At 42.0% G+C, this 576,716-nt stretch overlaps 2 protein-coding genes across 2 annotated transcripts; both read right to left on the bottom strand.

The window, feature by feature from the left end:
• Positions 1 to 129,897: 129,897 nt before the first annotated feature.
• LOC310993259 (uncharacterized protein) lies at positions 129,898 to 131,534 on the bottom strand (the record flags this gene model as incomplete). Its single annotated transcript, XM_083981573.1, has 3 exons — positions 130,959 to 131,534; positions 130,781 to 130,843; positions 129,898 to 130,665 (listed from the first exon to the last, which is right to left on the bottom strand). Exons 1-3 carry the CDS (start codon positions 131,052 to 131,054, stop codon positions 129,898 to 129,900), a joined length of 927 nt encoding a protein of 308 aa, XP_083837699.1. The 5' UTR covers positions 131,055 to 131,534.
• Positions 131,535 to 267,560: 136,026 nt separating this feature from the next.
• ptprua (protein tyrosine phosphatase receptor type Ua) lies at positions 267,561 to 548,658 on the bottom strand (the record flags this gene model as incomplete). The annotated part of the gene is made up of 31 exons (XM_083981670.1): positions 267,561 to 267,623; positions 270,617 to 270,752; positions 272,466 to 272,617; positions 280,304 to 280,429; positions 288,778 to 289,092; positions 291,751 to 291,900; positions 294,249 to 294,384; positions 297,235 to 297,389; positions 299,557 to 299,673; positions 302,167 to 302,264; positions 311,420 to 311,456; positions 316,040 to 316,057; positions 319,933 to 320,009; positions 321,733 to 321,805; positions 329,272 to 329,459; positions 331,657 to 331,817; positions 332,313 to 332,342; positions 335,924 to 336,062; positions 347,776 to 347,812; positions 354,930 to 355,209; positions 359,046 to 359,148; positions 362,836 to 363,037; positions 368,446 to 368,555; positions 373,760 to 374,080; positions 387,193 to 387,486; positions 391,896 to 392,067; positions 396,811 to 396,926; positions 403,135 to 403,216; positions 425,048 to 425,319; positions 477,181 to 477,309; positions 548,589 to 548,658. 31 exons carry the CDS (start codon positions 548,656 to 548,658, stop codon positions 267,561 to 267,563), a joined length of 4,359 nt encoding a protein of 1,452 aa, XP_083837796.1.
• Between the last annotated feature and the right edge of the window lie 28,058 nt (positions 548,659 to 576,716).

Genomic DNA, 576,716 nt, shown 5'->3' with positions numbered 1-576,716 from the left:
TTGCACACATGTTTACACCTTTAGTAAATCAGGCCCTTAGGGACTCAGTTACGTGTATCCACAGTATGGGGTGTTTTCCACCACAGTGGTCAGTGGTATCTTACCGGCTCACTAAAGTCATTAATAACAGTTAAAGACTAATGAAGGGACAGGAGTTTACATAAGTGCCCTGATGTGTCCAGTCTGGGAGAGAAGTTGGTAAATAAGGAAAGACACTTTCTGACCTTGCCACATTAACACCAGTAAATCCACTCACTGCACAGCGACTGTGTGCTTATTCAGGTCCCCTCAACCTTTAGCCTCAGAGTTTACCTAATCTTTACACGATCAATAACGGCTCCTTCCTGACTTTTCACCTTCACATTGGAAAGCAATTTGGAGCGCTCTCTTCTGCCGCACAGGGAAATGATTAATTTCTGTTCATTCAGTGTCAGTTCCTGCAGTCAGAGGCCTTCAACACCTGGTAATGCTTTCAGGTCCTTTGCTTGCAGAGAATGACTTATCATCCTGACAAGAAAACAGGACAAACTGTATCAAAACCAGATAACTTTTGTTGTTGTTGTTTTTTCATTTGCCTCTTTTACTTCTAAATTTTCATTATATCCATGCAAACCTTTGATACTGAAGCAATATATCACGACAGGCCGTGGTATGCTCATTATACCACGGCTAAGGGGCGTTGTTAGCCTCGGGCCGCTTTTTACCAATAAAGGCAATATGAAAGAGGGATACGCAATCAATTTTCAGTTTTATTCAACCAGAAATACATATTATCCAATAAAATAGCCTCACTGTGAAAAAAATAGTCCCACCTCTGCAGACGTTAGCTCCAAGTTAGCTCTGCAGCTCGTCTTTTCCTCCGCTTTTTTCAGGTGAAAGTCACTGCTCAATCCCCTCTACCATTGTTAACCCTCCCTGGAGATGAAAGTTCACCTTAAACATGTGAATTCAACTACTTTTGTCCATTTTTTAACATCGTAAAAACACCAACTGTCTTTTGCTACGGACTGCAACAGTCCGTTGTCATGGATACATGACAACAACTTCCATTCATACCAATCATACGTGCCTGACGCGGAGTGATAGCCTACGCTGTGATAAGGCTTTAGAATAGTAGCCGTGGTATATGCTCATTATACCATGGTTAACAACCAATCAGATTGCCGGATTTCACCTTTCCGTTTTATAATTGTCAAAAGACCTTGGCTTGTTATTGCCAATTCAAACTGGCTCAGTGGTTTCTCCAACTACGGATCATGATGCTCAACCAATCCCTGAGTAGTTTGTCAGAGTCCGAAGAACCAATAACAGAAAATGAAACTGGCAAAAGGTCTTTCTGATGGATGGAACAACTTTTCAGCAAACACATGAGAAACACTAATGTCTCCTCTCACCACATCCATGTTGACTCTGATAATCACGTTGTCATATTAATTAGCCCAACATAAGATGGTTAACATGCAGGTATAGAGTGCTCTGGAAGTGCTCCATTATACTGTTCATAATAGCTCAGACTGTATTCACACACTGTCTGCCTCTCTCACAGGAAACGCATGAATGTGTTTGGGTGTGATGATTCATACGACAAAAAGAAAATCATGTAATTAGACTCTGTAGACCGCATAAATAAATCAAATGAAATACATTAGTGAAAAGGCTTTGATGTTACTCCTGAAGCAATGTGTGTACAGTTGTAGTATTTAGGGCAATCTCCATTCACTCTTCCATTCTTCAACAGCCTTATTCTGTCGCTCTTCATTTCCTCTGCAGCGGTGACCGAAGCTCCATTAAACTAAAGCAGCCTGTCTCTGAAAGTCATCGGTGAAATACTTAGATCACCGGGGAAACTGGCACACTGTAGTACTGTCACTAACATCTACACAAGTAAATGTAACTGCAGTTGAATGAATAAAATATTTACATCAGATTGATGTTTTATGTATTAATACTGCTGAATCACATAGGGATATGATGTTGAATGAATGTTGTGAATACACAGGTTTTAAGTTAGTCTTAAAACCTGCAGCAAATGTTGTTTTTGGCACATTGTTATACTGTATAGTATATACACAATTGAGGTTGAAATTATTAACCCCCTCCCTTTTTTTTTAAAGAAGCACATGGGATTAGGCAGTCTCAGGTTCCAGAAACAGAGACAACGCAAAGATGACAAGATCAAAATAAAGCAGGAAGTGAACGACACTAGACAGAACCTGACACTCAAACCCTGACATTTCCATCAGTTCTCAAACCAAAGAAAAATGTAATATCCTCTATGTGCCAGTGTTGCACTGTTTGAAGTTCACACCAGATACACTTTTACATCTTAGTTAAAGGGATAGTTCACCCAAAATTGAAATTTCACTCATTATCTACTCACCCTCATGTGGACTAAGGGCTGGGAGAAGTTTCAGAGTTATCTTCTCTGAGTTACAGGGGGTCTCGGCGTAGCAGTGCATGTCCATATAACGGTTGCAAATGGATACCAACTGTCTTCGTAACAAAAAGACACACCAAAAAACATCCAAATACCTCTATGCTGCTCGTATGTAATGTCCGTCTTGTAGTGAAGCCCCGAGATGCGAAATTGTCCCGAAAAAAAAAAAAGTCTATATTTCAAGCCAGGGTCCGTCCTCTTCCCTGGTTCGTCCAAACTTCCGCTACAAAACAAGCTTAAAATATAGACTTATTTAATTTTTTTAATACAAGACACGCCGTGACTGCGCTCCCTTTGGATTTCTTGGTTTCCCTCATCAAACTCATCAAATACACAAGTAGAGTAGTTGCTTTCCTGCTCTAGTTGTTTTTAACCGCTCATTGGATCTCTAGTCACTGAATCATGTTTTTAAGCTGCACTCTGTCCTACACTTTGATCCAACTGCGTCTGACAGCGTGGGAAAATCCCTGACAGCTGATAACCAGCTAGCTTACCGGACACCCAACCACCTCACCGGGTCCAGTGCTTGGACCCGTGCCGGTAAGTATCGCCTCCTCTCACCGTCTAACAGTCTGCTATATGTGCCTCTTTAATGCCGTGGACTCTATTTTAACAGGGGACTTTAATATTCATGTTGACAATCCTAATGACATTTTTTTTCCATTGACTTTATCTCCACACACTGGATAGTTTTAACCTCACACAGTATGTCACATTTCCAACACACAATAAGGGCCATATTTTAGATCTGATCTGCTGCTCTGGTATTGTCCCATTTAATCTTTCCGGTACAGAACTCCCATTGTCAGATCACAAATTCATAACTTTTGATGTCAACCTTCCTGTCTCCAAATTCCGTCAAGACCGTATCATGTCCTTCCGTAACATTAAGAACATCAACACCACAGAACTTAACAGTTTAATTGCTATGTCAATTTCTCATCCACACCCTCTCTCTGTTACTGAACTTGTCGACCATTACAACAGCACACTACTCACCGCACTGGACTCCCTGGCTCCAATAAAAACCCGCACAGTGACTTTTCCTAGGACTGCTCCATGGTTCACCTCAGATCTCCGCCAGCTTAAAACTCATGGCCGCCGCCTTGAGCGCCTTGCCAAGAAAACCGGACTCACTGTTCACCTTCAAATGTACTCGGACCACATCACCTCCTACAAGACTGCTCTAAATGCTGCCAAATCTGCCTTCTACTCCAACATCATCCACCGCGATGGAAACAACACCAGGACTCTTTTCTCCATAGTAAACAAACTTCTCAAGCCCAAAGAAACTGCCACACGCTTCACATCAGCCCCTCAGTGTCAGCAATTCTTGGACTTTATCAATCACAAAGTTTACTCCATACATCACCATCTCACCCCCTCCCTGTCTTCTCAGTCAAACACTCCTTGGCTCAATGCTACTGTCCGGCCCACCACTACCCTGTCTGCCTTCCATCTTCCGTCAAATCAACAGGTATCTCAACTAATCATGTCTTCCAGGTCTGCTACTTCTATACTCGATCCACTTCCTACCACATTGGTCAAGGTCTGTCTCCCCACACTCTTCTCACTCATCACGGAAATTGTGCACTCCTCCCTGTCAAATGGTATTGTTCCCTCCCTACTCAAAACCGCTTCAGTCACACCCATATTAAAGAAACCTGGTTTAGACCCCACTGAATTCAATAACTATCGCCCTATCTCAAACCTCCCATTCATCTCAAAAATCACTGAACGTACAGTAGCCGGCCAACTCCAAGACCATCTATCAAACAATAACCTCTTTGAGCCTTTCCAGTCTGGTTTCCGTCCCAATCACAGCACAGAAACAGCTCTCATTCAAATTACAAACGACCTTCTTTTAGCAGCGGATTCTGGCCTACTCACCATCCTCATACTTTTAGACCTCAGTGCCGCCTTCGACACAATATCTCACACCATCCTCTAAGATAGTTTGGCCGGCACTGGGGTCTCTGGTATTCCTCTTCAGTGGTTCCATTCCTACCTGTCTGACCGTTCCCACAGTTTATTCAAGGAGTAAATTCCAGATCATCACCCTCACCACTCCCCCACGGTGTTCCGCAAGGTTCTGTCCTCGGCCCCCTACTTTTCATCATCTATATCCTCCCTCTTGGCAATATCTTCCGTCACTTTGGTATCCACTTTCACTGCTATGCTGACGACACCCAAATTTACATCACCACCAAACCGGACACTATATCACCACCTACTGCCCTTATCGACTGCCTGCAAACCATCACAAACTGGATGTCAAACAATAAGTTAAAACTCAACGGCAATAAAAGTGAAATTCTCCTCATCGGATCCAAATCATCACTCTCCAAATCACATCCCCCCAGTATTCTCATTGACGGCTGTCTGGTCTCCACTTCAACCGCAGTTAAAAGCCTTGGTGTTATTTTGGACAGTACCCTCTCATACACATCCCACATCAACAACATCTCACGCACAGCCTTTTTTCACCTCCGCAATATCTCCAGACTCCGCCCCTCCCTCACCCAGCACTCCACCGAAATCCTTGTAAATGCCCTGGTCACTTCCCGCTTGGATTATTGCAACTCCCTCCTCACCGGTCTACCACAGAAACTCATCCACCGCCTACAAACTATCCAGAACACCGCCGCCAGAATTATCACCCGTACCAAGTCCTCGGATCATATTACACCAGTCCTCATGCAACTTCACTGGCTCCCTGTTCATCAACGTATACATTACAAGCTCCTTCTGCTAACATTCAAAGCTCTCCATAACCAGGCCCCCCCATATCTCTCTAATTTGCTTCATCCTTATATCCCACCCCGTTCACTCCATTCCTCATCCGCCGCCCTGCTTTCCACCCCCTCTTTCTCACTTACCACACTTGGTGCTCGGGCTTTTAGCTGTTCTGCACCTAGACTCTGGAATTCACTCCCACTACACATACGCACTCTGGACTCCATCGACACCTTCAAATCCCACCGCAAGACACACCTTTTTAAATTATCCTACTCCCTATAACACTCTGTCCCCTAACCATTTTATCCACCTTATCTATGTTTCTAGCCACACTGTATTTTCTTTGTATGTATTCATCTATGTGCTATTGTATTTATACCTGTTTTTGTTTCTTGTTTTTGTCTCATTTCTTACATGTAAGGTGACCTTGGGTTCTTGAAAGGCGCCAACAAATAAAATGTATTATTATTATTATTATTATTATTATTATTACAAGACGGACATTACATACGAGCAGCATGGAGGTATTTGAATGTTAATCGGTGTGTCTTTTTGTTACGAAGACAGTTGGTATCCATTTGCAACCGTTATATGGACATGTACTGCTACGCCGAGACCCCCTGTAACTCAGAGAAGCCACGGAGGACTCTGAAACTTCTCCCAGCCCTTAGTCCACATGAGGGTGAGTAGATAATGAGTGAAATTTCAATTTTGGGTGAACTATCCCTTTAATTTCAACAATTTTATGCTTAGCAGAGGTACCAAGGTGTTGTCTGATTTTTAACAGGAACTAACTTTCTTCATGTTACTACCATTGGTTACGGAGAAAAGGACACTTCTGTAGATAAATCACTTGCTAGTAAAAAAAATCTCCTAAATGTCTTTTTCATAAGTTCTCAAAGAAACTATCAGAAGAAGTTTAGCAGCAAACACAGCTCCCTCTTCTCTGACATCCTACAAAGGAACGCTTCAGGAACTCCGACTTTAAACACAAACCTGCTTTATAAAGTGTTGTCACTGGTTATGATCACCAGGGGCCTCATTTATAAACCTGTGCATAGGATACTTACTGAAATTGAGCCCAAAACCCAATATTTAGATTTATAAAACCCTTTGTGTGCACACCTGTAAGCAAACTTTCCTTTAAACATCTATTCTTTATGCCAATTTTGTTGCAAACAGCATGATAAGTATAGGGCTGGTAACAAGAAAGTAGAGTTTAATGTTTGTATCAGACTTTGAGATTGAATAGACATTTGATTATATGTTCACAGCATCTTAGGAAAATATCTAGTATTTACACCATGTTAGACGTAGTACTGGATGCTGTATTCCATGCAGCCGCGCCGTCCTCTCCTCCCGCGCTCCAGAGTGGACAATATGACGGTGAGACGGTGGTGATTAGATATAGAGAAAGAATTTTGATTCCAGATTTCAGTTAGATTTTATAAGAGGGTATTTATGAAACAATTATTCACTCCAACTAACACAACAACACTGTTGAATTTTATCATTGTGGTAATATGGATCTAACGTGAGTTGGAATTAAATGTGTTTTTGTCATTGTCCTTCAAAATCGTTTTTTCTCACACTACATTTCTGAAAGACCTCAGTTCACCACCACCACACCACACTTTATATTAAAGCAGAAGTAAGCGATCCGGTGGGTTTGGCTAACTTCCTGTCAGCCAATGGAGTTAGCAGTCCCCGCCCTTGTCCCTACGTCACCACATTTACGCGCATCCCTTGGCTGCACACACAGAGAGGACCGCCCCTTTATGCCGTTCTCTCTCCTCATTGGATAAAGGTTGTAGGATACAAGGAAAGTTTTCTCCTCGGCTTACAGCAGAGCAGAGTGACTGACAGACCCGTGTTTCAGACCAAACACTCTATATAAGTGATTGCTGTCGGAAGATAGAACTATTTAAGACTTATATTATTGAATTCATCATTTATAACACATGCATACTCATTGCAGTTTATAAACACAGTTAAAATGTTTTATTCCTCATTGATAAGCACTAACTGTATTATAAACTACATACTGATGAGTATCCATGCATTATAAATGAAGTCAGTATGTTAATGCTTAAAGGGACATTGTGTAGGAATTACTCCCATCTAGCGTTGTGGTTGTATATCGCAAGCAACTCAATGGTATTTTTCATGCTGCATTCACGTGAAATTGGGCAGACGGCAGACGGACGACAGCTGCTGCACGTAACGGCATAAACAAGCCTCTATGTAAACAAGTGGTCCGTCAGCACGAGGCAAAACAATACACGTGACAATATGTTGTCATGGCGATGTGGTATTGTTTACCTGACCCACGTTTTACCGGCTTTCTCTGGACTTCTGTGACTAAAATGACATCTGGTTTGTTAGCGACGGCCGTCTGCCCGACTGCAGGTGAATGCAGCATCAGTGTAACGCTCCATTCCTCCTCACTGCGTTACCGTGGTGACTTTTCACAGACGCCACCTCGACCTGAGCCGACAGCTCCGGTGTCTCCGCTGAGTTTCCGTGGTTTCCTACCGTCACGCTGCCACTGAACGTAAAAACATGGAGACACCACATGGCAGCAGCACCGAGCTTACCCGCTCCATGGAGATATGAATGATATGAACGGCTCATTCAGAGCTGAAAGGAACACTTCACTTTGTTGATGGGTAATTATTGATAAATGAAAAACATACTTTTGAACAAAATAATCGATTTTCATGAATAGATAACAGTAAAAGTTACAAATAACAATATTACACATTAACTAATGCTTAAAGGGATAGTTCACCCAAAATTGAAATTTCACTCATTATCTATCTATCTATATTTCAAGCTTGTTTGTAGCGGAAGCTTCTCGAAGCTCCTCTTCCCGGTTCATCAGAATTGGACGAACCAGGAAGAGAAGCTTCCGCTACAAAACAAGCTTGAAATATAGACTTATTTAATTTTTTTCGGAACATTTTCACATTTCGGGGCTTCAATACAAGAGGGACATTACATACGAGCAGCATGGAGGTATTTGGATGTTTTTTGGTGTGTCTTTTTGTTACGAAGACAGTTGGTATCCATTTGCAACCGTTATATGGACATGCACTGCTACGCCGAGACCCCCTGTAACTCAGAGAAGCCACGGAGGACTCTGAAACTTCTCCCAGCCCTTAGTCCACATGAGGGTGAGTAGATAATGAGTGACATTTCAATTTTGGGTGAACTATCCCTTTAATAGTGTGTACTTTTTATAAAGTGTTACCAGAGTTTGCGCCAGGGTGTGCACATTCTCCTGTTCTTTTGTGTGTAAAGTGACATAACGACACATTCACATTCACAGGTCTAAATGAAGCCCCTGGTGAGGAGGAGGAGGCCTCTGCGGATCCTTCAGCTCCCAGTAAAATCCTCCTAAACCACTGACGCTGACAGAATCCAAATCAGGAGAAGTTGACGTCGACTCCCATCCCACGCATCCCATCATGATGACACTCAGACACACACTTTCTGGTGGTGGTGTTCTGACTGAGAGAGAGCCCAGGTGGCTGAAGTTACATCCTGCTTGTTCAACAGCACTTTCTAACTTTAACTGAAGGTTTGTAACTTATACATTGTTCTTCTACATTCCTCCATTATGCAACACAACCAAAACTCATGGGTCTGAGTTAAAGCAAGAATTGTTCATTAAATAACACAGGAAAAAGGAACCAGCTTGTGGGTTTTTCTTTTTTTTTAAACAAAAAACAGCATTATTGAAAATCTACTCGGGAACAATATCTAGGACATTGTTGTAAAAACCTGCTTTCACCTCACACCAAGAGACTACAGCGTCTTTTCCACCAACTCATTTAAAGCACGTTATTCTCAAGTGACCTCTCCTCTCTCTTCATTGGTCCGTTTAACTCCCTTGCTGAAGTGCAGCACATATGAAAAAAAAAAAAGATAAACAAAGCTCTTTTGCTAAACTGCTTTTCATTTGAATAATGTCAGCCTACCTGCATAATTACCCACATCACAGGCTGTGGAGAATAATTTTGCAAACATGGTTCAAAACACAAATTCATCTTGCATCTCTGTCTCTCTCTGTTTTTTTTGTTTTTTTTAAACTCTGTGTACGATGGAATTGCAAATCCCGTTCGGGGACTTTCGACAAACAACAGAGCACAGCCAGAAATTACCCAGGCACTTTGTGACAGTGTCACCGCGGCGACGCACAAGAGATTCCTCCACCGTCCCTGTACCGCTGTTATCAGGTTTCCCCCCACACAAAGATAATAAGGGATGTGGAAACGGCGACGGCAGTCACCTGCTCCCTCGGCCGACGCCGGCTACAGGATTATTTTAATGTCATGACTAATTGGCTCTGAAATAATGTTGTTTCATGTACAATACACACACACACACACACTTTGACACAGTTGTCATACACCGGCTTCTTTCTTTTTTTTCTGCAAAGCAATTTCCCTTGTGGCGTCAAACAAGATAAATATCAGTGAATAATGTCGGGGAGAAAAAATCCCAGCAAACCGTTCACGTCAGTCATGATCCCATCTCTCCGAGGCACCTCAGTCATTTCTTCAAATGTCATCATCAGAGCACTGAGCTGCTATATAGTGCTGCAAGGCTCCCTTGAATTTGTCTTTAAAAAAAAATGAATTCAAAGCTGCATTAAAGGGCCGGTCTATACAGCTGCTCACCTCGCTGATAACTACCCGGCTGAAGGCTCGGATAGAGAAAAAAAATAAAAAAAATAAAAATGAATGTGCTTGATTTGCCTGGTTGCACATCTAACATGAAGGCAGTTCAATTTGTCAGTTCAAGGGTGGGAATTAACAAACGCTGGATTGCAGTATTTGGTGTCTCATCCCGGGCGCGGCGTGTTTAAGAAAGGCGAATGAAGAAGCTCCATCATGCGGCGGCTTGGTTCTGTTTGCTTTTTTTTTTCTTTCCGCCAAGGCCGCCTCGTTCATCCGTCAGGGCGAGGCGCTCTCTCACCTTGATCCTGACGTTTTGTAAACATGAAAATCAGTCACGGCCGTTTGATGATGATGATGATGATGTGGATCTGTGGGACATTGTCAGGCAGAGACACACAGCCGTTTCCCTTCAACGCGCTTCCTTCTTTCATTCTCCGCCTCTTCATCCTTCACCCAACTCCCCTCCTGTAGAAGCACAAAGTCGCCAAAGGATACTGTGAAATTATCTGTTTTTTATTTCATAATACCATCTTAGAGTGAGAGAGATGGACATTCAACGACATGGCCCCCTGGGTTTCAGAGGAATGGTTTTGAAGCTCCTCCTCCACCACCATCTTGGCACCGCCTGACTCCACCCATCACACCCAGGTAATCCATAAATGGCCAACGAGGTGTTGCATGTGTGGATCTGAAACCTTTGCAAGTGTTGTCTCACCCACCTGTCACTCAGGGCAGCCACACCCACATCCACAGCTATATAGCCCTTTAAAGGAGACATATTCTGCCCCTTTTCCACAAATTCAAATAGTTCCCAGGTGTCTTAAAGACATGTCTGTGACATGCTTTGGTCAAAATCCCCCAAGGATCAAACATCACAGCTCTTTTCATCCTCTCTAAACAGCCCTGTTCACAACGGCTGCTTTAAGTGTCTGTCCCTTTAAATGTAAATGAACCACTGCTTGCCCCGCCACACACACACACACACACACACACACACACACACACACACACACACACACACACACACACACACACACACACACACACACACACACACACACACACACACACACACACACACACACACACACACACACACACACATCAAAACACACAGGTAACTTCATGTGATAAAAGTTAGAGATACACACACACAGATACACACAGGTAACCTAATGTGATTACAGCTCTTCCATATCAGTGCTTATAGAAAGATGATCATGTGTCTATTTGAGCAGCTCTGTCTTGACCTTAAAGGGACAGTATGTGAGATTTACCCCCATCTAGCGGTGCGGTTGCATGTCGGCACGTATTCTTGCTGTTGCGTTTACGTAAACTTGGGCAGAAGTCAGAAAAACAACACACGCTGCATGTATCAGGATAAACAAGCCTCTATGTAAACAAGTGGTCCGCCAGCACGAGGCAAAACAATACAGGCGTGACAATATGTTGTCATGGTGATGTCGTATTGTTTACCTGACCCACGTTTTACCGGCTTTCTCTCGTCGAGTAAAATAACATCCAGTTGGTTTGCCGACGGCGTCACTCACGGCGTCATTCAGGTGTCTGACTGCACCTGAAGGCAACACCAGTGCCTCCGTCCTTCCTCACACTAGCTACACGGTGGTGACAGTTTTAACAGGCGCTGTCTGGAAAACTTTCTCCCCGAGCCGAGAAGCTCCGGCGGCCCGAGTTTGAGGTTACTTACAGCCACGGTGACACTGAACGTAAAACATGGCGATTCAACATGGCAGAGAAGGTTCGGTGAACCCCCCCCCCTGTATGTTTGTAACGACTTGTAACATCTCATTCTAAGGTACGAGAAAGCGCTCGTTTGTATGCGGGCGCGATTCCACTTCAGTGAAATACGTATTTATGAAAGCGATATTTGATTTTTGTCAATAAAAAGCCAATAAAGTCCCATACTGTCCCTTTAAGGTCGTGGGTTTGATTCCCATGTCGACAGAGATGGAATGCCCAGCAGTAGCCCCCCGTGGGCCTATCAACATTTTCCAGAGGAAATTTTCTAGTTATTATTATTATTATTATTATTATTATTATTATTTATTTGCAATTATATTTGTTTGTAATTGTAAAGCACCTTGGTTGAAGGTGCTATATAGTAAATAGAGCTTGACTTGACTTGACATCTCATCAGTCAGTGATGGCAGCAGCATGTCTGAACCGAATACAAACAGATTTAACAAACTGCTTCAAAAGGCTGGGACTTTAGAGACACATGCAGCACAAGACACAGGACATCTTAGCCAACACCAACCAACACTGCACACTGTGGCAGGTCAGAGACGGCCATCTCTGTTACCAGCTAACATTATCATTAAGCCATCATTTTTATTACCACTGTGGCGCCGATATACACATCACTCTTGCCTCGGGGATGCATTAAGTATCTAACAAATCCCAGGGAAGTCTGCCCTGCCCTGTACTATAGCAGTCATTCAGATTTCCTTTGAAGAGGTGGAGGTGTCAGTGAAGCTGACACAGCTCTTCCTGAGAGGCATATAGATGTTTATAACAGCGATCTCACTGGATGGCTGCTGAGACAATACACACGATGAAGTGAATGACCTTGATGTGGCATTGATCTTCATTCAAAAACATAATCCATGGATTAATAATCACCGGTTGCACTCCATAATCCTTTTTACTTCCTGTACACAGTCCTCTCCCTCACTTCCTCCCAGGAGGTGAAACTGAGAAGAGGGAAAGACAAACTAAACCCAAATGTACTTTTTTTTTTTTTTTTTTTTTTTTTTAATATTTACTCTCCTACTTAATTTCAAGCTATGAGTCGTCTTTCCACCTCAGAAGCACTGAAGCATCACTCATGATGCTGCAAAAATTCACTTACACAGAAATTGCTAAAGTGCCTACTGAAATGACACCCCCCCCCCCCCACACACATACACACACTGGTATTGAGGTGTTAGATATGTTAAACACATCCCTCTCCTTCTCCAGGGCGTCTCCTCTCAATATCAGTAATGTGACACTGCCGGGTGAAGGTGCTTTAATAAACTGGCACAGGAAACAGAAAGCAGGGCACACTCCACACGAGCAGGATTTTTCTCTTTTATTAAAAAAAATATATATTTAGTTAGCACGGGAGAAGTTGCAGCAAGACTCCTTCAGAAGAAATGTTTAATTTTAACTCAATTTTCCGTGCGTGTCATGTGATGTATAATGCATGTATCGCTTTTCTAGAATAGATAAAGTGTCAAGTCTTTGCTGTAAGTGCGCTCCACTGAATGTGGAGGATGAACAGACAAACTGACAATAATTCATAGTTTTATCTCCTCTTTTTTTTGTTGCCCCGTCATTGTACATTTCCATCAATAAATCCTTTGTAATTTACACACTTTGATCACCATCAGGTGTGTAAATCATTTTGTCAGCTGGTGTATGAGCGTCTGAATTACACGCCCACACATGCCGCTCAGACGACTGACATTACAGAGGAGGGATTTTTAGGGCTTTTGCAATCAGAAGAAAAAAAAAAAAAAAATCCAAGACCTATTAAGATAAGACGTCGATGAAAGATAATACGGAAACGTAAAATGATCCCCGTCGGGAAATTAGGTCAGATACCAGAACGCATTATGTGGAGATATAAGATTGAACAGCATGAAATATGTGAATAGCTGCTTAATGAAAGAGTGTGAAATGATGGCTTTACGGCGCCGAGACTAAGTGAACGCACAAAAGTCTTTTGAAAAGTATACGCTGAGTTACATGCATAAAAAAAAGATACGTAAATTATTGACTGCATTCAATTAATATTTCAAATAACATTACAGTGAATTCACTCTCTCCCTGTGCGTGTGGGTGTAAATGATCTCTTCATGTCACAGGAGAACAGACTGATTCAGAGAGGATTGTTCACCTCAGCCCTCAGGTGAAACAGCCCTTCTCTTATTAACACAATCATTGCACCGGCGTTATTATAAATCATTGCAACAACAGTAGTATAACCTCATGAAAAAAAAATACAGAGATGAGAATTTGGAATGAAGTAAAGTAGCAGACTCTGCAGCTCGCTCTAGAGGCTACATTAGCAGCTCAGTGTCTTAATGAACTATCTTGGGGAAAGTTGATTTATCAGTAATACGCGTGCTCGGCTTCTATCGATATCTGGTTCTGCTTCAACAGTGGTAGCCTACTCCCATTTTTTTTAACTATTCACTGTGAGTTTAACAATGGACAGGTGCAGGACTGCAATACTAAACCAGTGTCCTCTTTTATCCTTTTTTTTGTGTGGAGAGGCTGAATGTTGAAACGATGTTCTTCAGTCTCTGTAGGTTTCAAGTGAATTGGCTCTGAAAACACTGTGGCAGACAGAGTGGGTCTCACCAGTGACATGGAAATAGGAGGAAAGCTGAAATATCTTAAACTGTCTGCAAATAAGGCAATTCTCCTGAGCCTGTTGGTGATCTGCAAAAACAAGTGAAATGCTGTTATACTGCTCTGAAGGTTTAGTTTTGTTTTTGGCAATGGAGGTTATTATTGCAGCTCTTCCCCTGTATAGGACATTAGATGGATTCAAACAAAACAGTTCATTTGTCCAGATGCATGTGGCTAACATATCTCATAGATATTATAGAAAAATCAGTCAGTGAAGCAGAACCAGAAGCAGAATCAGATCAATTAACAGGTAGGTTTTTTTTAAGTATAAGAGGAACTATGCGAGTCTGGTCACTTTTCTGCTGTTTTACTAACCCTCCTCCTGGCCATGTGCATTTGTTTTTAACAAAGCCGTGAAAAAGCAATCCATGTAGCGGAGGATAACGTTATATGATGTTACGATGCGTGTATTTGTGTAGTCTTAGCTGTCATAAACAATAATTACGGGTTACGGAGCGTGTTTGTGTTGCAGCGGGGCAACACAAATACACCGGGGCAGCGACCAAGTACTTCTGATGTTTCAAGGTTGGTTTTCAGCCATGAGACACCAGGTGAAGGCAGAGAGCCTCCGTTCTCACTTGTAACAAGTTACAAGTAATGTAGTTATTACTCTGGAGCTTTAAGGTAAAAACGTAGCACAGCCATGGGAATAATCTTGCTTAGTTCCTCTTTAAAGCATCTAACTTTCCTTTTTTTCTGTCAATTTTGGCGACCCCTGTGGACAAAAGCGGTAATGTTTTGCCGGAGTGAAGAGTGCCTTTCCCATGAGTTCTAGCGCTTATTGTCATAAAGACACTTATCTGGCTTGCGCGTGCCGACTGGGCCAACCACTGCCTCCCAAAGGTATAGAGTTAAACTATTTAGAAATATCTTATTTTCCCACCAATGGCCTCATTTGCTGTTGTAGGTCAAACAGAGACATCAGCAGAAACCAGAGACCTTTGCATATCCAGTTAAAGTTCTTTGTAGTGGCTTTAAACAGCTACAATGAATTTGCTTTGGTGACTGGGACAAAAAAGAAGCAAGGTGGATGACAGAAGTTACAGCAGGCATAAGAATATAATGAAATGATGAAGGTTATGTGAATCTGTTTGGTTATATCCAGGGGAGTAATTCAGCTTGTGTACAGGAGGAAGTGAGGTTTGGATCAATGGACGTAATTCTTACATGTTAAATTGAAAAACAAAAAAAACAATCATGCAGGTTTAGAACTTCTTTGTTTCTCTGATTGGATTGATTGGTGGTTGTTAGCATTAGCACAGCCTAGAGAAGCTCCAGTGGTGGTAGCCATTATGTTTAAACATGTGAGCGCTACGTTGCCAAAGGAAATCTGTGCTGAACAACAACCTAAACTGGGCAAACGCCTGCTCCCCGGTCTGATGCCAGCATCCTGATGAACGACCTGCCAGAATCATGAACCTGCTGCGGTCCAAATCTAATCCAGGTGCCTCTAACCGGAGCTGATATGCAGTCCTCACCACACTCTTTCTGCACACACACACACACACACACACACACACACACACACACACACACACACACACACACACACACACACACACACACACACACACACACACACACACACATGCAACTGGCTCATATATGATTGTTTGGTGTTAGAAAACCAACCACAACTGCAGCTCTCCAGGTTACCCAGGTTATTCATATATAGACACATGTGAGAGAGTGTGTCTGTAATTATCACATGACATCATTAGGATGTTTATTTCCAGCAGCAGCTTATTTCTAATTAATTGCTGGAATTCGAATAAAAATATTACCTTTCCTAATGAATCATCTGAGCTTAATCGCTGCTGCCTTGGATAGGACTTAAAGGGATAGTTCACCCAAGATTAAAATTTCACTCATTATCTACTCACCCTCATGTGGACTAAGGGCTGGGAGAAGTTTCAGAGTCCTCCGTGCCTAATCTGAGTTACGGGGGGGTCCGTGTAGCAGTATTTGTCCATATAATGGTTGTCAATGGATACCAACTTTCTTCGTCCAAAAAGACACACCAAAAAACAACCAAATACATCCATACTGCTGAGCTTCCGCTACAAACAAGCTTAAAATATAGACTTATTTAATTTTTTTTGGAACAATTTCTCATGTCGGGGCTTCAATACAAGAGGGACATTACACACGAGCAGTATGGAGGTATTTGGATGTTTTTTTGTGTGTCTTTTTGGACGAAGAATGTTGGTATCCATTGACGACCATTATGGACAAATACTGCTGCGCAGACCCCCCCGTAACTCAGAGAAGGCACAGAGGACTCTGAAAATTCTTACAGCTCTTAGTCGACATGAGGGTGAATAGAATCAGTGAAATTTGAATTTTGGGTGAACTATCCCTTTTAAAAAAAGAACAACGACAAAAAAAAAAACATGAAACAGTGACAACAGCTTGTCATCCTGTCTTTTGTCTTCAAGGTTACTCCTCTCATTCATCCCGATCAGATGCCATTTCATATTGACCGTGTCGCTCACATCAGAGAAATCAGACGAGAGCAGCTCCTTCTTCAGACTGAGTGGAGCTGTGAATTGAGGGCACCCTCAGATACTTGCTCTTCCCTCTCCATCTCCTCAGCGACTTTTGCCAGTAATTTAGTCAGGAAATTGTTTTGTGTTTGTTTACGAACCATGCAGTCCCAGGTGAGATTAATCCAAAAAGGAGACACACCACGCACCAGAAGGTCGTATGCCTGCAGTGATGACTGCTGGTACAGCGTTGCCATTGTTCTAGAGTGTTTTCCCCTCGCTCCGTTCCCATTTCAGAAAACTCTGACAGCGCATACTAATCATTCTGTATCTGAGCGCAGGAGGAGTGACCAGCTCAGGATAACACTGAAATTACTCTTCACCTTTAAAGAACATCCAGTGTTCAAGGTCCCTCAGACCATCCACGGCTCTTTATCATTATACGGATGATAATCCCTCATCTGCTCTGGGATCTACGGAGTGGCTTATTTTCATGTAATGCAGGGAAATGAAAAGGTGATCACACCACTTAATCTTCTCGGGGATTTCCTTTTCCTCCTCGTGTCTGTCGGTTATGGTCTGATTCATCGGGTTGACCTTTCAGTTTTTGGGCCCGAGTGGTTGCAGGAGGATTCATCCTTGACCCCTACATCCGCCGTGTAAATGCCGTCTTTTTTCCAGCTGCTCATGCTGATGGAAGACAGGGAGAGTCAGACATTGCATTTGCACGGTTTTAGGCGTAGGGGGCAATAAACCAGTGCTAAGAGAAGAGATTTTTCCTTTAGTGACTTGAAAAATAGGCATGGTTGTTGGTGCCAGACAGGCTGATAGAAGTATTTCAGAGAATGCAGATCAACACAGAAACTTATCTAGGGTTTAGGGAGAAGAGTCCAAAAAAAAAGAGTAAAGAAAAGAAAATACCCAGTGAGTGTCAGTTCACTGCACTTATGATGTCAGAGGTCAGAGAATAAAGGCAAAGATGGGTTCAAGCAGCATTAACGCATATAACCACTTGTTACAACCAAGGTATGCATGTAGGCTACATGACCACACAGCATGGAACAACACCAGGTTCTTTCTTTCAGGCCCCTGGCCTGTCATTTACATGAAAACGGAGCTGAAAACGCCTTGCAAAGTGGAGATTTGTAAAAAGTCAGTTTTTTCCATTTGCATATGGACAGAAGGAAAGTTGTAAGCTTCAGAACATCACAGTATGCAACAGAAAATGCATCAGCGTCATGTGTGCGACCTCATGCCATCTCAGAAGGAACAGGAAGTAACTCTTGTGTTGTTGGTGTTGTGTGTTTTCCAGGATTGTGATTGGCTAGCATGGCTTCATGCTTCTGGTTTGGTTTGCTCATAGTAGCACTGAATGGTGTATTTATGCATATAAATGAAGTTGTTTTCCTTTCAGGTTCAGGGTCAGGGAAATTTGCTTTACAGTTACAGAGGAACTATGCAGGATTTGTAACTTAACTATGCTATATTTTCACCTTAAACAGCTTCAGAGTAATTGTGATGGTTAAATAAATGACTTGTAACTTGTTCCAGGGAGAACAGAGGCTCTCTGCCTTCCACCTAGCGTCTCTTGGCTGAAAACCAACCTTGTAAGATCAGAGCCTCCGACCCGGTGTCCCAGCTCTCGTCTCTGCGGCACCGCTACACAAACACGACCCGTAACCCGTAACCCGTAATCTCTTGTTTAAGACAGGTGAGACTATACAAAATTTTGCATATCTTAACATTGCATATGATATGTAACGTTATGTACCACTCCATTAATAGCTTTTTTGTCAGTTTCGTTGAAAACAAATGCACATGGCCGGGAGGAGGGTTAGCAAAACAGAGGAAAAGCAATCAGACCTACATAGTTCTTCTTTAAAACAATCTGGTGTGAACATTTATCTGTTTTTGTAAATACCCAGCTATGTGTACATGTGGCCTCAGTCAGGAAAGTGAGGCTATTTATGTTCCAAAACTAAGAAATACCAAGTTAGAAGTGCAGTTAACCCATGATTGAGATTATACACAATCCTTCCTGATGCAGGGATCCTTGCACTTGCTCTCTCTCACCTCATATATAACTCACCCAGCTAATTACCCTTAAAGAAGCAACTCTTCAGTAGGTGGACCAGCTAATGTTTGTATATAGCTATTCATAGGCACAGTAAGTGGAGCTATAGACAGACAGGAATCCTGGCAGTGTGGCCTTGCAGTGGTCTCAATCTGACTGATAGTGAAGAACTACGTTACGGCCAATTAAAAGCAAACTGCTAATAAAGTCAGGAACACTGTGCTGTGGTCATGGTGCTTGCAGAAAGTGGCAATAAAAATGGAAATATAAATTGCTGCTGGTGCTTCTACCATCAGTGTTTCACCAGGGTATTTAAGAAAACTGATACACTGGCACTCTTCTGCTGTATTTGACAGTGATGTAGCAGAGGTGAGGAGACATAATGTCACAGTATTTTCATATTGTGCTTCATTTGGCTGTGTTTTGGGCACCAGTCCAACATAGGCCTCTAATTGTCTAAATGGCAACACTTAATTAGTGTGAATGCTGAAAGCATTCACGCTATTGTTCTTCTGTTCGGCCATTTTCTTCCGCCTTTTTACGGTCTTCTTCTAGTCCTTCATGCTTTGTGCTATTTCAACAATTCATATATCAAAACGTGCAGCTTTTTCTGGACTTTATCGGATGTACTTTTTATACTTTTTCAAATATTTAACTTTTTCAGATTTTTTTCAGCTTTATAATGGGTGTGTGTTGCGTCTAACGAGCAGAGCTAGAGTGGTGCCAGAGTGGAGAGAGGCAAAAAAACATTCTAGAGTTATTCTGGCTAAACTGTCAGCACGGCCACAAATTAAACTCTAGACAAATTATTTTCTCCAGTTTTGTAGCCACACTTGTCTTCTGGCTAAAATTCTGGTCAAAAATGCAAAGAGACTTAGATAATAATTTAAAATATTTTTTAAATGCAGCCAGGGAGCTCTCTGCTCTCATTCAGCCCAATGCATTTTTTTCACAGCAGGAGAAGGAGCTCAACTTTGTAACTTGCTGTTAAGTGCTTTTTAATTCATTTTAATTCATTTTAATTCACCAAAAAATAGTCACAGGTCACAAAAAAGTCCTCTACTTACTTGTTGTGGCTCATTTATACTATTTTCTCCTTTTTTTTAAAGCATCATTGAAAAATCTCACATTCATCAAAGTCTCAACCTCTCTTCTCCACAACTCTGTAGTCCAGTTGGTAAGGTGGCCGCTTGCCAACCCTAAGGTCACTAGTTCGAATCCAGGCTGAGCAATCTTGTTATGTGATGTTGAATTCTGCTCCCCTCCCCCACCCTCAATTGGATACAGGTGTTCGTTAAGAGATGCATTAATTGCTACTGCCACCGTTTGCAGCACATCATCACATTACAATGGCAACATGATTATGTCTGTGCTCTCTGTGGCGAAGCGGCAGAGTAAAGGTTTAGTGATCATGAGGTTGTGGGTTCGATTCCTGGTTCAAATCTTGCCTCAACAACAATTATAGTGAATTATTTTCCCAGTCGTCCTCTGTTGACTTCTGATAACTTGCTTCATGTTGAAACTGCTGCTCTCAGCCTGAAATTCACAGAAATTTTCATTGTAAGTCATTCAAGCTTGACTCTCAAGCTTTCTTGGTGTTGACACAGTGTGTTTCCAACAGGTGCAGCTTTGGGCTCGTTAACTTCAGAGTGAGACAGCTCATCAACAGACAACAGTCTCTGTAACTGTGTGTATACTGTGGCTTTGAGGCAGAGTGAAAGTCTACTGACCATGAGGTTGTGGGTTCGATTCCTACCTTGGTCTAACATTTGTATGGTGATCACTGCTTGCACTATTTGCTAATTCTGCAACAGCGTTCAGCTGCTTTCAGCATTCACACCATTTCCATTCTTGGAAATGCTTTTTCTAGTTTTATTTCATGTCCCATCATTCCGACAATTTTTGCCTCTTATGACTGTATTTTGTATTTTTTTTTTGTAATTTTTGTATTTTTTTTTTCTTTTTTTAAACATCCTGCCTTTCCGACAATTCCTTTAGTAGCATATTTTTTCCCAAAAAAAGATGGGTTTAGGCAATGGTGGAAGGAGTTGGTTAAGTTCAGTAAAAAGAGCAGGTAGAGGCTAGACAGGCAGACTAGTCCCTCTCTGCGCTCTGCTGCGTAATTACGCACAACCATGTAGGTATTCCTCTATCAGCATGTCTTAAAGGGATAGTTCAATATTTTGGCAAATTGGCCCATTGCCATAATCCCTATAGTCATAGCAGTAGGTTTGTTACCTTAAATTGTCGGTGTAAGCTATTTTTAGATCAGCGGAACAGAGCCGTGAGCTGCTCAGAGCTACACTACAGAATCATGGAATCTCTTGGTTTCCCTCATCAAACTCATCAAATGTGACCCGTTCTATCAAAATGAGTCGGATGTCGCAACGTTCTATTTTTAGATAATCAGCTGATAACGTGGAAAACCCATAGAAAATCAAAAAAAATGTTTTACCCTAATTTCAAAGCAATGACATTCAAAAACAATCTCCCAAAGTTTCACAGTCCAGATAATTGAGAAAAGGCACGTAAATTATGATTAAAGTTGACTTGCAACTTAAACCCTCTGAAAATGAGCGTTGCATCGGTGCAAAACATGAAATATCTCCTGAACCGTTCATGATAGAGACGAGCTGTAAACTGCATCTGAATCGCGGGATTCTCCACTTTCCGACGGTCATTGAATGGTGCCTCTATGACAGGAAGGGACGGATGCAGAAACAGATGCTAAACCGAGTAGCATCGACGCTAACAGAGCGTAGCATCGATGCTAAACCGAACGTACACGCTTGCACATGTTTTACAAAATGTCAACAAAACATGACAACTTCTGAACCGTTTATGATAGAGACGAGCTGTAAAAAGCATCTGAATTGTGAGATTCTCTGCTTTCCGACGGTCATTGAATGGTGCCTCTATGACAACAAGGGACCGTATAGGGTGCGTGTAATCACGTGGTACAGGAACAGAGTCAGTGGCAAAAACTTTAACTGCAATTTTCTCAGATTTTAGAACGGAATAAGAGAGTGAAAGATCGTAATTCAAATGGCCACATCTCAAAAAACATCAAATTTATGACTTTGACTAGTATCATTTTAAAGCTTATTTTCTAATCTTTCCATCTTACCAAAATCTCAACTTTGAAATTTGGGTCACTGTGACTCATTTTGATGGATCGGGTCACAAATACACAATCCAACAACTCCAACAAGTTGTGACCTGCACATTCACCACGCTGAGATAATAATGGAACGTTACGAAACAGAGCCGTTTTCGAGGTAGGCTAAATACAGAGTCTGCTTGATGAAAAACTGCCCCTGAACGCAACGCGCATCAGCGGTTTTGCATTAATTTACCTCTAAAACAACAAGGTCAACCATAGCTTTATGGTGGAGGGAGACATAAAGGTGCAGACACATCACATGACATCACATCACATGACACATGACCTATCCACTGGAACCTGCACACAGCACACACTCTCATGCACACCGTGAATGGCAGCTGCTATTGAGACTGTTGAGTGCTGCAAACCTGCAGAAGGCCATATGCTCAGCTCTGCTTGACTGATACAGCTCCCGTTCACACTCACACAAGCTGAGCTGCAGCCAGGACGCCGAATAATGTTGCTGAGCCGAGCTTAGTAAAGTAATGATACATGATTTTTTCATCAATGTTTCTTTTGTTTTGTTTTCAAGCTTTTTTTTTTTTTTAATCATATCTATAGTGCATTAAAAGGGCAGGGTATATTTGCTTGGAGTATACAAAATTTAACAACTCTACAGTGAAGCTCAAGTTTCCTGATTCGTCAGTGGTCTTTTATACAACCCAATGTCCACAACTATGAGGTTATAGACAGAGAAGAGATGCTAGAGGCTGACCCATCATCTCTGCTGTAGATCAGGGACAAAGACATGTCCTATATGTGAATAGATAGACTGATTTGACATGGACAGAAATCAGCTGCAACAACAGCTGATGTAGGGACGACACACAGGAGACAGTATCTCCATTGTGAGGTCTACTCCTTTTCCTTTTTTTCATGTTTATTTTTTCTTTTTATTAAATCAAACTTGAATGCATCCTACCTGCCTCTGTGTGAAATAATTATATGCAGCTTTTAGAAATTAAGAAGGCATAAAACTTGCATGTTTAGTTTCACAGTACAAATAAATCAGTGTTATGATAGCTAATAGTTTGTTTTTTCAGTACAGCATCTACGAAGAACTTTCATTTTGTGTTGGTTTTAGCGACCCCTGTGGACAAAAGCGGTGGTGTTTTGCCAGAAAAAAGATTTCCCATGAGCTCTAGAGGGTATTGGCATAAAGACGGTTATCTGGCTCATTTATGCCGTCTCCTCCGGTCTGAGTGCCATAAATCGTTTTGTCCCATGGACCGACCACTGCCCCCGGCGGTATAGAGTTACACTATTTAGAAATAGCTCATCTTCCCACCGATGGCCTCATTTGCTGTTGTAGGTCAAACAGAGACATCAGCAGAAACCAGAGACTTTTACATATCCAGTTAAAAGTTATTTTTAGTGGCTTTAAAGCAAGATTTCATTGATTTTGGCGACTTGGGAGCTGCAAAAAACAAAACACACAAACCCAAACACAGACATTTAAAACCATTTAAAGTTGTAGTGTAAACATACACCCAGCATACAGACGTATTTACCTGGTTAGTTGCCAAAGTCACAACTCCAGATGTATCTCGATGTGTATAAGTCTGATCACTCTGCATTTAGCTCAATTTCGGTCTCCAACTCCTGAAAAACTATAGTAATCAGAGTGAATCGAAAGAGTGACTGACTAGTCAGAGAAATAGGAAGGCTTTGTAATGCAAGCACAGTTGCTGATCACTCTCTATGGGTTTGTCACTATGAACATCACCTTCCTTCACACATCAATTCCTAATATAAGAGATTTGGATTAGAGCAGCTTTGAAAATCCAACATACACAGCCACAGGGACTTGAGCATCCTTTTCAATTTGTTTATATGTCAACCTAATGTAAGTTCAATATTCACTGATGTTCTCAGAGAGAGAGAGAAAAGTTGGTAACGCTTCCTTTTACGGTACGGTAATTACCAGGTAATTACCAGGTAATAAGATGTATTTACTAGGTAATAACCAGGTAATTAAATGCAATTACATTGTAATTACCAAGTACTTACTAGGTAATTACAAGGTAATTACCCAGTATTTACAGATATTTTTCCTGACTACTACCAGGTATTTACCCAATAATTTCCTGGTAGATACACAGTAATTGTATATTGTAGATTTTAAACCCGGTAGTTAAAAAATATTTACCTGATATTTATCTGGTAAATACCAACAAGTTACCTGGTATTTACCCAATAATTACCAGGTAGATATCCTGATGTGTCTATACGTGACTTTGTTAGGGTGATAATAACTTAGATATTTACCTGGTAATTACCAGGTATTTACTCAAAATGATCGCTACCTTACCTGGTAACTACCACTTATTTACGTGGTAGTTACCTGATATTTACCTGGTAAATATCAACTAGTTACCTAGTATTTACTAGAAATATACGGAAAACTACCAGGTATTTATCCAGGAATTATATATTATGTATTACCAGTCAACCTGTGTAGTGACAGTGAGGGTATAACTTGCAACTATTTACCAAGTAATTACTTTCTAATTACCCAGTAGTTACAATTTACATTATCAGGTAAAACCTTGTGAATTACCCTGTAAGGAAGGTGGAACTGTACTGTAAAAGGAAGCGTGGTTTGTTTCAATGATATTACCATGTACTTTCCTGGTAACTGTAGGTTATAATCCTCTGCCCCCATCAGGCTGTGTAGTTTTGAACATGGTACCTGGTAAAAAAAACTCCCATATCTACCTGATAATTAACAGGTAAATATCAGAGTTTTACAGAGTAGTTACCATGTAAGAAAGGTGGAATTGTACTGTAAAAGGAAGCGTGGTTTGTTTCAATGATATTACCATGTACTTTCCTGGTAACTGTAGATTATAATCCTGTGTAGTTTTGAACATGGTACCTGGCAAAACCTCCCATACCTCCCTGATAATTATCAGGTAAATATCAGGGTGATATCGGAGTTTTACAGAGTAGTTACCATGTAAGAAAGGTGGAACTGTACTGTAAAAGGAAGCGTGGTTTGTTTCAATGATATTACCATGTACTTTCCTGGTAACTGTAGATTATAATCCTCTACCACCCATCAGGGTGTTTTGAACATGGTACCTGGTAAAAACTCCAAGGTTGGGTTAAATATTTAGACCCAACAGATTGGGCTGAGATTTGGACGACACCTTAATCACTCTCCAGCTTCAGAAAACAGTGTTTGGTAAGTAAACTTATAATTATTAGCCTACAGGTTTGGTAGTTTAATGTGGTAGCCAATTAGCCTACTTTAAAAACTTCACCTCACTCTGCGGCCAGGCATTGTTTCCTCGTGTTGCTGCTAACTTGCTAGCTAGCTAGTTACTTTCACCTGATAAGATAGTTTCCAGCACAGCAGCAGCAGCATCAATTGTCAGGGCCGTGAAGGAAAGGAAATGACGGTAGCCTCCAGTCTTGTGTTTTAATTGACAGGAGGACCGTTGTGGTGAGTTGGGAAGTGGGTGTTAGCAGCAGATGCTAACTGCTAGCGCTAGTCGAAGTTAGCATCGAGCTAGCTCACCTTTCCTTTGCGATGCTGCTGCTGCTAAGAGGAAGAGACTTGTTACCAGCACTGGCTAACATCCAGGACATCTGGTGGTGCTAGTAGCCCTCCTACTCTGCTTCTGCTGCACATAGCTGTCTATCAAAGTCTATGAGTGTAGGGTGAGTGTAGTTTTCTGTTAGCCGTGTGTGTGTATGTGCGCTCGAACTGTTTTGCTTTGTCGTTAGTGGCGGGGGGGGGGGGGGCGTAACGGACGTCACCATAGTGACTAGCAGCAGAGACGTTTTGCTCGCAGTGCTTGTTGGTGCTAGGTTGGAGTATTTGGGTTTGCTATTTTGAGATTATTGTGGTCTTTCTTTTCTCTGCCCACTACAGAACCCAGTATAACTGGTGAGAAGTGCTGGCAAATGACATTGTGGCCTCCTCTCATGGACACTCAAGGCATGGTGAGTAGTTTGTGTGTTGCCCTGTCTAAAATGCATATTTAATTTCGACTTCTGGCTAAAAATCAAGGAATCCCTTATCCCAGAATTCATATAGGGCCCTGATTAAAAATTAATGGAATAAATAGATATTTTCGAAAACATTATAGAAAAAAATATATATAGGCTAGTTCATGATTTGTTTCTACCACATGGGCATCAACAGGATGGGTATTTGAAGGGTTAAATGCAGAGATGCATAGTTTGTTGGCTGTGCACATACAGTATGGGCTACTGTACCCAGTGTACAGATTTTATATCTACCTGAGATGGCTGTTACATGTGCCTAAAGAAATGTGCTATGGGCTAAGACTCCAGATACAGTGTCTGATACAGCATACTGTAGAGATGAACCTAACCTGTTGTACAAACTAATTTTTGAATCTTGTTTTTTTTTTCTTTATTCTTCAGCCTGGAACAAACATGGTGCAGTACCTGGCGACCACAAGCAGTAGCACAGAATACCTGTATGTCCTCATGCTAGGGAGAAGCATCACTGGGATAGCCTTGGAGCACCCATCTCTGTTGGGTGGGGTGGGGTGTGGATAGGTTATAGTTTTTACTGATGTAATTTGCCAAAATGTGTAGACTGGACATGTGAAGAAGGCAAAAAGCTCTGCACTTTGTGTTTTTCTTTTCATTTTCTTTTTTAATATGCACGTTATTGTATGTTTAGCACTTAAAGGGATAGGCCAGCATTTTTTTCCCGTGTCTTGCCTCACTCCCGAGTCCATGACCAGCAGATAGGTCACCATCCTTTTGACTTTGCGTGCAGTAACAAGGCAGAGCCCCTATCGTCCGTAATTAGCTTTGCTTAAACGCTGTAAGTGTATGAGTAGTGTTAGCCTGCCTCCTACCCGAGCCAAGCTGATTTCATTTTAGCTCTAAACTCTGTAAATATATCACTTTATCGACATTTCAAACATTTTTAAGTGAGAAAGGAGACGTTTAGATCAGCAGTGTGTCGTTAATTTGTCAAAATACCAGCTGTGGTTTACAATTTTGTTAGGACAAATTCGGCGCTACTCAAGCTGCGGTGTGACCAACCAATCACCGGTTGCTCTTTACATACAGAAAACCATGACGATATAATTTGTGCTTTTGTTTTGAAATAGGAAGCTAACCTACCCTCGATGTAGCTCGCTTGAACCAAAATAACCGTCTCTGCTTGAACCCTCCGTTTTGACCGATCTCGTCCCGTTAGCGGCATTTGACCGTTCAAGATGCCTTACCAGAGAGTTTTGTCAGCTCTGAGACGAAGATCGGCCCGCCGGTTTCCGTTTAGAGTTGCTGAAGAGTTTCTCTGATGACTTTAGGTGGAGGCAGGCTAACACTACCTATATACTTCCAGCGTTTGAGCTAAGCTAATTAGCGGTGCGCCAGCTCTGCCCGTATCTCCCTTGTTACTGCACGCACAGTTGAAAGGATGGTGTCTATCTGCCTGTCATGGACTCGGGAGTGAGACAAGACACACAAAAAAATGTTTGCGTATACCTTTAAGAGTATTGAAGTTACTCTCTTCAAGTTCACTGTTTTGCAGATTAAGAGGATTAAAGTTAGTCTCTTTGACAGTTCACATGTTTTTGCGTATTTGTCACAGAGTGTAACAAAATGCATTGTATCTTTATGTAAAGGAAAGTACATGGTAATATCATTGAAACAAACCACGCTTCCTTTTACAGTACAATTCCACCTTTCTTACATGGTAACTACTCTGTAAAACTCCGATATCACCCTGATATTTACCTGATAATTATCAGGGAGGTATGGGAGGTTTTGCCAGGTACCATGTTCAAAACTACACAGGATTATAATCTACAGTTACCAGGAAAGTACATGGTAATATCATTGAAACAAACCATGCTTCCTTTTACAGTACAATTCCACCTTTCTTACATGGTAACTACTCTGTAAAACTCCGATATCACCCTGATATTTACCTGATAATTATCAGGGAGGTATGGGAGGTTTTGCCAGGTACCATGTTCAAAACTACACAGGATTATAATCTACAGTTACCAGGAAAGTACATGGTAATATCATTGAAACAAACCATGCTTCCTTTTACAGTACAATTCCACCTTTCTTACATGGTAACTACTCTGTAAAACTCTGATATCACCCTGATATTTATCTGATAATTATCAGGGAGGTATGGGAGTTTTTGCCAGGTACCATGTTCAAAACTACACAGGATTATAATCTACAGTTACCAGGAAAGTACATGGTAATATCATTGAAACAAACCATGCTTCCTTTTACAGTACAATTCCACTTTTCTTACATGGTAACTACTCTGTAAAACTCTGATATTTACCTGTTAATTATCAGGTAGATATGGGAGTTTTTTACCAGGTACCATGTTCAAAATTACACACCCTGATGGGGGGCAGAGGATTATAATCTACAGTTACCAGGAAAGTACATGGTAATATCATTGAAACAAACCACGCTTCCTTTTACAGTACAGTTCCACCTTCCTTACAGGGTAATTCACAAGGTTTTACCTGATAATGTAAATTGTAACTACTGGGTAATTAGAAAGTAATTACTTGGTAAATAGTTGCAAGTTATACCCTCACTGTCACTACACAGGTTGACTGGTAATACATAATATATAATTCCTGGATAAATACCTGGTAGTTTTCCGTATATTTCTAGTAAATACTAGGTAACTAGTTGATATTTACCAGGTAAATATCAGGTAATTACCACGTAAATAAGTGGTAGTTACCAGGTAAGGTAGCGATCATTTTGAGTAAATACCTGGTAATTACCAGGTAAATATCTAAGTTATTATCACCCTAACAAAGTCACGTATAGACACATCAGGATATCTACCTGGTAATTATTGGGTAAATACCAGGTAACTTGTTGGTATTTACCAGATAAATATCAGGTAAATATTTTTTAACTACCGGGTTTAAAATCTACAATATACAATTACTGTGTATCTACCAGGAAATTATTGGGTAAATACCTGGTAGTAGTCAGGAAAAATATCTGTAAATACTGGGTAATTACCTTGTAATTACCTAGTAAGTACTTGGTAATTACAATGTAATTGCATTTAATTACCTGGTTATTACCTAGTAAATACATCTTATTACCTGGTAATTACCGTACCGTAAAAGGAAGCGTTACCGAAAAGTTTAGTTTATTGGTTGTTTACAATTTTATAAAGGAGCCTTGGTGGAAAAACTGAAGTTTCAAATGTAAAAAGGCAGTAAACGGCCACCAACATCAAGACTGCATTAAAAAAGATACAGCAGCCTTCTCTGTTATTTTTTATTTTACATGGAATACTGCCCTTTTCTCCTGATGAAGTGCAAAGCTGAAGCATTCAGCCAAGGCCAAAATATATTACTTTGGACACATCTTCACTTAAAGTTGCACAGTCCATGGCCTTTGCACCCACATCAGAGGTTCTGTAAACAAGATTCATACAATATTGCAGCAAACAGCTCATTTCTGTGTTCAAAGGTCTTTGTTGTGGTCACTGGCCTGGTAATGTATGGACACTAGTGCCTGTCATTGACCCTTACATTGTTAATAAAGACACAAGGTCAGACTACAGGTCAGCTAGAAGTGTGCAGAGTTCATGTTGAGTGTTACCTTTCACAATCTCCTATGTTTTCTTCTAAAAGACACACAGACAGACGAGAGGGGCTGCTGGCACAGATCAAGGATGATAAAACATCCAAGGATGCTTCGCCTGGTAGCAGAGTCTGGTAGCTCTGGGTTTTTATTCAACCTTTGCTTTATTAGGGGTCTTCTTCTCAATAATCTTCTGAAATCCTACATCCCAGACATGAAAAATCACCAAACTTTGCACAAAGTTCCGGACCCATGCCAGATTTGCAAATCCAAATGCAAGGACATGTCAGTATTCCTCATGGGGCGGCAACAATTTTACTTTGAAATGTTTGTATGATTAAATCCAGTACAAATGATGATTCTGTTTTGTTTTGTTTTTTCAAAAACTATAAAATTACTAAACCTTTCTTCTCCCACAATTTTAGTTCAATTGACACCACATTTGCTGCACTGTATCTTCAGACTGTCCTGCACAAAAAATACCACCCAGCTTTTTTGATATTTGAAAAATTGAACCTACAGTGCATGAAAACATTTGAATGTAAACATATACCAGCCAATTAAATACATAAATACAAAAGAAAGACAACATTTTGGAGTCATGGTTGATAAAGTTAGGCAAATATCCAAATTTGATGATGTCATTTTTTAACATTTTGAATTTTGCTCTCATTTGAACAATTATAGACAATGTAAGAATAATGTATGTATTTAAAGGTAGGGTTGGCGATCCTGGAAAAATGATTATTTTCTTTCCTTTTTCTGAATGTGTTGACTACACTCAGGATAGAAGGACCATTTCACCAAGTATAACAAAACATGTTTCTGAACAGGATTACCTGTTATTTATTTGTTTTTATTATTAATGGAGCAAAACACTTGACCAACATTTCCATGCTGTCAAGATGCAATATGTGAATTTTGATTTGATAACAGAATTTCTGACATTTAGACAGCTGTTTGAAATCTGCCTTGACAGCTGCTGTCACCCTGGTGACAGGCTTAGTCCATTTGTAAAGCCACACACCTTGAGCCAATTAGCTCAGTTGTCTTCCTATTGTGTCTCTTGTTGTTCAAAATCGCAGAAATTTGTCTATTGCTGCAAACCAGCTTTATTTTTTGTTGTGTTTCGTATGTTTGTGTTGTATTATGCCAAATACTGATGGATACTACTGTGGGTAGAGGAGAGGAGCTTCTTTCATTGAAAACAGAGCAAGTCTGGAGGATGCAACCCTGTTCCAGCTGAGATGAAGAGGTGTTTCCGTGGTTGCAGTGCCGGTGCAAAGGATGCAGCCCATGAATTAGGACTGGTTATATGCAGGCTGCATTGGTGACGTGGTGCAGCTGGGAAGCAACAAGCAAAGTTAGTTGTACTGATGTCACCAAGACACAGCTATGGAAGAATAAGGGCCACTTCGGGAAAAAAAGATAATTTCTTTCATTATGCACTGCGAGAATAAAGTCGAAATACAATGTTGAGAATACATGCGTGCAATTGTCAGTTGCACTCCACTCCTAATTTGATGGACCAGAGAGGAAATTGACTGACTTCACTCTCAACATTGTATTTCAACTTCATTGTTGACATTTCAACTCTTTTCTCGACATTTCCACTTTATTCTCAAAGTGCATAATGAAGAAAAAAATCTCCACCTCTCTTTTTTTTGTTGCATGAGTGGCGCTAATACTAATACAAACACAGAGTCAGATGAGTAACAGTGAAGTTAAAAACTGATCCAGGAGAATCAGTCTGGGCCACAGCTGAGTCTCATGAAGTTTTTATTTTCTTCTTTTAGAACACACTCCTGATGAAATGGATCAATTTGTTTTGCCAGTAGCGCCTCCTGACATAACATGCTGAGAGAGCTCTGGATATGGCAACAAGCCCTATCAGTGCAAAAAGTACACCCACACACACAGACCACTTAATTCCATTAAATTCTTTGTACTCATCTAAAATTCAATACATGTATTTTCCCCTCGGTTCTGCCTTTTGAGTGATTTTGCAAAACATCCTCCCGTCCAGAAAACTTCCCCTCATTCAGAAAGCAGACAATTGTTGAGGACGTGAAGGAAGAGAAGAGGACTCAGGCTTGTGTAACGTGTCCAGGGTCATCTCACTAACAACCAGTGATGAAAATAATGGCGTTACTAACGACAACACTTGTTTTATGACAATAAAATGCGCCATTATGAAGTTTCTTCACTCAAGACATCCCATCAGAAAATTATACACCAATTAAAGTGTATGACGCTTTTTTTTCAGTTTATCCACTGGTCAGAAAAAGCTTTTTATCTGGAACTCGCACACACTGTATCAGCTGTTTAGATCAGCGGAGTGCGTTGCAGAACCTGTCTGTGTGGAGGAATACTGAGTGAGTTGGTTAGTGCAGTAGTTAGTTACCTTTATTTAAACTCGTTAGTACACTGAGGCAAGCCTCATTTACAGTGCAGACGAGAGTACAAAGCAAAACAAACAAAATACAGAACAGATACAACAGAAGACATCAGAGGAAACAATTACAAATGGAAGACAGGGAATTATTAATTAATAATTCAAATTATTAATTTGATTGAATGGGACAAATGAGTTTAATTTAAGAGTTAGTTGTAGATGATTCCAGATGTGTGGGGCATAAGCTGAGAAGGCAGACCTCAGTCCGAATTTTGGGAATATGCAATTACAACCAGTGGCTAGAGCGGGTGTTGTAAGTGATTGTGGACTGAACAAGTAATTAAGAGATGTAGATGGGAAGTTTGCCAATGAGGGCTTTATAGATGGATAAAAGCATGTGGGAGTCACATCTTTGAGCTAGAGAGGTCCACCCTACCAAGCCATACAGAGTACAGTGATGGGTGGAGTAGGTGGCACCAGTAATAAATCTAAGGGCAGAATGGCAAATGGCATTTATGGGTTTGAGAGTGGAGACAGAGGCATGCATGTAAATTATGTCACCATAGTCTAAGACAGACATGACAACAGCTTCAACTAATTTATTTCTGCATGCCAATGGAAAATTAGATTTATTTCGGTAAAGGAAAGCAATTTTTTGACCAAGTTTTTTTTACAAGATGATCGATATGGGAGTTGAACGTAAGTTTATCATCGATCAAAATGCCAAGATATTTGTACACAGAGACTCTTTCAATATGGGAACCATGTTGAGTGAGGATGTGAAGATTAGAGTATGTATTGTTAGAATTTGAAAACAACATCCATTTAGTTTTTTGTGTTAAATAGGGGTTAGGGAGGGAAGTCCAAGTAATGTGACATATTTATATATTCATATATATTTTTTATATATATATATATGTATATATATATATATATATATATATATATAAACATGCTTTTGGCCCAGATAAGAACCTGCAGACTGTGGCACATGGCCTCCTGACAGCTTTGAAGCACAGCTCACCTGTCACACCTGTCAGTGTAACTGTGTTTGAATACATGGTTTCACTGGTTCAACACTTTAGATAACTTGCTAGTGCATTTAAGCAAAGTGCAGCCTACACTGCTCAACAAGAGTTGGAATGTGGAGAGAAAATCTAATTCAACCTGAACCTCAACAACACATGGAGAACAAAATGTATTTGTCTGAGATGGGCAGAGGCACCTTGGTTCATTATAAAATACACAATCTATCAGTGGTGTATAGCAGCGGTCCCCAACCTTTTTATCTCCGCGGACCGGTCACCGGTGGAAAATTTTACCGCGGCCCGGGGAGGGAGGGAGGGAGGGAGGGGGGGGGGGGGGGGGGGGGGTTGGGGGGGCGGGGGGTAGCGTACGTTCTCCTGTTTACATTACATGTAGGCCTACTGTATAAACAGGACTACACGTTCACATAGCCTAGTTTTCTCTTACGTTTACGTTCTTTGTTACAACTCACCATAATATAGTATCACAATAATAATGTCAGTCATCTGGGGGTGATGCTCCGTCTGTCATCTCGGGTCCTGTCTACTCTGTCATTTCGTTTTGCTGCTGAAACTGCAGAAAACTCCGTTTCACAAACATAATATGTTTGTAATGGAAGCAGGTTTTCCGTGCTTTTGTGGCGATCTCAGGATATTCTGCTTAAATCCAGAACGCAGGGAGAGAAGTTTTCTGTGAAGTGATGAAGCGGCAGAGAGCCGGCCGGGTCCCGCACACACATTGCGTTGGAGCATGTGAATCACCTGTTGCAATGAACCCGTAATTTAAACAGGACTCGTGCTTTTTCTTTTAGAACAGCTTTCTTCTTGTTGGAAGGCGTCGGGTCTTCTGTCGTCTCATTATTGAGTTTTTCCCGGCCCGGCGACGTGTGTTTTTCACTCTTTTACGTTTGTGCCTGCCTGTCAATTGCCTGTCATTTGCCTGTCAATTGCGCAGCACTGGGAAGATGCACAAACGGAAGTGGCAACATTTTCAAAATAAAACGACCGGAAGTGTGAAATAGATGAAACAAACGATTTTTTTTTTTTCATTTTCATTTCATCTTTCTGCGGCCCGGTACCAAATGATCCACGGACCGGTACCGGTCCGCGGCCCGGTGGTTGGGGACCACTGGTGTATAGGACAACGGCCAGCTGGACCGCATCCCCCGCCGGATTGTGATTGTGTTGATCATTGTGCGATGCAATCAAGCACTGGACCTTTCAAAGGCCCATCACTGTAGGTACGCTGCATAGCAACATAAAAAAGGACACAAAACACCTGAAAATGTATTGTTCTACCTTGTAGACAATAATCTAACCTCTTAAAATCTTCTTCTCTGCCTACATTCCTTTAGACAACAATGAAAGCGTCAAGCTAATAATAACAGCACTAAGACTGGGTAGTCATGGATCTCTGATTTAAAAGAATAGTTCACCCAAAATTGAAATTTCACTCATTATCTACTCCCCCTCATGTCGACTATAAGGGCTGGGAGAAGTTTCAGAGTCCTCCATGGCTTCTCTGAGTTACAGGGGGTCTCGGTGTAGCAGTGCATGTCCATATAACAGTTGCAAATGGATACCAACTGTCTTTGTAACAAAAAGACACACCAAAAAACATCCAAATACCTCCATGCTGCTCGTATGTAATGTCCGTCTTGTATTGAAGCCCCGAAATGCAAAATTGTTCCGAAAAAAATTTAATAAGTCTATATTTCAAGCTTGTTTTGTAGCGGAAGCTTCTCTTCCTGGTCCACCAGGAAGAGGAGCTTCCGCAGAGAGCCTCCATTCTCCCTGTAACATGTTACAAGTCATCAACCATCACAATTACTCCAATGCTGTTCAATTAAGGTGAAAATATAGCATATTTGAGCTAAAAATCCTGCATAGTTCCTCTTTAAACTGTAAACCACCTTAACCCGACCTTGAACCTGAGATGTTGGCACATACTGTACTGCTGGCCAGATGGAGCACATATGACATGTTCTGTGTTCTTAATTATGAAAGTCGAAAGTCCTGACATCCTCAGTTCAACTGATTTTCAGCACTAACAAGACTGGAACACTAGTGTACCTGAACTGTCCTAGGGCGCTTTCACACCTAATAGTCCGGACCAAGGTCCGGACTTAATTTTTTTTTTGTTACATTGTTTCCATATAGTCCAGTAAAGTTCGCTTTCACACTGCTATTATGACAGCGGACTAAAGGATCTACCGACGTCATGACGGATGAGCGTGCGTCTGACGTTAGCGCATAGAAAGTGCTCTGAAAAAAAAAAAATAGAAATATGTGTAACAAAAGAAAAAAATATAGCCTACTGCAGCAAAGCACGCTGTGGTTTGTAATCGCGGTGCAGAAGAGTGAGTTTAGAGCTGATGAAAGGAGAGAAAAAAAGAGGGTTGTGCCGCGTGCTCTCATTGATCAGAGTGGCAGCGATCAGCTGTTTTGTGTAGTGGAGGGGAACACACACACACACGCTATGCGCACACACGCGCGATCCTCGTCAGATGCGGCTGCATCTCTCCAGGTCACTTGTGTGTGAGTGTGAGAGAAATAAAAGCTCTGACTTGCATGGGGCAGATGTTGTTTGGTGTCACCCGCTGATAAATATCCGTCTTTTTCAGACTTTTTTCGGCGGAAAAAAAATATATTCGGGTCAATATATATAAAAAAAATTGGCTATATAAAAAAATGCATGTATCGTTTGGGGATTTATATTAAACACTCTACTGTTTAATTCCGTGTAAACGTTTACAAGTGTAGCCTACACTGACACACCCATCCCTCTGACCAAATCTGGATATAATATGATCTCCTCCTCTCCCCAAGTGTTGCCGCCGGTTGCCGCGGCTCCTCTTTCCTTTTTTTCTGTTTATTTACTTTTTTCGGCACGTGCGAATCTGACGTTATTTCCTGTGTTCGGTCTGATAGTTCGAACCTTCCAAAAAAATGCTTTCACACTACGCAGCAGCGGACCTTGGTCCGGGATAGTCCGGACCGAGACTACCTCCTGAGGCTGGACCAAAGACTCGGTCTTTAGTCCGGACCGTGGTCCGGGGGAGCTTTCACACCAGTCAATTTGATCCGAACTATCTGAAAAGTCCGAAAGTCCGGACCAAACGAGGTAGGTGTGAAAGCCCCCCTAATGTCAATGTCAGACCAGAGCAAACATCACACACATACAGTATACACACACACACATGGATGTTATTTCATTGATGCTGTAGAAAGCACCAGAGTCAAGGTTGGTTTTTAATCTATTAGCATAATTTGCTAGCCTAGAAATCTAGACGCACCCTAGCGGCAGCAAATATATTTGCTCTGTAGGTGGGTCTAGAAACGAGCCATAGGAACTTTTTGAGTCTCGAACACCGTTTGTGTTCACCAATCACAGCGCTCTATCTGTTTAGAGAGTCGTTGGGCGGGCTTAACGCGATGACGACATACTTTTTAATTGGCTTGTCATCCTGCTCTTTGCTCTGATTAGTCGTAGCGCTCAAGCGCTACCCTATTGCGTGTAGAGGCAGTTTGAAAGACAGCCTTCATCCCGCCCCCTGGATTGAGCCAAGGTCTACCGGTCGTTGCCAGACTATACATTTTAATGATATAGTCTGGCTTGTCAGGCTAATAATTTGCCTAATCTGATTTGGAGATAGAGATACTAACAGGAACCAGACTTACACTTGATATCATGTTTGTCCTGATATAATATCAAGATTATGACATCAGATGACAGCCTGTTTAGTGTTTACACCTGTAATAATGAGCAATTAATGATTCTCTTCTTTCACCTAATGATCGGATCAGATGCTTATTTATCTGCTGATGATGAATAGGCTGTTGTGTGTTAGTCACACACACTTGCACACAGAGCAGGTGATACAGTACAATCATACAAACCATACGGTTGTGGGACTATAGCGAAGATGGCAATTGCCTCTGGAGCCAAAATTAATATACATAGTGAATTAACATTATAAAAAGGGAGAAGTAATGTATAGATATGGAAATGAAAAAGATAGAAGATGTAACTGAATGGTTGATCTTTTATAATACTAAAATGTGAAAATTACATCATTATCATCTCTCCTGTTATTTAGGAGCACAGAGAAGTAACAATCTGTATTCAGAAACTCAGCCTCAAAACAAGCCGCTGGGACTTCTGTCACTTTGTGATGTCACAACAACGCAGCCACTAGCCAGCCTCAGCCATGCCCCAAGCCCCGCCCACCTAGACCCACCATCCATCCCTACAGGATCTGATTCTGAGTCTTTCCCTTAAAATCTAGTATATTCTTTTTAGTTAGCAGAAAACTGTTTGCAATTGACATTTGCAGTCTCTTCTGTGTTGGTATCATTCACCAAGAGAGTATATTTTTACTTTTTACATTTTGAACATGGTGTATTATATTATATTATATTATATTATATGTGAAATGGAGCACTGTTACAAAACAAAATCTCATGGGCATTAATTAAAGACCCCCTCACATGAAAATCGTGTTTTTCGTGCTTTTCACATGTTCCTGTGGCATTTTTCTTGTGTTAGAGCACATATCAGCAGAGAAGGAAGTGCAAAATTGCATTTCTGCTTTTCTGTTTTTCTGCCTTCAAATTGCTGTGAACCAATGGCAGACGCAAACTGGCAGTTTCAGGGAGACTGGGGTTGATGTGTCACAGCTCCAGGGGAGGGCACTAGTGCTACAAGCTCCCACCCCGCTCTGCATCTGGCTCAGAGGTGAAAGGCTTGACAGCTCGGTGGAGCAGCACAGTCTCCGCCCCCCCTCCAGAGCCGCATTGCTAATGAGCTGCTGGTGCTGTGCAGAAGGAGAGCCCTGGGAAATGGCACAGGTTTTGTGATTTTGGCTAAAAACTTCATAATAACAATTTAAAGACCACAGAGAATGTTTTAAAATAACCAAAAAGGGTCGCGGGAGGGGGACTTTAAGTACTTCTGATTCTGTTTCTTCTGATTGGCTCCCTGACCTGTTACCACAGTTCCGAGAGAAGAGGACATATAAAACTACACCGAGACGTTTTTTCTTAGTACATATCTTTATATGGATCAAAGCATTTAATAAAAAAAAGAAAATAAGAAGTGTAAAATATGGAACCTTTAAAGAGGCCAAGAGCTGCACAACATGCAGAGTCAGTAATATTGGTTGAAACCAGAAGCTGATGTATCTCTATCAATCTCTGTTCATGTATTTGTGCCTTTCTCCTGCTCTGTATAAAGGTTATACCCTGCCTCTGTTCTTCTGGGACGAGGAATGATTATAGTTTGTGTGAGCCATGTCCCCTTATCGATCAATAATAATCTTTTTGTTAATCTTGGGGGTCGATCAGCGCCTGTGCTTTATTTTCTGCGTCACTGTCCGGCGTTTCAATAATATAAAGGTTCAGAACAGTGAGGTATTTTTTAAATTCAAAAATCTAAAATCTGCAGCTGCTTCACATCCAACAAGCAACGCAGAAGCAGAATTAATATTTCATATGTGTGTCAAAGAGGAAATAAAATGCAACGCTGGATGACTGGTCACAACAACACACCATCAATCCCAGCTCATCCATCTAATTGTGTGCTGGAAGTGTAATTATGTTTATCTTTGTTTCGGTGAATGGACAAATACAACACAGCGCAGTCACGAGCAATCTAAAAGTACTGATAAATTCAGCGCAGAGAGAGAGTCGTGGTGATGGTGAGGAAGGCAAACCATTTTCTTCCTACATTATTTAATTAAAGTTAAAAAACAGAACTTTCTTCAGGTAGAATTTTTTTTTACCACGGAGGAAACACGCACAGACTTCTGCCTCTGATCCCTCCAGGATTTCAGCTCTCACGTCCGTCTGATTTGAATCTACTTCAGCTGTTTAACAATGTACTGGTTGTTACTGCTGGATACCACACTGACTTGATCATAACTGTATTCATTCTGATTATTCTCATGAGCACTAATAATCCACCTCTAACGCTACACCGCTACTGTTCAAGCTCTGTACCTCAGCAAGGTTACATTTAGACACAGATTTCCTCGGCACAACATCGTTGTCATGATTAATTGACTCGGAACAAATCAATAGGCCTATCGCCTACAGCAGGAAAAAAATATATATATGAGGGAAGAGAGACATGCAAGAATCTGTCTGAGAATTCTGTGACCTTCAAATCACCCGATAACTCATAGATGTGACAGGAATCAATTTATATAGATGAGACTCGACGAGGATGGAGAGCCAGGGAGAAAAAGAAAAATGCTCAAAAGTTGTTACCTGGAAGCTGTTTGCTCAACTCCTGTCATTGCAGTCTTTGAAAAGGAATTGTATTACACACATACACATAAAAATACATAAAATACAATGAATGAAATGTTGTCATAATTATGACTGTTCTTTTCTGATCTTGTAAAGTATAACATAAGATGAGCCTTTGTTGTCTCCTAGATTCAAGAAATTTGTCTTATAGTGTGTCTCAAATCGCACACTTCTCTCAGTGCACTGCTTTACAGTACACTGTAAAGCAGTGCACTGCCTTGCTCAGTGCACTAATTTCGACAGGTTAGTACCGTCTCAAATCAAACACTGCTGCTGCGCACTGACCGGAAATGACTCGACAGCTGCTTCTTCTATTTTTTAAATTCTGATTGCAACCATAGCAACCGGCCGTTGGAGCTCTATCGCCGACACTTGACAGCGCCTTTTGCCGATCAAAATGAGCTATTAAGTTGTGTATTATTGTGTTAGTGTTGTTGTTGTGCTGTTATTAGTGTTTTTTAAAGACATTTACGCCGGTGTCAGCTCCGTCGCTGCTCAAAGCAACCGCCGCCGTTTGAAAAGTAGTGACGTGCTTCCGCTACGTCACCAAGATGGCGGCCGTTAAGTGTGGAAAGTATGCATCGATCCACACTCAATTTTCTGGCCGTTTGAGTGCGCCAATTGAGTGCGCATAGCGCACTACATTTTCGCACACTGCTCAGTGTGAACGCACTTATGCACTCAAAATATTAAGTGTAAGTGCACAAGTGCGCGATTTGGGACACACCATTAGACAATCTAGAGATAAAGATACAGATACAGACAATAAATAAATATTTGAAGAGTTCATTTGCAAAAGTAGATAAGTGCCATTTTGAAAAAAATGAGCTGAGACTTTGTAATTATTCTTTGCATAGTGTTGTTTTCAAAAAAACTTTTTTTTTTTTTTTAGATATGTCTGTTTTGTTACATCTCAAAGTCACTCAACTTTGGTTTGACTGATATCACCTTAAATAAAAAATAAAAAATGGAGATTCAGCTTTTGCAAATGAACTCTTCATTTGCTACCACACACAATAAAAAAACATATATAGCCAAAGAACATATAAACAAAATAAAATAAAATAAATGATAAATAATGAAAAATAAAAACACACTGCTCACTGCTCTGGCTTCACTTCCATCCAGCTCCTGGGGGATTTATTGCTAATGATGCAGTTAAAGCAGAAGTGAGCGATCCGGTCGTTTTCGCTAATGCTGCGTTCCAGGCTGGCTTTTGAAATCGTAAATTACAGCTTCAAGTCACAACTTACGACTTTGTAGCGTTTCAGGCAACCCACTCGTGTTTCTCCGACCTGTTTTACCTGTGAAAGTCACTATAACGGCCACTCGTAACTTCCGACCGGTGAACTCGTACCAGATCGAACTGATGACTTCACGGTTGGAAAAATACGAGTTTCCTTGAACGCACCATAACAGTCGTCGTCCCTACGTCACCACATTCACGGCGTTCCTTGGCTGCACACACAGCCCTGCACAGGGCCGGTTTTAGCTATGGGCAATATGGGCGACCGCCCAGGGCGCAATCTTTGTGAGGGCGCACGAGCGCTCTCCAAAAAAAAAAAAAAAAAAAAGACAAAACAAAACAAAGCTCGCCGTCAAGTTAGTGGAGTGGTCGCTGGGGCGCCCCTATGTCACGTCAACTTGCCACTGAGAGTCATGTAGGCCTACTACGGGTTCTGTGTGTGTCAGGAGAGGCGAGGGGGGCGGGGGGGATCAACTTGCGACTGCTGAGGTCTCACGTCGGATGCTCCGCCGGCCCAGAGGGCTCTCATGCAGGGAAAGAACGAAGGGTTAAGCGCTAATCTCCTCGCCCTGAAGTTGGCTTCATTTTGGTAATGTTGCTATGATGCCCAGCAATATTCCTCTTCTTCCTCTTCAATGTCCGGTCTCTGGTAAACAACATGAATGAACTGCGACAGGATCACGTGTTAAAAAGGATCCTGGACTGAATGATGTTTCTAATGAGCGGTTTAACAGCCACGTCACGCTGTTTCCAAAACCACACCGACTTCAGCAGAGAAGTGAGTTTAAGCACATTTTTAGTTTAGCCTACAGATGGAACAGTGGTTCCTGTCATTACTTTATATTCAAAATATCATCATGTTGCTGGCCCTACACTCACAGACAAAAACTATTTTAAATTGTGTATTTTTTAGAGGTTCAGAGGCTGTAGTCAAGATGCTCAGTTTTAATGTAGCCTAAGCCTATAATTTTATGTGATTGGCTATTTTTAAAAAAACATTTAAATATGGCTGGATGATCAATAACAAATTAAACTGTGGTTTGACAACACATTTATTGATGATTTAATTTAAAGGAACCACGGTAGCCTATAAGATCATGTGTAAGATCAAATTCAGTGTTAAAGGCGCTCAGGCAGGTGATTTTGAAATACGCTAAAAGTAATCCAGAAATTAGGCTACTATTAGTATTACTTTACTTGAATAATCGAAATGCATTACAGATTACAGATTTTGGGACATGTAATCAGTAATCTGTAGGGGAATACATTTTAAAAGAACCCCCCCCCCCCAACACTGATTATAATATATTCTTGTGTTTGTTCGTTGGTAGGTTTTTTTTTTTTTTTTTTTGGGGGGGGGGGGTCACCAAGGGATGGTTTCGCCCAGGGCGTAAAACTAGCCAGGACCGCCTCTGGCCCTGCATGCCGTTCTCTCTCCTCATTGGATAAAAACTGTAGGATACGATAAATGTTTTCTCTTCGGCTCAGAGCAGAGCAGAGGGACTGAGAGACCCGTGTTTCAGACCAAACACTCTATGTAAGTGATTGCTGTCGGAAGATATAACTATTTAAGACGTATATTAACACAAATATATCACTCACTTCTGCTTTAACTATGTGCAGCTCAAGGGATTTGATTCAATTTGAAACAACTTTATCCAACAAAAGTGACATGATGTGAAACACAACTTGCAAATGGATAGAAGCCATACAATGAAATATAACATTCTAACAGGATTTTTTTTTTTTTTCATACGGTATAATATACCATCTGTGTTATTGGTGCAAAAAGCTGATAGGTGCACTGCCAAATAATGCTAACATCTATGCCACCAAGCCTGAGTAGAACAGCACCAAGCGTTCACAGTAAGTGGATGGTTTGCTACTAAATTCCATGTTTAGACTAATTCTCAATTCAGCCTGTGGTTGGAGTGAAAGGATATAGAGCTCTTTCTAGTTTGTTATAGCCGGTTGGTTTTTATGGACTCATTTTTGCAAAGATTAAAGGTAGTTTAAGGATCATTTGCCATATTTCACAGAAAACAGCAGTTCCCAAGCTGTGCTGGTGGTTACTGCAGGTGCAAAGGTAGTGTGAGTGGACCTCAACAGCTGTGTCATTCACACATTCCTGCATGTGGCAAGGTTCAGAGTTGTATTCAAGTACCTGTGTCATTTAGAGGGTGAACAGTCTCCCGTGGAGCCACAGAGCTTCTCAACACTGTGGTACCGTGGTTGTCTGCTCCGTGTCGCCTCAGCTGTAGCTGGCAGCAGAGTGTGCACAGTGTGTCTACAAAGCACACACTATTTTTATTTTTTACAGTGCAGTTAATTTGGAACTTACCAAATCACTCACTCTATTCTTCCGCTCAGATAGCCTGCACGACACTAATGAGTGGGTGGCGGGTTAGGAAATGTTCACGGTATTGGTGGGGCGGGTCATTAAAGATTAAGTAATTCACAAAAAAAAACATGAAAATTCTAAACAGAGGCCACAAGAAATGGAAAAGAATCAATGAAAAGCGAAGATAGAAACAGAGGTGAGGGAGAAATTACGGTCGCAAGACTACAGACAGTTTCCTGTGCCACTCTCAGCGCCTTTTTCAGACCAAATAAAAACCATATCCAATGATATATTTAACGTGTATTTAAAAGCGGCAGATTTGGGGTGGGGGGAAGGTTATAAAAAAAAAATAGATGCAGTAGTGTGGGGCAGGATGGGGTGGGTCAAATTACTTCATATATGTGCAACCTGCAGATTGGAAAAAAATCCCAACGGCACATGACTACACAACACGCTGTATCACTCTGCCTATCAGCTGTTTGGATACAATTCTTGGTGGGGTGTAGAAGAGGCCTTTTTTGTTTTTACAGTGCATCAAATGGTCAGGAAAAAAAAGCAAAGTGTATAGTATACACTTAAAGTTGTGTATTATTCTGAGATGGGACTTCTTGTTTCCAGCAGAAATGTGCTGTAAGTTTGGGTCTGTTCACTGCTGTTTATCTACTGTGCCAGCACTATGCTCTGGTTTGGCTAACTGTGGGACAGCAGAGAGCTGTCAACTGCAGATAATAAACTTTTTTTTTTAAGTATATTTTTTGGCCTTTTTGCCTTTATTCGATAATAGTGAGATAGACAGGAAGGGGGCAGGCAGAGAGAGAAGCCTCTACATGGGGCGGCCGCTCTAACCACTGGGCCACGCACCGCCCCAGATAATAAACTTTTAACTTTATTATCAGAGTTTGTACCATTTGTACCTCATTCACCCACTTCAAAAAAACTGAACGATCCCTTTAACATGGGAAGCAAAGAGTAAATGACCATGGTCAACTGTTGACACTGTACAGAATTACTGTGAAACACAATCGATTGTCATTGGTTAGAAATGAGAAGCTACCTTTGTTCACTTGTGTCTGATAACAAGGGCCGTGCTGTGTCAGCCCGATGGAAGATTATTCAACAAAGTAGATGCATTATTCTGTGTTATTGTAACATTCTAAACACATGCGCTTTGAGGACACTGATGAAAAAAAAATTATACAAAACCATGTGTTTCACAGTCTAGACAACTCTTCAGTGCTCCTGACAAACTAATTCTCCTTCATACAATGTTTATTTCCAAGAAATGGGACACTGAAGGTTCTGGCCAAGCTGATGCAAGACATAATAATTCATGTATTTGATATTAGATGTTGTGCACATGGTGCAACCTTCTAAGCAAGTGGTGTTCACTGTGGTTGTCATGGAGATGTTTGAGTTCCTATCATGAAAGCGGGTGTGGAACTTTGACAGGACATTATTGTACTTGCAGGGACAAACATTGGTTGGAGAGGGGTCAAAGGTCAGTGTCAAGGGGCAGTTTCCCACACATGAAATAATATTGATAAAAGAATGAGAATAACAAGTAGAGTACCTCATGCATGCATATTTATATTCTAGATGCAGCCTCAGGGTTTATGATGAGATTAAGAAAAAAAGAGAGACAGAGTCTACATAACAAACACTGATTATCAGTCATTTCACCACAGCCATTTGAAGAAAATCAATCACAGGCATGTATCAATATAATTCAGATTAATTACTCGTGAAGAACACAACAGTCTGTTTGCAATGCAAAGTCAGCAAGCTGTAAGTTTTTACAATGATTAAAGACACATTCAATTTAATGGAAAACAGCTAATGCTTGTGAAATTCTGCTCAGTCTGCAGCTTGTTGTCCTTAAGAACCCTGACAGTGGCAGTGAGGTGTGATGGTTCACAATAACTGGGTTTCCATCCAAATGTATCGAATTTAAGAGCGGATTTTGTGAAAATGCGCAAAAAGCAAATGCGAATTTATGCCCGTTTCCATTCGTTATTGTTTTGCGATTATTGGGAGAGGAGGAGTGCGCCGTGAGATTACGTCATAAGAGAGCGTGAATGTATCCGTGACAACAGTTGACACTCAGCTGACACTCAACATCTTGGACAATTTACGTACTTTCCGGACTAGACGCACCTGTATAAGCCGCACCAGCTAAATTTTTAAAGAAAATACATATATAGGCCGCACTTGAATATAAGCCGCAGGTTTTCATGTTGTAACATGAGATATTTACACAGAAAGACAGTAGGGAACTGTGCAAGTCTGCTCGCTTTTCCGCTGTTTTGGTTACGCTCCTCTCCTCCATGTGCATCTGTTGACAATGAAGCCGGCGAAAAATCAATAAATGGAGCGGTGGATTATGTTACTTAACATATACGATGTTACGAGGTGTGTGTTTGTGTAGTCTTAACCGTCATGAGCAAAAGATTATGGGTCACGGAGCGCGTTTGTGTTGCGGTGCTGGGACACCGCGTCGTTCTCCATTTGTTTGAACGTCGGCAGGTGAAGGACTTTTGGGAAGTAGTCCTCCAGCAGCATTTCACCCACAAACTCTGGCTCAATTCGCATAACCTGTTTCCATAACAAAAAGTCGCATTTTCCTTTTATCGATACGCTGACAAATCCACCCACGCAAAGCGTAAAACCTTTATGCGCATTTACTGCCTTTTTTCGAATTTCCGACGTTTCCATCCAAGTATTTATTCACAATTTTTGAAAATGCGAATGAAAAAACGGTGGATGGAAACGCAACTACTGTCTCACAACAAGAGGATGGAGGTGTTTGCTCTGGCTTCCTCTTCCTGCCACAGACCCAAGATGTGCGTTTGAGGGTTAATTGGCGACTCTGAATTGCCCACAGGTATGTGTGTGAGCACTAATAGTTGTCTGTCTCTGTCGGGGGCCGCCGGCCAACATTGATATTAGCACCACTGTGGTTCCCTTGACACGAAGCTTTCTACTGGCTTTTGGATGAGGCTACTGGAAAGATAAGATCTGTGATGAACAAAAGGTTTCACTTCATACAGGTTTCTTTTTTTCACAATAAAAACCATCACTGATCAACACTACAAGTAACAAAGCTTGTTAGATGATGAACCACTCACACCGTGGGCATGATGTTGGTGTCAACAACACCAAACTTTTACTTGTAGTTTGACATCATGTGTTTACCTCTTCTACAAAAGCCTTGCCTCTCAGAGAGTAATAGTCTGCTGTATAAACACCATGAGGCCATAAAGATGGACTGAAGAGTGGATTGATTTTACGTCCACTGTAATAACAGTTCATGTCAAAACAGAGCAGACACCTCTGCACTAAATTCTGCCACTTCTTTTTTATAAACACACATAAGAGCTAAAGTAGATGCAATAAAAAACAAACAACTCTTAACAGCTGTTTGAGTCAAACCAAATCCTCAGGTCTTCCATGGCAAATTGTTTTCTCTCTCATCGTCATGGAGATGGCTGAGTTGTTGTCAGAGGAACTAGCGATTCAATTTACTGGTGTCGGGTTTTCACGAAGAAGAGGACCCAAATGCAGACACAAGGAGCACTGAGCAAGGTAGGACAAATCATTTATTTAGAAAGGGCAAAAACCAAAAAAAGAAAAACAGGGCAACGAGGTGAAGTGGATGACATGGAAGATGAGACCAACCGTCATCACATTAGTGTAACAGGGGGGTATATGCATAGATATATAAAAGAAGATTCTGTTGCCCTTGGGTCGGTCCACTCTCTCCCTCAGATAGTAAAGGGATAGTTCACCCAAAATTGAAATTTCAGAGTTTAGTTTCAGAGTCCTCCATGGCTTCTCTGAGTTACAGGGGGCCTTGGCGTAGCAGTGCATGTCCATATAACGGTTGCAAATGGATACCAACTGTCTTCGTAACAAAAAGACACACCAAAAAACATCCAAATACCTCCATGCTGCTCGTATGTAATGTCCGTCTTGTATTGAAGCCCCGAAATGCAAAATTGTCCCGAAAAAAATTAAATAAGTCTATTTTTCAAGCTTGTTTTGTAGCGGAAGCTTCTCAAAGCTCCTCTTCCCGGTTCGTCAAATTTGGACGAACTGGGAAGAGGACAGACCCTGGTTCGTCCAAATTTGACTAACAGCTTCGGCTACAAACAAGCTTGAAATATAGACTTATTAAATTTTTTTCGGGACAATTTCGCATTTCGGGGCTTCAATACAAGACATACATTACATACGAGCAGCATGGAGGTATTTGGATGTTTTTTGGTGTGTCTTTTTGTTAGGAAGACAGTTGGTATCCATTTGCAACCGTTATATGGACATGCACTGCTACGCCGAGACCCCCTGTAACTCAGAGAAGCCACGGAGGACTCTGAAACTTCTCCCAGCCCTTAGTCCACATGAGGGTGAGTAGATAGAGTGAAATTTCAATTTTGGGTGAACTATCCCTTTAAGTCTATGGCGCATGTTCTACTAAGATAACCAGAACTTGCTCAGTTTTTGACAGATTTCAAACGGTTTGGGTTTGTTATGAACGTCGGAAATGATGTATTTTGTATAATTTTCATCATGTACTTTTCTATGAAAGTAACATTATGGTAACATAATGCAAATAGTTAAAGTAATAGCTATATGCGTTCAAAATCTCACCGGGTTATGAGTAGTCTTTAGTGCAGGTGGGCCAGAGTCAGACCCAAGAAGGCTGCCTGTGAGTTACATCTGCAGGTAGTCCGATCCTAGCCTCGTAAACCAGCCGCTCCCCGAAATGCAATTCATTTCATTTCTGGGGGAGAGTCTGGCCTCATTCCCGCTGTAAGCGTTTGACCTGTGAAAGGGATCATCCCTATGTTCCCCTCTGTGTCCAGACCGGGGAACATAGAACCCTTTTTTCTTAGAAAAATGGTCCTATGTTCCCCACTTTTCTCCCCTTTTTTGTGACTTTGAGTGAGAAGTGTAATTGTACCATTGGTTGGGTTTAGACAATGAAGAAAGGAGTTGGTTAAGTTTAGTAAACAGGCCAGATAGAGAGAGAGAGTCCAGATAAGTAGAGAGAGCCCATCAACCAGCAACAGTGGGGAACATAGGACCCTTATTTTGAAAAAAGGGTCTGTGTTCCCCGGCAACAGCGGGGTATCAGGTATCAATCAGTATGTATTGCGACCGGGGAACATAGGACCTTTTTTGGGAAAACCGGGGAACATAGGTACGCTCCCAAGCCCCGTCACTACAACAACTTGCTGATTGACTGAATGGGGTTGTCTGTCAACGCTACTACTCCCGCCCAGCTCCTGCCCACCCCAAACGCTTACAGGGGGAATGAGGCCAGACTGCATTTCCGTGAGAGGCTGGTTTACGAGGCTAGTCGGATCCACCCGCTTGGTATACAGGCAGAGGGAAGCCAATGAGACAGAGGTGCTGATAAAAGGAGGGAAACACAACACAAGAGGGCAGGAAGAGGATGAGATATTTTCAAAATAAAACAGAAAAAAACTCAAACTACACAGGGGACTGGACCATTTACTCAAGTGTTTTATTTATAGAATAAAACATAGCAAATGTCATGAGCTTGTGTTAAACTCAGACATTCTTTCACTCAAACCTATTGACACTTGACGCTGTGTACTGTATCTCAAAGGCAGCAGCAGCAGCATATGATGCCTTCCACGCCGCCTCACAGCCGATCAGCGATAACAACAAATCATTACCTCCTGTGTTAGAGGCAGAGTGAGTGACAGATGAATTGATTGAGTGAGCGAACCGACATCCACTCTGGTTTTGCACAGACGCCTCACTTTTGTTCGACCGTCTCTCCAACGCTTTGAATTCCTGGAGAGTGGAGGAACATAAAGCAAAAAACCCCCTCTCTCCATTGAACAACAAACAATGACTTTTTTTTTTTTTTTTTTGGTTTTCTTTGTTACTCCAGATGAGAACACGTAACTCGTAATCACAAAAAAGTGTCTTTGTGTTGCAGAAGTTTTCTTTATTTTGATAAAATGGTTGATCAGAGAGATGGCAGGGAATATAATTAGCTTGAAGTGGCTGAATTAGAGACACGGTGAGAAACGCACAGACCGCCGTGACGAACCAGTCGGCAGCTACTCAGTCAAGGTGTGTGTGGGTGTGTGTCACAAGAATATTTCAGTTGATCAAAGGAGGTTTTGTCTTTTTTTTGGTTTTCCAATAACAACAGCTTGCTTGACTCCACAATTGATTGTGAAAAACGGTTTTGTCTCGTCTGTGAATCACTTTGTGGCTCATTTTGCCCCCTCCAAACAGAAGTGTAGAAAGTCAATTTATTTCCCCAAGATTGCAATTTCTCTTGTTTATAGTACGAAAATGAGTTTGTATCGAGATGAAAAGGAATCACATTATAATTTGTTTGGAGCTTGCTTGAATGTGATAATGAGATTCTGTTGTACACCAGCAATTTTAATATATCTCCGGTGATGATGATGGAAAAAGCCAGTACAATAAATACCAGAGCTGAAATCATCTCATTGCATCATACACACAGTCCCAGACGTCTCTGTTTCTTGTGGTAATAACCTGCCCTGCTTTAATCCTTAAATTATGCATGAGAGTTGAGTGATAATACTGTTTTTGTGTTATTTTATTTGTGCACAGTTAAACTTTCAGATCAATAGTAACCACGGCGCTATGCAACTGCTGAATACTTAAACAAGCTTTGTGAATTATTAAAGTGTATAACAGATGGGTTATAATTTGGAGGGACATTTATATAGGGATTTTTTTTTCTTTTGAAATGCAGGTGGGGTCAGTTAAAGAGAGCAGTGCACACTCTATTATATATTACTGCATTAATTTGGGACAGGCAGTGGTGTAGTGGGTATTTTTATTTTAGTGGCGGGATGCTGTTTATGATGTCATCAAAAAATATGCATAAAAAGTCACGTTTGCCAGATATGGAAACAGTAGTCAGTTACAGAAATCAAATCACCAACAGGAATTATAATGTGCTGGTCTGCTTCTTGCTCATTACCACTAGATTTTTTAAACTTTTTTAGACTTTACTTATTTGCACATATAAAATAGAACAAAACATTTACTTCTCTCTCTTACTAGTAAGAAAGATACGAAAAAAGAAATGTGCAGGTGAGGTCTGAAACATGAAAGGCTTATAACATGACCTCACCGTGATCTAAAAAATAATTGAAGCACAGTAAAGAAATAATAATCACATACCTTGTGCAAGGTAGAAAAATAACAACATTTTAAAAAAAGAAAAGAAAAAGATAAGGGAAGATATTAAAAATAATAGTAGTAGTAATGATAACACTAAATAAATGAAAAGAGGTGAGAAAAGAAAAAGAGACAAAAGAAGAAAACTGATACAGATGAATTAAGTTCAAGTAAACACTATGAGAAAAGCAAAAAAAAACATGAGGCGCTTGTATAACTCAACAATACAGGCTGAGACACAGAATCACATCAGCAATATATTAAGTTATTTTGTTGAATAAGTAATGTTGTATCCCGCTACACATCAACCTTGATAAACAAAATCACATCACAGGCTTCACTGTGATTGGACAATTATTTCCTCCTGAGGCTGACAGGCCGCTGTCCACCACAAGAAACCCTCACTGTCTGATAGTCATTGCCACTGACACACACAACAATTTAGAAGTATGTAAAACGGGATGCACTGAATCTGTATTGTCAGCCAGGTTGTAACATATTTTGTCAGATTCCATTGAAAAAAATGGTTGGATGGCGAACCCCTGCATCCCCTGACCACTACCCAGGGGACAGGGCTGCAAATGGGAATTTTTCACACATAAATGCCAAAGGACAGTATTTGAAGAATGATTCATGGCATTCTCCTGTTGGCTCTGAAAAATAAAACAAACTGTCCAGAGACTAAATATACTGATGAAGAACAAGAATGAGAGCTCTCAGCTGTTTCTTTGTAACTGTCTAGGTTTTATATCAATAGTGTGTAAGTATCAAAGTCTGCAGAGAAGTGCATGAAGTATGTTCCTGTGCCTGTATTCAGAACCTGAGCCCACCTGGATCCACCACCCAACCTCTGAGGATTTGGTTTCCCTCTCAAAGTCAGTCAGTCAGAGGAGAGGCTGGGAGTCTGTCCTCTGATTGGCTGACAACCTGTTGTTCCCAGAGAGAAACCTGACAGAGGAGATGTAAAACACTGGTGTAAAACAACATATGTCTAAAAACAAACATTACATTTAAGCTTTTTAAATTGAAAATGGGGGTGACACTCATTGATTTGACTTTACTCACACTTTACTCCATTCAGGTCCAATTAGGTTACACCACTAAAAATATCAGCCTGTACATGTACATGCACACTTTACTGTGCAGCTGCAGAGATAATGAAAGTTTTAATTAACAGGAGCAAATAACCTATTATCAGTATCGGCAATGATTTGTAGTAATTAAAAACTATTTTCCCTTAAATTAGTTGAAGGTTTTTAAGTGTAATATTACAAATTTGATAGATTATACATTTATATTTATGAATCAATCCAACAAGGAGTCGTTTGACTGTTTCATTGTATTTATGTCTGAGAAGTCAGATGTTTATGTTGCTGCTTTCGTCTATTAAAAGTCTGCAACAGCCTCAGTGACCATGGGGAAATGCAGAGAAGAGGATGTTTCTCAGAGCTTGAACCAATCAGCCCTGCCTTCTGGTCCACAAGGGACTATTATCTGATGTTTTCTATTGCTAAGGTGCTGAGGACCGTTATCTGAAATGAAGAGGTGGTATCACAAGCAAATGTGAGCTAGTGGTCGAAACACGTTTCCAGAGCATCAACTGACACCACTGCCAGGTGGATTGACCGCCACCCCACAGTGTGAGTGCTGTGTTTACTTTAGTTTATGTGTTTCCTTAACAGCCACAATGCAATTTAACATAGTTCCAAAACAATGCATTAAACTTATAGGATTTAGAGCCAGTGACGGCCGCGCAATGATGTGGTAGTGTGATGTGGCCGCATAAAAAAAAAAAAAAAGTTGGTCGGGGTCAGTTGGTTTACGGCTGGCCAACTCTGAAAGACAGAAGATACAATAATGTAGAGATCAGGAGCATCATATAGCTCACTTAGTAGGGCAGCTCTCCCTATAATCTAAAACCTCATTATAGTCTGGGTTCAATTCCTCCTATTTGTGTGCAATTTTGGCGATCAACTCAACTCAACTCAACTCAACTTTATTTATAGAGCCCTTTAAAACAACCACAGCTGAAACAAAGTGCTGTACTGTACATAATGCAACATATGGAAATAAAATAATTAGCAGAAGAATAAATATAAAATAATAATTGTTTATTGCCTTTAAAACAATTTAAAAGCAATAAAACAATTTAGAATTTAAATAAAACAATTAAAATAAAAAACAATAAAAACAATGAATAGAACATGCATTTTCTCATCATCATTATGATCACTGCTGTATATATCAATGCATTCCTCCTATAAATAGGGGGAATGCCAGTCCGTCCCTGACCACATTTTAAATTTAGGATTATTTCTGACGTTGTAACCCCCGTCTTGATTACTGAACAGCTTCTGTATATAAAACTATATTTCTTGCTTTGAACATATTTGTGCTGTTGCATACTCTACAATGTCACTACATTTCAGTAATTCTGACTGTGAAAACAATAAGTTGTGTTACAGCTGACCCACATTGAGAAAGATCCTTCTTTCTTTAAAGATGATATTGAAATATCACTTTTTGAAGGAATATATTTGAAGTATATTTCAGTGTTTGACTCACCTTCCGGCCCCCAGAATGTGAGAATTGGCAAAAATCTTTAATTTGCTGGCTACCGAGGTTCAAATCCTCATCTAATGATGTCATTAGTTTTCGAATTTGCATAATACCACCCTAACTAGGGCTATTCTGAGCAGAAAAGTGAGCTGTGTTTGATCCTTGGGGTATTTTGACTGAAGCATGTCACAGAACTATTTTAATTTGTGGAACAGGGGCATACTAGGTCTCCTTTAATATAATCTAATGTTAGAGAAACTGTTGATGATGGGGAACTGAGGTGAAGTGTATTTACTGTAATTCTGACACTTCACTGTGTCTTTATTAAACAACACATGGCAGACACAGAGATATGTGAGCTTTGCTGTTGACAGATTTGATCTTAATTAAAGATGCTGCTTCAGATTCCCACTTTTCCTCTGAAATGTGCAACATTGCTGCTACAGTTCTTTCTACATTGTTGCATTATATGCTCCAAGGCGACTCAGCAGGCACGCAGCCAAGATAATAACGTTGTTACACCGCTTAACTTTTCAAGGTGCCTCCGCGAAGGTCTTTCTGACACCGGCGTAAAAAAAAAAAAAAAACGTATTCATTAGGAGCCGCAGTCAGGCAAGGTTAGAGAAACATGAAAGTGCTCTGTGAACACAGTGTGGAATCAGTTTGTCTGTAGGGCCAGGACAGTGTTTGGCTACCTCCCCCACTCCCCCAGGAAACTGATGGAAATGATGTTCAGAGCTTGGAAAAAGTAGTAGACTACTGCCCATTTAAAATATCCTGATGGTGTCTTAAGGCGAGACACTACAGGCAAAAACACTGTTCTTTCATGCACTGATCAATTTTGAGATTTTAGGCTATTTTTCTTCTTTAACATGTTTTATTTCAGAAAAGTAGTAAGAAATGGTAGAAAATCCACATTAAGGTTTTTTTTTTTTTTACTTCATTTCTAAATTCACCAAAAGTTAAAAGGGATAGTTCACCCAAAATTGAAATATCACTCATTATCTACTCACCCTCATGTGGACTAAGGGCTGGGAGAAGTTTCAGAGTCCTCCGTGGCTTCTCTGAGTTACAGGGGGTCTCAGCGTAGCAGTGCATGTCCATATAACGGTTGCAAATGGATACCAACTGTCTTCGTAACAAAAAGACACACCAAAAAACATCCAAATACCTCCATGCTGCTCGTATGTAATGTCTGTCTTGTATTGAAGCCCCGCTTGTTTGTAGCGGGAGCTCCTCTTCCCGGTTCGTTGAGGAGCTTCCGCTACAAACAAGCTTGAAATATAGACTTATTTAATTTTTTCTCTCCCAGCCCTTAGTCGACATGAGGGTGAGTAGATAATGAGTGAAATTTCAATTTTGGGTGAAATATCTACTATCTACTACTGTAAAGCTCTCTCTCTCCTGAACAATTCAGAACAAGGAAATGGGTTTAAAACCAGGATACTCAGGTCCATGTAAACACATCCAATACTCTAAATGAGAGGGGACCTCTCACCCATGATAGTGATCAAATATAAATTGCGCATGTGTGAACGTTTATCACTATGTATGTTTTAGAAATGACTTGATACTGTACATGAATGAAGAAAAAAACAATACATTTTCTTATTTTTACATAATTTCATGCTGTCAGGTGTTATGGTTCAGAATTCATCAGCATGATCTGATACTTGCTATTTCCCATTGTGCAGGTCAGACAGCCGTCGCTGAGGGATCCACTGAGTAGTGTGACTCCACAGTGGTCCAGTCTATCAGTTTTGCCAGAGAGAGGTGTTGTGAGAGTGTGATTATGAGAGCCACCCTTTCTTGTTCTGAAGGAAATAGGGAGTACAATCCACAGTGCACCAAGATGGACTAACAATGTCCAGAAAGCTGTCTAAGCCTTCAAAGTTGACAGACAGAGAGTCACAGTTGACCAGTTCATGTTGTAACAACCATGAATGACACTCAGTGGAAAAAAGGCAGGGAAGGGAGCACAGAGGTTAAATACACAAGGAAATGGAACTAATCAGGATGGAGCAGCTGATCACAACAGGAGGAAACACATTAGCAGAGGATGCAAATGATCTGTAGTAAGACAGACCAGATAAATTAGGAAACAGTGGAATCTATAAAACAAAGTAAAAACAACCTGAAGACACAGTGGACATACAGCTCTGTAAGATCAGGACAACCATGGTTCATTTTTTCACTGAAAAACACAAACAAACAGTAAATGAGTGGTGTATTTGCTATAGTCGGGATACTGTGTTTGCATGCACACATTTACATGATAAAAAAAAAAAAGACGTATCCTGGTTTCTGATCACTGCATGTAACAGTATCTGCACAGGTGCCTGTGATGTTTTAGTTTTCATAACACAAAGTCACAAACCACAGCAATATTGAAATCTGTCATATTGAGACCGCTGTGGCTTCTTGCCTTCTTGGCGCTGTTAAACGTTAAGATGGCGTTACAAATATGGCTCAATCTTATATCTAACAATGAAAGAAAAGAGCAACAGCAAATATACCAGTCCTCACCTCTAACTACTGTCTGTCTGTTAGGACGAGGGAGAGAGGTGGCTGAAATACACAGCCATGAATGGTGAGACAGGATTGTCTTATTATAGTTAATGGATTCCGAGCGGAGAGAAAACTTTCAGGGAATCTTTAGTCAACTGTGTGATATGTGACACATCTCTCTCAGAAGCCATGATAAGGCGTTTACATGCCACAGGATCCCATTTTCTCTTGAAGTTCTCCATGTAGCAACACTGGGTTTCTCAAAACTGGGATATGGGCTTATCCTGGTTTCTAAAACCAGGATTTGATGTTTACATGAACAAACACAAAGAGAGATACTCCAGAATCCGATGATAACTGGGATACCTACACTCTTGAAACACTTGATTCCAACGGAAGCATTGCTTTCCACTAGAGCAGATGAAGTTGTTGAATTTTGGAAGACGTGCAAACTTGTGTCAAATTACAGCCAATAGCAGATCTTTATGTGAGAGAACACTAAATTAACAAGGCTGTCCAGGTTTATCAGATGTACCACACCATTAAGTTTTATTTAACCACAGCCAAGTGGATATGCTTCCAAATTTCAACTTACTTTAAGAGTGTCATTAGTCTGTCATTGTTTGAGCTAGAGATGTGCAATTTTCCCACTGGATCAGCACTTTCTAGAAAGCCCCTGTTCACCTGCATGCTATTGTCTTCCTTAACATTGCAACCTAGAAAAGATTTAATGTTTTTCTGCCTCACTGCTGTTTTCTCTCTGTGTGTTTACAAACTGATTCTCATCTACATTTATTCTAGTGGGTGGGCTCCAGACTTGGCTTCCCTTCTCTATATCCAAACTAAAAGCAGAGTAGAACTGTTTTTTCTTAGCTTTATGTTGGTCTGAGTTTGGTGCAGTGAAAGAACACAGATCAGTCACACATGTAGTCACATATACTGTATGTAGTGTGTTGCCGTGGATTTGGCCCATAAACAGACTGCAGAGAATTGATTAAAAGTCATGAGCAGATAAAGATAGAATATTCAGATCACCTCTACATGAACCCAAACACATCACTGCCTTTTTTGTGTTGACATTTTCTTTCTGTATTATGGTTTGCAGCTTCTATCTAAAAAAAAAAAAAAAAAAAAGGAAAATCCCCATAGTATACTTTACAGAAGACGTAGCTGAGGCTGTGCCGCAGGAATAGCTAAATTACCAGGGAAAAGACAGTTATGAGAAAATGAAAAAGTATTATTGTTTGCCCTCCATCTTTATTAAAAAAAATACCTGTTCAGCAAATCAACAATGTCAGAACAAAAGCTTCAAATATGTCTTCTGAATAAATGGATTGTCCTGTTAGCTAGGTGAACGTTAGCAGATTTGTTGGCCCACAGAGATTTTCTATTAACTCTTCTTTCCAAGGAAATGATATACACGGTGAGGAAAATGCCACAGGGATGTAGAGCAGAGATAAAAGAGAGAGCGGCTCCGGCAGCTACTGTGACTGATTAGATTGGCTAGTGGGCGAGCCATTGTAGTTCACTGACATGGCCCTACAGGCAGTCACTACATCAGCTGGCATCCGGCCTGCAGATATCTCATGTGGACAAGCACATTTTACTTTGAGGTGTGAACTGCAACAAAAGGTTCCCCGCTGTCCTTGTGAGAACTTCTTAAGAAGCTGAGACGTGATATGTATGTGATGTCACTAAAAACTCAAATAACTTTCTTTGCTTTTTCCTAATGATAATACTGTTTCATGTTTTTCTCTCTCTCTCTCTCTCTCTGAATTATTTGAGTTGGACTGTTTATCAATTGGGTTGTTGGTTCTGTTAACTTTCTTGTGTTTTCTGTTGCAGAGAGTCCCTCTTGGTTTCTTTATTTGATTTGCAGTGTGGCCTGGGTGTCAGCTGGGAGGCTAGGCACTGTGGTGAAGACCTCACTCCCGTTGCATGCAAGTAGGCACTGGGGCACCTTTTAGTGCATGTCTTTGTGTTGTTGCACCCCAGTGTAACGGGGTAAACCTGTATCGGCTAGTAATCTTTGTATTTTGTGTGACACTGTGGTGGATTTTGCTGTGGGTGTGGTTTGAACAGAGTGAGTGTGGCTTTAACAGAGTGAGTGTCTGCAGTGATTGCATGGTGACGGGCTAACTGGAAACAGGTGTGCTGGACAGGTCGGCAACCAGCTTAATTACCCACACACACTCTCTCCTTCAGTCTCCCTCTGATCTTCTCTGTGACAGGTACCTGTGTGAATGTGGTCTGAGGTCTTAAGATATTGTTAGTTGAATGTATCTGGTGTTGAGTCTCCCTCTGATCTTCTCTGTGACAGGTGGCGTGTGGCGTAGGTTGGAGTCACTTTGGACGCTGGGTCAGGTTGGAACCTCGAGGGCTGAACAGAAGCGCTTTACAGCCACGAAGTGGAGTGCAGCAGCCTGCAGCAGTCGTAAGCAGCACAGCACACAGCGCCAGCAGTGATGATACAGCCTTGACACCGAACCAGTACACCAACTGACCAGCAGATCCAGCCAGCCTGCCAGCCTGTGTGAGTGAAGCCCGGCCACTCACCAGGCCACACAGAGCCACACTCTCAGCCACCTCCTTCCAGACTCTTTTAATTACTTCCCCCATAGACTTGATTAGTTTTTTTTATATATTTCTATAAATAAAAGGACTCCTTTAAACCGTACCTTTTGTCTTGTGTTGCCTTGTCCACTTTCACTGGTTGGTCAAACAAAGAACACTTTACAACTGGCGCTGTGAGCAGGGTTGACCAAAAAAGAAACCAGTGGTGGGCAAGGCCAACATGACAGATCAAAGTGAGCCTCAACCTGGTCCTAGTCGAGAAAACCAAGCTCCTAGTGCAATGTCCAGACCGGTTGGTATGGTTCCTATGTTTAATCTGATGACATCTAAATTTAAAGGAAGAGATTCAGACATTGGTTTAGGAGAGTGGAAGAGTAATCTGAAAACTACCTTCGCTTTACAAGGAGTCCCAAACGATTTTAGAGCTGAATTAACGCTATGTTGTCTGGAGGGAAAAGCTAAGAGAGAGATTTTAATTTTACCTCCAGAGAAGCGCAACACAGCTGAGCTGATTTTTGGGGAATTAGATAAGTTGTATGGGGATAGAGCCACTGCCTCAGTCCTGCGCTCTCAGTTTTTTTAATGCCCGCCAAGAGCCACATGAGGACATTAGTTCTTTTGCATTGAGACTGCAGGAAGACTTTCTTAGGCTCAAGAAAAGACTCAAGGGGCATCAGAGATGACGATGTGTTACTCCGAGATCATTTGATTGAGGGGCTGAGAGACTCTGCAACGAGGGGGGAATTCAGAGCTAAGATTCTATTGGATGATAGTCTGACGTTTCAGACCATCAAGGCAGAACTCTCCTTAAGGGAACAAGCATATGGGGAAACATTTGAACAAGCACACTGCCTTGCCATGAGGGGGCACAACCAAGTTAATTCTCCTCATGTAAAGGATTTGGAACAAATCAAGACACAATTAAGGGATGAAATGAACACACAAATGTCAAATAAATTTAATGAACTGTCCCAGTCTTTAATTCAAGAGATCCGGTCAGAGCTGCATCAGAGGACACCACGGGGTGCAGAGTGGAGCCAGCCTGCCCCACTAGGTGGACCACTGAGGAGGAACCGACCCCGGTTAGGTTCCGCAAACCGGTATGATGGCCAGGGTAATCCCATTTGCAACCTTTGTTCTCAACCTGGACATATAGCACGCTCATGCACAAACAGACAAAGGTCAGCATCGTTAAACTAGAATACACCACTGTGGTGGCCCAGACAGTGGGGTGTTCAGAAGTGAATGGGCCTCTGCATGAAGACACACACAAATTAATTGGAGATGTCCCTAAAGTTAACCTGTTGCTTGGTGATGTCCCTATTAATTGCATCCTTGATACAGGGTCAAATGTGTCATTGATGAAGAACAGTTTTTTCTTGGAACATTTTGCAGAAAAAGGTGAACGGCTTAAGGAGGCTGACAGCTGGCTGACCTTAGAAGCTGCTAATGGACTGGACATTCCTTATTTAGGTTATGTGTTGTTACCTGTTAAAGTTGGAGAAGTCGAAGTTCCTGAGGGTGGGTTTCTGGTTGTTAAAGATCACTGCCTAACTGATACAGAAGGGGTGGTGGGCATGAACATTATTAGAAGTTGTTGGAGAAACGTGGACAACAAGCCCTTGCACTGTCTTTCTGGCAGTCGGCGCCAACAACAGGCGTGGGCTATGGCCTTTAAAATCTGTTCCACACAGGCACAGTTTGTGGCTCCAGATGGCTCCATTGGGCACGTGCGCACCATCAATCGCCGTCCTGTGAGAGTTCCGGCTCAGAGTGAGGTGCTGCTGTAGGGCCGGTCCAAGGCGGGACCAGGTGGAAAAGACTACCAGTGCCTCGTGGAACCTGAGGAGGTGGGTGGACTTTTTGTAGCTCGATCCCTGTCAACAGTTCAAAGGGGGAGAGTTCTAATTAAAATCAAAAATCCAAATGACTCCCCAATGTATCTTTATAGACATCAGAAACTAGCTAAGACGTGTGAGGTTGATCCAGCCGATATCACACCAGAGCATAGTGTGAGTATGGTCCGGGTCAGCACCAATGCTGTTAAAGTAAGCCTGGAGAAAAGTAAACATACTGAAAAGAGTTCATTGCCTGATGTAACTGACCTTGGTTTATCTGCAGAGGAGAGAGAAAAAATGCAGACCCTGCTGCACAAACATCGAGCAGTTTTTGCCACACATGATGAAGATTATGGCAGGACAAGCACCGTCCAGCATGTGATTCCCACTGGTGATGCTCCGCCTGTGAGGGAACGCTACAGGCAGATTCCACCAAAAATGTATCAGGAAGTGAAAACCCTGCTTCAAGGTATGTTGGATTCTAAAATCATTACACCCAGCGCTAGTCCTTGGGCTGCCCCCATCGTATTAGTGCGCAAAAAAGATGGAACACCACGATTCTGTGTGGATTATCGTAAGCTCAATGCAGCAACCCACAAAGATGCTTACCCACTCCCTCGAATTGAGGAGTCATTGGCCAGCTTGAACAAAGCAAAGTATTTTTCCACATTAGACCTGGCGAGTGGATATTGGCAGGTTGAGGTTGCCCCCGCCGACAGGGAAAAGACTGCCTTTGTTACTCCCATGGGGCTATATGAATTTACCCGAATGCCTTTTGGTTTGTCAAATGCGCCTGCCACATTCCAAAGGTTAATGCACACCTGTTTAGGAGACCACAACCTACAGTCTTTGTTGATTTACCTTGATGATGTCATAATATATTCTCCTGACTTTGATTCACACCTAAAACATTTGGATGTCATTTTGGACAAACTGAAAAAACATGGCTTAAAATTAAAGTCTGAAAAGTGCCACCTGTTGAAAAAAGAAGTGCAGTACTTGGGACATCGTGTGTCAGCAGAGGGGATCTCCCCAGACCCCGAGAAGGTGAAGTGTGTTCAAGAATGGCCGACCCCCAAGACAGTGAAACAACTACAGTCTTTTTTGGGACTGGCCGGCTATTATCGCAGGTTTGTGAAAGACTTTGCTAAAATAGCCAAACCATTAAACGAACTCTTAAGAGGAATCAGTCCAAAACACTCAAGAGCCTCAGGTCATCAACTAATTGCTAACTGGGACTCAACTTGTCAGGATGCTTTTGACACACTAAAGAAGACCCTAACCTCTGCACCAATACTGGCTTATGCTGATTTTGACCTTCCTTTTGTCTTGTATACAGACGCCAGCAGCCGAGGCCTGGGAGCTGTACTGAGTCAGGTGCAGGATGGAAAAGAGAGGGTAATTGCATTTGCCAGCCGGGCCTTAAGCCCCACAGAGAAAAATGACAAAAATTACAGCTCCTTTAAGCTTGAATTTTTGGCTTTGACCTGGGCAGTAACCCAGAAATTTACAGAATACTTGCACTGTGCTCCATTTGTTATATATACGGACAATAATCCTCTGGTGCACTTAAACTCGGCTAAACTTGGGAGCTTGGAGCAGAGATGGGCAGCGCGCCTGGCGAGCTTTCAGTTTGAAATAAAATATAAACCAGGACGTACTAATCAAAGTGCAGATGCTCTGTCTCGTTTTCCCCCAGAAGCCCCCATATCAGACTCTGAGGAGAGAAAAGAGGGGCTGGAGATACCAGCTTTCACCCATATTGGAGCCAGGACTGTGAAAGCACTGTGCATCGGTACAGGAAAGAACATTACAAAGCCGAGCCTGCAAAGTGCTACACCGGGGATACCCTTGTTTCCGGAAAGGACACCTGACCAGTGGAGGAGTCTTCAAAATGCGGACCCCACTTTGGTCAGAGTAATCAAGTATGTACAAAGGGGCTCTCTGCCCAATAAAAGAGAGCGACAACGAGAGACCAAGCCAGTCCAGCAGATCCTGCGTCACTGGCCCCGGCTTTCCCTGGTGGATGGAGTGCTGTGTCGGACACGACAAGACCCAAAGGAAGTTGACCCCATAACCCAACATGTGGTTCCTGAAGGTGAGCGACATTATATCTGGCAGTTGTATCATGAGCAGGCTGGACACTGGGGCCCTGAAAAGACTGTCTCTCTGATTCAGAGAAGGTTTTTCTGGCCACAATTGGCCAAGGAGGTAACAGAGTGGTGTGCACGATGCCAGCAGTGTGTTTTGCGTAAGGCTCCTAACTCTAGGCCTGCGCCTCTGACCCCTATTTTGACCTCTGCTCCCTTGGAATTATTGTCTGTAGATTTTTTGTCCATAGGTCACCCAGAAGACGCATACCACAATGTGCTGGTTATGGTAGATCACTTCACCAAGTACGCCTGGGCAGTAGCGACCAGAGACCAAACAGCAACAACAACAGCTAAGGTACTGTGGAACAAAGTAATCCAGCCTTTTGGTGCACCTAAACGTCTGTTGTCTGACCAAGGCCCTAATTTTGAATCGCATCTCATGAAAGAACTCTGTAACTTGTATAAAGTGGCCAAAAGCCACACTACGCCTTACCACCCAGCAGGAAATGGCGCTTGTGAACGCTTTAATAGGACCCTCCTAGGACTGCTGGGGACCCTGGGGGAGGACAAGAGGAACTGGCATGAACATCTCCCGGAAGTGTTACAGGTATACAACAACACAGTGCACAGCTCTACTGGCTATCCCCCACACTACTTAATGTTTGGGAGGCAGGGATTTCTCCCACAGGACCGCCTCCTCGGACTCTCAGAGAATGTGGGCTGCTCATCAACAGAGGACTGGGTCAAATGTCACCAACGGAGGCTGCAGCTCGCATTCGAAAGGGCCGTACAACACAGAGACACTGAGATGGCCAGACAAAAGACCTACTACGACCAGAAGGCGGACGGCTCACCACTGACCACGGGCCAACAGGTACTTTTACAGGACATGAGAGCCAAGGGCCGGGGTAAACTGGCCAATAAGTGGGAGCAACAACCGTACATGGTGATTAAGCAGCCAGACCCTGAACTTCCAGTGTATGTCATCAGACAAGTGGAGGGAAATGTTGAAAAAGTTGTGCATCGTAACCTCTTGAGACCCCTGTCAGCACCACTACAGCATGGGATGCAAGGCCCCCGTCAGGTGTCCGATGGCCCGAATCATCGAGTGATCCAGCCCATAAGCCCCCAGCCACAGACCTCAAACAGGGATCCCGTCGGGCCCCCATGGGTTGGGTTCTGGGTCCCTACAGGTGCTGAGGCAAGACCAGCGTCCAGGACTCCAGAGCCCAGACGATCCACCAGAGCGACCAGAGGCATGCCCCCACAGCGCTACCAGGACCGTTAGAGCCAGTGTGCCGTTGCACAGTGGTCATTGGGACAATGACCGTTTCAGCAGGGAGGGGTGTAACGGGGTAAACCTGTATCGGCTAGTAATCTTTGTATTTTGTGTGACACTGTGGTGGATTTTGCTGTGGGTGTGGTTTGAACAGAGTGAGTGTGGCTTTAACAGAGTGAGTGTCTGCAGTGATTGCATGGTGACGGGCTAACTGGAAACAGGTGTGCTGGACAGGTCGGCAACCAGCTTAATTACCCACACACACTCTCTCCTTCAGTCTCCCTCTGATCTTCTCTGTGACAGGTACCTGTGTGAATGTGGTCTGAGGTCTTAAGATATTGTTAGTTGAATGTATCTGGTGTTGAGTCTCCCTCTGATCTTCTCTGTGACAGGTACCTGTGTGAATGTGGTCTGAGGTCTTAAGATATTGTTAGTTGAATGTATCTGGTGTTGAGTCTCCCTCTGATCTTCTCTGTGACAGGTGGCGTAGGTTGGAGTCGTGGGCGGGGATAGAACTCACACCTCCCGGGTAAGAGTCAGGCGCGCTTGCCAGTCACCCAAAGGGACATACCCTTAGCTGAGTAGCCAGGGTACATGATCAATTGGAGGCATAGTGACAGGACCACCTCTGTCACAAATAGTTCTATCTTCCAGCAATCACTTCTATAGAGTGTTTGGTCTGAAACACGGGTCTGTCAGTCACTCTGCTCTGCTGTAAGCTGAGGAGAAAACTTTCCTTGTATCCTACAACCTTTATCCAATGAGGAGAGAGAACGGCATAAAGGGGCAGTCCTCTCTGTGTGTGCAGCCAAGGGATGCGCGTGAATGTGGTGACGTAGGGACGAGGGCGGGGACTGCTGACAAGAAGTTAGCCAAAACCACCGAATCGCTTACTTCTGCTTTGATAAAATTACTTTTAGATCCTTTCTGTTAATAAAATTATCTTTGTCACACTCATCTTGTGTTTCTCCTTTTCCCCTCAACAGCTCCAGTTTTTTTTTTATATTATTGCAATAAAAGAAACATTTAATTTACTTATTGTCTCTGCCTCCTTACAGCTGAAATACAAACGGCCGCAACGTGAAACGTGTGTCGCACGGCAGCAGCTCGCACCCATTTAGCCAATGGGAGCTCCTCCACCGGCCATGTGCGTAACGCGCACTCCAGCGGCTGTCGCGCGGCGTCTCTCTTCTTTTTCGCGCCGGGTCTATTTTATTTCCTCGTCGCGTGGCTACGCGGCCCTCCAACAGGTAGAAAACTACAGAGAGCTGTGTATAAAACGAATATGTTACGTTTAAAAGTGATTAAAATAAATGTCTCATGTACCAGAGGCAAAGTAGCAGTGCAACATTATGGGGTTTGTTTTGTTACATTGTGGATCCACGATCGTGTAGTTAAACAGTTAATTGATACCATTTAATATAGTCTGCACTTGCAAACCCTACATAGTCAGCAAATTACACGTGAAAAGGGTACTTTGTGGCTTGTCTGTGAAACGTGCGCTGCTCAGGGACTGGGCAGATCTGTCCCACTTGCTTTCTCCCCGACTCCGTTGTTGGAGATCTCCCAAACAGTAAAAGAAATACACTTTTTTTCTCCCCCCCTGCTCCGCTCGAGCGCGGCTGAACCCGGCTTGAGCTCACAGGGCGCGAGGCTGCTGCAGCCGCCGCTGCTGACAGCTGACTGAGGGAGATGCTTTGGTTGGGCTTAGGCAATGAAGAAAGGAGTTGGTTAAGGTTAGTAAAAAGACCAGGTAGAGGCTAGAAGCATAATGAACATTATATGTCATTAATATGAAGTATTTGCTTGTTTTGCAGTTAATTATGCACATGATCCGTTTGACCCCAAAAAGGAAAAAAGGATCAATGCGCACTGCACACTGGGGGTTTCCCCCAATAGCCTTTTCGGAATAGTGGGGTCTTTAGAAAAAATAGAAAACCCCGCTATTACGATGAATGGAAGTCTATTGATAGCTTTCAGTGACGTCACTTCCCAGGGACCTGGCGGTCAAAAACAACATTCCAAAATGGCAGCGCAACGGACTTTCTATGGACAAACAACCGAGTAATGACTTAAATCATCTGCCAGCGGCCGAGAAAGAAAGATATAAAAACAACTTTGAAGTTTTGGGCACTTGTGACCCATATTCAACACCAGCTGCTGTATACGAGCTGTTTAAAATGACCAGTTCCCTGCCGAAGCTCGAGTTGGGCGATGTTTACATTTACCTGGTGGAGAATCCATCCTCCTCCACCGCTTGCAACCAATAGGCTACCTCCGGTGTTATGGCTCAACTGGTTTCTGATTAAAAGCCCCATTTTGTAGTTTTTTTTAATCCTAAAATAATGTTTCTGAACTCATTGAAGTGGTAGAAATGTACCTGTAACTTTCCTGTACGGGAACACCGTCCTGGTACCGCAGCTCCGCTGAGCTCCACAGTCTGAGCTCCAGCCCACTGAGCCCAGGCTCCCTGCTCCTCTCACCCACAAACCAGAGCCCTTAGCTGGGCTGCACGGTGACCAGCTGCCCCCCCTTTACCCCCCGGAGCTTTGCTACGCACCGCTACCGACGGCAACGATGACGGCGGTCCGATAGCAGCGGGACCGGCAGCGGCGATGGTAACCCGGCGGGACCGCCGCCACCGGACACGGCAACAGCACCGCCCGCGGCGGCAGCGACACGGTAACGGGGGTCGGGACCGACCGCGGCGCGGAGAAGACGATGACCGGTATTGTTTAGCGTATTGTTTTAGCGAGTTTTTTCCATTAGTTTGTAACTTTAACATGACAGGCTTTGTCATAGTGTGTAGTATTGTGCAGAGTCAGAGTAGTGTGGCGCTGACTGTCCGTATGGAGGAATAAGCCAGGCTCACTCACAGACGCATATTGGCTGCAGTAACATGTGAACTGCGGCTTTATTTGTGAATTTGTGACAAATCTGCGGACGGAAGTGCAGCACAGCTGTTGTTCGGTACTGTAACCAGTTAAATCAGACACCAGTTGGGCCATAACACCGGTATTTTTGAAGCAGCAGGGAGCAGTGTGTGTTTTTCTGCCTTGTCCTAAGCCGCGGACAGCGGGGAAGTGGATTGTTTTGACCGCCAGGGGGCGTTCCATACGGGCCGTGACGTCACATGAAAGCTATCAATTGTCGGAAAGGCGGGGTGTAACCACCACCTCTCAGGGGCCTTCAAAGGCCTTTTGGTTGAGTGGGGGACCTGGCTTTCACACCTTACAGGAACTGATATCCCCTAATTCTATTGTTTTCCCATTTGGAGTATGAGTCTTCCAGTCATTGACTGTGACGGTGGGTTGAATTCTTTTAGGCCCATTGACAATTCTGGCTTGATGTGCCAAGTGTAGGACCGTATAGGTTAGTGTCAGTGCTGTGTTGATGCTGCGCTTGTTTTGGGGTTGTGGTGCTGTGGGATGTTACCTCCCGCCCTACTGTGAAGTGATTGGCTAGTACTCACAGGTCCTTCAGCAGATAGGATAGTGGAGAGAGACAGAAAATGGGGAGGCATTTCCAGAGTCAGTTTAGTTGCTTTATTAGTTATAGATTCACGTAGAAGCAAATAACTTAAAGGGTGTGATTTCTCAATGAGTGAGTGTGTGCTTTAAAAGTGCAAGATGGGGGAATGTGTGAGTCAGTGGAATATTTTGGGGATCAATGTGGCAGAGCTGATTAGGTGAAAGACTTAATTACCCAAGTACGGAAAGCACATTGAATTACTGCAATAGACCCCGAGCCTTTCACAAATGTAATTGGACGCTTAAAGAGTCATGCTTTGAAAACATTGAATTCAGTTCAGCGAAGTCAAATTACATAGTGTCTGTCAGAAGAATTGCACCTCTACACCAAATTATTTCACTTTCCAGATGTCATATAACCTGTCTAACCCCAGTATTTGTAATCACTACTTTAGAAAGCTCCTGTAAATGATAAATTGCTTCACTGGAAGTTTATGACATCAGTGAATTAAAGTAATAGCTTCACCTTTGACCAATAGAGATGAAATATGCAAACTCGTATTAGCACATCTGATGACTTCTGGAATAAAAAAAAGTGTTTCAAAGTCACTCCAGGAGGTATTTTAACTGACATGTAATTATGTTAAAATAATAATAAATGGAAACAAAGAAAACAGCTGCATCTTTGACCCAACCAAATTTATTTTCAGATTCATGACCTTGGAGAATAAAAGAATTCTTCAGAGGAACGAGCTGTAATTGAAGAAATGCAGTCATAAAGTATGCCCACGAGGACATTCAAAGATGTCACCGAGATAGTTTCCCCGCTCTCCGCATCTTTCATTTGCATCATATCATATCAAAGAAAAGAAAATACATAATTGATTGATTTATGACATTGCACCAAACCCTGAAGCTGCTGGCACTGTAAGGAGGTGTTCAGCTGCAGTTTTGTAAGTTGTAAAGTCATTAGAATTTCCTTTAAATATGACAACGTGCTGGATAAACAAACCTTCAAAACTGACACACCGTTTACACTTTCTCCCTTGACATTTTCTGTCGGCCATTGTGTAAATGTCAGCCATTGTGTATGAATTACAAAGATAAGAAGCTCTTCACAATTAGATGAAGTCTTTATCCTTCCATCCACTATTTGTTTGGATCCAGGTCGTGGTGGCAGTGGGCAAAGTAAAGTAGTCCAGACACCCCTCTCCACCCCTTTCCAGCTCATCCTGAGGCATCGCCAAGCCAGATGAGATATATCCTCTCCAGAGTATTCTGCATTTAGCCCGAGGCCTTCTACAGCACTTGGCCGCAACTGGAAGACCTTCAATAAAAGCCACCCCGGAGGCATGGAGGGGCAGGGGTTCCACTCTGCTCGCTCCAGATGTCAGAGTTCCTGATCCTACACATAAAACTGAGAGCACCTGCTGCGACCTAGACATACATCTTCTTTTTATTTATTTATTTTTGCCTTTAATTGATATGATAGTTGAGAGAGACAGGAAATGTAGAGGCAGAGAGAGGGGGAATGATATGCAGCAGGGACACCAGATTAAGGATTTGAACCGGGGCCGGCTGCGGTGAGGGCCACCTTCTTAACCCACTGAGCTACGTATACGGTTCCCCAGATATACACGTTCTACATTTGCATATTGATCATTTAGATGGCAATGCACCAAAACAGACTTAAAGCAACACTATGTATCCATAATTGTCTACCAGCAAGCATTTGTTTTAATCTGTTACTTTGCCCAGCAAGTAGAGAGCACCGTAGCACTTTCTCCCTTTGTCTTCTTTTTCTTAAAGTATTCTTTTATGAATTGTGTATTTTATTATTTGTCTTGTTTTTATTTCCTTTGTTAAATGCTGCTGTCATGAACGAATTTCCCTTCGGGGATGAAATAAAGTATAATCTAATCTAATCTAATGTAGTTTTTCAACCTTAAAGCAGAAGTAAGCGATCCGGTGGTTTTGGCTAACTTCTTGTCAGCAGATGGAGTTAGCAGTCCCCGCCCTCGTCCCTACGTCACCACATTCACGCGCATCCCTTGGCTGCACACACAGAGTGGACCGCCCCTTTATGCCGTTCTCTCTCCTCATTGGATAAAGCTTGTAGGATACAAGGAAAGTTTTCTCCTCGGCTTACAGCAGAGCAGAGTGACTGACAGACCCGTGTTTCAGACCAAACACTCTATAGAAGTGATTGCTGTCGGAAGATAGAACTATTTAAGACTTATATTAACACAAACATTCTGCTTACTTCTGCTTTAAAATAATGTTTCTAAACTCATTTAAAGGCGCACTCACAATAGGCAATCGTACCGTGCCCAAGCACGTTTGCCCCCTAAAGTCCGGATTCTATGGCTAGTGTGACTGCAAGTGTTCTGTGCTTGAGTAAGGTACACTTCCTTGGCCCGGTACGGTTGGGAGAGATGTGCTTGAGCACGGTACACTTGGTCACGAATGCGCTCAAGCACGTTATGCGCTTTGGGTTCGTTTTCCATTATGTTTCTGCAACCGCGTGTAAGGATTACGTCACGCCATGCATATGCCAACATCGCTAGCTAGCATCGCTTCGAATGTACAGTATGTGTCAGAGGCAACCATGCTTGAGCATGCTTGTGTCACACCTGTGAGGGTGGCTTGAAGTTAAAAACTTCCTTAAAAACTATTAAAAACTCTCTTGGGTAGATTTGCCAACTCAAACAGCACACAGACACCGGTTTGCAAGAGATGAGTTATTTTAAAAGAGAACAAATTAATAATAAAACTGAGTAAAAAATTAAAACCAGTCCAAAGAGGTCAACAATGTCCCAGGGTCCAATATGCAAGGTGCCTAAAAGTCCAATCTGGCATGGCTGTTACTCTTGGAGGTCTGACGTCCGCGGTCACGTGCAGCACCTGGCTCTAGCGGGTACAAGGCAGACAGGAGAGAGAGAACCAAATCAGCAGACTCTTCCGTCCTCTCGTTCTTTTTCTTGGGTTCAGTCAATCCGGCCATAGGCTGGTTGCTACTCGTCGTTCTCTCGTCATCTTTCCCCCGTACTCGTCTGCTCTCTGTCGCTGCCTTTTGGCGTCTGTCTTCTCCTTTTGTTTGTGCCCGCACACCTGGCTTGCATTACCTCAATCACCTGGCTGGAGGTGGGTTGGGCTCCAGCACCAATCAACATCTGTGGGACACACATGTACTGTACACACACACACACACACACACACACACACTACACCCTGTGACACTTGGGTTGGAGGTAGTGTGAGTGTGGGCCAGCGGGGGACAGGGGAGGGGGGGCATTCGAGAGCTGAGAGCAGCTGCTATATTATGTCAGAATGTTCTGTCACTATGACTGACTCCTTTCACACTGCACACAGTTTTTTGATCAATTGTCGTTGTAACAATATTGATGAGAGCTGCTGTGACCTGCTAAGGGAACATAATGTACTACTTACTTTAGGGCTGGAGGGGACGTGTGTGTGCAATATGCAGTATCTTTCTATTATTATAAGACATCATGAAATGTAAAATCTATTATGTGGAATGTACTATATGCTTTTTTGGCAGTTTTAGCCCAAATAAAATTCACATTACAGTACATCATTATGATATGATTTAACCGGTTACCTTGGAGCTATAACCACAAAAATAATTGGTCAAAAAGGGTACAACAGAAAGCATTAAATGCAGCACTCACAATATAAAGCTTTATTCATCCAAGCCACTCCAAATGTCCATGAACTTCCATTAACTCTTTGACTGCCAGCCATTCTCACAGCAGCTTCCTCCAGCTTGCCAGGCATTTTCCAGCTTTTTGACTGATTTCCGTAGACCCACCATATATTATGTACTGTTACTACATACACATTCAACCCATCAAAGGAAAGATGAGGGTCTCTACTTTCCAGCTAAAAAACCTGTTTGTTTCTATCTTGTTCCAGTCTTGTGAAATTGGCGGTTGAATATAGGTTACTTTAGCCCAAAATGCCATTTTGGCACCAAAATCTTGAGAAAAAGAGGTTTTTGTGTCGGGTGTCATTTTCAGGTGTAACAGTACAATTGCATCCTTTATATTTTGCCTTAGTGATGCCTCAACATCTGTACAGTTGTTCTCTTGTAAACAACAACTAAATCAACACTGACAAATGACTTTTGATGACAAAAGACAAAACATTTAGCTACTGACACACACTACTCCAGCCTCTTTTCTTTCTTTTCTTTGAGTTACAACTTTTTCTTTCCTTTTTTTTAGTGTGTGTGCGTACGTGACGTGTGCGTGTGCATGTACGTGTGCGTGTGTGGGTGTGTGCGTGCGCGTGTGTCTGTGGGTGTGTGCGTGCGCGGATCAGTTCGACAGGTTTTTGTAGCCGAAACACGGCACTTTAGATCAGATCCAGCTTCCTCTGGTCAGCAGGCAGAGGCCTCACTCACTCTCTCTGTCTCACACACACATCTACACACACACACAGCCTACAGCTCTGGCTGACGTGCCCCCTGAACTCAGCCACAGACAGTCACAAGACACTCCCACCATCTTTAGCTCTCCTCTCGTCACGTTCGCCGGCGCCGTCCGCTCCTCATCCACACCAGATCGCTGGATTTTCAAGCTGCTATCTGAGTGATTTCTCGCAAAATCTGGCGACTTTCCAAACGCTCTTGACGACTAACGACGAGCGATCAACGGGGTTGTTGTTACTAATGTTTGTGCTTTGTATCACGGAGCTGCCGAGCCGCCATGAGCCCCGCCGCCGCCCCCTAAGCTCTCACCGGCGGCCAGAGTGTCACAGAGCGGCGCCGCTGCAGTCAGACACCCGCTCCGCTCCGTGAGGGGGGAAAAACACGCTATATTTTTTATATCTCTCAATCCAAATGTGTTTTTCTGCACTTTATTTTGATGATACAAGTCTGATCTTCACAGAGGAGTAGGGCAAGACATTCAACATGGCGTTGCCATTAAAAAAACGCTAAGACGAGTTATCTCGTCTTTGGCAGACTACGCTTGGATTCGCTAAGACGAGATAACTCGTCTTTGGCAGTGAAAGAGTTAAGTGTCTAAAACTGGATTGAACAGAATAATTGATGGTATGAAAGAGAGGTAGTGAGATGAGTTTTTGTCATTTTGTCATTTTGAGCTGTTTCTTGGTAAAATATCATATCCCAGACGTCATCCTGTAGTTGTCCCAGTGTCGCCTCACTCACTTTCATTTGTAATAAGATGAGGCCAGGGGGGGGATGTAATGTATGGAAAATGACAGCACAAAGGTATGAATCAGAGAAGGTGACAATGTAATCAAATGTAAACGGAACAAGAGTAAACCACATGATAATAATAGGCTGATAGGCTGCTATCACTGCAGCTGGGCAGAGAGAACATGTCAGATGGCAAACAGATATCACACTGAGGCCACTCTTCTCTCCACTACATGAGAGACATGTCTGTGTGTGGATGTCAAATGCAAGGATGCATGCAGGGATGTACTGAAGTATTTCAGTAGTAGGTTTTCATTCATAAGACCTTTCATAAGGTGGCCAGGGGGAATGGCCTATGCATGTGTGTGTGTGTCTCTCTTCTTGTTTAGTTTGGCCAGGAACTCCTGCCTGTTTATTTTGTTTGGTTATTTTCTCTTCAGGACTTGTTGCATTTGGCTACAGCCATTTTCCTTAAGTTCAACAAACACAATTTTGAAGTGTCTGTGCTGAGCCGGCGTCCTTTCTATATGTTACCGGCCTCTTTGTGTTTAAGCCTTTTTTTATTTACTTCAGGGCGGTAACAGTAATGCATTCACTTCATGACTCAGCATTCATTCATCGGGTTACATTGCTATGGAATATGGAATGTTTTCAAAATGAAAAGTCCTCTAATTGCACCTGGAAATACAAGAACAATATACCCCTATTCAACATGCTACTGCAATGGTTCATGAAGGTTTCATAAAACAGTCACAAATGCATGTGTGTTACCCAAGTCCCTTTATGGCACCTGGAGGTAGGCCTACTGGGACAAAACACCAACATGTACAAAGGCTTTATTCAAGTCATGTATGCAGAACGCAGTCCAGTTTAGTTTGTTTTTTCTCTCTCTCTCTCTCTCTCTCTCTCTCTCTCTCTCTCTCTCTCAATACAGTCTTTGCTGTGCCTTCTTCAACATGGCTGTGGTGTGGTTGACCATGATAGGTCATCAGAGATATGTATACCTACAGTAAAGCTTGTCTCCGATGATCAGCATTGGAGCGTAGTCCTTATCCTGTAATGATCTTCTGAGGTGGATAATGAGTTCCTTTGTTTGTTTGTTTTCCCGGTGTCGAGAGTCTGATTGTTAGCTTGGCACCATCTCACCAGGTTCCCTGCAAGGTTTCCCTGCTTTCTGAGAACCTCTTATGACTTAATTGGACGTCACCTCAGGGCGTTTTCAGACCAGCTGAGTGCAGCCATGATTGTGATTCAAACAGTCAGATCAAAGTATATGATGAGTGGTTTTGTAAAAACCTTTCTTTCACATAGTCATACTGATACATGTTGTTGACCTTTGTGTTAAATCATCATGTTAGTTGCAGCACATCAGCTGATGGCTGGATACATCGCAACAGGCCCATAGGAGCATGGTTGGCCATGTTCAGGTAAAGGCTGAACTGAGATTTGACTAATTATAGTGACAGCTTGAGCAAGGTGCTAATGACAACCAAGACAGTGACACACACACGTTAAAACATCTACAACAGGGTTTTTTTTTTAAATTAAACATAGCCTATTTATGACCAAAACAATATTTGATTCATTAAACATAAATTGGTCTTTCCTGTAGGATTTGTTTGATTTACAAGCTTGTTTCTCAGCATAATATTAATTATCATGACAACACAAAGCACTGACAAATAAGCCTAAACATTGATATAGCTATAGATACAGCTGAGCTCCGGTCTCCCTGACACATCAGTCGAGCAGCCTGTGTGTTACAAGATCATGTTTTATCATAATTGCAAATTATAGGCTACTGCAAAAACATTAATTATTTAGCCCTATGTAGTCTAGTAGGAAGGAGGGGTCCCAATGTCCCCGAGACAAACATTTTTGAAACATGGTTTTTTAGGACCCTTAAGGTGTCTACTTAAGATTTTTGCTTGTTGCCCGGGACAACTAATGTCCCATGGGTGTTTTTTGGCGGCCATTTTGAATTTATGTCCGCACGAATGGCGAAAACGCCAATTTTCATAACTCCTAAACCAGACATCATACAAAGACAAATGAACACACTTTTTCTGATAATTTTAACACCAGAAATCAAATAAAAAGGTCACCGAGATGATAAAACCACTCTTTATCAGAGAAAAATGAACTCCAAGTAGTATTTTTGTATAAATTACTCAAAAAAAGTTCGGAAATGTTTTTTCAGTCCATAATTTCTCCCTTTTAATAACTCCGGTTGGTGTTGTCTTTTAGACCGATAGAAAGCCGGATTAGTCATGTTTCCAACGAGGTACAACTTGTAAGGATTGTGCATTCATGGAATGCGCAACAAAGCTAAACGTGTGGGAGCGACCAATTTAGAATTCTGAGAATTTCACACCAATAAAACGCCATTTTTCATAACTCCTAAACCAGACATCACACAAAGACGAATGAACACACTATTTCTGATTATTTTGACACCAGAAATCAAATGAAAAGGTCACTGAGACAGTAGAACCACTCTTTATCAGAGAAAAATGAACTCTTGTGTATTATTTTAGTATATATTACTCAAAAAAAGTTCGGAAATGGGTTGGGAAATGTTTTTTCAGTCCATAATTTCTCCCTTTTGATAACTCCGGTTGGTGCTGTCTTTTAGACCGATGGAAAGCCTGATTACTCACCTTTCCAACGAGGTACAACTTGTAAGGGTTGTGCATTCATGGAATGGGCGACAAAACTATACGTGTTGGAGCGACCAATAGAATTCTTAGAATTTCTCCTAAACCAGACATGATACAAAGACGAATGAACACACTTATTCTGATAATATTGACACCAGGAATCAAATGGAAAGGTCACCGAGATGGTAAAACCACTCTTTATCAGAGAAAAATAAACTCTAATATTATAGCAAATAATAGCTACTACCTAATTGACAGCTAAAACAGGTTCAGGGTTCCTATACGCAAATATGGAAAGTATGTATATATAATATATATATAAAATATATGGAATTTGATTCCCAGGCCTGGAAAAGTATGGAAAATTGAAACTATTATATTTATCTTAAAGCAGGAGTAAGTGATATATTTGTGTTAATATAAGTCTTAAATAGTTATATCTTCCGACAGCAATCACTTACATGGAGTGTTTGGACCGAAACACGGGTCTGTCAGTCACTCTGCTCTGCTCTGAGCCGAGGAGAAAACATTTCTCGTATCCTACAGTTTTTATCCAATGAGGAGAGAGAACGGCATGCAGGGCTGTGTGTGCAGCCAAGGGACGCCGTGAATGTGGTGACGTAGCGACGAGGACTATTATGGTGCGTTCAAGGCAACTCGTAACTCGTGTTTTTCCGACCTGTGAAGTCGTACCAGTTCGATCTGGTACGAGTTCACGGGTCGGAAGTTACGAGTGGCCGTTATAGTGACTTTCACAGGTAAAACAGGTCGGACAAACACGAGTGGGTTGCCTGGTACGCTACAAAATCGTAAGTTGTGACTTGAAGCTGTAATTTACGGTTTCAAAAGCCTGCCTGGAACGCAGCATTAGCCAAAACGACCGGATCGCTTACTTCTGCTTTAAACCAACACTAAGGAACTTTTCAACCTTCATAAAATATTTTCATAACTTTTGTGATGATACATCGACTTACAACAAGTTGAATGACACCTCTGTCATGGCCTGAGGGGGTCTGTATCTCTTTCTCTGGCACTAAGCAGCTTTGAGGAGCATGGTAGGAACCCTGCTCTCACTTAAGTTTCACTTTCACTTTTGCGAGTCACAACAAGGAGGGAACAGGCAAAACGGCACTTTAGCAATGGATTATGTTTGTGTTTTCACTTTGAAATGATCCACTGGAAACAGAAACTTAGTTTTGATATCTTCTGTTAATTTTAGTGCAGGATATTTACAGGGCTTCACGCTAGTGTTCATGGGAAATGGAGTCTTCCTTCAGGCAAAACACTACCGCTTTGGTCCACAAGCGCCGCCAAACTCAACCAAAACTGAAAGTTCTTTAGTACTGCTTTAATACATATCTTGGTCTTATCTAAAGTTGGGTTAATCTGTCAAAAAATACGTCATGAAGTGGAAAAAAAAACATATATAAGTCGCACTGGTCTATAAGTCGCATTTATTTTTCAAACATTTAATTAACAGTCGGGTCTCATATAACTGCCAGGGCTTTGTGTACACAAACAAATAAAGGCCAGCACCAAATAGCCTACTACAGGCCAGGTCAAAAAAAGAAAGAAAAACAACTCTGTCAACTGGAACAAACTGGTGAGGATATGATCAGAAACTCTTTATGGACTGTCTGTGAAGATTGACGGGAGTGAAGCCAACCTCTCCTCTGCTTCAGAGAGGGACAGCCTTGCACTGTCGGACCTGGGTCTCTGCTCCGTGTAGGAGCCCGGTCGGGACTGGAGCAGAGACCAAAGACGGACCGCAGAACACGCTGTGAAAATACTCTGAATTGACTTGAATGGGAGTGAAGCGCTACAGTGCAATGGAGACAGAGACCCAGGTCCGACAGCGCAGCGAGGAGAACAGCACATGAGGAAGATGAAGATGAGCTACTGAATGAGGAAGAATTTAGAAATAAAAGCCTCCCTGCCCTCTTGTGGTCATAGATGACATAGTGTATATTTTTGATGTATAGGCCTAAGTCATTTTAGGTCGCATGGCCAGCCAAACTACTAAAAAAAGCGCAACTTACAGTCTGGAAAATATGATAGCTATAGCTACTATCTCCTGGAAATTACTTGGTGACATCCATTTTGGCAGGGAGGGAGGCAGGTGAGCAAAGTCCACTCTTGACAGCAGTAATTGTTCTCCTCATTGACCAGAAAGAGTTTGAAGTTGGCTTCATCTGGTCTAGTATCTGCAGGCAGATTTCTCCAAATGTGTGAGGTAGAGTTGTGAGAGCATGAAAGAGGGCATTCCCATCTTGGATGAAGATGACATCCTTGGGGTTAGGGTACTACTTCATCAGTGTTTTCATCTAAGAGGAAGGCAACATGCTGGCTTTGTTGGTCTTGGCAAAGAACCCTTTTCCAATGACTCCTACCAACAAGACTCCATCAAGGGACAGGAAAGGCTGGTGTATGGCTTCTCTGAAAAGTTTATAGTGCAGGGTACAGCTACAAAGAAGCCCCAGGAGTTCAAACTCTTTCTGGGCAATGAGGAGAACAAGAAGCAGCTCTGCCAGTTGATGCTCAAGGTCTGGGGGAGTAAGGGGGCAGCATCTTGGCTGATGAAGTGCGAAACAGCTACTCTCATCATGGAGGGAAGAGCTCATCAGCTAATATCATCAGGAGGAAGTAAGTTCATTGGTCCATACCTAGGAAAGGTCACCTTTTTCTGCCAAGCTATCGTATCATGTATTTTGTGCTATTTCAGGTTGTGGTCACTGAGATCCATGCTCCCCGCTCTAACCAGGAGGAGCCTGCCAGCCGGGTGGTCCTCTACCCACGTCATGCTATCAAGCTGGGTGTATTGGCCGCTTGATTTCATTTTATTTTCTGAGGTGCTTATGGGAGGGGATAAAGGGGACGGTGGGCACAGCCAGAGAGTGAAGCGCAGGTGATATAGATTGAGTACTGATTTTTGTCTTTGTTCAGAATCAGCAGGAGCGTCACGCCACATCTTTTGATCGTGAGTTAACATTTTTGAGATTTAAGTCTGCAATAGTGAGGACCCCAGACACTGACATCTTTGTCATCCTCCTTCACCACGCTCACACCATCAGCTTCACTGTCTTCGTTGACATTGGTACGGACAAGCACCATCAGCTGATCAACGTGACAGAACAATTTACAAGTCACATAGTAAACTATCACAACTATCACAATTAGTCTGGAGCTTTTCAATTAAAGCAGAAGTAAGTGGAATGTTTGTGTTAATATAAGTCTTAAATAGTTATATCTTCCGACAGCAATCACTTCTATAGAGTGTTTGGTTTGAAACACGGGTCTGTCAGTCACTCTGCTCTGCTGTAAGCCGAGGAGAAAACTTCTTGTATACTTCCTTGTATCCTATAACCTTTATCCAATGAGGAGAGAGAACGGCATGAAGGGGCAGTCCTCTCTGTGTGTGCAGCCAAGGGATGCTAACTCCATCGGCTGACAAGAAGTTAGCCAAAACGACCAGATCGCTTACTTCTGCTTTAAGGTAAAAATGTAGCATAGCCATGGGAGAAATCCTGTTTAGCTCCTCTTTAAGGGCAGAGGCAAGGTGGCCCCACTCAAAACGCTCCAAAAGAACCCCAAATTCCAAAGGGCCTTCAGGTTGGTGGATTTTATTTTATATTTTTGAATTTGGTATGGTATTTGGTACACTTAAAAGGGAAAACCTATTATCCCAACAATCTTTTTACAGTCAGCTGGGCGATAAGTCGAAGGTCAAACCAGAGGTGCAGGAGCAGCTGGAGGGCTTCACATGTCTGATGTATGGGCAATCACATCTAACATCTGTGAACCTGGCCAGGACGAAGATCCGAAAGAAAATAATGGGCAAATTGGACAGATTGATGATGAGATGGACAAAGATAATGGCCATACTTTCCATACTTTTTACAGAACCTAATTTCCAGACGTCTCTCTGTAAAAAAATCAAATAATTTGTGACATTTGAGTAATTAGATGTGTATGATGTAAATAAGTTATGCAATTAATCGATTGTTTTCATTATTCTGAATTTGTATACAATTATGTCACCAAATAATTTCCAGGAGATTGTAGAAAGGTACAGTAGCGCCGCATACTAAATAATTAACCCAAATAACTAAGACCAAACCGAGATAAGCATTAAGAGATAAATATATTTCCATATAATAGTTTTCATTTTCCATACTTTTCCAGACCTGGGAATGTATATAATCAAATTCCATATATTTTCATACTTTCCATACTTGCGTATAGGAACCCTGAACCTGTTTTAGCTGTCAATTAGGTAGTAGCTATTATTTGCTATAATATTACTTAGAGTTTATTTTTCTCTGATAAAGAGTGGTTTTACCATCTCGGTGACCTTTCCATTTGATTCCTGGTGTCAATATTATCAGAATAAGTGTGTTCATTCGTCTTTGTATCATGTCTGGTTTAGGAGAAATTCTAAGAATTCTATTGGTCGCTCCAACACGTATAGTTTTGTCGCCCATTCCATGAATGCACAACCCTTACAAGTTGTACCTCGTTGGAAAGGTGAGTAATCAGGCTTTCCATCGGTCTAAAAGACAGCACCAACCGGAGTTATCAAAAGGGAGAAATTATGGACTGAAAAAACATTTCCCAACCCATTTCCGAACTTTTTTTGAGTAATATATACTAAAATAATACACGAGAGTTCATTTTTCTCTGATAAAGAGTGGTTCTACTGTCTCAGTGACCTTTTCATTTGATTTCTGGTGTCAAAATAATCAGAAATAGTGTGTTCATTCATCTTTGTGTGATGTCTGTTTTAGGAGTTATGAAAAATGGCGTTTTATTGGTGTGAAATTCTCAGAATTCTAAATTGGTCGCTCCCACACGTTTAGCTTTGTTGCGCATTCCATGAATGCACAATCCTTACAAGTTGTACCTCGTTGGAAACATGACTAATCCGGCTTTCTATCGGTCTAAAAGACAACACCAACCGGAGTTATTAAAAGGGAGAAATTATGGACTGAAAAAACATTTCCGAACTTTTTTTGAGTAATTTATACAAAAATACTACTTGGAGTTCATTTTTCTCCGATAAAGAGTGGTTTTATCATCTCGGTGACCTTTTCATTTGATTTCTGGTGTTAAAATTATCAGAAAAAGTGTGTTCATTTGTCTTTGTATGATGTCTGGTTTAGGAGTTATGAAAATTGGCGTTTTCGCCATTCGTGCGGACATAAATTCAAAATGGCCGCCAAAAAACACCCATGGGACATTAGTTGTCCCGGGCAACAAGCAAAAATCTTAAGTAGACACCTTAAGGGTCCTAAAAAACCATGTTTCAAAAATGTTTGTCTCGGGGACATTGGGACCCCTCCTTCCTACTAGACTAATGTGCAAGTGACATGTAACTCATCTTTTGATGAATATTTACAGTTTTTCTTTTTTTCCTTTTCTCATGTTGCGCCTCCCCTCAAACTCTCTGGCGCCCCCCAGGGGAGGCGCCCCCCACAGTTTGAAAACCCCTGATCTAAAACATGCAAATTGGTCAAATAAAAACCAGCCTATCACAGTTAGCAACTAAAATTAGAGCTAGCAGCTGATGGCTGAGCTGTAATGACAGTAAATGGTGACAATAGGGAAAGCCAAATGGACAAATGGAATGGGGCATCAGGTATAATGGACAAGACATTACCTATATCAATTCAAATGATGTAAATTGAATCTGTCCAAAAAAAAAAAAGTTTAATTTAAGATAATCTCTGAATATCCTTCCTCCTGTCCTACTTCTTCTCAACATGCCACAAAAATAAGATCTGTGAAATTTGTTTTTACAGCGAAGAAATGTACAAATCTTGGCTGTGAACATGGTTCTGGCTGTTGTTATTACAGTTTTATCAAGCAGCAATGCCAGTGGCCTTTGGTGTTACAGGGAAGAAAATTGCTGCCGTCTAACCAAATGCTCTCTATCCTTGAGTTGTCTGAGTGAAAATATTATTCCTTCTCTTCATTGTCCTGCTCTCAGACCCTGAGCTCCACCGGCTTTCTGTCTCTCACATTAACAACAAAAGCACTTGAAAATGTTTGTTTCTTGCATCTACTCACCAAATAACCAAGCATGTCATTAATGAGACTGTTATGCTCATGGTGACATTTTGTGGACACTTTATTGGACATTTGATCATGCTGCAAATGAAAGTCCAATCCACACTGAGTATTCTTAAAAAATATTTTGTGTGAAATACTGTGGTTCGTCTCACAGAACAGAAGCAGACACAATTTTATTAAACGTATAAATCCACACCAACGACCCTGCTTTTTTAACACTGGCATGTCCACTGAAGCATGATCTTCAGAAATCAGTTTAGATCAGAGAAATCTCCCACTGTTCATGTGTTGGACCTATTTTAATGGTGTCTGTAATGACTCATCCAGCCTCCCAGTGTCACCATGAGCTGTCTGGTTCCGCTGTAGGCAAATCCTCTCACCCACTGCTGCAGCAAAATCAATCAATCCATAAATAAATAAAAAAACGAAACAAACAATGTGGTGTATAATCCTCATGCAGTCTACCTGAAAAATTGGTTTAAAAAAAAAAAGCTGTTGTGCAGCTGCTGCTGACAGACACACTCCTGGTTCTGAGGGGGTCATTCCTATGTTCCCACAGCCCTATGTTCCCACAGCCCTATGTTCCCACATTTCTAACTTTTGTTGTCACTGAAAATTAGGCCCTATGTTCCCACAGCCCTTTGGTCCCACCATTGGTTGGGTTTAGGCAATGAAGAAAAGAGTTGGTTAAGTTTAGTAAAAAGACCCGGTAGAGGCTAGACAGGCCAGATAGATAGAGTCCAGATAGGTAGAGAGAGTCCAGTGGGAACATAGGGCCTAATTTTGAGGAAAACCTTAGAACTGTGGGAACATAGGGCCGTGGGAACATAGGGCTGTGGGAACATAGACCAGAGGAAAAATTTACTGCTCAAAGCTTGCTCTTCTGTAGCTCCGGAGACAAATTTGAGATTCTCATCTCAGCCTCATTTTAGTTTCTATTTTGACTCAAATGTTTCTCATATGTTTCTCCTAAAATTCACTAGGAGCAATAGGTGAGACAGAGTAATTAGAGGGAGTCATACTTGAGACTTAAGGGAGATACCTTGCTAATCTCAATTCAGTGTTTTTAATGGCTCCTTTATTTCTCCTTGGAGAAGAAAATTAGCAATACTGGAGCTACAATGGAGCAATACTGGAGCTACAATGGAGCAATACTGGAGCTACAATGGAGCAATACTGGAGCTACAATGGAGCAATACTGGAGCTACAATGGAGCAATACTGGAGCTACAATGGAGCTATACTGGAGCTACAATGGAGCAATACTGGAGCTACAATGGAGCAATACTGGAGCTACAATGGAGCTATACTGGAGCTACAATGGAGCAATACTGGAGCTACAATGGAGCTATACTGGAGCTACAATGGAGCAATATGACACACACACACGCACACACACGCGCTTTATAATTCTATAGCAAATGAGCTGACAGACAAATTGATTTCCCTTTTGCAATGAGCAATCTGAATATTTATTCAAAGTATAGTAGTAAGAGTATTTTGAGTATTTCAAGTAGCTGTAATAACATTAACAATACAGGCAGCATTTGTAAACATAGGTTTTTTGAACATGGTCGTTTCAACAAATGTCTATCAGTATGCCACATCCAATACTTCAGTGTTGTGGCCCTGATGCCGTGTTTCAAGTAGCTGTAATAATTACATAACTTTACAGTGCACATTGCACAACATTGCACAGCATTTAAAACAACATTTAAAAAGGGCCTTTTTTTGAACATGGATATTTCAACAATGTCTATCAGTAAGCCGCATCCCATACTTTACAGTGTTGTGGCCCTGATGCTGTGTTTCAAGTAGCTGTAATAATGACATAACTTTACAGTGCACATTGCACAACATTTAACTTTAAAGGGATAGTTCACCCAAAATTGAAATTGTGTACTGTAAAGTTATGTTATTATTACAGCTACTTGAAATACGGCATCAGGGCCACAACACTGTAAAGTATTGGATGTGGCATACTGATAGACATTTGTTGAAACAACCATGTTCAAAAAAGGCCCCTGTATACAAATGCTGCACGAGGGCCTTAAAGTGATAATTCACCCAAGATTGAAATTTCACTCATTATCTACCCACCCTCATGTGGACTAAGGGCTGGGAGAAGTTTCGGCGTAGCAGTGCATGTCCATATGACGGTTGCAAATGGATACCAACTGTCTTCGTAACAAAAAGACACACCAAAAAACATCCAGATACCTCCATGCTGCTCGTATGTAATGTCCGTCTTGTATTGAAGCCCCGAAATGCGAAACTGTCCCGAAAAATATTAAATAAGTCTATATTTCAAGCTTGTTTTGTAGCGGAAGCTTCTTGAAGCTCCTCTTCCCAGTTTGTCAAATTTGGACAAACCAGGGTCTGTCCTCTTTCCAGGGAAGAGGAGCTTCGAGAAGCTTCCGCTACAAAACGAGCTTGAAATATAGACTTATTTAATTTTTTCGGGACAATTTCGCATTTCAGGGCTTCAATACAAGACGGACATTACATACGAGCATCATGGAGGTATCTGGATGTTTTTTGGTGTGTCTTTTTGTTACGAAGACAGTTGGTATCCATTTGCAACCGTCATATGGACATGCACTGCTACGCCGAGACCCCCTGTAACTCAGAGAAGCCACGGAGGACTCTGAAACTTCTCCCAGCCCTTAGTCCACATTAGGGGGAGTAGATAATGAGTGAAATTTCAATCTTGGGTAAACTATCACTTTAAGCCCCTCATGCAGCATTTGTATACAGGGGCCTTTTTTGAACATGGTCGTTTCAACAAATGTCTATCAGTATGCCACATCCAATACTTTACAGTGTTGTGGCCCTGATGCCGTATTTCAAGTAGCTGTAATAATTACATAACTTTACAGTGCACATTGCACAACATTGCACAGCATTTAAAACAACATTTAAAAAGGGCCTTTTTTTGAACATGGATATTTCAACAATGTCTATCAGTATGCCACATCCCATACGTTACAGTGTTAAGAACTTTACCGTGCACATTGCAAAACATTGCACAGCATTTAAAACAACAAAAAACTTTTTTTGAACATGGACATTTCAATGAAGGTTGCAATACTTTACAGTGCTGTGGCCCTGATGCGGCATTTGTTTATGAAGGCTTTTTTGACCTTACTTTTCTCCACCGGTGTCCATCCATCCAGGATACTACAGCGCATGATGTAAGCTGCAAGAATAAAAAAAAACAGAGAAAAGAAAGCACAAATTACAAATGGCATAATGTAACAGCAGTTACAATGACAGTATTTAGAGTTTTTTTTATCCAGATGTCACATAATTCACATTGAAATATCTCTATGGTTCACACGAGGAAATTCAGTAAAACTGTGAGGTCACTGAAACAATCAAAACATTAAATGTAGCTATGTGATACATGGGGTTCCAACACTTCAGAAACTATGCCAAATGTGGCCAGATATTGTGATGAATGTGAGAAGGGTCAGAAAAAAGAGGGGAAACCAAACTAGAAATAAAAAGTAGAATTACAAATTCATTTTTGAAAATAATTTGTGCTTCTTTATGTTATATATTTTTACTGATGGATTTCCACAACCTTTCCATATTTCCATAAATTGTTAACAATGAGCAATGTACTTACTTAGAATGCCATTGACTTTGAACTTATCCAGGACTGTCTTCCCATCTGGCACCTTCCCGTGCTTCCCAAAGGCCACAGCATTTCGGCACTCCTCTGCTGTAAAAAACTCATCAAAAAGAAGATGGAACAATCTGAGGCAGTCCTTCTTTGCTTCTGCATGTATTGCAGCCAGGCGGGTGGAAGACACGAATAGGCCACTTTCTGGATACAGCTCTTGCTTCCCAGATCTGTGTTTTGGAGCCCCAACACCAGCCTGAGGTTGGATCTGTTCCACTTTGTCCAGAAAGCTTTTTAATGCCTCGAGGTGCTCACCACCTGTAACATAAAATATGAATTACCTTACAGGGACACAGAAGCAAAAATAAACTAAAGAAAAGGAAGAGACTAGTTTTTAAAAAATCAAGAGATTTCATGATGGGCTAAGATTTTTTACCAGATTGTTAAAAGCTTTTAAGTTTTAGTTTAATTTGGTACATTAGGAAAATTGTGAGAGAAAAAAGTAATAGTGTTAAAGGAACAATTAACTGCAACAGAGAGACAAAATGTACTTACTCATACTGCACAGCACATCCTGCAGTTTGGCGTTCTCCTCCACTAATTTTTCCACCTCTGCCTCGCATGCCCTGCATGGCTTCCATGATCTGTCTTCTCTTGATTCAGGGAAACTGAAAATTGGCTCTCCAGATTCTGGAAGTGGATCACGCTCAATGATGAAAGTATCTGCAGATGACGAGCATGAAGAAGTCTCATGTTCAGACGTACTAGGCTGGCTCTGGTCCCCAAGAACAGCAGGTTTTTGGTTTTTACCAGGACTGTACAACATTTTGAGAAAGCTTTCTTTGGGTGTTACAGTCGGAGCTGGTGGCTGTCTTTGGTGATCCAAATCCACCAAAACAGGTTGTTCTGACAGGTCTGAAGATGTGGGCAGTGCCGTGTGAGATCGGTGATGCTTTGGATACTGCGAAAGGTTGGAACAATGTGTGACTGGAGACAGAGTGAGTGCATACTGGTGGAGCGGCTGGACAGGTGGATGCGTATGTGGCGATGACTGGGAAACTGGAACCTGGTACTGTGGCCAGGCAGTTACAGGCTGGTGCTGTGGCTGGATAGGTAAAGATGACTCAGTAGGTGGAGGTTGGTACACTGGCCAGGTAGTTGGAGGCTGGATGACGTTGTGGTCCACAGTATTTGGATGATCCTGTACTGAGGTGGACTGACCTGCTTGAGGTAGTGATGGAAGGTTGTAAAATCGTTGAGCAGCTGCATCTCTTTTTTTCATGTCTTTCTTTGTGGCCTTCTTGGCATCCACTGTCTTTTTAACTGTTCCAACGAAGTCCACTGTGGCGGTGTAGAACTTGTTGTCGGACCATCTTGCAAGTACTTCTTCCCCTGGCTTCAGATCTCTAAGGCAGGTGGTGGGTTTATCATCTTTGCTTAGTATATCACAGGCATTAAAAATCTTTGCCGTGTATCCGTCTTCAAAGGTCAACAATACAAAAAGTCCTGAAAATGAACAGAGTAAATAAAGGAGATTTTGAGTAAACCAGTACAGGCTAAAAATCAATCTATCTATCTAAGGTGATGCCCCGAGGTTTTGTTTAACCCTATATGATTAATCAATAACTTGATAATACGATAATTTATGAAAAGTGACCATAACTGGTCATGAATCATTATCCTCCAAAAACCCTACATTGTCAATACATTTTAAAGAATTAAATTCTATAATCTACAATAAAGCGGCAACAGAGTTTCTGTAGGTATCAACAGTTAGAGACCTATTTGCACTTTCATGCCTATCCTGGAAAAAAGTTGCTACTTTTTCTGATGAGAATTTTATTTTATTTAAATAAAAAAAATTAAAATAAATTTCCCAGCCCCAAATGTAGTGATAATTTGACCAATAGAGTTGTAAAATTCTGTCACTAAAATGCATACAGTTTCAAGTGGGGGTTACTCTCACCTTTCTTGACATTTCTTTTTAAAAAATCCTGTTAATCAATGTTTGCAGCTGAAGTTTGCCAATATATAGATAATAATAATCCAAGTGATAAGAGACCAGAGACTGTCAAAGATTTTGGTTTTTATAGTGTCCAAAGTAAGTTAGAAATGACAATCATGCCAAAAATTAGCTAAGCCATGTAGTGAAATGATAACTCAATTACCATCTGAGTCATCTTTGGGTGAGCCGGGGTCTGGTTCATAAAAACACATCTTCTTCGGTGGGTTTCGCGCTCTTTTGGGCATCTCTTTCTTGGTATTTCCTGCTGGGCCATCCATTCTGTTAAATACATAAAAGTACAATATTTTAATTATTTAAAAAGGTAGTTCAATGTCTTATTTTAGTTACAAGTTTTATCATGTTATAATTTGGTACAGCAACTTGTTGAAACATTTGGATACAGAGATGTGTTACTGTAACCATATCAGACAACTCAGGAACTGAAAAACATGGGTCTTTCAGAGGATATATCCTCTTAAATTTCAACACATAACAATTTTGTCCACAGCAAGCACTTTAAATATGCATGAGGCTCCAATGCAAATATCTTAATTGCCAAAAATGCCATACATCATGTTAAGATTTGATCATCAAATCAAACTTGCTGTCTTGTTTGCTAATTATATAATAAAATATGATTAACCACCCACAGAAATATGAAGAATTAATTATGAACACATGAATACGTATATAAAATCATGTTTAAGTCATGAAACAATAAGCAGTATGATCTGCTCTGAGACGCTGGAGGTGTGTGCTGGAGATGCTGAACTCTGTCCAGCTGCCTGCAGAACTCCCTTTTAAACATCCACCATTACAACAAGCCTTGTTTAGAGCTGTCTTGATAAACAACATGGATAATACTGAAAAAATAACATTCATTAGCCACTTCAATCTAATTCGGCACATATTTTGTAGGTAAATGTGGACTCCTTTCTAAATGACCAGCTAGCAGGCAGTCCATCACAATCATCGTCATGTTAATTTGAAGATTTTTTCAATGGAGTTCAGTATTATTTTACTCACTTCATTGTTTGTGAAAAAAAATCCCAAAGAGCATATTCTTTACATAAAGATATTACCACAATAAATTAACCAATTAACGATAGCTAACAGTTAATCATAATAAGTTCATGGCCACGTGTGGCCCGGGCCTCACTAGCTAAGTTAGCTTCACTATTAGCCGCATGTGCCGACCAGTTTCTTCGAAAAAAGTATCTCAACCAACATAAACACTCGCCACCTAAATGTTTGCAAAGTTTTACCCAAGTTACGCTTTACAAAGATATCGCTTACCTTCTTTTACGTCCCGTAACGGTTCCTTCTGCCTCCATCTGTTTTTTTTCCTTCTGCCTCCCGCACTGGCGCACTCCAACCGTTAACGTAAGACTTTACGTCAGTCAGACCTAGAGTGCCAATCAATGACCAATCATGATGCAGCAATTGTGACTGATGGCGCTCTCTCCCAATGAAATGTTGACGTTAGGGCTGCATCATCTACTGGGTTCAAAGTTCACAACTTGTTTGCGCCAAATCTTTACAGTCTATGCCCCAAATGCAACTCGTTGAAGAAAACAAAGATGCAGCTCCTGTAAGTGGTAAGTGTATAAAGCTACACCTTTTCCTTATGAGTTTATCTTGTTTTAGTTAGTTTTGCATGTACATATGCAGTTATTTCTTGAGTTTTGTAAAGCCTCGTTTTAGTTTTTAATTTCAGTTAACTGAAATTATTATTTTTTACTAGGGCCGGGATTTTATTGACTACACAACAATTAACATTACACTACATTTTTTTTTTTTTTTAATCGAGCCGGCCCTATTTTTTTACATTCATTATTTCGACATCGCCATTTCGCCAGTAAGATCTTGTGCATTTTAAAAATGTGAAATCAGTGTAACTTAAACTACTAGCTTATTAATGTTACCGTGATCGTTTTCATTTTGACTATGGTTTATTTATCTTTATTTAAATCAATGTCTCTTTAATAGGAAAGGTTGCACATGTGTATAATTATTCCATTTCTGTAACCCTTTTTAGTCACAACAAATTGCATATCATATTTTGTGCACCACTATATGTAAACTTATAAATGTATGAACCTGTGCATTTTTTTCTGTCATTTTTTGTCATCCCTAGGTTCATTGTCCCTGCAGCTCCATTTTTGACACCAGTCAAGCATTACTAATATTGCTCTTCAATAGAAGATACATGATAGTGAGGTGAGTCTTTATTACACCACCTAGTAAAACACAAGCTTCACACGCTAACACCAACACTCACTCCACCCAAATTGACCACCTATGAGAAATTTGGGACCAATGTATATACATACACAGTATGTATGTTATGGCATGCCGTTCAGGAAATTAACATTTGAATATATGGAATGAAACTCTGAATATATTGATTGAACCTTGAATATATGGAATGAAGTCTGAATATATTGAATGAAACTCTGAATATATTGATTGAACCTTGAATATATTGAATGAAGTCTGAATATATTGAATGAAACTCTGAATATATTGATTGAACCTTGAATATATTGAATGAAATATGGAATGAAACTTGACTGACGTCATCAAGGCACTTCCGTGATCTTGTTTGTTAAAGTGTAAGATGTGTAGGCTACGGTATGCTGCTGCAATAAGTGAGTGACAGCAGCCAGCTCGGAATCTCGTAGCAGCAGCGCCTTGAGGCTCCCGTTGCGGGCGATGGTCGGGTCTTGGCGTTTTTACTCGGACTGTAATTCCTTTTCTTTGCGGTCCTGACAACCAAACCACGTTGTCACCAAACCACGTTGTCACATTATACGAGTAGCAGATACGAGTCCAGCTCTGATTCTGAATATTTTGAATACACACTTAGCAACGAAGAAAAGTAAATAGTTGGGGTGAGGCGCTGGACCGTCGGGACTGCCACCGGCTGCAGGTGTTGTGCATAAGAGGCTGCCTGCCGAAAAACGACTGCCCCCACAAGCAGTCTCTTTTTGGCACAACACAGGCTGTGGCCGAGCAGAGCTGGAGCCGAGTGGGGTGAAGCTGCAGTACCAGAGACTGCAGTTTTCCCCGGTGCATCAACCAGACTGTGTGTCCTTTCTCTCACTGCTACCTAGACACACAAATAGCCTATGGTGAAATCTTTGCTTTAGCAATTTCACAAATAAAATGAAACTTTCAATTCAATAGGGGGTGTCAGTTTATATTGCCTAATAGGCTAATGCCTTGATGACGTCAGTCAAGTTTCATTCAATATATTCAGAGTTTCATTCAATATATTCAGAGTTCATTCCATATATTCAGAGTTTCATTCAATATATTCAGAGTTCATTCCATATATTCAAGGTTCATTCAATATATTCGGAGTTTCACTCAATATATTCAGAGTTTCATTCAATATATTCAGAGTTTCATTCAATATATTCAGAGTTCATTCCATATATTCAAGGTTCATTCAATATATTCGGAGTTTCACTCAATATATTCAGAGTTTCATTCAATATATTCAGAGTTTCATTCAATATATTGAAATGTTAATTTCCTGAACGCCATGCCATAGTATGTATGTGAATACATACATAGGTATATATATATATATATATATATATATACACACACCACACACATACATAGGTATATATATATATATATATATATATATATATATATATATATATATATATATATATATATATATATATATATATATATATATATATATATATATATATATATATATATATATATATATAGTACTATGAATATATGTATGTTTCAAGTGTGTATCTCTACTGTTGAATTTTTTCCAGGCAAACAGTTGGGCACATTTGAAAATGGCACAGAGGAACAACTCACGCTGGAGGAGAAAAGTGAAGAGCCAACAAAATACTTGCAAAAGATACAGAAGAAAGGTAAGGAAATTTACATTTTATTATTTGTTTATTGTCAATTGCAGTGGTTGAATATAAGTACATTTACTCAAGTGTTGGTACTTAACTTGCCACTTAATATTTCCACTCCACTACATTTTGGAGACAAATATTTTATTGTTTACTCCACTACATTTATTTGATTACTATAGTTTTTATTTACTTTACAGATTGTATGAAGCATCAGCGCCAAAGCACCACATTTATCTAAATGATTTAACTGATGCAGATAGTCAGATAAATGGTTTAATATCAGATCTGGTAATCGGCCAAGTCAATAATCAGCCCACCTCCGGTACACAGTACATGTAAATATATATGTAATTTACTTTACTAGTTTTGACACTTAAGTATCACCTCTGAAACAGATTCAATAAAATATTAACATTTTAATCAACATGAAAGGGCGATTTATAGCAGGATTTGTCATATACATTGGTTTTACCCAGGTATGGCTAATAAAATTGCATGCAAGTATTAAATATGTTAAATGTATTATTCTCTGTTCTGCAGGACCCACAAGGACTGGAGAACAGAGGTAATGAATGTACAAAAACGTAAACAACTCTGTTAGACATGTAAGAAATTGCATGTTGTAAAGCTTTAAATTTTGATTGATTGCAGTCTAATTTCAAAGAAAAGTTAATGTATCCAATAAATCACTGTTACTTATGTGAGAGTTGTGAACCTCGGTTTGTCAAGGTTACTGGCAGTTCAGGTGACTAAATAATGTAGTAATGTGTTTAGCAGAAGTATAGTGAAAAATAAACATGTCTAGTATACTGCTTTGCAACAATTTGTGTAAATGAGTTATTGCTATAAGAAAACAAACTTGCTAAATACATTGGGACTTTTTTTTCTAGAATCAACACACTCGAGGTCAGATGACTGCCGCACCGAGCAAGAGACCAGTTCCGCTAATCTGGAAGCTGATGACGTTGCGGATCTGGAGGACTCTTCGATCACAAATTTGTGTGACCTCCATAACACAAACCATACATCCCAGTGCAATGGACACACAAGTGAGATGCATCACTCTGGACTTAATGTTGAATCAGATCCTGAAGAGCCTTTTCACATAGATACATTTGCTGATCACCTACCAGAATTTGTTGAAGAAGGGACTTTAGATGAAAATGTGTTATTTGACGATGACCTGTCATTTGATGATGACCTATCATTTGAGGACGGTTTAGGGCTAAACCAAGAGGAGGGAACAGAACCCAGAAGCCCTACAAACACTGGAGATCATCCAATTTACAGAGATGCGCCACTTTCTGTTGCAGAGAGTCTTCTCCTCATAATGACTTTTGCAAATAGACACAAAATAACAGGAAAAGCTCTCAGTGACTTGCTTTCCCTAATCTCTCTGCACTGCCCCTCTGATATCCAGACTGAATGTCTTCAGAATTTACACAAATTTAAACAATTTTTTGACGATTCCTCCTCTCCGCTTTTGCACAAATACTGTAGTGCATGCTTCATGGCTGTTGAGAGTACAGACAACCAGTGTAAAACCTGTGAAGCCAATGTGTTGATGGAGGGGTCAACTTCCTATTTCATTGAGGTTCCCATTGAAGCACAACTGAAGAGATTGTTTGCTAAGGAGGGTTTTGAAGAAAAACTTATGTTCAGGTTTAATAGACATAAAAAGTGTCATGACAGTGTTGAGGACATATATGACGGAGAAGCCTATCAGAAATTGACTACTTGTAATGGCCCTCTCAGTGATCCCAGAAACATTTCTTTAATGTGGAACACTGATGGCATTCCCATTTTTAAGTCTTCAAAGTTTTCTGTGTGGCCTTTTTATTGCGTCATAAACGAGTTAAACTTTGTTGAACGCACTAAACGAGAAAACATGATATTTGCAGGTCTTTGGTTTGGGGACTCAAAGCCGTCAATGTTGACATTCCTTGAACCACTATGTGACACTCTGAACAAAATCGAAAGAGATGGAATTTCTGTTCAGTTTGCAGGAGCTCAAGAGCCTTTCATATGCAAAGCCTTTACCATTGCAGGGACCTGCGATCTGCCTGCAAAAGCATTGGTACTTAATACTATTCAATTCAATGGACAGTTTGGGTGTCAAAAGTGTGAACAGCCAGGTCAAACAGTAAAGACAGGAGAAAGAGGTCATGTCCATGCCTTTCCTTTCCAGAAGACAGATCCAAAAGGCCCGCCTCGTACCCACAAGGGGTTTGTAGATAATGCTAAGATGGCCTATGATTCCAACAGCATTGTACGTGGGGTGAAGGGACCTACCTTTCTCAGTAGACTAAAAAGCTATGATTTGGTCTTGGGTACAGGTATAGACTATATGCACTCTGTACTACTGGGAGCAATGCGTCTATTGATGTTTTTGTGGTTTTCCACAGAGTTTTCCCGATGTGCATTCAGTATGGTTAGGTCAATCAGAGAAGTTGACAAACGCATGAAAGAAATAAGACCACCATTTTTGATTAGATTCCCTCGTTCTGTGTCCTCTCACAGAATGTTCTTTAAAGCATCTGAGTATCGGTCCATTTTGCTGTTTTTTGGGCCAGTTGTATTCCGGGGCATTCTTGCAGGCCTGTACTACAGCCATTTCCTGCTCCTTAGTGAAGCGATCTTCATTCTTATGATGGAGTCAATAACCCCTGCGCAAATAGATCATGCTGAAAAACTACTTTGGAATTTCTGTTCTCAAATGAGTGGACTTTATGGTGAACGATACATGACAGCCAATATCCACTTACTTGTCCATTTAGCAGATAGTGTAAGAGCTCTTGGACCTCTGTGGACACACTCTTGCTTTCACTTTGAAGACAAAAATGGGTACATACTTCGTCTTATACATGGGACCCAGAATATACCTGTCCAAATGGTTAATGCTGTAAAGACTATACAATCTCTCCCTAGCATCACACAAAACATAAAGCTGAACACAGCAGCTACTGAGTTTTTGGCCAGAATGACAAATGGCATTAGTTATCAAGCTAGTAATGTTGTCAATAGTGTGGCCATGATAGGAGCATCATTCAACAGATGTCTTGAACCTGATGATATGTCTCTTCTGGAACAGTTTCTTGGTCAGGGTTTATATACTAATGTTGTCAAGGCATATAACAGAGCTCAAATAGGGAAAACGGTTTACACTTCCAAGCAGTATGTCAAAGCCAAAAGACGGAACAATTCCACAGTGTTATTTTGTGATGGTATGCAGATCAAATACGGCCAGATTGAATTATTGTGTTCCTACAAAGAAACCAGTGAAGGTCAAAATGAGATGAATCTTGTATTTGTGAATGAATTTGCAGTTGCAGGCATAAATCTTCTAAGGGACACTTTAACAGGTGGGACATGTTTCCATATTGTGAGCCTCTTGGAAGTTCCTGTAAAAAGGACAGTAGTTGGACTTGAAAGTATTTTGGGAAAGTTGATGTTCATTGATCTGTCCTCAATGCCTGGTATTGTGTTTGCTGCACATTTCCCTAACAAACTTGAAAGGGACTAAACATATTATGAACTCAAAGACATGATATTATTGTGAACAGAAGAGCCCATGATTTCACCAACTAGTAGAAATTCCTTACTGAAAATGTAAAGTCTCAAGTTGATGGGCAGATAGTGTTGTGATGCCATACCAAGACAAATGTCAGTGATCTCAACAGTTTTATTAATCTATTACCACACAAATAGGTCACTTTGGGGCTTAACATGAGAAGATACAGACATCTGAATATACTACATTGACACCACTAATGGTCTGAGTTTTTGAAGTTTTTGTTGGCATTTTGTAAAATACTTTTCTGCAATGCAAATGTCAAAAGTGACTTTCTGTTTACTGTTTTGATAGTTATTTTCCTAACTATTTTCACAAATGTGTTCACTATTGGAGGCAATGGTAGTGGTAGTAGTATGTTTAAGTGATAAAAAGTGCTATATTCTGATATTGGACTTTTTATCACTTAAACATACTACTACCACTACCATTGCCTCCTTGAAATAGTAACTTTATTGCTCTCAAATTACCAATAAATGACTGTTGTTTTTATTTTACGTTTTATGTGGTTCATGAAAAAAACCTGAATTATGTGCATTGGAATACTTACAATTATTCATAGAAAATGTAATTAATATAAAAGCAGAAGGTCTTTGCAACCTACAATCATAAATTTTCAATCAATTAATTCTGAGTACAGTTATACATAATTTAAAAAAAAAAATCATGTGGATTACAATAAAGTCAACATGATTAAAAACAACCAAAACATTGATCTAAGTCTGAGAAATCAATGAGTGCTTTTGGAGAGCTCTTCATTTGTTCTGTCTGAGCTTAGTATGAGATGGATAAACTGAAGCTAGAATGAGAATAGATTGAGTTTATAGAGAGAGCTCTCTGATTTCTCTGCATGATATCACAAAGAGACATACAATTTGAGAAACTCTGAGAATTATATTAGAGCTTGTTGAGATCTCTTCTGAAACTTAAAAGGAGACTAAATTGAGATTTAGTGCATCTTATTGCTCTGGAGAAAAAGATGAGACACAGGAGAAATAACCCTTAGTCTCAGTTTGCTGTCACACAGATCTCATAGTTGTCTAGGAGAAGTAAATGAAACATTTTTGAGATCTCTTTTTGAATTTTCTTTTCCTCTGGGTGGGAACATAGGCACGCTCCCGTTCTGAGGACACATCACCACAGAGGTCAGAGTATGGAGTTATTTTTGTGTCATAAATATCTGTAAACGCACAGAAGGTGACCTACAAATGTTCCTTGGTTTGCACACGTGTTTTGCTATCCACAAATACAAATTTCTAATTTGTAACTTGTATTTTGGTTTTTACAAATAAATGTGTATTTGTAAATATATTGTGTATTTGTAAATGTATAATTTTCCATTTGTAAAAACAAAAAAGCCATTTGTAAAACCGAAAATTCTGTTTGTGAAGTGTGACTCTGCATTTGTGGATCACCAATCACACACACGCATCTCTTTCCTCAATGACGTATTTCTGAGACAATCCTGCCGCGATCCACACAGATCCACAAACTCACAGCTGCTGATTCACAAAGGGCCGCTCTCCTCACCAGGAGGGGCAGTGTTGGCGAGTAGCTGAATTAAAACTAACGAAGAAGACTGCTACTGGCTTATCTCGAGAAATTATTTTAATTCCCACTGTTAATGCGTCACTTTATTAAGTTTTAATGTTTTTTCATGCGATAAAGTAACTGTTTAGATCCCCAATATGCGGTTAGTTTATCCAAATGACGCCTGTTTGGAAGCTCCATCTGTGGAGCAGTTAAGCTAACTAGGCTACCACCGGACGAGCGGTCTATCACAGAGGCTACAGCCGGGCTGCTGTGGTGGTCGGCGGGCTAACCTCCGCTGTCATCCAGGTCTCCCCCGGCTCGTTTTTTCCCCCGGAATGACGAAGCTGGTTAGCCAGCCCACCGCAGCAGCCCGGCCAAAGATAACCGTCTTTGGCCCGGCTGCTGTTTAGATCTGATTAGATGTAGAGTAGAGTAGAGTAGAGAATACTTTATTCATCCCTAGGAGGGAAATTCAAATTAGTCCAGTAGCTCACACGACAATGACACAAAAAATAAAGAAAGGAGCAGGACCACCAGATGGAGCAAGGCCGCCAGGTGGAGCAGGACCTCTGGATGGAGCAGGGCCGCCGGATGGAGCAGGGCCGCCGGGTGGAGCAGGGCCGCCGGAGGGAGCAGGACCAGGATCATTGGTGGAGGGGCCAAATCATTTTGCTTATCTGCCCCACTACTATATTCCTCCATCTTGCAGCAAGGAGAGAGAAGTTGTCCACCACCGCTGCTTTCCTGGTCAGTCAAGGTGCCATGAAGTGGATGATCCAGGCCGTCCAGAATTGCCTCCTCCTTCTTCAGTGCTCTAGTGCATCAGGATGTTTAGTCTGTAGCAACAACTTCATGGAGAACTTCAGATGGAACTTAAGCAGTTGCCATTGGGTGGGATGTACACAAGTGTTGTTATGATTCGAAAAAATAAAATAAATGTCTACTTTCTGAGTCTTCACCAATATCTCCAGCTCTTCATCACTCTTGTTGGGCAGAGAGTTAATATTTTCAATGATGACTGACCGCAGAAAGGACCAATAGGACATCTCCACCTCCAAGCCTTTAACTTTGCACCAGCAGCAGCACGACAACCACCACAAAAGCACCTCTTCATCTCATCTGGGACAGGATGGTGTCCTCCAGATCTGTCCATTTTCAATGAAAGAATCTCATCTCTGAAGAATCTCTTCTCCCCACAGAAGCACCCATCAGTAGATAACAAAAAACACAACAAAAATAAAGCAAATGTTGACAGAGCTACCAGACTTTGCTGCTCCCAGTTGAAGCGCATGTTCCGGAATACATGTTTAGATGTTAGACTGTTTAGATCCACAATATGTGGTTATTTTTTATCCAAATGACGCCGGAGCAGTGAAGCTCCACCTGCTAAGCTAAGCTAACTAGGCTACCACCGGACGAGCGGTCTATCACAGCGGCTACAGCCGAGCTGCTGTGGTCGGCTGGCGAAGCCACGGCGTCTTCTCGGGGGGGGGAAACGAGCACTTCAGTACACCGGTTGCTGCCTCTGGATGAGCAGATCATCACAGAGGCTACAGCCGGGCTGCTGTGGTGGTCGGCCGGCTAAGCCGCGGCGTCATTCCAGGGGAGAAACCAAGCCCCAACCCGGTTGCTGCCTCTGGATGAGCGGATCATCACAGAAGCAACAGCCGGGCTGCTGAGGTGGTCGGTCGGCTAATCTGCGTTGTCCTCCCAGGGGAGAAAAGGAGCCCATCAATCTACCGGCAGTTTTTTAGAGGTTTACCGCCGGCTGGATGAATTATTTTTAGGAGATAAATGTTGTCTCATTCAGTGGTGTAGTAGACTATATCAACAAACAAAACTATTTAGTCTATAATGGGCTATGTACAATCACCACCGCTACATCAATAAATAAATGTTTTACAATGAAACGGTCAGTCAGTTGACATTAACAATGCAGGTCGTTTTCTCCCCTGGGAGGAGACCGCGGCTTAGCCGGCCGACCACCACAGCAGCCCGGCTGTAGCCTCTGTGATAGACCGCTCGTCCGGTGGTAGCCTAGTTAGCTTAGCTGCTCCACAGATGGAGCTTCCAAACAGGCGTCATTTGGATAAACTAACCGCATATTGGGGATCTAAACAGTTACTTTATCGCATGAAAAAACATTAAAACTTAATAAAGTGACGCATTAACAGTGGGAATTAAAATAATTTCTCGAGATAAGCCAGTAGCAGTCTTCTTCGTCGGGGCCGGCTCTACGCAGGGGCAAGAGGGGGCAGTGCCCCCTCAAATAAATGTCTTGCCCCCTCAAATCCAAATTTTAGAAGTTGAGAAAGCACATTTTAATATAGGATGTGTAGCTATATTACCAAAGAGAAAGAAGTTAAGTTGGGGGTCCGCCCGCTATTCCGACATCCCTCTATCTCGACATGCCGGTAGTCCGACACTTTTTGATACCGCTATTCCGACACGTCGTCTTTTTTTTCTTTTCTTTTCTTCTTTTTTTTTTTTTTTTTTTTTTTTTTTTACAGCTGCGATACCCAGGCGCGTCTCTCTCTCTCTTGATGAGGGAGTGATGTTCTTAATCTCAACAACTAAACTATCAAGTCACAAACAAAACTGACACACATGATAAACAAACAGCAGTTTGTTTGTCAAGTTAACCTGTCACCTTCAGCACCACGGACAGCGCCGCGGATGAGCCGCGAGCAGAGCGTCTGGGCTCTGGTCTTAGGGCCTGGGGGCCTCATTTATCAAAACTGTAAGTAAGCAGTGTAAAACTGCTGCTACTAAATGTTTTGCTTAGGCCTGCAGCGAAAAGACACCCAAAAATATTTACACCTTTTTCAGATCTATCAAACTGTGCGTGCACAACTCTCCACAATTTCACTTTGATAAATCAAACTGGATCCAAGAATGGTGCGCAGTTGCGCACGTGAACACACCTCCGTCCCCGGAACCCCTAGACACAACCATATATGGTCAGCACGTGCATATTAATTAGCCATGTGCTCTCTGTGGAGCGACAACAAAGTGACAACGAAGACAACGGGCAGAGGGTGGGGGAAAGAAAGCGAGATAGCTACACGGCATCTCTACCGTCTCTCTACCTCATCTCTACTGGACTCGGTTTAGGTCATTTTCCATTACAGCTGAGTCCTTCACAGTTCCTCCTCAGGGCCGCGTTGTCTCGCTCTTTATTCTCTCGTCAGCTCCAAACACACGTGCACCTCGTTAACTCAGGTGACAGAATAATAACAGTCTCAGTAGCTGCAGATCAGGGGCGCTGCTGCCGGTGTGTTTTTAAACTTGGAGGGTTTGTTTTTTTCTTCTCTCATAGGCCTATGTAGTTGTGTATGAGAAACAGTGTCTCAGATGAAAAAAAAAATCAGAAGGACACGTCTGACTATAACGTAATCAATCAATGTAGGAAAAGCGGAATGTTTGAAAAATAGTAAAGTTCAAGTACAAGTTGACAAAATTATCTGCAGTAGCACAAAAATCCGCCGAAAAAGGAACAGTATTCTTTTCTAAAATGTTCTGTTCCTTTTTTTTTTAGTATTCATAAGACTACCTTTCAGTTTTGTAAATCTTGACCATAGTAGACCCCCCCCTCCTCTTCTCAGAGTACACCAGAATGCTTCACTCACATTCTTAAATCACAAAAATTTTCTGGGGGGGGATGCCCCCAGACCCCCCTACAGGGGTTTAGCTACTCACCTTTTTCACCCCCTCTGGGTTTGCAGTGCATCTTCAGGTATATGCACCCCTAACCCCCCATATAATGTGGCTCTTTGCATTAAGACAGTAAAAAATTTGGGCTCTAAGACCCTGGTTGGCCCCCTGGCCCCTAGTTGGACAGGTCTGAAGGCAGAGGCCTGACAAAATGCAATCCACTTCTCCAGGTTGGCGTTGGACACATAGCCAACAACTCAATTCACTGAAGTTACTGTAAGCACAGAGAAAAAAAAGTGCTGGAGCATGATGTGTTCACATGATGCCCCCTTCACATTTCTGACTGCCCCCTCATATATGCCTACCTAGAACCGGCCCTGTTCTTCGTTAGTTTTAATTCAGCTACTCGCCAACACTGCCCCTCCTGGTGAGGAGAGCGGCCCTTTGTGAATCAGCAGCTGTGAGTTTGTGGATCTGTGTGGATCGCGGCAGGATTGTCTCAGAAATACGTCATTGAGGAAAGAGATGCGTGTGTGTGATTGGTGATCCACAAATGCAGAGTCACACTTCACAAACAGAATTTTCGGTTTTACAAATGGCTTTTTTGTTTTTACAAATGGAAAATTATACATTTACAAATACACAATATATTTACAAATACACATTTATTTGTAAAAACCAAAATACAAGTTACAAATTAGAAATTTGTATTTGTGGATAGCAAAACACGTGTGCAAACCAAGGAACATTTGTAGGTCACCTTCTGTGCGTTTACAGATATTTATGACACAAAAATAACTCCATATCAGAGTGGGCGTCAGACTGAAAGGAGCAAATGTTTCAGTAGCACCTGGGCCGTAAAGTACACCCCCGCAGCCCCCGCGAGGCGGGGGGGCCCCGCGAGTCAGGGGGGCCCCGCCCTCGCCTGTAAAAAAAACTATCTTTTTTTTTAAATTATTTTTACATAGGGTAAGGTAGGGAACATAGGGTTCAGGTCATGATATTGTCTGTATTTTGAGTCTAAAAATAAAACAAATATATGAAATAAATTAAAAACTTTGCAGGTCCATTGTTTTCTTTGTTTGATACAGTCTATGGTTTGCTAGGCTACGTCAGAGCGATTGCTCTGGGCCAGAGCGATACGTCAGAGACTTTTGGGCCAATTGATACATTAGGCGGGAAATTCAAATCAGTGCAGCGGTGCAGCTCAGTGACAGCACCGCTGTCAGAGACACTTAGAAGATGAAACGAAAATATCAAAGCGGTGCCCAAAAACGGCACAACAAAGAAAAATCTGCTGAATTTTCTGCCAAACTTACGAAAATCAGTACTCTATTTGGAACAGTAAATCCTGTCAGAAGTGGAGAAGGATGCAGCCTGTTAACAGGTGGGTTCTGGCATAGCTGATAGTGTTTACTAGGCTATAGTAGCCTACAGTTATCGGGCAAGATAAACATTTATTAAACAGCCTTATTGTGTGAAGTTATCCAGCCTATAGCCTATGTTATGCTTTTCTTTTCTTTTCTTTTTTTCAGAATCATAATAATATAACGTTACAAGGCTTTCATAGCCTCCTATGGGGAATTTGTCTTTATACTATTAGGCACAAAAACGGCAATAGCCAGACAGAGAAAAATATACTATCCACTGCCACAAATGAGTCATAAATACACGATGCTATTTCATGAATAAAAACACAAGCTATAAATGTTAATCGCATGTTAAAAATTCAGCTTCAGCACCAGGACAGGGAGAGAGCAGGCCCGCAGCTTCACCATCCAGTCAGGGGGAGAGCTCCGTGCGCCCCGAAGCTTCAGCACCAGGACAGGTAGAGAGCAGGCCCGCAGCTTCACCATCCAATCAGAGCTCCGTGCGCCCCGAGGCTTTAGCTCCAGGACAGGTAGAAAGCAGACCCACAGCTTCACCATCCAATCAGAGCTCCGTGCGCCAGGTAGAGAACACACCCACAGCTTCACCATCCAATCAGAGCTCCGTGCGCCCCGAAGCTTCAGCACCAGGACAGGTAGAGAGCAGACCCGCAGCTTCACCATCCAGTCAGGGGGAGAGTCCCGTGTGCCCCGAAGCTTCAGCACCAGGACATGGAGAGCATCCCGTTGCTTCAGTATCGGTTGAGGGAGAGCCCAGAGTGCCCCTATCTGCAACCAACCAGCAAGCAACACCGGACAGCAGCAGTGACATAGCCTCAGATAGCTCTGCATCTCAAATTAGCCCAGAATCAGCTCTTACATCTTACCCCAGTGACAGGGCTAATTTCCCTGTAGATATTACAGATGCAAATGTAAAAAAAAATATTTTGAGGCAGGGACCATGCAGATTTGAAGGTCCGTATCCTAGAGATACAAAAGGCAGGTGCTTTTCCAGTGAGTACTACAACAGAGTATCAAAGAAGGGTACAAAGATACCACGCAAATGGTTGTGTTACTCCCCAAAAATGGATCGTGTCTACTGTGAGCCCTGTTGGCTTTTTGGTGAGAGGAAATCAGTGTGTCATAATTTGGCCTGGACAACTGGAATTAATGACTGGCAAGGACTATCCCGAAAGATTAAAGAACACGAACATGCTCGTTCTCACATGGCAGCTTGTATAACATATGATATGTGGCAGCAAAATCTTACCATTGATGAGCAAATGTCCTCCGAATATAAAAATGAAGTCACCTTTTGGTCAGAGGTGTTGACAAGAATTGTTGACGTTACTTTGACACTTGCATCCAGTAACTCCGCTTTCCGTGCAGGTTGTGAAAAATTGGGAGAAATAAACAACGGAAACTTTTTGTCCGTCATAGAACTTCTTAGCCGGTATGACCCTATATTACAGAGGTTAATTACCAGTAAAAGTAAAACGAAATATTTGAGCCCAAAAATTCAAAACGAAATTATCTCTATTATGGCACAAAAAGTTCAAGACGAAATTATGAAAGAAATCCATGAAGCAGAATTTTATTCTGTAATAATTGACACAACTCAAGACATTTCTAAAGTAGACCAACTAAGTCAGGTAATTCGATATGTTACCATTCCAAAAGATGAAAAGGATAATCCATTAGAGGTGAAAATAAATGAAAGCTTCATGGGTTTCCACGCAGTCCACGATCAAAGCGCATCTGGTTTGGAGAAAGAGGTTGTTGGACTTTTAGAGAATAAGGGAATATCTCTAAATAAATGCCGAGGACAGGGTTACGATGGCGCAGCCACGATGAGTGGCACATACTCGGGGTTGCAAAAACGAGTTTTGGACAGGGAACCTAATGCCATCTATATTCACTGTGCGTCTCACAATCTAAACCTGGTTCTGAACGACGCATGCCAAAATGTGACAAAAGTAAAAGAATACTACGATACTGTACAGAAATTATATGTTTTTTTCGGTGGTAGTATTAAAAGATGGCAACTTCTTGAGTCACAGTTCAAAATGACAGGGCAACCAACACTTAAACGGCTGTGCCCGACGCGCTGGTCATCCAGAAATGATGCTGTGCGCTCACTCCGCTTTCGTTACCCAGATGTGATGAAAGCACTGACGAAAATATGTCTGTTGTCTAAAAAGCCAGATGAGCGTGCTGAGGCCGAGGGACTGAAACATAACATGGAAAACTTTGAATTTGTCCTTCAAACAGTGATACAGGGTAAAATTCTGGAAACTATCAACACTGTTTCACAAAGTCTCCAAAAACAAAACACAGATATTTTGCAAGCAAGCAAATATCTAGCCAGTGCATCCGAGACCCTTGTGTCACTCCGAGGGGAGTTTCACAGCCTTAAAGAAACTGCCCAAAATCTTGCTCAGTCATGGGGTATTCCGCCTTCATTCCCACAAAAACGCGCAAGGCGCACCAAAAGACATTTTGATGAGTTATGCGAGGATGAAAGGCTATCGAATGCAGAGGAGCACTTCAAAGTGTCAGTGTTTTACGCAGCTCTAGATATTGCCATTGCACAGGTAACACACAGGTTTCAGGGGATGCAAGAGGTGGCACGGAGGTTTGGGTTTTTACGCCCACAAGAACTTTTGTTAAAATCCGATGATGAACTGTATAAGTCAGCAAGTGCTTTAGCAGCCCAATACAAAGATGACTTGTCTGCGGATTTTCCGGAACAACTGCTTTCATTCAGAAGCGCATTCGTGTCTACCATAAAAGAAATCGAGCATGGCTCAGTTCAAGATTTGGCACACACTCTATTCATAAAGCACCACTCCATATTACCAAGTGTGCCTGATGTAGCCACGGCTATTAAGCTGTTTCTCACTCTACCTGTAACTGTGGCAAGCGCCGAGAGATCCTTCTCAAAACTTAAATTAATTAAGACGTATCTGAGAAGCACCATGTCACAGGAGAGACTGTCGGGGCTGGCCATACTAAGTATTGAAAATAAACGCGCGCGCAGTCTGGACTTGAAGAGGGTGGTACGGGAATTTGCTCATCGGTACGCTAAAAGATCAAAGCATGTATACTCACCTGCAAGTCTGTAAGAAAGCATGAAGTCCTGTTGCTTAGATTAACATGGAGGCTGAAAAGTTGACGCAGTTGTTATTGCTCTGTTTTGAAATGTTTCGTCTGAAAAAAATGAATTGAAGAGGGTGGTACGGGAATTTGCTCATACGCAAAAAGATCAAGGCATGTATTCACCTGCAAGCCTGTATGACAACATGAATCCTGTTGCTTAGATTAACATGGAGGCTGGAAAGTTGACGCAGTTGTTATTGCTCTGTTTTGAATTGTTTTGTCTGAAAAAAAAAATGAATTGCCTGTAATGCTTGTAGTTGTTATCTCCTCATAGTTCAGTTCTGTAACAATCCGAGTGAGTGGACATATCCAGTAATGTAGCAGCCTATTGAGTATTTGATTATTAAACCTGCACTCTGCAACAATGTATCATGCACTATCATTATCGACGCACGGTCAGCACCTTGACGACCCCCCCTCCCGCCACAAAATATATTTCTATTAGGGCCCACGAGGATAGCCGCGGGGGGGCCCCGCACGTTTACGTTACGGCGCTGAGTAGCACGCCTGCAAGGCCCAGAATGCTGACCTGGCTAGCATGTCGATGATGAGCAGTAGGCCTGTAACGGTTTAAAGAGGAACTATGCAGGATTTTAACCCTAACTATCCTACATTTTTAACCTTAAACAGCTGAGTGATTGTGATGGTTAAAGGTACAATATGTAAGAATGTGGCCAAAATTGTTGCTGTAGTCAAATTCAAAACACAGCAGCGCGGTGTCCCCCCTCCCCTACCCACCAGACTCCAGGTTGCCAGACAGTGACGCGCTAACCTCCGCTCTGCTCACTCAGTCAGTCTCAATGTCTCAAAGCTAAATGTTCATCAACAACCTCACTGTTTTATTGCTCTGACTCACAGTAACTACGAGCGGAGTTCACGTCACCCAGGTGATCTGCAAGTTATCGTTACCGCTCCGACGCTGTGTGTGCAGCGCTGACACACACACACACACACACGCACAGACACACACACACTGTAACCCTGCATCTACATGAGCCTTAGTGTGTTCTTCACGCCGTGGATGAGCCATATGAGACGTCTTACAGCAGAATAAACGACACGAGCCGCTCTGTTTCTCCCTTTACAGTCTATGGTTTCTCCTCCACTTTCTGACGTCGGATCATAAAACATGACGACCGGAGACAGGCGACACGTTCACAATCACTTCATTTACCATCGGCTCCATTTCGCCACATTTCCTCCCTCTTTTCTAACTTTCACATTGTTCTTCTTCCCTTTATCTTTAGCATTAGCAGCAGCTCAAACTAACTAGGCTATGCTCACAAGAGCAAGCTGTGTATCAAACGGCAGAGCGACAAGCCGCTTATTTCTACCGTGTGATATCAAGGAAATATGACCATAATAACCGATAATAGAACACAATCTTTTTTTTTCACAATCTCGTTTCATCTCCCAGCCGTAGCTGCAGCTCAGTGGAAGCTAACTGGCAACCTGGAGGCTGAAATGCCAAAGACGCTGTGACAGGGAGAAAGCGCTGGGTGGCGACACCATTGCCAACCATAGAAATTCAAAACATAAACATGATTTGCGGTCTGCAAAAAAATATTTTTAATGCGAATATCTTGGCTGTAGGATTGTTGTTGGTGAGTTCAGAATGTTATATGAACATTATTCCTGAGTCCCTGTGACATATTAGGACGATTTTACAGCCAGTTGCTTTAGATTTCTTACATATTGTACCTTTAAATAAATGACTTGTAGCGTCTCTTGGCTAAAGACAAACCTTGCCAATCAGTGCCTCCAACTCAGATTCCTAGATCTCGTCTCTGTGGCACCGCAAAACGCGCCCCATAACTTGTATTCTCTTGTTTATGACAGACGTAATGTATCATACATTAACCACCACTTAATGGATTGCTTTCTCGCCGGCTTTGTAAAAAATAAATGCACAAACAGCAAAACAGGAAAATCGACCGGACTTAGTTCCCCTTTAAAGGTCTAGTGTAAAATGGGGGTAAAACTGTGATATCTAGCGTTCAGATCCTAATTTGCAGTACTCACTCACTCGCTCGCACTCACCCCTCCCGTCGGGAAAGGACAAAAAACCTGTTTACCACGAGTGGGAGTATTTCTGGAGCATAGAGTGATGAGGTGAAGATCTAAACCATTTTACAATACTCCTTCTTTCCCTCCGACATCTTCATTGGTTTATTGATGAATGCAAAAAGTGCTCTCTGGCTGGCTGGATTTTCCGTTTGGGCTGCCGTTTGGCAACACTCTCTAAAGAAGGACTCTTAAAAGAATAATTATGAGGCTATGAAAAACAAAATGATTTTATTTTATAGTGATTATACACTTGTACAAATATATTCATTCATCCACACAGTGGACCTTTACATATAAATTTATCTTCAATCCATCAAAGCATTTCATTCCACTGCAGAGAGGAAAATTCAGGATTCCTCCTCTGGGGAACATTGCAGGGGGAGGAGCTACATGTCAGACAACTTTTATTTACAGTGATTTGTGACATTGCAAGTTGTCAGTTTAGATTTACATTATTAATTCAAATAATGTCTACTCAATTCAGAACTTCACATTATTAAAACTATAAGATAGGTAGGCTGGTGGCTTACAAGGTAGCCGACAACTAATCTGGTGCTTTACAACAAAGACTTTACAGTAAGTTCATCTTTTGCATGTGTGCAGGGCCGTTGCTAGGAATACTGGGCCCCCTTAAATAATACTAAAGTGGGCCCCTCCCCCTAACTTTTCCAGTTTTTTTTTCTTAGACTACGTATGTATTATCATTTTTTATTTAGCCTACTTTGTTTTGATGCTAATGCACTGCAAAAAATCAATTATCTTACCAAGAATATTTGTCTTATTTCTAGTCAAAATGTAATTTCTAGTCAAAACAAATCTCATTATACTTAAAATAAGACACATCATAAAAGTAGCTTGTTTTTAGACACTTTTTACTCCTTTCAAGCGTATTTTCACTTAGAATAAGTAGAAAAAAATCTGATAGTGGAAGTTTTTCTTCCTTATTACAAGCACAAAAAACATGTTTTCACTGGCAGATTTTTCTACTTATTTCAAGTGAAAATTAGTTTGAAACAAGTGAAAACGATCTAAAAACAAGTTAATTTTATTTTTATTTTAAGTGGAAAGAGATAAGCTTTGACTAGAAATGAGACATTTGGACAAGAAATAAGACAAATATTCTTGGAAAGATGTTAAAGGGACAACGAGGAGTTTTGGAAAAGCGAAGCGTTTTCACACTACATTTATGAGCCTCCGCGCGCACCGTACATTTCTTTGACCCGGCGCAAGACGGACTCATGTTTTCATTCATCAAAAAATAAAGTCAGAGGTTCAAAGAGGTTCACATACCATCGTAGTTCCGACCATAAACGGCGATTCTGCGGCGTTATTCTCATAACTCGCCATGAAGGAAACGCTGGTCGGCTCGACCAGCATTTCCGCCACCACTAATAATAACAAAATAACGATAGAGACAGATCGATATATTTAGCGAAAATGGAGCCATTAACAAGTGTGAGTAGCGGAGATTCATCCACATTAACGTGAGACTTTTTTATAACCGAATAGAAACTCCTCGTTGTCCCTTTAAGTTTTTACAGTGTACTATGAGTATTAGTCAGGGTCTTACGCAGAATAAATCAGTCATACAAAGATTAGACTACTGGGGTTTTTTATGGGCCCCACTGTGCGCTGGGCCCCTAGAATTATCATCACCTTTCTGCCCTATACAACGGCCCTGTGTATGTGTGGTTTGTGTACAGTCGTGAGCACAAAGCCAAACAGCTTGCAATACAAACATAAACTGGAGACTGACCTTGCGAGGCGAACAGCAGCATCAGTAACGTCTGATGGAGGTATTGGGTGGGAGGGCCTGCAAATGGAATATATTCATCATTAAATGCAGCAGCAACAGTAACAGCGCATCAGATGCAGCAGTCACAGCAAGGACACTGTACCTTGTTATAAAGTGTTTCACAACAACACCTAGGTATCCACACAAAGGGCTTGATGGCACAACATCCACCTCTTTGCTCTCTCATTAGCCCATGGCATTTTTAACAAAACAAAAACAAGGAAAAGAGTAGAGCACATCATAAAACAAAATTAACCACCTCTTCGGAAAAGTTTGCGCATTATACAACACAGTCCAGCAATTATGAAGAAACACCTCATGTCCCCTGTAAAACAATTGGGTGACCACAGCAGAAATAATGGTCATTTCTGTGAGACATCAGTTGGCAGAAAAGAGATCTGTAGGTTTAGGCTTTGAGGAGAAGTCCACATCGACAAACTCTCTAGGATGCAAATAGGTTAATGATCATGTCATTAAAGTCCAGTGATTTCTGGATAAAGTTCTGTTCAATAGTCAGCACAGCTGGTGCATTCAGCCCATCCTGTCCAGTGGTACTTCAGATAAATGATTCAATCCTCTCAAGTGTAATGACCTACCTGTCTGATTCTGCCCATGTCGTAGAGATAGTGATGGCGTCATGGATATGCATGAAATAAAAGACGCGCCGAAACGTCTCTTGGAATGCCGTTCAGTTCCACATGATTATGTGTTGACGATGAAAAAACACTGTTAGGGAGGGACTTGTCGCAAATATTGATTGACATCTGCTGTAGCCAATATCATGGAATGTACCACCTGTATGATTAGACTGTTGTTAAACAGGCTGCTCTCTGTTATGGAGCACATCTATCCTCCACCTGCCAACTTCATAGGTGAGTCGTATGAAACAGATGATGATAGGCTACTAATGAAAGTGAGACGAGGGACGTTGGAGCTATTTTCTGAGGGGGGTGTTGTAAATTTCAGACATTTAGGCCCAATTTCCTTCAAAGATTTGTGATTTTTCACTGACTAGTAAGTAGCTTGTGTCGTATTGCAGTTTGTAAGAATAAAATAGTCTAATGACATTTTAACACTAGGACCACCAATTGCTTACATGAAACAACAAGAAGTGCATTTCATCACTTACACAATCTTAAACTCCTATATGTATTAAAATCAATGTTAACAGCTGCATTAATTTTCCTTCCAACACAACTCTGCAGGCTTTTGTAGTGGCTGTATTGTCAGAGCTAAACTGTGTAGAGAGACCAGGAACAAGGCTTTAGGAGGAACATGTGAGATGTGAAGCATACAGTATTATTCGACTCCCATTTAACAGTTCATAGACTTTGAAGAAAATATGTGAAAACAAACCATTAGTATAAAGGCAGATACAGTCATATGCACAATGAAATGTTTAGTCCACTGATACACTTCAACAAATTAAAATATGAACAGGGAGAGAAATTGTTAATAAATAAAACTATAATTATTATTGGTAAGTTATATCTCAATTATTGCAGTTTTTAATATAGACTAGCCTATCTTAGTCTCATTGGAAGATGCATATGGCTACAATTGAAGCTTCATCACAGGCATTTTGTGAATGGAGAACTTTGTCTTCCTGAAGCTGCTGCACATCTGACACACTTCATTTCATTGGGTTTTTACAGTAAATGCTTTTGAGAAAAGAAAAAAAAAGCACTGATTAATGTTGTTCTCAATCCAACAAACTCCACTGTGCATCCTGACATATTTACTTGCATCCAGCTGTTTCTGGGGGAAGCTGGCCAGAAACAGCAGAAGCAGTTCATGGTCGATAAAGTTGAAAACAGCGCTATAAGTGCTTTCTGGGACCAAGCCTTTGACTGCTCTATCATTATTTCACAGCCATCAGTGCAGCGCACACTTGCACGGCCCGGCGTTGCCGCAGCAACAGAGCTGCGTCTGCATCTGGATGTTATATGTGGTCAGCTTGTCCTTCAAGTTCAGGTGTGGAGCAGGGAAAACTCTCCAGGGCTCGTCTAGTTTTGAGATCCGTGGTTAGTTTTTGATGAGTGTTGTATAGAACATCAACATGCATGAAGGCAGAGTGAAGAAAGAAGAAAAAACGAACAGAAAGTTCACATCCCCCTGCAGTGTTGGACAGGCCGTGGGCATGTTGGACTGACACCTTATCCCTGGAATGATCATTACAAGTTTTTCGAAACACAAAAAGTGTCTTGATGTTCGTATTCTGATGGGCAGAGAGCAGTGCAGAAATTGTGTGTGAGGGGAAAGTTTCTTTTAACCTGCAAGCCTGAGCTGCTTCCTCTGCACTGCAGTTCTGAGCACAACACAGAGGCACAAATACATCTCTCCTCAACAACTGTCAGAGTTGTATCTGAGTACAATTACAAACTGACTTAAACATGCCATACAGTATATCTGCTGTTTCAACTGACAGAGCCACTAATAATGCTTGTGACACAGTTAACATACAATCAAGCGACTGATTTAGTCAGTGTTGTATGTGCACGTGGTAACCTAGCAGTAGGCCTGACAGCTGATTGGCTAACTGGGTAACAAAGGAGAGAACTAACTTGTGCACCATGGTAGTTGTTGTTTTCTCTATTCTACCAAGTCATTGTATCTCTGTTAGGGATGGGCACCGAGTTCAGTACATTTATTGGTACCGACCAATAAGGATGGGTACCTTTCACATTTGAATTGATATGGTACCAATACACGGTACCACAACGTACCTGTTTTTGTGTAAGTGTGGTAATTAAAGTTATTTTGTCTATAAGAAAATAGTAAAAATTCTGAATTTTGAATATTTATTTCTCAACAAGATCAAAACTCCTTAGGCTTTAAGAGTATTTTATGTTTCAGGGATGGGAAATTATTTTCAAATAATGAATAGTCATTCAATGAAAAAAAAACCCAAAACAAATAGTTTGAAGTATCATCTTGAACTCATCTTCTTGTCTGAAAAAATGTAAACGTCCCTTTTTACTGTGGCAGAGGGAGAAACATGAAGAGACTCCTACAGCCATCAGTTCTGTATGAAACTGTCAAACAAAAACCAAATTAAGCTGAGGTGCAGTGCAAACTCTGCAAGGTGCACACTGTGATGAGAAGTGGTACCAGAGAATATTCACGTATTGACGAGAGGAGAGGATTGTCACAGGTTATTTTTTAAATTAGTTTTTGTCTTTGTGAAAAAGGCTTCAATACATATTCATATACTGTAAACACACTGTATGTTCAGTCTAAATCCAGGTAAGCTGCAGAATGAGTACAGTGATTATACAGGACTATAGATACATGACTCTCTGAGATCATCAAAGCCCGTACAGCACAGGTTGGACTCTCTTATTGGATCCTTTTCTTGGAGCAGATCTGGAACATCTCAATCTTGATCTGTCTGCCCACAGCAAATGTGTGTGAAAACACTTCAGGGCAGTCTGAAGCACTTATTGATGAGGACATTGTATGTAAATTGTCTTTTGCCGGAAATGTCCAACTTCGTTTTCTCACCTGTTTACTGGGTTCTCAAAAAATCTTTCTATTTGGTATGTAATAATTTGAATATCTATAGTTCAAAACAATAATTTTCAAGGTAGCAGTGATTGAACAGCATGATCTGGAGAAGATAAGCTCGGGTTTGGCATTTGGTAGTGTACAGAATGAAGGGAATGAAAGTGCCTCATGTGACTTCTTTACAGAGCTGTAGATAAGGGCGGCTTAAGTGCAGGATTATTTGTGGTTTAAAATGCTCGAAGGCTCAACTCAGCCAACAACAACTTCCAGTTGTTTTATTTCAAAGAACATTTTAAACATGAAAAGCGCTCAACGCCCAGAATATTGTATACAGCAGGTAATCTTCTTAAAAACTGTAAGACTAATGGGTTCTGCATAGGCAACACATTTTAGAAGATAAAGCTGTTTGTACTACTGTCAACACAAAACAACAATATGTCCCTACGTCTTTCTGTGCCACTGAATGAAGTTGTAAATCAAAACATTGTGTGTTTGTGAGTGAGTGTGTGTGTTTTTATGTGTTTTCCTCAAGCAACTGCAAATCTTACTCAAGTAGTAAACAGTACCTCAATTATGTGAATTTTCAGTATAGAGTAATAAAAAGCAAATTAATAGCAGCAATTCTACATAGAATTTGTTGACAACAAGAAATAAAGAATATCACTACACTCACTGTGGAGGTGTATGGCGTGGAGTTTAAAATAACAACACTGTAAGAACAATTGGTATTTTGGGGGTATTTTTTAGCATAGGATATAATTTTTACTTTGGTATTATTTAGTTTTCATAATTGTGTTAAAGCAGAAGTAAGCGATCCGGTCGTTTTGGCTAATGCTGCGTTTCAGGCAGGCTTTTGAAACCGTAAATTACAGCTTCAAGTCACGACTTACGACTTTGTAGCGTTCCAGGCAACCCACTCGTGTTTTTCCGACCTGTTTTACCTGTGAAAGTCACTATAACGGCCACTCGTAACTTCCGACACGTGAACTCGTACCAGATCGAACTGGTACGACTTCACAGGTCGGAAATACATGAGTTACGGGCTGCCTTGAAAGCACCATAACCGCCCTCGTCCCTACGTCAGCACATTCAGGCGCATCCCTTGGCTGCACCAGACTGGCTCTGGCTGCACACACAGCCCTTCATGCCGTTCTCTCTCCTCATTGGATAAAAACTGTAGGATCCTCGGCTTACAGCAGGGCAGAGGGACTGAGAGACCCGTGTTCCGGTCCAAACACTCTATGTAAGTGATTGCTGTCGGAAGATATAACTATTTAAGACTTATATTAACACAAAAATATCACTTAGGGTGAATTCGCCTAATGTGGGACATTTTTTGCAATTTAGACTTCTGGTGTATTTTGCGATATGAAGCAAACACTTTCAATCTACATCCTGTACCATTCTGAAATCCTTAGGTTGTGATCTAATGGAATCCAAAGAGAAAATTCTGATACCACACTCCTAAAAGAAATACCATACATATTTCAACTCTGATTGCAAAGTTTTTTGCGGCAATTTCTGTTCCCTAATGTGGGACAGTCATGCTCCTAATGTGGGACACTAAAAAGTCTGTTTAAAAGTCATCTTAATTTACATGATAAATGCTAGATTGCAAACCAGTGTTCAATAATATCACTTATTGTCCTAGTTCTTCTTTAAGTGTCCTGATTTTTTCATCTGTTGGTAATTGCTTAATTTCTTTTTATTTTATTGTCTTACGCTTTTCTGACTTCAACTGCTGGAAAGGTTTACCCATGGATACAATAAAGTAACCTGAACCTGAATCGTATTACTGCTAATGTTTGTAATATACATAACATGTGCTCATTTATGTTTTTATTGCATTGTGATGTTTCCTGAGGAGACATATGTTAACTCGTGTTGACAATAAGGTGATGGCTGAATATAAATGAAAGCTTATTGAAACATCAGAACGCTTCCCCATTGTCTGGCTGGGTTCCCTACAGTGTTCATTCCCTGTCTATAGTCATGTGTCAAACTGAATACTAAAAAGGCTTGTGTAAATAAAAACAAAATCAAAAACATTTCCAATCATTTGAGGAAATAACATTGTGACAAATGTGTTAAACATCAGAGATGATTCATGTCCCGGCTCCTACCTGTGATTATCACTCTTCTTTTAACATCAAAGTAAATATGTTAGAGCGGGCCGGTGCAACTTTTCAAAGAAAAAAATAACCTAATTGTTCCATTTAGGAAACAATGAAAACTTTCCTTCATGAGCAATTAAATGAAAGCTTGATCAGTTCACTATCGGCAGGAGATTTTACTTCACAAAGTTTTTTGAAGGGATGGCACAGAGGAGCAGTGGTTAGTGCCGCCACCTCTAAGCAACAGTTTACTGTGTTCAACTCTAGGTGTATGAGGTTGTTTGTCTCTATATGTCGGCCCTTTACAGAGTGTATCCTGCCCTTTATGGTGCTTTTACACTGGCACGGCACGGCACGGCACGCTTTTTTGCTTTTCCACTAGCCCTAGTACCTGGTACCAGGTACTATTTTTAGTACCACCTCGGTCCTGGTTCCAAGCGAGTCGAAGCAATACTAAAACGTGACGTCAGCTGAATGCCTTTCACTGATTTGCCAACGAGTGTCGTCACTGTAGCGCCATAAGCGCGACGTCCGACCAGACTGTAAACTCAACCCCGCCATTTTTAAAACCGGTTGCTCTATGACTCTTCTGTTCATTATTTTTATGGACAGAATTTCTAGGTGCAGCCAAGGATTGGAGGGGGTCCGGTTCGGGAGCCACCTGATTCATCTCTGCTTTTTGCGGATTATGTTGTCTTGTTAGCCCCCTCGAGCCAGGACCAGCATGCACTTGGGCGGTTTGCAGCCAAGTGTGAAGCAGCTGGGATGAGAATCAGCACCTTTAAGTCCGAGGCCATGGTTCTCGACCAGAAAAAGGCGGCTTGCACCCTCCAGGTCGGGGGAGAGTTCCTGCCTCAGGTGGAGGAGTTTAAGTATCTTGAGGTCTTGTTCACGAGCAAGGGGAGAATGGAGCGTGAGATCGACAGGCGGATCGGTGCGGCGGCCGCAGTAATGCGGTCGTTGTATCGGTCCGTTGTGGTGAAGAAGGAGCTGAGCCGAAAGGCGAAGCTCTCGATTTACCGGTCGATCTACGTTTCCACCCTCACCTATGGTCATGAACTCTGGGTCATGACCGAAAGAACGGGATCCCGGATACAAGCGGCCGAAATGAGCTTCCTCCGCAGGGTGGCGGGGCGCTCCCTTAGAGATAGGGTGAGGAGCTCTGTCACCCGGGAGGAGCTCGGAGTAGAGCCGCTGCTCCTCCACATCAAGAGGAGCCAGCTGAGGTGGCTCGGGCATCTGTATCGGATGCCCCCTGGACGCCTCCCCCGGATCCCCCCGGAAGAGCTGGAGGAAGTGTCCGGGGAGAGGGAAGTCTGGGGATCCCTGCTCCGACTGCTGCCCTCGCGGCCCGGACCCGGATGAGCGGAAGAGAATGGATGGATGGATGCTCTGTGACTACATCTGTTTCTTCGTACGTGAGAAAAATGGCATTTAGCGATGAACACCACTGAGGATTTTGTTGCTCTGGTTGCGACATTGGTGCAGTTCATATTGGCGCACCATAGGCCTCACTGTTACCAGACATAGCTGGAGATCCACTCCCTTCTTTCTTAGCCGAAGCAGAAGCATACTTGATCTGAGTCATCAAACCTGTCTGCCCATCAGAAGAAACTCATTTGTGGGTCCACCACCATGCCAAAACTTGGACATCAGCGACTCTTGTTATGCTAAAAGATTACTATCTCAGAGTATGCAAGGATGCAATCAAGACAATTACATCCTTGTTAGTGCCAGATTGGAACTGAGCCCTGTTAGTGACAACCCGTAAAACACAGATGCTTCTTTAGATGAAGCTTGCATCAACCTGTCGGAGATCATGACCCCGTCCTTTCCTTATGGATAATAAAACGTCTTTGACTCCGCCTCTTCCTCCTCCTCCTCATCCTCCTCCTCCTCCAAGAGGAACGTTTGGTGACAGGGGAACCTGCACCACCATCACAAGGTTCTCTTTCAACCCTTCTGGGGTTCCTGCTAAAACCTCCATCATCACCACAGAGATCTAGCTCACCTTTTCCTTTAAACCCTTCTGGGGTTCCGGCAGCAACTGCCCATCGGCTATGCCCCCAGCCCCGCCCACCTCTGCTCATCTACCATCTCTGTTGTTCCAGATCCAGAAGGAATATTACCTTCATATGGGTCAACACTTTTAATAAGTCAAAAGGATCAAATATGGGGAAAATGTATTGCGTTAACATGTTTAAAATGCACCGTAAACAATATTGATTAGATTTAATCTAATACATCTCTACTACAATTCTCAGATTCATTTCATGCATTGCTTTTGTGATAAGGTTCCTCTTTGCAGATCTGATCAGGTTTTGATTGAATCATTCCATAAATTCAACAGAGCAGCTGCTTCAAACGTCTTAATGGCAGAACACACTCACACACAGAGTGAGAACAAAAGCTTATAATTGCAGTTCTGGCTTCAGCCAAGTGTAAAAAGCCTGGTTTGTCTAAGTGATGCATATTTCTTTCTTTTCCCTGAACATGAGTTGTTGAACTTTCCTTTTCTGGAATGGTAGCTCCATCCTGCCCTCTCTGATTAGAGGTCTTCAAATAAGAGTGGAGGTGATTTAGACTGGAGGTGGTCCTATACCCCAAGACACAATCTACACCCTGCCAGGGTATGAACAGGTGCGAGAGCTGGAGTTCTGCTGCATCTACTCATTACACATAGGCCTATTGTCCAGAGCTTCAAATGCAAAACAGGGAACAAATGAACATGTTCAAGGAGCTTGGTTCAGGAACTGACCTCTGCTTTTAACTCACTGATTTTTGACATTTCAGCGCAAATTGCGATCCTTGACTTTGAGGGTCACATTTATCAACGCAAAGACACAATCAGTCAAAAAAAACAAGGACATCTCCTCCTTTTTTGTACTGATTCAGTCTTTAGATAAACTGTACAAAGCAGGAGTAGCTACTGTCGCCCAGGCAGATGCACACCACGCTATTCTCTTTGTTCACAGCCTGGTCCCTGAAATGTTCCTGAAATGAGAGCATTATCTTAAAATGGAAATTCTGGGCTTAGTGCATAAAGAAGGGAGAGAAATGCCCCCCAACCATGACAGGATTATGAACTGTACAGGAGATCTGACTAGAGAACAAGCAGCTGCTCCCATTTGAATAAAACAGTACTAAGTACCGTCTCTCCACTTCCAACTACCTAAGAAATTGCTGCACTGTGACTTGAGTTGCCTTCTTTAATACAGAGTGAACCTTTCACACGACAAATACATGCATTATTAAAACACAGTAGCTAATGTGTATTCTATCCATCTGTGTCAACCCCTGTTGTGCTTAACATCAGTATTTGCTTTCTAATTACATTTTACATGTGAAAACCTAATGAAACTATAAATGCTATATGCCTAATGCTATAAACTCGGTTCAGCATCAGTGTCATGCTTTGTATTGGAACTGCATCATCCCTGTGGAATAAACATACTACAAACTAATATCACACACATAACACACATCAACCTCTCACTCCATTTCATCATCAAAATGCAATTGAAAACCTTATAAATAACAATGTGGAACAGGATACTTCAACATGATGTGAATTTATTTATTTACCTGTGAAATTAATTATATAATATAATAAAAAAAGGGACTGAATTAAATTGTAATTAAATTTCATAAAAAAACAAACAGACAATAATTTTTAATATGTAATAAAGCGCTTAATGTTTCACACTGGAATTGTTATGTGTTACTGTGAAATTATGTAATTATGTTCAGTAATGACATGCAAACATATTTGCTTTTCACTGAGAAAAACAAACAAACATACATGAGATACAATAATATAAAAGAACATTTTGAATTTTGGCAGTTCTATTCTGTAGATTCAAAAGTATTTTGAGGCGGAGGAAGTCAGGGGGATCTGCTTTAGAGAGTCACCTGGCAAAAACTAGGTCCAGTCAGTGTTTCCTGTTCTCGTATCAAACTTGAGATGTTGGTCAAGCTTTGGCAAAAGAAAATAGGAATTTGCCTGATTGAAGTTTGAAGCGGTGATGAAAAACCTGTCAGAGTGAGCCAGACCACTGCAATAATAACAGTGCAGATGGCACAACACAACATATTACCTCAGCAAACCATTTTCCTTTTACACATCCAGCAGACACAGACGGAAATTAGCATTCAGAGTGTTCATGTTTTTGTTGGCGCGCGCCGTCGTCGTCTCCCGCGACATTAAGAAACCGTCCTCGATGTTATCTGCAGCACCTGTGTCCTTCTTACTGTGACAGGTTGAAACGTCTGCGCTGGAATGAAAAGGCAGAGCTTCTGTTAACAGTCCCACAATGCACCTTATCTGTCACATTTTAAAGATGCACAGGTGTTTTTTCTTGCAGATTTACCCAAGTGCAACATTATATCTGTCTGTGATTATGCAAATTGAACATAAGAATCTAAAATCACAATTTACTCTTCACTTGAACGGCAGATTGCTGTTCTAAAGGGAGCGAATGGGCGAACAAAGAGTGAATGCAGACGCAGCTCATATCCATAAGCCTCCATGCATGAGAAGCCGCATCACAATGTGTTCTTTGACTGATGTTTTGCAGCCAGTTCCTTTCTGTAAATGAAGCTCACATGGATTAAAACAGCTGGTGCATGGAATAATGCTTTCTAACATGACATAAAGTCAACTTGAATCACTGCAAACGCCGAGTCCAGCAGGAGTTGTGATGCAAAAGCGTGTTTGGCTGCAAGTGAGTCCTCACTCATAAATATACAGTAGATCTCTGATAGAAAAGCGAGGGCTTGTCTGTGGGTTCAAGCGGCTGCCTGCAGCTCAGGAGTCTGGTCAGGAGCTGCTTCCTGTCACATCTACACACCAGGAACAAAGCAGCTTCTCCCTCCTCAGCCGGGGGAGGGTGTGTGTGTGTGTGTGTGTGTCACACAGCTGTCATGTTTCAGATGCAGTGTGAAAGGAGCTGGGCGTTATGTAACTCGTGCTAAATATTAAGAAGGTCTTTCTCTCTCAGATCAAGGCAATTTTTGACCTGCAATTTTAATCTGAACCAGTGTTAAATTCTTGATTTAAATGTCAGAGGAAAAGCTCAGAGAAATTTGTCCAGATTTAAAATGAAGCAAAGAAGTCTGCAAGTTTTGGCTCTGGTCCACGCAAGTTCCAAAGATGTAGAGAGGGTCGATCAAATAACAGCTGATATTCACCGCGGCTCTGTATCTGTATGTACCGCTTTCAAGGAGGTCTCTCAAAACTATAAGGCACGTATTCACAAAGCATCCTAACACTAAAAGTAGCTCTTAGTGACGTAATTCTAAGAAAAGGGTTAGAATTTCTCGAATTCTAAGAAATGTCTTAGAATTTCCCTTTAGAGTTAAGAGTAGGACCTTGTAAAGATAAAAGTTATTCACAAAGCATCTTAGACCTTAAGAGAGCTTCCTTAGATGACAAATTGCTAAGAAAAGGGAGGAGGACTTTTCTAAGAGTTTCTTAAGCAGAAGGAAATGACAGAAAGACAGAGATATCTGAGAAATATTCTCCAAACACTGAATAACAGTGATTTAATTCAGTGCTACATATTAGCCTGTGCATTGATAATGTTTGTGGTCGACCTCCCATGAAGGTAAGCACAGCATTATAATGTTTAACTGGAAGAAATCAGAAATCAGCATGTGAACACTGCACAGATCTGAATGTTCAAACAATTGAAACAACAAACAATGTTCAAAGAAATTTGTTTCTTTTTTGACTCACAATTTATCGAACTTTAAAAAGGTACAATATGTAAGAATGTGGCCAAAATTGTTGCTGCAGTCAAATTCAAAACGAAGCAGCGTGTTGTCCCCCCTCCCCTAGCCTCCAAACTTGAGGTTGCCAGACAGCGACGAGCTAACCTCCGCTCTGCTCACTCAGTCAGTCTCAAAGTCTCAGAGCAAAATATTCATCAACAACCTGTTTTATTGCTCTGACTCACAGTAACTACGAGCGGAGTTCACGTCAGTTACATTACCGCTCCGACGCTGTGTCTGTGTGTGCAGCGCTGACACACACACACAAACACACACACACACACACACACACACACACACACACAGAGTAACCCTGCATCTACCGGATCCTTAGTGTGTTCTTCACGCCGTAGATGAGCCATATGAGACGTCTTGACTCTTACCGCAGAATAAACGACACAAGCCGCTCCGTTTCATTCCGTTTCTCCCTTTACAGTCTATGGTTTCTCCTCCACTTTCTGACGTCGGATCATAAAACATGACGACCGAAGACAGGCGACACGTTCACAATCACTTCATTTACCATCGGCTCCATTTCGCCACATTTCCTCCCTCTTTTCTAACTTTGTATCACTTTGTAATTCTTCCCTTTAGCTTTAGCAGCAGCTCAAACTAACTAGGCTACATGCTCACTACAGCAAACGGCAGAGCGCCAAGCGGCTTATTTCTACCCTGTGATATCAAGCAAATATGACCATAATAACCGATAATAGAAAACAATCTTTTTTTTCCCACAATCTCGTTTTATCTCCCAGCCGTATTTGCAGCTCAGTGGAAGCTAACTGGCAACCCGGAGGCTGAAATGCCACAGACACTGTGACTGGGAGAGAGCGCTGGGTGGCGACACATGTCAACCATAGAAATTCAAAACACATGATTTGCGGTCTGCAAAAAAAAAATGTTTAATGCGAATATCTTGGCTGTAGGATTGTTGTTGGTGAGTTCAGTTATTCCTGAGTCTCTGTTACATATTAGGACAATTTTACAGCCAGTTGCTTTAGATTTCTTACATATTGTACCTTTAAGTTGTTCATAAACGTATTTTCAGTGTCCAAAATCATAGTGACCACATCATTTTGTAGTGGTGTCCGAATGCTTAGTGATTATTAATGTTCACTATAGTGCACTCAATGTATCCCACAATTCACCGCAAACATCCGATGGTCACTAACTGAAGCAAGGCGGTAGTGTCCAAAAGTGTGTTTCATTTGACCAGTGAGTTCACTTTATAGTCCTCTATATTGAATTCACTATATTGGGAGTAGAAAGTAGAGAATGGGTGAGTGATTTTGGACACAGCCCAGGTCTTAATAACTAAGTTCTGTGATTGGTGAATTTCACTGTCCATTCTATCCCATCACTAGGAATGCATTTGGGTTTTTTCCTCCTCTTTTTTCTAACAACCAATCAGAGCTTTAAAAAAAAGAATGAGTCATCATCCCTAGCAACGGGGTCAACCACGCTTCCTCACTAAGATAAAGGTTTCTGTCCTCCTCCTTCCTGTCCCCTTGCTCAGAGTTGCTCTCAGACACTTCCTCAACTAAGATTCCTTGATATGAATGTTTAGGCTGAGTTAGGAGCTCTCTGTGTAAATGAGGGCCCATATTCACAAAGATTCTCAAACACAAGTAGCCAAACGCCTGGAAACATGACTTCACAAACAGGCAGTGAGCTTTCAGTAGTGTTTGCTTATGAAAGACCACACATTTCCATTTGTTACACAGGAGCACTGAGGGTTCACCACACACACACACACACACCTTCACCCCAGCTACAGATGGTCTGGCTTCAGCCTCAGACCTTGTCAACTTCTTAGAAATGCCTCTGTTGTTTGGCCTCCGCTGACTCAGTGGAGCGTTTAACAGTTGAAGAGTCCGATTCTGTGACACGGGCAAGTGGCAGACTCTGTGGATGTAACCTTCTGGTGCTGGTGATGTTGCATAGTGGGTTTATCAGGGATGACACGCTTCACAGCCGCCTGACTGGAATCAAACCATGGTCATTACACCGACGTGTCAGGTGCTGCAGTCTCTCTACTGCAGCACAACAGGGCTTAGAGGAGATGGAATTAGAGATTAGTGAATAGTCACAAAAGGAAACATTGGTGCAGAATTAAAGGGATAGTTCACCCAAAATTGAAATTTCACTCATTATCTACTCACCCTCATGTGGGAGAAGTTTCAGAGTCCTCCGTGGCTTCTCTGAGTTACAGGGGGTCTCGGCGTAGCAGTGCATGTCCATATAACGGTTGCAAATGGATACCAACTGTCTTCGTAACAACACACCAACAAACATCCAAATACCTCCATGCTGCTCGTATGTAATGTCCGTCTTGTATTGAAGCCCCGAAACGCGAAATTGTCCCGAAAAAAATTAAATAAGTCTATATTTCAAGCTTGTTTTGTAGCGGAAGCTTCTCGAAGCTCGTCAAATTTGGAGAACTGGGGTCCGTCCTCTTCCCAGTTCGTCCAAATTTGGCGAATTGATGAGTGAAATTTCAATTTGGGGTGAACTATCCCTTTAATACATGTGCTTTATATGCATCATATGTGATGTCCAGCTATCAACTCTTCGGTGTTGGAACTCAAAGGTTCTCAAAGCATACAGGCAGCAACATATGTTATTTAATTATATTTGGCAGAAATTGTGTTATGCAGCTACACTAAGCCTCCAACCTGAACATTATTGGTTCACTAATATTATAATACAAGTTTATAATAAGTTTGGTTTGGAAAGATTAAAAGTTGTTTAAAAGACTCAGGGAACTTTCTTTTCAAATAAGGTTAAAAAAAAAAGGTTAAAAAAAAAAAAGAAGAAGAAGAACGGTCAGGTGCACTTGTGTAGCCCTCTGGTGTATTCTGGAAACTGGCAGGCTGATGATGGACTGAGTGGACTGAGGTCCTGATAATGGACAATGTGTCCTGACTGATAAACACCTCTGGGAATGAATGTCTTTTTAAAGCTTATAATGTTCCACTTTTTTTCCCCTCTCTCTCTTTCTCCTTTTAACACCACAGGTGCATTGGGACGACAGTAAATCTCATTTGTCTAATTTCATCAAATTTCATGTCGGATGAAAAAAAAAAAACAGAAGTTGGAAAATAATAACGGTTGAAATAATAAATCAGTTCAACAACGGCACGATTTCAGGCCTACGGGCTTGAACCTCTGCGAGAAATTATGCTGAAGAAAATTACATTCCCTGCCCTCCCATAGTGAAATAACAGTGGTCCCATCCACATCGGGCTGAGGTGTTAATACCTCCTACTGCCTGGAAAGACTGTTCTCGCCTCCAAAATGTAATGAGATCCATTATGTGAAAACTGTATAATCACTATGAATACTGATGAGATACTGTGTTAAAGATACATTTCAGACATTACTATAAATGAGGCTAATATTGACACGGATGACACACGATCAGCATCAGCTGCAGGCGGTGAGACGGTCCAACTCGGTCTCTGAGGGGGAAAAGAAAAGTAATCCCCAGCAGACCAGACTTGTCCACAGCCACCACACACTCTCTTGAAATGCAGCATCTCCTTTGAAGCAGCTGAATCATTTACTGTTTTCCTCGGTCAGAGGAAAACATCAGTGTAACGTCTGTGTTAATAACATCTTTCATTTGCAGCGGCTTATCTCCTTTGAAACAGTCCAAAGCACAGACGATGGTCATGATTCCTCTTCCGTATTTCTGCAGACATCTTCCCAAATGCCTTTTCTTTCGCTGCCTGTTGTATGTGACAGACTGTTGTTTTATGGCAGACTGCTGCTGCTCTCTGGGGACATGTATACATAATCTGATGTATTAATTATTCTCTATGGGCAGCTCACACAGCAGAGTGCAACATAATGTAAGATTTATCCGTTATATAAGCTATAAAGAGACATAGGAATAAATTAAATGTAAAAAACAAATAGGAAGTGTTGTACCGAGTTAAGCAGAATGATTTCTGCTAGGCAAAAAAACTATGCCAAGTACGTTGGAGTTCAAGAATTGACACATGACAAAACAACAATATACAGTTACACGTATTCCACAATTGAGTTATAAGCAATTGAATGAATGAATTAAGTGGAAATATGTTTTTCTTTTTTCCAAGATTGAGGTTGCTGTTCTGTAGTAAAATTTTAAAAAGTTTTAAGTTTTCCTTTAAAAAAATAGAAAAAACTTGGACTGGAAGCATTTCTGCTTCAGGAAGACATATTCTGCCCCTGTTCCACAAATTAAAATAGTTCCCAGGTGTCTTAAAGACATGTCTGTGACATGCTTTGGTCAAAATCCCCCAAGGATCAAACATCACAGCTCTTTTCATCCTCTCTAAACAGCCCTGTTCACAACGGCTGGTTTCAGTGTCTGTCCCTTTAAATGCAAATTAACCACTGCTTGCCCCGCCCCCTCTACTGCTACCAGGTAGAGGTGAGGTTATGCACATTTGAAAACAAATTACATTATTGAAGACAACTGAGGGAACAGCTTGTAAAACCACATGGATTTCAACCTAGGGAGCCTGAAAACTATAGATTGTTTTTTGTCAATTCTCACATTTTGGGGGCTGGAAGGCAAGACAAACACCTAAATATATGTTAAAGAGTAGGGATGAGCGAGTACAGCATTATCTGTATCTGTATCTGTTAACCATATGAATTATCTGTATCTGTATCTGTACTCGGAGTGGGCGGGGCCTGAACCGGAAGTGGGCGGGGTTTGACCCAGAAGTGGGTCGGGTTGTCTTGAAATGGGCAGGGCTTTAACCGGTATGTTATTTTAAGCATGCAATTGATATGGGTTGATCAGAAATTGTTATAGTTATTGCTAATTAGAAAACTGTTTACAGGACAGCATCAGCATTGAGCTTCAGATCAATGGCTTTGATCACAATAGCAAACAAACTATTTACAGAACAAGTTTTGCAACAATGAATATAACACATGCTGTTGCAATTATGAAGGAAAATGTAATGAACAAGAGTTTTCATACTCACTTTTTTTTTAACTTTTAATTTTTTTTAATGATAAGTGTGATTTTTCTTTTCTTTTTTTTTAATTTAGAGAGAGACAGAAACAGCTGAGTGTCAGCTACTCTCTTGTGTATCACTCATTCTGTATCACTGATCATGAGAGAGAGAGGGGAGAGATAGTAGCTTAATTTGTAATTTATACCACTACTATTTTTTATGAAATACAGCAAGAAAGTGTCAGACACTCAGTGCGTTAAAAAAACTTTTTAAAAAAATGGTTAGAGCCAGCTGACGATTAAAAAAAAAAAGAAACTCCGACGACCGGCAGAGAGAGAGCGAGGGAGAGAGAGAGAGAGAACGTGTGTGTGAAAAAAAAAAAAATCTCCGACAGGCAGAGATGCAACGCGAGTCGGCACCACGTCTGAACGAACCCACGTTTACCAGAACTCTACTGGTTAATAAGTAAGTAACTGAAGTAAAAACAAACCTGAAGCTGAAGAAACCCTAAACATTAAAGGGATAGTTCAACATTTTGGCAAATTGGCCCATTGCCATAATTGCTATAGTCATAGCAGTAGGTTCGTTACCTTTAATTGTAGGTGTAAGCTATTTTTAGTACAGCGGAGCGCAGCAGCAGGCTGCTCAGAGCTACGCTATGGAGGCTAAGGGAATTTCTTGGTTTCCCTCATCAAACTCATCAAATACAAAATCCCAAAACTCCACAGCGCTTTTGTAGACAAGTTGTGACCTGCACAACCACCACGCTATGAGATAATGACGGAACGATACGAAACGGAGCCGTTTGAGGTAAATTCATACAAAACCGCTGATGCGCGTTGCGTTCAGGGACAGTTTTTCAGCAAGCAGTCTCCGTATTTACCGTGTATTTACCTCGAAAACGGCTCCGTTTCGTATCGTTCCGTCATTATCTCATAGCGTGGTGGTTGTGCAGGTCACAACTTGTCTACAAAAGCGCTGTGGAGTTTTGGGATGTTGAATTTGATGAGTTTAATGAGGGAAACCAAGAAATTCCATTAGCCTCCATAGCGTAGCTCTGAGCAGCCAGCTGCTGCGCTCCGCCGTACTGAAAATAGCTTACACCTAAAGGTAATGAACCTACTGCTATGACTATAGCGATTATGGCAATGGGCCAATTTGCCAAAATGTTGAACTATCCCTTTAAGGGAAAAGACCGGTGAACCTGACTGAGGGAGAGACAGAGCTGTCAGCTGTTCTGTGTGAGTGATCAGAGCGGGACACAGCAACACACCTGCATGTGTGTAGGGGAGGGGCTGTAGCCTATCACAGAACGCTGACACAGTCAGCTACCCAATGAGGATTTTTATTCAATCTTTTTTTTTTTTTTTTTTCCGAGCACAGATATTGACTCGTAATACTCGTTTAATACTCGTACCCGGCAAAAGTGCATTATCCGTACCGGATACTCGTTTCAGCCGAGTATCCGGCTCAACTCTATTAAAGAGCCTTGATATTTCCATAATATGCCCCCCTTAAGACATCAGGCCCCAACCACCACCTGTCTGATCCAGAAGTATGCGGACAACACTACAGTGGTGGGACTCCTGGAAGGAGGACGAGGCTGCATACAGGGTGGAGGTGGAGCAGCTGACGTCTTGGTGCAGGTCTCACAACAGTGCACTTTCAATCACTTGTCACTTTACCCCTTAGCTGCTGCTGCTTTCTTATTACTAGTACTATTTATTTATTTCAATCAGGATAGACCATTTACGACAAGAGAGCCAGGTTTGAAGATGAAGATTAAATTACATTTATTGTGCACAAAAAAAACTTTGGCGCTTAGACCACGGGTGTAGACCAGCTGAGTAAACTGATCTGGGGATGAGAAGCTGCATCTGAAGAAGTTATACCCCCCCGGGCCTAGACACTGGTGGTGGTAGGGAAGCTTGAAGTCGCCTGATGAGGGAACTTCTTGGTTGAATATTCAGGTTTAGACAGTCTGTATCTTGATGGAGGTGGTGCCGGGGTGGAGGTGGGCTGAGAGTTTTGCAGGAATGACGGCTGGATGACAGGAGAGAGAGAACTTACTGACGCTAATGACTGATTGGTGGAAGAGAAAGAGGATGGCAGACTGTGATTGGCTGAATTATGAGAATAAGGGTGGAGCGAGAGGATATCGGGAAAACGGGGAAAGGGCTTTGAGGCGTGCTTAAAGAGATAGTCTTCCTGTCTGAACTTTCGCTAAGCTTCATTTATTTATTTATTTATCTTTTTCATAATCTAGGGTCTTTATTTCACACGTTTCTATTCTATTTGAATGTTCTGATTTCTGCACTGCTTTTAATCTAGGAGCACACAATTTCATCTCTTTGTACACCGTATAAGAAATGACAAATAAAAACCTTTGAGAATGACTCCTGTTTTCAAAGAAATTCACATCTACATCTATAGGTGGTGTTTAGCTCACTTGGTAGAGCTGTAGCCCCATGTTGAGGCTACAGTCCTGCAGACAGGCGGCCCCCCGGTTTCGAATGCCGCATCGGGCAGCCCTTTACTGCATGTCATTCCCCCTCTCTGCCGCCCCATTTCCTGTCTCTCTCTCCCCCTCTCAACTGTGTTATCGATTAAAGGCAATACAAAAGCCCCCAAAAAACCACCCTGCTCTCAGAATTTCACAGCTCACCTCCCTGGTCCTGGTCCTGGTCCTGGTCCAGCCCCTGTGCCAAAACCTCTGTCTTCCTTCTCCACATGTAAACTCAAAAACAGCATTTTGAAAATATCTAAGTATCTGGTTCTGTGTGGACATGGTCTGAGAGTCAGTCAGACTCAGACGAGGAATATGTGACCAGAATCAGAGACTGGCAGATAAGAACAGTTAGTGTAGTCAGCCACTTGAGAGCTTATTTTGCTCATGATGATATGTCTTATATTAGATAAAAAACAGTAAACAGTGAGTAAAGTGACTTTGTCTGGTAGTCACAGATATGGCTCCGTTGATAACAGCCACAAAAAATGGAAAACAAAAAAATGGAAAACAGTCAATCATTCAAGTGATAAATTGCCTTTTTCTTAAATAAACCAAACACATACACATCAAAGCTCACTCACATGTGTATGCATTTATTTATTTGGTAAATGACAGGATCCCATCAAACTGAAATAAGCATTTTAATTGAATTAACACTTTTTAAACAGTTTCTCTTTGTTTTGTTCTTATATTAAAGCTCTACTCTGACATCAAAGTGAGTTTTGTTATTTCATGCGAAAGAAACTGCAGGTACAACAAAGCTCTTAGTACTCTGTGAGTGATGTATTCTAAAGGATAACCACTTTTCATTAACAATCTCATGGAAACACCAAAGCAAACAACAAATGTATCCCACTAAAAAGCACTGTGTTCACAGAGCCTGATACATCTCATTCTCCTGCGTCATTGAGCTCCATTGTTACCACAAACTATTAAAAACACATTACTGAGTCATACTGTAGCACTGGCTGATGTTCCTTCATGCTCACCGTCTATATTGACTCATACACAGTCTGCTGCTGTAAATACTCAAATATAACAGATGTGGGCTTATCCTCGACTGAGAACAGTCACCAGCAAAAAATACATCTGTTCAGATCCCAAACTAATCAAGTCAAACCATAACCAAACCTTTGAGCCTTCTTTAAAGCTTTCACACTTTCTTTTCTTTAATTACCACAAGGTGAGTGTCTGCTTGATATTAATACTGTCACAGGCAGGTTTCCACAGTTTCAGGCACATTTCAATGCAATAAATAACCACAATAACCACTATTTAATACAACTAATGGAATCAGCACGTACATTTATATCTATTTGGATTGTCCCGTTGCTTCTGATGACAGATCAAAGGCGGTTGGCACACGTACATATGTCATGGCCCTGAGAATTGCCGCCACGCAGTGGCTCGGTCTTTTGTTGTTATTGACTTTGGACTCTTAGTTTCTGTGTTTCCCTGTGTAGTTAAGTTTAGTTCCTGTTTTATTTTGAAGTTCTGTGTTGTCCTGTGTCATGGTCTGTGTCTTTTGTTTCCTGTTAGGTTCCTGTTTTAGTTTGAAGTCCTTGTCCTGTCTTCCTGTGTGCTCCCTGCCCTTGATTACCTAATGTGCAGACCTGCCGGGGTCATTCCTATGTTCCCACATTTCTAACTTTTGTTGTCACTGAAAATTAGGCCCTATGTTCCAACAGCCCTTTGGTCGAGGCTAGACAGGCCAGATAGATAGATAGATAGATAGAGTCCAGATAGGTAGAGAGAGTCCAGTGGGAACATAGGGCTGTGGGAACATATAGGCACGCTCCCGACCTGCCAACCTTGACATTTTTGAAATACGAGATAAAACAATATGCGTACTTTAGAACATGGAATCTTACAAGCGTACTAGGAGGTCAAAATGCGTGACAAGTATGCAAAAAGAGTACATGTTGGCAGGTCTGAATGTGTCTCACCTGTGTTGATTGCACCACCTGTCTCGTTCCCTCATGTATTTAACCTCAGTGTCTCCCTTTGTCCTTGGTTCATTGTCCTTTGTCCCCGTGCATGTTCCCCGTGTTCCTGTACCACTTGTGAGTTCCTAATAAATCCTTTTTTGCACCGAACCTCCGTCTGCATTTGGGTCCCGTTTCCCCACACACCTGACAGCGTAATGGAAACTCGACCTGACTAATTAACGTAATCTACAAAGATGGAGTATAGTATTGCGAGGAGGAGGAGGAGGTGGTATCCGGACAGGGTTTACCGGCAACGGTCATCTTATTTAGGCATGACCGAGCAGGAATGCAGGTAGCTAACTCAAATAAATAATGACTGGATTACCGCAATGACCAATTCAATTCTCATTTCATTTGGTACTCATTTTTCATTACCTACAGATGTTACTGGTTCAAATTTGCGGACTTCACGCGTGGTTCACGCGAGACGCCACAAGACTCATGCATTTTTTTTCTTTGGCGAGACAAGAGGTTTTAATGAAAAGCCTCAATGTGCCAAAACAACCGCCAGGTGGCATCTGTGAGAACGGAGGATGACAGGCGGATGACTCAGTGATCTGTGCAGTAATCCACAGCTTAAACTCTAGGCTATTAAACTAGAACTAACTACTGTATACCCTGCCTAAATCACAGAAAATATTGTAATATGATAAAGCCTGTCTTGCTTTATGACTTGATGATTATGTATCACAAATTATGAAGGATCATCTGCGCAAGGCAAAGATGATAGCATCAACAAAACACGGCGTAACACACGCGGCTGTATGGGACAGGCTTTTATTTAATTCAGAACAAACCGCTTAGCAAAAATGGAAAATATAGTCTATAATAATTAATTGATCTGTTGTTTGGCCACTGTTTGAAAATAACCCGAATTATGAGCAAATAATCTGATCCAGAGCAGCAGTCATAATCAGACTTCTTCTAAATAAACCTTAACATTCAATAACTGGGTCAGGTCGGACCATGGGGTTATTTTTTCTCTTCTTCTTCACAGGAGAAAATGAGGTGCCGCTCACGGACGCGTTGATGTTTTGTGATTTATCTGCTGCCTTGACTCTGCCCTTTATACATGTGCGTTCAGATTAACAATAAGACAAGCCATGGTTGAGTTTATTGAGTTTTAGCTGCTCAATCTCATTGTTTCAAAGAAAAGGGATTGATTTTTATAACGAAATGAAACGAAAACAATATTATATTGATACATTGTTGTAAAAAAAATCCAAAAGAAACGAAAATGAACTAAAGAAAATAACTTTCACACACACACATTAAAACAGTGCGATTGGTTGAAAGCTGATAATTAGCCATGTGCTTATAAGCTGATTGGCCGAAACCAAGAACAAAGCCGCGTGAATGGCCAATCGCCATGTGTTAACGGCCGACATGTAAATCAGCTGTTTCGATGGGCGTTATATGAATAGAGATGTTAATGTGGTACTTTGCACATAGGCTGTATACTTTCTGTAACTGGAAGAAAAACAGCCAGCTGGAAGAATGTGTTGCCTAAATCTTTTACTGTGTGGGAGATCTCCACCAACGTACTGTAGCCGGGGAGAAAGCAACCGTTCTGCTGCGGGGGGAGGGAGGGGGGCTGTCGGGGTGGAGGTGCTGAAATGGAGAGCTGTCCCCCACAAGGTGCTAAAGTGAGGGAGAGGAGTGGAGACGCCGGTTGATTTGAGCGATTTAAGCAAAGCAAAGCCTGGGCTTTTATTTGGTTTTATTATATGCTTGTGGTTTTTCTCTATTTTTGCCTGTTTTCACTCTGCACCTGCCCTAATGTGTGTCTCCCTTGTCTCTAGTAAATGAATATTTCCCACAATAAAATGAGTCTTTAGAACAAAGAACTGATTTTTTTCTCTAGCTTTATAGAGCTTTATAGGCTATAATAACCTTGCTTACTGCTTTTTGAATCACTTGACAAAATAAGATGCCTCGAGCAAACTTGGATATGAAAACATTTTATTGAAGAAGAAAAAACACACACACATTGTAGCATCAAGTACTGTAGGCTACTGTAGGCTACAGTAGGGTGAGGATAGGACCCTCAGATGATCTTCTCGGAGTTCGCAAGAACTCGTTGATCTTATCTATGCAGTATTTCAAGTCCTTTCTGTCCATGCCTGGAAACTCCGTTCTCAGTGACTGCACTACAAAGTTCTTCACATTTTGTGGCAGTTCATGTTTCCCCCGGGATCCGTCCCAGTTTGTCGTTTTGGCCCAGGCTCGGTAATTGTCCTCTGAAATGACTCTCCGGAACAGTAGGCACCCAAAACGTCCCACCTGGCCGTGGCTCTGGTGACGGACTTGAGCATGGTCTTCAGGTCCGACATGCCTCAAGCTTACATCGGGGTGTTGGTGAGAGATGTTAATGCTGTCCGAGGTTGAAGATAGAACCAGCGGAGACATTAAGGCTTGCGACGAGGAAAGATCAGGAGTCGATGTGTGTCGTGGGATCGGCCTGACGGGGGTAAGGGGCGTAACCGGGATGCGAGTTCGCTGCTCGCGGAAAGCATCTCGCAGTTCTCCGATCCCAGCTCGGATCTCCTCCATGAAAGCCTGCCCTCTTCCTTCGGAGTTCCCGCTCTCTCTGAGGTTTTGATTTTCCTGCCTCAGGGTTGCCAGTTCATCCTCCATCCGGGTAATTTTTGCGAGCAGGGTCTCTTTTTCTGCCAGAAGCTTGCCTTTTTCCTCTTTCTCGCGCTGCAGCTGCTGCGTTCTGTGGTCCAGGAGCATATTCAGAGCAACATCACCAGGAACACGAGGAGCCACCAAACGAGAAACCTCTGCCTGTGGTTTGAAAAACAAACAAGTAATGAGTCATGGTTTACGGTATAATAAACAAGGGAGATAGAGTAGTATACAGTACACGGTATAAAGTGTAGTCTAGGCCTATGACACTTACCGCTTTTTTTTGGATGAGACGCTTTGCTGGCGGGGCAGACGATTGTGCGGTTTTTGCTGCAACCTGTAACAAGGAAAAATAGCAAAGAAATTAGAGACTGAAAATTAAAAACGTTGATCTCTTCCATTAGGTTGACAAATGTTTGATTCTCGCTTGTAAATGTAATGGGAAAAAATACCTTTTTGCGCCCCCGTGCAGCAGGTGGTGAGTTCTCATCTCGGGGAAAGAGAGCCTTGCTGACCTTGGATGCTCCGTAGAAACGTGCGCTCTTCATCTTGAAGCAGTTGAATTCGGTCAGCTAAAGTAATCAGTAGGTCGAGTCGAGTAATCAGCAGGGGGCCATATAGCCCATATGGTACAGAACTGAGGACGTGATTGAACAAGGCAGCAGAGTTACAGTAGGGTAGCCACGCCCATTAGGCGAATGTGAGACCCACAGTAAAAGAAAAAAAATCATTTTAGACCAGACACGCCCCTTGGGAGAGGCATCCTAATCAACGCCCACTCAGCAAGAATAAATTGTTGTAGCCTACTGTACATGGACTACATTTGGTTAGTCTTCATTGAGTTGGACTTCGATTTACTCAGAGATGGCTATGATCGACGCGAAAACGAGTGAACTCATCAAGACTCTGCGGAGGAAAGGCTGGACTGCACGAGCCATCGCTGCACATCTCAAGTCGGCCGGAGTCTCAGCCTCCCTGCGCACAATTCAGCATCATTTCCTGCATGCAACTGTGGAGAAAAGAGTCTGTAAACCACGTAAACTGACAAGGTATTGCCAATATATATATATTTTCATTATTATTATTATTATTATTATTATTATTATTTATTATTTATTTATTTATTTAGAAGAAGTCTGATTATGACTGCTGCTCTGGATCAGATTATTTGCTCATAATTCGGGTTATTTTCAAACAGTGGCCAAACAACAGATCAATTAATTATTATAGACTATATTTTCCATTTTTGCTAAGCGGTTTGTTCTGAATTAAATAAAAGCCTGTCCCATACAGCCGCGTGTGTTACGCCGTGTTTTGTTGATGCTATCATCTTTGCCTTGCGCAGATGATCCTTCATAATTAAAAATAAAAAGTCCAGGCCGGCTGCATGGCTGACGGTGTCACTTTGTATCGGCCGCGTCTTCTATCGAGGGAAAGTTATTTATCCTATGTTTTATCGCCCAGCCCCAAAGTGACACAGACCCGTTCATTCACAAGAAATCATCCAGCTGCACTCTCAAACAAGGTGCGGAGTGAGAAATCTGCGGCACTACTGCACAGTACTGTAGTTGGCTCATTTTAAAAACACATTTTGGAGATGACGAGACAGATGACCGAAAAAAGAGAGTGAGACGTGGGCTATAGTCTACTGTAGCTGCCGTCGTTACATTTTGTCATTGAAAAACTAGGCTACTATATTATTTACTGTCTGCAGCTAGTTCTCCTTTCATCCTCTTGTATTCTGTATCATGAACAGCGCCACTCCTAATCGCGGCTATCAGGCTGTCAGCATTGTCCCCAAAACGTCTGAGCAGTATTTAGTACGGTGCTGCCACCTAGAGGAAAACAGTTGTGGTGAAAAGTCACGCGATCACGCGATCCTGCAGTGCAGGAAAAACCCCGCAAATTTGAACCAGTAACATCTGTAGGAACAAATTACATCTTACCCGTGATGTGGTCAACGTGGTGGCACGCATCGTGGCCTCCGATGCGCACCCGGGTGGCCCATGCTCTCCCAGTTGCCGTGAGGGTGACAGCGGCTCTGACTTTCTTTGCCACCGGGCCTTTCCAACACACCGTGTCCTCGGTGGTGGGGATCACGCAGAGCTGTCAGTTCGGCTATACATGCAGTTACTTCCAGTCTAGTCCAACATGTAAGTGAACACATAGTTTTTCCTTCAACACCCGAGAGCCAGCTGGAAACGAAGCAAGTTTCTTGTTGAAATGTGGATTTCCCGGGGTGCTGGGTGCCATCGACTGCACTCATGTGCAGTTGCGCGCACCACGTATCCAAGCCATCACTTGTATGAACCGTAAGGGAGTACACTCCATTAATATCCAGGTGATTTGTGACTCAAATTGCATGGTGACACGCGTGTATACTAATTTTCCCGGGTCTGCTCACGACTCGTTCATCCTGGCGAATTCTTCCATCCCTACAGTCTTTCAGGGTGACCCCACCCCCACCCCCACCCCCCGGATGGGTGGCTGCTAGGTGGCAAAGGATATCCACTGAAAACGTGGTTGATAACGCCATACATTACACCCACAACAAGAAGGCAGCGTGTTTTTAACCGTGTTTTCAGTAGTGCCAGGTCAGTCATTGCACGTACTTTTGGAATACTCAAAATTTGTTTCAGATGTCTGGACCGTACGGGTGGTTCATTATCATACAGCCCCCAGAGTGTCAGTGCATTCTTCTACACAACATTGCTATACGCAGTGGATGTCACTTTAACCTAACGGAGGACTTAAGATGGAGAGAGGCCCAACTGCATGTGCCGTTTCAGGAGGGAGAGCAGCAGAGGAGAGACCGCCTGGCTGCACAGATCTGCCCCTAAATGCAAGTATTTCTCTGTACATCCATTCAAACATTTTTAGTGTAAATTTACTCAAACTAGACAATAAAACACCCAAAACAAACCATGTTAACAATAAACAATTTTATTAACTGTCCTCCAGACCGTGCAGCTGATGGTCCAGCGTCCGGAGCTGGGCCTCTACTCCCTGAACCCGGGAGGAGAGAGCACCCAGCTCCCTCTCCAACATCCCAAAACCCCCCTCCTGGATCCGGAGAAAGGCCTCGTCATTCTCCTCCGCCACCTGGTCCCGGGCCCGTCTCCTCGGCTGAACAGCCTTCTCGTCCGCTCGCCCCCTCCTCCAGCGGCGGCGGAGGTGCAGTGTCCTGTGTTGCTGATAAATCATACATTTAATTAATACGCTTGTACTTGCAGCCGTAGTTAACTGAAGTTGGTTAACGTTGCGTTTGTCCAAATGAAGTTTATTAAAAGTTTTCACATCTTTGATTTTGTGAGTGTGGCGGCGCGAGGAGGTGATTTTTGGTTAATGTAATGTTTTAGAAAGGTATTAATTAAAAGTTGCCAGACAACGCCACCCTGGGAGTTTCACCCAGGGAAATTTAAGTGAACCAACTCAGAAGGAGAAGGCACTCAGGTTCGCAACAAAGTGAGGCAGAGACAGCAGTTCGAAGGTACAAAAATATTGTTGTTTTTATTATTCACAATTGTTTCTTTAAAAAAAAAATGGATTAAGGGAAATCATTCACTGCGGGAAATTAAAGGGGGACCAATCAGGGCTGAGGCCTAGTGGTGTGGATGGGTCAACAAAAAGGGGATACCGGGAACACCACACGTCCAGCAAAATAAGAATAAAGTGAAAACTCAAACCAGTGTAGACACAACACAAAAAGGGAAGGGCACCACCACCGGACACCAATCCACCACCGTAGGCTCAGGATCTGAAAGGGGGGAGACCAGAGAAAACAGTTTAGGGAAAAACAAAATAATTAACAAAAAGAAAATAAATGAATAATAATAATAATAATAATAATAATAATAATAATAATAATAATAATACAACCAACAACATACAAAATAACAAAGAAACAACAACAACAATAAAGCAAATCCCCACACTGTTCTCTCGCACACACACACACACACTTAAGACGTGGCTGAAAAAGCGACAGCGTTGCCGAGCTGCAGGTACGCCCAGGCAGGAGCGGGCAGCACTGGAGACACCCAGCCAGCCAAACAGACAAAGCCAGGCAGGGCAAACACGATGCCGAATCTGCCGTGGCGGCGATGGGAGCTCAAGCAAAGCAGTAGGAAGCAAGCAGTCAATCAGCAGCAAGCGGTGTCTGAACGCCACAGTATCTATGAGCTACAACATTGAGGGGGGTCCGCCCTCTATTTAGACATCCCGCTATTACGACATCCCTCTATCTAGACATGCCGGTAGTCCGACACTTTTTGATACCGCTATTCCGACACATCTTTTTTTTTTTTTTTTACAGCTGCGATACCCAGGCGTGTCTCTCTCTCTTTTCTTTTCAGCATGTCTATCACTGGTTTGATGAGGGAGTGATGTTCTCAGAGGTGGCAAAAGTACTCATATTCTGTACTTAAGTAGAAGTACAGATACATGTGTAAAAAAATACTCTGGTAAAAGTAGAAGTACTGATTCAACTCCTTTACTCAAGTAAAAGTAAGAAAGTACAGGCTCTGAAATGTACTTTCAAAGTAAAAGTAAAAAGTAAAAATGAATTTTTTGCCTTTAATGAAACCTACATCGTTTGATAATTTTGTTAAATAAATAAAGTTCAGACAGAAGAATCAAGATTGAACTGACCAGAGACAGTTCCTCCATGCAAGCTGCCTCCATGTCACTGCTACAGTACAAGTTCTCTACCGCCCCCACTCCCCCCTCCCTCCCTCCTTCCTCTCCTCCCCCTTTCCCTCTCTAGTTCGTCACGTCTTTTACCGGTGCTTTTACGTCGTGTCAAAAAAAAAAGTAACGAGCCTGTTTTTACAATGTAAGGAGTAGAAAGTACATATTTTTGCATATAAATGTAGGGAGTAAAAGTAAAAAGTCGTCAGAAAAATAAATACTCAAGTAAAGTACAGATACCTGAAAAATCTACTTAAGTACAGTAACGAAGTATTTGTACTTCGTTACTTGCCACCTCTGGATGTTCTTAATCTCAACAACTCAACTATCAAGTCGCAAACAAAACTGACACACATGATTAACAAACAGAACTATGCTGCAGTTTGTTTGTCAAGTTAACCTGTCACCTTCAGCACCACGGACAGCGCGGCGGATGAGCCACGGAGAAGCTGTGAGCGTCTGGGCTCTGGGCTTATGGCCTGGGGCCTCATTTATCAAAACTGTAGGTAAGCAGTGTAAAACTGCTGCTACTAAATGTTTTGCTTAGGCCTACGGTGAAAAGACAGCCCAAAATATTTACACCTTTTTCAGATCTATCAAACTGTGCGTGCACAACTCTGCACCTCAACTTTGATAACTGGATCCAAGAATGGTGCGCAGTTGCGCACGTGAACACACCTCCGTCCCCGGAATGCCTAGACACAACCATATAGTCAGCACGTGCATATTAATTAGCCATGTGCGCTCTGTGGAGCGACAACAAAGTGACAACGAAGACAACAGGCGGAGGGGGGGGAGAAAGCTAGATACATGGCATCGGGCAATAAATCAGGCAAAAACCTCCCAAATCTCAACAAAAGGGAGCAGAAAAAAGAATAATCTTATGTAATCTGCCCCTTTATTCCAGACAATCTTTTTTTTTCTTCTTTTACCTATGTTAAAACAATGTAAAGCAGCAGGAGAAACTCAGGTGACAGAATAATAACAGTCTCAGTAGCTGCAGATCAGTGTGCGCTGCTGCCGGTGTGTTTTTAAACTTGGAGGGTATGTTTTTTCTTCTCTAATAGGCCTATGTATTTGTGTATGAGAAACAGTGTCTCGGATGAAAAAATAAAAATAAATCAGAAGGACACGTCTGACTATAACGTAATCAATGTCGGAAAAGCGGAATGTTTGAAAAATAGTAAAGTGCCGCTACTCCGACAATGAAAAAAAAAATGTCGGAATAGTGGGACGCTTAAAAAATAATGTTAATGCCGCTATTCCGACAATTAGAAGTCAATGTCGAAATAGCGGCATGTCGGAATAGCAGCATGTAACCAACATGAGGTAGTAAACTTAGCATGAAACTGCCCCATTTTAGCTGTGAGAGCAATAAACCCAAGCTAAGGTAGCTGTGGGGTAAGTTGATCCATTTGGCCAGGGGTAAGTTGAGCCACCTATCCTATACACTTAATGAATGTATTTTGGCTGTATGTCCAAATGATTAAATCAAGATTCTAGTATGTTGTATGTTCCTATAAACAGGAAAAGTTGTTTATAGTGTGCCAAACTTTACTTTCAAAGAAAACTCTCTGGGATTCTTCCCAAGATGCCATGTAATTGCAAAACTTCCCAAATCTCAGTGAGTTGGTGGCTCAACAGGAAGTCCCTGCAGTTTGTGTTCACCTGTAACCTGGACAGATGAAATATTAAGTAAAGGGGGAGGTAGGAGATGGATGGAAGGAAAGAAGGGGGAGTTGATCAATTTACCCCACTCATATGGTCAACTTGAGTCACAAGACCACTTTTTTTGAACATGCTATATTTTAAAAAGTTATATTTACACTCATTCTGTTAATTTGTAGGGATGCAAAACATCCTGAAATGCAGATGTGTTAGTTATCAACAAAACTATAATTGTCTTGATGAAGTGATGTAGTGACAAAAAGTGGCTCAACTTACCCCACTCTCCCCTACTCAGTCATTATGATACACACAACATAAGACTGTAATAATGTGAGATGTGATTGTACTGCTGTTTATATAGATGCAATATCTTGTTTTCACCACAGCGAGTCGTAAGTGTAAAGGCCAGAAGCTCATGTGTCATCACGTTTTGTTTAGGCCACGCCCAGTGTTGTTTTTCTGTAATGTTGACGTTGGGAGTTCATTCAAATATGTGAGTGTGTGCTAGATGCAAAACGACATTTATGGTTCTTAAAATCCACAAAAATATTTTCTCATGGATCAACACTTCTAATAATAAAAGCAGCAGAAAGGTGCAAAATAGTTATTCAGTCATTTTGTTTTTTTCATATCTGAACTGATAATTGGCCCAGTGTTTTTGTAGGTGTTGTAACCAACCCATTCATTGCCAGATAGTTTACACATTATTTAATTTCAATGAACTCAAAGATAAAGATCAAGATATCATGTGTAAAAATTAATCACCACCCCCAATCCAAGTTGTGATGCATGACAATGCAGCGATGTGCTGTGCTCGGCCTCGAGCGCTCAACAACGTGGCTGTGGAACTTTCTCCACCGAGCCGTGCACACACACACACACACACACAGGCTGCCGGAGTCCCAGCTATGCAGCGAATAGCAAATAACATGGATGGATGCATTTTAGCCTGCTAATTTAATGACAAATTAACTCATTAAAATCTCACTGCTTAAAACCAAATCCTGACATCAACCATCATAACAGAGAGGAGGGAGCAGACAGTCATATTCCAGCCTGGACTTAAACTAATTGGAAGAGATGGATGCAAGCGCAGCTTAGAGGAGGCACTTCTGAGGGCATAAAAGTAAATACCAAGACAAAATGATTCCCATGACTGCACTAAGTCTTCTTATTTAATACTTATTGCCTGGGCCTTATTCATTACCACAAGTGCGTGTCTCTCTTGCCACACATATCAAATTAGTTTACTTTAATGCCAGTCCAACTTTGTTGCAACATCAGCTTATAACGTTCCTTTGAATTGGCATCAGGCCTCTTTCTTCCAACTGATCTTTGGAATTAGTCACATTTCCCCAATATCTCATCTGGTGATCCTCTGGATTAAGTGACACCAGGCTTTTAGGATGGTTGTTTGTAATCATTGCGCACAATGTGAATAATAATTTTTTTTTAAAGCCACACAAACAAGTGCTTGCATTTCAGGATTCTTCAAATGAAATCAGTGGGCTTTTAAAAAGCTCTTTGTATCCAGCTTCAGGCACAACAGTCAATACACACTGTTTTCCATCTATTGGTCTGTCTCTTAGAGAAATACAAAAGCTGCAAGCAGAGGCCTTATCCTTTATTTGCCGTTTTCTAACTATCAATTTAAGCTTTTTTCCCTTCTTCAGCAGCAGATGAGGCAGTTTTACAAAGGGGGGATATTTTTAAATTAAACTCAGAGTTACTTAATACCAAAAGGGAGGGGCTTGACTATTATCCCTGCATGGCCTTTATCTTTACTAAATGGAATGTACAACACTTTACGACTACTGCACTTAATTTCCTCCATTTAATTACAGTCCATTACACAAATAAGGATACGACAATAAAGGGAGGCCAAAGCTTCAGTGTTCTTTGTAATTTTCTTTTTTTTCCCCTTTTAATTGGAGCTGCTGATTGAAGGTGGCGGAGGTCAGCGGCTCATTTGTGCGTAGCCAACTGTGCTCCTGTTTCTCCTCACCTGTAGTGCCGATGCTAAGGGCAACACCTGTTCCACGCAGGAGATGTTTTTACCTTGGGCATAGTGCTGCAGAGAGCCTGCACGATCACGCAAATCTAATGTGTACCTGTGGATGAGCACATGTCCTGACTCTGGAAGTCACTCTCCTGTTTTCTTTTGCATGAATCACTGCTACTTCACATGCCAAACATTTTGTCCACATATATGTATATACATCCTGTATGAAAATCAAAATAGTTAATTAATTAGGAACCAAAGTGCAATGCATATTCAGAACTCCGCAGCTAGACTTTTAACTCACACTAGAAAGAGTGCACACATCACACCGATTGTAGCAGAACTCCATTGGCTCCCAGTCCATTTTAGAATTCATTTTAAAATTTTAGTTCTTACTTTCAGGGCTTTACATGGCCAAGCCCCCTCTTACATTTCAGAGTTACTCAAATTTTATACCCGCACACGCTCCCTCAGATCCTCTAGGCAAAGCCTGCTTGTCATCCCCCACACCCATTTTAAATCCAGAGGGGACAGAGCCTTCCAAGCTGTTGCCCCCAGACTTTGGACTGTCCTTACACACTTTAAACTCCATTGAGTCTTTTAAAAAAGGCTTTTATGTAGGGGTGGGTTTTCTGGATTTTTGTCTTAATTTTGTTTTATACTGTGATGTTTTTATGTATCTATGCTCCTCTGTATTTTAATTGTGTATTCTTGTTTTACTTCCTGTACAAATGCGATTTCCTGACTCTGTTGTGAAGCACTTTGTGAATCCCTTCTACGAAAAGTGCTATAAAAATAAAATGTACTTACTGCATATCTGCAGTACATTCAGAGAGGTAAATCAGTCAGATCAGGAATAATTGCTGGATTCACCTCACAACAGTTTACTTGAGGAAAGGAGTCACATGTTGTGTATGCACTGAACACCTTTGCAACGCGCCTTCAAACGATAGGGAGTCACGGAATGATGCAAAGCAGACACACACACACAGTGAAGTGTTGTCCCTGAGAAGCAGCAATGAGGCCTGTAACAGTGAGCCGAGTCAACCAGGACACTGTGGAACAGTAAACACCAGAATCAAATGCCAGCCAACGGCTCATAACAGATTGATGGATTCCATCTGACCACAGACACAAATCCTGCAAGATCTGTGTTTTATCAGCATCCGGGAGCGATGGAATTCATTTGGATGTGTGCTGTCCCCCCCAAAAAAAAACAAGAAAAAATGTTGCTTTTGGAGGTGAGCTAGCTGATTGCATTTTACATAAAGATTGCATGCAGGCCAGCTATATCAATCTCATACAGACGTCTTAGGGTGGCGATGAGTAGAAGAGAGGGGACAAGATGCTTCTGCAGATGCTTCAAACTGAGATGCAGAGAAAATGAAATACACATCACATAAATTAGCCCGACAGTAATAAAAAAGGCATGATGCAAACAAAGTAGATAGTCTGGCCTGCGTTTTAATTAGAGGAAAATAATATGGAAGATGTAAGAACATAATCACACCTGTCAAAAGTACATTCAATGCTTTTCAAAGTAGAGGCTAAACAGGTCCAAGCAGCTGAGCACAAACAGCAGCACAGAGACCTTAACAACTGAGACATGGACTATTCTACATGAACATGTACCAAACCTTACAGCTGAGTGCTGCTATTTATACATGTACATACATGTAGAAGCAATTTTGTGATAGATCACACGACTACAACCCCTGGCAAAATCTATGGAAGTTTAGTTGTTTAATTTTGTAGGGGAAAAAAAAAAAGAGACAAATTACAAACGTGCCACAAAACAATTATTAAAAAATGCCAACCTTCTGACTTTAAGAAAGAAAATTGTTGTAGTCAGTCACAATTTTTTTAGATCAAGTAGAGGAAAAAAAAATGGAATTACGCAATTCTGAGGAAAATATTATGGAATCACACTGGTATCGTCAAGATAGAAAACGTAAAGCAATATGTTTTGAAACATGAGGAACAGATGGGTGGAAACTGGAGGCGACGTCTGTGACTGAACTGTAAGAAACCGCCTAAAGGAAATGGGATTTACAAAGGCCATCATTAACACCTAAACAGAAAAAAAAACAAAAAAAAACACGGTTACAGTGGGCTAATGAAAAGCAATCATGGACTGTGGATGACTGGATTAATCTGCATTGGGCAAGGTTATGATGCTGGTACTTTTGTTTCGGATTTACAATCATTACTCAACATGTCTATGGTCAACCTACAGTCTGTTGACCAAAAAATGTCTGCTTTTTTTTACTTAAAGCAGAAGCAAGCGATCCGGTCGTTTTGGCTATAACTTCCTGTTAGCAGTCCCCGCCCTCGTCCCTACGTCACCACATGCATGTGCATCCCTTGGCTGCACACACAGAGAGGACCTCCCCTTTATGCCGTTCTCTCTCCTCATTGGATAAAAGGTTGTAGGATACAAGGAAAGTTTTCTCCTCGGCTTACAGCAGAGTAGAGTGACTGACAGACCCGTGTTTCAGACCAAACACTCTATAGAAGTGATTGCTGTCGGAAGATAGAACTATTTAAGACTTATATTAACTCATTGAGTGCCGCGCTCCTTTCCAAAGTTTTAGTCAAGTGTACTGGCAATTTTTGACTATTTTTGTAGAGCCACAGCGTATTCTATATTACACATAACACATACTGTGGATCATTTGAAAGGTGAAACTTTCTGCTTCAAATGACCACAAACCGTTTACGTGCCTCTGTTCCTGAGAAAACTCAAGCTAAACATGGCTGGGTTTCATCAAAATCCCTGCTTTTTTTCTAGAAAAGGAGATGGAGCGTCTTTTATGAAAGGTGCTCTGTTTGTGCCTGTTGCTCTTCTGACACTCGCATTTCTTGATCAAAGGGCTCGTATAAGATACATATATACAACAATTGTTGTTCTATTCACAAAACCATCAACCATCGTGAGCTGTCATGAGTTTTTGATCGTCATCTATTTCAGTTCTGCTCGTCGTAGAGTCCCTTAATTTACACATTGTTAAAGTGTCTATTTTCATAATTCAAAAAAAAAGCAAAACACGTAAAATTACGTTATTGGCACTCAACGCAAGGGAACGAAAAACAAGAAATTACGTGGTTGGCACTCAATGAGTTAACACAAACATTCCGCTTACTTCTGCTTTAAATTAGTATAATGAGTATATTGTAGTTGCTTAAGCTACTTTTTAGTTGTAGTTTGATAAAACTACTGCCAGGCTGAACTACATGTAGTAGGTGCAAAGTAACTTCCCCAACACTGGAAACAATAATGTGGATAACTAAATAAAACTGGGTCGAAACTAAAATTTGGAGACACTAGATAAAGGATAAGCCAAAACAACCAACGCAACACAACCCAACCCAACCCAACCCAGCAGACAGAGAGTCATGGCCACAAAGCCACAATCAGCTCCACTCTGTGTGCGTGCTGGCTTCACTATGGCCGGAGCCTCCTCCTGCAGCAGTTATACCCAGCCTCTTGATTAGGAATTGGGCACAGGTGTGCTGGTTTACCTGCTGGAGGAGAGAGGAGAGCCCACGCACAGACACAGGCTGATTAATCCCCACATGGTTTCATATGGGGCCTAAAATGTTTCATGATTTATTATTGGATATGTTACCTACAGTACCATGCACAATATAGATATAATTTCTGTGTGAATGCGTGGTGAATGTGATTAGTCATGTAAAACACTTTGTGCATTTAGAGCTGTGCTCATGTGGTCAACTCCTCTTTTTCCCCCCACTCACTTTCTCACAAGCACATGTCTGACGTTCGACTGGCTATAAACAAAAAGACTCAAAACTGGTCACGCTAATAATATTCATCAGGGTTTGCCATTGCGGTGCCATATGTCGTCTGGGTTCTTTCTCCATTATGGGTGGGGAGCCTTTTATTCAGTAAATCTAAATCTGTACTACAGTCTCACAGCCCCATTAAGAAACGTCTAACCCACCCCTGCACTGTTGTTAATGTGAAAAAAATCAGAATGACTTTTTTTTTTTTTTTTACCAAATCTAGTTTTACTGATCTTCCAGATTTGTATGTTTAATTAGGGACTGGCAATGAAAGCAGTGTTTTACAAGGCTGGTTGTTAAATTGAGAGAAAATCACTACATTTTATACAGTTTATACTTTTCTTTATATATATTTTTTATATTATTTTTCTTATTTATTGTAGATGCTTAAGTACAAACATATCTGAACTTCAAAAAGTGACTCATGCTGTTGTAACAGCCTGTTCTTTCTCCTGGGACTTTGTTACTCAATGAACAATAGAGCAATAAATAAATAAATGAATAACAACAATGTCTTTCTTGTCCTTTGTTTCAAGCCAAGCAACTAAAGTATCTGTTGATTTGCTTCACACAATCTCATGAGTAGAGTAAATCTACAGTGAATGGACATGTTGCCATGTGTTTGCAGTGTGGTTCATAAAAGAAAAGCACAACACGGTCGGGTCCTGACACCACCTAACGACCCACAGCACTAACACCTGTGTAGCTCGTTAGGGGGAACGACCAGCAGGTGTTCCAGCGGTGACAGCAGCTACCACACCAGCAGAACTCTAGTTATTTGGATTAACTCAACTGGGAAACTTACTGATAAAGTGGCTCAGTTACTCCTGGGTTTTCCTCTTTGGTTTCAAGTGTGTTCATGTGAAAAAGGTGGTGCTTTAAATTAATAAATATAACCATGATGTTTCCAAATTCCTAATATTATAAGAATAAATACCAGGATGTAATTTAAATCATTGAGTGCCAACCACGTAATTTCTCGTTTTTCGTTCCCATGCGTTGAGTGCCAAAAACAAGATTTCTTGTTTTTTGCTTCTTTTTTTTTAAATTATGAAACTAGACACTTTAACACACCTTATGTGTAAATGTGGGGACTCTACGACGAGCAGAACTGAAATAGATGACGATCAAAAACTCATGACAGCTCATGATCTGGAAGTTTTCATCATAACTCGGCTTTTGCAAACGGAGTTCTGCATGTGGATGCAGACAGGCGACATGCACAAACAGAGCACCTTTCATAAAAGACACTCTATCTCCTTTTCTAGAAAAAAAGCAGGGATTTTGGTGAAACCCAGCCATGTTTAGCTTGAGTTTTCACAGGAACGGAGGCACGTAGAAACAAACAGTTTGTGGCCATTTGAAGCATAAAGTTTCACCTTTCAAATGAGCCACAGCATGTGTTGGTGGCAATAATATAGAATACACTGTGGCTCTACAAAAATCGTCAAAAATGGTCTAAAGTGCCGGTATACTTGACTAAAACTTTGGAAAGGAGCGCGGCACTCAATGAGTTAAGTTACAAACATGGCCGAATGTGATATTCACCAAGGTGAAATGTAACATTGAGGGTTAGGGTTAGACATGATTAGACAATAACTAAAAGTTAGATCCGTGGGGGATATAAATTGACAGTGATATAATAAACTGTTATGTGTTTGAGAACATAAAGGCTGACATTAATGTCAGACTATTTCTGCTGCAGGGAGAAAGAACAGAAGTTGGTGTCTGATGAGTTGATCTGACAGGAATGTCTCAAATGTATAAATGTAGGCTTGATTAGTAATCATTGGACACACAGTGCTGCACACTGTGTGGATCATTTTTTCTAATCGGAGACATCATGGGTGTAGTTTTTATTTCCACAGAAGAAGAATGAAGAGTAAAATCACCACCACTGTCAGATTAATAAAACTTAGCAATAAACTATTATAGTTACGATTGTTACGTTAGACTCAATGCGGACCCAAAGCGGACGTCCGCGCGGACTCAAGTGTACGCGTACTCGCTGTCACACAACAGACTGCTCGGCGGGAAATCTTCTCATCGACCTGTTTTAAATGTGACACCGTACGCTCGACTGTCCGTGGACAGTGCGTGCGGCTCACAGTACGCGCACAGTACGCCTTTAGTTAGCTGCTTAGGTTATGTAAATAAAAGCTGCTAGATGTAGCTCCTCTGTCATCATCACGTTAACCCCACCAATGTAACAAACCTGTTTGTGATTGGTTCTCTGGTCTTCAGGGAATTGGACCTTTTGTCGAAGACACACTAAACACTGCCTACTGATATGAATGTTTTGAAAAAGTGGACTTGAAGCTGCTATTAGAATGAGGAAGACTATCATTAAACGTCACCTATTCATATTCCTCTAACTCTCCAATCAGCTGACTTAAGGTGTTCTCAGTAAGATTTTGCCCTTATCAGCCAATCATCTTCCCACAATCAAGCTTGAAAAGTTGTTTTTCATACTGTTCTTGAGCCATCATCCCAGTGTTTTACTGTGATTCTGCTCCACACACTGAATCCACATTACATGCAGATCTCCAGCATAGGCCTCTCTCCACCCCCTAATGGTTTTTCTATAAATCACACAGTTTCAATCCCCCCTCCCCTACTCTAAACATGACGAAAAACATCACATCCCTCATGGTACAGTCTGACAGGCCTCACCCAAATGCAGGTGGACACGCAGGCAGATCACCTCTTACAACATTTGTCCAGCTGACATATTGAACGCCTGGGAACGAGGCCGTATTGACGTCAGCTCCTGGGTTCCTTCACGGGCGGTGAAGGAACCGTCAATGTAATTGATTCTGGTGGAAGCAGAGGTGGAGAAATGCTGATGCTCTGTTTTTCTCAGTCTGGATCTCCATCAATAAGTGGCACAGTTTGTGTGTATCTTCATTTCTTCGAGTGTTGTATTAACAGCAAATCAGGTCACAGGTTCAAGCCGTTAGAGAAGATGTATGATATGAAATCCACATGCCATGGCACTGTACAATTGTTTTTAGTGCTTGAAATCTGGTATTGAACAGAAAACCACGAGGGACCCAATGTGAACAGTTGTAAATGGGGATCCCGTTGCTCATTCACTTGAATAGGAAAATGATCTCAGAGGTTTGGACCCATAGTGTTTTTTTTTTCTTTCTTAGAAATCATTCAAAGGTTAGAATAAAATGCTTCTTATGTATTGCAAAACGTTGTGCCAGTAATTGTGAGGCTGTGAAGTCGACAATGACACACACAATGATTTTTGAACTCTGACCCTTGATGAACTTACACTGTGTAAGTACTGATGGACTTGCACTATAGCGCCTTTGTAGTCCATAGGACCACTCAAAGCTCTGCAGTTTTTCACATTCACCCTTTCTCTCACACACACATTCATTTGTCTTTTTGTAGCACTTTGAAAGCTAATAATTCACACAATGATTAGCAAGTGTTGGTTGCCCAAGGACACTTACAGTAAGGCAGGATCAGAATACAGAAATTCAGGCCGATTTTCACATGATTTTGTCGTGGCAGACACATTTCCAGCTTGGGGTCGGATTTTGAATGTCGGGAACGACGAACGGACGTGTAGTGTGACATAACTGATGAACAGCGATTTTGCGTCTAGGACGCTCTACGACGCCCTGACGGAAAATCTAGCATGTTAGAATGTTTTGCATTTCTTCACCTAGTCTGACATTTCCCATGACGTGAACCTTGACGGTGGGTCCATGCCTATGTTCCCACAGCCTTATGTTCCCACAGCCCTATGTTCCCACATTTGAGATTCATCACATGGCGCATGCTCTGCTACGTGTGGAAAGATGTCTATGGGTTTGATGTTATGGGAACATAGGGCTATGAGAACATAGGGCCTAATTGTCAGTGGAAAATTGGGAATATATGTGGCAATATAGGGCTGTGGCAACGGTTACATGCTGTCATTCCGACATCCCACCATTTAGACATCCCACCATTCCGACATACCGCTACTCCGACATGCCATCGTCCCACCATTCTGACAATGCTTTATACAAGGAAATATGTGTTACTCAACAGGTGACTCCCTTCTACTTATCTGGACTCTTTCTATCTATCTAGCCTGTCTAGCCTCTAAGCCCAACTAGTGCAAAATCGTTTTGGGGAAAAATACGCTATTAAAGGAATTGTCAGAAAGGCAGGATGTTTGATAGAAAATTAAGTGTCGCCATTTAGACAATTAGAGGCCTATGTCGGACTGGTGGGATGTCGGAATGGCGGTTGCCAAGGGGTTGGCAATGGCAGAAATGTGGGAACATAGTGCTGTGAGAACACAGGGCCTAATTTTAAGTGAAAAAAAATGTTGGTAACACACAGTGAAGCTATATCTTAGCTCGCTTCATGTGCGCAATGTAAATGAATGGTTTTGAAGTGAACACCTCATTTTCTCTCTGAAGGACAGTCCACACTGTCCTTTTCACACAGGAAAGGCTCCATCATTGTTTTTTCTTCCATTTCCTTTTCCCATCTGAGCAAAAGACAACATCACACACAGCGCTACAGACAGTAACCATGATTGGCAGTTGGTTTTGACGCCTCCCCGATGACCTATTAACTCTCACAGAGTTGTGATCGGTCGTGAACGAAGACACGGCAAGAATCTATCCCACTGTGATCGTTTAATCTGACATGGTGACCATCGTGAAAGACAAAAAAAAAAAGTGTAGTCTGAACCCGGCCTTAGACATGAGGACTGGAGGAGCTGGGAATAGCACCAGCAACCTTCAGGAGCCACACAGTTTTTCTTTTTCAGCAGAAAATATGAAGAGTTCATTTGCAAAAGCAGAAAACTCAGTTTAAAAAAAAAACTTCAAAACAATTTTTAATTATTATTTACACCAGGTGAAATAAGTCAAACCAAAGTTGAGTGGTTTTGACCAAGGAGATGAGATGTGTCAAAACAAACGTAGCTCAAAAAAATAAAGCTTTATTGAAAACACTATGCAAAGAATAATTCAAAAACATCAACTCATTTCTTTCAAAATGGCACTTATCTGCTTTTGCAAATGAACTCTTCATATGTTTTGCTGTGAAATTAATAAGATTCCATGAAATAAACCCGAGAATTCACCTCCACATGATCCTAGATAGAAACAGGAGGAACATGTGGATTAATTAATTAATCTGTAATTGTATAAATTGGACTCAGTCAATGGTAAATGCTGGAATTAATGAATCCTTCAATCCTTTACAGATAGACAGTGTATAGGACAACATGCTGATTTATCAAAGCAGATTCAGCACTGGGGAAGGACGAGTGTCAAAACCAAGTCTTGCCACCCAGCACCACGGGGACCGTCAGCCTGCACATCTCAATTTCCACCTTTATCACTACACCACTTATCTGAATGAGAGAGTGCACGGTGCACAGAGTGGGACTGCCACAGGAGTGGTGTCATTTCCTCCACAATAGGTGGCATTGGAAATGTGACAATGGACCAAATTCTGCTCGTATATTACATCTCATTTTCCATTTTCCAACTAAATTTACATGTCAGTTAGTTGATGGTTCCCAGCTGCAGATGAGATTCAAACCGTTGTCACCGAGTCCCAGAGCAGTGTTACACTTCACTATCAGAGTTCAACACAACCTTTACAGCTCATGTCCATCAAAGCCAAACTGTTCATGATGATTGATTTGATTAGTGTCTATCAGAAAGCTGCAATGAGACAAAGCTGTGAGGAGCTGTGGTTTTTATGACACTGAAAGTTCTAATTACTTTGATCACATACAGTAGTGTTCCTCAATTCACTTATTTTTAAAATGTAAAATCATACCCATTAGAGGAAGTGATTCAAAGTGAACTGAAACAGAAAGTTGAATCTGAGCTTTAGAGGGGTCTACAGCTGTCACTGCAAAATGTCCCAAGCATTTGGGTGGTTTGTTTTTCCTCTGTTTAAAGTCTAACTGCTATTTTAATGCTAGTTGTACAAGGGGCCATCTTTGGTTAACATTGTTAAGTCAATTGGAGCCCTGTCCTCACTCAGGAGGCTGAGGGTGTTTTACTTTTCACACAGGTCGTCCCAGTTAAACATTGGGCCTGAGCGTGGTGCGTTTGGGTCAGTGTGAAAGTATGTCCAGCCCCACTGCCTGCTTGCTATGTCTGATTGTTTGTATCGTCTACTGTTTGTGAGTGAAATGAACACAACAGGTGTCGTTTCAAAAGTGTTGGAGCTTCTTAAAAATTCACAACCGCTTCTCATTCAAGCCGATCATATTGACTGATTTAAACACGGATACACTGTTACAAGGAAGAGAAAACAACAACGGCGACATAAAAGTATGACGAGGAAAAAGCAGATCCGTTACTGAGCAACAATAATTCGTTTGTAGCAACTAAACGCTACACCGGCGGAAAACACAACACATTTCTATTTCAAAATGAAAGCGTTTGTTATTGTGACCTATTACCCTGAGTGTCAGAGAATGATATTTACAACAGGGATGGCCTGCGAGCATTTCACAGAAGATTTCACAACAACAGAAAAGACTAACAGCATCAAAGTTTGCTTTGTTGTCTGCGTCTGATGAAGGCTCAGCGTCAGAGGAGGCTGGTCCATTGAGGCAGAGGAGGTTGGTCCTCCTCTATTTTTGAGAGGCAAAAGGAAAATTTATTTTTTATTTAAGAAAGAGTAACTGGTTGAAATAAATCATTACCAAATCTCAGTATAATTTATAAAATATTATATATGTATTTTATCATAAAAAAAGTTTGTTTTTTGGAAGAAAATCCACTTAAAACGGCTCAACTGCGCCGCCAGCAGGCTCAGGAGACAGAGCAGGCTGTGTGAGGAGCAGGGAGCAGGAAGGTGGGGGCTCTACGGAGGTGGCAAGATTTTTACTTCCCTAACTGGCCTCGGGGCGGGATCTTCTTCCATTGACTCAATGCATTTAGGATGTCTTCATCCTGACCTGTGATTGGCTAAGACACGTAAAATGACGTCATGACGGAGGAGGCTCTTCTGTACCAATCAGCAATCAGAACACAAGATTGACATCACGTTGGTCCAATGACAGTTCCCCAACCCCCCTTAGTTACTGTTGCTATGTGCGCCAAACTTTCACTCCCAGCCGTGCTGCTCCGGTGCTGCTCCTAGCACAAGAAATACGGAGTTTTCAGCGATATTGGCATTGATTTGAAAGGAAATATCAGCAGATTTCTGGATAAACTGTTGGGAGATATCGGAGAGAAGCATTCAGGAGGTAACAGTAAGGAGAAGTGACAGCGTGTGGCGGTTAGTGATACTGACAGTAAACTCACTCACCCATAAAAGACGTGCTAACCACAATAGTAAGAGCATTTTCTGCTCTTGGTGAAACGGTTAGCATCGTCGCCTACGGTGCAGAGGATTTGGGTTCAAAGCCAGGACAGGGCAAGTCACTGAACTTTTTTTTTAATTTTAATTTTTACATCCCACATGATAAATGCTCTGTCTTTTCATTAGGGCTGTGTTAATCTGAAAACAGTAGGATTGAATAAAATTATGTTGTTTTTAAGAAATCTTGCAAGACATTGTTTTACTGTTTAATTTTCATTGAATATAAGAAAGTAGCTAAGTAGTCAACTAGTATAAAATAACATGACGCCGTGGACTGGTCTTCCTCCTGTCCTCCCCAATTTTTTCAGTCACCAGCCGCCACTGCTCAGCGTTACTTCTGAGTTTCATTTTAACAGGGGTCGGGTAAACATGATGTACTATGCATCTTTCTCTGGTCAGTCGTCATAGGAACGTGGGGGGGCAACCGCCATTCTGACATCCCATCAGTCCGACATAGGCCTCTAATACCCCTTTCCCACTGGCCAAAAAACCCGTTTAAACCCGCTAACAATCGGCTTTTGGTGGCAGTGGGAAAGGCGCACCGAGCCGCGTTGACCCGCGTCGACGCGGGTCAAACGACTCGGCAAGCGACGCGGGTTAAAATCGCCTTTAATCGGCTCGGCTCCGAACGGCTTGCAGTGGGAACGCCAGACCCGCGTCAACCCGCTAATTTACGTGATGACACTGAACGTTACGTGACGCCACGTCATCGCGCCGGTAGCGTCTCATATCACGTACCAAAACAAAGCTCTGCTCCGCTCTGCTCTCATCCGAGACTGGGATCAAAACATCAGAGAACACTGACCAAAAACGATAGAAAAAAAGAAAAGAAAAGAAGCGACGGTCTGTTTAACTGACGTGTTGTGCCGCGGACGTCCGTCATCCGGCCGCAGCAGACTCTCTGTCCTCCGCGGTCCTGGTGCTCCAGGTCAGCCAGCCAGAGAGTCTGCCTCGGCGGACGGACACTCCGCGGGCGGCTGTGGCATGACTGTGTGTGTCTCTTGCACCGCGGATGAGAGCGGGGCGACTGGTTTATGCTCTGTCTGATCCCTCAGCGGGGGGTCAGACTCGGCTCATTTTGGTCAATGGGAAAGGGGCCAAATGCCGATTGTTAGCGGGTCGACCCGCGTTTAAAAAACCCGCGTCGACCCGCTAATTTTAGTGGGAAAACGGCTTAATTGTCTAAATGGCAACACTTAATTTTCTATCAAACGTCATCATTCCGACAATTTTTGCCTCCTATAGTCGGAATGACGGTATTTTTTTCTTTTTTTAAACATATTGCCTTTCCGACAATTCTTTTATTAGTGTTTTTTTTTCCTCAAAAGATTTTGGACTGGTTGGGCTTAGGCAATGAAGAAAGGAGTTGGTTAAGTTTAGTAAAAAGAGCAGGTAGAGGCTAGACAGGCAGACTAGTCCCTGTCTGCGCTCTGCTGCGTAATTACACACAACCATGTGGGTATTCCTCTATCAGCATGTCTTAGAGAAGGGAGTCACCTGTTGAGTAGTCTCGCTCGCCAGACCCTCCTCCAGAAAAGAAGGAGAGTCTGGCTGCTCCGCCTATGATTCTGCGATCAGAGAAAAAAACACTCCGGCCGTTTGGAATTCTTTCAACCAGTCACAATCGTTGTGATCGGCGCCGTAGCAACGCCGTAGCAACGGTGCGCTTGCAAAATATAGCCGGTTGGAAACTGGATTTCGGTCCGCGGTGTAACGACGGTCGGCAACCGTTGACGGATATTTATCCTTTTGTTCGGTTAAACGGCGGTTGGCAACCGCTGACGGATATTTCTTCCTCTGTTCAGTTCAAGACACGGATGTATAATAGATCCATGGTTCGGTTCCTGTTGTTGTTTGTTGATGTTTCCCTTTGCCGGGCGGACTGTGAAAGCTGCAGCACGGAGGCGGGACTTCCGCCGGGTGGCTCGTTCCGACCAATCAGAGGCTAATCGCAGCAACGCACTTCCGTCAGGCCAGACTACCTGTTGAGTAACGCACATTTCCTTATATTAAAGCCTTGTCGGAATAGCGGTATGACGGAATGGTGGCATGTCTAAATGGTGAGATGTCTAAATGGTGGGATATCGGAATGGTGGGATGTCGGAATGACAGCATGTAACCGGAACGTGCCCTGCCAGTTGTGCGTCGTTTGGAAACACGTGCGTGTGAACACGAACCATAGCTGAAAAAATATTAAAATCATACATAGCATAATACAGTTAGCCTGGTTATGAGTTGAAATAGTTTTCTGTGAACAAAACATTTTAAAAGTTGTGTAAAAAATGTTCTAAAAAGACATGAAAAACACCTCTGTCATTTAATCTTATTCTGTTAAGAGCTGACATTTGGGTGATGCTTTCCACTGGATGCTACAGATGCATTATCCCCCCTCCCCTCCCTTCACTCTCCTGAACAAAAATAACTGAATAAATAGAGAAATAAGTGTGAAAGAGGCGGCCGTCACCTTACTCCACTGACTCAATTTCAGTGGCATTTCAGTGATGTATCATGTGAGCAGCAGAATAGCAGGGAGCTTATCTCTTCCCGCATTTCAAGTTGAGGTTACAGTAAAATAGTTGAAGTGTCTCAGTACTTAACATAAATAAATCCACGCCAAAGAATAGCTATATTTGCCAGACTTTTTTTTGTGCTGTTGTTGTGGCCTGGGGTTCTCTGTGGACAGTCGACCAGCAGCTGAGCCTCTCAGATAAGCTCCCAGCCAGAGAGAGACACAGAGAGAGGGAGAGAACAAAAAAAAAGATGAGTGAAATAAAGAGCAGGCCAAAAGCACTGTGTGATTGAGAAGGGCTCCATTTCACCGTAAAAAAACAAAAAGCAGACGGAAGAGGGAGGGGGTCGCAGTCAACAGAATGGGAATGGGATAGTGTTGGAGGAGGGATGGGAGTAAAAAGGACAACACAGTATACGGCCTGTGGGAGCTTTTTTTGGGGGGGGGTGGGACCAGCAGGAGCATGTCGGTGACTGCACCCTTCAGTGCCGCACTGCAGGGAAGGCAAGTTTGGTCGGTCTCACTCTAATGGTGGTGACGGGAGCACTGGGTGCTGAGATATGGTCTGTCTGTCTGTCCGTGAGCCATTGAGCCTCCTCTCCTCTGTGCTGATGTGGTCACGGTGTTCAAAGCACAGGATTTAAAAGATCCCAATTCCCTTTGAGAGGGGTAGAGCGTCCGTATGAGAGCATACATCTCTCTTTCAGACAGCAAAGTGATTTGAAATGTGTTGTAAAATGGGCTGTTTGTTACGTTTACTCTGGAGCTGGACGTGGTTTCCTGCTGGGACTGGGTGGGAGTAGAGGCAAATCTTAGTGATACTAGAATAATAACATTAAGTTCAACTGTTAAAGGGATAGTTCAACATTTTGGCAAATTGGCCCATTGCCATAATCCCTATAGTTTTAGGAGTAGGTTTGTTACCTTTAATTGTTGGTGCAAGCTGTTGTTAGATCAGCGGAGCAGAGCCGCGAGCTGCTCAGAGCTACGCTACGGAGGCTCATGGGATTTCTTTCATCAAACTCATCAAATACACAATCCAACAACTCCAAAACGCTCTGGTGGCAAGTTGTGACCTGCACATTCACCACGCTATGAGATAATAATGGAACATTATGAGACACCAAGTTGTTTTCGAGGCAAATGCAGAGACCGCTTGCTGAAAAACTGCACCCGACGGCAACGCACATCAGCGGTTTCACATGAATTCAAACAGCTTGCACCGACAATTAAAGATAAAGGTAAAGATACATCAGCTTCTCTGTGGTTAGCACTGGTCTCGGGTTAGAAGATTCTGGGTTTGATTCCCGGATTTAGGGCCTATCTGGGTGGAGCTTGCATGGTTTTCCAGTTTCCTCCCACAGTCCAAACACATATACACTATAGGTTGACTGGTGACTCTTAATTGTCTGTATTTTGCGAGTTTGAGTGGTTGTGTGTGCGTATATATAAATATACACACACACACACACACACACACAACCAAGACTAGAAGACTCACCCACCGCTGCTGCCCAATGACACGGCGTAGCCACACGGCAGCCATCTTGGGACAGGCAACTCTCTCCCTCCGAGCATTAAGCCTATGGTGCATATTCTGCTACAATGACCAGAACTCAGTTTTTGTCCGATTTCCAAACGGTTTGAAGTTTTATGAACGTGTGATGCAGCATACTTAAAATCACGGATAATTTTAATCAAGTACTTTTTTTTATAAAAGTAACATTATGCAAATAGTTATAGTAAAGTAATAGCTATATTTTTCACAGTGTTATGAATAGTTTAAGTGAAGATGACTGGATCACCTTTCTACTGCACTGTAACTGCAGCCAGAGTCAGAGCAAGTTGCCTGTCCTCAATATGGCCGACTGTGAGCTACGCCTGCGCGTAGTCCGATCCCCCCCCTTGGTGCACCCTGCCCTCACCCTATGTCAGCTGGGACTGGCTGCAGCCCCCACCACCACCCTGTTAGATAAACTGAATAAACAATGGATGGGAGGATGGACGGATGAATATAAAGGTATACAAAGAATGATTCCTGATGCCCATGGTAAAATTCTACAGAGCCCTGTGTTGGACATGCAGGAAATATTTAACTTTGTGAATTTTGTTCTCTTCAACAGGTGATTTACTTTTTTTATACAAAACTGCTATAACTTTGCCATCTGGGAAACAGCAACTGCTCTATATCCAGCAAGAAAATCTTATCTCAAATGTAACAATATACTTCTTACACATGATAATTTTATCTTTTAACAGACTTTGTACCACTGCTTATATCAGCCTTTGAACATTTATCTCAGCAACAGAGTGATTTCTTTTATAGTGCACCCAATCGCTTTTGACGTGTGTTTTTCTTTGAAAAGGCAAAGTAAACACTAAGTCGTTGTAACTGCCTTAAATAATATTGTGAGTGATGTAAAGGTGTACTCCAGCACACTGTGAACTCACCTCGGGGATATGTTATATGTTCAGGGAAACACTTCTGATCTCCAGCCAGCTGAGACTGCACTTACATCTGCACAGTATATTTAATTCTCCTGATGTTATATAATCATCTTTCATTGTTACATGTTCTTTTATTTTACTCTTTTGTCCTCCCCATGCCTCATATAAAGCACTTTAAATGAACCTGACTTTTATTCCAACATGGAACAAAGAACAGACTTCTCACCTTTAAAACAACCTGGAGCATTATCAAATAATACAATGACTTATGACAATATGTGCTTCAAACTCATTGGTACATTTATAATGCATGTTATCCACATATTAATCACTATTTAATTATGTTTCAATTTACTGGGTATTGAACACAGACACATCACTATGCTGTTGTGGCAAACCCAGAGCTTCACACCCTATTGTCTTTTTGAAAACCGCAGATGCTTTCTCAGAGAGCGTGTTAGAGTTCAACAGCGCTGGTATGCATGATATTGTGCTAAATTTAAACTGCCATGCATCATGAGATTGAACAAAGCGATCACTGTCAGCACAGAGGTCCTTTAAGAGCGCTTTACATTCTCATTTAACTTGAATCCTGTCTTTTTTGTTGCATTATTCTTGCTGTAAGACAAAACAACTTGCAGCATTAAAGCAATCATAGAGAGCATCTAGAGACAGTCTGCCTGCAGGCATGTCCACTGAATCATAATGGAAAAGTTTGCTGCTTCATTACACAATCACAGCAAAACTAATAAAGGGCCAATATGTGGATAGTTTAACAGGGACGGGACCTGTATAAATGATAGAGGATGATGATGACTGTGTGTGAATGAGCAGATGGGATCTAGATGGTGGTGCTGAGGCTTTTAGAGAGACACAGGCTCTGCTGGGACCTACTGCTAACAAGTGTCTTCAGTGATGCCATTTTAGTTCATCACTTAACACCTCCTTCAAGTACATCTCCACATATGTCTTCACATGCATCACTTCCTGTGTTAATAAAAAGGTATGTGCTCTGGTTTTGAACCAATCAACAGTGTGTGATGTGTGTTTGTGTGTGTGTGTGTGAGAGAGAGAGAGCAGGGCAGGGAGGGGTTGAGTGGATCATATCACTGCTCTGTGAAATGGTATGAACATGTTTTTGGTTCATTATGAAACTGCGTTACGACTTATTAGACCGTGGCAGAGGACGTCAGTGGAGGAGTTGGTGTTTTGACTGATTCTTTTCACACTATATAATTATATGCTTCCTATGAGCAGGGCCGTTGTATAGGGGAGAAAGGTGATAATAATTCTAGGGGCCCAGCGGCCAGTAGGGCCCATAAAAAAACCCAGTAGTCTAATCTTTGTATGACTGAATTATTCTGCTTAGACCCTGACTAATACTGATAGTAATGCTGCATTAGCATCAAAACAAAGTAGGCTAAATAAAAAATGATAATACATACGTAATCTAAGAAAAAAAGTGGAAAAGTCAGGGGGCAGGGGCCCACTTTAGTATTCTTTAAGGGGGCCCAGAATTACTAGCAACGGCCCTGCACGCATGCACTCTTCTAATCGGTTTCAGCAGCTGTTTGAAGGCCTCATAATGAGACTGACATTCATTTTCTGTTAGAGATGTCAATGTTTTTTCCTGTCGATTGAAAGAAATGTGAGGAAACAATATTGCAACTGCTTTTAATGTAACTAATAATAATAGAAAGCAGACGAAAGTGTAAGCAAATAGCATTGGTGTGATGTATGCAAAACCTGGAGTTGCCATCTTTAAGATTCACATGACTAGCCTAATACTCAGAGTAATGCAGTAGCATCAAAACAAAGTAGGCTAAATAAAAAATGATAATACATACGTAGTCTAAGAAAAAAAGTGGAAAAGTCAGGGGCCCACATTAGTATTCTATTAGGGGGCCCAGAATTCCTAGCTACGGCCCTGCCTATGAGAAATGTTATTAGTGTTTTTGAAGGCATCTCATACCACATACAGTATAACCGATTCCTGTTTTTTCCACCTCAAAAACATCTCCAAACTCAGACACATAGTATCTCATTCCGAGCTAGAAATGATCAGCCATGCTTTTGTCTCCTCACGTCTCGACTACTGTAATTCTCTCTTCACCTGTCTTCCTGCCAAACTTCTATACACCGACTCCAATTAGTCCAGAACGCTGCTGCTCGGCTTTCGTCCAAATCTCATAGATTCAGTCACATCAGTCCCGTTTTGGCATCCTTACACTGGCTCCCCGTTAATTTCAGAATCCAGCAAAAAATATGAACTGTCACATACAGGGCCCTCTGTGGTCAGGCACCGGCATACAGCTCATCTTCTTTCTTGGCATCGTGCTGCTAGGCCACTAGGTCAGCTGAGCACTATCTTCTCTCCATCTCCTGCACAAAATTAAAAACCAAAGGTGACAGAGCTCACTTACTTACTTATTCGTTATTTGAATGGGACTGTGCATATTAAAGGGATAGTTCACCCAAAATTCTAATTTCACTCATTTCCTACTCACCCTCATTTCGACTAAGGGCTGGGAGAAGTTTCAGAGTCCTCCGTACCTTCTATGAGTTACAGTGGGGCTCCGTGCAGCACTGCATGTCCATATGACGGTAGCAAACGGGGCTCACTTTTCTTCGTCCAAAAAGACACACCAAAAAACATCCAAATACCTCCATAGTGCTCGTCTGTAATGTCCCTCTTGTATTGAAGCCCCAACATGAAAAATTGTTCCAATAATTAAATAAGTCTATATTATAAGCTTGTTTGTAGCGGAAGCTCCCAGTGTCTCAGTTAATGGCTACGTTAGTTCGAATTGCGCGAGATTTACACTTGAATTTTGAACTATCCCTTTAATAAACTCACAATACAGGATTGTCGTAGTTACACTGGATTTAGCACAACTATAGTTTCCATCCATAACCCCAATAGTCCCCAGACAAAAAAGCAAACCTAAAACCAATATTCCAGACATAAGAAACAGTAATATGAACAACAATTGCAATAGAATAACAGTGCTAACAAGGAAAAGCTAACCAAAAGTACTACATGAATGCAGATTAGCAAAAAGGGGAGAACCTCCGCGCTTCAGCTTGACAAACTGTATGGACCGGTGCGTCTCAGGGCTGGAGACAGGTGAGTTGTGGAAACAGAGGGAGGACACTGGAGCACATGGTCAGTTTTATAGATCTATTAAGGCGCGGCTGCTAACGTTTCGACATGATGTCTTCTTCAGAGCAAACGGAGCCTACTGTGACTGAGGGGATTTAAATCCCGTGCCTGCCTCCGTGATTGGAAGCGTAGGGAACTGCGTCATAGACAGAAGGCTCACATGATTGGTTTCTACATCGCACACTAATACAAATATTATACGAATGAAATACAATGTATGTATAATTCGAAGGCATGAAAGATGTACAAAATCACAACAATACAAAAAACCATGTCTGGGCACCATTCATAGAAAACAAGACAAACTCATTTCTTCGTTCAGACCATTAGGCTCCATGCTGTTCAGAGTGAAAATCCAGAACACTTCCCTCTGCAGAAGCTTTTTAATGATGTTACCACCCCTCGGTGGTGGAGAATTTTTTTTTTTTTCAATCCCCCAGAACTTCAGGGTGGCAACTGAGCCATGTTTGGCTTGGTCGTAATGTCTGGCTATTGCATAATTGAGGTTTTTTGTGCGGATTGCATTTTTGTGCTCCGCGATCCTGACTTTGAGTGGTCGTTTAGTTTGTCCAACATACACCAACCCGCACAGACATTTCAACATGAAGAGTTCATTTGCAAAAGCAGATAACTCTCTTTTTAAAAAATTCTAGAATCTTCATTTTTTATTTCCATAAGGTGATATCAGTCAAACCAAAGTTGAGTGACTTTGAGATGTAGACATATCAACAGACATATCTCAAAAAAAATAAAGTTTTATTGAAAACAACACTATGCAAATAATAATTACAAAGCCTCAGCTCATTTTTTTCAAAATGGCACTTATCTGCTTTTGCAAATGAACTCTTCACATATAGATGACATGAGTGCTGTTGCAGTTGATAAAGTTGTTGATCTTAAAGGATTTTCCTGTGCGTGGGTGTGTTAATGTTTTGACATTAGAAGTGTTGGAGCAGTGTGCACAATGGCCGCAGCGGTGGAAGCCTGCAGGTGGAGGTGGGAGCCAGCAGGAGGGAGGCGGGGCACGGCTGTCAGAGTGGACGAGGCGGTCCTTGAGGTTGCGTGCATGTCTGAAGGTGATGAGGGGAGGCTGTGCAGAGAAGTTCTTTAAAGATGCAGATTAGTTGTGAGTCTTAGTCACCTGTAATACCTGATCCAATGTCTCCAAATGAAGTATTCATCGTGGACCAAAGTGTGAACAAATAGTGTGTTAAATATAAAGAACTATTAATTTAAAGTTGTTTGTTTGTCTGTAGGGAAAACAAAAACTTGCTCATTGTTTACTGGACCTTGGCACAAGTAATAATCTGTTTATCTGCAATTAGACATTCATGGAAACAAAGGCCCACACTTTCTTTTTTTTATCTCCCAATGTGAATTACTTTTGCATCTCACAAAAACATTATAAGCATCAACTGCTGGTTGCAGATAAACACACAGACATGGATATTTCTTCACAGCCGAGGCAAATCTGCCGCAAAATTTCACACAAACAATGGCAACTTTAATTATCTGTTATCAGCTGTTAATTGCACTGAGAAGTTGTGTTTGAGTCACTGCAGCCGTGAGATACTGCAAACAGGAACTAGACTCTTTAACAAATAAAGCAAAGCAGCAACACACAAAGTCACACAGTTTGACAACCTCCCAAAGATAATAAACTGTGAACTGGAAGCATAAATTTACTAAAATAAACATTACGTGTTACTGGAGTTGCTAAATAGGCAAGGGTAGGCGTGGGTTGGAGATATGGGCATATATATATATATATATATATATATATATATATAGCTATATGATATATATTTTTTTAAACCTAAGCATTCAAGAAGCTCCCACTCCAGTGTGGAGACATTAATTGAGTAAACATTCAGGTTGTCTGCTCTGAGCCTCAAAGACCAAGTGCCGAGACTGCCTGTAAGAGATCAGGTTATTGCCATTTGACTGAATCCTGCTCACTGATTGGCTTCGGAGGCACAAATTTGTCAAATGAGGACTTCCATGCACTTCTCCTTTACCGTCTTTGTGCTTTCGCTTTGTTTTCTTTTCAAGATAGTACAAATAGACGGGGGCGGTGCGTGGCGCAGTGGTTAAGGCGGCCGCCCCATGTAGAGGCTACAGTCCTCAACGCAGGCGTCCCCGGTTCGAATCCCGCGTCGGGCAGACCTTTCCTGCATGTCATTCCCCCTCTCTCTGCCTCCCCCTTTCCTGTCTGTCTATACTGTGTGCTATCAAATAAAGGCAAAAACGCCAAAAAAATATACTTAAAAAAAAAAAAAAAAAAAAGAATCATCCAAACAACATTTACGATACAGTCGTAGGCCCTGTAGAACAGGGACGGAAGTTAAACTAATACTTATATACAAACTTACATCCAAAATATAATACACATATTACTGAAGTTACATTACAATATTACTGTCTCATAACTGTAATCTGTTATACTACTTTTGCATTACTTTTGATTTACTTTCGCCAAAATAACCAGAGAAATATAACTATAAAGTCTGCTTTATTGCAGCTGATAATACATTCAGTGGAGGGTTATGTAGCACAATGTCTGTGTAGGCCTCTGAAGCTACTAAAGCTACGTTTTGTATGTAATCTACCAAGAGTAGACTGCCTAATTAACAGCACGTGCAAACCGCAGGATTGAAATGACAGTTTTACGCGTTGTAAACGTGTCCACCAATGAGAATGTGGAAGAACAGCTGGATGGCCGATGAATTAATAGAAAGGAGCAAATAAACATATTGTTAATCTACGGTAAAGAAGAAACGTGGGAGAATCTAAGCAATCAAATGATGTGTAGTGAGTCCATATTGACAAGGGTTACAACAGATGGCTAGAACAGGGGAAAAGGGTGATTAGGCAGTGCTGTCTAACTGTTGCATGCACAAATTAAGCAGCTTAGAAACTGCCCAAACAGGCGATCTCATGGGCTTTGAGAGGTTTTGTACATTCACAACAACTTGCATAGAAAATAAACCTCAGCTAGACTCAGCTTTTATTTGCTCAAACCTGTAGCCAGAGCCGGCCAGTACTATTTGAACCTCAGCTTTTATTATAGAATTTACAGCATGTGACATTATTCTCTGCACATACAGTGGTATTTACAACCTACATGCAGTGTTTGATCATGTCTATATCTCCATAGCCACTTAAGTCACAGTGAAGTGGACATAGAAAGTTGATAATTTAATTACTGTTAAATGAGCTTCATTAATTAGCATCTCTATAAGTTTTTATACAGCAATAAGAACTTAATGAGTCATAAATGAAAATAATTGTAAGTGTGTGTTTGATGTTTCCTAGAGCACCGTCTCTTATTCTTAATCACTGTGAGGCATTCTGTAAACTGTTTGAATTCTGTCTTAATATTAATACAGTAATAGTAGATGGAGGTTTTTGTCCTTTCATTTCAAGGACCTCAATACCTCAGTGACAAATTGAACAAATTCTATTATCATTGTACTGCAGTTCATACAAGATTAAAAGGTATTCACAGTGTGGGACAAACATCACAACAGAAGATAAAGACACACAACACGCGGGCACATGATATGAATAAAAATAAAGCTGTTCTGAAACAAATAAGGAAATAAGAAACTGCACTGGGAAATTAGACTAATTGATTAAATTATGTTACTGAATAAACCTTCGTCGTCAGTGTGCCTTCTCAATCACAGTGAAGATGTGTGTTTCCCCTAAGAGTTTGAATGGAGAGACTGAGTGGAGGTTTCTTTTTCCTGCAGTTCATCACTGACTACTTATTTCTTCTGGTGTGCAGGGTCAGATGGAGCACCAGGTTGTCAGCCGGTGGATCTCGTCCATTGCCAATGACCGTTGTGTCCATCAGCACACACCCCTGTGGCAGACCAGTGTTCAGATAGAGGGTGGACCAGTCTGCTGTTCTGGGGCCAGTTGGATGGGAAGTTCAGGGTCCAGCTACAGGTGGTTGTACAGGTATAGGTCACCAGAGCTGTTCTTTCTCATCTTTCCTCCATGTCTTGAGACAGGGAAGGTGTTTTTTTGTTTGTTTTTAATGAATAAGGGATTAAAGGGATAGTTCAACATTTTGGCAAATTGCCCCATTGCCATAATCCATATAGTTTAGGACTAGGTTTGTTACCTTTAATTGTCGATGCACGGCATTTTTAGAACGACGGAGCAGAGCTGCTACTGTAGCTGCTCAGAGCTACGCTATGGAGGCTAATGGGATTTCTTGGTTTCCCTCATCAAACTCATCAAATACACAATCCAACAACTCCAAAACGCTCTTGTGCGTTGCATATACAGTAGCTCGAGCTCTATAAACCTTCCCTGCCTGAGAATCACAGGTGGCCAGGTGGAGCCTTCAGGTGTAACGCCATAACGGGCTTGTTCGACCGTGTATCCGATGTTTAAAAGCGTGTTTCGGTCGTAAGATATCTTAACATGCACATGACCATTGGTGGCTCAGTATAAAACAAGATAAAACACTATCAAAAGGTACAGTCTGCAAGCGGTCACGACGGCATCTGGTCTCAGCCGCGCCATCTCGGAAAGTATTGTCTTACTCAAATGTAAAACTGCACTGCAAAATCACTTAAAGCAGAAAGAAGCATAATGTTTGTGTTAATATAAGTCTTAAATAGTTCTATCTTCCGACAGCAATCACTTACATAGAGTGTTTGGTCTGAAACACGGGTCTGTCAGTCACTCTGCTCTGCTGTAAGCCGAGGACAAAACTTTCCTTGTATCCTACAACCTTTATCCAATGAGGAGAGAGAACGGCATAAAGGGGCGGTCCTCTCTGTGTGTGCAGCCAAGGGATGCACGTGAATGTGGTGACGTAGGGACGAGGGCGGGGACTGCTAACTCCATCGGCTGACAAGAAGTTAGACAAAACCACCGGATTGCTTACTTCTGCTTTAACTACATAAAAATACTAATATGCAATGGAAATAAAACATAATGTGGCATGATGCTGAGTGCTCAAATGCAAACTGTTCATAATGACAGAAACAGTTACATATTCAAGTTTGGATACAATCCAACATTACTATGGCAGAGCAAAAACATTTAGACACTTGCTGCTCTGGTTGAAATGTGCAGGAAAAAGGAGGCGGTCCCATTTGTAGATTCTGTGTGCCTCTTTTTCTAATAATTCCAAGTATTTTCTTTGTATTTCAACAGATTATTTACACCTTTCTGTCAAATGCATCCACCTGTTGAAGGGTTGGGTTGGTGCTCCATGCAGACCAAAACAATGTAATAGTCCGCCTATGTCTGTGTTTTCTGATTTCCCCTCTGTACAAACTACATCAATCTTTAAAGCAGCTCATGAATACATACTTTTAAACAAGAAAAAAGAAGACTGACTACATACTTTCCCAAAACTATAGGGCACTGTAATTTTTGCAAACATTACTCAGACAGGACAAAATAGTGCACTTGCTGGGGACTATTTTCTCTGGTGGATTGCTCTACACCTGGTGCTGTCGGGAATATTTCTGGCAGCAAGATGGTGCATGTGGGATTGAGTCCAAAATAAAACTTGTATGTGTGTGTGTCTGTGTGTGTGTGTTAGTGGAAATGAAGGAACACATCACCCAGTGTGGTTCACTGATGTGCTTTCAATCATTTTTGGAAACAATGGAGCTCTACAGCAAAGTGGGATACATGAGGCTTTTGTTACACATGGGATTTGTTGACAAAAAGAAAAAAAAGTAGAAGATTAACACACTTATCTTTGTAACTCTGGTATATTATTGCAATTTCTGTCCAAATTTGTCACGAGGGATGCTTTTATGTACTCTGTTATATCTAATAACAGATTTCAATGATGTTTTCTTACATAAAAAGTGAAAAAGAAAAATAGAAAACTGGTCCTGGAGGTTCATCTACTCTCGGTCCTCATTGAGAAATTCTGGACCAGGCCTTGTGCCACGCCTTCTTCAGGTGAACAGATGAAACAGCAGAGTGTGAAGATGATCAGAGACTCATCCACATGACTGAGTCCGAGCCCAACTCAGAATCAGGAGTTTGTTGAGGAGTTTAAAGCAGAAGTAAGCGATCCAGTCGTTTTGGCTACTTCTTGTCAGCCGATGGAGTTAGCAGCCCCCGCCCTCGTCATGGATCTATTGGTCCTCGTCCCTACGTCACCACATTCAGGTGCATCCCTTGGCTGCACACACAGCCCTTCATGCCGTTCTCTCTCATTGGATAAAACTTGTAGGATACGAGAAATGTTTTCTCCTCGGCTCAGAGCAGAGCAGAGTGACTGACAGACCCGTGTTTCAGACCAAACACTGTAAGTGATTGCTGTCAGAAGATATAACTATTTAAGACTTATATTAACACAAAAATATCGCTTACTTCTGCTTTAACTGTCAGTGGATGAGCCAGTGTTACTGTAGCAGCGAGTGAAAATGCTATTGGCAAAGTTTCAGGTTTATTCAGCCCCGCCCCAATCAGGTGACATGATTGGCTCCTTAAAGGGATAGTTCAACATTTTGGCAAATTGGCCCATTGCCATAATCGCTATAGTCATAGCACCTTTATTTGTCGGTGTAAGCTATTTTGTAAGCGGTGCACAGTGGCAGGCTGCTCAGAGCTACGCTACGGAGGCTAGTGGAATTTCTTGGTTTCCCTCATCAAACTCATCAAATACACAATCCAACAACTCCAAAACGCTGTCGTGGACAAGTTGTGACCTGCACAATCACCACGCTATGAGATAATAACAGAATGTTACGATTTACGTTTTAGAGGTAAATCCATGCAAAACCGCTGATGCGCGTTGCGTTCAGGGTCAGTTTCTCAGCAAGCAGACTCTGTATTTACCTCGTAAATGGCTCCGTCTTGTAACGTTCCGTTATTATCTCATAGCGTGGTGAATGTGCAGGTCACAACTTGTCCACAAAAGCGTTTTGGAGTTTTTGGATTTTGTATTTGATGAGTTTGATGAGGGAAACCAAGAAATTCCTGCTGCTCCGCTCCGCCGTTCTAAAAATAGCTTGCACCGACAATTAAAAGTAACGAACCTACTGCTCTGACTATAGCGATTATGGCAATGGGCCAATTTGCCAAAATGTTGAACTATCCCTTTGAGTGACATATAAAACCCAGACTGTCACTGTCTGACTGCAGTTCAATGTGAAAACACTCATACACGGTCACTCATCATGTTTTGTACTGCATGTCATGTAAAAACACATAATGAAAACGTGATCATCACTGAAGCAGGACATTAAAGACAACTGTCTGATGAGAAAATTAAATAGATAAAGGGTTTGTGATGCTGCTGTGTGTTCTGTGATCACTTCATCAGTATGTATGAAAGTTATAGTAAAGCTGATTTTCTTTTCTCTTTTCCCTTTTGTCTGCCCTGCAGGAGGAGGATGAATATGAAATGAAGGTCATATGGCTGAGATGTGGTCATGGAGCGTGTACACATGAAATACAGATCTGTCTACCACATACAGGATCTGAAACAACGCCAGGGATGAATATTAACTACGCGCTCAGTTATTGAGGTGACTGTAACATGAACACTTATTAGCAGGTTAGTAGCAGCATCCACTTTAATTAACATGCCGGGGATACAAAAAAAAAGAAGATAATTTGCAAGGGCTATTAGGTTTCCTGCCTGAAAATGAAGTTCAACTTTTGACCCACAGAGCCTCGGGGGCAGATCTCTCCCTCCACTAAATCCCAACGTGTCAATTAACTAAGGAGATTTCCATCAAATGCCGGCGTCCTAAGCTGCAGCTACAGCGCTGGCAAATGTTAATGAAAACCCGCAATTACGGACACATAGACAGAAACAGTAAAAGGCTATAAGCACAACATGATGATTAGAGATTATGATCAAACAAGCACTATAAATAATGTACACAGTGTGTTTTGCACCGTTAATGCCTAAAGTTATGAAATTAATTCCGGAAAAAGCCCCTTAAAAAAAGGCAAAGTGGAAAATTGATATATTTGTAACGGCTGTCAGGAAATGTGAGGTTATACTGTTATCATCTCTGCTTCATATTCAAGGAAGTAAGGTATGTGTGTGCACGCTAGGCATGCATGTGGAAAATTATTTCAGAGCTCCTACCAACATTGTGCAGCAGCCATAAAAAAGCTCATGGAAAATAGATTTTTCTTTTGTTTTGTTCATGTTATCTATCAGTGTTTTTGGCAGAGTGATCTTTACCTAATATAAAGTATTTCAGGGTCCATATATTACAGTGTTCCAGTGTTTTGAAGTGCTAAAAACATAAGAAGATATACAGTATTTGTGGGTTTAAAAGCCAAAAAGAAACCTCAGTGTAGTTTTATTTCTCCTCTCTCATACTTCTGTCTGGAGCAACAATGAAATAAAATAATAATACATGTATTAAAATATATATTTTTTTAAATTAGCTGTTGTTCCCAGAATTACGAAGGAGTATAAGAGCCAGCCAAAAAAAAAAACAGGCAAACAATAAATAAACTAACAAAATATCAAATAAACACATAAACACGGTCTGGTCATAAGTATAAAGACGTTAAAGAGACTGTGTTGGAAACTTTGTTTGTTCAGGAGGATAAACCAGATAAACTTGGAGGAGGCTGCATTCGTATATGAAATAGCTGGAACTGGACAGAAGCAGCGATATCGATGGTTGCACCTGCGTGCAATCCAGAGAGAGGCTATGTTTTATCACAAGATACAATAAGGCAATTGATCAAGTTGCTTTATGAACACAGTTGCACCACTTCAGAAAATCACCTTCACACTCCAAAGATGAACACACTCCAGCTGCTGTCATGGAGTTGCTGTACTGTTGCTCTGGAGTTTTTTTTTCTCTCTGCCTGGCTCTTTTTTTTCTTGTGTCTGACTTTTTTTTTGATTGGCCCTAATACACCAAAACCTACCACATACATACATACACCTATTTACCATAAACACAAATAGTTTTAACATATATTTTTGGTTAATTTCAGTACAGGGCAACATAATTGTTCTATGTTGAAACTTGTGTTTGAGTTGTAGTGATGGACCTTATACACCAGCATCAAGGAAAGCAGAGGTGATAATTATGGTGATGTAGGCTACAGTTTGCTGTAGACAGGCATTTATCTAGACTCTGTATCAATATAGAAGATGGACCTGCTTCATAATAAAAAAAAAACATGCACATCCACCTTTATTATTATAGGACTTGTGCAGGCCAGACCTGAGGAAACCATTGCAGTCCAGAGTGGTTAAAAAGAGGAATACATGTTAGAAGTTTGTGTAAAATAGCAAGTGAGGGCACTTGATGATATTCCATTGAAATCAGATAAAAGCAAATGGATATGGTGTTTGAATAAATGTCAGTGAAACAACTTTGTTCTGACGTTTTGAAAGCTCTCTGTATCACTCAGCCATTGTTTTGTTGTACGATCCTCTGTTTTACAATGACATGCAATTTTAGTCCCTTCCTCTCTCAGGATAGTCTTTTATGTCCTTCTGCAAAATTTGTGACAGATCTCAGACAAGCATAAATGCACAACACCAAAAATTTCCCCAAAAAATACAAATCCCACTTTTTTATAATAGTTTTTTTTCTTCTTTTTTTTAACTAACGGTGCGTTGGAGATGACAGGTTTCGCTGTAGCTGCTGTCCCATCTTTAAAATAACAGTCTGCAAACACTGCCCATCTCCTCGCTGTCTCCCGAGCTGTCATCCAGGACACCTTCAATAAAGTTAATAAACAGTAATTGTTTATTGTCGCTCTGTTTACCCAGCCATCACATCGGGCTATAGCCAGGAGGGTTGCTCTGAATTTCAATATGCTTCAAGGAGCTGTGGAGCTCCGGTGGGCACACACACCAGATTTACTGGAAGCCTGACGATCTGTGGAGCAGCCGAACACTGTCTGATGTGTCACTGCTGCTCATGGTTCAGAACATGACTGCCATTAAAAAAACAGGACAGGTCAGACAAGCTCAAGGCCATTGGGTTTAATTCAGAGTTGGTGCTCCTGCATGTCTGTTGGATCATGTCTGAAAAATGAGATATTCTGAGCCAAGTGATAAGATAGTGCTATATTTTTGTATTTAATGAAATCACGCAGGGTTCATAATATGTCTAGACAAGTCTTTATTCTCAAACTGCTTCAAACATTTTCATGTATACAGACAGAAACCTTTCGATTTAGCTGGAAACCAGAAGTTTCAAAATTATAACTGACACATTGTTAAATTTGTTTAATGAAGATAACAACAAATATAGACTGAACTAAAGATCACTCCCCTACATAGGAAAATACAGTCCTCAAAAAAGAAAAGTTTGGAAATGTTTTTTCAGTCAATCATTTATCCCATTTCTTAATACCAACTGGTGTTGTGTTTTATATTATTGGTAAGCCTGATTAGTCACTTTTACAACAAGGTAGGGGAGAGTGGGGTAATGTGACGATTGTCGGGGCCTACAGTCTGACCCCCAGACTATCTAACTGGTTCTATCTGTCATTTGAATGTTAATTAAAACATTTTGTGTTGTATTTGATTTTGTTCTTGAGTCACTTTGTGTTAGAAAAAATAAGTGCTCCAATCCCCATGATTTTGCTACTAGTCCGACATTAGTTCTGGAAAGTGTGGTTGTCAAGATAGCTGTCAGGATTCTAACTGTTACAACATGTGTTGTTATGGTAGTTTCAGAGTGGATCAGTTTACCCCCTTGATTTCTCTGGTTTGTCTCAGTTTACCCCTGAGCTAGGGTAAAGTGAGACACAAGACCACTTTTTTTTTTTTTTAAACAATCATATTTTCACTGCCCTTCGTTCTAAATACATTCTGATAATTTCTATTGCTAGAAAACATCCTGAATTAATGGGAAATGTGTAAATTTTACTGATAAATCATTTTAGCTCACTTAGAGGGGAGCAAATGTAAAAAATGTCTCACTTTACCCCACTCTCCCCTTATAAGGATCATGCATCCATGGAATGAGCAACACAGCTAAATGTGTGGGTAGCGCCCCCCAAACATTTACTTTGCTTAGAAATGGTTGTTGTGTTGTTGTAGAAGTTTCTTCTGTCCTGTCCCTTGTTTTATAGACAGGTATGTGTCTTTCAAATTGCATCCAATCAGCTGAGCTCTACTCCAATCTAAGTGCAGAACAGAACAAGGATAAGCAAAAGAAATGGAAGAAACTTTTTTTTTTTTTTTAACATAAGGCTCCATAACAAAATGTAAGTAAAGTGAAAGTGAATACTTTGCAGCAGCAGGAACAATAACAGAGCCGGGGAAGGGGGGGGGGGGGGGGGGGGGGGGGGGGCATCTATAATGCAATCTCAAACAACACAGAGCTTCATTTTCTGGATGACCCCCAAGGGGCATGATGGCACCAGATCCATATCGTCTCATTGAGCTTTCTCATAAACATAATCTGAACATCACCTGCCTTATCTGAGCAGCTTCTCCCCTTTGGGCCAGGATTGAATGTGTTTCAGCAGACACAACACAGAATCGTGGATCATCAATCAAGCTGTTAGCAGCAATGTGGTACACGATCTTTATGAGAGACTAAGTGCAATGTAATAAAATATAATGGAATAGAATTACATTTATCAAAAAAAGAAAAGAAAAATTGCTCCAGTTCCCATTTAATCAAGTTCCCAAACATTTCAAATTATCATTCTGTCATACATTCACCGTCATGTTGTCCCATACACATATTTATTCACATTCACATAACACAGTTTGCCTCCTGTTTCTTATGTGTCCCTGTGTTTCCCAGCCTGTTTTTGTCCTTTTGTAAGTCAACAAATCATCTCTTTGTTAACTTTGTACCCTGGTTCTCACCATGACATCACATGTACGATTAATTTCTCTTACTGAAGCTGTGTATACAGTAGCAAGTGCTGAGGTGAAAAGAAATACTTAGGCTAGTCTGAAGTAAAGGCACAGGAGGAGTAAATTACTCAGAAGCACAGAACTTTAAGAAAGTCAAAGACAATGGGGGGTGCGTACGATGGTGTATTATAGGGATAAACACACAGATTATTATATGCAGTTGGCCAAATACATATCAATTCTTTAGTTTGGGACGAAACTATGTCTAGGATGGTGCATCTTTCTATTAAAAGGAGACACATTCTGCCCCCTTTCCACAAATTAAAATAGTCCCACTCCCCAGGGGTCTCATTTATAAAACTGTGCGTGGGATCGTTACTAAAAGGGTACGTACGCCCAAAAGCCACGTTTTGCGTGCGCCAGTAAATATTCAGACTTATAAAACCCTGCGTACGCACACTTGCAAGCAAACTTCCCTTTATAAATCACAGAGTTCCTACAATTGTGCGCAGCTGAATCCGCTTCACGTCCCGCCCTGTACACGCCCTGTTTTAACCCTAGATGGTCAATGCAAACCACCACATGAATGTGATCTGCATGTCAATGAGCCTGACGTGCTCTTGTTCTGTCGCTGTTGTGAATCAGCTGCAGGTGTGAAAGTGGCGACGTGACGTGTTGCTGCAGCTGTTAACGGCGTCAGCGGCTCAGAGCGCACGCGGTGTTGTTGCTGCCCTCTCGCATGCTGGACCCGGTTCGGCACATAGTTACAACAATGACAACAGTTTTAATCTGAAACGAGTTATTAACCATTCATCATGGTCTCCCTCTCCCTCCTTTCTCCTCCAGCGGTGCCATGGTGCAGAATTACGCACGGGGCTCACCGCTGTATTATTTACAGTAATTAGACTGATCGATAAAACTTTGAATAATTAGCAGAATCAGTTACATTCTGAGGAATGATCAAACATGACACTTCTCTTGATAACAAGAAAACAGAATGTAACAATTGTGGGGACGATTACTGGATTTTTTCCCCCAGGCTTTGAGATTTAATTGACTCTCGATCATATGTTCACAGTATCATAGGAACAAGTTATTTACACCATGTATTTATCCCATGCAGCCGCGGCGTCCTCTCCTCCTCCTGCGCTCTGGGAGTGGACAATATGACGGAGAGACGGTGGGGATTAAATATAGAGAAGGAATTTTGATTTGGAATTTTAAGTTAGATTCTAAGAAGATGTTTCTGAAACACCAGTCCGATGCAACATAAGGGCGCTGTTGAATTAAATCACCGTGGCAACATGGATCTAACGCATACGGGTTGAAATTAAATGTGTGACGGCCGATAATAAAAACATAATCGTTCTTCTCAATCATCATTTCCTGAGTCTGACTTCAGTTCACCACCACACCGTCTGTGTCGCCAATTCCCCTTTTCCTCCAAACCATGCGTACGCATGGGTCAGAGTTTGCTTAGGGCTGCGCACACTCTCCCGTCAAGTTTGTTTTTTATAGATCACAACCTTGGCGTGAAAAGTCACGTACGCCACTTTCAGCCCCGTTTTGTGCGTACGCAACGGTTATAAATGAGACCCCAGGTGTCTTAAAGACATGTCTGTGACATGCTTTGGTCAAAATCCCCCAAGGATCAAACATCACAGCTCTTTTCATCCTCTCTAAACAGCCCTGTTCAGAACGGCTGCTTTCAGTGCCTGTCCCTTTAAATGCAAATGAACCACTGCTTGCCCCGCCCCTTCTACTGGTACCAGGTAGGGGTGGGGTTATGCAAATTTGAATCCTAGTTACATCAGTGGAAGACAACTGAGGGAACAGCTCATAAAACCACATGGATATCAACCTAGGTGTCATGGCCCTTGGTCTGCCGCCATTTAGTGGCTTGGTTTTCTGTTGTTTTGGATTCTTGTTTTCTTAAATTCCTGTTTTATTTTGTAGTTCTGTTCTTGTGCATTTGGTTCTAGTGTTACTTCCTGTGTTTTCCCTCCTCACTCTCCTTGCACCTGTCCTGTGTTTCACGTCGTCAGCCCTGCCCTGCTCCTTGTGTGTCTCCACCAACCAGGTTTCTGTGCCCTCCTGTCTCCTCACCTGTTGCTTGTTACTTTGATTAGTTCTGTTGTATTTAGTCTTGTGTGTCTTTCAGTTCCTTGTCGGATTATTGTTTGATGTCATGGTGTTCTGTTCCTGCTTGTTGTTGTTAAGTGTTAAACGTCTGTTTGCAAGTGCCTCCCTGTGTTTGCTCCTGCATTTGGGTATTATTATCATTTGGCCTCAACGACAAGGCAAATACCAAAACCGATCTTCTGAAAAAGAACATTGGCATTGTGGTAAGCACAGCCAAAAAACTATTCCCAAACGCCAACATCTACCTCCCCCTCATCAACGCAAGTCTCAAACTGCCAACCTCCAATCTCGACAATATCGACACCATCAACGAATACATCAAATCGCATAAAAACTTCATTCCCCGCATGGAAGCCCAAAACTTTGTTGTCGACATAGACAAAATCCACTGGACAAAAAGAACGGCCGAATACATGTGGCAACACTGGCAGCGTTTTTTAGATTAAACACCCGTCCTCTCCCACCGGACGAGGACAACTCGGTGGTTAACTTATCCCAGCACTATAGCCTCACCACACACCAGCGCACGCTCCTCAGCAGAGGGCTCTCATTTGTCCCCATCATGACAGCGTCGAACACCACACGCCAGGACCTCGGCACATCACTCCAAAAATATCACAGGAGACTGAAACTCAGCTCCTTCTTTGGCCCAAATACACAGGGAACACGCAGACCATTTAATCCCCCATCGGAATGGGAACCCCCAAACCAACGCCTCCCCACTACACTATTGGAACTCTTGGAAAAAGACGGCAAGGACATGGCATCACTTCGATATCAGGAGGATAAACCAAACTTATCATGCGAGGAACAAAAAGCACTTGGTGACCTTATCAGAGCCAGAGGCTTGGTTATAAAGCCCGCTGATAAAGGAAGCGCCGTTGTACTGATGGACCAAGCTGATTATGTTTTGGAAGCACTCCGTCAACTCAATGACACACAATATTACATCCCTCTAACAGAACCAATCTACCCGCAAACGGCAGAAATGATTAAGGAGGAGCTCAACTCACTCCTCCTTAACAGAAACATTACACGGAAACAATTCACCTATCTCCTTGGTCAACCCCCACCCCGCGCTCGGTATTTCTACCTCCTGCCAAAGATCCACAAACCAACAGAAAAATGGACGGTTCCAAGCCGCATCCCACCTGGACGTCCTATAATTTCTGACTGCGGCAGCGAAAGCTACGGGGTGGCGGAATACATTGACCACTTTCTCACGCCAATTTCTAACCGACACGCCAGTTAACTCAAAAACACCCAGGACTTCCTTTCGAGGGTGGCAAAACTTCACCTCAAGGAACCCTGTTTCCTCTTCACCATGGATGTAAACAGCCTCTACACAAACATCGACATCCCCATGGGAATCCAGGCAGTAAGAAACATCTTTGCCCGCTACCCCGACCAATCTAGACCCGACGACGCCATCATCAGACTGCTGGAGATCAGCCTGAAACGAAACGACTTTGTCTTCCAGGACAAATATTACCTGCAGATCAAAGGGACAGCAATGGGCAAACGTTTCGCTCCCGCATACGCCAACATCTACATGGCAGAATGGGAGGAAAGCGCCTTCAAAAAAATGCAAACTCCTGCCAGCGGCGTACATGCGGTTCCTGGATGACATATGGGGCATATGGACCTACTCCCAACAGGAGTTTGAGTCTTTAGTTGAAACACTCAACAGCCACCACCCCTCAATCCGATTAGAACCGGAATTGAGCGAAACCCAGGTCAACTTTCTGGACACAACCACATTCAAAGGCCCGGAATTTGACATAACGGGAAAACTGGACGCGAAACTATACTCGAAACCTACAGACACGCACGCTCTCCTTCACATGAAAAGCTACCACCCAAGACATGTCTTCCACGGCATCCTAAAATCACAACTCCTTCGTTTCTCCCGCATCTGCACAAGACCCCAGGACTGCGAAGAGGCGAAACGAATACTTTTCCAATCACTGAGAAAAAGAGGATACTCCAGATCCTTCCTCAGATCCGTCAACAACCAACAAACACAAACCAGACCTGACTCACCTGACAAAAGACAGGGTATCCCACTAGTCGTCCAGTATTCCACTTTTGCGAAACGTGCTGTTCGTACCCTCCGCTCAAACTTTGAGAACCTCTTGGGGGACACAGCTTTAGGACGTACTTTCAAGATCATACCCGCTTACAGCAAAAACCCAAACTTGCAGGAACTCCTGGTTAGGGCAAAACTTCGCCCTCCCACAAATTCCTACCGCAAAACCAAATACTTTAAAACAGCACGCAACCCAACCACGGGATATACATACCAACTACCACAGAACCTTTCCAGGACACAGAAAAACTGCATTTACCTCATTAAATGCAAAAAATGCCCAAAAAACTATGTCGGAGAAACCAGGAATGCGATCAATGACAGGATGAACCAACATAGATACGTCATTCGCAAGGGAAATACCAACGCATCCCACCTGGTTAAACACTTCCAACGACACGGCATTAAAAACATCACCATTAAACCTCTGGAACACAACCCCATCTGGACCACTAGTGAAAGAAGGAAAAGGGAAACCCAGTGGATCAAAAAACTGAACGCCCTTCACCCCACTGGACTCAACGAAAAAACATCATGTCATCCCAAACCAAAATAAAAAAATAAATAAAAAACCCAACCAAAAGCACTCAATATAATAAAACAACAAGAAAATACAATACACTTGATCACATCCACTAGGTAAGGGTGGATGTTTTATTAATCTTATAACTATTTTTTAAATATTATTATTAAATATTATTATTATTTTTTTTATTATTACCATTTTTCCCTATTATCTCGTTTTTTTTATTCCTTTTTTACATTTTTTTCTTCATATCCCCTCCCCTCATTTATTTACACTTTTCTTCCAATATTTTCCCTTATCTTTTTTATCCAAAATATTTATATCTTTATTTTTACATTTTCCTAATTTTTCAAGAAAGGAAAAAAAAATAAAAAATTTAGACCACCACTTAATGGTTAATACCAATACTCTTATACAATTTCTAGTACTTCTTTATATCACTCTAATTTTATTTATCATTTTTTGACATTTTGACCTCTTTACAAGGTTTTTTCTACAACCAAAAAACATGCTCTTAACCATTTATAACTACACTTCTAACTTGCACTTTTTAAACACATCTATTTACACCGACCAACCTACTTATTATATACACAGCCCTTACCACCAATTATAATAAACTTCCGCCCCATTTTATCTTAACCCCAATCTTACAGAAAACAATTTACGTCCCCTTTCATTTTTATTTTTTATTTTTATTTTTTTCTCTATATATAAAAAGATACCAGGACTATGGTACTGAAATGAAGACCATCAGATCTATACCATTTTCCTCAATTCCCATTTCTTTAAATTTAATAAACATTCCCTTCACACACTCCCCAAATATATATACTTTTTTCACTCCCTTCCAACCAAAAAACAATATTAACGATCTAGAGAGTTGGTTTCTTTACCCTCATTTTGAGGTCCTATGGAGGGACAAGGAGGCAGAGTTCATCTCGGCTGGCCTTGTCCTTTCCAGTCCTCTGGGAGGACCGGGGAAAGCTCCGCTCCGGCGTTGCTGACCCTGGTTCCCTCCTAGAGGGGGACCAACACCCTCGGGCCTTGACCGGTTTGACAACAGAAACCTAACGGTGCCAACAAGTTGTAGACAACTGGTCAAGGCGGTAAGTATGCGGCCCCCCGTGTCCCGACTCTAGGGCAGCACTACGGGAGTGGTGGTTCAGGCATCAGAACCTTAAACGTAGCCAAGTCTTCTATGAGGAATAGCCTCGCTCACACTACAGCCCATCTTGCACCACACACGCTTAAAAAATCCTCTATGCCACCTATTTTTAAACCCAATTGGGCGTCCTTCAAATTGTCACCTTCCTCCAAATTTTAACATCCCTCAGTATGCCTACAAACTGAGCCGCGGATGCACCGGGACCATAGGACAACTCTTTCAACTTTTTTTACTTTAACCAAACAAACTAGACCTTCAAAATTTACCTCCAAAATTAAAACTTTATAGAAATCTTCCTCAAAATCAACTTTCCAAAAAAAACCAGAACCTAAAAACCAAGAGAAATGGCTAGTGTAGTGTAGAGTAGTCTTGACAAGGACACGCCCCGGAGGCTAGCGCTCCTCCGGGTGGACCTCCCTTGATTGAGGGCGTATTGTGATAAGTGGTCGAAACGCTCGATGATATCAAGGCACACAACTGAGGACGTGTCCCAGTGAGCACAGACTTTGCAGAGAATCAATCGGAATTCTAGCCTCTGGTTTTCCGCAGTTGGAGCTTCGAGGACCGCGAGGTCCCCGTTCTCTCAAATACAGACACCGGTCCTGTGGCTGGTTGATCATGTGCAGTGTTGGGGTGTTTTTCATTCTCTGTCACAGAGATGAATACACTTACAAGCTGGGCTGGTCTTCCTACTGCAGGCCCGGAACAGTTAGAGATGTCCGTGTTAGTGCTTAGGAAGCTTCTTCAGATCTCTCACTGTTCCCTGGTTACTTCCTTGCACCCTCCACATTCCCCTGCGGGGACCAATACATGCGACCTCGTGTCCATGTTTTTGGCTCCTTCGCTTGGGATTCAGGTTTAAAAGGAGTGCTTGGTGGCTTCCTAGGACGGTATTGATCAATACATGGAGAAGTCACTATTCACTACGCAGAGTACTCTAACCTGCAACAAAGCCCTTCTCCCGAAGGACATACAAACTCTGCTCTGTCTAGAACTCACTAGTATAAAACTTATAGACACAGTCGGCAAGCAAGGAAACGTCACTTCCGGTTAGGGCCGTGGGGGAAAACAAACCGTTTTCCCCATACACACTCATGCAAAAAGGCGGCATTTTAAACCTTTGTCAAACGCTTGTTCGCCGTCCTGTCTTAGTTTTAATCACATGTATATGCTGACAAAGAGCTATATATTAGAAAACTCATCACGATCTGGGTCGATTGCTGTCCGTACATCTTAAAATATAAAGTTTTCACAGCCATAGCCTACACCGAGTCAGCAGGGTCGGCAACCTTCACTTCCGGTCAGAGCGTTACACGTTTGGAGAAGATGAGCGAAGTTCCGATATAAAAGTTCAGGTTGTGGTTTTTGAATTTATTTGCGGTGCAAAATAATACACAATAACTCAGGCAGTGTCTACGAGTGTCTAGAGAGAGCGTCAGAGCCGTGGGGGAAGACAAATATGACTGACTGTGAAATACCTAATATTTTTAAATGTACGGACAACAATCGACCCAGATCGTGATGAGTTTCTAAAAATATAGCTCTCTGTCAGCATATACATGTGATTAAAACTAAGACAGGACGGCGAAAAAGCCTTTGACAAAGGTTTAAAATGCCGCGTTTTTGCATGAGTGTGTATGGGGGACACGGTTTGTTTTCCCCCACGGCCCTAACCGGAAGTGACGTTTCCTTGCTTGCCGACTGTGTCTATTACTTTCTATGAAAAAAAAAAAAAATTAAAACTTCTTCTTAAAGACATCTGTACATGTCATTTTTACTAAACTTAACCACTCCCTACCAAATATTGAACACTAATTCCTTACTTAAAATTAACCTAACCTAACTTAATTCAAAAATGAATTACCGTCATTTCAAAACTTAATTAAAACTTAGACTTATCGAACAAATACCCATACACTTTCCCTCTTTAAACTCCCCACTCATGGAACCCCAAGGAACATGGACTTTTCTTGGACTCCAAAAAATCAACCTCCTGGAAACTAAAGGAAAACCAAATGGAAACAACCTCCCGGGAACTAAGGAGAACCAATTGGAAACAAATCCAAACTACATGGACTCTCTTTTAGATTCCCCCTCCCCTCCTCTACCCCTCTTTTTTTCTCTCTCTTTTCTACTCTAATATGGCTCATACGTAAATGGGAGGCGGAATGGGGACTGACCTGCGTCGGCCCGTGCCTTGCCGTTGTTATGTAAAGGGGGAAACCCTGTGTATTTCCTTACTACACCTAACCCTACCTCCAGGGAGAGATCTAGGCCTAGTCCCTCTCTCCCAGCACCCCCTGACCCCGACATGTCAGTTCTTTAAAGCAGAAGTAAGTGATATATTTGTGTTAATATAAGTCTTAAATAGTTATATCTTCCGACAGCAATCACTTACATAGAGTGTTTGGACCGAAACACGGGTCTGTCAGTCACTCTGCTCTGCTCTGAGTCGAGGAGAAAACATTTATCGTATCCTACAGTTTTTATCCAATGAGGAGAGAGAACGGCATGCAGGGCTGTGTGTGCAGCCAAGGGACGCCGTGAATGTGGCGACGTAGGGACGAGGACTGTTATGGTGCGTTCAGGGAAACTCGTTTTTTTCCGACCTGTGAAGTTGTACCAGTTCGATCTGGTACATAGACTGTACAAAAAGACGTACTGGTACGATTTCACGGGTCGGAAGTTACGAGTGGCCGTTATAGTGACTTTCACCGGTAAAACAGGTCGGAAAAACACGAGTGGGTTGCCTGGAACGCTACAAAGTCATAAGTTGTGACTTGAAGCTGTAATTTATGATTTCAAAAGCCTACCTGGAACGCAGCATTAGCGAAAACGACCGGATCACTCACTTCTGCTTTAAAGGCCTTCTCCCTGACCTGAAGGCCGATGTGACATTCATATGTATGACCAATTCACAAACTAATGTTTGATGCCACCTGCCAAGAATTGGATGAACAAGAACAATTATTTTTGTTGCAAGTTGTTTTTCATATATTAAACACCCTTTTTTATTTGTGTTGTAATTGTTCACACCAAATTATTGTTCAAATTATTACTAAAAAGTTTAATAAATACTTCATCCATTATTATTATTATTATTTTTTTTTTGTAAAAGACTTCAGTCTGTTTTGCCATAGTTTTGCCATATTTGTCAGTGTGAACGCACTTCTGTTTTGGGTCCTGTATTATCTTCGTTGTATTTGATCCCCTTGGGAAAAATCATCCAGAGATTTTCTGATGTTTCGTACCACATATTTGCTGATGATATCCAGCTTTACTGCTCTTTCAAGCCAACTGAGCTCCAGAGGCAAAATTCCTTAGCCATTGTTTTATCTCCACCAAGCAATGAACTAAGTGATAACACCTTACAGCTAAATATAGACAAAACAGAAACACTGGTTATTGCCCCTGATGACTCTATTCCAGGGATTAAACAGTACTTGGGTGACTTGGGCTGTTAAACCGAGCCTAAGAAACCTGGGTGTTATGGACAAAGACATGTCATTAGTGCAACACTGCCAACAGCTCACCAGGAATTGCTTTTTTCAGCTGAGGAAAATCTCCAAACTCAGGAAAATGGTGTCACAGAACGATTTGGAGCTGATTATTCATGCATTTGTGTTTTCGCGTTTAGACTACTGTAATAGTATGTTTTCATGTCTGAACAAGAAGGAGCTGTCTCGCCTGCAGTTAATGCAAAACTCTGCAGCGAGAATTCTGACTCGCACTAATAGGAGGACACACATAACCCCTATTCTTGAAGCTCTTCATTGGCTGCCAGTTTCCTCTAGGATCAATTTTAAAAATTCTGGTTCTAAGTTTTAGAGCTTTGCATGGTCAGGCTCCATCGTACATCACTGATCTGATCCAGCCTTACACCCCAGCTCGGGCTCTGAGGTCTGCTGATGGTGCCGCGCACGCGTTTCCGGACCAGAGGAAGCCGATCCTTCCAGGCTGTTGCTCCCAACTTAAGACCTATTTATTCGTTCAAGCTTTTGCTTAATTGTCTTGGGGCTGCTATGATTGTCACCGAGTTGTCTTGGCCTTTTAAATGTGTATGTACAGTTTAACTGTGTATTGTTTTGTTGTAATTGTAAAGCGCTTTGTGACCCTGGTCTGTGAGAGGCGCTGTATAAATAAAGCTTACTTACTGTACTTACACTTACATAATCATAGTTAATATAAGTATGGAAGTACTCAAATTGAGACACAGCATATTTACATGTGTCAGCACTATGAATCATTTCTCAAATGGCCTCTCACACATGTTACCACAACACAACCTATTCTACCATAACACAACTTGATTTAATGCAAGAACTGCCTCATTTTGTTGTATCTGTCACACACTCCTCATCGTAGCAGGGTATAGCGCAGGACTTTTGATGGACAGCTTAACTGCTGTAAAACTCTTAGCTTGCAGTTGTTATTGCTAAAATTGTAGACGCAGTCAACTTAACATCTCTCAGCGGTGGGACATGTTCACTTTTCTGTGGCAGTTGTGTTGCCCGACAACTACGCATCCACTTCAGATCAAACCAGACTACAATGACAGTTTCAGGCGCAATGTTACATTAAGATAGATTTTTGAGAGCACCGATGCTTTAATGTTGGCCAATGTGAGACAGAACAATCAATATTTTCTCCTTCTTTCAGACAAGCCTTAAAATCAATTTGCCGATATAACCATAACACTACTGTACATGGCAATTGTCACTAATGATACGACTATTGAATGACTGAAATCATTTTAATGTCTCAGTAATGCAGCATCATAATTATCATTAACCAAATGTGACCCTCAGTAAATCAATGTAGTTTATTTATTATAATGAAGAACAAGATTGATACTTTGTAATATGTCAGTTATTATTTGTTTAATATTATTTAAAGGGATAGTTCACCCAAAATTGAAATTTCACTCATTATCTACTCACCCTCATGTCGACTAAGGGCTGGGAGAAGTTTCAGAGTCCTCCGTGGCTTCTCTGAGTTACGGGGGGGGGGGGGTCAGGGGATCAGTATTTGTCCATAATGGTTGTCAATGGATACCAACTTTCTTTGTCCAAAAAGACACACCAAAAAACATCCAAATACCTCCATACTGCTCGTCTGTAATGTCCCTCTTGTATTGAAGCCCCGACACGAGAAATTGTTCCGCACAGGAAGAGCAGTGAACTGAGACACTGGGAGCTTCCGCTACAAACAAGCTTGAAATATAGACTTATTTAATTTTTTTCGGAACAATTTCTCATGTCGGGGCTTGCAGTTATTATGGTACCTAAAAATATAAAGGATCCATACATCTTTGCTAGACATCAGCATAGTGTCTCTTAGTGTAGTTAAAGCTTTTATAGCTGTTTAGTGGCGGTGGTCGGTGTTGTCAGCCAATGTTTCTTTGTGTCTGTCTCTGTTGTGAAGCTCCTCTGAGGCTCCTCAGCATCTCCTCTGAAAACCACTCTGCTAGATTAAAGGAGAGTCTGTCACTTTCAACTGATTACAGTGTCTCCACACTCAAATTAGTGCCTTAAAGTCGCCCTTCACGCACCTCCACCTATACTCCTGTGTCTGCCCAAAGGCTCATCTTAACTCACATCGCAACTTAGATACGAGTCAAAGAAAGTTACAGGACAACAATTTGAGTTTTGTTGTGAAATGATTACGGTGGTAAAAGGCAACGCTTCTCAAACTTTATGTCTTAAATGAAGCAATGCTTTCTTGCTGAATCTCACAGAGGCATGCATAATGGTGAAGTTCAATCAAAGGAGGAGTTTTTCTTATAGTTCATTTTGATTTATTATCAGCAGAGGCCGGGGGGGGGGGGTCATGCATTGGGTGTAGTTTCTGTAAGTGTTGGCTGTGACCAAAACAGAACTAAAAGGAGAGTATATTAGGCTAAAATTCACCAGGTGCCAGAAACACCCCTTGTACCGATCTGACCAAGAGAAAACTTGATCAACGACCACGAGCTGCACTGAAGACGCCGACTTGACTGACAGACTACTGATTGACTTTTATCAAACCGATGTGGGGATCTTTTTGTGTTGTGTGACAGTTGAGGGTCCTGACACTATGCCTCTAATTGATCATGCGCCCTGGCTACTTGGCCAAGGGGATGTCCCTTTGGCCAAGTGGTTATAGCGTGCATGACTGTTACACGGGAGCCTGGGGTTTGAAGCCCGTGTCACGACCCTATGTATGTTAGTATTAGGATGCTGTGCGTGATTGTGTTGTGTGAGTGTGGTGCCTGTGTCTGTGTCTCTCCTCTCTGCCTCTCTCTATGCAATCAGTGTGTGTGTGGAAGTGTGTGTGTGTGCGCAAGTGTGTGCTGCAGGACCACATGGCCAAAGAGGATTGCTGCTGATTGGTGGATGGAGGCTATTTATCCTGCCTGGTTCCGGCCTTCACTCTCTCTCCCTCCCTCATCCCCAACCAAGGCCTGACGTGTGAACCAGTGTCTGTGCAAACTTTTGTTAAACTTTGTGTTAATTGTTACAGTAGCCCCTAGGAATGAGAAGCTCTTTACTTTAACCCTTTTTCTCCTGGTTTTCGTCTGAGTTAGGTTAGATATACCTGTATTTTGGTTTTCTTTGTTTTGAGTAGGACAGATCAGGCAGAACAGAGATTTTGTTTGTTGTTTTGGGCAGGATTCTCATCTCCGAGCAAAAATAAATGCTACTGTTTGAATTGAAAACCCTGCTCTTGGCCACTTTTCTTGGGTATGGGAGGAGCAAGGGGGCTCAAGTCATGTTGCGCATCCAGTTCCCCTAGGCTGGGACGTAACAGCCCACTCAGGCCCTCTTCACCTTGCCACAGTCGGATTATTATTATCACTGCTTTGGATTACCACTCCTATACCTGCGACCAATAGAAGGGGCAGGGCAGGGCAGGGCGGGGCGGGGCGGGGCGGGGCAAGCTTAAAGGGACAGGCACTGAAAGCAGCCGTTCTGAACAGGGCTGTTTTGAGAGGATGAAAAGAGTGATGTTTGATCCTTGGGGGATTTTGACCAAAGCATGTCACAGACATGTCTTTAAGACACCTGGGAACTATTTGAATTTGTGAAAAAGGGGCATAATATGTCTCCTTTAAAGTTTGATTCATTGTTGCTTGGTGAATATATACTTTGAATTACCAAACAGACTATGTTTGAATTTTCTTGTGCTGGGTAGAATTTTATTTAAGGTAGTGTGCTAATCTTGAAAGTTGATGTAGTATAAAGCCCCTTTGGGTGGGAATTTTAATGAGTATGACTCGGACAGACTGACTTTGTCAGGACAAAGAAGCCTGACTGGCGCACATTATTATAACATCATTTTCTAACTTTCTATCTGAAGGTCACATTCTTAAAATCAATCACAACCTATTCAGTGTAAAAATAGAGGATGGTGTGTACAATGTTTATAAAAACGTTATTATGTAACATGGCAGTAGCATCCAGTCGATCCTTAATTAGAAGCACACAATAGTAAACAGCTGGAAATAATAATTGGAATAATGTAGTAAAATTAGTAGCTATAGTCAGTGTTCCAGCATAGACGTGTTATTGTGATTCCTTGGTTAGTTTAGCGTTACCTTGTGCACAAGTTGCACATGCTACAGTTCAAGCCCAGAGCATTACAAGCCAGTCGACTTTTTTATTTATTTAGATCTTGTCTGCAAGGTATATCACAGAAAATGATGATTGCAAGCAATAAGCCCCACTTGGTATGTTGTGCCCCAGAGGAAAAGACTATCTTGTGCATTGTTCAAATTTGCTGCCGTAACAGCATTTTCATTTGCACAAAAAAAGATTGATTAGAAAAACATGTGCTGGATAAATGGGTAAAAAAGTTGTGCGCTAATAGCATACAGAAAATGAGATTTTAAATTGCCTGCATACGAGCCCCATGGATTCACATGGGACAAATACCTCAAGTACCACTAAGTGATTTAAAGTTGATTGGAACTGTCTGTGCTGTGATAAATGATGCCGGGTAATGAATTGATCTCCATTCTGGGATCAAACTGCACGCAGGCAACTGTAGGGCGTCAGCAGGTCTACTGTAATCCCACACCGCCTGTGCATCCATCTGATAAAATGTAAAGTGATTGGCCGCCGTGTGCAGCGCTGTCCCATCAATCATGACTGGGTCAAGTGTTTGAGGCTGCAGAGTGTGAACCTTACAGAGTCTCCAGGGTGTTAATGTGGAACAGGAGCAGCTCTGATGGAATTTAGGCACAACCAGAGGCCTTTAACCCCCCACTCCCAGCTACTGTCACTGCTGCTGCCCCATGGACCATGGACTGCCTCTACTTGACCTCACAGCCAGAGCTAACAACTGTTTGTTCTCAAGTTCTCCTCCTTTCTTTCTTTTTCGAGTAGTGCAATGTGTTGTGATTGTTACCATAGCAGCACAAAGCAGAGGGCCACATATAGTACACAGTGCAACATACACATAATACACAATGTGATTCCCTGCAAAGGATAAAATTTGTATCTTTAACTTTCTCTCTTTCTTGCCTCTTCGAGTTGTGCAAAATGTTGTGTTTGTGTATAATGTTGCGTGTATGTGGTCTTCTGCTTGGTGCTGCTACGGTAACAATGTAAAGGATTAATAGGGTTAATGAAGTATCTTTAACTTTCCTTCCTGTGCAATATGTTGTGATTGTGTGTATTCTATACTGTATGTTGCGTGGACTGTATGTGGTCTTCTGCTTAGTGCTGCTACGGTAACAATGTCATTTCCTGCAAAGGATTAATAAAGTATCTTTAACGTAACTAAACTCAACTTACTTTTGTTTGTTTGTTTTCACATATCAAAAGTTAAAAAAGATATAACATAAAATCCAAGACAATGTGAACGGGAAATGCCAAAAAAAAAAACCTTGTAGGTGGCATTCTCCGACTACAGTTCTAAGCTAATGAGCATACATTTGTGAGGTACAAAAATCGTTCATACATAATAAATACAAACATGATTTAACATTGTACAATGCAATACAAAAGCATGATAGACATATGATAAGAAATATAAAATAATCCCAGTTTAGATAGGCAGACCATGTGGAAAGTATTGACTGGTTAACAGGAGTAATTTTAGTGCTCTCCTAAACTTTCTTTCTTTCAGCTTCTGAAAACACAAAAGACAAAGAAGAGACAAATAAGAGAGCAGAACATTTTGGAAGTGTACCACATTGCTGCAAAGTGCAATGAAACTAAATGTAATGTAATGCAATTACCCATTTCCTCATCAATGAAGATGATGAGTGTCGGTTTGCCCTACCCCTTCTGTCTCAGGAAAGACACATTTAGTTCACAATTTCCTGTTTAGTCAAGTTCCCCTTCTTTACAAACTCTCTCACACACATGCCATATCATTCTCCTACATACACCACATTTATTTGCATTCATGCATCACAGTTTGTCTCCCGTTTCCTGTTTATGTCCCGTTTTATTTTGAAATTCCCTGTGCTCTCCATCCTGTGCTTACCTCATTTGTCTCACCTGTGTGTGATTGTCCCTGTAATCCCTCTACCGCCTGTGCATCCATCTGATAAAATGTAAAGTGATTGGCCGCCGTGTGCAGCGCTGGCCCATCTATCATGACTGGGTCAAGTGTTTGAGGCTGCAGAGTGTGAACCTTACAGAGTCCCAATATGCACACTCGATCACACTTACACATTTGGGCACTTGGGTTTAGTGTAAGTGCACAAGTTTGTCCCATTTCTCCAACAAACAAAAGTGCAGCGCGCTTGATGTACTTTACCCACACTTACAGTACGGTAAGATCATAGACTGTAAAAAGAATGGACGTAGCATTCATGACATCACCCATTGGTTTTGGGGAGTCGTTTTTGTGACTCAAATATGGCGGGCCTGAACAGCGCCATGTTGGATTTTGGTGGGCGTGTACTTTACATAATTTGGAGGAGAGGCGGTCTCGAAGCAACCAACCGATGCTTTAGCAAAGGAGCTAACTGCCAGTGGCTGTCTACGGACCTGTCACTCAATGTTTCCGTGCCCTAATTTTTGTGAGAATTTTAAACCTAACAATACGGTAGAGTTAAGAAAGCATTCACCCCCCTCAGAGTGTGTGCGGGGGTAGACACTATCGGTTGAGACCAAAAAACGTGCTGACACCAGGCTTTTAACATGTTTATTGAGGATGTAAAGTCGGCGATTTTAACATGGGGGTCTATGGAGAAATGCTGCTTTCTGACACCAGCCCCCAGAGGAAGCTGAGAGAATTGCAGTTTTTTGAACACGGAAGTGAGCTTCACTTCTCAGACCGACAACTGCCCCCTTGGGTAAGATTGAATCGGAGCGGTATTTGGCCTATAAGTATAAAATCTCACAATGCACCAGCTGGTGAAGTCTGCCGTCACCAGGAGCCACAAGCCACGTTTGGGAAAATTAATTTGACTTTCTATCTCATAATTATTAATCATTTTAAATTAGTTGTCTTTAGGCTATACTTTTTCATCTGATCATTTTTTACCTGCATATAATTCTATTGATTATAATTGATGTGATTTTCTTTTTTATACTTACGGCATTGAGCTTACACATTTATGATTTGAATCTTGCACATAGCGATACTTTTTGAGTAGATGAGACTGTGATCCAGCAGCACTGTTTATTAAAACTGTTGCTGTGCGCATGTTTCTTTTGTCATGATGGAGTTCTTTATATCTGAACAGATGAACATTTCTAAACAGAGGCTCCTGATGGACTTTGCTCAAAGCTTGGACATGTCATGTGCTGAATTACAAACCTGGCTGGTTTAGGTTCGTACGTCATGCGAGCGGTTCAGCTCTGTTGACAAAAAGATGCCGACCTTCAACATGTCATAGGCTATAGGCCTAATTGAGCTAATCTTCACTCTAACGTTGTAAAATTCAATAGATTTTGCAAAGTATGAACATTACTGCTTTGGAAAAAGGGTGTTGGAGATGTGCTAGTGTGCACAGTGGCACTCAGATGACAGGCTGCACTTGTCAAGTATGTCCCGATTCCTTTTAAATATCCCTGCACGCTTGGCCACTTAATACAAGCTGCACACTATATGCAAATGTATGTTCCACCAGCTAAAAATCACCAAAGTGTGTGTGTAACCAAGCGCACTCAGCCATGTGTGGAGAAATGGGACAGGGCCGGAGTCTCCAGGGTGTTAATGTGTAACAGGAGCAGATCTGATGGAATTTAGGCATAGAGGCCTCCGTTAGCCCTCGTAGCTACTGTCACTGCTGCTGCCCCATGGACCATGGACTGTCTTTACTTGACATTACAGCCAGAGCTAACAACTTTGTTTGTTATGATGTTTTTTTTTTCTTTTTTCTTTCTTTCTTTCTTTCAGCTTCTGAAAACATAAAAGACAAAGAAGAAAGAAAAAAAAGCGAGCAGAAAATGAAATCTGCTGCAGGTTATTGTGTGAAGCCTGGGCCAGAATGGGAATAAACGGAAGGTCACTTGAGTCGCTAGTCTTGCGCTGAAAAATAGAAGTTCTTAGTTTAGTTCAGCCGTGAAAAATGTCGAGACGCGAGCTCGGTGACCTGAGTTTGTCACAATTGTCGCACCCTCTTTATGTTGTGTAGTCCGCGGTGACCCACTGCAATCCGCTGACAGCAACGTCTTCAGTCAATTCATATTCACAATGTAACCTTGTGTCACTTATCCACAGTACGCTGAAAGAATACAGGTGTGAAGAGCTGGAGCCATCCTGTTGAGATGAATCTCCAGATAAGTGACAGGTTTGATGACTGTCATAATATTTTTATTTTTTTTACTTTTATGTGTTCACTCATCTATATGCCAAACTGTCAGGCTGGATTGAACACTAAATGAAACAAATTGTTAATAAACACACTTGATGGTGTGATGTGAGACTTCATTTAATGAAGTTGTTTACAGTTTGAATGTGTGAAAAAGTAGATTCACATACATCTGCTCCAAATGAGGGGTGTGACTCTCTTCTCTCAGCTATAGCTAACAACCACAGAGCAGATGGTGTGAATGCTGGGATGTCAATAACATAACACAGTTTACATTTTATATTAGAGATGGATATTAGAGGATCGCCACAAAGCCAGTCATTGAATCTGTAGAGGGATGCTGTTGTTGCAGGGGCTGTATATTAACGATTTTGTTATTTGTATTGCTATATAGTTGTGTCAGTTTAGCATGAGAGGATGAAGAAGTAGCACTGGCCCGAGGGCAAGGTCTAACCTCTTTTCTTGTAAATGCAATTATGGCCGAAGCTCTTAGCAAGCAACCGTTATGCAAACAACACCTGCTCCTCGGTGACATCACATTGTAGAGAAAACTTTTAAAGTCTCTATAAGTCTTATAGTAGCATCAAAGAAGACATATGCCAAACCAAAAGCATACCAACTTTGATTATAAAGCACTTCAAAATAACCACAGTGGACCAGTGAACAAAGGAATAAATAAAAACTACATAAATACAAATACACAATCACATACAGCATAAAATAAAAAGAAAGGTACAATACACAATGTCAACATCTCAAATGGTCTCACGAGGAGAACATGTGGGTTTTAAGCAAGTTTTGTAAAACAGACAGGGAAGGGGCCTGTGTAAGGGGCAGAGGTAAGAGGTACCAGAGCTGCAAAGGTTTAGGAGCAGCTGATCTGAGACAGCAAGTGGGTGTGTGGGCCTGAAGTAGTTCAGAGATGCAGGGTGGGGCAAGAGCATTTTAGGGATTTAAAAGCAAATTTTTAAAGGAGTCCTAAAATGTATGGGCAGCCAGTTGAATGATGCTTAGCAAGTTCAAAAGACAAAGGTGAATAAATATCTCATTGGAACATTACCTGAATCTCCCATGGGAAAGGTAGATATAGATGTATATAAACTAAGAATTGAAGCAAAACCAAAAAAAAAAAAAAAAAGGCCATTGAATTGCAAGTTGAAAGGCAGAGTCTGTAGGTTTGTTCATTGCAATTTGTAAACACAATATTCAATTTGGGCCCCTGCTCTTGGGCTCAACTGCACATGCTCTCTCGATTCCCTCATTTGAATTTTTGCTACAACCACAAAGATCTGCACCCGTGGTGGCTCCATCCAGGGGCCTCATTTATCATTGTGGATACACGTTTTTTTACACGCTCTTTCCCCCGTTGTGTGTACGCACTTTTCTCCGCCTAATTTGGGATCTATCAAACCAAAACCTGTCGGGAGAAAGTGCAGAAATTTACGACCAGTCTGACCATGGCGTACCGTGATTTACACGCTTTTTGAAGAACAGGAGGAATTGGCGACGCCGCTGCTGAGTCGGAGAATTGCAGTCGAAGAAAAGAGAGGAGCGCAGTCAATCAACAATCAAAGCCTTGTAGATATGTCAGTCATGTGTGACGTTCATATTCATACAACCTTCATCGTCACATTAACAAAACCCGACTCCCCCCGCAGTAGCCTACACACGCACACAAGCGTGCAGTGCTCACACGCACGTGCACACACACGCAGCTATGATAAAGCAATCAAGCACACCTGTGTGGCGCTATAAATACTGCTCCGGTGCGCCTGTGCATAATAGAACAACATGGATCCAGCAGCACTTACGCTGATAGACGTTCTCGCCCGTGAAGCTGGGAGGATCAGGAGGGAGCGGGTGTTCCGGGACCAACAAGATCTGCTGGCCCATGATGACGACTGGCTAATTAGCCGATTTAGACTCCCTAGAGCCGTGCTCTTGGAGCTATGTGCTGAACTGGGTCCAGCATTGGAAAGGAGCACCCGCCGCACACACGCAATACCGGTACCAATACAGGTAGGTCCATGGACCACATACAGTAACGTTAAATAATGAGCATAAGGCAACTCTCCTAAAATGAGCTGTAATGAGGAACGTGCGTTTTTACATTTTGACATGCTGAACTGACTCACATGATTTGGCACAGGTATTATCCACACTGGGTTTCCTGGCAACCGGGACCTACCAGCGGGAACTAGCTGATAGGTGTGTATGAATAAACATTTTTCACCCTTGTGACTGAAGCCTCGACTGAGAATGATTTGTGCAATCCTGCAACATCCTTCCTATAGATCCGGGATATCACAGCCGTCACTGAGAGCCATAATGCCTGCAGTATGGGACGGCCTCATTAGGTTGAAGGACCGATACATTCGATTCCCTTACACTGTGGAGGAGCAGGCCGACACCAAAAGGCCATTTGCAGCAATGTCCGGTTTTCCCAATGTAATCGGAGCCATTGACTGCACTCACATCATGATAAAGGCACCATCTGTAAACAAATTCGTGTTCGTAAACCGAAAAAATGTTCACACAATTAACACCCAAATCATATGTGACGCCGACATGCTTATAACCAACGTGGTGGCACGGTGGCCGGGCTCCACACACGATTCATTCATCCTGACGCACAGCAGTGTGGGGGCAAGACTGGCGGCAGGCGCTGGCTGCTTGGTGAGGGCATATTTTTCTGCTACATTCATTGAAAGCTGCTGCTTAAGATAATAAACTCAAGGCTGATGCTCACCCCATCGTTGTGACTTACAGGTGATAGTGGCTACTTCTTGAGGGAGTGGCTACTTGTTCCCATTCCGGACCCACAGGGTGGCCAGGAAACCCAGTATAACGAGGTCCATTGCTGCGTTGTAGAGCGCGCCATCGGGCTGCTGAAAGGCCGCTGGCGCTGCCTAGACGCCTCGGGTGTGTAGAATCATCTGGGCCTGTGCCATCCTCCACAATGTTGCAGTGAGGCGAGGGGTGCCGCTGCCGCCAGGCCTCCCGCCACTTCTCAATGTGGACCCGGACCCACAGCTCCCTCCCCGCCATGAGGGCTTTCAACGCGGACTTCAAGCACGAGCTGCAGCCATGCAGAATTTATAACCCCCCACCTATTATCCCACTGAGTGTGTGTAAATAATAAAAGCAAAGAAAACAGGACATTGAAATTGTTGTCCCTCTGTGCAACTTCAACAAATATTACACACCTCCTGCATTGTGACAAAAGAGTCAGACAAAAGGTTTATTTGTTTCTTTCATTTAAAAACTCGGTGAGGCCTGTCACAGCAGCAGTTAGAGCCACAATGGCAGCGTGGATTTGCTGCAGTGCTGCAGCAATGGTGTCCTGGCGCTGGTTGGTGTTCTGTAGCTGTTGGACTACAGCACCGACTGCTGCTGCAGTGTTCCTTTGGGCCTCCATCGTCTCCCTTTGCGCGTCCAGAACCGCATCCGTGAGGACCCCCAGGCGGTTGCCCCCTGCTCTGCTGGGGGCCGAGGTGGAGGCTGAGCTGGGGCCAGGGGGCGACCGCCTGGGGGCTGAGGTGGAGGCTGGAGCGCTTGCACCGGCAACCGCGGGGGGGATTTCGCTCAGAGAGACGACAAGTCCCCCCCTCGTCATGCACCTCCGTGTCTGAGGAAATAAGTGTGTTATGTTTTCATGACTCTGCACATTATTTTCATATAAATTCATTTTGTTTTACTGGAAAGTCAATCTGGCGATTACCGGCTTGATTTATAGTGCCCCTCACGTCCGAGTCCCCCTCCTCGACTGGCACCACACCCTCCACGGACTCGGTGCCAATTATGTCCCCGACGGCAATGTCCACCGGGGTAAGGTCGGGGGTGGCTGCGCCCCCACCAATGGCCGCCACACTTTGGCAGTGGGTAGTGAGGCGTTTTTTCGCTTCTCTCTGTGAAAATAGTCACAGTGTTGACATTATTTCAATACAGATCATGTTATATGACAGAGTAGGTTATGGCATAGGGCCTATTAAAGATTGAAACTCACTTTTAAATCGGTCCACTTCTTCCTCACCTCACTCTCTGTTCGGGCAGTGGGTGTTCACAGCCATAGTTACCTCCTGCCACTCAGAGGATTTCCGCTTGTTGGTGAGGCCGGGGCGGTTGATTATTTTTTCCGGCGAAAAAACAGTTTGGTCCAACGTGTTCATCTGTAAGTCTCCACATGTTTGACTCACACGACTATGAAGAATTAATGCAAATACCTGCCGAAAAGGACTTCCTTCCTTGCCTGAACCTCACCAACAAGCACATGAATCTCAGTTTCCGAAAAGTTTCGCTTCCTCCCACGCTTTTCTACCATCGTGTCCTCTTCACTGACGTCACTCCACAAAATCCCAGACAGCACATGGCTAATTTATATGCACGTGCTTGATTTGCATTGACCATATATGGTTGTGTCAGGGCGGGGTATGAGGCGTGTTCTCATCCACACTTTTTTCCAGGTCTGGTGTGATTTATCAAGGGAAATACCGTGCAGCCGTGTGTACGCGGAGTTTGATAGATCTGAAAAGAGCGTATATTTTTTGGTCTTACGCGCATTTTGCCTTTCCGTCGTACATGAAAATTTAAGAGGACTTTTACACCCCGTTTGATAAATGAGGCCCCAAGCCTGCACCCTAGGCTCACCACAGGGGCCCTCCTACTCGTCACAGCATAGCCCTCCAGGCTCCTGTTGTCAGTGACGCCCAGGTATGGGTCGGATGCTCCAGCGCCTCACTCAGTCTGCATTTCCTTCTCTTCGCTGGTAAGTGTGTATCGTCATTTTGGCGTCCAGTCGGTAAGTTTTATACAAGCCCACGGCCCTGCACACCCAACTTCAACTGCACTCTGTCATTGGGGGGCTCTGCAGACACCGTCACCACCATTGAGTAGAAATCAAGGGGGCAGTTGTCGGTCTGAGAAGTGAAGCTCACTCAAAGCCTGGTGTCATCACGTTTTTTGGTCTCAATCGATAGTTTCTACCCCTGCACACACTCTGAGGGGGTGATTTTTTTTTTTTTTTAACTCTACCGTTTGACTGTTATTAGGTTAAAATTCTGGCCAATTAGGGCGCGGAAACGTTGAGTGACAGGTCCAAGCAGCTCCGTGGACAGCTGCTTCGGGGCCAGTGGGCGGGTTCTCGGCCGGCCAATCCAACATGGCGCTGTTCAGGCCGCCATATTTGAGTCACAAAAACGACTCCCCAAAACCTATGGGTGATGTCACGGATGCTACGTCCATTCTTTTTACATTCTATGGTAGAAACCCATAGGTGATGATTAAGCAGGATTTCCCTTGAATAGGTCTACATTTTGTTTGTTTGTTTTTAGGAAAACCCCACAGAGTCTACCTTTAAACCATCAAAATATACAAAATGTAAACTTCTGACATTTGTACACAAAAAGATGACTTGGAATCATTTACTTTGGCTGTAAATCTGAAGTTTAAGTGGATGGCAGTGATGTTGAAGCAGATACAGAGTTCAGCCGCCCTTTCATTCGTTGACTGGCTGCATCCAAAAATGTACTCCATCGCTGCCTGAAATAATTACCCCGTGTCACATCTCTTTTCTTCTGTGAATGATTTCATCACTCAGCTATTGGTTTTTATACCCAGCTCAATTAAAGGGGCAATGATGCACATTTTCCGACTACATAAAAAGCAGCATACAGCATTTCATATTCACATAAAAACTGGGCATAAAGTCTCTCTATAGGTTTGTCCTCAAAACTGGCACATAAGCACCACTTTTTGGACACTTTTTCCAAGTATGAAAAAGTGTCATATCACTTGATAGCTGAATAACTACCATCAACTTTTAATTAAAGAGATGAGGGGAAACTATGATGTATATTTTAGACCTAATTAGGACGTCGACTCAGGGGAGTAGAGTGATTAGATGAGTAAAGACTCCCCATGGATGCTGCAGATGAGCAACCATACAAATTCACACACGCACACACAGAGTTTCTGAGGGTATATCCACTTAAGAGTCCCAGTGTAGTAGCACTTAAAGCTATATTTAATACATTTTGCAACATGCAGTGTCACTGTGTAGAGGCTTTACCCCAGATTTGCACTGGAGGAAAGCAAAATTATGAATTTAAAGAGAGAGAAATCATGCACACCATGCCATCAATAATCCCACAGAGCTGTTGTGTGTCATATTAGTGGCACTCAGAGCTGCTATCAGCAAAGTGGTCACAGTGAATGAAACAACAAGTGAGGGATGGCAGCCATTTTCAAGGCCTTAGTGATCTAAGCTGAATGACAGTAAATGAAACAGTCCTTGATTCGCTTCCCAGCATCATCACAAAGTACCATGGTCCACAGGAGCACCCACTTAGACCAATTATAAAGAGAGCATTTGTGTCCTGCATTGGAGTCAGTGGTACTGAAATAGACATATCTATCAGTGAAAATACTGTAATCGTGGCCATAATAACACAGCTGAAGTCTTGCTCATGAAGACGGAGAACATTTTCTTCTCTTCGTGACTGATGATCATATCAATCCCTTTTCTTGTCTTTATATGTGAATCCTTTGGGGTGAAGGGGTTGGTCATAAAATGTAAAATCAACTTAATCTAAGTCAGAAAGAGACACACAGCTATTATTTCACTAATGATTATAATACTCTTGACAGTTGAAGGCAGCCTTTACGTATTCACAATGTTTGTGGAAAACCCTTGGATTCTATAAAGGGTTGAACCTATTTTGGCACCTGTAACCTCAAATATGAGCTGGTTTGCAAGTTTCTCTTTATCCAGAACTCTGGAGTGGATTTCCTTTGTCTGAATATAGGTTTAGTGACAATGTTCTGCTGCTCAGCTTCTCCTGAGCTATAGGTGGACAGATAATTTGACATTATCCTCTAAACCTGACCTTTTTTTTTTAATCCAAGAAGTTTTCAATGAACCATCTGTAGCAAACCATCTGGTGTCAGGTTAACTCCTGTCAGCCAAGAACAGAACTGTGAGGCTGTAGTGGACACAGGCTGCTGACCAACACTGACTGGACACTTGAGCACTGGGAAAACGTAGCCCATGTCTGATGAATCTGGATTTCTGCTGAGGCAGACGGTTTGGTCAAATTTTTGTGTCAACATGAATCCATCGAGCCTTGTGTCAACTGTTAGTGGTGGCGGTGGGGTGGAGAAATCTAGGATCCTTTAATCACTCAGGTTAGTGTCCCACATGGATGTACACTGTTATTTGTCTACTACTAACTGCTAGCGCAACTGCGAGTTGTTTCCCCTTGAACTTCAACATTATTGGAGGTTCTTTTCTCAATGAACATGTTGTTTCCCTACTTGTAACGGGCAGTGATTTAGTACTTATTTGCAGCTGAACTGCATATGAAAGGCTATATGGCAATCTGACTTAGGCCAGATACACTAAGTCGTGGCACTGTCAGTTTTTGTTGTTGTTTTACACGGCACGACAGGGCCCCATTTCTTTCTTTTTTTTTTTGGTCAAAAGCGACTTTTCCCAATGTTGTTACCGACATTTCTGGTTTGGAGACCGACATGAAAGCACATATCACTGATTAGTCGACTAATCGCCATTAACTCATTGGCTGCCATTGACGTCTATAGACGTCAATCTAATTACAACCGTTCACTGCCATTGACGTCGATAGACGTCAATTGCGTTTTTCAACGGGAGGGGCTGGAGGATGGTCTGGTGGAGCTTGTCCATCAATATCAGGCTTGTAAACTAGTGTAAAGACGTGTAGCTGTCCTGTAGGTGGCAGTAGTGCCCTCTTTGGATGAGAGATCAGCATTGATTATGAGAAGAAGCGAGATGACAAGAGATATAAGAAACTTATCGGAGCCTATGTGTTCCGCACGTTGGCACATTATGTACCGTGTGTGTCGCGGTAGTTCGGAGAGGAAGAGGGTCGCGATCGTGAGAAAACGACGGAGATCATTGAAAAAGACACCGACGACCGACACCGACGCTGGACACCGGCGATCAAGCCGGGCCGAGCGGCCGGTGAGAGAGTCAGCAGCTGACGGCTCGGTGACCCGGATTCGTCAGATGAGCGGTTCCGTCCGGATCAACCAGGAGCAGCAGAGACTCATCCCCACGCTCCAGAAAGACATGAAGGTAATAATATAATACATCAATGGTAAAAAAAATAAAATAAACTAACTTGCTAGCGAGCTAACTTGCTAGCGAGCTAACTTTTACTGCTAGAAGGGCGGATCGCTTTGATCGCCGGCGGAAAGCTTAAAAAAAAAAAACTCCACATCACACTTGACTACATCTAAGAGATGTATTTTTATGGTAATTATATATATATATTTCTATAATTTACAGGTCGTGGATCAAGCAGTGGTCAACCATGGGGCAGAGGTCATGTGACAGCTACAAACGTACAAAAAAGTTTTTATATATTTTTTATAATATTTTTACTGATATTTGTAAATAAATTATTATTTTGCCATCAAAAGTCCTTTCTCTGTGTTGTTTTTGTTGTTTTATAGAAGGAGAACACTGTTCAGATGTGTGAGGTGTCACTAAAGCAAAAAATATCAACGTCAAAGTCACTGTTCTGCTTGACACGTTTCTTTCCACAAAAAGCTTATTTTCTCAGTGTTTTGGTCAAAAACTGGTGTTTTTGGCGAAACCAGCCTATGTTCTACTGCTGTTTACAAAAGAACGGAAAAAGGTAGAAACAAACTTTTTTTTCCTATTGAACGAAGAGAGTCTACTCTTTCTCTTGGTAGTTTCGGTGTTTACATACATACATATAACACAATATTCTGTGGGTCTTATAAGATCGTTCAAAATGCTCTAAAACGGCTGGCAGTATGGGGCTCTCTGCTCTGAAAATGGCTGGCAGCCAGTGAGTTAATGACTACTAACCTACCAAGAAAATCTTTGGTGGGGGGCAGCCCTGGTACTAGACAGGGGTGTGACAGGTTTTTGTAGGAAAGTAGGACACAGGTAAGTACGGGCAGGCTGCAGGTATGTGATGGCAGTTCTCAGGCTCTGTTGCAGCTTGAGAGTTTGTGGGTGGGGGTTGTGGGTGTGGGTGTTAGCTGAGCGTAAGAGCACCAAGACCAAGACCAAGAACAAGAACCAGGCCAGGAGCAGACAGACAGACAGAAGGGCTGTTTTAATCGCCAGGGCAGAGGCATGGAGCGGGGGTCAGAGGCAAGACAAGTCAAAAGAAGGCAATCAGTCTGAGAGTGAGTGCTGGAAGCTCTGACATAGGTGCTGAGACAATCTGGCAAACAGAGTGTGTGGACTGGGACTGCTTATATGTTGTCTTAACTAGAGATGAGGTGCAGCTGGGAACAACAGGTGGAAATGATCCGGCTAATGAGGAGGCGTGGCCGGGTGGAGGACGGAGGCGGAGCAGACTGTGACACTGCTATGCCCACAGATTTCTATAGATTTCTGTAGTCAGGCAGTCACTGCAAAAAAAAAAAAAAGACAAATCAATTACAAATGTCTGCTCCCAGTCCATTAGATGTATCATATTGCACGGATAATCTCTTTCCTTTAAGCTTTCCATCTGTTGATTTCAATGACTGCCTGCTCTTTTATTTTCTACTCAATAACAAATGTTTCCTTCAATGACATTGCTGCTCAGTCTTTGAATGGTGGAGACAAATAATTAGGTTGACACCATTTTTGAGCGTACATCCCCCAATCACAGTCTTGCTTTCCTGACAAGCGATGATTTAACTGATCACTTAACTGCAGTGATGATGGAGTGTACTGTTCACTGTGACACTACCACTGGATGGGTGAAGGAGCCACAAAGGACACGTCAGATCACACACACACACACACACACACACACACACACACACACACACACAGAGAGAGAGAGACATCGGCTGTGTTCGAAACCGCATACTTCTCCTACTACTCGTACTACTCATACTAACGATTTGAGTATGCAGTATGTTCACACTGCGCAGTATGCGATTTGCAGTAGGCGAGAAGTTCCCGGATGCATACTAGATTCGGCCGAAATGTTGAGTATACATCATGAGGTCACTACTCATACTCAAACTACCCAAGATGCAACGCAACGTGACGTCAAGGACCTCCTCTTCCTTGCTTTTTTTTTTTTTCTTTATTTAAGTGTTCAAAGTGTACAAAAAGTGTCAAACACTGACACATAACACAACACGAGAGCTGTTTCATATTCAGAAAGACAATGGATAAAATAAATAAATACAGCAAGGATCTCATTAAAATAAGTAGAAAATGAAGAAAATTAGACAAACAGAAACAAAACAAAAATAAATAAATATTGTCATGTCAATACATAGGTGTGTAATAATCACTGTTAACAAATTCCATTAAATGTCAGGAAGTACAATAAATACCTTTTCATAGTTTTCTAAAAAAGTTGTGTTCTTCTTATTTTTTAACTAAGGCTAGGGATTTATAGAGAGAATTGAATTCAATTAAAAAATGAGAAAAGGTTGGTTTGGAGGTTGCAAACTTTTGCTTATGAATAAAGTATTTACCAAATAAAATGAAAAAATTAACTAAATACTGAAGACTCCTGTTCTTCTTATTTTCATAATAACATATAACATCTTTAAGGGAGAAGCAGTATGACATGTTTACATGGGAGAAAATATAAGAACACAAGTCTGACCAAAATTTCATTGTTACATTACATTCAAAAAACAGATGATTTAAAGTTTCTTCAGTATGGCCACAGAAAACACAGGAGCTGTCCAAATCTATACATTTTGAAATAATCCCCAGTCCAGAGCAAGTATGATGTAGCGAAGACGGCGGGCGGATCTTCGTCTCAGAGCAGGCAAAACTCTCCGGTAAGGCATTTTGAACGGGCAAATTCCGTTAACGGCACGAGGTCGGTCCAAACGGCGTTTCCAAGCTAGCCACAGTGGGGACAGGTTCACTTCCTGTTTATAAAGTAAGAGCACTGACGTCTGTAACAGTTGTAAATGTTCCTTTAAGAACGTAAGCGTGAAGGCGCCGGGACGTCATCGAGCGTCGCGCCGCGTTGTTTTGTTTTCAGTTGAGAAGAAGGCTACCCGATGAGTGGACGCCATTAGCTTACTGAGCTGGTTTCTCCCTATGGTTTCTCCTTTTTCCTCTTCTTAACTCAGCTAACAGTGAGTAAAGTGAGACCGCTTCTTTGTCATGTATGATAGTATGAAGTGTTCGGCTCAATAAAAGGGCAAGAGTGAAGTCCCAAGTGAACTATTTTTGTGGACATTACTGTTTTTCCTGCTCACACGACCGACTCTCACTCACGAGCTGTTACAAGTGGCGCCCGAACATTTTTTCTTTTTCCTTGGACCTTTCCTCAACAAGCGGTTTACTCTCCGAGACCGAGCTGGAGGTTGTTGTTTTTTCTTCATCGTTTTCTCATCGTTTTGGACTGAGTTGTGCTTCACCGCGTGCGGCGGCGGCATCACAGGCAACTGGCGGGTGTAGCGGCGGTGCTAACTCCGGCGGAGAGGCTTCTTCTTCATGCTCCACCATCTCCGGACCTGTTGGTGCGGGCAGCGGCGCGCTGCGGAGGTTCCTGTCGGCGGCTGGCGAGCGGCTCCCGTTGGACGGCGCGGTACGGCTTCGCGGAGCTCCGGGAGATTCTCTTCTCGTCCTTTCCCTGCTGCCTGTTAGACAGCCGGTCACCCGACCCCACGGACTCTTCGGTTGAAGCCACAGGTTTGAACCGGTAAAGTACACGAACTGTGAAACATTCTGAGCGAGCTGAAATTAAAGAACGGAGGAACGAGGATTAATGTGAGCTGTGACTACCACCATAACTGCAACTTCATATAAAGACTGCAAACAGAGTGATTTGTGAAGAAAACTCACCTTGCTTTAATAATAATCTACACTTAATAGTGTTCTCATTCATACAGTGAAGGGTTGATGTTTAATACTGTCTTTCATTCTCTTTTTGCATTTCCTAGTGAGCGTTTTCAGTTTTTCCCTCATTAGGGTGATTTAAAGGAGCGCTGTGGTGTTTAAAAAAAAAAAAAAAGTTTTTGCCTTTTCACTTATCAATTCTATGCTGTGTGGTATGGGGTATTGTGAATTTTAAGTGCAGTAATTGATAGTTGCATCATACTAAAGACTAACTATTTAACCCTTGACAAAAAAAAAAAAAAAATGGCAACTAATCCTGATGTTACAGACTCTGACATTGAAACTGACTTCATACCCCTCCCACCCCGAGCTGTCCTATGTCAACCTAATGCTGAGCTTGAGTCGAAGGTGAAGAGTTTGCAAGCTGAAGTGGAGATGCTTCAGCTATGTCTGCATGACTCCCTCGACCTGCAGAGAAGTATACTACAGCACTGGGACCTTAACAATAAGGTAGGCTCTAAAACCCCCCCTGCCAGACCCAATCATCCTGCCCCGGTGGCCACGTCAACACCCTATGCACCTCACCCTTCCAGTTGGAGACCTCATGAACCCAACACAGTGACGCTAGGTTACACGCCACCCCCACCTGCTTCCCACCTTCAGCCAGATCCTCGTGAACTGAGCAATACGAGCAGAGTTCTCGCAGCTGCACTGCACCAAGCTAAACTTGAGCCCCCCGTGTTCACTGGTGACAGTGGGATTCATCCAGAAGAGTGGTTACAGTCTGTAAATACCTATAGGTCCTCCCTTAACCTTTCAGATGCTCAGGTCCTTAGAGAGCTCCCTCGCTTCCTAGCTAAAGAACCCAAAAAATGGTTCAGCGTGCTCGACACTCATGTTGTTTCTTGGGCTGACTTTTGTGAATTATTTAAAATGGTCTTCCTCCCTGCTGACAATCAGGAGCGTGTGATGAGAGGCATCCTTGACCGCATCCAGAGGCCAGAGGAGCCCCTGCCCACTTTTGTTGCCCACATGCTCAGTGAATTCAAAAAGCTGAGAAGCCCACCATCAGACCAGGAGCAAATAGAGCTCATCTGTAAGCACGCTCTTGAAAAATACAGAGTTGCTCTTTATGGCACACCAGTCAGATCAGTCATTGACCTAGTACTTAGAGCACATGAGCTTCACTCTGTCCTTGGCCCCAACACCCCACAGCCACCTCATGTACAGTTAAAAAGTAAACATGAGAGAGAGACTTACTGTTTCAGGTGCTCCATGCCTGGGTTCACATCCCGTACGTGCCCCAACTGTTCTGCAGCCCCCCGGTTACTCCCACATCCACCCGAGCCCACTGCTGAGTCACAACGAGCCCCACCCCCGGACAGCGGTCCAGACCCCCAAAGAACTGGGGACGACAATGCAGCGGCAGACCCACGGCTGTTCAGTAGGAGGCCGGGAAACTTCCAGGGGGGGAGAAAATTTCGGAGAGGCGACCCTCCCCCCAGACACTGACTCCGCCTCCCTCACTCTCTTCCACCCTAGCCGAGCAGCCCGTGCTCGGCCATGTTGAAGATAAGTCGTCAGATTCTTTTTGGAATACACCACTTACAGCAAAAGTGAACTTTGAAGGGACTGCACTGGACGCCACACTTGACACAGGTGCCTCAATCTCAGCTGTGAGAGCAGATATCCAGAGTAGATCGTCAGCTAAATCGTGGTCAGGTCCCCCAATCCGGCTGGCAAATAATGCACCCTGCAACCCATTAGGGGTCACGTGGTTAACCATTGGGTTTATGGGCGAACGTTTCTATCATAGGTTTGTTGTAATCCCTGACCTCTCCACTCCTATAGTTCTGGGGATGGACTTTATGAAACGTGCTTCACTCACAATACATGTACCCACCAGAACTGTGCTCTTGGGTGACGACCCGACCTACCTTGATGAGCCCACCACCTTCTCTTTATGATAAGGCAGAGCAAGCTAACCTGGCAGGGGAGGAAAAAACAAGGCTGTTAGAGCTGCTTGAAAGTTACGGTGATTTGTTTGATGGCCACCTTGGCCGCACCTCCCTTGCTGAACATGCTATTGTTGTTGGAGATGCGAAACCTGTCAACCTCCCCCCATATCGCACCTCTCCTGTCAAGAAAAAGATCATTGAGGACCAAGTAAAAAAAATGCTTCAGGATGGCATCATCGAGCCAGCATCAGGTCCCTGGGCCGCCCCTGTCGTCATCGTAAACAAGCCCCCTCGTGAGCCACGGTTCTGTGTTGACTATCGGGGTCTCAATCAGCTGACCGTAAAAGACTCCTATCCTTTGCCGCGAGTGGATGAGTCCCTTGATTTCCTAGCAAGGGGGAAGTTTCTCACCACCCTTGACCTCGCTCGGGGTTATTGGCAAGTGGCTGTCGCCGAGGAGTCCAGACAAAAAACTGCTTTCGTCTCGCACTGTGGCCTGTTCCAGTTCAGAGTCCTCCCGTTTGGCCTTTGTAATGCGCCAGCGACATTTCAGAGGCTCATGAACTCAGTCCTCGCTGGTCTCATATACAAGTCGTGTGCAGTGTACCTTGACGACATAGTTGTAGCCTCACCAACCTTTGAACAACATCTGGCGGATCTGGAGGAGGTCCTAGCCAGGTTGAGGTCAGCCGGCCTGTCCTTGAAACTAAGTAAATGTCAGTTCTGCCTCAGTGACTTGGCCTTTCTTGGCTACCGTGTCTCACCATCTGGCGTACACCCCGACCCTGACAAAGTGAGGGCAGTGACTGATTTCAAAGTGCCATCCACGGTGAAACACGTGCGCCAGTTTCTTGGCCTGACGGGTTATTACCGTCGCTTTGTGCAAGATTATGCCAAACACGCTGAGCCTCTCTTTGCACTGACCAAAAAAGATGTCCCGTTCAATTGGGACAGTAAATGCCAAACTGCCATGGATCTTTTGAAGAGCAGCGTAACGACAGCGCCTGTCCTGAGATTTCCTGATTTTTCACGTCCTTTTTTTGTCCATGCAGATGCTTGTGATGCGGGCCTTGGAGCAGCGCTAATGCAGAGAGATGATGAGGGCAGAGATGTTGCAGTGGCATACGCTAGCCGTGCTCTGCATAAGGCTGAGAAACCATTTTCAACTCCGGAGAAGGAGTGTTTGGCCGTCATATGGGCGTTGGAGCATTTCAGGCCGTACATAGAAGGCCTCCATGTGACTGTATTTTCTGATCACAGTAGCCTCAAGTGGTTAATGTCCCGTCCCAACCCCTCTGGCAGGCTAGCCCGTTGGTCCCTCCGTCTGCAGGACTTCGACTTCAGAATAGTCCATAAGCCTGGTGAACGAAACAAAGTGCCAGACGCCCTGTCCCGAAACCCGCTCCCTGCACAAGACTCCCCCATGGACCTCTTGCCCCCATACGCTGTGATAGGGGGCCTTGATCTCCGTGCACTGCCCCCAGTGATGCTGGCAGACCGCTCACATCTGCGGCAGTTGCAGCTGGAGGACCAAGTCACTGGCGAATTGCTCCGTCAGTTAGAGGATGGCCAACATAATGACAGTCAAAATGGTCATGACCCCCCACACTATGCAGTGCTAGATGGTCTCCTCTATTTTCAGGACCCAAAAACAAAATGTGGTTTACACCCACTAAAACAAATGAAACTCTATGCCCCCACTGCCATTCGTGGGTGTTTGCTCAGGTACTATCACGATCACCCCACAGCTGGTCACCTGGGCACTGCAAAGACACTGGCACGCCTGCGCCTCAGGTTCTTTTGGCCGAACATGGCATCTGATGTAAAGAACTATGTGGTTTCTTGTGCGGTGTGTCAAACCACTAAGCCAAGCCAAAGAAAGCCAGCTGGACTTATGGTCCCCATTCACCCACAGAAGCCCTGGGAATATACCGGTATTGACTATGTTGGCCCTCTGCCTCGCACACAAAACGGAAATGCTTACATCCTGGTCTTTGTGGACTACTTTTCAAAATGGATAGAAGTGAGTGCAGTGAGAGAGGCGACGGCTCAAGTTGCAGCTAACAAGTTCATTAGTGATATTTTTGCCCGTCATGGTGCTCCTACTTACCTCATATCAGACAGGGGGACACCATTTGTGAGTGACCTCTTCGAACATGTTGTGTCAACACTCGGGACTGAACACAGACTCACTACAGCTTACCACCCACAGACAAACGCCACAGAGCGTGTCAATCGCACCCTCAAGACAGCCATTCGTGCATATGTGGGAGACAAACACACGTCTTGGGACAAGTTCATCCCACAAATCTGTTTTGCTTTGCGAACTGCAACTCACGAGAGCACGGGTCTTAGCCCGTCTATGATGTTGTATGGGCGGGAAATGGATACCCCGCTTGACCTTGTCACCCAGCCCACATGTGATGGAGTAGATGAGCCTGGAATCCCCTACCCCGAGGGCTTGAGAGCCTCACTTCGAGAAGCGCATGATCATGCCCGTGCAGTGCTTTCTGAGAGTCATGATCGCCAGAAACGTTATTATGACCTGCGACGGCGCCAAGTCTCCTATGGGATTGGAGATCTAGTCAGGGTCAAGACTCACCCACGGTCAGACGCTCTGACCAACTTCACAGCCAAGCTGGCTCCACTGTACACTGGCCCTTATCACATTTCCCGGAGACTGTCTGATGTGAACTACAGCCTAACTAGAGTCGACACTGGGGAAGAGGCTGGAGTTTTTCATGTGGCAAACCTGCAGCCGTTCCATACATGGGCCACAGCATCATCCAACAAGAGGAAGAGACAAGCCCCTCAGACTCAGACCCCTGACTTACCTGAGAACGATGTTGTGCCTGCTGACGACCTTCACTCTGACTCTGTCCCCTTCCTCCCTTCCCAGACCGCAGTTCAGGAGACTGATGAAGGGACTCATGACGTTGACATGTCTGACTCACCTCTGTCCACTGACCCTGTTAGGCCCTACAGCCTGAGACCCAGACTGAACCCCAGAGTGACCTCTGGATGGACTGACAGTAGGTGGACTAATCCATATCACACTGACAGACTTGACTTGAGGTGAATGTTTTGGTTCATGTAAATGTGTATTAATGGGTAATGTGTGTTCTATACCTGTGGTTTAAGTTTTCTATCCAGCCTACCTGAGTGGTAGGGAGAGTGTTTTTCCATTGAAAACTGTTTAAGTATTGATAACTATTTCAAGATGTTCTCATAACAGAAGAGTGAGAATATTGTTCATAACGTGGGACTTCATATTTGCTACGGTAGAATGTGTTGTGTTTTTCATTTCTATTTGTCATTGAGGACGTTGCATTTGCTTGGTACTGACATGTATGCCAGCTGCCTGCATGATACACTGTATATTTTTGCCCTGTTTAGTTATGACAGCTTGATTGCTTTTCATGTATGAGAGTATATTAAGTATAGCCTGTTTCTCGGATGCATGCGGCTGGGGACAGCCTTTGTCTTACTGGGGGGAATATGTAACAGTTGTAAATGTTCCTTTAAGAACGTAAGCGTGAAGGCGCCGGGACGTCATCGAGCGTCGCGCCGCGTTGTTTTGTTTTCAGTTGAGAAGAAGGCTACCCGATGAGTGGACGCCATTAGCTTACTGAGCTGGTTTCTCCCTATGGTTTCTCCTTTTTCCTCTTCTTAACTCAGCTAACAGTGAGTAAAGTGAGACCGCTTCTTTGTCATGTATGATAGTATGAAGTGTTCGGCTCAATAAAAGGGCAAGAGTGAAGTCCCAAGTGAACTATTTTTGTGGACATTACTGTTTTTCCTGCTCACACGACCGACTCTCACTCACGAGCTGTTACACGTCATTGTAACGGCTTTCTTTATGGTCAATTGCAACGGGTGCTTTATTTTGACACAGAAACCGGAAGTACAGTGCTCACTACGGCTGGTTTTACTAACGCCAGAGAAGTCCGACTTCGTCCGAATAAAATTGTAAATAGGTGTTATTTTGTCATTTTTTCAACACCATGGGGATACGAAGTAGTACTTTCTCGCCTGAAAATGTTTCAAATGTTGCTGAAGTTATATATTTACACAGTTTAGAGCTTAAGTGAAATCAGCTTCAGGGCGGCTGATTTCGGCTCGGGCAGGAGCGAAATGCATTGTGGGTTATCATAGTACGCAGCAGTGTGAACGCTCTGCATACTGTATGATCGATTAGTATGTAGTATGGAGTATGGAAGTATGCAGTATGGAAGTATGTAGTATGGAGTATGTGGTTTCGAACACAGCCATCTTCACATCTTCATCATGCTGTGGTCAACAGACTTGAAATTTCAGAGAGTGGCAAAACATTTCAGACACTGGCAGTGATGGCAGCATGCTTATAGCTTGTTGTTGTGACACAATAGCCATTTTTTCATGTATACACTTTTTCATTTTTTCTCTCATTTTGATTCCAAATGAAGATTTCATGTAAACGGTTTACATGTGGTGTGATCTATTCCAATTTAGGCCAAATTTTTAACAAATGACTCAGTTCTTTTTTCTTCCATTGAGAACTCTAGCGCAGATTGATCGATACGCCACGTGACTGATCAAAGATGGAGATCCCTTGGCTGCACACACAGAGAGGACCGCCCCTTTATGCCGTTCACTCTCCTCATTGGATAAAGGTTGTAGGATACAAGGAAAGTTTTCTCCTCGGCTTACAGCAGAGCAGAGTGACTGACAGACCCGTGTTTCAGACCAAACACTCTATAGAAGTGATTGCTGTCGGAAGATAGAACTATTTAAGACTTAGGGTGTATTCACACCTGTTTAGTGTGCACCCTGGTGCGCACCAAATGTTAAAATTATACATTGTTTCATTTTTCAGTTAGTGCGGTTGCGTTCACACCTGCTTTTTATCACTCGGGACCAAACTTGGAGAACGTCACGTCTCCATGACTACCGGTTGGAATCTGGACGCGCTGATTGATAAAACTTTCATGATGGAGACTCAAGTAGGGCCGGTTGTTAGTAGCTCTGGTCATTTATTTCTATATTGTTTGCATGTATAACTCTGTTTGGTTCTTCCGGCTGGTTTCCGGTTGCGTTCACCCAGCTCGGTCCCGTTAGTTCCCGGTTAAACGTTAAACACGGCGGACCTCTGCTCAGGGCTTGAAATTAGCGGTCGCCACTCGCCATTTGCGACCCAGATTCCTCTGTGGCGAGACAGATTTTTAACTGTCTCGCCACTTGGCGAGCTAGAAAAAATGAGACTCCCAATCTGTTTCCAGGGTTTCCCCCAGTGTATTATAAACTTATAGTCACCTGACAACGTCACAACTTCGTCGCGCATAACGGGACATGTGACGGACATCATGCTCATCAGACCGCTGCTGCTTCACAGCTGACCGAGAGGAACGCACCGAGCCCAGTTAACGTGAGCCGAGCCGCGGCTCCAAGAGGCTCAGTCAGCTGCTGTAGCACAGCTGGTAGCTGTTAGCTGTTAGCACGCCGGAGTCGGTGGTCGGACTATCCGACGGACGGACGGGGGGGTGGAGGGTGGTATTTGAACACTGTACAATCAGCGCGATATAGCGCATTTACGAGCGGCAAAGTGCCAACTGTCCATGCGCCCGTGTCTGTGTGTGTATGTGCGTGCGTGCGCGCGCGCTCGCGCGCGTGTGTGTGTGTGTGCGTGCGTGCAAGAGAGACGGCAGGTGGACTGACTGGCAGAGATGAGAGTTGGTGAAGCGCTGTTTAAAAATTATTATTATACTGTTCTTCTTTGAGTGGGGTGGGATTGTGGGAGGGATAAAAAAAACTGGGGAAAAAACCTTCTTTTTACAGTCTATGGAAAAAACGGAAGAATGGAAGTCTTCTCTGACTCTGTCACGTTGTACTGTCATGTTGCTACCTGTGAAATTGCTTCCATTAAAGAAAGTCATCAAAACAAAAAAAAAAATATATATATATATATATATATATATATATATATATATATATATATATATAAAAAATATATATATATATATATATATATATATATATATATATATATATATATATATATATATATATATTTTTTTTTTTTTTTTTTTTTTTTTTGATGACTTTCTTTAATGGAAGCAATTTCACAGGTAGCAACATGACAGTACAACGTGACAGAAAAAAAAAAAAAAAAAAAAAATATATATATATATATATATATATATATATATTTTTTTTTATTTTTATTTTTTTATTTTTTATTTTTTTCTGTGAGAGCCTGTGGCAGGCCGCCACACAAACTACTGTTATTCCAGAAAAGTTGAAAGGTCATCATCTACAGAGCACAATTGATTGAGAAGAACAGCATGACTGTTATATGGTACTACTATGACTGCTATATAACTTTACGTCGAAATACAATAGTGAAGCAACTTGTTGGTTTTGGCTAGTAAAAAATCTGTCTGGCGAGTAACTTTTTTGACCTACTAGCCACTTGGCTAGTAGGTCAAAAAGTTAATTTCAAACCCTGCCTCTGCTGCTGCAGCTCGGTAATCAGCTGCTCCGCGGACCCGAGGGACGGACCCGCCGACCTGTCCGGTGTCTGAGCGACTCAGCGGACACGCACCGACCGGCTGCCCCGCTGCTGCTTCGTTTGTGGGGACAGAGCTCCGCAGCACCGGAGCACCGGGTGGTCTCCCCGCTGCGTTAACCCGTTGTCAACGACTACGGGAGCCCTTTTAGCTCAAACTTGTTGAGTTCGCCTGGCAGTTGGCTCGCACCAGAGTGCGATTTGCTTTCACACCAACCCAAACTGGACCAAATTTGGTGCGCACCAGATTTAGTGCGCACTAACACTGCAGGTGTGAATACACCCTTATATTAACGCAAACATTCCGCTTACTTCTGCTTTAAACAAAGCATTATTATTCAGTTTGGACATCTAAACTGATTCTAAGTGGGATATTTGCCTCCATGTCAACACAGCTAATGTTATCTGGAGTTAGCTAGTATATTGTTGGCTAATGTAGGGGAGGAAAGAGGCTGTTTGGTTGGTGTATGTAGTTGGGCTAAATGTTAGTTTTATGTGAAATGATTGTCATCTTACCCTGTTTGTTGTTTATTGTTCATCACAATACAACAACAGTAGATGGAATGGGCATTTCATTGAAAGCTAATCATGGCTCATTATGTAGCTACTGGTCATTTTTCAATCTCTCCATTTAAACTCCCTGAGATCTCTCTAGCTCTTTATCTGGACACAAATTTGTCAGATTAACTCTGAGCTTCTTTGTAAAATAATGACTGAAAAGAAGTGGTGGGGTTTACAACAACACTTGACCATGGAACAATTTGTGATCTTCTTCACTACTTGTGCTTGACAGTTTCCAGGAATTGTGATAATAGATGCACTCCTTTCATCTTAACCACAAGGATTTTTATTCACTTTAGCAGTATCTGCTTTAATGTCCATAATTCTTGTGTTTTCCACTGGTTTATTATTGCTGTAGTTGTGTTTGTTTTGTTAATTTCATTTTATGTTTTAGTATCAATTGCATAGCACAGTGATTAGCTTAATTTACCCTCTATGGTACGCATTATGATGCCAGTGGGGGAAAAAATGTTTGGAGTGTTTTTATGTCTCAAAATAGACTAAATAAACATAAAAATAATTTATTTTGGGAAGTTTGGGGGATTTTTTGACTGTAGGCAACATTGTACCATTACGGTTCATCATATACTGTATTAGAAACACCAGTCTCTGTAGACTTTCACCTTCACTGGCCTCATCCGAATTCTCATTCTCATCTTCCTCATCATCATCATAATAGCCTGATGTTTACTTTACTGCATCCAAAATCAAATTTATTAAGGATAAAAACAAAATTATGATGAATTATATGTTTTTGAACATTATATTTACACCTAAACACACACTACCATAGTCTCAAAATGCAATATTGATTCCATAATGGTCCACTGTTGCCTCAAGGCAACATTGCAATTTTCTATAATGGTATGTTGTTGCTTTCAGGCAACAGGTGCATTTTAACAAGTTTCCATTATTTAATAAGTAAATGAATTGCATGGAATTATTACAAATTTAACTCTAAATTAAATCTATTAGTGTAAAAAAAAAAAATTCCAGATGAAAAAGGGCCAGGAAGTTATATGTTTTCAGACCATTTTAGTGAAGCAAAATGGCAAACCTGTTTCCTTTGAAAAAGTCTGCAAAAAAGGGTTTCAGTATGGCTTCTTGAAAGTCATGTGATAAATTAAAGCATTGTTATTGGTTCGCTATGGTCTGGGTCTTTTTTAAAGTATTACAGCATTAAATGGGATGAATTGTGGAGATGTGACAGGCCAAAAAGTGGTATGTTGCCTAAGGGCAACATGGTACCAGAGGGTTAGGGCCATGTATTCTTTAAAAACAAAATAAACACTTTTATAAACCAACTTCACTGACTTAATTCCCTCACTACTTAACATGTCTTAACAGCTTTGATTTTAGATGTCTTCAATTTATATTATGCAAGTTTGAGGTGTGATGGTTTTTTGAACACTGTTTCTACTGTCAAACAGTGCCCTGTACCCATCTGACCGCTATAATCCACCAATAGTGAGACTTTACAGCAACATCATAACACTATAGTTCAGGCTTCCCTAATAACACATGTTTAAAATTTGGCAAGTCACCATCATATCTTAATTATCAAGCTGGCTTTAATTTCCTAGCCGTACTTAATTTAACTGGTTTTTAATGTACAACTCACTTCCATAATTGTCTACCTTTTTTACTGCCTGTAGGCTCAACTGTTTGTTCTGACTCACCAATACAATTTTGTGGAAATCTGATGGTGCTCATTCTAGGATGTATTAGTCTTAGAGCCCTGAGGACCAATTGTAGTAAAATAGTGTCATAAAACCAAACATATGTCCTCTTTATATCTGCTGTATGTTTTTTTTTTTTTTTTTTTAGAGCTGTGTTTTCAGGAAATTGCTCATAAAGCCAAATGCTATTTATCCTCTGAGACATATTAACAAATCCGTGATGGTTTTGGAGAGAAAGAGAGAGAGAGAGAGAGAGCCATACTGAAACTTGCATCTGTTCGCCTCCTGCCGAGCGGTGACAGTGCCACGGTGGAAAAGTTTGAATTCCCTCCCAGAGGATGGCTCTGTTTGCTGGAGACTGAGGCTCAATGTTGTTTGTAAAGTGACTTAAACTCCTCAAACCAGCTGGACCCACCACTGGGCCCCATCAATACAAACGCACACTGCAAAAACTTCATTTCATATTCTAGTGGAGATATCAAAGTTTCCACAGAAGCTCAGACTGAATCAGACAATGAGGATGTGGAACAGATATAAAGTAAATACACAACATATGTGATATTAATGCAAGCTTGAAGGGGGGGAATCAATGAGCTCAGTATCTTTAAAAGAACTGAAAGAATAACTGAAGCCATTCAGCTTTACTACACAAAGATTAATGGAGTTTTGCTGGGAGGACTCGCTCTCATATTTCCAACACATAGAAAAAAAAGGACCCAAACTCAACTCAGTCATTTGTAGAGAGACTCTTTGCACACACTTCATTAGTACTGAATATTTTCATTACACTTTTGTTACCGCTGTCTTGTGTCTTTTTCTATAGGAGGCTATTCAATGATGTCTGACGTTTGAGATTAAGAGTTTCATTGCACTGCGATCGTTCACGTACGGCAATAAACTTTTGAATTGAACTGAATTGTATTATGTGAAGCTCCTCATTCTTCAAAGGTTGGAGGCATAAACAGTGGCGACAGATGGGAGGGTGCGATGGGAAAACGAGCCCAGAAAGACTTTGAGCTGCAGTACGGTTCTGATGGGTCAGACTGGAACAGAACAGAAATGACTGGTACTTAAGAATCTAAAGCAGAATCTCAGAGTGTTTATCTAATGCCTTGCCTTTTCTTTTTCTTATACTGTGGAACACCAGTTGAGTATGTGATATCTTCTCTCCAGACAGCAGAAGCTAAGCAGTGAGGGTTATTCAAAAAGCTCTATTGTGGTTTGGCATGCAAAGACATAGCTGTACAGTACTGTAGATAACCTTGACACTCTTCAACTAAGTGCTCTCTTTAAGTTTTACTACATATCAAGCTTTAGTATTACAAGCTGTACTCACCAGTCTAGAAGAAACGCTGAATTCTGCATCAAACTGAACATCTTTTACTCTCTAAGAGCTGGCTGCTCAATGCACTGCAGCTCAACTAAATAAACAATCATGCTGCCACTGTGCTGCAGTGGAAGAGTCAAGACACTAAAAACTGATGAATCTGACTCTGATGTGTTTAGTTGTTCAATACCCAATTGAGACACTACAGGTGAATAGAGTAAAACTTTTACATAACAGATATCACCATGAAACTTGCCACGTTTATCACTTACATTAAGACAAATATTTTTTGTATTACAAATATAAGTTTTGTCAAATTGTATGTTTAAATATGTAAATGAGGCAATATCTGATATGTGCTAATTTGCATACAGTACATTTCCAGAACAGAAATCTGAGAAATGGATAAAGCCACTTTCAAAATTCTTGTTTTGTTTTGTTGAGATATTAGAGTTGGAAGTTTTTACAGAGGGGATTTTGGATATCTCTTTTTTTGTATCACTCTTTTTATCACAAAAAAATCTAATTTTGCCATGTTTTTAGTAATAACATGTTGTATAAATCAGGCTTTGAATGATATATCAACAATCCCCTCTGTAAAAACCTTCAGAATATAGACAGGAATAAAACTGGAAGGTTTGGTGTCTGTAAGTGCTGCTGAAGTGATGATTTCTGGCTCAGAGTCTGAGGAAAAACTAATTTTGAGAAAACTGAACTGTAAAATTCCATAGATTGTTAATGTAAATCATACTTTTACGATTGGTTGTGGATACGGAGGAAATTCTTGGAGCCTACATCATTGTTCAGGAGAGAAAGAGCTTTACAATGATACCTGACATGACATGGGTCAGACAACAGGCACAGCACAATATGTCACAGTAGCATGTTAACTTTAGCCAAATTTAGGCAAAATCTACTGATGAAAGTGACAAAATGAAGTTAAATAACCTCCTTAATGTGGATTTTCTACAATTTTGTTTGACTTTTATGAAAGAATACATGTTAAGGAAGAAAAACAGGCCAAAATCTCAAAATTGATCAGTACATGAAAAAGTGTTTTTGCCTGTAGTGTCTCGCCTTAAAGTTAAAAGCACTGAATAACAAATGGCTCCCAGCAGTTTCATCCATTTTTGCCTTATTTTCCTATAGAGAAAGAGAGGGAGAGTCTGGTCACCTCCCAGCCTGCTTTTTTAGTGCTTAATCCAGAGGGGAAAGACTCTTCTCCACCCCAGCATCCAGATTGCTTTGGGTCATGCTCATACTAAGGAAGCTGGTGTGACATCAGTCTCTTCAACCTTTTATTCACAAACTCAAACTAGACGATGGAAGGACGTCTGCCTCCTTCTAACCATAAAACCACTGTGCAGTGTCTGCCCCTGACTGTGGAGCTATTCACTATTTCTCCATCATTTAAAAACCCTGTATCACAGTGCACTCTGCTTTATATTAATGACACATATCATACTTGCCATTCTGCACAACACACGGTGGGTTAATGTCACTACAATAAAGAAGAAATAGCCGACTCCAGGTTATGCACTCATAAAGTCACAGTAGGAAAATATAAATGCAGATGGAAACATGCTGCTGTTCTACAATTCTTTACCATTTATTTCTCCTTCCTTTAACTTCATGGAAATGGTTTTCACCTTTTTCTTTCATGCATTTATTGACAAGTATTTTTTAAACTGAAAGGAAATATTATCTGGAGCAATAACCTCTTGCAGTAATGATTTATTTTATATAAAATGTATTGTTTTATACAAATTATGATTCCATTACCAGAATCAAAGTCAAATGCTGTTTTGTCATGTGCTGTGAAGCATGGCATGAAGCTGATGTCACAGTGCATGGTAAACATTTGCCCAGAATAAATGGGGAGAATAAGCAATAAAGGGATGCCATCTCTCAACAGCGCAGAACAGAACACAACACAACACAGCCTTCCTGTTTGGCATTGTACAAATGTTTATCTTTCTGTGTGGCTTTGAGACAAAAAAAAAAAGGGGGAACATACTGTCACGACAACCTCCAGCTACACGACTGGAGACAGGCCCATGCAAATGAATGCTATCGGAGACAAAGTGTGATAAATGTGCTGTCAATAGAGATAGTGCAGTCCCACATCACACTGCCCATCACAGCCCAAATGAGCCAAAAAAAAAAGAAAAGAAAAATCTCTGCGGCCGTCACAGGCAGCATCACACATCATCTAAAGTGTCCGTGACATGGTGCCGTTCCAGCTCCACGATAAACTGCAGGATTTCCATGAAGTTTTATCTCCTACTTTTTTTCTTTCTTTTTTTTTGGACTATATTTTTCTGTAAAGACTTGGCCTTGTGCATTATGTCTCACCCTGATGACACATCAAAGAGAGAACCATTTCAGTTTAAACACGGCTTTCAAAACTACTCCTCACCTTCTTAAATACAATGTACAGCCAGGGCAGCAGTCTGAAAATTGCTCTTCTAAATAATAATATGAAAGAAAAGTACACTACATCAGTGAATAATCTGTCATCCATCCTGAATAGCAGACAATAACATACGTGCAGCTCGACTGAGCTACTGCGCTGTGCTATTAATTTCTTGCCAAATCAATCCCACTTAAAGCGGCATAATGTCCCATTTGCAAGCGTCTGTGGAGACTAAAGAAAAATGAAAAGGTACTCCACATGCCTGTTTGGAGTTATTTGTTGATCCTCTTTGTCATTGTCCTCTGTTTCCTTATCATGCCAAGTATAGAATCCATCAAATGGTCTATACCTGCAGAGACATTGTCCCTGACGGCTCGGCTTATTTCACTTCTCCGATGTGATTACTATTTTTGACCGGCACAACAGGATGGGCTGCTGATTGCCTTGGTTTCCCCATGGCTGCCACGACAATGAGGACCTGCTGTTGCAAGAATTAGAAGAGATTTTTAAGTGGTTTCCAGGCCACACCAGGATACGCTGCAGCCCCATGTGGCCACTGCTTCAGACAATGGTGCAAAGTCTGAAAGACTTCGCTACTGTACTTCAGTCACACAGAGTTGAGATGGTTTGAGTTTAACCTTTTCTAAATAAAGGGGCATTCAGTTTAAGTGTCTTCTTCTTAAAGTAATGCAATATTACTTACTTACTTTCTCCTCTTCGTCCCCGATGGGACATACGGCTTCAGTGAGCTCTCTCCACTGCTTACAGTCTTTGGCAGCATGTTGGGCCTCTGTCTCTTAACGTTCTGTAATTATCTCATAGTGTGGTGAATGTGCAGGTCACAACTTGTCCACCAGAGCGTTTTGGAGTTGTTGGATTGTGTATTGGATGAGTTTTATGAGGGAAACCAAGAAATCCCATTAGCCTCCGTAGCATAGCTCTGAGCAGCTCACGGCTCTGCTCCGCCGTTCTAAAAATAGCTTGCACCGACAATTAAAGGTAACGAACCTACTGCTATGACTATAGGGATTATGGCAATGGGTTTATTTGCCAAAATGTTGAACTATCCCTTTATTGTTGATAGTAGTCCTGACTCAACTGCTGTGGTACTCCAAGTAGGAAGCTAAAGCTGCGTGTTAGTCTGATGGATGAGTCCTCAGACTGTTCTGTTATCTGTCTCGTTTTCCTAATGACACTTTCATGTCAACCTTTACAGAAACGCTTCTTTTCTTTTTTTTAAATGATTTCATCACATGACTCCAGGGTTGCCAGGTCTGCAGTTTTCAGCTTCTTTGTTGTTTCTGCGTATAGAACATGATATCTGTGGGTTGGGCTTGGGCAGACCCATTGCATATGAATAAAGCTTATGAATAAAGATTATTATTATTGATATTTTGAATGACAAATTTTTATACTCAAATCCTGTCCAACTGACTCTGGGCCAGATCAGCATACACCAGCATGTCACCTGCCCCACAAATACAACACGCTGTATGACGTCACCGCAGCACGTAACCAACCACAGCATCTTCACCACCCACACCCAGCGCCCACCACCTGCCTGAAATAAGGTAGAACGGTAAATACATAACCTACTTACATACCTATTTACTGTGAGTATATGAATACAAATATTGTGAATGTCTGATATAAGGTATTCCATTATATTTCAAATTATGCCTTTTTAGGACCTATAGGTAAAATAACTGTTATGTTATTTTATAGATATTTTAGAACATTTTGCAATCATAGCAATGCTGTTGGACTTTACCAGGACAATTACCTGGATTTGTATATGGACATATTTTGAGTTCTGGTTTTGGGCTGGTTTTGAGTTGCTGTTTGGCAGCTTTGCCTCACAGACCTGGCAACCCTGAATGGCTCTAATATGTCTTTGGGGTCACTGATGTTTTGCTCCACTGAAGAACAATTGTCTACCTAAGCCACAGCCACGTTTACCAGGTGGGAGCCAGGAGCAGGCTGTGGACTAAACCACTGTGATGCAGAGGGCAGGGGTGAAATGATTAGGATTTTAAGCAGTGCTATATTATGCATATTTTTATTTACTTATTATAATTACTGAAATTTAAAATGTTATACTGTGTGGACAGAATAGCCGCCTATGGACTGGTGTTGAAAATGATGTGCTAAAAACACCCAAGCAAAGCATCTGGTCTGTCCACTGGAACTGTGTCAATGTATATTTGTGATGTCCATATCAAATAAAATAAACATACATACAACCGGCCCCATGGTTTCTGCACGTGGTCACTTTATCTACTTCTTATTGTCACATCTCTGTTGCTGGGGAAAGTTCTCTGTGATGTCTGAAGCCACTGTATTTTCCACAGTGTGCACAGCAGCTTCTCATCACTCACACAGCACATTTGAAAATAGAGATGTTCAGGCATGTGTTGCTGGAATAGAAGCAAACTGACCAATTTGGTTTCGCCCTCAGCAGCTCTGTCGGTGTTGCTTGCAGGCAAACACCGTCTCCCTGGATACCATCGCTAAAACTGTTGACCCAGATGTAGTTCTTTCCATTTTGGTCTTGCTCTCTAGCAGTGGAACAGGTAGGTACATGTCCCACTGGCAGCAAGTAGAAAGGGAAAGCTTTTAACTTAAGTACCCAGCAATCTGTTCTCAGTTGGAGAGTCCAACTTTCTCCACATCACAGTTGTTCAATAGGTTTTTTTTGTTTTTTTTTCTACTTTATAAAACTGGACAGGAATTAAAACATGTTTTAGTCCAGACATCAGAGCAACTTACATTGTAAAAACAGTGGTGCAGTATCTGTGAGGACAATGAACACAATCAGCCTAAATAACCATGTTTTGTGACTGAATCCACTGAGTCGCACAACTACTTATTGTTAAAGGGACAACGAGGAGTTTTGGAAAAGCGAAGCGTTTTCACACTACATTTATGAGCCTCCGCGCGCACCGTACATTTCTTTGACCGGCGCAAGACGGACTCATGTTTTCATTCATCAATGATTAAAGTCAGAGGTTCAAAGAGGTTCACATACCACCGTAGTTCCGACCATAAACGGCGATGCAGCTGCGTTATTCTCATGATTCGCAACGAAGGAAACGCTGGTCGGCTCGACCAGCACTTCCGCCACCACTAATAATAACAAAATAACGATAGAGACAGAACGATATATTTATCAAAAATGGGCCCATTAACAAGTGTGGGTAGCGGAGATTCATCCACATTAACGTGAGACTTTTTTTATAACCGAATAGAAACTCCTCGTTGTCCCTTTAAAGTTGGATGTATACAACTGAATCAAGTTTTTATAATAAAGATGACCTTAGCTACATAGCTACACCTTAGTGCATGTTAGTCCTCTTTTCAATAACACATATCCACCAAAGCTGTATCTTAAGTGTCAATGCTGATTCAGCATTCACATTTTCATTCCAACCACCAGTCACTATAGAAACCATTACCACAATGTTCAGGTGTTTCAGGGCAATGTTGGTACTTCTTGGAAGGTCCAACGTGTGGGAATCGAACGCAAAGCCATCCATGGCAATGAGTGTCATATTTGAGGTGATATTTTCACTTTTTAGCCTAAGGGTGGTCACGTAACACATTTTTATTAAACTTAATCAATAAAGAAAAAACGTCCTCTTTTTTTTAAGAAAATGGCTTACTGGGCTCCTGTATACCAACGCACGATCCAAGACTGTTGTGGACTCTTTGGTGGGGGACACAAAAATTCAAATAGAAAAAAAATCCAAGGCACTCCTCTGACAAAAAATATAGAAAGCCTTTATTGAGATTGCTATTTCATCATGAAATGTTTAAAACAGTCTAGTACATATTAAAATTAGAGCTGGGATACAACCCACACATAGTGGCACACATAGCTCAGCACACAGCATGAGTTTAATCGCACACAACTACACAGACCATGAACTGACAGTTAAAGTACCAGGCCTCACCAGTAGATGGCACTTCAAATTAAAATAGGGGGGGAAATTATACATAATAAGTAAAAAAAAAAAATTTTTAAAAACTTGAGCAAATTAAAGAGATAAAACAATAATGGTAAATAGATGTTCTACCAGAGCCAGCTCTGAGCATTGTAACCATGTTTTGGTCATGAATATTTTATAATATGATCCATTTTGAATGTCTTATCTCCTGAGCCAAACTTATCAACGCTAACAGTATACAGTTCACACCATCTTTAGCTGTTTACTGGTAGTTGATAAGAAATACATGATGTGATGAGGAAGCAATTACAGAATCACAGCATATTTTACCGCATTCATTGCAGAGAAATGTCAGAGGCAGAGCTGAAGAAACGTTTGAATGTATAGGTGGTGGGGAAAAAAAAGAAAAGAAGAGAGAAACAGAGAGACAGACCAATCAGAGTTTTACAGATGGGACTGATTGCTCTCAGAAACCCAGCATGTTCATCATGGAACAAAAACAAATAAATTAAAGAAGAAGAAAAAATATGAACTGTTCCTTTTTTAACTCTGTAAATGGCCTTGGTTCACTTGTCTACATGATCATGAGTTAATGATGAAACTCATTTTTCTTATTCATATATTTCTTAAGGACCATAATTTCATATAAAGACAGTGATGAACCTGTTGCTGTAAATACACATTGTTACTAAGCAAACTGAAGGACTCTCTGACCCAGGAGTCACCATGGCAATGCTAAAAACAACAGGAGGGCATGCACAACTGATTTGATCATTAATCTGCTTTTCTGCTACCTGTAGCATTCTGATAATTAGAACTGTACCTTAAAGGGATAGTTCAGCCAAAATTGAAATTTCACTCATTATCTACTCACCCTCATGTCGACTATAAGGCCTGGGAGAAGTTTCAGAGTTATCCGTGGCTTCTCTGAGTTACAGGGGGTCTCGGCGTAGCAGTGCATGTCCATACGGTTGCAAATGGATACCAACTGTCTTCGTAACAAAAAGACACACCAAAAAACATCCAAATACCTCCATGCTGCTCGTATGTAATGTCCGTCTTGTATTGAAGCCCCGAAATGCGAAATTGTTCCGAAAAAAAATTAAATAAGTCTATATTTCAAGCTTGTTTGTAGCGGAAGCTCCTCTTCCTGGTCTGTCCAAATCTCAACGGACATTACATACGAGCAGCATGGAGGTATTTGGATGTTTTTTGGTGTGTCTTTTTGTTACGAAGACAGTTGGTATCCATTTGCAACGGTTATATGGACATGCACTGCTACGCCGAGACCCCCTGTAACTCAGAGAAGCCACGGAGGACTCTGAAACTTCTCCCAGCCCTTAGTCCACATGAGGGTGAGTAGATAATGAGTGTAATTTGAATTTTGGGTGAACTATCCCTTTAAAATAAAAGTTGATCAAACAAACCATATTGTATTTATGTTAGTTTCTTAAGTAAAGATGACTTACAATCAGAATATAATATTAAGCAATATTAAAATATAAATGAAAAGAATATACACACATGATGAAAGCTGCTACCACGCCTGCTAAATTCCACCTGAAAGAAGACTTTGGATCATCCTATAGAATAATGTGATGGATGGACACTAGTACATATGGCTGTGTGCAGTGAATGAAAATGATGTGTCCTGCGGCCCAGGGAGGGGTCCATCATGCAGGTGATTGGGCAGCGTGAAGCTCAGTGGACCATCAGAGCTGCTGGATGTTGAGGAAGATGAAGTCTTCAGCTGTGTAGCTGCTGCAGGCTGCGTGCTTTGGCAAACAGTGCAGTTTGTCGAGGTGGCGCGGTGATCATGCACCACTCAGATAGTGATGTTTAGGTCAGCTGCCAAGCCGACTGTAGCCAGGCGCGCACACAGGAGAATTCAGTGTAGGCTGGTCTGTCATATAGTGTTGAAGTCTCCTCTGTCTAAAGGTGGATAGTGGATTTTTAAAGGCTGATAGGAAGCGTAATCAACTGATAACCCATGAAAACAGCTCATTATGAGTGGATGGTCCAGACAGCTCGGTCAGAATAGGCACAGTCAGTCAGCATGTGAGTGTAAGTGTGAGTGGAACACATTTAAAGCACAATAACCCCTCTTGTCCCCAGCTGTCTCCGGTTTAGAAGACCATGACAACGCAGGCTGCTCAGCTGGAGGAATGTGAATTCATAAAAAGGTCTCTACCTTTAACTCTGTGTCACCTGGAGAGAGAGTTGTAGGCTACAGTAACAGAGTAACAGGGGAGTTCACCCAAATCTTACTATAATCTTAGTTTATATTCTGTTGCATAAAGACATAATAAATGGGGGAACTGTTTTCCTTTTTTTTCTAAACCATGGTAATTGATGCAGGTCTATCCGTCCATTTAAGTATATAAAAAATAGGCTAAGTATTGAATACACTGTCAATTGACTTGTATGGTGAACATGCATAGAGGCCATGGCGGTTGAGTGCATTACTCATTGTTTTTTTTTGTTTTTTTTACAACTGTGCTGATTCCAGGTCTGTCTAAAGCTCTCTGTCAGGGCTTCTTGGCTCTTGGACAACTCTTCTTAGTTTTCTTTTGACTCTGCCAGAAATCTAGTGAGGAGCGATCGTGGCCAGTTTATGGTAAAATGTTGTTCTTTTTAGTTCCAGATAACAGCACTAACGGATAAAAGGGTACATTCAGACACGTCTGTAACCGCTGCCATCAGTTTGATCTGCAAAATAAGTTTCTGAAGGTCTTGAGAAGCTGCTTTCACCCATCAGCTTTCACCCATCATTCAAAGATAAACCAACTGATATTACTTAGCTGATAGGTGACAGGATTACTTTCTAAACACTGACAGACTCCAGCTGCTCTCTTGGTTTTACAAACCTTTTTGCACCTCAGTTTCCTCGTGTCTTCAATACTTATTCCTGCGCCATTCTTTTTTTTTTTTTAAGTATATTTTTTTGCCTTTTTGCCTTTATTGGATAGCACATGGTGAGATAGACAGGAAAGGGGGAGGCAGAGAGAGGGGGAATGACATGCAGGAAAGGTCTGCCCGACGCGGGATTCGAACCGGGGACGCCTGCGTTGAGGACTGTAGCCTCTACATGGGGCGGCTGCTTTTTAACCACTGCGCCACGCACCGCCCCGCAGCATTCATTTATGGACATAAATGTTTGGATTTCTTTGTATACTGTATGTGCATTACTTGGGTTGTTGCCAACATCTGGTGAAACTTTCATGTCAATAGCTCTGTTATATATATATACTGTAAATATATTTTCTGAGAAAAACGTTGACGCACTCAATACTTATTTCTCCGCTGTATATACATATCTCATCATTCCAACTCCTTCGACTGCCCCTCCATCCAAAGTTAAGTCAATATAACACATAGCTCTCAGCCTATACAGTGTTCTACAGCTCACACCTTTCCATTCACTTGTAGTGATTACGCAGATGAATGTGAGTTGCCCTTATATCATTATGAGTGAAGAAATAGTTGTGGGGTTGGTTATTATATCCACATTTTTCCCTTTTCTTATATCTCTTGCAGATCACCTATGCTTATGATATGAATAGAAAGCAATGAAAGCGACTGCCTCAATGTTTACTGACTTATAAACTGTGCTGGTCTTGGTCTGAATGGTCGAGGTGGAAACATCACACTCCACTCACGTAACACACCGGCTGCTGTGAGAGAGCAGGGACTCTGATAATTATGCACTGTAAAAGTCCCAAAGAGCCAGAGGAGCAGCAGCAGGAGACAAAATAATTTAGTGAGCCGTGGCGGTGCACACAGCGAGCACACACACACACATGCTGGAAGAGCAGGCAGGGATGGTCGTTATTGGTCGTTACACACTGTCTCCAAGAACCTTGTACAAATAGGTTAAAATAGTGTGGGCATGTGACAGCTCGCAGCAAGGATAGACTGGTCCTAGGTCACTGTAACTTGTCTACAGGAACATAACTGCAGTTGAAACAAAAGTGCAGAATTCAAATGTCTGATGAACTTTAACCCTCATGTAGCCCATGTTCATTTTATGTTAGACAAGTACTTGAACATTGTGAACATTACAAGTTTGGAACTCCTATTTGCTATTTATGGCCTGTATATGGCTCATAGATCTGAGCTTATACATCTTGAATTTAAGTTCCACTGCTTTGGGTCAAAGTTACTATCCGTTACATTAAAGGATATTTGTCCATTTTGTCCATTGGACAAATGAGGGCTTCCTGAGCTCTTTTTTTGACAGCTCCACCGAGCTGTCAAGCCTTTCACCTCTGAGCCAGATGTAGAGCAGGGCGGGAGCTTGTAGCACTAGTGCCCTCCCCTGGGGTTGTGACACGTCAACCCCAGTCTCCCTGAAACTGCCAGTTTGTGTCTGCCATTGGATCACAGCAATTTGCAGGCAGAAAAACTCAGAAATGCAATTTTGCACTTCCTTTTCTGCTGATATGTCCTCTAACATAAGAAAAATGCCACAGGAACATGTGAAAAGCACGAAAAACAGGATTTTCATGGGAGGGGGTCTTTAAAGAGGAACTATGCAAGTCTGTTTACTTTTCGGCTGTTTTGCTAACCCTCCTTTCGGCCAGTTGTTTACAGTGAAGCCGACGAGAAATCAAATAGAGCTGCACGTAACATTTTTCATCATATACAACATTACACCGTGCATATTTGTGTAGTCTAATCTGTCATAAACAGATTACTGGTTACAGGGCGCGTTTGTGTCGCAGTGCTGCTGAGACGGTTGATCTTACAAGGTTGGTTTGCCCAATATTGCCCAAGGACACTTCAATATGTTGACTGGAGGAGCCTGAAATTGAACCCCCGACCTTTGAGTTAGGGAGCAACCTGTGAGCCACAGCAGCCTAGCATAGCATAGTTAAGATGAAAATCCTGCATAGTTCCTCTTTAAGATGCTACGTGCTAGGCTACATAGCCACACCATAGTGCAGCTATACTACTGGACTCAGTAATCTTCTTTTTAGTAACATATCCACCACCACAGCTGTATCTTCAGCGTCAATGCTGATTTAGCATTCACAAAATTGGCTACAGCAGCAGCCAATGTCTCATCTCTATTTAATCACACAATTGCCGTGACAGACATGATCATGATTATCAGTATTAGAGTGGTCTTGTTAAATGTGCTGAACATGTTCAAAAAACAGAGAACAACAAATGAATATGAATAATATTGCTCCCTACAGCTGTGTGTTAAGCGGGTTAGTTAGAAATAAAGAGGATATCAGATGGGCGACAAATCTCTGGAGATGTCACTGTTTTGATGGACACACAACAAACCCATGCTGCTCGGTTGATGCTATACAGAGCCTAATGCCGGGGAAATTAACCACAGTAATTAACCACTGTAATCAACCGCTGTCACAGTGATAATTAAAATTTAAATGCTAATACTAACTGTCTGGCGTTTCTGTCTTGATTTAACACCAGAGCGGTGACCACTTCATCTGGAGCTCCAACAACACCTGTACTGAACCTGCACCTATCAGCTGATGGATAATGGAGCATAGAGCTAAATGCTAATGTTGCTAATCAGGTCACCATATCATTTTAAAAGTATATGGGGCCCCATGGAAATACCAGGTAAGAGTACTACCAGTAGGCCTATACTTCTGATACCAAACAAGTCTGTTTTAGTATTTTCCACTCTGCACCAGTTCTTTGCTTTTCCACTGCCTAAGAACCGGTTCTTGGTTCTTAAAACTGGTTCCAGACCAGCACCAACTCCTTGCTGGGCCAGAGTTAAGAACCGGTTCTTCCAGGGGCTGGCAGCAGGGTTACCTTAGCAACAAGACCAGCACTAAGATATACAGACATGTTATCGCTACGTATTAAGTTTGTTTATCGATGTAAACACAGTTGAAGCTAACTAGCTGAGCTACAGGCAGTGGCTAACAGCAGCTAACGCTCGCTCATATCAAAACATATCGACGTCAAACGTAGTTGCCCGGGTGCAGCGATTACGGCAAAGACGGCTGCTTTTTCCTTCTTTTTTTTCAGCCGGGTTTAGAGTTATCGTTAATTAAAAGCCTAGTCTGTGCTTCCACGTCGGGTCCGGTGTTCAACACCCGCAGGTCGGACCAGGTTTTAATTTTCTGGTCCGTTTATAACTGTAGCAGGCAGCAAAGACAGCCTGGATGGGGAGTGTGGGTCTGACTTGGCTCCTAACCAGTGGAAAAACAAAGTGGTTCTTTGGAGGCACCAGAGTTGAACCAGTTAAGCACCGAACTAGCACCAGCACCGAATCAGCACTGGAACCAGTTTGGTGGAAAAGAGGTGAACTATGGCTGTTCAACTTTTGTTTCAGTGAAGGACTTTGCTGTTTGTTCACAGTAAAGTATTTGTTGAGATCATTCTAGGTCAAAAAGAAAAGTTTTCCTATGTGCCAATTCTCCAAAGCTGAAGCACAGTAATATTGAGTTATTTTTCCATTCTGAAAACACCAACAAGGCTGTTTGTGGTGTATGTTGTTGGGCTGTGAGGTCTGTGGTTCAGTCTTAAGCATTTGAGATCCGATCACAGTGTAGAACATGATGAAGTTATGCAGTGGCAAACTTATAGTAGCCCACTTTTTTTTATTCCCCTTCTCAACACATTAAGCTTTTGCACAAAGTATTGCTGATGTATTGGTGTCAGCAGTTCCACCCCAGGTTTTTACTTGGTATCGGATTGTAAAGAAAATCGGTGGTATTGCACATCATTACGCCAGACAGGAGCCCTATTTAAAACTAAAATGGGATTATTGGTCATTAGATGTGCCCGTTCACACCTCATTTACGTCCGTCTTCAGGTGGAGCAGCTTCAGGTGTTAAGAAACCACTTCATTAGCAGCACTTCTCAAGGATACCGCTTCCTCATGTGTGTAATATAAATGCAGAGAATGATAAAACATGAACATTTACGATTAAATCATTTTTGTTAGATAATTTGTTACTCAATAGCACTGAATGCCAGGGCCGTTGCTAGGAATTCTGGGCCCCCTGAAAGAATACTAAAGTGGGCCCCTACCCCCTGACTTTTCCACTTTTTTTTTTTCTTTGACTACGTATGCATTATCATTTTTATTTAGCCTACTTTGTTTTGATGCTAATTACTATGAGTATTAGTCAGGGTCTTAATCATTATAAATCAGTCATACAAAGATTAGACTACTGGGGTTTTTTGTGGGCCCTACTGGGCGCTGGGCCCCTAGAATTATCATCACCTTTCTCCCCGATACAACGGCCCTGCTGAATGCTGATTGGATGGCACCCATTGGCATTTTCTTTTTTTGTCTTAGACCATGCTGTCCACACAAATTGTGAAACTGGATACTGTTCTATGTGTTTGGGCCTATCATCCACACCTAAATGATGTCTTTTGTTTCACTCCTTCTGGGCAGCAGACTTCAAAATGCAGATATCACATTTAGGACAACAGATAGCCTATTTTGGTTTAGCTGGACCGGGGAAGTGAGCTGCTGCTTACCGAGACCCGGCTGCTGGAGAAGCAGGTCGGCAGAGCTCATGTGACATGTGGTGTTTGCCGCGTGCGTTTCCCACCGAATGCACGCCATGTCAACATTGTAAGAAATGGATTTCTGCATGCAAAAGATGCTACATCTGAACTGTCCCTTACTACACAGAGTATGGTAGTCATTATATAGTAAACAAAGATCAGACCTGAAGCATGTTACATGTTATGATTGGTCATTGCATTTTAAAAAGTTTAAGTTATACCGCCACCTGCTGGTACGGCTGCAATGCTGTGTGTGTTTTTATTGCGTTTCGCATTTACCTGTGGACAGATTTTTTTTTTTTTAAAGTGCTTGTGTGGATGTGAATTTATTTTTGGAGGGAAATACTAGGCTTTAGTTTAAATACTTCCACAGCCAGCCCTTCCTGTCTGACAAGATGTGACTTTGACTAACCGGAAAAAATGTTCTAGATAAACTGGTCAGATTGACCTCGTGGTCCTGAGGAGTTTTAGACCGGTGGTGCTTTTTCATAAAAAATCTCACCTAATACAGCTTCAAACTGACATTCTTGTTAATCCTTATAGATCTGTGGGCATTTTCAACTTCAAAAGTCACTTACTGAAAAATCAGAACTCTTATTTAGCCACTAAAATATTTCCCCTGTGGCTTCTTTCATGACTTTCCTATCTTACTGTAGATGCTTAACATTTTCTAAAAGCCTCATTTCTGATAGCAACGCGGGGACACTAAATGCACTTCTTGACCCACGAGGAGAAGCGTATATGTAAATGATTTGGCGTATTACCTCCTTTCTCACCTCCACAATGCAGAGCACATCTCTGCATCCCACAGTGCAGTGGGCAGAAGATTTATCACACAGCAGACGGTGGCTGCATTCCTGAGTGAAGTGCTTACTGGTGTGAACAGTATAGGGCTGGGTGATTTGACTGATAATTCATATCTCCGGAGGCGAAGGATGGAGGAGAGGAAAGAGGGGGGGTGCAATTGAAAAAAAGAAGAAAAAAAAAGACTTCAGTGCATCAGGCAATCCACTCACTCAAACTGTTAATGTTAATCTTTCCCCTGCCAACCAAGAGATGGAAGTCATTAGATCAGACCCTGCAGAGAGAGGGAGGCGGTGGTTAACGATGTGAGGAGAGGGAAGGATAACAGTCATGACAGGACAGAGGGGAAGTGACCGTGACTTGACAGTCCACTGTAGAAATGTTTCATTAAAGACTTTAAAGATTTTGCCATCAGACAAATTCCCTGTTGTTTCCCCCGACCAGGAGCTTTTCGCAAGATTAGCATCCGATAGTTTTCTGTCCCATTTGTGCCGTCATGAAGTATTAAACCGAAGCAAATCCCAGCACCTCTATTAGAACAGGTCAATCCTGCTAAATGATTCTTTTCCAATTGACTCATTCTCTGTAAAAAAAAACAAAAAAAAAACACATCTTTCCAGGCAAAAAACATAACCGAGCATTTCCAATTTAAGAAATCTCACTTTCAGCGTGTCGGGCCAGTGGTGCAACATGTGTGACTGGTGGCTCATCTTCTGTGTCACTGAGCACTGTCTGAAGCCAATTGTCACACTTCAGAAAGCATTGAATTTCAATCCAGCGTCTCCTCCTATAGCAACCTCGGTAACCACGGCCACCACTGTGTCTATCTGGCTCCTATTTATGGATCACAAGACACAAGAGGGAAGCGATGGGGAAGTGTAGTGTTTCACATGTGCTCACACAGACGGAGACTCTGAAACAAATGTCTGCACGCCAGTGTGACACAAGTACAAAGGCTTGGCTTTGTGTGGACTGGATGGCAGGGATGCTGCAGGACTAAGCGGTGACAGCCTGCTTTTTGATCGACTGATCTTGTCCATCAGTTCCCTTCAGGTCCAGAGCAAGACAGCTGACAGCTAGAAACCACAGGCTGGGTATTCATGACTCCCAGAGGATGGTTCCTAATATTTTGTGATCTCCTGGCCTTTAGTCTGGTGGCATCTTCACTCTCAATCTGCACCATGCTCACAGCAGAATTCAGTTCAAATCAGCTTTTATTCAAACATGTGACCATATATTTTTTTTTTTTTAAAGGTGATCATTAAAGCTTCAGTTAACCATTATTCAGTCATTTGCTGATACTGTCGCTATGCTGATAGTCGGTGTTAAAAGAATAGTTCACCCAAAATTGAAATTGCACTCATTATCTACTCACCCTCATGTGGACTAAGGGCTGGGAGAAGTTTCAGAGTCCTCCGTGGCTTCTCTGAGTTACAGGGGGTCTCGGCGTAGCAGTGCATGTCCATATAACGGTTGCAAATGGATACCAACTGTCTTCGTAACAAAAAGGCACACCAAAACACATCCAAATACCTCCATGCTGTAATACGAGCAGCATGGAGACCACCAATACACAAATTTAACAAACGTAAGAAAATGTTTCCTTTTTTTTTGTTGTGTAGCAGTTCTATATTAGCCTAAATGTTGATTTGTGCCTGTTCTGATACATATGATGCTATATTGTATTTAATGTCTATTTGTTTAACTCATCTCATGAATTTCCTGTTTCCATGATCACTTTATGTGTTAGTCATTTGTGTTTTTTCTAATCACTCCCATGGGTGGACCCCACTGGACCCCCCAAAAAAACTATACAGTATGAGAAGCACCTGAATGTAACTGTTCAAATCATTGACCTGACGAAGAGCCAATCGCTCCAAACGTTGTCTCTTTCAATATGTAGCCCTTGAATAACAATATTTTGTATTTTGGGAGAAGACAGTGTGAGTTCTCTTTTTTTACCTTGTTTAACATCCTCCAACTCAGCACCTATAGGTAGGTACTGCAATTTTGGATGTGCGTGAGCTTTTTTCTTTTTTACAACCATAAGAGGACCGTGAAAAAACAAACAAACACACACACATACATACTAGTACATATCCACACAATTCAAATACAGCATTTCAAATGGCAGGATCAGTTCATTTCAAAGAAACACAGTGGGATAAACTAAATCACACAAATCTTTTGTGTGAAATTGGAGATGCAGATTTGTGGTGTTTACAAATGCCAAAGCATTTAGACAGTGCTGACATTTGAGGAAACTGAGTGGAAGTTATTATACTGTATGTAACAACATCAGCTTGAATAATTGAGGAAGGTTATTGTCCCACTCTCCTGTGTTTTATGTGAAGTGTTGGAGATGTGTGTGGTTTTACATCTCCTCTCTCAGCATTCACTGTGGAGATCTAGTACCAACCTGAATTTTTTTGTACCACAACCGTTTAAGTATTGTTTAGGCTTAAAATTGGGACGTGGTTACGTTGAGTAACAGGTTCACAGACAGTTACCGGCTGTTAGCTGGTTGCTTCGAGTTCAGTGGGCGGGTTCTCGGCCGGCTGACCCCCGCATCTTCTCCAAATATGGAAAGTACACTAAAATTCAATATGGCGCAGTTCAAACTCCCCCAAACCAATGGGTGACGTGACGTCACGGGTGCTACGTCAATTCTTTTTACAGTCTATGGTAACAACTAGAGCACTGGAATAAGAGAGTAATGACACTCCCATTGACTCCCGTGGTAAGCATTATGCGCCCCGAGTGGCAGGATATGGGTATTGCAAAAGCGCCCAGAAAACCCATTCACTCCAATGTATGTGTGTTGCCCACCCGCTTGTAAATTAATGAAAACTGCCGTGTTTTTGTTTTTAGGTGTCTTGGTCATATTAAATTACACTTATAACTTGTTTATTATAAAATGTAGATTGAAACATTCATGTAGAAAACTGTTTTTTTTTTTCTTACTGTGTTAAAGCCCCAGTACGGAGCTTTTAACTGGATACGCAAAAGTCTCTGGTTTCTGCTGATGTGTCTGTTACCTACAACAGCAAATGAGCCCATCAGGGTGAAGATACGCTATTTCTAAGTAGTCTAATTCTATACCTCTGGAAGGCATGGTCCGGTCGAACCACTGACGAAACGATACAAATAAATACATTACACTGCTAAAAAAAAAAAAAAAAAAGCAAGTCCCGTCTTCTTTCCGGCGTTTCCAAAGCAAATCTACATGCACCGGCCAGACAAACGTCTTCATGACAGTGGGAAATGCAGTCTTTATTCCGCCGCTTTTGTCCACAGGGGCCGCCAAAATCAACACTAAATGAAAAGTCTGTACAGGGGCTTTAATGTCTATCTGTAAGGGGTCCACGATGATGCTATTAACGTGGGTGATCTAGAAATGTCCTTAAATTATTGAAAATACCGCACTTGCTCATTCACCAACAATTTGAAATGTCCGTTCTTGGGCACTTTTGCAATACCCATATATCAGGAGGTACTTCCATTTGACCAATGCGTGTTGTTACTCTCTTATTCCAGTGCTCTAGTAACAACGGATCAGTGAGCCAATCAGAAGAGAGGAACAGAGTCTCTCTGATGTCTACCTATCAGTCTGGTGGAAGCTGTGGTGCTGCTGCTCCAGAACTTCCTGATCCAAACCTTGTTATTTTTTAACACAGTGTAAAACATGAACACAGCATTCTGGGAGCCAATACCGCAATAACACTGACTGTTGGTGTTCTGACTTGCAGATTGTGTGTTATGTCTGCAAATGCATTGACACCTTTTTTTTTTTTTTTATTGGACACAGTATAACATTATCAAATCCATTCACATTGAGCCTACGAGTTATATAGAGAGTTGATGGAAGCACATGAAATACATGTTGATGGGCCCCAGGGAGTGTTTTTTCAACTCTTCCGAACAACACAAGACACCCTCAGCAGAATTAAACGATAAGGGACAGATGAGTGGGCAGGAGCTGGGGGTGGCATAAAATGATTCACCATGGCCTAATTCACTCTTTGGTCACTCTCAGTCCTAATGTTTCAGAGCAATTTTACACCCTCCCCTTGATATGCTTGGCAGTTGGCCTCGGCTTCACTCTCAGGAGTCAAAAGGCTCAGGCGCCACTGGCTTGTTTCTCAGCACGTTTTTTTTTTTTTTTTACGCTGCGGCCCAGCATTTCCACAGAGATGTGTCGTCACCGCGGGCCGAGACAAACATGTGCCCGGCAGAATCAGTACAACAGATGAGTCTGAAATCGCGCCCGGAGGCGAGCTTTTCATCTACTAACTCAAACCCCCGGTTCTTGCCAGATGACTACCGGCTGCTCCAAAAAACCTGAGAGTCAGTGCTTTGATAAAGCGATGAAGAGCCGAGGGATGTCTGCAGATATGGGGTTTCTGCAATCTGATAAATATTGAAGGCGAGAGTTCAGCTCGGTTCACTGCCCAGCGGTGATGGCTGGCTCCGAAGCACGTTTGTTTGGGTCGGATATCCGCCGGCCCATTCCACCTGGCCAGAGATGAAAAATCCAACAGAGGTAGCTATACAGCAGTAGGGCTTCTTAATATTGCACACCTACTACCTCGATGTTGGTTTCCACAGAAACAGGTGGAGCGTTTACCGTCTGTATCTCTCACTTTATCCGTCCATGTCTCGAGATTTGCCTCGTCTCATTTAAACACAACACAATGAGACGAACCACTGGTGTTTCAGCGAGAGGGAAAATACAAAAAAAAACCTGCTTAACTCCTCCATCATTTCACTGTGACCAAATTGCCAAACGCTGTTTGACAGAATGAGGCTGGAGAGTTGCCTATAGCTCCACTGAGAGATGTCAAAAGGCTGTGCAGAGAGAGATTTTCATTTGACAGTCACCGGAGCCAGGCTTCTATTTTCCCTGACTTCTTTTCACTGTGGCTCAAACGGCACATTAAAGAGAGGCTGGCGTATTCTGTCTGGGTAGATCACAGGACAGGAGGGCCGCTCAATATCCCCAATTAGGGTAAAAAAGGAAAACTAGTTAGTTGAGAGAGCTCCTGCTCTGCATGAACCCCTCAGCTTTACAATCAAGAGGCGTTATCCTGTTGGGCTTTGTGTGCTGAAGGCCACGAGTCCAAGAGAAAGCGACGGAAATGAGGCCCCTCAGGGTAAATGGGTTCTGTGCTCCAGAGTAAAGGGGAAGCAGTGATGATGAAACCTCTCCACCTGCATTAAAGCGTATCCTGGGAACATTTGGATGGAGGCAAAGGCAAATAAAACTGAAGTCACGAATGCACCAAAGCGCCTTAATGCGTTGGTGAAACAGAGTGAAATATCTGAAATCTGCTTTACCAACAACATGCCTCCACAAAGTTCTGATTGTGGAGTTTGTGTGTAAAGTCAAAACCAACAGCGGAGGTGTGTGATGATGAACTGATTGGATTTTGGTGCGAAATGGTCAAAAGTCAGCGTGATTCCTGCGTTTTGTGTTTCCTGCGACTTAAAGGTGGTAATTGTAACATTTTAAAGGGGAACTATGCAAGTCTGGTAGCTTTTTCCACCATAACCACCATCTAAATTACTTTAATAATAATGATCAATCTTTCTTTAACAAGATATTACAGATTAGCGCGTGTGTTTGAGTCGTGGTGCCGTAAAGCTGTCCGTGTTTCTCACCAGACAAAATCTGGGACACTAGGTCGGAGGCACTAATCTGCAAGGTTGGTTTTCAGCCAGGAGACACTATAGTTACAAGGCAGAGAGCCTCCATTCTCCCTGTAATAAGTCATTTAACCATCACAATTACTGAGAACCTGTTTAATTAAGGTAAAAAATCTTGCATAGTCCCCCTTTAATTAATGTGATTTACAACAGATGGATGATGAATTCTCTTTCCACAAAAACAAAGCACAGTATTAAAGGACACATTTTACACTGTTTCCACAAATTAAAATAGTTCCCAGGTGTTTTAAAGACATGTCTGTGACATGCTTTGGTCAAAATCCCCCAAGGATCAAACATCACAGCTCTTTTCATCCTCTCAGAACAGCCCTGTTCAGAACAGCTGCTTTCAGTGTCTGTCCCTTTAAATGCAAATGAAAACTGCTTGCCCCGCCCCTTTTACTGGTCCCAGGTAGGGGTGGCATCATGCAAATGCATAACCTAGTTACATCACTGGAAGACAACTGAGAGAACAGCCTGCACATTACAGATTATTTTGTCAATTCTCACATTTTGGGGGCTGGAAGGCAAGACAAACACCAAATAGTCAAAGTTCAAAAAGTGATATTTCCATAATATGTCTCCTTTAAAATAAGATGGCATGAGAGCAATGCACAAGAGGAGAATGTTGTGCAATGAAAATAAGGATCTGACTCTGACATAATTTCCTAGCAAAGGCACTCATTTTAGTGCAGTACACAATGAGATGGCTTTAAATATAGTTTTAAGCATTTAGTTATGATGGATTAAGATCCATCATACTTTGTGATGACTCCTGATTTAAGGCTTCAGTCAGTCACGTAAAGATTTCCATTTGTTTTTTGTTGTCCTGGCTTTAGGAATAAAATAGATTGGTTCAGTTGTTTCTTGTTACATTGCTGTGCCAAAGAATAGTGGGGCAGCATTTCTCTCATCCTAAGGTCCAGTGTTTTCTTCTTGAGAGGAGATGAGATAAAGCACTGAAGTCCCTTCATTTTTACAGAGTTTGACCAGCTCTGCTGCTTTGGTATATCGAGGCCATTTCACTTTTTTCAATCAACCTCCCTTTGCAAAAAAAATGAGAAACATCGTTCCAAGTCTATGACTAATGACATTTTTTGAATTATTACTGTATCATCATCATCATCATCATCATCATCATCATCATCAATAAAACAGCAGAAGTAGCTGTGTGTACGTATTTGACTCTAGTGGTATGTATAAAGGATGAGGCCAAGACCAGGAGTTGATCTCTACCAGTTCTGACAGTCAAGTCCTCCAGTCAAACTGGGATCATGTAAAGTTGCCTCTACACTATGGCATGACACCATAGCTTAAACCTGCTGTGCACTACGATAATATATAAACTGAAAACATTTCACAGAGAGGCTAAGACATGGATGATGCTGACGTTGCTTCCCATCACAGTGGAGTGGAACAGTTAAAGGAGACATATTATGGAAATATCACTTTTTGAAGGCTCTTTATATTTGGGTGTTTGTCTTGCCTTCTGGCCTCCCTAATGTGAGAATTGACAAAAAAAATATCTGTAATGTGCAGGCTCCCTGGTTGAAATCCACATAGTTTTATGAGCTGTTCCCTCAGTTGTCCTACCTGATACCAGTAGAAGGGGCGGGGCAAGCAGTGGTTCATTTGCATTTAAAGGGACAGACACTGAAAGCAGCCGTTCTGAACAGGGCTGTTTAGAGAGGATGAAAAGAGCTGTGATGTTTGATCCTTGGGGGATTTTGACCAAAGCATGTCACAGACATGTCTTTAAGACACCTGGGAACTATTTTATGTGTCTCCTTAAAGGGAGAGGTAACTAGTCTCATTTGTACATGTTGAGTCTGATTGGCTAAAATGCCAGGCTACTAATGTAATACTTCATATTGCTGTTGTGTAATTGACACTGTTACATCAGCCAACAGCGTGGAAACCTAATTCATTTCCTCTAATGTAAGAGAAGGGAGAACAGTTTATTCTAACATTTGAGAAACTGAAGTGATTTTTTTTGTTTGTTTGTTTCTTTTGCTAGAAAACTAATTTCGGAGATTAATCCTTTATGAACTATAATTACCGCCTTGTGTTTTGTCTGCCTCTGAGGTTCAGACCAGCTTCACATATCCTCAATGTTTTTTTTTTTAAATAATCATACATAATATAAACCGTTTGTGAAGTTTTGTGACAATTGCTTTGACTTTCTCCTATAATCAAATCAGTTTATCCTTGACATCCCAGTACTTATTAATGTAGCACTGTCATTACTCCACAGCCACATTATTTTGATCAGCTGGCATATTTATTTCTATCTATTTGAACGAAGCATCTGTTTTATTAGTAATGTGCTTGAGTAACGGCAGACAAACTGACAGCTGGACAGATGTGAATCACTTTCTGCTGCGACACTGATGAACGTGGTCTTGGCTGCGGCTGCTATAAAGGACTTGGTGAGTGAAGTGTGAGTGTCGCCGTGGCAGCACCTCTCCTCTTCCTCACACCTGCCTTCATCCTGTTCTGTGCTGTGATTAAATCTTGGATGCTAAACAAGATTTGTGGTGTTTCCACAGCAGCTCACGGTTCACACACACACACACACACACACACACACACACACACACACACACACACACACACACACACACACACACACACACACACACACACACACACACACACACACACACACACACACACACACACACACACACACACACACACACACACTGTAGCTGCTGCTGTGATGGCTTAAAAAAAAAACTTTATTTATCAACCGTCATCCAGTGGATGCTGCATTTATACAGCTGTAGTTATAACAGATGGGATGTTGGTATTAAATACAAATTCACACAAAATTTATATTGCATGCGTATTATCATTAGGATACATGTTACCATAGCACCTGTGCACATTGACAAGATACAGAAGATAGATAGAAGAATTCCCCCAGTACTAGTGTATCCCACAATTCACCACTGCTTTATACCAGCCAGCTGTTAGCAGTGGTGCACCTATAGGATGATTTCATGTATGTGATAAAATCAACAGACATGAAGATAATGATGAAAGCTGTTAGCTACAAGTTGTAGGTGCAGTCTGGATTTGACGCCATTCAGGCGCACTTGTCTCAACTCAGGCTAGTTCTAAATGCAGGTAAAAACTAAGTTTATGTTATCTTCGAATAAAAAGAAGGTGCCTGCTGTTCTACCCTGTATTACGTCTGCTCAGGGTACCCCCATTGAGTCTGTGGCCACTTACAAATATCTAGGCATCACAGTGGATGACAGCCTCTCCTTTAAATGTCATGTTGACCAGTTACTGAAGAAATTGAAGTTAAAGTTGGGGTTTTTCTTCAGAAATAGAGCCTGTTTCTCTTTTAAAGCCAGAAAATGTGTTGTTGCAGCCACTTTCTTGCCACTCCTGGATTATGGTGATGTTGTATATATGAATGCCTCTGCTCACTGCCTGCAGCTGCTGGATGCCGTGCATCAAGGGGCCTTGAGATTCATAACTGGTTGTAAATCCCTCACACATCACTGTACAATGTACATTGTACTCTCTCACAAACTGGTCTTCACTTTCAATGCGCAGAACCACTCACTGGTATCTATTTATCTATAAATCCATCATCGGACTACTCCCGTCCTATCTGTCCACATATCTGACACAGAAACAGTCGGATCGCAGCCTCCGGTCCCTGGACTTCCCGTCAGTCCGTACTGAACTTGGCAAGAAGGTGTTTTCCTACGCTGCGCCTGCAACCTGGAACATGCTCCAGCAGAGGCTGAAGCTGTCCAGCTTTATTCCTTTAGGGGACTTCAAACTACTTGTGGGAAGGCTGATGAAAGAGTCTGTGGGGGTTTTGCACATATTCCTAAGTCTTAAGTCTTATTCTTCTTTGCACTTTGTAGTTTGCACTACATTGTGTTCCGTGTTGTGTCTCCTGTATGTTCAGTTAGTCTGTAACTTTGTGTTTACCCGGAACAGGTCTCTCTTGTAAATGAGACCCTGGGTCTCAATGAGATTTTACCTGTATAAATAAAGGTTAATACAAAATAATGTGTCACATTCACACTCGCCCGCTCTCGCTCCATCCTTCAATTGTACTGGTTGCCAGGTACACCTAGGTAGGCTATTGGCTAGTAGCTAAAGCTAATAGCTAATAAGCTTAGTTCCGTATTTAACGAGCAGCTGCTGCGGTGCTGACAGCGGACTGAAACACATCTGATTCGTTTCACACCAACTCACCTGCAGACGAATCTGACAAACCTGCAGCATCACGCCTGCACTGTAGCTACCGGCTGACCATTAGCATTAGCACGACGCCATTTCTCCACAGAGCTAATCTGGCCCCTGAGCTAGCTGCCTCACGTGACATCAATGTAGGCTACTGATGCTGTTGGCGAGAGATCATTTAATGCCAACATAACCAGATGTGAATTATACATTTTGGTCAAAATTCATAAAATAATTATTCCTATAGGCCTACTATAAAAATATTTTCAGTAAAATTAATAGGCTACTTTTATTCTGCACCCTTCTAGATGTTCTGTGGATGTACAATTTATGAAAAATGTATCGTTTTGATGAAAAAGTTGTAGCTATAACCTTATGGTGTCAGTGAATGAGTCATGTCCAAACACACAGCTGTGGCAGAAACTCCACTGTAAAAAAAAAGTTCTGATTTAGCCTACTATTTAATTAATATTTAGAGTCAAAACTAGTTCCATGATCAATCCACACAGCACTGCTTTACAGAACAGGATACGTAACAAAACCAAGAAAAAAGCAGGGGGAAAAAAAGAAGAGCTGAGAGTCAATGTAAAATTCACACACCTGAGGGGAACTTCAGAACATGATTGAAGATGATTGTTGAGCTGCTGTGCAGCACAAATTTCCGCAAGGACAATAAAGGTCTTTTAAGTTTTTAAGTTTAAGTGAAGACAGAAAAAGTTAAAATAAAACTGGAAATCTGTTGGTCTATTAGGGAACATAAACTAGTGGAAGCTTATTGTTACAGTGTTCTTTTTTCAGGTGCCTTCACATATAAATGCAGTTTAAAGGGACATTGTGTAACTTCTTCTGTTATCTATTCACGAAAATCGATTATTTCGTTCAAAAGTAAGTTTTTCATTCACCAATAATCCCCCCCATCAACAAACTGAAGTGTTCCGGTAAACTCTGAATTTGCCGTTCATATCATTCATATACATCGAGCGGGCAAGCCATGTCGTTTCGCCATGTTTTTACGTTCAGTGGCAGCGTGACGGTAGGAAACCACGGAAACTCAGCGGAGACACCGCAGCTGTCGGCTCAGGTCGAGGTGGCGTCTGTGAAAGGTCACCGCGGTAACGCAGTGAGGAGGAATGGAGCTACACTGATGCTGCATTCACCTGCAGTCGGAAAACCGCCGTCGGTAACAAACCAGATGTCATCTTAGTCACAGAAGTCCAGAGAAAGCCGGTAAAAACGTGGGTCAGGTAAACAATACGACATCGCCATGACAACATATTGTCACGTGTATTGTTTTGCTTCGTCCTGACGGGCCACTAGACGCTTGTTTAAGCCATTACCTGCAGCGGCTGTTGTCCGTCTGCCTTAAGCCCGATTTCACGTGAATGCAGCATGAAAAATACGACTGAGTTGCTTGTGATCTACAACCGCACCACTAGATGGGAGTAATTCTTACACAATGTACCTTTAATTAATTTGCTTATAGTTCTGTAGTCGTCAGCTTACAGTGTTTACATTCTGTAGCCTACCTTTTCATCCATGACAACATATGGGAATCTACTGAAACTGTTGTGGCCTCCTGCTGCACTCTGCCATCTGCACCGGCTTTCTTCTTACGTATTTGTCTCAGCTTTTGTTTTTGTGTGTGACTGTGTGTGTGTGTGTGATGCTCAAACTCATGCACCATGTGATATCTTCACCACCACGACCGAGAGCCCATTATTTAAGAAGTCCTGCATCCTACATTTGTCAACAGCAGTGAAACCAGGCTTCTCCCAATCAAAGACTTCTTCTCTAGTTGGAGTTTAAACATCTGGCTGCTGCAGCTGGAGACCACCAGAGTGGGGGAGATCAAACCACCGCACTCGAGCTGAAGACTGTGAAACCAAAGCATCGAGCTGAAAGTTGCTCCACAGCAAGTTCTTCTTCTCTCTAAACCGCCACTGGATAATTTATACATGTTTAACAGAGCCACTTCAAAGTTCATCTGGAATTGGAATTCTGCTCACGTTCGCCCAAAGGACCATAAACTACAGTGGAGACAGCCTGATCAAAAACCTGGGACAGATTCCTTCTTGAAAAAAAAAAACACTTCTAGCCCTTTAATGTGAGCCGTCACATGCTCACTCTCTCTTTGTACCTATTTGTACAAGGTTCCTGGAGACACAGTGTGTAACGACCAATAACGACCATCCCTGCCTGCTCTTCCAGCACATGAATGTCTGTGTGTGTGTGTGTGTGTGCGCACCGTGTGATATCTCCACCGCTGTGGTTCACTGGGTTATTTTGTCTCCTGCTGCTGCTCCTCTGGCTCTTTGGGACTTTTACAGTGCATAATTATCAGAGTCCCTGCTCTCTCACAGCAGCCGGTGTGTTACGTGAGTGGAGTGTGATGTTTCCACCTCGACCATTCAGACAGGAGCAGCACGGATCATCTTAGCTTCACAATTTACATTAGTTAATTACAGGTTATAATCAGGCTTCTATTTTGATCACCAGAACAATGTGGCTGGTAGGTTTGTGAAGTTACCAGACATGTATGCTGTCATTCCGACATCCCACCATTCCGACATGCCATCGTCCCATCATTCCGACAAGGCTTTCAATATAAGGAAATGTGCGTTCTGGACTCTCTACTTCTGGACTCTATCTATCTGGCCTGTCTAGCCTCTACCTGGTCTTTTTACTAAACTTAACCAACTCCTTTCATCATTGCCTAAGCCCAACCAGTGCAAAATCTTTTAGGGAAGAAATACGCTATTAAAGGAATTGTTGGAAAGGCAAGATGTTGAGAAAAAAAACCCCACTGTCATTCCGACCATAGGAGGCAAGAATTGTTGGAAATGATGGGACATTTGATAGAAAATAAGTGTTGCCATTTAGACAGTTAGAGGCCTATGCCGGATTGGTGGGATGTCGGAATGGCGGTTGCCCCCACATTCAGAATGTCCACTAGACATTTTTTCCTTTGTTGAAAATAAGAATTGTCATTTTTTCGCTTGGTTGATTTTCCCTCTGTCCTCAATAACCTCCTGTCCTGATCCCCTGTCTTTTCTGTTCTGGCCTCTCGTCTGGTTTATCCCAACCATTTGAACATGTTTAACGTTCTTCTTTTTTTCTTTTATTTTAAACTTGTTCCGTTTGGCTCGTCTCTTTATCACAATACTCATCGGCTACCCAGGCAAATGCCTCGCACCACAGCATGAGGTAAGTTCACAGCCAATGAGCGTATGGTACATCATAGCGCAGTGTTCATGGGAAATGTAGTGTACATGGAGACTGACCAGAAACAGAGCTACAGGGAGAACGGCTCTGAGCGGTAGGCTACATACCTCAACTTTGACACTCATTTGGCGAGTGTTAATTTAGAGCCCTGGTTGGTAACTCTTTAATTTACAGGCCATTAATTACGTCATAATGTCAAGAAATAACAAGCAATTGTGTAGTAATGTCAAGAAAAAGCCTAGAAATAATGGTCAATTCCATAGTAATGACGAGAAGTATAGCCCAGAAATAATGATCAATTGCAATTTACACATTTCATCCAAATGGGTTACTGGGCAAGACTATTACAGTGGAAGTTCTTATTTCTGTGTTAGTTATGTTGAAACTATCCATAAGTTTCTAAGGAACAAAGCCCACTACACTTTACAGGCAGCGCAATTAATTGCTATTTCTTGGTTATTTCTTGACATTAAAGGGTTACCCCCACAATGTTAACCTTTACCAGTATTCGGCATTTACTTTTGTGTTTATTTTGTGTTTTATTTCGGTGTGAACTTCCTTCAAAGCAGGACGTGACACAATGCACACTGGGTGTGAGGGTTGTGAGGCAATCAGGGTGTTACTGGTCTGAAAGCAAACAGTTTTTGACCGTGTCGTGTTCACAATAAATATTGGTTTATTTGGACAATCTTTGTTCAACATGCACGCGTCATCAACCACCAAAGATCAGCCACTGTGACATTCTTTTATCTGGGATTGGAAAGAGAATGGCACTACAAGTATATCTTGCTTGGGAATGTAAAGTCAGTGTAATACAGGCCTCAATATGGCTCAGGAAAATGGAAGATAAAGATCTCAACATGTGAGAAGAGACTGATGAATTCATATCACTTCTTACTCTTAATATGGCATTCAACTATTTATCACAGTTTCTCCTGCTGTAAAAAAAAAAAAAAAAAAAAAAAAGGGAGAAAAGAAGTTTGTGTAATCTGAAGAAAGCAGTGTAATGAACTGTCTCAGTGTTAATTATTAATCAAAATTGACAATCATCTTCATTTTAAATCATCCTTCTCAGCTAATTAGCAATGAAACAAAATTATTTCTCACTTGATGTACGTGTGAAATTAAAAATATGTTATTCACAAATTTGTGAACATTTTGTTAACTTGACACTGGGAAAATGAACACACCTCACAGCAGGATTTGAAAATATGTTTCCCGAGCATTCGGCTTTTTACACTGAATATTAAGATTAATCCATGGAATGTACTGCATGACTGCACTCATACACGGAGGGAATAATAATTTGAAATGTGTTTTGTTACATCATTTTGCTGCAATTTACCCACAGTATCTCATACGAGCTGAGCCTGAAGTCTGGATGGTGGTTAAAAATATTTTTCTTTTCTTTTTTTTTTTATTTCGGAAGACACAACTTTACTTTGCATAAATAAACAGAAATGAGAAAACATACAGCAGCATGCCGATGGGATACCCTCCATGTTGACATAAGCTATATGAGGGCATATTTTGTGGGAGCTGTTTGCATGCAATTATGCTGCGCACATTAGCCGCTGCAGCTCAGTGTTGCGCTGTGTTGCATGAACGTGCAGCGGTTTCTACTGCCGCTAGAAACCAGCTTCAAAGAGGAAAAAACAAATCCAACACTGGTTCTACTCAAAGAGACAGATCAACCTACAAGATGTCGGAAGCTTAAATATTAATGAGCGAGGAAATGTAATGTTTCAATCGCTTCAAACACAAGCTTACATAAAAAGTTAAATAATGATAAGACATGAAGTGTTTTGTACACATTAACCCTCCTTACCACCAATATTCTGTTTATAGTTCACACTGAACCAGTAACAGACATGTTGTTAGTGATTGTTCTGATGTTGGCAGCTCTAAGCTTTAAGCTTATGAAACCAGATGCATTAAACTAATTAGTGGGATTTAGAAAATAATCAGAAATGATCATATCCTTTTGTGTTTTATTAATAGTTTGCACCAAGGATCTGGACTACAAAGCAGGATTTGGGCTTAGCAAGGAAACTTCAGGGTTAACTCTGGATTTTCCGTACTTACGACAGTGGTTCCCACAGCCCTATGTTCCCTCAGCCCTATGTTCCCACTGGACTCTCTCTACCTATCTGGACTCTATCTATCTGGCCTGTCTAGCCTCTACCTGGTCTTTTTACCAAACTTAACCAACTCCTTTCTTCATTGCCTAAACCCAACCAATGGTGGGACCAAAGGGCTGTGGTAACATAGGGCTGAGGGAACATAGGGCTGTGGGAACATAGGAATGACCCTGTTCAGGGTCTTACCCGGATACACGGATAACGTAGCCTGAGCAGGCTATGTTCGGGAATGAGATGGCCAGGTATAAAAGCTCTGCCTCCTCACCCATCAATTCACTTGGAAATTGGCAGAAAAAGAAAAGAAAAAAGACCCATCCCATAATGATGGAGCAGTGATCTTCACTCCTTTCTGCTCTTTGCTTCAGTGACAGTGTTGCTTTTTGCCTCGATTTTGATCTTTTAATACCACTGGAGAATTATTGTCTGCTCCTCTTTAGAGAAATATATCAATCCAATCCAATCCACTTTATTTATACAGCATGTTTTAAAAACAACAAGGTTACCAAAGTGCTGCACAACAGATACAAAACAGTCAAATAAATAAAGATAAAGTAAATTAAAAGCATATAAAAGCACTAAGAAGATCAGATAAAATATAAAATACTATAAAAGACAAACAGAACACACAACTCTCATGCTGTATTAAAAGTGTCCAGGGTGGGGGCCATTTTGACGTGGGTGGGTAGCTCATTCCACAGTTTAGGAGTTACCTGAGAACGCACCATCTGCTTTGGCACGACGAGACGTAGCTGATCAGCAGATATTAGCATTTACCTAATACATTCAGAGCTATTGGTGGCGACGTGCATTTGTAGCATTTGCATAGACGGGTTTCTGTGCAACGCGTGCAGCCAGGGGGCAGAAAGTGGGATATTTCTCATTATTTACAAGCAGAGTCAAGCAGAAAACGAAAAGGACAAGGAGTTGTTGTGCCGTTAACTGCACAAACCGGCAAAAGGATGGATGGAAATTGTATAATAAACCGAGGGGATCTCATCCATTTGCCAAAAAAAGAGGAAGATTATGGCCAGGCCATTCAAAGGGCGGATGGGGGTCCCGAAGGTCCTGAAGGCGGCGAGAGTCTGTGCAGCACTGGTGTCATAAAACTAAAAATAATATAAATTTAAAAAAAATTAAAACATTTTGCACATACAGACTTATATGCACGCAAATTGTTGTTTACACACTGGGCTTCTCTATGATATAACTGCTAATGTCGGGCTATATGATAGCTGGCCATTTGGACATATCTGAAATACATTCTGGGAATATTATAGCTATGGGTCTGATAAAAACGAAACTTATCAACCAGCGCATCCAGCGTTTCCCTTAATAAACGAGCATCAGCATCTACATGTACAGCATCTACATTGATATCAGTTCACTCCGAGCAGTCTTTTGCCCCCTGGTTGCACGCGCACCTAGTATTGTTTTTACACAAGAAACCCGTCTATACAGTGTTGGGACACTTTGTGAATGCAGGAGCATGTTAACAAGTCAATGTTTCTGGCATATGGGAGTCACTGTGAATAATATTATCATACATGTGCAAACACACTCATGGTGTATGTGATGCTGTTGATATAATACCACTTTATAGAATATCTTGATTCCAGAACATGTATTTCAAAGAGGTGGTGTAATACAAATACCACCTACTGTGTTTCCACAGTACTCAAACTGATTGTGACATGGAGTAAATTGCATCCCCTTGCCCTCAGCGTCTGAATGTAAAGTTGGAGTACTTTATTACAGATGCTTCTGATCCTAATCATGTGCTCTTACAAGTCGTCTGGGTTGTGCCATGTGCAGACTGTTATTAACCCAAGAGTTTCCCATTGAGCTCTCCTCCACCTCCTGCTGCCAATCTAAACGCTAACTTGGCCACTGAGGCAATTAGCACTACAATTACAGTGCAATTATGCCTATAAAGTTGCATTATGGAAAGAGTCTCTAATAATGGAGACTGATCAAGGACTACAAGTCAGGTGTTTACTTTTTGCGGCTTTAAAAACTAAAAAGTGAACTTTTCTCAATCTCTTTACGTTTGTACATTTTGGAAGGTTTATAATTTATAATAATTATGACTTCATTTGGTTTACTGGTGATTTCTGAGCTGTTCTTTATCAATAATAAAAAAAAAGGAGGGAATGAGATTTATTTTCTCATCAGTTTGACTATGAAGAGAGAGTGAAGGCTGGTGTTCTACTACAGGCTCAAGATGAATCAGAATCAGATTTATCTGCCAAGTATGTGCATAGATAACAGACCAGGGTTATGACTCCAGTTTCACAATGCTCTCTGATTGTGCTGGCATACAAGCACATAGAGGTCTGCTCTATGGCGTGTGATATATACCCTACAATTTCCTGTCCTTCATGTCCACTAGACAATCCATATGGGCTTCAACTGCACTAGAAAGTAGTATAATAATACTTGTCTGTGATGTGTGCAGCTGTGCATGTGCATATCCGGTTGTTACGGTGAGGAGAGAAACTGGACACAATTGCAGACACACAAACCTGGTAACTGGGTAACAAAAATATATTTATTTATTAAAAAAGGTGAACACAAAAGAGATCTTCAAAGTCCAACGAGACACAGGGCAAGAACAGAGACGAAGAGGGAAGAGTGCACACACTCAAAAGAAAAAAGTCTGTTGGTGCTGGAGGAGTCAGTCTTCGTCAAATGTGTGAAGTGTCAAAATGCTGTGTGGGAAATAAGTACCCAGCATTCCCAGCAAGAACAGAGATGAACCAACAAAGGACAATGCATGGGAAACCACTGAGGTTAAAGTCCTCCTCCAATGACCCTTTTTAGTTATTTTAAAGCATACTCTGTGGTCTTTAAATTGTGATTATGAAGTTTTTAGGCAAAATCCCAAAACCTGAGCCATTTCCCAGGGCTCTTCTTCTGCACAGCACCAGCAGCTCATTAGCAATGCGCCTCTGGAGGGTGGGCGGAGACTGCTCTGCTCTGCACCCGCCCAGCCACCCCCCTCGCACCGACCCGATGGGGTCATCAAAGGGGAAAGCACAGGGAAGACAAACAGGAAACCAGAGACATTGTGACACCGGTGTGTGTAATTATGACTATAAAATCTCTGACATCTGTCACATGTTTAGACCCGTATGTAATTTATATTTCCTCAATATCAGTTGTGGTGGAAATTTTAGGTTGAGGTTGAGGTTAGCATATTCACTCTAATAATTAGTGAATTATTATTTGAAGTAGCCTAGTCTCTGTAGCTTTAGCCTTGTAGTAACCTGTTAAAGTCTATTAGGGGTAACCTACTAAACCCTGACTGCAATAATCCTTATAGGACAACAGGATGAACTCTGTATAACCTTTGTAAGTATAACCTGTATTATAGATAAAGCAACTAATTGGAGTCATTGGGACATAGTATCTGTTCATTATTGCACCCTGATGTGATTTTTGCCTATAGCAGAGCTCATCTTATGACTGGGAATGAGATACCCAGAGGCATAAGATGGTTCAAACAGTTGGTCAGTGGGCACAGCCCTGAGCTATTTATTTCAATTTCAATAGTTTGTCATTGTTACAATACAACGGAATAACTTTGGAGCATTCAAACTTAGAGATATTAATATAAATCATGCGGAGAAATAAAGTGCATTGACAGCATATTATTAAAATATTATAATATCTCTATAGAGAATTAAATCAGTGTTCCTAAACATTTTTGCAACATCAGGAAATCATGTTAAACTAAGTATTTCAAGTATGAGTATTTATTTAAAACATATCTGGAACTTTAACATTGAAGACCAAATATAAAAGTTACATCAAATCACAGTTATGGAGTGTGACGTGCGTCCCTCTTCCTGACTCCTGCTCATTGCTCTATTATGTAACTGAGGCAGATCTCTGCTAACAGCCTCGGGCCCTACAGGGAGACTCTAACTAACCAAAACAAAAACTAATTGGTGTTGCTGAGGGCAAGTCTGTAGTGTATGACTCATTAAGTTTAGTTTTAATTAACTTAATAGTGTAGTGCATGATTAGGGGTGCAGGACAGAGACCCCATGCCCAGACACATTAGTGTACCGTATAGTCTGTCAGGTTTGGTTCCCGGAGAAACAGGAAAGTTTGAAGTGCTCTCAGAAGCCATGCGTTTATTTTTGGACGACAAGGCGTGAGTTTTTAAAAAGGTGAAGATGAAGGGGGGGGGTTATACTTCAGATTTGGATAACGACATCTGAACCAAGGCGACAAACCCAAAAAGCCCACTCGTCTGCTTCGGCAGCTGAGAGTAACCAGATAATGATGCAGTTTATGAAGGATTTAGAGCAGAAACCGGTGGAAAAACTTCAGAGACGAGCTAAAAAAATACTGTAGCATTATTAATCAACCAATATGCTGCAGCTCTAACAGCTATCTTTTATCATGCTGCGATGGTTTATGTCCCGGAGCTGTATGCTCAGTGTGCGCCGCTATCATTAGACCGACAGACATGCACGGTTTCACTCGGCTCGACTTGTGAACATCAACGCTTTGCTCGCCGGTTTGCCGCGGTGCGATTGCGGAGGCACACCAACGGGACTTTGATCCCAATAAGAAAACCGAGCTCTGCTGGCAATTAGTTTGAAATGAACATGTTGGCATTGATTTTCCTCCCAAATCTACTTTAATTACTGAATGCAATGTTAACCTTACAGATCTCTTTAAAAGATATAGCGGGACTGATCCTTCAGAGCTCAGCCGGTGCATCCTGGTGGTGCTGCTTTCATTAGTGTTTCCACAGCCGGGTAAATTAAAGCACTCAGAAGTGCAGAGCTAGAGAAGATTACCAGGAATGCCGGCTAAACTAGATCGCCGATGGCGTCTCAGGATCAGCTCAAGTTCACCATTCAAGGTGAAGCTTCACAAGTCCCCTGATGAGAAAGGCTCTTTATCCATCCCTGTCTCCCTTACTGCCTTGTCTGTATTATTTATCTGCCTGTTCCTCTGAAGGGAGGAGAAACATTTGGAGCTTGTTACATCATATAATTCAACTTGTGGTTTCTGAATGCAGCCCTGCTTTATTACAAAGATAAGGGGAGCGCTACGAATTCCATGAAAAGGCTAAAACCTGTGATGAATTTATCCGACTGAAACAGTTGTGCTGTTGTTGTTGCACTGGATGGCACAATTCATTACAGTGCACTGGGCCTGTGTCAGTTATGGCAACAAATTCAGTCAGCAAAAAAAAAAAAAGCTGCTGTCTCTCAAAAACAGAGGCAGAGGAGGCACGTTGCATCTCAGAGGGTGACGGTGTTAGATCGTTGGGCCAACAGTTTCAAATGTCGAGTGTCCATTAATTTCCCAGGTGATGTCTTCAAATGTCTGGTTCTGTCAGACTGACAGGGTAAAACACAAAGATATTACATTTAGCAAGCATAGCCTGTATATTCATTAATTTATTTATTTTTACCCCATCTTAAAACTACTTACTATATTAATTTCATGTTGGAGTTTGATTTTTTTCCCTCAATTTTAGTTGTTTGAAGTTGTTTGTGCCAAATGCTTTTTTTTTTTTTTGGACCAACATTGAATGTACAGGTGCATCTCATTAAATAGGAAGATAATGGAGCAGTCTTCCCCATGCTTTATGCACAGCTCCACTACTTCCTGATCTTGAGCCAGCTCCTTTATTTCCTGTCTTACATGATTGGACAAACTGATGTGTCTGACCGTTGTTGTGAGGTCAGACACACCTGGATTAATCAGTTTGTCTAATAATGTAAGACAGGAAATAAAGGAGCTGGCTAAAGTTCAGGAAGTAGTGGAGCTGTGCATAAAGGCTGTTACTGAACCAGAACCAGGCCCAGGCAACCTCTGCAGGTGTTTGGAGTTATTCAGCTGATTAGACTGTGACATATGGTGATGATGTCTGAACTTTAACCATATTCTAAATGTTCTGATTTACTAAATTTGGGGTTTTGATGAAATGTCAGCCATGATCATTACAATTAAAACAAATAAAGACATGGAATATTTCAGTCTGTGTGTAATGAATCTATAGGCCTACAATGAGTTTCACTATTTGAATTGAACTACTAAAATAAATTAACTTTTACATGATATTATTCTTTATTGACATGCATCTGTAGTAAAGGATTCCAAATAAATTCAAATTTGAGCTACAACTTTTCTTAACAAATGATAAATGGATCAATCATTTCAAACAACACACACTTAACATAAGGTCCACTTCATTCTACCACAGGTCTTGGTCCTCATGGCTGTGGGGCAGAAGACACATCAGGGTGTCATCAGTGCTTCTATTCATGGTCCCTCAGTGTATCAGCGTGTGAAGGTAGTTTCCATTAAAAAGCGTTTGGGCGGTCGATAAGACTAGAAAAGGCCATTCAATTTTCTTCAGCTGATAGAGACTGCTGTTGTCATGGAGATAGTTGAGTTAATGAACTTTGAGACCACGAGTTGTGAACAAAATTCCAGAAAAAAAAAATCTGTGCGACACTGACCACATGTTCAGCGTCTTTGGATCCATGAAGGCAGCATTGATAGTAGTTAATGTGGCTTGGACATGTCAGGCTCAGGGGAAATGTGGTCCCAATTGCAGACGCCAAGGTGAGGAGCAACAAAAAGTATTTATTTCAAAAAGCAAGGTTAAAAACACAACAAGGGGGTCCAAAGTCCAAAGGAAGGAAAAACACAGGCCTAAGTCCTGGACAAGCTCAATCTCAAAGGACAAACGAAAATAAGTAAAGAGACAGAAAACCAAGGACTCACTGGAGAAGCGGAGGAACAGGGAACACTTGGACAATGACAATGACCAAACTAGAGACAATGGAAAACACAGAGGTTAAATACACGGTTACACCCCGCCTTTCCGAAAATAAGCTTCCTTTCTTCGTAATAGCGGAGGCTGTGCAGTGCACAATGATCCTTTTTTTCCCCTTTTGGGGTCAAACGGATATGTTTGTGCATAATTAACTGCAAAACAAGCACTTCATATTAATGACATGTAGGCTAACGTTCATTAAACTTCTAGCCTGTCTAGCCTCTACCTGGTCTTTTTACTAAACTCAACCAAAGCATCAGAGCAAAGAAATGTTTTTCTCTCTCAGTCTGCTGTCAGCAGCTGCAGCAAGCTTGCGCCCGTGAAATGGGCTCAAACCGGGTTCAGCCGCGCTCGAGCAGAGCGGGGAAGAAAGTGTATTTCTTTTACTCTGTGGGAGATCTCCCCCAAAGCAAGTGGGACAGATCTGCCCAATTCCTGAGCAGCGCGCGTTTCACAGACAAGCCACCACAACACAGAGTGTAAACAACCGAACAACGTCACCCGGTTCAGCACCATGGACAGATGCAGGGGGGGTTAGAAAAGCGGTGCGTCAGATTGGAGGTGTTTCGGAATGGAGAGCTGTCCCCTAAGGAAACGAGACACAGGTGGTGCAATCAGACACAGGTGACACACATGAGTTAATCAAATAGGCGGGAAACTTAACAGGAAGACAGTGGTAGGACACAGATTTCAAAGTAAAACAGGAAACAGGAACACAACAGGGAATGAAAGACAGACTAAGGTTGTGTCCGAAATCACTCACTCATTCCCTACTCCCTACTCACTATATAGTGAATTCAATATAGTGGACTATATAGTGGACTCACTGGTCAAATAAAAAAACACTTTCTGACACTACTCCACCGCACAGTTAATGACGTATTACGTCGCGTAATTAAAACGTTCTGACTGCGATCGTAGCGGCCGGCGTAGGTACCATGAATACAACCATGGTAACGGCCCGTGTAGCATAGACCTACGGATGTGCCAACATAAAAAGAGGAGTAAAGCAATATATTAAGCGGTAATGTATATATTTAAGCACCAAATATGTACAATCAAACCCACATAGTTTGAAACAACGTTCACAACAGCGTGTCACAACTAAGCATAAAGTCTGCTAGCTTAATGCTAACGTATAATGTAAAACACAATAGACGGGCTAACAGAAATTAGCCTCGCTATCCAGAGTCTGTGGTCAGTTTATAACACTTGTTAGGAAATTTGCTCCGACGTTTGTTGTGGGAGTCTGTGGAAGCCACGACCGGACAACTCTGGCAGCTGGACACATTTATTGAGGCTGCTGCACTACTGGTAGCTACACCGGTCGCTCTGGGCCGGTGTAACGGCGTTCCGTGACCGCAATGCGTGATGGGATATCTTGCTCCGGTTAGTAGCCTAACCATCGGATGTTCACTACATTTCGCGGTGAATTGTGGGATAGATTCAGTGCACTATATAGGCTAGTGAACATTAATAATCACTAAACATTCGGACACCACTACAAAATGGCGAGTAGGGGGTGATTTCGGACACAGCCTAAGACACACAGGAAAACAGGACACAGAACTACAAAATAACACAGGAAGTGACAATTAGACAAGGCATAGGGAATTAAATCAAACAAAACATGGAACACAGGAAGGACACAGACCATGACGGAACAACACAATTTCATTTGAATCAAAGACAAAATGTAAAATAGCAAACAACATGCTACACTGTCTGCTAGCTAGCTGTATCTGTTAGCCTCTATAGTTGCTAAGCTAACAGGCTGTGAAGCTATCGATTATAAAACCATGTTAACAGACGCTGTGGCACCTGATACAGGCAGACAGTCGGAGCGTGTGAGGATAACAACGCTTCCTGTACATCCAAGCTTTTGTTTAGTTTTTTTCCCCCCTTCCCTCCTTTTATCTCCATACTAACCCAAGTCCACAGTTTCAAAGAGAGGCCTGCAGCAGTAAGGGGCCATGTGTTTTCATACAGAACGCATAAAAGTGAAAGAAACCATTGATCATGGTCCCGTGTGTTCACAGAGCCCTGCTATTATTCACTGCTGTTCCCTCAGGTCCATTTCATGGGCACTGGAATTTCTTTGAAACTGAGCATGACAACACACACACACACAGAGACAGACACACACACACTTCCCAATGGTAAACCTTTAAATGCAGATAATAATAATAATAATAATAATAATAATAATAATAATAATAATAATAATAATAATAATAATAATAATAATAATAGAAACACCTCTGTGATAAATGCTTGGTATTTTTACTGTCCTAATCTGAATGGAAACATTTTTCCAGTGGGTTAACTATGTTACTACACCTTTGCTAGGTGATTGGCTATTGATTTTCCATCTGTGCAGTAGACTGGTCGGTGTTGGAATTTGCCCAGCAGACGCAGACGAGAGAGCTATGGTGCTCTGCTATTTAATTTCCAGGACCATTAGCGCCGAGGAAATTATCAACTGCGGCGCGCGGGCTGTCTGTCATGTTCAGACATGACACCGCTTCACTGTGTAAAGTCCATGAAATCGCTGCAGTGCAATAATCAATCGGGTTGTGTAATGGTATGTAGCACATTACTTTGGAGGTATTGACTGGAGTCACTCCGCTGGTTCTTACAACACGTGCCGACAAGTGAGTCTTGCTTGTCTGGCTGCCACCTCGGCTTCTATCAGCAGCACCAAACATTTAACCCTCCTGTTGTCCTCCTGGGTCAAATTGACCCAATGAACCTTCCTCTATCCTCCCTTCCATCCTTCCTTCCTTCCCTCCCTTCGTCCTTACTTCTTCTTCCTTCCTCTTTTGATCCAATTGACCTGATCTGTTCCCTCTCCCTCCATCTTTCTTCCCTTCCATTTTCCCCTTCCTGGCCTTCCTCGAACAAATCTGTTCCCTCCCTCCATCTTTCTTTCCACAATCCTTTTCCCCTCCCTTCCTTTCTTCTTTATTCCTTCTTCTTCCTTCCTTGAACAAATCTGTTCCCTACCTCCATCTTTCTTTCCACAATCCTTTTCCCCTTCCTTCCTTCCTTCCTTCCTTCCTTCCTTCCTTCCTTCCTTGAACAAATCTGTTCCCTCCCTCCATCTTTCTTTCCACAATCCTTTTCCCCTCCCTTCCTTTCTTCTTTCTTCCTTCTTCTTCCTTCCTTGAACAAATCTGTTCCCTCCCTCCATCTTTCTTTCCACAATCCTTTTCCCCTCCCTTCCTTCCTTCCTTCCTTTCTTCCTTCCTTGAACAAATCTGTTCCCTCCCTCCATCTTTCTTTCCACAATCCTTTTCTCCTTCCTTCCTTCCTTCCTTCCTTCCTTCCTTCCTTCCTTCTTCTTCCTTGAACAAATCTGTTCCCTCCCTCCATCTTTCTTTCCACAATCCTTTTCCCCTCCCTTCCTTCCTTCCTTTCTTCTTCCTTCCTTGAACAAATCTGTTCCCTCCCTCCATCTTTCTTTCCACAATCCTTTCCCCCTCCCTTCCTTCCTTTCTTCTTTCTTCCTTGAACAAATTTGTTCCCTCCCTCCATCTTTCTTTCCACAATCATTTTCCCCTCCCTTCCTTTCTTCCTTCTTCTTCCTTCCTTGAACAAATTTGTTCCCTCCCTCCATCTTTCCACAATCATTTCCCCCTCCCTTCCTTCCTTTCTTCCTTCTTCTTCCTTCCTTGAACAAATTTGTTCCCTCCCTCCATCTTTCCACAATCCTTTTCCCCTCCCTTCCTTCCTTCTTCCTCCTTCCTTGAACGAATCTGTTCCCTCCCTCCATCTTTCCACAATCCTTTTCTCTTTCTTTCTTTCTTTCTTTCTTTCTTTCTTTCTTTCTTTCTTTCTTTCTTTCTTTCTTTCTTTCTTTCTTTCTTTCTTTCTTTCTTTCTTTCTTTCTTTCTTTCTTACCCAATTGACCCAATCTGTTCCCTCCCTCCTTCTATCTTTCCTTCCTTGTTTCCCTTCCTTCCTTCCTTGTTTCCCTTCGTCCTTACTTCCTTCCTTCCTTCCTTGACCCAATAGGACAACAGGAGGGTTAATGCAAAAGGTGCGACTGGACTCCAGCGATGTGATATATTAGTATTCACTGTGTGACAAACTGAGTTCTGTACAGACTCCCTTCACTCTTCTCCCCATTTGAATGACACGGAGAAATCAAAAGAGTGGCGGAGAGGCGCTGAGGCCTTTCATCTGCCACCAAGCAGAAGTAAGTGAAAGAACAGGGCAGAGTTAAAAAGAAGTGATTCACTGCTTCTTCTGTACATTAATGTCTTTTTTTTTTTTTTGCTCTGCATGCCATCTAGAAATTCTCTCTGACTCCTGATTTTTGTTTTTCCGGCTGTGGCCGTCCTCTCCCCTCGTTACTGTTCTCACACAGAACGGACTGGATCCAGAGGGAGAAGACGTCAGACTGAAGTTTTGTTTTCAATATTTCACCAGAAGTCATTCAAAATTCAGAGGGAAAGTCACTTACACCACATAATAAACTTAGCTCATTAATTAAAGGTTTTTATAATTAAAGAATTTTCAAGTCATTTAATGTTGGCCTTTGAGGACCTTTTTGTGTAACACCTGAAAATTACAATTAGGGAGTTTGTGAAATGAATTGTAAATTAGTTTCTTCATTAAGAGACTGAGAAAACCAGGTGTTTTTCAGGGGTTAAGCTTTTACTTTTTTTAAATTAATGGATTGATTATGGAATCAATTGTTATGACAAATAAAACATCCACCTAAATTAGATGCAGGTTGGACCAATGAAGAATAGATAAATGTATTCTCACCTAAACTTGTTATTCTTAAGATTTCGTACTTTTCATGACTCCCATGGTTACCATGGGAACAGGAAGTGTGGTATAAACCAGAGCAAACACTCGTTGAACAGTTTCTGTTTAAAAAAAAATACATAAAAAAAGCAGGTGGATGCATTTATAGCACAGACTCACAAACAGACGTGTGTTGTGCAGCTTTAAGTCAGTTGATAATAATTGTGACAGCCTGATTTTATGTTTATGATGTGAGCATCGTTTCTCATGAGTCTCTTGTGCTGCTTAGTGAGTCTGAATGCAGAGTGGCTGCTGCAGATACCACTCTGCAGGACTCAAACACAGAGACAGAAGGCTGGGGTGAATCAGGACGGTGTATTGGTGGTCACGCAGGGATCAAACAGGAGTCAGAGTTGGCAGGGACAGACAAGAGTGAACCAGGACATAGTGGTGAGACCAGGTTCCAGGACGGGTAGAAAGGCAACAGAGACATGAACATAATCTACGCAAACAAACATCAAGTATGTAAAGTTCACTTGAACACTCTGCAGTGATCAGGTGAGCTGATGAAGCAGATTTAATGCAGGTGTGAGCAAATTAGTGACAGGACACAAGCAGGAGGCCACGCCCTTGTTGTCCATGGCAACCCTAAATTGTTGTTATTAATATTAAGGGATAAATTAATGAACCAGGGCACAGACAAGAGTGAACCAGGACATAGTGGTGCACAGTTCTGCCATGAGAAAAATATATGAACTGTCATGCCGATAAATCAGCAGTTTGTTGTAAAACTATTATAAGATAAAATAAAATATAAAAATAAATTATTCTGTTCCTGTTTTACGGCAAACTGCTCATTTTATGGCAGGAAACGCAGCGTTTTAAATAGAGGGCATATTTTCTCATGGATCACATCACATCGGATAACAAAATAAAATGTTGACTCCCATTCACTTAGATTGCTTTTGTGATGACCAATTAAAAAAAATACACCTGGGGGGGAGGTGCATTTCAGGGAGGTGATATCACCTTGTAGCCCCTGTCTGCTCCTGGCTTCAGCTCTGCTTTACTAATTGCATTAATTAATAGTGATTGTATCAGGGTGTCAGATGTTGACTCTATCCATCCTACACCGTGTCACCCTGGATGTTGCCTCTTACTGCTCACATGTCATTAACTTTATCTGCACTTTTATAGCCATGACAGGTTAAAAGTCAGACAGGTAGATAGACAACAGAGACATGAACATAATCTACGCAGACAAAACGGAGAGGGTGAAATGTCCATTTATGAAAATAGCCGGGCACGTGTAAACGCAGTCCAAGTATGTAAAGTTCACTCTAACACTCTGCAGTGATCAGGTGAGCTGATGAAGCAGATTGAATGCAGGTGTGAGCAATTAGTGACAGGACACAGGCAGGAGGCCACGCCCTCGTTGTCCAGGGCAACCCTAACACGAAGCCTAGGGCTTGTTAAAGAGCTGTATACATCATAATTAAACCACTAATGCTACAGTTATGTGGTATGTGCTTTAACTTTAATGTTTAGAAAAAGGAAGAAATGAAATTGTTGTTAGATATTAATATTAAGGGATAAATTAATAGATCTTTGTTGACCATAACAACAACCAAACCTTCATTTAGATTAGTGGTGATAGATGTAGGCTATGGACTATGGAGAATACATTTAGATTATAATAGAGACAAAAGGCCTGTGGATTAAACAGTGAATTATTACTGATAAAATACATGAACTTTTCAAATGTGCAACATGGCTCTGATGAAGGTGTGTCTCCCTGTCTGTCAAAGTTATAACAGACCACAGTCTTGTTATGTGAACAACATAATTTATTGATCGAAGACACAACATGCGAGAGAGAGCCACAGGTGGTGCCTGAAGTAGTTTTCTGTTGGTGTTCTGGCATCAGTCATTGAACGTCCTTTAAGAAAATAACCCAAATTGGTCGACCCCCAGTACTAACCACATGTATTATGGCATCATTCATCAGAAGGAAGAGTGTATTGGGACCACAACACACCTTTCTCACATGCAGCAGACATTGTAGGGCAACAGTAACTGTGGGGTAAAGCTGACCTACCAGCTGCATCGAGCAGATAACTGCCTCAGGGCTCCAGACCTCCAGGGGCCCTGAAAGGCCCGGGGTGACTGGTTAGAAAATTGATAGAAAAAATCTTATTAGGGAGAACATTAACTAGGGTTAGCTGGACCCTAAACTTCATTAAAGCATCACCATCAACTGGCATAACAGCCATTATGTTTTTTGCCATATTGTGCCAGAATTATTTACACACATGCAGCTCATGTTTGGATCTATACCCTCTTACACTTTCATCTGGCCTGCTATGGGGGACTTGATAATAATAATAATAATAATAATAATAATAATAATAATAATAATAATAATAATAATAATAATAATAATAATAATAATAATAATAATAATAATAATAATAATAATAATAATAATAATAATAATAATAAAAAAAATCAAAAGATGAATACTACTACTACTAATGATTAAAAAAAATGACTCTGTTGCCGTAACATGGAGGGTAAATGGTGTTTTTCCACTGAAGACTTCCCGTATAAAAAGAACAACAAAATGAGTAAAATTCAAACCTGAAGCCCAGTACAAGCACTGAATGTTCTATGCATTTTAAAGAGGACACAAAGTCTAAAACAGGGGTAACATGCTGGCTTCTTTTAGTTTTTGTGAGGAGTCTATAGCTGCTGCGTTCTGGACTAATTGCAATTGATGTGGGCTCTGTTGAGATAAACATGTATCAAGTGAGATGCAATAGTCCAGATGGGAGTAATTAAGACTGTCCACAGATCACCATAGAGCTCTGTGGTTGGTTGTATGGAACAGCGGCCCGTTCCTCTTTGTACCACTCTGCAGACCCTTGTCTCCAATCAGCTGCCAGGAGCCATCAATTAACCACACTAACAAAGGCCCAGTGGCCCAATCCTTCTGCCACTGTAAATACCTAATCCACTGTCAGTATGCGATTATTTAGGTCCTGAGATAGTATAGTATAGAATTAAATTAATCAATTCATTTTTTGCACTAATCACATGACAGAGACTGTTTAATGTGATTCTCTCTCTCCAGTTTTATTCATCCAGTCTGTCAGAGTCCACGGATCACAGATCAAAAGGCTTTCTTCATAAAAGTATTCCAGGTTATGAATAATATCGTCATGAGAGTCCATATAGCAGACTACCCAGCACTGCTTTTTCCTCACTCCTCTATCTCTCTTCATCTGGCTACAGCAGGCATCAACCATCGAGGTTCAAATATGAAGCATGGAAGCACCAGAAACTTCCTCCCATGGCTGCTTGTGTATGGAATCAATCCCCATAGATATCCCACATTACAGCATTTCATGAGGCATAATGCTGTGCATAATGCAGGAGTTAGCTACTTTAAGCGACAGGTGGATGGACCTAGTATTTCCCCCTGCCGCCAACCAGCATGAACAAAAGTCCATTGTGCTTTTCCCTCTTTACCCATTCTTGGATGAACCAGTTCCCCGAGTCACATACTGCTGGCAAGATGGGGACAACAGAACAACACTCAACAGCTTCAAAATTCCTCATCATGACGGATGACTTTTTTTTTTTTGTGGTAGCCTAGGCTTTAGCAGTAGTAGTAGTTTTGGCAGTAGGCTTGTTTTTGCTTAATGTACAGTTAATAAATTGCAATTCAAATAGAGAGCCTAAGCGGAAGCAGGAAGTAACGCTCGCCATGGGACCTCAATTCGGGAAAAAAAAATCCCCATGTAAGTGAATGGGAGTCAAAATGTTATGCCTCTGCAGGACTCAAACACAGAGACAAGAGGCTGAGGTGAATCAGTGGTGGTCACGCAGGGATCAAACAGGAGTCAGAGTTGGCAGGGACAGACAAGAGTGAACCAGGACACAGTGTTGAGACAGACAGGTAGCTAGGCAACAGAGACATGAACATAATCTACACAGACAAACATCAAGTGTAAAGTTGACTTGAACACTCTGCAGTGATCAGGTGAGCTGATGAAGCAGATTGAATGCAGGTGTGAGCAATTAGTGACAGGACACAGGCAGCAGGCCACGCCCTCGTTGTCCAGGGCAACCCTAACACGAAGCCTAGGGCTAGTCATGAGCACAAGAGCTGTCATAAGCACATCATAATTATCATAATTAAACCACTAATGCTACAGTTATGTGGTATGTGCTTTAACTTTAATGTCTAGAAAAAGGAAGAAATTCAATTGTTGTTAGATATTAATATTAAGGGATAAATGAATGAACCAGGGCACAGACAAGAGTGAACCAGGACATAGTGGTGCATAGTTCTGCCATGAGAAAAATATATGAACTGTCATGCCGATAAATCAGTAGTTTGTTGTAAAACTATTATAAGATAAAATAAAGGATAAAAATAAATTATTCTGTTCCTGTTTTACGACATTTTTTGGCAGCGTTTTAAATAGAGGTCATATTTTCTCATGGATCACATCACATCGGATCACAAAATAAAATGTTGACTCCCATTCACTTACATGGAGATTTTTTTCTGATTTGAGGCAAGCTTCCCTTCTGCTTCCACTTAGGCTCTCTATAACTGTATAGATAAACCTTATAGATTGCTTTTGTGATGACCAATTAAAAAAATACACCTGGGGGGAGGTGCATTTCAGGGAGGTGATCTCACCTTGTAGCCCCTGTCTGCTCCTGGCTTCAGCTCTGCTTTACTAATTGCATTAATTAATAGTGATTGTATCCAGGTGTCAGATGTTGACTCTATCCATCCTACACCGTGCCACCCTGGATGTTGCCTCTACTGCCAACATGCCATTAACTTTATCTGCACTTTTATAGCCATGACAGGTTAAAAGTCGGCCCTGCCAAAAGGTCTATTCTATAAGGGAATAAGAAAGGACTCAAGAGGTAATTGCACATTGTTACAACTTAGACATATTGTATGTTAATATAAAAGTTCAACACTGGAAGATGGATTTGCCCTGATTATATGAGGAGAATTTAATTAGCTGTTGCATTAAATGTAGACAGCTGTCCTGCTAAAACAAAGGCTGCACGCTAACCCTAGCTGGAGCTTTTATTATTTGTTGAATAACTTTAGAGAGTGGCTTGAAGTCAGATGATAAATGCACAGTAACATTCAACTTTACATTGTGTTAAATATGGAGATTGTATCTTATTTCAAAATTACACACTGGCTTTTCAGAAAGGGGAAGTGTCAGTCTGCGTTTAGCAAAACATCAAGAGCGCTGCAGCAGACAGGTCCAGTGTCCATTCAGAATAAATATAGCATCACCAGTTACATTAAGCACCTGAATTAGATTTTATTTTCACAAAATAATATATAGAAAGTGCAGCCTGTCTCAAATCCTTAAAAAGCAATTTATCAACATCAGCTCTCTCTGTGGTTGGGCTTTTATCACCAGGGCTTACAGCAGAGATTGTGATGTATTGGAGCAGCACATCTCCATACTGTAGCTTCCTTTGAGGACACTGAGGTCAAGTCCCCAATGTTTTCTCTGGGAATTTGTGTTAAATAGCACCAACTCTGGGGATCTCTAAGGTCAGTTCTAGTCACTTTATGCTCTGTATTTAAAACATGGATGCAAACAGCGCGCCGAAAAGCAAAACTCGCTTTTTTCATGACCAATTAGGTGACTTGTGTGAATCGTTCAGATCCGAAGAGTTTTTGTTTTTGGGAGGGGGGGGGGGGGGGTCTCAGCGTCTCAGCGTCTCAGCTGGGGTCAGTAAAATGTTTTTCTAACAGGCTGACAGTGACAATCACGTGAAACTGAGGCGAACTCATTCATGGTCTCTGATTATACTGATAGCAGCCTACCTCCGCTCCAATGTAGACGCTCGACATGCGCGCTCATTAAAGCGGCGCGTATCCGCGTGCAGCCGGTGCGACGGCGACGCCGTTTTTTTCCCCGTGCATGTGGAACTGTGCACCGCGGACATGCACGGTTCTCTACATACGTTGTCAGGCAGGTGTTTCCCACGGAGCTCCGCCCCGTTTCAGAGGTGAAGGAAGCCCTAAGTGGAGAGACGTCACCTCCGCGATGTAGAATGTGTTCAATTCAAAAAGTGAAACTAACACATTATATAGGCCTTCATTACACACTGAATGAAACATCCCATGTCTTTATTTATTCAGTTTATTTTAATAGTAATAATTATGACTAACATTCAGTGAAGACCTAAAAATCAGTATCTCCAAAATGGAAATATTGCAAAGGTTTTTTGTTTTTTTTAAGCATTTTTAATATAGAAATGTTGGCCTTCCGAAAACTATGTCTATCTATATGCACTCAATACTTGGTTGGGGTTGAACTACTGGAAATTGCCTTTCCATGATATTGTGTACTATTTGTTAATGGTGAGCACCCCCCCCCCCCTGGGAAATTCCTCTCTTTTTTGGTCCTGACCCGTTTGCATCCCTGTTAAAAGCAGAGTCGCTAGATTTGCAAACAGAACACTGAAATTGGGCACCACCTCTCAGGCTCAACTGGGCACTCTGCAGACACAGTCCCCACCACACATGAGTAGAAGCCAATAGGTGATTATGGAGCAGGATTTCTTTTGTATAAGTCTATATTTTGTAGTGTTGTCATACTTTACAAGTCCACATTTTCATGGTCTTGGTCTTGTTGCGGTCTCAGCCGAGCTGGACTTGGGATTTTCCTCAGGCCCAGTCAAGACGACAGCTGCAGTGACATCTTTTTTTTTTAACTGCAAAACTCCCCTCTATCACTTGCTCAATTTGGTTTATCTACTAATTTAATAACTTTAACATAATTGAAATTGTTCTACAAAAGTATGCGCTTGTGTGTAAAACCATCTAAAACAGTTGGTTGCACCAATGTCAAAAGTGGAGGATAGATTTTATACCAAATTATCTTTTCTTTTTGGCTGAGGAATGATGTAAATATCAAGCCACATGATTATTATGAGTAGTGAATACTGTACAGTGATGGTCTTGAAAATGGTTTGGTCTTGACCCCCTCAAAATCTTGGTATGCTCTAGTCTTGGTCTTGACTTAGTCTGGTGGTCTCGACTACAACAACACTAATATATATATATAATATATATATATATATACATACATACAGCTCTGGAAAAAAATAAGAGAGCACTTTCACAAATGTTTCTTCAAAGCATCTCTACATGTACGACAGTCATTCTTTTATTTTCTTTTTTAAACACAAACACAACTCATTCTACTGAATGAGACACTGATGAGGTCATCACCTGAACCACATCTGGTTTTATAGGAAGATTATAAAAACCACTGCTGGGATTAAACATTGACATTTCCCACAAAAACTGGTTTATAAACTCTTCCCGAGTTAAAATGTTCTTGCTGTGTTCTTTAGGAATAAATATGAACATGTTTTCTTTGCATTATTATTATTATTATTATTCAAGGTCTGAAAAGACTTGATATTTTTGTTATTTAGACTAGTTTAGTCATTAGCCAATAAAAGCTCTAAATGACAATATTTTTATTTCAATTTTGGGAGAGATGTTGTCGGTAGTTGATAGAATGAAACAAAAAACAATTAATTTAATTTTACTCAAACACATACCTATAAATAGTTAAACCAGAGAAACTGATCATTTTGGGAGTGGTCTCTTAATTTTTTCCAGAGCTGTATATATATATATATTTTTTAGGAAAATCCTACAGACTCTACCTTTTAAATTGGAAAACATTTGTGAGGAACAACATGAATAGATACTAAGCTTTGTACGGTGTGGAGGGGTGGAAGATGGACATGCAGGCCTGGTGAACTCAGAGCCACTGGGATGAAGGAGGGTCATTACAGACTTGCCCTCGGCCATCGCCCCGCATCTTCCCTCCCACCTCAATAGATTATGCCGTGGGTGGGAGAGCGGTCTCATCAGTTTTATCCCTGCCCCACATATCCAACGCTGCCACGGGGCTACCCCGACTGATGTGCTGTCTCCGTACTCGAACGCTACATTTGCTATTAACTGCTGCCTCCATAGACGTTCTATCATCCGGGCCTGACATAATCAATGATGATTGCCTTACTGAATGAGACGTCTTCTTAAAAAAAAAAGGAGAAAAAAAAAACAGCAGCTTTCTTCATCAGCTGCCCCACCGTCTTGAAATAGGTTTTTTTTTTGCCAGACCTTGTGGAACATTATTTGATTTGACCGTGTAAAGAGACGGCAGAAGCTTCCGGTCCACATACCCGCTAAGAGCAATCTAATTTAATGCAATGTAAAGTCGTGTCAGAGATAAGATGAATCCACATGGAGATAAAGTGAGCTCAAATTGAATCTGCCATCAGTCTGGGGAGACGCCCTGATACATCTACATTCGGCTGCCAGGGCCACGGTCCCCACCCCCCTCCACCCCCCTGTGGCGAATTTGTGTCAGAATGAAGGAGATATTAATTGATTCATGCGGCGCCCACTGCAGGGCTGAGCCGTCACACAGAAACCAGCAGCGGGAAGGAGGACGCGTCTTTGTGTTTGGACAGCTTTTCTTCCCTCAATCCCATCAACCCAGAGAAAAGCTGGTTACTGATTGATTAGAGGGGTTAAAGGGGTATTTCAACATGTTGGGAAATTTGCATATTGCCACAATCGCTATAGTTTTAGGAGTATAGGTTCATTACCTTTAATTGTCGGTGCAAGCTGTTTTGAGATCGCCGGAGCAGAGACGCGAGCTGCTCAGTTAAGGAGGTGCACGGTATTTCCACGCTTCCCTCATCAAACTAAATACACAATCCAACAACTCTAAAACGCTCGTTATGTGTTACAAGACAAGTTGTGATTCACCACTAAACAGTAGCTAATTGTATGTATATACAGACTGTTCACGGCTGTTGTACTGTAACCTACCCGTTGCATTTGCACTTTAGGCCCCATGCTGTTTATTATGAATTTTTTTTGTACATTATTGGCACTTTTTAATCATATTTTATCTTGCAGCAGGTCCTTTTAATCTGCCCATGATATGTTACATGTTATCTGGTGTTGTCTATTTGTGTATGTGTTTGAATGTGTGGATCTTCCTGGCTGCAAATCAATTTTCCCTGTTTGGGACAAATAAAGACACTTTGACTTTGACCACGCTATGAAATAATAACGTATTATGTAACATTGCAACGCATGAAGCCTCGAAAACAACTCTGTCGTGTAACATTCCATTATTATCTCATAGTGTGGTGAATGTGCAGGCCACAACTTGTAACACATACAGTAGTGAGCGTTTTGGAGTTGTTGGACTGTGTATTTGATGAGTTTGATGAGGGAAAGGCGGAAATACCACTCACGTCTCTGCCCCGCTGATCTCAAAACAGCTTGCACTGACAATTAAGCGTAATGAACCTAATAAGAGTATATGGCAATAGGCAAATTTCCCAAAATATTGAACTATCCCTTTAAAAAGCTGCATACTTCACACAACAGGCTTCGAGGCTCCTGCAGAGCCCGCTGGACGCATCGGAGGACAGACTCTGCGACCCGCCGCCGGCAGATCAGCGGTGGAAACCAGCCCGGCGCTGTTTACCAGTGGCCTGTTCAAACAGCACAGCGTGTCTGTTCTTTTGTGTGGATATTAATAACTTATCAGCCAGAATTCGAACAATCAAGAGGCAAGCGTAAGTCTGCTGTGATTGCTCTGTTAGTAGCATGGTGTGACGATTGAAAATGAAACAAAAGAGCAAATCACTGAAGTATTCATGTGTGGAGCTGCAGGTAGTCGGAGACTAAAACAAAGCCAGACGCTTTTAAGATTACACAGTGTTACTGCCACCTTTATGCAGTGATTAGATAAAGTGTATGTTTCTGTCGATCGCCTGGAATGAGGATAATTTCTCTGAGTGTGTGTGTTTTTGTGCAGAAAATGTCCTGTGATTAATGAAATCATCAAGATAAGCATCCCCAGATACACACAGACACACACACACACACACACACACTGTTTATGTTTTTCATTGCTTTCAGTCATCTAGAAAAGTCTCAGTTCCAGCGCGTGAATGCGGTCTTTCAGACTGAAACAATGGCTCCTACAGTAATTACACACACTGCTGCTGTGACAATGAGACTCACGCTGTTCTCTAAAGCTTTCAGATCAACCTCAAAAAGAAAAGGAGGCAGCAGCGACAGAGGCATATCTGAAGACCTGTGCTTTCCTTCCAGCAACACACTGAGAAAAAAAATAAAAAAAAACCCACACATTTCCAGGTTTGTGTTTGTGTAATCTGCTTTGAGGAGAGCACCATCGCTGTCCTTTTGTGCGCTGCACACAATGGCGATTGTGTTTTCTCATCTGACGTGCATTATGCAGCTTTTCTTCATCTTTTAAATGCAGCAAAGGGAGATCAATTGCCTCGGAGATCCAAACAGAGTGTAATTGAACCTGGGAGACGACGGTGACAGCTCAGCAATACAGCCCAGCGTGCCCTTTGACCTTTATCACATTGTTTGACTATTTTGTATAGTCTTTACACTGGCTCCCAGTCAGCTACAGAATAGATTTTAAAGTTCTGCTACTGGTTTACAAATCACTGAATGGTTTAGGTCCAGAATACATGAATGACATGTTAGTAGATAGGGGATAAACCCAGCAGAGCTCTGAGATCTGCTGATAGTGGAGAACAGAGTTCAAACTGTGAAGCAGCTTTTAGCTGTTCTGCTGCACACAACTGGAACAAACTAGCAGCAGAACTGAGATCAGCCCCAACTGTGAGCACTTTTAAATCCAGGTTAAAAACATTTCTCTTTTCATGTGCTTATGGCTGAACTCTTTTAAAGGGATAGTTCAACATTTTGGAAAATTAGCCCATTGCCATAATCCCTAGCAGTAGGTTAGTTACTTTTAATTGTCGGTGCAAGCTATTTTTAGAACGGTGGAGCAGAGCCACAAGCTGCTCAGAGCTACGCTACGGAGGCTAATGGGATTTCTTGGTTTCCCTCATCAAACTCATCAAATACACAATCCAACAACTCCAAAACGCTCTAGTGGACAAGTTGTGACCTTCACAATCGCCACGCTATGAGATAATAACAGAACGTTATGAGATGGAGTTGTTTTAGAGGTGAATTCAAAACTACTGAAGAAAGAACTACTCAGAAAACAACTCCATCTCGTGGCGTGGTGAATGTGCAGGTCACAACTTGTCCACCGGAGCGTTTTGGAGTCGTTGGATTGTGTATTTGATGAGTTTGATGAGGGAGACCAAGAAATCCCATTAGCCTCCTTAGCGTAGCTCTGAGCAGCTCACGGCTCTGCTCCACTGTTCTAAAAATAGCTTGCACCGACAAATAAAGCTTACTGCTATGACTTTAGGGATTATGACAATGGGCCAATTTGCCAAAATGTTGAACTATCCCTTTAAAGAACTTTAAATTGTAATCTTGGATTTGTAGGTCCTCTTAATTACAAATCGATATTTATGCTGCAAACTCATTTTTCATTTCTTTATTTAGTCTAGTTTTTATTATATTACTTTTTTTGTTGTAGGCCTACCTTCTTTATTATTTTCTCTTGCTTTTAATTGAATGTTTAATGTTTACGACTTTTACTATTCTGGGTTTTCTTTTAATTTTTTTAAATTGTATGTTTTTATGCATTTTTTCCCCCTGTTTCCAGCTCTTACTTTAAAGGTTTTATCTTTATGTAAACCACATTGAGTTGCCCCCTGGTAAGAAATGCAGTATATAAATAAAGATGCCTTGCCTTGCCTATTTCTAGGGGGTTCATTCGTCCTGCTCTCTTAACTCTCTTCTTTCCGCACGCTGGAAAATCATCTGTCCGTGTCCCGTCTCTCTCATTTAAAAAGTGCACAGGCAGCAAATGGAGTACACTATATTGATAAGAAGGAGAATAAGAAGAGTGCAGGGCAGATGGGGGTCAAACAGTGAATCAGTGGAGCTTATCAGCCACTCATAAAACACAGCAGCTAGACGGGACGTCGCTTGTAACGCGCCACATGCAGATTAAGTGCGCCAAGCCCTCAATCAATGGATCATCAAGACTCTCCAATTAAAGAGGTGGCTTAATACCAGAGGCTGTGTTTGGTGGTAACGATGATAAAAAAAAAAGAAAGTCCATTAAAGTTGCTAATTAAATGATAAGCGCAAATTAAAACACAGGTCAAAAGAATGAACTGTGGGCTTTCTAAGCAGCGATATCTGCTGGTTGGACGAGGCGGGGGCAAGGACAGGGGCAGCGGTGGCGATGGCGGAGTTGTTATGGAGCCATCGACAACTCCTCCATCGCAAACTCATGAATGCTTCAAAATAGCCGTGCAGAGTGCAGCATGGGCCAAGTAGTATCCAGCTGGAGCTCAGCGAGGAGGTTATGCAACCTCAGATTGGGGTACAGATTTAAAGGGATATTCCGGCATTAGTTTAACCCATGGTCCAACGCACCGTAACACCGAGTTAGACCCCCCCTCAAGAGATGAAGTCTGCTAACCGCTAGCTTCTCTAGTTGTAACAACTTTAGCAATGACTGCACCATAACAAACAGCGCAGTATACGGATCCACTAGCAACCGATCAAAAACCAACTTATAGCCACAAATAATGCTCAGAACAGCACCAAACGTCGTCAGGGTTCAGGGTTTCATTTCGATGGGCGCCACTATCAGTTTGAGACCGAGTTTACTGAAGACAAGCTGAAGGAAATGGAGGAGAAAAGTGAAAGGGAGCGCTGCGGTGGAGTCTACGTCCTGGAAATGGAGGCTAAAAGTGACAGAGGGAGAGAGCTGGTGGAGTCTATGTGCTGGACCTGGGGGAATCAAGTGGTCAGTCTGGTGGTCACTGCCTGTCGGTGGCCACTGAAACCAGATGTTTGTGCTGCCAGTCGGTTACCGACGTGTGTTGTCAGTGCCTGGACGCAATGCTGGACACGGAAAGTTGCTGCGTAGCGTATAACTGGAGCAGAGTGGGTGAGTTGTTTTCGTCTCTTTTCAATAGAAACCAGGCTAAGCTAACAGATGTTTGATGCCTCCTATAATAGGAGGCATCATGTGCTGGGACCCTGTTTGTACTGTTGATGATGTTTGGTGGTGTTCTGAGCAGTATTTGTGGCTATGAGTGGCTTTTTGATCAGTTGCTAGTGGATCCGTATACTGCGCTGTTTGTTATGGTGCAGTCATTGCTAAAGTTGCTACAGCTAGAGAAGCTAGCGGTTAGCAGACTTCATCTCTCGAGGGGGGGGTCTAACTCGGTGTAACGGTGCGTTAGACCATGGGTTAAACTTACGCTGGAATATCCCTTTAATGAAGGAGAAGTGAAAGCAGTTCAATATTAATATTATTATATTAATATTAATTATTATAAACAACTTTGAATATTCTCAAGTGACAGCGTATCCCTCGTCCCCGTCTGTAACAAGAGGGGGAAAAAAAACTCACCAAAAAGTGTAGTTGTTAAGCAACAACATATTTTATTTCTCTTCCTTTTTTATACACTATTTAGAAAATAAAACACATTGAATAAATACAAATTTAGAAAGCGACAGATTTTTCTCTGTATTCTCACAGCAACACGTGGTTATTCTTACCGAGCTCTCTGGGGACTAGCGGAAGGATTCACATGTCGCAGAATCCACCCTAAAGCAGACTTGGGCCACACACTGCAATGAAACACTTAAGACTGGGCATGCAAATGTGGTCCCCATTTACAGACACAGAGAGAATGGATTGGCACATTGATAAGACGTTGAGAACATCTAGAAACATCCGGAGAGGGAGGGAGGAGGAGGAGAAAAAAAAAGGAAAGAAAAGAAACATCTATATACACGAAGAATAAATAAAGAGAAAATAGGTCCAAGACAACTCTACTGTACAAATATGTCCATCGCATGTGACGACTCGTTTTCCTTTCCTCCGTCAGTCGACCTTCCATCACCGCCAGTCTCGCCCCACGATTAAGTTCAAATATAGTACAGTACGACATGGGATGTTCACCGACAGCAGATTGCACCATTTTACAGTGTTACAAACAAACACAAAATATCACCCAGTGGTTGGCATCAACTGTAGTTCCCTTTCAGTGTTTGTTCACAGTAAGGCAGGATACAGCGGAGATCTTCAAATCCCGTCACGGAGGTTGTACAACAGGTAGTCTTGGCTGCCTCTGACAGTGGTCATATAGAAAATGAACTCCGCTGCGGGTTAGTGTCCTCTGGTTTTGGCAGATGTGAAGTGGCACGAGAGAGGGTTACACGTCGGATCAGAGCGCCGAGGAAAAAAGCAAAAAAGGGTGTCGGTGGTATTTTTTTTTTTACAACTTGTCCCAGTGAGTGTCCTCAGTAGGTTGAGTTTATGGCAAACAACGTTTCAATCCAGGCATGGCGAAGAAGACGACCAGAGCTGTATACATGGACAGGGAGCCAGGAGCAGAAATCCAGGAACGCGTGATCCAGGTTCAAGACCTTCTCCTTGAGAAGGAAAACCAGAGGGGAGGGATAGGTGCTATCTCACTTCCAAGCAGTCCAGGTACTCCTGGGCTAGGTCGTAGCAGAACCGATACTGTTCCTAGAAAGAGAACAAAGGGTTAGTCTTCAGAGACACACATTCCATTAATGCTCCAACATTTTACACTCTTCTTGTGTTTTATTTGAATTGCAGATGAGAGGAGAGCATTGATTTTGTGAAATTCTGAGTAAAAGGCTTGGGGCACGCCTGAGAGTGGTAAGTGCTTAGTTATGACATCACAAAATAACACAATTACAGACGGCTGGTTTTAAAGGGATAGTTCACCCAAAATTGAAATTTCCGTAGCAGTGCATGTCCATATAACGGTTCCAAATGGATACCAACTGTCTTCGTAACAAAAAGACACACCAAGAAACATCCAAATACCTCCATGCTGCTCGTATGTAATGTCCGTCTTGTATTGAAGCCCCGAAATGCGAAACTGTCCCGAAAAAAAATGAAATAAGTCTAAATTTCAATCTTGTCTGTAGCGGAAGCTCCTCTTCCCGGTTCGTCAAATTTGGACGAACCAGGGTCTGTCCTCTTCCCAGTTCATCCAAATTTGACAAACAGGGAAGAGGAGCTTCGAGAAGCTTCCGCTACAAAACAAGCTTGAAATTTAGACTTATTTCATTTTTTTTCGGGACAGTTTTGCATTTCCGGGCTTCAATACAAGACAGACATTACATACGAGCAGCATGGAGGTATTTGGATGTTTTTTGATGTGTCTTTTTGTTATGAAGACAGTTGGTATCCATTTGCAACCGTTATATGGACATGCACTGCTACGCCGAGACCCCCTGTAACTCAGAGAAGCCACGGAGGACTCTGAAACTTCTCCCAGCCCTTAGTCGACATGAGGGTGAGTAGATGATGAGTGAAATTTCAATTTTGGGTGAACTATCCCTTTAAGGCTCAGTTTCTGAATACAGGCTGTGTGCATTTCTCTGTGGACTGAGGCTTTGATACTTTCACAGTGTTAATATAGAACCTAGAGCTGATTCATGATCAGACCAGACATGGACATCCAGATGTGTACGTGTACGTATGGGTCCTTTAATGAATTCCAGGTGTTACTCTCTAAGACAACTGTAAATATACAGCAAACAGCTGGTTAGCCTAGTTCAGGAGATGTTTCTTTCCAACTCAGTCCAAAGGTAAAAAAGTCTGGTAATTAAAATGAATAATTATTATATTATTCTAATATATAATAAGAACAAGAGTGTAAAATGTAATTTTGTAATTTCATGGCAGGTTATGGAGCCCATGGATGAGAAGTGATGTGAAGTTTCTGCTGGTTGCCTAGCAACCTCACACTAATTACAGAACTCCAAGGTGCTGTTGCACCTGGCCAGAAAACACTCAACCACACGAACCCTCATAAAATCACAATGTGCAATTTTTTACACCTTGTATGTGTTAATTAATGAACTTTAAAGGTTCCTTTGGAACAACCCGGCTCTAGTTGTTCTCCTTTATGCACAACTCATCTAACCATATTGTATCCAATAAGTGCATTTCCCAAAATGTCTTAACTCCCACTTTAAAAATTCACATTTCCAGTAAGAGCTTCAGGCTGAGTGCCACAGGCAGGGTAGGAAAGACTAAACTTTGAGAATGAGGTTTTGGTTTTATCATGGGATTTTTCTTTTTTTTTCTTCTTTTTTTGGCAACAAAAACAGAGAGTTTTGCAAGCCTTGTCCTTTAACTCAAGCCTTAGATGTACTTTTAACCATGCATCCAAATGCTCATGATGAATACCAACCAGCTGGTACTTTGATGTGCTGGTCATATGCATTCTCAAAAAGTAACACTACATGTCTGCAAGAGGAAATGAAGCCCATGAACAGTGGGGACACATGGCTGTGATGAGTCATCTGCTGTGTGAGCTCCTCACTCAAAAACCACCGCGTGTCTTCTTAAGCTGCACTGGATCCAGGTCTGTTCAGGTGACTGTGGGTGGAGGGATTGGTGATGCTGTCTGCTCTACAACGGATGTTTTCCCTGTTTGACTGCTGAATGTCAGCGGTAAATAATGGATGTAGGCAGAAGGTCTCTCTGACCCCAGGAACTGACACAAAAATCTGAGGTTTCCTGTTAAACTTTGCTTCAAGTAAAAACTATTCTGTGTTTGAGACAATCCGAGCACGCAAACATCATCTTAAAAGGGATATTTCTACATTTTGGCAAATTCGCCTATTGCCATAATCCCTATAGTCTTTTAGCAGTAGGTTCATTACCTTTAATTGTCGGTGCAAGCTGTTTTTAGATCGGCGGGGCAGAGATGTGAGCTCTGCATGGCGCGTGGTAGGCTATCTTCGCCTTTCAAACTCATTTAATACACAATCCAATAACTTCAAAATGCTCTCGTGGACAAGTTGTGACCTGCACATTCACCACGCTATCAAATAATAATTGAACGTTACAAAACAAGAGTTGTTTTCGAGGCAAATGCAGCCAGAACCACATTCCAGACACGGCTGCTTGGCAGAGTCACAGTGAAAAGCACAAATAGTTCTATTAGTATTTGCTTCATGTGTCATAATGTTACATAATTAGGCCTATATGTTGAGCTAACTCACTCACTGCTCTCAAAACGGATCTTCCTGCAATTTAGCTTTAGTCTTTCTCTGTATGTTCATTAATAGAACATACAGTGCTGGAGTAAATGCAAATGTTTCTTTCAGGTTGCAATATCCACTGGTGTGGACACAGCATTGTCTCAGTTTCTCACATTTGTATTGACTCTCACCCGCTCTGTTTTTTCTTGGACTTTGAATGCAACACACTTCGTCTAAAATGTAATTTCCTGTCGATTTTTACCGTGTAATTTCCTTTTTATGCTCTTTTTCTAAATGGATGTAAAACAAGCGAGGCTATAGCAGTAAAAAAAAACATTTATGTGTTTAATGAGAGTGGATGATGTAAATTCCCAGAGTTCCCACAGAGAAGCTTTTATACTTCCTCGGTGCTCCATGTCTGAAGCAGTAGTAATATGATTCAGTAAAGAGACTTAAAGACCCCCCCCCCTCCTCCTCCTCCTTCTTGCTCACCATTGTCTCCACCATGTTTGGCTTAGAGTTGCGCAGTGTTTTGGCAGCGAAGAACACGTCCGCCACGCTGTGGTGACGAATCATTTCCAGGATCATGGTGCAGGCACAGAAAGTACCGCTCCGACCACCACCGTTCCTGCTCCAGACGACAAAAAAAAAAAAAAAAATACAATAAACACAAATGCACGAGCATGAAGACACGGGTGATCTAATAAAGATGTGGCGCAGCAGCTCTCGCGGCCTCTCGGAGAGGGGGAGCTACAGAGTGAAATGTCACAGTTGGACTGAGCACAGATCAAGCATGCTGTCAGAAAAAGGCCAACTGGCAGACTTTCAAGATGAATATCCGAGTTAAAGTTCTCATTAAAATACAGGAGCGGAGGGGTTCTTAATCAGATACGAGATGTCTAACGCACAGTCTGACCTCCAGAGATCAAAGGGCCCCCCGGCATGGAGATGGGGGGGGGGGACCAATCTAGAGGCAGCCAGGCCCCCCGTAAATCAAGCAGGTGATGCAAAGACTTAATGCTTAATTTTTCCTCCGTAATGCAGAGTTAATGAGGTTTAATAACTCTGAAAAGTACAAGAACTTTCCCCACAAAGTGTGACCATGGGAAGTTTTCAATTACGAGCACCAAGGTGACTAAGTTTGAATGCAGTTACTGGAAACACAGTCTTACTTCAGGCCTGATCATTTAAGCTTTTACGAGAGGAAAATTCATCACAGTTTAAAGGACAATTCCGGGCAAATTCAACTTGGGGGTGTATTTTCCTAACATTTTAGGTCTAAAAGAAGGAATCTGAAGATTTTCAGTTTAATTGCTCCTGTTTTGCGGTGGTTGTGTCAGCAATGAATGGGAGCGGATGTAAGTTCCGCTGCTTAGGCTGTTTACATCCCTCAAAGCCGTAATTTTTTTCCACAGACAGCGTCAGATGGCGACTCAAACATGCACAGAGAAGTTTATTTACTTCAAGCAAGCCGACATGTTTGTAAAACTAGATCTAAGTCAAAGTCTCCCAGAGTCTCGCGCGAGACCCAAGTCGACGCTCGGTGTGTTCAGGTGCAGTGGGAAAGCTCCCGTTTGTGTCATAAACACAGGAATATCAACTCTTGACTTGCTTCAAGTAAAAAAACTTCTCGGCGCATGTTTGAGTAGCCACCTGACGCTGTCTGTGGAAAAAAATGTACACTTCAAGCAAGTCAAGAGTTGATATTCCTGTGTTTATGACACAAACGGTAGCTCCGACTGCACCTGAACACACCGCGCACGGCAACTTGGGTCTTGCTCAAGACTCTGGGAGACTTTGAATTAGATCTAGTTTTACAAACATGTCGGCTTGCTTGAAGTAAATAAACTTCTGGGTGCATGTTTGAGTCGCCATCTGACGCTGTCTGCGCAAAAAATGCGGCTTTGAGGGATGTAAACAGCCTAAGCAGCAGAACTTGCATCCGCTCCCATTCATCGCTGCCGTGGCGATGCGGGGACAGACACAACTACCGCAAAACAGGAGCAATTAAACTGAACATCTTCAGATTCCTTCTTTTAGACCTAAAATGATAGGAACATACACCCCCGAGTTGAATTTGCCCGGAATTGTCCTTTAACGCTTAATTTTTCCTCCATAATGCAGAGTTAATGAGGTTTAATAACTCTGAAAAGTACAAGAAAGTGTGACCATGGGAAGTTTTCAATTACAAGCACCAAGGTGACTAAGTTTGAATGCAGTTACTGGAAACACAGTCTTACTTCAGGCCTGATCGTTTAAAGCTTTTACGAGAGGTATATTCATCACAGTTGAAGTCTAAAGAGGCTCATTATTGGTGTAGGTGCGTGTGGAGTGGACTCACAGACAGTGGACGATGGTACGTCCCTCTCCACACTCCATCTGCCAGTTGTGGACCTGAGCCAAAAGGCTGAGGAAGGCTTTCTTGGAGTCGGGCACGTCGCGGTAGGGGGACCAGCGCAGGAACTGGAAGTGACGCACCACCAGCTGGCCTTCCTGAAGCTGCAGAGGAGACCAGAGGAGAGTTATTCCATTTGTATATGCATTACAGTACTGTACACCCATCACATATGCTTCACAGTCTACAAACTCATTAAAATATCTATCAGGTTATTAGCCAGAGGGGGTTTCTGTCAACACTTCAAACCCCGCTCCAGTTCAATGGCAGAGATTCTGCTCTTAACTTATAATGGACTATTAAAGCCGCCCCGTGTAGCTGTGTACTGTCACTTGCCACATTAAAATGAGATGTTATCAAAATGAATGTAAACATAAACCGGCATGCCATTAAAACTGATGGCTTCTGCACTGCATTATAATACAGCAGAGACAGACACAGGAAGCTGGTGCAGACATGACTAAATACAAATCTTCCATCATCTTTTGAAGCACAAAGTGCATTTTAAAAATGAAGGATTTTGTGCTTTATTCTTTGTTTTGTTTGTATATATGTATTTGTTTTAAATGTTTTCATCATTGAGATTTCCAGAACCATTTTCCATGTTGTCAAAGAAAAATAGATCTCTTTGCTTTAATCACATCTCTGAGCAACTTCTATAACAGTTTCCTATTTATATATTATATTCAGCCAATATGAAGTATTCATGGCCACCTGATTAAATGAAACAGTTTTTGTTCACAGTTGTGTCCCCACTCATTCTTCTTCCTCTGTTAAAGGGATAGTTCACCCAAAATTGAAATTTCTCATTATCTACTCGCCCTCATGTGGACTAAGGGCTGGGAGAGGTTTCAGAGTCCTCCGTGGCTTCTCTGAGTTACAGGGGGTCTCGGCGTAGCAGTGCATGTCCATATAACGGTTGCAAATGGATACCAACTGTCTTTGTAACAAAAAGACACACCAAAAAACATCCAAATACCTCCATGCTGCTCGTATGTAATGTCTGTCTTGTATTGGAGCCCCGAAATGCAAAATTGTCCCAAAAAAAAATTCAAGTAGCGGAAGCTCCTCTTCCTGGTTCGTCAAATTTGGACGAACTGGGAAGAGGACAGACCCTGGTTCGTCCAAATTTGACGAACCGGGAAGAGGAGCTTCGAGAAGCTTCCGCTACAAACAAGCTTGAAAAATAGACTTATTTAATTTTTTTGGGGACAATTTCGCATTTCGGGGCTTCAATACAAGACGGACATTACATACGAGCAGCATGGAGGTATTTGGATGTTTTTTGGTGTGTCTTTTTGTTACGAAGACAGTTGGTATCCATTTGCAACCGTTATATGGCCATGCACTGCTACGCCGAGACCCCATGTAACTCAGAGAAGCCACGGAGGACTCTGAAACTTCTCCCAGCCCTTAGTCCACATGAGGGTGAGTAGATAATGAATGAAATTTAAATTTTGGGTGAACTATCCCTTTAAATTCTTCATTGTGTTCATCAACTAGTTGCTATTGCTGTCTGAGCTTTTTCACTTTTTTGAGGATGTTGTTCACATTACACATCCACGCATTGCCTGATCAATTGTTAATATAAGAAAATATATATTTTAAGACATTTAAAAACATGGGTCACCAAATCCATACTCCTAAATGTCACTGAAAACGATTGGTGCTATCAGAGAACAACTTGTTTACACATTTCAACAAGGCCGACGAAGCTGAGGCTGCTGGGTGGATTATGCGGAATGTCACCTTAATGTTACCCTCTGGATTTATTCATCTTTAATAATTACAAGACATTGAGGTTCTGAGTGCATTTCCTTCTCCATAACAAAATGTGAAGGTTAAGGGTGCAGCGAGGGTGAGGTGAGTGGGTGGAAGGAGGTTTGTCAGGCTTAATGACAAGGACACATCTGTTCAGCTCGAGCTGCGGGAAACATCCACAAGAGACTGCTGAGAATCTATTGAGGTCAAAGGACGGGAAGTGGAAGCATCTTGACAGTTTAAAGTGGGAGAAGGAGCTTGATTAAAAAATATTTCAGAGCGCTGAGACATCGGAGTACACACAAACACACGCAACCCATACACACACACACCGGCAACGCAGAAGTCACACTGAAGTATCGGAAAAAGTCAAAACCAAGAAACTTCTTTCAAGTCATTATAAAACATGGAATTTAAAGGGATAGTAGCATTTTTTTTTAAAGTGGGGTTGTATGATCTACAAATAGCCCCTAAGTACTTTAATTGCAGTAGAAGTCTCTCTGCACTCCTCCCGTTAGCAACGCCAGCCCATAGCCCTGCCCAGAGATTTAATACAACATAGTGTTGTGAGCAGACCCAAAGAAACGGCCTATTTTCACGGCCTAAAAGAGTCTAAAAATACACAGTTCCATTGTTCGCTATAATATAATTTTTTCCAGCCCCTCAAAGTGCAGGAAAAACGCAATTTTTATTTGGACCTAACCAACTGCTGATCGGCGGGCGCTAACCCTGGGCGGAGGGATACATGAGTTGGTTAGGTCCAAATAAAAACTGCGTTTTTCCTGCACTTTGAGGGGCTGGAAAAAATGATATTATAGCGAACAATGGAACTGTGTATTTTTTTTCAGGTAAAACCTCTTTTAGGCCGTGAAAATAGGCCGTTTCTTTGGGTCTGTTCACAACACTGTATGTTGTAAATCTCTGGGCAGGGCTATGGGCTGGCGTTGCTAACGGGAGGAGTGCAGAGAGTCTTCTACTGCAATTAAAGTACTTAGGGGCTATTTGTAGATCATACAACCCCACTTTAAAAAAAAAATGCTACTATCCCTTTAAGAACAGACTTGCAGTTTGTACAGTAACTGCTCTCACTGTGTATAAAACAGGCCTAGGCATGATATTATCATGCTGTTGACACAGTTGCTTTGTGGAAAGTAGGATTATTATGCTGCAAATCATTCTGACCGCTGGGAACAGCACATTCCAGCTGGGACCTGGGTCACCATTCAGAATCATTAACACTGGTATCAGGCTTCATTACCCCTCTTAAAAATAAATTAATTGATTCAGTGCCAGGAAATGCCTCCCACAGCAATACGGAGCGGGAATAGTCTTTAGCTGAGGCGAGACTTGAGCGATTGTTTTTGTCCACGTCCTATATCAAAGTAGAAAACATGTCACTGGATGAGAAAATTATACATTTAAACAGCAATTATACCATTAAGGCATGTCAGACCAGAAGCTGGTGAGACAGAGTGAGTAAGAGCTCAACATACTGGCCCTTATTTCTGTCCAAACTACATGGAGGGGACAGTTACGCATCTGAAATGTGTTTCCTCGCATCACACCAACATCCTGTACTCAATCACCGTCAGAGCCAGAGCTTAATCATTCATATTTAAACAGTGGGGTCCATGGTGTGAAGATGGAAGTACACCAGTGAGTCTGGCCTTGGATGGAACAGTGAATACAGCCCCCCCCCCCTCCATCCTGTCAACAAAGCATCTATTGTCATGTTTATTCTCATTACAGACAAAACAAGAACCCAAACACTAGAGATTCCACATCCTCAGCAAATGAGGATGATCAGAAATGACTGAGATTATCCATCGTGTCAGGCGCTGATGAGTTTTCCTGCATATCCTCCACACTCTTGGTGTGATTGACACTGAGGAATAAGATGGAGAGGCATGATAACAATGTATGAATGTGTATTTCTGCTTCCTCCATGTTGGGACAGTGTTGGAGACAGTGAGTAACCCTGAGTAACTGAGGATCAGAGCTACCTCAATGTAATGGATGAATACCCTCTGATATTTGTATCCTGCACCATATCTATCCACCTTTTTCCGAACGTCAAAAAGGTAAGCCGGTTTTGCTCTTCCGGTGGAATTGTATGTTTGTTTATACGTTTCCATGGTTTCGGTAGTCGCGGTAAATGCATGGATTTTTCTTTTTTCAATGAAAATCTGTTAAACGCATGGATCATCACACCAGCTTTTAACAATGGATATCACACAAATTGACATCCGTGTTAAAAGCCAGCGTTAATAGATCCATGCGTTTACCACAACTATGACAACGACTGAAAACCATGGAAACGTAAACGTACAATTCCACCGGAAATGCAAAACCGGCTTCCGGTTTTGAACCATACATGACATTCGGAATCTCGTGGATAGATACGGTGAACTGAGCGCACCAGGACGTTGTGAACAGGCATCTAGTGTTGCTTTCGTCAACAAAACTTATGACAAAATATCGTCGTCAACGAACCTTTATCACATGACGAAAACGAGAAATATATTTCAATATATATATATTGCAATATTGTTGACGATTTTAAAAACGAGACTAAATGTGGTTTACAAAATAAAAACTCTAAAATGTCTCTTCATTTTTGTTGACCAAAACGAGACGAGATGAAATAACACTATAATGTTTACTTGCGTTATCATCATCATTATTTTGCAGTATTTCTGTTTCCTAGGCAGCGACGTAATTTCCTCAATCCTAACTCGCGGCATTATTTTTAGAAGATGCAGCTGCGGTGGGTTAATATTAAATTATAATCAAATCGTCATGGATTATTCAGCCCTAACCCTAAAATAAGACTTAAATGCTCAGACTTTTAGTCGACTGAAACTTGAGTAGACTAAAACTAAAACTAAGAAAAACTAAAATGACAGCCTGACACAAAGACTGGACTAAAATTGAAATTACAACAGGCCGCCTGACACAACACAACACTACGAGCATCCAGAATTTAGATTTTCAGATGTCGGAGTTGAAGAAGTCTAACAGGATGCGGTACCCACAAGGAGTAGAGGAGCAGATCCATTTCTTCCTCTGGCTCTACTGGCCCTTGGCTTAAGAGAAAAGACATTTCACTCTGTAAAGCCCCAGTGGCTTACCCTGCAGCCTCTGTAAACACCACGCCATTGAAACTCTTTGGTTTCACCGCAACCTGAAGCTGTAACCCTTGGCAGCGGCTGTCAAGGGGGCAAATTGCACAAACACACACACACACACCACCCTTTGCCAAGAGACCTGGGGGGCTTCAAGCTCAGAACTGGAACAGCCTCGCCTTCTAGTGGCAACACTTTGCTGTGCACTTTTTCTTCCGATTTACACAGTTCTTCTGGGAAGCAACGAGAGCCGCCCATCTTTCCCAGAGAGGCTGAGCTCAGAGCAGGGATATGTTTCTGTACCGACTGCCAAATCTATGTTGCCACTAACCACGGCTCCTAAGTGGCTCTTCATCCCATCCAGGGGATCGGAGGAGTGAATCGATGTTGCCGTGGGTTTTGTGGGGTGGCATCCTCGGCGGTCAAAGAATGTTTTGCTCCAGTGCTTGTGGCCCTGGGAGCCCTGTTGATCGGTGGCTGAGCAGAGACATGAAACCCATGCAGGGCCTTGAAGGCTCCTGCTGTGGACCTCTGCACCGCCACAGCTGCAGCCAGCAGATGACAATGACTCACTGCCTTTTTCTCAAGTCACTAAACTAACTGCTTAGAGATACAGCCTCATCAAACAGCTCTTCACTAAATCAGTGGTTCTCACATGGGGTCCGGGGACAGAGGGTTCAAGGGGTCCCCCTTTGTTCTAGAATTATTTTTGTAACTTTTCTCTAGAATTTTTTTTTCCAAAAATATGAAAAACAGAATTTTTTACAGTATAAAATCTTTCCAAAAACTCACACCATTGGCCCTAATTTAAATTACATTGACTAAGAAAGTAATGTTATTCAGTCTCATAACAAATATTAGTGTATTTCTGGTGTTTGTTTAAACATTTTGACAAATGAGGGTCTGTGGTAGCATGGGTGTACCCATGCTGCCTAAATTTATTTGCTCTGCAAGTCAGCCTGGAAACCATGGACCAATTTTTCCCTGAACGAGGGAGCCTATCACAGAACGGGGGAGGGGGCAGCAAGACGATGATGACACACCGAAGTGACTTTGTTGATAGTTTGTTGATGCAACATGGCGGCAGACGCTTTACCTTTTGATGCAGCATTAGAAAGTGTTTTAGTAGTTTAGACCTCAAGTTTATTTTGAAAAAAATAGGAACGTTTATTTCTGTCTCTCTATCATCGGGTATGATTGATATGATTGGCTATAAGCGACGTACAAACACATTTGATAGACATTTGTAGCGCCCAATAAACAGCTCTGGGCTTTCATAAACCACACCTCCGTATGAAAAAATGAACGGATGGTTCCCAGACCGAATCTCAATCTACATTGAGATGAGGTCTGGATGTTAGCCCAGGCTAGGTCCATGGTCCAATTTGTATCAGTTTAGGGGTCCTTGATGTAAAAAAGTTTGAGAACCGAAGGGTCGAACTGGGGATGCTCCTCTAACTTGGCTAAATCCATATTGTGGCCACAGCCTGAGGTTTATTTTAGGGGGTGGAGGGTGAGGTCCAAGACCAAGACATAATATAGGCTATTAAATAATAATCTATTGGTATAATAACCAGGTTCCTGATGAACTGCACTGTTGATGATTTGATACAGGAAGAGACTGATGCACTCCATCTCACCTGAACACAGCTCCCACTGAGGTAAGGCTGGATTAGTGCTTTAACTATTTCTACAAAACGGAGGTCAACAAGCTTCACTGCCTTAATGTAACTGGTTGTAATTCTTGATGGGATTCTTTTGTGTGAAAGGTTTGTCTCACTCTCAATAATCTCACCTCACCCTCCCAGGACAGTGAACATGAGATGTTTAGCAGGCTGAACAACCTTCCCCAAAGCCTCTTATCATCCCATCAAATTAAAAGCCCTCTGAGTTGTGTTGTTGCAACTGCATGATATTTTGTCATGGATGTATATGGTGGAATTAGTCATTTAATGGCTGTTTGCCAAACTTCAAGTGAGATGGCATTGGGCTTTTACTAAAAGTGGCACCCACTGAGCAACTCTTTCATTTGGTCCTGATTGGTTCTGCATCTTAGCAGAGGGACTGTCGGGTTCTTGGTTCTGCTTGCCCTGCAACTCAGACCAACTGGTTGTACAAAGCTGCTTCCTTTTCACATTTGTAAATGCTTCTTGTAACACTCAGAGCTTTAGAAATGGTTTGTCCCTTTGCCCTCATCCCTGGCTGCCTCGCTACAATTTTTATCAAAGTTTAAAGATTTTCTTGGATTTCATGGTTCGGTTTTTATCCTGACATGCAGTGCGAGGAAAAGGGACTGAATACTTTTATAAATGAGAGGTCTCTGTGTTTGATTTTCAATAAACTTTCAAAAGTGTCATAAAAAAAAACATGTTTTTACAAATGGATGGGTTTCTTTTCTGTAAGATAAATATGCAACACAATGTAGTGAGATTCAGTTCAATAAATAAAAAGAAAATTTGTTTTCTTGCACGCTGTTCCACCTCAGGTTTTTCTCTCCCTGGGCAAACTTTATGTTTTGTTAGTTCCCTTTATCCCCTGGTTCCTCCTCTGGGAACATAATAAATTGGGGGCTTGTCCTGGATGTTTGAAAGAAAGAATCAGGAAGCAGATTCATTGTGTGAATACACTTGTTCTGTGTTCAGACTGTCTCTGGTGGCTACTGCTGCCTGAATTAATCAGAGTCTAGCCTAGTCAAGTGTGCATACAGCCTCCCTGGTTAAGGTAAGTGAGTGTCCAGCTGGGTTGTATACTGCCTTTCCATCTGGCACTTAGAATTATTTTTCCTTTCTTGTTTTCAGAGTAATCCTGAGGGGACGTAGCGCATTCATATATATTCAAATATCACTGTTTGAGTCGATACAAGATCTTAAAGAATAGGACCACAATGGGTTCACCTACCCGGGTGATGTTCTGAACCCGGAAGAGACGGATGATGACGTCATCATCAGCTGTCCTCGTCAGAAGCTCCACTGTCATGGGCCCAAACTGCTGCAGCCCCGGCTCCGGCCAATACTGCAAACATGGCTGAGAGGAGAGGAGAGGAGAGGAGAGGAGGAGAAGAGAGGAGAAGAGGAGATAAAAGGAGAGGAGGAGGTGGAGGAAGAGGAGAGGAGAGGAGAGAAGAGGGGAGGAGAAAAGAGGAGAGGAGGAGAGGAGAGAAGGGAAGAAGAGGAGGTGGAGGAAGAGGAGAGAAGAGAAGAGGAGAGGAGGAGGTGGAGGAAGAGGAGAAGAGAATAGAGGAGGAGAAGAGGAAGATGAGGAGGTGGAGGAAGAGGAGAGAAGGAGATAAGAGGAGAGGAGGTGGAGGAAGAGGAGAGGAGAGAAGAGGGGAGGAGAGGAGAAAGGGAAGAGGAGGAGGTGGAGGAAGAGGAGAGAAGAGAGGAGAAGAGGAGATAAGAGGAGAGGAGGAGGTGGAGGAAGAGGAGAGGAGAGAGGAGAGGAGGAGGTGGAGGAAGAGGAGAGGAGAGAAGAGGGGAGGGGAGGAGAGGAGAGGAGAGGAGAGGAAGAGGGGAGGAGAGGAGAGGAGGAGGTGGAGGAAGAGGAGAGGAGAGGAAGAGGAGGAGGTGGAGGAAGAGGAGAGAAGAGAAGAGGAGATAAGAGGAGAGGAGGAGGTGGAGGAAGAGGAGAGGAGAGAAGAGGGGAGGAGAGGAGAGGAGGAGAAGGAGGGGGAGATAGAGAGAGACAGAGAGACAGAGAGAGAGAGAGAAGAGGAGGTAACAGGTCATTAGTCCACACTTGCTTGAGGCAGGACAAACCACTGTGTCAGCAGCCAGTGACGGTGAAGGCCAGTAACAAGACACCAGAGTATTGACAGCGCAGACAATTAACTTAAATGACAATGATTATCAGCAAATAGCAACCGTAAATTAAACAAGTGGAAAAAAAAAAAAAAAAACACCTGCTTGTTGCTTAAAACAATCCCTCACATAAGCTGTGGTCACCTAGGCTGAATTATTTATGACTGGAAATCATTACCATTAGCACATTGTAAATTAATGAGCTAGGAGAGGAAGTCAGCTGAGAGGTGGGCATCTACAAAAGCCAAGGTCGTCCATCACTACTGCTTCAGAGATGGGCTGTTGGGGGGGAGGGGGCAAAAAAAACCAAGAGAAATAATAAAAAACAAAATCACAGTGGAGGAGTGTTGATGTGCCAGTGTGTTCTGTGGAGGAACCCCTGGAGTAGGAAGCGATAATGGCATTTCACATTGACAGGAGGGTATTTACAGGTGACATTGGGCAGGAGGGGAGATAAATATTTATGTATGTAGAAAGCAGATTGGCAGCCCCCCCCCCCCCAAAAAAAAAAAAAGAAAAGAAAAAAATGTGTGTATGTGTGTGCTCAAGGGATGAACTGCTAATCCACTGACAGTGGCAGACAAGGAGAGAGAAGCAGAGAGTGACAGAGGGAGAGGGACAGGTTGGCGCTGACAGGCACGGTGGAAACGCCGAGCAGGAATCTGACATGACGCGCTGACAGGGCGGCGATAGGAAGATGCCAGAACAAACCCACGCATGAGCAAACATGGAGGGAAATGATAAGAACGTGTTAACGCCATGACAGCACCCCCGTGCAAATGAAATGGCACCTAGGGACCGAGGGCTTCGCGCCGCGGCAGACAGAGCACCGGCTGGAGAGACCAAGACCATGTGTTGACCCGCTCTCACTGTGCTGAGAGCCAGGGATGGAAATGGCTGACATGCTGTTACTACGGGAAATCATCATCTCTATACTGTACAGTGCCTATAGAAAGTCATCATGCCCTGCAACCATGAACATGTGTTCCCGGTTTACTGTTCCGTCCACAAGCAACCGTGATTTTGCAACACTGAAACCGTGGTCTTTTGAAACCGGGGTCCAGAGTGAAGTTTTCGGCCCAGTTGGGTTTCAGCGGTTGCGTGTGCATATGACAACTGCGACTATTTCCATTGTTTACTTCAGGGCTGATCGCATGCTGATGTAAATAGTGCCCGTCCGTAGAGGTTGTTATGGTTGTTACGGAGAAATAAACCCATGACAGGATGTATGGAACCTTGACGGAAAGCGGAGGGGTTTATTTACCTCCACTCAAGTCATTTATCTAACATCACAAACTGAAACATAAGGTAAATATCCTGCATAGTTTCTCTTTATCTTTGCTCCTCTGATCAGAGCGGCGTCCCTAGCAACAGTCTGTTATAATTGACGCCGGTCAATATACAGAAATAACAGGTTGTAGAACGCAGAGCAGCATTCAAGAGCCGTGTAATAACCAGAGTTAATGTTAGCATGCTAAAATGGACAGGACAAAGTTGGTGTTGTTTATTAGCATGCTGTCAGCTGTATTTGGTTGTTATACAGTTGTTCATCTACAGAGGCGTCTGGATGAACAGTAAAGGAGACTTTACAGTTGCATGTGGAGTATTTTTATTACACCACTCGTGTGGACGCGGAACTTTATTTAACAAAACTTCAGTTTCAAAAATACCCGTGTTTGTGTATTTATGTACATATATAAGGCCTGAGTCTTGTTTTAGCTATTCAAAAAGAACAAACAAAGAAACAAACAAAAAAACACCTGGATTGATGTCGAAAAACAAATTATGGAAACAGTCCAAATTTAGGGGCTGCCATGTCAACCGTTGGTCAATGGGAAGGTCTAGCTTTTGGGAGAATTTCCTGACATCATAACGTTAAACATTTGAAAGTGCTGGCTTTTTTTTGTATAGTATATATTTTTTGGCTTTTCACACCTTTACTAGATAGAACAGTATTGTATTGAGAGAGATAGGAATCGGGGAGGCAGAGAGAGGGGGAATGGCATGCAGGAAAGGGCCGCCCGCTGCAGGATTCGAACCGGGGCCTCCTGCAGCGAGGACCGCGGCCTCTATACAAAAAGGTAAAAGTGATGGCTTCTTTAACACTTCTAACGGCTCCTCAGCTCCTCCCCTCGGGCTGCCATGGCTACAGCGCAGTGCTGCCTCCACATTCCGATACGGCGGAAATACTGCGCGCAAAGAATCTTGGCATATGGGAGCCCATGGAAGATAGGTGCGGTGTGTCCTCCTACTGTAGAACAGGCAAGAGACGGCCGGATTTGTCGGCTTCATTTGGAGGAGCCATCTAATTGGGACAGGCCTCGTCACCACGCTGTGATGTAATTAGCCTTGAATTGCGTCCTCCAAAGGACGAACTGAGACACGGCATAAGATTGAACAATTTGGACCGAATTCCAAGCGCCATGTTTGGTGAAACCCAAACACAGCATGCCATCCATAATACACCATCCCTTCTGTGAAGCATGGTGGTGACAGCATTATGTTGTGGGGGTGTTTCTCTTCAGTTGGTCAGGATTGAAGGGAAAACTGATGCTGCAAAGTCGCCCAAATGCTAGAGGAAAACCTGCATCCCTCTGCTAGACAGCTGAAGATAGGCAGGTCATTCACCTTCCAACATGACGATCCTGAACATACCGCCAAAATAACAATGCAGTGGTTTAAATCCAATAGATAGTCTGTGGATGTACTTGAAGAGAGAAGTATGTCACCACTCAGAAATTGAGTGAACTCAAACACTCAAACAATTCTGCAAAGTAGAATGGGTAAATATTCCTCAATCTAGGTGCAATGTGAATCACGACGGGTCAAAAGAGACTGATTGCTGTGATTGAAGCAAAGGGTGGCAAAGTATAACGTCAGAGGACTGATGACTTTTCTAACTCTGTTATTCTAGTTTTCACTCAACATTTTTTTTTCATTAGTTTGATGTCGTAAAGGTCGTATGTAAAATAAACCTGGAAAAAGTTTAATTTAATGGGTTTTGATTCCAGCCTTTATGATAAATATTCTTGCTATTTTAAAGGGGGTATGATGGTTTCCTAAAGGCACGGTATGAATCATATAGGGGTTATACATCTGCATTGATTTTTTCATCAAAAGTGAACTGACTGGTAGACTGACAGTGGACAGTATCAGCAGATAATAAGTGAACATAGGGCTACATCCGGCTTATCTAATGTGACGATTCTCTGCTTTCTATCACTGTAGTTTGTGTAAGTAAGCAGAAGACGTGTGGATGAGGACTTTCATCTTCATAAATTGTTATTTTACACTTCATAAAACTCAAACTGATGAATCAAAAATGAAAATAACCATTAGCTGCAGACTTGGTGTTTCTCCATACAAACAATCCAAAGTGTGCACATTGCAGAAGGACCGAGAACATGGTGAACACGTCTCTACAGTCTATTTGTATGCAGCACTCGTTCTTGCATTGTTCATACTGTTTAACCAGCTATCACACTTGCCATGCAAAAAAAGTTTCGAATGTACGAGTGAGTCTCTGTCTTTTTAGGCAGTGGAGAGGACTCAAGAAGTCAAGGAGAGCTACTCACAGTCAGCGATGTGCGATGTGCAGGAGGAGCTGTGAAAACACTCTGAGATTTTGATGGCAGTCGTTTAACTGCCACCCGCCCCGGACACTAGAAAAATGTGGTTTTTCAGTAAATCACTATCTTGGAATATCTCAGCAGCTGGAAACCGGTTGTTCGTCAAAGCAAAGACGCCGCTCCGATCCCAGTTCGTTTGCCAGTTCATTAAATGCTAATTATATAATCAACTGCAATAAATGGTGATTCCATGGTCATAAGTGGATCATCCAGGGAAATCGCTGTCCCTGTATGCATCTTTACAGTATGTATATGTGCTGTTTTCATCAGGAAGCATGAAAAGAGATTCTGTGCATGCTCCACCTAGTGCTTTGTTCCAGTGGTGACTTTTACCTTTTTTTGACATTTGTTGCAATAAGAAAACCTTAAGGCCCACATCAGGCTGGGTTTGTAGTATTTCATTCTTGTTCAAGCTAGGATCAAAGTGTATTTTACCTTCAACACGGCTCTGGGAGAGCTCCTTGTCTTTGAGAATATCAACATCTACAAGGCGATTTCTAGGGGAGCGGGAGCTGCTCTTTGCAGGAGAGTTTTCTGGCTAAGTGGACAAGACTAAAGAGAGAGGAGAAAGCTCTCTGGTAACAAAGCATTTTTCACTATACTTTTTCTTTGGTCTTAAACTTTACCTCTTTGCCATTTACAGTGGAAACTGTCCTGACACTTCACATTTTCTATATTGTCTTTATGTAGGTTCTATGTCCTGGACAGTTTTCAGGAGGTAGAAGCAGCCAGTGTCTGAAATCACCTTAGCTCAACATCTAACTAAACTAAAACCCCTTGTGATTCCACATTATTTGAAGAATCAGTCTTGAATAAACAGGTTTTAGATACATGATTCCACACTGCTCTTGGACAATTTATTGTCTGAAGTAAGAGGGCAGAAAGAGCCCAACCTCTGCTGTTACAGTATATCTCTGTTATCCAAGTGTATGTAAATGCACAGCGTGGCACTACTCAAAATCCAGCTGTGATGTGTTTTAATGTCGCTCATGGTGAAACTGAAGTGACACGATGATGGTAAGTTAGAACACTATGAGATTTAAAATGAAATGCCTTCCACTTCAAAGCAATTTCATCTCCAGCTGGTTTATTACCAAGGCTGGAGCAACAACACCGGCTCCTGTGCCCAACGTAGACTTCACTGGCACTTAAATATCTGAACCTGGTGTTCAGGAATGTACCTTACAGACAATAGAAGCATCATGCGCTCTTGCTAGCTACACTCTGATGAAATGAAATGAAGCGAACACAGAGGTGCTGAAAACTGCAAGTCTTCAAACGGCCACTTGAGTCTGACTGCAGCAGTGAGTCAGTCTCCATAGACTCCCATGGTAAAACACATGTTTACAGCCTGCTAGAGTTATGTAGTAGTATAGTTAACTGAGTGTGTATAGCCTCAGTGTCAAGTGGAGGAGTAGGTGCTTATCACAAAGTCTCAGCTCTTGTGTTTGCCTAACCTCGGATTAGCCAGGAATTAGATGGAGTCAGGCAATGAAGAAGCTCACTCAAGACCACTCATCAGGAAAATATGGCATGGCATAAAAGTTGGCAAGAATACGCCCAGATTTATTCACTAACCCTCTCCCGTCAGCAAAGTGACGGTGGCCTCCGAGGATAAAAAAACGTGTTTACCACGACTGGGACGACTGGGAGTATTTCAGGAGCATGGAGCAATGAGGTGAATATCTAAACCAGTTTACAATATGTCTGCTGTTTCCTCCTCCTTCTTCTTTATTGGTTTATTTATGAATGCAAAACTCACTAAACCTGCTCTCTGACTGGCTGGATTTTCTGTTCAGGACCCTTGCTATATAAAAGAAGAATTATAAGGCTACGAAAACCAAACTAATTTTATTTTATAGTGATTATACACTGCGATTTGCCGGGGGGGGTGGTGGGGATTTTGGGTCTGGTCTGTCTCCAGGTTTCAGCAAATAAAAGCCGGTCTCAATTAGAAACAGGGTCTGTTTTCTACAAGTTCTAGTGAATGAACAAAACCTCTCAAAGTGCTTAATTCCTGCTACAGTTCTCAAAGACCCGTCCCGGTCCGATCCGCTGTTGCGACCAGACTCACGTGCATTAATTTTCGTCCAGCAAAAAAAGAGAAAGAAAAGACCCGACCCGAGTTATTAAATGTTTTCTTGACCCGATGCATCCGGTCGAGTTGTTCGGCCCCTTGAGAATTATTATGATTATATGATTTCCCATCTTTACTGAGCTGATTTGTTTGAAATTTAATAAAAGCCTGTCTATTAACATATCGTGGGATGATGTCGATGTGACTGTATTGGCTATAGTTCAAAACCGGTCTGTGTGTTGTAGCGTCGACACAGTTTACAATAAAAAAACTATGAGAAGGACACAAGTGCTGCTGGCCTTTCTTCTTTTTACTGTATTGGCTATGAACTACAGGTCCACAACCTGGAGATGCCCCCCCCCCCCCCCCGCCGCAAACTATCCCCCCCTCTGTTTTTTTCACAAATCGCACACCGCTTATACAAATATATTCATGGGTAGTAGATTCAGATTTTGTCAATAAACCTTGATAATTATTACGCACTGGACCTTTAAATGCTTTTTCACAAAAATAAAAAAGTCAGTCACCTGTGGAACAGACAATCCTGTAAAAACACCATCCAATCATTTTGAATGCCAGGTTCAAGTTAATTGGAACACGATGTATCAATGTGTCAATTGGAATGTGATGTGTCAATAAAGCTGCCATCTTCACCATGTTGACCAGTGTTTTGCTGTTTGTGAGTGTGAAAATAAATGTCCCCATGGGACAATAAAGACATTCCATTCTATTCTATCTTTGTCTCTCCCTCCGTCGTCTGTGTGTACTGCTCTTCGTGCTCTAATCGCGTGCACAAGTCATCAACAAGTGACGCCACAGAAATGACAACGGTGATGTAGCTCTAAGCTGGATGTTGGATGGTTTATGTCGGGTGTTTTCTTTCATGTGAATGAGCCATGAGAAAAGGCTGGAGGAAAGTTAGCGACGCTGCACAGCATCGCTAACTTTCAAAATGTGACCTGTTAGACCTGTTTCTCCAGGATCTCCAACCCTACCTTTAAGTGTGGATGTATTCCACTGATTCTAAATGCAGGATGTGTTAGAAATATTTTAAAACAATTGCGTGTAAAGGAGGGAAACGTCAAAGTTTAATGAAGCATCTAGCAACGCGCAGGATACACTGGTGTGACCCCATGCTAAGCTCATCAGCTGGCAGAGTGGGGGGGTGTGGGTGTCGTGACACTTTGAGATTCAAGCACTGGAAACGTGGAAATAAACGATACTGACTGACAACAGCTCTGCTCTACAAAGACAGAGTGCAGTATCTGTAAAAATGCCAAACTGAGAAAAACAGCTTTTTGTGTTTTTCATTGTCAGGTTTAAACATCAAATTATGAATAAGTCTATAATTGATTAGATAAAGGTGGACTGAATTAAATGTGTTTTGTAGTTTGTCTTTCTGACCATTTTTGACCGTTTTATGGCATATTTTGTGACTAATATTGACAGTTTTATGGCAGATACTGCACTCTGGCTTGGTTTTACTCCAATGGAATTAAAGAGTAAAGTATAGAATGTAGGGAGTACAGTTTGCCTTGGTTTACAGTGCTTTCTTGGATGGACAGCAAAATAAAAAGCCCAATATCTCTGGACATTTTAGCAGTACCAATATCAAATTCTACCAGACCGAAGAGAATTATGCCACACTTTTGATTGGTCAAAAAAAAGAAAAAAGAAAAAATGCAGATACGGCCTTTGTAGTGCAGAGCAGCCCTTTCTACCATTAGTGAGAAAATGTTGCTTTAATAAACTGTGTTGTTCACCATAGTTTTGTACTTTTTTTTGTAGTTTTTTCAATTAGTAGATCAGGCACTGTTACCATATAAAAAAGCTTTGTTTTTGCACCAGTATCCCCTTCTCTCATCTTACCCAGGCAGAGTTGGACTGGTTGAGCTGGTTGAGCATCACCACCGAGGTGCAGCCGTAGTCGTAGACCAGCCTCCAGAAGTCGGTGGTGGTGCCGGGCAGAGGGTGCGGCGTCACCACGAAGGCGGCGGGCCGGAGGAAGCTGTCGGCCAGCGCGGCGTTGATGTAGTTGTTGCTCTCTCCCTCCGTGGTGATGAGGAAGGCCAGGGAGCGGTCCGGCGGCAGGACGTCCATGCTCCGGTTTTTCTCGCGGTTCCTGGGCATCAGGGAGACGCTGCACTCCTCCACATCCAGGTGGGGGGTCACTGAGTTCAGCGTCTGAGGGAGGAGGAGGAGGAGGAGGAGGAGGAGGAGGAGGAGGAGCGGGGAAGAGAAGAAGACAAGAGCGTGCAGAGAAGATAATTAGAAAGGTTGGCGCCAGTGTGTGAGAATGTGTTGAGATGCAGAGATAAAATGAAAGAGTGAGAATTCAGATTATGATAAGAGGAGACAGAGGCAGCGGAACAGAAATGGGATCAAAGACGGATGGACAGAGGCAATGGAAATACTCTCTGCTCAAACAGCCCTGACTGTCAATACTTGACAAGCTCAACTATCTCCAATCATCTCTGGGAAACTTAAAACATATTTATTATCAGTCAAAATCCCCACCAGGCCTTAATGGATAAAAACACATTTAGTGCAATCTCATACATTATGAATAAGCACATTATGAAGCAAAGGAAATTGAAATGAACTTATTATCTAACTCTGCTCATATTGTGAATGAGTCCCCACAGGTTCAGTTCCGAATGAGGAGAGCGTTCCGGCTCGGAGCGGGAATATTGCCTCCGGGCAACAAGTTGCACTTTGAGAGGCATTTCTGATTGGTCGGCTCATGTGGAACGAGGTTACCGTGCAGCGGGTAGAGAGAAGAGATTCTAATGATTCTGCCAATCAATAAACACATTATTATAACTGCTATTAACTGGACGTGGCATTAACATTACATAAAATACGTGGTGTTGTTTGCAATCTAAAACATTTATACTGAGCCTGGTCGCCGTGTCAAATGTGTAATAATTAGATAAGCAGCTTCAGCGTTGGTGGCTGTCGCTGTAATGTCAGCATTCATAGTTTTCTCATTAAACACCTACAGCACAGTGTGTTTTGCAGGGTAAATGTGAAATTGGAAGGCAGTCATGAGACTGTTGTGTGAGGCTGATACTCATGTCATTGATAAAGTCACGTAGCGGCAAGGTGTGGACAAATTACAGTGAGAAAGCTGCAGCGCAGTCATAGACAGTCTTGTGTTTGACTTGATCCCCCATAATGATTTTCATGATCTGCAGCCTTTAAAAAAAGATTTACTGTAAAGCGAAAATAACAAGCAGTAATTAGACTGAAACTGGAATATGTTACTGTTAAAGTTCAGATGTGGGAATGTAATATCAACTGTGAAATTATGTTTAGTATTTCAAGTGTGATTATAGATGAGTGTGGGCATCGCAGAGAAACTCACTGCAAATACTCGCAGTCCGATGTAAAGGAAGATAATTAGATGTGAACACTTTTGTTTACTTGAAAGTAAGTAAAATCGTTGCCATTAAAGGAAATGGTTTTCACTTAAAGGTAGAGTCAGTAGGTTTGTTTGGTGCAGTTTTTAAACACAACATTCAAACTGGGCGTCTCCTCGCCACTTACCACGCCCCCCTGCCCCTGACAGCAGTTGCCAGGACTGACCCATGTTCAACTGATGTTCACACAGAACCCTTCTCCACCGTGGCCTCCAAGTGGAGAAAGGTTCCTGTATAAAGGAGACATATTACGCCCCTTTTCCACAGCCTGTTCAGAACGGCTGGCTTCAGTGTCTGTCCCTTTAAATTCAAATGAACCACTGCTTGTCCCGCCCCTTCTACTGGTACCAGGTAGGTAGGGGTGGTATTATGCAAATGTGAAAAATAGTTGCATCATTGGCAGACAACTGAGGGAACAGCTTATTGTAGAAATATGACTTTTTTAAGGCTCTTTAGGTGTTTGTCTTGCCTTCTGGCCTCCAAAATGTGAGAATTGACAAAAAAATCTGTAGTTTTCAGGCTCTATAGGTTGAAATCAATGTGGTTTTATGAGCTGTTGCCTCAGTTGTCTTCTAGTGATGTAACTAGGATTTGAATTTGCATAACCCCACCCCTAACTGGTACCAGTAGAAGGGGTGGGGCAAACAGTGGTTCATTTGCATTTAAAGGGACAGGCACTGAAACCAGCCATTCTGAACAGGGCTGTTTAGAGAGGATGAAAAGAGCTGTGATGTTTGATCCTTGGGGGATTTTGACCAAAGCATGTCACAGACATGTCTTTAAGACACCACTATTTTAATTTGTAGAAAATGTGAATGATATGTCTCCTTTAATAACGTCCTGAAGTGAAATCACTTGAAAACACTAACCCACTGTATCAGTAAAGCTGGTGTTAGCTCTGCTGATTTATTGTACAAAAACAAATAATGGCATGATATTCCTCTTTAAATAGGCCTTTGGTCTGTTGATTTTCTGTTAAATTTTTCTAAATAGCTGCAGCTAAACGACTCGATTTCAACACGTACATCACATTCACACTCAACATTTATTCCCAAAGCTAATCAGAACCCGGTGTTTCCTTTCTTTAGTGAATTTTCCAAAAACTTCAAAGCTTGAGAACTTTTATTCTGAAATTCTTCAACCAGATGTGTCAAGGGGTCTATTCTTTGCTTGACAGGCCACTTACAAAGTAATCATGATGTGTGCATAATGTACGTATAACATCTAACTGTGGCCTCAGTGCCAAATGTGAACAGTGATAAATTATACTCTAATTATGTTCTTGCCCCCCATTGAATGGACTAGAAAAAAACAGCCCAAGGCTATAAAACTTCCTTGCGAACCCCTGAAATAGATGCTCTTACAAACTAAGATAGAAAATGCATGTACACGCGCGCGTGTGTGTGTGTGTGTGTGTTACCTGAAACTCCTCTCTGAGTTGTGAGGTGTTGCTCTGAGAGTCAACCTTCAGCATCTCTTTATAGATGAGACCGAACTCATTAACAGGGATGGCGGTCTCTCCGCACAGACAGGCCTCCAGGATAGCATCATGGATGAACACATACTGCTCCTAAAACACCAGAGCAAAAAAAAAAATACATAAAAAAAAAGTCACAAAGAAATCCCCTCGCTGCACGTTTACGAGCCTCCTGACTGTTAATTGCCCACTTGTGAAGAACAATGCAAAAAATTTAATTACTGCCGTTGAATGTTGACTAATAGTCATAACTGTCAAACAGTCTTCACACTGCCAGGCCCACTCTCTGGCATTATTCCCCCAGCAGGAAAATGTCTGTAAACGGGGTAAGGAAAGTGCAGAAAGCAGACATCAGAGGAGCCAAACACTGCCCACACACTATGTATATGAATAACATCATGAGCTGTGCAATTAAAAAGGGAACCGAGAAATTTGTTTTGACAATCAACCAAACAAAAGATTAAAGAGTGGAGGATGCATTCAAAATCATACAGGCGCAAAAAAAAAAAATGTCCCTCTTCCAACTTGTTTATCATTTCTAATGCATCCTGTAATCACAGCAATATGTATTCAACTGGTAGGCCGGCTCCAGCTGAAAGGTGGAAAGGGAGATAAATACCATTGTTTTGGGTATTTGCATTACTGTCTCCACTTGTAGACGTGTTAATAAGAGAATCTTTTTCAACTTTTAATAGCTGTGTTTACTCCAGTAATTAAGGTCTTTCTCTGGTTTGTTTGTTTGGGATGTTTGGGAGCGCACAGTCAGCACTCGGATGTCTTAGCGTCTTTATTTACACAATTAAAACCAGTATCTTTCTGCATGAAAAGTTAATGACGCTTTGCCTTTTACATACAACACTTGACTGTACAATCCTGTAGTTTTATGACTTGTTTGAAGGTGAATGATTTAATATAAATTGCCTTTATCAATGAGTAATGCATGCTAATTAAATTAAATGACTTTAAACCATAAAGAATGTACCATTAAATCATTTGGCTTTCATTGGACAGACGCATTATAGTGGCTAAAGTAACATTCAACTATCCTTAACTTGTGTAAGATGTATAACATGCTAGTATGCTAGCATGCAGGTACATTAGCGGTTTACAGATAATTTGCTGTTTCATGTTTTACACATTTAATACTCAACCCGACCCTGATTATTACTCATAGTAATGCTGCATTAGCATCAAAACAAACTAAATAAAAAATGATAATGCATAGCCTAAGAAAAAAAGTGGAAAGGTCAGGGGAAAGGTGCCCACTTTAGTATTCTTTCAGGGGGGCCAGGGGCCCCAGAATTCCTAGCAACGGCCCTGGTTGCAGCTCATACAGAGACAGAAAAAATAGACTTTTATCCAGTTAAAAGTTCTTTGTAGGGGCTTTAACTACTCAAATTCTTAAAACTCAAACCTGCATCATCCATTTTCTTAATAGTGACAACGAAGCTAATCATTATATCATCTAATGTGCAGTGAGAAACCCATATAGTACTGTCAGCTGACACTAAGGGCAGCTCTTTAACCCATCTTTAGGTCTTTCACGCCCCATAACCTCCGCTCTTAACAACATGTTTCCAGCTGCAGAAGGCTTTGGAGAAGCTCCGTTGAACACACAGTATGCTACACACACATCCAGCACCATGGCATGTGGCAAGCAGACAGATGTTGAAGGCCGCTAAAGTTAAAGCTCGTTATTTTAGTGTTCTGGCCCACAAACTCTGCTCTAATCAAATACTCAGTTCAAGCTGGGTGAGCAGATGTTTTTTTTTTGGAAAAAGAAAAAAACGGATAAGTTTGATTGATATTGATGATCACTGTATGCTACAGAGCCAATTTTACTTTCATGAGGAGCTGGTGGAGACCAAAACAATGCTAAAAGAACAGTTTTAGCATATATTACATTTCCAAGGTGACCAGACACAACTCCACCTGCATACTAATGTTACTGCCTGTCTGCCTGTCTTGTAAATAGATGTTTTTTTTTTTTTGTGGAGCTGGGTGATATAACAAATATATCTGATATATCACAACTTGTTCCATGTGGGATGCAGTGTGTGATTTATTTAACACTGAGCTTAAATTGTTATATAAATGTTTATATAATATTGGGATTCTTGCTGAGTGCACTATTACTGTCGCTTGACTCTCTGTTTTCATTAAGTGTCAAATTTATCTTGAATGTAATTTACCCTCTCTTTGAAATACAAAAAAAAAAAAACTTCTATTAGAAAGTAACAGCACAGCTCTTCAAGCAGTGGTGGCCGTGGGAGTGTTCTTTTTTTTTTTACTAACCTGAAAAGAATAAACTGTCTGACAGTCACCTTTAGTAATGGTCAAATATAAAAGTGTCCTTCATCCTGTGGGGATCAAACCAGACTCTCTCTCTGTTCAAAGTTGAACTTGGCCTCTCTCTGGTGCACCGCCGCACTCCCACTCACTTCAGTCTGGATCATGTTGATGCGTCGTGAACACAGGGTCTTGACGCAGTTGTAGATGTCCACCACTCCTTCACACTCGGCCATATCCAGCATGACATCCAGCACAATGTAGCAGCCGGTCCTGCCCGCCCCCATACTGGTGCAAAAAAGAGGATAAAGGAGAAAGGATTGACAAGCCTGAATACATCACTGAAATGAAAAAATAAAAAGTAAAAAAGCCTCAGCAGGGAGCTTTTAGTAATGATGAAGTTACTCTTCCCAAAGTCAAGTATAATAATGGGCTTTGTTCTGGTAAGAAAATAAAAGGAATAAAGTGACCATTGTGCTCTGGCAGCATACAAAAAAGGGAAATCTAAGCTGAAGTTTGAAAGTTAAAAACCTTTTAGTTGCAGTGCGCCGAGACATTTATAAAGACCGTATATCAAGTCCTACGTCTTTCATGTCAGGGTCTAACGCTGCTGTAAAGGTAGGTGTGTGGGTTCCTGTGAATGCCTCGGCACACATCAGATAAGGGTTTGTTCCTTTAAAGCCCATTTGAGTTCTTTACACTGGGATGTTTTATGCCTCTAGAACACATCTGTCTTCATAGATTTTTAACTGTTTTCTTCAACAAAAAGACAAAAACACCTCCCTGTGTATCAGCGTTGCTAAACAAGCACATCATTTATGATAAGATGCAGCAGGATACAGTAGCTAGGAGCTTTTTAATCAGAATTAAAATAAGGCCCACAGCCAGAATGAAAACTAAAGATAAGGAACAGATCTCAGCATCTGGGCCAAGTTCCACTTGGATGTTTACCCATGCTCATGCTCCATTGAGTCACAATGCAGATTATTTCTGACAGTGTCTCTACATGCTGTACAATAATAATTCATTAGCTGACTTGGTTGCATGTTGTGCACATTTCAATGAGGATTGAAACACAGTAAGGCTCCAGAGAAAGCTGCCAATCACACCCCGGTGCAGACTTGAGATTTTCACACTGCGTGCCCAATTTAGATTCGTAGCAGATCCAGTTTGTATGCATGTATGTTGTAGTTTGATCTTTTTGATAGTCTGAACAGACAAAAAACATATGAGATTTGATCTTTACAAATCTTCAATATGAACAAGGCCTATAAGAGATCCAAACTATCCACATTTGACGTCTTTGGTTTGGTTACAACAAACTCCGCCTGTTTGTCCAGAAGTCCGTTGTGGACAAGACCAGTTTTAAAGGAGAAATATTCTGTCCCTTTTCCACAAATTAAAATAGTTCCCAGGTGTCTTAAAGACATGTCTGTTAGATGCTTTGGTCAAAATCCCCCAAGGATCAAACATCACAGCTCTTTTCATCCTTTAAAACAGCCCTGTTCAGAACGTGCCTGTCCCTTTAAATGCAAATTAATAAACCACTGCTTGCCCTGCCAGGTAGGGGTGGGGTTATGTAAATTTGAAAACTAGTTACATCATTGGAAGACAACTGAGGGAACAGCTCATAAAACCACATGCATTTCAACCTAGGGAGCCTGAAAATTACAGATGTTTTTGTCAATTCTCACATTTTGGAGGCCAGAAGGCAAAACAAACACCTAAATATGTAAAGAGCCTTCAAAAAGTGTTATTTTCATAATATGTCCCCTTTAAAACAGAGTCTTAGTCTACTTCAAGCATGGTGTGAAAGCAAACAAACCGACCACTGGGTTTGTCTTTTTCCTGCTTTATTTCTGTAATTTTTATTTTGGAAAACAGCACAAATGCACAGGAGAGCTGTAGACAGATCACCAGGGGTTTAACAATGCAGCTCGTATGTTTTCAACTGGAAAAAAGAAACCCCAAAAAACCTTTGATTTAGGAAGGTCCTCCCCAGTGCCAACTGATATATCTCTGTAATGAGAGTATAATTCAGTGCACTTGTGGGGTAATATTTTTAAAATCTCCAGACTTAAAGGTCCCTCAAGACTTTGCTCTCTCTCTCTCAGCGTATGCCTCAATTCTGCTGCATTTTTATTTCTCTCTCAGGAGATGCTACTGTATTTAGCCACTCGCTGGGTGCTAAAGCAGTTGGAGTCTTTGTTTGTGTGCTGCAGCTCCGTTCCTTGTCCGCCACCTCTCTACTCTACACAGCGTATCTTTCAAGTCTGTGGTAGTTTCATTTCACTTGTGATTAACGTCTTTTCTGCTGTTTGCCAAATCCTTTTCTCTTTTTTTTTCATGTCTGTGGAGGGTTAGCCATCACCTCTGACTGGGTAGCGTTTATCTCTGCATGTACTGTATGGCACAGATGGCAGCTCACAGGCCTTTCACACTGGCACCATGCTGGAAGGTTGTTGCAACCGTAGATGTGGTGGTTTTTAAATCTTAAAATAGATCTGTATCCACTTATAAACTGGCCAAGACTCCATTTTTTTTCTTTTTTTCTCTTTAGACTAGGAATTAGAATAAGACCTGTGATAATTATTGTTATTATGATCATATGGCAGATTCCATCTCAGACGAGCCAATTTCCAAATATATATATTACTCAAATCTTACATAATGAAAGGAAACAAACCTGGCTTACTGTATGCACACACTTACAGTTGAGTGAATATTAAATCTGTGAGCAAAGGCTTTGTTTGTCATTTTAACTTTATTGTCAAGCAGCCAGAACAGATAATAAAAGTCCTTTCCAGGAATCAAAATCGCAACTTTCTCTGTTTTTGTGAATCTGTTGCTTATTTATGTGTGAACTCTCCTGCTGGAGAGTCTTGGTCTATTTTTTGTTTTTCACACTCTTCTGCTCTCCACTTTCACATATACAAGAGGCTCAAAGTTATTTCAGGAAATGCATAGAAGCACAAACTCAAGCAGAAATAAACAGGCTGAATTAACTGTGCTGAAAAAGTGTTAAAGATTCAAGACTTTAAAGTAAGATAAAGAACGTCTGAGACTGTGTATTTTTAAAACCCTTATGTCTGTTAGCTGTGGAGCTCATTACGAGGCTGGGGGTGGGGGACGGTTTACCTGCAGTGGACCACCACGGGCCCGGCATCGGGAGGCGTGGAAGCTTTGACCCGGCGCAGGAACGCCAGCAGGCCGGTGGCGTGGTACGGCACGCCGTGCTCGGGCCAGGAGGTGAAGTGGAACTGACACACCTCGTGTTTAGCGGGGTAACCTCTCTGCAAGAAACAGTCAGGTGGGTTGGATGAGGTGCTGTTATTATAAGAACGGAGCATGCAAATAGAAACCAATTAAACCTGCAGCTGAATGAGAAACATGGACTGACTGTCGTTAAGTTTACTGAACATTATACACCGACCAGGCATAACAACATGAGCACTGACAGGTGAAGTGAATAACACTTCATCGTGGCTCCTGTTAGTGGGTGGGATGTATTAGGCAGCAGGTGAACATGTTGTCCTCAAAGTTGATGTGTTAGAAGCAGGAAACATGTGCAGGATTTGATCCAGTTTGACAAGGACGACTGGGTCTCTCATGTGAAGAGTCAAAGTCACACTCAAAGTCATTGTATTGGTCTCCCGTGGGAGAGATTTGTCTTGGACAAAGGGCAATGCTTCTACAAAACAGCTTCATGAAGTGCTAAAAACATACAGGAAGTCGGTGAAAAGCTGCAGCTCTTGTGAGCTGTTCCCGCTCTACAGTGGTCAGGATCAGTGAGGGGAAAAACAGCGTTAAAAATAACGGCTCTAACTTTTTCAGTAACAAGTAGTTACTGTTTCCCCCGTTATAACCTTGTTACTGACAATAAAATGTGCCGTGACTTGACTCAAGAAGTCCCGCCACAAAATAATACACCTGTTTAAGTGTACGTTATGTAGTCTCCACGTTTTTTTTAGTTCATCAACTGGTTGAAAAAAAGGCGCTTATCTGGAACTAACCAACTCACTCAGTATTCTGTGCGGAGGAATACTGAGTGAGTTGGTTAGTTCCAGATAGAATACTGACTGATAATTTACAAAGATCTAGTCAACAAGAAAAACTTTTAAAGAACTTCAAGCAAGTATAACTGTATATAATATACATCTCCTCTGTGGTTGTTAAATTTGTGTTTGTATGTATGTATGTGTATATGTCAAATAAAAAATCTGTTAAAAAAACTGTGGTTAGGAGGTGAGTCCAAGTTATTTGACATATTTGAGCATTTAAAACAGAATACTTACATTTCCTGGTTATTATATAATGTAGTTACTTATTCAGTTACCTTTTGGGGAACGCAACTAGCAACTGTAACTAATTACATTTTAAAGGTAACATGCCCAACATTGGTCAGGATCTATCAAAAGTGTCCAATGAAGGGACAGTGGTGAAGCGGCTGCAGGCTCATTGATGAGTTTTAAATGAAACTTAAGACTTAAAAAAATAAACTCCCAGTCTTGTCATCACTGACTTCCTAATAGGGTTGCAAAATTCCGTGAATTTTCAAAGTTGTAAACGTTCCATTGGAATTAACGGGAATATATGGGAATTAACAGGAATATATGGGAATAAATGGGAATAAACCCGAAATTTACAAAATTGAAGGTTGGCCCTTTTACTCAACATTCATGTTTTTGTTGTTCAGTAAAATAATTGATTGTTCATACAAGAATTTAAACTTGATAAAGTTCTACTCACAAATAAATCTGTTGAAATGTCATGTTTTTTTTAAATTGTATCATTTTGCATGGATGTCTGCTTATGGCAAAACAAAATTTACATTTATGTTTGGATATGATACAGTTTGTTTAAATTACCCCCAATTTCCAATTAATTCCCATAAATTCCCAATAATTCCTATATATTCCCATAATTCCCATGGGAAGTTTCCAATTTGGAATATTTCCAAAATTCCCCAGCTTAACTTCCCATGGAAAGTTTCTGGAAATTTAACAGAAATTTACTGGAAATTTTCCGCCCCTTTGCAACCCTACTTCCTAATAATGAACTGTATTTTACTGCTTATGTTTGAAGTCAGGACTCTTTATGCTTTATGTTCTATGATTTGTCTATCTCTGGTACAATGCATCAAATGGCAACATTTAAATGCTCAATATTATATGGTCCATGTTGCTCAGACTGCTGATAGAAAGCTGTCAGAACACACAGTGCAGAGCAGTTTGTTGTGTATTCAGCAGGGACCTAAAGGGACCAACACTACACTATATTAGACAGGTGGTCATGATGTGATGACTGATGGTTGAAACCTTCTGCCGTGTTAGAGAGCGTCGGCTTCAGCTGGGTGTCCTGTACCTAATAAAGTGGCGGCTGTTTTGGCAGGACGTATATAGAGCCAGAGAAGCTATAGTGAGAGGGTTGAGATAAATATAATATCAGAGTGTGACTCACCCGCTCCATGGCGAAGGTGCGCACGGTGTACTCAGCCAGTGTTTCTGTCTTCAGTAGTGTTATCTTAATGTCACCATAGAGCTCAGTGTCATCAGGCCAATACTTACAGCACTTCATCTGGACAAACAACAGACAGCTTCAGGTTAGAAAGGCTCACACACACACAAACACAAACACAAACACACATATATATATAGCTGACTCATTCTAACACTAGAACACAATCCTTTTCACCTCTTGGCACTGAGATTTCCACAAGCAAACACATTGCGATGCTGTAATCCTCTTGTGACCTTTGCCAAATAATTGGACTTTACTCCAGTTTTCCAATCATCTCCATCTCCAACATTTGAGACAGAGACATGGTGACACTGAGTTAAGATAAGACATGTTTAGATATGATTTTAAAAGGCCATTTTGGAAGTAGAACTCTGCAGTTAGATGATGGTGTTATTTTCTCTCCTCCGACCCTTCGCGGTTTAAGTTTCTAAGAGAATGGCTGTTTTTATTTTTCTGTTGATGCAGTGTGTTTTCTGTTGCGTCTACATTTTCCTCCGCCGCCGGCTGCACGGTGTCGACACTTTCCACTACTCCAGGCTGCACGCGCGTTTTACTGATCCAGAAGAGCGACGTTTCTCACACTTTCAAAGAGAGATGATGGTTGCACTGTAAAACGCTAAAAGGTCAGTCGTAATTACACTGGGTGGTTGCATATTTCTACTTTTTTCGCCTGGAAAATGACTTAATTTGTGACAGAGGCTGAAGTTTATTTGGCTGCGCTGCTCATCTGCTATTTGACTTCATCCACAAAATGAAATGGCATTTGCATTTTTTTGTTTATCAGTTGTTTTTAGAATGCAAACAGCCCTGAAACTGATGCTGTCGGATGGAGAAGTCTGGTTAAGGGTTACCATAGCAATTGCAACCCATAAAGTTGTTTTCCTCGTGTTAAAGATTAAAAAAAAAAGATATAGCAGAGGCAGAAATGTTCTTATTTTCATGGACTTTGGAAAACATGTTCCAGTAGTTGGTGTTATCCACTGTTTGTAAGTTCTAGTCTATATCAGGGGTGTTAAAGGATAATTGCCGTTTTTTTACAATCTGGACTTAACTTTGGTGTCATTACAAGTCGTTCCGACGAAATTAGATCCAGCCAAGAGCCGCGTATATCCATATAATGCGAGTCTACAGGGCAGCAGAATGCAGCCTCTAAATAACACATTATCTGCCACCAAACTTGTTCATTTCACCAATATTTTGTTATGATATGCTATGTGCTATTCCCCTATGAGTCCGGGGATAGCTGTTATCAACATCCGGGGTCTGTAGGTTGACCTACTGACCTCTGACCAAAGTCAGTCAAAGTGCTTCCTGAACTGACTCCAGATTTTTAAAGTATTAGCCACGATCGGGTTCATGGAGATCTTGTAATTGGGAGCACATCACTGACCATAACAAAAAGTTGGATGATATTATCTCCATTTCGGCCCATTGAGGTAAGTACAGACTTGGAGTTCCAAGAAAGAAGTTTAGCAATATTACATGCCCAATAATAGGCTACTGACGGAATTTATTTTCGCCTCACTCCCGAGTCCATGACAAGCAGATAGACACCATCCTTTCGCCTGTGCGTGCAGTAACAAGGGAGATAGAGCCCGTATAGCCTGTAATTACCTTAGCTCAAACGCTGGAAGTGCATAGGTAGTGTTAGCCGAATTTGTCCGAACAAAATTGTAAACAGCTGGTATTTAGACAAATTAAGGACACACTGCTGATCTAAACGGCTACTTTCTCACCTATAAATGTTTGAAATGTTGATAAAGTGATATATTTACAGAGTTCAGAGCTAAAATGAAATCAGCTTCTTACTGCTGATTTCGGCTGGTAGGAGGCAGGCTAACACTTCCTATACACTTCCAGCATTTGAGCTAAGCTAATTAGGGGCGATGCGGCTCTATCTCCCTTGTTACTGCACGCACAGTCGAAAGGATGGTGTCTATCTGCTGGTCATGGACTCAGGAGTGAGGCAAGACACGAAAAAAAAAAATGTTGGCGTATCCCTTTAACCCTAACAGTTATTTATGAATTAGGATTGTTTTTTCCATAGCTATGAATTGTTTTACAAGATGAGTCCATCTTAGATCATATCAAATATCATGTAACATTTTTGTTTTGGAAGATTGAATACCGTTTACCATACCAATTTACACATAGAAAGAATCTACAGTGTCTAGATTCTTACAAAGGTTACATGTGTTGCATGATGCTTATCACACACATGGCGAACACTGCATCACTTGTCGGCCGAATTCAGCAGAGGCAGGAATAGCAAATAGAAAAGAGGCCAGAAGATTCCTCCATGGGCCTTCACACACATCAAAGCTCTGACCTTGGTGTGCAGCCACCAAAGCCATGAGGTGATCACTCATGATCAGACAGCGGGAAGCCATTTCCTCCCACGACACGGAGCACGGCAGCTCTTCTGATGTATAGGAAATGATAAAGGAAGCTCCAGAAATACATCCCCCCCCCCCCCCCCCTCCATCCATCTTCACAGGAGGAGGAGGGGGCTGGAGAGGTCACAGGACAAAGGGAAGAGGAAAAACCTACCCTGCCCACTTCCACCAGCTTGGTGATCATGACAATACTGAAGCAGTTCTCCTGCCAAACCATCCTCCAGAAGTCGTAGATCATCTCCTGCTTGGGGCCTGCGGAGGAGGAGAGGAGGGGAGGAGGAGGAGAAGGAGGGGGGTGGATACAGTAGAAGTACAGGTGGAGAAGAGAAAGGAAGTAAAAAAGTGAGAAGAGAAGGTGGGAGAGGAGAAAAAGAGGAGGGGAAGGAGAGATGAGCCATAAGTCAGAGAGAATAGCGGCAATAACCATCAATGTAGAGGCACTATGTAATCCATGCCAGGGAATAGAGTAACAATGTGCCATTCATGAACTATTGCCCGCTCTGTGTTCTCCTAATACTACTGAGAAATGTCATTTCAATACACCCACAAATCCTGCAGCTATTGTGCAAACAAGCTCATGGATTGGCTTTCTCAGCCCCCCGGTGGCTGACACAAATCACAGCCCCCTGAAGAAGATGACACTTTCATTGATTTCATTACACACTGTGGTGTTGATAATATCACCAGGTCCTCCTTCATCCTGCATCCTCCTCCTCCTCCTCCTACGCTGCACCTCTGTTTGTGACCACCATGTCTATTCATTCCTACCCACACACACACTGTGTTTAATAGGAATATGATGGTGTCTCATGTAAATGACCTGGTGACTTTTCTGAAGAGCTGGTCGTGCCTCGTCGTTCCTCTGTGGGCCGGCACAGCGGTGTGTGATTTAACCCTTTACTACACCGGCCTTCTGTTGGATAATAACAGTGTTTATCTCAGGTGGAGGAGACTCCCATATGAAATCAATGCTAAAATCAATCAAGTCAGTCATATATACACTTTCTATGTTCTTTTATATGAACAAATGTTACAAATCAATAACAATAGTGAACATGTTCAACTGACAAGTGGTAACTGTGCATCTGAAGCCTGACGTAGCTTCACTTTACACTCATTTATTCATTATCCTGTTTTTGAACAAGAATAAAAAAAGAAATTAATTAAAAAAAATTAAAGCAGAAGTAAGCGATCCGGTGGTTTTGGCTAACTTCTTGTCAGCAGATGGAGTTAGCAGTCCCCGCCCTCGTACCTACGTCACCACATTCACGCGCATCCCTTGGCTGCACACACAGAGAGGACTGCCCCTTTATGCCGTTCTCTCTCCTCATTGGATAAAGGTTGTAGGATACAAGGAAAGTTTTCTCCTCGGCTTACAGCAGAGCAGAGTGACTGACAGACCCGTGTTTCAGACCAAACACTCTATGTAAGTGATTGCTGTCGGAAGATAGAACTATTTAAGACTTATATTAACACAAACATTCCACTTACTTCTGCTTTAATTCGTGAAAAGGAATAGGATGAAGCAGAAGCTTATCTTGTCCTATACCTACATAAATAATAATGTGTCAAGATGATTTCCAGAAAGCAAATATAAATATTTTTAATTAGAAGAAATGCAGCATTTTTGCCATAATTGTAAAAAAAAAAACAATATCCACATGTTTACTCAGCGCTACATGCTGATGGATGTCACTTTGACTGAGATACTCTTCTGATAACAATGAAATGGAAGTGTCAAAATGAAGTTTGCACATCAGAGCAGCAATGTTCACTTCATGGACATTACTTTGACTTTGACTGAGATATTCTGCTTGTGTCTTATACTAAATTACTAAAGATAATATCAGAGCCTTATTATGACCCCTGAAGGAGAGCACCTGGAACATTACTGTAAGTGTTCCACTCCTCTGCTCATATCATATGTACGAGCGGGAAAATCAGTCCTCAGCATGCGGATCCATTTGCTTGAACAACCACGGCTACTTCTACACTGCTCCCGCTAAAGAACTGACCTGGACTGACAGTTGGACAGACTGCCTCCATCTTCCAATCAACTGTCAGAAGAAGGAGTGACACCAACCTTGTCCTTTCAAGTTCACAGTGCGGTCTGAGACGTGTGATTGAGTTTTCTTTTTAGTTATATAACCTTTACAGGAAGGCCAACAAAAGAAGCCTTGCTGTATTCCACCCACATAGAGACCGAGGTATGTTTGAAGGTCTGACTGGGAAAAGAATAGATTGTATGTTTGAAATAATCTTTTTTAAGGCTGAAAAAAATAACATATTTTCCCCTCAGAAATACACAATTAAATCTGGGTCGCAGCAACTCTTGTTTTCCACTGCCTTTACTTCCACAATTGCCTTATTAATGAGAGGAATCAAGAGGTATGTATCTGACTAAACGCTCCGGGGCAAAGAGCCACAGAGGTCGACCAATGCAGAAGGAGGTGGAGGAGAAATAACCTCACTTGCATGTTACAAAAAAACAAAACAAACAAGATATATGCAAAGCCTGGCAGCCGCATGTCTGTTCATGACTGGTCTGTACAGTAGTGGGGCTGAGGCAGGGCCGTTGCATAGGGGAGAAGGGCCCATAGTCCAGCAGGGCCCCCCAACAACCCCCAGTATCCTAATCTTCTTTGACTAAATTATTCTGCGTATAACCCTGACTAAAATTAAAACAAATGCTGCATCAGCATCAAAACAAAGCCACAAAAATGAAATACTATTTATTTTCCAAGCAATAACCTCCTACTTTCCTATAAAAATGATTTAGTCCATGCTAGAGCAAGAGTTAGCTCCCCGCAAACTAATAATAATAATTGGTTATATTGCATCAGGCACTGTCAAGAACAAAGAGTGACAGAAAAGTGCATTATAATAAATGATAAAATAGTCTAAGAAAAAAGTGGCGAGGAAAAGTCAGGGGGCAGGGGCCCACTTCAATGTTCGTTCAGGGGGCCCAGAATTCCCAGCAACGGCCCTGGGCTGAGGTGAGCCCCTCCCCGCCTGAGAGAATCTTAATATACGCTCAAGTGGGCAGCTGCTTTAAAACCAGTGTTTTCACCGTGCCGGTCGCTCTCTGTGTGTTTTAGAGATAGGGAGATGTTAATTTTTCAGCAGCAGCGAGAGAAGCCCGCTAATGCATCGCCGGAGGGACGTGGCAGTGAGTTTAAGAGACGGTTGATGTGTGATCCTGGCGGCTGGGAGGAGGGGGGGTGAATCTGTATGCACAGTGCAACTTTCTGCCGAGCTTTCAGAGCGCGTTTGGCATTTTCTCCTCCCCCGTCCGCCTCTCCCCCCTCCTCCCTCACCCGCCTCCTCCTCCTCCTCCTCCTCATCTCTGGACATAATGGAGAGTTAGCCCAGAGCACCTGCTGCCTGCTGCTGCACAAACCCAGCTACCTTAAGACTCATCGCTGAGACACGGAATAAAAACTCAACCTCAACCCGCGGCTGCACTCCACCACACAGGGCTCGCTGGGAGGTTATAGTACAGTGTTATTCACTATTATGCAAACTGTGTGGAAGTAATGAATAGCAGTTATTTTTGCAGCCACAACAGAGTGGACTGTACTTTACATATTTCATAGCTTCTTTCTATTCTGCATTTTCAGGTTAGGTTAGCAGTTTAAACTCCATCTTATCGATGGTAATATATGCTAATATAATCAATGAATATTCATTCAAAAAAGTAATCTTAACTGTTAATTATGTTAAATATCTTTTGCAGTATTGGGTAACACTTTATAATAAGTACACACAATTAAGCATTAGTTAAGCATTAATAAATACTGAATTCTTCATTTATTCATTCATTTAACACATGAATACTCATTAGTATGTAGTTTATAAATACAGTTAGTGCTAATCAACGATAAGTAAAACATTTTTAACTGTGTTTATAAACTACATACTAATGAGTATCCATGTGTTATAAATGATGAATTCAGTATTTAGTGCTTAGCTAATGTTTAATAGTGTGAACTTATTATAAAGTGTTACCCAGTATTGTTTAAATTGTAGTCTGAGCTTGAGGAACTTCAAAAGTTTTATCTATCGAGCTAAGCCCATCATCTTCAGTGAGCTAGCGAGGCTAACGTCTACCTATCCAGCAATATTTTGCAAGCGCACTGTTGCTGTGGCACCACCCACAACAACTGTGATTGGTTGAAAGAAATCCAAACAAACGGGGTGTTTTTTTTCTCTGATCTCAGAATCAGAGTCCGACGGTCTGGTGAGTGAGACTATTTAAATTGTGTCAGTGATTTTTTTTTAAATTTTTATTTAGATTAGAAACAGTAAGAGAGGGGGTGGTGTTTAGCTCAGTTGGTAGAGCAGCCGCCCCATGTGTTGAGGCTATGGTCCTCAATGCAGGCGACCCTGGTTTGAATCCCACGTCGAGTGGCCCTATCATGTGTGTCACCCCCACCTCTCTGCCTCCCCATTTCCTGTCTCTCTCTCTCAACTGTGCTGTCAATTAAGGCAAAAAAGCCCCAAAAATATACTTTAAAAAAATAAATAAATAAACAGTAAGAAAGATAAGATTTAGTGACTGTGGGTCTGAATATAAAGCACTGAATGGATGCTTTGTTAGGAACAACAGAGGATATAATAATGCTGTTTTTGTGTTTGAAGTATTGTGAAGTCTGTTGTTGCTGTGTTGTCGCATCTGTTGTGATTTTTCTGTCAAAACAAGAGCAGTGCTGTGGAAAAGAATTTCACCTTTGGGACAATGAAAGTCAAAACTCAAACTCCACTCAAACACCGGCACCACGGCGGTGCCTCCCAGCAAGAAGGTTCTGGGTTCAATTCCCGGGCCGGGGGCCATTCTGGGTGGGGGTTTGCATAACATCCTCCTGCCTGCACGTCCAAAGACATGGACAATGCCCATGGACAGATACAGAAAACCACAATTCCTCTGATGACCACTAGAGGCAGGCTATAGAAAGTCAGTCAATCCTTGTCGTCTCCCAAACAACACATCTCATCACAGTTTTGGCGTCTCCAGCTAGTAATTTCCTCTTCCATGACAACTACAGGCAGCCAATCTTTATTTAACTTATCTGTTTACATTGTATTAGAGTGTTGCATAATTGAGGGTTTGGCAGCTTCCAGTGACAGGTGGTTAAGCAAACGCATTGGCATTTACTGGCATTCACCACATCACCCAGAGAGTGACATGACTGAGGCTAAAACCATCGTTATGCACAAACCAGGATCCTCAGTTAAGGTCTTTGCACACTGAGTCCGTTTTTTTCGCATGCGTTTTTCGTATCCGTCATCCGACAAAAAACATTACGCGCAGGCTCCTTGCACACTGAGTCCGTTGCGTTTTATTCGCATGCCTTTTTATTTTGTGTTCCAAATTTCGGAGAGGGAGACAAAAAACGTCACGCAGTGATGCACTTTGTGGTTCTCACTTGTTGAGAAATGAAAGAGAAACATTAAAAGCCAGTAGAGGGGATCTACTGCTTGTTAATGAGCAGCGGAACTATCATGATCACTTCAACTGTTTATTTTAGGATGTCGGTCCAGTTTGATAGATAGTATTGATTATTAGCTCACATATTAAACAGAAGACGGACAATTTCCATGATCCTGAACAGCGGCTGGCACACGCACACACACACAGACACACTCACTCAGCAGTGAACAGCGGCTGGCGCATGCACACACACACCCACTCAGCGGTGACCCCCCCCCCTCCCTCTCTCCCTCTCCAGCCTCGAAACGCTGATGTGATTGGTCAAAAGACTTTTCACCGATGCGAAAAACGCATTAAATCGAACCTGATCCGAATTTTTTTATGACGGACAAAAGTTTCGGACTCGGTGTGTAAACATGATCGACACAACATGAGGTTGATTTTTTTTTTTGACGTGCGGCAATTTCGGACGACAAAAACGGACTCAGTGTGCAAAGGCCTTTACTGTTCACATCCAATAACACAATGAGAAAGATGAGATCGATTGTATGATCAGATAGCTGATTTGTGTGTTTCTGAAACTGTTCTCGGGATTTTTCATAAGTGACACTCTCTAGAGGTTTTTTTTTTTTTTACTTTTTTTTTCTTTTTTTTAAAATTTGCATGGAAAACTAAAAACCATCCAGTAAGAGGCAGCTGTGTGTACACAACCACCTTGTTGATGAGAGAGGAGCTGACAACTAATCCGGCCCAGTAACATATTCAAAAACTCTTCAGAATACATAACTTGTTAAAGGGATACTTCGCCCAAAATCGATAATTCACCAATCATCTACTCACCGTCATGCCAAGGAAGGGTTTGGGGAACTTTCAGAGTCACCAGAACCCTTTAGGAGTTCCAGTGGGGTCCGGCTGGCAACGGGTTTTCATAATGGTGGTGGATAGAGCTCACTTTTGAATCGTCCAAAACACACACTATGAAACATCCAAATAGCCCCCAGTGGCTTTGTTGATGTTTGTGCGCATGCGTGAGATTTGCTGCAAGATGTTCTTCCGTGTTTATCATACATCCAATGGTTTACAACGATGAACCAACATCTCACAAGGATAAAAACAGAGATCACATAAATTTTTTTCCAAACAACTTTTTCATGTGGCGGCTTCAGGACACTTGGGTCAATACAGACCAGCAGTATGGAGGTATCTGGATGTTTCATAGTGTGTGTTTTGGACGATTCAAAAGTGAGCTCTATCTGCCACCATTATATGAAAACCCGTCGCCACCCTGGAACTCCTAAAGATTTTTGATAACACCGAAAGTTCTCCAAACCCTTCCTTGGCATGACGGTGAGTAGATGTCATCGATTTTGGGTGAAGTATCCCTTTAAACACTGAAGCAGATGGGCTACAACAGCAGAGGACTATGTCAGACTGGTGTGTTTTCCTAACTGACTCTGGACTTTAACATAGGGATGCACTGATCCCAGATATGGACCAAATAGCTTGATCAGGTATGGGGGCTGATCCGTGTTTCATCAACATAACAATCAACTTTAATGCCTCCTGAATTTAGCAGAACACCTAAAGAATGTGATAGCTTGGCAGTGTGAAATGTGCGACTGACGAATCTGAAGAAACGGCATGACGCAGAGTCTCGGAGGAAAGTTTCAACACCTCCTGAAAAAAAAAAACTATGTCGCAAAACAAGAGTGGCTGAGAGTGTAAGCAGCGATGAGCAGGAGGGAGAGCCTCCATAGGAGCACTTTGAAGTACTGGAAGGCTAAATATCAGAATGTGCACATCATGCTGCGACTCAGCCTCATGATACTGACCCACAGGTTGTGTGTCTGCACAGCCTGCATTACAAAAGCAGCAACTTCAGTGCACTACAAAGGATCCACCTGGGCACAGTGCTGAGTGCAGGTCGCCTGTCTCTTAGCAGCTCTCACAGCCCGGCGCACCAATTTTATTTTTTTTATGTTTCAAGTCTATTTTCTTCTATTTTCATCATAGTGGGTGTTGAGCTCTCAAGAAGCCCAGTGACCTATAGTCAATACTGTACCTGAACACATCTGCTGATCATACTACAGTACAGTACACTTCAGTGAGTGGACACAGGTACAGGGATGATGGTGATGGATCAGAGACCGTGTGATTTTCACTACCTTTCACAGAACCTTTAATCTGTACTGATGACTTTCCCTTTAAAGGGACAACGAGGAGTTTTGGAAAAGCAAAGCGTTTTCACACTACATTTATGAGCCTCTGCGCACCGTGAAATTCTTTGACCGGCGCAAGACAGACTCATGTTTTCATTCATCAACAATTAAAGTCAGAGGTTCGAAGACGATCACATACCGTCGTAGTTCCGACCATAAACGGCGATTCGTCGGCGTTATTCTCATGACTCGCCGGACAGCGTCCGCGAAACCGAAAGTAAGGAAACGCTGGTCGGCTCAACCAGCATTTCCACCACTAATTAGAATAACAAAATAACGATAGAGACAAAACGATATATTTATCGAAAATGGAGCCATTGACAAGTGTGGGTAACGTAGATTCATCCACATTAATATGAGACTTTTTTATTGTCATGGAATTTTTCGTTCTGCCGATGGAGAAACTCCTCGTTGTCCCTTTAAGTCACTTTTGAGAGGAACAATGTATTTGATATTTGAGGTGCATCTATCACAAAACACACAAAAAAGTACCTTATGTTAAAAAAAAATGTAACTTTTCTTCCTTACAACATCTAAATATTGTTACACAGAGGAACAGTCCATAATAATATATAATGTAATCTATATTTTGGTTTGCTAAGAGTCTAAGAATGATCTATGGTCAATATGGGTTTAAACTTACAAGAAAATTCTAGACTGATACTCAATATGAAAAACTGTTCATCTCTTTAATGTTTAAACTGTAGGCTACTACAATGTGTTGTACCTGCGGTGACCACTGTTCATTTAACTGTACAAGGGCACAAGCAAAAACACTTATCATTGTTGTCAGTCACTTTGGTCACAATACTTGTGCTATTTTCCAGTTTTGTGTGGCTATATCCATTATACTGTCCATGGTGTGTTTGTGCTCAGCTTCCATGTTATGTATGGGAATTTATGTATATATTCTGTTTTACAGCAGCATAAAAATCTAACTTACTAAAAAAGAGCATTCACTTATAGGCAGTAGCTATTTAGCTATAGGGAATATACTATAGCCCTCTATATATGTGACTTAAGCACTCTATTTCATGAATTAAACAAACTTTAATGTTTGATCATGAATTGGCACCTTTAGTGGTACATTTTTTATTCTGCCACGTGTTCCTATTGAATAGTACATTAACTCCTCTCACCTCTGCCTGCACCCTTATATGCATTGAGACTTTGAGAGCAAAATGTGAAGGAGAGAGAGAGAGAGAGAGAGAGAGATTTCAGAGGTTACTTTTGTGAAGTGGTAGAACTGAGACCAAAGTGAGAGATGGGAAGAAATCAGAGGAGGATTACGGAAGTGAAAAACATATTCCCTGAATAAATAGGATCACAGCCAGGAGAGAATAAAGAAAATGTCTTGCTCTCAGTCTCTCTCTATGTGACTGTGTGTGTGCTGCCTGGGGAACGCAGCCTATATAGTGTATCAAAGTGACATCAGAGAGATGGTGCACCACACATGCAGATGGTGGGGAGGAGAGACGCGAAAGCCGAGCTTCACCGACAGCGACAGTCAGCGGTGTTACAGTGCAGAGTGACTGACAGTTACAGTCCGCTGTCATCGAAATGGAAAAAAAAAAAAAAGTGAGGCGTTACCGTGGAAATCCAGATGTGACCATGATGCAACAACGGGGCCCCATCTGGTCTACACATGAATACTTCAGGAAGCTTATTCTAATGCTGTCAGGTAAAAAAAACGAACACTGCAAACAAACTCAGCACATTAGCAGTCAAACACTGCTGCCGGAGGGCTTCACACTCACCTTGAGTGGCGATGAAGTGGTTTGATCGCTGGTAACCCTGCGTGACAGAGACAGTGGAGGAAAGAAAGAAAAAAAAAGGAAAAAGAGAGTTAATAATTACAATGATGAAATGAGACGCAGGGACCTCTAACTCTCATTTCAGCCCTTCCATCCATTCTCTTCCTCAGCATCAAGTCATCTCTTATTCATCTCGCCTCTGCTAAAATCTCTGCTCCTGCTTTTTGACTGAAGACGTTTCAGCAGCCGTGGAAACTGTGCCGTGCTGCCCTGGCTGATGGTGCTCTGCTTAAAATACATTAGCATGTCTAACCGGCCATGTTCTTTTTTTTTTTTTTTTGGATTGTTTAGATGAGCTGGTGAAGGATCACACTTGAATTATAGGACGAATCGCCTTGTTGTTTACAACTACTTCCGGGTAGAAAACTAGCATAAGAACAATAGCCTAGTGATGGACGAGAGTTTCGCTAGGCTATGTCTAATTTTTCACGTTACTATTCGCCGTTTAGACTAATCTGATGTTTGTAAAGTCTATAAAACCAATGATTGGACAAACATTACTATTTATGTGTGCACATTTTTGTAATTAGTCATGGTTATCATAGATTAGCCGGGCTAACGGTTAGCTACCTGTTTAACTTTAATAACTCAGTGACTAAATGGTCCATGAAAAAATATTTTCTCCAGCTGATATAGTTACAACATGACTGAGCTAACTGGAGTAGTTTCATGTCGTGTCCCACAACGGGAGGGTTTAAACAGCTGACGTCCTGGTGTTAGCTTAGCTACCGCCGTTAGCTTAGCTACCGCGGCACCGTTAGCTGTCCCTGTCAGCTGCAGCCACTGATGCTTTCTAGACACTGTGATTCCCCCAAACAAAACACACACACAGAAATAGTAATGTTTCTTCAATCATTTCAGATTTGTCTAAACGGTGATAGGGCGTGAAAAATATGATATAGCTAAACTCTTGTTCTTTACTATTGATCTCATTCAAATTACGTGCTGGTTTTCTACCCGGAAGTAGAATGTAAACAACAAGGCGATTCGGTCTATAATGCATAGAGAAATATAATTTTTTTTAAATCCTTTTTTTCTCTCTTTCTGCCTCTGAGCCAGGTCATTACATGCAGAGTGAGGGAGCTGCATTTCAAAGATGGCCTGGCTGGCGTGTGGGAGTTTGCACGCTGCCATGGCTTCTGATCAAAGGTAGATTGACAAGTGAGCGATTGCGAGACAAGTGACTAATTCCACCTGAGTGACAACTGACTGATCTGGGCTGTCTCCTCTCTGCCCGGCTTGGCATTAGCGCTGTTATGATACAGTGTGTGTGCACGGTCTAGGGAGGCTATTAGTGGCATCCTGGCCCTTCCACCACCACACAGAGCCGGTGTGTGCTGAATGCAAAGCAGCCAAGCATGATAGATCCTCCTGCATTAAGATTAGCGTGCCCTCTCATCCCTCACGGCTAAAGTGATTCCAACTGCTGTGTACGGTAAACATTTGTACAAATATTGTACTCTGTGTGTAGCCGATACTGTACACCTCCCACACCTACAAACACACACACACACACACACACCCATCCACGTACACTACACATATGCACTATCAGCCAGAAAGCCACACAAATTACATTCCATAACTGTCATGCCACAGAGAGAAGTTGAGATGGATGGCCATCGCTATGAAAGAGTGCAGCGACCCTCATTCCCATGAGCCTCTGTTGCTGAGTTTCCCTGGGCCAACCGGTTTCCTGTCTGTCACCTTGGCAACTGCACTTTCCAAACAGCAGGCAAGCAGAAAAAAAAACATCAAGCAATGTCAATTCACAATGGACTGGAAAATAAAAAATAAAAAAATAAATAAAATAAATAAAACATGCAGAGTCATTTGAGATGTGGAACTCTTATCAATTCTATCAAAAAAGAAAGAAAAAAAAGTGGAAAAACAACTTTCAGTTTGTTTTGCCTTGACAAATTTGATTCACTCTTGCTGCCACCTGTGACAAGTTAATGAACAGCTGACCTTCGTGTCTGCAAATAAATGAGCTCATATTTATCATGCATCTCAGAGTCACTTGTGAGAATTCTGCTGAAACTTTTAAGTGATAAAAACAAAAACAAAAAAAATGCGTCCCTGGAGCACTGGGGCATTAGAGGGAGAGCTGAATAAATGACATCATAGTTTTGCAACACCTACAGTTTTTTCTGTTTTCAGTTCAGGTTAAAACTGAGATCAACAACTTTCATTTGAAGAGACACAAAATATAATTGTTTGTGGTTATATAACAAGAAAGTTAAAGTCTAGAGAGATATTTTGACAAATGATGAAGTAGCCTACACTAATTAAAGAAAAAGAAAAAGAAAAACAATGTAATTTAGACTCGAGGAACTCATCTTATCACTGCTGAAGCTACATTCCCACAAGGACATAGAAGCAGCAAGAGGTCATTCCCGAAGTAATCTGGGTGGAGCAACTCCCCCAACCCCACAGAGCAGCTGTCACAATGTGGTAGAAGCATATCCATGCTACTCCTCTCTTTCCTCCATCTCCTGCTGTTACTCTCTGCTGGTGCTCCCACTTCAAGAGCTGCAGAGTCTGGATCTGCAACTGGGCAAAGCACCTATGATCACTTATTACTGCTTATTAATGTCAGAAGCTTATTACTTAGCGATATCTGTGCTTACTTCACTGCTGTCACTATTAACAGCAGAGTGTGATTCTGTTTGAAGTTTAGGAAGCTTTTACTGTTGCCATGATTCTCTTGGTGGGAATTGTTGGGTGCCCGGTGAATAATATCGGCCAACAAAAGTCAAAACCTCCTTTAAAAAGTGCCTTGAGATTAGCCTACTACTGATGCTATATGAATAAAACTGACTTGACCTCGGCTAGCCTTTTCCTGCTATAGTGGCTAACAAATGCTAGGATGTTACTAGCTTGCTAACATGTGAGTGGTTGGATAGGAATCTACAATACTTGACGAAGAAATTACTGCAGTCACCAAACATCAAGCAATAGCTACACCTGACAATGATGCAATGATGTCATGGTGCTATGGTTTCATTTCAGTGAACTTTGATAAGCATGTCCTAATTTAAAACTTCAATCTTGCTGACCAACCGAGCATACACTATATATAAACTTATCTGTGTTTATGTGTATGTTTTATACCGTTCTATATTCCTATATTTTAAGCATTATTTTATTACCTTGTATGCTACACTGTAACAACCAAATTTCCCATGTATGGGATACATAAACAGTCTTATGTCAAAGGGAAATAGTAGGCTACAGCAGTTGGCAAATTATCATGCTTTCTAACTTGCTAAATGGCATTTGAGTCAGGTAGCCTTACTGCTTTGCTTATGTGGCTGGCTAATGCTATCATGTTAACATCTCCCTAGCGTCTGCATGGCCAGCCACACCGTTTCACAAAGCAGCCCTTCAGTTAGGCCTTGTCCACATGGAAACAGAGTTTCACCCAAATTGATCCTTTTCTCATTAGTTTCGAAAAAGTTTTCCGTAAACACATCATTGTTTCAACAAATATCTGCGTACACACGTATCCACTGAAAACGACTCAAACCGTTGTAGTAGCCTACATAAGCTAGGCCTGTGTGGCGCTGTAACGCTGCCATACCCAAACACCAAAAACAGAGAAGAAGACAGAAAGTCCCCCCGCTGTAACTTCAAACATTATGAGTATGTTGACTGGGAGTCGTGTCAGTGTAGATATGACAATTGATGATGAGTTCAGCGCAATTCAGCCGCAGTGTCCAAGGGACCATTCAGTAATGTTACGTCCATAGACTGTATCGGTGTGGCTCAGGTGACAGGTGAGAGCGGTGGGGGGTATGACAGATCTGTTTTGGGTGTCTACTGTAGCCTACATGAAAACGCTGGGGCGGCATTTTGAGATTTTCCCACTCTGGGACCCATTTCCCCCCTGAAAATGCCGTTTCCATCTGGACGAAACTCCAAAACCATAAAATTCTTATGTGGATGAAACCCGTATCCGTATGGAAGGGCTCTTAGTCTCCAGTATTACATCTACTCCAAGGAAAGTGATGAATTTTGCAGTGCTACTTTTCCACTTCTTACTCTTCTCTGAGATGCTTGATAAGTATGGATGTGGTGTAACTGTGGTGAAACTGAGAGCAATATGTAAGCTACCTCTAAATATTTTGTTCTGCATGCAGCATATTTTGTAAAGTTTTTCATAGTTGAGTCTATCTACAATGCGTGCCGAGTCGCGGCGTGTCTACCTGGCCTCATCCTCTCTACACTGTTGCACGCTCACAGTTTCAGAGGACAATCTGATGTTAAGCAAGAACTCCAGGTGAGCATCTGACTATGGATGACGGAGGACAGAGAAGCTGCTGCTGCGGTGTGTTTCCATGGGGAAACACCCAGGGGGGAAGCAGTGATGGCTAAAGGCAGAAAAGGCTCAGCAGCACAGAGCAGAAGAGGGAAGAGGGAAGATCTGCTGTTGGAGGGAAGCCATGACAGGCTGGCAGGGACAGCCAGAGAGAGAGAGAGGGGAGGGAGGGAGGGAGGGGGTTGGGGGGCAGCGTGAAAAAGGGAGAGGGGATGAAAAGAGATGAGAAGCAAGGTACTTACTTCCCTGTTTATCCGTATCTAAGAGGTGCCAAAAGGTTGAACAGGGAGGGGGGGCAGAAAAAAGAGAGAAAGAGAGAAAGAAGGGAAGTAGAGGGGAGGAAACAAGAGCTAGTTATTGTGATTAAAAGAGCAGGAAAAGAGGGTAATGAAATGATTAGAGAGCAGCTCGCTTTGAGGACCTGTGGAGAGAATTATGTTCACAAACCTCAAATCCTCAGACTCCTACAGTAAACTGCAACTCAGGTTTTACAGATACCAGTTATTCTAAGTAAAGTGATGGACAGAGTGGTGAAGTAGCAGGTGACCAGATTCAATTTACAGACATGCTTTGTTTTATATATTTAAAAGGGATAGTTCAACATTTTGGCAAATTGGTCCATTGCCATAATCCCTATAGTCAGAGCAGTAGGTTTGTTACCTTTAATTGTCGGTGCAAGCTGTTTTTAGAACGGCAGAGCAGAGCCGTGAGCTGCTCAGAGCTACACTACGGAGGCTAATGGGATTTCTTGGTTTCCCTCATCGAACTCATCAAATACACAATCCAACAACTCCAAAACGCTCTGGTGGACAAGTTGTGACCTGCACATTTGCCACGCTATGAGATAATAATGGAAGACAGAGTTGTTTTAGAGGTAAATTCATGCAAAACCGCTGTTGTGCAATTCCGTCAGGGGCAGTTTTCTGGCAAGCTGTCTCTGCATTTGCCTCGAAAACAACTCTGTCTCATAACGTCCCGTTATAATCTCATAGCGTGGTGAATGTGCAGGTCACAACTTGTCCACCAGAGCGTTGTGGAGTTGTTGGATTGTGTATTTGATGAGTTTGATGAGGGAAACCAAAAAATCCCATGAGCCTCCGTAGCGTAGCTCTGAGCAGCTCGCGGCTCTGCTCCGCCGTTCTAAAAATAGCTTGCACCAACAATTAAAGGCAACAAACCTACTACTATGACTATAGGGATTATGGCAATGGGCCAATTTGCCAAAATGTTGAACTATCCCTTTAAGTAAAGTGATATACATAGTGGTGAAGTAGCAGGTGACCAGATTCCACTTACAGCTTTGTTTTATATATTCAAACCACAATCTACAACGAAAGCCTGTCTGACCTGACTTCTAGTGAAGCTGCTGTGGTATTATTACTAATGGGAAAAATGCCCAGATCTACCTCAGTAGTTGAAAGTCATCCGAAACCAAATTGTATGAAATCATAATTCTCCTTTCAGATGACACGGAGGAATAAACTGGGCCATCCTGCATTCTTTTGGATGAAACACAAAGAACGGGGCAAAAGGCAAAGATAGATACAACATACTGAGTCTGTCTTTCAAAGAAATGAAGCCCTCAGATTTTGTCTGCTTAGCGGTGGCAGCCGTTACTTCGCCGTCCTCATTCCCATTTTATCTTACGCCAAACAAATTACTGCTGCTTACCAGCTCGAGTGTAACAGGCATCACTTTCTCTAAGCACCAGAGCAAGAAAAGAATCCCTTTGGTTAGTGGGCGTTCAGAACAGCGAATGCAAAATCCTTTAAGAAACGAGTGGGTACGGTGTCACTTTTGTGTTACATCTGTCAGCATTAGACGGCAACAGAAAGAACATCTAAATATTTGACATAAAATGTGATGTCTTGCTACCCATGCAAAAGAGAAAGGATTATGTAATCCTACATGGCATTGAGAGGGTGGTGGAAGTTTGTTTTTGTTGTTTTTTTTGCTTAATCTTTTTTTCTTTTCTTTTTTTAAAGCACCATTTATTTCAACCTTGGACTCATCCATGAATCATCTGGAATCATTTCACTGCGGCGTTGTGATGCCAGGGTTCTTGGCTTGACTTGCAAGTGGTGCTGTCGATGGCACGGTTAATGACACAAAGGTCCTTGGAGCGTTTATACCCAACGGCATGCCTCGCCGAAGAGTAAAGAGGGGGATAAGGTAGGCCGCACAAAAGCACCAGGGGAGCGCATGGACATCGATGCCACCCACATAACACTCGTTGGAGCTCTAGCCTCGTCTGCCCACTCTACATTCCCCTTTTGTTCTGCAAGCAACGGCAGAAACAAAGAGTTCCCATGCTGAATTCAGAGACCGTAACAAGCCTGGGATGAGTGCTCGGGTATAGGCTGTGCCAAAAAAACACACTCAAGACCGACGAGAGCTTTTCAGATGTCACCTTCGAGTGACCCTTTTCCGTTTACGAGTGGGCAGGAGAGATCCCGGCCTGACCTGTGCGAGGGAGAAAGTGACAGTCCTTCAGATAGCGTTGGTTCGGCTTAATGCGAAGCTGCCAAGACAGGTTCTGGCAGGAGCAAATGACTGCTGCTGCTGCTGGGAGCGGAGAGGCTGCCTAAGATACTCACTCGGGCTGAACTGTAAGCGAGATCAAAATATCTGAAAGTAGATGAAAGGATCAGCTGTCCGATTCCCACGCAATGTCGCCTTACTAAAGCGTTTGGTGGAGTCATGAGGCTCTGTAACTTCAAGCTTATGGGCTCTTGAAGGATCACTGGGGTTGCTGTGATAAAATCTCACCTTAAAGCCTGCATGTAGAATGCATATTTATATATATATATGTACAGTTGCAAGAAAATGTATGTGAACCCTTTGGAATTTCCCAGTTTTCTGCATTAACTGCTTTGCTTTCCATTGCAGGCCTGAAGTTTGCCACTCCACAACACTAATGGGGAATGTTTTGTGGACTGATGAAACTAAGATTTAATTTTGTATTTTTTTATTTTATTTTACTTTACTTGATTTGTTTATTTGAATGGGACAGTGCACATTAATGGACATAATTTATTTTTATTTTTATTCTTATTTGAAGAGGACAGTGCACATTGATTAACATTTCTGTAAAATTGCCAGTGTGTCCATAGTCCCAATAACATGAAAACAATTCAACAGCAGTACACATTAAACATAATATAAAAGAGAGAGAGAAAAAATAATAATATATATTTTTTTGTATTTTATTTTATGTGCGTATGGTGTAAAAATGGCACTGCATACCAGCATGTAAACATCATCTCAGAGGTGAAGTATGATGGTATGGGGTTGCTTTGCTGCCTCAGGGCCTGGACAGTTTGCCATCATCGAGGGCAAAATGACTTCCAGAGTGTATCCAGCTTCCTACAGGATAATGTCAGGGTGGCTCCACCAGCTGAAACTCAGTAGAAGTTGTGTCATGCAGCAGGACAATGACCCTAAACACTGAAGTAAATCTACTATCTAGATCATCTAGAGTAGCTTCAACAAAAGAAAATCCACCTTTGGGAGTGGCCCAGTCAGAGCCCAGACCTGAATCCAATAGGGATTCTTTGGAATGAGCCATTCACACCAGACATCCTATAATAACATGGCTGAGCTGAAGCAGTTCTGTCAGGACCAATGGTCCAGAATTCATCCTGAGTGTTGTACAGCTGTGATCTGCAGCTACAGGAAACGTTTGGTTGAGGTTGTTGCCGCCAAAGGAGCTTCAACCACTTATTAAATCCAAGGGTTCATTTACTTTTTCCACCTGCACTGTGCATGTTTTATTAGATTATTATTTATATGGTATTAGGTTAAGCACATTGTGTTTGTTCATACTTGTGACTTAGATGTCGATCAGATCACATTAAATGACCAATTAATGCAGAAATTCCAAAGGGTTCACATACTTTTTCTTGCCACTGTATATAGATATTAACTGCTACATTGTGGGCGTAGTTGCTAAACGACAGTTCACTCAGAGTGATGGAGAGTTTGCACACAGCATGTGGAGTGGAGATGCTCTCTGGTCCACCACAACAACAAAACAGCAGTGGTCTGAGCTCCGGAGGCGCTGCAGGATCAACACACAGAGATGTAGGAGTAGGATGCGAGAGAGGAGAGATAAAGACAAATGCAGGTGACTTACATCTATGTAGTTGGCATTGACATAGTCAGAACTGGGGTCTGCGAGCAGAGAGTGGAGTTTGACCCGATGGCGATCATCTGAAACACAGAATAAACAGGATTTCTCAGTAGATGCATTAGTTCTTATGAATAAGAAAGACAGCAGAGTTCATAGAACATGACTGTATTAGAGATATGGCTGTGGATTCTGGCTCATTAACACTCACCCTGACATTAACACCCCATAAGTGACTCAATGTTTCCTTAACTGTATTTGCTATATGAAAATGTAATTTCCTGTGAGGGATCTAAAACAGGGGTGGGCAAACATTTTGGCTCAGGGACCACAATGAGCTTTAAATTTGATGAACGGGCTGGGCCACTATCAGATAGATGGAGAGTGTTTGTGTGAACTATTATAAATGACATGTAAAAGCTATTACCTAGAAGTAAAATAAAACTTACATCCCCATTACATTCTGGTTCAGTGGAACAGTGTTGTTGGTCCCCCCTTTCTTGCCAGTGCATCAATGTTTGCGGTCTCTGCTATAATTTGGACAATTTTGTACCAATATTTGACAGGCTGGATTAAAAAGCCCAATGTGCTGCATAATGCCCATCTGCCTCATAGTTTGCCCATGTCTGATCAATAATGTACTCATCTCATCTCATAAACACTAATGGGTAACACTTTATTTGACGCCTATCTCTACAACACATTATAACCATACTTATAATGAGTTATAATGCAGTTATAACACTGTATAACTATAGTTATAAACACTCATAAATTCTCATAATGCTTTATAACAATAATCATAACACACTATGAAGCATTTCATCATGACTTATGAGGTCAGGTATTATAATACGTTATAATTGTTAGTCACTCGCTGACAATGCCCACATTGATAATGCATTATAAATATAGTTATAATGTGTTATAATTGGCTTATAAACATGTATAACTATCATTATAAACACTCATTAATTATCATAAGGCTTTATAACAATAGGCATAACACATTATAGAGCATTATAACTCCATTATAATACTTGAGCTTATAAGCCATTATAAAATACTCTATGATGTGTTATGCTTATTGTTATAACTGCATTATAACTCATAAGTGTGGTTATAACGCGTCATAGAGACATGTGTCAAATAAAGTGTTACCCACTAATGCAATGAGTAAAAAAAAAAATGTTCATATACTTTTATCATAAAAAAGCTCAATTTATTACAATAACCATAATATTAATGATATTAAATACAACAACAAATACAGCATTGTTCCATCGTTTCTGCTTTAACCTTGATCATTAAGTCCTAAAATATTATCATTAAACTAAACTGTCACCTTTTCTTCTTCAAAAACAACTTCTACAAAAAACCACAAAGATGAATTGTGTGTATCTGCAGGCTTATTTTGGTGCACAAATTAAAAAATTATCTCTGGAGGTTCTGAGTATATCCGCTATCAACTCTGACAAATCGAAATCCCTTTTAAAGCCACTGCTGATCAGTATTAATCAAACTTTAACTATGTTACTTTTTTTTTTCTTTTGCCTACAATTAACAACCATTCAAGCAGAGGTAAAAAATAATTATTGGGTAGCTTTGGCTCACTCACAGGGTACAGGCAGTGGTGCCGTTTAAATGGTAATCTACTTTAGTGTGCAAGTATAAAAGGCTATTAATGTTTTTTTCCCGTAGCCAACAATGAAAGAGCTGGAACAAGGCCAAGTAATAACAGCATCAACATCTCTTCCTTGTAATTTGCTGGTTAACCCTGTAGGGCCGCGCGCAGTAAATACTTACGGCTAAGCAAGCTATCGTGCCGTCCTTTGGTCTTGTCTTTCTTTTTCGTCACGTCCCAGCCGTCAAAGAAGCTCTACGAAGCGAAAGACACAGATCACAAGTTAAGTTTTAAAGAGAGACATTACCAGAAACAAGAAACAAGAAAAAAGCGAGAGGGAGGGGAAGGGGGGGGGGGGAGAAACGTCTTTGATGCATCTTGAAAACTCACAAAAGAACCGACTCTGTTACCCTGAGGTTTGTCTGCAGCGTCTTGCCAAGTCATCAGCAGACATCTGCCGCGACGCGGAGGGGAGAGACCGAGGCTGAGAGATGACACGCGGCGCTGAGCGACGGCCGTGGCCTTGAGAGGGGGACGACTCGGCCCCGCTGCACTCATTCTCATTCCAGACAGACTGCCAGACTTGCTGCTTGAAGAAGCCACTGCTCTCTAATACCCACTACGCTCAACTGCTACATCTCTGACAGCTGTTTATAACACCCATCTACTAAATCTGCTGCCGCTGCGGGACCAGTCATTGAATCAGAATCAATATTATAAGCATAGGAAAAGGGGGCTCAAGGAGATTGCGTGGACCTGGTTTGAGGTGTGTCATATTCTGTTGCACTTTAAAGGGATAGTAGCATTTTTTAAGCCCCTAAGTACTTTAAAGCAGAAGAAAGCGGAATTTTTGTGTTAATATAAGTCTTAAATAGTTCTATCTTCCGACAGCAATCACTTACATAGAGTGTTTGGACTGAAACACGGGTCTGTCAGTCACTCTGCTCTGCTGTAAGCCGAGGAGAAAACTTTCCTTGTATCCTACTACGACCTTTATCCAATGAGGAGAGAGAACGGCATAAAGGGGCGGTCCTCTCTGTTTGCAGTCAAGGGATGCGCGTGAATGTGGTGACGTAGGGACGAGGACCAATAGATCCATGACGAGGGCAGGGACTGCTAACTCCATCGGCTGACAAGAAGTTAGCCAAAACAACGGGATTGCTTGCTTCTGCTTTAATTGCAAAGAAACGGCCTATTTTCGAGGCCTAAAAGCGGTTTTACCTGAAAAAAAAATACACAGTTCCTCTTTTAGGCTGAAAAAATAGGCCGTTTCTTTGGGTCCGTTCACAACACTGTATGTTGTAAATCTCTGGGCAGGGCTATGGGCTGGCGTTGCTAACGGGAGGAGTGCAGAGAGTCTTCTACTGCAATTAAAGTACTTAATGGCTATTTGTAGATCATACAACCCCACTTTAAAAAAAATGCTACTATCCCTTTAAAGTCCCAGTTTGATCCCCCCCCCCACCCCATCCCCTCTCCATCTGTACTGTAGTTCCATCCAGGCTGGTTGTAGTGGAGGAGGCGCGCGGCGGCCTCTCATCTGCGGCCAAAGCAATCCCCTCCTGTGCAAATGGGAGAGCAGCTGAGACCCCCCGAAACCGAGCCGAAGAGAAGCAAGATGAGCGGCGGGGATTACATCTGCCACTGGATCCTGAAAAGGTAATGCCTGATCTAATCCTGCTTAACACACCTGCCTTTGTCCAGCAGCGCCCTGTTATTTTCTGAAGCCACGAGACCATCCCGCTCACCTTCACGGAGCTTTAGTCCATTTATTTCTCTATTATCTTATCGGCTAATTTCCCGAGGATCAGAGCTTTAAAGCCCCTTAACAAAAAAAAAAAAAAAAAAAAAAAACTTGGACTCCAATCTGAAGTATTTCTCGATAAATATTCATGAGTAATTATGAACCAATCAGAGTTGGAAATCAGGAATAAATCATTTTTTTATGTTATTAGTTTAACGGGAAAAAACATGGCTGTTCTGCTTTATGAGAAGCGACCGACCGCGACCTGGTAACATGAGCACACAAGCCCAACTATCATGGGATTTATATGCAAATACAGCTAAATCCTTGAGGTTTTGCTCATGCTTTTGATATGCCCACAGACAGGTGCAGATATGAGCACGGTCACTGGATCATCTGCCCCTTCCTTTCATGCTACAATTAGCGGACACATTCCGCACAAGCACACACTAGAAAAACAATACAATAGAAGCTCCTTTTGTTTTGGCTGAATAACAAAGACAAAGAAAATAGTCGGCGGGCGCAACCACTTCACAGGAACAGGGCAAAGGATAGCCAGCGCAGTACGTGACAGACGGTCCCAAACTTTTGGATTGGACTGTTGCCAACGTGGGAAAATGGCAAAATCCATATCACACGAACCCACAAAGACCTTTGCGGCTAATGTGGATGAGGCAAGTGTGAACTGTGCTTTATTTATTATTATTATCATAGCATCAAGTATTTTTTTTTCCATCTGTGCCTCTCTAGCTCTACTGGAGCAGGAAAAAAAACATAGGAAAGTTTGATACCGCTTTAGTTTTCCAGGGCGTTTTAGAATGAAAGTGTTTCACAGAGTCATTAGCTTTCCAACTATAGACACTAGCTACTTGATAACTAGTGTTCAGTGCTGTGCAGGTGGTGCACTGTGAGCTGTTAAAGGGATAGTTCACCCAAAATTGAAATTTCACTCACCGAAATGCGAAATTGTCCCAAAAAAAAAAAAAAAAGTCTATATTTCAAGCTTGTTTGTAGCGGAAGCTTCTCGAAGCTCCTCTTCCCGGTTCGTCAAATTTGGACGAACTATAGACTTATTAAACTTTTTTGGGGACAATTTCGCATTTCGGGGCTTCAATACAAGACGGACATTACATACGAGCAGCATGGAGGTATGTGGATGTTTTTTGGTGTGTCTCTTTGTTACGAAGACCGTTGGTATCCATTTGCAACCGTTATATATACGCCGAGACCCCCTGTAACTCAGAGAAGCCACGGAGGACTCTGAAACTTCTCCCAGCCCTTAGTCCACATGAGGGTGAATAGATAATGAGGAATTTCAATTTTGGGTGAACTATCCCTTTAACCATTGTTTTCTCTCTCTCCTTTCACAAGAAACACTGATTAGTGCTACTGTATTGACTAACTGGGACAATTCAGACCCTATCAAGTATTTTACACAGACCTATTAACGTAGATCCATTGGTGGCAGCTCTAGGAATTATCGCCTAATGAAAAGCAACATGGGACATACAAAAGAATGGTTTTGTTTGTCGGCGTAGAGCACAAAGATTGATTTTACTCAATTGGAAACAAAAAGCAGCCCGGACTTAAATGTTATGTAAGGGATAATGTATAGTTCGGAGGTTGTTATGGAGAAATAAACCCCGACAGGTTGTATGGAACCCCGACGCGAAGCGGAGGGGTTTCATTCAACATGAAGGGGTTTATTTCTCCATAACAACCGACCAACTGTACATTATCCCGCTTATTACACGGTTTACGAGTGAAATAATTAATTTGAAACATAATGTTGATCAAAATACGACTTTCATCGATTTAAAATTGCATTTAGCGAATCTGCAAGACGTACCGGTCACTTCCGCTGTTTTGCCGAGCCTCCTCCCGTTCGTGCATTTGAAGCCTTTGATAATCAATCAGTGGATCGATAGATTACCATACACGTGTTAAGATGTGTGTATTGTGTGTAGTCGTATCTGTCATAAACAAGCGATTAATTTCTACTGTTTACGGGGTGCATTTGTGTCGCGGAGCCGCGGTGCCACCGAGATGAGAGGAGAGCTGACACCGGGTCAGAGGCTCTGATCAGCAGGTTTGGTTTCCAGCAGCGATGTAAAGGAGCCTCCACTCTACTTGTAACAAGTTACCAGTCATTTATCTAACATCGCTATTAGTCCGAAGCTGTTTAATGACGGTAAAAATGAAACACAAGGTAAATATCCTGCATAGTTTCTCTTTTTTGTGCTGCGCTGATCAGAGCGGCTTCCCTAGCAACGGTCTGTTATACATGACGACGGTCATTATACAGAAATAACAGACCGCAGAACGCAGCGCTGGACCAATCAGAGAGCAGGATTCAATAGAGCCGTGTAATAAGACAGATGTAATGAGACATTTAGAGTTGGAGAAAATAAGATTTTTTACTGAAAAATCAGGAATAGAATCTGGGAGCAATTTATTGATTATTTTAACCGCAACATAACTGCTCTTAACCATCAATATGAAAGGAAATACATTTGTTTTTTGCTTTGTTAAAGGGATATTTCAACATTTTGGCAAATTTGCCTATTCATACTGTAGATTTCATGTGACGTCACACAGCGGGCGCAGCGCCATCTTCAGGACCGACTTGCAACAGGCCGTCTATCTGTTGCACCGTGGGCTGTGACAACAAGTCTCACAAAAAGAGTGGATTCACTTTTTTTTTTATTACACGGCTCTATTGAATGCTGCATTCTGATTACATTCTGGTTAATTACACTCTGATTCTGTATTTTACGGTCTGTTATTTCTGTATAACAGACTGTTGTAATGTAAAACACATTATTGCTAGTGACGCTGCTCTGATCAGAGGAGCACAGAGGAGAAGAACTATGCAGGATATTTACCTTATGTTTCATTTTACCATCATTCTTGTTTATGACACATAAGACTACACAAATACACACATCGTAACGTGTATATGATAATCCATCGATCCACTGATTGACTATCAAAGGAAAACAAATGCACACGACCGGGAGCACGGTTAGCAAAACAACGAAGTGACTAGACTTGCAGATGCACTAAATGATTCATTTAATAAATCTATAAAAGTCATATTTTGATCAACATTAAGTTTCAAATTAATTATTTCACTCCTAAGCCATGTAATAAGTGGGATAATGTAGAGCTAGTCTGTTGTTATGGAGACATAAACCCCTTCAGGATCTATGAAACCCCGACCTTTGCGGTTTATATTAATATATACACACATTATACATTTTCTTTTGAACTAATCACCTTCATCACATTCCTGTGTGACCTGTTTGTTCATTTTTTATTCTGAAATACTTAATTTAATTACCATGTGTAAATATGTATAATGTTTGTATTTCTGTCTATCATGTATTATGTTCAAAATGAGAAAAATCAATAAAGAGAGTTGTAAAAAAAGAAGCACTGATTAGTGAAGCTTTACTTTACTTTATAGACATGCACATACGCTGCATCATGTGCATACTACTATTTTCTATCACATCCCAGTGATACATCAAGGGAATTAGAATGAACCCTCGGCACAATATAAATAAGCCGCTACGTGTGGGGCCTTCCATCATAACATTAGGGTGCACACAGTGAACCCAGACAAAGACAGAGCTTCACCCACTGGGGGGGCTGCCTCACTGCCTCAGTCACACAGGGGTGACACATTCTCTGTCACTGTGCTTACTCACTGGCTGTGGTTCCAGATGTGGGCTTCAATGAATGCAACATGCATGCGGTGGTGGTGCCCTCCCCACACCAAGGCCCTGAGTCATTCACAACCCCCCCGCCCCGCCCCCCACAATGTGTTTGCGATGTCTGATCAATGGCAGCAGCAGCACGACCCTGTGGGAAATAAGGGTTATGAAGTCTGACAGCAGTGTGCGAGCCGATCCCCTTCATCTTGTTTATTTCTCCAGGCGATGGGGAGGCAGAGCGAGGAGTGAAAAAGTGACCCATATATTGATTTTGGAGGGGTGTAGGGGGGGCGGGGGGGGAATTTTGTTGGCCCCTCAGGGGATAGCTTAATGAATCGAAAAAGTGCATCTGGCTTCGCGCAGGTGGAGGCGCCGCAGAAAGACTCATCACCACCGGTTGATACGGAGATATGAAGAGAGGGGAACTTTGGAACGCGTAATTAGTCCACGCAGGCAGCGCCGCATCTGCATCATCTCTGTAATGTAGATGAGTGAAAACAGCACTTTACAGCTCGCACATTAATATTTAACTCTCCATTTAAGCTTTTTCAAAGTCAAAGGTAGCTGTCTGCAGTGAGCTCCGTCCACTTACTGCACCTAAAATATACCATGGGACCATCTGTATTATTGCTTTTCTGCTGTTTCTCCCAGCTGGACAGAAGGGTGATGGAGGTGTGTGAGAGCCACGTGTGAATAAAAACACACAGGTCCAACAAGCCACGTGTCCGACAGCAGTCCCTGTTTACCTGACTCACAATCACACACATATTAAGCCTGTGAAGCAACAGTAACGTAACATGACATGCTGTGTCTTGACCAGTGTAACAGGGCCCATTTCATTCTCCACTCTTCTGTTGACAAACACCTCATAGAGCTGCATGTTCAGCTCTGCTCAGATGATCCTACTGATGTATCACCACTTGACTTTTAAAGGTCCTATTTTGTTCATAAAAGTGGATGTACAGTGAATTAAGCCTTGTAAATCATTGGCTGTGTCTCACCTTAAGTGCTGCATCCTTCAAAAGATGCATTTAAAGGACCAGTGTGTAATAATTGGCAAGGTTTATTGGCAAAATCTGAATATCCATGTATATATGTATAATCAAAAATCAATCGCTATTTCAATATACTGCAGCAAATGACCCCTGTCAGACATAATCCACAACAGATCCTCAGCCTTAGCACCCCACTCTCCCCCACCACAGCCCTGCTTGGTGACCTCTCACCCCAAAACATCTCCAATCATTCATCCTCATCTCCCCAACCACTGGCAAAAAAATAATCTTATTCTATTGGAAAGACAGAACAAAACGATCAATAAAACATTGGTACAATCTGCTAACTGAACGATCTAACACTAACACTCAATTCTGGAAAGATTTACATTCACCATAAAAGACAATATCACCTGCTACAACAACACCTGGTCCCAGTTTATGCAATTTATCCAAAGCTGATCCCTCCAAGGACTAGTCAACATGGTTCATCCCTTTATTTTCTTCCTTTTATTATATATATGTTTTTTTTCTACTCTCTTCTCCTTTTTACTCCCAACAAATTCGACACAACTCAAGATTGCCAGCTCGATACCCCCTATCCCCCCCCTCTTTATTTTGTTCTGTTTGTTGTTCTGTTGCCCCTTGTCCCATGCTGTTCTGTACTTGTCTAACTGTCCTGTAATGTGTGCATAAAAAAAACATAATCCACAATGCTTGTAGCTGCAGCTCAGTGGTAACTGGCAACCTGGAGGCTGAAATGCTACTGACTTTGTGATTGGGAGATCGGAGAGCGGTGGGTGGAGCGACAAAACTGCAAATTAGATTTTTAAATGCAGATTTTCTGGCCATACTATCAGATCATTGTTTCAAATCAACATGATTCCTTAGTCTCTGGTGATATATTGGGTGATTTTATGATTACTTGTCATAGATTTCTTATAGCTCTAAAGTTCAAGGAGAATACCCATCATAGCAATTTTCCACCACATTCACAAGAAGATATTGCTTAGTGAAAGTATACACATCAAGGAGAGGTGAGGCAGTCTCCCTCTGCCATCTGTCTGTTGTTTTACAGGTATAGAAACTCTGAGGTATCCATGTTGAGGATACCCAACACAGCCTGCGGGGTCCTGTAGAGGTTGGTAAAGTTTGTCCGCACCAAACTGGAATAAATCATTTCTTTATGGACCTGGCTCAAAGCTGGAAGCACCAATATCGCTTCACGCCACTGTGAGATCGCTCCCAATCCATCCTTCTCACCTCGTATTCCTGTTTGAAGCCGTATCCCTCCGCCGTCTTCATCTGGTTGATGTGCTGCAGGAGGTCTGCGACCCTCACGGCGGGGTGCAGCTGACCCGTGTGATACGGCGAGCTCTTCCTCCGACAGTGGCGGTGCGGCGAGCCTCCCAGCAGGCTGCTGGACTCGTTGACGGAGCTGCGCTGCTCAGCTGGGAACAGGGACGACATGCAGTTAGAGACACGTACTGTACCACTAGGTGCGTTTCCATGACCAATAGAAATGTCCAAAACGGTAATGGAAACAATTAAATAAACTAAGACATTTTTACACTCTCATGAGGTGGGTTTTCAGATGTATCGTTATAAAAGTGTACTGTAAAAGTGTTGTGGAAACACTATTTTTGGTTCAAGAACATCACACAGCAGACTGAATGTTTCCCGGGTCGTCCTGAAATTTTGTATCCATAGTTTGTCTCCCAGAAATCCCTTATTTGTGGCCGCTGCCACACATAATATACGTATATACATCATTGTTTTCTTCTTTTTTATATTGATTGATTACCATTGCACTATTATATCATATTTTTAAATCTACTACCAACCTCTTTCGGTTTTAAATATCCTTCTCTTTTTCTCCTCTTCTTTTTCTTGTATCTCTATTTCTGTTATGCAAATGACCAAAGGTACATAAGAATTTCACTGTAATTACTTATAATTATAAGTGACAATGAAGTAAACTTAACTTAACTTAAAGGGACAACAAGTTTGTATTTGGTTATAAAAAAGTCTCATATTATTGTGGATGAATTTACGTTACCCACACTTGTTAAAGGGATAGTTCACCCTAGAATGATATTTCGCTCATTATCTACTCACCCTCATGTTGACTAAGGGCTGGAAGAATTGTCAGAGTCCACCGTCCCTTCTCTGAGTTACAGGGGGTCTTGGCGTAGCAGTGCATTTCAATGCAACGGTTGCAAAGGGACACCGGAGCTCTTCGTAAAAAAACACACACAAAAAAACATCCAAATACCTCCATGATGCTCGTATGTAATGTCCGTCTTGTGCTGAAGCCCCAAATTGCGTAATTGTCCCGAAAAAAATTAAATAAGTCTATATTTTAAGCTTGTTTGTAGCGGAAGCTTCTCGAAGCTCCTCTTCCTGGTCCGTCCAAATATCGCGTGATTTGCGCCGGCGTCAGTGCGGTTACTGCGAATCACGCGTTACATACGAGCATCATGGAGGTATTTGGATGTTTTTTTGTGTGTGTTTTTTTACGAAGAGCTCCGGTGTCCCTTTGCAACCGTTGCATTGAAATGCACTGCTACGCCGAGACCCCCTGTAACTCAGAGAAGGGACGGTGGACTCTGACAATTCTTCCAGCCCTTAGTCAACATGAGGGTGAGTAGATAATGAGCGAAATATCATTCTAGGGTGAACTATCCCTTTAATGGCTCCATTTTCAATAAATATATAGTTATGTCTTTATCGTTATTTTGTTATTATTAATGGTGGAAATCCTGGCGTTTCCTAATTTTGGTTTTGCGGACACTGCCCGGCGGGTCATGGGAATAACGCTGCCGAATCACCTTGGTATCTGATCGTCTTCGAACCTCTGACTTTCATTCTTGATGAATGAAAACATTCTTGGCAAGATGTCCGTCTTGCGCTGGTCCAAGAATTTCACTGTGTGCGCAGAGGCTCATGGGAAATGTAGTGTGAAAACACTATAGGCTTTCCAAAACTCCTCGTAGTCCCTTTAACTTATATATAATATAATAATATATATCATATACATAAGGGCTTGAGCAATCAAGCGCTGTCTTTGTCTTCTGTTAAAAACAATAACAGCAACAGCTGTAGTGGCAGCTGAGATCACTGTCCCATCACCATGGAAACACAGGACGGTTAAGTCCATCTTCCTCAAAGTGAAGAATTTAAATGAATTACGGGATATCGCAAGACTAGACTTTACAAGACAAAACACCATTCAATGGAAACACCTGCCAGTAGCAATTGTACTTTTTTGAAATTTTAAAAATATCAATTTTATTTTCCAAAAACCTGTGATGGAAACGCAGCTACTGACGCCCTCTGAGACACACTGACTGTTTGTTTGTTATTATTGTAAACTCGGGAAGAAAATTCCAGGAGGCAGCTGAAGCAAGAAAAAAAAAAAGTCAGTGTTTCCACAGAGATGTGAGACATGTGAGTGAGTGACACTGCAGAATATCCAAACAGACAAGAGACTTGCAGGAGATTTCTCTGTTGAGAGCACCTTATGGTCTGGCAGAACAGATTGGATACATGCTTTTGAGTAAACATGGCTGAAGGTCAGAGGAGGGAGGGAGTTTCATCTCAATAGACACTTTCTCAAGAGCACCCATATGCTCCTCGCCGTCTTACTTCGCGCGTTGCAGCCGTGGGCATCCATGAAGGAGTGGGCCATCCTCTCATCCTGCTGGAGAGTGCTCTGCTCCGTCATGCTGCAGTCTAAAGAGCTCAGTTTCCGACTCTTCTCCTGCCTGTAGGACATGGCTGCCTTGTTTATGGCCACCTTCTTCCTACTGTAGAGATGCAGACACAGAGAGGCAGGAGGAAGAGAGAGGAGGAGGAGGAGGGAGGAGTAGGAGGAGGAGGAGGAGGAGGGAGGGGGGGTAGTAATAGACAGAGGAGAGCAGAAGAGAGGCAGAGTGAGAGAAAGACAGGCCGAGAGATAAGGAATAAAGGAAAGCAGGACGGGTGAGGAGATGAGAAATTGGACTGAGGGGAAATATAAGGGCTACAAGATTGAAACTGGACAAGGAGGAAAAAACCGAGATTTGGTGATAGTACGAAGGTGTCGGGGGGTGGTGGTGGTGCAAAAGGAGGAGGATGAGGACAAGGAAGAGGAGGAAGTGTGGTGGTGGATGGATGGTGGGGTTGGGGTGCGTGGAGGATGGGCTGAAGATAGCGATGCCTATTTATTTCCACGTTGGTAAATCCTGGGACTACGAAGGGCAAGCAAGGGGAGAGATGGCGTCAGGGTGGGGGGAGGGTGGAGAGAGAGAGGAGTAACTTACGGGTAGTAAGGGTAAGAATAGAAGTCCCTTCTGATTAGCATGACGGAGGAGGAGAGGAGATAGAGAGAGAGAGAGAAAGAGAGAGAGATAGAGAGAGTGAGGAGAAAAAAAAGGAGAGGTGACTATGGTTGGTCAAGATGGGCATCAAGAGAGATCAATGAAGATGCTCGGTGCGTTGGGATGTTCGGTAACACTTTACTTGAATAGGTATTCATAAGATTGACATAACACTTTCATAACCATGACATAACAGCTGTCATAAACATCAATGAATACTTACACACTAAAAACAGTTGGGTTAAAAAATAACCCAATTTTAACCCAACTGCTGGTTCAAATAAGGACAGTCCCCTTTTTTGGGTTATTTTAACCCAACAGCTTGGGTTATTTTTTAGACCCAAATTTTGGGTTGAATATTCAGAGTTGGGTTATGCTAACTACAACGTTGGGTTATTTTAATTTTATTTTAATAATTAATTAATTTTTATTTAATTAATCCACTTTGCTCTGATGTCCTCTCTGGCTGGGGGCGATATGACGGAGCGTGAGGGTCTGTCTCCAACAACAGAGCAGCTTTCCGGTTGTGATAGCGCTCCGGCTGTCACATAAAAAAAAGAGTAAATAACGGATATTCACAGGTAGCTGTGGTGGCGGGCGGAGACAGCATTTTTCAAATTAACTGGCTGGTTAAGTCACAGAATTACCCAACCCTTAACCCAATGAATGGGTTACTCACTGAAAAATAACCCAATTACTTGAACAACCCAGGAATTGGGTTAGATTCATAGCCTATAACCCTGAAAATGGGTTACACTCTGGAAAAATAACCCAAAAATTTAACTCAACACCAATAACTCAGAAATTGGGTTACAGAGATAACCCAACATTTTTTAGTGTGTATGACAGCTGTCGTTAAGTGTCATTCGGTAAGTTATGTCACTTTTGATGCAAAGTTGACATTATTTGAGATGTCCTTGTTATGAGAACTTGACATAATTTTTAAAGTTTGGCAATTAGGTCTGCTATGACAGTTTAAATTGTCTTTATGTCAAGTTGTCAGAACAAAAACATCTCAAACAATGTCAACTTTGCATCAAAAGTGACATAACTTACCGAATGACACTTAACGACAGCTGTCATAAGTATTCATTGATGTTTATGGCAGCTGTTATGTCATGGTTATGACAGTGTTATGTCAATCTTATGAATACCTATTCAAGTAAAGTGTTACCGGATGTTCTCAGCAAGCCGCCGTGAAGCAGGACACAGCATAGCAAATGAAGACAGAGCTGGATGCACGGCACGCCAAAACTCATCTCAACGTCTGGGATCGTATCTGATACATTACAGTAACATCCAAAATACATAAACACAAAGCTCAGTTCAAGATGTAGACGTAGACAACCTCTGAGTCCAGCTCCGCCGGCTCATCCTCGTCTTCATACAGTATAATCAAAAAGCTGACACGCCGGCCTTTTAGCCAATCACTTGTAAGCTGTCAAGCTTGAAATGTGTTCTCTCCCTCTGCTGTCATTCAGCTGTCATTTCAGCACCGTGAACATTTCCTGATCCACCTGATCCACCAGCTTCAGCCCTGGATGACTGACTCCAGTCTCCAATCAGAACCAGTCCAATCAGAAGTTCCCGTCTCATCAGGACATTCCAATCCTCAAACTCCGGTCTCGTCTAATTGGTGGATGTTCATTTAAGAGAGTTGCTTAAGTCTTTTTCCTGATCTTGGTCTTAATTTCTTGACTTTCAACAGACGGTAGCCTCGCTATTTGGATGTTTTGAAAGTACTGTTGTATATCTATATGAGTTATTAAACCATCTGATTCATTTATTTCATTTTTTCTACACTTTTAGTTTCATTGACTTTCATCTCTCATCAGTTGTTGACACATTTTGCTAGCATTTTATCAAGATGGAGACAATCATTCATTTCCACTACGTGGTACCAGCTCGACTCCACTCCACTTGCCCTTTTTGGGTTCCATTAAGCTGCGTTCACACCGGACCTTTTGTTTTTCTCGCTGGCGACGAGTTAACATGACATTTTGTTAAGTCAATGCAAACGAGTGATTTAAAGTTAAATCGCTCAGGCGAAAAATCGCTGGGGCTCCAAGCGACAGCGACGGAGTGATTTTTTGCTCTGTCGCTCGAGATGAGAAATCCCAACTCTCCAGCCGTCAGTCACTCGTCGCTCAGCGCTGATTGGCTGCCGTAATCTATGTGTAACTATGACAACTACTTGAAATCATGGAAGCGTAATACAATTCTGCCGGTCCGAACGGCGGCAGCAGGTAAAATGTCAGCCAAGCTGGACCAACACAAACGGGAAGAAAAGAGTGACTGGAATCGCTTCATCAGAGCGATCTGTTGTATTGTTCCAAAGTGACAAGTGACTGCAGCTGAGTGACACAGCGATTTTTTTGGAGCGACACGAGCGACAGCGACAAAAACAAAAGGTCCAGTGTGAATGCACCTTTATAGGTGAAAGTACCTGGAATCTGGTACCTGGTTCTACTTTTCTGGTCTGGAGGCACTAAAAGGTGATCGAGGTGAACACACTGCAGACCACTGACTGGTCGAGAATCGTCACTGCGTCAGTAATGTGCCACGTGCATGAATCTCCTGCACGACTAAAAGCAGTTTTAATTCCCACTGTTGTTGTTTGAGTTGAGTTTTGCTTTGCAGAAAGCCTTTTTTCATTCATGATTCTTTCCCATTTCCTGCATAGCGAGCCCCCCGCTGAATATTCTGCTGCGTATGGGATCTCTGATTTTCTGCCTGATTAGAGAACCAAAGCACATTAGCACACAGAGTCTAACTTTGCACATGCAGACTGACAGTATTCTGTGACTGAACATAAACATGTCTGCTCCTGTTTGCCCCCATGTGGCTGTCTGGCTCCTATTGTGCCCGCTAGATTGGCCCACTGAATCTTATCAGTCACTGCCTTCTCCCAGACATCACCATTCATTCCCTCTCTATTCTCTGTGAGAAAATTCCTCGGGGCAGAGGATCTCCTCCCTCCCTAAAAAAAAAAAAAAAAGCAAAAACAACCTTCCTAACCAATTACTAGTCCATCCACTGGCACCTCACAGCTGCTCGCCTCATGTAATTGGGTGGGCAATGGAATAACATGCCCCTTGATGAAATATTTCACACTCAGATGAGTGTTCCGCCATCGCCCAGCGAGTGGAGGAAGAATACACTGCAGGTGCGATCGACGACAGAGGTAATTTGCAGGTGGAGAGCAGCCAGCGATGCCGGCGCGAGAGCGGAGCTGCATTTGAATGTGCTCAGCCGACACGCAGACCTTGAAATTAAAAGATGAGATGAAACACAAAGGCTTTGGCTGAGGCAGCGGTGGAAGAGTTTAGGATTAATGCTCTACCATTCCACTAACTCTGCTTGTAATTCACTCTCATTGCCAAATGCTTTCCTCAATAGACCCTAGCTGCCAAGTGGGATAGAGATAAATTTACTCCTTCGGATGGTGCTGTGCAGGAACAATAAGACTTAAGTCTGTAAATGTTTGACTGTGGGAAAAAAAAAAAGGTCCGAGCCGTCTCTCCCGCACGTCCCACCGCCCGGCAGACACTCACCCCTTCTTCACGATGATGACGATGGCTCCCAGGAGCAGGATGAGGACCACCAGGCCGCCGGCGCAGGCCCCCAGGATCAGGCCCATGTCCTCGGCATGCTGGGACACCTCCAGGGCCCGCTTCGAGTCCTTACAGGCAGCTGGACGAGACAGAGAGGTCGGGAGGAAGAGGAGACAGAGACTAATTAATCACATCTGATTGCAAAAAGTTATGTCAGTAAATCATTGTCACATGCATTTTAGCGTAATTACAATGAAAAAACACATCGATTGCCAGTTAGACTGACAGAATGAAGGTCAGTTCATTGTTTTGGTTTCATTTGTCCAGGTTGTGAGGTAGATATTTCTGTTTCATCCACAATGATAGTGAAATAAATTAGACCCGTGATGGTCAAACCTGGGGTAATTTACAATGGCTACAACCGGAGGGCTTTTAAAACTGAAGCTAAAAACGTATCTATTTTCTAAACAGTGAAATAAACTAAGAATAATGTGTTCCCCCTGGTAAGGCAGCATCTGCAGGCCCAGATGCTGCTAAATGGACGTGAGAAAAATCAGGCATGTTTTTGTGCAGTTTCAGCGTCGCTTTTATGGTTTTCACAGTTTACTTGCTTGCAGGTGGAAAAGATGATTAGAAAAGCTGTTATGATTATGACTGAAGTTCACTTAGATACTGATACAGTAAAATGAAAGCTGAGAATTCACTGGTGTTACATGACTGTAATTTTCTAATCCTCATCCTCTCTCTCCTCATAGAAACTCAAAACCACATGTCAAGACTGTCATCCAAGCTGAGAGTGAAGACAGACACAAACAGTGATCACTTCCTCTTCAGTGATTTTACATGCAAAATAGTGCAATAAAGTTCCAGTGAGGCTTTTCTTCTGTAAAGAAGATGGTACAAATGCCCACGGTCAAAATTACTTGCCATTTAACCTCTGGGCTAAATGTTTTATCTTTGAACCATTGTGTATGCAAAATAGATCCCACTCTATTCTGATAGTTAAAGAGGAACTATGCTGATTTTTTTTACCTTAATTAAACAGCCTCAGAGTAATTATGATGGTTAAATAAATGACTAGTTCCAGGGAGAATGGAGGCTCTCTGTCTTCCACCTAGCGTCTCTTGGCTGAAAACCAATCGTATAAGATCAGAGCCTCCGACCTGGTGACCCAGCTCTCGTCACAAACGTGCCCCTTAACCCATAATCTCTTGTTTATGATAGATAAGACTACACAAATATACACATTGTATACAATATATAACGTTATCCACCGCTGCATGGATTGTTTTCTCGCCGGCTTCGTTGAAAATGCACATGACCGAGAGGAGGGTTAGCAAAACAGAGGAGAAGAGACCGGATGTGCATAGTTCCTCTTTAAGGGGCGCGTATCTACTGCAGGAACCTTTGGGTAATTTTATGGATTCAGTGCCATTGGTGTGTGTCTCCATAGCAGGAACTGCCCCCCGAAGGACCATCACCCCAGAACTTTTACGGGGGCTAGTCCCTGCCTCGGGGTAGGTACTCCAAGGTACTACATAGGTAGGTAGGTACTACATACTCAAAGTGGGATGTGACGCCAAGAAAAAGCTGCATCTTAAAGGGATACACCAACATTTTTTTTGTCTCTTGCCTCACTCCCGAGTCCATGACCAGCAGATAGACACCATCCTTTCGACTGTGTGTGCAGTAACAAGGGAGCTGTATCGCCGTGATTAGCTTAGCTCTAACGCTGGAAGTGTATAGGTAGTGTTAGCCTGCCTCCTACCCGAGCCGAAATCAGCAGTCAGAAGCTGATTTCATTTTAGCTCTAAACTCTGTAAATATATCTCTTTATCGACATTTCAAACATGTTTAGGTGAGAAAGTAGCCGTTTAGATCAGCAGTGTGTCGTTAATTTGTCTAAATACCAGCTGTTTACAATTTTGTTCGGACAAATTCGGCGCTACTCAAGCTAGCCGTTGTGACCAAAGCACTTCCGGTTTCTTTCAGGAAATAAAACACCCGTTGCCCTTTACATACAGAAAACCATGACGATAGAATTTGTGCTTTTACTTTGAAATAGGAAGCTAACCTACCCTCGATGTAGCTAGCTTGAACCAAAATAAAGCGTCTTTGCTTGAACCCTCTGTTTTGAAGATTTGAAGATTTTTGGCAGGTCCTAGCTACCCCATATTTTTACCCAGAACCTCCTCAGTGGAAATGCAGCTTTAGATGAAACCAGGAAATAGTCCCAGTCACATAGGGGTGGGCTCCTTCTGCCCTCGTGTTGAGCTCTATCCCTATCATGTAGCTCACTTTCAAGACTTATTTCTATAAAAGGCAATCAGTTATGAATACAAACAGGTCAGTGTTGTAAATACAAATGGAGCCTCCGACAGGACATTAATCCCACGGCACACTAACAGGATGAGGATCCCCACTCTACTCTACTCTCTACCAGACTGATTCAAACAAGCCGGGGGAGGGAACGAGGCGCATTGGAGGTCATTCCAGATCCAGTCGGAGCACACACAGGAGAGTGTTTCCAGCTAAAGCAGTCAGCGGGCTTTTATATTACCATGCAAATGCTGTATCGCACTTTAATCACAAGAGGCGGCACAATAAAGAGCTCACTAAGGCAGCACTGGAAAGGGCTTGAACGCCGTTTCAGTGAGACATCATCAGCTACTTGAGCCTCTACAAAGGAGATTTAAACGTGTTTGGCTTTGGAGAGACAACGGTCTGGTTATCTTATCAAACTGATGCATCCAGACAACTATTCCCCCTCCTGCCCATGTGTCACAGTCTCAGCGCATTGGCCACACCAGTGAATCCTCCCACACTATGAATCATCTGGGCTCCATGCCCGTCTTTTATCCAGAGGTGAAAAATCGCTATTAGGTGTGCGAACGGATTAAAGGAGCATTCTCAATTAATGAGCCATCTCACTGAGAAAGCACATGCAGGAGGGAGTAAAACAGAGCACAGAGCCCCACGGACAGGGAATGGGAAAGTCTCGAGAGTGATGCTACCGTACAATATAAGGAGACATATTATTGTCACGTTGTACATTCTCTGGATGGTATTAGACGTTGCAGTGTTTTAAAACGAAATGGAAGCATCTAAATGATGTTCATGGCCAGAGAGGGAACATACAATTTAAGAGGGAATAGTCATTTCAAATTCAACTCTGAAAAAGTATGAGCATCTCTGTTTGTGGTGTAAAATTGTATAAAAAAAAGATGTAGATGAGGACATACAAATGTAAAAACTAACTACAAACAAACACTCTTTTGGTCAGCTATACAGAACTGGACAGCTGTTTCATAATAAAGTTATATGTTTTAATCTTCTAAAATGTACGCATTTATGGATTATGTGTGTTCTTATGGATCTTGAAATCATGACTGTAAAGGGGGGGCTGAACCTGACAAGCTTGCTTCCTTCAGCCCCTTCTCCCCTTCAGTGTGCCATTTTCTTTTTTTTCTATGTTACATATACTGTTTATTTTTATGCTTGTGCTTGTTTGAGACAAATAAAAATCAAATCAAATCAAATCAAGCATGCTAAGTTCTGTACGCCTCCATCTGTTTGAAATTTCTGATTCATTATGTGGTAAAGTGGAAAATCCTAATAGTATATGCCTATAATATAAAAGCATATAAACATAAATATCCATATGGGACGGATATGTACATATCATTCTGATTTCTAATTGGAGTATACAATTTTAATGTATATGCATACACATGTACTGCATTTGCATATGAGGATTGATTGAATCCTTTACGGTTCTCAGGCTTTTCTTGATGCAGCACAATTGAATTGGACAACATCTCTGTATCTTAACAAAGCAGAAAAAGCTTCATGGGGGAGTCGCTGCCTTTCATCATCTGTGACTGAAAGGAGGAAAAACAGCCTTTAGAGTGAGGCACAATGCAGAGTTTGGCGTGATAAGCTGTGGACTGGTGGTGACTATAGCTGCTGGCAGACAATGCCAGCCTGACAGACGTGCTGTAATCACACAAATCATACTAGGTGAGTCATTCTGCTTTTAAGGCCGGATTTAGAAATTGGCTATTGCACCAAAAAAAAAAAACACCCAGCAGCGTACATGCAGGGATATCTACAGGAATAAGAGAGGAGGGGAGGGAGGGGGGGCACAGACCGTTGCTTATTTCATCATAATTCATCATTTCCTTGCATCGGTCTGCAGTTTATCAGGCAAGCTTTATTCTTGGTCTCACAGAAAACAGGATAAATGTAAACAGACTGTAAATCAAAAGGAAATCTGTCTGGTGCAAAGTGCAGGCTGGTGCTACACTGGTCCATTTCAGTACAGAGAATGATTTCAGCAATTATTCAACCGCTATAACAAGAATCATGAGACTCTCCGCTCTCCTGCTGTGACTCACTGTCAGCACTTGATCAATGTTAAGGTACTGTCAGTAAAACTCCACCTCACATTGTTCACAGTTTCCTTGAATCAGCTTTAATCTTGAAATGAAAAGTCCTGATCGCAGACTGTATATTAGAATGGACGTACAGTACTGTAGGCTCAAAGAGTTTCTGGAGAGGAGCTGTAGACCTCAAATCAAGCAAAACTTTCCTGACTCTCAGTTCATCCAAACACAGGCAGTGAGCTGAGGTAGGCTATGTGTGGCCACTTAGTGGGAAACACACCATCACCCAACTGTCACTCAACGTGAACCTGGCCTGAATTAAGCATAACTCAAGGCTCAGTGAAACTTAAAGGTATAATACGTAGGAATTTCCCCCCATCTAGCGGTGCGGTTGCATATCGGAATGTATTCTTGATGTTGCATTCACCTGAAATCGGGCAGACGTCAGACAGACAACAGACGCTGCATGTAACAGGATAACAAGCGTCTATGCAAACAAGTGGCAAAACAATTATACAGGCATGACAATATGTTGTCATGGTGATGTCGTATTGTTTACCAACCGGATGTCATTTTACTCCACGAGAGAAGGACAGTAAAACGTGGGTCAGGTAAACAATACCACATCACCATGACAACATATTGTCACGCCTGTATTGTTTTGCCTCGTGCTGGTGGACCACTTGTTTACATAGACGCTTGTTTATCCTGTTACATGCAGCGTCTGTTGTCTGTCTGACGTCTGCCCAATTTCACGTGAATGCAACATCAATAATACGTTCAGATATGCAACCGCACCGCTAGATGGGGGGAATTCCTACATATTATACCTTTAAGTGATTTCGCATATGTTTTTTTTATTTTTTTATTTTATGGTTTTGGCGTTTGGTCCAGACAGAAACAGTGTTTTGATTTTGTTTGGTTTATTTTTTTTTTTGGGGGGGCAGTATTTTTGGGGAAATCTCAAAACCCCATCACAGCCTTTTCATGTAGACACCCAAAACAGATCTTTTGTGAAACGATGATGTACCACCGACAGCTCTAACCTATATCCTGAGCCACACCGCTACATACAGTCTACAGACGTAACCTAACAACAATGGCCAACTACTGACGGCCCCTCGGATACTGTGGCTGCATTGCGTCCGTTCGATCTTCACGATTATCACATTTACACGAACACAACTCCCAGTCAACATTTAATCAACTTGTTTGTTTGGAGTTTGAATACAGTTGGCAAGCTTTCCATCTTCTTCTCTGTTTTTGGTGCTTATGTGTGGCAGTGTACAGCACCACACACGCTCCACACAGGTCTGGCATATCTAGCAGATATTTCTTGAAACGATGCCGTGTTTAGGAATAACTTTTTCAAAACGGACAACAAAAGGATAGTTTGGGGAGAAGCTCTGTTTCCGTGTGGACAAGACCTAGGAGGATCAACTCACATTTTCCAATTACTGAAAATGACACATAAAGATTGCTCTAATTATCATTGATGAGATAGCACATGTCATTTGCTTTATGCAGACATTCATGACACAGATACTTCGTACACATCATTTAATCATGTTGCTTTTGTAGATAGAAAATGAATTGGTCAGAATCTTTATTTCTCATGGTCATCAACAGAACAGCCAGGGAAATTCTATTACCTCCTCTAGCTGTTCCTTTGAACTATAATGACTTCATTTATCTGGGTATACACATCAAACTCTCTGTCTCCTCCATAATTAGAGATAGCTATAATTCAGTTACAGAGGGAAAAAAAGGTTTAGCTTGTTACTCTCCCTCACAACTTTCTCCCCATGGATGTGTCTCAATCATAAAAATGAACCTCACATCAATTTCCTGGAGGAAATATAAATCCCTGGACTTTTCTTTTTGCTCTGCCAAAGGTATCAGATGATAGTTTCAATGATAAAGGACTTTGCTGCTTCCAGGATTTATACGAGATACATCAGATACTTCCAGTCTGTCCTGTTTTTTTTAATTGGTTTATTTTTATTCTTTTTATTCTTACTTTATATAAAGCTGCATACCCTAAGATATATAACCAGCCTATCACCCACTTTCTCTTTACAAGTTTGGCTCTGTGCTTTACAAGAAACTCAACATATGATATCCCAGTATTTCCAGTTACAGTGAAATGGGACTGTCATAACCTTCCCAGCTTTTTTGAAAAAGAAAAAAAAACTATGTATGGAACCCATATCACCTCTATTCACAGATGTATGACATACCAGTGTCCCAATCCCCAATGTTTAGAACATTTAGGAAGGTATGCTTAGGTTTTGGCCTTACACAGATCACATATACTGAGTCAAGACCTTCTCAGCTCTTCCCAGTTATCCAAGTCTCTATTCTTGTGGGGGTTCAGATGGGATGTTCAAAAGTCACGAGTTCAACAAACAACCACTAAGAGCTGCTCCCTCAATATCTTTGTTTCAAGCTCTTTGGCTGCTGCTCCTGTGTAGCTAATCACTTATTAGTTATTTAAACTTTCTTGTTATATGAATGCTGCATTTTATAATATGGCGTGTTGGTGTCAAATTATATTTCATTATGTGCATATATTATGTCCATGTCTACATAAACTGCTGATGCCAGAGGTTGTATTATTGGGCATATAGCTCTTATGTCTAATCTCACCGAACCTCTTATTTATATACTTTTTATCTCCATCCTCTTCCTCATACACATACATAAGAGGGCTGTAACAGTGTAAATCACTTGTGTCATAGCGCATGAATAAAAAAATGGCAACAAAAAACAAACAAAAATCCACTTCCTGCTAAAAAGATTCACATTAAAAGCCCGTTGGTAAAGGAAGGAGTTGTGCCCTTTGAGCTTCTAGGAGTCTTTTCATGTTTTGTTGACAGTACCATGAAAATAAGGCGATGTAGAACCAACTCCTCTCAATTAGTGTATATAAAAAAGAAGGGGAGAAAGAAAACAACATTTCTATTGAAGAGACAAACTCAGAGAGGAAATAAATAGCAACCCGGGAGCACTTTCATCAGAGCCTTTGCAGATATTTAATTTCATCAACAGCTGCTCAACAGAAATAGAAATAGAAAAAAAATGTCAATTTGAGTAAAATAACTGTTTGTTTTTTTTCTGGTAAAAAAAAAGATGAAAAGGTGAGTATGACATACTGTAACTATGTCGTTCATCTGAGTAAATTATGTGCTAAATTCAGCGAAGCAACAGGAAAACAAGGGCGACATGTTGAATTTTGCATTTACAAACAGCATCAACAACCAATTAAAATAAAGGAAACGAGAAGATGGAGAACTTATTTTGTCACTCCACACTAATGTAATAGAAGCCTTTTTTTTCTGCGTACAGTCGAGGCGAACAAAGTGACTAAAAACTATTTGAGCTTTATTCATGCTGTGTGATTCCATTCATCTGTCAAACAGATTTCAAGCCAAAATTTCCCACTGCTGCGAAACCTAAATATGAATTTGATGCTATTCTACAGGCCTGAGCTGACGTGAATAAAAAAAAAAAAAGAACCTTCTGCTGTGGCCGAACGGGGGGACTCTTTCAAGATAATTTGATTTGTAATGAACATGTTCTCATTGTCCTTTAGTGTCAGCTAAATGTTGGCCCTATTCCATCTGAGGACAAAAAGGCAAAGGAAAGTGCCCAGGTGGTGTTGAGAAAAAAAAGGAGAAAGAAAAGAAAAACAGGACAAAAAAAGCCCAGTCGCCCACCGACTGCGGTGGTTTGGCCGGGCCCCTCTGGTGAACACAGCTGGCAGCATCTGTGTGTGGGAAGCCAGTGACAGGAAATGAAAAGCAGCCAAGGACGGTCTTAACAGGACCTCTGTGCCACCTCTAGGGGAGGGGGGAGGGAGAGGGGGGGTGCAGGAACATCAGCATGTCCTCTGGGCCTGCCTGCCTGCCTGCCTGACACAGTCATATACGCTCAACTAGTACAGTAAAAAAAAAAAAAAAGTGCCTTCTATAAATACGCCTGTAGCCCAGCTCCCCTACACACTGGCAGACAATAGGCAGCTGCTTTGATGTCATCACACTTCAGATAAAGAAAGAGTTCAGGGAGTGGAATCCAATTTAGCTGCCACCTTTCTCAAGAGCACTACAAACTTCAGGCATAATTCAGTCGGGAGGATGTGTGGTGGTGGTGGGGCAACTCCATTTCACCTTCTGTCTGCCCCCCCATCCCCTCCTCATCCTCCCATATTGTTTGAACTGAGAGGCTTCTATCTGTGTCTGTCTCTAAAGCAAATACTCCTGGTCGCTTCCTCTCTCAGGATATATATAAAAAATAAAAAAAACAGAGAGAGAGAAAGAAAGAAAGAAGAAAAAAGGAAACATTGCCGCATTCTGGATTTCAAAGCCATCAAAGCCCCCAGAAGGGGGGTTTTGCCAAATGTCAGTGTCGGTGATTCAAGAGAAACAGAGTGAGAGAACACGGATGCATGTTTGCTTTCACCTTTCCTCCGGTGTCTCTGCTGAGGAGAGATTGGCACGGAGGGGGAGGGAGGTGGAGGGGGGTTGGTGGGGGGGCTTCCTCCCCTGCAGCACCCAAAACAACACTAAGTCCATGTCAAATCCCTTAAGCAGCAGCCTGATCCAGGATAACTGCTGAAGTCTCTGACATGCACCCTGTACCACATCGCTGAAACCACTTGAACCATAACATAAAAAAATCCTACAGTGGTTATGATTACTTAGAGAATCCAAATCACTTACTCAACATTCAGCATTATGCTAAAAAAAAAGCAAAAAAAAAGCACAGACAGTCGGTGGCCTCGGCGCTTCTCGCTATTGTGGCAGCGTTTTCAGAGCTCCTGCTTTTTAAAACCTGCTTCTTATTTTCATACGCATGTTAAAGGGATAGTTCACCCAAAATTGAAATTCCGTGGCTTCTCTGAGTTACAGGGGGTCTCGGCGTAGCAGTGCATGTCCATATAACGGTTGCAAATGGATACCAACTGTCTTTGTGACAAAAAGACACACCAAAAAACATCCAAATACCACTGCTACGCTGAGACCCCCTGTAACTGAGAGAAGCCACGGAGGACTCTGAAACTTCTCCCAGCCCTTAGTCCACATGAGGGTGAGTAGATAATGAGTGAAATTTCAATTTTGGGTGAACTATCCCTTTAACAATGGATGAGGATGACATTTTATTCGGCGGCCTAATTGCTGAGACATGGGGGACGCAACACTGGGAGACAGAGCTTAACGAAGGGGTCCGTGGGGCAACCAAACCAGCCCCCCATAATATATACAGTACTGTAGTATCATTATCTTATCTACTCATTAGTATGATCCGTTAAAAAATCTCCAAGTCCAATGTCACTGCAAACCTGTATGTGTGCTCCCCTAAGGTAAGAACTGTATCATGACTCTGCAAAATGTAACAAATCTTACAGTTACAAGTGAGTTAAAGAGATAAATGTGAAATTCAAATTCATTTCTTATCTTAGAACAAGTGGTTTCGATAAAAAGGATTTTTACCCGGGACTTTTTAAGCAGCTGTCTGGTTGCTAATGCATTTGCCCCAGAACTCCTGTTATAAAGCTGTCACTGGGAACTCCACAATGATGCTGATGAGTGAAATATTCATATTTATCAGCTTTTTAAATTGTGCTCCTTGGGTGATTTTGGTGGCAGCTGTTAAATACACAGAGTTCTGTTAGAAACAGCATAGAGTAACTACGCGCCGGCCACTGGGGTTAACAAACGCCTTGAGCAGCCACCGGCAGATAACAGATGAAATGCATCAGTTTGTTGGGTTTGTTAATAGAGCTGGGTATAATGGTGCTGCCAGTTTGTCCCAGCAGCCACCTGGGCCCCTACGACAAGGAAACCCTGTGGTTCGCAAGGCGTTTTCCCTACAGACCCCAATTACAAGACAGATGTCTATACAACAGGAATCCTCCATCTGCAAACAAGGTCAGTTTGTGACTCATCTATATTTGGAAACTTTCCAAAATGATAAGAAAATGCAGGCAGAGTCTGTGCTGATCAACACTTCTATGACTATTATTCATGAAAGAGGGGGATTATTATGAGTCTCACATACAGCATTATGACATCAAGGACCCACTTCAATATCTTCAAGATTTTTATCCTTGATAACATGTCCATATTGCTCAGACATGTCTGAACTATAGTTTATTAAAGGGGAATTATGCAAGTCTGGCTGCTAGATAACACTGAACTCCTCCCTCACCCCCAACCATGTGCGTTTGTTTTCAACAAAGCCAGTGAGAAGGGAATCTGTGGAGCGATGTCTGCAGACGTGGGTAACATTAAAGGGATAGTTCAGCATACTATGAAATATTGATGTATAATTATGTAACATTACGACATATGAAGCAAATACTTGGAACTATTTTCTTGAGTGAACAGGAGTAGCTGCACTAATCACTCCGCCCAGTAGCCATATATGGAATGTAGTTCCGGCTATGCATTCGCCTCGTAATTTAACATTCCATTATTATTTCATAGCGTGGTGAATGTGCAGGTCACAACTTCTCCACAAGAGCGTTTTTGGAGTTGTTGGATTGTGTACAGTATTTGATTAGTTTTGAGGGACAGAGGACCTGTACCATTCACCTCCACTGTGTTTGCTGAGCAGCTCACGGATCTCAAAACAACATGCACCGATAATTAAAGGTAATGAACGTACATTTATGACTATAGGGATTATGGCAATGCAAATTTTCCAAAATGTTGAACTGTCCCTTTAACCAGAGATTATGAGATGTGTTTGTGTCATAGTGACGTAAAGTAGTCCAACACCGGGTCGGAGGCGCTGATCTTGCAAGGACATTTAACTATCACAATTACTGAGAAGCTCTTTAATTACGGTACAAAATATTACATAGTTCCCAATTAAAAGCAGCTAAAACATAATGTTATTTATTCTTTTCTTTTCTTTTTCTTTAGACTTAATATTGCTGTCTTTACTAATTGAGTTAAATGCATGACACAGAGTGGGGTTAGATGAGGATTTGTTCCAGGCACAGATTTCTACTAACTAGCATTATCCAAAATGTCAGTGGAACTTTAGAAGAGGTTTTCTTCCTCATGGAACAGAGTCACTAAGAACTGGTTTCACTTTGACTCAAACCTTTTTTTTTACACTTCATCTAATATCTGCAGGTGCCGTAAAGCCTGAGCCCCATCTGCACCGAGAAAAAGAACACCACCTCTGTGAGCTGTAAAACTATACAGCAATCCAATAAAGTAGCTGACAATGTGAAAGTACAAAGTCAGACCATAAGACAGACTTTTGCGGTCGCCATGTTTAATGTATACTGATCTATATTTAATTTGATAATACTTTATTGATGTGAAAATGAGATATGTACTGTAGGACCTTCATGATGAGGGAAAGAAAGAAAGAAAGAAAGAAAGAAAGAAAGAAAGAAAGAAAGAAAGAAAGAAAGAAAGAAAGAAAGAAAGAAAGAAAAGAGAGCGTTACCTTTGCGGGCGATCCGAATGCAGTTTATTCTGGTCTCCTGTGAGCAAAAGAGAAAGCAGGGCGTTAGGAATGAATGAAGTCATTTGGCTTGAAACAATGAAGACACACCACATTATAACTTAATTATGAGTCAGTCTGTTGAAAATCACAATCTTGTCTAAAACTCGCAACACAGGTGGCCGATGTCAAAGTCACCCAGACCTTTACTATGTGGAGGAAGTAATTGAAATTTCCACGCGGAATGATGTCTCCCCGGGATACGAGAGACCTCTGATCCTCCGCATCATATGAGGACGCTCACTTGGGACCCACCCAAAAAAAACACAGCCACTTCTGCCCCAATGATAGAAGGGCATGTTACCAATTTAAGACTTAAGGAAGTTAAATCAGTCTTTATGGGCAATTATGCTAATCTGTGCTCTGAGACAGGAGTCAGAAACCCTTCACCTAAAACAGTTGCCAAATTACCTTTTTTTAATTGGAAATCCATTTCAAGTGGATTCTCATCTCCTCTCATCTTTTACGCTGACAGAGAAGTCATATTTACCCCCGCCCAGGGGTTATTAAAGCAGCAGTAGGTAACAGGTCATGTGTCATCCTGTCCTCTGTCCAAGGTGGACGTCTGGTGCAGGGAACAGCAGTGCTGATGGAGGTTTTTGTTACTGACGACCGTGATCATGCAGAGAGATGGGACAAGTTCATCGAAGCTGAGAAGCGGTGAGAGAAAATAAGCCGTTCTAAACCACGACCTTCCTCCCTCCGTATAGAGTCAACTGCTGCACTGCAATAACTAAAAATCTTTCCAAGAATTTTGTCTTATTTCTTGTCAAAATGTCTCAATTTTAGTCAAAACTAATCTCTTTCCACTTAAAATAAGACTCTTCACCTAAAATTAACTTGTTTTTAGATAATTTTCACTTGTTTCAAACTCATTTTCAATTGGAATAAGTAGAAAAATCTGCCAGTGAAAGCAAGTTTTATGTGCTTGTAATAAGAAAGAAAAACTTGCTCCACTGTCAGATTTTTCTACTCATTCAAATTGGAAAATCTGCTTGAAAAAAGTAAAAAGTGTCTAAAAACAAGCTGCTTTTTAAATGTGATGAGTCTTATTTTAAGTATAATTAGATTTATTTTGACTAGAAATGACATTTTGACTAGAAATAAGACAAATATTCTTGGTAAGATTTTGAATTTGTGCAGTGTGTGTCTCAATTCGCACACTTCCATAATTACACCAACTAGTTTTGAGTGTGTGAGTGAGCTCACACTGACAAGTATGGCAAAATGCAGTGTACTGTGTTAGTGCTCGGATGGTGGACAAAAAGTTGAGTGCGAAACGCTGGACACTTCTCACCATCAACAATCTCCAACTAGTTGGAGAATGCCACCCTAGTACAAGCCCCTGGAGGGTTTCTTTTTGGCATTTCCCCTTCACATTGTCTTGGATTCTATATGTTATATATTTTTTAACTCTTTGATATGTGAAAATAAACAAACAAACTTGGCTAAGTATAGGGGACGGACTACCATGGTTACAGACTGAGACTACAGTAGTACAAATGTGTTGGATAGAAGCCATAATTGGATTAATTTAGCCATCTGAACTGAATAACATGGTGTGCGTCTACATGGTACACTACATGGAAGTGTGCTAATGGAAGTATCCAAATTTAGACACAGCGAAGAGTTAGCTCTGTGGTCGTGCTGTGTGCTAATGTACAACATTGTTATTGTAAATTCATACCGTTTCTGTATTTGTTGAGTTTTATTTTTATTCTAGTGTGACATTTTTTTTTGTATTTTTGGTTTGTTAGTTTTTTCTTATGTTAAAGCAGAAGTAAGCGATATTTTTCTGTTAATATAAGTCTTAAATAGTTGTATCTTCCGACAGCAATCACTTATATAGAGTGTTTGGTCTGAAACACGGGTCTGTCAGTCACTCTGCTCTGCTGTAAGCCGAGGAGAAAACTTTCCTTGTATCCTACAACCTTTATCCAATGAGGAGAGAGAACGGCATAAAGGGGCGGTCCTCTCTGTGTGTGCAGCCAAGGGATGCGCGTGAATGTGGTGACGTAGGGACGAGGGCGGGGACTGATAACTCCATCGGCTGACAGGAAGTTAGCCAAAACCACCGGATCGCTTACTTCTGCTTTAAGTCTTTTGTCGTACGTTGCCCCCACCTGATTATCATCAGTTTTACTTGAAAATAAATAAATACATAAGAAAAAAGGAAATAAGAAAAATAAAGGGGGAAAAAAACGTCTGCAATAGGGTGAAAAAAAAAGCAAAAGAAAACACCGGTGCTGATCAAAGCTAAAGTCTTATGCCAATCTAGTTAGGTGAAAGGATTAAGAGTATAGAGAAGAATCCTCAGTTGAGTTTTATCATATCACTCTGGTATTAGATGTGCTTATCAAATACGAATCCTTACTAATCCCTTACACAATCCATTACCGTTTGGCTTTCAGCCTGTGTTAGAAAATACAGCCGTAAAAAAAATGAGAATTCATAAGATTTGGAGATATGTAATGATGTTTTGTTGTCTGATGGACGGAGACACTACAGTTTGGAGTGGTGGTAGAAATAATTAATGTTTACAACCTAAGATGTGAAAACAAGATGGGCAAAATTGAGATATGAAATGTTGAATAAACATATCCATCACGGTGAAATGTGCCCTGTAACCGTGCACGTCGACACATCCGTCATGTCATTGAGGATGATGGCAAACAGTCGGTGATTTACACATCCAGCAGCATTAGCATTCATTTGGAGTTGTGCGTCTGTCTCCCTGACAAATACAAGTCCACATGTCTCTCTGTCTTTGCTGTCTATGGAACTCTTATCATGTCTGACTCTGTAGTTGCATAAAACATAACTAAACTAAGACCAACTGATCATCAATGTTAAATGTCTATGGAGTGCAGAATGTAAAATTTCAGAAACAGTTTAGATTTAACATTTAGATCTAGGCTAATATTTGATTTAGATCTAACATTTAGATTTAACATATGGATTTAGATTTAACATTTAGAAATAACATTTTCATTTAGATTTCAACATTTACAGATGGAAAGTAGCTTCTTGCTATATCTGGTGCGCACATCTTTTCAATTTCTAAATAACAAAAATAAATCCATTGTGTGCAACATGTTGCTTTACATCACATGGATTTCTGTCTCAGACAGAAAAACACTAACTCAATGTGAGAAAAGTGAGCAAAATAATCACAATATCATAAAGTTTACTGAGCTGTATAGAGCTGTTGAATCGATTCATTACTCTCTGTTGTTTCTCCACTTGAAGCAGCATCTCTAACATTCCACCATTCGATCAATTGCTAACATATAAATATTGATTAGTGCAGCTTTAATTGGGAGGTTTCACACGTGTACTGTACATACTCGGACTGTTTATTATTTATAGCAAAAAGACAAAGTCCGCTGGCCCTGTGGTGTGGTGCTGCTTTCTCCAGTTGGTCTCAGTCGGTTATTTGTAAGATTTCTCTCACACTGAATGTAGCTTCTTCCCAGGAGCATGTGATAAGTGAGTAAGTTGCTCTTGTTAAGTGAGGAGATAGGATGGGGCTAACTTAAACAGAAGAAAAATAATTTATATGAGTTAATGAGTTAATATAAATGCTGCTTTCCACCTTAGAGGTGGTGAGTAAAAGGAAGAAAGTTTGAGCTCACAGCACTGCTGCTAATAAAAAAAGAACAAGGGTAGATAAAAGATCTAATAAGAGATTCACTAGTTAAATGAATGTGGGTGTTTTGCCACTTGGAGTTGGATTAAAAACAGATCAGAATCAAACCCCTCCCAATCCACTTGGCCGTAAATGCACTCAATGAAAAAGCAGGAAGACTAACCCCAGATGATGAGTAATGATAAGTGCAAGGCAAGAGTAAATGAAATGGAAAATATCAGCATAGTGTTATTTTCACTCTTGGTGTAATAGATAGCAGTAATCTAGATATTTCTAAAGAGCCAAATGACTCCTGCATAAAAATACAAATAAAATTGGAAATGTTTGTTTCCTGTTTATATGTTTCACCAGAAACTGGCAGCAGCCATTATACATCTCTCAAACTCCACTGAAGGCAAATCTGCCAAGGCAATTACTGTTTCAATTCCAACAGCAGCTTGTGGTCCATACAAAGACTTGTACATCTAATTATTTCTGGGGTAATTGTCAAAATAATTTGTTGGGGTTTTTTTTGTATGCCTTCCTCCATGAGCAGAGCAGCCCATCTCTATGAAACACTATAGTTTAGATAATAGATAGAAGATGAAAATGTCTATTCGATGGGCCCCTATCAGTTTGAGACAGAGTTCACCGAAGACGAGCTGAAGGAAATGGAGGAGAGAAGTGAAAGAGGTAGAGCACCGGTGGAGTCTATGTGCTGGACCTGGGGGTGGTGGTCACTGCCGGCCAGTGGCCACTGAAACCTAGTGTTTGTGCTGCCAGTCGGACTCGGACGTGTGTTGTCAGTGCCTGGACTCTGTGCTGGACACGGAAAGTTGCTGCATAGCGTATAACTGGAGGAGAGTGGGTGAGTTGTTTTCGTCTCGTTTCAATAGAAACCAGGCTAAGCTAACAGATGATTGATGCCTCGTATTATGGGCTGGGACCCTGTTTGTACTGTTGATGACGTTTGGTGCTGTTCTGAGCATTATTTGTGGCTGTAAGTGGCTTTTCGATCGGTTGCGTGACTGCGCTGTTTGTTACAGCCTGGTCGCACTGGACGCGGAACCGAAGCGCAGCGCTCTGGAGCGGAGGCAGTTTCTGGTCGCACATCTCGCGCTCTGGAGCGCGCCTGCAGCGCTTCAGATCAATTCAGTTCTTTTTTTCACGAGAGCCGCGAGCGCCGAGAGCGCCGTCTGTCAAGCGAGAGAATCCGGTCAATTTTCAAAATGAAATACATAAAATGATGATTAATTAAGTTGTTGCTTGTCCGTCTATAGCCTAAATATTTGTCAGTTGTGTCTGCACACGAGATGCACACACACACACACATGTTTAAAATGACATGTGTGTGTGGAAAACCGAGTGAGGCGACTGCAGTCGATGTCTGACCGGCGCGGAGAGAAGAGGAGACGTACGCTCCCAGTGCGACCACCCAAGCGCCCGAGAAGCTGCGCGCAGCTTCCGCGTGCAGTGCGACCAAGGGGTTATGGTGCGGTCATTGCTAAAGTTGCTACAACTAGAGAAGCTAGCGGTTAGCAGACTTCATCTCTCGAGGAGGGGGTCTAACTCGGTGTCAGGGTGCGTTGGACCATGGGTTGAAATTGTGCCGGAATATCCCTTTAAGGAAGCCTGGCTGAATCCTCTGAGGGGCCAGGTGCTGATATGCAGATGAGAGCCCGGCAGCAGGCGGCCACTCATTAGCTCCACATGTGCGTGATGATTGGAAGAACATTTCCCTTACTCTACCTCTGTGCACGCCGGCCAGCACATTACACATTCACGCTTCACTCACTTTCCCAATTGCTCAAGATTTCCTTTCCAGATATTTTTAAGCCTGCGAGGCAGAGTTTGTGATTTTCCCTGAAGAAAAAAAAATACTATTAATGTTTTAAATAGCTTGAATGTGAGAGAATGTGACAACTAGACAATTACAAAAAAAAAAAAAAAAAAAAATGCAGACACTGTGTTCTGCAACCAATTCAAATTCTCCTCTAAAAGCTGTTACAGTTTATTTGGCCATGGTGCCTGTGTGATGTTTTTGATGTGATTTTAGAGAGGAAGAGGGGGAAAAAAAGAAAAAGTAATTGTCTTTTTATTTCTTTGTAAAACGGTGCAACATTAACGGGATTCAACAAAGATCCCCCGGTGGGAAAACAAATGACACAAAGCCATCCTAAAGATGCAAAACATACATCACTCCATTTGGAAATAAATCGGGCCTTGTTTATGCAGAGGACCGTCTCGTCTCTCAGAGCGCCTCCAGCGAACTGTCTCCTGACTTACTCCAACAAATCCAAACTGACTGACAAGGATGCTACAACATAAGCAGCAGCATGTCTGAGCAGCAGAGGCATTAGTACAGTATGCAGCTTTTTAGCCTGAGTCCCTCCTGGGACCTCCAACCCAACTGATATTTAGAAGGTACAATTTGTATATATGTATTTTCTTGTTAGAACTGGGCACTGATGTTGTTAATGACGAGTAATGGTTTGTATGGAGAGGGACCGATCACTGATGTCTGATGAGGGATGATGTACGCATATGTTGGCTGTTACTCTTTAGTCATGTGTTTAGGGCTGCAACTAATGATTATTTTCATTATCGATTAATCTGTCGATTATTTAAATGATTAATCAATTAGTTGTTTGGTCAATAAAATGTTGAAAAAATGTTGAAAAATGTCAATCAGTGTTTCCCAAACCACAGGATAATGTCTTCACATGTCTTGTTTTGTCCACAAACCAAAGAGATACTCAGTTTATTGTCATAAAGGAACAAAGAAACCAGAAATATTCACATTTAAAGGGACAACGAGGAGTTTTGGAAAAGCGAAGCGTTTTCACACTACATTTATGAGCCTCCGCGCACCGTGAAATTCTGTGACCGGCGCAAGACAGACTCATGTTTTCATTCATCAAGAATTAAAGTCAGAGGTCCGAAGACGATCACATACCGTCGTAGTTCCGGCCGATTCGGCGGCGTTATTCTCATGACTCGCCACGAAACCGAAAGTAAGGAAACGCTGGTCGGCCACCACTAATAATAACAAAATAACGATAGAGACAAAACGATATATTTATCGAAAATGGAGCCATTAACAAGTGTGGGTAGCGTAGATTCATCCACATTAACCTGATACTTTTTTATAACCAAATAGAAACTCCTCGTTGTCCCTTTAAGAAGCTGAAATCAGAGAATTTGGATTTTTTTTCTCTAAAAAAATTACTCAAACTGATTATTCGATTATCAAAATAGTTGATTATTAATTTAATAATCGAATGATTAATTGACCAACGCATCTTGTCCCTTTTCTACAGCTTCCATTTACTATCTTTTACTTATAGCTTTTTTTCAGATCTAGCACCCAGCTAATGTATTTTTTTTTTGGGATGTGTGCGTTTTCCACTTTTTACAAGCCAGAAATAAATTTTAAAAAAGCCTGGTCGGGCATCTGGACAGTCCTTACCCCTCTGAAGTTGCTGGTGGCCTGGAAATAGATGAGGTAGTTCTTGGTGGGGTCTAGGGGGCTGTTCCAGTAGCCGTTGTAGGTGTGGTTGTCGCCCACGGTGAAGGGCGTGGCCTCGGGCAGGCTGCTGGGGGCCAGCTCGGCCGTGTAGTAGTGCGGAGCGCCCTTGGCCTGGGCCTCGCTGTGGGAGTTGGCCGTGGGGAAACAGTCCACGGTGCCCAGCTCCCTCCGCCTCACCTGGCGGGACCCGTCCTCCTCCACCACCACCACCTGGTAGGCACTGTGGGAGGACAGAGTGGGCTTTACTATTCACAGCAGCACAACAAAAAAAACTCATTTAAGAACTGTCATCGTTTCATATAGTGTCAGCACTAATGGAAGTTCCCTTACTTTACCTTTTTCTGGGCTTTTATCTAGTGTTCTCTGTTATCTCCTCCTAACACATAACCCTTTTCTGGATGTAACAGCGAGTGTGGGTGGGTATTGAACATGTCAACATTTTTCTCAGTAAATATATTTCTAATGGGGCTATTGACATGTAGATTTCACCAGATGTCAGTAACAAGCCAAATAACCCAAACATACAAGGAAATCAAAACATTTACTGGTGCATCTCAGTAAATTAGAACATCATGGACAAGTTAACCTATTTCAGTAGTGAAACTCATAGATTATACTGTATAGATTCATACCACACAGATTATGTCTTACATTTCATGAAAAACCAAAATTCAGTAAATCCAAAAATAATATATTGTGAAAGAATGTGAGAAAGTTCACTATTGTATCAGCTGACTAACTCCAAACACCTGCAGATGTTTCCTGTTCTGTAGCTGCACTATCATGAAGACTGTGACCTGACTGTGTTGCCTCGAAGGCATTTCTGTTATTCATCTGTAATGAGTGCTTTGAAAGGATTCATTTATTTCGTAGTTAAAAATAACAGTAAAAATGGTTTTAAAAGTTTATTAAGAGGATTTTATTTCGACAGTGGAGTTACTGATTACCTCACTTCCTGATAAGTCACCTGTGTTCCTAATTTCCTGTTTATTCCATGTTCTAGTTTTCTGAGAGTGAGGCAGACAAGCCGGGGAACATGTTCTGAAGCTATCCATAGCCATATTGTACAGGCAACGCTGTATTGTGATAAAAATAATAAATAGTGATAGTTGCTAACAAAAGATTGTGATTACAAAAGACACTTTTGACTATGCTATTCACATGTTTAAACACATTCTGCTGGTGTTATTTGCTCTCACTCAATGTGTCTGGTTTAACTGGGTGTTGAATCAGAGTTGCTACACTCTGAGTGAGAACACTACATCCATCCATCATATTCATTGAGATGCACCTAAAGTTATGTGTAATGAAGTGAATAATTATTGAATATATGAACAACAGAAGGTGCACAAAGGAATAGAAAGACAAGAAAGCAGCTGGAATCTGTCACTATTTAGAAAGTCATCCTGTCAGCTGCTTTAACTGATTCCTATTAAAAGGTTTCTCTGTCCAATCAAAGATACAGTACCTGCTCTACATGTTCACCATTGATGTAATCATGTTATGTAATGATAATATTTTTTTTCCTATTTACACCTGTGTGTATGAATGATGAGGTGGAATATGTTGTCTGTATGGACATAGATCTGAGACGCTTGTCCAGACAGAAACGCTTAGCTTCGAGTAGTCTCCATGACAACGATGCAAATTCCAATCTACTAATGAAGTCTGTGGGGCTGCAGGGAAATAACTTCCACATTTATAGCGAGCCTGTTTTTGTTGTTCTCTATCACCTATGGGCACAATTAAAGGTAAATTTGCTCAAAAACTAACTGATCTAGTCTGTACAATTACTCTGCTGAGATTTGGGAATCACAGGGGGGAAGAAAATATGTGTAAAAAAAGAAAAAGTTTAGCCAAATTATAATAACCACTTTATTTGGGGGTGAAACTGTACTAATAGGTATACGTTGATGATTTCTCCTGTTGCTCTGCAGGTCTGGCAACGAACATCATCACGTTATTCTCTAAGCTCTCGTCTCTTGGACGTCGTTCCTCAAACTGCAAATCCCACTCTACAGGTTAAAGTTGCCCCAAGAAGCCACTCTGTAAACTCTGATGGATGTTTACAACAGACAGCTGGGTAATAGGCTCGTAGCGTGTCATTGGCTTCACTCCCAAACTGTTTGTTTACATCCCATCTGACTGTTTATGTTTCATCCCCCCTGCGACGTCTTTCCTATTTAGCAGTTTTCCACATCTTAGCAATTAACTTTGTGAATACAATATTGAAATTAACAGCAGGAAATGACAGCCAAAAACTATCTGAGTAAAATCCAAGTTACATGAAACCACAAGTTCTCATTTAAAGACTGCGTCAACACTTGTGATGTTCATTTTAGGAGAAAGAGCTTAATTATGTTTTGTTTGACAAATGGAAGACACACAATTCTGTCTCTGTAAATACCACAAAATGGAAATATGTGGAAACTAAAATACACTGTACATGCTTTGTACAATGGTTTTCTTTTTTTTTTATGTAAATTGGATGTTCATACCCAAAAAATACCAATACTGTGTCATCTTATTATGCGTCTATCTTACCTTGTGTAGTAATTCACCTTCCACATTATATATTGTTTTGCCTCTCAACACAAATTTTCTGATGCACATTATCAGAATGCAATATTTTTGGTAACACTTTACTTGATGGGTGTGTATACAGTAGCACATTCATAAAACCTGTCATATTGGTGTTCGTAATGCATTCATGACGGCTTCACAAGGCATGACTCAGCATTCATACATCGGGTTACATTACTATGGGATTACTGAGAATTTATTTCAAAATAAAAGTCCCCTAATCGCACCTTCAGCATTCGGTTGCAATGGTTTATGACAGCTTTTAATATTGAGTGTCAGCCCACTGTATATCGACTGGACTATGTTGCATTTCAGAATTGGCACCCTGGAAGGAAAGTTGAATTTTTATGATTATTTCATAAATATCTTACACATGTTATTTTGTATGTGACTTTACAATACAGTCAATGAAGGCTTCATAAGGGCTAGGAGTTATCTGTAAATCTTTTATGGATGGTTTATGAATGTTACCTCGCATGTCACTGTACTATACAGGTGGTGAAGGATTCATAACTACCACTAGTTTGGTGTGTGTGGGCAACTTTGGCTATATACATTATTATTATTATTATTATACTAATAAAGCCTTTGTATGAGTTGGTATTTAGGCCTAATTCCAGGTGTGATAAAGTGACATTGAATTTGGGTACTACTACACTTGTGACTGTTCTATGAGGCCTTCATGAACCTTTGCAACAGAATGCTGAAATTGGGTATTTTGTTCTTGTATTTCCAGGTGCAAATAGGGGACTTATAATAAAATAATTCCCAGTTTGTCATTCCATAGCAATGTAACCCGAGTTATGCCTTATGAAGCTGTCGTGAATGCATTAAGAACACATTATGAAAGGTCTTTGAATGTGCTACATGCACACACCCGTCAAGTTAAGTGTTACTATATCTGGTAATGTTATAGTTTTTAAAATGGCTCCATATCAAGTCCATTCAAGTTAGCAGATGGAATGTTTCTTCTTTTTTTTATGTCAAAATTGTCAAATGAATAAATTAATTTCCATATTACAAGGGAAATAGTGCAGTTTTCAACATTAAAGAATATTGGCCCAATCCTAATTTACATTGCTGCATTGTTGACTAAGAGAAATATTCTGCCACAGACGAGTTGATGTTCTGACGTCTGCTGTGGGAAATAGTGACAATAGTCAACTATTTATTTCTATTAGTGTCTTTTCGATCTTTGTTTCAATACTTGCTCAGACTGTCAGCTGCTGAATGACTCCTGATGGGACTCATGCCATGCTGCCATCCATCACCTTGTAATTGATTCAGAGCATCTGAATCTAAAATCGTTCTGCTTCTTCATACCTTTTACTTAAAAATGGCATCTGCTCTGCTACAAGCCTGAAAAAAAACAAAAAAAAACTATCACCTGCTTCTCTACTTCCCTTTTGACGACAGCTATAAATATCACAGCGTGGAGGAGCAACTGAGTGAGTGCTGGTGTATTAGTGGTACCTGACAGGAGCCCCTCTCCCCAGTGCAGGGCGCAGCAGCACGGTGATGGTGCTCTCCGACTCGCTCAGCGGAGAGGGGATGTCTTCATAGTCAAACACCGGGGCTGTGCAAAAAGAATTGGAGCAGGAGAACAACAAAGAAGAGATAAGGCCGAGGCAAACAAGTTGAAATGCTGTCGAAGAAAAACAGAATTTATTTTTACGCCTTTCCAGTGAAGGATCGAATACGTTTTGGTTAGATACAAGAGTTTAAAACGACACAGAGCTGCACTTCTGCTCGGATATTTTAGCAATTTATCCTCCCCTATATGAAAAGATACAGTGCGCTATCTTTATTCATTACCCACACATATCCCCTTGTGTGTACTGTAAAGTGTGGAGGCCTCCCACACAACGCCATTGACTGATGATGACTAGAAACAGCAGCCAACTACAGAGAAAACAAGAGGCCCCCTTATAATATAATTAGGACAGATCTCAAAGCTGCACAACCTCAGCAAAGCTCTGGGGACAATGAGGTTGAGTGTTCCTATCTCTGTTTACTACAGGGAGTGAATTAACTGCAGCATGTAGTGAAGCAAGCGGCGATCCTGCTACAACTGATAAACTGAAACAAAACAAAAAAAAAAAAGAAAAAGGCTCCAGAATGGAAGTGGAAATGTTTCTGCTTCCGAGGCTTGATGTAAAAAAAAAAAAAAAAATCTGCTTTTGTAAGCTGTCATCCAAAAGAAAAAAAAAACTCAACTCATGCTTATCCACGCAAGCAGCTGAGGTCGGCATTATACATAGTGGTGTCGGGGAGTGTTTCAGCTGGTGCATCGTGTTAGGTGGTTTAAATCCAGCATGAATTATGGAAGAACTAATAGTGCAAGATTACACTGCTCCCGACCAAATGGTTGATTCCCATTTGCGTCCTTTACACGGCACCGTCAGGGAGGGAGTGCATGTGTGACACTGTAGCTACTGTAGGTTGGATTTTTATACCTTGGCAGCTGTCAGCCCACAGAGCCCACCTTCTACTGTACAGCAGATGGAACAGGTGCAGATAACAAGAAGAGGCAGCGCCCACGGTGAGGGGTCATAACAATATACACTACATTGTATTTACATTATTTTGTACATACACAAAGGTATCTTTGATGATTTCATTGATTATTCTTTAAATATTAAAGGGGTAGTTCAACATTTTGGCAAATTGTCCCATTGTCACAATCGCTATAGTCACAGTAGTAGGTTTGTTACCTTTAATTGTCGGTGCAAGCTATTTTTAGAACGGCGGAGCAGAGCCGCAAGCTGCTCAGAGCTGCGCTACGGAGGCTCATGGGATTTCTTGGTTTCCTTCATCAAACTCATCAAATACACAATCCAACAACTCCAAAACGCTCTGGTGGACAAGTTGTGACCTGCACATTCACCACGCTATGAGAAGATAATGGAACGTTATGAACTGAGCCGTTTTCAAGGTAAATAAACAGTCTGCTTGCTGAAAAACTGTCCCTGAAGGCAATGCGCAATTTACCTCTAAAACAACTCTGTCTGGTAACGTTCTGTTATTATCTCATAGTGTGGTGAATGTGCAGGTCACAACTTGTCCACCAGAGTGTTTTGGAGTTGGATTGTGTATTTGATGAGTTTGATGAGGAAAACCAAGAAATCCCATTAGCCTCCGTAGTGTAGCTCTGAGCAGCCTGCCGCTCCGCTCCACCGTTCTAAAAATAGCTTGCACCGACAATTAAAGGTAACAAACCTACTACTGTGACTATAGCAATTATGGCAATGGGCCAATTTGCCAAAATGTTGAACTATCCCTTTAACTTTTACATAGAGAATAAAACCAGCCAGGGTTTGCATTAACTATAACATGCCGGTCTCGTTCTGAGGGCTAAAAGAGTGACGATGTGGGACGATCATGTTGTTATTGTTTTTGGTAGACACTGCGACTGCAATACAAGTCACAATTATGGTGGGAATGGTAATTGTCACTGTAGCAAACAAGCATGTTCCTTGACATTTGAATAATTTGTGAGCTGGCACGTCTCCTTATATTAAAATGCTTCATTTATAATGGTGTTTTGACACGTGCAGCTCCCACAATTAGAATATCGCCCATGGCCATGTTAAATTGGATGATATTTCAACTTATTTTATAAACGTGAGCACCGACAGGTCAAACATGTTGAAATTCACCGAAGCAACAGGTGGGAGGTTCATAAGAATGAAAAGTGGAGCATTTATTTATGCATGTATGTTTCTGCACAAACATACGATTTGAGACCAAAAGGTGACTCAAAATAATACAATGCGCAATTTATCATCCTTCCAATATAAATTATCTGAGCTTTCTGATCTGTTATCTGTGTCTAAAAATCTATTCATATGATTATTTGTTCATCTAAAAGAGGCACAGGCATCAACAACAACAAAAAACATTAATAAATCATTCCATTTAAATCAAAACATCAATAATCTACTAAATTTGTTCCCATATGAATAAACACTGCATGCACACTCACAAACAGGTTAACAGGCTAAACCTGCACTGCTTTACGCAAATGTACCACAACATCACTGTGACTTACAAAAAATAATCCTAACACTGGTGATAAAAATCATATGAAATTGCATGTTTAAATGTTATTAAACGATATTTGGTTCTATGTTGTTAACTTGTGCATTTAAGCACTAAAAATAACCTAAAAGAAAACTTCATCAATTAAGATATATGAGTCCTTGATGAGTCATATGGGTTATGTTCTATATATTTGATATTTTAATATTCATATTCATTCATAAGATCACAATAGACTCAATCAGAGTTGTCCAGTCTTGTCAATTTTATTTGTAGCTCTTGTTTTATCAGCGTTATTGTCAGTTATTGTATTATTTAAAACATGCATGCATTGTTTTATATCAGTGTGTGTTGTCTAGTGTAAATATATATTCTTATATTGTCACCATGTAATCTGTTTGGACCTCAGGAAGGATAGCTGATGCTATAGAAAAGCTAATGGGGATCTTAACAAACAAATAAATATAAAATGATTTGTAAGGTCAGTGAACCTTTGAGTTGACATGTGTTATGCTACTTCAACCTCATTCAACCTTAACTTACAGTATGAGACACTAAAGTCAAAAATTAGACTTGAGATCCTTGACAGATGAATTTGGACAAAAGAGGCTTGGAGCTGCAGGTACTCAAGGTGAAAGGATGGAGTGATTTTAATTTTTCAATAATTATTCTGTGGATTCTTGGAAAAAGCCACCCAGTCACTGGGAAAACATCACTAACATGTGAGGTCTCATTAGTATAAGTAGCTAGACAGCCTGTAGATGCCCCTTTTGTAGAAAAGAGTGCTTCACCTTCCCCAAAGTTGCATTTTCCGGTCCGATCTCAACAACCTTTTCACTCACGGACATCGCTTCCCTAATTTCTGAGCTGCTGTATGGCCATTGAGTGGTAAACACAGCCTCGGTTTGCAGTGATGTTGGGTGAATAAAGCTTTCAGACAAACCATTCAAGCTGAACATTTGTGTTCTCTGCCAGGTCTGAACCAAACAAAGACACTGCAGGTCTGAAAGCTGTTTGGCTCAAGGAAAATTAAGATCATTTGTCTACAAGTACATATATACCCAATTTAATTAAAAGCTATTCAAAAGGAAGCAAATTACTATCCATTACTCAGGCGGTACATGCTTTGAGTAGGAAGACATTTTTTGTTTGTAAAAAAAAACAAAGTTTAGCTTGAAGTGGTGACTGAACAATAAGTTGAGCTGTCAGTGCAAGGCCTCACCGGAGATGTTGGTGGTGATCTCTGTGAGCGCCGTCTGGCCAAAGCCCTTGGCGGTCCGGGCTCGGACCGACACCAGGTAGGTGGTTCCGGGATGCAGGCCAGAGAACATGTGGTAGGTCTCGTTCCTCAGTTTGGACACTGTGCGGCGAGGACCCGGCACGTTGATGCCCGGGTCTGATGACTCGATACTCTGGTAGCTGATCTGGGAACGAGGAAGAGATGGAACTTGATTAAATAAAGAAGTTTACAGCCATGGCGGTAGCTGTATAAGGATGTACTCAGGTCCAATTATACAAAGAGGTAGATTGTTTGTTATTGTATCGGCATGCTAATCACTTAAGAATAGCATGTCCAGCTAAGGCTGATGGGAATGTCATTATTATTAGGAAATAGTATCTGTATTAAATCTCATCCATTGTCAATACAGTTAGACAAAAAGAAAGAAAGAAACAAAGAAAACCAACATTGGTAGAATTTATCACCGATGAACCATAAACGTCTGTACACATCAATCTAGCAGATGTTGGAATATTTCCCAGCTGTTGGTGCAGAGGAAACTGTCAGGATTAAAACGCTAAGAACGCAAATGCAGACTGACGGACAGGGTCGGTTCGGTTCAAGAACTTATTCAACTACATATGAAAAAACACAGAGTCTTACAGGGAGCATAATATGGAAAATATCACTTTTTGAAGGCTCTTTAGGCTCTTCCGGACCCCAAAATGTGAGTTTTCAAGCAGTGGTTAATTTGCATTTAAAGGGACAGACACTGAAAGCAGCCGTTCTGAACAGGGCTGTTTAGAGAGGATGAAAAGAGCTGTGATGTTTGATCCTTGGGGGATTTTGTCCAAAGCATGTCACACACATGTCTTTAAGACACCTGGGAACTATTTTAATTTGTGGAAAGGGGGCAGAATATATCCCCTTTAAAGAGGTGAGGCAAGTTCAGTTACCGGAAACAAAAAAAAAAAACATCCAAAATCTAAAAACCAAGACACAAACTACTCTGTAATATAAAAAGATACCAGAAACATGAGGAACTCAAATGTAAACAAACAAAATACAATCTAGTAAAAGTCCAAAGGAAGAGTCTCTTCAGACCACACCATGACAGAACCACTTGAGTGTCACCAGAGCTGATAGGAGTCATCATCTGGCGACCATGAACAGAATCAGGGCTGAAAATAAAATGTTTGTTCAGATATCAGTCTCGAGACCAAGCATGGGCAATAAGGCCCATGGGCATTACACAGCCCTTAGCCTTCTTAATCCAGTCTGTCAAATATTGGTGCAAAATTGGCCAAATTATAACAAAGACCGCAAAATTTGATGCACTGGCAAAAACGTTTGACCAACAACACTGTTCCCGCTGAAACTGGATGGACGTGTTCTTTTACTGGCTTTTACGTGTCATTTATATAAGTTCACACAAACACTTTCCATCCATCTGATACTGGCACCATCCTGCCCGTCACATTTTAAAACTCACTGTGGGCCCTAAGCCATAACGTCTTCCCAGTGCCCACCCCAGACCTAGACTAAAGTGGTGGACCAACTAACTACCCCATAGACCATCATAACCATCCCTACGGCCACAACCACCCCCCATCAGCTTTCAAGTTTATAGAAACCATCAAACTTTCAAGTTAGATCTATGACTTTCACTCAGCAAATGTTCAAACCCAAACACTACTGTATTCTCCAGTATATTATATACTCTTCTGAGTCCTGAACTAATCTCGCTGCATGTCTGCAGAGTGGATACAGTATCTGCGATTTGATTCACACAGCATGCAGCTAACTATCGACACAGCTTGGAAGATTGAATTTCGCTGGCATTTTATTTGAAACTCTCTCATGAGAAGCACCCCTCTATTAATCTTCGGACTCCTGCAAAAAGATGTCACCTCTCTGCTCAGATCTAATAAATCTCATGCAGCAGTTAGCCGCTGATAATCAGACTCCGTGTCAGACTCTTCCCCTACAGCACCGGTGGCCTGATTTTACACAGTTTCCTGGATTAGATGATGAAGCAGAAAAAGACAACAGGTACTGAAGATGACAGGTACGAATGAGAACCGGATCACAGTGCGCTCGCTAATTGAAAAATGTGTCCAGGTCTGTAAATCGACATTCGTAAAACTGTGGAAATCAACCGAGCTGGTTATAAAATTGCCCATTCTTCATTCGTGTGCCATGTCCTCAGATGATTTCATTTCACCATTTTACTTTTCGGGGTTAGCATGGTGTCAGACTTCCCTCCAGTGATATAACTCCTTCTTTTTCTGCCTCTCCTAACAGCTTTGTATTTTTTACAGGTGAGCCCCACACATTTCTGCATTAGTAAAATGTCCACTTGTGAGTCTATGAGATACAAGTTATAAATTGCCACATGCATCAACTTTGTAACAGATTGTAGGATCATTTTTGTCTTTTTTTATAAAATGCCAAGAGATCAATAATTGCTAGGCAGTCTGGTTTGCACATCCTTTATGAGTGAGTGCAACCCTCCGTTACACATGCACATTCAGCCTTTCCAGGAAATAGAAACGCCACATAGCCAAATGTGTTAGTACAAGTTGTGCAGATGATCCAATTACAGTTGTATTTTATCGTGTAGGTATTATAGTCAATATACTGTATTAGGGATTTTCTTTCATAAAAAGTTTGGATTTATAATCCAAGAATTTTTTTTTTTTTGCAATGCTATTTAAAGTGTAATTCTTTCTTTGTAAAAAAAAAAAAAAGAAAAAAAGGAAAAGAAAAAGGGAATTTTCTTTTCTATCAAATACAATTAGAGAACTAAAACTTGTTGTGGAGCTGAAAAGCTACAAGACAGAAAAATGTTGATTACATGCTTGACAATCACTGGATGCCAGTTTGTTTTTTTGATTCTAAATTGTATGGCACAAGGCATACACTGAGCTCTGAATGTTTCAACTCATCCCCAGGCTTTGCGAACCGGCTTCACAAAACGTACATCTGTTTAGTGCTGAGTTCAGTCAGAGGCTGATCCTGTCACACACACACACACACACTTGTGGGTGCACGTTCCATACGTCAAGGTTGTAGTAATGGTATAGCTATTATGGTATAAGCTACAGTAGCTTAACATTGCAGTTCATGTCTGTTCTGTTTGCGCATTGGTTCAGCGGGGAAATGTGTGTGAACAGCATAAGGTTATTGACAAAGGACAAAGTGTGTGATGCTGCAGCTCCAATCAGAGCTCAGCTTTACTGACTGACTGACTGGACATTAGCAGGTGCTGCTATGAAGGACTGGTTTTTAACCCTACAGCTGAATGAGTTGGAGGATGGACAGTCCTCTCAAGACAGCAATGCTCATGCAGGTTTCCTCAGCGGTCAGGATTCTTTTGATTTGATTCTTTTGACTTTGCGTTCACAAACACAGCATACAAACAGATGCAAACTAACAGGGTATCTCTGCTGCCTTCAAGAAGTTCCATCTCAAAATAATAGGCTACACCAGTTGTATCCCTCAGCTGTTTGGATCAGACCTTTAGCAGTGTGTGAAGAGGTGGAGTGATACAGCGCGTCGCATAGTCTGCCTACACCGAGGAATTTGGTTTGTTAGTTCCAGGTAAACTGCTTTACTTTTTCTGACCAGTTGATGCACCGTAAAGTCACATAGTTCTTTGGTGTGGACCACTTTTTTGTGCAGTTTGTCTTTACATCGGACCAACTTTGTAAACAAAAGCAGGTGTGTCTCACAAGTCGCTCAATCATTGGTTACAAATTATTGTCAGGATCTCGCATAAAAAACACACAATGGAGGTCATGCATGCGTTCCTCACTGTCCTTTTCATTTGGCAACAGTGCCAACTACTGACATATATAATTAACTACCTTACATACAATAATAATATAGTATATTATAGTTTCTGACAACAACAGAAGCCTGCTGAATCCAAAATAAGGCGCTTGGATTCTGGACTCTGGTGCGGACCAAACAAGTGAAGCGAGTCCCAGCTGAAGAGATGGTCTCAGTCATTGACCTCTTGGCAAAACGCAGAGGGCCAGATAACATCGGAAAGCCAGTTTCAGGTGAACTAAACAACCCTGGTGTGAATACGCCCTGAGTTTGGGTCTGTTCACAGCCGTCCATCGCCTGTGTCTCTGTCCAGCACTGTGCGCTGGGATGGTGCTAACTGGGGGAGAGCAGAGCGCTGTCCACTGCAGATTTTACACTATACTCAAACCTGTGTGATTATTTATCTCATGATTTGCCATTCAGTTTCCAGAATTTTTTTTAAGTTTTCCTCAGACATCCATTCATATCAGACAAGACATTCAAAGGACTTCCACTTTCCCCTTTGTCGAACTTCATACAATCAACGCACTTTAAAATACAGAGGACCATCCTAATGGAACAATCTACATGTACCTACATCACTAAAATCAATATCCACACTGGCTTTGTTCAAAAAACAACTGAAAAAAACATTCTTTAGTTAAGATTTGTAACATTTCTGGATCTGTCAATTTGTACCTTTAATTTTTTTTTAATGTAAATCGTTTATTTGTTTTTTTTTATTAATTCAGTATCTTTCATTTTTCTGTTAATTTATCTTTCTTTCTTTTCTATTTTTTATGTTATGAATTTCTGTATTATCTTCTTACTTTGAAGACCACCGCTGTTGTTGGTTTTTACATAGGGGAGGTATTTTCAGAAGCCTTTTTTGGCTTCCACCTCTCCTGCACAATGTTTAATTTTACTATTTTCATTGTTCATGCAGAACATAATGTGCAAATAAAAAAATAATAATAACACTTAGGGGCCATTTGTACCTCATACAACCCCACTTCAAAAAAAACAAAAGACTGTTTAAAAAAAACAAGAAGATCCCTTTGAGGTTGGGTTCACAAGTGCAGTCGTATCAGAACAACCAAATGTTATCAGATAGTCTGGGATTAGATCTCAATAATCCTGTCCTAATTGCCCACTGTTGGACATTCAGGGCAGTAGTGGTGTTGGTACTGTAGCTGTAGTGAGGTTACAGCAACATTCAACTCTCTAGTTTCTCACTTTCTTGTGAATGGGGACTACTTTCTCCCACAATCAGACGACCTGAGTGGGTCTTCATGTGTAGTTAAAGAAAAGAAGCCATGCGGTCTACGGTTAGGGCCCTTCAATAATTAATTTGAAACATTTAAAGTTTCCCCCCTCGTGAAAGTATCTCCTAGGCAAATAAGTAATTAGAATGGTTGTCCCCCATGTAATTACAGCCTGAAGTCTGTGCCTCGGCTTCATTACCATATGAACATGTACAGTAAATCCCATGAAGTGTGAAAAGTGGGTCCTCCCCACTCTTGTGGCTTTGGCTCATGTGTTTTTTACCAGCATTTGGGCAAAGAAACAGGAAATAAACAAGCCTGGGGAGGAATCAAAGAGGAGCAGTGTGGCGTTTAAAGCCTGCAGAGGAGACTTCTCCCTGATTTGAGTCATTATACTGAAGGAGGATGAATAAAATAGATATTGGCAAGGGGAAAATAACATCCTACACCTGGAGAGGATTAGTGTGTGTGATGCAAAGGCAGCGGTGTGGTTTGGATTGTAGGTTTCTTTTGCGTGACTAACAGGGTATCCTACCTCGTACTGCGTGATGAGACCGTTGGGTTCGATGGGCTCCTCCCACTTGAGGAAGATCATGTCATCCAACGGGGTGAAGGTCAGGGACTCCGGAGCGATGCCTCCAGGAACTACAGCAGGAGGGAGGGGGAAAAGAAAAACAACCTTCTCTGAAACAAACACTCTGGAGTTAATGGACTCTTGTGCAGGCATGCCAGGGGGTAAAAACACCTTTGACAGAACGAAAAAAGCACAGGAGGCCAGGGAGGAGGACGGAGGAGGAGGAGGAAAACGAAAGCAGCAGAAAGACAGGGCTGAAGGCAGGTGATGAAAGGAAAAAGCGTGGACCGGCTTGCTCTCAGCCCCTCAGGATGAATTGAGATTCTGCCTTCTACTGTCTGATAATAGAGCACCGTGTCTCGCAGGATGACAGTCGATTTTTCTTCCTTAGCACTTTACTGACAAAGAAAACGGCGGAGTAATCCAACCTGTGACCTGCCAGAGTAATTCTCTGCATTTTCAACTTAATAAGATGCATCTGCTTAAAGGAATGCAGAGCGCAGTTTTTGAGTGTTTGAAATTGTTCTGAAAAAAATGAATAACAGTCCCTCCCTATTGAATTGCTGCATTAACAGCTGCTGGTATTAGCACAGTCACACGATGAGAATAAAAAAGCTCTAATATAAGAGAGCCATAATGAAATGGAACTATATCTGTGATGGTTTTGTGCAGGGAAGTAGAAAACATCTCTTTGTGTGTTTCAATAGAACAGGGCTTGAAGTATAACTGCTTTTATTTGTCTTTGTTGCTTTCACCAGAAATAATTCCATAATAAACAGTTAAATCTATTATGAGCAAATCATATTTCTATTGTAAAACATAGGTACATTGAGGAGAGGCGTGTCTAGGGGTGGGCTGGGGTGGTTATTGCCCGCCCAGAGGAATCATCTAACCATCCAATTAAAACTTTCCAATTAAAAAAATCACTGCTTTCCTATTGGCCATTTTAAAAGTGTGGGTTGAACCTCCTTTTTCTTCTTTACACATGCGGTACACATAGCACACAGTTTAGTGAATTCCAAGACCTGTTTGTAGCTAGCTGCTCTCACCAATCCAATTAAAACTGTTCATACCTTTGATTCTTGTTCAGTGTTAATCTTGTATAGTTTCACAGTTGAGTTTGCACATTTTCTTCAAAGACCTCCCCCAACATTTTTGTTGTTGCCTATACCCAAAGGTGACATCCTAGTAGGGAAAGGTTGATGTTTTACATAATGCACAATGTTCCTTCTCTGTTCAAGAAGCACAGTGTGTTATTATTAAATGCTCACTTAACTGAAGGAGCTACATGATTTGAGTGTTACAAATGAAAATGTTCTGTTCTCAAAACGAGTACCTACTTCATCTATTTAGCTTTGTGCTGGACAGTTAAAGGTACATTGTGTAAGAATTACTCCCATCTACAGTGGCGGTGCGGTTGTATCGCAAGCAACTCAGTTGTATTTTTCATGCTGCATTCACGTGAAATCGGTTAGATGGCAGACGGACGACAGCCACTGCAGGTAACGGCTTAAACAAGCCTCTATGTAAACAAGTGGTCCGTCAGCACGAGGCAAAACAATACACGTGACAATATGTTGTCATGGCGATGTGGTATTGTTTACCTGTCTGACCCACGTTTTACCGGCTTTCTCTGGACTTCTGTGACTAAAATGACATCAGGTTTGTTACCGACGGCCGTTTTTCTGTCCTCACAGTCCTCACACACACCTCGACCTGAGCCGACAGCTCCGGTGTCTCCGCTGAGTTTCCGTGGTTTCCTACCGCCACGCTGCCACTGAACGTAAAAACATGGAGACACCACATGGCAGCCAGCACCGAGCTTACCCGCTCCATGGAGATATGAATGATATGAACGGCTCATTCAGAGCTGAAAGGAACACTTCAGTTTGTTGATGGGGGGGATTACTGATGAATGAAAAACGTACTTTTGAACGAAATAATCGATTTTTGTGAATAGATAACAGGAGAAGTTACACAATGTACCTTTAAAATAAGACCACTGACAATTTACTATTGTTTATTCCCCTTTGCCTACACACCTACATGCAACTTGACTGCAGACAGTCCCTCAGGTGTGTCATGCCAGTAACAGCTAACATACAGGACGTGGTCCGTGATGCGTTTATCGGCCGCATTTCAAAGAGCCTTTCTAAATGGAGCAGCTTTGTCACTGTGTTGTGATGTAATCAGCTCAGGTTGCCAACGCCACATTACAAAAATGATGGTTTGTAAAATCCCCATATAATCTAATTGGTTCCAGTGTAAATAACAATTAGAGTATGACACAATTACATGAATATACTCTATCTTATAATTATCATTATTATATAACACTCCACAGTGATATGTATTCCATACACTGTTGTAGTAAATGATTAATCTCACACATCAAAGTTCTCTTCCAGATATTTTTTTTTTTCCTTTTCACACGCTGCCTGCTCGTGTTTCTCGCCTTGTCAGACCTTCTTTTCGATGACGTTCCTCTCTTTCTGGATTTTGCGTTACTGGATTGCTGAATGCTTTATACTTCAGAGAGGACAACACCTAACTACTTTGACCTGTCTCTTTGTATCAGAGGCTGGAGTTATGGTGCTCTAGACAAAAAAAAAAAAAAAAAAAAAAACCTGCTGCATCCGTGAATCCCTGACAGCCTCGGTGCAGCAGCAGAGACACTGCGTAAGCAAAGTGCTCCGCCGGCGTTTGATTGTGGAGCCCAACAGGAAGCAGGCAGGAGGAACTGTCACCGGCTGCGGCTCGATTACCGTGGTTGTGGACGTCATGGCGACTCTCTGAGTGACGAGGGGACTGTCAGGTTGTCAGAGCAGCACTCAGAGGTTCAAAAGTAAAAACTTTCCTTTGGTGTTGACATTCAAACTATTATGTAAAGTCATAGGGAAACACGCAGGCTTGTTTTTTTTCTTTGTGACATAAACATTTTAACTTGTCACTTCCTGACCAGTCAAATCTAATAAATTAAATTTAAACCCCACGCCACAATCTGTATGTTATTTCCATTTATGTAAATGCATTTCCTCCTGCCCACAAGACAGCAATGTGTAGGTGTAGATAATTAAGCGCACTGTCTGTTTCTCTCTGTATCTTGTTATTTTCGAGTGTTGCTGTAAAATTGAAAGCAAAGCAATGTGGCATTTTTTTTTTTTTTTTTTAAGCAGAAACCGAAATGCATTTTGAAGATGCAATAAGAAATCCTGCCAGTTTCATATCATAGCTGACGTTCCCTCTCACTCCCCCCTGCCCGGTCAAGACTATCCCTCAGTGGCTTTCAATTACATTGAAAAGTCTTGCTTATTCTACATAACAATAAAGTGTTTGACCTTCTGTACTTCCACTCTCGGGGAATTTGCATTAGAATGTGCCTAATCTGCTGATGTACACAGGAAAATATTAATACAACGATAAGCAAAATCATTCTGCCATTTTTGCTAGCGGCCACGGCCCGAGCTGATTATTGTTCCACTGGTCTCCATTTAAAAGGCTGATCTTCCATTTAGTTATGCTGATCCAGCTTATTTTGTAAGTCAATATTTGTGTGTTTTTTTTTTTTTTTTCCCCGCTGCTAGTGGATGACTAAAGGCATGGATTTGTGTAAGCAGTACACAATAATTATCTGAGCATAAAAGTGTGTGCATAGACAACTAGGAATTTAAGAAGTTCTGAAGCCTGAGCTGAGTAACTATGACAATATAGAGCTTCAGTGAGTGCATACATAAAAACAACCTGTTCTGCATAATGATGTTGCTAGAGGTAAAAAAAAAAAATGCATGTTTTGTGTCAGCAAACCCTTGCATCTTTTCATCGCACAAAGTCGGTTGTTCGAAAGCAGGTTAGATTTATCCTGGTCAAGGTACTATGGTGATTTATTCTCTGCAGCTAGCCTGCTCCAGACCAGGCTAACAGCCAGGCTTAGTTGATTCTGTTGTCTTTATCTGTGAAGTCAGCAGTCACTCTGATCAGAAATCAATGTGTTTCATACAGTTATTTCATGTTCTTTTACATATTGGCCTGATTTCTGAACAAACTAAATACATCTACAAATCTGTGTCCATCTATGATATTTTATGACCACTAGTAGCTATATATCACTGGCTTCTCATAAAAAGCAATGGAGCAAAAATAGCATGTAGATTTATTTTTATAAAATATGTTACACAATATATTGGCCTAAATATTGGTTGAGGTAAGAAAATAAGAATAAAATTGAGTGAGTGTGAGCAACCACCATCCAGACAATTTATACACCTCATGTGAACTGTTATCAGCAATTTATTGAAGCACCAGACTGCATAATGTTTTTATATTTAAAGCAGAAGTGAGTGATATATTTGTGTTAATATAAGTCTTAAATAGTTATATCTTCCGACAGCAATCACTTACATAGAGTGTTTGGACTGAAACACGGGTCTGTCAGTCACTCTGCTCTGCTCTGAGCCGAGGAGAAAACATTTATCGTATCCTACAGTTTTTATCCAATGAGGAGAGAGAACGGCATGCAGGGCTGTGTGTGCAGCCAAGGGACGCCGTGAATGTGGTGACGTAGCGACGAGGACTGTTATGGTGCGTTCAAGGAAACTTGTATTTTTCCGACCGTGAAGTGGTACCAGTTCGATCTGGTACGAGTTCACCGGTCGGAAGTTACGAGTGGCCGTTATAGTGACTTTCACCGGTAAAACAGGTCGGAAAAACACGAGTGGGTTGCCTGGAACGCTACAAAGTCGTAAGTTGTGACTTGAAGCTGTAATTTACGGTTTCAAAAGCCTGCCTGGAACGCAGCATTAGCGAAAACGACCGGATCACTCACTTCTGCTTTAATTCATTTTAACCTGTTGCACTTTTGCTGTATGAACTTGTATTACTTGTTATGTACTTCAGATTATAAGGAAATTAATCTTTTTCATTTAATTAAACTGTTCATTTGTGAAAGGAACTTGAGTTGTGATTTTAGTTTTCAGTCTGCAGTTTCTGAGCTTTACGACAGCAGCGGTGCTTTTTTTTTTTTTAAGAGGTGTGTCACCTGACGTCAGCATTAAGATCCTGTTGATTGGAGGAAAGTAGCCACACCTGTCCTCTAGTTCCACCTGGCTTGACCAAGCCGCTGCTCCTCAGCCTGGCTCGGCGTTCGTGCAACCAATTAAACCAAGATGCGCCGATCAGACTAGGTCAAGCCGCGCTTGCTCAGTTATCCTGGATTTTTTTATCCTACTTTTGTGCAATACCCCGGTCTCCACTTGGATAAAATGAAACGCCCACTCACTGTCTTCCTCCGTCTGGAAGGTGACCTCCCTGCTCTCCTTCTTCCCTTCGGGGTTGGCCAGCGCCAGCCGGACGTGGACCGAGCGGAAGGGCGGCAGGTCCCTCAGCGTGAAGTGAGACGTGTTGCGCTCCACGGACAGGCACTCTCTGACGGTGGCGTTGTTCCCTCCGCTGCCCCCCGTGGGCATGGAGTAGCGGTAGCACAGGGACAGGGAGTAGGTGTGGCAGCGGGTGAGGTTGTAGCCCAGCGGCTCCCACTGGAGGGCCAGCAGCCGTGGCTGGATCTCTGTAGCTGTCAGACCCCGCAAGGCACGCATGGGCTCTAGGAGAGCAGAGAGAGCAGAGAGAGCAGAGGTGATGTCAGTGCAATGCAAACAGAGAACTCTGTTGTTTACCAGCTTCTAGAACGGAGACCAAAGGGATCAGAGAGGAGGAGGAAGCTCACTGAGAGCATTTTGTTCCTCAGCTCATGTACAATAGAGCAAGAGCCATACTATAAACCAAAGCTACAGGCACAGAAGGTAAAACTCTGTATAACTCTATAGAAAAGGGAATATTTCTCAGAATAAATACATTTAAGATATGACCCATCTGCCAATGTGAATTCCAACTTTTCTAACTTTTAAATATTCATGTAGAGGAAGAGGTAAGTAGAGGAGAGTTGTAAAATGATGTTATGTGTTTTAATATAACCCCGCCGGTTAAAGGGATAGTTCAACATTTTGGCAAATTCGCCTATTGCCATAATCCCTAGTCTTAGGAGTAGGTTCATTATATTTAATTGTCGTTGCATGTTGTTTTGAGATCAGAGACGTGAGCTGCTCAGCGAATACAATGGAGGAAAACAGTACTTTGGCCTTTCCCTTAAAACTCATCAAATACACAATCCAACAACTCCAAAAACGCTCTTGTGGACCTTGTTCACCACACTATGGGATATTAACGTTTCATTATGCAACATTACGACACATGGAGCAAATACTTGGAACTGCTTGCGCTTTGAAATCACTCTGCCCAGCAGTCGTGTCTGGAATGTAGTTCCGGCTACACACTTGACTAGAAAACAACTCTGTCTCATAACGTTCCATTATTATTTCATAGTGTGGTGAATGTGCAGGTCACAACTTGTCCACAAAAGTGTTTTGTAGTTGTTGGATTGTGAGTTGATGAGTTTGATGAGGGAAATGTGGAAATACCATCCACCTCTGTTGCGTTAGCTGAGCAGCTTGCGTCTCTGCCCCGCTGATCTCAAAACAGCTTGCACCGACGATTAAAGGTAATGAACCTACTGCTAAGACTATAGGGAGTATGGTATTAGGCAAATTTGCCAAAATGTTGAACTATTTTAATCAAACTTAGTTATAACACATTGTACACACTTTCAGATGGAAACCATGTGGTCAAAACTGAGTAAAATCAGAAGCTGTGAAGCAGCGTTAAGATTATAGTCAAACAGACCTGTCATCAGATAAAGGTGTTCTTGAACTATACCTAGAGTCAGTTGGTTTTAACCTTTTATCTGTTTGCTTCTGTCCTCCACTCTGTGCTCACTCATTCAGTTTTTCGATACGGCTGAATTCCCAATAAAGCTGTTCTCAGTGACATGTTGTTCTGTTTCTGTTGTCAGACAAATGGAACGTGTGTGAAATACTGACTGAAACACAAGGGCTACGCATTAACCAACAGCTGCTCCACCCAATCAAAATGCTGCTTTTATAACTGTGATGTCATCGGATAAACTCATCACAGACAAAGGTTAAAGAAAAAAGACACTGCTTTGACTTTGGCTGTCTGTACTTAAAGTTAGTAGGTGGTTCAGGTCCCTGTCAGCTGCTGTGTAGTCGGCTTAGAAAGGAATGCCTGACATTGTGCTGCTGCAGCAATACTGGTGACTGTCTGTCAACACTGCAAAAGAAAATTAAGCTCTAGGAGTTCATTATAATATATAAATTACAATAGCTAGTTTTTCTTATGTATAAGACGAGGCGTTTTCCTGACATGTTTCGAAAACCCAGCTACGGCTGAAATTTGCCAGAAAAGACACAAGATGTTTTGCTAGGTGCTTTTCTGCAGCAGATCTGAAAAACCGAGCAACAACGCAATAAATGTGCAACAATGCTTGTTTGTGCTGCATCGGTTTTAAGACCAATTACCTTTGGAGAAACTCCAACAATCGGTCAACCAATGTGTAAAACCTCATCACTCAGTCAGCCAGTCAGTGGCATCTGCATTAAAAGGTTTGCGGTCCAGCCCAAATGCTCATCTTTCACCATCCTTATTCTCATCCATAGCCAGTAGTTGATTAGGGAGTTGTTTACCAAGATCAAGGTGGGGTGATCTTCACAAGTTAAATAGAGCATCAGATTGATGGGTGGATTACTGCATAGGCTGCAAGAACCACACTGCTCAACAGAGATTTACCCATTGATTCACAATCTAAACATGTAGTATGTATAGTCAAGACTAAGCTCACAGATGGACGTGGTCAAAACAAGCATCCTTTTGAATGCATCGCATCCTCATCCTCCTGACAGGGAGCCTGACATCGAAAGGTATCCTTGAGCAGAGCCACTGTTCCTTTACAATGAACAGACTGTTAAGATGCTCAGGACTTGTAGTTGGGATTCTTCCCTGTGGAAGTGATCTGGGCACATCCGGACAAGAAGCACGGTGGAGGAATTTCATCACGTATCCTATCCAGTACGAGATTGCCTGGAGATCTCCCATTGGGAGCGGCGAGCCAGATGTCAGGCTATACTTCGCTGTCACGTCCACACGGACATTGATAAGCAACAGAAAATGGGTAGATGGAAAAAACCACAAGCAGTGTGTGTATCTGGTAAGAGAGGGATGGGTTGATGTTTTCTCTTGCTGCACAATTTTTTATCTAAAGAATCCTACTCAGTGCAGCCTAAGATAGGGATACTGATGAGGAAAAAGGAAACAGCAACAGTTGCAACTTTGAGGTTAGGAAGGGGTGAGACAATGAAAATAATCAAGCCGCTAAAAGAAGACACATACATTGTAGCAGTGACGGCTGTTATCAATAGGCTAGCAGGGTTAAGCCCTCCCTGCATTACACAACAACGGATGAGAAAAAAAAAACTCTAAATAACATACAAAAGATTGTTATAAGTCTGAGTGAAATCGGACACGACAGTATTAAATAGTTTCAAGAAAAACACAGGATATCTCTAAATGGGCTGATGATTGACAGGTGCCATGTCCCGCCCTCGCCATTTGCCGACCGTTTAGGCTTAGTCTGGGACCGCTGACTTGCTGTTTTGGTAAGGAACTGGATCCAGGGCGAGAGAGACAGGCCTTTCCGTCAAAATAAAAGCACCAAGCTAATAAAATGCGGTGAAACTTTTTAATTTAAAGGGACAACGAGGAGTTTTGGAAAAGCGAAGCATTTTCACACTACATTTATGAGCCTCCGCGCGCACGGTGAAATTCTTTGACCGGCGCAAGACAGACTCATGTTTTCATTCATCAAGAATTAAAGTCAGAGGTTGGAAGACGATCACATACCATCGTAGTTCCGACCATAAACAGCGATTCGGCTGCGTTATTCTCATGACTCGCCACGAAACCGAAAGTAAAGAAACGTTGGTCGGCTCGACCAGCATTTCCACCACCACTAATAATAACAAAATAACCATAGAGACAAAACCATATATTTATCGAAAATGGGCCCATTAACAAGTGTGGGTAACGTTTTCGTTCTGCCGATGGAGAAACTCCTCGTTGTCCCTTTAAGGAATATAATTTACAAGAAAGCCCCCAAGCCATTAAGTTAACCTTCTGCTTTTATTGTATTACAAGTTAATGTCTATTTTATAAGTTTTATGTTGGTCAACACTTTTACTTTGATGAATTTGGTGATTTCCGGATTTTTTTTTTTGGGACTAGGCCCAGTTAGTTGCTATACAATGTAACTTTGTGTTAACCATTTAATGGGTATAATCTATTTATTAGCCCACCCAACTAGTTTCACCAGCAGCCACCACTGCACTGTAGTACTGCCTTCTCTCTTGAGGGTCAGTAGCAGACCGCTGCACAGCTATGGCAATGAATCATACATGAACAGACGGCGCCTAATTACTGCTGTCACGTGTGGATGTTGTGATTGCAGATGCCCATGTCCCTGTCATGCAAAATGTCCAGTTTCACACCAGGGGGGGATTATTTCTGTCCCTGGCCTGGATTTGCTGCTGAGACATCAGATAAACCCAGGAGGAGGGCGATGCAGACGCCGGACTGGCAGCGCAGACCTGCAGACTGCTGGAATGGCTGCATGGCCCTGCTGCATCACTAAACATAGATCAGCGCTGCTACCAGAATTAATGAAGCAATGTCATGGAGGAGACATCAGTTCTGAGGGGACAGAGGTGCGACACAGAGGGAAATGTCTTTTAGCGTCCTTGCTGATTTGAAAGATGTTTGCTCTCCCAGGCAGGGTTCGGCTGATTTGTGATTTCGCAGCTGGTGCTAATACAAGATAAAACTTTCCCAGGGAACAGGATCCATCAATCAAGCAGTAAAAATGGAACTTAAAAAAAAAAAAAAAAAACTGCATCATTACTTCCCTGTCAAACGTGCACTAGGATAGGTGTCTCAGTGTCTGGTTTCCTTATGAGCAGCAGGTAAGAGTTCAGGTGGCGTCCAACTTCAACTGGGTCCACTGACACAGCCAGCATGGTAAAGGAGATCCACAAACACCTCAACTTCCTGAGGAAACCCCAGGCTGCTGGACTGGGCCTTCCGGTCCAGGGTCCAGGATCACCAAACCAGCTGGTGAGATCACTGGGTCTAGTTTTAAACCCATCTGTGTAATTTAAAGTGCCTTGCAAATGTATTCATACTCCTTGAACTTTTTTGTCACATTACAACCACAAACTTAAATGTCTTCATTGGGATTGAATGCAATAGAACAACACAAAGTGGTGCATAATTGTTAAGAGGAAGGAAAATGGTTCATGGTGTTCAAGATCTTTTGCAAATCAAAGACAAAAATTTAACTTTTTGGCCTATAAGCAAAAATGTGATGTGTGGCAGCACTTGACTTGACTAACACTGCACTTGAGCATGAACACAGCAGCAAAAGACTTGAGACTGGGACGGAGGTTCACCTTCCAGCAGGTCAACCACCCTAAACACACAGCCAGAGCTAGAATGGTTTAGATAAAAGCATATCCATGTGTTAGAACGGCCCAGTCAAAGTCCTACAAGAATCCTACTGAGAATCTGTGGCAAGACTTGAAAACTGCTGTTCACAGATGCTCACCATCCAATCTGACTGAACTGGAGCTATTCTGCAAAGAATAATGGGCAAAGACTGCAGTCTGTAGATGTGAAAAGCTGCTAGAGGCATACTCCAAAAGACATGCTTACAGCTGTAACTTCCACACTTTTCTGACTTTTATTTGTAAAAGATTCTTGCACATTTCATTACCCTTCCACTTCACAATTATGCACTACTTTGTGTTGGTTTGTCACATAAAATTCCAATAAAATACATTTAAGTTTGTGGTTGTAATGTTAGCCATTAGCTTTTGGATTTTTTATTACATGTCTATTCTATTTTTCTATTTCTATTTATTTAGTTTCTCTGGGCCTCGAGTTCAAATTCTGTTCTTTCATGTCTCCATGTCGGAATGACAATAAAGTACCTTGAAACCTTAACAGTCTAATCCAGATGAAACCAGGTCCGTCACTGGAGGATAACTAACCGAATGTTCAGTTTCTGCTCCAGATGCCATTACTCATCATTACAGCGGCGCTGCAGCCGGCTCTGTCCTGCCCTCTCCACCCTGCAGTCCTCTACCAGTCCTGCCCCAAACTGACATTCAGCTTGATTAGCCTAATCAAAGGGGATAAGCCAGAGGCACGGGGAGTGAAGGAGAAGGATGTGGAAGCTGGACAAGAGATGAGTATAGGGGAAGAGGGGGAGAAGGAAAAAAAATGAATGAGGGAGACTCCCCGTGGCTCTCCACATTTCATCTCATCCTCCACATCTTTAACAGCTGCCTCAGTGAGCTGCCACTGAGGCCTGTCTCTCCTGCCAGGAGCAATGCTGGAATCATGGCGGACTATCAGTGCACACACCCTCACGCTTCCCACTGCAGCCACACCAGCTTTGCACTGCTGGAACTTCTGTTGTAGAGTTAGTTCCTGCAGGTTTTAAACACACCACCGGTCAAAAGTTTTATAACAGCCTGATTAAATGATGCAGTTTAAAGCAACTCCAAAGAACTTTTAACTGGATATGCAAAAGTTTCTCATTTCTGCTGACGTCTCTGTTTGACCTACACCAGCAAATGAGGCCATCAGTGGGAAGATAAGCTATTTCTTAATAGTGTAACTCTATACCTTTGGGAGGCAGTGGACGGACCAAACGATTTACTGCACTCAGACCGGAGGATACAGCACGGGCGAGCCAGATAAGCGTCTTTAGGACAATACGCACCAGAGCTCATGGGAAATGCAGTCTTCATTCTGGCAAAACACTACCGCTTTTGTCCACAGGGGTCGCCAAAACCACAAGTTCTTTGTAGTTGTTTTAAAGCCCCTGTACAGACTTTTCATTTAGTGATGATTTTGGCGGCCCCTGTGGATGAAAGCGGTGGAATGAAGACTGCATTTCCCGCTGTCATGAAGACGTTTGTCTGGCCGGCGCGTGTAGATTTGCTTTGGAAACGTCTGAAAGAAGACGGGACTTGCTTCTTTTTTTTATAGCAGTGTAATGTATCTATTCGTATGGTTTCGTCAGTGGTCCGACCCGACCATGCCTTCCAGAGGTATCCACCTTTTTCCGAACGTCAAAAACGTAAGCCTGTTTTGCCGGTTTTGCTCTTCCGGTGGAATTTTATGTATATGTTTCCATGGTTTCGGTAGTCGCATGCATGGATTTTTTTTTTTTTCAATGAAAATCTGTAAAACGCATGGATCATCACACCAGCTTTTAACAGTGGATATCACACAAATTGACATCCTAACCCTAGCCAGCGTTAATAGATCCATGCGTTTACCGCAACTATGACAACGACTGAAAACCATGGAAACGTACAATTCCACCAAACCGGCAAAACCAGCTTCCGGTTTTGAGATGACGTTCGGAAATTTGTGGATAGAATTAGACTACTTAGAAATAGCGTATCTTCACACTGATGGGCTCATTTGCTGTTGTAGGTAACAGAGACACATCAGCAGAAACCAGAGACTTTTGCGTATCCAGTTAAAAGCTCCGTACAGGGGCTTTAACAAAGAAATCATGGAATCAATTTATAAACCCAAATGTAAACTTTTGACTCATCAACGTAGACACCTCGTGGCATTCCTTCTACAACGGAAATCAAAAGTTCTTCCCAACTCTGTCTCAGAAGTTCCCATCAATGTGCAGCACTTGTTGGCTGCTTTGCTTCCACTCTTTCTGTCCAGTTCATCCCAAATCAGCTGGATGGGAGCTGTGCTGGCCACTCAATGTTCTCAAGCTTCACCATCTTGTTCCTAAAGTTATTCTGGCATAGTTTGGACTTGTGTTCTGGGTCATTATCTTCTCTCTCTGGCCCACTAGGCTCATACCAGAGGGTCCTGCATGGTGCTGCTGCATGCTGTGGTAGCCATTTTGGTTCAGGATACAGTACCTTTCACTCCGTACAAGTCACTGACCCTGGATCCAGCAGAACAGCCCCTGAACCGTCCTCCATGTTTGACAGATTATGTCAACTGTCCTTTCACCTACTTGACGGCGTATTGTACAAATACCCTACGTGATAAACCAAAGATTTCAATTTTTGATTCATCCGTCCATAACACATCTTCTACAATAGTCTTCTGTAGTCAATGTGTGATGCCTCTTTTTCTTTTTCAGTTTTGGGTGACCTAACTGTTTTAAAAACAGGCAGTTCACCACTTACCTTTGTAGAATTCCAAGCTATTCGTTGGACTTTAACTGCTTGAATTTCAATAAAAAACTGGAAAAATGGTGGTGTTCTCAAACTTTTGACCGGAAATCCAACTTTTGAGATTAAAATTGTGTTGAGTCTTGGTAATGCTAGGATAATTATATGTAATTACCTATATCACTTTACCCATGGAGGCATCTCTTGTGCTTCAGCACTTCCTCTAACAGCGATCAGAACTCTCAGAGTAAATCAGTGGGTCACGTCTGAACAAATGGGCTTTGATGGAACACCGCAGCACAGAGCTCAGCCTGGCGGTTTAATGATCAGTTTGAAACTTTATTTTTTTAGCACCATACGGTAAGTACTGTACCTCCACACTTGTGCAATCATTCAGAAATTTCAGTTGCAGACCAAGCATGGGCCAGAAATGACCATTTATCCACTTCTCTGCAGAATTTCAATCTTTGACAAAAATTATGCCATCAAAAATAGTTTGCACAGAATGGCTTTCAGGAGGAGGAGGTACAGGGAGCATAACGACCATTATACTTTAACCCTTGTGTGGTGTTCATATTTTGGTTACTCAGCCAGTGTTCGTGGGTCTGGTGGACCCGCTACATTTTTGGGTCTCCAAATCAACACAATCAAACAATTTTATGTTAAAATACTCAACAGATGTTTACTTCATCCTAATTACAAGCCATATGAACAGCATATATGGTTAATATTTGCCTTTTACCTTTGTTAGATCACATTTATGAATTAATATGCTACTCGTTTTTTGTTAGTTTTTTTTAATAAAATGTAATAAAAATAGAAAATCAGGTATAATCAAGATATTTAAATCAACAAATTTACAAATGAAGCAAGATTTTTCATAACTATTGATTTTGAACTTCATTAGAAATGTTACCTATTCAGGCCAGTTGACATAACTCAAGCTGAACACATACAGTAACTATCAGCCCCATTGAACACATTGCCATTTCACACCAGCCTATACAACACATGAGGGCTGCCCCTCATGTGTTGTATAGAGAGTTTTGTGTGGTTTTTGTCACTATCAGACTCTGAATCTTCAGAATTGTGGTCCTCACATTCTGAAACCTTTTCTTCATCATCAGAAGCTTGTCTCTTCCAAAATCAATTGCAAGGCCCTCTCAGCATATAATCTTTTGGCCGTCTTGATCAGTAGTGATCAATTGGGGCGGGAATGGCTCAGGCCGTAGAGCGGGTCATCCAGAGGGTTGCTCTGTCCTAGTCGCTGTCGTAGTGTCCTTGGGCAAGACACCTTACCCACCTTGCCCCGCGTGAATGTGTTTGAACGTGTATGAATGATCATGGTGGTGGTCGAAGGGGCCGTTTGGCACGAAATGGCAGCCACACTTCCGTCAGTCTGCCCCAGGGCAGCTGTGGCTACAGACGTAGCTCACCACCATGTGAATGTGTATAAAATAAATAATGGTTTCTGTAAAGTGCTTTGGATGCCATGAAAGCGATATAGAAATCCAAGCAATTATTAGTATTATTTGATAAGGAACCACCCTGGTAAAGGTGTGTCCCGCCCCCAATTTGTAGGTGGGACAGAGTATGAATGCTTGAATTTTGCAACGGAGACACACACGCACACACGCACATACACACACACACACTCACACATACACACTCACACACACTATCAGCAGCCCCAGAAAGGAGGAAGACATAGTGAAGGTACACAGGACCTACACTTTCCATGCTAATATTAGCCCCGGGTCCAGTGGACCCGAACACCCTGTATGTAATATAAACGTGTAGGGGGGGTCTACAGTATGCGGTCATTGAAAATGTGTTCTGATATATGTTCTTCACAGAAAATGAGCCAAGGCCAGTGAATCTGAGTTTGAAAAAATAATGTATCATTTCATTTTTCTTTTGATAAAAAATGAAAACGGGTCCCACAGACCCGAACACCACACAAGGGTTAAAGGGATAGTTCATCCCAAAATTGAAATTTCACTCATTATCTACTCACCCTCATGTGGACTAAGGGCTGGGAGAAGTTTCAGAGTCCTCCGTGGCTTCTCTGAGTTACAGGGGGTCTCGGCGTAGCAGTGCATGTCCATATAACGTTTGCAAATGGATACCAACTGTCTTCGTAAACAAAAAGACACACCAAAAAACATCCAAAAACCTCCATGCTGCTCGTATGTAATGTCCGTCTTGTATTGAAGCCCCCCAAAAAATTAAATAAGTCTATTTTTCAAGCTTGTTTGTAGCGGAAGCTCCTCTTCCCGGTTCGTCAAATTTGGACGAACCAGGGTCTGTCCTCTTCCCATGAAGTTCATCCAAATATGACAAACCGGGAAGAGGAGCTTTGAGAAGCTTCCGCTACAAAACAAGCTTGAAATATAGTATATATAATTTTTTTCGGGACAATTTCGCATTTCGGGGCTTCAATACAAGACGGACATTACATACGAGCAGCATGGAGGTATTTGGATGTTTTTTGGTGTGTCTTTTTGTTACGAAGACAGTTGGTATCCATTTGCAACCGTTATATGGACATGCACTGCTACGCCGAGACCCCCTGTAACTCAGAGAAGCCACGGAGGACTCTGAAACTTCTCCCAGCCCTTAGTCCACATGAGGGTGAGTAGATAACGAGTGAAATTTCAATTTTGGGTGAACTATCCCTTTAATGACACATTCACCAAGATCTTACCCACAGCCTGAACACCGGAGAAAAAAAAAAAAAAAAAAGGCAAAGGCATATCATTGGTTTAGCATCTGAACCACCCTGGACAATAGCGCCGTGGGAGTTCTATCCTCTGCACTACTGAGTATGAAATGTCACACCCATCCACTGTCCAAAAAGAGGAGTCTTTTCTGCTAAAAGAAATGTCTCCGTGTGACACATTAGGAAGACAAATTCATCCCGAGCTGTGTGTCGCCGGGCCTCTGCTGTCTGCTGCTTTCTCCCCAGGGAGAAGGCTTCAGATCAGAGCAATGGGAGTAGACAGGAGGTGGGCGAGTGGAAAGACACTGACGAGAGCGGATCAAAGAGCAGTGGCAGGTGACAGGGGCGTCGCGCTGTCTACTTGACGGAGCAGCGGGGTGCCTTTTTTCTCACCCAGATGTGCAGCACCGTGGCTAAAGCCCAGATGACAGGTTTCGGGGGGAGAAGAGCCCTGCCCTGGGCTTGCACGTCGTTCTTCATGAGAGAACCTGAACGTCACACAGCAGCTCTTCAAGTCAACTTGAACAGCCGGGATCAGAGCAGAGTCTTTAACCCACAGGTGTGCTGCTTCAACTGTTGTTTTTCTCTCCCACTCTCACACACTCCACGCCTCTGCCTCGCGTCATGTAACCGTGACTGTGGATGGAAGCACGTCTCGGTTCTTCATATGAACTTGTGTTTTTATCACAGCTACACCCCTTCTGTGCCACGGTGACAACAGACACACCTTTTGTTCTCAGCGGCTATAGGCAAACTACAAGTTGTTAAGTGATGCGTCACAACATGTTTGATGCAGCTGCAGCTCACAGCTCTGCTGAATGTTGGAGTGTCAGAGCAGGAACAGCCTGTGATTTCTGTGTGTGTGTGTGTGTGTGAAGTGCAGGAGGAGCAAGATGGTCTTCTGTTTGTTGTGTTGTGCTGATGCTTTAAGTCGTCTGCTTGTTGTATGAACTAGCTGTGTCACAGTGACTCATCAGAAGTCACATGCATTCTATTTCTATTCTGAAACACTTCCTCTGTTCTTTTTATTCCAAGACATTCTCTCACTGGATCATTTGTGAATGAACCATAGAAACGATTCAGTAGCGAAAAGATCAATCAATGATCAATTAGTCATCCAAACTGCTTAATTACCACTCCTACTAATGACAGGTGTTTGGCTTTGTCTCTGTGTCCTAACCTGTGATGACAGATACTGTTTCTTAATGTGCACAGAGGACTTTTATATTTTGGCTTTTTTATGCCTTTTATTAGATAGTGCAGTTGAGAGAGAGACAGGAAATGAGGAGGCAGAGAGAGGGGGAATGAAATGCAGGAAAGGGTCACCCGATGCAGGATTCGAACCGGAGCTGCCTGCAGCGAGGACTGCAGCCTCTACACATGGGGTGACCGCCCAACCTACTGTGCCACTCAACGCCCCGCACACAGGACTTTTTAATCAAAAAACACAAAATATATTGTTATTTGAGTTCCCTGTTTTCATGTTATGGGCTTTAAACACTGATATATTTGTGTGTTGTTGTTGGACGACGTGGAGAAGCTAAAGCGTCTTTTTCAGTTTGATATATTTGCATTTTCTTCGTATCTTGAAAAGGCCAGGGCGATTAGAAGAAGAGCTTTATACAAATGAATGTTGTTAGCAGTCTTAAGTTGTTTATGTATGTGCCAACAGGAAAGACAGTCTAGTTTTTTGATGTTCTTAGTAAATGTAAAAAAAAGTAAAAAGTACTAATTGTAATGCCATATGGGATGGGCCACAGTGGTGGCATGTACATTAAGTTTACCCTAGTCATGCTCAAGCACTTCCATCTAAATTCACCTTGTTAGGGCGGCAAAAATAGCTAATTAGCTCTACACAGACAGTACAGCTGAGACTGATGGGACTGTCATTAGTTTTGGCCACATGATCACATGAAGCTGATCCAGTAGATATTTAGATATTTCAGTCCAGACCAAAAAGTGGTGGAACCATCTGTTGACAAGGCAACACTACAAAATGCAGGACGCGTCATACTGTAAAACCCATAATGCAATGGGTGATACAAATATCATCATGGAGTCTAGTGAAGGGGCCATGTGCTGGACTGTATTTCAGTTTTTTGAGAAAAACAGCATGAAAGGTTGTGTTGTTTCAAAGAAATTGTATTGACTGGTGGATTTACTGATACTCTGTTTTGCTATGTAAAGCCCTTTGAGACAAACAGGTATTAAATGGGGTATACAAATCAAATCAAAACTTTTTTTTTCCTATTTTCTTGCATTTACAGTGATGATGAAAGAGGCAGTGTGTGGTTTGCTGTATGTTCCCTCTCTCTCTGCCTCCCCTCCTGTCTCTCTTTACCACTGTATACTGTCAAACAAGGGCAGAAAAAGCCCAAGGAATAAACTTAATAAATATAAAAAAAAAAAAAATAATAATAATAATAATGATGAAAAAAATGTTCATCCACAATACGGTCATCACATCATTTCAGTAAATTCAATATTCAGCCATATTTCTAAGAGGAAGAATATCTGGAGGCAACAACACTGTCAGTGAGTGAGGTAAACCTGAATGTGGGGGTGGAGCTTAGTGGATAAAATGAGAATGGTAAACTCCTCAGTATTAGCCTCCTCCTCTTCTGCCTTTCTCACAACGCTACAACCTGAAATAAAAGCTATTAAGTCTCGCCCACTGAGGTTTATCTCAACCAATGAGATTATTCCTGGTGCCAGAGCTGCTCTGCTCTGGTGTTTGTTAGTAAAGCTCTAATTTGCTTCATTGCCATGGATCTTATCAGAGCTTTTGGAGCTGATGATCTGACTCACCTGCACACTTGGTCCTACTGATCAGGGGGGGTCCGGGCGCTCCGGTGCCCCCCTCGGCGGGCCGGGTGAGCAGGACGCTGATGCGGTATTCCGTGTCCGGCTCCAAATGCCAAACTTTATAGGTGAGCGAGCCCACGCCGTGAGTCTCGGTCCACGTGGACTGGCTGGCTCGGTACTGGATTTCCCGCCGGATGACTGGCCCGTCCCCCACGATGGAGTTAGTGTTGAGCTGGATGATCAGATAGGTGGGGCCGGCCCGCAGCAGCTGAGGGGGCGCGATCGGAGTCGGGGGAACTGCAATAAAGAACAGTGACATGACATGACCTGTCATTATGGATCTACTGTATGTATATAATCCTATTAGAGTCAGGTTTGTGGTGCTGTTTAGAAGTGATAGCACATAAAACAATAGAAGGATGCAGATGCAAATCTGTCCTTGAAAACACTGATGAGAAACAGTCAAACACTGCAATTTTCAGCAGAAAAGAACCACATCATGCGAGGAAAGGAGACGTCAAGGATTTCTGTCATGGATTGTCTCTTTTTTGTTTTATAGTTTCAATAACATTATTTCTGCTCTGCTAGAGCACTGAGTCATAAAAATCTTTTAATCACATCAGGATTATAGGAGAGAGAGAGAGAGAGAGGAAAAGACAGGCATAAACAGAGAGGCAGAAAGAGAGAGAGAGAGAAAGAGAGACTTGAATGTTGCAAATTCTTGTTGTGCACTCCAAATAAGAGCTTATTTGCATGAATAATTGCATAATTAATTCTTTCCTCTCTGCTCATAAGAACCTCAGGCTTGATGGACAACATGACCCTCATCAACCCTGCAAACATTACATCAATTCACCAGCTAATGTACAATGTTTTTATTTTTTATTTCTTGTAATTATTTTTTCTTTGATTTCCTTTAATTTGAAAGGTATAATTAAGCATTTTTGAAATTTACTCATCTGCTCTGTCTGTACCTGAGTAAACTGGAGCTAAGTTTAAAGAGTGGTGGAAGAATGACGCCTACTTCCTAAAACTCAATAATTAACAAGCTGTGTCTTTTTTGTTTGACCAACACAAAAACAGAAATATATGAATATGAATGAAATTAAATTTCATGTTGAAGCTATTTTTTTTTTTATGAACAACATAATATTCATCAGGAGAATATGTTGGTGCTGCCCTCCCAGCTGCAGTACTGCATAATGAACTGGGTGTGTGTATTTTGGGGCTTCCATTAGCTTAAACAAACAGTAGCCACATACAGGGCCGTAGCCAGGATTTTTGAAATACCGAGGTCATAGTCGTGGTGCGCGGGGGGGGGTGGCGTCAGAAATTTGGGGCAATTTTATATTAAAAGGCTTCAATCTGGTGCACTTTGACAGATAAAAACTACACACATCATATTAGATTAATGCCATTTTTTATGATATTATCATCACTAGTGATCATCCAGAGAAGACCCAACTTCACTGAATTCTGATGAGAACACACTACAAACAGTAGACTAGCTCCTAACATTCGTAGCAGCCACAGAGTAGCAAAAATATTATATTATAAAGTTTAATTCCAGCTCGAAAAAAAAAAGTCTGAAATGCAATGTGATGGTCCTGGTTGTTAACATAAAGATGAACAGGTTTCTAGAGTGAAGTGTGCACCATAGCTATAGCCTACTATTTTTGGGTGACTTCCTTCTGGAGCGTCAGCTGTGTTCCTCACTTTGAAACAGGCCCAGGAAGTTTGTTTGCTTTTCCTTATAGTTACCACAAACATACATCTGACTGCTCCTTGTTGCAGCAAATTTTGGTTTGTGTTATAATTGGTTATTCACGTTGTTTAGCTATGTAGTATTTCACATTTCTATGCATATTTTTTATTAGTAAAATATTGGTGTCAAACTTCATTTCGGTTGTATGGTCTTCTTTGAATGGGAAAATATGAAGAGGTCTAGGTGGAATCAAAATGAGCCAAAAACAGTTGTATTTGGATGGAGTGAATATTATGACACAGGCTATTAGTGAAATATAGCCTAATTAGTTTTCCAAAGGTCAAATTCCACCTGGACATACGTATCTCTGATAATAAAACAGCTGCAAAATTGCTCAGGTTCATTTTTTTAGCATCTACTTTTACACAGTTAGCCTACACATTACTTATTCATTTGCCTGATATCCCATGATTCAAAGGTAGATTTTACTCTAATGTGATTTTTGTTAGTATTCTTACTAGGCAGAGATGAAACATTTACATTTTCTACTGTAGCCTACTCCAGACATGTCTGTTAATCTCACCGGTCTTAGCTTTCTTTAAATAAATAAATAAATAAAAAAGACTGAAATAAAACTAATGGTTGCCTAAACTTTACACCGTATGCTCTTTGTTAAATCTGTCCAAAATTTTTTAGAAACAATTTCACAGTCTTTGTTTGTGAAATATTTGTGCTTGTGCACCACATATGCTCACATCTTGTGCATCTCCTGGGGGCTAAGCCCCCCCTGTCCTTAAAACTTAGTGACGCCCCTGTCTGTAAACATAAAATGTATCACGTCACTGTGCTTTTCACATAAAGTTGATGGAAGAATGGACAGTGCAGTAGATGCCCCCTCAGTATAGTATCTGCAGGAAAGAGGTCTCTGCTCTCCCCCACTTAGCTCAACTAGTGCATAGTGCAGGACACAGACAGTAAACGGCGCTGAATTGACCCTATTAAACAGCTGTTTTCTCCGCATACATGAGGTTCCGTCCTGAAATAATACAGCGCTTCAAGTGCACGTATGTACGAAACTTTTACAGTGTAACAACTGGTTGGAAAGAGCAGTTTATCTAGAGCCAACTCACTCAGTAGCCTTCTCCTCCATGCACGCAGGCTCCGCGACGCGCTGTATCACTCGCTTTTTCCGAATGAATCGCCTTTTTTCCCGCGACCAGTAAACAAACACCAGCGTACGTGAGGGCGTCAATAAACAAGAGCATTATAGGCCTACCGTAATTGTTTGGACAAGAGAGGAGTCACTCAGTCACCTTCCATCTGTCCTCCCTAATACTTTGCACTTTTTTTTTTTTTTTTTTCATTCATTAGGCCCGAAAAAAATACCGAGGTCATGACCTCGGTGTCCTCAATGGTAGCTACGGCCTTGGCCACATATTAAAGGTGTAAGACATTTTTCTTTGACATGTGCAGAGTCAGGCCGACTGTTCCCTACTGTTCCCAGTTTGTATGCTCAGCAAGGCTCAGTGTTGCCATCCCAGTGATTTTCTGGCAATATTTGGTGACATTCAAAGACCATGACGGCAAATCTACACCATTTTTTTGGGGGCAGGGAAATATTTTTTTCAATCATTGTGTGCACTCAACTTGTTTACTGTGGTTGCACCTTTTTCGTACTGACTGTGCTCAGCGAATGTGGGGAATCAGCAGCACGTTCAGTCAACACAGCCGCCAACAGCAAACTGTGAACCGGTATAAATAAACACTCATTATTCCCCATTGTTTTCCCAGGGAACTGATAAAACAGTAGGTTTATATACTTATTGTTTATTCTTACTTATGTATGGAAGTTTACACAGGTTGTGACATTTGGTAGATGGAGGCATGTTCATGTTGATGAAATAAGCAATTAAAGCTAATGTAATAAGCTAGTTAAGAGTTTTATTTTTATTTTGACTGTTTAAATTCAACAAATGGCATAGATACTGAAAAATGTATAATTATAGTTTACCTATGCTTATTATTATGTGATTTTATAATCAAGGTATTCCTACTTTGGAACTGACCATTGGTGGCACACTGGCAAGTTAAACATGTCCATTCTAGTTCTGTATTGTACTTAGAGTTATAGTTGGAGTTATAAGTGGCTAAAATATTGTAGTTTGTTGGTTTTGCTGACCCTGACCCTGACTACGTATAGTATGTAGGAATTCCCCCCATCTAGTGGTGCGGTTGCATATCTGAACGTATTCTTGATGTTGCATTCACCTGAAATGGGGCAGACGTCAGACAGACAACAGACGCTGCATGTAACAGGATAAATAAGCATCTATGTAAACAAGTGGTCCACCAGCACGAGGCAAAACAATACAGGCGTGACAATATGTTGTCATGGTGATGTCGTATTGTTTACCTGACCCACGTGTAAACAAGTAAAATGACATCCGGTTGGTTTGCCGACGGCCGTCTGCCTGACTGCACCTGAATGCAACACCAGTGCCTCCGTCCTTCCTCACACTACACAGTGGTGACAGTTTTAACAGGCGCTAGCTGGAAAACTTTCTCCCCGAGCCGACAGCTCCGCTGAGTTTCTATGGTTACCTACGGTCACACTGCCACTCAATGTAAAAAATGGCGATGCAACATGGCCGCCTCGGTTCGGTGCATCGCCCACTTATGTATTTGTAACGACTTGTAACAACTCATTCTAAGGTACGAGAAAGCTTTCATTTGTATGCGGGTGTGATTCCACTTCAGTGAAATACGTATTTATGAAAGCAATATTTGATGTTTGCTAAAAAGCCAAATATACTGGGGCTTTAACTGTGAACGTGCTGTTCTGAATTACCTGCAAGTCATACACCACCCCACGTCAAATAATCTAAAATATCTTCACACACAAACATGAGATTGGTACCAGTCGTTCCTCAAGTGTTGGGGATGTTTTTGGCCTGAATGTGCGCTACAATGTCCACATGTCCCTAAACGCATCATCTCTCACCTCTGACAATGAGTTCCCCGAAGTTGGAGACGGCGGCTCCTCTGGGGGACAGGGTGATGCAGCGGTAGAGGTCCTGCTCCCCACGTTGCGCCTCCACCTGGAACGTGGCCATGAGCCGCTTGTGGCTAAGGCGTGACAGTGAAGGTGAGTCCAGCACCACGCCGTTCCTCCGCTGGGAGCCAGGCAGCAAACACACAGAGAGGGAGAGAGACAGAGAGAGAAGTCAACCGTGAGCACCACACCAACCCAACCACATTGATTGATTGATTGAAGTGTTTATTTTAATAAAATAATAAAAAAAGAGAATTAGACAAAACATTTAAAAATGAGATATAGAATACATATTCGAAAAGGAGTAAGTAAAACGTATAAACTCCCACCCCCTCTCCTTATATATGACTAAGATCCTTGTCTAAACATATCTTATGTTACGAAATCATGAATATAATTTACTGATACACATTAATTATACTAACATACATACATACACATGCCCACCTACAGATACATACACAAACACACGCGCACATACATACAAAAGGAAAAGAAACAACAACACAAGATAATGACCAGTATAAAAAGATACAAATAAATAAGCGCAGTAACTTCATTACACTTGGTGCTACCCAACATCTTCCTCATCCCTGTACCTCTGAAAAATAGACTCTTTGTGCCTCATTTCATGTTTGGACACTGCTTCAACTCCATAGTGAACTTACGTAATAGATTATTTTTTGCTTTGAACATGATTTGAGCTGTTTGATAGCCCACGATGTCTGTAAGTTTTAGTCTTTTGTAAGAATAATGAGTTTGTGTGTTCCTGATAGCCAGCGTTGTGAATGATCCTTATTGCCCTTTTTGTGTATGATGGTTAGTGGTCGTAGAGATGTTTTGTAGTTGTTGCCCCAAACTTCTGCACAGTACTAAAAGTATACTGTATATGGTGAGACCAGAGAACAGTAAAGAGTGTGGAGCAATTTCTGATCCAAAACCTTTTTTTGCTTTGTTTATTATTGCAATGGTTCTCTTTACTTTGTACCAGGGCCGTTGTATAGGGGAGAAAGGTGATAGGGGCCCAGGGCCCAGTAGAGCCCACAAAAAACCCAGTAGTCTAATCTTTGTATGACTTAATTATTCTGCTTAGACCCTGACTGATACTCATATGTAATGCTGCATTAGCATCAAAACAAAGTAAATAAAAAATGATAATACATATGTACAGTAGTCTAAGAAAGAAGGGGAAAAGTCAGGGGGCAGGGGCCCACTTAAGTATTCCTTCAGGGGGCCCAGCATTCCTAGCAACGGCCCTGCTTTGTACATGTTTGATGTGTGATTTCCAGTTGATTCTGTCATCTACATGTTTACCTGGAAGACTATTCAAGCGATTAAAAGTGGGGTGACAGGTTGAGGAGCAGACAGGAAGACAAAGGAAGGTTGGAATTAGCTACATGGGAGGGCCAGATAATAAGTATCTGATGAATGTCACAGGTAACAATAGTGTTTTTGCTTGCGCGCGCCGCTGACACGGGGCCTCCCGGGTGGCTGTTTCCAGCACAGGAGGCTGCTGGGGCTGACATCTCCTCATCTCTCTCCATGCTAATGTGTCAGCGCTGCGGGCGCTATACCGGCAATTGGCTCAACCAGTGGAACAGGAAAATCAGAAGACAACACTTAACAATAATCTGTTCCAGGTGCGAGCTACAATATATGCAGCTCCCTCACAGAATAAGCAGATTATTATGTAAAATGTCTCCTGCTCATGCTTTTCACAAGTAAGTGGCTTTGACAGCCGCACGTCGGAAATGGTTTCGGAGGATAAGGTGGAAAAAAAGATGCAGTTGTGTTGGTTTTTGGAAAATTTGAAATTAGATGTACGGAGGATAGGCGCCACTGTCGCAAAATACAGATTAGATCTGACTTTACCTTTAGGTTTGGTGTGAATAGAATCTGTCTCCCTTTGTTTTTTTAAACTGGTTACCTCCATTGTTGTTTGTTGTTTGCAACATTTATGTATTTTGGCTTGAAGTGCCTCTACAGAGTGGAGCCTGCACACATTTTTTTTTCACAACAACTTTAAAGACCACCTGCAGGCTTTTAACACACAAAAAAAAAATCTCTTTGCCAAGCCTGATGCCATTCTTGTCTGGCAGCGAGCCCTGCATCGTATTATAATTAAGAGTTCGTGCAATGACTAATTCAGGTTTGGACTCGGAGCCTGTTGATGTTAAAGATCTAAATAGCATCTGAGACAGCTGTCTGCAATTTGGGCCAGAGGACAGCGAAAGGAAATATGATGGTAATTGATTAAGAGACATTATGCTAACAATTTATGTGGACTACCTAAGAAGAAGGAAGGAGAGAAGCTTCAGACTGGTCCAGAGAGAGGACCTCCACCGCACCGGGGAGATCAAAGAGAAAGCAGCAATTAGCAGACTCAGTGTTGGTGATCAAACAGGCCTTGAAAAACAAATGGAGGAACAGAAGGCAGTAATAGTTTGTGATATATCTCTATTTTCTGCTGTTACCAAGTTTTTCTTTTCTTTTTTTTTTCGTAATGAGAAAAGCAGGGAGGGGCTGAAGCCTGAGTTGACTTAGGCAGAGAAGTTCTCTGCAGTAACTCCTGTCAAATTATAAAAGACATGCTTCGCATTGTTTGTTTGCATCTTCCGACGTGGGTGTGTGTGTGTGTGTGTGTGTGTGTGTGTGTGTGTGTGTGTGTGTGTGTGTGTGTGTAGCTCCGTCAACAAATTTGGCAAACTGTGAAACTGATAAAAAAAAAAAATAAAAAAAAAGCTCTTTCACATGCCGATGATCTTCAAAGGCTTCAATTCAGAAGAAGAGAGAAGGGGGTGTGAAATAAAATCAGGCGGAAACACAAGGGAAGGATCACCACGTATACCGAGATCTCATTTGCAAAGCGCCTTCTCTCTGCTGCCGTCATTTCAAAAGCACTTAGATGTGCGGGCTTCAAGGCCAGAGGAAGAGTGGAGGCATTCAGGGATGGATTTTTGAAGACTAATATTAGCTCATATTCAAACTAGGAAAATTGAAACTATTTTCAGTTGCTGCATGAGAAAGAATGACTTTAGGGGCTTTAGTACACTAAATGCCGTCACAATCAAAAAGCTACAAAAGGAGAGGTGCAAACTTAATAATCCTCCAAACTCTCAAATGACTCATTTCCCCACAACACCACCACTAATAAAAGAGAAACTCCGATAGTCGCAGATTTAGCGCATTATTAAACAATATCGAATTACACTACTTAGTGGTTCTATGCCAAGATAATGGCTCTCATATCTTTAAAGGTCTCATATAGAAGGCTATAAAGTTAGATGTATATGTCTTCTTTGATCATAAAACACGTCTAGCTTCTGTATTAACACTGTGAAAGTATTAAAGCCTCAGGCCACGGAGAAATGCACACACTGAAACTGCAGCCTTTAAATGAGCTGTCAAGATTTCTTTTCTTTTGTGATGTCACAACAAAGCAGCCAGCGCTCTCAGCCATGCCCCGAGCCCTGCTCACATGGATCCACCATCCAAAACTTGCAGAATTTGATTTCTGTGAGTGTTTAGCTGAATTCTGCTGCATTTGTTTTTCCTCAATCACTTAGAAAACAGTCAGCCAATCAAAATAGAGGCTCGGAGCCTCCTCCCTTCTGATTGGCTCACCAAACCTGAGCATGAAGCCTGAGAAACTGAGGTGTTTTATATCTTGTAATGGATCAACACTTCCAATGAAACACAGGAAAATAATACAATATGTGACTATTAACTCTCCTTATACAGATAATCACAAGGCCAGATGAGGTGATTCCTCTTTTATCTCAGATAATTAAATTTTGGATATTACTAGAGATTCAATGTCTCACTTTGTTGCTGGGGGATGTGTGAAAAAAGACACACCAAAAACATCCAAATACCTCCATGCTGCTCGTATGTAATGTCCGTCTTGTATTGAAGCCCCGAAATGCGAAAAAATATTTAATAAGTCTATTTTTCAAGCTTGTTTTGTAGCGGAAGCTTCGCGATGCTCCTCTTCCTGGTTCGTCAAATTTGGACGAACTGGGAAGAGGAGCTTCCGCTACAAACAAGCTTGAAAAATAGACCTATTTAATTTTTTTCGGGACAGTTTCGCATTTCGGGGCTTCAATACAAGACGGACATTACATAAGAGCAGCATGGAGGTATTTGGATGTTTTTTGGTGTGTCTTTTTGTTACGAAGACAGTTGGTATCCATTTGCAACCGTTATATGGACATGCACTGCTACGCCGAGACCCCCTGTAACTCAGAGAAGCCACGGAGGACTCTGAAACTTCTCCCAGCCCTTAGTCCACATGAGGGTGAGTAGATAATGAGAATTTTTTTTTTTCAATTTTGGGTGAACTATCCCTTTAATACCTGGTAATTTGTACACCTTTAAAATGATGTGTGCAATCCTGGTTAGGATAACTCTCCCTTAACTTAAATGGAAAGCTATATGTTTCTAACATTACAGATGTGTCCTGTGTGGTGGAGGAAAGCGCTTCCTAATGGAACTACTATGGGTCTTTTAACTTTGGACTGCATTCAAACACATCACTGCATAGTCAAAGAGAAGGGTATCTGGTAAATGTAGAGAGGAATATTCCCTTAACTGGTTTAGACAGTTAGAAAAGCTCATGTTAACAACAGCCTGAATAAGGTGTCAATGGAAACATGCAAGTAAATGTAACAACTGTGTGTTGTTCAGCGCCAGACATTATCATACAATCATCATCTTTTTTTCTTTTTTCCTTTGTGTTGCTTCTTCCAATCATCCTCTGATGTGTAGGTGCTGAGATGCTGGCTTGAAAAGATAATAAATACAAAAACAAAAGGGAAAACAGCCTCTCACACACACACAAACATACACACACTCTCTTTCTCACCTCCAGGAGGAAAGGCTCCGTCTCAGAAACTTTGCCCGTGGCGACACACTGGAACGAGGCATTCTGCCCGGCATTCACCTCCACGTCACCCAGCCGAGAGAAATGAGGCACCTTGTCTGTGGAAAAGGGGACGCACAACACACACGCACGCAATGATGAAAAGTGGCACATCTGGAGCTGAGCATCACTGTCTAAATATATTAACCACACAGATGTGAATTGTAATTTATTCAGAGCCTGTAAATGACGACACGCCGGGGCCCAGACTCAGCCTCACATGCCAGCATGAGGGAACTTCTGAATCTTTAGGGGTCTGAATCACTGTTACAGCCCTATTGTTTCTGTGACAGTCATATAATACAGACTATTATCATGTTGTTCAATAAAATATGAAATTACTCAAGCTGTGATGCAAAACAATTCTAGAGACAGGCTTCTGCAATGTCTGCTGGAATGTATGCATTCTGTTTATCCAATGACAGACCCCCACACTTAGTCATGCCACTCTCTGCCAGTACACAAATAGCATTACTTTGTGTTTACTGTGATGCCTGCAACACCATATGCTAGCCCCTTCATAATACACCCACAGTGTTACTGTTGAATATAGTCAACTGTGTTTCCGGGTCATTCTGTAAAAGGTATCTGGTAAACAAACACATTCAGATACATATCTCACCAACACTTACTATATTTTCTCCTACAGCAAATGGTGTGTATGTGTGTGTGTATATGAATACATCGGTCTTATTTCTCTTTTTATCATGAGCACATAAAGCACACTGATATTGTAATGCAGAAAGGGCGATTTTGCAACTTGTTTTTCAAGTCAGCTCCTCATGAAGCATGTATAAAAATCTGAGTGCTAAACTTCAAAATAATATAGTATTATGGATGAAAAAAACATTTTAACGGCAACTGTCTCAAGCTGATTACAAAAGCTCTTTTTCAAAGCCTGTGCTCTGCTATTAAGCATCAGGTGGGCCTCTTGGAAAAAAAGATCCATACCGTTTTTGGCACCTGTTGGTACCTAGCAATTTCCATAAAACCTTGCTTGGCAATACATCAAGATCCAAATTAGTCACCTTGACTAAAATGTGTTGTGCTCTTCTGTTTGGAAAATTAAAGCTTTTGCAACCCTCCAACATTTGCACAAAGTCTGTCATCAACAGATATAATGTCAGCATCCAAAATGGTTCTTTTCATGTGTTAATCACAAAAACTGAGAGAAGTTTTGATATTAAACGCAGTTTTAGGCAACAATATTTCCCTGCCAAACACTGTGTCCTGCCACAGTTAGCAAGGCTATTTGTATTTTGGCAAGATGAACCATTAGCCACTAAAACCCACTTTTACATATTTATTTTTACAAAATAAGCTGGAAAACTGTTTCTGAAGTAAAACAAAGTTGTACAATTGAGAGAACTGTTCTTTAGGTAGACTAGTGTCTGAAGGTTGCTAACTACTAGCTAATGTCTAGCTAACATTGTGATGCTAATGCAAAAAACAGCAACTGATATGTAGCTATATGCCTCAAAGATGCATTAACCTCACATATTCAACAACTCAAATGTTTTAGCAACGAGCAACTTAACTAGCTGAGTTCCTTTACCAAATGCAGCTCAAAGCCAAAATGAAATTTGCTTAATAATGAATATCAAACACTGGGGGTAACCTACCCATCTTCCCACTTTAGCTATGTGTAAAAACATCTTAGAGACACAGTAAATTATGTTTTTGCTAAAGTTTAAAAACAAAAATACACGCTTTACTTTGTCATTGTCTTAAAAGACAAGCGTTCAATGCAATCGCCTACTGTATGCATTGTTGCATGCCTGCTGTCTGATACTGCAACTGGAGGGGAAGAACCCTCCTACCTATGTTCATTGGAGTATAGAGGTGATGTTGTAGGTAGGCTATATTGTAGCTGGGATGGAGGATAAATATGACAAAACCTGGTCACAGCTCATAACTCATATCAGGAGCCTGCCTTTTGCCTGAGCCCTTGTCTTTATTGTCTTTCTTACTTTCTCATTGTCCGCCATCCCGGTCTTTTCAATGTCCAGATTGTGATTGTTGTGACTTTTCTTATGTCAGAGGTCCAGAGTGTTGGTGCTCTGGCCATAGGCCTAATGGTAAACACAGTTTGGTTTGATTCTGTTTTGTTGGTCTGTGTCTGTCAGTATTTGTGTTGAGTGTTTGTGGGAATGCCACCTGGATGGGGGAGTGGGGTTCACAACTCTCTGTCAGTGCTTTTGATATAGAAAAACGATGAATAAAGTTGCTAAAAAAATAAAATATGAGTCAAGCCCCAAGAAGCTATTTGAGGATGATGCAACAGCAATAGTGAAAGAGAAAATTGAATTTAAAATCTAAAAGCCCAGCCATGTGACCTGTCTAGTCTTAATTACTACCACTAAAACATAATAGAGCCAAGGTAATTTAAGACTCCAGTGTATTCAGACTATCTGAGATGTTGGTTCTTCAAATTAGAAATGTTGCCTCTTATTCCTGTTGCAGGAGAAATTGGTCTTGACACGTGTTTAGAATTTAGACGCCGACTCAAGAGGAAAAACAACACAAATGTCAAATGAGTGGGAACGCCAACTGAATTGCAGTTACCTTTGAGTTGAATTTTCCCTACGGGGGCATGTCATTATTCCTGTTGCCTGTAGGGAAATTTCTGCCAGCTTACTAATGTTTACATGTTTGTGTGTGTGTGCGTTTTTTAAGCGTGGGTTAGGGCGACTGCTCTTGCAGTTACGCCGGCTGATACAAAACAAGATTTGATTGAGCATGTAAGCATCTCTCAGTCCTTGACATTTGTTTGTTTATGAGTAGAGGAGTGTGTGCTTTATCTCTTGTATGATTCATATGTTTATGTTACACAAAGTGGCTTCAGAAAGTATTCAGACCCCTTCACTGTTTGCACTACTTTCTGCTGTAAAATTATCAAAATAACATAAAATGAAATCAAGCCTGGAATATTTTCCTGTGGAGCTCCATATGCTTTTCCTGATTTAATTTTCCTTGAAATGCATCAAGAATTTGACCGGGGTCCATCTGTGGCAGACTTTGTTATTTGTGCAGTTTAGGAAGGTACACATCTGAGAGTCGATAAGGTTCCACAATTTGCACTGCATGGCAAAAAAAACGACGCCTTGAAGTTCAAGGAACTCTGCAAAGGTGCAGACAGATAAAGATCAGAGCAACGGTATGAAACCATTTCTAAGGCTTTAGTCATGCTAAGGAGCACAGTGGGCTCATGGTTTGGAGTCAATGAGACTTGCCCAACAACATGTGAGGGTGTAATTGGTGCTAAAGGTGCTTCTCAAAAGTATTAACTAATTGATCTGAATATTGTTGAGATTTCAGTTTTTGACTGTGTATTTTTTTTCAGGTTAAACCTCTTTTAGGCCGCGAAAATAGGCCGTTTCTTTGGGTCTGTTCACAACACTGTATGTTGTAAATCTCTGGGCAGGGCTATGGGCTGGTGTTGCTAACGGGAGGAGTGCAGAGAGTCTTCTACTGCAATTAAAGTACTTAGGGGCTATTTGTAGATCATACAACCCCACTTTTAAAAAATGCTACTATCCCTTTAAATATCCAACACAAATAAGTTCAGGAAAAAAGTAAAGGAGGCTGAAAACTATTGAAGCCACTGTATATATGGCCGGGTCTGGCAGGGACACTGTCCCCTAATGTGAGCTAATAGGCATGGTGGAGGTCCAAGCAGGACCATCTGTAGGCTAAACATGGCCTGAGTCACATACCAAAGGGCCCTGGCAACAGTACATGCCCTAAACCCTCATCCCAAGTCACTACGGAAACGCCTTCTGCTCCATCGAGGGCAAGTGTTTGGGATGAGCTTGGGTTATAGAAAAAATGGAAGTAGCCTATAAGGAGAGTTCTCTCTTTCCTAGTAAGTGTTTGATGATTTATAATGTGTGGACTGCATGTTTTTTTCAGCAGAGCCGGGAAAGTGCATCTGAATTTCATGAGCTCATAAATGTCCTACAATATCAGTCATTAACATTTTCCCATTTTCAGCAACTTGCCGACAGTATCACCTTTCTCACAGAAGGTCAGTGTCGATCTAAGCGGCGGTACTTTGCAGAAACACAACATTTCGACAAAAACACAACAGTGCTGCAGAAAGCTGACGGTGCATCGACGCTGTTTAAGTTGCATGAGCACATTATCTGGTCGCACAGGGCAGCAGGACAAGCTACAAGGACAGTATATACAGATTCTGACCTGGTAAGAAGTCATATGGAAAAATGTATTGGCAAACAATTGCTTATTTTCTAATCCCACAAAGAACAGATTTGCATTCATTTGAAATGTGATGAATAGACATTGCATTGGTTGTCCTCCTGTCACCTCTGCTTTGGTCCCAACAAACTCTAAGAACAAATATTTCTGTTTTCTTTGACATTTAAACAATGCAATCCAAGAAATATATTAAAACCTACAACAATGCAACTTTTTTCTTGAATGAATCTGAAACTAATAGTACTAAGATAACACAAAAACCCCTCTGTATTAAAAAAAATACAAGAACTCAGCAACACATAGCTATAGTGACAATAATGGTGGCAACAACAGAACCATCATACACGTAGTGAATCTGATGAAACCCTTGTATTAAACTCCATTTAGTTTAATGGCTTTCCATTAACAATTAGTCTAGAACTGACTAATTATGGAGCAATTATGTAATCCAACGCTGCATCACATCACAGTTGGTGAAACAATGATTTGTCAAAATGAGAACTGTAAAACGGATCAACCTATTATTTAATAACAAGGCAGAGATTGACACCATTCTCAGGTGGGTTGTATATTATCTCCTTTTCTGGCTTCATGTGATCTTGTTTTGGAAGTTAGCACAGGCCAACAGAGACGACCTCCACCTCAAGGGTGACTTAGCTTTTGTCCATTGGGCCAAATGGAGCTAATCATACAGAACAGTGGAAGAACAGGGGGTCTGCTGAGATGGCAACAACATCTGCACAGAGCCTTTATATATATCCCTCTATGGTACGCATTATGATGCCAGTGGGGGAAAAAATGTTTGGAGTGTTTTTATGTCTCAAAATAGACTAAATAAACATAATCTAAAGACATTTTTAAAAAAGTATTCAATTTCTGGAAGTTTTGGGGATTTTATGACTGTCGGCAACATTGTACGGTTCATCATATACTGTATTGTAGACTTTCACCTTCACTGGCCTCATCCGAATTCTCATTCTCATCTTCCTCATCATCATCATAATAGCCTGATGTTTACTTTACTGCATCCAAAATCTAATTTATTAAGGATAAAAACAAAATGATGATGAATTATATGTTTTTGAACATTATATTTACACCTAAACACACACTACCATAGTCTCATAATGCAATATTGATTCCATAATGGTCCACTGTTGCCTCAAGGCAACATTGCAATTTTCTATAGTGGTACGTTGTTGCTTTCGGGCAACATGTTCATTTTAACAAGTTTCCATTACTGTATTTAATAAGTAAATAAATTGCATGGAACTATTACAAATTAAACTTTACTAATCTATTAGTGTAAATATATTTTTTTCCAGATGAAAAAGGGCCAGGAAGTTATGTTTTCAGACCATTTTAGTGGAGCAAAATGGCAAACCTGTTTCCTTTGAAAAAGTCTGCAAAAAAGGGTCCTGAAAGTCATTTGATAAATTAAAGCATTGTTATTGGTTCTCTAAGGTCTCCTCTCCTTTTTAAAGTATTACAGGATTAAATGGGATGAATTGTGGAGATGTGACAGGCCAAAAAGTGGTATGTTGCCTGAGGGCAACATGGTACCATAGAGGGTGTATATATATAAACAAGACAGTGGGGGGTATAATTGTCAATGTGACATGAGAGGCCAGAGAGACCATCTAACATTACCAGCAAACATAAAGCACCAAAGCCCTGATATCCCATGATGACAAGGGGGGGGGGGGGGGGGGGGGTAACTACCTGTGCGGAACAAAGTATAACAACTAGCTATCCTTTCCCTGTCTGCGGCATCGTGGTAGCTTTAAAGGCACTCAGCTGGGAGCACAGCCATCAAAAGAAAAGGTCAGCCATTCTCGCCGGCACAAAAGTGAGGAGCCCCTGCTGTGTTATTGTGGCTCTGACACTCGGACAGGTATGTGCCTCCGGCCCTTCCACCCTTTAGCAGCCGAGTCTTCGATCACCTTGAGCTCTCCGGCCTGGGCCTCCACTGTTCTGATGGACACTTTCTCGGTAAAGGTCAGCAGGTATACTGTATGGCTACGGGCATTGCAGAGTGGGGTTACTTACAACAGGGGTAATTGAGCAGCACGATGTCGTCCAAGGCGATGTAGCCCTGTCGCTCTTCGGAAACAGTCGCTTCAAAGATGACCTGTGGAGACAATGGATAATTTAATGACTTACAGGCCATTATGTCTTGAGTAGCAGGGAAATTGGCAGTGTAGGAAATTAAGGGGACGAGGGTCGAGGAGAATCCATTGTGCATTTAATCTTTTGAGGTAAAATGTGATCTTGCTGTAAAAACCAATATGCTTCCTTTATTTTCCATTGCTAGGTTTGCTAAAAAAAAAAAAATTGCACAACCAAAAGTGACAATATTTAAAAACCTGGAATAATCCCCTCAACATCAAAAAACAAACACTCTCTAGAGCTACTGCTTTATATTGGAAGGTCATATGGATTTTAGAAGAGAAAACTATCAACAATGAGGTAAAGATACATGCAGGGCCGTTGTATAGGGGAGAAAGGTGATGATAATTCTAGGGGCCCAGCAACCAGTAGGGCCCACAAACAACCCCAGTAGTCTAATCTTTGTATGACTGAATTATTATGCATAAGACCCTGACTAATACTCATAGTAATGCTGCATTAGCATCAAAACAAAGTAAGCTAAATAAAAAATGATAATAAAAAAAGTGGAAAAGTCAGGGGGCAGGGGCCCACTTAAGTATTCTTTCAGGGGGCCTAGAATTCCTAGCAACGGCCCTGGATACATGTTTTTGGAAGTGTTTTTGAATACAAAACAACAATACAGTGGTTTCACCCATCATCCATATTCACAGTGTAGTTTGTAGATGTGGAAATGCAATTTTCCTTGTCTTGCAATGCAACAAGTCACCTGCCAACATGTAATTGAACAAACCTGAATTAAGTCATGTTATAAGTGACAATACAGTATAGTAGCAGTGGAGTTTCAGTCAGAAGTTCAGTGCTAAATATAAACTGACAGGGAGGAGGAGCACAGGTGAACGGTCACTTCAGAACTTAACTTTTGACTCCAATGCATTTATACTCTTACTTTGACGAGAGCAGAACTGATTTTCTTTTGAAAATGTGATTGTTTTTTGTTTTTTCTCCTGCATATGGTCGATCAATCACAATTAACTAACTGTCAGTTTTGTTTACAGTAAATCTGTCAGTGTCCTGATGTTGCTATATATAAAGATGAAGAATACTCTTCACCAGAGAGACCATGTTGAAAAACCATAAAAGTGTTGAGTTGTGTTTCTATCAAAAAACTCTTTAATTTTATCTGAGCGCTGCAGAAATCTGCTGTAGAAGATGTGGAGGTGGTTTAACAACCTAAGAGTGTTCGTGTGTAATTTCCTGAACCAGCTGGAAACATCTGTGGCTGTGTTTTGGAGGTTTAGAAATATGATTCATCTAGTTCTAAATGTCCGCTGTGTTTATCACAACCACACTCAGAGCAGGGGCGGAGTGGCCATCGGGAGGACCGGGAGATTTCCCGGTCGGCCGGCGGCCAATAAACACAGGTGAGCGGCCTGCAAGCTGCCCTGCGAGGCCGTGTGGTGCTCACGAGTTAAAAGTAACAATTACTGCACCCATAATCTCCGAAAGCTACCACTACATCCGTTTCGGAAGTCCAACCATTATTTGTACCCCTTCATGTCTCTCTACATTTCACTCATGGTTGCGATAATGAATCAGACTCTCATCAATCCAGCCTACTAAATTATTTTTGTTTAGCCTCCTATCTTTAACTAATTATTTTTGTTCAATGTTACAGAACTTTCATGACCACAAAATATAAAAATAACCAGCAATTTAATTTGTTTGTTTGTTCTTAAACTAATGTAGAATGGTGCAAAGCCTCATGGGAAATGGGAAATGCGTCAGCCTATCACTGTGAAAGTTATCATTAAACTAGCGGCTACGGCTAAAAACAGAACGACTCATGGAAGCCAACCAGCAAACCTTATCAGTCCTGCCCGTGTGTTACGTTATCTATAAGTTATATTAATTTAACAAGACAACACAGTCCGTGCTTTACTGTAAGTGGGCCAGTGCGCGTCGGTACGCGGACCGCGGTACCGTTACGAGCCGGCGGAGCCTCTCACATCACAGCAGCAGCCTACTCTGTCTTCTCCACGGGCACCGAAGCATGTTGGTGAGTAGGACAAGACCCGAAACCGTGGCGTTTGCAGCGCGCTGTCAGCAAAATCAATTTGCAGAGTAGAGTAGTTGAGAGGGGGAAATAAAGGAGTAAACATGACTGGATGTAATGTTATGGTCAGCAGTGGGCTAAATCTGCTTGGGAGGCACTAATTGCAGCTCTTTCACATTCTGTATTTCTGTAGGCTAATTTCTTTCTTTCTTTTTTTTTAGCTAGATAAAAGTAACAATGTGTTCAAATGCACCAGAATATGGGAAAGGGTGTAGCCTTTATAAAAAAAATTCTGGCCCCAGACCCCCAATTAAGTTGTTTCACCCACATTTTTTTTTTTTTTTTTTTGCTTCTGGCACTCATATATTTTGCCATATGGAATGACACATACTCTGTTTGAGCCGTGAGCGGTACAGAAATATGTAATAGTGTGTGTGTGTGTGTGTGTGTGTGTGTGTGTGTGTGTGTGTGTGTGTGTGTGTGTGTGTGTGTGTGTGTGTGTGTGTGTGTGTGTGTGTGTGTGTGTGTGTGTGGCTGGGCCGATGGTGGGCCGGTGCGGTCAGAATTTTCCCGGTAGATTTTGGTGCCCCACTCCGCCCCTGACTCAGAGGTTCATTTATTTCCCGCTAAGCTTTTAGCCGTAGTTGTTGAATGACTTACGGGCATGTGTACAGCTTTTGTGTAATATCCTACAATCTTTTTATTTCACAAGTAGGAGGGCCCTACAGTATGATTTCTGTGATCGTGGACGCGCGGAATCGGCCAATTAAAATGGAATCTATTCTTAACTAATATAACCGATCCTTAAGGTATGGAGGAAAAGTGTTGTTTGTTAATTATTCAATAATTTAAAGTAACTTCTATTTAAAGGGACAACGAGTTTTGGAAAAGCGAAGCGTTTTCACACTACATTTATGAGCCTCCGCGCGCATCATGAAATTATTTGACCAGCGCAAGACAGACTCATGTTTTCATTCATCAAGAATTAAAGTCAGAGGTTCGAGGACGATCAGATACCGTCGTAGTTCCAACCATAAACGGCGATTCGGCGGCGTTATTCTCATGACTCGCCACGAAACCGAAAGTAAAGAAAGCTGGTCGGCTCGACCAGCATTTCCACCACCACTAATAATAACAAAATAACGATAGAGACAAAACGATATATTTATCGAAAATGGGCCCATTAACAAGTGTGGGTAGCGTAGATTCATCCACATTAATATGAGACTTTTTTATAACCAAATATAAACTCCTCGTTGTCCCTTTAATTTGTGTACATTTTAGTCATTTTATAAAAAACACTATTTTTGGTAGTAAAATAAGAATGAAAGGAAAAAAAATGGAATTCCCAAAAATTTAAATGGAAAAAACAAAATTTCCAAAAATTGAAACGGAAAAAACGGAATTTGGGGAAAAAATAAAACAGATTTTATAGGGCCCCACACAGGTCTTACATATTCAGTGTATTCAATGGGTTGTTAAAAATCTGCCTTTAGGTTGTATTGGAATTATATACATAGAAAAATTCTAGAAATATCAAAATGATGAAACCTTGGAGTTTTGGGGGGTTATTTGTTCAGATTTAATGTAAATGTAAGTCCACAGTGCAGTGAATAATCCCCCTCTCCTACTCTACTGTCCCTTTTATCAATCCATATGGCAACTGCAGGAGTCCTTAAACACAGCTTAAGTATTCACTCACTCATCTAAATGAGCTGGGCACATGCAGAGCCTCAAAGTGAATCAGGACGCCTCCCAGAGTGCAACAAAGTCATTCTGGGCTTCCAAGCAGTAATTACAGTCAGTGGAGCAGCTCCTTACTTTCTGCTGCAGCGCAACAAACTCTGAACTTGAGGGTTGAGTGCATTAACAGCAGCTAAGATGAAAGCTGTAACTGTACACCGCATCAGACATATATATGTAGCTATATGCGTGTGTGTGGCAGTGAGACTGTTTCACCCACTCACACTGCTGCTCTAGTTATCTATGCCAAAGCCAAGTGGAAGTCAGACTGTGACCGCGCACTCAGACGGCCAATAGATTGCAATGTTGACAATACATCAGGCTTTAAGTGCCTAGGGCCAATCAATACCACAAAAGGCCTTGGCAGATGGATACAGACTAAGGCTTTCTTTCCACTAATTTATTTTTATTTTTCATTCCTATGTCGGCCCATTAGGGACGTCTGACCGATTAACTCTTCAATTCATCACGCGTCAACACACACACCGCCATCGATTCACTCCGCTCCGCACTTTGAGCCGTCATTAAGCTCCTCTGCATTGCCCTCACTTATAGAAAAGTGTGTTTGACTATGACTGCACTAGACGCTGAGGAATAACCTTGGCAGCCAATGAAAACACAAGCTATTATACAAATGGCTACAGTGTTTTTTTTTTTGGGGGGGGGGGTTTGCGTCCGGACCGGGGCATCGCAAATGTAACAATTTGCTCAATATGAAAAGTGCAGAGTAGTTCCAGAAAGAGAGGCCACAGCAGCTCAGAGAGCTTAACACCACTGCAGATAAGATGAAAAAAAACAGCAACATGTTTCCTTGTTGGACATGTTTGTACAGGCAAACACAGCCAAATACAAAAAAAAAAAAAAATCCTATAAAAACACACCAGTGACAGATTCAATTGTACAAAAATAACAAACGAAAATGAAATAAGTTACAAAAGAAAGTTTCCAGGACGTGTGCATGCTACACTACAGTATGTACAACACACTGCTTTCATATCTTAATCCTGCAAGAATTAGCCTATCTTATATTCCATTAATAGATATTGTTACCATGGAAACCCATGTGGCTCTTGAGCAAGTTAACGTTTATAATCAGATCAAAATCTGCCAACGGCTCGATGACTGACCAAACCCTGAATCCTACATTCTTCTGTTCAAGAGTGAAGAACAACACACTGGTTGCATGTGAAATCATTCAGTCATCCACTGCTCTCTAGAGGACTGTGGCGTGAGCTCAATGATAAACAACTCCCCAAGACATATTCCCTGCACTTATTTTATTTTTTATTTTTGCACAAAGTTAAAAGAATACAACATAAAACATGATACGTAACAATAGGAGAGTGCAGGGAGAGGCAAAAAGCCACAATGGGCTTATCATTGTTCATTGTTTACTTTGTTCACTGCTTTTCATGACGCACTACAGGATTCTACCATACTGTATATAGTATGATCATTTTGTAATCTAGTTTACTGTGAATAAAAGCAACAAAACACAGTTGTTGGTGAAAGTCATTCTCAATTATTCTAGGATGAGGTTTTAAGCAGCACTTCTAATAGACACTTTACAGAACAGACAGGAAGTTACAGCTGTAATTTATTATTTTAATAAAAGCAGAAATGGCTGGAAGTTGCTTTTTACTGTTTTTATTCATAATAGTTTCTTCATCATAGGACGAAAAAAAAAAGACATGAAAATGTAGTGGAGACTGAAGATGGAAGGGACCTATTAAACTATTTGTTTTAAATATTAAACTTCCATTTATGTCTGTAGTTGTGACATATTAAAGACGCATTAATATTCACTCAGCAATTTCTGCTTTTTGTCTCACTTCTATTCTCAAACCATGCAGTCTTTCACTATAATATTGATGTAATATGTAAAAAGGTATTATAGTAGGGTTTTATATGAAAGAAGGACTTTGTTTATCATCCTGCCCTGAATTGAAATAGGGACAATATCTATATTGCCTATGCCGTAACAGAACAGGCAAACATATTATAAGGCAATGAGAGGATAACTAAGTAATGGCTAAAACAACCTGTTTACATTCACCTTTTGTGATAGAATGACAAATTGTTGTTGCATTTGTTGTACAATGGGACAAAGTGAACTGCATTTATTGTCCAATTCCTGGCTGCTTAGCTTGGTGAGTGTTACAATAGAGTATTGCAACTGGTTTTGCTGTTTATTTCCTGCTCACAGGGCTTTTTACTGTAGGTGTGTTGGTGGGGTTTCAAACTGCTGAGTGGCTTTCTATTGAGATGTATTTGCAGTGGTTGTTATTTGTCTGCCTGCACTGGTTATTCAGTTGGTGAAGATGTTTTCTTCAATGTCGTGTTTTGCCTGTGCAGATGTGCTTTATTCTGCCACAGCACGGAGCAGCAGCTGTGTCATGGGAAAAGATAGCGGAGGAACAACTTGCATACAGTAGGTGAAGGAGATGAAGAGTGAAGGGCGGCAGCTTAAGCCACACCGACACTGCTTGTCATGACGCGGCCTGATAGCATCTTTAATATTTGATAGCAAAGTTTCACCCTGAACCCAACGCTCACAAGAGTACAGTATATACGCACGGAGGAAAATCTATTCCCTACAAACAATATCACAGATAGATTGGTCCGATCGACAATATCCAGTTCAAGGTGTTTCTCCAACCTTTCTCTCATTCTCTCTCAGGCTTTTGGTGTGAAACAAGAAGTAGGCTTGTAACACTGCAAAGGTATAATCTGTGAAGACGTCCCCTTGGAATTATAAGGTTTTATCTATCTGCATTCTGACCAGATTTGAGATATAGAGGTTTAGAACCTTATAAAACAAAGGTAGAGTTTGAGTTTATAGATTAAATGACCAAAAATGCATAAAACTTGAAAAAAACATTTCCTATTATGTTAAAGGGATAGTTCACCCAAAATTGAAATTTCACTCTATCTACTCACCCTCATGTCGACTAAGGGCTGGGAGAAGTTTCAGAGTCCTCCGTGGCTTCTCTGAGTTACAGGGGGTCTCGGCGTAGCAGTGCATGTCCATATAACGGTTGCAAATGGATACCAACTGTCTACTTAACAAAAAGACACACCAAAAAACATCCAAATACCTCCATGCTCCTCGTATGTAATGTCCGTCTTGTATTGAAGCCCCGAAATGCGAAATTGTCCCCAAAATAATTAAATAAGTCTATATTTCAAGCTTGTTTGTAGCGGAAGCTTCTTGAAGCTTCTCTTCCCAACAAACAACACTGGTTCGTCCAAATTTGACAAACCAGGAAGAGGAGCTTCCGCTACAAACAAGCTTGAAATAGAGACTTATTTAATTTTTTTCGGGACAATTTCGCATTTCGGGGCTTCAATACAAGACGGACATTACATACGAGCAGCATGGAGGTATTTTGATGTTTTTTGGTGTGTCTTTTTGTTACGAAGACAGTTGGTATCCATTTGCAACCGTTATATGGACATGCACTGCTACGCCGAGACCCCCTGTAACTCAGAGAAGCCACGGAGGACTCTGAAACTTCTCCCAGCCCTTAGTCCACATGAGGGTGAGTAGATAATGAGTGCAATTTCAATTTTGGGTGAACTATCCCTTTAATAAGTAGTACCAGAACTGGAATATGAATAACTCAATTTTGACAAAAATGTCAGATAGAACCTTATAATTCCAAGGGGAAGAAAAGAGGTTTGGCGCAGGCAGCAGGCAGCAGGATGTCACCTCATATGGGATGGAGCGCTGCCACGATGTCAGAGACCGAAAGGAAACGACACGAGACACAAAGGTCAAAGGTCATGTTTTTAGTATGCAGATGCTATTGATATTAATATTATATTATTGATATTAATCCCTTTATACATATATCTGTGTCCTATTCTTCTTCTATTCTATTGTAGCTGTTGGTTCTTTGCTGCTTTCCAGGAAGCAGCTGGACAGTGCCATTTGATGTAAAAAAGTATGCAAGCATTTTAATTTAATATGCGCCTCCCGCAGCATCGTGTTGGGGCTCGCCGTCGCAGGATTGATGGCGCGAGGTAACAAAATCCATAGTGCATCCCAGGAGGCCTCACGGTGAATACATAAAATCAAGAGCTCTAGCAACGGAGGGCATCGCATTAAAAAGCGAGACTCCAGAGTAATTCATATTTCTTAGTTTTTACTTTTCATCAGAGAAATGCAAAAAATAATTTATGTGCGTGCGCTACTGATAAACCTCTCAGCTGATCAGCGGACGCCATCAATCTTCATGAGGACTTTAATTAATTTTAACGACTTACACTCGATCGTTTGAGTTGAACAAAAATTGCTACGATGTTCTGTTAATTGATTTCTCCGGGGCCAGAACGAGGCCCGGCGCTATTGATCCGTATTGGCACCGTGGCAGCAGAACATTAAAATATATGACACGTAATTGAGCCTTCTGCCTTCTCCCTGCAGGCTGAGGAGACGCAGCGAGGTGAGCGCTGCAGGGCGACAGCAGGGCTTCTGGTTGGGACTGCGTGTGTGATGGCCACAACTGCTGATATTCTTACAACACACATTTTAATTGGCAGTTTTCTCCCTATACCTGGAGATAAGGCTCAGGACTCCTCATGTAAACCAGTGATTCCCAAACTGAGGGTACGTGATTACGTTTTGAAACTGGCATATAAACAGACATACAGTCTGAGGTGCCCACTCACATTGCATGAAGACCATAACGTTCAACTGTCTGAGCATTTGCATGATCAAGAGTTTCTCACCTGAACAAACTACAAGAGGACCTATATGCTCATTTCAGGCGCTTGGACCTCCATGCCTATGTTCCCACAGTGCTATGTTCCCACAGCCTTAGTGTATGTTCCCACAGCACTATGTTCCCACAGCCTTACTGTATGTTCCCACAGCCCTATGTTCCCACAGCCTTACTGTATGTTCCCACAGCCCTATGTTCCCACAGCCTTACTGTATGTTCCCACAGCCCTATGTTCCCACAGCCTTAAATTCCCACAGCCCTATGTTCCCACAGCCTTACTGTATGTTCCCACAGCCCTATGTTCCCACATTTGAGATTTATCACATGGCACATGCTCTGCTGCGACGACACCTCCGTGTGAATACGTGTGGAAAGATGTCTATGAGTTATGTTATGTGTACAAAATGGTGAATGTGCGGAGGTGGAAACAATTATCATTGTAAAGGACGATGAAATCTAAAATATCTAATATATCCACGGTGTAATTTTGTAATTTAGACCTCCTAAGTATCCAGTACGATCTACATATTGGTATTGTCACTGAGTAATATGTGTGGTGTGCAAAATAAATGAAATATAAAGTCAGAATTATTCAGCACCTTGTAACTTGTTTTTGAAAGGTGCTATATAAATAAAGTTTATTATTATTTTATTGTTATAACATGTAAACATATTTAGGAATTTGAGTTTTGAAAATAAATCTTAGAATGTGGGAACATAGGGCCTAATTTTCAATAGAAAATCTTTTTTTTTTAGAAATATGGGAACATAGGGCTGTGGGAACATAGGGCAGTGGGAGCATAGGAATGACCCCGGACCCTGTGGGGCACTATTGAAAGTTGTCTCAACCACCGTTGTCTGATGTCTGAAGGGATACGGAAAGTTTGGGAACCACTGATGAAAAGCATGTTTTTTTTGTGTGTATTGAGGGCAACGGGGCATTGGTAGACTCTCTCTACCAATAAAAACTATTATGTTTGAATAGAAATACACTGAATGTCTCTTTCTCATAAGTAATATCAAAAATGTTGTTAAATTCATTAAAGTCCTAAAGATTCTCACCTTGTCAGCAAATTCCCACCAACACAAGGTTGGAAGAAGCAGCAATAAAACAGTTAAGTAAGAGAGAGGCACACGGGAAAGATAACAGCTGCACTGGGAATTAAGATAGTGAGATAAGGAGGACAGAGAAAGAAGGACAAACTGGACCGCTAAAAAAAAAAGACAACAAAAAAAACTAAAGGACAGAAGCCGGCGTTTCCATAGGAGGAGCATTTTAACACCTGCTGTCGTTCCCTAAACCAAACGGACAGGGGAAAAAGTGAAACAGTCTGATCAATTCCCCCCTCCGTCCTTCACAGCCCTGACAGTGTGGAGGAGGGGGGGGGGGGGGGGGGGGCGGGGAGGGGTTGTTCACCAAAGCAAAGCAGAAGGTGTGGGGTCTTGAACTCAGGTCAGACGACGTAGTCTAATCCAATCAGACTGACACAGTGCAAGTTTACACAGTGAGTGGGTTATCGGTGTTAACAGCTCTTTTCAATAGGGATAAACCGGCATGCTGCTGAAGTTGCCACTAGCACAGTCAGAGGGGGGGCAAAAACTTATTTCCTAATTTTCAAATATCAGCAGGTTTGTCTGGCTCTGGTTTTAATGTGTTTGTTCTGTTCTTTTTCACTTTGGCATACAAACTGTCGCTGTGTTTCCAATAACCTGCTTGAAGTACAATTTGACATTGTGAACAACAAATACAAAATAATAATATGGAGAAGAACACTGCAATGTGGCAACTATCCATCTATCACAGGGTGACATACAGAGAGAAACAACACACTCACATTCACACCGACAGGCAATTTAAAATCACCAGGCAACCTCATGTGTTTAGACTGTGTGAGGCAGCTGGAGGACCTGAAGGGAACCCACAGTGAGAACATGTAAACTCCACCCAGGACGGGCCCCGGCCCAGGAATCGAACCCAGAACCTTCTAGCTGAGAGATGACCGTGGAAACCTTGGCTTTAAAATTTGAATATTATTCTTGCACAATCTTATGGCAGCTACGTGTACTTCCACCATGCAACTTTTGCCACATAAAATCAAAATCCATCAATTCCTATTTCACCCTAAATTGTATTACACTGTAATAAATAATGGATATGGCAAGAGATTCAAGAAAAATCAGACACTAAACAAATATTCATAGATACCGTCTGAGGTGGACAAGATTAAAATACATGAACAGTGTGAAATCAACATTTTTTTTTACTTTTTGACTCTTAACCTTCCTCTTGTGTTTTTTTAGGTTTTTAATGCATAAAAGTACCACGTAAATTTGTTTATTGCATCAAGGCTTTTAGAAATAAAACATTATTTTCCCACAAAGTTCTAAAATGCTCTGGTTAAAATTATGACATTTGTGTTGTTAGGGTCAGTTATAACCATAAGAACAATAATGAGAGTTAAAACTGAAATAAGTGCTAAACCAAGTTGTTCATGGATAAGGAGCCTAACAATGTAACCAAGAGATGGGAAACAAATGGGATGATAAATAATTGTTTTAGTGTGTTTTACAGCTGATTTAAGACTCGGGTAAAACCGACCCTAACACCATAGATGGAGCAGAAAGCTGACAAGAGGAAGGTTACAGTGAAGTCAAGGGGTATACTGACAAAAGGCCCAGGGGCAGATATCAAAAAATATTAAAACCAATATTCTCATGGATATGGAAGACTAACAACGTAACCAAGAGAAGAAAAACGAATTGGATGAATTGGATTTTACAGCTGATTTTAACTCATTGAGTGCCGCGCTCCTTTCCAAAGTTTTAGTCAAGTGTACCGGCAATTTAGACCATTTTTGACTTTTTATGTAGAGCCATAGTGTATTCTATATTATTGCCACCAACACATACTGTGGCTCAATTGAAAGGTTTAACTTAATGCTTCAAGTGGCCACAAACTGTTTGTTTCTACGTGCCTCCGTTCCTGAGAAAAGTCAAGCTAAACATGCCTGGGTTTCACCAAAATCCCTCCTTTTTTTCTAGAAAAGGAGATAGAGCGTCTTTTATGAAAGGTGCGCTGTTTGTGTCTGTCGCTCTTCTCACACTCGCATTTATGGATCAAAGGGCTCGTATAAGATAAATATATACAACAATGGTTGTTCTATTCACAAAACCACCATCGGGGGCGGGGGGGCGCCACTAAACAACAATAACACAGACGCACCGTGCCGTGTCACAGCTTCTCGCCGCGGAGCGTGAGGGTCAGTCGGCCACCGCGGCTCGGGAAGACCGGTCCCGCCGGTGGTCGCGGTCCTTCTGTGGTACGGGTCGGTGATGCCGGTCTGCTTTGGCCCAGAGACCATCAGATTTTACCGCGGGAGGACTTTGGGGAGGACACGGTGTTGCTCCAGATGAAGACCGGGCGGACTGTCGGCTGAGAGCTTCCTGGTTCTGCTCCGAGCAGCTCGAGCAGCTGGAGCTGCAGCGCGGGTGAGAGCAGAGCAGCTGCTGCATCTGCATGCAGAACTCGTTTGCAGAAGCCGAGTTATGATAAAAACTTCCAGATCATGAGCTGTCATGTGACTTTGATCGTCATCTATTTCAGTTCTCCTCGTCGTAGAGTCCCCAAATTTACATATAATGTGTATTAAAGTGTCTATTTTCATAATTAAAAAAAAAAGCAAAAAACGTAAAATTACGTTTTTGGCACTCAACGCATGGGAACGAAAAACGAGAAATTACGTGGTTGGCACTCAATGAGTTAAAAACTGATCCTATAAGAGATGGTAGCAGAAAGCTAACACAAGACAAAGGTTAATGTGGGCACCTGGGATATATGAACAAAAACAGGGAGACGAGGAATACACACACACACAAACACACACAAGCACACACACACACACACAGACAGTCAAATTACTGGGAGAGTAAAAACAACTGCAGTGTATATAAGGAAACTGTATCAGATCCCTGGGGATGAATCTATAGGGCTGCAATAACAACCGAGAACAGAAAATTCTTTACACTAAACAAGTTAATGTATTTAACACATACAGTAAGCATCATCCAGACTGTAACCATGCCCACTGATATGGGATGTGTTGTTTTGTGTGTGTTTCATCCAGCTTTTGGAGCCAAAGGCTAATTTCCACATGGCAACTGAAATTACATGTTCATTTCTAGCCAGTAATTGTATAGACAAGGAGGTGATGCAGTTGAATCATGTTAAATAGAGTTAAAATAACAAAGATCAGTGATCGGTAGCTTCATTCTTCATGTTTTATGGTCGACTACAGACAGCTGTTCACTTTTCCTGAGTGAATGTGGCCGTCAATCCAACACACCCAGTGAGCTGGGGGGAATGCTGATTCCTGGAGAACAGGATATAGTTTTGTTTTTTGTCTTTTTCCATCTTTAATAAAGCCTTAATGAAGACATCTACATGAAGACATCAAACGTCTTAGAAACTAATTTGTCATTCATGACCCAAATAACAGGCAAGTAACTTAATATCCGCTGGGAATGTGTGCACTCACTCACGCTGTTGTCCATGCTAATAGTTGAGAAGACACAACACATAACTGTTGGAATTCCAAACAGACTGAGCATGACTGACGGCTGTGTGTTGCAGTTTCACACATCGATTGAAACAAAGTATGACACTGTCTGACAAAAGTGCTAAAGTGTTAATCATCAGTTGATTTGCCTTATTTCCGCAGCACTTAAAGGAGAATCCCTCTGATTTTTAGCATAAAGGTCGGTTCACTCATCACACACTCAGCTGTGTACACAGTTGGTTTCCTCTGGAAGTGCAGGATAATAACAGCTGATCAGGTAAAGGTGACCACCTGTCGTGTTGGTCTCTTTAGCTGCCAAATACACAACAAACTGCGCTGCACTGTGTGTCCTGACAGCTTTCTATCAGAAGCCTGTTGGATGGGAGCACACGGGCCAGCCTTCTCTCTCCACATGTATCAATGAGCCTGTGGCCGCTTCACCACTGTTCCTTCCTTGGACCAACTTCTAATAGATCCTGATGCTGCCCATTTGTTCCTGCTTATAACACATGAACTTTGAGGACAACATGTTCACCTGCTGCCTAATACATCCCACCCACTAACAGGAGCCATGATGAAGTGTTATTCACTTCACCTGTCAGTGGTCACAATGTTAGGCCTGATCATCTTAAAGGGATTCATCTCAAAAACTCAGCCTGGATAAAGGTTGAAGGGCGTGGTCATGACAGAGGCTGGATATGATGCTGCATCAAGTTTAGCTCTATCTCTTTTCAATCGGCCTCTAGTCAATCAATCAATCAATCAGACTTTATTTATAGAGCACTTTTCATACAAAAGACATGTAGCACAAAGTGCTTTCCACCATAAAAGCAGACAAAACAAAGCAAAAATAAAACCCAAAGTCACGCAGCTACATACACGCGTGCACACACACACACACACACACACACACACACACACACACACACACACACACACACACACACACACACACACACACACACACACACACAGAGCTTAAAAGAAGGCAACTGAAGCGCTATCTTACTCTACAATTTGCCACGAGGAAACACCAGGGACTGGATAAAACCAAATAATTAAATGAAATGATAAAAAATAACTAAAATTATACCATAAATATGCTAAGACTAAAAAGATTAAAAGTAAAAATAAATACAAAATAAAATAACCTGATGGAAGAGAAACACTGGAGTACTTCTATAGAGCTAAGTTTACCAACTCTGGTCTATTTCTTTACACAGTTGCCAGCACCCGGCTCCAAAAGTTATGGTTTATATAAGTTTCTCTCTTTCTAATCTGGCCTGCAGCTTCTCAGAGAAGCCTGCCATCACTGAAACGCTGGATGAACCAGAAAATATTCTAATTTATAGCACAAAGTACACTATCAACAATGGACATCTGGAATCCAGGAATATTGGCATTGAATTTTAAAATCTCATATCAGTGAAAACCCGAAGGCAAAAGACCAGCACACCTCTGATCGCAGGCCAACACATCTCTGTAGCAGTCGCTCTTTCCTCGGGGGATGTTGATGCTCGCTGATTACTAGATATATTTAAATTTTCCAGCAGGCCCTGGGCCCTCTGAAGTACCAGTCCCCCCCCCCCCCCCCGTGTGCATCCGCTCCTCAGGGGCCTGCAGGGGCCGATCTGTTGGCTGGCAGTGCCGGACAATGATCTTTATCGATGGGACTGTGGTGGTGGGGGGGCCCGTGGGGCCTGCACTGAGCTCTGAGTAGTACTGGTGGGAGATGGTGAGGAGAGGGGAGAGCTCTCAAGTGGAAAAAAAAGTGAGGGAGTGACTTAAAGGGATAGTTCAGCTTTTTTTGAAGTGGGGTTGTGTGAGATACAAATGGACATTAGGTATAATATCTGCAGTAGAGAGGTCTCTGTTCTCCTCCACTGAGAAACACTGACGCATCGCGCTGCACCGAGAACAGGCTGTACACTGTTATCAATGAGGGACGATTAATCAGCGTATTTTTGTCCCATCTCAAACTCATACACCAGTTCAAGAGTAGGATATAAAGTAAGAATTTGCAATGCATCATCTGACCGGGAAAACGTTTTTGCGAGTACTGAGTGAGTTAGTTAGTTCCAGATTAACTAACTTTTTTCCGACCAGCTGTAAGGAAATGTTTTACTTTCTATCGTACTCTTGAACTGGTGTATTATTGAGACCGGACTTCTCGTAGGCGGCGAAAATACACTGATTAATCATCCCTCATTCACCACAGTACTTGCTGCCTGTGTCTCTGTGCAGCGCAAAGCGCCGGTGTTTCTCAGTGGGGAGCACAGACCTTTCTACTGCAGATATTATACTTAAAGGAGACATATTATGCCACTTTTCCACAAATTAAAATAGTTCCCAGGTGTCTTAAAGACATGTCTGTGACATGGATCAAACATCAAAGCTCTTTTCATCCTCTCAAAACAGCCCTGTTCAGAACGGCTGCTTTCAGTGTCTGTCCCTTTAAATGCAAATGAACCACTGCTCTTCCCGCCCCTTCTACTGGTACCAGGTAGGGGTGGTATTATACAAATTTGAATCCTAGTTACATCACTGGAAGACAACTGAGGGAACAGCTCATAAAACTGAAAAAAAAAATGGATTTCAACATGGGGAGCCTGAAAATTACATATTTTTTTGTCAATTCTCACATTTTGGGGGCCGGAAGACAAGACAAACACCTAAATAAATGTTAAAGAGCCTTCAAAAAGTGATATTTCCATAAGATGCCCCCTTTGATGGCCATTTGTACCACTTAAAACCCCACTTAAAAAAAAGCTTAACTATCCCTTTAAAAGAGGCACAGAGCTTCACTCCTGTTCCTCCTCACACCGCAGACAGACACACTCCCCCAGGCCCGTGTTTAAGCCTCGTCATCCATCTGCACGGCTCTACCTGCTTCATTACCTGCTGCCCATCATCCAGGTTTATAGGACAAATAATGCAATCTGTCCTGTGTCTACTCGCCTGGCAGGAGGACTTTAGAGAACAACACCGTCTCATCAATCAGCCCCAGCTTGGACATACATCACCTGAGTAGTAGATTACATTTGCTTATGCACACTTTTGAGCTGAGCAAACTCCCCCAGCTTGGTCCGACTTGTACACCTCAGCGCTCCCCATCCTCCCGCCTCCACCTCCGCCATCCTCCTCCTCCTCCTCCGCCGTGGGCATGGAGCGCGCGGCAGGCAAACTTCTGCCGTTCCACGCAGTGGGGGGAAGAAAATCATTACTTTAAATCAGTTTGTGCTGTTTGCGAGAGTCGCTCAGGACAGCAGAGCCGAGGATGGTAAAGTGCAGGCTGTCCTCATTGATCTGCGCAGCCCTCTAATCTCATTAACTGGCTCTTGATTTATTGAGATGGGGCCCAGAGTGCGCCAAGGTTATGGAAGCAAACACCCGCCACCCCCCCTACCACCACCCCCCCTCCTCTCCCCCCACACTGAGGGTCACACAGAATTGAGGTCAATTGACTATTCAGCGGACCCAACGCTCCCACAATCCCTTACACCAGCCATTGCCTTCTCATTAACGCCCTGTTTTGGGGTGGAGCTGCTGCTGCTGGTGGTGGTGGTGGTGGTGGTGATGATGGTGGTGGGAGAAAGAGGGCATTAGGGGATAAATTATGGTCTGTAATGAGGTGAGGCAGAGCTGCATCCAGTCATCAGAATCTTACAAGCTACACAACGGCGCTATAATAACGCGGCCCCGACAATACAGGCATCACACTGAGCTATTGATTACACTGCAGCAAAGCAGGTAAATTGACTAATAAATAAAGTTACAATGCAAACACATGCCCACTGTAATTATACACCTATTGAGCCAGTTTGATGTATGACACGCCGGCAATTTGCTAATTTTTAGCCTGTGGTTTGAATGAGAGGGAGGAGGGTGATAATGCTGCTGGAGCTGGCATCAGCCGCGGCGCAGCGCTAAGTGCTGCCAAGTTGCTATTCATTAGGACCGGACAATGTCTGAAAACAAAATGATGGTAATATTTGATGCATATTATAATATACAGAGGAAGGGATACAGTAATGAGAGCATGGACGAACATGAAGGAGAATACAACGTCAGGACTGTTTAAAGGGATAGTAGCATTTTTTTAAAGTGGGGTTGTATGATCTACAAATAGCCCTTAAATAGCCTTTAATTGCACTTTGAAGGGCTGGAAAAAATTATATTATAGCAAATAATGGAACTCTGTACATTTTTTCAGGTAAAACCTCTTTTAGGCCGTGAAAATAGGCCGTTTCTTTGGGTCTGTTCACAACACTGTATGTTGTAAATCTCTGGGCAGGGCTATGGGCTGGCGTTGCTAACGGGAGGAGTGCAGAGAGTCTTCTACTGCAATTAAAGTACTTAGGGGCTATTTGTAGATCATACAACCCCACTTTAAAAAAAAAATGCTACTACCCCTTTAAACGTCCTGGGTTACTGGTCAGTAATGAGCAGAGTTCTAGAGAATAGACAACAGAGCCAGTCCCAGGAGAACCTCAGCTGTCACCTGGTCCTGTATCGGAACATGGCCACCAACCAGAGCTGTTTATATGCAGTGACATTTGCATTGAAAAGGCCAAAACAGGAAAAAAAGAAAAAGAAAAGCCCAGAGTCAGGGAGAGATCCTGGATGGAGAGACGTGGGCAACATGATGGAGTGTGGTGTCAGAGTCGATTCAGGGAAGTATAGAGCTGAACTCCCTCCACTAGAACAGAACCTCTATATACTGCAATATTGTGGCTATACTAAACCAAACAATCTTCATCCAAACTTCTAATCTAACTGAACTAAAGTCAAGAAGTATCCAACAAAAGCAGATCAGCTGGGTCCGTCACTTTTAAGCGCCCCCAGAAACATTTCCATTATGTTGTGCATTCATGCAGCACATGTGTTGTCAAACTATTAGATCACGTTTCTGAATTTATATCAGTGTTCACTGAGCTCTAGGTGCAACCTTGAAGGTTTCCTTAGTAAATATCAATATACCTTTTCAGATAGTCTTGTGCAAAACAGTTGAATGAGAATAATAATAACAGTAATAAAAAAAAGAGTAGAGTCTTGATTGACATGGGAAATTGATTTCTGGATCAGCTTTTAATGACAAAAAGTCTGATCAATACATTTGTTCATGTGAACATTAGTGCAAAATGTAAGAAATTCCCTGAAGGTGTTACTGAGATTGCATTCACACAGCCAGAACTGTATTCATGACAACACCATGACCTTGACCTCTGAACTTTGACCAGTAGCCACCACACTAGAATCAGTTTGTCCACAAGTCCCGGTGAGATCACATGTCCATGAGAACAGGACGGAAGATGGACAAGTTGAAAACAATCTGCCTCCAGCTCCGTCTGTCATTGCTGCAGAGGCATTAGAAAAACAATAATAAAAAACTGCAGCAGAACATCATGATTCTGCAGATTTGGAGGAGGAAAAAAAACACAGCTACACATGAACTGTCAGCAGCAGATGTTTCATGCGTCCACTTTTAATTATCACTTTGAGCGGAGACAAGACGCAGACTGAAAGACTGAAAGCTCACTAACTCATCTGCAGCACATGGGCCTGATAGCTGCAGACAACTGGCCAACCCGCTCAGTGGAAGGAGCGCGGCCTCACATCTCATAGATGATATCTCCTCCGCGGACCTTTCCTATCTATCCCCCGAGATGTGAGATTGATAGACTGGAGTCGCTGTGAGACATCCAGAGTCCGTAACCATGACGGTCCTCTTAACAGCAGCGGGTCGACACGGCCTGTGATTAATTCCCATCGCAGTTTCCTATACGACTGTCCCGACCAGAGCTGCCTGCTGCAGCCAGCCAGCCTCTCTGCTGCCTTAAAGGGATAGTTCACCCAAAATTCAAATTTCACTCATTATCTACTCACCCTCATGTCGACTAAGAGCTGTGAGAATTTTCAGAGTCCTCCATGCCTTCTCTGAGTTACGGGGGGGGGGGTCCGCGCAGCAGTATTTGTCCTTATAATGGTTGTGAATGGATACCACTTTTCTCCGTCCAAAAAGACACACCAAAAAACATCCAAATACCTCCATAGTGCTCGTCTGTAATGTCCCTCTTGTATTGAAGCCCCGGCATGAGAAATTGTTCCGCCGGTCAGTGCAAATCTCGCGTGATTTGCACTGACACAGGAAGAGCAGTGAACCGAGACACTGGGAGCTTCCGCTACAAACAAGCTTGAAATACAGACTTATTTAATTTTTTACGGAACAATTTCTCATGTTGGGGCTTCAATACCAGAGGGACATTACAGACGAGCAGTATGGAGGTATTTGGATGTTTTTTGGTGTGTCTTTTTGGACAAAGAAAGTTGGTATCCATTCACAACCATTATATGGACAAATACTGCTGCGTGGACCCCCCCGTAACTCAGAGAAGGAACGGAGGACTCTGAAAATTCTCACAGCTCTTAGTCGACATGAGGGGAGAGTAGATAATGAGTGAAATTTGAATTTTGGGTGAACTATCCCTTTAAGCAGCCTCATTGTGCCTGCTGAAGTCCAATTATTACATATTGGACATTTTATACATTACACAGCCTCTAAATGAACCACTTACAACAAGTAACCACTGTGTGCTCGTAGCATTAAGCGCAGGCAGGCATGTTCACACAGGAAAGGCACAAACACAAAGATCCATCTCGGAGTTTTTGAGGATCAATATTCCGATTGTTCACATTAAAGTCACAATTAATCAGAATATCCAATTCCACTGTGCACTTTATGCAGCACGTAATCAATCACACTGCATTGTTACCCCATCATAGGTACACACTCATTCACACATAGGTACATTCATCAATTATTCATGGATTTTTTTATTTCACTACTGGCTATTGTTTATTCTGTAAGAGGATCCCATTTATGTCCATCACAGTTACCCAGCCAGGCCCACACTGACGTCTCACTCAGTCTGACTGACATCAAATATTCATTTTATATTGATAAAAGAGAAACAGAGACCAGAGGGGAAAATGCATCCATTTATGAAGCTGTGACCAGAACATGTTGATATCTTCACTCCACTAAAACAAAAAATCAATTATTCAAAGTATTATCAATATTTTTTTTCCAACAGTTCTACACTCTGTAAAATAAACAAATGGTTAGAAGAAGACATTGTGATACTACATTTCCCATAAGGCATCCTCCTCCTTTGTATATGTTTCTGTCTTTACTACTAGAAGATGCTGCTTGTTCCTAATAAAAGCTTTATTCTCATCCCTAACAGCCCCAATGACTTGAGTGTAGGGAGCTGCAGATGGCTGATGTGTTCACAGACTGAGCCCTGGTGTGGGATAAATCTGTGTTGTTTAACTGGGCTCAAACTGCACATGTTTCTCCATGTAATAAAAGTGAACTGTAGCACACAGGTAGGTCCTCTGGTGCAGAACATGCTATTAAAGATGATCTGTTATGTTTTTCTTTATTTTTTGTCCTACAAAGCCTATATGACGTCATCATTTTCTATATTTTTTCCTATTAATGAGGCAAAAGGATGTTAAAGGATAGACAAAGGCTCAGGCGTCAGTCTGCTCTGAGACGATTTCTGAACATGGTCATCTGCTCCCAACACTCCATGCAAGATCTTCTCCAAAAACTATATTTGACAAGTATTACAGGTATTTAATGTCCTCCATCTTACAAATAACCCAGCAAGCATGTTTACTGTACAGTCAGTTTGCTGACAGCAGAATTAAATATTCAGTACACAGGTTGTGATTGAAGACTTAATCCAGTCTTCTATCACACAGTAAGCAGGTACTGTGAGGAATATTTACTGAACAGAGCCGCCCTGCTGTAATCTTTGATCCTGTGGATGTTCACTCTCTGATTCCAGATCAGATTTGTGCTTGTTTTTGAATTTGCGAAGCTGATATTTCTAAGCAGTTGTGTTCATTTGGTGAGTTTTAGTTACTGGTTGCATGATTTTTCTGAACAGTTAAGGATGAGACAGTGATCATAGTCACTGTGATGCCTCTCAGAAGGTTTCCTGGTGTTCAGCTTTAAACAAGTACCCAACTAATATTGCCTGTGTCCATTAAAGGCTTAAGTGAGGGGCAGTTTAGTATTTTGTGTGTGTGCATGTGTGTGTTTTGTGTAAATCTTGCAAAGATTCCCCTGTTGAGTCCTTGGATAACAAAAAAAAGAGGTGAAAATGAGGAGATAAAACCCCCACAGCTTCCCAGGTTTGAATCCAGCCTGGTCCCTTTGCTGCATGATATTCCTTTAAGGGGGCTATTATGTAAATACTGTATCACTTTTTTTGAAAGCTCTATAACATATATTTGGGTGTTTGTCTTGCCTTCCGGTCCCAAAATGTGAGAATTGACAATAACAAAAAAAAAGTCATTTGCAGGAAGTTGAAATCCATGTGGTTTTATGAGCTGTTCCCTCGGTTGTATTCCAATTAGTTTTCAAATTGGCAAACCGCTACCTGTGAGTACTGGTACCGGTAGAGGGGATGGGGCGGGGCAAGCAGTGGTTCATTTGCATTTAAAGGGACAGACACTGAAAGCAGCCGTTCTGAACAGGGCTGTTTAGAGAGGATGAAAAGAGCTGTGATGTTTGATCCTTGGGGGATTTAGACCAAAGCATGTCACAGACATGTCTTTAAGACACCTGGGAACTATTTTAAATTGTGGAAAGGGGGCAGAATATGTCTCCTTTAAAGTCAGCTGACCTAAAAAAATAATCACTTCATATTCACAGTGTGATTTCCAGTGTTCTCATGTAACGGTCTAAAGACTCTCACCTGGTATTCACTGGGCCAGAAGGTGCTGACAGCCAGCTCCACCTGGTACCACTGGTGTCCCTGGGAGCCCGAGACGTTCCAGACGGCGCTGCCCTTGGGGCCGCCGTTGACCCGGATGTAGACCTGCAGGTCCCCGGGGCTGTGGCCGTCACGGCTGTACAGGAAGTAGCTGAACTGGATGCAGTGGGTGTCGTTCTCGCTGAGCGGCAGCAGCAGCAGCTGAGCCCTCTGGCCTCCGAAATGCTGCGAGGAGTTGACCATCATGAAGGAGCCTGGAGGAAGAGGAGAGGAGACCATGCAGTCAGAGCTCAACAAGCAGCCGCTTCACTGTGTTTTACAGTTAGGGTGATACTGTCGACCTCACAGACAGCTTAGTGAGATGGCTTTAAGAGATACACAACTGTTTAACCTTGTCTGGAAAAGCAAGTCTCCACCTCGTCTCTTAAACAGCAGCTGCCTTAGCTACGTATGGTTCACTTCACTTCACAGCTGCAGCCATTTCAGCATTTTCAACTGCCAGACAGAATTGAGTGAAATATAAAATAACAAGCACCAACTCTTAAGGCTTCACCTGTAACACCTCAGCCCAGGATAGATATGTCATGTTAGTTTTCAACCGCTGAGGAACGGCTGCTTTCTTCTTTATTTTTAAATCCTTCCCGAAAAAAGAGCCCGAGAGCCAGAGTTGACAGGCTCAAGGTTGTTACTCAGAATATCTCCTGCGATCCTCTCTGGCTATTTGTCTGTATTTGTCTCCCGCCTCTCCCTCTGCTTCCTGCCTTTCACAGGGGGCTTCCATCAGCTCCCAGGCACCGCACCGCCTCAGATGTGGTGCGTTCAAAGGCTGCAGCGTCGACTCGGGTGTCAGCTTGGACATTCATTTTTTGGACTAAAGTTCACAGGCACTGGCAGAGATCTTGTGCTGCCACGGGAGAGAGCGGGGAGTTTTGCGATTATCTAACCTTCGTCTTGTGTCAGCTTTCTGCTACCATCTCTTGTGTTTAAAATCAGCTGTACAACACACTAAAAACATTTTTTTTTTCATCCAATTTGTTTTTCTTTTCTTGGTTATATGTTAGAATTCCTTATCCATGAAAATATTGGTTTTAATACTTTTTATCAGTTTACCCCTTGGCTTCAATTTGTATAACCTTCCTCTTGTCAGCTTTCTGCTACCATCTATGGTGTTAGGGTCGGTTTTGACCCGAGTCTTAAAGGGATAGTTCACCCAAAATTGAAATTTATTCTCTGAGTAACAAGTGTAAGAGTCTTCGTAACAAAAAGACACACCAAAAAACATCCAAATACCTCCATGCTGCTCGTATGTAATGTCCGTCTTGTATTGAAGCCCCGAAATGCGAAATGGGGCTTGGGGCCCCAATACAAGACGGACATTACATACGAGCAGCATGGAGGTATTTGGATGTTTTTTGGTGTGTCTTTTTGTTACGAAGACAGTTGGTATCCATTTGCAACCGTTATATGGACATGCACTGCTACGCCGAGACCCCCTGTAACTCAGAGAAGCCACGGAGGACTCTGAAACTTCTCCCAGCCCTTAGTCCACATGAGGGTGAGTAGACAATTTCAATTTTGGTTGAACTATCCCTTTAAATCAGCTGTAAATTGATTTCAGTTTTAACTCAAATTATTGTTCTTATCGTTATAACCGACGGACTGTCATAATTTTAACCAGAGCATTTTAGAATTTTGTGAAAAAAAAAAGTTGTATTTTTTTTTTTTAAATAGAGGTTCCTGACAAAGTCAAAAAGGCTTGATGCTATAAACACATGTATGTGGTACTTTTATGCATTAAAAACCTAAAAACAGGTCAGTGGCGACTCGAACACAAGAGGAAGGTTAAAAACAAAATACCAACACAAAAATTACAAAACGCCAATTTTAATATTTGAATTATGGACTATGGAGAATTTGTGTTTTTGACATCAAAAACCTAAATCCACCCGCCCATGTTTGTTTTGTCTTGTGCACGTGCACAAATAGGGAATGCTGCCAGTGGCTTCTACTCCACTGACCTACAGGTGGTGGTGATGTGCCAAGATATGCAGCAACGTGCCAATACACACTGCAAACAAGTAAACATGGATATGAACAAAGCCGGGTTTAAAGTACCGGCCTTGTTAGAGGGAAATGCCAAAGAAACGTAAAAAAAACCTAAATATGCTTAAATGTGAAAATCAGTGGTTTTGTTTTATGTTTGCAAGAAAAGTCCACAGGGCACCTTTTTTTCACCGAAGACAACATTTGGAAAGTTAAGAAAGGTTCAGCAATCAGTTTCTTTTCAATACCGCATTATCCAGCAAAGCCATGATCTCCACGGCAAAACCTTCTCCTCGCCGTAATATCCACTCTGGTTTGCAGCAATTGGAAGAAAATAAACACAACCAGCGCGCAGCAGTGGTCATTTATTCAGGAATGAGACGAGGGAAAAGAGAAGTTGCCGGGATGCGACTCCGGAGAAATTATGGAATCAGTCGGCCGTCTGTCTGTGTCACACGGTAAATGAAAAATGGAAACACAGTTGGTGTGGTGAGTTTAACTAAAGCCACCAACAGCTGGGTCCAATAGCACATATCCATATCCAACTATCTAGTCTTGTGATCATGAGTATGACTAAATCTATGGAGAGAGTCATGGTTCAGATCACAAATAACATGTTGGTGATATGACACCAATTTTAACACAAGATCTGATGATATTTAAAGTCATATTTTAGAAAAAAAAAATGAATTTTTAGGTTTTTAAGCTCAGCTAATGTGGAGAAATCATCTAAAAGGAGCAGATGCAATAAAGGATAATGAGTTTAAATGAGATTTTTCAGTTGCATCCCACTCACGTTGCACGATGAGACCCCCGTCTGTGAAGATATGAATCTACAGACAAACAGTTGCATAAAATATATAAACATGTTTGGTGGGGAAGACTGACAGGCCGTGATGCAGCAGAAAGCTATAGCTGATGATGGAGACACTGATTTTATTGCATTTTCAGTAAATATTTGATGAATGATCATAACTCAGATGATGGACAGATGCCCAGAGCCATGTGTTGACTTTGCCTCCAAGGCAGTTTGTAATCAGCTGCTCTAGCTGGCTTTGCTTTTCACATGAGCTCAAATATTGCAGTATTTTTACACTGCAGTAATGATGATGAGATGAGTTGTATTTTCCTCTCCCATTACAACTAACAATACAATACTGAGATATAAAGTACAGAACAGCAAACACATAATAATGCATATCTGGTTTAGCTTGAACCAGTGTTTGAGCTCTGATTTCAAGTGGGAAACATTTCTATATTTACCTTCATATATATGGAATATGAAATCATTGTGTATTTTCTTTTGGGAAAAGTTGCATATTACCTTTGTTGAAATGAAATAAAATATATATAGAGATACTGTAAGCTGTAATATTAAAACAGATGACTGATTTATTTATAGTATATTTGCATTTTATGTCAGATACCTGCCATATACTTTACAGCAGGTCACATGCTGAGCTACAATGGGAAGCAAAGATGTGGAATAAGGGTCAGACTAAACAGCAGGTCAGATTGTGCAAAACTGCAAAAAGTATAAATGGAAGACTTTATACAAAAATATGGATTATGGTGCTATATATCGCAATACTCTATCCACAAGTTTCCGAACGTCATCTATGGTCAAAACCGGAAGCCGGTTTTGCATTTCCGGTGAAATTGTACATTTAAGTTTCCATGGTTTTCAGTCGTTGTCATAGTAGCGGTAAACACATGAATCTATTAACGCTGGCTTAACTCAACCCACACTTCAAACTCCTCCCCTCTGGCCAACGGTACAGAACGCTGACCTGGAAGAAAATAAAATTCAACAAAAGCTTCATCCCATAGCTGAACTAAATAAGACAATGAAAAGAACATAACCAGGGGGAATGCACATGCAAATGTGGGGTGCGGGGTCTTATGTCTTATGTTTTTTATGTTCCTATGTCTCTATGTAATTGAGGTGTATGAAATGTGGGAATGTATGTTAATGTATGTAAGTTGCACTTCTCGAGGCCGCTCTGTACGAAATGGTGAAAACAATTTTCCTTGGTGGGACAAATAAACTCATCTATCTATCTATCTATCTATCTATCTATCTATCTATCTATCTATCTATCTATCTATCTATCTATCTATCTATCTATCTATCTATCTACACGGATTTCAGTTTGTGTGGGGCGGGACTAGATAAGCTTTTGCTTCTCCCGCTTTTCCCTTTCGGCCATGTGTATTGTATTATTTGAACTAAGATGAAGTGTGATGATGATGATTTAAATTGACATGCCCGAAATAAACAAATTGATTGATAGGAGCTGGTGTGATGATCCATGCATTTTCCAGATTTTCATTGAAAAAAAAAAATCCATGCATTTACTGCGACTATACCGAAACCATGGAAACATAAACATAAAATTCCACCGGAACAGCAAAACCAGCTTACGTTTTTGACGTTCGGAAAAAGGTGGATATTATGGAATATCAGCCCAAACCCATGCGGAACATCATGAACCTGAGCCTCATGATGCTGTTGAGACATTTCACTATTACTCTGAGGAAACAGCAGCGGAGCTGGGATGAGGATGAACACAATGAGGCTGAATTACAGTCTGTGTGTGTTTATTACCTTGGACTGTTTAAAGCAGCCTTGGAGATCACACAGCTTCCTCACTAACTTGTAATCCCCCAATCATCATCATCATCATCATCATCATCCTCCTCCTACTGGCTCTTTGATGCCTCCGAGGGGGCGGGGAGGCGAGTGTAAACTAAGTGCATGTGTAACCTTCACATCCTGTATCGTCATGGCGCCCAGGTTGCTATACAGACAGTGGGATGGTGGGTTGCGTGGGTTGCCTAGGTGCTGCTGTAGTTGAGTTGGAATGCAATCAGCGCCCTGCCTCCTGCATTAATCATACTGACACGGTTATTAGGCCATAATGGCAACCAAGGGAATGCTTAAACCAGAGAGATGGCTGTAATACTCACACACTGACACGCAGGACAAATATCAGCACACACACACACACACACACACACTGTTTACAAGCCCAAAAGCTGACTCCAAGCCGAATCCCACCGACCTTCCCACGAGTGAGAAGTGGCTTCCTCCCATCATTCCTCTTCCTTTATCAATTTTTACTTTCATTTTCTCCTCAGTTCTTTGTCCTTTACCTCGTTTTTTTTTTCACCTCCAATTCTTCCACCTCCTAATCCTCTACCTCCAGCTCCTTTTCATCCACGCTGTCGAAAATGCACAGACTTGAATAAGCCTAAACAACATTCATTTAACACACAGCGATTCGCCATCTGTTGTCTGTTCCTTTTTTTTTTAAGGAAGCTGCATAACAAAACAAGCCTGCATCAAAGAAAAATATCTGTGAAGGTGTTTCATTAACAGGTGATGTGTAGCCTCTGTTTCATCAAGCGGAAGAAACGCGTGCCGTTATTTTAGATTTTAGTGTGTAGTGGACCAACAACAAACTAGAGACAGTCTCTTTACTCCTTAATGTGCTCTGAAAAGAGAAAAAATCGTCCTCTGAGTGCAGCTATTTAGTATTTAGGCAAAAGCAAATGTGAAATGAACTCAATTATACAACGTGTAGTTTGTGTTATCAAGTCATTTTCCTTGTATCACTCTGTGATACAGTTGCATCATTTGGAATGCTACGGCAAAGTCACCAGGAAGTCTGGTTTTAATGTGTATAGCCTGGAGTGAGCCCCGCCTGTTCGCTCAGAATTACAAAGAGACGTTTGATTTCTTTCATCAGTCCTTAGGTGTAAAGGAAATCCAAGAAAAGTAAAAAAGAAGAAAAGGAAAGAAAGAAACGGGCCAAACGATGGGTCAGCTCCACGGACAGCCGGGGTATGGAGGGATTTTTTAAAATGCACAACACACGAGGCTTTCCCTGAGCTCTGTCCGTTCCCTCCCCTGGCTCCGTCTTCTCTGCCCCAAAAGCACAGATGAGACGTCAAACTGCCAGAAATATCCTGTGATAACAAGCAGCCGCTGTCCTCCGAGGTTCCACCTGTATTCTCCGACCCCGCTCGTATTCTCTCCCTCCCTCCCTCCATCACCTGTTCGCATGCACCACCACCTTCTCCCCCCTCTGATGTGTGTGTGCATCCTCGCAGGGGAAAAGGAGGGGTATACAGTTGGGTCTGCGAAGCCAAATTGCTTTTTTTATGCAGCTACTGTATGAGAGCTGGACCTTCACTGTTGGAACGCGAGTGTCCAGCTGTCTTTATGACAGGGTTGCAATCTGGAAGACTAGAAGTGGAGACAGTGAGGGAACAGCCCGACGCTGTGTCCCCAAAATATCAGGGATGTGGACGCTCATCCTGTTTGGTCAATCAAATAAAAGGCAGATGGAGTTTCTCCAGGATGAAGCCACCTTTAGATGAAAGAGCGAAGAACAAGAGAGTAAACTATGATTTCTATAAAAGGAAAGAGACAATATCTCTACGTTCAGCAGAAGTTTTCATCAGTGTGTCTAACTTCATCCTAACTTGTTTGTGGTGCTGTGATATCAAGGCTTCCTACTGGACCGGCTCTCCGTGGTCCCCTCCAACGATCCTTTTTAGTTATTTTAAAGCATTCTCTGTGGTGTTTAAAGGGATAGTTCAACATTTTGGCAAATTGGCTAATTGGCATAATCGCTAGTAGGTTTGTTACCTCCGTCTCGTAAGGTTCCGTTATTCTCTCATAACATGGTGAATGTGCAGGTCACAACTTGTCCACCAGAGCGTTGTGGAGTTGTTGGATTGTGTATTTGATGAGTTTGATGTGGGAAACCAAGAAATCCCACTAGTCTCCGTAGCATAGCCCTGAGCAGCTCACGGCTCTGCTCCGCCGTTCTAAAAATAGCTTGCACCAACAATTAAAGGTAACAAACCTACTGCTATGACTATAGGGATTATGGCAAAGGGGCTGAATGCCAAAATGTTAAACTATCCCTTTAAATTGTGACTATGAAGTTTTTAGCCAAAATCACAAACCCTGTGCCATTCCCCAGGGCTCTCCTTCTGCAGAGCACCAGCAGCTCATTAGCAATGCGCCTCTGAGTGGTGGGCGGAGACTGTGCTGCTCGGCAACCACCCAGCCATACTGTATGTCCTCTAACATCAGAAACATGTGGAAAGCACAAAAAAGGGTAAGGGTAAGCAGGGTAAAATGTAAGAGTTTTCATGACATCGAGGCAGCTGCAGTGTTTTCTAAAACCAACTATATTACTGCTTTGCATGCTGGGAAAAATCTTGTTTCCACCCGACCCAAGGACACGAGAAACATCGATCTCTGATGTGTGAACAACACATCTTTATTGTCTGTTTATTTACAAAGATTTTAGATGTATTATTTTCTTTTATACTTCAAACATTTACAGAGTCAGCTCCTTCTAAGTTTTCAGCTAACAGCTGGTCGATGGACTAAACTGTTCCAGGGCTGGTCCCAGATCTGTGCAAACTCATCTTGAGCCACCACAAACTAAGTGTTTGTTTTGTATTCATGATATTTGATTGTTCTCATAATTGTGAGGACAGTGTGTATGACTGTTTGCTGTCTTTTCTCATGTTTCTGCTTCAGTTTGACGACAAGCTTATATGAAACGTCTTTGAAATAAAGAATTCACACGGTCCCAGTTAAATTACATTGAAATACACTGCAGCGCAATTTATCAAGCTGCTTTACAAGATCACAGAGAACCTCTGGAACAGATTCAACAAATCTGAATATTGCAACCTTCATGACAGTATGATAACATCTGCTTTATTGGATGGCATTAGTTAGCCAATGTAGGTGTCCCTGATAAAGTGGTTGAGTTAGACACAATTCTAATTTCTAACAGTAATTATTGATAACTGAGTGACAGTTGCACCAATTATCTTACTAAATAACATTTTAATCAGGTGTTGCATTCAGGTTTTTGTCCTCTACACTCTCACAGTTTTTAAATGCCAGGGAGAACTCTTTTTTTCATATTTGCAAAGCAACACCAATCAGTCTTTTGGTATTTCTGGGCAGGAATCCACAACAAGCTCAACATCGCACATGTTTAAAAGTTACCATGGCAAACAGAGATCTGGCTTATTTACACATCCTCCTAACACAAAGCAATGTCATCATTCATTTGTGTTGTGTTTGTCTCCACCAAGCTAGCTGCTAAAGCTGCTAAATGCAGCACTGCTACAGTAGCAGGAGCAGAGCACAGCAGCAGGATCAGCCCTATTGGAATGAGCAGCATTGAATGACTGTCTGAGTGAGTGATGGAGTTCCACCACCGCCAGCAGGCTGAGTGTTGGACTTCCCCCACTGGTCCATGACCAAGTAGCGCTGCCAGCTCAACACATTTAGCTGGATCAACCCGGCCTTCGCCACCTCCTGTGGAAGAGTCACCTACAATAAAGTGTGAAGTCAGACTTTCCCTCTGCACACACACTTCTTTACACACTCTTCCTGCACAGCAAAATCCATAATACAGTGTTTGTGTTTATAAAATCTGGGTTTTAGCAAAAGCTGAGCGGCAGCTTGATACAATAGTGCAGTATTAAGACGTGTAGTCATAATGGGCCATATTTCTGCCACTGTTTCAACCTTGTTCTGTTGTCTGACAGCCGAAAGAGGGAAAAAGAAAATGTCAATGTGAACAGTGTCATTATGAACTTGGCTGGATTAAATTCTGTGAGCAGGGAGTGGAGGAGAGAAGCAAATAGACCAGCTGAGACCAGGTTGGTCCTGACCTATAGTCTTGTTTGCTACTTTGCAATACACCGATCAGCCATAACATCATGACCACCTGTCTAATATTGTGTCGGTCCCTTTTGCTGCCAAATACACAACAAACTGCACTGTACTGTGTATCCTGATAGCTTTCAATCAGCAGTATGAGTCTGTAGGATGGGAGCATACAGGTCAGCCTGTGGCTACGGTGGCCCTGAAGTGCAAATCACAACAACAAATCAACAGTTGTGTTTAGTAATTTGTTGTCGTGTTTTCTGATTTGCCGTTGTGATTTGCACTTCAGGGCCACCGTACAGTATGTGGCCGATTCACCACTGTTCCTTCTTTGGATGCTTTTGATAGTCTAGTTAATAGTCTAGGAGGAGTGAAATTGAGGACTGAGGAAGCTAAAAATATCACCGTGGTTATTGGTTTTTCTTGTGTCGTTTCGTTTTTTCGTTGTGTTGTGTTGTTTTTGTTAATGTACTGATGTTTTAGTTATTTTGCTTTTTGCTTTTATTGTATTCTGAATGTAATTCTGTCGGACCACAGGAAGAATAGCTGTAGTTTTGCTGCAGCTAATGGGGATCCTAATAAACTAAACTAAACTAGTTTGATGGACTGAAAAAAAATATTCAACATAACATACACTTTAACAGGTGTATTATTTTGTGATGGGACTTCTTGTGTTAACTAACGGCGCATTTTATTGTCAATAACGGTAACAGTGTTATAACTGGGGAAACAGTAACTTTTTGGATTACTCGTTACTGAAAAAAGTAGTGCCGTTATTCCCGTCACTGATCCACTGCAGCCCACAAGAGCTGCAGCTTTTCAGATGAGAGACCCAGTCGTCCTTGGAAAACTGGATCAAATCCTTATGTTGCACATGTTTCCTGCTTCTAACACATCAATTTTGAGGACAACATGTTCACCTGCTGCCTAATACATCCCACCCACTAACAGGAGCCATGATGAAGTGTTATTCACTGTTATTCACTTCACCTGTCAGTTCCCAGTATATTAGGCCTGATCGGTATGTACAGTGTTTTGCTGACAACTGCCAGGAAGAGAGCTCAATGAAAGTGGAGAGACTGAAACAAAAACAATAAAATCATGAACCAAAGTTTGGAGACACTGAAAATAAGTGACTTTCACATTGTCACCTAATCAATTGATAATATTGGCATATTGATTGCCACAGCTTTGAATCACAGAGTAGACCAGAGATCTGAAGGTTAGTGCGCCGGGACAAATTTGTCAAAACAAGCCCAGCAACTCATTTGGTTCCAGTATGATGGAGTAATAGTCAACATGATTGATGCAGTAATTAGAAACTTGATAATATTCATGAAGATATGACTGGCTCTGATAACCTTATTCAACATCCTTGAGGACACACACAAGCACAGAGAAACATACATTGTGTACGCACACACACACACACACACACACACACACACACAGGTTAGTGTAAGAAGAAGAAAAAAAAGAAAAAAAAAACACATCCAGCAGCTGAGAAATTCTCCATAAATCCATAAAAGCTGATAAGGCTCCATCTATTTCTCCCATGACCCTGCCAAGGGCGAGGGAACATGCATTAAGAGATTAGGGGACGGCCTCAGCTCCCTGAATTCATATCAGAATGTGGGGTGGGAACCTGAGTCATAGGTCTGCCCGCTTTTATCACACTTACACCGAGAGAAAAAAAAGAAGAAAAAAAGCAAGCAGAGGAGGGGAAAGTGGAAAAGGAGGGGCGGGGAAGTGCAGCAAGAAAAGAGGAAGAGATACCGAGGGCCTTTATCTTTATGTTTGTCTCTGTCATTTTTCGTTAGCTTCCCGCCACCGCCATCAATAACGCTTTGTATAACTCAGGCGGGGCCCCATTCTGCACAATGACAACACCATCTTTCCTCGGGAAAAAGGCCGAGCAAAACCTGATGCATTTTAATCAAAATTTTATCTTATGCTGTCTACCTCCTCTACCTCCCACCCTCCTCCTCCTCCTCCACTCGCCGTGAATACAGCTTAACAGTCTGGTTTGCCGTGATGTGAAGTGCGATTGTATGATTGGTGAGAGCAAAAACTTGACAATCTTTCTCCACCGTGGCTCCTCCAGGACATCTGGAGAAGGTCATCCGTGATTTTCAATTTGCTCTCTGATTCTGGTCTTTCAGATCTTCATTTTTTATTTATTTTTTTATTCTCTTCTCTTCTCTTTTTCCCTGATATTGAAAAAGCCACAGCCACGGTGACCTCAGATGATATTGCGCACATGCAGGAGAAAGTGAAGTGAAGTGCGGCGAGCGTAGATGATTGGGGAGGGCACAGATTGGTCTCGCTGTTTGCTCCTCTTTGTATCTCCGGCTGTAAGTTGTGTGATCTGCTCGGCTGGCGGGGAAACACTGCGGCTGGGGGCTTGTTTACTGGAGCCAAAAGGAAAAAAAAAAAAGGCAATGCAGATTTTGCCATTTACAAAGTGACACAGTGCTTACACCGTGCAAATGGGAAATCTGCAAACCAACAGCAGCTGGTCATGAATGCGATACTGACAAGAGCCTAAACGCCCCGCAAAACAATAGCAGTCTGACTGCAGCTGACAACTCCAGCTAATGAATTCCCCAGGTGAGAGCGGAGAGCCCGGCAGACAACCTGGAGACCCGGTGACAACAACAGAGTCATTACGGTTGTTTCTACACTGGCGCTTCCAAGATGCAGCGATTAGCATGGCATACTGAGTGAAATGTGCCAACGGTGTCGCTGTCATCGGGTATGCAAATGCTGCTGCACATGTACTACTGCAGCAGTCATACCTGAGCTGCTGCTGCAGGGTTACACACACACACACACACACACACACACACACACACTGCATGACCTCATCTCAAAGGAATGCTTTGTTCAATATTAGCACATTGGAATATTGTTTGTTTGTTGGACGTGTTCAGCAACAGTCATGTTTGGGTTATTTTAACCGCTACTATGATCGCTCCCTGGCCTTTTAAATTTAGAGCAGCGGTTCTAAAAGCTTTTTGAAAAAACATTTTCACAGCCCACCTAAGACCCAATAAACACTACCTCGGATAATGTGTTCTATGAGCACTTTTTTTTTTATTGTTTTTATTTTTGTCCTCCTGGGTCAAGGAAGGAAGGACGAAGGGAGGGAAGGAAAGAAGGAAGGAAGGACAAAGAGAGAGATGGGAGGAAAGATAGAAAGGAACAAGGAAGGTAAGATAGATGAACAGATTGGGTCAATTGGGTCAAAAAGGAAGGAAGAAGTAAGGAAGGAAGGAAGGAAGGGAAAAGGGATTGTTGAAAGAAGGAAGGAAAAAGGAAGGAAAGAAATATAGAGGGAGGGACCAGATTTGGTCAAGGAAGGAAGGAAGGAAGGAAGGAAGGAAGGAAGGAAAGAAATATGGAGGGAGGGACCAGATTTGGTCAAGGAAGGAAGGAAGGAAGGAAGGAAGGGGAAAAGGATTGTTGAAAGAAGGAAGGAAAAAGGAAGGAAAGAAATATGGAGGGAGGGAACAGATTTGGTCAACTAGATCAAAAGAGGAAGGAAGAAGAAGTAAGGATGAAGGGAACAAAGGAAGGAAGGACGGAAGGAAGGGAAAAGGGAAGGAAAGGAAAATGGAGGGAAGGAACAGACTAGGTCAAGGAAGGAAGAAGAAGGAAGGGAAAAAGGAAGGAAAGAAGGAAGGATGGAGGAAGGGAAAGAGGGTTAATGATAAAGATAGAACACTGAGGGCTTAATTGCAAGCAAGGAAACATGTAGGAAGCTCAGTCACTTTTCAGGCGATTTCAGGCGTTGCCAAATGTAGTACTGTACTGTTGGTGGAAAGCCTGACCATGAACACTCTGCAAGTTACAGGAGCTGAGATAAGAAGTGTTATAAGTCATCACTATTTTTATTTTTATATAATCACATTTGAGAATGCTTGTAATTTTTGTGTAAGGACATTTGTTGTAAAGGGCAGGTAAAAATGTATTAGTCATTTCATTCGGGGCTTGTTTTGTCTTTTTTCTTCTAATATATCAGAAACATGCATTCCAGCTGGGATGATGCCAACTAGAGTAAAGGATGTGAGCCAAGAGATAATTATGTATCTATCTCTGTCACTGTCTCTGTCTATCTCTGACTTTTACAAAAAAAAAGATGACTAATAGATGCCCCTGTTGGATGCAGGAGTCATTTTAAGACGAATTTGATTTGGTAAAATGCAGATCCCATTGGTCAAAGAAACTGAAACTGAGTTGTATAGACCTTGAGGACACTGTAATTAATATGATCAAAGTTGTACAGTACTTTCCCTTTAAGAAGCTTGATTTGAAATGTGATCAATTTATTATAAATAACTCCATCTCATCATTATTCCTTTAGTACATTTTTAAGGAGAAATATCCCTGCAGCCTGAAATGAAAGTGAACTTTTCTCCTACAGTACTTGCCGAGCTCAACTTTTATTCCTAGAACTCGACAAACACATTGTTTTAGCAGGAGAGCAATGTTGCAGAGGAATCTGATTGGCTGCCTGTGGTCGTTTTAACCATGAAAGAAGTTTAGTTGGGCCCAACTTTTTCTCATTCACAAGTTTGTCGCACCACCCACACTTCAGCACAAGACGCTCCCTGGAGTCAAAGCTGGATAATAAAAAGCTGGATAACTCAAGATACAGAGTCCCTACAAAAAATAAATCTCCTCCTGATCCTAACGTCAGGTTTAAACACTACTGGTCTGAGGGCCGAGTCCAGACCAGCTGACAGAGACAGGAGTGGAAGCGGGATGTAGAGGAATCTTCTCAATGGCAGAAATCAATAGTGCATTAGCAGTTGCTAGTGACAACATGTGGGCTGACTGGTTCTCTGCCCCCACCCTGGGCCTGGCCATCTAGCTGCTATGATCTACTGTTTGTTTCATCTCAGCGTCCCGGGGGCCGTTTGGGGAGCTGGTATACTCTGGTACTCTGTGTGCTCTTCATGCCAGCGCTCCTCGCTCCTCTCTCTGCCCTATTTCTTCTTGGTTTCTCTGGTCAGTTAGTAAACAGAGCATATCACTTCCCAGGCTCCTGTTTCCGTTCCCTTTGCCCGGCCTTGTTGTCAAGGATCAGGGCTCCAGCAGGAACATGCTGGACTTCCAGGTACAGAAGCAGGAAGCCCTCCCCTGTGTCATGTCCTCCACTGAAAGGAACGTTGTAGTCTTTAGAAAGCCAGGTTGTTATTTTTTTTGCTGTTCTCAAACTTGAGGCTCTCACATTTTTCAACTGCATTTAGGTCGAATCCAAACTCTATGTTAGGAGCATGTATGATGGGGAAAAGGTCTGAGGCATTCACAAGTTAAGATAACAGAGAATTTAACAGTTGGATTGGACTATTAAGGGATTTAATCACAAGGCATTACATTTCTAAATGCACCAATAGAAGGTTCTGTCACATTGTACAAGAACATTTACCTGAGAGAGTAAAACCATATTGTGTTGGACTAAAATATACAAACTCATATTTTATGTTCTATTTTAATATAGTTCTTATTTCATTATTCTTTTCTTTTTTTCCTTGTACATTCTTTACTTTTTTGCTTTTAATTGTATGTTTAATGTTTAAAATCTTTACTATTCTGTTTTTTTTTTTTTTTTTTTTTAATTGTATGCAGTTTTTTCCCTTTCCATTTCTTGCTGTAAAATGTTTTGTCTTTATGTAAAGCACATTGAGTTGCCCCGTATGAAATGTGCTGTATAAATAAAGAAAGATGCCTTGCCTAAAGAGAAACAGTTTGGCTGGGTGGACTCCCAACCGAACTGGACTCACAAGACTGAAGGGACAGATCAAGACATTTCTGGTCACAGTGACCTTGACCTTTGACCTTTCACCACCATATTCTAATCAGTTTATATTTTAGTCCCAGTCAAAAGTGAAGTTTGAAGTAATAGTTGAGATATTAAAACATCTCTGCTATATCAGATCCGGTCGATATCACTGCAGGAGCCTGTGGTTGTTTGTTCAGCACTTGAGTTGATTGCAATGTAGAAAATATTCCACCACAGCTCAAAACTCACTGATCAATATTCCTTCATTGTTTTATCACATTTATTTTGATAAATATAAGTACGGTATGCAAAAGATGGCTGATCATGTTGCTTCATGTTAATGATGCGTATTATCCAACTTCCCTGTCTTACCTGCATGAGGTTAATCAAACTATCACAGTTCTAGACAACTACATTCAGGCCTCGGTGATCATGTCACTTCCCTTGAAGACACTTGATAGGATATGATAGTTAAAAAGTTGAACAAAAACAATGAACCATTAGAAACAAGGTTAAGTGCATGTTCAGTCAGGAAGAAAATCTGCACACTTCATTAACCAGTCATTCACAATCCTCCATCTCTAACTCTCAACCCACATCTAATAATCTTTTCTTTTTCCCTCATAATCTCAGTCAATGAATCAGCCAATCACTACACCACATCCAGCATTCTCTCCTTTTCCATCAGCACCACCCTGAGCAGGATCCAGGCACAGGAAACACAACACACATTATCCCAGTGTGTATTTATTTTCCTGCTACACATTTGCCATGACACGCTGCAGAGTTGCCTGTCTTGATAAAAACTTATGGATGTGACTGAGGCCGCGCTCCCTCAGGATGAGAAAAACACACATTCTTCAGAGGGAATGCATCATCCTCAGACAGACATATTATCACCTCCTTGATGACTATGACTATGACCTATTGGCTGGGTGAGCGGGGGGAGGGGGGGGGGTCTCTGTGCTGAAAATGGAAACAGCTGCATTGTTGCAGTCGTGACCCTCAAGTCGTACAAAAAGGTGAAAGATAGTGGAGACTTATACACTATTCTGTAGGGGTGGGATCGATTCACATAAGTATTGCAATATTTTTTTTGACAATTTTTAAATCGTTTTTTTTTATATATATATTGTGCAATGTGCATTTCTTCGCTTTTTTACATACAGAGGGTTTAAGTTCGCTTCATAATGGAGTATGTTAATTTATAGGCTCCTACAGTATTTGTGTGCAGATAAATGTTAAAATGTAGCAGTTTGCAGCAAGGTTTCAGAAGCCTGTTTTTTCTGTACTCTTTTATATATTTTTGCCTCTTTTATGCAGTCCAGCCTTTTGAAAAGAGAGTGAACATATATATTGCTGCTGAATAAATCTTAAAAACTGACTTCCATGTGATGTGTATTTTTTTAGGGAAATATGGTTCCTGGAATAGTCTGTAGACAATCATAATCATTCAACTGTTTCACTGGTGTTAAAAATGCAGACTAAAAATCAAGAAAATTGGCAATATCGTAGAATCGCAATTTAAATCGAATCGGCATCCGAAGAATCAAATCGGGAGAAAAGCATATGGTCCCAGCCCTACTGTTCTGTAAGTGCGAAGGAGGTTTCACGATGCAACATGAGGAGTCAGGTGCAGCAACCTGAGGTTAGAAAGGAGGGAGATGCCAGGCAAGAGGAGAAAAAAAGAAGCGGGTCCTCGGAGGAGCCGGTCTGAGTCCCGGGCTTCCGTTCTGCTTGGCAAAGACAAACAAAGCCTTCAATTCCCCAAACCCATCTCCTCTTGAGATAAGCCAGCTTCTTGGCTGTGTTTGCCCTTCACTGATAGGAACCGTGAGAAGTGGGTGGGAAGTTTGAGGCCAATAGCCTGAAATCTGATTTTCATCAGTTGGTGCACTGCAGAGTTTGCAGCATCTGTGTGTGTGTGTGTGGGGGGGGGGAGTGGGGGGGGGTGCTATTGGATCTGGCAGGCTGGATCAAGGCCCACTGCAGGTCCCATTCCCAACTACCCCCCCTCCTCTGCCCACCTCCACACACAGAGCAGCCCCGCGATAAGGCCCCTATCTTTTACTGTCCTACTGTGTGCCAGTGGCGGATATGGAAAAGGTAAAGTGCATCTGGAGGAGAGAGGCGACCATCTGGTCCAGATCACCTTCAAGCTGCAAAGACCAGCACTTCTTCTTCTTTTTTTTTCTTTTTTCTTTTTACCTCCACCTGTCCTGTCCCTTCCTTAGCCCAGCTACGGAGCCCTGACCCTGGTAACCCTGGTAACCTGTCAGCCAAGGGCAGGGAAAGTGCTGAAGTCTGAAACAGCAGCAGCACATGTGAGTTTGTCAGTAGCAGTTTTGCCTGATTAGAATGAAGCTGGTGACAAATGCAAAAAATATATTCAGCTCACAAACTTTACAAGACCTGTATTCACTAGAGACTTATCTCTATTTATAGTCTCATTAATGGGATGTGTTCCTTACGGGGACACGGAGCAGGTCTCTACAATGGGAATTGTTAAATTTAAAAATGTAGACATAGGCAGCTGTCATTTTCCTCTTTTGATTATAAAGCAGGAGAGTTAATACTGTGAGTTTCAAAACAAGCCAATGAGCCGTGTGGACCTTTGAGGTTACAGGAGTCTACGTAGTCTAGGGCTGTTTACTCACTGTTTTGTTAAAGCAGAAGTGAGCGGAATGTTTGTGTTAATATAAGTCTTAAATAGTTATATCTTCCGACAGCAATCACTTATATAGAGTGTTTGGCCTGAAACACGGGTCTGTCAGTCACTCTGCTCTGCTGTAAGCCGAGGAGAAAACTTTCCTTGTATCCTACAACCTTTATCCAATGAGGAGAGAGAACGGCATGAAGGGCTGTGTGTGCAGCCAAGGGATGCGTATGAATGTGGTGACGTGGGGACGAGGGCAATAGATCCATGACGAGGGCGGGGACTGCTAACTCCATCGACTGACAAGAAGTTAGCCAAAACGACCATATCATTTACTTCTGCTTTAAGCAACCGGAACCAGGACGAGAGTCAGACAGGCCTTTCCTTCAAAATAAAAGCACCAAAGAAACTTTTTAATTTAAGGAATAAAAAGAAAATCCCTGAGCCATTAAGTTAACCCTTTTCTATTATTGTATTTAATTGTATTACAAGTTATTTTCTATTTTATACGTTTTATGTTGGTGAACACTTTTACTTTGGTGAATTTGGTGATTTCCGGATCCGCTCTCAAGACCGGAACCAGAACGCAGACACTATCCAGGCTCTTCTCCTCTCTGTATGAAGTGTAAGTGTTACCTTAAGGAAAGTAGGAGTTCTCTTTAAGGTCAGAGCACATTTCAAGGAAATCAATAAAAACACAAGTGTAATGTCGCCTTAAGTCATTGAGACGACTGTGAGGGTGAGTGATTTTGTCTCAGTTAATAACAATTATTTCAAAATGTCAGAGTTATATATTGTATTGCACTCAGTCAGATAATTATTCATCTAGAGTATAAGTATAAAGTGTGGACATTCAGAATTTAAATCTGAATTATAAGAGCAGAAAAATAAATAATGCCTTTTACAGTACAAAATAAAAAAGTAATAATGTATCCATCACATGAATATGGATGATCCAGGCTACAAATAAGAAGCCCAGTAAACATGACTCCATACAGTCTTAATTCCACAGGATCAACTGAGTTAATCTTAATATGATTACAGATCTGAAATGTATAAAAGGGTCCTGAGTCTGTTTCTTAACGTTGCCGGGGGCTTCAGTCTGGCAGTAGGGGGCACGCTAAGGCTGGCCTGCATCAGTCTGACTGCTTGTTCCTCTAACAACAAAAGGACCTGGATGTGTCCCTGATCCGGAGGAGCCCCAACACATGGCAGCGCGGCCCGTTGGATAAAGAAAAGCAGGGTGTTTTAAATTTTAAATGTGTCACTGAAAGAAAAGGAAGACCGTTAGCTGACTGACAGGGGCCTTTCACAAAAAAAAAAAAATCCCTTTCGGGGACTATAAAGCCACGGAGTAACGGCTTAACGTACCACACACACCAGCGCCGCGCTTCCACGCTGTGGCGGCTGGGACTTATTCAAAATCACCCACGCTTGAATCCAATTGGCTGCGAGGAGACACAAAAGCCAGCCAATGGCACAGAGTGCGGGATTCAAACGGGCCAAACAAAAAGCAGGCATTACTTGGAGTTCATTTGCCTTCACACACACACACTGACACACACACACAAACAGTGTTGCTCATTCAGAAGTCATTGCTCTGCCAGACACAATTGAAAGGCGGTTGTAATCCCCAGGATCTTAATTCATATCCTTGCGTGGCTGCAGTTTTTAATGGTACAGCTTCCAGCAAATAAAGCCTTGGAAAATTGAAATCAATAGTGATAAATCAGCATAATAAGCATCTCGGCTGAAGTTGGAGGGGAAACGCACGCTGTTCTCGAATCTATCATTTGACATTTATGAGCAGAACTCTTAATCCTCGCATCTGCTAACGTTGGGAGCGCAGCCATCGGATGCGCTGCAAATCATGGCGGGAGAGCAGACAAACGTCTATAAAGGGACCGCAAGAGCTGACCCTGCACCCCGCGGCAGCCTCAGGTCTGTAATTACAAGCAGACTGAGATGAAAAAAAAAAAAAAACGTCCTAATGAAAGCTCACAGGGAAATATCCACACAGGGTTACAGCTGTTATATTAGTTGTTTTTCATGCCGCAAAAAGAAGACACACAAAAGTTGTTTTCGGCCCAAGGTCGTGCTCCTCTTAACTGTAATTCTCTTTCCACAGTGAATGCCTGACTCCAGACAAAAACGGACCTTTGACAATAATGCACGATCAGCCACACACACAAAACCAAAAAAAAAAAAAAAAAGAATAATAATAATAAAGCAGCGACAGCTTCCTAAGGCGGCGTTCCCATCAGTTTTATTACAGAGAGCCGGGGCCTTGATTTAGTGCGACAGAGGTAGAACAACAAATAAAAGAGAGGGGCACGAGTTCTCAGCCGTGCAGAGGCGGGGCAGGAGGGGGGGGGGGATTCCTTGTACCCCCCCGCCCCACCTCCCCTTTACTGGCTCTCTGTGCAGTGCACTACAGATGAACCTAACGCCAACGGCCCCCGCTGGCGTGCAGCTCCCAGACCGCCGGGAGAACAATAGCAAGTGGTAGTGGCAGCGGCCGTTAGAGTTGTGACAAGGCAGCAAGTGGCTGGAATTGAGAAGGGACGGAGGAGGAGGAGGAGGGGGGGGTTAGGGGTGTGTGTGTGTATAGAGTCGGTGGGGGGGGGGGGGGGATTCAAACGGTCGAGTCTGGCTTTGTTCGCCGGCTGTTGCCCTCCTACTTGTGGGGAGTGACAGGAAGGGAAGGGTGGCAGGGAGACAAAGAGCCCCAACGGACTGAAAACGAGGTACAGCCAACGACACATTTCTACTACTAAATCCTCTACACACATTTGATGACACACATAGACACACACACTTAGGCATTTTTCACACAATCTCATAACAGCGCCTAAACACAGCACAGGGAAGGAGAGCAAAACTGGAACTGGGTCAAAAATCCAATTAATCCCTGACAGGAGCGAGGGGCGAGGAAGACCCTCAGAGAGACAATGCAGGGAAAACCACAAGAGATGGGAAAACAATACACCACTGCCCTTTGACCTGTGTGTATATGTGTGTGTGTGTGTGTGGAGAGTGTGGTTATGTTAGCGTGGTGAGTGCATTCATTTTGGATCAAGGTCAGGCTGTGTTTGTTATGCAGAACTGGCTGCTACAGTCGTACTGTAACTAATGTACTTGGACTGCTGGCAGTTTTCCACACAGCCCTTCTGAAGTTCTCTAAAAGGATTATCAACTCGCCCAAATTGTACATAAAAAGCATCGCTGGCTTTCTTTGTTTTGTTTCAGAGAGTGATGGAGGAGTGAGGGCTGAATCAAACAGTTGGCTGTCAAGTTCTTGTTGTTTTTTTATTTTCTACTTCTGCCATACTTCATAATGTTCTTCCGTAATTTGTGGAAGTTTAAGAAATTGGCCATCAAGTTCTTGTTGTGTTTTTTTTTTCCTACTTTGGCCATACTTCATAATGTTCTTCCATAATTTGTGCAAGTTTGATAAATTGAGTGAAACTGAGTAAAACTAGGCAAAGGTGCGAGTGTGGCTTTGCCCCAGAGGATCCTGGGGATGTTAATGTGGGGCAAATGGGCTGCGGCAGCGGGGTGACAGCAGGGATGTCAGCGGGGCTGCGGTGCAGTCACTACGGGTGATAGGTGTCGGTGCCGGGGAAGATAAATAATGTAATGCCTGTGGGGGGAAGTAATAGCGGGCCGTATGATTGGAGCTGGTCGGTGACAGTCCTGTGGGGGGAACGCTCTGGAAGTCCATTCTAATGGGAAGACAAATTCACAGCCGTCAGCCGCTGCTTCCAGTGTCAGCGAACCCAGAAGACATGGGAACGAATGAGGAGAAAGGAAAGAAAGAAAAAAAAACGACCCTATCAAGATTTAATAGACTGTTCTGTTAAATCGGTTTAGCCTTTACCGGCTGATTCTGCACCGATTCAGAGGGAAAGACGAGTGAGTCCTTCCTGTGCGACTGCACTGTTCCATCACAGCAAGCGTTGCCCATCAGCTGTTAAAAGTCAGACATAATTGCAGCTTTGCGGGGATTCAGTATGGATTTAGCCTTCAAACCTGTGACCGGTGCAATCTGAAACATGATGGCTTTAGCGAGCCTTCAAGTGGTATTATTGTGTCAGCCGTCATGAGGAAACTTGCCACCTGCCACTCCCTAATCGCAATCAGTCTATCAATCAACCCGCACGATGGACCCTCCTCCTGAGTGATGCACCAACACTCAGTGTAGAACAAGAGGGGGGGGGGGGGGGGGGGAGTGGATGTAGATAAACCAACAGGAATGTTTCAGCTGCTGTTATTTTGAGGAGCGTTTTTCTGCAAAGAGGCTAAAAAAAGAGCAAACAAATCAATCTTTCCTAACCACATTGATGAATCTTCTGATTGGTTTCAAGACCACAGGAACCTCAAGCATTAAATCTGGTTGTAGCTGTAAATAGGCTCAGATCAATGCAAACACGGCATTTCAGTAAAGACCAGCTCAAAGGTCCTACAGCTGGACCGTCTACTGACCAGCAGTTCATGGAGAAAGAGTGACAGCCTGTATTACTTGTCATTTTTGTCATATTTCTGTATATTTTAAAACTGTGCTACATAAACTAAACTTTGCACATGACAGTTAGCGGCTTTAACAACCAGAAATTCCACTAGCTCATGTTAAAATGTTGGCATGAGCCACTGAATGAAGAGAAGTAACATCATTCCGCCAAGTGCATGCAAACAGATAACCAACTAGGGATTCTGACGTATTAAACCTGACTGGGTGCTGAAAAACTGAATCCCAATTTTCAAATCTAAAATGCTCAGTTGCTGCTGAAATGTCTTGTAGCAGAACCCAAACACTATATTGACATGTTAGACATAGACCAACAGTCTACATATGAGTGATGTTGGTGACAATATTGACACATCTCACAAAAAAAATTGAGTGGCTGTTTTCTTAAAGCCCTGAAGAGATGGACAGAGTGACAGAGACAGACAGAAAGGACGAGAATGTGAAAACTCCAAAGAAGAGAGTAGTGAATACACATCCAATCGGCAGAACTGGAGGTGCATAACTAATTAGAGAATCCAGTTGTATTGTAGAGCAGAGCTACATGGTCAACGGTTCAATTACAAAAGATCTTCTTCAGGACTAACAGGCAGGAATTAGGCACAAACCATGAATCTGATTGGCTGGTGCCGCCTGGGAAATCAGGGCAATGCATGCTGGGTGTTAGTCTGATCCAACCTACGGTGGCCCCCGAGAGTCAGACCAGTTCCCCAACAGAAATCAAATCAAACAATGAAGCCCACTGCTCAAACACATCCCCTCACAATAAATACAGATCAAGGAATAGAATAAATTACTGTTAAAGGACAATTCCGGGCAAATTCAACTCGGGGGTGTATGTTCCATCATTTTAGGTCTAAAAGAAGGAATCTGAAGATTTTCAGTTTAATTGCTCCTGTTTTGCGGTAGTTGTGTCTGTCCCCGCATCGCCACGGCAGCAATGAATGGGAGCAGATGCAAGTTCCGCTGCTTAGGCTTCAAGCAAGCCGACATAAACTAGATCTAATTCAAAGTCTCCCAGAGTCTCGCGCGAGACCCAAGTTGCTGTGCTCGGTGTGTTCAGGTGCAGTTGGAGCTACCGTTTGTGTCATAAACACAGGAATATCAACTCTTGACTTGCTTCAAGTAAAAAAAACTTCTCGGCGCATGTTTGAGTAGCCAACTGACGCTGTCTGTGGAAAAAAAGTGCGGCTTTGAGGGATGTAAACAGCCTAAGCAGCGGAACTTGCATCCGCTCCCATTCATTGCTGCCATGGCGATGGGGACAGACACAACTACCGCAAAACAGGAGCAATTAAACTGAAAATCTTCAGATTCCTTCTTTTAGACCTAAAATGTTAGGAAAATACAGCCCCGAGTTGAATTTGCCCGGAATTGTCCTTTAATTCAAACAGCATAGAAACCCCAAATAAACATAGAAAAGTGTGTGGTACATTGAGGGATGTGAAGCTCCATCCACACTAATATGTTTGAGCTTCATCACATCTCCATTACACCTGACTCATCTCACTTGAGGAGAGAAGGTGTGTTGGTGTGGAGGGAGATTATTGATGATCCATAGCCAAAAGGGTCTGGAGATCATTTAAAATACAGATTTAAAAGAAGAATATGACATGTGTGGAAAGAGCCAGAAGAAAACCCAGGAAAAGGTGGCAAAAAGTGGCTGGACAAGAGCAAAAAGAGAGGGGGAAAGAGAAAGAAATGAGCAGATGGGTGAACGAGGGGGGCGGGCAGATTAATCTGAAGAAGAACGGCAGGACACTCAGGGGTGAGAGCGAATGAAAGTAGAAAGAACAAATGTCTGCGAGGGCGAACCCCTCCAACGGCACTCGTTTCTGGGGGTCGTCTGAGCCTTAATCAAGGCTGTGAGGCGCCCACGGGGCCGAGCCGCCGCCACCGCCGCCCCAGGAATGTGCTGCTGTAGTCAGCAGAAGGGTGATCAATCAGAGCTGCTGGCTGCCACGCAGACGCTCCGCTGTACCGTAAGTAACACACACACACTCACACGCACAGAGAGCGACAGTGATGAATTGGGAAACGCTCAGACAGTTCAGAAGTCGCTGACTCTCCTCATCTGCATAATAAACTGTCGCATGATCTCATCTCATTCTGTTTCCTCCCCTCCGTTCTCTCTTCTCTGACTTCAGTTTGCTCTTTGTCTTGCTTCGCCCCAGTTGTACTTCAGCTTCAGTTTGAAAACTGCGCGGATGAGCTCGAATTTTTCCATCCGTCTCTTAGCTTTCGCTGCTTTCTCTGTAAATCCAACTTCATTTGGGCAAATACGGCAAAACGTAAAAGGAGAGCGGCTGCTGATGGAACGCTGGTTCCTCACTCAGCAGCGCATACCGGCTAAACAGAGTTGTATGTCGTTACCTAAAAGCAGTCCCTAAAGTGCGGCATTAACTCGAGCATGAAAGAAAAAAAATAGGATGTGCCTTGAGTGATTTCCGGGAACACTTGCTGTAGTATCATCCCCCCCTCCTCCTCTTCCTCCATCCCCCCATCCCCCATCCCACGTCCCAGTGCAGAGCAGAAAAGAGCTGCTGTTCCTGTTACTGAAGAACCAGGGCACCTTGAAAATAATGAGATCCTGTTGGTGAGCACTAGACACTTTCTCATAACATCCCACTCAAGTTTCGTTGACACCCGACAAGGTCTAAAAACAATACAACTAACGGCAGAGGGAGCGGGAGGAGGGGGAATAAGACCCCATAATATACACTTACATGACCACGGTGAAACACGTGCACAGTTATCGTACTATATGTGTCCATTTACAGTGGACGACATGCTGTTTTACGTAAGTTTGACCATCATTCCCATATTTTTCTTTGGCTTTTCACACCACGTAGGTTGTTGATTGCTGATATTTTATCTGGGATGGACAGTCTATTATGTTACATTGTGTCTTTTATCTTGTCTCTGCTCTGTGAAGCGCTTTGGACGACTGTCACAGGTCCTTTAACTGTGCTATGTAAATAAAAGTGAACTTGAACTTTAGTATTTTGTCTTTTTGATTGTGTTTTCTGGTTTTTAGTTTGTTTCAGTTTGGAAACCTTTGTGTTTATTTAAAATGCTTTATAAATAAAATGGTTTGGATTGGAAATGGAAAAGAACACCACGACAGGTGCTTGGTAGCAGAAACAGAGGACCGCCCCTTTATGCCGTTCTCTCTCCTCATTGGATAAAGGTTGTAGGATACAAGGAAAGTTTTCTCCTCGGCTTACAGCAGAGCAGAGTGACTGACAGACCCGTGTTTCAGACCAAACACTCTATAGAAGTGATTGCTGTCGGAAGATATAACTATTTAAGACTTATATTAACACAAATATTCCGCTTACTTCTGCTTTAAAGACTCTGAATGCAATGGAACTCACTATTTTAGCTGCAGGACTGATCCTCTATAAAGGAAACCATGCCAGAGGCCATCTCTTATGGTTTAAGTGCTTCTTCAGTGACTAACAGGCTAATGTTCCAGAACGTTCCACCATACATTTATAAAAATGAACCACTCACAAGCCCACTTGCTTTTAGAAAAACTTGATGGCACACCGTCTCCTTTTTGCTTCCCCCTCACCTCTCTTTCTCAATTTCCCTCCTGATTTTTGAGGCATATTTCTAATTGGACCATTTGCCTTCTCCATCTTCTTATACCTATATGCTCCGTACTCGTTGCCTGTGTCTGATAATAAATTACCGCTCTGTTGCTAATCCAATAGGAAGACTGAACCATTTTATGTAAATGGGGGGTGGAGTTTAATAAGGTAAATATGTAAATAAAGTGTCATATTAGTTTTGTCAGTATTGAAACTACCAAAAGCGTGGACAACGTGTAACTTAGCCTGAGAGTCTGTACCTGTTTAATAATTCAGTTGATAATAGGCTGCCATGCTGCATGTTCTGGAATATATTTGCATTTAATCAAAATGTGATTAAACTAACTTGTTGTGGTGGAGGGCGAATAGGGGCACATGGCTCTCTTTTTTCTTTTTGCCCCAAGGTACCCCGGGGGCATCCAGGCCCTGACCCTGGCCTCCATTAAACTGCTACTCAGTTTCCTGTCAGGGCTGAGATTCATCCTGGACTATAGTTTTAATTTCCCATTCACGGGTGAACGTTGGAGTGGCACTTCTTCATAATTGTTAGATAATGTAGACAATGAAGCCACAAAAGAAAGACATTTGCATAACAGCTTTTGTCTTGGCCGTCGTATCTCAAGTGTCCATTTCTTCTATCAAATCACTCATTTGGTGGAGTTTGACATTCAACGCAGACAAGCAGCATCTGCTTCTACAGTATTTTCCTCCTCACAGAAGCAAATCCCTCCTCCGCTTGTTACCTACATGCATTAGTTTTCATTTTCTTTTTTTCCCCCTTATTTATGAGGAGGGCAGCGTAGCAGCTCGGTGCGTTACAGCCTCTATTAATCACATCTGTGTTCAGCAGCGAAAACAGCGACTAAGTTCAAAATGCTGAGATGCAAAAAAAAAAAAAGCTGCTGCTGCCACGCCTGAGCTGGGAGGACAAACACAAGCACAGATCACTTCAATCTTCCCAGAGACAGGAGATTATCGAAGCAAGGTGGATCAATTAAGAAATTGACTTTTGGGATTAACACAGGAAAAAAAGAAGAAGCGACTTGGGATTTCAGTGAGAGTCAACTCTTTCATAAAGTTGGAGGAACTAACTGAGTCCTGTCCTTCATATCAGTGATGCTATGTTGTGATATAATAGTTGACATCATCAATACAGTGTTAGAGCTGACAGCCATTCAGTTCTTTTCATAGCAGTCCTAACACGATACCTGCATGGCACTGATATTTTTTTTTGGAGAGCTACTTCAGATTTAGTTTTTTCCATCCAATAAAAAAGGTGTTGAAGAGATTTTTTTTAAAGTGGCAACAAAATAACAATCCAACCAGAAATCCAATGCCACATCTTTGGCAATACCATCATCATTATCATCATCGCCATCGCAAATCTGGACACATTTTAGTCGATATAAAAAAAACTACTGAGGTTCAATATCAGGTCAACCACCTGCACTGCAGTTTGCCCTGCACACGGTCTTCAAGGAGTCGGAGGAATGTCTGAAACCTCCATTCCACTGCTATGTGCAATGATTTTGGCAGTTTTTCCGAGCCAACGATCCAATAATTGCAGCCACTTTTCAAATTGATTTCTTCTTTGTTATTATTATCATCTTCTTTTTTTTTGCCTTTAGACTTATTCGGGCGACTCTTAATACAAACAACTTATTCTTTTAGTCCAAAGAGAGATACGAATATTATCAACTGAAGGCGCATGTGCTCATATGTGTTGTTGAGATATGAACATTTTCATTTTGAAGATGGTTTCAGTGTAATATCCACAGCTACAGTTAGATGGATCACGGATGGATCAGTCGAACCCTCCAAGATTTATGAGTGAGATAAAATAAGCAGCCAGTAATCCTGCACGCCACATGCATACACATCTTGTGATTACCTATCCAAACAGAGCCTGCATCAGACTGCTCTGCTTTATATATATATTTATATACACACACATGTTCCATCTTGTCACAGCAGAGGCATGAAGCTCCCTCCTCACATTCTATGCTGACAGGTGGAAGAAACAAAAGTGTCGGTGGGGATCTGCATTATTTATCACCTAGTTTATTATTATGTTGTTTACATCAACTTTTTTTATCATCACTTTGCACAGTATGTTCACCTTGGCACTATGCCTTTCCATTCAATTGTTGAATGTTTGTTGTTGCCAGGGATAGTTCAACATTTTGGCAAATTGGCCCATTGCCATAATCCCTATAGTCATAGCATTAGGTTCGTTACCTTTATTTGTCGGTGGAAGCTGTTTTTAGAACGGCGGAGCAGAGCCGTGAGCTGCTCAGAGCTACGCTACGGAGGCTCATGGGATTTCTTGGTTTCCCTCATCAAACTCATCAAATACACAAGCCAACAACTCCAAAACGCTCTGGTGGACAAGTTGTGACCTGCACATTCACCACGCTATGAGACAATAACAGAACGTTACCAGATAGAGTTGTTTTAGAGGTAAATGCAGAGACGGCTTGCTGAAAAACTGTCCCTGACGAGAACGTGCATTAGCTGTTTTGCATGAATTTCCCTCTAAAACAACATTATCTCATAGCGTGGTGAACGTGCAGGTCACAACTTGTCCACCAGAGCGTTTTGGAGTTGTTGGATTGTGTATTTGATGAGTTGGATGAGGGAAACCAAGAAATCCCATGAGCCTCCGTAGCGTAGCTCTGAGCAGCTCGCGGCTCTGCTCTGCCCTTCTAAAAACAGCTTGCACCGACAAATAAAGGTAACGAACCTACTGCTATGACTATAGCGATTATGGCAATGGGCCAATTTGCCAAAATGTTAAACTATCCCTTTAAGTGGGTGTTACTTAGTTTAGAATATATCAGTGTGTCTTTGCATTTCTTAGTTAGTTTTTTAAGTTTTAGTTTTCTTTTCAGGCAGAAAATAAATGTTTTCCAACTGCACAGTCACTGGAGTATATGCACACATCATTTCACTGCAATATTGTACAGTATGTGACAAGAAAACTCTCTTGAATCTTGAATCTCTTGATATATTATGCACGGAGGAACCCGACCCCCGACTGCTCAACCTAAAAATGAAACATTTAAAAAAGAAAAAGTCTTACTTTAATACTCAAACTGTCCTTAGCTCAGGTGGAACTTCTTAGCCTCCCCTACTGAGTTGTATGATCTTTGAGGCCTGATTAGAAAGCCCGGTGGAACAAAAGAAAATAAGGACCTGCAAAAAATGTAATACTTAATTCATTACCACTCCTTTAGAGATAGGACTAATGCAGCATTCAAAGACCACTTGAAGGCAAAAAAAAAAATGACTCAAAAAACTAATTTGGTGTGCAGCACCGAGAGAAACTTTCCTGACTTTTAATTACTTTATCGTTCTCATTTTCTCTATCATTATAATATTTAAGTGTGAAGCGGAGAAAGGGAAGAGAGATAGAGCAGGACCTAGACAGCAAAAGAGAGAAAGGTAAAAAAAAAAAAAAAAAAAAACGATAAGAGAGGAGCTGATGCAGTTTTGAGATGTGGACTTGTCTCAGCCTCTCTCAGCTCTTCTCTGGCCGGAGCTCGGACCAAAAACATTACACAACCCTCGCTCATCCAATTAATTCCCTGCCTGTTTTAGGGAAATAAACTCCCCATGCCATTCGCTGTGGAAGCCATCCCTCCTTTCCTGATGGATGGAGAGCTTCACATCCAAACGGCTCCATCAACACCCAGCATCGGCTATAATCAGAGGGGATTGTTTTACATCCAATCAAAACTGCACAGACTAAATTGCCCGTGCAGCTCAGATTTTAATCCAAGCGCTATTGTTCATGAGGGAAAACACAGGCTGAGCTGCTTTTTCTTGACCAATCTCTGTGGTGATATGAAGTTTTGTGCAGGTTCACTGTGTTTCTCTGAGATTTTGGGGTTTTATTTTTGTCTATAATGCAGCATGTCTTTCACTCACCATGAAGCAATGTGTGCAGAAAAGAAAAAGAAGAAGCCTCTGCTTATCTAAGCCAAGGGCAATTCTCAAGGTCACAACCTTCTATTCCTTGTTTCACTCATGGCCTGCGGTAAAAAACGTGCACAGCAGCAAGTATGATACAACTACAGTATATAAGCCTCCAGCTCTGGCCAAAACATTGCACCAGTGTGGGCGGCCCCCCCCTCCCCAATCAAAGTCTTGCATTCTTCTCTGTGGGAGTTGCAGCCCCCGGTTAAAGATAGCATGCAGGGCTGGAACAGCACATCCTGAAGTCTGGATTAGGCCTGCCAAGTGTAGATTCCCCTTCGCCTTCTCGCTCTCTCTTCTTCCAACGGCTGCTCCAGGAGAGCATGTCAGTTCATCTCAGCATAAAGCCGCACCGAGGGAAAGCCAAGACAACCCCCTCCACACACACACACACACACACACACACACACACACACACACCCGTCCACTTTTTGAAGCGCAGCGCAGGAACCGCGAGTTACCCCATCGGGCGCAACTCCCGGCATCGCTCCGAGTGGTCAGCTCCACTCTTAACAGGCACTGTGGGAACTGTGTGTGTGTGTGTGTGTGTGTGTGTGTGTGTGTGTGTGTGTGTGTGTGTGTGTGTGTGTGTGTGTGTGTGTGTGTGTGTGTGTGTGTGTGTGTGTGTGTGTGTGTGTGTGTGTGTGTGTGTGTGTGTGTGTGTGTGTGTGGGGTTATTCAAAGACAAGCAGGCAAACACGTCCAACAGACAGAAACCAGAGGTAACTGCCAAGTTGTTACAGAACCGCACTCAAGGTCTGTATTCATCAGAGAACGGCTTGTCAAGCTTCATTTATACAGTAGAAAAAAGGAGAAAAAAAAAAGAAAATGGTATAAGAGAAACTTCTTAAAGTATTTTCAATTACTAGAAATTCTTAGAATAAAGGTTTTATAGATTTAAATAACATCCACTGAGTTTTTAAGCTCCCAAATCTTCTCTTTTTTGACAGAATTTTATTTTAAACTTATTAATTCCAGTCACTTGTGTGCGGATTTCCGTGTGTTGTTAAGTGACCATCAATGCAACTTAACATCTCCCGCAGATGTTAATCCTGTGAGCTGCTGAACGGCCTGCTAATGGGATGCGTCAATGCAGGAAGTGCCGAGATTTACCCAGGGTAATTTAGCAATCCCTAAGAATTCAGAAAGGAAGTGACAGGTTTTTATTCATTCTTTAATCACCTCCTCAAAAACTCCCCAATTCACACACACACACACACACACACACACACAAGCACGTCAACTATTTCACTTTCTCCCATAATAATACTTCCACTCTGGTGTCAAGTGACTTTTTCTTTTACGACAAGTTGAAGCTGCTCTCCGAAATACAAAATACACATTTTTCACAGGGAGCCATGAAAATGAGGCTTCAACAGGCCTTTCTTTGTTCCTTTGAGTTGCTAAAAGGCTTTTAATGTGCAACATATGTGCTTTAAGTGTTGAGGTGCATTGATGGCAGCTTATCGGTACAGATCCAAAGGCTGCAAAATGGAGGTAAATGGTAAATGGACTGCACTTATAAAACGCTTTTTTTCCCAGTCTGATCGACCGCTCGGTGCGCTTTAGAAAACAGGACACATTCACCTATTCATACCGTGATGGAACAGCCATCAGGGGCAATTTGGCGTTCAGTATCTTTCCCAAGGACACAGTGGCACGCAGAACTAGAGGACCATGGGATCTAACCACAGACCTTCTGACTAATGGATGACCCGGTTGGAGAAAGGCAAACCAAGCTGAGAGTGGATGGAAAAGACAAAATATCAACAGGCTTAAAATAAAACAGAGCTCTTTCACTTTCTGCTCAGAGGCCCTGTACAAATATGGATTACTTGTACAATTTATTTCCACATGCAGACCCAATGTTCTCACCTCACACACCAACTCCAGTGTGGAGGGTTAGGGCGTTGAGTATCAGCAGCCGACTCATCGTCAGAAATAAACTCATCTGGAGTTGTTCATGAAGACAAATGGATGGAGAGAAACCAGCACTGAGTGAAGATGCAGTGGTGCAGCACCTCTAAAGATCAATGTACCAAGTTGGAGGCTCCACATATTCCACCACCAGCAGACTGTGGCTGGATGGACCGAGGAGAATGGAGGTCACTCTTCCACAACCAAGCTAGACTTTGTATCCTTAAGTTGTGGCTGCAAGAAAAGCTGCTGTGGTTACTGCCAAAGAAAAAGACTATGACTAAAGGATTTAACTCTATTCTACTGAGCACATTGTTGTGTTTGACATTTTTTTAAGCAGGGTTAAGTTTTTTGGCTCTTGCTGAATGTTGTTCTGCTCTTTACAGTCTCTGCATTATCATGAGTTACTGAACAATATGATTGCGGTAGATATTTACTTAATAACCCTTCACAGGGAATTACATAGTTACAGCACCAACATCATCCTCACAAACTCTATATTACACTTCAGAAACTATGAAAACAGATGCATGTAGACAGGACATTATAGTTTGGCGTTGCTATAGATACTGAAGTTCCCTTCTCGTGTCACTAAATTCAAAATGACCTATTCATGAAGTTTAATCTGGTCTCTGTCCATCAAAGCATGAGAACACTTTTTCCCTGTGTGTTATCACTTCCTCTTGTTTGTTGTTTGTAGTGGCTCAGTTTCTCAAAATGTTCAGGGCCTGAAACTATCATTACTCTGATCTGATTGGCTCCCTGCTGACCTGTTGTTGCTGTTGCAGCTCCAGAGCCAAGCCTGTGAGAGGAGATACAAAACTACCCTGAGATGAGATGTTTGGTTCTTTAAACCACACACACATCTTCTTAAAAGGATAGTTCAACATTTTTGGCAAATTGGCCCATTGCCATAATCCCTATAGTCATAGCAGTAGGTTCGTTACCTTTAATTGTCGGTGCAAGCTATTTTTAGAATGGCCGAGCCAAGCTACGAGCTGCTCAGAGCTACGCTACGGAGGCTCATGGGATTTCTTGGTTTCCTTCATCAAACTCATCAAATACACAATCCAACAACTCCACAACGCTCTGGTGGACAAGTTGTGACCTGCACATTCACCACACTATGAGATAATAACGGAACGTTACGAGATGGAGTTGTTTTCGAGACAAATGCAGAGACTGCTTGCTGAAAACGAGGAATGTGCATTAGCTGTTTTGCATAAAACAACTCTGTCTCGTAACGTTCCATTATTATCTCATAGCGTGGTGAATGTGCAGATCACAACTTGTCCACCAGAACGTTGTGGAGTTGTTGGATTGTGTATTTGATGAGTTTGATGAGGGAAACCAAGAAATCCCATGAACCTCCGTAGCGTAGCTCTGAGCAGCTCACGGCTCTGCTCCGCTGTTCTCAAAATAGCATGCTCTGGCAATTAAAGGTAACAAACCCACTGCAAAGACTATAGGGATTGTGGCAATAGGCTAGTGTGCCAAAATGTTGAACTATCCCTTTAAGGATCAACACTTCAAATAAAAGACAGGGAAAGAGTTATGGGACCTTTATATTTGCATCGAGAACTGACAGTATCAACGGCATCTTGAAATAAAAGCAGATCTAAAACAAAAAGTAGGAGGTTGAGGTGGATAGAACTCCTGGCAACTCCAGAATTTGAATATTTACAGCACATTCGACACAGAAAAGGTCACGAGCGAGGCAGAGCAAAGCTAACACTTTACCAGCGCTTCAACAGGTTTAAAGCAAAGATAAGGATGTCTCTCCATCCCCAGACGCAGCTTTCACATTTGGAATGCGAGCAGCTGAGAGAAGAAAATATTTCCTTTTGACATCATCATCTCCAACCAGCCCCTCATTTCCCAAGTCGCTTCGGCATCTTCAAACGAGCGAGCCGAGTGGGGAGGATATTTAGCAGCACCATTTCAAATTTTAATCCTACAAACTTTCAATTTCACTGCAAGCTGACATGGGCAAAAAAAGAAAAAGTAAAAAAAAAAAAAAAAAAGTGTCGTGTGAGAATGAAAGGAAAAGAGAGATAGCGACAAGCACTCATCATCAGCGAGCGTGGAGACGAAGGGGAAGAAGTCGGGGGCAGGAGAAGAACCCAATTACCCATGTGGGGAAGCCGACCATGGGGGGGGAAGCGGAGCGCCGGGGCCCTGCTGCCTGTTCTGCGTTCGATAACCCTCCCATGTCATCCCTCTGTGTCAACCAGAGTTTTATCTGCCACTTGGAGGAGAAAAGACCGCAACAACAACAACAACCTGCAGCCAAAAAAAAGAGCCGCCAGCCAGCGCACAGGCGGCAGGAGGGGCGGGGGGGGGCGACGAGAATTAGGAGAGTCAGGCAGCCACGGGGACGAATGATATGTAACACACAGGCTGAAAGGAAATGGAGAAGTGTGAAATACTAACAAACATGGAGGGATTCATCACACACACAACACAGGGAGGAGGAGTGTAGAGGAAGAATGTTACAGGCTTTAAGAAGTGAGGCTGGAGCAGCACAAGCACAGCGGCCGGGGCTGTGATAGGCCTGCGCTGCTTGTAATCTGCTCTCTGGATAAAAATGTTTAAAGAAATTCAATATTAGCACAAAATATGTTCACAGAGTCAAAGAGCTGTAGCTGTGTGTGAATAAAATAAAGAATCAAAGAACATATCATGTCTGCTCTTGATGTATTTTGGGAGAGAAGTACAAAGTAATAATAAGAGCAAGGCGAGACACCGGAGCAAAGAGATGTTTCCTGGTTCAATAATATTAACGGCTCCACGGTAATTAAACCACTGATGTGTTGATAAATCTATAAATCATTTCCACATTTTGGTAGCAATGTGCAACATCTGTCGAGGCCTGCAGGCATTACAACACATATAAGACTACTCTGCAATTAGCTTTGGCTGCAGCACGGTGTTAACAGCAGCCTGCATCAGCCAATCAATATGTTGGAATGTAGCAAGAAAACAATGATTAAGTAATCTAGGTTTATTTAACATTTTGCAAAGAGATTTCAGATTTCAAACCTGCTCTGACCCTGCAGGAACAAAGCAGAAAAACACATTTTTCAGAGTTTGGGCGGCAGATCCTTGTATTGTTCTGCTGGACAGCTATTGTCAACCTCAACAAAGGCTATATAATGTTTAAAGCATTCACGCTCATGTGGTGTGTTTGTCTGAAAGCTGGGAAGAAGGCAGAGACACCATGAACCTGGGCCGTTCTCCTGAGGGGAGTGCACTGTGGGCCCCGAGGACCGGAGAGCCACACAAAGCAGAAGATCAATGTACGACTGGAATGGAACGCAGACGCCGGAGCAGCAGAGTTTGAGTAAAGGCTCACAACAAGGAGAGTGAGGGCTTTCAACAGGGATACAGAAGTGTCCATATGAAACACTGATGAGCTCACAGTCTGATACTGATCTGATGGATCACCTGCTTGGCTGAAGTGAAGCCGTGAGGTCAGGAGCAGCTCAGGTTCAAACAGTAGCTTTCACTTTTGGCTCACTGTTAGCATCACAACATCACCACCCTCTGCTTGGGGAAATACACTTGATATGTTGTATCTGAGCAAATTTCAGTTACAAACACACAGAGCAACATGACCGGGACACTGGAGATGAGATAACAGTCATCTTCTCTCTTTTTTTTGTTATTTTGGGGTTTGGGGGGGCTTTTATTGTGAAAGTATGGCTGTATTGGGGCAAGCAGCAATTTCTTTAATTCCTTTTGCCAGGTTAAAGGTTAAAACTAAGTAAATGATCAAATTAATTTGGAAAATCTTCAAATTTAGATGAATATTAAAGCAGAAGTAAGCGATCCGGTGGTTTTGGCTAACTTCCTGTCAGCAGATGGAGTTAGCAGTCGCCGCCCTCGTCCCTACGTTACCACATTCACGCGCATCCCTTGGCTGCACACACAGAGAGGACCGCCCCTTTATGCCGTTCTCTCTCCTCATTGGATAAAGGTTGTAGGATACAAGGAAAGTTTTCTCCTCGGCTTACAGCAGAGCAGAGTGACTGACAGACCCGTGTTTCAGACCAAACACTCTATAGAAGTGATTGCTGTCGGAAGATAGAACTATTTAAGACTTATATTAACACAAACATTCCGCTTACTTCTGCTTTAAGGGTTAAAACTAAGTAAATTATCAAATTAATTTGGAAAATCTTCAAATTTAGATGAATTTTAATCATTTGATTAACAAATGGACTAAATCAACAGGTATTGTTAACTGTGGTAATTTAACGATGGAATTCAGCATCAGCACACACCACTTGAATCGGGGGGTGTGAGCTAAAGTACAACATCAGAGGAGCCAAACACCCGGGGGCCCCTCACATTGACACATTTTGCCATGACAACTCAAAACCCTCTTAATCCCTACATAATGACACTATACTGCACAGTGTGCTGCTGAGGCCCCAACGCCCCCCCCCTTCAGCAGGGCCCCTGGTGATGTTGTAGCTAAGGCCACCCATTCCGGCATGCGAGGCATTCAAACATCTGTAAATTATAAAATCTAGCAATAATACACAGGCTTAGATGGGCTTCTTTGTCTGGATAACCAAACGTTAGCGATTGGGTAAGGGCAAATCCAATGGTTTTAAACTTCAACAGAGTCTTCACCTACCAGGAAGTAAACGTTTCTCAATGGAGAGTGATCAGTCTCTTTAGACTTTAAACCTTTATTGTCCCTCTAGGGAAATTCTTTTTCACATGACCATTTCTTGATGAAATGAAGTGCAAGAGACAGGTTAGGATCAAGCTAACAAAATGTATGGATCCACTTAAGAATACTATTTTTTAATAAAGTCTGAGGGCCAGCCAGGTGAACTCTGGGTGTTTCCGTGGAGAAAGAACATAACGGATCAGATGCTGGGAGATTACTGTTAAATATATTACTGTTGGCAGGAGCAAACACAACCAAAGCCAAAAATACAACCACTGATGGACTCACTTAGAACAGTTCCAATCATGTCTGGGTTCGTAGGGTTCACACAAGTGTTGCTATAGTTTCCATTAGCGACTGAATTCTTCCTCAGACCTCTGGTCATAAAAAGTATAACTCTCACTTTTGGTACAGTAGAGTTTTTAAATGTTTGTGTCTGGGCTTTCAGGACGGGGGGTCAGGGACCCTGTGGTCTCAGCAGGAGCTAGTTAAAGGAGTTAAGGAGTCGACAAAGTTCTTTGAAGGATTTGACTTTGTTGTGGAGTTCAGTAGATTTCTGTAAGATTTCCTGTCTCTTCTCCATTTTCGCTGGCTGCAGAGCTCCAGAGGTTCTGACCTGGATGGAAAATATCACTTATTGTGCATTATTTAAATGGTCATTAGTCTCGCAAGCCTCATCCTTCCTGCGTACGGCTCTAGGCTTTCATTATTACATCAGTTATCAGCCCATTATATGCAAATGACTCACCCTAACTCTGGAACCTATAATGTATAATATATCAATTACACTGACAGTGTGATGTTTGCAGTGAGGAGGATATGGAAATATTTCCTAAAGATAGCTTGCCGGCACCTGAGGGATGATGGAGGAGGAGGAGAAGGAGGAGAAGGGGATAGATGAAGACACCGAATATTGAAAGGAGGACAAGAGAAAGAGATATCAGAGACAGAGGATGGGGAAAAAAAGCAGGAGGAGGAAGAAGAGGAGAAAAGTGATGGTGAGGATAATTAGGAGAAACAGAGGTCAGCCTTAGTGGACAGAGGTACAGTGCAGCCACAAGAACTGAAACTATAATAGGTGCTAATGTGACCCAACCTTAACCATACTGCAGCACTATTTAAAGGGATAGTTCAACATTTTGGCTAATTGGCCCATTGCCATAATCCCTATAGTCATAGCAGTAGGTTAATTGCCTTAAATGGTTGATGCAAGCTATTTTTTATAACAGCGGAGCAGAGTCGTGAGCTGCTCAGAGCTACGCTACGGAGGCTCATGGGATTTCTTGGTTTCCCTCATCAAACTCATCAAATACACAATCCAACGACTCCAAAACGCTCTGGTGGACAAGTTGTGAACTGCACATTCACCACACTATGAGATAATAACGGAAAAAAACTCTGTCTCTTAAGTCTCGTAAGTTGTTGGAGTTGTTGGATTGTGTATTTGATGAGTTTGATGAGGGAAACCAAGAAATTCCATTAGCCTCCGTAGCATAACTCTGAGCAGCTTGCGGCTCTGCTCCGCCGTTCTAAAAACAGCTTGCACCGACAATGAAAGGTAACAAACCTACTGCTATGACTATAGGGATTATGGCAATGCAGCGTGATCGCCACCTCACATTAAACAGCTGGTCCTGTTTAATGTGAGGTGGCGATCACGCTGCAGTCTCCTCTTACTGGTGGAAAAGTCTAACGGTATGTCTATTTACACATGTTATATTCTGCTATGTAGCCAAGGCGGCGATCATTAAGGGCGGGAAGTGTCCGCCGTTCCCGTGCACCATCAGGGTACATAACAGTACACTGAATTTTGTCAAACTTGTCAGTGTGAACGCACTTACACACTAAAAATAGTTATAGTATTCAATGAACAATGAGTTCATATTTCAAATTCTGTACATTCTTTTTGCAGTGTTGCTGTTATTTCAAACCGTAATATAAGAGCTCGGCCTCTAAGATACTCATGCCTAATGTATCTAAAGTGATGTTTGGATTATTCCATTAATTTTGTTGAAAAGAGATAATTGTGGTCCGGATGTGAAAGTGTTTGCACGGCTTCACCTGAGTGAGGATACGAGCCGTTAGCCTTGAACTACAACACTGAGTGGAGGCAGTATAGCAGCAGCCACTCACTGTAACAGTCCTCACACAAACTCTTGACTCGTGCCACATCCAGTTCCATTAACATCCATATTGCATTCTTTACTGTTTCCATAAATACACCGAGGAGTGATTCATGATGCGAGAACTTCTCTGGAGTACAATCAACCTCCGCTCCACCATTCCAGCTCAAGTCACGTATATATTTAGATCCGCGGCGAACAAAGGATTTTCAGTGTGTATATTTGGCTTCGCAAATTCATCCATTCCAACACGTTCTACTATTTTTTACTGTCGGTGTGGATTTTCTTGGCTGTTTACAGTTTATTAAAATAGTGACAAGATGTCATGTTTCTGTGGGTGTGAATTGATGAGTGAGAGCAGGAGCAGCCTTATCATAATCAGAGCGAGGGGCCGCGGCACCGTAACGGGACCTGTTTGTGGGAAGAGTCACTCCCGGTCCAACGTGTTGTTAATACCTGGTATTAAAAGCTCAAGCAAACACTGAGGGGCATCGCCAGAGCTAATAAATAATGCAAATCTTCTCTAAATGCCTTTCATAAACTGGAGAGAGCTTAGAGGGGGCGTCGTGATTGACCCCCCCCCCCCCCCCCTTGTTAGCATAAAGCTCCAGTGCCACATTCTCAGGCACTGAAACTCCAAACTGAAGCAGGAACGACTTCTCAGAGGACATGAGTGGATTTCAGGTAACATTCAATGTTCTCTTCTGTTGGTTAGCTGCTGTTCATTATAACCTAATTTAATTTCAGCAGAAGTAATGTTTAGATGGCGAACTGATTACCGAATGAGAGGTACAAAGACTCTACAATAGCACAGCTAGCAAACCATGCATTTAGCTTTGTTTTGTGTAGCCTATTTCATTTAATGTGGTAGAAGGCAACATTAGACGTGGCAGGAAGCAGAAATGTGAGAGGAAACGTACCTGCAGAAAAGAAAAGAAAAACCCTAATTTTCTTTAGACGTCATGCTGTGTGTTTGTTCAAAACACAAAGCCATGAGAGCTGCAGATGACGGTTCATTTGAAAGGTTTGACAAACCTGCATAACACTGTTTCAACCAGAAAATACACCAGACTTTGACAACATTTCACTACCAATAATATAAAATTAAGCTTTGCTTTGCAACATGACCCACAATGTCCTAATTCGCCTAGAGATTGGAAGCAGGTAGCCTATTAATGAGCAGCATCATCATATGGAATATAGAATAGAATTCATTGCATGTAAAATTAGTAAATAATTACCTATTATCAGCAAGATTAGCACTATACACCATATATACCGATCAACCAAATCATTCTGACCACCTGTCTAATATTGTGTTGGTCCTCTTTACTGCCAGATATACAACAAATTGTGATGCACTGTGTGTTCTGACTGTTTTCTATCAGAAGAAGAACTTGTGCAGTGATTTGAGGTGGTCTGTTGGATGGAAAAAATCACATTTATCAAAAAAAAAAAAGAGTTTATTTGCTTTTTGCCCATATTGCCCATCCCTACTTCTAACACCTGCTGCCTAATACATCCCACCCACTAACAGGAGCCATGATGAAGTGTTATTCAGTGTTACTCACTTCACCTGTCAGTGGTCTGAATATTATTCCTGATCGGTGTATCTTTGAATATAAACACAGTTGGTATTCCCAACTGTATAAACTATTCCATATTCCACATGTGTGTCAAATGAAGCTTCTTCCTCACCTGGCCCACCACTAAGCCTCCCTGTATCCACCTTTTTTCCGAACGTCAAAAGCCGGTTTTGCTCTTCCGGTGGAATTGTATGTTTACATTTTTTCAGTAGTCGCAGTAAATGCATGGATCTTTTCTTTTTTTTTTTCATTGAAAATCTGTAAAACGCATGGATCATCACGCCAGCTTTTAACAATGAACATCACAGAAATGGATATGCATTGTTAAAAGCCACCGTTAATAGTTCCATGCGTTGACCGCAACTATGACAGCTACTGAAACCATGGAAATGTAAAGCGGAAGAGCAAAAACGGCTTCCATTTTTGATGTTCGGAAAATCAATACCAAAAATTCCATATTGTATGATGCTAAGAGGGCTAACAGAGTCAGATGTATGAGATTTTCCATCCCATCACAGAAAAAATATGCTTTTTCTTTACAGACCAGGTATAACAGGTCTGACATGTTCTGTAGAGAGAGACCATCACATTACAGCATCATTATACCTGCAGCAGACGCTCATAAATCTCTTGTATCGGCTGCCATTGAAAAAAATCCCCCCCTTTTGAATCAACTGATTGGAATGGTCAGCAGCAGTTCTCCAAGGACAATAGGGAATCAGATGGAGCACGCCTAATCACATCTCTATCTAGCTGGATAATAAGCCAATCAACATGTGCTGTCTACATAATTTCTATAGCATCACGCTCGTGCGGTTGATTCACAACGGGGATAATAAGAACGTGCATTTACTCCTTGATGACAGCCGATGCAAACACAATCCATGCTCTTCTACCACAAAGTGCAATTTCAACTGTTTGTCCTGGGTTATTATCATTTGACATGCCGCAAGAGGATAAGAGAGCAACAGGCAGGTGAAAGTTCCACATGGAAAATTCTTGTTGCTTTGATAAAAAAGAAAAGAAAGAAAAGAAGTGCCCCATCGGTCGCCTTCAGCATATCACTCCTGAAATCTCCCCTTTGTTTGCTGAAACATCTGGCATCCTCACAACACATCGCTTTTTCTCCTTTAGTGTATTTTTTTTCACCCTGTTTTCATTTATCGCATCTGTCTATGGTCTGCTTGTGGTATTTAGCGGGCTCAGTCTGCCTCACCCAAGATACACACACAGATGGTTTATGTCCTCCCCTCAGCTCCAGCTCCAGCTCCCCTCAGCCCCCCCCCCCCCCCCCCCCCTCGGAGTCTGATAAAAGAAAGTACATTTAGAAGCTCAGAGGAGCAGACGGCTGCAATGACAAGTGTCAGTGCTGCAGAAGAAGAACAAAAAGGGTCCAGGTTCTCTAGTGTTAAAGTGAATTGTCAGGAGTGAATCGGTGACAACGGTGACAGACACAATCTGATGCAACTGCCGAGTTCATAAAAAGACGATTAATTCGTAAATACAATGAAATTCTCTTTCAACTAAAAAAAAAAACGGAGGAATTTGTATTGACTTTCTGTTCATCACAGCTGAGCTCAAATGCCAAACCAATGATCAAATGGCACCAAGGCTGCTGCCAAAATCAAGGTTTTAACAACCGAACCTCAATGGTGCCATTAGAAAAATGTGTCACAGCTCCATCAGTGGCCACTGTGAGGTAGGTCTCAATCACTGCCAAAGATATTAAAACTAAGACTGATAGGTGTTTAGTGACTACACTTACAAAATCAAATCATATCAGTGATGGATTAAACTTTCTAGTTTTGTATTATGGAAACTTGATTGTCTAGGGAATGCTGGGATACCTGTATTCAGTTGCTGTTGAGCTGAGCAAAGAGAATACATGCAACATAATCCTAATGGTGATCACCAAGTGTTCATTCCAAAACTCATAAAAGTGGTAACAAAAAAACCCCCATATGCCTTTTTTCATAGATTCAGCTTAAAAAAGAGGATTAGATTCAAAAGCTCAACAGCTAGAGAAATAGTCTGACATTTACAGTAAGTGTATGAATTTCCCTTCTCTGAGAGTGAGGAGAAGATGAAAACATGTCTGAGTGTTAAATATGAAGCAGGACCCATGCAGGGGGAGATTAGCACCTTTAAAAACAACTACCAATGTAGGTAGTTGTTTTTAAAGGTGCTAATCTCCCCCTGCAAGTTTTTATGTACCTTAAACTGTTGTTTTACTTGTATCTTTATATCTGGATTAACTGAATATGATCAAACTAATTACTGAGCTGGCAGCAGGATGCTTCACCCTGCTTCTAGCCTTTTTGCTATGTTATAGAAAAGACTAAGGGCCTGGTTCGTTTGGAGCAGTTGTTCCGAAACAGGGAGTGTTTTACCCCAAAGATCGGTTCGTTTGGTCACATGTGAACACAGCAATCAGAATAAAACAAGCGAGTCCAGATCGCCAAGAAGGGGCGGTCTGCAGTTCATTTGCAGTAAGAACGAAATCAACTCAGCAACTGATGCAACTGACACAATAAAACAGACTATAGCCGCACACAGCTGATGTTCCATGGTTTTTGTTTTTCCCAGGTAAATTCCTCCTCCTTCCAGGTAAGATTTGAGAAGAGCTGGTTTGCGCATTGGCATTTGTTTCCAACGTTGGACGCTTAGTACTGTTACTGAACACAAACGACCCAAAAGAAAAATGCAACAATTGCATAATTTTAGCCGCTAAATCAGAACAAAGCAAAGGAGCCACAGGTCTGAATACATCTTATGTTGAAAAAAAAACAGTTTGGTTTGAACTTTTGCTTGAGTGATTGAGAAAAATAGCAAATGAACCCATGAAACCTATCTATTTCTAATATCTATAACTGATCTCATTATATATGATGCATCTGCAGGTGCACCATATAGAAGAATATAGAAGAAATCGATATAAACTGTATTCTCTGTTCCTACATCATGTTTGAAAATACATAGATATAACTTGAAATGTGGATAAAGTGGTGCCAGTATTTATGAATAGACCACTTCAGCAGGGCATGGACCTCCACTGTACCTCCACAACAACAGGCTCTCCAATGCTGACAAATTCAAATAAGTCATGGTATCAAGAGAAACTGCTCTCTGGTTAATGTGCCATTTAAATGCAAAGAGTCATTCTGCCTCCTCTAGTTAGTTTTTCCCAGTCCGGGGGGGTTGGTCTCATCAAAGCCAGCAGCCAGAGCAGCGGGGACAGGCGAAGAGAGGGCAAGAGGGCGGAGGCAAGAAAGCAGAAAATGTTTGAAGTTGTGCTCAGCAAATGAGCGTCGTGTTCAAACCCCGAGAGGGAAGTTTGAAGGGAGGAGGAAGTCTCAGAAGTTTAGTTTGCTTTGCTTCCCACTTTGCCGAGCTTTGTGCATTTTTGGACCGGCATTCGTAGCTCAAAGGTGATTTATGCCGAACCAAGAGCCGTCATTAATGATGACTTGTGCGCGGCCGCGTGACATTTGCATTCCGTCTGTTTGAAATGGAAGGACCGCAGCGTTTGAAGGAATCTAAAAGCAGGCATTATCTCTTTGCATGGATGACGGCGCCTCCGCTGCTCTTTTTAAAATGTGAAAAGGTCTGTTCTCCTCACCAATAATATATGTGTTTCCACCTACATTTCCAACATGCTGCATGAGGAAAATGTATAAATATTTCCTCTTTTTTATTTTTTTTAAGTGTTCATATGCATGATAGTTGAACTGTGTGCTCTTTTCTTGAAGCCATGTTTCACTTTGATTTACAAATGTGGCTGAACTTTTAACACCAAAATGTATTTAATGAAGTTTTATATCCACTGAGCTGCTGGTGCGTTACTAACTGAACCCACAAACACTTTTAATTAGAAAAGAAACTAAACATAAAGGCTGTAGACTATCCAAAAAAAAAAAAAAAAAAAACAGAAAACATGGGCTAGAAATATTAATATACCTTCTGCTTCAAGGGTTTTCAGTCAAATGAACTACAAAAGAAGGTGCTGAATGATGTTGTGAAACAGCTCGGGTTCATGGGAGATGCTGTCTTCAGTGTCAGTGCTTCTCTGATCACAACTCATGAAGCAGAAATTCAGCTGCAGCTGAATTATCCACAGAGGCGTCGGCCTCCTCTGCAATAACAAACTGACCGGACTGATAAAAAATAAAGAAGTTTCACATTAAAAGTCAGTCCGACTCTGTTCAGTTGAAGCATGTCTGGGAGCTGAGCTGCCACATATTTACTTGGCTTTTTTCCTCTAAGAGACACAAGAGTCCTTCATCTGGTTAAATTATATAGAACATGACCAACGTGTCTTATAAATGGAGACAATCCAATGTCATTGTTGGGGGGCAATACAATTACATTTCGGGGGTAAATACTTTAACTCACTGAACATCAAATTCTAAGTAATAAGAGCACCCAATAATCAAAACTGGAACGTCCAGTCAAGGATTAGTTAGTTCAGACCACAGCTCACTAATCATGAAACTACATATTCTGCTGCACATTAAATTAAACAGGAGAACCAGGCTTTTTAATGCAACCAAGTGTCCTCACATTTAGTTTTTATTTCTGGCTTTTCAGAAAAAAAAAAAAAATTAAAAATTTAGTGAGTTATAGTGCAAATCAGTGTCAGTTGGATTTCTGTCTGTTGGACTGAAGAGGAAGATTACATGTGGCGAATAAAATGGTCTGTGGAGGTAAAGGACCACACAGAATGCAGCTTTTTCAGTCGTCTTGTTTTGTTTCAACTACTGCAGTTCACTACTTGCTGAGAAATCGAGCGCTCTCACTCTACAGATGTTCAGTTCTACCACTGCTGGGTGGGACTGCAGGGTTTTCCGTGATTTCTGCGAGACACTACAGGCAAAAACACTGTTTTTTCGTGCACTGATCAATTTTGAGAGTTCTATTTTGCTTCCTTATCATGTTTTCTTAGAAAATAGTGGAAAGAAATGGTTAGGGTTTTTATTTGACTTCATTTTGTCTCTTTCGTCAGAAGATTTCTCCTAAATTCACCAAAAGTTAACATGCTACTGTGACATACTGTGCTGTGCTTGTTGTCTGACCTGCATGTCATGTCAAAAATTGTCATTTCCTCTGCATCAGCAACCAATCAGAAAAGTACGACTGACAATAACAATCGGAATTTTACAATACAAGTCTTTAAAGGCTGTTTTCTCAAAATGTGTTTTTCCTCATCTCCACTTCAGCAGCACTTAGAGACACCAAACCTTCCAGTTTGATCATTTTCTATATTCTGAAGGTTTTTACAGAGGGGATTGTTGATATATCATTCACAGCCTGATTTATACAACATTTTATTCCTAAAAACATGGCGAAATTTGATTCTTTTGGAGCTGGTGACAGTATTTTCTCATTTACAGAGTGATAAAAAGAGATATCCAAAATCCCCTCCGGAAAACTTCTTACTCTAATATGTCAACAAAATAAAACAGTAATTTTGGAAGTAGCTTTATCCATTTTTCAGATTTCTGTTCTGGAAATGTATGCAAATTGGTGCATATTTCATCAGATATTGCCTCATTTACATATTTAAACATAACATTTGACAAAACCTGTAATACAAAAAATGTTTGTCCTAATGTAAGTAATAACCTTGGGAAGTCTCTTGGTTATAACTGTTAGTTTGTTGTTGTCTGTTAGTTTACAGTTTACCCCATTCACCTGTAGTGTCTCATCTTAAAACGGGTTAAAATGTCACTTTAGATCTTGTAGCATGATAAAATCCAGCTCCTCTGGCTGTGAACATTAGTATAATGACACAGGTCAGTTGGTCTCAGATGTTGTACTGTGGGACAGATATAGGAGAGACGCAAATTTGACACGGCGGCGATCAGACACAAACAGTTTGAAGGTACTTTAACTGGCTGCATGAGGTGTGCGTCGCAGCCACCGCCGAGTGGTTCACATCAGTGGGACAAACCACAACAACTTGCATCCTGTTGTTTCCTCAACACAATGCCAGCGTGCACCTGTCTCTTTCATCTCATGAAGCAACTTGGCCCGACGTCTCTCCCTCCCTCTCCCCGCTCCCTGCTGAAAACCTTCACAAAGACTCTGATCCAGACCAACCATAGTGATATCGACTTAACTTTAGTCCATTTTTTTTTTTTTGGAGCCTTCTGTGGGCTCCATTTAATTTAACTCCTATAAAATCTCCCCCAAGGGCGTCTGAATCTGTGCTTTGCTTTGCTTAGCACAACTCTGTTCAATTTTACTATCAAAAGAACGACAGAACCGCTGTCTATCGCGCACAGCAATCATGTCTGCTTTCCCCACATAGTTGCAGACACAGCCTTGGCAACTCACATCCTGCATTACAATGCCGATAAGCAGACTGAAACACTGTCATGAAAAAAAAAAAAAAAAAACGAAGAAGAAAGTGCAAAGCTGAAGGAGCGTGACGTGTTTCTTTTTAGCTGCAATGTTTCATGTCATTGGTATTCCACTGGCTGGTGGGCACAGATCAATACTATTGAGCTGCCGGTGCCCAATAAACTAAGTTGTTGTCTCAATTTCAGTGTCTTTAGCGACTCTGAAAGAATTTAATGCCCTTGGAAGAATTCATGGTGAAATGTATATTTGTGTTGTTACCTTAAGGCCCCTTTTGGAAAACTGTGACCTTGGATATTTCTCCTGAGCTCTATAATAAGCTCTTTTTTTTATCATGTATGAAAACACAGCAGAGACACCTGACATCACACTTTAGATGAACAGATGCTCGACACATAGAACTTGACAGCAAATCAATTACAATTGCTATGCATACACATACATGAAAGACTGTGAAAGCTAAAAGACAGTTTATATTTAACACCGTATCTCACTAGATTCCATATGGACAAGCTCAGATACTTAATAATGTGCAGCAGCACTGGGGAATGAGAAACCTTGGTTTCACAGATGTAAATATTAACTCGTGGTTTCAAATATAAATCTGCTGATTATTCCTCCAAGATTTATATTTAACTCACCCTTTAGGTTCGAAATATCAGATTAGTGTCTGACTAAATGTACAGTAATAGCAAAGGTCCCATTTTTTTTACATTTTCACATGTTTTATTTGAAGTGACTGTGTTGATCCATAAGGAGATATAGTTTAGAATGTTGACATTTTCATGGAATTCATTAAAACACCTGTTGTAGAATCAAAGAACATTATGAAAACCTTATTTTATATTCTGTGTATTATTTGTGGTGTCAATATTGGATTGTCTCGAATGAACAAATAAATTGACAAAAAAAAAAATGAATAACTGAAATCAACTAAGGTGTTTTATGCTTATATTCAGTTTTTCCTTTTTCTTTTGTAGTCGATTTCAAAAATAAATTTTTCTTTTGCGTTATTTCGAACATTCTGAGGGTTGATTTTTATCTACAGTAACGTAGCCGTCCTTAGTTCACATTGAGCTGCACAAAAACATGACCGACAGCACAAGAGTTGGCTGTAATTGTTTTTTTTTCCTCCTTTGACAATGACATTTTCAGAATAAAAGAAAATGAATTATCCTGACTTCAAAGTAAGAGTCAAATGTGATGTGATGTCAAACGTGTAACTGTCTTCAAGCTGTAGATGAGTCACAAAATGTGCAAAAAATGAATAAATACTTGAATGTACTTTGTTACTGTCCACCACTGGGTACGACTTAGGTTTACATACAGTACAATATCTCAAAGGGACAGAAGGAGTCAGGGCCGTTGTATAGGGGAGAGAGGTGATGATAATTCCAGGGTCCCAGTGCCCATAGGGCCCACAAAAAACCCCATAGTCTAATCTTTGTATGACTGAATTATTCTGCATAAGACCCGACTAATACTCATAGTAATGCTGCATTAGCATCGAAACAAAGTAAATAAAATGTGATAATACATACGTAGTCTAAGAAAAAAAGTGGAAAAGTCAGGGGGCAGGGGCCCACTTTAGTATTCTTTCAGGGGGCCCAGAATTCCTAGCAACGGCCCTGGTTACAGTAACACTGCCTGTTGATGTGAGACCTACATAAATGGGTTCCACTTTACACACATTTGTCTGTTGATGGGATCTCACACAGCTACACATCAAATCTCCATCGCTCATCCAGAGCTCATCTTAGAGAGGAGCATTCAAGGCACCGGAGCATGTGCTCATCCTGCCTGAAATGGACCTTCTCTAATGGATGAAAAGAAGATAAATAAATAAAAAAGCTGCCTTTGTGGCACTGCCAGCCCCTGAGGAACACCGGGAAGTGTAATCAGCAATGACCCATGCTAGACTCCACCAATCCCTGGGAGTTCGTTAACATACCCAGCCTGGCCGGCCCCCAGGCGGGGGGGGTGGGCGGGGACCGTGGCTGGAACAGTGGAACGAGCGCTTGAAAACTGCGAATGAATTATGAAATCCCCGCCATGTGCCGACACCTTCCACGACATCGCCACAGTTTACCCCCGCCGAACCAGCAGCACCAGCAGCACCTTTCACACCCGCTCGTTCTCCCTCTCAGACAGCAATTCCACAGACCGCTTTAAATAAACATGTATGGAAAATGTCAGTGCAGATTGGACGCGAGCCACCCGCGTAGACGCATGGCGAACTTAAACAGAAAAGCGGCGAGGGACTGAGTGGGAGAAGGAGCTGTCGGCAGGTTCATGATTGTGAAGTGAGTCCGTGCTACTCAGGTTGTTTGTCATAAATCACTGAGGGAACCTGGGGAGCACGTGCACTGGGGGGGCTGGAAGTCCACCTCAGCATCCATTAACATCCAGCCTGAGTGGAAATAAAGCATGTTGGTCCTCTTCTAGGAGACATGAGAGAGAATTCTGCTGGGATTCCTCAAGAGAGAAGTCACATTTCACAGCGTTTCTGCAGCGTGTGAATGTGTAATCACAATGAGTCAGCTTCTTCTGACTTTTGATTTTATCTTTTTTTTTTTTTTTTACACCAGGGTGATCATGTTTTCAGTAACTCTTACATCATTTTAACTTTCTACTGTTACTAGAGGGGCGGAGATGTACATGCTCAGCTGGGTGGAATAAAGATTTTTCAGATCTGGAGGGATCAGACGGCTGACAGAAAATCAACGAGATATTACTTTGATCATCACTTATTGTTTTGGTCAAAATATTCCAGATCTCAGCCTGTGAGATATCAGAGTCTGTTGTTATCCTTTGTTGTATGAAGGAACATTGAATATCTAAGGGTTTTTTTTTTTTTTTTTTACTAATGGTGGGATTAAGTAATGATTAAAAAAAGGTAATTAGATTAATGATTCACAGATTTGTTTTGTTTGTTTCCTCTAGGAAATAGCCCCAAACACAATATAGCCTACATACAATACCTACATTAACATTGATCTGTATCTATCTGGCCATGCTCTGACTGTATGTGTCTGCTCTTTGGTGTTGGCTCCTTTTAAAGACTCTGGAAAAATTCCATTGGTAAATAAAAAGAAAACATATATTACAGTTACATAAGACTAGAGATGATAATCTATGAGTAAAATGCTACTATCAGTTTGTTCACAAGCTATTTGCTGAATGAAAATAATGAGCTACTGCAGTCAGGTGATGATTCTCTGTGCAATCATGATTATGAGATTTTTATTTTTAACACACAGTTGGAAAAATAAAGTTGGATTAAAGTTCTTTTAACCTCTTCTCATGAAATGATTATAACAATGTCATTTATTCTCGATAGATGAAGTGTGTATCTTCTCAAAACTTTATCAATCAATCTCTTCCAAACATATCACTCAACCACAATTAACCTTTATAATAAGAATGAAAGGAGGAATGAGTCTGAAAATGAACTTATTCCAACTTTATGGGCAACCATATGTGTAAAAACATGATTGAGTGCAGCTTTATGACTGTTAGGTCAACAAAACACCAACACAAGTTGCTCAACTTCCATCTGAGTTTCTGTCCCTGTCACCTCCTCCTCTAAGTTATCCACCATGCCCCTGCATATCTATGAAGCTCTTTATTCTTTTCACCTTAGGAGGTCTTGGGTGACTCTGAGAAAAGAGAATGACTCTTAATAAGGCAGCAAAAACAGAGGAATCAGTCGGGTCTGGACGGCCCACGGGAAGAACACTGTGCAGACAAATGCTACCCTGTACGACCACGTAGCCAGGTCTCTATAAAGCATACTGTATAGCCAGGCAGCCCCTCAAAACACGGCCTATTTGTCAAACAACTCAGCACAAGGTGATGAGGTTCACAACCTCCCTGAGGCAACGCACACCCCCAACAGCCACCACACCATGTCTCATGTGCTCTTCGCTGTACGGAAGACAGACAGCAGTCAGAGTTTGTTAGTTATAAATCATGAGTTTTCGGGAGGTAAAAACCTGCTCTCTAACGCAGATGCATCTGAAATTCATTGTTACGCTGGACTGCTGTCAGTCTGAGCTCAAGAGAGAACCAGGATGTGTGTGGGTACACATTTAAAAGTCTGAACAGGAGCCGGTGTACCCGTGTACACATCATCTCACTTTTTGAGGAGGAACTTTCACAACACTGGCAGCTGATAATAAAGAAGCCTGTCTTTGGACTCTCTGCATTAACAAAAACAAAAAAAAAACATACAATTATCTTGCCTGGGCTGAGATCTTCAGACTTGAAGCCTGGATTGTGAATCCTGACAGAACGTGGCTGCACACAAACAGTCCCATTCAGTTTGCAGTAAATTTGTCTTAATTAAAACGTGTCATTATTTCAGTTTGGAGCCATTCACCGAGCTCCCATAATAAACCGTCTGAAAAACAGCACAGCACATAAAAGCCGCGGCAAGTCTGCTTTATAGTAGTCTGGTGGCTTATTGCGCGCGCGTTAGTGATTCTGTGCCCAAACAGCATTGTTTATAACTCTGTTTCCAGACTTAGCTGGTAAATATCTGCAGACACTTTGCTTTGCTTCTTGCTGCTTTCTGTTTGTTTTCACAAAAAAAATATTAATTCCCAGCCCCGACTGCGAGGCCGCCAGCGCGGGTCGACTTGTCTGTCCGTCAGACTTGTGAGGAAATCCAATCTCGCAAATGACATTTCCATAGCTCCTCCACTTAACAACTGTTGCCTTCCCTGTTCCATTAGCACTTATTCATCAAATCATGAATCACACCTGTGGTCGCTTGTCAGACAGTGTTATTTTCCCGAGGCAGTGTCCTCTGACCACGTATGGAAGCCGAGTGTTAATAGCTGCCGCACTTGAAGTCAGAATACCTTCGAGCGGGGGTACATCATTGCAGACTGCTGGTCTCTATTTTGGAGGCATCCGCAGAGTTTAACTCTTTTTTTGTTAGACTTCTCGGAAATTGAGAGAGAGGTTCAGACCCTGCCAACGTATCACACCTCGACACACACGGTCGGCGGCGGTGGCTGCATCAAGCTGGCACGCAGGTCTTTGCAGAGCTGCGGCTGGCGAACACAGATCTCTCACCACCATCTTTTGGAAAGGTGTGTGTGTGTGTGTGTGTGTGTGATAGGCTGCCAGATGCTGCTCTGCCACCATCACTGTACTTTTCATAGTGGAAGATCATTTAGTTTGATTTATATTGTTTTATCCTACCATGCATTGACATGCAGCTAACAGCTAATTGCAGTATTTGGAAATATCTCTTTAAAGGGATATTTCAACATTTTGGTAAATTTGTTTATTACCATAATCCCTATAGAGCTCACGTCTCTGCCCCGCCGATCTAAAACAGCTTGCACCGACAATTAAAGGTCCCTAAAACTATAGGGATTATGGCAATAGGTGAATTTGCCAAAAATGTTGATACATTGCTTTAACATAATTATGTCCAAGACAAATTTCCCGGAGCGCAACAATAAAGTTTGTCATATCGTATCATGTGGTTTGCCTTTCAGCCCCCAAAATGTGAGAATTGACAGAAACAATCTGTAATTTTCAGGCACCTGAGGTTCAAATCCATGTGGCTCAACAAGCTGTTCCCTTAGTTGTCATCCAATGATGTCATTAGTTTTCAAATTTGCACAATACAACCTCTACCTGTGAGTACCAGTACCGGTAGAGAGGGCGGGGCAAGCAGTGGTTCATTGGCATTTAAAGGGATATGCACTGAAACCAGCTGTTCTGAACAGGGCTGTTTTGAGAGGATGAAAAGAGCTGTCTTTAAGACACCTGTGAACTATTTTAATTTGTGGAAAAGAGGGAATAATGTGTCTCCTTTAGAGATATTTCTGGGGCATCTTTTGCTTTCATTTTGATAAGACAGTGTAGAGAGACAGGAGAGCAGGAAGAGAGACTATGGGAATGGCATGTGTAAAGGATCATCTCGGTCGGGAGTCGAACCGGCGATCGCCGCCTCAGGCATATGCCAACATGGGATGTGCTCTTTAACCACTCGGCCACCGAGCACCCCCAGAATTACATTATTAACCCCGACTGAAAGAGAAGTTGCAACTTCCTGTGTGGGCCACTGCTTTCGTCATCCAGATGTGAGATGACTGTGAAGGCACACACTGTATCTGAGCTTACCTCGGAGAAGATCCGGGGTCGGGTGTGGCCAGTTGTAGGTCCTGATGAGCTGCCAGTCAAAGTCATCATCCTGGCCCTGTCGGTACTCACACAAGCCGGGGTCTGAGTCCTCGTCAAAGGTACAGCCGGCTGCAGAGAGGAAGGAGCGGAATGTGTCAAAGATGGCACATGGAAGAAAACACAACACTCTGAGCTACTGAGAAACTTTATATAGCTACGTTCTGCTATCAGGAGAGAAGTGGGGGGGGGGGGGAGAATGAATCACAGCCCCCATTAGAGAAACACCAGAGAGATGATTCCTCAGTTACATCACCGCGAGCTCACTGTAAATGTGTTAAGGGATAGTTCACCCAAAATTGCAATTTCACTCATTATCTACTCACCCTCATGTGGACTAAGGGCTGGGAGAAGTTTCAGAGTCCTCCGTGGCTTCTCTGAGTTACAGGGGGTCTCGGCGTAGCAGTGCATGTCCATATAACGGTTGCAAATGGATACCAACTGTCTTCGTAACAAAAAGACACACCAAAAAACATCCAAATACCTCCATGCTGCTCGTATGTAATGTCTGTCTTGTATTGAAGCCCCGAAATGCGAAATTGTCCCAAAAAAAATGAAATAAGTCTATATTTCAAGCTTGTTTTGTAGCGGAAGCTCCTCTTCCCAGTTCGTCCAAATTTGACGAACCGGGAAGAGGAGCTTCGAGAAGCTTCCGCTACCAAACAAGCTATAGACTTATTTAATTTTTTTGGGACAATTTCGCATTTCGGGGCTTCAATACAAGACGGACATTACATACGAGCAGCATGGAGGTATTTGGATGTTTTTTGGTGTGTCTTTTTGTTACGAAGACAGTTGGTATCCATTTGCAACCATTATATGGACATGCACTGCTACGCCGAGACCCCCTGTAACTCAGAGAAGCCACGGAGGACTCTGAAACTTCTCCCAGCCCTTAGTCGACATGAGGGTGAGTAGATAATGAGTGAAATTTCAATTTTGGGTGAACTATCCCTTTAATAGGTCAAATCCTGAAGAAACTCTGCAGCCATAAACAAAATAAACACAGCTAATGGTTTGCGCTGGGTGGTCGACATGGACTGCCCATCTCATCTGTTCCCTCAAAAAAATCTGCCACCATTTGGTGCAATTAGCCCTGTGGTGTGAAAATGACACAGCAGCCACAGGTCACCCAGATAGCCAGAAATAATGGGCAGCGGTGCCAGAGCAGCAGTGGAGGAGGGGGTGTGGTGGTGGTGGGATGGAGGGGTTCTTCATCTGATGGAGGACAACAACAGCCTGGCTCTCCGCCTGTGAAGGTGACCCAACCCTGTCTGGCTCACTAATGGTTGCATTCACTATTCTGCCATTATCACACAAACCACAGGCTTTTAAAGCCACCGGCTCCGGTTTGTCAGGCCAGGGGACCAGGAGGGAGGGAGGGAGGGAGGGGGTGTGTGTGAGTGGTTTTGTTTTAATTGGTCAGAAAACACATGTGCAGCTTAGCAACTCCAAAGTGAAATGATCTGAACTTTAGAGGACCAGTTTGTCGTCACACACGCGGGCGGGAGCCATGCGCTTGCACTTGGCTTCGTCCGCAGAGCGACGTTGAGCACTGATACAGATGGTTTACACAACTGTCAGAGCCAGAGCCAGTCATTGCAATTCTTCATTGATTAATCTATCAATCACTCGGTCCTTGAAATGACAGAAAATAGCAAAAAGTACCCGTCCCTCTCCTCCCTCCTCCTTTCAAGCGGTCAAATTGCTCGTCTTGTCAAATACCGGTCCAATCGGCAAAAACATTGATTTCATGATGACATCAAAAACAGAAAAACAGATGTGTCACGGTCGACAGGCCCCAGCCAGGAAACGTTCGCTTGAAAGCAGATGAATTGATTCATAAGTGTTGAATCAATTAAAAGGAAAAAAGCAGGATTTTATTTGGTAGATCAGGACTTTGGTTCAGTGGTTATGAAAATATTTGTTTGATGATCTGAAGAGATGAAGACGAGCAAAGCTAAAAATTGACCGTTTTCACAGCAGACACCTCTCACGTCGAAAAGCAGCCGCAGCCCATAATAACACTAATTGATGCGATGCAAAAATTACCGGGGCCACCGGTGTCAGGGATGTTGTTAGTTCCACCTTTGATTTTTTTTTCCTGCTGATATTCAAATGTCTGTTAGTCTGACTAATTTGGGGATGATAAAGAAACGAGCAAATCCGCCGCTGCGAGATTCAGGTCAGCGAGATTTATTCAGAACCGACAAGATGGGCAGAAATTAGACAGGGACAGAAAGTGAGACAGATTGTGCTCATTGATCAAAGGGTTGTAGTGACATTTCAGTGTTATTTCAAATACAGAGAACTCGCTTGAAACCTTCTCGGCCTCCAAAATGGGAAGCACAGAAGAATATTTGGAATCCACTGTACAAGTAAAAAAGTAAAAGTCTGGACCTACTTTCCCCAAACTTTTGACTGGTGCTGTGTCTTCAAAGAGGAAATAACCATTACCAGGTTTTACCAAACCATAAGTAGGAAAAGTAAGACTACATCACCAAATAAATCTTCTGAGGAGGTTCAAAGATGGTGAATATGACATTTTGTAGTGCTGTCCAAATATAGAGAGAACTAATATACGCTATATAAAGGACTCATAATATCCCACAATGCAGCAGGAAGAGCAGAGTACAACCGATAGTCACTAACCAAGCAGCAATATAGAAAGTAATAGTAAAGGAAATAGGAAATAGACATGTTTACAGTAACTCTGTTCAATCAGGATGGACAGTTGTGCAATATAATGTACAAAGTGCAACCCTTTAAGAATTATCATTGTTCAGTATTATAGAGTCTGATGGCTGCTGGCAGGAAAGACTTACTACTCCTTTCTGCCTTGCACCTTGGCGCTATCAGTCTATGATTGAAGGTGCTCTGCACATTCTACCATAATGCATTGCGGTTGTGCCAAAAGACAACAGACAAGAAATTTAATTTTGAAAACCCACCGTACGACATCGATCAGGCGCGTTTTAATTGTGAGGCAGCCAACGAGCTCGCTATATAGTCCACTATTGCCTATAGAGTGAGTAGGATGCAATGTCCGGCACGTTACTTGACATATTATGGAAATATCACTTTTTGAAGGCTCTTTAACATATATTTGGGTGTTTGTCTTGGCATCCGGCCCCAAAATGTGAGAATTGACAAAAGAAATAAATAATTTGCAGACTCACTAGATTGAAATCCATGTGGCTTTATGAGCTGTTCCCTCAGTTGTCTTCCAGTGATATAACTAGTTTTCGAATTTGCATAATCCCACCACTACCTGGTAGCAGTAGAAGGGGCGGGGCAAACTGTGGCTCATTTGCATTTAAAGGGACAGGCACTGAAAGCAGCCGTTCTGAACAGGGCTGTTTAGAGAGGATGAAAAGAGCTGTGATGTTTGATCCTTGGGGGATTTTGACCAAAGCATGTCACAGACATGTCTTTAAGACACCTGGAAACTATTTTAATTTGTGGAACAGGGGCAGAATATGTCTCCTTTAACAAGTAATTAGTTGTAGTTGCTAGTTAGTTTCCCCAAAAGTAACTGAGTTAGTACCTACACTAATTACCAGGTGAGATACTGAGTGAGTTGGTTAGTTCCAGAAAAACAGCTTTTTTCCGACTAGTTGATGGACTGAAAAAAAATGTGTAGGCCTAGGCTATATAACGTACACTTTAACAGGTGTATTATTATTTTGTGTTGGGACTTCTTGAGTCAAGTAACGGCGCATTTTATTGTCAGTGATGGTAACGAGGTTCTAACGGGGGAAACTGTAACTTTTTTGATTATTCGTTACAGAAAAAACAATAACACTGTTATTCCCATCGCTGATGGGGTTAGAGAGCGTGATTTCAGACACAGTGTGGTTTGTACAGAGCCACCAGCATGAGACCTGTTGCTGGTGTGATAATGAGGCAGGAAGCACAGGTGGGAGATGGGTGCAGGGTGTTTGTTCATTCATAAGTCACAGCTACAGTGCAGCACATGCTCTGTCACCAATCGGCTCAACTGGCCGTAGCTCAGAGTCGTCTGTCCCCGGCCTTGGAAGTCGATACGAGTCTTCCATCTAACTCCAAACGCCCTGAGCCCTCTGCGGTCCCAGGACCCTCTTCACTAACAGATTAGGCTTGGCAGCCGTGCTGCTGGTGTAAAGAGCTGCTCTGACTCTGTGCCAGTTTCTGCTTAATAGTATCCCATTTGGCCTGCTTCCCCCAATGTTGCTTTTTTTGTGTTAGGTTTTAGAAGCCACTGTCTTGCTTTCTTTGTTCGTGTAAAACTTTCACAGTCTGAGGAAATATTAAATGTGACAATAAGCGACTAAGACTGCTAATTTTGGACCACCGCTTTGCTTGTTCCTGCTGACAAACAAATATCAAGCGCTCCCACCACCACCACCACCACCAGTCAACCTCCCCGTCCCTCTTCCCCTCTGCCCGCAGCCATGCGAGCATTTCCGGGTGTGTAAGCAGATCAGAGTTTTAATTGCCTCCTGTGTGAGGGGCTGCTTGTTGTGCAGCTCCGTGCCCGGTTATCTGAGGATGAGAGGGGCTGAGTGGTGGAGCAGGGCCCGCGGTGAAGGCCTGCCTTTCATCGAGAGCCCTCCAGCTCCGGGAAGAAATGTCACCATCAGACACGTTTCACTGATTCCCCTCATTAAGGCTCATCCTTCCCAGCCTCTTTTTGCTTTTAGCGTGCACGTTCCTCTCAGTGCCCAAATGAGCTTTCTCTGGCAGCGGGAGGGCAAGCCCATGTAATTAGAAAAGCCACACGCATTCTGCTGGATTCTTACTGATGTGCAATTCCTCGAATGTGTGCGTATATGTGTGGTTGTTTGCTGTTTTGATGTTTACTTAAAAACGGATAAAATTATAATGAATCTGTCAATGTCATGCAGACTGAAGCCGTAACGACTGCGGGAATGAATTATTTGTGTTCATCAAAGCAACAGGGAATCTTGGCCGACGTGGGACAGAAATTGCTTGAATTCCCACATAATAATAACTTGAATGTGAGAGAAAGCTGTTTCCTTTTTTTTTTTTTTCGAATGGTAATTGCTTATTAGGGCGATAGCACGGCGGCACCGTCGCGGCGCAGTCCCCCCGAGCGGAGCGTCGCCGCCGCCGCCGTGCAGAGCAGAGCAGCAATAACACCTAGAGCCACGGACACCGGGGCCCCGAGATAACTTCAGTGAGCTACTGTCACAGCTGACAAGTTTCTCAGGAGGAGAACAAAGAGGGAGAAATAAATAAATGTGCATGAACGAGGCACCCTCCTCTTTGAAAGATAGGGGAGGTAATTTGCCAAACAAGGCTCAAGCTTGTCGTAAGATACCATGTCTTGGAATGTGTTATCTGTGTTTGGCTTGCACTGGTGTCTCAACTTCCAACACACACTCTGCTCCTTATGCCTGGAAAAGAAATAGAAAAGGAAAAAAAAAAAAACATACTACAGTAGATTAGACTTATTCTGTCCTCACCAAACTTGTACCATACTAGCCAGTCGTTTTATCCATGCATATTGCTTAGTGTTTCACCAGATTTCACAGAACCAAGCAATGGAGTGTGTTTTTTTTTTCTATTCCCAAATTTCTATGAGATGATCAGAAAAATCCTCTGTGGTGTGGGAGGATTTAGCTGCCAAAGCCTTCAAGAGGCTGCAAAGAATCTCATTAATACAGCTTTCAGTGATGGTGTAAATACTGTTTCAGAGGTTTTCCCCCATGATATGTCTGAGGGGGAAAATTCAATATTAGTCATCTCTCTGACTTTCTGTGGATAAACGGTCAAATTTTAAAGAATAGGGCCGGTTATTATTCATGTTTTTCTTGCATGCTGTGTGATTACATGGTAAGGCCACCAACAGTACTCTTGCACTTTAATTTCCTTGTTGTAGTAGTAAGCTGTGTTTATATTTTCTTAGGTTTGAAGATATCCATCCTTGAAATATCTGCAGCCGGTGAATCTGATTTCAGTGGTTCCACTTCCCTCTGGGCGATTTCATCAGGAGAATGTAATTCTACTGAAAACTGTGGTGTGGGTTATCAAAAGCAGAGATTTCTGTGAGGAGATGTTTTCAGTTAAAGTCAGTGCTGTTTATTTATGGATGAAGAAGCGTTAAAATTGGACTGTTTGTATATTCTGCTACTGCTACATGGCTGGTGTTAGCAATGCCACCTGATTTCTAACCAGACTAGAAAACATGTTGCAAGTTCAGAATCAAACTTAATCAACAACAGTTGTTTCCAGAGGTGGAAAGCAGCCCCAGTGTTAACTCCCTCTTCTGTCACACTTTCCTTTAACTGTTAGCATGTTTACCAGCTTAGCCTGGGGCTATCGTGTCATGTTTGGATTGTGATTCTCTTTAACTTCCAAATTTCCCCTGAAGACCCTAGTGTTGTTTACAGGATGAATTACAATCTATTGTCTTCTGAAGACATTGATACCCACAGCTTATGTCAAAAATACAGAATCGTTCCGTATTTGGAAACTGCATTGAGCTACTCATTGATGTATCAGTGTTGCTATGATACGCCTGCAATGCCAATTTCAGAGACATGGCTGACCCATGACGCTACCCAGACAAGTTTGGTGGCAAAAAAAAAACGAAAAACGATTTCAGTGTAGAAAAGAATGGGAAAAGGATGGTAGGAAAACATAAGTCATACAAACGCAACTGCACCGTCTCCTAATGGAATTTCTCAAAAAGTTACAGAGGAATCACAGGGTTTTTTGACAGGCGTCTCTAGAGGCTGGTATGGCATGTATTAATAATTATATTGATTTTATTAAACCCAAATCTGGTTGATAGATATAGGCTAGCAGTGAAATCTGAAAGCAAAGCTAGAGAAGCCGAACCACAGCATAGCTGTAGTGCAAAATGTTTAATCAGTTAACTATACTCGCCACTCATAAACTGTGATTATTTGTAGGCTATTGTAAAAGGGTAAAGTTCATCATATTTAAATAATATTTGATTTGTAGCTTAACTATGCTACATTTTTACCTTAATTAAACAGCTTTTGAGTAATTGTGATGGTTTAATAAATGGCGTAACTTGTTACAAGGAGAATGGAGGCTCACAGCTATACACGTTGTAACATTGTATATGATATATAACATTATTGACTGTCTTTTGATTGATTTATCGCCGGCTTCATTGTAATCAAATGCACATAGCCAGGAGGAGGGTTAGCAAAACAGCCGAAAAGCGACCGGACTTGCATACTTCCTCTTTAAGATTCATTTATACAGTAATGTACACACAACCTTGACTGTTTTATGTAGAGCTATAATAAAATTAAAAAACTAAAAAACTAAATTTCCAAATTTGGGAACTGCACTAGAGGTCCAACTGCATGGATATTCCACAATATGTCCAGTCTGACATAATAACTTGAGATGCAGTATAACTCAAAGGTTAGTATGCTAACAAGCTAACCCTGGCCCACCCTATTTCTGGTAACTTCACTGCAAAAACTCAAAATCCTTCCAAAAAATATTTGTCTTATTTCTTGTCAAAATGTCTCATTTCTAGTCAAAACTAATCTCTTTTCACTTAAAATAAGACTCATCACCTAAGAATGAACTTGTTTTTAGATAATTTCACTTGTTTCAAACACATTTTCACTTGAAATAAGTAGAAAAATCTGCCATTGAAAGCAAGTTTTTTGCGCTTGTAATAAGAAAGAAAAACTTGCTCCACTATCAGATTTTTCTACTTATTCCAAGTGAAAATCTGCTTGAAAGAAGTAAAAAGTGTCTAAAAACAAACTACTTTTTAATGTGATGAGTCTTATTTTAAGTATAATGAGACTTGTTTTGACTAGAAATAAGACAAATATTATTGGTAAGGTTTTTGCAGTGTTGCAGCCAGTTAGCAGACATGAATTTACAACTACTGTAGCTTCTGTACGACCTGGAACAAAACTTCCCACTTAACCACATGTCAAGTGCTTCTGTAATTTGGGTGAAAGAGCCTTTTCAGAGTAACAGTAGACTGTAACCAGTCAGTACTTTCATTTAGCGTTAATTGAATCCTATTAGTGGCGGTGTTTGTGTAGGGTGAAAGTCAGAAAGTAGCGGGAAGACCATAACTCTGCTGCACAAAGAGGCGGCGAGGCAGCCAGAAGAGGCCCTGGAGGGAGATTAATGGGAGAAGGTGCGGATCAGCCTCAAAGTGCTTGTGATGGACCCCGGGTACGACTGTCCAACCTCCCTCGCTTCTACAGTCAACGCCGCGACCTTTGACTAATCGCCCGCACAGCAGGCACATTATAAATACGCTGTGATGGAGAGGGAGGAAAACACGGGCCTCTTACATAGCATTTATCCTGTAGAGGGAGAAATAAATTAGAGGGACGAGACCTGAAAACGTGGGTGGGGTGAAGAGCCCTCAAACAGAAGGAGGGGAGAGACGGAGCAAAACCGTAAGAGGGGCGGGGATAATGAGAACAAATCACAAACAGCGGCGGGGGCATGTATGACAGAAGGATTCATAGAAAACATTTTTTTTTTTTTTATCATCTGTGACAAAAGCTACAGTTTAAAGGACAATTCCGGGCAAATTCAACTCGGGGTGTATTTTCCTATCATTTTAGGTCTAAAAGAAGGAATCTGAAGATTTTCAGTTTATTTGCTCCTGTTTTGCGCTAGTTGTGTCTGTCCCCGCAATTTTTTTCCACAGACAGCGTCAGGTGGCTACTCAAACATGCGCCGAGAAGTTTTTTTTACTTGAAGCAAGTCAAGAGTTGATATCCCTGTGTTTATGACACAAACGGGAGCTTTCCCACTGCACCTGAACTTTGAATTAGATCTAGTTTTACAAACATGTTGGCTTGCTTGAAGTAAATAAACTTCTCGGTGCATGTTTGAGTCGCCATCTGACGCTGTCTGTGGAAAGAAATTGCGGCTTTGAGGGATGTAAACAGCCTAAGCAGCGGAACTTACATCCGCTCCCATTCATTGCTGCCGTGGCGATGCGGGGACAGACACAACCACCGCAAAACAGGAGCAATTAAACTGAAAATCTTCAGATTCCTTCTTTTAGACCTAAAATGATAGGAAAATACACCCCCGAGTTGAATTCGCCTGGAATTGTCCTTTAACACACCAAGAAGTAATCAAAGAGGGCCGGGATGAGACCGAGTTTCTATTGATCACACTGTCCCAGTGCTGTTCGGAGACCGGCTTAAATCATCTATATACAGATTTAACAAGGACACTCATTTGCAATTACTCTTACGAGGATAACAGTGATTACACAGCGCGGAGCAGAGCGGTGACTGATTCTCACGGATATAAATCCCAGCTCGTATGGACGGCTGCCAGTGTGAGAGATCGCCTTTCATTACTCATTTAAAGAACATGAACTGTAAATGTTACTGCACCTCTATTAAAATGATACTCATTGGACTTTTGCTCTAATGGAAGTTGATCACAGCACCTTTTCATCTCCATATGAGACATTATTTCGTTAAAGAGATAGTTCACCCAAAATTGAAATTTCACTCATTATCTCCTCCCCCTCATGTGGACTAAGGGCTGGGAGAAGTTTCAGAGTCCTCCGTGGCTTCTCTGAGTTACAGGGGGTCTCGGCGTAGCAGTGCATGTCCATATAACGGTTGCAAATGGATACCAACTGTCTTCGTAACAAAAAGACACACCAAAAAACATCCAAATACCTCCATGCTGCTCGTATGTAATGTCCGTCTTGTATTGAAGCCCTGAAATGCAATTGTCCCAAAAAAAATTAAATAAGTCTATATTTCAAGCTTGTTTTGTAGTGGAAGCTCCTCTTCACGGTTGGTCAAATTTGGACGAACCAGGGTGCGTCCTCTTCCCAGTTCGTCCAAATTTGATAAACCGGGAAGAGGAGCTTTGAGAAGCTTCCGCTACAAACAATTTTTTTCGGGACAATTTCACATTTCGGGGCTTCAATACAAGACGGACATTACATATGAGCAGCATGGAGATATTTGGATGTTTTTTGGTGTGTCTTTTTGTTACGAAGACAGTTGGTATCCATTTGCAACCGTTATATGGACATGCACTGCTACGCCGAGACCCCCTGTAACTCAGAGAAGCCACGGATAACTCTGAAATTTCAATTTTGGGTGAACTATCCCTTTAATAATAGCTGGTTGGATGACCAAAAAAAAAAAAAAAACTAGTCCTATGCTGATAAGGCAGCTGCATCTGTTAGGCCAATTCCCCGTTGCATTTAAGCAAATTCCTCAGGCAGAGCACCCTAATGTTGTGTAACCAACAGACAGCACTCCGCCAGCACTCCTTTAATCAGAGCCTCTCAGATGCAGCGGCTCTGTCGGGGCCCAGGATCCAGGATGTTCTGCCGCTTCTCTTGTTTGGTTTGAGATAAAGCTCTGATTTGCATTTGAGCGTGTGCAGGCAATGCATCAGGCCTGACAAGTTTACTTACGTAGAGGAGGAGGGAGGACAAGGGGGAGGGAGGGAGGGTGGTGACGCGGGGGAACAGAGAGAGAGAGAGAGAGAGAGAGAGATACAGCTGCACAGCTCATCAATACAGAGCCAGCCAAAAGGAACCGTCCACAACGCCACTTCTTCTCAGACCATTAATAACAAGGCCGCAACGTTTTCAGAATCCTCATGAAGGAGGAGGACAGGAAGCAGCATAATAAGCTCAGAGAGGAGAGTATTTAACAGAAACTACGTTCTGTCACTGATAGAGATTTTTGATTGATGATCCTGACAACATGAGCAGAATGGAAAGTCAGAGAGGATGTCTGGATGCCATGAAACTATGAAGTGACTGTCATAGGGCTGCCACGATTAGTCACGATTACGTCGACTCTTAAAATCGTCGACAACTAATTTGACAGTAAAAAGGGAACATTTACATTACACAAGATGATTGTCTCATCTTGTTTTTTTGACAGAACGACTATTATTTACACTGAGCACTTTTGTTAGGCCTATAGCCTATTTGAGTGAGACCTAAACTTTATTATTGTGAATAATTCCTTAGTTTCAGGTGCCTACCTCATTTGATTTAAATGTAGGCTATGTCTGATGCCAGAGACAAATGAAGGAAAGAAAAACCTAAAAAAAAAAAAAAAAAAAAAACCTTAAGTATTTATTTTGGTGTTGTTTAGGCCAGTGCCTTATCCTTATTTTACTACTATCATCTGAATTGTCTTTATTTTTAGTTAGCATATACCTTAAACACTTCAAGCTGAAAGCTAATGATGGTATATAAGAGCAGCTGCATGCTGGTGCGATAAGCTGTATGTTTTACATTCAATTTACGTATGATCTGATTAGTCGACTAATCGAAAAAAATAGTCGGTGACTAGTCGACTATCAAAATAATGGTTTGTGGCAGCCCTAGACTGTCACTGTGTTCGATCTGAAACTCTATAGAGATAATCACTATACTAACTATATCTGAGCCCCATCCACCAGAGGCTATAAATGATGTATATACTGTACACACAAGCCATGTATACACCACACCAAAGCTCCCCTGAACAACAAACACACAGTTTACATTGAGTTGTCTCACCAAGACACATTTTGTCACCGCTGAGTGCATTTTCTTTCCTCATAAAACATTTACACAGCCAATTTAGAAAAAAACATATTTTAAAGTCATATATTATTAACGGCCGCTCCTTTTCTTCCTTCCTTGTTGTTTGCACATCGCCGGCTCTTTGTGACACGTCGACTCCACCGACTGTCGGCGAGCGCAGTCGCGCTAACGTGCACGCTCGCTCGTGCATGGGAAAGTGCACAACGTCGATAAAGTGGAGGACTGCGCTGCTGAAACTATAGTGCCCCACGGTGCTCCAAGGGAATGGATTTCGACAGGGCATCTTTAACAGATACTGATAGACATTAACCATGTTTCCATCCACTTGTTGATCAAATTATCACAAGACTGATAAAAATATGAATGAGAATAAAGCCGGTTCAAGTGCGTTACCTTTAAATTGAATAAAAAAGCTGTGCGTAATGATGTCATGTGTTGTCTTGCGATCATATTGGCGTATCTGATTGTTTTCTTGCAATTTAAGGTATTTCCATTAATTTTTGTACTGAATCACAAAATAGTAAGACATCCATCCTTCATCTTAAACCGAATAAATCTGAAGTTTACTCCTGTCGTGTCTTTGAACAGCTGGGAATATGTTATCTATGTTATCTTTGTTTGTACTTGGACGTGTTCTCTGTTGTATTATGTCATTGCTCAGTTCTTGTGAGTGCATAAACCGGAGTCAAATTCCTTGTATGTCTGTACATACTTGGCAAATAAATCTGATTCTGATTCTGATTCGGAAGTTACATAAAACATGATGGCAACTCACATTTATCTGGCATAGAACTGTTTCCATCAGCTTTGTCGCATAAACTTCGTATCGATCAAGAAAAAATCAAATGAGATCAACCGTATTAACCTTTTATCGATACTCATGATATTTTATTGAATTTGACTGTTTCCATAAGGCATTTTCAATTCCATATTGCTTAATGCAAATGACAACATGTGGATGGAAATATGGTTTATGTTATACTGTATGTTCTATGACAAGGTGAATGAGTTTAGAATTTAACTGTATGTGATGGGGAGAATAATATATTGTGTTAGTCGGTAAGGTGGACAGTCAATCTTATTGTTGCACTCTCTACCAAAGTAATGTTAATCACTTTACAGTCACATTTTCGTTTTGGGGGGACAGGAACCTTTCAGAACTGTCAAGACCAATGTCAATGGAAAAATAAATTAAATTTGTAAACCTGAGGTCTGCAAAGGGGCGTTGTCACTCTTGCCTCCTAGCAAGAAGGGTCTGGGATGGTTTCCTGCTGCATGTTCTCCTTGTGTCTGTGTGGGTTCTCTCCAGGTTCTCCAGCTTCCTCCTACAGTCCAAACACATGCACACTGAGTTGATTGCGACTCTAAAATGCCTGTAGTGTGTCAACGTGAGTGTGTGCGTTGTTCATCTCTATATATGTGGCTCTGTGGTAGATTGGTGACCTGTACAGAGTGTAGTATGAATGGATGGAATAAATGGAAGTCTGTCATTGCAACACAAACTGAATGATTGTCTTTGTCATATTCGATGACACCTGAGTAAATATGTCAGTATGAATCATTATAGTAACAGTCAGCAGAGTAAACATGAGCATGGATGAGGAGACGTAGTGTTTCTCTTTGCCTTCCTTTTTTACTGACGGGTCGAAATCTGGTGGGGCAGGCACAGGAATTTATATGCAAATGAGCGGCAAAGTTGTGTGTCCACAACTCTTTATTGTGAACTGCTGATGATGAGATCAGAGCGCGCCAGCAGCCTTCATCATGGCAGTAATAATACACAGGCAGGTAAGGTTTGGTTGGGTTCAGGAGCAAAGACTACTTGGAAGAAAAGGAGGCGAGGAGGTGGAGGAAGGCAAATCAGGATCCTTATACCTAAACTTTACCATCATAATTAAGTCTGAGTATCATTTAGGTTTTATCCGATACCGGTGCCAAACCGGTAGTTTTGAAACACTGCCCGAACCAGTGCTTAAAGAATCGAAAACACACAAGCTTTGTCCAAAAATGGTGCCTTTGTGCATTTTGTGACATCCAAATTGAACAGAATATAAATTTAAAGAATATAAATACAACTAAGACTAAGGAAAAAAAATAACCAATATAAAATACAATTAACAACAAACTGTCATAATAGAAACAGCGGTGTACAGACACTAGCCATCACCTGACAATAAAATGTATCTCTGGTCATAATAAGCTGTTAGCACCTATTTAGTAGTTTTTTTTAGAGGTCAGTCTCAAGTAAAGACAACACACACACATAGTTCTGACATATTTCCACCTCCACATAACATGAATGAATGAATTAATCTTTTATTTCACTCACTCTTCTTCTCCCTGTCTGCATGTTATGTCTGCATGCCATGAGCTTTTGTTATGCTGTATGTCAGACTTCTTACCTGTTTTACTTGTTATCACTGTATGAGCTTTTACTAGGTAGATTGTTATGTGAGTTGTGTTTTGAACGTACTTAATTGTTGCCCCTTTTTTTGGCTTTTAGGTCGCCTTTAACATCTGGCCAGGGACAACGGACGAAAACTTGTTGGCTAACTCTAGCCCACTTACAGTTTTTCTTTTAACTCTGTTGATTAGTGGTGCACTGTCCCTATGAAATAAACTAATAAATCAAAAAAATTTCGAACATGTAAAATAAATAAACAAAAAATGAAAACAGTGAGCAAGTAGCTGCACTTTGCCGATTTTTGAAAAGGAGTGGGCTGAAGTTAAAACTCATGTGGTCCCACCCCTTCTCCATCTCCATAACTCAACCAAAACTAATTCATCTTCTGGCTTCCTATAAATGCTCTGCCAATAACTAATACAATATATCAATATGTTCAGTATGTGTCAATAAATTAAGTTATGTGCTGACAAATTTGAATGCATCTTGTTCCAGATGTGGGATTAGCATAAGAGGAGTGTTAACCAAACCTGTGCAGAACCCAGTGGTTGCTTTCATGCCGTGATGCGATAACCTGTGTGTGATAAACACGCTACATGAGGGGGGAGATCGATCAACACATACTTAACAGACTCACGGCTCAGATCGTTTCTCCTCATTCATCATTATAAAGGGATCGGCTGGAGACGCGGCGCGGCGCCCGAGCATGTTATGACTGATCGGCTCAAGCGCTCGCGTCTGGTGACCTTTACAAGACGAGTAAATGTAGAGTAAATGCTCTGGTAACGGTGGTGTGGCTGCCCAACATCATACAACCCCCCCACCCACCCACCCACCCATAAGTCTCCATCAAATTAGGATGAACAATGTCTCCAGTGAGCTGCCGCCATATTTTGTCCCCAACTCTCTCCGGTCTTGCTCTTGCACCTTTTCCCCCATCTCGCATCAACCTGCTTCAGCAGATCGGACAAAAAAAAAAAAGCCCCTCTATGAACACACAAGGCAGAAATTGGCGAAAATCTAATTTACCTCTAACTGTATGCTGCTCTGGTTGGGAACGGATGGTGAGATTGGCACCACGGGGCATATACTGTTGTGTGAAATTGTTTCATTACCAGTCCACGATGGTTCCAGTCCCTAACCGCGACTCTGGGAAACTCCCGGCAGCTGCGGGTTGTAGCTCAAGACCGCTCAATAACACTCTTCAACATCTTTCACTATCTTTAAGAAGGTTGATAAGGTTGTTGATGTAGCCTATGCAGCTAAATGAGTTGCGCCAGGGAAATTGGAGAAGAATTTGCTACAGTTCTTTATTGGATGTTTATATAAAAAGGTCATTGATTACCTAATGTGCTTCCACATCTAACCACTTTCCTGTCCAGAAAAGAAAAAAAAATTCCACAATTTAGCTCCTGGATTATTAGTACAACCCGAGCGGATACACCAATAACACAGGTGAACTGGTCCGTATACACATAGCGAGATTAAAAAAGGATGGCTACGTGATAAAGCGGGAAGCGAGAAGGAGAAAATAAATAGAGGCAGTGAATGAGTAGAGAAGATTCTCACTAAGAGATACACTTCAACCCTTTGTCAACAGGGAATTGTGTGAATCCTACGCCTGATGGAGAAAGTATCACGGAGAGTCACACTGCAAACATAGTGTGGAGGGGAGGGGGGAGTGGGGTGGGGTGCCTTCTTTCATTTCTCATTTAATCTTTCCATTTGTCCCCCCCTCTTCCATCCTTCTCCACAGAGACATCAATTACAGGGCTCCATCTCCAGTAATCTGAAGCTGAAAAAAGAAAAAGAAAAACCCTATCGGAGCTGCTATGCCAGTTAATGCTATTGTTAGAGATGTCATGAGGAGAGGAGGGGGGGGGGGGGGTGAATAGAGGCTGATGAATAAAAACAGACCTTGTCCGTTGAGGCTCAAATCACACTAATTAAGAAGACGGAAGGGTTTCTCTCTCTCTCTCTCTCTCTCTCCGCTACCTGCATTACAGCCCTGAGCCGCTTCCTCTGATGGAGAGAGGGAGGAAGATGACAGATACACTCAACTACAGTTACATATTAAAATTTAATCAAGAGCGCTGGAGGAGACACTTTTTTTTTTTTTTTTTTTTGCCTTCGTGTGGAAAGCTGTTTTAAGTGGTTATGTCAAGTCTTTTTTGTCCCCCCTGCAACAGCGGAATATTCATTTCAGGACTGACCTAAATGCATTAGTTGAAAGTTTTATATCTCTGTTTAGCGGTGATGTATTCATATCGGAGATTATCGCCGTCTCTGCTCTTAAATTCCTCCCCGCCAATTAGAAGCTACATATAAACTGTAGCCAAAAAATGTGCTACTTTTTTTTTTTTTTTTTTTACAAAGTTGTGGGTTGACTGCAAATCAATTTCATCTTAACGACGTGAAGTTTCGAGGCCTCAGAAATAGCCCGAATCTCTCTCCGCCGGATGTTCTTTGCACTTATGATAATGGCTGCATAGATTTACTCAACATGCATCATGATTACATGATGCAACGGCGACCAACTGGCCGTCGGCTCCCCGGAAAATCAGAATGTAAAAATAAATGCTTCAAATTGCTCCGAGCAGACCGGAGTCATGCGAGGACTCGGAATTGCGGAAACCACTGTAAGTGCAGAAAAGAGCTGATTGTAATGGTTATTTATTGGCAGCTTTCTTCTTTCACGTTGGGTGCAGAATAATATTATGTGGTTCTTCACCGTGGGTGGTCAGCCAGTTACTCGGTTGGTAATTTCAGATTATTTATTTTGACTTGCTCCAAACAGAAGAAGGAACTATAGCGAAGGGAGGGAACGTGCGGTGAAAGCCGAGTGATGGGATGCGGGGATACAGATGACAGCGCTCCCTTGCCTCCATCCCCTCCATCGCCTCCATGCTGCAGCTCGTCCCATGGGGAGCGCGAGGCAGCTGCAGGGGCCTGACCTCCATTACTGAGACAGTGCCCCGACTGCACGGCCTGCTGCCATCCCATAGTCCCAACACGCACAGGGCTGGACTATGTAACGCAGCAGCACAGAGTCCCAGTTTATTCAAACACTGTGATCCTACAAGACCGGGTTCAGAGAGGGCGACAACATTTCAGCATGGCATAAATATGACAGGGATTTTATTTTGAAGCTTAGATCCTTTGATAGCAAAGATTCAAGAGAAGCAGAAAATTATTGTAGCAGATTAAGGCAATTGTTAGCCAACTGCTACTTGTTAATTTGAGAAAATAATAAAGTCCAAAACCCTCAGGAATCTAACTGACTGATAATTGATGAATAAGTTGATTTCATTTCATTTATTGTCTATTTGACAGTGCACATTAATGAACAATTTGTGACGTATGCCGGATTTAGCTCAAAGCTAATTTTCATCCGTAGTCCTCACATTTAAAGACAGACAGACATACCTAAATACCTAAATGATTAAAGCCAAACATTTGATGGTTCCACTTCTTAAATGTAGGAACTTTACATTACGGTGTATTTATTTAAAATGATACATGCTCATGTTTTTGGATATTTGTTACAGACAAGTCTCTCCAGTTAACACTATCCATACATTTCACATGCATGAATGAGTTTCTTTTTTTCTTTTTTTTATTTACCTTTATTTTACCAGGCAGATTGCTTGAGATAGAAAAAAAAATCTCTTTTCAAAACAAGGCCTGGCCAAGAAGGCAGCAAACAAGATACATAATACACACAATGAAGAAGGGAAAGACATGAGAGAGAGAGAGAGAGAGAGAGAGAGAGAGAGAGAGAGAGAGAGAGAGAGAGAGAGAGAGAGAGAGAAAAGAAGAGAAAACAAGTTGCTTGCCGTGTGCTTATACTGATCAATCTGTGATGATCTATTACGAATCGATGCATCCATCAGCATCAGTACTAAAATCCCAAACTTGCAATCTCCCGCTTTTAGTGTGCAACATGGACGAGATGCTAAAGTCTCTGTGATGTCATCAGGTCATCACAGACCTTATCTCCTCTCCTCCTCTACAGGTTCAACCGAAAAGCACCTGCTGCTCTCGCTGGGTCTAATACACCGAGCACACGGAGAAATTAAATACACAAGCACCCCTATCAAAAAAAAGCAGCAGCCATTTCCATAATAGTACTTTAAGAAACCAGCGTGCGCGCATGCACTCACATTTCGCACACACACAAACAATATGCAAAACTCATATAACAGGGCAGCGTAACCACAGCGATGAGAGCCCCCTTTTTGAAAGAGATCAGTGCTCCTCGGAGAGAGTCACACTGTCTTTGCCTCGACTTAATTACAGCTCACACCTCCCCTCCCGCTCGGCAGAGGAGAGAAAAGAGGGCTTTGATTCAGATGCCCTGTGGAACACTTGATCCGTTCCTTCCAGTGGCATCGTTTACTTCCCCTCTCTAAGCCGTTCTGTTTTCTGCCCTCGCTTCCTTTTTTGTAAATTTTTATTTCTCAACCACCACCATCTTCCTCCTCCTGACCGAGTGAGTGCAGGGCTGAGGAGGCGCAGAGCACCTTTACAGCAGCAGCAGCAGCAGCAGCAGCGCAAGGTTAAACCACTCGGCTGCACGTGTAAGAACTGTGCGACACAAAGTAGTCCTCAGCAACAAGAGGCTTTACATCACATTATGAGCGGCGCTTTCCTTTAGCACCATATACATTTAAATGAGCGCTGGTAATAAGAGGCTTAGCTATGAGAGCCCTGTCCGTTATTATAAAGAAATATTACCTAATGTCCAAAACGCAGACATAATTGCTGTTCAATCTTTTGGAAGACTTTTTTTTTATTTATTTATTTTATGAGCTGCTTAATTCCAGCACACAGGAAATAACGCCTGTGGATATTTAGAGTAACCTAAATTTCTGGGAAGAAAAAAGGGAAGGAAGGAAGAAGGAGAAGGGGGTAAAAAAAAGGAAATCCTCCTTTTATTCAATAGATGCCACCTAACGCATGAGGATTCAGAAATGAACAGATATTTACCCTTTTCATTAATGTTCAAACACCTCAATGCATTTATGTTGATCAAAATGAGAAACAAATGCAGCTCAATCAAGCTGGATTGCTTTAAACACTCCACTTATGAATTTACACTTAAAGGGAAACTATGCAATATTTGTTTTACCTTGATTAAACAGCTTTGGAGTAATTGTGATCGTTAAATGACTTGTTCCAGCGAGAATGGAGGCTCTATCTCTTGGCTGAAGACCAACCTTGTAAGATCAGAGCCTCCGACCCGGTGTCCCAAGCTCTCGTCTCGCGAGAAACATGGACGGCTTTACAGCACTACAATGCTTGGTAACTTGTTAAAAGGGATAGTTCAATTGGCAAATTCGCGTGAATGACTTTTAATTGTCGGTGCATGTTGTTTTGAGATTGGCGGGGCAGAGACGTGAGCTGCTCCAAAACGTTCTCGTGGACAAGTTGTGACCTGCACATTGGCCACACTATGAAACAATAACGTACAATTATGTAACATTACGACACATGAGGCAAATACTCAGAACTATTACTACTACTTGCATTTGAAATCACTCCGCACAGCAGCCATCTCTGGGATGTAGTTTTGGTTATGCATTTGCCTCAAAAGAAAAACCTGTCTGGTAATGTTCCATTATTATCTCATAGCGTGGTGAACGTGCAGGTCACAACTTGTCTACGAGAGTGTTTTGGAGTTGTTGGATTGTGTATTTGATGAGGGACAGGGGACTTCTGTTTTTTACCGTTACCTGAGCAGCTCGCGTCTCTGCCCCGCAGATCTCAAAACAGCTTGCACCGACAATTTAAGGTAATTAACCTACTCCTATGACTATAAATGAATGCCAAAATGTTTAACTATCTCTTTAACATTACCCACCATCGTTGACATCGCTCCATGGATTGCTTTCTCGCCAGCTTTGTTGAAAACAAATGCACATGGCGCGAGGGGGAGGGAGGAGGGTTAGCGCTGCGTTTTTACCAGTGTTATAAAACATGCACTTTGAGACTATAAGTGGTGCTGCCAGTGCTTTTGCTACTTGCTTTTAAATATGAATTTGATAAAGAGATTTTGCCTTGTAACAGTTTCTACTTTACACTGTGATATTACACAGTAAAATTTGTCAGTATCAGTGCTTCTTCCACCACAGGCCACATGTGACAATTACATAATGGTAAATGTAGTGTAAAAGTAGCAGATGAGTCATCAAGTCAAGCACAATGATCCACAATAAGAGAGTGGTCACGCTGGCGTGAGTTATTGTTTAGGAATTCATCTTTTACAAGCCGCATTGTTTCTCTAATGTATTTCGCTCAGTCCAGTGGAGACGCCTCCTGCAAGACAAGGAATCTGGCTCGACAGCGGCTTCATGTAGAAAACTCTGACTGACAACTGGAGGAAAACACAAGAGGTTGGCGGGTCGAGATAAGAAAACTGAACAGCACGGGGAAGGTCAGGCCGGAGGAAATATCTTCAAGTCATTCTGCTGCTCCAGACGGAGGTGTTTGAAATCAAACATTCCCCTGATGTGTTGTTCAGGATCCAGTCACGGCTCGCCAAAAAAAAAAAAAACACAACTTGGACTAACATGGAGGCTGCTGAGATGTGCTGCAGCAGCTTGGCCTCTCAACATCAGTGAGGATATGGGGTTCCTGTGCTGCTTCTGACACAGACACAGTTCTGTAGAAGGCAATAAAAAACAGAACAAGGAAACCATGGATCCATCACAGCCCAGTAAACACATCCACACACTAAGAGCAGCTCATGTACAGTAGCTTTCTTAAACAATGTTAATGTCACCGTCCTCTTCACGGCCGTGTTGTGTGTTGTATATCGACGTTAGACCTATTCACATGACGATAAAGCAGTCGTACTGAATTAATCCCGTCCTCCGATGATTATGAAAGATCAGTTTGTCCACACAAGTCTTTGCAGCGACAATAAAATCATCACAGTGCACGGACACTAAAATTGTAAAATTATTATTTGTATCAGGTTGATATTTGAAAAGAAAAAACTAAAACCAAATAAACAGAAGGCTGTCTGATCCCTCTGGTATTCTGGTAAAAAGCAAAACAGGCCATTATGTTGGTTTATATGAGTGCTGTGTGCAGTTTAATGAGTTCATGATGCATTATTTCTGGGTATTAAAGGCCTTGAGATACACAAAAAAAAGGAAAAAGAGAAAGAAAAAAAAAAACCTAGCCCGTGTTTAGCATTGCTACATGCAAAATAAAATACGTGAAATTAACCTAAATGTTAATTAAGGGCAGATTTATCTGAATCTCACAAAATGACACATTTTAGCTTAATTGCTCAATATTTTCCCCCTCTTTTGTTCCCTTCCAGGCGGCATTCTAAGCACTTTTGGAGCCTCACAGATTACAGCCCTTCACCATGGCAGCAAAGCGCACAAATATATAACAAATGAGGCTGGTGCCGACTGCTCATATGATATTGTACCGAAAACAACTGGGAGCAAGGAGGCGAGATGAGTGCGTCTCAAACGGGGGGGGCCTGTAATTACCACCACCCCCTCCACCTGCTTGACTTGTACTTGTGTTCCGACGGCCTTGACACCTTCACAAGGGCCCTCAGAAACCACCACGGCAATGACAACGACGCCCCGCCCCGCCCCTTGCGCCCCTTGCCCCCCCTGCCTGCGATAACCCCGATATAAGCTGATAATTAGCTGCTTAGCTGTGGTGGTACAGAAGTACAGATCTGATACGCGGCCCTGTCGAGTCACTGGAGGGGGAGTTAAATGACTGTAGAGCAAGGGTAAAGAATTACAAGGGCTGGGAATTTGTGTTGCATATTAATAGCAGGCGGTATAGAGGGCAGCGCCCACAGTCCACACGGCCATCTGGGCCCAGTTACAAAACAACTGGGACTCTGTAGAGGTTAACTAGAGCCCGTGCCAGTACTGTACTGTATGTGCGCCTTAATGGGTAATGTGTGAGAGCGCATCCACATGGGCATACGCGCAGGCATGCGCAGACGCTGATGTGTCTCTGTCCGTCTTCGGAGCATTAAGCAAGGAGTGAAAGTTTATGATGTGGTAATATCCATTATGACACTTAAGCCCCCCCGCTCAGATAACATTTTAAAGCGCCCTATCCATCACTGGGCACCCGACCACTGTTGCCACCCCCTCCCAATCCCCAACCCCTCTGACAGGCCAGATCCCATCCTCATTTCACATTCACATTCTCAAACAGCTGCCAATATCTGACAAGGAGCAGCATCCAGGCGAGGTCGCAGAGCAAACACATCACTTTGTACCTCATTTAGTAGCACTTGGCATCTGGCCTTTTTTCATCCATATAGCAAGACAGAGCAGCTGCTCTACACAGAAGGAAATATAGTGCAACTTTAAAGTCATCAGGACATTAACCTTGGTTCAAGCGTGATTGGGTTTCCAAAGGACAATGTAAGTGGTATTATCTTTGAACTTTAACATGCATGCCCCAAAAGTACAATTGTATTATGTCACAGTAGATAATACAGTTTTATATTTTACACCGTTTCTGTCTGTTGATCCATAAGATGATATAGTTGGATACAGTTGCATATCGGATGAAAACACTTAGAGAATCCTTCATTAGATGATCCAGGTGTGCGGGGCTTTGGGCATCACTAAGGGCAGTGACCACTTCACTGTGACATCATAAAGTCACAGAAGTCCTAATGGCTCATTTTAAGGCATTTTAAGGCTGAATACAGGCTGTGAATTCATCTGTGGAATGGGGCTTCAACACTTTGACACTAGTCATGGAGCCCAGACCTGCTCACAATCAAATATGATTAATAACACTTTATAAATTATATGACAGAAACATCTGCCTGTATATAAACATCTTTATCTGTGTTCTTTCGGATGAGGGAGTGGGAATGTTTCCTATAGCCTTCAGCAGGCAATGTAGCCTACAAAAAGACGTGCGACACTGATGCATCCATTATGTGTTTCAGTTGCTCATATTGCGTCAGTGTGCAGAATACGGTGGGTGACCTTCCATTAAACAGCCCCACTAAACAAGGCTTTAGATCGGCTCTCACACTTCATGCAGTGCCAACATTATATCAAACTAGCAGCTGCGTAAAAACACATCAGCTTCACAGGCGTAGCTATGGTGATGGTGTGGTGTATAGATGTCCTGCATTGATAACACCACAGACCTACATGACACTAATGGTAACAATTTCAAACAACCGTTAAAATGTAGCATATGGACTGCAATAATGGTGAATCTGCCCAAAACTAATAATTAGGAAAATATTTAATGTATTTCAACCTACAAAATACAAAAATTCTGAACTTATTGCAGTAGTACATAAATAAAATGCAGATGTCATGATTTTTGTTGTGTTTTATACCAAAAAAGCATATTCCTTTATATCTACAGAACATGACTTGTTGCCCACTGGCATCTCTAGAGTACAACAACACTTGATTTATGGTTTGTTGGGACACAGTTTACAGCAATATTGCAGTTTTGATTTCATTTTGATTAATTAGCCTACTTGGCCATCGTAGCTCCTTAGCTACAGTAGCATCAATATGTCATTAAATATATTACAAAGCTCTTTCTTTATGATGTCCCCTGATCACGATGACACAATCCTGTCCAATTTAATGCAAAATGTATTCCATAGTGCAACTGATTCTGAGGCTCATGTATTTGAGCAGTAGCCTGCAACTATTTTCATATCATATGATAAAACTACATTTCTGCTCAGAGCGAGCTGCGAGCTGATGATGAACATGTGAGTTTCACTATCACACACTGACTGATGGAAAACATCTCAGACACTCAGGACCTGCAGGAGCTCTTTGCAGGGATGAGACACAGCACATCCGCTTTACCAGTTTGCATGAGGACCTGCCACCTCACTCTTTCTCACCCGTGTGTGTGTGTATGCGCTCTGTAGCTAAATGCAATCCGGGCCCCCTCCCGCAGGTGAGTGTGTGCCTTCTCTGAACTGAAAACGGTGTCATAGAAGTCTATCACTTTGTTTTAGCCCCTTTAAAGGTGTACAGAAAAGCAAATTGAACTTGATCCCACTATGGGTGTTAAAATTTGTGCAATCACTCATCTATCAGATGATGTAGCCCAAACTTTGTGAAAAATTCTATTTTCAAGTAGGTAGTTAGAGAAGTTTAGCAAGATGCTCTGACCATCTGTGAAAAAATGTATTACCAATATCTTTCTTTACCAATGTGTTCATGTAGGTGTCTAGTAACAGCTCTCAATTTAGGCTATTTATTTCCAAATCCATTGGGAAAATTCTGGAGAACCAATCAAAGTTAAGGTGCCCAGAGGCCTCGGGTGAAAAAAAAGAAAAAAAATTGAAAATTCCAATTTAAGGGTGAAGGTGGGGCAGTTTTTTTTTCCCGCATTGGATAATGCAGGCACACGAATTATGCATCACGTTGCTCACGATTCATCAGCCAATGATATCAGGATCCATTATCCGTCAAACAAACGTCTGAGAAAAACCAGGAAGCTTTGACAGCGAACCAGTAGCAGATCCCTGTGGTCCATCACTTAGCCTAGCTCGCAAGCGTAGCTAGCCTACTAGCTAACAGTTAGCTATGTTGGCTAAACACACACACACACACACACCGAGCTGGACATCAAATTCCTTCAAAACACTCCCTCCCCAAACATTGATAATCCCGCCCACTCGATAACGCCCAATCAAATTTGTTTTCCTTACTCGTGTAAACTTGTGCGGAAACTGGTGGAAGGAGGTGGGACAAACAGGACAAACGGCCATTTCTGAACACATTTAACTGACAAAAAATCTTATATTAACTCTCCCATGTGAAAATATAAATGTGCATGAGTTGAAGCAACAGGAAGTCATCCTGTTTTTGTTTTTTTTCCCCCTCCTTTTCTCCCAGTGAGAGCTGAACAGAACCAGAAGCTCCAGGGAACCAGAGAGTCAGAGGAGCCACGAGCAGATGGCTTCTCTCAGACTCCGGTGCATGGGAGATGGCTAGAAAAGGACCCTGGAAACCCCGCAGAGCGCTCATGGGTGATAATGACCGTCGGCTCCGTCTGTAGCAGAGTGTGTCTGCAAGTGTGCGTCGCAGCAAAGGCGCTGGGGAGAGCAGCAGAGGAGCAGAGGAGGGAGAGGCGTCGGACCGTTGAGGAAACGAGCCGGGGTGAAAGGGAACTCGCGAGCTGTCAATGTAGCCTTGATCCCGGCTCCTGCAGAACTAACCCCCTCGGCCTCCCACCACTCCCACCACCCCTGGGTCCGTTTAATCACCACATGGAGGCACATTTACTGATCCTTACATTTTCCCTTCAAGAGCAGTTTATTCCCTCTCTTCTACCACAGCTTTCATCTCGCTTATCAGACGGCCTCTCTCATCTCAGAGTGCTAACAGGAAAACCAGTCAAGCCAGTCAATGTGTGTGTATGTGTGTGTGTGTGGTTCTGTTATTTGTATTTGTAAGTGAACACGAGACACGGCGGAGGAGAAACATGCCCGCTTGGAAGAGAGTAGCTTTTGATAATCTTGGAGAGTAATGAAAAAGAGCATTAGCACAAAGTCTCTCAGGGGCTAATCAGCCCCAAACCTCCTCAGCTCCGGTTCCACTGAAGCCATTGACCGTTTTTCCTGGCTTCATTCAAAGGCAAATGGATTGGAAAAGAAAAAAAGCGTTTTTGTTTTTTTGTTTTTGTTTTTTTTGTAAAACCCTGAGTCTTTACAAATAATCATGAAAAGAGAACAAGGAAGTGTTTACTTTATCAGACCTTCTTCACACCTCTCACATCTCTGACTCCGTGGAAGTGAAAATACTTTGTAGTTTCGTTTTTCCGCTGGAGAAAAGAAGCTCCGGCGTGATTTACGGAGCGAGATTAACACAAGCCTCTGGGCTTTTTCTTTACATGTCAGGGATGAATATTCGTTCTCCTATCAGCGCAATCTGTCTTTGGTAAATTGTTGTCAGAAATAATGATTAGGTATTTGTCTCCCTGGGCTCTTATTAAATGACATGAAATGGCGAATTTAATGAGGACGAGGGAGAATTCAAGCCATCAGACCTGCTGCATGCACGTCGTGCACATGCCCAGAAAGTCTTATTCCCCACAGTCTCTCTGTGTAGGTTCAGAGGGAAGAAGGAATCATCCACCTTAACTTGGTTGGCGATCATCTCAATATGGATATGCGTTCCCTTGATCCCATTAAAGTCTGTGTTCATTATGATTTTAATGAAAACTCAAATCCTGTTACTACTTTCATCCCGTCATGTTTTTTTTTTTTTAAAGCAGGCGTCATCGCTTTTCAAATATTACATATCTCATTTCAGAGATTTGATGAGATTAACTGACTCCAGCTCTCTGCTCCTCACTGACAAAATGAAGCGGTTGTTTTGATTGGGACTGTGTGTGTGTGTATACATAAATGTGTGTGTACTATGTGTGCTATTTACTGTCATGTAATTGAAATTGATATAGAGCCTATAACCCCCCTGCGGCTCAGAGCTGGACTGATAAAGCTGCCTGCTTTATTGCAGATTTCAGCCAATGACGTTACAGACGTGTCAGAGACGTGCAGTTTCTAAAACAGTGCTATCATTACACACAGCAGCAATAAACGATATAACATGATCTTGATGATATATATTTGTTGGTATTTTATTACATTTCCACACTGTCAAATATCAATATCTACCTCAAAAATCTCATTTATATTGTCTCATTGGATGAAATAGACTTTGTATATCTATTTTAAGAAGGTGTGCCATTGATCTAGTATTGATTTCCTTCTATAAAGTCATTAGATAGAGATTAAATGTAATATTATTGCATCAGAGGCTGAGATATCCTGATTTTAAAGAGTCTATTTCGAAGTTCTCTCCCCCGTCAACCATGGCGGGGCTGTGGTTGTGACTGTCCATCGACCAGAGCTTTGACCATCACTGTTTTTAAGAGGTTCTAATCCTCCCTCAGAGCAGACTGGAAGCTCCAGTGAGTTTCCATTGGAAAGTGATGAGTAGAACTCAGAGGAAGAAAAGACATCAGAAACGAAGAGTGAACGCTGACGTTGCTGGAAACAGCTGTCGAGTCAAGAAACGAGGTTCGATGCCGACTGGTAAGTAAAGAGCTGTTGCTGCTAACACCAATATGTAGCAAAGACAAAAACTGACAAACTGCACCTTTTAAATCCAAGCTTTGCAAACATGAAAACTATAGAGTCTGTCTCTTCACATCCTCCGCTCCCGGTTATTAACTTTGCCTATCAAGCTCTGGGTTCATATTGCAGGCCCTCTGTGATGAGTTTTTAACTCTCAAGCCCAGTTCTACAAAAGCAGTGATGAGTGTTATATGATCAGATGTGGCCGAGCTCCCAGAGAGACACGGACTCCATTATACAGCTGTTATCACAGGCTGAGTACACACTGTACATGACAAGCAAACCGATCTTCCCATGTGCAATTAGTGCAGTATCCCTTTAACATTTATAATTGCAGATATTTAATGATTCATTACAAACAAATGAGTACAGTCTTATTAAGCTGCGCTGGTACTGTACTCATATTACCGCTATTTGAAGAGCAATTTCAATTATCAACAATCGTGCATCCCGCCAGATGTTGTTTGCACATGTTTATTTGCTGCATTATTCCACACGCACGTGTTTTTTTTTTGTTTTTTTTCCGGTGCCATTCTATTGCCATTTAGCTATGAAGCCATTTCCCCAGAGGAGCATTGAGTGTTCCAGCCCCAACGCCTTGCTTTGTCAGGCAGAAACCCAGCATCATGTGATGATCTGAGAGCACAGCGGGTGCTGGCTCTGAAGCAGCGCCGCTGTACTGCAGCTCAGTCCTTTTTCGCAGAATAAAAAGAATGCAGCAGATACAGGTACTTTGAGGGTGGAAAAAAAGAGAAAGAGAGAGGACAAGATGAGATAAAATAAAACATTCATGATCGCCTCTGGGAAATTGAACTGTTGCAGCAACAAAATACCAAAGGAATAAAACAAAAACAAAAAAAAGTAGAATGAAACACTGTAGAGCAGATATACAGCCAGAATGAGGAAAATAGGGAATATCTGATCACAATGCGGCCGACTATGTTATGTGTCATGTTTTATTTACAAATGCATGATGAATAGATATGAGAAAAAATATTGTTATTTTACCCATTAAATTCTTTATAGTGCTCTCCCAGATTTCCTGGAAAGAAGTGGGTAATATCGAAAGATAATATACTTGCTATATCAATGTTTTTATTTATAGGGAAACATAAACATTGTCTAACAATGACTGGACAAACCTGTTCAACTGTAAATCTGATTTTACTCTGCAGTTATTTTCTTACTTTATCACATTCCCAATAATGTTCGGTTTGAAAATGTTCATCACAACTTTAGAGAACCCAATAAAACATCCTCCTCATTCTATCTTACAAAACTCCTGACAAAATGAATTCAGTGATGATTAAGTGTCAGTTATTTTTTGCAGACTTTCTTGACTTATTGTCTCAATGTGCCCAATTTGAATCATATTTATAGAAATCACTGCTGCACATCAGCTGCTTTCTCAGAGATGTCAAACCTGGGGACCTTTAAACTAAGGTACTACTGACATTTCTTTTTATTATGTATTTAATTTATTTCATTATTATTATTATTTATATTTAGTTTTTTGTTTTTTTGGGGGGGCAAATAATGAAATGATGAGCAGTCAAGTAACAGTTACTGTATCTGTAATACTTATTCACAAAACACAAGGAACATCACACTATGACAAATCAACACAAAGTTCTCAATCAAATACAGGTCAACTTCCACATTTGTCTCAAGTCAGACAAACTTTGAAATCATACAGAGCAAATGCTCTAAATCTGCTGTGGCCTTCACAGTCACCAGATCTCACTCATTCGTCAAAACACAACATGGGTGAAACTCAGTGTTGACTCGTTCTGGTGGAGCGTGGTGGCCCAACACCGTTTCGTGTCTGTATGACGACATGTGATGCAAAAAACACCTCGAAGGAACGCGGAGGCAAACAGCTGACTGGATTTATCATCTGTAGAGATGAAAAACACTGCCTCAGGCGATCACACATACACAGGAAGAGCCGGGTGTGAATGTCTGGCAGATTGGGGTATGAGCTCCAGAGAGCGCCTGTACGACAGGAAGACTCGAGAGCGCTTAAGAGGCGAGAACGTCTAAAGTGAGTAACAAGACACCGGAGGAATGGTGAGGCTGAGAAGAGAGGAAGGTGGAAACATGGTTAAGATGCGTTCAAGTCGCGTGGAAATATCTAGACCTGATAGTTAAACAGAAACAGCAACTAAAGCATAGAGCTCTGCAGCACTGACTCAAGTGCTGCATCTTGTCCGGCTGCTCAGGTTTCCAACATTTGCTCCACATGAACTTGAGACGCGACACAAGTTCCGGTTTTAGAGCTGATCTGTAAAGTCTCACACACACACACACACACACACAACATGCTGCATGGAAACACTAGGGCTGGAAGAAAATAATAAACTTTTGTACCACAATATTATGTTAAAGAGGACATATTATGGAAATATCACTTTTTGAAGGCTCTTTAACATATATTTGGGTGTTTGTTTTGCCTTCTGGCGCCCAAAATGTGAGAATTGACAAAACAAATCTTTAATTTGCAGGCTCCACAGGTTGAAATCCATGTGGTTTTACGAGCTGTTCCCTCAGATGTCTGGCAATGATGTAACTAGTTTTCAAATTGCATAATACCACCTGGTACCAGTAGAAGTCTGTTTTGAGAGGATGAAAATAGCTGTGATGTTTGATCTTTGCAGTATTTTGACCGAAGCATGTCACAGACATGTCTTTAAGACAACTGGGAACTATTTTAATTTGTGAAAAAGGGGCGTAATATGTCTCCTTTAACTTCTGATCCCAAGGCAACACTGTCACAATCTGTCTTCAGCCGTTTGACTCTTCCACTCCAATGTAACCATGTCAACTGAGACAAGAAGTAGATCACAACTGAGCCAAAATTGTATCATATTTGCTAAAGCTGTGTTTCCCACACATCACCTCTCCAACTTAGATCAATATCACTTGATCTCAACTGTAACATCAAATATCTCATTAGAGCTACTTATTTCTCTATTTTCAAACTCATTTGGGCTACTACACCCACACACACCACTATGTTTTCATTTAGAAACAAAAAACTATCTCTGTTCAGGCGAGCGTTTCGGCTTCCCAAAAGGATTCTACTTTTCTGATTGCACAAAAGATGTTAGACTTGGTTATTGTATTGAATACATATCTGAATATACTGAATCATAATCCTATTTCAATATAATTGTATCTGCAGATTGTTGCCAATGCACCTGCAGTAAACACCTCACCATGAACATGACCTGTCTTGTTGCTGGTGGTTTTTATGGGCTAATGGAAGATGAGACTGGCTGATTATATAAATCTAGTCAGGTATATGACACTGAAAATGTTGATGTAATTATCAGCAGAAGAGAATGCATGAATTGTGAAATGTGATTTTAAAAATGCCAAAAAATTATTCACTGTGAGAATTTGATGCTTCTCTTTGTCCTAGTGTGATTGCAAGCTGAATATCTCTGCATGTTGGACCATTACTCAAACCGAAAGTAATTTCAATGTCACCTTCATCTTGGGAGAAATTTTCACAATTTCCCTCTCACATTGTACTGACAAAACAATTACTCTGTTCAGGAAAAATAATTAGCAGGTTAATCAGCGACGAAAGTAATCATTATTTGCAGCCCTGAGCTGAATTAAAGTTGAATGAGTCTGTTTCACATGCAATAAACAGGACGCTTTAACACCGACGCGGCAGGCAGTTCTCCGGTTAGCTGTGGGAGTTAAATGATGTGAAATATTGGCAGACTTTTGACAGGTGGGTGGGGGGAAAGGTGAAACTCATTGAGTAAAGGTGATAATCAGAGGTCACTGAAATATGAAGAGGACCATCCTGCTCATAGATTTCCTGTCAGCACAACAGAAGAGTGAAGACAAACAGATAGTGCAGCCAGATTACACAAGTCAAGTTTCAACTAATGCCTATACTGAATACAAGACAAGGTTTTTAAAAGACTGAAGTCTGACACTGTGTTCCACCTCTAGACGTGCCAGACGTGTCAGATGTCTGACACTCTTTACACTCACAACATGAGGTTTCTGAAGACTCTGAGACTAAATTACCTTCAATCTCCTGAGGGACATTCACAGGAAGGAAAGGGACAGGCTTTATTGTTGTTTGAGGCATTAATATTATTATTATAATTAATATAATTATTGTAATGTTTGTCATGATTTGCGCCTGAAGTCACCGTTTGGACTTTGTATTCATGAGTTTCTTCCCTCGTGTATTTAATGGCAGCCTCACACCAAATGACTCACCATCCATGTTCACTGTCAACTCAAGTTTTGCTGCTTCCCATTTACTAGAGAAAGCATCCATCCCATCATGCATGAGTCAACACTGAAATGTTACACAATAGTATAAAGTATGTTTGATTTTTATGAGAAAAGCCAATATACAATATGCAAAAGAGAGCAATAAGAATAGTGAACAAAGCAGGGTATTAATCACACCAATGCAATGTTTATAAAATCACAGACACTGAAATTTTGGGATCTAGTAGAGTTCAAAACCGCACAAATTCTGTATAAAGCACATCATAAATTACTTCCTGGCCATTTACAAAAAAACTATTTTTGCTTCGTATTTGCTGAGTATGTACATGTAGGTGTGTGTAGATGGCATGTATGCTTGTTTGTTTATGTATAGGTACTATATTTACATGTATGGTTTAAAGGTTAGGGCATCTATAAGCTTGTAGCTTCAGCCCTGACCCTTTCGATCAGCCATGCAGCCCTGCTTTTAGAGGGATGTGTTACTGTTTTTTTTTTGTGGTTCTATATTTATTTTTTGCTGATCGAAATAAACTCAAACTCAAACTCAAAAAAAGGGGGGGGGGAAGAAATACATAATTCTAATGTTCAACCTCCAAATGATTGACATGAGAGGAGCAAGAGTTTACATACAGCATGGAGAGGTGGGGGTGATCTACCTATCACATATTCTAAATGAAACTTAGAAGAGTGTGATCAGTGGTGGTTTAAACCTCCCTGATTGGGAATTTGTCTACAATAGTGAAACTGGAAAGTAATTTGGTGTAAGGTCAACATCAGTCAATATTCTACTGTGAGAAAGACAATTAGTTTTCTTACTCACTATAATGTCTGACTTATAATCTTCCCCTGAATTAATTGTATTTAATAAATGAAGTTGTAGACTCTAAAATACAGAAACTGTTGAAGAATGAAGTTAAACATTAAAATTGTTAAAGCAACATGCCTATTCTTATCTAGATCGTCTCTTTGCAAAATCAATTTTGACATTGGACTGTTTGGGGAAAAAAAGACTGTTGGACTGAAATGTGATACATGATATTTGTCGGCCAAATTCTCTATATTGGGTTTAACATGTGTGAGCTAACACATCCCTGCAGCCATCCCTAAGCTGGCAGTTGGTTTAATTAGAAATTAATTTGAAATATATTGTTCCCTCCACTTGACTGCTCTTGTTGGTGACTCCAACCAGAAAGTTGATGAGTGCTTAAAAGTAATTTGCACAGACCGCAAACCGAAATAAAGTGTTTACAATGTAAAAGCGCTGCTGTTTACAGAGTCCTGTGAATGCAGCATCGTGTCCTTCTCTGTTACTTTCTCAAAAAAGCAATCTCGCTCCGTATATTCCCAGGAGGCCACACACCGCTGCCCCTTGTGGCGGCCGACTGCTTATCATCACTGCAGCATTCCTCTCAGTCAAAAGGCAGTAATTAGTCATACGTGGAGTGGCAAGAGAGGGGGAGGGGGGAAGGGGGGCAAATCAGCAGCAACATGAGGATGCAGGTGTTTGCTTCACAAGAGTTATTTGCATTTGCATTGCGGCCGTTTAAACCGCAGCAAAACACCGCATCTCATCACATGCGTGAAGGGATGGGGAGGATGTAGGAGGGGAGGAGCGGCCTAAGATGATTCAGACCCCCTCTGCGCCTCCAAAATGTCTCTAATTATCTCCATTTACCCCCCACAAACCTCTGCAAACCGATGCACAGCCTTCCCTTCTCCTCATACCCCCCCATGGTGCAGGAATTATCCCTCTCCCACCCTCTCCCCATCGCGTCTAGACGACACCCCGCCCCGCCGCTTCCTCGTCCCGGGTTTCGTCACCCCGCAGCGCACCAGAACGGAAACAAGAGTTGAAAAAAACACCGGAAAAGAAAAAGGGGGGATGAGGATGAGCTCCCCGAGATGTCGGAAAGAGTGATGAAACCCGAGATGTTTTTCATGCAACGCCATGTCACATCTTTGTGTACAAAAGGTAATTTACCCCGAATGGAGCAGCAGGTGTGCACAATTTCAGCAGGTATAGGGCCGCGGGGGGAAGCGATGGGCCTTTTGATGTACTCTACTCGGATGCTTATGGAGAGCAATTTTGAAGGAAAAAAAAAAAAGCTCCCATTTATTCAAACAGGGCGACAGATGGAATCACACGTATACACATAAACACTCGCAAAAACCACAGTGTGGAGACACATTGGAAAATGTGAGAACACATACTGTTTAGTGGCACATAATGTGCATACGTCCTCACCTAGACAATGGTGTGCACACACATAAACCTTCATCTGAGAGACGTGAAAATATTCGGTATAAATAAATAGACAGTGTATTTGCCTTTCGTTTACAATAAGAAAATGATACAACAATGTCTGGCAAAGCTGACATGGTAGGGAGATGCTCCATGTGTTGCTATTGATCTGATTGAGCCTTTTTTCTTTTTAAAGGCTCCTGAAAGAAGCAAACGATCCAACTCTCTCCTCCTAAGTTACTGTCATATATTCAGGACTAATAAGACAGGGAAGTAAAAGAGCAGCATTCAAACACTAACTGGGCTCAATAAAATAAAAATAAAAAACTGTCAAATAAAGGTGAGAGTTAAGCGCTCGTACCCCATTCATTAACAACACTGTGCTGTGAAAACAAGGGGACGCATCTGTTGTTACTGGAAGTGGGATATTTTAGGCTTTTGGTTTGGTTTTCTTGTGCAGTGATGAAGCATGTCCATGTTTTCTTTGACTATAAATAATGTTTTGGTTCTATATTAAAACTGCTTTAAAGCCTCACACCACAGAGAAGCACAGCCTGTATTCAGACACGGCCTTAAAACCAGCCGTCAGGACTTCTGGAACTTTGTGATGTCACAAAGCAGTCACCGCCCTGAGCCACGCCAATCATCCAGCCATGCAGGATTTGGTTTCTTTGAGTGATTACCTGAACTCTGCTGTATTTTATTTGATCACTTACAGGAGGAAATAATCAGCCAATCGGAGGAGAGGCTCAGAGCCTGCTCTCTTCAGACTGGCTAACTAACAGAAGAGAAGCATTATGCACAAACCTAAGAGAAGCCTGAGAGAAGAGATGTAAAACTACACTGAGATGGTTTTTGATCCTTAAAACCACAAACCTTTCCCTCACCTATCCAACATGATTTGGAATAATTTCCCAGCTTGGGATCAATAAAGTCTATCTATCTATCTATCTATCTATCTATCTATCTATCTATCTATCTATCTATCTATCTATCTATCTATCCATCTATCCATCCATCCATCCATGATTTACTGGTAATTATATTAATAACAATGTGAGGAAAATGTTGTTTTTGTCTTTTCTAGAATCTTCAGGCTTGGTAACGACATCAATCCAAATAAAATCAGGTCATGAGTCACTGGTCTTATACTCAAGTAGAACCTCATCAAAATCACAATCTACTGAGGCAAAACTAAAAGTAGGAGCACCAGGACTGTGGATAATAACCCGTCTGAGTGACACCAGCGCTACATTTAAAGAGGCAGACTTGTATTCATTTCACAGCTTGCCCTTGTTTTCTCTTCCAAACAAATCTGACTAACCTGCGGGTTTGTTGAAAATCCGGATTCTCTAACTCTGCGTGTGTTTCTTGCCCTTTCAAACCTCTTTGTTCCAGCAGTGGCGTCATGCTGCGAGATCTACATTCAAACTATACCAAAATAGTAGTCACCACCTCCAGAAACACCAAGAGGAGAAACAAATCACGGTGATCTGCAAGAAACTGCATCAAAAAACAACGTGACGACAAGTCAAAATGCATTTAAAGAAGCGTCTTATGCATCTTGAAAAGTGGAACTGTGTAGTGTTTGTGTGCAAGGGGGAAGGAAGCTCCCCAGAAATTAGCCTGTGACTGAAAATCACCGGTCCAATTATGAAAACTCTGCATGCGTTGTGTACACAAACACACAAACACACACACACACACACAGGAATAAAGAAGCGTTTAAATGGAGCGTTTGTCACAGCCTGACAGGTTTGACATCAGCCGACGAAGACAGAGAGTCGCAGGCAGTTGGAGATTTGAAAAACAAACGACAGGCAGAGTCTCCACTGCTCTTTGTTGTTGCATCTACTTCCAGCGTAGCCATCTGTGCCCGTCTTAAAGCCCACACTCCCCTGCACAGTTTACTGCGGCTGCTCTGACATGAGTTTTGCCTTAAAAAATAAAAATAAGGAAGAAAAAAAGAAAAAAAAAACTACAAGTGCCAGGGCCAGACCAACAAGTCACTTGGATTGGGAGAGAAATGAAGACAGCCAGAGTCTGTGGAACTGATTGGCAAATCTGCACATCAAGTTGAAGGAAAGTAAACTCCACTCCTCTCTCCATCTCGCAGCTGAAGCTTTTTTCCTACCATCTAAAAAAAAAAAAAATCGGTCACAGTTTCTCTCAAATCCCCGCGGTTCATAAAATATTCACCTGTTACTGTCGGCAAGGTGGCCGGGCACGACGAGGTTATTTAAGGGCAGGGGCAGAGATGGCCCCCGGGGGCCCCCGCGGGTGCACAAAGTCACACGGCCTCAATTAATCTCTGTCAGCACTTGGACAATGTGACCTATACCTGTCCCTCCTCATGATGGGGTTTAATGGGAGTAGGTGGCTTTGACTTGGCCACCATCATCTACTCAATTTATGGATATCCTATAGGAGCTGCAGCGCCGGGCCCCAGGGTGGGGCCGGCTATTGATTCAGCATCCTGAAATACAGGCATTAAATCAGCCGTTCGCCGAGTTAGTTTAAAAGTCTATTACTCTGCTGCTTTTGTACTTCACCGTCTCCTCGCCCACACCCCCAAGGATGAGTGGGAGAGCTGAAATAATGTTTGAAATAATTTAATAAACAACCCCCCCACACACACACACACACATCTCACTTCACTTCATCTCTCTGTGCCTTAAAGGTCCAGTGTGTACAATGGGGGGAAAACAAGAAAGAAAGGCTCTAGTTTGCAGTGCTCACTCACTCACTCGCACTCACCCCTCCCATCGGCAAAGTGACGGTGGCCTCCAAGGACAAAAAAAAACAAACTTGGGTAACATTTTACAATAAGGGTCCCTGAATTAACGTTAGTTAGTACATTATTAAGCATTAATTAACTGTTTACAGATATATTAACAATCATTATTATGAATTACTAAGGATTAGGAAACACATTAATTAATGTAGCCTATTAGTAAGCAGTTAATTCATGTTTACTACTCAAAGTTAGTTAATAAATTATTAAGTAATAATAAAAGTTTAATAATGTAATTAGTTATCATTATGTATGCATTACTCGGCATTAATTCAACATGTGTTTATATTAATGCTTAATAATGTACTAACTAACGTTAATTAAAGCAGAAGTAAGCGATCCGGTGGGTTTGGCTAACTTCCTGTCAGCCGATGGAGTTAGCAGTCCCCGCCCTCGTCCCTACGTCACCACATTCACGCGCATCCCTTGGCTGCACACACAGAGAGGACCGCCCCTTTATGCCGTTCTCTCTCCTCATTGGATAAAGGTTGTAGGATACAAGGAATGTTTTCTCCTCGGCTTACAGCAGAGCAGAGTGACTGAGAGACCCGTGTTTCAGACCAAACACTCTATATAAGTGATTGCTGTCGGAAGATATAACTATTTAAAACTTATATTAACACAAATATTCCGCTTACTTCTGCTTTAATGCTTAATAATGTACTAACTAACGTTAATTAAGGGACGCTTATTGTAAAGTGTTACCAAAACTTGTTTACCACTATACAAATATATCCATGGGTAGCAGATTCAGATTTTGCCAATAAACCTTGACAAATATTGCACACTGGACCTTTAAAGCAGACACATCGTCCCCTCTGAGCGGCGTTACCTTGAGCCTCCGTGCCGCTTGAGCTGCCCGCCATCATTAAGAGGAGCCGGCTAAGCAGCCAGAAGAACGCAAATAAACAAGATCAAGGAATGAGGTCAATGAATTAAGTGAAGCCCCTGTCATGCCTGCATTGTCTAATGCTGTCTGAAGACATTGGGCTCAGGACATGCCTGAGCGAAAACAAGCTCCCCCACCCCCTCAAACATTAACACACACAGGCCTCACACTGCACACTGTTGAAGTCGGAGATGTTTTTTTTTTTTTATCGTTGTGTGTGTGTGCATGTCATACTGTATGTGTTATCTAATCCAGACAACACAAGGCCCCCTGGGACTTATCTGGAAACTGTGAAGGAGACACAGAGGACATTTCTCTGTGTAAATGATGTATCCCGGTGTTAGTCACAAGACCGTGTCCCTTTTTTTTTTTCTCAAATGGAGATACAACACATACTAGAATTAAATCATGTTTGTCACTTTGAAGAAAAGCTTTGGAAGCCATCACATCCCGCTAATGGCTTGCCCGCGGAACAAGGCCAGGAGGCAGCTAGGCAGCATAACGACGGAGAAGAAATAAATAAATAAATAAATAAATAAATAAAAACGTGGATAAAAAGGAAGCAACACACTCTGTCTGCATCATTATCTCCGGTCTCACTCTCTCTTTCTCTCTCTTCCCGCCCGTCTTGCTCGGGGTTGCGCCCGAGTTTGCACGGTGGGCGCTGTGCTGCGCCGCCCCGCGGAGGGCGAGGCCTGCATGGTGACCAGGCTGTGCCAGGATAACACTTCACCTCCTGTTAGCGTCACGGCCGCGATTCGAGCAAGAGGCCGAGAGTCTGGGTGCGAGGCTAGGCCACCATCAGCGCCTCGCACCCCCTAGAATAAAGCTCCACAACGTGGGTCTGTTTCATGCTTATGCATGGGGGCTTGTTTGCAAGTGCTTTGGTGCTTATTAAAGGGATAGTTCACCCAAAATTCAAATTTCACTCATTATCTACTCACCCTCATGTCGACTAAGAGCTGTGAGAATTTTCAGAGTCCTCCGTTCCTTCTCTGAGTTACGGGGGGGGCCCGCTCAGCAGTATTTGTCCATATAATGGTTGTCAATGGATACCAACTTTCTTCATCCAAAAAGACACACCAAAAAACATCCAAATACCTCCATACTGCTCGTCTGTAATGTCCCTCTTGTATTTAAGCCCCGACATGAGAAATTGTTCCGCCGGTCAGTGCAAATCACGCAAGATTTGCACTGACACAGGAAGAGCAGTGAACCGAGACACTGGGAGCTTCCGCTACAAACAAGCTTAAAATATAGACTTATTTAATTTTTTTCGGAACAATTTCTCATGTCGGGGATTCAATACAAGAGGGACATTACAGACGAGCAGCATGGAGGTATTTGGAGGTTTTTTGGTGTGTCTTTTTGGATGAAGAAAGTTGGTATCCATTGACAACCATTATATGGACAAATACTGCTGCACGGACCCCCCCGTAACTCAGAGAAGGCACGGAGGACTCTGAAAATTCTCCCAGCCCTTAGTCGACATGAGGGTGAGTGGATAATGAGTGAAATTTGAATTTTGGGTGAACTATCCCTTTGAGAAAGAAAGAATAAAAAGAGAGAAGGAGGGAGGGTTAGCTAGAGACGTGGGGACGTGCGGGTTTTATAAAACAGACAGCGGATTCTCCATGTGTGTTTTCTAATCCACTTATGTTTGCAGCCTTAGGCCATCACAGACTGCAGCTCCAGAAGGGAGCATTACATTAGGCTAACCTGCCTGCTAATTCTTTATTCAGGCGCAGAGGCAGGACACAACAAAATGAACCGCTCGCTCTCAGAAATTTGAAACACATAAATACATCTGGACCAAATGGAGTGCTCTCAATGGGATTACTCTCTTATAATCCATATAGGTTCCAGGAATGAGGGGAGAATTCATTAAGCAGCAGACCAGCCCAGTAGTAGAGGGTGGAGAGGGGCACCGTCATGGCTGCAGGGGGAATTAACTACCTGTTAATTGTTCCAACTGGCCACCAGCCCCACAGAGTGAGAAGATCCAAGGGGATGTGCACTGAAAAAGCCCCGCCCCCCCGCCCCGCATGTCTGTACACACATGATTCATGCTTGCGACCCGAGCCTGCGACGTGATTTATGGCGATCCCGCATCCCGTCGACGTCTGCCGTGCCGCCCATTTGAAGACGGACAGCGTCTCTTCCGTCCCGATTAAGGGGGGAATAATTCATCGCCGACTCAGCGAACACGGGTGTCACCTCCGAGAGCGCCCGGACCACGGCGCTCTGCGTCCAGCGGGGCGTCTTGATGGTCTGCAGTCAAGCTGCTGCTGGACACGTCTTGATTTGTGCTCGACTATAACAAAGGCTGACAACGCTTTGCACTTCCAGAAACGCACGCCTTAACCCTCCTGTTGTCCACCTGGGTCAAGGAAGGAAGGAAGGAAAGAAGGAGGGAGGGAAGGAAGGATGGCAGGGAGGACAAAGGGAAAGATGGGAGGAAAGAAGGAAAGGAAAAAGGAAGGAAAGATAGATGGAGGGAGGGAACAGATTGGGTCAAAAAGGAAGGAAGGAAGGGAGGGAGGGAGCGAAAAAGAATTGTGGAAAGAAGGAAGGGGAAAAGGAAGGACAGAAAGATGGAGGGAGGGAACATATTCGTTCAAGGAAGGAAGAAGGAAGGGAAAAAGAAGGAAAGAAAGATGGAGGGTCAATTGGATCAAAAGAGGAAGGAAGAAGAAGTAACAACAACGAAGGGAAGGATGGAAAGAAGGAAGGGACCAAATTGGGTCAATTTGACCCAGAAAGACAACAGGAGGGTTAAAGACAAGCTGGGGAGAACCAAGAGTGCTTAGTCAGGGTTTAGTGACTGAATACTCTGCCACTGTGTCGGGAGCGTGATCTGTTTGGGTGCACGGGGTCAAAGGTCATCCAAGAGCGGACTCCCGTCTCTTGCATAATGCAGCCGCATCTCATATTAGTATGGAAACGGCCTCATTCAAAAAGCAACCGAAACTTTGGTGATTCCATCGAGCCGGTGTGGAGGTCAGAGGGTCTTGAAAGACGGTGTCCAGGAAGTAATCCCACCCGCTCGGGCCTCCCCCAAGGGGTGGACACTATCAGATGTACCTGTCAAAGCCGAACGGGAGTGAAACCGGGGACACGTGAAGCTAAGAGGAGCTCAGTCTGGCGATAGGGATATAAAGCTTTCTCCAACCCTCGGGCGAGATTCTCTAGTAGGGCTAAAGTGGATTTCTGAGGAGAATTAGGGCCTCTTAATCTCTTTTGTCACTGTTCCGCCGAACTCAACCAGGAGACAATGACTATTTCAGGAAGAAAAGGGGTCTGATTTTCCACATTAAATTCAATAATGGAGCTCCACGGTTTAATTATTTTGCACCCTAAATAACAGAAAAATGAGCCTGTGTCAAAGCCGTGGTTCGGAGAGAAAAAAGGAAGGTGCCACAGAATCCCTTATAAAATGCTAAGTTTGAATAAACGCAGTTAGATCTGTCACTGATTAGATGTAACAAGGAAAAAGCTTTTCAATTCTCCGCCACAAACGGGAACTCTACGAGCGTACTCTTCTTTTATAAGTGTTCCCACAATCTCCTTGTACAGTCTTTTGCAGATGCTGCCTCTCAGCAGTGATTAGCATGTAGCACTATAGGCGGGCGTCTTGGAGACGGACCAAGCTGCAGCCCATAGGGAATGAATGGATGAGATCTGCGGTAATCCCGGATCATCCTGGCCCTGATTGAGGTAAGAGCCAGCCGTGCCTCTGTGCATTGCCCATCCTGTTTAGCTACCCAGACACATTAATGCCAGTCATGCATGGGAAACAATCAGGGCCCGCGGACGTAATCCTAACCTGAAGCTGTGTAAATAACTCGGTGTGGCTCAGAGGGGGGTTACGGCGGCAAAGTCACACACCGAACGCGAGGGATACAGTTTTTGGCATTCATGAATCCTCGCGTTTGGGCTAACGGAGCTTTGCAGCGAAAAAAAAGCTATTGGAAATCACTCAACATGCATCAGCAAGAAAGCTTCTTTGAAATGATCCAATTACAATGCAAACAGCTGTGTGTATACTACATTTATTTGTGTGTGTGTGTGTGTGTGTGTGTGTGTGTGTGTGTGTGTGTGTGTGTGTGTGTGTGTGTGTGTGTGTGTGTGTACACGTTGTGCATGTGTGATCGTGTCTGTACTTTTTCCCACTCTGTCAGCACTCTGGTTTGACAGAGAGCTGTAAGTGAAAGGACAGGGCAATATTACTGGCTGTTTGTTTGGCGCGTTTCCCCCCGTCGCTCTGTCACTCCGACTCACCATCAGAGCACGCTGACTGAGACGCTCTGACGGCTCCTCTGTCACATCGGCGGCACGGTGGGAAGGCTGACTGATGGCCGGGACAGGCAAGAGGTGCGGGGCTAGGCGAGGGTTATAGCAGCAAAGACACAAGAAGAAAAGAAGAAGGAAAAAAAAGAGAAAGAAACAATGTGTATGTGTTTGTGCATTAGAGAGCGAGCACAGGGAGGAGGGGAAAAAAAACGTGCATCTGCTGGGAGGTGCAGCGAGTGTGAATGTGCATGTATGTAAGGGAGGAAGAAAGAGACGCCTTCGGCTCTTCTTGTTTGTCTCCTTCTATGACTTGTAGATCTGAGGCTTCACGCTGCTCGGGTCATGCTGCAGCCTCAGCCTGCTTTTTTTGTGGTTTTTTTTATATAAGAGAGAGAAAGCAAAATCTCCTCTCCATCATGGCCGACTTTTGAGCCGGATGATGGTCACCAAGGCCCAACGCCCGCCGATCAATTAGCGGCAACACAGTTCTAATGAGCAGCAGATCCTGGAGGAAAGCCGTCGGTGGAGGGCTTCGTGCGGGGGAACGAACGGCGCAGCTGCCAGGCAACTCGGGCTTCATGTGTTATTCATACAGACAGGGCACTGGCACTGAAGGGTTGCCAACTTTGTGTCTGTGCAAAAAAAAAAAGAATATGTTGTACTTCCAGAACTTATGAAACTCACTGTATACATTAAGCTTTGAAGCTGCTTTAAAAGAGCCATACTTCTGTCAGCCTCTACTGGTGAGAGGTTGGACCTGGGGCGATGCTGACAGAACTTTATATACTGTACTGTACTGAGGATGGTATGGAAATAATGAAGTCGGTGTAGCTGAGATCAAAGAAGGCTCAGCCACCTCTCAACTATACATACATTTACACCTGAGTCAAATGTAAACAGCCGAGCTGACTTTTTGACATTTTAACATAGGAGTCTATGAGGATTGACTCACTGTAGGAGCAGCACTCTAGTGGTTGTTTATAGAACTACAGTTTTTAGCTGTTCCATGTTGTTAGCTTCATTTTTCCATCATTTGACTGAAAAATTTGGCAGAGATGCGCCGATCCAAGATTAAGATGGGACATCAGCCCTGATATTGACTAAATAGCTAGATCGGGTATCGGATAATGGGGCTGATCAGTGAGCATGGGCCGATCTATTAACTTAAATTCTTGTGACGCATATTACATAACGTATCAGCAGTATGCGCAGCATGCCAGTAGACAACAGAGACAAAGCATCAACATGGAACTATTTCACATTGCTAAATCTGCAATTAAAATATTGCAAGGGTTAGGGTTTTCTCTCATTTCATTTTCTCATTTTTTTCTGTCTTTCTTGTTTTTTCCTCTTCTTTTTTTGTCTTGTTTTACCTTATATATACACACACTTGTTTTTTCTTTTCTCTCTTTTTCTGCTGATATGAATTTGTTGGTAACTTACTTGTCTGTAAGGGTATTATTGAGTAGAAGTGGGAGGAGAAAAAACACTTACATATTACTGACTTTTAAAATAAATCTTTGTGAGCCAAAGTGGAATAATATTTTTTTTTTTAAAGAAAATGTTGCAAGGGCTGGTGATTGCATTGCAAAATATAAATGGATCGCTAGCGGGTGTTGGCCAATACGCTATAGACGGAGTATCAGCATCTGCATTTGGACTGAAGAAGGCGGATCGGTGCATCCCTATAATTTGAGAAGGTTAATATGTCCCCGATGCAAAAAAATGCTGTGATTAATTCTACAGTAAAAAGCTGCTTCATCTCTGTCGTTTCCCGGTTTAAGAACGAGACGTTTTAGCTTTGGTAGCTGAAACTGGCTCATTGCACCATCCATCAATAAGCTGGAGGTGCCAGTAGCTAAAGGGAGGGGGGAGTGGAAGATTGGGTCGCTCCTCAACAAGGGGGGCGGGACAGAAAGCGAGCACCTTGGCTGAGAAGCTGGTGCCATTAATTATTTGTGGTAAGTTGCTGGTTTTACATGATGACAGCTTCAGGTTTCCAGTGCATCTTGTGCCCATGTTCATTTCTAGACACATGTGGTCTTCTCAGAGGTCGGCTCACCTCACTGAGCCTGGGGGGTAGAATTAGAGTTTGATCGTCAGATGAACTGGAGACTAAACTGATCAGTCGTCTATCTGTGAGTCGGCCATGATTTACTACGCCTCAGCAAATGCATGCCAGTTGAAGAATTTACTAGACGATTTTAATTGCCTCTGTATACTTGAATAATTTTGGTGAATTGAAGGTGTAGCGTCTCTAATTGCTTTGCACCTACAGCTAATGTGCATAACGACTCCCTTTTTTTTTCATTCCCATCAACAGTGAAAGCAGTGGCCCTGTTTAAGCCTTTATAGGCTACATGATTGCATTAACACACATAACATGCCTGTAATGACCCCGTTTACATGATTATTTATCCACAGATGAGGTAAATATACATTTCCTTTTTCCATGTTTTTTTTTTCAAGGCGCTGTAATTCTGGAGGTCTTCCAGGTTCAGTAATTCTATTCTGTCTACACAAATGTAAAAAGCATGTAAGCCTTTATTCATGAAGGGTAAGAAAAGTAAGATTACCACCCATGATGGACATCATATAAACTGCTGATCCATGCATGCAACCTGGAGAGAACCCACGCAGTCACAGAGAGAACATGCTTGCTGAGTGCTCACCACCTGAGATCACTATGTGTTCTTTGATTAAAAAGCAGATCCAGGGTCTGTATTAATACTGTAAAAGGTCACTATGCCCCAAGGCTTACCTACCTCGACCATATCTGAAATATGTTGTATTATTATCCTGAAAAAAAAGGGACATTTGCAGAGAGAAGCCGGACAGAAATACACTGCTGTGTTTCTTTGGTTTATAAAACCATATTAACTTCTTATAGATCAGCACTTCAAATAAAAGTCAAGGTAAAGTATAAAATTCACTGTAGACCTCAAACACATTTGAACTCAAGTCAATATGTGCAGTATAATCTCCATTCTAACTGCATGGCATTGTGCTGTATAATGTGATGTTACAAGGAACTGCTTAGAACAGGGTATCTGAATTGTATTTAACCCTTCAAACTCTGACTCCTGTCTTCACTGCTTTTATGTCTATTTTTTCAAACACAATACACCAAAGAACAGACCGATTCCCGCTCTAACAAGTGCCCCTGAAGTTTTATTTTTACAATTGTATGCAAGAGGTAGTCATACTTTCCTCTGTTTTCAGAACACAAATGGGTAAATCTGACACTGCAGAACAATTATTCCAACATGTGTAAAATGCAAAGTGACGCTTTTCAAGAATTTTATGCAGATGAGTATCGGTACTCAGAGAAATAACACAGAACATGGCACATCGACGCGGCGGAATCAAGACAAATGATGAGCTTGTAAGGTTCTTTGAAAGGAGTTCATTTGCATTACAATATGTTTGAATAATAAGATGCTGGCACATTTGTTCCACTCGTTTCCAGATTTTCAGAGTTCAGTGTGACTCAAACTTTATTTTGTTTTACAGTGGCTGACTTTTAATGTTACACCACAGATCAGATTTATAGTAAACTGCAGCAATTACAACTATTTCTTCTTTTTTTTCCCTCCAAGAGACACACATGGTGTGAACGTCTCGGTGGCAGCAGCATGCGCAACATTCAGACATGTATACACACTCATTTCCCATGTACACACACAGACAGACACACACATCTTAATTCTCATCTAAGAAGACAGGAGAGACTAAGCCCTGAGGATAATGGGTAGACAGCGCTGTGCGTCTTCTTTCATTTTGCCAGTAAGAGAAGAAATGAGAGTTAAGACACTCAGGAGACACATTCTTCAAGTAGACAGATCGCTTCTACAAATATACCCAGTCCCCTGTGGAGCGGCACACTCCTCCGAGACGATGCCTCTCTCAAGATATTCAGCCGAATTTACCAGAACATCAGAGGAAAAGGGAGGAGAGGAGGTAGAGGAGGTAGGGTTTTTTCTTTGGGGTGGTGGGGGCAATAACCACCCTCATAAACCTGTCCTTAGTTTGGAGAATTGACTAGAATAAACCCACACGCTGCCTCAGAAGCAACAGGCTGCGTTCATCTTCGCGGAGTCTTGGGATCTCTCTCAGCATGGGCAGCCTACTTAGCCATATAACACATTCCTCCAAACCCTTGAGAATGATTATAATTAGAGTCTATTGTATGAGTCATTGAGAAAGTGGGTAATTTATTTGCGAGAGCGATGATATGCCAACTATTGGCCAGCAGTTCCTTTAGCTCTGGCCTCTTTTAATAACGGGGGCTGATCACTGGCTTGTTAATGAAGCAACAATGATTGCTGGTGTGTTATGTATTTATCCTTTTTTTTTTTTTTTTGTAGAAAAGCTGCTGTTTAAGGACAAAACACCAACAATTTTCTCATTTCCCACTCGCCACTCCGTAAAGCGAAGTCTATGATCTGTCAGTGTGGGGCTCTAATTATCACCCATTTCAACAAGAGTTGAGAAACTTGGTAATCAGCGGCGCATAATATGAAACATTACAGCCGTGGATTATACAGGGCGTTATTCTAAGATAAATGCAGTGTTCTGAATTTTCCATAATCACTCTTATTCACTGCTGAGGGTCTGTGCAATCAGATGGGTTTGTGTTATTGGCTGAAGTAATCAGGCCCTTCTGCAGTCAGGGTGGAGGAAAGACAGACAGCCAGCCGAGCAGGTGCTGGGACAGAGGAGCAGCTAGACCACTGAATCGGACCTGATGATGGCTACGCTGAGTTCAGGTGAAAACAGAAAGTGGGATTTCAGAAGCATTTGCCTGAGATACATTGTCACGAACCAGCGGCGCAGCTGGCAGCTCTTACTGTACTAGTGGGAGAATCCGATCTGTCATAAAGCTGACTGATGTGTTTACAGCCTCCTGCGCACATTGGACTGCACCAGCTTTGTCTGTGAAATGTCTGTCTGTGATGACAGTTTACATTTATCCCACTGGACACATCCAGCGACACAAAACACACCGTTTAAGCAGGATTAAGGCTGATTTAAGCAAAAAAGGCATTTTCTTTTAAGAGAAATTGTGATTTAACTTTGCTCAAATGTTTTTTTTTCCCCATGAGGATGAAGGTGTCTGAAGCAGCAGGACTGAGGACTGTAAAGGTCAAGACAAGAGGTCATACCTGCTGTTGAGTCATATTTACCTTCAGGGACTTTGGCCAAAAAAAAAATAATCTGATATTCACACACAAGAGCAGCATTCAAATCCTATGTGAAATAAACTAGAAATGTTGTCTTGGTCTTTCTCAACAACCGTAACCATGCTGCCACTATTGCAACCATGACAACATTGATTACATCTTAAGAAGTACTCATTTTAACCGGAACAACATAGGTGTTTTTGTGTGTAAACCACCAATACTGAGATAGTTTACATGATAGTGTAACCATGGCAAAAGGCCAGTACACTGGTGTTAATACATCCCACCTATTTATTATTGTGTCTATGACAACCATGGTCCAGTATACTGGCTGCCAAGGCCGTGCATTGGCAACAATCTGTCAATACAATACATAATGCTTTTTTTTTAATTCTCATAGTATAAGAAACATACAATGTTGGAAGCTTATACACAAAAAAAATATGTATTCAGATTCAGACAACACAAAACAAACACCCACTACCTCACCAGAGCTTCAAACCCAACACCAATAAACTATAAATAAATAAATAAATAAATAGCAAGCAATCAGCAATTTAAACATATTCTGAATGTATGAATATTGATATGAATGTGAATTAATGAATGCATCTGTTCTTATGGCACCATTTGGAGTTGCACATTTTTATTTTATTTTTTTACATAGAATACAATGACAATAAAGGCCTTCTATTATATTCTTACAAGTTGCATCTGTGTTTGTATTAAACTAAAGTTAATACTTTCAGAGCAGTCTGAACAGAATAATTATCATTGACTGAGGCTCAAAAGCAAATACATCACAAAAACACCGTCTCACTGTCACCATTTTTCTGTATCAGCTCAACATGGTTTGACATCTGTTGTCAAATGTCTTGTTACTTAGAACAACAAACATAAATGCAAACATCTACATGTCAGGAAAAAGCTGATATCTTGCCAATACATCACCCTGGACAAGTCTTACAACACAATTTATTTAAAAAAAAAAAATGTTTTTATACCTCACACAACAACTTTAATTGAATAAAATGGCAAATCTGCTTTGAGCTGAAATCTTCAAAAATAAGTTCACAAGATAACAAAAACCTGAGTGAATATTTGATGCCAGCTCTTCAATGTTTTGCTTTTTTTTCCGTGTTTCAAACACATTTGACTGGTACGATGATACCAAACATAATCTCTGATTCTAAGACCAGTTCTGTTTCTTGCCCAGACACCCAGGTTCAACCAGCTCTGATGTTAACAAATCTCTTATCAAACATTTCTATCCTTCCCAGCTCCTTTTTCATTAGCTACAAGTAAGTTGAAAAACATTTAACTTAGACTGTCGGTTTCACAGGTCAAAACGAAAAGAACATCACCAGTTTCTTCAGTTTGTTGTGATTTCGCTCCCAGTCTCTGCACTTTGCCAAGAACAGTTAAGAGAGTGAAAAGAAACATCGCTTACAACCACCCAATAAGTGGACTGTGTATTTCTAGTCCAACAAGACCAACAGAGTGGTGACTATTTTTTTAAAGGAATGATCTAGATGGATGATCAGGTTTTATTTCTACACAGCCGGCTGTACAAAGCCGAAAGAAGCAGCTTGTGAAAAATAAGGTGTAAAAGAAACAGCAGTTATTTCTATGTGTCAGTTAATCAGCATTTCAAATCTAATGCTGCGTCTTGTTGCTGTTAAATGTTGTCAAACTTCATTAGGCTGCCATTAAAAAGAAGTCTCTCCTCTCTGAGCCAACACACGGTGATAAAAGATCTTTGAGTTTTTATAATTACTTTTATCTGTAGTGCAAATGAGGAAACCTGAATATAATTAAGAAGGATGTAGTCTAGAGTTATTCTAGCAGCAAATGTGATAGTGGATTTGGATATCACAGTTTGCATCATACCAAGAGAATTCTGTATTTTTGTTGGTGCCGACCAAATTCCCACCGAAGTACCGAATGTCGATTCACATGAAGTCAAACAGTACCACATTTCGGTACCTGAACGCACCTTCGCGTTGCGTGCATCAGCAAAAGTGGAGGAGTGTCTGAAGCCCCACTATACGCGATGACATCTCAGAATGTCGCTCACACCGTTAGGTATCCCAGCATGCTTAGCGCAGCGAAGGCAAGAATACCCGACGGCGCGACCCAATGTAATCCGGATGTGAGCGATGTGGCATTCGGTGATGTCATCATGTATAGTGGGGCTTACGGCTACCCCCAAATAGGCGGCCAAGCATTACTGTGCGTTCACACCAAAAGCTTCCAAAGCCTCAAAAACGCCAGAAGTCATTCATTTCCAATGAAAGCCCGGCGACCAAAGTGACAACTGCCGCCAGCCACGCTTCCAAAACGTCCAAAACAGCCAAAGCTTCACCAGATGCTTTATGGCTAATTAACATAAAGTTAACTTTATGGTAATTAGCTATGACGTGGTTCGGCGGCAACCAGTCAGAATAGAGGGTATGTCAGGCTCCAATGACCAGCGCCATCAAACTTTGACGTCAGTCACGTGAAGAGTAACCAAAGCGGCTAAAAATATTTTGCCGCTTTGGAAGCTGGAAGTCGACCAAGAAGTCATTAGTCAACCTAAATTTCCTTGGTTGACTGGTTGCAGAAAAAAAACAAAAAAAACAACATTATTTTTTGTCAGAGACTATGGTGGGCCCTAATTAATATGAAACACAATCATTATCAACAATGATTAGTCAACCAATGGCCCTAATTGACGACTACTGGTCGACGGCATTGGGCGTACAACAGCGTGATGACTTGACGATCAACATGGCAGATGGAAAGTGCGAGGGTGTGGCTCGATTTCTCCAAACTTGATGCCGACTCTGCTCGCTGCGACATCTGTGATGCCAAGTGTAAAGCCAGCTATGGTAATACCTCAAACCTGTAGTTGAACATAAATTACTCTTAAAGGCTGAGGAGTTGTCATGTTGTTGAGAAATAAATATTCAAAATTCAGATGTTTGGACTATTTGGACAAAATAACTTATTACAACACCGTGAACCATTAACCGTTGGACTATCGGTATCGCTTCAGCAAGAAAGGTACCCATCCCTAATCATACCAAAGGAGGATGAGACACTCTGTTACCAATCCATCCACTCTCCTCTGCAGCCACTGAGCCTGCAGGTGGAAGGTCAGGTCCACAGATTGTCAGTCGGACCACGAGCTGTGCCTGTCCTCTACATTCCCTCCACGGTCACACTGGACAATTCCACAGACCTTGAGTCCCTCCATTCATCATGGGTAACCCCCCACACCCCCACCCTCTCCTCAGGCCCATTCAGCCACCCCCTTTCTATTGACACATCCACCATAACTGCATCAAGAGCTTCATTTAAGACAGACTTGTGCTACTTCGAGGGCACCGCTTTGGCGGAGGATGCCCCAGAAAACTCGCTGAGCTCATCCCCGAGTTGAAAGATGTATGGTTAACTGAACTCTATATAGACAGACACAGTTAGAGCGCACACAAAGAAGTGCTCTCTGTCTCCTGCACCTGGTAGACAAAAAATGAAGAGTCTCCCTTGGGTGTTTCGAAGCAGAAACAGCGGAGGGCCGGGAGAATAAATAGATAGCTCTTCTTCCGTCTACGTATGTATATATTTATATAGGGTAATATTGAGATCGATGGGTAGACAGGCAGCTGTATGAATTATCTAGTACCAGTTTAAAGTAACTGTGGACTGAGTTGATTTTGCATCACCACAATAAAGAAGACAAAGGATGATTCCTTTACTATCCTGACAAACGAGCAGCTCCTACCAGGACGTAATGGACTCCTAAACGAGCCCCGTGTTGCAGCGCACGTTAATGAGTGGCCTCCCTTTAGTGCGGCTTCTCTGTGGGCATATGTGTGCGGCGCTATAGTCCCACAGACGGAGCTCCGCCACAGGGACCGTGCAGCTGCAGACAGTGCCTCCGCTGTGTCCAAAAACCAGCGGACAACAGGCTCTCTATCCTTGACATAGTGACTAAGTAGCCCTCTCATCTTCCTCATTTCCTCCTCTCTCTTCTTCAGTCTGCAGCTGAACACAGATTTTTTTTTTTATATAACGGCAATACAAAGTTTCTGCTCTATTATTTCTCCCTCCATCTTGCTCTGTGACTTTGTTCCTTCAGCTCATTCTGTTTCCCTTTTCTTTTTTTTCCTGGAAGCAATCTTTCCCTGTCCATCCCCACGTCTCAGTCTCCTGTAGACTCTGATAATGAGAGTATACGGTTTTGCTTCCCTGCTCTCGTTTTCTCTGCAAGTAGCATGCTGCTTTGCCGTTGCGATAGGAGTTTAAATCCTCCAGCGTGGCCCCGCCGGCACCGCTGCAGCTAACCCACTGGGCCGGAATAAATCCAGGAGCCTCCAGTCTCGCCTCTGAATGGGCCCACGCCTCTGAAACCAAGCCCAGAACAAAAACCCCGCCCGCATCAATCCAGCAGCAATGAACCCAAAAGGCCTTCCTCTGGGAGGTTTAGCTTCTCTCTCTCTCCCTTGCCTGCACTGCCTTCACAAAGGATGATTTCAGCTGCCTAATCAACTAGAAAAAAAACTTGTGCCCTCCTCCCAGTTCCTGCTACAACCACTTTCCCTCCTCCACCACCACCATGCAAATTTCACATGCCAGTGATTTTGTTTTTCATAACATGAAGGGAGAGGGTGATCGCTCCGAACAACATTTTCTCCCAAGCATATTTGAAATGTCAACATCATTAAGACCAACTGCCAAATTCTGTGACAGAGAACGGGGCCCTGCCTACCTGATCATTACAACCTCATGCCAAGTCTTTAAAAATATGAGGAAATGGTTGTTTTTCTGTCAAAAGGCCCACGGTCCAACACCCCCACAACCCCACACCAACACCTTCCTCCGTCCTCAGGGGCTCAAACACCTGTGGTAATGATCTCTGTGACAGAGTCAGGCAATTACTAGACATTTTTATTCATGCCCCTGGCTAGGTCAAATCTCACACACCCACACACACACGCTCTCCGAGTCCTATATAACTACTACTGCCTCTCCCCAGCAGCAGACACCTCAGTCGGTGGAGTTTAGACAGAGCAAACAGCCCTGCTGCCCTCTGGCAAACTCTGCCGTCAAAATCCCCACAAGCCCCTGGGCCTTGTGTTGCACCAGCAAATGTTATAGGTCAGTCCTGACTCAGGTCTCTCCTCAGAGCCAGGGTTTCCATCCCACAGGTCGAAATCTAAGCTATGGTGGGAGTGAACATAGCAAAACCCTTAATTATAGAAGTCCACACACACTTTAGCCTCTGACAGTGTTTATTTTTAGTATTGATCCATAAGAAGATGTATTGGTGGTTTTAGGAGCAGAGAAAACATCTTTTCTCTTAGGCTTCTCTCTGGAGCTCTAGTAACAGGTTGGTGAGCCAATCAGAAGAGAGAGAGAGGCAGTGAGCCCCTCTTCTGAGTGGCTGGCAGCTTTCTGAGTGAATTAATATAAAGCAGATTTAAGGTTAACAGAGAAAAAACAAATCCTCCGAAGGTGGACTTTGGGTACAAGTGGATGGGGCATGGCTCAGGACTTCTATAACTTTGTGATGTCACTCCAACGGCCCATTTTAAGGCGGCTCAGTTTCTGAATACAGACTGTATGCATTTCTCTGTGGACTGAGGCTTCTATACTTTCACAGAATTAATATAGAGCTTAGAGCTGCTTCATTCAAAGGATACATGAACATCTACTTTTATACTATATAGCACCTTTAAAAGTATGTTTGTGTTATCAAACTATACAAGCACACAGGTATGGGGAAGCTGACTGTCATGAATTGCAGTCTTTATCTTTACAATGGTTGTTGCCCATTACTAGTGATGTGTTAGCAGATATATAGCAGGAGCAGTGATCATATCAAATTGCAGTGAAATCAATGAAAGTAACATTAAAAGCAGACACAACAGCAACAGCTTTAGGAGAAATAATACACACAACGTCAGCTGTGGTAGAAGCACTTATAGAAGCATTAAAGAGCAACAAGGCGTATGACACGTCGAGACTGTACACTCGTAATAAAAAAACAACACCACCATAGGCCATTTGTGCAAGCAGCTCATTACGACCCATAGTTGAGTTTTATTGTTTAGCAACATCCAGCAGTCACAGGAGGCAGACTCAGCCTCTCAGCAAACATCCTAAAACATCATCTTTACACTCAGGTGACAGCGGTGGGTAACAAAGGTGAGGAGGACGGGTTGTTAGTCTTATTGTCTGGACTTGGATGACTTGTTAAACATGCACTATTCCATCAGTTAATCAATTTTAATGATTGATCAGTTCCATTTTAATTTGGTAGTGTGCAGACAGGCGTGCGTTAAAGGGATTAAACGATAGTTGCACCGACACATGCGATACTATTGACAGTGGATGCATTAGTATAATAGGCCTATATTAGTAATAAGGGATGCACCGATCCAGCTTTTTCAGTCCCAGTGCCAATACCTAGGCTTCGTGTACCAGCCAATACCAATCCGATACCACTGTTTAATTAATATACTGTATATTTGCCATGTGGAGAACAGTAAAGCCATGAGGTGTGTGTTGGTTGCTGCTGACACGTGATGTAGCACGCCTCACAAACATAGAATTGAAGTGAATAGATTGGAATCATAGCTCATCTCCATTATCTGATACCCGATCAAGCTAGTTAATTAATATTTGGACGGATATCTGCAGTGCATCCCTATAGTGATTGGTATTGTCATTGTAGCAGTGGAACTCACACTTAGTAGGCTAAGTTAGCAATGGTAGTGGCAGAAGTAATAAAAACAGTGACATTAGCAGCAGCAGAACATAATACCAGCATTAGTAAACTATTTAGCAGCAGATATTAGCATTAGAGCAAAGCAGGAAACGCATTAGTACAAGAGTTAGTGGTAGTTGTAACAATGGTAAGAATTAGAAGCAAGATATGTACAAGCTACGGTGGCCTGGAGGTGCAAACCAACATTCCAAAATCCGAAACACTTTTACAAAGCTCGAGACAAATTTACATTTTAGAAAACATTTTTACATATCATAAAACAAAATTACATTACCATAACACATTTACAAGTCTTGAAACAAATTTACATTTCAGAAAACAAATTAAAAAGAAAGAAAACATTTTTACAAACACAGAGACAAAATTACAAGTCCCAAAACAAATTTACAAATAACATCAACTGGAAAGGGAACGTACCAACTCTGGAGTTGAATTGGAAGTGATAACGGGAGGAGTTGACGGAGTTCAAGGTGACCCAAGATGGACAGCGATCGGTGCCGTTGGCGGCAATAGACTATGTGAATTCGCTGCGGTCCCGTTGCTGTCGTCATTCCGGTACCAACAATGACCGGCGGTCCTGTTGCCACCGTCATTACCGACACCGGTAATGGGACCCCCGATACCGGACATGACCATGGCAACGGGACCGCCGGCACCAGCAATGGGACCGCCGGTGACGGAAATGACCGCGGCAACAGGACCGCCAGTACTGGAAATGACCGTGGTGAATTCACACATTCAGTCTACTGCCAGCACTATTCCCGGCGACGGCACCGATCGCTGTCCATCTTGGGTCACCATGAACTCCGTCAATGACAACATCACTTCCGGTTCAACCCCGGAGTTGGTACATTCTCTTTCCGGTTGATGTTATTTGTAAATTTGTTTTGGGACTTGTAATTTTGTCTCTGTAAAACTGTTCCTTTTTTCTCGTTAATTTGTTTTCGGAAATGTAAATTTGTTTCAGGACTTGTAAATGTGTTATGGTAATGTCATTTTGTTTTATGATATGTAAAAATGATTTCTAAAATGTAAATTTGTCTCGAGCTTTGTAAAAGTGTTTCGGATTTTGTAATGTTGGTTTGCACCTCCAGGCCCGGTGGCAGCTGCAGCAGCAGCACCAGCAATAGTAGTTGTAGCACTTGTGCAGCATTAGTAGCAGCAGCAGCAGTGATGGTGATGAGGTGATGATGGTGGTGTAGCCTCTCCTCCCTCTACCTCCCACATCTAAGCCTGCGTGTCAGCCACAGTTTGTGTTTCCCACATGGCTGCAAGGTAAGTTTAGTTGTAGGGTATTTTTAAAGCGGTAGAGAGAGGAGTGATCCAAGCGTGCCTCCAGCCTGATTAAGCACAAACAAAAATCAAGTTAATTAAGCAGGACACCGCTTAAGTAAGGATTTGCTGTATCCCACCCCAAAAACAACAGGGGCCAGCCGGGGGATAACACAAACTTGCCGAGCCAACCGGCCACAATAAACCTTCCATTTGTGATTCACCTCTTTCCCTCTACAGATTGACCCTGCCTTGTATCGTAATCCCGCTCGAGCAGATTCTTAATTAAACACGGACAACACATCAGGTCAAAGACATCGGCCATGCGGCAAGGACACGGAGTCAAACGGAGACTTTCATACTCGTGTCAGACTGCGCAACAGCTCTCGTTACTCAACCTCTCCTCGTTTCTTTGAAGGCAGACTGGGAAAAAAAAAAGGACTGTCACTTTTGACAGCGTTCCTAATCTGCGCCCCCCTAATAATTGTCCCCCCTCCCTCCCTCCCTGGATGCACTCATGCGTGCGCGGAGTGAGGACGAGGCGCGCACATATTCACACTTAACACACAAACACCGTCGTCGGAGTCGACTGTTACCGTCCTTGGCTGCAGCCTCTAAAGTGAAGATGTGACCGACTCTATTAGCATAAAGAAAGAAAGAACTGCTGCAAAACACTTTCAGGAAAGTGCAAAACTCTTTCCTCCCCCCCCCACCTCCCTGTTCTGTCTCGCTCTGTGATTGGCAGGTTTAATTAACAACAGGTCTTCCGGCCTGGCAGAAAGTGGGTGACAGTGTTGGCGACTGGTAGAGGAGGTGGGGGGAGGAAAGGGGGAGGGGGGGGGCATGAAGAGGAGATATGAAAACAATACATAGCCTACTTTGTGTGTGCATATAATTAGAGATTGTCTGGAAGCGCGCGGGCGTGGCCGCACACATTCAGGCAGGAGCAAATTTATGTGCAAACCGTCCCTCAGGAGCGACAGCGACAAACACGTCATACGTCGCTCTACATGCATTCCTCTGCTCTGCAGGCTCTGCTGTCACTGGCACGGATACATTTAGCCCAGTCCACGATAGAGTGTCATATGAACAGAAGCAGCGAAGAATCAGGACGTTAAATCTGCTTCACTTAAAGTAAAGCCTGACCGCAGCCGACGCTTAAACTGCACTAAACCCTTGTTTTAAGTCTTGCCCCGCCCCCCTCCTCATGATTCTGATGCTTGGCCCCACTCTCTGTTTTATAGCCCCTTTAGGGCAGATTTTCATTTTTCATAAGTGTAATATTTCACTCAGTATTATCTTCACTTATGGTTCAGTAAATACAGTTTAAAAAAAAAAAAACAGTCGACTGAAGAGCTGCCCCTGTGTATATAGTTTATAGTTCATATATAAATAGACAGTGTTACTGCTGCAGTCTAACTTGGACCAGTGGTTAATATTAGCTAATGCTGGCTAACTTTATGTGAGATTTATATGAGATCTTTTACACATTCAATAGATTAGAATGAAAACATGAAGGGAGGGGGCTGTTGATAATAAAACTGCATATTTGTATTTTATATTACTATGTGTTTATTTTTAAAAATACATAATTATGTTATTTGTTTAAGGCATACAAGGTGCTGTAAGCATTTGTTTTATTTGTCCCTTGTCAGTTTGTAAGTTGTGAATGTTACACAAGGTGAGCTGTGTGACGTCGGAAAAATTGGCATAAACTTAATGAATGTATAATTAATACGTGATGAACTAGCAAAATGTGGGGGCCGCTTTAATAACCCACGTCAATTTAACTCAGTGGCATGCTGCAGCTCCTCCTGCGTGTTTTCCCTCCATTATACAAAGGAGCTTCTAACAAGAAACAAAGATTCTATATAAATAAATAAATCAAGCAGTGCAGCAGCGTTTGATGGCGGGCTTTCTGCTGCTCTCATCACTTTTCTAGGTCAGCGTACAGGAGTCTGTGTTTAAACCAACTCACAAACAACATATGTCAACCGCTGCCTTATGCAAGGGCAAACAAAGTAGATCTGTTTTTAATGTCTACTCAGGTCATCTCTCCAACAACCCCCTCCTCCTCCTCCTCCTCCCCCAGCGTCTAGGCCACCCTCATCATCCTCTCGTGCCCTATTATTATTGTGTATGGGCCCGGTGACCCCGGCCACAGCGCCATCTGCTCAGACTCCATTGATGCTGAGATTAGGGGTGTTAGGCCAGGAGGGCACGGGGACGCACATGTTCGGCTGCCGATCTGGTGACGCCGGCCTCGCCTCCCCATCCAGTCACTTTCACCTCGGGGCCGGGGCCGGGCCGGCCTGCCAGATCGGACGGTGGAGGGGGAAGATGAAAGGCGATGCTGCACAGTTGACAGAAAGCCGCCCACCAGCTGATTTCCATGCTGTTTTCCTACAGCTCCCTCCCATGTAATCAATAATCCCCATACCCCCCCTTGTGTACTCCACAAACACTCCTCTTCGTCTTCCGCTTCCTTCACTTCACCCACCGTCTCGTTTTCCTCCACCTCCACCTGTGATGCCGTGCCTACATTTGCAGCTTTTGCTTACTGAATCAGTGGGTCAAAGAGTCAAAATCTTTATTTGCCATTTGTGCATACACACATAGGAATTTTTGTACGGTTGTTCCACGTCAGGTGGAGAAACAAACTACCAAGTCTATAATTGATTAGATAATGGTGGACTGAATTAAATGTATTTTGTAGTTTGTCTTTATGACCAATTTTGACCGTTTTATGGCAGATACTGCACTTTTGCCTTGGTTTTGGTGCAGATACTGCACTTTGTCTTGGTATTAGCTACAGATTATAGAAATTATAGAATGTAGGGAGTACAGTACTGCTTTTGCCTTGGTTTCACACTGCTTTTTTGGATGGACAGCAAAATAAAAAGCTCAATTACTCTGGAAATTTTAGCACTACCAATATCAAATTCTACCAGATTGAAGAGAATATGTTCCAGGTCAGGTGGAGAAACAAAAAAGAACACACAAGGACATACAAGACACAACGAAAAACACTTTAAAAAGGCTCAAGCCTGGGATTAAAAAAAAAGGACATGGACATAACATTTCTAAAAAGGCCAGTGATCTATGTCTATAAGTAAATAAATGTAAGAATAAATAGGTGTAAAGTGCCAAGTGCTACTGAGGTGGGTGCGTGTTGTGTTGCCATGTGTGGCCGGGTTATTTTGTGTTTGCTAAAAGTCTGACTGTAGCCGGGTAGAAACTGTTGAAAAAGAGTGATCTGTGTGTGATGATGCTGTCTGGTCGTTTGTGTCCGAGTGATTTAGGACTTCCTGTGACAGCTGCCTTATAAAAACAACAACAACGTCATACTTCAGGCGCCGGCAGGAATACATCTCATAAAACACAATGAAGACTTTATACGAGTCCAATCATCCATGCCGGGGGCTAATGCGTTCCTATGTGAATGCAAAGATGCTCCAGCTCATTCCCATGCGGAGCGCGATCTGTCGGCTCCGTGCTCGCCGGTGTAAATCCTTTACGTTTATCTGTCCGAGTTCAAAGGCCGCCGAGGCCACACAACCCCTTGCGCTCGCTATGCCGATGCAGACGGCGTTTGGAAGGCGAACACAGCATATGCTGGCCCAGGTGCTATCGCTTCTCATAACTGCCAAAGTGCCGGCGTTGTCTGAATCGTTGCCAAGGCGCCCCCTTTGCATAGGAAGTCAGAGGAAAGGTGGAAGGAGGAAAAGAGAACAGAGGAGACAGAACTAGTTAAAATGTGGATGCCAACAAGAGGAAGAGGAAGAACAGATGGGCTGGGAGGCAAGAGGGGCCAAGGTGGGGATGCAAGACGTTATCGCTGCCTGGGTTAATGGTTCGATTCCCCGCAGGAAACACCAAACAACAAGCAGTGTTTGGCAATTTCACTTTGAAACCTATTTATCCAGGAAAAGTCCACTTCCTCCACACTTCCTGCTGCAAATTGACGCGGTTCCTCCCTGTGACAGTGAGCACTGCTTGGTGTAAAGCTGTCAGAATGATTCAAACAAAGTGCTTGTTAGATCGCTGTGCAGCGTCTCAGACCCCCTCCCCATACCTCCAAATTCAGGGGGGGGGGGTTGCAGCTGACAATTTCAGTAGCTTTCCAAAACTAACAATCTGACAGGCACACACTACTTTTCAAGTAGGTGGGTTGAAGGTGAGGAAACTACACAGTAGTAGTGTAAAATGTTTAAAAGAAAGACAGAGTTTGAAATCCTCATTGATCCATTTGGCTGGGCTGAATCAGTGGCCCTAACACTCAACCTTGGAGATCAGAGATCATCCAGATACGACCAGTCAAAATATTCCTTTTAATGTCAACTCTTAAAGCCCCAGTGTGTAACTTATTTGGCTTTTTATTAGCAAAAATCAATCGCTTGTTTATCCTGTTACATGCAGCGTCTGTTGTCTGTCTGACGTCTGCCCCATTTCAGGTGAATGCAACGTCAAGAATACGTTCAGATATGCAACCGCACCGCTAGATGGGGGGAATTCCTACATATTGTACCTTTAAATATTTTAAATGTTACATATTCAATCACAGGTGAGATTTTAAATTTGGTTAGACAGCACAGGTGACAGATCCTGTTTGAATTAGCTGTGGGTATAGGGACGTTGTGTTTGTCTCCTCACACCAGCTCAGATGACTGAATATTGCCTCCTGCCCCTGGTGACACATTGTGATTGGACAACAGCTGCACGGACGTTTGAGCCTGAGAGTTATGTGCTCAAAATGACATCTGGAATAGGGTTGCACAATTTAATTCATCGTCTGAGAGTCCCATCATCGCCCTGTGATGGAAGTTGGGTTTTGTTACGCTATGAAGCAGAGAAAGAGCAACCACAAGCCAGAGCACAATGACTTTTGTTCAGTAGTGGTGGCAGAGCGATGACATGTTAAAGGGGCTATTTGTACATTTTCTTCATCATTGAATGTGAGTTTTTGGATGAATGGGCGGTGGATTGTCGCTTGACAGTAAAAGGCAATCTAGGAGGTTATAATACACACTCTTAACTACATATTCAGGACGGATTGGTGGCTAGTCAGCCTGCACTCTGGGGCTCCAACACTTCAGATTTATCATTACAAAGTGAGATTCAGAAAAAGGGGGAACATCGAGCCACGAAGCTGCCCTACAAAAGCAAAGTGCAGTATCTGTAAAAATGCCAAACTGAGAAAAACAGCTTTTTGTGTTTTTCATTGTCAGGTTTAAGCATCAAATTATGAATAACTATAAGTCTATAATTGATTAGATAATGGTGGACTGAATAAAATGTATTTTGTAGTTTGTCTTTCTGACCAATTTTGACCGTTTTATGGCATATTTTGTGACCAATCTGGACAGTTTTATGGCAGATAATGCACTTTTGCCTTGGTTTTGGTGCAGATACTGCACTTTGGCTTGGTATTAGCAACAGATAATAGAAATTATAGAATGTAGGGAGTACAGTACTGAACTTTGCCTTGGTTTCACAGTGCTTTTTTTGGATGGACAGCAAAATAAACAGCCCAATTACTCTGGAAATTTTTAGCAGTACCAATATCAAATTCTACCAGATTGAAGAGAATATGCCACACTTTTGATTGGTCCAAAAAAATACTACAGATACTGCACTTCGCCTTTAGGGTATAGACAGCCTTGCACCATTTCAAACTGATTTACAGGAGGAGGAAGTGAAGAAGGTGGTGATGAAGATGTCCCGCGGTGATAGCAGACACACAGGTGTTGCTGCTCATGCCGCATAACCTCCCCTGCTGTGCACAGGAGGGTCACCGCTAACCTTGACGGGGGTGAACATCCACTGCCGCAGTGCCCTTGTTCACTCCGTTGAGGGACATGTCAGATTATTTATTTAATAATTTCACTTCTTTCTTTTTTTTTTCTTGCAAGTTTCCCTTCAACTTTTAATATCTCTAGTGCACCAAGGGGAACGCATGGAGGCCCACAGGTTTGATAACTCTAAACGTCTACTTTTTAAAAGCGTAATATCTACAGCTACACCCTGGGACCTTCACACCCCGGGTCTTGCTCCATATCAGTGATTTTCTTTTTCCTCCCCCCCCCCCACTTTCTTTTTTTTCGTTTCAGTATCTTGTGAAAATGAAGGCAAGGATATAACAAGGAGTGAAGTTTGTAGTTTGGCAGTTAATCTAACTCAGAGTTTATCAGCACTGTGGTCTTCTACACTGATGACACGGGGGACTAAACATGTGAGCCTGAGAGGGAAAAACTCTGGGAGATAAAGAGGAGCCGAGCTAAAAAAGAAATAGCTTTTGATATCACACAGTTATTTTTCTTTTTCTTCTTCCTCCCCCCAGAAGCTGCAGAGGGAAAGGAAGCGAGAAGGAAAGCTATTCCTGCAGTTTGGCCCCCAGATGTCATCTCAATCTAAAGTGACACTTGCTGACAGCACTGCCACAAAAAAAATCATCCTGTGTCTGAACTTTGACCCTCTCCTCCTCCTCGCCTGCTGAATCTGCTGTTCCGGGGGGTTGTCTGCGATAACCAAGCAACAGTTTCCTCTCCGCCGCCGCCTGCGTCACGACTCGCTTCAACCTGTCATCAGCTGTGACAGGCCCGACCACAGGTTTTTCACAACCCCACAGGAATAGGTTGGACAATTGGTTCGGCGGTGCAGTGTAAAACACACATCATCGGCCCAGCAGCTAGGCAGCGGCGGGAGCGGCAGAGGAATATTCATAAAGATTATTCATGGCTGGCTGTCAGCGGCGGTGACAAATTCTGGGGAGGTAAATGGCAGCAGCCGCCCCAAAATCTTGACGGAGAGCGGGACTGGACTAAACGGACAGGCAGGCCGTCACTGCAGAACAGTCACGCTCTCCCGCATCTCATCTCTGTGTCCAACTCGTCCCTTAATAAAAAGCACACAGTCGCCGCTAAACCAACCGACTATACACATCATCAGTCTCACCTGCCATTCCCTACAAACCGGTCAGGTCTGAGTGCTGCAAACCACTATGAGGAAGAAACCTCTTCATATACTGATGTAGACCACATTCAGAAAAACATTCACTTTGTCTGAACGAGGGATGTCACGATTACTTGTTTTCACAATTTCACAATTACCATGGGCTATTTATCTATTGTTTTGTATTTATTCTATTCTCAAGGCACTCATTTTTACTATTTTATGTCTTGCTGTTGAATGATGTTGTTTATTGTGCAGCTGAGAAACTGAATTTCCTTCTGGATAAATAAAGTATCTATCTATCTATCTATCTATCTATCTATCTATCTATCTATCTATCTATCTATCTATCTATCTATCTATCTATCAATCAATCAATTAATTGCGGTATTGAACGCCACAATTAATTGATCGTAAAGATTCCTAAATACTGTTACTTTCCAAAAAAGATGATTAGTTAAGTTAACCCTAACCCTAAATAAAGGATAATGCACAGATACTGGTCCATTTACCTAACGTAACATTGATTTGGTAGGAATTTAAATGTTAGGGTGTCATTTGGATTTTAAAAAAACAACAACAAAAAAACAATTTATGACCTGAATCTTTCAAACATTTCCTCTGGGAGATTAATAATTATTCCTTTATTAATAGATACTTGAAATATTTTGTGTAAACATATGAGTAATGTAATTATATTTTGACCATATTTGATTTTACACATTCACAGTGTTGTGAAATTAATTAAAGCATATTAATCGTGATAATCGTAGTACCGTGATTATCTGTCTGATCTAAATCTGAAAATGTATAATCGTGACATCCCTCGTCTAAACTATCCTTCTAAATCTAAGCGCCAACTTGTTTTAAAAGTTAAAACTGCTGTGCAAGAACTCTGAAACCGTCTCAAAGGGAGAGGTACATATCTAATCAGGTATTCAAACACAACTTTCGGTAGCTGACAGATCTTGATTGTCTGTGACGGGGACGGTGTTTGGTCAGCACCAAAATAGTGCTGAAGGTTAAATACCCAGCCCTCGCTTCTAAATTGGTTCCTATACCCCTGACAAAGGACGTGAAAGTCCAAGACCTGATCGGTGTTCCAATACATCCAACAAATGTTCTTAGTGGTTCAAAGGAAAAAGAAAGTATTAGCCTTTTTGTTGGACCCCTGGGGGCCCATGGGCCGCACTTTGAGAAGCTCTGCAGTCAGCACTACTTAATGTGATGGTGCTGGGGTTTTTCTTTTTCTTTTTTTGGAGAACAAATCAATGCAAAAATAAAGTTAATGGTACAAGATGTGCCAATTTGTTAATGGCTAGTTGATTTAATTTTAGAAATATTTGGATAACCAATAAATCATTAAATTTCATTTTTCAAAAATGTTTTCCCCTGTCTTATTTCATCAGTTGACTTTGTTGGAGTGTGGAGCTGTCAACCTGAGCTCAAGGAGACTAAACCCAATTATTCATTAAGACAATAACCAGATTAATAGTTGGAGCAGCAATATTCCTGATATTGAAACCGCAGATCATTGATGCAGCGCTACTGGCTTGATTTATGCAAACAGCGGGATCCTGTAGTTATTATTCTTCAGATTTAAAAAGGGAAACTTGTTCTAATACAGTTTTATGTTAATATTAACAGCAAGACGAAATTGTGAACACTCCAGCTCTGTGGTGCGTCTAAATGAGTTACTGATTGTATTTGAAAGCCCTGAAATGAAAAACAAGAAAAAACTGTACATTTCTCATAAGGCATGTATCACCAGAACAAAGCCTTTATTATTGTTTTCTTTGTTGGGTCATTTATATTTAATTTGGTATTATATTTGATGTTGTATTTTCCTTGTGTTGTTTTGATGTCTCATCTTTACACTTTGTTTTAATCTTCCCAGCATTCCTTTAACACCATGCTGAATGTTTTTGCAGCTTTGAGTAGCATCTCTGTATATTTTGAGCAGTCCATTGTGCTACTCGTGTTCAATGGACTCTAAAGTGAAGCAGGTTTACATCCCAGTTTATTTGCGTATACAATGTAACAAAAGGCTCAAAGGAACGCGAGGCACGTCTCCACCAGCTGTTACACAACACCGTTGGAGTGTTTCAAGGCAACCGTTCAAAGTTCATCCCTTCTGATTTTGACGAGACACATGTTCCTGCCTGGCACCTGATGAGATTTCCTTTCTTCGGGGCTTGTTTGAGGAATTAAGAGACACTTCGGTGACAAGCATCATCTTCACACTCCTCGGAGTGCACCGCGGACAATTTCAGACCATGATCTCCAGCAGACGGTGAGCTCTTCAACTGAAGGAGTGAGAGGCCTGAGGAGTGCAGGGGGAAGAAGAAGCCGATGCGTGAAAAAGTCTGCTTTTGTTTCAGCAGCCGGGGTCTTTTCAGACTCCATCACACTGCACACACCTGCAAAATCCCAACATCCAAATTCCACCGGCAGCTGATTCTCAATCAGCCAAAGCATCCGCGCTACTGGAATTTATTCGCTTCAGCTGTTTCACTGATCTCATGAATTCTGTCATCCAGCAGATCATTACATAGCTGGTTGGAAATAAACCTGAGAACGAGTATGAGCAGCGGAATGAGTCACAGGGAGAAGAATGAAGCAGCATCACAAACCCTGCAGCTTCTTTTAAAGGGATAGTTCACCCAAAAATTCAAATTTCACTCATTATCTACTCACCCTCATGTCGACTAAGAGCTGTGAGAATTTTCAGAGTCCTCCGTGCCTTCTCTGAGTTACGGGGGGGGGGGGGTCCGCGCAGCAGTATTTGTCCATATAGTGGTTGTCAATGGATACCAACTTTCTTCGTCCAAAAAGACACACCAAAAACATCCAAATACCTCCATACTGCTCGTCTGTAATGTCCCTCTTGTATTGAAGCCCCGACATGAGAAATTGTTCCGCCGGTCGACGCAGGAAGAGCAGTGAACTGAGACACTGGGAGCTTCTGCTACAAACAAGCTTAAAATATAGACTTATTAAATTTTTTTCGGAACAATTTCTCATGTCGGGGCTTCAATACAAGAGTATTTGGATGTTTTTTGGTGTGTCTTTTTGGACGAAGAAAGTTGGTATCCATTGACAACCATTATATGGACATATATACTGCTGCGCGGACCCCCCCGTAACTCAGAGAAGGGACGGAGGACTCTGAAAATTCTCACAGCTCTTAGTCGACATGAGGGTGAGTAGATAATGAGTGAAATTTGAATTTTGGGTGAACTATCCCTTTAAAGTCATCTAGAGGGAGGCAGGGGCAGCCGCCTGCCGACGCATCGGGACGTGTGAAAGTTGAGCAAATTAATTTTGTTGTCTAAACCTTGTTTAGCGATCAGCTTGACGGGCGGCGCGGCGCTGGCACCTCTCCATCTGTTCAATACGGATACGTTGTCGATGAGGGACAAACAACACGTTCCTAACACCTGGAGAGGCAGGAGCCGTCCCCGCTTCCCCTCCGCAGAACGACGCCTCGTGGGTCCAGGCCAAGGAGCTTCTCTGGCAGCGCTTGTCAGCTCCATTATCAATGCGCGGTGGTGACGAGCGTGTGTGCAGCAGCGGAGCCGGTGGATTAATGTCATAAACATATTGCAGGAGGCTTTAATGGCCAAGGACGGTCTGACTGCTGCTACCACCATCGACGAATAGCGTGTGGCCTCAGACTCCATAATTACCAGAGGAAATGACTTCAAGAAAATCAAAGGTTTTTCATTCAAGCAAGAAAACTAATACTCCAACCAAGATCACATCATTTAAAGAGCAAATGCATCAGTTTGAACCGCCACTGAACAGTTTCTTGCAGTTTGGCCACAGTTAATCCTAATATCGGTTGTGTAAGACATAGCGAAATGTAAAAATAGCTTGTGTAATTGGCCTAAGTTGGCTTCATCTGTGGCGGATTTGTGGTGACAGACTGTGCACAGCTCATTTTTTAATTAGGCAAGTTGATTGAATGTGTTAATATTGGGATTTATTTTGATATTTCATGACGGCGTTGCGATCGCTGTACCGCGCCGTTTTGACGAAAAGACAGCTGAGCCAAAAGGCAAAGCTCTGGATCTAATGGTCAGTCGGTCTTCATGACCAAAAGGACGAGGTTGCAGATACAAGCAGCTGAAATAGGTTTTCTCAGAAGGGTGGCTGGGGTGTCCCTAGAGATAAGGTGAGAACTTCAGATTCGGAGTAGACCCTCTATTCCTTGTGGAAAGGAGCCTGTTGGGGCGGTTGGGGCATCTGGTGAGGATGCCTCCAGGGCGCCTCCATATGAGGCGTTTCCTGGCACGTTTAGCTGGGAGGAGGAGGCCACGGGGCAGACGGAGGACTAGGGGGTAAGATTATATCTCCAGCCTGGCCTGGGAACGCCTCTAGATCCATGCTGGCTGATGTAACCAGGGAAAGGGAAGTCTGGGACACACCTGTGGATCTGCCACCCCCGCGAGTCGACCTCAGATAAGTGGTTGAAGATGGATGGATTTAATGGCAACAAATGTGGTGGCCTGGGAAAACCCTTCACATGGTGGGATTTTGACATTTTCATTTTTTGATATTTCCATAAACTAGTTTTCAGCCATTCATAACTGTTTGAATAACTGAGATAGCCCTTTCAGGTCAATAGCTATGGGCATTTTATGACCAAAAATCTGAAAAGTGAGAAAAATGGCTTTAACTAGAAGGTTGCTGTTTTAACCCTCTAAAGACGAGTGTTTTACAAAACAACTTCTGAACCGTTTATGATAGAGATTAGCTGTAAACTGCATCTGAATCGTGTGATTTTCTGCTTTCCGAGGGTCCTTGAATGGTGCCTCTATGACAAGAAGGGACTGTATAGGGTGCGTAAAAATAAGTACTTTCCGTTTTGTTTTCTTAAAATATTTATTCACCACAATGTAGTAGGGAGTTCAAAGTACCAGAATCACACAAAATACCAAAATCGTGGAAATAGTACTTTTCCACCTATTTGGCTGTGTACCACAATAGAACGTCCGCGACTTCCGACGGGTTTTCCCAGGCCGCCACACAAATGTGGTTTGCAGCTATATTTTAGCAACAGTTTGTTAACACATCTGAAAATGATTGCTTTTTAAACTGCAGCCCCATCAGATCACTACACTAATGTGGCCCTAAACAGCAAGAAAGAGGACCCCATCACCAGGATTAGTAACTGCACAAAAAAATGACCACATCTCAAATTGTAATCCCTTCCAGTAGTCAGAGAAAAAAAAATATTCACATCAGTGCAACATAATGTATTACTGCCCAGCACTGTTGACGGCTGATTACTACTTAAACAGTCTAGATGTAAAGACAGATGGCGCGGCGGGAGCTGGAACTGGGCCTGCAGAGATACAATAAAGTCTGTTGGAGGCGACACAGCGTTTCAGCAGCTCCACTCGCATGGAGAAAATTGACTTCAGTGGCACAACAGCAGCCATGACTCCTCCCTCGATGATAAGGGGGAAAATCATTTTTAGATAAATAGAAGTAATCATGTTGCAGCCATATATAAAAAAGAACCCACTGAAGTTTGCCAAGTCTCTCAAGCTATTCACCAGCCAGAGAACTTCCACAAGCCTCCACGAGTCCTCCGGTTTAATTATTAAAAAAAAAAAAGGGGAAACTTCAAATCTGTCAAACACCTTTGCTGGTTTGGGCTCCGGCCGCGCTGCCAGAAGAAACTCCGAGAGGAGCAGAGTGACAGGCAACAGCAGATGCAATTAAAATGACTCACAAGCCATCAAAGAAGTGGAACATAGAGGGAGGAAAAGCCTTATTGACTTCCACCACGGCCACCCCGGTGCTTTCTCATTGGCTCCCTCTGTCAGGCCCTCTTTTGTCCACACAGCGCTCTCTGACGCTTGACCGTTTAATTGTCCAATCTGAAGCAAAGACAAACAGGCCTGCACCGGCTCGTTTGTAGAACGTAATCGGCAATCGGAAAGGTGAGGAGTGAACTGTGGGCTGTGCTTTATCATTTCAAATTGGTCATTTTTATCCATTTCAAGCTTAATTGCATCCATTTTTCTTCAGCCACACAGATAATTAAAACTGGATTGTTTAGTGTGTAGCCTCTGAAAACTCGGTCCCTGAGCTCTGAAGGGCTTGTAACTGTCTGGTAAACGTCCTGAACCGTGTTATATTGATAGATTTCCGCGATTTCTCTCCTTTTATAGAAAAAACGGGTGTCGAAACAACCGTGTTCTTCTGCCATCTCATTATCATGAACTATAATTACAGAGTGTAGTCATTTTCTTGAACAGCGTGTCGCCATTATGCAATTCGCCATTGTTCTATTAAAGAACCTTGTGTTATTTCCTGCAGAACAACCACATTTCATCATTGCTTCTCTTTTTTTGTGGCTCCATTTTCTCCATGTAAAGCCTCTACGTTTGCCCCCAGGAGAGCTGTGTCTGTCTGTGTGTGTATGTGTGTGTCGGGGCTATTTTTCCTAGGATTAACTCTGAGCCAAGTACAAACCGCCTCGCACACCGAGGACCTTCTCTACATAGTCCCAGCAGCCCATGAAAGCCCACCTTCCCCATGTCGGTGCCCGTTTCAGTCAGAGCGCTCTTTCAAAGCTATCCTCCTTCCGAGCATATGGAGCTATGTGTGTGTGTTGCATTCACGTGGGTTTCATTTCAGGATTAAATTACCGTCTTGCACCGACTCCTTGGAGCCCTCACTAACAGGGGCCGGGTGCACTTAAACAACACGCCCCGTTTCACCTCAGCAATCAAACACTCTGCAGGTGAAACCATACGGAGCCGAGGTGAGAGACCTCCAAAAGTGCAGCAGCGGCGGCGCATGGCAGGAGGTTTCTCCTTTGATACCGGAGCATTTGCTCGAATACAGAGATGCAAAGCGAAGGGTGACACTGCATCCCTCTCTTGTTTTTCATCCACCACTCGGATTTAAAAAAGCTGCACGACGCAACTCCGAGGGAGAAGAGAAAAAAAAAGAAAAAAACGAGGCAAATGTTTTAACTTCAACACCCTCAGATCCTTCACACATGACGTCAACAAACTGCAAGGCGCAATCTTTGATGATTTTCACCTCGAGCTAGAGCTGTGTACAAAAAAAAAAAAAACCTCGGAGTCTTTAAAGTACAAAACCAGACTGCGTGTGAAGCTTTGCGGGTGGCAACAAGTGCTGAAAGCTCGGTGTGATTCTTCAGTTGCAGTGCTCGCCGGTGACATTTGATGCACGTCAAAACAAACGCAGCACATTGTGTCGTGTGTGTAACCCCTGCAGATCGGCAGCATCCTGACAGGCATCAACAATGGTTATCTGCTCCTCAGGGTACAACATGCTTCTATTGCACACATAGAACTCAACCCTTGAAAAAAAAAAAAAAAAAAGCTGCATTCTGGGGGATCTCGGGGGTTCATATATATAAACCGTGAACTGGAACGTCCCCTGGTTCAAGTCTGGCAGGATATTTGTTTCATAAAAGCAGCATTTTATCACATTTGCTTCAGCTACTGTACCTCAGCAGCTTCCGCCAGTTTTTTGATGTGTTCAGCATTGGCCATGGGCATAAAACTGACATGTGTCAAATGATGCAAGCCTCCGCAACGCTGGCAACGAGTGCTGCACTTTAGCCTTGATAAATTATTCTCTTATCATACATTTTCATCACGTAAAAACACCAAATAAAGCAACTTTAACTCCACTCTGGAGTTTATTTGGATGATGTGCTTTACTTTTAATGGAATTCACATATCTTTAGATTTAGAAATTGAGATAAAACAAGTTCAGATTTCTCAGAGATTGAAAGTTTGCTGAAGCAATACTCCCTGTTGCTTTGACCAAATGAGACATTTAAAGGGAATTTGAACGTTTTGCTGGGCATTTTGCTTTTTTTTCTGACATGTAAACATAATGGTGTGTGTTAAAGTAATTGATTGAATACCAATCAGTTGTAACTCCACTTATATTGACAAAATGATGCATTGCACTTATGAATATTGGCAAAACAAGATGTGGAAATTAAATCAACACATTTGGGTCTGTGCTAAAAACCAAATACTGAGGTTCAACACACAGCCCAGCACATACAGTAAGTAGTTTGGACCAGCTTTGTCTTCAGTATTGAAACTATTTCAAACCATTGTCTATTTTGACAACAAATAAACTGGATTAAAGCCAAATGCTGATGAGTGAGTCTATTGTTCTGTCTAAGCTGCTAGGACAGGTGGCCTTCTGCATTAACCCTTCGCCTACAGGACCAGTGTGATCCTGGAGAGCAGGGAGTGGCTCGGTGCACGACTGTCCAACAACTGCTGCTGGTGGCTGTGTAACCCACACCCGTGTGCCAGAGTATTTATATATCGGGGGCTCTCTCTTTCTCTCACACACACACAAGACACAAAAAAACATTCCTGGAATAAACCAACTGGCACTTTTTCCTTGAGACAAACTTGACAGGGGTGTCACCAGAGGCGTGTTTCTTTCCCCCCCCCCCCCCCCCTCAAATTCATATTCCACAACATTCCTCCAAAGACTAGGATCAATCTTTAAAATAAAACCTACTTCAGCCATTCAAATATTAAACCTGCTGCAGGCGGTGTGAAGATGACTGGAGCTGCTATCTCAGATAGACTCGGTGGATTACAGGTATTACAGCTCAAAGTCTCTGTTTCCTCCTCTTCTGAGAAACACTTTTTTAAACTGTCAGTCAAACTCTGACTGATAGAGGCTATAAAACACAGAGAATATTTGGATCAGCTGCCTGTGCTGTTATTTGGGGCACACTAACACTTGCATTACTAATTCATCTGCACTGTATTGTTTTGTAGCAGCACAAACACACACATCCTCTTGATTTCATTCCCTCCTCTTAAAGTTTGCACTGCTGCAAAGTGAAGCAGCCAGTCCTGCTTCAAAAAAAAAAAGAAAAACGTTCCATCAATACTATTAACACGCAGGCCAGTTATCTGCAGTCCATTTCATTTACATGAGCAGTCAAAAATCCAATGAGGGATGACTAAATCACTGAGATGTCATATTCATCTGAGGGTGACAAGGCTGCTGCCGCCTCCACCAGCCTGAACAATGCAAACAGGACAGTGAACGTCAAGATGCAGAATACACTCGACAGAGATAAGAGAGCCAGAGAGGAGAGGTGAGCATTCACACTTTCATTTTCCAAAGCTGTGCAGTCAGTGTGTCAACTCTGCGCATCTGATCAGGAGAAGGAAACGTCCTGAGAATAAAGAATAAATAAGAAATCTAACCACACAGCTCTGAGTCGTGAAATAATAAATGAAAACGATGCTGAAAATGACAGGCAGAGGACGGAGGCAGGTTCCACCGCATGCACAGAGACAGAGAGGAGAAAGTTGGCACCGCTGGACACAGCCGCGGAGTCTGATTTCACAGCTGAATCCACACAAGAGGCAACTTTTATAAGTTAGGAAAAGCGTGTTTACACTGCAGCCTGCAAATGACACTTTTAAAGCCCGAGAACCAACTTCATAACAGCCAACTTTACAAGCTGCGCGCGTTAAAAAAAATCCACACAGAGCCACCACACATGTCTGTCCTGTTTTTTTTGCTTTTGCATCATTTACCTGTTGGTCCTTCCATACTGTCTGCGTAGATCCCGACGCTCAGCATCAGTAGCAGTGCTGCCGAATACATGTTGGCAGAAGAAGTAAAGTCCAGCTCGTCTTGTCACCAGAAGAAAATCCTAGAGAAAACTCCAGCAGCAGCGGTGGTGGTGGCAGCAGCAGCAGCAGGCGGAGGAGGACTGGAGAGAAGTTGTGCGCTCAGCTCCATTCATCGCTGAATCCCCCTGCAGAGGCGCTGCCTGCTCCCTCCCTCCACAGCCCGCACAGGGAGCATCTGATCTCGAGCTAAAGCGTTCAAAAAAAAAAAGAGTCCCCCCCTCTATCCTCCCCCTCCTCCTCCTCCTTATTCCTGTAACGGCTTCACTACTTTTTTTTTTTTTACCCCCTTGCACTGTCAAGCGAGCAAAGCGGGACGCAGGAATGCGGGTCTGCAGCGCCTCCACGTGGCCAGTCGGGGGAGGGGTGGAGCAGCCTGACATCCCACAAAGCTTTGCAAAAAAAAAAAGAGAGAGAAAGAAAAAAAAGAAAATGCATCTGCAGTTTTTCCACAGGCAAAATGGATCAGTGAATTATTAGATGTACAACAGGTCAACACACTGTCACATCACGGGGGGACGCTTTTTTCCTCCGTGTTCCCTTTAAGTGCATTTTTGGCTTCCGCAGCGCTCATTTCTGTTTGGCTGTTATTTCCCATTATTATGCTAAAAACCACCTGATTAAATTCTGACTCACCTCTGCTGAGGTATTTAGGGAGTAACATCTTTGCCAAAGGCGAGCAAATCACTGTGTGTGCTTGATGGCGTTTTATTCTTTTTTTTCCCCACCCAGTATGATGAATGAGTAGCTGTTCTCTGGCTGTATTTAACATACTGGTTTGTATAACAGCGGGGTGAGGATGTGAGGATGTGATACAGATGAGGCTGAGGTTTATACCTGGACAGCTTGCAGGTTGCAGCCACAGAGGAAACACCTGGAGCAAAGTCGGCCTCTGCTCCAGCTCCAGCAGAGCTGCTCGGCCCGTGACACAGACCTTTGACCTTACAAGTGGGGTTTGTTTTTTAAAGGGATAGTTCCCCCAAAATTGGAATTGCACTCATTATCTACTCACCCTCATGTCGACTAAGGGCTGGGAGAAGTTTCAGAGTCCTCCGTGGCTTCTCTGAGTTACAGGGGGTCTCGGCATAGCAGTGCATGTCAATATAACGGTTGCAAATGGATACCAACTGTCTTCGTAACAAAAAGACACACCAAAAAACATCCAAATACCTCCATGCTGCTCGTATGTAATGTCCGTCTTGTATTGAAGCCCCGAAATGCGAAATTGTCTTGAAAAAAATTAAATAAGTCCATCCTCTTCCCAGTTCGTCCAAATTTGACGAACCGGGAAGAGGAGCTTCGAGAAGGTTCCGCTACAAAACAAGCTTGAAATATAGATTTATTTAATTTTTTTCGGGACAATTTCGCATTTCGGGGCTTCAATACAAGACGGACATTACATACAAGCAGCATGGAGGTATTTGGATGTTTTTTGGTGTGTCTTTTTGTTACGAAGACAGTTGGTATCCATTTGCAACCGTCATATGGACATGCACTGCTACGCCGAGACCCCCTGTAACTCAGAGAAGCCACGGAGGACTCTGAAACTTCTCCCAGCCCTTAGTCCACATGAGGGTGAGTAGATAATGAGTGAAATTTCAATTTTGGGTGAACTATCCCTTTAAATTAGCGTCTATTTAGCTGTTATCGCCATGTTTTAGCGTTTTGAGTATATTCATGAATTCAATGTTATCTTGTTTTTATGCTCTGGTTTATGCTCTGTCTGGTCTTAGTCTCGATTTGAGGTTTGTTTATAAAATGTTCCTCTTCAGAACCCTGAACTGAGCCAGTGGAGCTACAACTGCAGGGTTATTTTTCGGTCAACATCACATTTTGAAATCAGGGTTTAACTACAGGCAGTCTGTTCTAGGTTTTGAGTTTTTCTCCATCCAACAAAACTGTATTTAAACAGAATGATGGTGAATGAGGCGAGTGAGTACAGAGAGCCCTCATGACGGTCTCTCATGGCTTAGAGTGGTAGAGAGGTTGTCATGCAATTGAATGGGTTTCTTTAGAAATATCTGTTACAGTACGCAACCAAATTGTCCATACTCTTATATAATTTGAGAGATAAACATAGCTACACTTCTAGTCAGGCTACCAGAGGTTATATTGCTAAACAAAATCCCAGACAGATGCTTTTCATAAGGCCAATCACGATGTGGAACGTGTTACCTGGTATAATCACTAACGTATACCGCAAGGCAGGTTTTAAGAAATTGCTGTGAGATTATGTTAATAACAAAATATTGTAAATGAAATGAACAACTGCACTTAATGGGAACGAGATATTAAATGATTTTTAGTGAATTTGTTATGGAAATGTTTGTAACTTGACTGTGATTTGTCTTGTTTTTGTCATAAAAATGTTTTTAATTTGACTTGATATAACTGATACTTATTATATCTCAAGGAAATTTAAATCTAACGCAACTGGACTTGGTTATTTGTCTGACCAGGGTGAGACTGGTCCAATGGTTGGTCAGTCCAGTCCCAGCCTGGTCAGATGCTACATGAACTGATGAAGCCTCTTGGATGAGAGGTGAGACGTCTTCCTGATATGTCATGTTTCTGTAATTTGTAGTATGCTGATCCCAGGGGATCCAAATAAAGAATAAAGACTCCTCACTTTAACTCCTTCAGATTAAAACATTAAAGGGCCCTTTGGCAAAATGTAAATCCCAACTCACTGAATTGTGTAGACTCTGTATTGATTGTACCATGTAAGCATGTGCTGAACCAATATTTAAAAAGTGTTTTAACCCCAGATTAGTTAAGATTGCAGTAAAAGTTTCATCATTTCAGATCACATCCTTTAGTTGCTGCTGTATCAATGTGAGTGTGCATGAATAGATTCAGCAAATTATCACTGTCTGATCACAGTGAGGACCTGGAACCTTCAGGGACCCCGGGTTGTTGACAAATTTATTTAGCGGGTAATCCATCTGACAAAAAAAAGAAGAAAAAAAAAACACTTCATTGATGGCACTAGCAGCAGTGTTGGCTCACAACATCTAGCATAAGGATCCAAAAGCTGTTTCAACACTTTTAGTATCAATCAGGGATAAATAGATGTTTTTTTCCCCTCAAATACACAAAAAAGAAATACTACTGAGAGAATATGACACTAAGTGACGACAGGATTCAGTCAGTGAAGTAAACAACATTATTGGCCACTTTATATGAGTTAATGTATCCTCAATCATGGCATCATATAAAGAGCTCAGCCTTACTCAACATAGTGATCCAGTTGTTATGTTACACACAACACTCCATTAAACCAACTGAAACAATGTCCTGAATGAGAAGTCACATTAAGCCGGCACAGGTCCTTTGTTCAGTTCAGTCTGAATGAGAGGGCTGACAGTGTGAAGTGGGTTTACATCTTCCCAGCTTTGCTGGGTTTAATGTTTATTGGTAAATAAAGCTTAATTCATGTTCCTGCTCCTCTGCTTTTGTTCAAAACCATTATGCACTGAATGTTAATGTTATTTGCTACTTTTACTGCATAAAGTTTTTAACTAACATGAGTTCGTAGCTCATTTTTTTAATTAGCCACTTTGTTTGCACAATGCACTTGCTGGTAAACAACGTCAAAAATAACCATTTTGTTTTTATTTTGTTTTTTTGTATCATTAAGATGTCAATATTGTGTCATTCATTTGCTCCATTGGAAATGGACCAATGACACAATCTGGTACAAATAAGAAAAGAAATGCAAGATATTTAGCTCAATTATGCTACTTTTTTTTTTACCTTACTTAGACGGTTTTGGGGTAATAGTGCTGGTTAAATCAATGACTTGTAACTAGTTCCAGGGAGAATGGAGGCTCTCTGTCTTCCACCTAGCGTCTCTTGGCTGAAAACCAACCTTGTAAGATCAGAGCTTCTGCCCCGGTGTCCCAGCTCTCGTCTCTGTGGCTCTGCTACACAATTGCAACCCGTAATCTCTTGTTTATGACAGATAAGACTACACAAATATATAGGTCATGTATGATAAATAACTTTATCCACCACTCCATGGATTGTTTTCTCACCAGTTTCGTCAAAAAGGGAGGGTTAGCAAAACAGAGGAAAAGAGACTGGGCTTGCATATAGTTCCCCTTTAAAATCTTCAATTTTCAAGTTTTGAGTTTAGTATGAAAGGCATTTTACCTAAATTGTATGATTTAATACTGTAAATAACAAATTATTTTTATTATTATTATTTTTTAAATGTAGTTTTCATGGGTTTCAATTAGCCACAAGTAGCATGGTGGAGCCAAGTTGTATTGGATGTGTAAAGTATATTATTGAAAATTTAATAAGTCGAAAAATAAATCCAGAACCTTGGGAAATTTCACTCCATACGCATTAACACAGATAAAATGGTCAAAAAAGAAAAAAAACAAAACAACGAAAGCAAACTGGACACTTAGTGACCAACAGAGCCCAGAGGGTTAAGCTGCACCGTAATGAAGCTGGAATAGGCTCTAAGGTTATGACATATGCACCACCGCTGACATACTGTATGAGTAACCCACCAGTGAATGAAAAAATGTAAACAGAGACTGGAGGGAACGCATTAAAAGCACAATACAGGCTGGTCATGTAGAGCACTACCATCTTATCGGGCTCTGCAGTGGGGTTATCAACGAGTGAAATCCCAGGCTAAAGAGTAAATCAAAATCTACACCACGGGCGACCCCAGCTAGCCCCTTTCATTGACTATAAATCCAGCTCAACATGGAGGTTTAATAACAGCCTTGATAAGAACCAGATAAAGGAGGCACACTGCCGTTTGTATAAAACCCGCTATGAATAGTCGGCCAGGTAGATTTTATGTTTGTAGAAATAAATGCATTCTAAAATAGGACATAAAAAAACATGTCTTCTGGTGTGAAATATTTCTGGATGTGAAACTAACTCATCCTGCTGCTCATAATATTGATTCGGACTGTGTTAAACTAGTCCTGAACCCCGGCTGAGCAGTAATATATAATGACCCGGCCGGCTCAAGATACTTTTATACCCTGGATTTTCAGATTCTATGCGGGGTTGTCCTGTAATAGAAAGCTCCACGCATTACCTGTGATGGTGACCTCGGCTTTTATTTCCAAAATTATCAACCCGCTGCAGAGTGAAGTGTGACCAACTCTTTCCTATACCTGTTAAATTTGTGCACTGGCCCAAATCCACTTGGCCGTGGCATCAGATGGCATGGAGCCATCCTGCTGCTCACTACTGGACTACTGGCTGCTTCAAAGACAGGAAGAGCTGGATCAAGACTCTTTATCACCTCCTGCCTATGAAATATTGATTTTGTAGCCTCGGGGCTTTTAACTTGTGTCTGGGAGATATTTATTTCTTACAGGATGGTGTGGTGGGGGGGCATATTGTGAGCTTGCTTCATTTCCCAGGCCGTAATATTTCAATGTAAATTTTTAAACTATTGGGAGAGGTTGATATATTGGTGTCAGTGATATAGTGGTCCGCATGCCCTTCAACTCTAATAACTTGCTCTGTGCTTGCGTTAACAGCTCCCTCATAAAGTGCTGGCATTACATCTTATATAACCAGTTAATTTGTCCATATTAATTCCGCTATATTTCATGTCAGCTCTGTCACCTGTAATATAGCTGGGAAATAGAAAAGGTGGAGAGTTCAGACTTCCAGCGTGTGATTATCATCAGGCAAGCAGAAATCAGCAAGATCTGCAGGGAAGCATCTTCTCCACTTTTAATAAAAAAGAAAACAATGAGATCTATTTTTAAAGGGATACTTCAACATTTTGGCAAATTGGCCCATTGCCATAATCCCTATAGTTTAAGGAGTAGTTTCATTACCTTTAATTGTCGGAGCAAGCTGTTTTTAGATCAGGGGGCAGAGATGTGAGCTGCTCAGGTAATACAACCAGAGGTGCAGTACTTTTGCGTTTCCCTCATCAAACTAAATACTACACAATCCAACAACTCAAAAACGCTCTGGTAGACAAGTTGTGACCTGCACATTGACCACGCTATGAGATAATAACGTATAATTATGTAACATTACGACACATGAAGCAAATACTCTGAACTACTTGCGCTTTTGAAGTCACTCTGCCCAGCAGCTGTCAGGAATGTAGTTCAGACTGTGCGTTCACACCAAAAGCTTCCAAAGCATCAAAAACGCTCGAGGGTGCACTTCAAGATAGCTCCAAAACGGCAAATATTTTTAGACGCTTTGGTCGCTCGTCATGTGACTGACGTCAAAGTTTGATCGCACTGGTCATTGGGGAGCCGAAGGACATCTCTATTCTGACAGGTTGCCGCCGAACCGCGTCATAGCTAATTACCCTGAAGTTAACCAAGGCTCAACTTCTCGTCTGGTGATGCCAGTTGACACTTTGGTCGCTCAGTGTCGCTGGGCTCTCATTGAAAATGAATTGACTTCCGGCGTTTTGACGCCTTGGAAGCTTTTGGTTTGAATGCACAGTAACAGTTACGCAGTTTGCCACGAAAACAACTCTGTCTTGTAACGTTCCATTATTATTTCATAATGTGTGGGGAATGTGCAGGTCACAACTTGTCCATGAGAGCGTTTTGGAGTTGTTGGATTGTGTATTTGATCAGTTTGATGAGGGAAAGGTAGGCAGAAAGGCAGTGCAGAGCTCACGTCTCTGCCCCGCCAATCTAAAAACAACATGCACCGACGATTAGGTAATGAACCTACTCCTAAGACTATAGGGGTTATGGCAATATGTCAATTTGCCAAAATGTTGAAATATCCCTTTAATATTGCTACAAAGCCAGCTTCTATTGGTGAGTAAAGGAATTTCGTTTTATAATGATTATTTTCATTATAAAAATAGATAGGACTATAACCACTGTATGTGTATCAGATGATTGAACGTCTCTCTGCTCATCCGTCCATCACTGAAGCTGGAGACTGGGCGGCAACAGTTTCTGTGACCTTGGCTAACAGCAGTAATCAGCGGGTGGCTGTGGTTCAGGCAGCAGAGTGGGTCATCCACCGGTCAGAGGGTCAATGGTTTGATTCCTGGTGTTGGCGTACGAGAAGCTGAACCCTCGTCTGCGTGTGTGGTAGAGAAGTGCTGTATGAATATGTGTGAAGGTGTGAACGTGACCTGTAGCGTAAAGCCTCAAGTGGTCGATAAAACCAGAGCAGAGCTGTGTAGTCTCTTCACCACACCCACCTTCAGCAGAGGTGAGTGTGTTGGAGGGCGTGAGCGCCTCTTCACTGTAGCAACACCATCAATACTTTCCAGGAAGAACCATCTGTATCCACACATCTACACAGCTGGCTCTTATATAACAACAACAGTGTTAATAGCCACTTTAACCTTTCCATATGGTCATAACAACACATGTGGTTTGCAAAGATTTTTGTCAAACAAATCTTCCTCTGTAATAGATCCACCTTTAGCTATGAGAAATGACCTCAAACTCACAGCAACAGCTAGTCCAGTGACTTCAACACTTTCTATGTAACCCAATGATCCAAATCACCACAACAAGCACTACGTTCAGTATAATAGTGATGGCCAGATGAAGCCTCATGAAGCCTTGAAGCTTTCCATCCAATTGGTTTGGAAAAAGGTTCATTCTCGAGGTTTCATGTGCACATAAACCCCCCTGCTGGTCAAAACCTTTATTGTCATTTTAACTATTTGTGATGCATCTTGGCTGCCGTGCAACAGTGTCAGAATAGGAATTATCACCGTCAAGAATAGAAGTAAAAACATCTTACTTTGATTTAGTGTGGTTCACTCATTCATTTATCTAACAGTCGGATTGATGTGTAAGGGCAATATAGGTCTAGTAAAGGAATAGTTAACCAAAAAAAGAAAAAAAAAAGAAGAAATTCAGTCATTATTGACTCATGCTGATGAATACTCCGGAGTAGGTTTTTATTCCTCAAAGTGCATCTGGAGACCCAGGAGTCCAACAAAATCCTTATATGAGAGTCAAAGGCGCCCGACATGAAAAGGTCCATAAACAAAAACCTTGAAATATTCCTCCACACTGCTCGTCCGCTGTAATCCAAGTGTCCAGTAGGGATATAGTCCAGAGTTTACCCGAAAAAACGTCATTTACAGTAGGACATTTTTACAACAGTCCTGTATTGAATTTGCCTGGGGCGCACGTGTACATAATCAGCGCAATACAGGACTGTTTAGACTGTAAAATGTCCTAAATGATGTTGTTTCGAGTAAACTCTGGACTATTCCCTTCAGGACATTTGGATTACAGCGGACGAGCTGTATGGAGGAAGATTACAAGGTTTTTGTGTAGTTTTATGGACCTTTTTGTGTCGGGCGCTATTTATCTCTTAAGAATTTCGTTAGACTACGAACCCCCCCTCCCGGGTCTCCGGATGCACTCTGAGGAATAAAAAACTACTTCGGAGTATTCATCAGCATGAGGGTGAGTCAATAATGAATAACACTGAATTTCATTTTTTGGTGAATTATTCCAAAAAAACATCTCTTTATTCATTTTTATTAAGAAACAAGATTTTTTTCCACTATGGTGGCAAAACAGTAACACAAATTTTGGGGGGATCTATTGCACTTTATACATGTTTGTAAATCACTCTGAAGTAAAGTGACATCACTTGTGCTAAATGAAGCAATAAGCCTCAATACGCGCTTCATGAAAGACTTCCTGGATTTCTCGACACACGCTCTGAAGCCTCGGCACAGTACATCCCATCACAGATATCAAAAATCCCACCACTGAGAGAATTACACTTGGCCATCCATCCATCCATCCATCCATCCATCCATCCATCCATCCATCCATCCATCCATCCATCCATCCATCGTCAGTACCACTTATCCACGCAAGGTCATGGCGGGGGCTGGAGTCAATCCCATCTGACAGAGCAAAGGCAGGTTAACCCTGGACAGGTCACCAGTCTATCACAGGGCCACATAGACCAACATCATCACACACACTCACATTCACACACTACAGGCCAAACATGCATGCTTTTGGACTGTGGGAGTAAGCAAGAGAACCCAGAGAACATACATTGCAAACTCCACCAAGAAAGACCTGGCCTGGGAATCAAACCCAGAACCTTCTCACTGAGACCATTATGCGGCCCCATGCACTTCCAATATGATACAAATGACTTAATTCATCCCCAAAGGAAAATCAATTTGTTTGGCAGCTCATCTACCATTCGCAGAAGAATTAAAAAACCTGATGGCTGTAGGTACAAAAAAACACAACTTTTTCTTTAGAAATAAATAAATAAAAATACCAAGCTGTAGGAATATGGAACATTTTAGTTTTTATTTCAGTACCAGATTAAAAACCTGTGTCCACCCTGCAGTGCATCACTGAGTGGTGTATACTGCAGAGACTGTGCTCTGGTTTGGGTGCTGTTTTTTTTTTTTCCCTTGAATGAACAAAGCTGAGGTCAACCTAGCAGAAGTCCAGTGCTGCAGTTGTTTGGGTGTATGTGTTACATTGGGACTGATTTAATATGAATGGAAAGCTAAATGAAGGGTTGCAGAGGAAGCTTTGGAGCAAGCGGACGCCCGGCTGCTGCAGTGGCACTTTTTGCCACGCGGTGCTTAAGTCAGGCCTTTAGCAGTGGTTTTATTATCCACAATATGTTGTGTATACAAGCAGCTCGGTGGATACAAGTCACAGGTCAGCGGAAGGTCTCGGCTGCTTCATAATTCATCAGGGCTGAGGCGCAGCGAGCCTCCGTTTCCGTTGTTACTGATGAATAGTCTAGTTGCATAGATCAGATTTGCTGTTGTTTTAGTAGAAACACAGGCTGCTTGTCAGGTTAAGGTGGCCCCCAGTTTAATCAGCCGTGTGGTAAAACAGTCACATTGGATTGTGCTTTCCTCTAACACCCCACGGTGATTTTATTTAGAAGATTTTCTTTTGACAAATCTGAGCTGGCACTGAGAAATCCACATATACTGCACCTTTCTCATGCATTTAAATGTTTTGGTTGCTTGTTTTTCACAGCCATTATAGTGTGCAGTGAGAAATAATGGCCTCGATTATGCAGGCATCGGGCGTTCAGCGCAGTTGTGTATGCACCTGTTTTGAGGCGGTAGCGATGGTGGGTGGGTTGAAGTCATGCAAATGGCCTGCTGCTGCTGCTGTAGGACTGCAGGAAGAGTGGAGTTTGGAGAGTTAACTGTGGTCATTACAGCAGTGTTTGCACAGCCTCTGTGTTTTTAAACTGTGGCCCAGAGGCATGCGGTGACTTTTAGAAATGAAAGCAGAGCCAAACACCGAACTGCTCGCTCACCCCCGCCTTCGCCTGACGAGCCCACAACAGGACGCAGCCCGCAATGCAAACCCACATCATCAGGAGTGAAACGTGATGTGTAAAAATTGTGAGTTTTGAAAAAGCTTGATTTATGACCAAAAAGGTACATTAAATTGTCTGCATATCATCATAGGTGGTTTGAATATGGGGTTCGTTACCATAGGCGGCGTAACAGTAGACTTGCTCAAACACACCAGGGGCCTCATTTATCAAAGAGCGTGTAAAAGTCCTCTTAAATTTTCAGTACGACGGAAAGGCAAAATGTGCGTACGACCAAAAAATATACACTCTTTTCAGATCTATCAAACTCCGCGTACACACGGCTGCACGGTATTTCCCTTGATAGATCACACCGGACCTGAGAAAAGCGTGGATGAGAACACGCCTCATACCCAGCCCCCTAAACAGCCCCACACAACCATATGTGGTCAATGCAAATCAGTTACGTGCATATTAAGTAGCCATGTGCACTCTGGAAATGTGTGGAATGACGTCAGTGGAAGACGGTGAAGACAACAGACGGACGGAGAGCGGAGAAAGAAGCGGAATTTCTCTGAAAGCGAGATACACGGTAACACGGCAATATCAGTCAGAAACATCATCTTGCATTGAAAGGCTTCAATAAATACAAAAAACTCCCAAATCTAAATGAAACAGAACAGAAAGAAGAAGAATCATATTTATTCTGCCCCTTATTTTAGATTATGTCATAATAATTTAAAGCAGGGTTTCCACTGCCAGTTACTTTGCACCCCTTTCCACTAACCCCCAACTTCCGTTCACTGGAAGACTTTGATTTTCATTTGTGCATAGCTATATATTAAAAAAAAAAAAAAAAAAAAACATTGAAGTCCACCAGTCTGTGACTTTTCCTAAAATGATGTTGGGCAGCACCCATTTTTGTTAAATACAATAAATATTATTCACACAAAAAATATCGATCATATTTTCTCATTTGCTTTGATTTGCGCCGACATTATTGTGCTTGCTGCTTGCTTGTGTGTGTCCAGTCGCAGAAATTATTTTCCAGACTGGACAGACTGGTTGTGGAAGAGGTGTAGCCTACATGCAAGGGGAAAATATCAATATGATATCAAAAGAAAACGAAATTCGTTTTATAAAGCCAGTATTTAGGAGCAAACTAGTGTAAATGCACAGGGGAAAAAATCAGAGTCGCTGTGCTTTTCATGTAAAGTGCCGACGTCAACACGTGTGCGGTGGTGGTGGTGGTGGTGGTGGGGGTGCTGGGGGTGGTCATCATCACCACCACTTGCTACTTCAAACAGTGTCCGCGCTCCTCTCTCCCTCTCATACTGCAGTTCTCTGACTCTGCAGCGGCGTCGCCAATTCCTCTTGTTCTTCAAAAAGCGTGTAAATGCCGGTACGCCATGGTCAGACTCGTCGTAAATTTCGGCACTTTCTCCCGACAGGTTTTGGTTTGATAGATCCCAAATTAGGCGGAGAAAAGTGCGTACGCACAAAACGGGGGAAAGAGCGTGTAAAAAAACGTGTATCCACAATGATAAATGAGGCCCCAGCCTCGTTGGTACTGTACATGGATTGACAGAATACGGGTTGTATTCATACTACCTCCATCAGTTGTTTTCTTTGTATCCACCTTTTCCCTGACTTCACATTCTTAGCCATGATTCGTAGTCGAAGCTGCTCCGGTGGAACTTTATGATAACGTGGTTTCTGTAGCTTTCGTAGTGGCGGTAAACACTGACTTTCAGTCATAGTAAACGCCACCTTTAAAAGCCTACCCACCGGCTTTTGGTCCGGCTTTAAAGGAGACATATTCTACCCCCTTTTCCACAAATTAAAATAGTTCCCAGGTGTCTTAAAGACATGTCTGTGACATGCTTCAGACCAAACATCGCAGCTCTGTTCATCCTCTCAAAACAGCCCTGTTCAGAACGGCTGCTTTCAGAGCCTGTCCCTTTAATTAAATGCAAATCAGCCACTGCTCTTCCCGCCCCACCCCTTCTACCGGTACCAGGTAGGGGTGAGGTTATGCAAATTCAAAAGCTAGTTACATCACTGGAAGACCTCCCAGGGAACAGCTCATAAAACCACATGGATTTCAAACTAGGGAGCCTGAACTTATTTTTTGTCAATTCTCATATATTTGGGGCCAGAAGGCAAGAAAAACACCCAAATATATGTTAAAGAGCCTTCAAAAAGTAATATTTCCATCACATGTCCCCTTTTACGCTACAGAAACCACGTAAATATACAGCTCCACTGTAACCGGGTTTTACTACAGTATCTGTGTCTGTCTGTCTCCATGAAGTGTCAGATGACATGGTTTCACCAATATTGTCAAGGCTTTTACACAACAGCTACTGTATTTGCAATACACATTTGAAACAGTGTGGCGCTAATAGAGCATTATTTGTTTGAATGCAATACACAATGTCATTGTTACAAGGGAGTAAGTCCTACACAATATCCCTTTAAAGCACAAATTATTCACATTTTGGCCACTTACATTACTGACATAGTACTGCCTCATAAAGTCCTTATGGTGATCAGATTAATACTTCCATCCAGTAGACAGAGCAACATTAACATTCATATGGAGTCAGTTCTGGCCACCTGGGGAATGCACGACCAATAACCTCCCTCCTTTCTGGTCTCCGCTAACTCCTGGTAAAATACTGCTAAGCCTTCACTGTGTTTGCCATCTATTTGCTGACCTCGCCAGTCTGATGGTCGGTGCTAGACAGGGTTGCAGAGCAGACAGTGTGAAAACTTTATTTTTTTTTCCCCTTTCTCCTCACTCAAGAAGTTCTTCCTAGTCAGCTCTCTGTGGGGTTGTCACCATGAGCAACCTTGTAACTTTACACAAAGTCCTCTAATCCATTGTTAATGTGAAATCATTGATTAGAGCAGCTTTAAAGCCCCCCCACCCGTCTACGCCATCCAGCAAAGCTGTCTTTAAAACCCACCTGTTTGGATCAATAATCGGTAGTTCCTCATGTCCTCGAGAGAATTTCAAACACACAGCCTCAATAGCCAATGGGAGCAAAGAGTTCAACAGTGGCAATTACTCAGTTTACATGACGCTCGAATTGATTCAAGCATTCAGTGATCGACATTGCAGCACAAAGAGATTCAATTATGAAATCATTCACACAGTGCTCAGCAATCAGACGACTGCAGCGTTGCTCACCTCAAGTTTGCTCTTCATGTGCAACGTGTTCTCACCTTGCTCCACGTCTTTATTCTCCTCCTCCTCCTCCTCTGTCCTGTGTAAGCAGCTGGTTGAAGGTAACGTTGCGTGATGCCGATTTTTTTCCTCTTCCGATAGTACAGTATGACCTTCACCAGCAGAGAGTAACAGCCTTCAGTATCTGAAAGACACGACCAATGAAAACACTTGTGTGTTGGGTGTGATGCCACAATGTAAAACTCTCAATGGTTGTTTCCATCCTGTCCTTGTTGCTCATCTCGAGTCGTCCTTTAAACACCATCCAGCCTGAGGAGGAACATCAGTTGCATTTATCAAAGCTGGACTAATACTCAATACAAATGTCCACTTTGCTATTGTGCCATCATTCAGTCTGACATTGCCACTGTAAAGTGTTTACTGTGTGGGACAGAACTGCATTTGCTGTAAACTAATTACTGGCATGTTTGGCAGGACGGCCTCAGTGAAAGGACGATATGTCCTGGAAGCTGTGATTCATGAGATCTGTGTGTGATCTTCCTTCCTCAATTTAAAACCATTGTTTTTTTTATGTGGAAACCTGGGGGTGCATTAAAGCAAAAAGACAAAAGGATGGTGTTTAATTTTACTAAAGAAAGCAATTGAGAAAATCACAGATGCAGTCAGCCCTCTTATCAGCAGACAAAATACAGTTTACTTATTAAGATATTAAGATTAATGATGGCTGCGTTTGATTTAGTGGTTCCAGTTTCAGGGCCATGCTATTGTTATTCAGATTAACTAACTTACTGGAACAGGTCCACTCATTAGTGCCATCTGTTTTAAATTCAATTCAAACTACTTTATTGATCCCAAAGGGCAATTCTCTTTTTAGCAATCCACCAAGACAGAAAAACCACAAATGGACAACAGATAGGAGGATGTCAAAGCAAACAAGCAGACAATGAACCAGCTTTAATGAACCAGAGTTTAAAGAATAGAAAGAAAGAAAAAAAAACGTAGCTTTTTCCAAATCAAAATGTCTGCAGTGGATATTTTACATGCCAATAGCTAACTACGGTTTGCTAATGTTCAACTAACTTACTTAGCCTTACCTAAAGGGGGTCATTCCTATGTTCCCACAGCCCTATGTTCCCTCATTTCTAACTTTTGTTGTCACTGAAAATTAGGCCCTATGTTCCCTCAGCCCTTTGGTCCCACCATTGGTTGGGTTTAGGCAATGAAGAAAGGAGTTGGTTAAGTTTAGTAAAAAAAACCAGGTAGAGGCTAGACAGGCCAGATAGGTAGAGTCCAGATAGGTAGAGAGAGTCCAGAGGGAACATAGGGCTGAGGGAACATAGGCACGCTCCCACTTAAAGTAGGGGAGCGCCGGGTCGATTGATACACTTTTCATTTAAACGTCTTTTTCAAAGATGACGTTATGTACACAAACATTTTTATCATGTGATCAACCACTCACATGTGTATTCTCTTAGTCACAAGTGTAATTTAACACATATGTTGGATGATCGCGCTGTTTTAGAACTTTGAACGTAAGTTGACATTTGTCTCAAACGCCCCACCTATGCGGGTCGTTTGAAACACAGAGGAGGGACGGTTGAAACAGCATGTTTTAAACAGAAACTACTGTCATTACTCTCGTTTTTATGCAGCATATCGGACAACATACTAGTGTACTCGTCATTGCCAAAATGTCACATAATTTCTCACAATATAAATAGGTCAAATCGAAATATTTTTGTCCCGTGCGTAATTGTCAAGATCCGCATTTCGATTAAACTCACCTTTCTTCTTTTGTACGAGTTGTTGGATGACTGCATTTTCATTTCATTGACTTATTTCCCTGTCCTAAGTCATGTTTATGGATACACAGTTGAACATATTGTCATTTTACCCTCTGCATTTTCCCCTCACTTTGCTGAATATCTGTTGATTCATGTCACAAACACGTTTTGTTCATTAAAAATATCTGGTGTTTATTAAAAATACATGTTGTTCATTCAAATCGGTTGTTGTTCATTGCAAAACAATTAGGCTATTAATTCGGTGATTGATATAGGAGATATTGATCGCGCAGTGTGACCACAATCACTACGCACGGTGGCGTGAGTGACATATGAAACAGCTGTATCAATCGTCCCTGCAGCGACTACTGACACTTCAACCTGTTTTGCCTCTAAACTTCAAAACGATGACATTGCATACATTAGGACCTGTTTATGTACGAATTCATCTGTTGTTATAGGTCATATTATTATTGCATGAAACACACAATACAACTTTTGATCACAAAAAAACTACCGCACGTAACATTTTACTTTCCGTAGTCAAAAAACGGTTCGCGCTAATAACTTTTGAATGGTGTGACGTCATTTCACGAGCTTTCCCAGGATTGGTCGGTGTTGAGTTCTGAAGGTAGTGACCAAATCTGACGGCTCAAACTTGTGTGGTTTTCGAGGAAATCGCTGTGTATCAATCGTCCCGTGTATCAATCGACCCGGCGCTCCCCAAGGCCTCTGTGATGCCTCACTTCTTGGTTAACCAAAAACAGATTTGTAATTTAACAATATTTTAACAGTGATTATGTCAAGGGACAGAAATATAGACAACACAAAGGACACTACGCTGTAAGGCCCAGATAATGTTCAACAGCACTTACCAGCAGGAGAAAACCAACCATGGGAAGGCAAGAGTAATTGAACACAGGTGAAACAGATTAGGGGCGGGGCAAGCAATCACAGTGGAGGGAAAACAAGGAAGTAAAACTAAACAGGGCACACAATGGGAAGGTATTTCAAAATAAAACAGGAAATTAAACTTAATGTCAAAATAAAGATTCCCGGATAATGCGGCGGACAATGGATGGATGGATGGATGGATGGATGGATGGATGGATGGATAAAGATTCTAATGTTCCAAAACTATCATAGAAGGACAGATCATGACAGACTGTGAGACAGAAGATCGTTACTACTTAGTCTTAGTTTAGTTTTACAGCTCCAAAATAACAAATTTCCTTTAAATGAGCTATGTTAGCTAACCCCAACCCCTGACCATTAACCTGCATTATTTTACTCACTCAAAGTAATGCTAATGCTTGTTGCTTGTGATCTTAGCTAATGGACCTATCCTGCAATGACACTCTGCAAGTTGAAAAGAGGTTTGTAAATGAAACGTTCCCTTGACAGAAAACATTGAGGTACGGTAGTGTAACAACATGCCTCCACATGTAACAAACAAGTCAGTGGAATAAATGTTTTCACGTAATAATTTATGGATGAAAGCTCCACTCTTCAGCCTACAGCACCTTTTAAATGGCCACTGATGTGTAAATGTCCAGATAAGTGGGCTCACATCAGAAAGACACTAGTCACAAAAGTCAATATGTAGGAGTTAGCAGTGAAGCTTTAATCTGTTATATAACCCAACTCCATACATCCAGAAATACAGTAGAGAAAAAGAACACTGTGCTTGATTTGCATATGGAAGTACTTTCAATAATTGCATGTTACTTATAAAGTGTAATGCTTTTAACACATGAATGCAAAAAGTGTCCTCAGTCTATTTTAACTGTCAAACTGCATGAAATGTGTTGAGTGTGTGCCATCTACAGATATATTAATATATTCTCAGGCAGAACACATGGAGCTCCAAACACAAGTGACCTTTCTGAGCTGACCTTCAAAACAAAACTTTGAGGAGCAAGTAAAATATAAATTTAAAAAAAAAACATAAAATTTATGACAAAGTTTCTAGAGTGTGACACAATCGAAAGCTTATAGGCATTTGTAGCTCAGTTAGTGTGGCAGAAAGCCCACTCACTTGTCAGTTGTATTGAACCAACACTGTAATTATGGAGCATTTTGTGGACAATGTTTTCATTCCCACACATCAATTTTCCAATAAACCTGAGTTAGGTTGCGGGGGAATTTAATCAGTGTCAAAAGGGAAAATAAAACTGGTGTGGTATGGAAGGAAACATGTGGGTGGTAAGTGTTAGAGACTTTGAGTGTGTACCTGCACTTATAGGTGCAAAACATTACACCCAGCATACATTATTAGAGAGGAATGATTATAGTGATTGACATTAATACATAAAATGAACGATAAACAGAGTCAGTGACTGAAAGATTACTGTGTACTGTGACAGAAAACACAAAAATGACTGCAAAAAGTTACCTGATACACATTTAGTTCAGCAATAGATGCTGTAGAGCTTTTACAGATGGCATCTTAATGTACTTGGCTTATTCCATTAAAAACCACCAGTGCCTCTTCAACATTGAAAACTTAAAAATCAAAATAACTTCACCTCTTTTCTTAACAGGCATGAAGTAACAACATCCTAAAGTGACAGTCTCAGGCTGTTTAATCTAAAATTGAATGAGTGTTTTTCTCCTAAATTATTTGATAGCTTTGGCAACCCTGAAACAGACAGAAGTATTATAATATACTGCATTTTTTTTCATTTTACTGACTAAACTCATCTAAACTAAACTCTCCTATTAGGTAAACACTTAAAGAGGAACTATGCAAGATTTTTAACTTAACTATGCTACATTATTACCTTATTTAAACAGCTTTGGAGTAATCGTGATGGTTAAATAAATGACTTGTAACTACAGGGACAGGATGGAAATGCTTTCTTGGAGACAGCCTGGTGAGTAAACAAGTGAAGTTTAATGAACTCTAACACTAGCTATGTAACAAAAAAAATACACATAGCTTCTTTCAATCATAGAACATATAAAACAGGGATGATTTACAACATTTTGTGACAGCATTATGGTTGTATGCAGGTGATGTTCTCAATATTCTTTCTGTCTGGGGACATGATGGAGAAAAATGTAGCACAGCGGTGCCACCTGTGCTTCTGTCTTTCGTCACTTCTCAGAAATGGCACCGCGTTGTACAATTCAAATATAATCTGTTGTCTAGGCTGCATCTTTCCCACAGTGTGCTCTCTGGCGCGTGCATATCACAAACCAAGTGCGAGCCGGCTCTTGTGATGAATGTCCACGCACAATGCCCCCAAAGAACACTTCACTTGAAAATATTGGCCACATCAGGGGCCATTTTCAGGTGGAGTGTGTAATGAATACAGAGGCACAAGCTACTGCCACCTCATATATCAAGCAGTGCAGCATGAGAATTTCAGTTTGTCCTAACATAGCAGTATTACACAGCTACTTATCACTTTTAATGGAGTTTAATGGCATTAGTCCTGCACTCAGCAGAGTACAGTCTTCTGGTGGTGTTGAAGAGGAACAGGCTGGGAGGTAACATCTGGCTGGGGAATATGCAATGAAACCGTCACAGAGCAGATACATGCCTATATGTTGTTCTGAATATGCTTCATTAGTAAAGGCGGCATTGTGTCTGTAAGCTGTTTGTAGTGACTATCTTACTGTGGCTAATGCATCGAATTGTTTAGACCTTATATGGTAATAAAACACTGCTTGAATGGGTCATTTACTGCATTTGGATAAAGTTGGGTGATTCAAAATAGAACACATACTCCTGCCAAGGCCAAACAGGCCTAAAAGAATGTACAATAAATTGTGACACCAATGCTAATCTAGCTATGCCTTTCTTAAAGGGATAGTTCAGCATTCTGGCAAATTGTCCATTAGCATAATCCCTATAGCCTTGGGAGTGGGTTCGTTACCTTTAATTTTTTAGAACGGCGGAGCAGAGCCATGAGCTACTCAGAGCTATGCTACAGAGGCTAATGGGATTTCATTGTTTCCCTCATCAAACTCATCAAATACACAACCCAACAACTCCAAAACGCTCTTGAGGACAAGTTGTGACCAACACATCTACCACGCTATGAGATAACGGAATGTTACAAGACAGAGTTGTTTTAGAGGTAAATTCATGCAAAACTGCTGATGCGTGTTCCCGTCTGGGGCAAAAGCAGGCCAATTTGCCAAAATGTTGAACTATCCCTTTAATCACTCGCACCCAAGCACCCACCCCAAGGCGATTGGCAACATCATGAGCTTCTTTCTAATCTCAAACTGATAATTTAACAAAGACAAGATGAAACAGTTTGTTTCCTTGATGCTGGAGTGTGTCTAAACAGCTGTGATTGAATATTCCACCAAAGGTTTTGTCCGATTTCAAGAATTAAGCTTGAGAGAATGCAACAATAAAAGGGAGCTAGAAAAGCAGTCCTATAACTTTATACCATGTATAACCCATCAAAACACACAAGGACATTCTCCTCTTTACGATAGCGGATGTATGTTGCTCAAGCTTCAGGAAAGTAAGCAGACAATGTCTGTTACCTATCCATAGACCCCAAGATTGTGCATCCAGGCCCTACAGTTGTTGAGCAATCACTGATATACTTTGGGTATGTCATTTCAGGCAGACATTGTCAAAAATAAATAGCCTAGTGTGCAAGTGGTATCTTCTTGTTCCTAGTCAAGCCACAGACACTTTGGATCCTTCATTTCCCATAATGCAGCTCAACCTGTTACCTTTCAGCCTCCACTTCCCCAGTTGGTATAACACAGGTTTTCTGTCAAATACTTTGGGTCTTACATTCAAAATATTTATTTGAGTCTTTACAGGGGCTGCAAGGTTTAAAACATCAACAGCTTGTCATGATTTTAATCACATCCCTTCAACCCTCCACGCCATTATCTCGCCTTAGAGGTAAACATAATCATTTAAAATGATCGTATAGAGAATGAAAGTAAGAAATGGGATGGCCTGATGTTCTCTCCTCTCTCCCTATTTTCACAGGAGTGTAGATCAGAGAAGTGAAGTGCACACTTGTCATCAAGACAAAGATTGTTTATCGCAGGATGACTACAAATTCCTGAATGTGAAAATGGCCTAAATGACTGAATCAATGTTTAAAAGCTCCTGAAAACCAGGCTTCAAGTCTACACAATTACTCCATAACATTAAAAATGCAAAAGGCTTCTAAATGAGCTAAAGTTAAAGTTTAATATTGTTATTATTCCTATTAAGGGTTTCAATGTCATTGTAAAGGCTAAAAAAATGAGGAAACAATCCCACAAGTGGAATATTACACCATCTAAAATATTGTTAAACTCTGATTGGTGGAAGTAAATACAATATGTGACATCATACTTTTCCAACAGAAACCATGCCTGTGTATGAATGTTAGGGTAACGGGTCAGAGGGACTGTTTGGCACACATCGTTGGGCCCTATTATGAACATTGGGAATGTTCGGGAACGCACGTGTGGTGTAACATGACTTACGAATAGCGGTTCTGTGTCTAGGATGCTCCATAACATCCCGACGGAAGATCTGACATGTTAGAATTAGAATTAGAACATACCCCTGTGGTGAATTCCAGTTCTCCCCTTAGCCCTAGCCCTTGGCCCTACCCCTTCGTTTTGCGTGTTCACATGAAGTGTTAAGGGTGTCCCTATTCTGGTTCAGACGAAGGTTTGGGGGAAGTGGTAGGGCTATCTGGCCCTTCAAACAGAGATTTTTCAGAGGCACACGTCAAACCGAGGGGTATGACAAGTTTCCCAGAATGCATCTCGCGGCAACCGGCAGCTGTTTTATTTCTCGCTGTAGCGCTGTTATTGCGTCACTTTGTTAAGTTTTAATATTTTTTCATGCGAGAAAGTAGCTGTTTAGATCAAATGACGGCTGTTTAGAAGTTTCCCCGATGTTTTTCGGAGAAGTGAAGCTCCACGATGGAGCCTCCACCTGTGGAACAGGTCAACGACTCATCACGGAGACACCACCCGTCCGGAGAGCTCGTCAGCCGGCCAACCTCCGTCGTCATCCCGGGAGAAAAGACGATCGCTAATTAACTTACCCGCAGGTTTTTAAAGGTTTACCGCCGGGTAGTTACATTCTTTTTAGGAGATAAATGCTGGTCTCACTGATGAAATCTAACAATTGTGGCAGTAGCATTAGTTTGTTTGAATTAAAAGTGAAGCTTCATATTGGACAGAGGAGCAGCGCTGCCTGGGGGCTCTGTAGCCTACGTAGAGAAATCACCACATTTACATCAATAAATAAATGTTTTACAATTAACCGATCAGTCTGCATTAAATTTTATTTTATTTTATTAAGTTAACATGGTTTTGAATAGAGGATTTGTGGCAAAATCTTGTCACGTCTGTTTATGTGAAAGACAGCAGAGACTGCTGATGACGTATGTGATTGTTGAAGTGGTGTCCCAATTCATAGGGGTTGACTTTCAATCCCTACCCCTTGTAGCTCCGTTTCGAGGGGCAAGGGTTAAGGGCTAGGGATGAAAATTAGAATTGGAATTAGGCCCTGGTGTTGGGTTCGATACTGAAGGACAACATGCCGTGAATCTTCACTGACTGTGGCCAGGCTGTCAAGAAGTCCAGGACCTAGTTGCACATCGATGGTTCCAACCCCAGTTGTTTTCAAGCCGGTGATGGAGAAAAAGACTTCCCCAGGGGTCCAGACGTTGGGGGGGCAGATGTGTAAATTGTTGCATCTGTAACCACATCCAGTGGTGGTGTCACAGGACCTGCAGTACAATACAACAGAACAGGTGAAAACTGACAAACATGGAGCAATAAGGCAGTGGTAAATGTTAGAAGTTCAAGAAACAAGTAGAACAGAACAAAGTATGGTTTAGAGGCTAACACATAATGTACCGCTTCTCCACCAACGCTGTAGTGTATAATAAAAGAATCACCCAACGCCTATTCCAACCAGCCTAGAAATGTTTGTCTAAAAATGATGTTGGTTCTCCTCCCCTGCAGCTCAGTAATAATGCCTGTCGCTCCCCTCCTCTGCAGGGAGAAGACACATGTAGAAAAAGGTCACATGAAATGGCCATAATGCAGACTGAATAAACTTGTAAGGAGGTATTTCTTTCCACAGAAAGAGCCGCATTCATCAGGAACCAAATTCAGGTCACACAGTCGAGCATCAGTGGGCCAGAGGCAAAGTGCAGCTCGCTCACTGCTCCTGCTGTTAGGTATAGATTTTAACTGTTGTGGTCAAACTCTGCTCTGTGTCTTGCTGACATTTTTCGATTCTCAGTTTTTAAATAGGTTGAGATAGCAAGGCCTTTTTACTGCTGCTGGAAAACATGACCGTGACCATGCATTTGCTTGCTGTTCCCGTATATTTATGGAAATTTGCACTTCTTACCTTTAATGATGGTAATGGTATGATAAGTCAGACACTTCCTGTACTGTTTCATGCCTGGCAAATTCAGGCATTGTCTGTTTCAGTGACATTTAAGTTCACCTTAATGTGCCTTTGTCAACCAATGGAAACACTATTTAGCTGCATTAATTCAGTAAAGGGATAGTTCAACATTTTGGAAAATTGGTCCATTGCCATAATCCCTATAGGTAAGGTATAGTAAATTCATGCAAAACATCTGATGCACGTTCCCGTCTCATCAGCAGTTTTTTCGGCAAGCAGTCTGCATTTGCCTCGAAAACAACTCTGTCTCATAGTGTGGTGAATGTGCAGGTCACAACTTGTCCACCAGAGCGTTATGGAGTTGTTGGATTGTGTATTTGATGAGTTTGATGAGGTAAACCAATAAATCCCATTAGCCTCCGTAGCCCTGAGCAGCTCGTGGCTCTGCTCCGCCATTCTAAAAATAGCTTGCACCGACAATCAAAGGTAACGAACCTACTCCTAAAACTATAGGGATTTTTGGCAATGGGCCATTTTGCCATGTGTTGGACTATCCCTTTAAAGCCATTAATCAAGAATGTGGCATCACATGGTTTTATTTAAGGATCAAAAATATACTGATACTAATATACTACCCGAAGCCCAAAGCATGGCGGAAAACCATAGTCAAAAAGTTAAAAACTACAATCCTATCTCATCTCATATGGCAACATGAACAAGAGCACAAACAGGAAATTAGCAAACGTAAAAAGTTTTCTCATCATCGCTGCATTTACAGTTCACAGTGTTATAAGGGGGCAGCCGGAGATCGAGGGTCAGAAGGTCATCTTCTAGTCTGCATTTTAGGTAAAATACCTTACTCCAAATTGCCCTTGATGAATCACCTTTGTGTGTGGGGGGTAGGTGGGTGTAGGTATAGAAATGTTACGTGCATGTTATGTGTATGTGAATGTTGTTTCCTCACTAAGTGATAGAACATATTCACAGATTTGTTCTCCACTGCAGACAGTGTAATAACAGGCTGTGATGTTACTGCATAATAATGATTATAATAATAAATAAATTAAGCATTTTCTGGAAACAATGTACTTCTGGCTAAAAAATAACAATAATAAAAGCAACAAAACAAAGGTTCTGAGATTTTTATTCTATTCATCTAATGCTCAATATTAAATGCTCTTTTCTTTAAAAAACAAAAAACAATGCTGTTTTACATTAGCAGTTGTTCAGAGTCTTCAGCCACCATGGGTCATCATCTTATTACCCATCAGCCACACTAATAGTCATGGCTGGTCCTTTCATTATTTTGGTCCTGGTTGGATATCTCAACAACTATTTCAGTAGATTGCATTAGATTCATAATGAACTGTAACTCTGATTCCTTCATTTCCCTAAATTTCATTTTTAACAGGGGACAAATTCAATTTTTTTTTTTTTACCATGTGCTTCAGTCTGACTAAATAATTGCAAAAGCAATGAGAATCATCCTGAGCAGGAGGTTTGCTTTGGATTCTGTAGCAGCAAATGTTAGCATGCAGACATGCTCAACCTTAATGTTGAACATGGTCATCAATTTATGTAGCCTACACAACTAATTAGTGTTATGTATAGGCTACATAAGCACTTAATTAGCATGTTAACTTAGGCCTTGTCAGGAGCCTGCTGATCATAGCTGTGCCCACAGACAGAAGACTCCCAGCTGCTATAGCGTAGCTCTTGACTCTTAGGGCCCTAGTTTGGTGGCGCAGCGCAGGTAGCGCAAGGTAGTGCAGCTGGTCTAATGCAAGTTTCGACCAGCGCAGCCGAGCGCAAAGTCAGATTGGAAGATTGGCAGATCGCGCTGCGCTGAGATAGGCGTGGCCGCGCAGCAGGGGGAGGCGTCACAGATTCAGCTTGGTGCAGTCGAAGTTTTGTGCGAAAATGTCTCGCCGAGGTTGCGCTGAAAGCTCGCCACCTCCAACCAGGTCTACTCTCAGCGCAGAGCGGAGCGCAGCAGGTGCAGTGGAAGTTCGGCTGACTGACCTGCAGTGCACACACGTCACCAAGACCTCACAGGCAGATCTCCACAGTTCCAGGCACATTTCAATGCAATAAATATCCACAATAACCACTATTAATGCAACTAATGGAATCAACACGTGAATTTATATCTATATAGATTGTCCCGTCACATCTGACGTCAGATCAAAGCAGAGATCAAAGGCTGTCGGCGCGTAATGGAAACTCCACCTGAATTAACACAGCAGGGACGAACTGGCACTGAAAAGCAGCTGTGGATGTCCCAAGCAGGACTGAGGGTGGATGACTGCATGTCGCTGCCATGTTGAGATACCACTCTGCCCTTGTGATGATCGCTTTATTTATTTATTTATTTATTTATTTATTTACTTATTAATTCATTAGAGCTAGCGACCGCATCACGCAGCCGTAATGAAAAACAAAACACAAATCATCATCTCTCTTAGTCCACCACAGCCTCTGTATCAGATAGTCAGTATATAGCCTACTACAGTATACTCTCTATCACAGAAAAAAAAGAGAAAAAAAGAGACGGACAGAGAGAGAGAGAGAGGAGGACAGAGAGAGAGAGAGGAGGACAGAGAGAGAGAGAGAGAGCGCGTCCTTTACGCTGATTTCATTCCGCATGGTGTTTATGTTGTGATTAGTGTAGGTGCACCTCTCATCTTGCTTACACAGAGTTTGAATAAATGTGAGTTTCTTTATTAGTTTATTAGTTGTTGTTTCTTACACTGAGCACCGGTTCTCAGTGTATCAGATCAATCCTGGTTAAGTATATTAGTAAACTCATTATTGGTCACTCTGAGCTCGGACCTCCGGACCAAAACAGCTGTTTCCTCCGGGGAGAGGTTCGGCCTCTGGCGTCGCTGTTTCCTCCGTCCATGTCCAAGTATAAAATGACAAACTTGCAGCGCGCATCGCCCTCCGCGCAGTTAAAGGTGAGGAGAGGAGCTCCTTTGATTGGTGAAGATCTGACTCGGCTGTGTCAAACCCACTCCACGCCTTTCTCTCCTCCTCCTGTCTCCCTCCCGCCCTGTCTCCTCCCTCTTTGCCGTTTGCGCCGGTGGGAGGGACGAGGGGAGGGTTTACGCTGGTCTAAGTCTGACTGCGCGGCCCACCAATCTTGCGAAATGGACCTGGTCCACGCCCCGTTGGCGTGGCGAAGCTGCGCTGCACTTAGACTTCGCGCGGTCAAGGAAACTAGGGCCCTACATGTTGTTTTTAATCTTGACTTGTAATTTATCACTAGCTAGAAACGGACAGAGAGTGCTGCAGAATTGGAGATGTCAGCTTATGAATTAAGGTTTTGTTTGCATAAAACCCCCCTGATATAAGCACGGGTCAAGTTATTAAATCCAAAGGGCATGTGAACAAAAGCAGCAGGCGAGAAGAGTGCTTTAAATATTCAGCAATTCAGATGTTGAAAGTCACAGGAAAGAAAAAGGAACATTCAAACACACACAACACACACAAAGACAGCGTCAAAGCAGGAAAAGCTGCGGATGTCAGAAGAAAAGTGCAACGACAGGCCGAAACAAAAGACAGGCTGAAGTTTCTGCAGGGAGGCGAGGCGACAGCGGGGGCAGCATCAGCACTCGTCACGGCGGCGCTGATGTGGGGGGAACATGTTGCTCTGGAGGCGGGGTAACAGAGGCAGACGAAGGGGCTGCTTCATGCATCTCAATGTAAACCAGGCGCGTCGGGCCTGTCAACCCCCCCCCCCTCTCCCCGCACACAGCTGACACCGGAGCACCCCCAGCCGGTTCAACACTCGTCAGCATTTATTTTCATAAGCGGAGGAGCGGCGAGCTGTCACAGCCTGCTCTCTATTTCCTTCCACTTCTTCTTTTGCGTGTGCGACCGCTCAGTCGTAGACTACTACTCACGGGACGGGGGGAAGTTCCTGTGAAAGTTTGCCCACCTTCATTGTCTTGGCAGAGCGCTCCGTTGCCACACACACACACACACACACACACACACACACGGCTGTCAGCTTTGAAAACTTTAACATAAAAGGCTTCAAATGTCAGATGTTCACCTCAATCATCCGCAGACGGAGGATTAACAGCTTAAAAACTCTTTATCCCCAAGGAGATGGCTGACTTTTAGTCCTCCATCGGCCCCGGCTCGGCTCGGCTCGGCTCGGCAAGGCCGTAGTCTTTCACCTGCCACGCCACACGACGCTAGTTTCTTTATTTTCCTTTTTTTCCCGCCCTCCATGCACTTACATGGGTGTAATTGCGGTACTATGAGCTGGGGTTGTTCTCATCAGCACCGAGCAATTACATACGCCCCCCCGGGGGGGTGCTGATAAAAACACGCGCTGAGAATGAACTCGGCAGTGCCAGGTGATGGCGGCGAGGCTATACGGCTACGGCGGGCCCATATTAAACAGAAAACGGACGGCGGCGGCGCGGTGGAGGGGAATACAGATCACTCTCTTACAGGCACGCGCGACCCCACGCAGACCCCAGCGAGCAGGCAGCTCCCCCTGCTCCAGAACCGGGACTCTGGGTTTTGTCAGTCCGCTGACCTGTGAAAGGAACCAGCCTCCATCTCCCTCGCCTCATTATAGCGGCCAGCCAGGTTGATCGAATAGCATGACTAAAAATATCAGTCCCTTGTGATAGTATATGTGTTTGGCAGAGAAAGTGTGTATGTGTTGCTGGGGGTGTTTTTATATAACAGCAATGTAGCTATTTGCATTTGTTTTTCCTTCCTATAACAGCTTATTCTTTCATTGTTACTTCCAGCAACAAATTGACGTGCACAGTCAACATGTAGCGATAACAGGACGGCTTCTTTACACCTGTTCCAAACCTCTATTTATTAACATGAACATGTGATTGTGAAAACTGCCTTGAGTCAGAGACACACAATGTTTGACAAGGGACAAAGAGGAAAACAAGATAAAGCAGAATTAAAACATTTGTGCTTAAAACAAAATGCTGAATTCAAAGTGCTAGAGGGAAAGCTTCTTCAAAAACACTTGAAATCCTCTGTAATCACCCCTCAGAATAAGTTCCCAAAGTCCCTTAATTTGATGAGGAGCTGATTAGTCCAGGGAAGTTAATAAAGCCCTTCATCATTAATGCAGGCTACACACAGGGTGAAGGGGGTTTAAAACAAACATCTGGGCTTAAAGTTCTGCTATTCCTTAAAATTAGTGAGCTAAATTAAGTGTATTGTATTAATTGCCTTCCTCCACTTCCAGCCACAGCACTCTGTATTGGAATGGAGAATGGAAGGAGACAAGAGTTGATGGAGTTGTTCCCTGCAACATGAGAGGCTACAGTGAAGCCAGTCTGCCCAGACTGTCTTTATGAAAGGCTTTGCTCTAGATGCCTGGTGAGTGACACAGTGAGTACTTGCAGGGCTGGCTGGTCAACCACTTCAGATGGTGAGTTAACCCCTCA

This window comes from Trachurus trachurus (genome assembly GCF_905171665.1).
Source record: "Trachurus trachurus genome assembly, chromosome: 11".
Lineage (NCBI taxonomy): Eukaryota > Metazoa > Chordata > Actinopteri > Carangiformes > Carangidae > Trachurus > Trachurus trachurus.
This window is presented reverse-complemented; position numbering and strand designations above follow the sequence as displayed.